This window comes from Lagenorhynchus albirostris, chromosome X, assembly GCF_949774975.1.
Source record: "Lagenorhynchus albirostris chromosome X, mLagAlb1.1, whole genome shotgun sequence".
In the NCBI taxonomy this organism is placed as follows: Eukaryota; Metazoa; Chordata; class Mammalia; order Artiodactyla; family Delphinidae; genus Lagenorhynchus; species Lagenorhynchus albirostris.
Genome location: NC_083116.1, coordinates 25,454,973 through 26,031,688, shown reverse-complemented (window position 1 = coordinate 26,031,688; position 576,716 = coordinate 25,454,973). Strand labels below are relative to the sequence as shown.

Sequence of the window (576,716 nt, the reverse complement as noted above, 5' to 3'; positions counted from 1 at the left end):
ACAGAAATATAGATCAATGGAACAGAGTAGAGAACCCAGAAATAAACCCACACACCTATGGTCAGTTAATCTTCAACAAAGGAGGCAAGAATATACAATGGAGAAAAGACAGTCTCTTCAGCAAGTGGTGTTGAGAAAGGTGGACAGCCACATGTAAATCAATGAAGTTAGAATGCACCCTCACACCATACACAAAAATAAATTCAAAACAGCTTAAAGACGTAAGTATAAGACATGACACCATAAAACTCCTAGAAGAGAACACAGGCAAAACATTCTCTGGCGTGAATCGTAGCAGTGTTTTCTTGGTTCAGTCTCCCAAGGCAATAGAAATAAAAGTAAAATAAACAAATGGGACCTAATCAAACTTACAAGCTTTTGCACAACAAAGGAAACCATAAACAAAATGAAAAGACAACCTATGGACTGGGAGAAAATATTCACAAACAATGCAATAGACAAGGGCTTAATTTCCAAAATATACAAACAGTTCATACAACTCAATAACAAAAAAACAAACAACCCAATCAAAAAATGTGCAGAAGACCTAAATAGACATTTCTCCAAAGAAGACATACAGATGGCCAATAGACACATGAAAAGATGCTCAACATCGCTAACTATTAGATAAATGCAAATCAAAATTACAATGAGGTATCACCTCACATGGGTCAGAAGGGTCATCATCAAAAAGTCTACAAATAATAAATTCTGGAGAGGGTGTGGAAAATAGGAAAGTCTCCTACACTGTTGGTGGAAATGCAAATTGGTGCAGCTACTATGGAAAACAGTACGGAGGATCCTTAAAAAACTAAAAATAAAATTACCATATGATCCAGCAATCCCACTCCTGGGCATATATCCAGAGAAAACCATAATTCAAAAAGATACATGCACCCCAATGTTCATAGCAGCACTATTTACAATTGGCAAGGTATGGAAGCAAACTAAATGTTCATCAACAGATGAATGGATAAAGATGTGGTATGCACACACATACACACACACACACTGGAATATTATTCAGCCATAAAAAAGAATGAAATAGTGCCACCTGCAGCAACATGGATGGACCTAGAGCTTATCATACTAAGTAAATTAAGTCAGAAATAGAAAGACAAATATCATATGACATCACTTATATGTGAAATCTAAAATATAATACAAATGAACTTATTTACAAAACAGAAACAAACTCACAGACATAGAAAACAAATTTATGGTTACCAAAGGGGAAAGGGGAAGGGGAGGGATAAATTAGGAGTTTGGGATTAGCAGATACAAACTAACATATATAAAAGAGATAACAAGGTCCTACTGTATAGCATAGGGAACAGTAATCAATATCTTATAATAAACTATAATGGAAAAGAATATGAAAAACAAATAAATAATTAAAATCACCATCATTGCCCATTGGTCAGTGTCTTCGAGCTTCATTTTATATAGTACAAAGAAAGAATCATATTTGGAGAATAACTCACATGTTACTTTACGATACCATTTTCTTTCTATCCTTTACATAAAACAATGGCATAAAATAGAGTTTTCATATTTTAACATGTATTCCCTAAAGAGAGACAGAGCTCTCTCTCTCTTTAAAATAGCCTTTAATTAATGTCCTGTAACTGGTAGGTGGAATGGAAACAAAAATTCAAAATATGTGATGTTATTTGCTGGTTATGACCCTATCTCCATTTCATCAGACATCAGCAACCTCCTAATTCTTGTTGTTTAATGGAAGAGTTTAGTACAATGAAGAACACAGGGCTGACATATCTGAAATTTTTACTATTCTAAGCAAAAGTATATATACATATATGAGTTTGCAGATTATCAATTAGCTTAAGCAGTAATAACAAAACAAAGCTGTTTTAGAAAAAATTCTGAAAAAACTTGGGAATCCTCTTATTGGAATTTTTAGGTTTTTCAGAAACTAATAACCAAAACCTACTTTGGGATCTGCATTTTGTTGAAAATCTTTTTAAAATATGCTGCCCACCTTCCTGCCTGAAGAAATCCAGTCTAGAAACCACTTGGAACATGTGAATGATGACTGCTTACCTTGTAGGGACGCAGGGCCATCAATCTGCCAAAGCCTAGTAGAAAGCCTAAGAGAGTAAAAGAAAGGGATCATTTGTATCTTGTTTCAGGGGTTGTGGTAGGCACTTTACATACTTTGTCTCATTGGATTCTCACAGCAACCGTATGAATTAGGAGAAATTAAGTGATTCAGTAGAGGTAGAGCCAGGATGCAATCCCAGGAATATTTCACACTGGTTGAATGTACACTCATTCTAGAACATTCTACAAGTTGGACCTCTTTTTACAAAATCCTAAGTATAAGTTTATCTTCCAATCATTTATCTCCTTTTCTGTAAAGTAAAATGTAGCAGGAAAAAAAAAAAGAATGAATATCTGCTTATCTGTTTAAACAAAATTTTACTGAAATTAAGGACTAAATGAAGCATAAACTCCAAATGAAATAACAAAATGCATACATACATTTGAAGAATGTATTACATAGGACTTTTTCTCTAATGATAAACATTTATTTAGAATCTAATATGTGCTGGGAACTGTGCTAAGCACTTTGTATGTAGTACCTGTCAGGGTCCAAGTAGGAAACAGATGGAACACTCAAATGAGATAATTAAGAGTTTAATGAAGAGACTATTTACAAAAGGGTGATCAAGGTTAAAGGATGATGAAGTGCTTCTGAGATAACAATAGCCACAAATCCTTTACCACCTTTACTGAAGAGACATGGAGGAGAGGGCATTAGGGTTGTATCTGTAGCTCTAGGAGAGGACCATCTGACAGGAGCTGTGACTATAGGTAGAAGAACACAGCCACTGGCAACTCATGACAAATCACAGAGGAAACTGAGGGAATAAATACACATACGCTCCTCCTGACCTCTGACCTCCTGGCTGCCTGAACCAACCAGAAGCTAGAAAGCAAGGGAACCCCCTGATGAAGGCACCACAAGCCAGCCTCTCAGGACAGAGAGCAAGGAAGAGCAGGAATTTCGAGGGGAAATGAGAGAGTATTCAGCACACATGTTTTGAATCTCTACAACATTGACACAGTTAGGTCTACTATAATCTTCATTTAACCAATGAATACATACTGAGGTTTAGAGAGATTACTGAGCCCAAGATCCCAATGCCAGTAACTGGAGCCAAGATTCATACCAGACTCTGTCTGAATCCAGAGCTCTTCACCACCACCCCAACTGCACAACAGAATCACCCGTGGAGCACTGTAAAACTGCATTGCCCAAGGCCACATCAAGAAGCTACTAAATCAGGGCTTCCCTGGTGGCGCAGTGGTTGAGAGTCCGCCTGCCGATGCAGGGGGCGCGGGTTCGTGTCCCGGTCTGGCAAGATCCCACATGCCGCAGAGCGGCTAGGCCCGTGAGCCATGGCCGCTGAGCCTGCGCGTCCGGAGCCTGTGCTCCGCAACAGGAGAGGCCACAGCAGTGAGAGGCCTGTGTAACGCAAAAATAAAAAAAAAAAAGAAGCTACTAAATCAAAATCTCCTAGGAAGCCCTGGAGTGTGTATTTTTTTAAAGTCCCACAGTTGACTCTTATGTACACCAGGGCAGAGAAAACACTAGATTTGTTATACATTTCTTCAAAAGTGACTTTGGGTAAGTCAGTTAACCTCTTTGAGTCTGTTATGTCATCTGTAAACTGTGGATAAAATACTAGCATTATAGATCTATTGTTACAATTAAATAAGGTAATATATATAAAACACCTAACATCGTTTCTGACACATTGATGCTGCACGATAAAATGTCTGTTCCCTTTTTTTCCCATGTCTTTTCCTTTGCCTTGAATGAAGCCTGCCTTCAGAATAACTGGCCCAACCACCCAAAGATACTATGGTTTTACAGTTAGCATTTACAAGCGCTAAATCTTTTAAAATCTTGATCTCTGACCCCAAGAAAGTACAGCATTACCCTCATCCAGCACCAACTAACCACAAATCACTGTCTTTATATTAAACCCAGAATAATGAAAATGCACAAAACACCTAAGAAATAAAATAGAAATAAGTAAGAACATTAAAAATGCTAGTGACCTTATAAATCATGTACGATTTTACCAAATAATATTGATTATTTTCCTTGCTCCATGGAAGTAATATCTTCAGTAATAAAACATGTCTTCAATCCCGCTTCTCTCCCTCAATATCACCCTATGTGTGTGGCTATAACTATCACTTTTCTGCTGATGGTTCACACAACTATAAATTCAATCTTGAAACCTCTTCTGAGCCCCAGGCTCACATATTCAAATGCCTACTGGACATATCTACTTAGATGTTCCACAAACACCTCCTACACATGTCCACTGAACTGAAAAAAAACTGAAATCACAACCACACCTCCTCTACTCCCTTTCTTAGCTAATGGCAACAGCACCCACCCAAGCTAGAAATCTGGTAGTCTATCTTCCATTCAAGTGGTTACCAAATCCTATTAATTCTTTGACTACATTATAATTTTATTATTCCTCTACTTAATGAATATTTAGCTATTCCCAATTTTTTGTTCATAAAAATGATACTGCAATAGGCATTCTTTTAACGCTTCTTTGCTTTTTTGAAAGTCATAAAGTCATGATCTTGTTTTTTTAATTTAGTTTTTTGAATAAGTAAGATATTGACATGGCTCAAAAGTCCCTCCCACTCCATCCATCATCCACCCAGAAACCATTTCACCCATATTCCAGATAACTACTCTTAGTAAGTACTTGTGTATCCTTCCAGAGTGTTTTTGTAAATTTTAAAAGGTATATGGATATTTATTACTTCCTCTTTCTATACAAAAGATGACATTCTTTTTAATGTTAAAATTAATATTTTAATCATATAATGTATTATCAAAGTTTTATATGAGTCAAGCATGAGAAGCTGATTCTGGAGAATGGAAAACCTAGAGATGAGCAAACAAAAATGTATAAAAGATAGATATGACTGGGCCAATTTTACTGGCTCTTGTTAAGTGAATTTAAATATCTTTTATCACCCACAGTGAAAGGCTTTACAGACCTTTTCAGGTGCAAACTAGTTAATGACCTTAGCATTTGATAGGAATATGTATGGGATTTTTATTAGGTTACTTGTCTACAATTTATGATTGAAAAACATGACTGGTGCAGGACCACCTAAATCATTCTACATTAAGTTACACACTACTGCCACGTGCACTGATTGGTAATATTTCTTAATTATTCTCATTCAAATGTTTTGTGAGAAAATGGTAGCCCGGGGAGATGGAGAGATAAAGACAACCTTCAATTAATGCAGGAGTCACTTTGCTCATTAACTATGGAATATCTATCTACAAAGGAAAAAGCAAACTGCAATAACTTTTAGGGAAAGTCATTTGGTAAATGTAACAAAATACTTTAAAATGATGCTCCTAAAGCTTTTTGTGTTTTTTTTAATCAAAATTTTTTTCTTTACTGAGATGTTATTCTTACCTCATATGATTTTTTTTAACATCTTTATTGGAGTATAACAACTTTACAATGGTGTGTTACTTTCTGCTTTATAACAAAGTGAATCAGCTATACATATACATATGTCCCCATATCTCCTCCCTCTTGTGTCTCCCTCCCACCCTCCCTATCCCACCCCTCTAGGTGGTCACAAAGCACCAAGCTGAGCTGATCTCCCTGTGCTAAGTGACTGCTTCCCACTAGCTATCTATTTTACGTTTGGTAGTATATATAAGTCCAAGCACTCTCACTTCATCTCAGCTTACCCTTCCCCCTCCCCATGTCCACAAGTCCATCCTCTACATCTGAGTCTTTATTCCTGTCCTGCCTCTAGGTTCTTCAAAACCATTTTTTTGATTGGATTCCATATATATGTGTTAGTATATGGTATTTATTTTTCCCTTTCTGACTTACTTCACTCTGTATGACAGACTCTAGGTCCATCCATCTCACTACAAATAACTCAATTTCGTTTCTTTTAATGGCTGAGTAATATTCCACTGTATATATATGCCGCATCTTCTTTATCCATTCATCTGTCGATGGACACTTAGGTTGCTTCCATCTCCTGGCTACTGTAAATAGAACTGGAATGAACATTGTGGTACATGATTCTTTTTGAATTAAGGTTTTCTCAGGGTATATGCCCAGTAGTGGGATTGCTGGGTTGTATGTTACTTCTATTTTTAGTTTTTTAAGGGACCTCCATACTGTTCTCCAGAGTGGCTGTACCAATTTACATTCCCACCAACAGTGCAAGAGGGATCCTTTTTCTCCACACCCTCTCCAGCATTTATTGTTTGCAGATTTTTTGATGATGGCCATTCTGACTGGTGTGAGGTGATACCTCATTGTAGTTTTGATTTCCACGTCTCTAATGATTAGGGATGTTGAGCATTCTTTTATGTGTCTGTTGGCCATCTGTATAACTGCTTTGAGAAATGTCTATTTAGGTCTTCTGCCCATTTTTGGATTGGGTTGTTTTTTTGATACTGAGCTGCATGAACTGCTTGTATATTTTGGAGATTAATCCTTTGTCAGTTGCTTCTTTTGGAAACATTTTCTCCCATTCTGAGGGTTGTCTTTTTGTCCTGTTTATGGTTTCCTTTGCTGTGCAAAACCTTTTAAGTTTCATTAGGACACATTTATTTTTGTTTTTATTTCCATTTCTCTAAGAGGTGGGTCAAAAAGGATCTTGCTGTGATTTATATCATAGAGTGTGCTGCCTATGTTTTCCTCTAAGAGTTTTACAGTGTCTGGCCTTACATTTAGGTCTGTAATCCATTTTGAGATTATTTTTGTGTATGCTGTTAGGGAGTGTTCTAATTTCATTCTTTTACATGTAGCTGTCCAGTATTCCCGGCACCACTTATTAAAGAAGCTGTCTTTTCTCCATTGTATATCCTTGCCTCCTTTATCAAAAATAAGGTGACCATATGTGCGTGGGCTTCTCTCTGGGCTCTCTATCCTGTTCCATTGATCTATATTTCTGTTTTTGTGCCAGTACCATACTGTCTTGATTCCTGTAGCTCTGCAGTTTGGTCTGAAGTCAGGGAGCCTGATTCCTCCAGCTCCGTTTTTCTTTCTCAAGATTGCTTTGGCTATTCGCGGTCTTTTGTGTTTCCATACAAGTTGTGCAATTTTTGGTTCTCCTTCTGTGAAAAATGCCATTGGGAGTTTGATAGGGATTGCACTGAATCTGTAGATTGCTTTCGGTAGTATAGTCATTTTCACAATGTTGATTCTTTCAATCCAAGAACATGGTATATCTCTCCATCTGTTTGTATCATCTTTAATTTCTTTCCTCGGTGACTTATAGCTTTCTGCATACAGGTCTTTTGTCTCCTTAGGTAGGTTTATTCCTAGGTATTTTATTCTTCTTGTTGCAGTGGTAAATGGGAGTGTTTCCTTGATTTCTCTTTCAGATTTTTCATCATTAGTGTATGGGAATGGAAGAGATTTTGTGCATTAATTTTGTATCCTGCTACTTTACCAGATTCATTGATTACCTCTAGTAGTTTTCTGGTAGCATCTTTAGGATTCTCTGTGTATAGTATCATGTCATCTGCAAACTGACAGTTTTACTTCTTATTTTCCAATTTGGATTCCTTTTATTTCTTTTTCTTCTCTGATTGCTGTGGCTAGGACTTCCAAAACTATGTTGAATAATAGTGGTAAGAATGGGCAGCCTTGTCATGTTCCTGATCTTAGTGGAAATGGTTTCAGTTTTTCACCATTGAGACCAATGTTGGCTGTGGGTTTTTCATATATGGCCGTTATTATGTTGAGGTAAGTTTCCTCTATGCCTACTTTCTGGAGGGTTTTTAATCATAAATTGGTGTTGAATTTTGTCAAATGCTTTTTCTGCATCTATTGAGATGATCATATGGTTTTTATCCTTCAGTTTGTTAATAATGGTGTATGACATTGATTGATTTGCATATATTGAAGAATACTTGCAATCCTGGGATAAACTCGAGTTGATCATGGTGTATGAAACATTTAATGTGCTGTTGGACTCTGTTTACTATTATTTTGGTGAGGTTATTTGCATCTATGTTCATTAGTGATACTGGCCTGTAGTTTTCTTTCTTTGTGACATCTTTGTCTGGTTTTGGTATCGGGGTGATGGTGGCCTTGTAGAATGTGTATGGGAATGTTCCTCCCTCTGCTATATTCTGGAAGAGTTTGAGAAGGATAGGTGTCAGCTCTTCTCTAAATGTTTGACAGAATTCACCTGTGAAGCCACCTGGTCCTGGGGTTTTGTTTGTTGGAAGATTTTTAATCCCAGTCTCAATTTCAGCGCTTGTGATTGGTCTATTTATACTTTCTATTTCTTCCTGGTTCAATCTCAGAAGTTGTGTTTTTCGAAGAATTTGTCCATTTCTTCCAGGTTGTCCAATGTATTGGCATGTGGTTACCTGTAGTAATCTCTCGTGATCTTTTGTATTTCTGCAGTGTCAGTTGATACTTCTCCTTTTTCATTTCTAATTCTACTGATTTGAGTCTTCTCCCTTTTTTTCTTGATGAGTCTGGCTAATGGTTTATCAATTTTGTTTATCATCTCAAAGAACCAGCTTTTAGTTTTATTTATCTTTGCTATCATTTCCTTCATTTTTTTTCATTTATTTCTGATCTGATCTTTATGATTTCTTTCCTTCTGCTAACTTTGGGGGTTTTTTGTTCTTTCTCTAATTGCTTTAGGTATAAAGTTAGGTTGTTTATTTGAGATGTTTGTTGTTTCTTGAGGTAGGATTGTATTGCCAAATACTTCCCTCTTAGAACTGCTTTTGCTACATCCCATAGGTTTTGGGTCATCGTGTTTTCAATGTCATTTGTTTCTAGGTATTTTTTGATTTCCTCTTTGATTTCTTCAGTGATTTCAAGTTATTAAGTAGTGTATTGTTTAGCCTCCATGTGTCTGTATTTTTTAACAGATTTCATCCTGTAATGGATATCTAGTCTCATAGCGTTGTGGCTGGAAAAGATACTTGATATGATTTCAATTTTCCTGAATTTCCCAAGGCTTGATTTGTGACCCAAGATATGATCTATCCTGGAGAATGTTCCAGAGCACTTGAGAAGAAAGTGTATTATGTTGTTTTTGGATAGAATGTCCTATAAATATCAATTAAGTCCATCTTGTCTAATGTATTATTTAAGCGTGTGTTTCCTTATTTATTTTCATTTTGGATGATCTGTCCATTGGTGAAAGTGTACTGTTAAAGTCCCCTACTATGACTGTGTTACTGTCAATTTCCCCTTTAATGGCTGTTAGCATTTGCATTATGTACTGAGGTGCTCCTATACTGGGTGCATAAATATTTACAACTGTTTTATCTTCTTCTTGGATTGATCCCTTGATCATTATGTAGTGTCCTTCTCTGTCTCTTGTAATAGTCTTTAAAGTCTATTTTTCTGATATGAGAATTGCTACTCGAGCTTCCTTTTGATTTCCATTTGCATGGAATATCTTTTTCTGTCCCCTCACTTTCAGTCTGTATGTGTCCCTAGGTCTGAAGTGGGTCTCTTGTAGACAGCATATATATGGGTCTTGTTTTTGTATCCATTCAGCTAGTCTATGTATTTTGGTGGGAGCATTTAATCCATTTACATTTAAGGTAATTATCGATATATATATATGTTCCTTTTACCATTTTCTTAATTGTTTTGGGTTTGTTGTAGGTGTTTTCCTTCTCTTGTGTTTCCTGACTAGAGAAGTTCCTTTAGCATTTGTTGTAACACTGGTTTGGTGGTGCTGAATCCTCTTACCTTTGCTTGTCCATAAAGGTTTTAATTTCTCCATTGAATCTGAATGAGATCCTTGCTGGGTAGGGTAATCTTGGTTGTAGGTTTTTCCCTTTCATCACTTTAAATATGTCCTGCCATTCCCTTCCGGCTTGCAGAGTTTCTGCTGAAAGATCAGCTGTTAACCTTATGGGGATTCCCTTGTATGTTATTTTTCCCTTGCTGCTTTTAATATTTTTTCTTTGTATTTAATTTTTGATAGTTTGATTATTATGTGTCTTGGCATGTTTCTCCTTGGTTTATCCTGTATGGGACTCTCTGTGCTTCCTGGACTTAACTATTTCCTTTCCCATATTAGGGAAGTTTTCAACCATAATATCTCTTCAAATATTTTCTCACTCCCTTTCTTTTTCTCTTCTTCTTCTGGGATCCCTATAATTCGAATGTTGGTGCATTTAATGTTGTCCCAGAGGTCTCTGAGACTGTCCTCAATTCTTTTCATTCTTTTTCCTTATTCTGCTCTGCAGTAGTTATTTCCACTATTTTATCTTCCAGGTCACTTATCCGTTCTTCTGCCTCAGTTATTTTGCTGTTGATTCCTTCTAGAGAATTTTAAATTTCATTTATTGTGTTGTTCATCATTGTTTGTTTGACCTTTAGTTCTTCTAGGTCCTTGTTAAACGTTTCTTTTATTTTCTCCATTCTATTTCCAAGATTTTGGATCATCTTTACTATCATTATTCTGAATTCTTTTTCAGGTAAACTGCCTATTTCCTCTTCATTTGTTTGGTCTGATGGGTTTTTACCTTGCTCCTTCACCTGCTGTGTGTTTCTCTGTCTTCTCATTTTGCTTAACTTACTGTCTTGGGGGTCTCCTTTTCGCAGGCTGCAGGTTCTTTGTTCCCATTGTTTTTGGTGTCTGTACCTCAGTGGCTAAGTTTGGTTCAGTGGGATGTGTAGGCTTCCTGGTGGAGGGGACTGGTGCCTATGTTCTGGTGGATGAGGCTGGATCTTGTCTCTCCGATGGGCAGGACTGCGTCCGGTGGTGTGTTTTGGGGTGTCTGTGACCTTATTATGATTTTAGGCAGCCTCTCTGCTAATGGTGGGGTTGTGTTCCTGTCTTGCCAATTGTTTGGCATAGGGCGTCCAGCACTGGAGCTTGCTGGTCGTTGAGTGGAGCTGGGTCTTAGCATTGAGATGGAGATCTCTGGGAGAGCTTTCGCGCTTTGATATTACATGGAGCTGTGAGGTCTCTGGTGGACCAGTGTCCTGAACTTGGCTCTCCCACCTCAGAGGCACAGGCCTGACACCCAGGTGGAACACCAAGACCCTGTCAGCCACACAGAAAAAGACAAAAAGGAAAACAATATATATATATATCACTGCTCCCAAAGTCCACCACCTCAATTTTGGGATGAGTCCTTGTGTATTCAGGTATTCCACAGATGCAGGGTACATCAAGTTGACTGTGGAGCTTTAATCCACTGCTCCTGAGGCTGCTGGGAGAGACTTCCCTTCCTCTTTGTTTGCATAGCTCCTGGGGTTCAGCTTTGGATTTGGACCCACCTCTGCGTGTATGTTGCCTGAGGGTGTCTGTTCCTCTCTCAGGACGGGGTTAAAGGAGCAGCTGATTTGGGGGCTCTGGCTCACTCAGGCGGGGGGAGGGAGGGGTACGGATGTGGGGCGAGCCTGCAGCGGCAGAGGCCGGCGTGACGTTGCACCAGCCTGAGGCACGCCGTGTGTTCTCCCGGGGAAGTTGTCCCTGGATCACCGGGACCCTGGCTATGGTGGGCTGCACAGGCTCCAGGGAGGGGAGGTGTGGATAGTGACCTGTGCTCGCACACAGGCTTCTTGGTGGCGGCAGCAGCAGCCTTAGCGTCTCGTGCCCGTCTCTGGGATCTGCGCTGATAGCCATGGCTCACGCCCATCTCTGGCACTCATTTAGGCAGTGCTCTGAATCCCCTCTCCTTGGGCACCGGGAGACAATGGTCTCTTACCTCTTCGGCAGCTCCAGACTTTTCCCCGGACTCCCTCCCGGCTACCCATGGTGCACTAACCCCTTCAGGCTGTGTTCACGCTGCCAGTCCTCTCCCTGCGTTCCGACCGAAGCCCGAGCCTCAGCTCCCAGCCCCGCCCACCCTGGCGGGTGAGCAGACAAGCCTCTCGGGCTGGTGAGTGCCGGTCGGCACGATCCCCTGTGCGGGAATCTCTCCGCTTTGCCCTCCGCACCCCGGTGGCTGCGCTCTCCTCCATAGCTCTGAAGCTTCCCCCGTCCGCCACCCGCAGTCTCCGCCCGCCAAGGGCCTTCCCAGTGTGTGGAAACCTTTCCTCCTTCACAGCTCCCTCCCACTGGTGCAGGTCCCGTCCCTATCCTTTTGTCTCTGTTTCTTTTTTCTTTTGCCCGACCCAGGTACGTGGGGAGTTTCTTGCCTTTTGGGAGGTCTGAGGTCTTCTGCCAGCGTTCAGTAGGTGTTCTGTAGGAGTTGTTCCACATGTAGATGTATTTCTGGTGTATCTGTGGGAAGGAAGGTGATCTCCGCATCTTACTCTTCCTCCATCTTGAAGGTCCCCCCGGTGCTCCTAACTTTATCCTAGTAAACTTATCAGTAAAGATATAAACCAAAATGCAAAAAAAAATTGATAGCAAGTATTATTTCATAAGGGGAAGATTTGGATGCCTATGAATGAGGTAATACATTTTGATACAGCTCTAGAAGGAATATTATTCTGTCATGAAAATAGTGTCTACAAAAATAAACATGAATAACTAATCAAACAATTTTAGTGATAAAAGCAGATACTTGAGAAAATTGTGTTCTCGTGGCTGATTCATGAAGAATGCTGGCAAGTGCACATATGCTGATGTTAGCATTATAGGAAATTTTTATTTAAATCATTTATACTGTTAGATTTTTTTTCAAAGTTTTACAAAAAGCATGTATTATTTTACAATCATAACCAACTTATTTTTAAGTACAAACTACACACTCCTAGAAGGAAGTACTTTGCAATAGTCAAACAAAAAAGACTTCCACTTCTAGCTATTATGGACTAGTTTGTGGCAGATCAATCCTCCATCCCAGAACAACTAGAAAACTTGCTTCTCTTCTGCATTTGGCACGCTCAACCAACCACTTGCTCCTTCACTGCCTTGTTCATTCTCTTGGTTCTACTCTTACCTGGATTACTATTCCTTCTCTGTCCCCTTGGCTGTTTCCCTTCCTCAAGGTTTGGCTCATCTCTTTCTTTATACTCTCTTTCTTGAAGAGTTTTCCCATTCCCTTGGCTTAGTTATCACTTTTATGAAGATTAGTATCATCTTCATTTCTAAGTCCAACCATTTCCCCAAGCTTTAAAATTTTATATCTTCCTAATCTACTGGACAGCTCTACCTGGATTCTGCAGAAGCCTCAAACTAAACAAATTAAACTCATTATATCTTCCACCAAACTAATGATTTCTTATTTCTGTTGAGAGTACCATTTGTCACCTAGACATAAAGCCCCAGTGACTGTGGATTGTTCATGACTTTTCTCTCCCAATATCCAGTCAGTTGCCTCACCCTGTAAGTTGGCTATATATGTATAATTTTTCTTTTTGCTTTTTCTTCCTTGGCATTCTCAATGTCATGTCTGTAGTTTAGACCCCAATCCTCTCATGGCCAGATTGCTTCAGACTCCTAGTGAAACTGCCTGCCTCTAGAATCTTCTCCCTTGATCATCCAGCAAATGTCCACTTGTTTAATCTTACTATAACTCCATTCAAACTTTATATCTCTCTCTACCAAGGACTTTATATATCTCTCTACCAAGGACAAACTACTTTACTTGGCTTTTAAGTTCCCTATAGGATAGCCTGGATTACCTTTTTAATCTTATTTTCATTAATCCCCAATATGAACCATAAGCTCCAATCAAAAATTCCTACTTACTGTTTACCCAAATGCCTTGTGCCTTCTTGTTTCTATGACTTTGATTATGGCATTCTCTCTTCTTAGGTGCTTTTCCCCTTTGCTAACTAAACTCTAGGGTCTAGCTCAAATAGAATATCTTACCTGATTACCCCTTCCTGAAGTAGTCAGGCTCTCTTCCCTGACACGTCATTGATATTGCTCATCTGGCATCTATCCTATACTGCATTGTTTTGTATCTATATAAGTGCATATCTACTACACCCACACTAAGCTATAAGTTCTTTGAGCTTATAATGACCTAACCAAGTATCTAGGATAGGGTAGGATTTTAAGACGTATCTGTTGAATGGATGAAGTAATTTACTAAAAGTCAATAAGGTGTATATGTCCATGCCTCTCTCTCGCTTTGTCACAGCTCACCCTTCCCCCTCCCCATATCCTCAAGTACACTACCAAACGTAAGGTAGATAGCTAGTGGGAAGCAGTGGCATAGCACAGAGAGATCAGCTCGGTGCTTTGTGACCGCCTGGAGGGGTGGGAAAGGGAGGGTGGGAGGGAGGGAGATGCAAGAGGGAAGAGATATGGGAACATATGTATATGTATAACTGATTCACTTTGTTATAAAGCAGAAACTAACACACCATTGTAAAGCAATTATACTCCAATAAAGATGTAAAAAAAAAAGTCAGTAAGGTGGGTTTGATCTAGAAAATTCCCCTCAATGAGATACAACTTTTATGGGGAAATTGATGTGGCCAAGTGAACCACTTGTTCAATTTTTTCTCAAAGCACTAATTTAATGCCATATGATCTGACCCCCTAAAAATTTCAGGGAATTTGGCAAGAATTCCATCTGTTAATTTATAGAGATTTGGAGGAGGTCTCTCTCTATATATGTGTATATTTTTGAGAGTTTTCCATAAATAGCTATAATAATACAATAATATTTTAAATGCCTACATACCTACAACTTCTATGGATATTTAATTAGTTTCCTCATAATTGGCATGGGGGCTACAAACACGAGGCCTTGCTCAGGACTATCTTATTCTTAAGGAACAATAGGAGTACGTTGATTCTTGCCAAAAAGACCTCTATAGACTGGAGTACGTATACCAACCCTTAAAAACCATGGCAGTCATTCTTGAGAGCTTTGTTCCTAGGCAGAACTAAACATTTCCAATGCCAGTCATCTGAGTGTGCTATTGTTAGAAGCAACATTCTTATAGATTTCTGGGAAACCAATACTAATTACTCTTTCAAAATGTTATCGACTCATAGCAATATACAAACTACAAAAGCACATAAGGCCAAAGTAACCTAGATGAATCTCAAATCATGAACTAGAGATGATATTGGTGATAGGAGTTAGCAACACATCAGAAGATCTGGTGTTTAAATGTCAACTCCTTAACCCAGCACTGTCCTTTACTTTTTCCTAAGGTGAAGATCCAGGGGTGTTCCTCTGACTTGGAAGAAAATGAGATGAACAACTATTTCACAAACAATATTAGCCCTAGATGAGGAAAATCTGGAAGTGAGAGTACTATTAAAATTAGAGTACTACCAAATTAAAATTTATGCAGTGGAAAAAATCTTATCACTTCACTTAGGACCAGAATTTATTAAGTATTTGGTTTATAGGTTTGGAAGCTTCATAAGGAAGTGATGCTAGACTTTAATATTAACTAATATTGCTGATAAAATTTTCAGATAAAGCTTGGAACAACCCAAATGAAAAGGTTTCTATTTAAAAGCTCATGGTAGGGGGGAAGTAATTTCTGAAACATAGTTGATTAATCACGTATTGGTCTCTTCTCCTCTAAAAACCGAACTATAATTATAGTAAACAGACTTTCAAAATAGATACATTCACAAGGACAACGAATAAAAGAAACAGTAGACTAGAGATCTTAATATAATTTTTGAAGATTTAAAGGAGATGAAGTAATTAATTTAGCAGAGTAGAGGATGTTACAATCTAAGAACCTACATAGGGAGGTGATATTTCTTAGAGAAAAATCAGTTTACCCTGCAGAACAAAGGAAATGACATGTCCTGGAGGCACCAGGTACCACAGAAGACAAGGATGTTGCACAGCACAGCAAACAGTGAGATTGATTCAAAGTCTCTCTACTGAGACCTTTATGTCCCAAACCTCTACCTTGAGCAGCCAACTCACCACACTTCCTCCCAAAGGAGACCAGAGGTTTACTGTTTAAAGATACTGAGCCTGAGAGACTTTGAATACGGTAACACCAGACATCATGGAAGATGGAGGTGAGGCATAAGGCTGAAAACAGGGAAATTAAGTGAAAGTCTACCTTCCTACTGAATAGCAAAGTCTGAGCACAGAAAATGGAAGCTGTCCTAAATCCCCCATGAGGGTTGAGTGGATCTCTAAGGAAAGAAGCAATCAGGAAAGAATCTTATACGCAGCAGCACTATCTCCTAATCACCTTCTCAGTCATACATAGGTTAACCTCCACTTGCCCAACTAGGCACCTGGTAAGCTTCACATTAGGTATCAATTTACACAGTTTTACTCTCCCAATCATTATGTAAATGGTAAAGGCAGAGGGATAAAGTTCATGGGCTCTGGATTCAGCTTAATCTAGATTCTACTTCTAAACCTACCTTTCTCTAGTTGTATGACAGAGGGCAACTTAACCTCCCTAAGCCACAGTTCCCACCTATAAAATAGGAATGGTAATAACAGTCTCACACTCATAACATTGTAATGGAGATTAAATAAGATAAAATATTTATCACAGTGTTCATCACTGTGGACTCATTAATGTAAGCTATGAGTATTATTATTGGCACATTTGAAAGAATTTATTAGTTAGCATTTTATTTCAGGATGGTGCACTGATCCACAAAGCAAATTTGCTGTGTATCTTGCTACTTTTTAGGCTTGCCCTTCAAGTAGAGATATAAATTACAGTGGTTTTCTGGCCACAGTCCCCTTCTGAGAAGAACCACCACCTCTGAATCCCCCCCAGACCATGTGACATTGTTCTCCTTTCACCATTACCACCACCCCAACCATGGCTGACTGGACTGGGTGGACTCCTGGCCCCAAACAAACCAACTCAATGGCTTTCCATAGACTAATCAGAGTTTTCCCTATGGGAAGAATTTGAACCGAGAGACACAAAGATGGTAATTGGTGATGTGTACTGGACTTGTAGGTTAGGCAGACAAAGGTCTGGCAGTGATACTGGGAAGTATACAAGCTGGGGACTGGGTGGCAGGGAGGGAGGGGGAAGGGAGAAGCAGAAATGAAAGAGACAATTTAGTCCTTGTTTCCATTATCTATTTGCCACAATATTGTTGTATAATAAATAACCAGAAAATATTAGTAGCATACAACAATAAACATCTGTTTTTGCTCTTGAGTCTCTGTGTTGCCTAGGCAATTCTTTTTTTTTTTTTTTGCGGTACACGGGCCTTTCACTGATGTGGCCCCTCCCGTTGCGGAGCACAGGCTCCGGAAGCGCAGGCTCAGTGGCCATGGCTCACAGGCCCAGGCGCTCCGCGGCATGTGGGATCTTCCCGGACCGGGGCACGAACCCGTGTCCCCTGCATCGGCAGGCGGACTCTCAACCACTGCGCCACCAGGGAAGCCCACAGGCAATTCTTTTGATCTGACCTAGGCTCCATGTTATCACTCACACATCTGTGGCCAACTATGCATTGGTTAGGTAGCTTTGGTAATATTAACTGGACTTTCTCACATATTTAGAGCTTCAGCTGAGACAGTTGAGCTGACTTGGCTCTGCTCCATGTATATCACTGTCCCACAGGCTATCCTGGGCACGTTCCCTTGGCAAAGCCAGAGGAGTAAGACAGGAATTGTATGCAAACTTTTCAAGTCTCTGCTTACAACAGGTATACTAATATCCCACTGGCCAAAGTAAGTCAAATGGCTGAGGGCCAGAGTCAGAGTGGGAGTGGGCTTCAAAGTTACAGGGCACTGGATGAGGATATAGGACGACCATTAATTAGAGGCATAATGCAATTAATCTTCCACAGTCCCTGAGAAAAAGAGAATGGCTTGGCTAAGCACCTTCCCAACTCCACTTTCCAAGAGTTGTGAGTGTGCTCTGCTTCCTAGGTCTGGGACACTGGCTCTAGTTTTCTTATAACAAATCCTCCTCACTTGAACTTTCTTGAGTGGATTTCTTTTCTTTGCAATCAAGAGATCCTTTATTAAAAGAGTCCTAAATTTAGTGGAAATAATTTAGGGAAAACCAAATATATGGCATGGTACAAAACGACGAGTTGGACTAAAACAGAAACTTCTATCTTCTTGGTCAACTAAATCAAGTATTTCCATCATTAAGCACTGACAACAGTTGTTTTAAAATATCTCTTTTCTTTTTAATTTTGCTTTGCTTTTCATTCCTCCTAATCTGTTGCATTTCAGAAGAATTCACTAATTTTACGGTAAATCACCAAGACATGGCACATTTGACAATTCCTGTGTGATTTTTTAAAACGTATGCTGCCCTACACAGACAAACCCAGTACTGCTGGTTATCTATTTCCAAACTGCTTGTTTCAGCTTCAAGAGATATCTGGGAATATTTCACTCACTTCAGAACTTCCATAAATATTCAATGAGACTGAGTGACCAGAATAGATCTGCACATTTCTTCTCTTTGCAGAACATGTAAAGAGTGGGGAGACATTGTGCTGATTTCCAGCTTTGATTCAGAAAAATCTTGGCTCTCAGAGCCCTGAGCATCTGTAGCTCCACACCCACCTGAGCTAATCTTGAATCAGCTGCTAAGACACGTCCGAGGCTTCGAACACTCACATAGACTCACTGAAAGCTCTTCACATGGAAAACTCTCACCATCAGCTCTTACTAATGTATCATTTAATAGAGACTGCTATAGGGCTTCTAAACACCCTCCACTGCTGTGAGTGATTGAAGTGTGATGATGTGAACCTTCTAAGGCATCTAAATCCTGGGAAATTTCACATGATTACCATTAATGAGACAATCTCAAGTAATTGATTTGGGTCATGACCCTTTCCAAACCTAAGTTCTAATGGGTACCATAAGCCACCATGAAATTAGTCTGGCTGTAACATAATATTTTCCATCAAGCCTAGGGTTCTTCCAGATTTGCTGATGGCTTTAGCTCTAATATCTGAAACTACAGCATCATGAAGTGCTATAGATTCTTGCCTTTTCTGCTTGGGAGGCATCCTGCTGATTTAAGATCGGTTACCCACAGCCTCATAGTACTAGCCAGATTGCATGTTTTTTATAAATGATCTATTGACAACTATTTCAAGCCAATATGCAAACACAGTCCTTTCCTTTAGTTCACAGACTATGTCAATAACTTTGATCAGGGAGACAATAAGTGAAATCTCTGTGGTTAGTCACAAGATTTTGAAAGTAGTTTTATTAGTATTAATCAAGTCCTTTTATCATATATAAAATCTTCTCTTGCCAGGATTAAAAAATGCAAAAGAGAAGAGGTACAAAGATGGAAAGAACATTGGAATCTTTATTTTTATTATTATTATCTGCTTTTATTTTCGTGGAGAGAGAAAAAAGAGAGGATTCAAAGCAACCACTGTGAAAAATCCTAGTTTCCCAAAGGTCCAAGGGTTCTAGGAAAACCTTTGTGAGCAGCCTTTTCCTATTTCAGTAATCATGGAAATGAAGCCCAAATTCTTGGAAGTTCTAACAGGCTTACAGCAAACATCTGTGTCAGAAGCAACAACTGAAATTAACCCTTCTGTTTAATAAGCAGTAAATGGAGGACAAATTGTGGGCAATGTTGACCCCACTTAAAGTTTTTATTGGCTGAAACAAAAGCTTTATATTGAAATGTATATTACTGTCATATCAGCAAATGGCACTAATGGTACGCCATAACTCCTCTAACTTAAAAAAAATCTTCTGTGGCTCCCAACATACTTCAGGATGTAGTCCTTCTTACAACATATAAGGTCCTTCACAATCTTGTTCCTTCCTACTTGTACAGCCTCATCTCCTGCCATTCGCCTAAACCTGGTCGAAAATACTTCACTTCCAACACCCTGAATACCTTCCACCCCTCAGACATGCCAGGTACTTTCAGCCCTGTTCACCTTCACACCTGCTTTTTCCCCAATTTTCCCCTCTTCTCTACTCATCATTTAAGACCTAGCCTTACAAAGCCATCCCAGCATCACCAGGTGTCGTCATTCTCTTGGCCTTTTTTACCAACCTCTATAGAGATTCCAACATATTCTAACACTGTTTATGTCACAATCACTAGTGAGCCTACCTATGAGTTCAGCCATGTGCATACACATGCACATACAGACACATACTTACACACATCCTTGGAACTAGAACCCATTTCATACTTTCAAGGATCCAGCAAAACGCCTGGCAAAGAGTAAAGATTCAGAACGATGGTGTAATTTATGATATTTGTGGGTGGACATGGATTTGAACTGAGTACACAGAATCTCTTGCCTGGACCTCCATGTGAGTGACTGATAACTTACGTTTGCCAGATGGTGTGTCTACAGTAGGAATAGACAATGGACAAGACAAGAAAAACAAATGGTTTGGCTGACTGGCCCAGTTGCAAAAGAATTCCTTAGCCATAACTTTAGTCTTGTACACTAATCATGTTAGCCCATGCCAAGGACAAACTTTTTCAATATGAGAGTCTACTTAGATGCAAGCAAACTGCCATTATTCCCCACCCCAGGCTTCCTTGTTCTTGCAACACAAACCATGATTTTCATTAGTTTCCTTTTTTTAGATCTTTTTCTGAGCTTCTTAATCCATCTCCCATTTATAGAGTTATTTATGATGATTTGGCAGACACAAAGCTCTTTGCCATGACTCAATTGGCATTTTAAATTATTTTAATTTCAAAAGAGGCAGCAGTGACACAACCATTTTTAACTACTAACTACTTAGAAACTTCCATACTTAGGCAAATACATTCTTGCAAGTAGAATGGATTTCATGATGAATTGAGTCACCAACACACTTGTCAAACCAATGAGACTTTCATTTCACCATATTGCATTGATATTCGCAAAAGAGTCTTCAGGGGGGCTTTGAAATATATACTACTATTGTTAAAGGAAAACCTCTAAGTCGGTATTCAGCCCAAGGATGGTAAAAAGAAAATTATAATGAACCTGTAGTTGTGATGACTGCCTCTCTCTCAAAAGATCACCCTGTAACCACTGAACATACCCTGAAGAGCAAAGGGTAGCCCTGGGATTTCTGGAATCTTGTTTAAAAGTTTCATCCCCAGGGAAGTCAAAATACAACAAGAGCTTGCCACAAAACCCACTGGACTATAAGATGATTGTGTATAGTGACTACAACTCAAATAGAAACAACCTTCCTATTCCTGCCCCCACCCCATAAAGACTTAACTTCATCAATTAACACATGTTTGGAAAATGCATGTAAAAGCATCTTTTAAAAAAAATTATTAGGCACACATTCACCCAAAATGCACAAGTACACACAGGTGAGTACACACACACACACACACACACACACACACACACACACACACACACACCCTCACAAAAGGAAAAGGATTTCTCATTCCAGAAGCCTAGGTACAGATTCCAAAAGCAAACATCACGGCATGTTGAATTGGAAAGGATTGACCTCTTCCTTTCCCTGTATTTGCAAATTCACAAAAAACATAATGGGAAATATAAACACTAGTTTAAAATGTTTATTTTATAGAGAGGAATGGGATTTGGAGAGGGGTTGAAAGTGGGCTTTCATCATTTACTGTATATTTCTGTAGTCTTTGATGACTTGTTATAAGTATGCATTCATATATTATTTGTGCAATAAAAAATAAGAAAAATAATGTAGGGGAGAAAAATAGTGTGGTCTAAGCTACTGCTATCTGTGGCACATATATCAGAGATAGATTGTGCCAAAGTTTCCACTCTTTGTTCAAAATTTTGCATACCTGTAACTCTGCTACGACTCATCATTTGATGCAAGAAATTTCCTTTATCCAGCCCTTCAAACATCCGCTAGCACGGATGGCTATGCAGCCACTCTTTTCAAATACATTCTAACATACAGGCACATGTGCATGTGCACATATCCCCACGTGCACCTGCCCTTGCACCATCACCTTCAAGCCACTTATCAAAAAATCATCAGAGGAGAGTGAGAAAATCCAGAACCTCATGAAAAACCAAGGTCATCACTGTAACCAGCCAAACATCTGAGCTAGAATACAGTGACTTAGCCAGTTAGAATAATTGAGTCTCTATTTCAAAACCTAAGTGTCACTATTTTGTGTATTCTGTGGTTTTGTGTGTATGTGTTTTAATTCATTTTTAAAACTTTTTTTTTGTTTTTGTTTTTGTTTTTTGCAGTACGCGGGCCTCTCACTGCTGTGGCCTCTCCCGTTGCGGAGCACAGGCTCCGGATGCGCAGGCTCAGCGGCCATGGCTCACGGGCCCAGCCGCTCCGCGGCACGTGGGATCTTCCCGGCCCGGGGCACAAATCCGTGTCCCCTGCATCGGCAGGCGGACTCTCAACCACTGTGCCACCAGGGAAGCCCTAAAACTGGGGTTTTTGTTGCTTTACAGATACGTTCTCCTTCTGCAATACATATAATAATTGATACATCGATACTCACATGCATGCATACATACATACATAGATGTGAGAGAGAGACAGAAACCTCTAAAAATCTTTTAACTCTGAGGTCCTAGTATTCATAAAAGCCTAAAGCACAATTTCCATGCACAAATATTGGTCACGAAAAGGATATATCTTCAAAAGGCTTAGTCTGATGTTCCAGGAGTATTCAGATAGATGCGTTTGATGTTACACACACCTACCATCTTCAGCAGTGAAGCAGCAGGTTTCATATTTCAATCTTGGAGATTCTTATTTGTGACAACTCACACTTGGAAAACCCTCCTGGGTTATAACAACATAACTCCCTTCAAAGACTACCTGTTTCTTTTCCTAAGTTATTGGGTTGACCAAAAAGTTCGTTCGGGTTTTTCCATAAGATGCGATGGAAAAACCCGAATGAACTTTTTGGCCAACCCAATACATTAAAAAGAAACTCCCAATATAAAGGGCATTTCACAGCATTCTTTGGATAGGTGGATAATGGTGATTACGATATTACTGGCAAATATTCAAAATGAAATGGAAACTGGTGAGGGAGGTATGGTCTCATATATTTTGGCAAGAAGGCTTGAGAACTCTTTGAGATTGAATTTTGGTCACCCCAGCTCCAAACAACACACACACACACTTATGCAAATTGCTGGAATATTTATATTTACGTACACTATATTCTTACATCTAGAGATGAGAGAGTAAATTATAACTGAATATCAAGAAATAACAGAATAAATAATGAGATGAAGGGATCACGTCAACAAGTATTGGGTTGGCCAAAAAGTTCTTTCAGGTTTTTTCCATAATTAACCTCTTATGGAAAACCCAACAAACTTTTTGGCCAACACAGTATTTACTGTCAGCTCCTGGAAAGATTGGCAGAGGGGCGGGAAGTACAAAGGAGTTTGAAGATGAGTCCTGCTCTCAAGGAACTTCCATCTAGATCCAGAGGAAAGACTAGTCTACGTGAAACATGTAGAGCAGTTAACTGCCAGGATTATTTTGGGCTCTTACAAAAATTCATATTCCTAGGCCCACTACCAACTTACTGAATCAAAATCTCTCGTGGTGTTGATCAGAAGTCTGTATTTTTAACTACCTCTTCCAGTAATTCTGATCATCAGCACATTTTGGGAACCACTAAAGGAGAGGCAACACAAAAGGGTACATAAAGAAATGCTAGATAATTTTTTATTAATTAATTAATTTTTGGCAGCATTGGATCTTCATTGCTGCGCGTGGGCTTTCTCTGGTTGTGGCGAGTGGGGGCTACTCTTCATTGCAGTGCGCAGGCTTCTCATTGCGGTGGCTTCTCTTGTTGTGGAGCTCGGGCTCTAGGCACATGGGCTTCAGTAGTTGTGGCTCGCAGGCTCTAGAGCACAGGCTCAGTAGTTGTGGCGCACAGGCTTAGTTGCTCAGTGGCCTGTGGGATCTTCCCGGCCCAGGACTCGAACCCGTGTCCCCTGCATTGGCAAGGGACACGGGTTCGAGCCCTGGGCCGCCACCAGGGAAGTCCCAAAGTACTAGATAATTTTTTGATGGGGGACAGGAGGGAGAATCAAAATACTTCAGGAAATTAGAGAATAAAAGGATCAATGAGGCAGCAGTGATCAGGAAAGGCTTCCTAGAGAAGGTGAGACTAGAGCTGTGCCCTGAAGGATGGGTGAGATTTGAACTGGCAAAGAGGAAAAGGGATGGCATTTCAAGATGAATTATATAACATCATCAAAAGAATGGATATGAAATGGAACAACTTCAGAGCACAGCAAGAGACCAGCAGGTGCAGAAAAACCACTGCTGAGAAATAGAGTGAGAGAAGATTGGACCTATATGAGGCCATTAGGATACTAACACTAGTATACCAATGATGCTTAGAACAAAAATGGTTCCTCTGGGCATCATAATTGTGATAGTCTTTGCAACCAGACATTCCTTTGACTGCAAGAAAGACAATGAGATATGGGATAGGCAAGGAACATGGGAGTAAATGGTAAATGCAATATCTTCTCCGGAAGCGCAAAATTGTCCCACACTCCACTATAACTCTCCAAAACCATCAGGTGATAGTTCCAAACCAAATGCTAAAAACTCTTCAGTGGTTTCCCATTTCCCTTAGGGTAAAGTTCAAACTTTTGAACATAATTTACAAGGTGTTTTATGATCTTTCCCAGTTTATCTCTTCTACCATGTATGTTACCACTCCCTCATTGCACTCTATGCCCCAGTTATATTGAACTATTGATACTTTCTGCCTTTCTCCTCTCCCTGCCTTTCATCTGCCTAACTATTCCCTACTCTACCAACTTCCTGGCTAATTTTTACTTTCAAATTTCCTGTTAAAATTGATCTCCTCCAGGAAGCCTTCCCTGACCCTTAGATTCTGTATTCTGTGTCCCCCTCTTATCTCCCAGAGCACTTTGTACTTCCCCCATTACAGTAGTTACCACACTACTATAAATACCATCTATTCGTATGTCTCTTCTGCTACATAGAGTCCTGACATCAATTAGGCCACAATATATCCTGTTCACTATCGTAGCTGCATTGCCTAGAAGAGTGGCTAGCACATATTAGGTGCCCAATAAACATCTCTTGAATGAATTAGTGGATTTTTAAATTAATTTATCAGATTAACAGGTGAAAACAAATATCACTGGGACAAATCAAACCACCTTTACATGGCCCTCAGGCTGGACCAAACCGAGAAAATAGAACTTCCAGTTACTCTGCAGTTAGCAGAAGAAATCCAAGCAAAAATTCTGTGCATTTGCTCTTTTCTCCAATGCCCCAAGAGCAATTCAGAACTTTCATTTCCCCCTTTATCAGTGGTATCAGTGGTCAGCAAAGAGATGGATCAAACTAGAAAAATTCTTTCATGAACATTCAGGCAATAAATGAACCCCAGTCCATGATAACTGCTCTACACCACATAACCCAACACACAAATTTGCTTTCTCAAATATTACTGATCAGTCAGGTGCTGTTGTCACACCTACATAGAAGGCTGTGGCACCCGTCTTGATAAGAGAAGCCAGCACTCCTGCAAGACTTGATTATTTCATACTCAGCTATTACAACACTCACCTGGTTCTGGAAATAGGGTTTCAATCTTTGGCCAAACTGAGCTCAGTTGCCTCTCATTTGATATATTGCTACAATGTGACTGAGACAAACCAGAAGTAATACTGTTCAGCAGTTTTAGTCTCCTGTTAAAGATTCAATGCTCTCTAACATCAAATGAGAAACCATTTGATATCACAGATGTGCCCTGATTAAGCTAAGGCAATACGCAAAATATTTCAATTCATTCCAAAGATCAACTTAAAAGTGCTTGGTTATTTGCTTCCCAAAAAAAGTTTTAAAAAAATCTATTTTAATTGTTCTTCAAACAGATTTACCATAGAATGCTCAGATAGTATCCCTAATGCTTGGAAAACAGCATTATATTTTCAATTGTCCTATCTAAATGTAAGTTCTTGGTAATAATACTGTTTGGGATGATGGAAAGAGCAAAGGATCTGAAGGTGAGGTACTTAAATCCCCACTCTTCCACTTCTCTCTCTGCCACTTATGTGTGTGCAAGCCTGAGGTTCAAAAAGGTTAAATAAAATGGCTCAGTTTCCTCATATATAAAATGGGGGTAATATCAATGCCTACTTCATAGGGCTGCTGGGAGGATTATATGAGATAATAAGGGGAAGGTATTTGGTAACTGTGAGGCTCTCCATGAGTTCCACCTTTTGTGACTGGCACTTTATATTAATTTTTATTTTATTCATATTTTTATTTCTTAATGATTTTGTCATCAGCATGGTGGTGTAGGGTACATGGGCTTTGGCATCAGACAGCCCTGGATTCAAATCCCAGTTCTGCTAATAAATGTTTTGCATTAGGCAAGTCATTCAACATCACTGAGCTTTCTCTTCTTTGTGTACAAAATGCATTTAGTAAAAAACCTACCTCCTGAAAGTTGTTGGGAAGAGTGAAGGAACATGTAAAGTATCTATTTATCACAGTGCCTGATACGTTGCAAATCTTCAGTAAATGGTAACCGTTACTATTTTTCTAACTACCATTACTGTTTATTCCATAATGAGATACACTTGTGTTGAATTCCAAAAGCAGAAACGTCAGCCAGGCCAAAAACCAAAACAAAAAACAAGCAAAAAAAACCAGGGTTATTTCAACAGCTGATTTGGGCCATCTGATTTTTATAAAAAGTCAATTTAGTAAAACCAGTATGAACTAAAGCAAAACAAAACTGTCCATTCAACTCAATGATATTTGAGCAGCACAGACCAAAAAAAATGTTGTTGAAGAAATTATTCCTGTTTGGCTGACTGTGTTATTACAGTGTACACCTAGCCTAGTGTTGACTCTCTCATTGACCTGAACTAATTATTTGATGTTATTCTATCTACAGTAAAGTAAGAAGCCATATTCATTTTTAGGGCTGTATATTCCAATGAACAAAGAAGTCAGCAGGATGTACAGGAAAAAACAACATAACCTCTGAATTCCCTTCAAACTGATATTCTGTGGATCTCTGGAATCTCATCCACTGTGTGACCATGACCAAGCAACTTCACCTCTCTGGGTCTAGGGTTCTCCATCCTTAAAATGAGGGAGTTGGCTCTAAGATTCTGGATTCTACTTTAAATTATAGTCATTCTAAAAAAAATTATAGTCATTCTGCAATAGCCACAAGGGCAGAAAAGCTGAGACTCCTGCAACTATCGCTCTTAGCAAAATCAACTCCAAATAAAGCCATAGAAAAAATTTTCTCCTTTACCTTTTTTATTGCTTTCCCCTTGTCCAGGGCCTGAGTGATTTGTTATAACATCACTGTAAAGCGATTACTAACATGCTCACCAAAATTCAAAAAGGAATAAAAACAAATCAGAATCCTTGATAAATGCCTTTTACTCCAGAAAAGGAGTTTAATTTAATAATGATAATAATAAACCTCTGTTTCCAAGGAGCCTATTCTGATACTGCAGATGAGAGAAGTTACCTTCAGAAACACTCTCAAATACCATACAATTCAACGCCTCCTAATAATCTAGGCAGGAGAGAACCGGAGACATATTTCATAAGAATGGTTTGGGGGAGAAAAAAAATGTTGAAATTTATACATTAAATATGAACCGAACACTTTGCAGGAGACAAGATAGGTGCTAGATTTTCTTTTTCAGTGCTTTTAGTGATACCCAGTAAAATACTGATTAACCAAGACTATAAATACAAACTTCATATTTCCAGAATATTCTCACTACACTCTGCTCTAAAGGAAATACAGCCAGTTTTAGATTCTCTGATCAGCCCTCAGAGGGTAACAGCAACCAATGACGGTGACGGTCTAGGCCCCAGAGCATTCACATGCCTCCCTGGGCTTCTTTATCTAGCCAGAAAAGACAATGTACAGATAATATTTCTATAGGTAATATTTATACCATTTACATAATATGTATATTATGTTCCTATTATAAGATTTTATAGATAGTATTTACTGCACACTTCCTCTATACCAGGGCCTGTGCTAAGTGTTTATTAAGAACATTGTTATTTAGGAGACTGGTAATGAGGGAACCCCATCAGAAACCAGCAAGAGAAACCCACAGGGGTTAGCCAGGAGAAACAGGGGTGGAGCCATGAGGTGTAGCTGCTCTGGCATAAAGGATTACAGAAACTTTAAGACAGGTATGACTACTTATATGACCTTAGACCTCTCCTGGCTGCTACTCAGACAGTTTCCAGAGAATGCTACTACAGCAACCTTTTAAGCTTGGCTCCTACAACTATCCCACAGAGTTCCTGGGCTCTCGTCAGCCATGTAGACTTAAAATTTATACTTCCTGGACCTTTCCCTGATCCCTAGAGTTTCACAGTATCTAATGCCAGCCCATCTTGCATTGAGCACGAGAGGAAACGGGAGACTATTACAGTCGTCCAGGTGAAAGAGGGTTAAAATAGGGTGGTAGCAGTGGAGTGGAATAGAAATGAGTATATTTGAGCTATATTTTGAGGATAGTAAAATTGGCGTGTCTTTCTTTGGGGTTTTATGTTCACAGTGAATGCCTAATTGTTCCATCTGATTTGGCTGCTTTCTTTGTCAAACTGGTGTATTTGTTTCAACACACCAACCAAAATAAATCCCGGTCTAGAGACTGGATTTCTTGCTTTTCAGTACTTTTGGTGATATGTGGATACAGCCTAAGACTCAACAACTCTAAGAAAAGTGATAAGAAGGGAGCATAAATATAAGTGACAATTCAATCCAAAGAGCAGAAAGTCTGCAGTGTGCCTTTATCTAAAACCTTCTTTTATAAAATATTAATATTCTCAAATGAAAATATTACCTATGATGCACATTGAGTGGCACTCAAATGGCAACTGGCCAAGAAGAGAATTTTTTTTTTTTGCGGTACGTGGGCCTCTCACTGTTGTGGCCTCTCCCGTTGGGGAGCACAGGCCCCAGACGCGCAGGCTCAGTGGCCATGGCTCACGGGCCCAGCAGCTCTGCGACATGTGGGATCTTCCCCTGCATCAGCAGGCGGACTCTCAACCACTGCGCCACCAGGGAAGCCCAAGAAGAGAATTTTTTTTAACACTGATACGTTAAGCTCTCTGTAAAAATTTGTTTACTCCTGAAACTGGTGCACAAAATATTAGAAATAGAATCAATGAAGCACATGCCTCAGCATAGTTTTAATCAGTCTCTTGCATACGTTAATTTAACTCCCATTGTTATATTTTCATCCTTGCTGGAATGGGTTTTACTTTGCCTTGTCTGAGCCCCAAAAGCCAGACATTTAGAAGTAATCAATCCAGAGAACCAGAAGATGACCTGGTGCATGTAGCCCACCAGCTATTTCAATACCTAAACTGTATCTCTGAGCCAAGGGAAATCCAGAAGAAGAGTAGAAAAGCCAAGCAATCATTTAGATACTTGTATGCGGTGGTATCGAGAAGATTTGGATGCTTCATTATTTTTTTTTCCATTTTAATCCAGGTGTTTGCTGTTTCCACCACCGCTCATAGATGTCTGCCTTTGGGTCTGGCTTGACTCAATTTGCCTACGGCCTGTTCAGAAATACTTACAGATACCTGACGCATCTCCAGGAGATTTCTGGCAGATGAACCAACAACAAATTCAATATTTTTTTAAAGATATGCTATCATATGACTTGATAATTATTTATCAGACATTTATCAGGCAGTCATTAATTGAGAAGGTGACGCTTCTAGACTCCTTGACGGAACTCTGAACTTGTTAGTTTAGTCAAGCAACTGTTTTGACAGACACTTTCTAACAAATTTCAGTTGTTTTGATGCCCACCCTGGGTATAGACTGGCATAATTATTATAAACAGTTGACATGATTAGTCCTAAGGTCTGGCTTTCAGGGAGATTTCATTTCCAGATTTCATTAAACTAGCCAAAAGACTCACATCTTTTTGTGTTCTAATGTCCGCCTACAAACCCGTAGTTATAGTAACCAAGAGCAAATGCTCAGCCTCAGAGGATGATCAGATTTGAAGCAATGGACTAGATTTGGTAGCTTCCCTGCTTTTAAAGATGCTTAAGGACTTATAGGCAAAATAGTCTCCTACTCTTTCTCTTCCATACTTCGAAATGACGGTTGAGATGCCCACTTTCTGGGGAATGCCAGTCTGTCTTCCATGTACCCCCCAAAAGTAGGCAGCAGAGAGTCAGAAGAAGTAAAATGGCAGGTAAGAAGATGTACAGGGTTGATGGTTACTGTAAAGAAGAGTATAAAGGGAAGACTCCTTGTAGAAGCCAGGCCTGGAGCTAAAGCATGGGGGATGGGTAGAATCCGAATTGGCAGAGAGGAACACACAGTGAATTCAAGGTGTGAGCAAAGGCCTGGAGGAGAATATGAGTATCATGTGAATACAGAGCCAGGCCAGGTGAAGCAGATGATCCCTATGGCTTCGAGCTACAAATGGTTGTAGTAAAGATTTCTCCAGAAGGCCAAGATTGCAAAACACCTTTACACAGATCTGGCTTTCCATATCCATCTGATTCAGTCACTGGGATGTGAATTTTGATTGAGGCAGTATGGTAGGCAGAATAATGGCGCCCAAAGATCTCTAAGTCCTAATACCCAGTATATAACTGTGAATACGTTACTTCACATATTAATAGGCACCTGAAATGAGGAAATTATCCTGAATTATCTGGATGGACCCAGTGTAATCACGAGGGTCCTCATAAGTGAAAGAGGGAGGCAGGAGAGTCAGAGTCATAGGAGATGTGATGACGCCAGCAGAGGCTGCAGTAATGTGATGGCTGGTTTTGAAGATGGAAGGTGCTCATGAGTCAGAAAATGCAGGCAACCTCTGGAAACTGGAAAAGGCAAGGGAATTGGTGCTCCCCTAGAGCCTCCAAAAGGAATACAGCCTCGCTCACACTTTGACGTTAGCCCAGAGAGACCCATTTCAAACTTATGACCTCCAGAACTGTAAGATAATAAATCCGTGCCGTTTAAAGTCATGAAGTTGGTGGCATTTGGTATAGAAGCAATAGGAAACGAACACAAGAGGTCTAATAAATAGCATCCAAAGGGGCCTGACCAGCTCAGGGTTTCTGTGATCCAATAGCCATCTCCTGGGCCCCATGGGTGGGGAACGAACAGGCACCAAAAGTGACATCTTAGGACTGGACGATCAGCGTATCAGGAACCAAGACCCCACTACGTGACGGGGAGGTAAAAGTACAAATTTAAGTAGTATTAATAACAATTATAATAACAATGAAAGCACCTACCATCGTTCTACATCTACTCCATGCCAGCACTTTACATTTATTTTAATCATCATAAGAAGCCTATATAAAATCTGTTTTCATTATCCCTATTTTACATAACTCTGTTTTACAGATGAGAAAACTAAGTTCAAGGGAAGGGGTGTCAAGAGCCAGGGAGAGAGTCAGGGGCCCATGAAAGAAGGCTGAAAATCAGGGCAAGCCTCCAGTCCCAGCAAGGAACTATAGTACTAAATAGAAAACTGAGAGAAAAATCCAGTGGAGGATCATAGGAGGAGAGAAGGGCTGCGATTTCACAGAGTTGTGTGCGCTCAGCACTCATGCCAAATTCGCTGGGTCCAAGGATGTAGGGCAGCATAAGTCAATCCAGGCTTTGCCTGCTCGTGGGTTGAAAGTTCAGGGTAGGGATAAATACAGCTGGCTTTAGGCATAGCCTACTAATTTTCAGGCTTTCCAGTCTGTTGGGCTTGCATAGGATTACCATGTTACCAGTCATCTCAAAAGCAAACTTCGACAATAAACTCAGGATACTCCAAGTGCTTCAACTTCCTTCAGCCCCATGTCTTATCATATTTCCCAAAATGGACTCTGTGCTCCAGGCAAACCAAGTCTTTTGCCTTCTTTAAGGATTTACCCCCAGAAACAAGCAAACCATTTTCTACTGAGCAGAGGAGAAGTTCTGGAAGAAAATCTCCAGTGGGTAATGGATAACTGTTCTTGTAGACCCCAAACCATTCCTGCTGAGTTTTTGCTCCTCCCTCAAGTTTTATTCCTTGCATTCTGTTTAAGAATCAATCCTGGTCCCCAGGGGGAGTGTGTCACCTCATTTAAGAATTTAAACCAAATCCAAAAAACAGAAAATACCCTCAAACTAAACCTTTTCCAAACCTGCCTCACCCACACACAATCCTGTGCGTTCCAGCCTGAGGGCCATGATCTAATTCCAAGCTGACAGGAAGGCTGAAGAGACTGGCATCCCTGAGCCCAAATGGATCTACCTTCCTGACTCCCATCAGCGTCACCTAAGGAGCATCTCTGATGACCCATGCAGTTTCTTCCTCCCTCACAGGGCAGAGTCGTCTTGTAAAAGTTTGCCTATTACAATTTGACAATACAATTCCATAGCCATGTAATAAGCAAACATGCACAGAAAGAGAGTCACCACTAATTCTAAGAAGGCTTTCTTGCCCCTCAGAAGCCGGGTCAACTGTCCTTCTGTGTTCACTCCACCCGGCGCGGCCTCGTTTGAGATAATGTGTAGTCACAGACATATATTCAGGATTGGAGAAAACGAAATTCTTCATGCAACTTTAAATAGTATCTAATTACCAGACTACACTGCCTGTGGCATACTATGAAATAATAAATTTAGAAATTATGTGTAATTATCTTATGAATAGCTTAATTATATTACATTGTATTCTTTGTGTATGTAAAAAGGATTCATTTGTTAAGTTTAAATCAACACGTTAAAGCCTGTTTTGGCATTTCTTCATTTTTTTTTTTAATATACAAGGTACCTCAAAACCTGGAAGATGCTCAGCCTCTTACAGACCCTGAATTATAATAGCATGTCTACTTGTCTAACTGCCTCAACCCTGGTTGCACTTTAAAGTCACCTGGACAACTTTGAAAACCACTGGTGACCGGGCCCCCCAGTCACTAATTGAAATAAAAATGCTGGGGGAAGGGACTGACATCTTGCATGTGAAATGTCCCCCCGGTGACTTGACCCACAATGAGGGCCTAGAACCACTGGTATAGACTGGTGTCTTCTTTTAAGGATGGGGCCAAATCTGTACCATCCTTGGCTCTAGCCAGTAAGCATTCAGCAAACGTTTGCCAAATGAATAAGTGGTTCTTCTCTCCATGTTTCTCTGCCCTCAGTTTTCTTATTTCCTTGAGGGAGTCACCCTTCTATCACGTACTTTCTCATCTTCCTCAAATCAGTGTTCCCCTAACTTGGCTGTGTTTCCAAATCAATTGGCAAGTTTGTTAAAAATCCATGTTCCCAGACTCCACTCCAGACCACTGAATCATAATCTCTGAAGTGGAACCCAAGAATTCGTATTTTTTTAAAGCACTCCAAATGGTTCTGAGGCGCGTTTCCTTTGGAAATCACTGCCGTGCTGCATGTCAATATCACTCACAAAGGATACTTCCTCTCAGTAGAAAGCCTTTCTGAATTGATCTTACTCTGCTACAATTCATTTTGTAACTATTTTTCTCTAGGTGTTTGGAGTGAGGAGAGGGGAAAGAGAAAAGGATTTTCCTACATAGATTAAACCCTAATAGTGGGTATGAAATAGGTTTTCTATTTCATTTGTATGAACTACCTACCCACCCCACCATCTAGCCCAATATGAGCCCTTTGGAAATGATAATGACAAGCAGTCAGACCTAAAAATTCATAGATGGTAATGTTCAAGCTTCTCCCCCAGTACTCTCAGCCCTTTCCTTCTATCCAGCTTGGAAAATTTGTGCCTTTATGCCTGAGATTAAACTAGATTCACCAGCTTTTTTTCTAAATTTCTGGTTTATTTTTAAACTACTCTTCTTCTCTTTTGTGCTAAGATTAAACATCTCTGATAAATTTTGACTACCATTCAAAACAGTGGCAAAAGGCTGCGTGCAATTCTCTTCTAACTCCCTAACAGAACTCCTCTGGTCCTCCGCATCACTTTCACAGGTTTGTTTGTTTCTTTGATCTGCTAACCCCTTTACCCCTAAGGAAAGAGGCTGCTTTTCCAGAGATCTTCCTTTGCCAGGCCCCCTGGGAGACTGTCACATCAAGGCTAATGAGTACCTAATTTTTACACTTTCACACTTTTCCTAATTATCATAACAAACACATATTTAAGAAAACAAGAACAGGCTCAGGCCTGTGATTAGATGGCTACACAAGGAGTAGGATTTGGAGCTTTTTTAAGTAGAGTGGAGTACCAGGTTGGGTCCCTTCCTCAAGAAACTCACTCCATACAATCAGTGCTACCTAAAATTCTTCTACGGTGGATTTATACCTCTGTCTTATGGTCTTTTTTTTATTATTATGGAGGGGATAATTATGTAATCAGTCATTTGCAACTTAGAGAATGAATTTATCAGCAATTGTGCTCTAGTATCAAGGGAATAAAATGAGATCAGGAGAATATGAAATACCTAGGATTTAGGAGGATGAAGGACAGGGTACAAGGTTGGAGAAAAGGTACATAAATAAGAAGCTAAGTGTTCTAGAGACAAATCTACTACCTTCTTCATTTTGAGTAGGCCGGACCCTTACAAAACTCTTAGGTTAACAGTAAAAACTATTTCTGCCTTCAAATGCCAACCCTACCAGCCAACCCTCTAATCAGTAGCTGTTCTATTTCCCTACCTTTTGGACCACAGGAGTCTCACCCACTCCTGAGAACTCTTGTCTATGAGGACAGATGTTGAGAAGGGATGTAAACTAGATGCTGCAGTTGCTTTTCTCCTGCTAAGCTCTCCATTACTCAGTTCCCCCTTCCACACCAGCAAGGCATACAGTCACATAAGGTTCATGAAACAAAGAAAGGAGTCACAGAAGGGTATGCTCTCTCTCCCTCTCCCACCCCAGTGTTCAATACTTAAAACTGAGAAACAATTAATTTGCCTCTCCTTTTTAAGAAAATATGTAGATTTCCTGTCATAGGTCATTAGAGAAAACATCTTACAACCGCTTCATCATCATATATAATTTTAAATCATAATTTTAAAATTTTCTAGTAGCCGCATTGAAATGTAAAAACAAAACAATTTTAAAATGAGGAAAGTAAATTTAATAATATTTTATTGATACTTAATCCCATATGTCCAAAATATTACCATTTCAACATGTAATCAACATATAATTATTAATGAAATATTTTACATACCTTTTTGTATTGAATCTTCAAAATCTAGAATATACTTTACACTTACAGCACATCTCAATTCTGACTAGCCCACAAGTTGCTCAATGGCCAATGTGGCTTGCGGCTACCATTTTGGACAAGGCAGGTTAATAGTATATCTTTCTAGACTTCTGTATGTATAATAAATGTATTTATTTGTATATTTGTTGCTTCACACAAATGGAAACATACTATTCATACCTTCATCAATTTTTTTTCTCTTAACAACACGGACATACATCCGCACTAGCATCTGTAAATTACCCTAATCCTTTCAAACCACTGTACTGTCTTTTATTGGTGAGACTGAGGATCTTTTCCTATGATTACTGGCCTGAATTTCTTGTTGCTTTCTTTTGCTCATTTTTCCTTCTTTTTTTCTATTTGAGTTGATTTCTATCTCTTGTAACTGAAAGTGTTCTGCCTGACACGAGTTGCAATAACTTTTTAATATATTAAGAATATTACCTTTTATCTGTCATAAACATTATGAATAGTTTTCCTAATTTGTTTCCCTTTCAGCATTATTATGCTGGCCTTTGATACAAAAAAGATGTATGTAGGGAGGAGTGTGTGTGTATGTGTGTGTGTGTTTCAATAATGATTCAAATCATTTTTCATTTTTCCCCCAGCTTTGATTTCATGCATAGAAAATCTTTATCAACCTTCAAGATTATGTAAACATTCACTTACATTTTTTTCTAATACCATTATTTAAATATTTAATCCTTCTGGAATATTTTTTGTGAACTGTCAATAGATACATAATTTTTTAATACATTGCCATCTAATTGTCCCCAAATCCTTTACAAAATAATCCAGTCTTTTGAAATGCATGAATATATACTAGATCTGTATGTTATTAGATAGATAGATATTTACTAATTGCTGGACCTTCTACTCAATTGCATTGATATATCTGGTTGTTCCTATGCCAGTTTCACACTTCAATTACTTTATTTGGTAGGACAATTCCCCACCCCCACAAGTAGGGGTTTTTTTCCCAATTGTCTTGAGTATACTACCTCTTTCATTTTTCAAGATAAACTAGGATACAAATTTGTCAAATTTCCCCAAAATCTTTGAAGTGTTTTATTTGAAATTCATTTGGAATTACATGAGGATAATTGACATTTTGCAAATATTGAGTCTTTCCATCTAATTCCTCCCAAGGAATATGAAGGTGTCCCTCCATTTATTCTTTGTGACCTATTATATGTTAAACTGTAAATTATCTATGGCTAAAGTGCAGCTATTTTTTATTTACTTGAACTACCAAGTTTCAATTGAGATGTTAAAATTTCCTATTATAATTGCAAATTTTTTATGTATTCCTGACTTTGCTGAATTGATCAAGTGTACTTTGTGCTTCTATACCTCTCTAGTTATTTAGAAATGCTTTACTATAGGTCCACTTTACTAATAAATTCTCTTATTTTTTATGTAACTTTTTTAAATGCAGAGAAAAGAAAACAAAACAACAATAAAAAGAATCTCAGAATCTCCCCCACCTTAATAACTCATATGAATTTTTTTGGGGGGCTGCACCATGAGGCATGTGGGATCTTAGTTCCCAGACCAGGGATCTGATCCATGCCTCCTGCATTGGAAGTGCGGAGTCTTAACCACTGGACCACCAGGGAAGTCCCAGTAACTCATATGAATATTTTAAAAACAAAAGTAATACATGCTAAGTTTTGAAAATCATATAGTTTTAAATGGCATAACATGAGTATTGAAAGCATCTCTCATTCAGTCTTGTACCTGGTTAACTACAATTTCTTGTGATTCCTTCAACAAAAACCTATATGCCCACATGTGTATTTATTTACACATACTTTAGGAGGTAATACTAAACCTTGCTTGCATTTTTAAATTAGTAATATATTTCAGAACTCTTCTATCTGTTCACTTCCAGAGCTACCTAATTCTTTCAACAGTACATAGTATTTTACTATATCAATCAATCACAACTTATTTAACCAGTTCTCTGATAGTGGACACTTTGGCTGTTTTTACTTTTTTGTTATCATGTGCTGACACACATGCACAAGCACACACACACACACACACACACACACACATGCACACAACTGTTACAATAAATATCTAGGCTAACATTTATGAGAACATTTCTTAAAATTTTGCTAAAAATCAATTTGTTGAATCAAAACCCATAAGTAGTTTGTTATAGATATTGTAAGTTTCCAGAAAGTTTGCATAAATTTACACTCTAATTGACAATGCAAAAATTGTTCATTTTCCAACATCTTTACCAACACTAGGTTTTAGCTAATATTTTAGTTTTTGCTGATCTGATAAATGAAAAGGAAATCTCGTTGTTTTGATTTTGTTTATTTCTTTGGTTAGGTATAATGTTGAGAATTATAACATATATTTATGGGTCATTTTTATTTCTTTTCTTTTGTAAACTGCCTATTTATATCTTCTATGCATTTTTGTATTTGGTTGTTCATCATTTTCTTACTGATTCATAAATACTTTTTGGAAATTAGCCCTTTGTCTGTCTTATATGTTACAATTATGTTTTCCCAGGTTTCAATTGTTCTATTTTTACTTTTGTTTGCTGTATAATTTTAGTCATATAGAAGTTTTCATTTTCATGTAGCCAACAATATAAATCCATATAAACTTTTGTTTCGTGTCTTCTGAGTTTCCCTTTTTATTTCAAAACACTCATTTTAACCTACATCTCTTTATCAATAGCAACACAAACATTATCTACTATCTCCTCACAAACTGATGAGTTGTTTAAAACTCATAATTTCCAAGACTACCTTTTCTCTTCTGTTTTATCCCCATCCTAATTTTATGGGGAGAGTTGTTAGGTGGGTACTATACTTCAGTACTTTGGGTTTCAGCAGTGTCTTTTCTTCTATCTGCTGCCTTTGTTGAGTCATTGTGTTTATTTTATGTTAGAAATGGGGTTTTTTTAAAAATTCTAATTCATCCAGCAAATATTTACTGATTTCTACTTCATATCAAGCACTGTACAATATAAAATTGGGATGAGGATAAAAAAGTTATCATGAATAAAACCGATATTATCATTGTTCTCATAGAAATGTATTTCAGGGAATTCTCTGGCGGTCCAGTGGTTAGGACTATGCACTTTCACTGCCAGGGGCCCAGTTTGATCCCTGGTCAGGGGACTAAGATCCCACAAGCCATGCGGCACAGCCAAAAAAAAATTTTAAATATATAAATTTTTTTAAAAAAGAAATGTATTTCAATAGAATACAGGGATGGAGGTAGAGGGAAAGTAAACAGAAAAATTAAAAAGGTTGCAAAATTTAGTAAGTGCTAGGAAGAATACAAATAAGGTACTAAGATCAAGTTTAGCAGAGGGTAGGTGGAAGACCAGAGAAGGTAAGTTTTATTCTGCAACTCCTCTTTGCCATGGCAGCTTGCTCTTATTTTATTGATGCAATAACCTCTCAAATGTCATTAAGAAACTAGATTGTAATTTTCTCAAAGTTATTTCCTGTTTCCTACACTAACTCTGTTTCAATGGGGCCAAGTGTGCTGATTGTTCAGCTTAATCACCCTCTATGAAACTGTGGATTCTAGCCATATGTCTAGTAATTTTTCATATTCTGTTCATATTTATAAAGCAAGTCACAACTTCATCAATATCAATAGCTGGTGTGGATTTTGCAATGACTGTATGAAGTACTAATTACCCTGGGTAAGGTCCCCTCATTTTGGAGCAGGGGTCTCCAGAGGGCTATGGCCAGCAGTGAATGCTCTAAACAGCTGCTCAGAGGACGGAATCTTGGTGGAATTTTTGAAAACCGTTTATTTGTCTCCCCTGATACTCCCTAACAACTGCTCTGCCAGCTAAATCCTCTTTTGGCTTCTGCTGGTAGAACTTTAAAGCTGGCTATATTCTGCCAGTGTGGCAGTTGCCAATGGGGAGGAAGGAAGAAGTTACTGGAAAGATTTACCCTGTTAGAGAAGGGAGGAAATACCCTCCATACATTAATTTTGGGCTGCAAAAATATGGAAAGAAAATATGCCAGATAAATGGGGTCACATTAGCAATGTCCATTCACATTACCCTGAGCCCTCTTCATACTAAGGGAAACCTGGAGGTTAATGTGCTTAAAATCTGAAGTCAGACAACCTAGATTCAAGACCTGACTCTGCCAATTTCTAACTCTGATCTCGAGCAAGTTACTTGACCTTTTGAAATTTTATTTTCTCATTTTAAAGAAACAACCATAATAGTACTTGTTTCATAAGGCTGGGTGAGTGTAGAGCTTATGCGAGAAAATACATGCAAAGTACATTACAATTCTCCAAGTCCTCTGATCCTCTTCCTTTGCCCCATGATCAATATGTCATTATCCAAGCTGAATGTTTCACTCTATAGGATGACTATTGGTAACAAAACACACCAACCGAGTCCTCACACTTTGTTTAGTCTTGTTGGCTAAACAACAAGGACTTTCGAGGACTTAAAAAAGCAGGTTTTGCCATGACAGTCTTTCTAGCTCAAACTGAAAATGACATGTTTTCTCCTGAGTTACTATTTTCCTCAAAGACATGTTATTTGGCTCTTTTCTCCCTTGAAAAGTCATAATAAATGTCAAATGTTCAGGGTTTCCATTGATCAAATCAGAATGCATGGCATAGTCTTCACTGAATCTTTTTCTGTATTCATTTCTTTCTCTCAGATGAATCTAATTGCTGCTGTATTTAGAGTTATCTTGCTAGCCAGTACTCTCAAAGTTTATCATCTGGTTGAATGAATAAAATATCTGATTTCGTCAATATGATTTTGAGTCATTATTTAAATTTTTAAATAGTCTTTTAGTTTTCTTTATTTTAAAACTTTGTTGTAGGAAATACAGAAAATGTGAACAAAACTTAAAAAGAACGAAGGAAAAGGGAACAATATTATTGGGAAGGGGAGTGTTCTTCCCCACTCCTAATGTTCCCTTCCATATGGCAGGATCTGCATTATCATAATAAACCTCACATATAGCTTATTTTCAAGTAATATGTGACCTACCAAATTTTTATGTAAGAATAACTCCCAAAATTAATTACAGGAAAAAAAAAAAGAAAAAGAAAAAAGTAGGTAAAAGGTTAAACATTTACTTAAAAGAAAAACACATGGTGATTTTACAGGTATGTTATTATCTATCCAAAGTGTAGATAATTCCTATGTTCTGTAAATTGTTACAAATCATTGAAAAGGATATAAAATGTTCTAACTCACTTTATAATAATCCCAACACTATGTGGTATTTTCACATTCCCTTAACACATATGAGAGGTCTGTGGCTTGAAAAGTAAAAAAAAAAAAAAAAAAAGACAGCACCCCATGCCTAGCATTGTGTCTGAAATAAAATAGACACTCAACAAATGATTGTCAAATGAAAGCACAAGAAAAGAAAACTGACAGACCAAACTCATTTATCATTATAAATGCAAAACTACTAAGTACTAATTGTATTTAGAAGAATGTTACAAAAGAGTTGTAATTATTACCAAGTTTCCCTTTTCCCAAGAATTCATCAACGATTTAAATCTATATACTTCATATCGATAATGTGTCATTTTACTGATGTGTGATAAATGTATTTTATCCTATCAATAGGTCAAAGAAGAAAAAAAATTTGATAGAAATTCAACATCCATTCCTAAATAAAAGCAACTCCTAGTAAATAAGGACTATGCAAATATTATCTTAACATGATAAAAAATAATATACTTGACCATAAAACTCTAGAAGTATTATAACAATAATGATGAAGGCAATATGAACAATATTACTAGTATCATTTAATATTCTTTCCAGAAATTCTAGATATTGCAATGAGAGAGAGAGAAGTATTAGAAAAGAAGAAAAAAAAATTTATTTATTATAGATATTACTGCTTACCCGGAAAATCAACCAAAATTCTATTAGAACTAATAATAAAGTAAGATGGCTCGGTATGATAACTTAAAAATCTGCATCTTCCTTATACAAAAATACAAAATGATGAGTTAGATGCTATTAAAAATATATGATTAACAATAGCATTAAATTTTGTAAAACTTGCAGAATGAGTGTTTTTAAAAACTTTAAAAAATTATTAAGTGACTTAAAAGAAGATTTTATTAAATGGAGATCCATACCATGTTCCTGAATGGAAAGACTCAATAGTATATAGATGTCAAGTCATTCTCAAATTAAGCCTATAAGCTGAAGAAAATTCCAATCAAATTTTTGGAATTTGGAAAATTCCAAATCAAAATTTTCAATAAAATTCTGTTTGGAACTTGTGACAGAATGATTATAATGTTTATCTGAAAAAATAAAGAAGTAAAATTAGCCAACTTTTTTGAAAGAGGATCAGTGAGATGTTTTATTAGATCCAAACCATACATTCACTCATTTGGTCATTTAATCTCTAATGCAATACCACTCAGAATAAAACAAACAGAAATCCAGGACTTAGTTTAAAAAGAAAATAAGCTCTAGCATATTTTCTGAGTTGAAGAGGCATTAAGGTCTACCCCTTACACAGTTTTCCTTCTCTTCCTCCATGTTCATCCCTAGACCTGGATATAAGTCATTAATATTAGCCCCAATTTATATCAATAGATGAGGAAACTGAGGGTGAGTGAAGTAATATGCCTAAAGGCTATGCAGCTATTAAAGGGCAAAACCCAGCTTTGAACTCAAGATACCTGGCTCTACTGTCTACACTCTCTACCACTACACTATACTGCCTCAAGTCAGACAAAGACAAATATCATATAATATTGCTTATATGTGGAATCTGAAAAAAATGGTACAAATGAACTTATTTACAAAACAGAAATAGAGTCACAGATGTAGAAAACAAAATCATGGTTACCAAGGGGGAAATGGAGGGGAGGGATAAATTGGGAGGTTGGGATTGACATATACACACTACTATATATAAAACAGATAACTAATAAGGACATACTGTATAGCACAGGGAACTCTACTCAATAGTCTGTAATGACCTATATGGGAAAAGAATCTACAAAAGAGTGGATATATATGTATGCATAACTGATTCACTTTGCTGTACAGCAGAAACTAACACAACATTGTAAATCAACTATACTCCAACAAAAATTAACTTAAAAAAAGAAAAAGAAAAGCTCTCTAGGAAAATTCATGGTCGATCAGACCCTTCTGGTACACAACCTTGAGCATACTCATGAATCAGGATTTTACTAAATTAAATTCAATAATTCGGCAAAATGTACAAAGTGTTTATTATATACCAGACGCTATGCCTGATATTAGCTTAACAAAAAAAATGATGAAAAAACAAATATGGTTCCTTATCTCATGGGACAGAGTTTTCTAGGGGGAGGTGTCTAGGGGAGCATTAAACGTATAAACAAACACACATATATAATGATTTATTGTGCTGAATACTTTGCAGGCAAAAAATAGGGTGCTATGAGAAAGAAAAATGGGGGAGGACACATGATTTAAACTGGAATATTGAGGAAGGTCCCTCTGAGGGAAGAATGTATAAATTAAGCCCTGAGAATGAGTGAAGATGAAGCAGGTACTGAGGGAAAGTTATTTTCTATGTAATCAAATATATTGATATCATCTATCCTTTTTCAAGTGTGCCTTTGCTGTTTATTATCCCTTGGCAGGCTTTCCTCACCGCAAGATGCTATAATTATTTGCCTGTGTTTTTTTCTAGCAATAACAATATACAACATTTGTATAGTGTTTACTATGTGCCAGAGACTCTTCTAATTGCTTTACATGCATTAACTCACTTAATCCTCACAATAACCCTACCAAGTGAGGACTTTTATTATCCCCATTTTATAGATGAGGAACCTAAGGCTTGAAGAGATTAGGTGACTTGGCCAAGGTCACAGAGCTAGTATCTGATGGAGTCAGAGTTTGAATTCAGGCATTCTTAACTTCAATCTATACTGTCTTTAAAATGTTACTATTCAATGTTTACACTTAGATCTTTAGTCCACCTGCAACTCCTTGGTGTGTATTATGAAACTTTTTTTCCTAAGTGGTTAGTGAATTATCCCAGTATCATTAGCTGAATAAGCATTCTTAATGCAAGCTTTAAGAAATACTAAATTCTTACATAATCTGCTTTCTTGGATTTTTATTATTCTCTTTGATCAATCTGACTACCCCTGTACTGATACCATTCTGTCTTGAAATTACCATATCATCTTTAAACAAAGCAAGATCTCAACTCAGATTTTTTTTCAAGATCATCTAAAATATCCTATTTTTCTTACTATATAATAGTCACTTACTTTTATATTAACACAAAACAACACTTCTATCCATGAGGGCTTATAGCACAATCATCAGAATTCTGCTATTTACTATCAATTGAACGATGCTGCAGCATTAAACATATTTTGAATACCTACTCTGTTCTGGGTACTATACTAGGTGCTAGGAACACAAATTAATAAGATGTGGTCCCTGCCCTCAAAGGAGTTCATTTTCTAGAGAAGGGGACAGAGAAATAACTCAGACATGATGGTACTACAGGCTGATAGGGGTAAGTACAGGGTGCATCTAAATCAGATGGGGAGAAAGTGTGCTATTAAGACTTGCACAGAGGACTTCCCTGGTGGCGCAGCGGTTAAAAATCCGCCTGCCAACGCAGGGGACACGAGTTCGAGCCCTGGTCCAGGAAGATCCCACATGCCACGGAGCAACTAAGCCCGCGCGCCACAACTACTGAAGCCCGCACGCCTAGAGCCGGTGCTCCGCAACAAGAGAAGCCACTGCAAAAAGAAGCCTGCGCACCCACCGCAATGAAGAGTAGCCCAGACTCGCTGCAACTAGAGAAAGCCCGCGCCCAGCAATGAAAACCCAACACAGCCCAAAAATTAATTAATTAATTTTAAAAAATTGCACAGAGACACTGTAGCTTGAGTTGTTTTAAATGGTACATGGGAGTTAGCAGGATGAAAAGGGTGAGAAGAAGTCATTCCAGGCAGGAGAAATAGCTCGTGTGAAAGCTAGAGATGCTCAAGGAATTGCCGGTGGTTTGGCCTGGCTGAAGCATGTGGTTTGTACTGGAAAATAGCAAGGTATAAAGTTTGAGAAGTAGACAGAAGTCAGTTTAGGAAGGGCCTGATATGTAATAGTAAGATGCTTGAATTTTATTCTGAAAGTAGCGGGAAACTGAAGGGGTTTAAGTAAAGAAGAGACATGATCTGCTTCCACTCGTCATACCAGTCCAATTAACTTATGGTCCAAAAATAATGATATTTTATATAAAAGCATTGAAAATTAAAAATGAATAAAGAATAGAATTACCCAAGTCTGACTACAGAAGCTCACTAGCAGTGATCAGGAGCTAAGCTACACTTAGCTGATCCTGGTACATATAAGCCATCAATCATTTCATCAATGTCCAGGACTTGAGGTGGACCTCTGTTCATACAGCTTCTGTATAAAGAGAAATTAAGGTCCTCTTCAGCACTTGGGCATGAGAATTCACTGAAATGGTCTATAGCCCGTGTACAAAGATTAGGGAGAGAAAGTGGTAGAGCTCAGGTGCTGATAACTGCTGAATGATCCTCATCTCTTCCTGTGCAGATGTCTGCTAAGTCACAGACACAAATGATATCACTGGAATTAAACAGTGGGCTCCTCCTCGGTCCAGGGATACTACTGAAGGAAGAGAAAGGATAACTTTCATAGACTCTTAAGTGTTAGGTTCTGTACTAAGCATTTTTTCAAACAATATTTCACTTAATCTTCACAGTCACAGCCTCAACAGGCTGTATAACAATTAGGACTATCTTGATTTCAATGGATATAAAAGCTAACTCAAACTGTTTTTTTTAAAAAAAAAGAGAGACATTTTTAAAAGGGGAAGGGGGACTTATTCATATCAATGAAAACCTCAAGGGTGAATCTTGCTAACTTCAGGCAGAGCTTGAGGCAGGGACTCGACTCTCATTAATCTGATTATGTATCTATCCAAGAACCCATCCATGTGACTAGGGGTAGGATTGGCTGAAGCTCTATGACTAGAAGTGAAAGCAGAGGGGAAGTGATTCCACCTATGGAAATTTGAAATTGTTCTTTTAATAGAAAATGGTGAACAGTTGAGGAAACTGAGGCCCAGAGTGGTTAAGTGATTTCACCAAGGTTTTATAGCCAATGAGTGGTAAAGGAATTAGAACCTAGTCTTGCTTAACACCAACGTCCATGTTCCTTTTACCATACCACACTGTCTTAATAAATGCACCTTAATCAGACTTGTCAAAAAATCTCAAAACCGGAAAGAAATAGGTGAGGGATATTAAGAGATACAAACTTCTGGTTGCAAAATAAAACAACAATACCCCAATAAAAAAATAAAATAAAATAGATGAGTAAAAGGTATGAAATGTACAGTATGGGGAATATAGTCAATAACTATGCAATACCTTTGTATGGTGACATACTGTAACTAGACTTATCATGGTGATCATTTTGAAATGTATAGAAATATCAAATCACTATGTTGTGTAACAGGAACTAACATAGTGTTGTAGGTCAATTATATTTTAAAAACAAACAAAAAAAAAACAGACTCATAGAAAAGGAGGTCAGATTTGCGGTTACCAGAGGTGGGGGTGAAAGGAGTAGGAATCGGATGAAGGTGGTCAAAAGGTACAAACGTACGGTTACGAGATAAGTACTATGGGTGTGATGTACAACATGATAAATATAATTAGCACTGCTGTGTGTTATATATGAAAGTTGTTAAGACAGTAAATCCTAAGAGTTCTCATCACAAGGAAAAAATTGTTTTCTTATTTTTTAAATTTTGTACCCATATAAGATGATAAATGTTCACTAAACTTATCGTGATAATCACATCATGATATACTTAAATCAAATCATTATGCTGTATACCTTAAACTTACACAGTGCTGTATGTCAACTATCTCAATAAAACTGGAAGAAGCAAAAAAAAAAAACAAAAACCAGAAACCTCAAAACCTGAAGTTATACATGATACAATCAGTCACCCTAACGGAAGGGAACTCCAACCTAGATTGTCCCAGTCAGAGACAAATTCAGAAACCTTCTCTGTTTGCCTTTGGAATGTCTTTTTTTTTTTTTAAGATCCCTGTCAAAGCAGATGTATCTTCCTATTAAAGGAAGTTCTTGGAGTCCATACAGAATGAACAGCAAGAGAAAGAATCTTAGACTATCTGCTGGATGATGTTCAAGGATTTCAAACCAGATTTATCCATGCATGTGTCCTTTACTGTACAGTATTTTTTCCTGAGTCTAGAAAAAATGCACATACATGGACATTTTCTAAATCAACACCATTAGCTTATAATGTATAAAAAGTACAATCCTTGAAGACAGAAATGAATTTGAATCAGTTTCACCACTTACCTACTGTACAACACTGAGCAAGCTTTGGTCTGTTTATCTGTAAAGCTAGTTTACAATTCAGAGAGTTGATGTGATATTTAGATAAGATAACACGTGCAAAGTGCCTGGAACATAGTAAGCGCTCAAGAAATAGAAATGTAATGACTTGCTATTTTTCCTACTGGCTTATACTCCAATTTCAGAAACAAGATGACTCGTGCAGGTAGATCTTCCACAGGCAGCAATTCGTACACTAACTTTCTCTTAGCTTATGTCCACAGTGGTGGCTAAACAGGCAATACTCTGTCAATAAAAACTTACATGCCCTAGGAAGTACTCCCCATTTTAAGAACCTTGTGGTAAGTCCCTTTGCAAAATGAAAATTCCTCTTATGGGATAATAATCAACCATTCATTTATATGCTTTCTATGTTTATACATTTCTATGTTCGGACACGTTTTGTACTTTCTTTCAATCCTGTATAAAGGGTTATCCTGTATAACAATTTACAGACTCTTTCAGAGACCTTTTGAACAGAAATGACTCAATTTTCTCAACCCTGTCACTTAAGGGAAATGTTCTAAATGCATTCTTACCACCTCTTTAAACAAAAACACATTATAAGAGCGGGGAAAGGCCATAGGCCTGAGATTGGGTTAGCCACTAATGTACTGAAGCCACAGAGACAACCCAGAAAGGGTAACCAATTCAAGAAGGGAGAAATGTTGGTAATTAGAGCATCCCAGCTTTATGGCATTAGTAATACTTAAGGGACACCAAGATTTACACACACAACTCAATAGTCTAGTTAAGGAAGGGTACAGCATTTAATCATGAGGGGAGAGAATGACAAGGTTCCCTAATACATTAGGATTGTGACTGCATAGCACAGACCCGCAGTACATCTGAAAGTCATTTCTTTCCATTTCATTACAGTTTACAAAATCCATGCCTAATTTTAGATATTAGCAATCCAGGCTAGATGTATAACAGCCTCTATCTAATCCTATGAGCCATTACAACACAGTTTATAGTATCATCCACAAGAGCCTGGTGGAGCCACGTCCTGGTTAGGAAATACAGGGCTATAAAGCAGATGGGGATCTGGGGAAGGCTGCTGACAGGCTAAACTGAGAAAGCAGCACTGAAATATCACATTATTTGAAAGTCCATGACAGATAAGACACTAATTTATACAACTGAGACATTGTCATGACGTGTAAGGGGGAGGGCACTAAAAATGAATTTAAGAGATTAAGGACCAAAAGAGGGATGGTGAAGTGACTTTTTGTAATCCTTTGATCAAATAATAAAACACTAGAAAACAAATCTCACTGAAAAAAAGAAACAGGATATCCATAATACTGAAGGCTCTAGGACCCTTAACAGATACATTTTTTGGGCAAATAAGTGCATTTTTTTAAAAAATTGTGGCATTGTGTCCAAGGTTTTAAAATTCAGTTGCAATAGCAGAATAGTCCCTCCAGATAACTGAAGCATTAACAATAGAGGGAAACCAACAAGAAATATCAATCCAGTAACAATTAGGAAAAGAACACAAAGAGTGATGAAAACCTCTTCCTAAATAAACTTGCTAATACTGAAAAATCATCATTAATTTGGAATACACTAACTTAGAGTTCTTGAGAAGCTAGGACAGAAATAAAGTTATATATTGATATTATACTAATATTTTCAAAATATTAGTGAGCTAACTATGGAAAGAAATAGGACAGAGTAGCATGTTGAATTGACTTATAAAAATTATAGGAAGGAATTGGGACACTGGGAATGACACATATACATTATTGATACTATGTATAAAATAGACACCTGATGGAACATACCGTGTAGCTCAGGGAACTCTACCTAATGCACTGTGGTAACCTAAATGGGAGGGAAGTCCAAAAGGGAGGGGATATCTGTATGTGTATGGCTGATTCATTTTGTTGTGCAGTGGAGGCTGACACAACATTGTAAAGCAACCAGACTCCAATAAAAATTTTTAAAAAATGAATCTAAAGAGATATAACCAAATGCAGTGCATGAACCTTGGTTGAATTTTAAATTAGAGAAAAATCATATGAGACATTTTTGTAAAAAATGGGGGAACTTGACTTGGTATATTAGATGGCATTATGGATTTATTGTCAAATTTCTTAGGTGTGATGACAGTATTGTGGTTATATAGTAAAATGTCCATTTCTTTAGGTGATGCATATAGAAATAAAAAAGAATGAAATATCATAATGTATATGACTTTAAAATTGTTTAGCAAAAAGAGAGATAGAAAGAAAAAAAACTGTGTGGTAGGATCTCAGTGAAGACTGTACAGATGTTCTCCATCCTATGTCCAAGTTTCTGAACATTTGCAAGTTTTTAAAATAAAATTTGAGTGGAAAAAAGAATAAAATTATTGGAAGCTTTCTTTAAAAAAACAATTATATACCATAGCAGCACTAACTGTAATCAAATAATTGGCATTCTAATTACAAGTAATTCTTATTTTTATTAAAGTAGACTTAGCAGGACTTCTACTTGATGACATTGTAAACTTACTGTTTGTTCTTAAGAGTAACACAATTTACCTTTTTAAAGCATAGTTTTCAATTCATTTGAATGGCCTTGATAATTGTTCCTGACATATGAAGAAGCAGAACAAGCAGATGATAGACAGTACCATGAAAAACTGAGTGCAACAGATACACTAAAATGTAAATAATGGGGGACTTCCCTGGTGGCACAGTGGTTAAGAACCGGCCTTCCAGTGCAGGGGACACAGGTTCAAGCCCTGGTCCGGGAAGAGCCCACATGCCACAGAGCAACTAAGCTTGTGTGCCACAACTACTGAACCTGTGTTCTAGAGCCCACGAACCACAACTACTGAGCCCACGTGCCACAACTACTGAAGCCCACACACCTAGCACTTGTGTTCCACAGCAAGAGAAGCCACAGCAATGAGAAGCCTGTGCACCATAACGAAGAGCAGCCCCCAACCTCCGCAACCAGAGAAAGCCCGCACGCAGCAACAAAGACCCAACCCAGCCAAAAATAAATAAATAAATAAAATTTATTTTTTATAAAACGTATAAGACTAAGTGATTGAAATTGCCGGTGACTTTTTCTATTTTGTGCTTCTCTTTATGCTCTGAAGTTTCTATAATGAACTTGCATTGCTGCTATAATCAGAGGGAAAGGGTTTTATTAGTTATTTCATATTGGCTTTCCCCTTTCAGTCCAGTCTACACAAACTGCTAGATTAGTTTACCTGCAAAATCATGTCACTCCCTGTGAGATAAGTAAATAAGTAAACAAATGTTTTTAAAATCTTTAGTGCCATCTCAACACTGCCTACAGAATTAAATACAAATGCCTCAGCATGACATGCAAATCACTCCTCATATGATTCCAAATTCTCTTTCCAGTCTTATCTCCCACCACTCCCTACAGGAACCCTGCATTGCAGACAAACAGCCCCTGTGTGTTTCCATCACAGGTGTTTTGTTCTTGGTCCTTCTGCTTAGAAGACCTTCTGTGCATTTCTGCTTATTAAATCGTACCTATTCTCCAAAGCTCATCTCAAGTGCCACAACCTCTGGGAAACCTTTTCAGATGTTTCCAGTTACACGCGCTCTCTCCCCTCCTTCAAATCACTATAGCGTTTTGTTCATTCTTCTGTTGTGGCATTTCTCATATCCTATTTTATTATAATTACTTGTATAATTATCTTCCCCCCACCAATACTGTAAGAACCCAAAGGAAAGGATTGGCTCTTACTCGTTGTACTGCCCACAGGGCCAAGCAGAGTGCTTCTGTAAAATTAAGCAAGATTTGGTTGAATTAAATTAAATCCATTGCTGTTGCTACGAACATATTATTCGGCTAAATTACAAGGAGCCTAAGCCAAATATCTTGGACGAAAAGGGAAGGTAAGAACGGTAAAAACTAAGAAGCTGATCTAATACAAGTTCAGAGAGGTAGAATGATTTGTCACACCTCGGACTTTCAGTTATTCGTAGGGCTTGGATAAGAACTTGCCACATACTTATCTGTGCTCAAGGTAAGCATGTGAGTGTGAAAAACTGGCCAAAAAAATACCAACAATCTCCCAACCTAAGATTCTAGAAGTTTTCACACATTTTGCTGATGAAAGAAAAGAAAGAAAGAAAGAAAGAGAAAAAGAAAGAAAGAGAAAGAAGGGAGGAGAGAGAGGGAAATGGAGGGGGGAAGGAAGGAAGAAAAGAGGGAAGAAGGGAGGGAAGGGAGGGAGGAAAAGAAAAGGCTCTGTGGCCACGAAAACTGAACTAAGAAGAAAGGAAAAAGAAGGGACAGCGGGTGCTTTATTCGTATTTTCTCTGAACTCCCAGTCCAGAGCATACAGCCGATCACATAACTAAGCTGAACTCCTATACTGACAAAAAATAAAGCATATTAAGAGAAACAATTGTTCAAATACCCTGGATAGAATAAGTGTTTACTATTCTTTGTATTTGGCATTTACTTAACATTTAGTTTCTGCCATTATTATTCATGTAGTTCCATCATTTTATAGATGGCTACCTGTTCATTTGTGAAAAACCAACCAAAACCCTTAAAACCCAAGGAATCAATCAGGCCTAAGACTCCACCTCTTAATTAAATCTTCTCTGGGCAGGCTCTTCTCAAAGACAGAAGTCTCAAACCATGATTTCCTTCATGAATTTCTTCTTTAAGTAACAGGATTTTAACACTGACTCCAGAGCCAAAATAAATATCTGTAACCAAAGCCAGAAGGAGGACTCGTGCTCTGTATGCTGACATACGTGTGTGAATTTTTAAAGTGGGTTATAATTTTTAGTGAATTTTTTGGATAATGAAAAGGAAAAGGTGATTTTTCTCTCTAATGAAAAGAGGAAAAATAACATTTTCTGTACCAAGGTATGAGATGACTCAATAGACCCAAAGTGACATGTAGAACATGATTGGGTTACAAATCTCAGAAGATGAATTCAGTTCTTTGAGTGTAGGAACCGAAATACTTCAATCCAAAGTTCTTTCACATTTGTCTTCAGAAGCCAACGTTTATACTTCATCATAAAAAGTGCTCTCACGCCACAAGTAACTGAGCTTGAAATCAGATAAACAATATTATGGCTTATGTATTATACGTGTAAAACAAATTAGCTTTCTTGATTTATCATAGACAAAAGGTGATAGTTTTTGAAAATCAGAGAGACTCTGCTGGAAGATTGACCTTTCAGTCTACAAACATACTATTTAATTTACAAGAGAAGTAAACCCTTTTGAATTGTATTTACTCAGTTACTTTAATAAAGGTTAAACCTTTCAAAAACAATTGTAAATGTGGCATTTAGCTTCTCATATTTTCCAAAGCATCACCTGAATCTTGAGATTCAAAAGAAACAACTAAGAAAATAACAATAAAGCAACACTGGGGTTCCCCGCAGAGTGCAATTAAATGCACAATCTCCAGACTAAAATCGCAGGTTTAAATTTCATGTGTTGAAGACGGACTAGCCTCATTGGATTTCAGGAAATGTCATTAGCATCTCCTTTGGGGAAAAGATGGCCGATACATTCATTAATTCATTCATAAAGCAAAGCTTATTACTGATACAGACTGGTATTAGTTACTGAAAGCTGATGATTATTAAAATGCAGAAGCACCATCGGGTAATGAAAAATACAATAATTAAAATCCAGGAGGTGAAATCTCACACTAAAGTTCAGAGAGGTTTTATTTTATTCATAGTTCTACACAAAAGAAGTCAAATGTGAGCATTACAGCTAAACCACTGTCTTTTCAAGTATTCAGCTTTTCACTAATGCAACAAACATTTATCATGTGTCTATTGCATGTATAATACTCTCTTAAAAAATGACTTGCACTTCTATTGTCATTACGTGGGATTTAAATTGTCTGCATATAACCAAATCTGCTCAAGGATGCACCTCATGACAAAAGAATGTGGACCTTTGAGACAGACACACTTGCATTCTAATATTGGCTCTGCCATGTACTAGCTGTGTGACTTTAGACAAGTTACTTAACCTCTCTGAGCCTCAGTTGCCTTATTTCTAACAATTCATACCCACCTAGGTTGCTGAGGCAATGATGTAGGTAAACAGTACAATGCCTAGCATTTTTTTTTTTTTTTTTTTGCGGTACGTGGGCCTCTCACTGTTGTGGCCTCTCCCGTTGGGGAGCACAGGCCCCAGACGCGCAGGCTCAGTGGCCATGGCTCACGGGCCCAGCCGCTCCGCGGCATGTGGGACCTTCCTGGACCGGGGCATGAACCCGTGTCCCCTGCATCGGCAGGTGGACTCTCAACCACTGCGCCACCAGGGAAGCCCCCGTGCCTAGCACTTTTAAACGCTAAATAAACATTAGGATTCTATTCTTCCTTCCATACTTGCACAAAGTAAATAAGAAAATCAAATCTGTGTGATTGAACTAAGTAAAAAGAATTAAAACAGTTGAATTCAGTGGAAAAATAAAACCTGAGAACATGTAAGTTTATTTCCATTCCCCTGGAAGACTATTAAAATATACAGGAACTTTCAATGCCAGCCATTCCTTCAGAACCAATGGCAAGATGCCATGACAACTGGATAATTTCCAAGAATTATGTTCTGGAATGCCTATAAGAAGCTCACTCAATGTCACTGCCTAAATTTGGTAAACTTCCTTCATTTCTGGGAAGACATCAACATTAGCCAATTTACATCTGCATTTATAGCTATCCCAGGTCCATTTCGGAATAACTGTCTTAGAAGAAAGATAGGTTATTTGAGAGCCAGGTTTTTATTCTGGGTTGTACATGGTATCATCTAAGACATATGGTAGGAAACCAGGTGTGAAAAATACCTAATGATCTCAGTAACTCTGCCTTTGATCTATAGATCTTTGACTACACAATCACCGGCAGAATAGCAATATGATTTCACAAATGCTTTGAGTTAGCAGAGTGCCATCTGTCTCAGGATTGACACATCCAACCATTCATATAGATGCCCCCTAGACTGTGGACCTTGCCTACTACCCCATGGCTTAAGTTGGCCTTTCTGGACTTGATTCCATTTCTGCATTGATTTATGGTATCTGCCAGACCCCAGTTTTTGCCTTTACTCAGCATCTAAGTCTCTCCTGGTCAGCGCCAGTTCTAAGTTCTGACAATCCTATCCTGGTTTCTTCTATATTCATATTCCTTAAACTGCTATTACTCCAAAACAATTCCAAGGGTTTTCAGAATAGATTACACCCCACAGCTGTATTGTGGGAGTAAGGGTGGGCAGGTAGCTATACATTTGGTCATCAAAGAGAGCATATTAAAGAATGAGGTGGAAAATTTGGCCTAACAGAATTAATAGAGAATTGGATGGCTCAATATATTACTGTCAGATTAATGCTAATCTTATAATGATTTACTAACATAAAGGCAGCTTAGAAGAATAAATATTGCACTAAATTTTAAAGTAATACTAATACCTAACTCACAAATTATATTCTCTAAGAATTTATATGGATTTTAAAAATAATAGTCATGAAAATAGCTTAAGCTATCTCCAGCTTGATTAGGCCCAGTGAACCCCAAACCTCTCCCATGTGAGAGTCAGTGAGAGGATATATTTATTCATCAGTAAACTTCCCAGAAGACCAGCAGTAAGCAAGCAACTATAGACTGGCCCCAGGGTAGCACCAGAATCCCCTGATAACATGCCAGATGTCTTCTCTGAGAATATTTTCCTGAGTCTTTCTTCAAATGAATGTTAATGACCCCTCCCCGCCTTTCAGCTATCCACAGTATAGCCATCTTACCACATTTCCCCGATTCCTAAACTTGGCCACTAATCACCCTCACAGTTATCAATTAGGCAGAATCCAACAGTCATAAAACGTAGACCTGATAAAATGAAGACCAGATGCTGCCCTCAGACATGTTTGTCTTGCACAGTATTTTTCTAAATTGTGTTTGTGAATGCTCTTAGATGGATGGGTGCTCTCTGGTTTGCACAGTTGCCACAACTTCCCGTTGTAGAGTCAGCCAACATCCAACACATTATCTATTAGTCCAGTATTTTATTTTACCAGGCCCTGATGCTGGCTACTTTTTGTTGGTGGTTTCCTCTGCATACAGGCTTTGTAGCAGTCTCATTCCTTCTGTAGACCTCAGGGCAATCATAGAATCTTCCAACTAAACCCCAGTCATTCCATTCCAAAGGGCTCCATTCTCCTATTGCTATTGATTTTCATTGCTAATTGCCTCCCTATATCTTAACACATAGTAAGCAGAAAAAAAGGAATGAATGAACCATATCTCCCAAGGAAACTAATGAGCATATTATTATTCAATGTCCATACAGGCCAGAGTCACTTCCCAGATGTCATGCAACACCAGAAAGACTGGTATGAACCAATCGCCAGCTTTCAGAGGGGAAGGTCAAGGTAGGAACCATTGAGGGTTGGGATACTTGTCTCTAGCAGCTACAGAAAGTCAGGCAAAGGGACTAAATCAAAAGTTTCACGCACATCTGGGCCTCAGAGGAGATTCAGAGAAGGAATCTGCACATCAGGAGAACCTTAAACTAATAAAAAGCGTACTGGGCTTGAAAGTGTGTTAGAGAGGCTGTGGTCTTGAATTATCTTATTCATGTATGTGTATGATTTTAAGTTAATTAAAACTCTCTACAAAACAATATTAATGTATCTTCTTTCCTGTCACATAATTGATTTAACATTCCAATGAAGACTCAATGCCTCCCAAAAGCCTCTCAGCGCTCAGCTCAGTTATCCAACTGAGCAAGTTGTATTAGATATTTTCTTCTTACCCCTCCAGAGCCACTCTCTATACTTCTCCACCCTGCTCTCTGCCATAGGAGGGCCTCCTTGCCCTCTGGCTTTCAGTTGAGGATCAGCTAAAGAAGAACTTCAGTAGGAAATTGGAAGAGTACAAGGAGTAAGGGGACGACATTTATTCCCCTGGCTCCCTCCCTGCGGGGTCATCTTGACCTGGTTGCGTCCCTCAACAGAAGGTCATTGTTCTCTCAGCATGGCTTCCTCTACTCCACTCTCTCCTTCAGGTTGCAATATACACTTCTCCTCCTCAGCTTGCAGTAGCTCTTCAACTATTAAACCCACATAGTGAACTAGCCCTTATAGTTCCATATACAACGTCCATATCTTTTTAGTTAGTCCCTTTGTAAATAAACCCTCCTTGAATTATCCTAATATATGTATATTCTTTTCTATGGGACCCTGACAAATTCATACATGTTCCAAAAATATTTACGAATTAATGAATGAATCCTTTGCGGACTAACGTCCATAGTCTTCTCAAATGAATCCAGAAATTCCTCACCATTTAATCACATCTCTCTGTGTTGATTTACATTTGTCTTGAATGTCCCAGTAGAACACAAACAGCTTAAGGACGAGGGATGGGTAAAACCAAGATCTGGTAATGAATCTTCGTGTTACGGTTGGACAGAGACTTCAGGGGATATACCCAGGTGCTGGTTATAGGGGGAAATCCAATATGGCAGGCAGAGCAGGCTATCTAAAGGATGGGCAATAGGTAATGGGCAGTAGTCCGTATAATCAGTTGGTATCAATACCAATACCAAAGTGGGCCCAATACCAAAGTGATAGCTGTCTCCTGATCGGTATTTCATTTATTAATTCACTCATTCATTCATCATTTATTCAATTTCTCACCTATTGAACTTTACTTAGAAAATTGAGGTGAGTGAGACAGTTCTTCCTCAGATGTTTAAAATGGAAAGCAGGAACAGAAAACCTAAGACAAGCTGATAATTAGATATTCCTTGAAGCTGGCTTTCTATTGACATGTTAGCAGCTAGCAGGACCCAGACACCAGGCTGGAATTCAGGGAGTCTTCACAATGTGGTGGGAGGGACAGTAGTGCTGACAAAATCAAGATCAGGGTCAGCCCTAGGGGGATGAGAATGTTGGGCAGGCTACCAAAATAAGGTCTCCAGCACAGGAAACAAGACATTAATCAGAACCAAGATACAAAGTAAGGACTGGCTATCAGAATAAGACGGCTGGCCAGTTATCAGAATGGAAGGGAAAGTTCAGGGCTAGCCTGGCAATAAAGAGAACTGAGGATGAGTAAGAGAATATTGGTCTGGAACTGCTGAAAGCCTCTGTCAGGGATGCATCCTAGCGCCAAAATGAACTGTCCCCCTCCTGCTGATGAAAGAGGTGGGGGAGGAAGAAACAAAGAAGAAAAGAGGGATGCAAAGATTACCAATTAGCATCAGGTCCATGTTGATGACCGGGATGATGACAATCTACCTCTCAGAGGGGTGTAAGAATAGGTGAGGTCTCTATAAAATGCCTTATTTCCTTGGAACACAGCGCCTTGTAAGTTCAGAAATGCATCATCAACTCAATAAAGAGAATTCAAATATCATACATTCATTTAGTCATAACATGTACAGAGTTAATGCAAGCTTCTAGAATTTATCACTATAAATGTCCTTGAAAACTATAAATTTCTCTTTAGAAAATCAAATCATTTTAAATCCACTATGGGGACTTGCTATTTAAGTAAACCATGAAATTAAACCTTTTGTAGAGTTGAGAATTTCTTGTGTTATATGAATAATTTTCGCCCTGATTATGTTTGCCTATTTGTATATTAGATCCCCATAAAGCGGGAACCTTTCAGGATGAGGGGTAATGTTGAACTGAGGCACTGTTCATGAGAGTTCAACATACCCCACACTGCCAGGCTCAGGATGTGACATTTGAAGGGCAATGATTCAAGATTACATCCATTGCCTCAAAGTCCAAGCAATACATGTGGAATCTAAAAAAAGGATACGAATGAACTTATCTACAAAACAGAAATAGAATTACAGATGTAGAAAATAAACTTATGGCTACTGGGGTGGGGAGGGATAAATTGGGAGACTGGGATTGACATATACACACTACTATATATAAAAGAGATCACTAATAAGGACCTAATGTATAGCACAGGGAACTCTATTCAATAGTCTGTAATGGCCTAGACGGGAAAAGAATCTAAAAAAGAGTGGTTATATGTATATGTATAGCTGATTCACTTTGCTGTACACCTGAAACTAACACAACATTGTAAATCAACTCTACTCCAATAAAAAAAACATTTTTTAACTAAAAAAAAAACAACGTCCAAGCAAGAGTGACACAACTGTGCAGACAAATTCATAGATGTTCCACAGCAAAACAAGGTCTTTCAAACCCAAAGCAACACTGGGCAACAGAAAGACTGAAACCAGGCAGCATGGGAATCGGAGGAGATATGGTCAGAGAAACAGCTGTAACATCCGTTCAGAACATGAAGCAAAGATAAATGATTCAGGATAAGGCCAGGACCAGCGTTGGATGTATTAAGAGAAGCCACCTATGTCAAGCTGAGTTAGTGCTTGCACTGGAGCTAAAAAGTGGGTAACAAATTAAGAACATACACAACAGAAGAGGTCTTAGAGACACAGCACCATAACGAAGACTAACGAAAGTCTGGAAAACTGGGAAAATGTAGGGTGACCAACTGTCCCTGTTTGCATGGCATTGAGGGATTTTGTGGAAGGTAGGACTTTCAGTGTAAACTGGGATGGTTGATCACTCCAGGTGCATCTGGTCCTGGGCAGTAGTTATCAAGCCAGGTGGAGTTAAATATGTGGAGAGCATTTTAAATAGTCAACCTTAGAATCTCTACTGTTTGATCACTACTCCTAGTGTATTGCTTTCCAATTGCTATAACAAAATACCACAACTTAGTGGCTTAAAACAACACAAATTTATTAACTTACAATTCTGGAGGGCAAAAGTCAGAAATGGGTATCACTGGGCTGAAACCAAGGTAGCAGCAGGGCTATCCTCCCTCCAGAGATTCTAGGAAGAATCTGTTTCCTTGCCTTTTCCAGCTTCTAGAGCTGCATTCCTTACATGCCTTGGCTTGTGGTCCCATCTTCCAACTTCAAAGCTAGCAGCACAGCATCTTCAAGTCTCTACTTCTATCTTCATATTGCCTTCTGTCTACCTCTGACTCCTCCTGCATCTCTCTTATAAAATCTTGGTGTTTACATTGGGCCCACCCAAATAATCCAGGATAATCTTCCCATCTTGTGACCCTTAACTGAATCAAATTTGCAAAGCTCCTATAATATAATATTCACAGGTTCTGGGGATTATAACATGGACAAATTGGAGGACTAAAGGATCAGTTTGGGGCTGGGATGGCAAGCTTGCCAGAGATACAGGATGGCAGTGAGAGTTGAATGAACATGGTTCAGTTCTCATTTACCTCTATCCAACCCTGCCCATATTCCCCAACACTGACAACTCTTAGGTGTGAGAAAAAGAGAGAGAAGAGAGAGAAACGGAAAGAGAAAGAGAAAGGAAAATGAAGAAGGGAAGAGAAGAGAGAAGAGAAAAGAGAGGAGAGAAGAGAAGAGAGGAGAGAAGAGAGGAGAGGAGAGAAGAGAGGAGAGAAGAGAGGAGAGAAGAGAGGAGAGAAGAGAGGAGAGAAGAGAGGAGAGAAGAGAGGAGAGAAGAGAGGAGAGAAGAGAGGAGAGAAGAGAGGAGAGGAGAGGAGAGGAGAGGAGAGAGGAGAGAGGAGAGAGGAGAGAGGAGAGAGGAGAGAGGAGAGAGGAGAGAGGAGAGAGGAGAGAGGAGAGAGGAGAGAGGAGAGAGGAGAGAGGAGAGAGGAGAGAGGAGAGAGGAGAGAGGAGAGAGGAGAGAGGAGAGAGGAGAGAGGAGAGAGGAGAGAGGAGAGAGGAGAGAGGAGAGAGGAGAGAAGGTGGGAAGATGCCCAGAAGAGGAACACAAGGGGCCCTAAGATCTATCCACCCTCACCAGTCTTGAAACTTGCCTATCACAACTCACCTCCAAGTTTTTCTTCAATTCTCTCCTAGTATCATGTTTGTACAGTGTTTTCTAGTGCACTAAGTTTTTTAAAATTTATTTTATTTTATTTTTGACTGCATTGGGTCTTCGTTGTGCGAGGGCTTTCTCTAGTTGCGGCGAGCGGGAGCTACTCTTCGTTGCGGTGCGTGGGCTTCTCATTGTGGTAGCTTCTCTTGTTGTGGCATGTGGGCTCTAGAGTGCAGGCTCAGTAGTTGTGGTGCACAGGCTTAGTTGCTCCATGGCATGTGGGATCTTCCCAGACCAGGACTCAAACCTGTGTCCCCTGCATTGGCAGGTGGATTCTTATCAACTGCGCCACCAGGGAAGCCCCTCTAGTGCATTAAGTTTTTAAATTACTTTTTAACAATCCTCACAATAGTCCTGCCAGGTACTTAATATTAGCCAGATCTTGCAGATGGGAAAACAGAGGCTTAAAATTCAAGCAGTTAGTCAAGGTCACCCAGCTCCAAAGTACAGATCCAGAACTCAGAAGAAAGTGAAGAGAAAATCCTTAGAACACCTGGAATGGAATGGAACTTCCTATGCTTCTCACCCTAAAAAATGATGGCAGAGGAGACACACTTGCTAGTGGGTAAGCACAGAGGACACACAACAAACAACAGAGCAAGAGAACAGAGGGCAAGAATACTTGCTTCCTATTCTAATGGGTCCAATCAAAAGGGGCTTGGACTCTAGCACTTAATTTCCTTATTCCTCACATCTGGAAGGCTAATAGTATATTATTTAGCCTAAGCTAGAGGAAAGTATAGAAAACTGTCTTACAAAACATCAGTATGGTACCAAGTTCTTGCTAGCAAATTAGTTACCTTGCTTTTCGAGTGGCCAATAAACAGTATATATGCACATAGCTATTCCACAAAGCCAAAGAGTCTGTAATGTAGAAAGAAGTTAAGGGAGATAAATGGCTCAAAGGAGATCTGCAGGAATATGAGGTACAGCTAAGTGAAGTAAATGACAGTCCAGTTGCGTTGAGGCTGAATTTGCATACATTGGGGACATATCCCAAGGGACTGGGGTCTCTTAGCATCATAAGATTGGTCGACTTTCATTGTTTGTGTTCCAGAAAGGAGTTAATCTGGCAAACATTTGTTGAGGCCCTACTGTGTTTCAGGCACTGTATTAAGCTTTTAATGTTAGCTCATTTAATCCTCCCAGAAGTTGTACGAGACAAGTGTTATTATTCCTATTTGAAAAATGAGGAGTAGGTGGAGAGAGGTTGAATAGCTCACCTAAACATCACATGGTTAATAAGCAACAGAGCTACAAGTTAAACCCAGGTCTTCTACCTCAAAGTCCTATGTCCTTGCTAGTACAGAACAGGAATTTAATCACACTGCCAACTTTTGAAACTATTAAGCTGCCTCAGTTCCCTCCAACGTTGCTGAAGAAGGATGGGGTCTGGGTAAACATAGATTGAAATAAGCACAAAATTTATTAGGCTGCTTTATGGGTAGGAGTTAACTCTCCTCACCCTAGACCCAACCTACAAAGAAACACTTCTGACAGGTAGACAACTGTATTACAGGCATACTGCAGGTAGAAGGGAATAGGAAAGAGTACCTCTGGAAAATTGTTGCTCATTGCCTTACACCTACATCTAAAATTAATGTTTATAAATATACTTGCCAGAGTATGGACTGAAACTCAAAACCAAGTTACTCTGAGAAATTAAGCTATCATATCAATATTTATAGTTCTTTAGCACTTACTTTCTGAATGGCTTCTTCACCCCCTTCTCTCCGAATGAGAAAATTAACTGTCTTCCTTCCAGAGGCAAGTACAGTAATGAGGATTAAGAAGAGAGACTAGGATTCCCTGTGTGTTGGCAGACCTGTCCGAATAACTTTCAGAATTTGATCCACGTTGAATAGTAGCAAAGCTTATATATCCAGAATATTCCTTTCTTCCAGTTGCCATCCCCTCTATAGAGATCAACCAGGCTATGTTAGCTTGCAGGAAAATAACCCCAAAAGCCTCAGGACAAATGCATGATTTGCCTAGAAAAGAGGAATTTGGAATGACACACATTATGGGGAAATAGGTAATTTCAAACAATTTGAAGGAGAAAGACAGTCAAATTGAAGAAACAGAAATGGTCAAAGCAGTTGTCTCTCTGAATTCTTCACCCTACATAAGAAGAAAAAAAAAAAACCTTAGCCTGAATAAGTGGGAACAAGTTAAGGATTGTTCAACAGTTAGGAAATCAAAGGGACTCCTGTGGTGGAATACAGAATGACTCAAATACGGTATCGGTATCGGTTCCCTCTGTGGCTTTTTCCCCAGACAAGGTCAGCCCTCGCCACTCCCTTTCATCTTGAATCAGCCTTCTTCCAGCACTCCTTCTCTCAGGTTTCCAGTGCCCACCAGCCCCACTGTGCCCTGGGCTGGGGCATTCAATGGGGTTGAAACTGCCTCATGGGTCCAATCCCCTTGCGCCCAACACACTTTGCAATGGCAATGCTTTAGTGATCAGTAAACAGCGAATATATTACCTAGTAAATTCTTCTGCTTTAGCCCAAAGGAATGTCACTAATGCGGACATGTCAGACAATGAGATTGACTGACTCAGATTTGAGTTTCTAAGGTGCAGTTTAAATAGTGATAGTAACTAACTTAACTAATTGATAATCCCTCCCACATTTTAACGTTAGATTACTGACATTCCAAAGCTTCACCAAACAAAAGAGCAAAGCAAGCGTTTTTGCTGATAAAAGTAATGAGAGTTTTCTAACACTGGCTTCAGTTTGGGTACGGATTTCAACTCTTCCGGCAATGTCAGACATTGGACTGGTGAGAGACTTTGGTACCATCCCCAAAGCCCTAAGCCAGACTTGATTTAAGAAGAATTTGAAAAGAAAAAGCAAGAGACAAACAAAACTCCCTGCAGGACCTCCAAATCACCAGCTTCCCCACTCCTTTGCCTTTATGAACTGAAGACCCCTATCAAATGCCAAATGCCTAAGAAAGGGACAGCATTAAGACACTCATAGACATTTCTAAAATACAATTTTAGATCTCAAACTAGACATCCCTGAGGGAAAATGTCCAGCACCTAAACATCATGATGAGGAAAGAGAGTCTTGTTTACTTCCTGGGAAGAGTGCCCTGAGGTCCCCGGGGTTCTGGACAAGAAGAGAGAGAAAGCGAGAGAGCGAGCGAGAAAATGAGAGCGAGCGGGAGAGGGAGAGGGAGAGGGAGAGGGAGAGGGAGAGGGAGAGGGAGAGGGAGGGAGGGAGGGAGGGAGGGAGGGAGAGGGAGAGAGAGAGAGGGAGAGGGAGAGGGAGAGGGAGAGGGAGAGGGAGAGGGAGAGGGAGAGGGAGAGGGAGAGGGAGAGGGAGAGGGAGAGGGAGAGGGAGAGGGAGAGGGAGAGGGAGAGGGAGAGGGAGAGGGAGAGGGAGAGGGAGAGGGAGAGGGAGAGGGAGAGGGAGGGAGGGAGGGAGGGAGGGAGGGAGGGAGGATGTGTGTGTTTTCTTTATCCACCCTTCCCAAAGAAGACAGAGAGGAAGAAACAGTCACTGAAAGTGGAGAGGGCATTCAAGAAAAAGGTCATTGACTTCCCACCCTTTCTGGGTCTGGTCCAGGTGCCAGCCAGTAGAGAAAAGAGGCGTTGACAGATTTCCCAAAGCCCCCTCCTTAGGCTTGAGGGCTCCCTCTACCAAGCTATCACTAAAAATGCTATTTCAGTCAATTCACCTGCTGCCTGTTTATAGGAAAAGTCAGTAATAAATCTCCAAAGCAACTGAAAAAGGGTTTGTGCTATATTTTAAACCAAGCTTCTGCCACGTCAAGTGTTAGTCACAGAGAATGACAGCCTCCAACCTAAGACTAGCGGTATCCAGCTGAGTCAGGTACCGTATGAAACTTCCGCACATTGCTGTCCCCACCCCAAATATCTGCCCCCAAATAAAATACGTCCTAACTATGGACCGGGAATGAGGGAGGTGGTACTTAATTGCCATCAACGTAGACAAAAAGAATTTGAACAAATCAAGCCAATCTCAACGACGTTCCCAGAATGAAGGCCTAGTCGGCTTTCTGCTGATTTGTTCTGTAATAATGGCAAGTTCTTTTAAAGCGAGATCTATCATTTACACAAGGTGGTGTCTTTGTTTAGAAAACTGTCTCAGTTCCACGAGGGAAAAAAATGACAACTTTTGGTAATGAAGGAAAAATGACAATTATTACCTTCATGTTCCATCATTACAAGTCCCCATATTCTTAAATATGACCTGAAAAACTCAACAAAACATTTGCCTTAATCCATTAAATCTATTATTCTCTCCCTCCTTCCTTATGACTTCCACCTTTTACTCTTCACTGCCTTTTCTCTCTTCTTCCTCCTTCTCCTTTCTCTCTCTCCCTCTCCCCCACCCTCTCCCCTTCTTCTCTCTCTCCCTGCATCCACCCTTCTCTCCTCCATTCCCATCTCTCTCACTGACTTGAAGGAAGTTCAGATCTAGACTGACAGCATAACCTTGGGCACTTTTCTCTTTGCAGAGGTCCAGGCCTCAAAAAAATGTGATGTGCTGCACTGGATTTGACATAACTAGAAGAAATGAAATTGGAAAAATAGAAAGGGAATAGTGTTCTGACTAAGGGTAGAGCGGGATGACATTGATGAATTAAGAAACCTAAAGAAAATGTTTCCATTGGGCTAGCAAAGGGCGAACTATATAATGAAGGCCTTTTGGAAACCTCAATGTGTAAAATCAATGGCTAGCTAGAAGAATAGTAGAACAAACTCTTGTCAATTTGGATTCTAGTAAAGTACGGATGGAGACAATTGAGGAAGTGGAAATATGATTTCGTTGAGTAAATATTTTAAAACTATTTCTTCCTCCAAAGACTTTTAAAGTCTTAGAGAGACAAAGAAGAGAGACAGAGACAGAGAGACAGAGAGATCATACATCTGTGATATTTGCAAACCAAGAGCAAAGAGTATATACACTTTTGAGTCTTAATCACCTCCTAGCCACATGATTTGGGGTAAAGCCTCAGTATATCAGTCAGGGCCCAACCAGGAAATCTAAAACCATTTTAGATATAGTCTTTGAAATAGAGGGTATTTAAGATAAGAAATGCATTACACAGTTGATTGAGGAGCTCAGAAGCCAAATAGATGAAAGGGAGGCAACCCAGAGATTAGCAACAGCAGGAGGCCAGGACCACTCTTAGGACTGGAGAGGCAAGGAGACGAGACGGTGTTTCCAGAGTCCAGGGACCACAGTGGCCCCCAGAAGAAGCTAGAACCACAGTGGGCCTATCTGATGGGAGCTGGAGCCATGGAGGAAAGGCAACCACTTCTAAAGGTGCTCCTCCAGGCTGGAGAGTGGAGAAGGGTGATAAAAGTCCTGGCTTCCTCTTTCCTCCTGCTCTTCAACCCCTTACGTGCATCTCCCTTTGGCTGAGCACATCCAGAAGCTAGTTATCACAGGAGCCCGAGAAATATAGTCCGCAGGGCGCTGGCAGGGAAGGTGAAAGGCAAGGGAGGGACCTGAGGGCAAACAGGTCCAGAACTGGCACACTCATTCCCCTTTCTATACAGTACGAACAATAGTACCGACCTCCCTGTGTTGAGATAATTTAATTAGAGAGTATACGTAAAGTGCCGGACATAGTGCCCAGTACAAAGCAGCACTCAATACATGTTCATTTCTCTTCGTAGTTCCAAAGACTCAATTCAATTTAAAAAAATGCCTGGGTCCACCCAGAACTAAACACTGTTTGCATATTAAGAGCCCTTTGTTTCTAAGATAAAACTAGGTGAAGCAGAAAAATTTTGCTTATATTTTCATCTGTGCTAATTTTTAGCATTCCCTTTGAAAGGAATAAAACTATTTCTTCCCATATGGTCATTTCAGATTTTTCACTTTCAGACCAGACATGTGTCCTATTTTACCAGATAAGCTATATTCTTGCCTGATGTTGATGTCTGATACGGCCTGATAAATTGATTTCTCTTAAGATATCAGTTTGTAATAGCAATGGTTCAGACCCAAAGGAGTTAATGAATTCTACTGGTGAATACTACAAGGGGGCTTTTGTGATGGAAGAAAGTCCCTCAACAAAAGGCTAACTGAAGATAAATATCCCCAGTGTCAAACACCAGCTGGGCCCAAAGCCTCCTGTTTATGTTAGAGAGGCCTCTGTCTTATAAATGTGTCCTTCAGCCTAATAGACCAGGCATGAATATTTCAGCAAAGGAATTTTGGAAAACCTTTGCCAGCCTTTCCAGAAAATAAAAATGCAAAGATTGAGACAGAGGGAATATTTAAGCCTCATGCATTATTTGTAATTTGAGATGTTGATCATGAAAGGGAATTTGTGTCTCAATTGCCTATGCTGCCACTTAGGAAATTCCGTCCTCAGGGACTCGAAAACTGTGAGATTTTGAGCTGCCATTGACATTTAAGCTAGACACAGAGGAATGAGGAAATGCAATTTGCAGCAACAGAGAACCTTTTAAAACTATTTGTTCTTCCTCTCCATGCCTCTCCTTCTAGCCTCCAGCTCTCCTCCAGCTGAGGGATAAATTCCCGAAGTCAGGGAAGTTACACTAAGGAAACAAAGATCAAAACTAATTGAAGACATTTGGTTTTAAAAGCTGAAGATATTTTATAAATAATAATATCATTAATAATAATAAAGGTGGGAGAAATAAAGTTTCTACCACGACTTGTGAATTTAAAAAAAGAAGAAAAAGTAGACATTCATAGAATATCAGCATTGGATTAGAGACCAGGGGATTTTTAATTTTAGCATTAACTAACTCACTGAATAACTTTGTGCACGTCTCATCATTCTTTTTGGTTTCAGTTTTCAATCTGTGCATAAATGATGGTGTTAGCCAATGATTTCTAAAGTTTCTAATAATGCTAAGGTTCTATGGCCAGCTGACATAAGCTTTATTTTATAAATCTAATAGGTAATAAGGAAGTCAGCCTGCAGGCAAAAGGAGCCGTGGGTAAGGGGAGAGGAGAGAACTGTTTGTATTCCTGCTGAGCTAGAATAAATAATGATCTTCTTTCTGTCAACAAAAGGCTTAAATCAGCAGACTAGGTAGACAATGTCAGTAAACTTACAAAGATTTGTCCTTGGGGTTATAGCCAAAAGTTGACTCTAGTAAATATAGTCATTGTCCACATGGAGTATTCAATTCCCAACCAGTTGGCCCTGCCATGCATCAGAATTGCCTTTGTGAAGACAGTAAAATAAAATAAATAAAATAAAATAAAATAATAAATACAATACATACAATATAATGAATCTAAGTGTTACAACTACTTAGTATCCTTGCCATGTTTGAAGCTTGTCAGCACAAAACACTAAGATATAACTAACTGATCTTGTCAGAGCAAGTTTTATGGAAGAGTAGGGAATTACAGTGTCATGTAACTTGGAGAACTACCAGGTAAGGTTTCAAAATCTTCCAGTAGCTGGTGATCTGTTTGTTAAGGTTATTCCTGTTACCCCTGCAGAAGTCCCTTACTGAAATAGTCCTAACTTCCCAGTGTACCAGTTAGATAGACGAGGTTCAGATCCTTGCTTTGGACTATGCTTTGCTTCTTTTAACCACCCTTTAAAACTCCTTTGCCCTGTGTACCATTAACTCAGGTCCACACAAGATGAATGCTAGCTAATCTGATAAATCAATCAAATGGGTTAGTGAGCATTTAAGGCCTAACAGTAACATGAAAATATATTAAGACATAATGCCTTTGTAGTTTAAAATGTCAGCTCTGGAGTAAAACAAATATGGTTTCCGATTGCAGCTCTGCCACTTTTATAAGCTGTGCAACCTTGAACAAATCCTTTTACCCTTCTGTGCTTCAGTTTCCTCATCCTGACCAGTTGGGTAGTACTTACCCCACAGGGTTTTGTGTTATAGGAGATAAAGCGTCAAATAGACTACCTGGTACAGAGAAGGTATTCAGTATCTGGTCTCTATCCCTCTCTTCCTCATCTCCTCTTTTTGCCAAAAAAACTTACTTGTTCTAGCTCTCGACGGTCTTCTGTTTTGATTCCACCTGCGCAATTAACCAATGATCATGATAAAGGAAACAAAAGCCCAATATGTTGGCACAAAATATGTCCTGGGAGGCTATTAACTGGACTGCAACATGGCTCCATCACCTACTCCAGAGATTCTGCTGGCTTTTGATGCCTTCAGTTTATCCAGAGTAGGTGGCAATTCAACATTTCCTGGTTTGTGGAACACTTTCCCAAAGGCATTTAGTGAAGCTAATCAACATCTAAGGAGCTGCAACAACAAGGGACAGTAGAGGAAGGGTCCTGAGCTTAGAGTAAAGTCATTCCAAGACAAATCCATTCTTACTTTAGTGCTCAGGAAACATCTGGGCTGTCTTCCTCAATGTGGTAATAGCACATCTCCTACTTGCTTCAAATGTTGCATCAAGGTCTTCACCCTCTCAGAATAGCTACTCCAGACATTTTCAAGCAAATCCATCCAAACCTTTGGACACTAATACATCTAAAGGGCAGGGAATAGAAAGGGTCAGACATTAACTTAGAAACACCTTTGCTCATTAGGTCATTACTAGGACAGCTAGTTGAATCCTCCAGGGTTTAATTCACAGAAGAGCAAATTGTAATTTTTTGACAGTAGCGGAGGAGCTAGCTGTGGCCATCACCTTTATTACTCTAGACAGCCAGGCACTCACAGTTGTCAATGTGCCCTCATGCCACCCCAGGGGAGGTCCATTCCAATGGACAGCATGGGGGAAATGGACTAGATTTTTGATGACTGCTCATTAAAGACACACAACAGAATCAACCCAGGGCATAATGTTGACCTTTTGGTCTTTAGAGAATGACTTTGCCGATAAATCTGGTGCCTTGATACAATTCATGTGACATCGGGCCTCTTCTGAGTGCCACAGTTGTTAAGACACTAGAAGGTTAGGTACCAAATAAAGCTCTATCAGGACCTCTCCTGATAACAAGGAAGACCGGATGTAAGGTTGAGCTGACACAATCTTACCCCACTAATTTGAATAATACGGAGACTACTGTTCACTAGCATAACTCTAAATTCCATATTTATGGATCTGCAGAGCATTAGAACATTCAAATATATCCAATGATTCAGGAGTCCATAAGCGAGGGATGCTTCCATAGGTTCTTTAATGCAGAAATAAATATTTAAAATTAACTACTAAGGGCCAAATACACAGTTAAGCCAATAAGTGCTATAGGAATTGTCCAATCCTGAAGCAGCTGAAGTGGGCTTTGTTGGAACAGTAGGACTTGAGTTAGGTCACAAGGGCAGGGCAGGACTTAGAAAAGCAAAGAGGAGAGGTGATGATTTTCCAAGTGTATCAGTTAGTCCCTTTAAGTTCAAGGAACAAAGGCTCAATCGGATTACTTCAGAGAGAAGAGAAGTAACTGTACAGTGTAAGACTACATGGGGAAGTAGGAACTATAGAAAATGGTCTCAGCAGCCCCACAGCCTTGTGTGAACCTGAAATATCTTTTAGGATGTGCAGTCTTAGTAATTGAATAGCAAGTCTAAAAAATCTAAGTAACCAGACAAGCAGGCATCTAGTACTTTCAACTCTAATCAGACTTTACATCTTCAACTACTTTTACCTTGTCTCTGTTTTCCTCTCTACTTGCATCTTTCCATGTTCCTACTCTCCTAAAATGACTTGATAGTCTGTCTGTCAACTATGTCCATGCTTATTTGTAGCTTCTGATTATTCTAACATCTTGTGTGTCTCTAGTTTCTTGCCCACTCTACCATCTACTGATACACTGTGTTTTTCGTACATGTGACACAACACAGAGAATCTAAACGGGCTGGACTGTCACTGCTGAGTTTCAAGCAGCACTTTTAGGAGAGCTCTTATGCTGAGCCACCAATAGATCACTGACCCGTCTGGATGACTGAGTTTGGGTAAGACCCAATCACTTACGGCTGGGATGATAGGATATTTTGGCCAGAGCATGATGGTGATCCATGGGGAAGTTCTCAGAAGGAGCCATGTGAATGACTTCTCACAGGGGGTAGTATATCTGGTCCCATCTTTCATAGCCTGCTTACTGAGCTGGAGATAAGGTTGCAATTTACAGACGATGGAGAAATAATGTGTAGATGACTGTTGGTTTGCTAGGGCTGCCATAACAAAATACCACAGACTGGGTGGCTTAAACAACAGATAGTTATATTCCCACAGTTCTGTAGGCTGGAAGACCAAGATCAAGGTGTCAGCGAGTTTAGTTTCTTCTGAACTCCTCTCCCTGGCTTACACATAGCTGCCTTCTCTCTGTGTCCTCACTTGGTCTTTTCTGTGTGTGTGCACATCCCTGGTTTTTCTCCATGTGTCCAAATTTCCTCTTCTTATAAGAACAGTCAGATTGGATTAGTACCCACCCTAACAGCCTCATTTTAACTTAATTCCCTCTTTAAGGGCACTATCTCCAAATATAGTCATATTCTGAGGTACTGGAGATTAGGGCTTCACCATATAAATATAGGGGAGGGGACACAGTTCAGCCCATAACAATCAGCATGACCGAAGAGGAGGTGAGGGAATGGGGGAAGAAAACAATGTTTGTTAAGCACCTGCTATAGGAGGCACTATGCTAGGTGCTTCTGTAAAGGTTTTCTTGTTTAATTCTCAAAAGGACTCCCATGAGATTAGCACTTTTTATTTGAATTTTATAGAAGCAGAAACGGAAGACCAAATAGGTTAAGATTATACGGCGATTGAGCTGAAATTCAGCCTCAGGTATGAATTACCACCACTACAGCATTCTTGCCACTACACACTGCCACCTCCCAGGGCTACTTAGGTGCACTTGGAAATGTAATAATTAACTATATAGGGCTTCCCTGGTGGCGCAGTGGTTGAGAGTCTGCTTGCCGATGCAGGGGACACGGGTTCGTGCCCCGGTCCGGGAAGATCCCACATGCCGCGGAGCGGCTGGGCCCGTGAGCCATGGCTGCTGAGCCTGCGCGTCCGGAGCCTGTGCTCCACAGTGGGAGAGGCCACAACAGTGAAAGACCCGCATACGGCAAAAAAAAAAAAAAAGAAAAAAAGAAAAGAATTAACTGTATATTGCCATTTATTACATTATATATTACTATATACTGAGATTCAGAGAAGGCTCTAAATGTCAGTGCAAGCAGTATGATAATCATTGAAGTATTTGAACTAGGAAGAGAAAATACGGGAAAGGAAAGTGATGTTCTAGGGAAACTAGTAAGAGGTAACTTTTATTGAGTGCTTATTATGTGTCAGACATTGTAATAAGTGCTTTACATGAATTAACTTATTTTTTCATCCCAACAACCTTGAGATAGATATTATTACTATCTCCATTTTACAGAGGAAGAAATTGAGACAGAAAGGTTAAGTAATTTGCCCAAAGGTCACACAATTTGTAAGTGGCAGAGCTGGGATTTGAACATAAGCAGTCTGGCTCAGAAATTAACCTGACACATAGTGTGAAGGAAGAAATATAGGAAGAAGAGTCTGGACTAGGGTGGCCAATTTGGAGGTTACTGTAAAGTCTCAGTTCAAGATGATTAGGGGTGGATCAGAGTGATAGAGGTGGAAAAGAAAGGATCAATTTGAGAGACACTGGCAAAGAACCTCTGCTTCTCAGTATTAGGAATGGGACATCTGCAGGGCAGGATAAAGACAGTGTCGCTTGTTTACCAGTTCTCTGTAAAACCTAGCCCTAGGTCCCCGGCCTATTCATCCATGACTAAAATAGAAAGAAAAAACTGAGAGTCCTGGGCTTCCCTAGTGGCGCAGTGGTTGAGAGTCCACCTGCTGATGCAGGGGACACGGGTTCGTGCCCCGGTCCGGGAAGATCCCACATGCCGCGGAGCGGCTGGGCCCGTGAGCCATGGCTGCTGAGCCTGCGCGTCCGGAGCCTGTGCTCTGCAACGGGAGAGACCACAGCAGTGAGAGGCCCATGTACCGCAAAAAAAAAAAAAAAAAAAAATGAGAGTCCTGCAGGTGTGTTTCTCTAAAGAAATAGCCTAAACCCACATGACTTTTTCTTTCCCATCAAAAGGTAGTAATTTTCTAATCTCAAAGGAGAGAGGCACTTGCTCCCACTGAGCAGGAGTCTAACTACCATCTACTGTATTTACTGATGATTTATACACAATGGTTTCCTTAGCAACGAGGAACTAACAACTTGATTGTTTGGAATGAAAATGAAATTTCTAAGATTTCAGAAATTATATTCTAAAAGGATCAGTATCTCATACAGAATTTATGCATTTTGTCTAGTATTAAACAAGAAAATCGAATGTACTTGAAAAAAGATACTGAAAGCGGTTTTTGTGACTGTTGACAACCTCTAGCCGAATCAAAGTGCACACATTTCACAAAATTATGAGATTCCGTTGAAAAACAGTTTAAAAACTAGTTTAACTGACACTCTTCAAAATAGCTCCGTTTGTCATAGAAAAATGTACCCTTATTTTTTCCCACATCATATTCATTCATTTCAAAATGAAAGTGAAAAGGGAAGGCAACAAATGTTTGGTAAGTGCCCTCTATCTAGGTACTTCCACATACATGATCTCTTTTTAGTCTAAAGATTGCTTCCGTACCGTACATTCAACCTAATCATTTGGTTTCCTGCCTCCAGGAAATACATTTCCTAACGAACACATTTTACTTTGGTAGAAAAAAACTGGAGGTCAAGTGTAGCCAGTCCACTGGGTGACTGCATTTTGATTGGCATTCAAGGATGGATTCAGGTTTGGCAGCAGCTGGTGCACCTGGGGCTCCAATGACCTAATGGCCAAAATGGTCATTGCTGCAAGGGAAAGTACAGACGGCAAGAATATCAGCAGAGCACCGAGTCAAACAGCTCTGCCAAACCCTGTTGCCATGCTGACGATACCCTAAGATAGAATGGATAGAAAGCAGAGAGCCTTCTATCTTCTCAGGCTTCTGTTGGAACCTGGGAGTGGTGATTGAGAGCTGTAATGACTATGATACGCAGCAAGTTATTTCAGATGAGAATCCTCTTTGCCTGCAAATATCGCATTTTTAAAATTAGCGATCCTATGCGGAAAATCACAAACAGGACACATTTTATCAAACGTTATCAATTCCAAATGCTCGGAATCAGCACTTACCTGGATATTGAGGGAAGTCTGAAGACCAGTTGTGCTTTCTCTGATTATATATCTTCTTTATTTTCTTTACAAGAAAGCTATTACCAGGATGATTCATTGCAAAGCACTATTACTTTAAAGAGAAAAACTTGGCTTTTCCTTCCCCAAGGCAAGTTCAATAGGAATCACTGCCATCATCTTTAGTCTATGGGAAGCCCCTTGACAAAGATCATCCATCCAAAAGCAACAAAGTGGCCCCTCTCTCAACTTTGTTCTGCCCAACGTCCCGAGTCCCCAGTGAAATTGTAACTGGTCCTTCAGCACTTAATTTTTCTCTCCAGTCCTTCACAATACTTGTTTCTCTCGCACGGAAAATCATCGCTAGCTATAAATTTCAAAATGCTGCCATGCATTTAAGAAGCAATGTTTTGCCAAAATGAAATCAGATTCTTTGGAGTCAGGCAGTTCTGGATTTCAGCCATTTTATTCACTGCATGAACTTAAGTAATTTAATCTGCGTCTCAGTTTCTTCACCTACGAAATGGGGAAAATATCTCTTACCACCTAGGTTACTGCAAGGACTAAATGAAGCAATGTACAGTGCTAAGTATTCACCTAATGTTAGGTGTTAAAATATTAACATTAATAGATTTCACCTATAGAAAATGTTATATTTTTCCTTTCTATTTTGCCCTTCATTATAGCAAAACTAAAAGAATGAGAACCAATTACAGGTGTCCATATTTTGTCATGTTTCTCCAACTCACTGCAAGGCAACCCCTTTCCTGCACCTTGGAAAGTAAGTCAAAACTGATTTTTACTCAAGCCTTCATACATGAGTATAATGCATGGCTCTAGGCTTAATCATTCAGATACATCAGGTTCAATCTAGGGCATTAATACAGAAATACTAGATAGAGCAAGCATGGATTTCCCTGGTCACAGGCTCACACGTGCTTTAAAAACAAGTATCCTTCTCTGAGCCACCATTCTGCCTAATGCAGAAAATTGATGTCCAGGTAAGTTCAGTAATTTCTCAGTCAGTTCAAGTTGTATCCTCAGTCATAATCACGATTTTTCCCTCTGTTTCATTCCTTCCCCAGGATGAATGATCAGCTCTGGGTATGTTTGGGAGTGAGGAGGCAGCTAAAGGGAAGGCCACTGTGTTGGACTTGCTTCCTTACTGCTCCAGATATAACTCATCCCATCTGTTCCTGGGTACACGTGCTGCATAATATTCCCCTGAATTCTGTATCAGTTAACGTTTGCTGTTTAACAAGCTACCTCAAAACTTACTAGCTTAACAGCTGCATAACACAGGGAGATCAGCTCAGTGCTTTGTGACCACGTAGAGGGGTGGGATAGGGAGGGAGGGAGACACAAGAGGGAAGAGATATGGGAACATATGTATATGTATAACTGATTCACTTTGTTATACAGCAGAAACTAACACACCATTGTAAAGCAATTATACTCTAATATAGATGTTAAAAAAAACTTACTAGCTTAAAATAACAACCATTTATTTAGCTCACAACTCTTGTGGGTAAGCAATTTGGGCTGGACTCATTCACGCATCTACAGTCAGCTGGCAGTCAAGGACCTCATTCGCAAGTCTGGAGATTAGCTGGCTGGCAGATGGGATGAGAGGGTAACTGGACCACATGTCTTTCATAATCCAACCACCTGATCACAGAGTGATCAGGAGTTCCAACAGAAGTAAGAGAAGGCAAACCCCAATGCGTAAGCACTCCTTCAAGTGTCTACTTGACGTCACATCTTATGTTGCCTCATTGGCCAAGTCAAAGAGTATAGAAACAGAAAATCATGGATAAGTTAGAAGTCACTGCTGCATCAACCCACCACAAATGGAAATTGCTTTTTAAATGGATATTTAGCTCCCACTTAGCTCTCCTGTGCTGATAAGCCAGTGAGAGGTATTACATATCCCAACCCATGGCAGAGAGTGTTCATATCATACACAGAATCCTCTCATCCTGGATAAAAGTATCTTAGAAACACATTGGTTCACTTTCCCTCAGATAACTTCCCCATTCAATTCAGGGAACCACAGGACCTTTTCATAGGGTCTCCTGTGTCCCTGGAGGATTCAGAAAACTTAGGGGTTGAGGGTTGGCAGGTGGTGAGAGTAGTGGAGACTTCTCTTTGACCTTTTCTTGCCCAGCCTGCCACACAGTACAGCTCTACTATAAGACTGCTGCATTGGCTTGAAAGGAAGTAGATTGCTCAACCAGGCTTCACAGATCACTTCCCAGATCACCCAGGATGTAAAGCTTAAATCCTTCCTCCTTTGATTTCCTCAAACTTTAAATGGAATTTCCATCATGTTTCACTGTGCTTCAGATTTGACCCAACAGGATTGGGGGAAGAATACAAGGACCTCCAAATACATATCTCATCCTCTTCCTACCTCTCCAAAACCCTCTTCTCTTATCATTCCCTGCTTGAAATGTCTTGTTTTGTATGTGCACTTGTGTTATGCATGCGATGGGCATGAGGAGAGTATTAAAAGGCAGGAGAAACCCTGTTCAGATTGATCTTGTATTCTTCCTAACATTTTCTCAATTATACTTAAACCAGCTGCTTTTTTTTAGCTCAGGGGCTAAAACTGTACCACCTTCACTTTTGGACCTCATCCTAATAACTACCCCTATGAATTCTGAATCTTTACAAATGGGACCTATTTATTCTGGATGCACAGATTCTGGTCGGAGACTTAGTTCCCCTCTGAATTCTGCCACAACCAAAGGCAGAGCCTCTGCAGAGCTTCAGTTAGTCTTACAATGGCCTTGTATAACTTGGTGTGTGTGGAGGGAAGCAGTGAGGGAAATACCTATGTAGAGGAGTCCAAATGCAATGATTTACTATGGAGAAAAATGTAGAGGCATAATACCTTGAAGTATTAACAGATGGGTTTTCACTCTTTTTTACCCCTCATTACCCCTCAACATTTCCCATTAAAATCAGACCTTGAGGCTGAGACTTATTACCTCGGGCAAGGGCCCAATGCGTAAAACAAACAGTCACATTTTTGGAGTTTATTTTGGAAGTAGACCTCTGAAACCCTTGGCAGACCCACTGTCTGAATAGATAAAGCTTTGGATTACAAAACCCAAGATTTTTGAGAGAGAAAAATGTTTTGAGTTTCAAAAGTTTAAAGACTCAGTGCAGAGACTTAGAGCACAAAGATTATCTTACAAACAAGAGTGTTGGGAAGAATTTATGATAAAAGAAGAGCCTATTTTCCACATCCAAAATGAAATTAAGTTAGATTGGCTGAGGAAGGGAAGAGAATTGAGACTAATCTCTGGGAAGAGGGGTGATGGAAACCCCAGAAATATTTGGGGAATATTGAGAGCAGAGACCTGTGGGAGCTCAAGAAGGCAGCAAGCCTTGCAAAAATGGTGGCCAGACACATCTAGATAGAGAGGACCAGAAAGTCTTACAACTCTCCTAAGACCCCAGAGGGTGATGGGAAGATATGCCAAAGTTATCTGTGCCTTCAAGAAGGCTACAAATGGCTGAGAGATGTGTAGGGCCTCATAATTTTAACAAGGAAACAATGACAATGAATTCCATGTCAATCAGGCAATGTGTAGGTCTGGTAGAACGGTGGACATTAGGAAACACTGCAGCATGGATAAAGACCAACAGCCCAAATGTAATAGGAGCTAAATTTCCCTCCTCAGACACCAAACGAAAGCAGAGAAGGAACACAGACAAAATACCCTGCCTTCCACTTTGGTACTTAGATATTACCCCATAGAATAAGAAGGGAGAAGAGGAAAACCTTGATTTGTACTGATTTTTTACTTGAAAAAAAATACTTAATCACAAATTTGACTAAAAGTACCTTGATTGCCAACGTTAAGATTTCTGAGACTGGTACTTCCCTAGCAGTCGAGTGGTTAGGACTCCAAGCTTCCACTGCAGGGGGGTCCGGGTTCGATCCCTGGTCGGGGAACTAATATCCCACATGCCGCACAGTGCGGCCAAAAAAAAAACTTTTCTGAGACTGAACAGAATGTGAGCTTCAAACAGTATTGGGGGAGGAGAATCACATCTTTACAAACTTGAATTGGACTATGAAAATCATACCTACAGGGTGTATTAGTTTTCTACTGCCGCTGTATTAAGTCACTACAAATTTCCTGGCTTAAAACAACACAAATTTATCATCTTATAATTCTGGAGGTCAGATGTTCTGAAATCAATGTGTCAACAGGGCTGCTCCAGGAGAGAATCTGCTTGCTTGGCTTTTCCAGCTTCTAGAGAACCAGTTTTGGTCCTTGGTTCGTAGCCCCTTCCTCCATCTTCCAGGAGCATATCACCTTCAACTCTCTCCTCTTCTCTCCTCTCCTTCCATCATCACATCTTTTTTTGACTCAGACTCTATACCTCCCTCTTTGTCTTATTAGAATCCTTTTGTTATGTTGGGTCTAACCCACATAATTCAGGATAGTCTCCTCAATTCAAGATTCTTAATCACATCTGCAAAATCCCTTTTGCCATCTTGGGTAACATTTACAGGTTTCAGGGAATAGGGTATGGATATCTTTAAGAGGCCATTATTCTGGCCTCACAGGATAATCTGAGCTATGACCCAGCCGAGGGAGCCTCACCTTACATAGATCACCCATAAAGCCCAACGCCTAGGAGCACAGTCTTCTACACAAGGCTGATGGTCAAGGCTGACCTTCAGCCATTATGCACTGGTATGGCCCTACCAGTGGTTCACGGCCAGAGTCTATACTGATTGGTTGGTGCCTGTGCTGTATTAGCTGTTAAATATTTTGACTATCACCCCTGGTGACAAGGACAAGTTGAGAAGTATCACCCTTATGGTGAGAGCAATTAGAGCTAATCCCTTGAGCAAGGCAGCATACAGAGCTAAATGGGCTGAATAAGGCAGAGATTTAGATGATTACCTGGTTGAAGGAAGTAAATAAAAATGATTGTTTTCTATACATATGTCCTAGATACCATCTAAAACAGACTAGTGTTTCCAGTAATCAAAAAGCATGTAGTACATACCTCTATGTCCTCTTCCCTGTAATTTCTAAAGAAGACGTACGGTGACAAAATTCTCAGACCCCAAGGGACATATTTATTCAATCTTTCAACCATCTTCAGTAAGTGTTTCCTCAGTGTCAAGACTTAGGTGCTGGAGATGCAGTGGTGAACAGTACCAGACAGTCGGGCACAGTGTTCTCAAACTTCAGTGTGCAACAGAACTGTTTAATAAAATATAGCTTCCAGGGCTGTGCTAAAAAGACAGGTTCCTGAGCAACCCCCTGCCCACTCCACAAGAATCTTTTTTCAGAGGATTTGGGGCAACTCAGGAATTTGCATATAATAAATTATTGACAGTTGGAAGCAGAAATGTTCTGGTGAAAAGGGCTCCCTTACAGAGAGGAGCTCATCATAGTGGTAATGGCAGAAAAGAATCCTCAAGGTTAATCACTTACCACCTGTCTTCATTTCTGCTGACCCATCCCATGAGCTGGGTAATACAAATACAGTGAGACTCAGTTTATATAGAAGCTCACATGTCTACCATCACCACTCGGAATTCCCGTGTGGTCATTTGTTAATTTTGATCAACACTGTAAATCTTATATCATTGTCTGCTTATTTATTTCAACAACTCTTGGAGTAGTCTGGATCAGAAAGTAATTAAGTGACTAGTCTCTGGATTAGAAGATTCTCCTCATGGTTTTTTACTTAGAAGGCAGGCTGACCATTCTGGCTTTCAACTATTATAAAAATGACAGACTGTACTTTATTGTGCTAGAGGTCTTATTTGCGTTGGTGACTAGGACACTCAGGAAGTTTGACATTTCTAGGTAAAACATGTTCCGCTGACAGATTCTTCTAAGGGAAACTGGCCCCCCCACAACTCTTGCTAAGTTGACAGTGAAACACGTGATTTCACCTTCCTAGCTACAGTTGTTTAGAGATGGACACCTAAACCAGAGCAGTTCCGCCACAGACTTATAACTGACCTAGGGCACAGCCTGGCATAAAGAGATCAGCCCTAAAAGAGGTGAGGTAAGCCAATAATTTCTTTTCTTGGTAGTTTTCAAAACAATGTCATGGTGGGAAATTGCAAGTTAGCTATAGGAACCGAGCTTAAAGGTCATTAATAATCTAGGTTTTGTGCAGCGTAGAGCTTATACCATTGGGGCAGGGCAGAAGAACTTGAAGAAAAAGAACATGAAATTTAAAACTAGGCACAAGGCCTTGGAAGGGACTCATGCAAGTGAAGAGCCATGGAGCTTAAGCTCTTTAAGTAGTAGTGTATTAGGGTCAATCCATATCCATTTGTAAAAGACCAATGTTAAATTTTCAGGAATTCTGCAAGCTCATTCATGTCATATTGGTAACTTGAAATCAGCCATGGTGGGAATATTCAAACTTCATAAATCGGCAAATGTGACAAACCAGGACATTTTCCCTCTCCCCCACCCAAAGAGCTAGTTATTAAATATCTACAGGTATATCACTACATTATTTTTTGATAGGAATTCCACCTCTGGCCATTAGAGAGATGTGGTTGGTGAGACCAACCAAAGTCATTAGTAAGATGAGTAAGCAGAAGATGCCAAAAGAGAGGAGAAAATAGAGCAGATTCACAGAGATAGGCAGAGAAATAATGAGAGAAAATCCATGCCTGAGAAAGAATCCTCCTTTGTGGATGGTATTTTAGTTTAGTTACCAGCTCCAGTGAAGCCTGGTTGCATTTCATTTTCTTTATTTGGATTTGAGTGACACCTTCCTCTATCCCTCAAATCACCTTCCCTTTACTTGAATTAGCAATCAAAAGAGCTTTAACCTACAATATTAATGAGACTAAGAAAAATCAAGGATTCTTTATGAAATTGGCTCTTCAGTCACAGACTAGAACTCTTAACCAGGACAAGAGTCTTGCAAATATATTTCTATGGGTGGGAAATTATGGATGGCTCTTAGCAAGTCCACCCCTTTCTTGATAAATAACTATTTTGAATATGTGAAGTTTGAGATGTCTATTAGATATTAAGATGGAGATTTCAAAGTTAACAGTTACAAATCTTGAATTTAGAGAAGACAGGGCTGGAGATGCAAATTTGGGGATCGCTGGAGATACAGATTTGGGGGTCACTGGCATACAGACAGTACTGAAAATCGTAAGACTAGATAAAATTACTTAGACAGTATAGAGAAAAAAAGGTGGGCCAGGACTGGGTCCTGGGAGCATTTCTACATTTAGAAATAGGGCAGAGTAAAGGAGTTAGCAAAGCAGCCACTAGTTAGGAAGGAAATATGGTGTCCTAGAAACCAAAAAAAGAAGTGGTTTCAAGAATAAGGTAGTGGTCAATCGTGCCAGATGTTTATGAGAGGTCTATTAAAATGAGGATTAAAAAATGACCACTGGATTTGGAAACAGAAAAGTCGTTACAATATTAAAGTCGGAAGTTCGATTGTGGTAGGTTGAAGAGAGAGGATGGTCATGAGGAAACACAACAACTATGAAAAAATCTTTTAAAAAAAGTTTTGTAAATGAAGGGGATCAGAAAAAAATGGGGTGGTATCGAGAGGGAGAGATGTGAAATCACAGGAAATACAGGAACATGTTTATATAGACAGACGGAATATTCCACGATAAAAGGAGAATTGAGGATACAGGACAGAGAGAAGACAGTATCAGGTGAAAGTCCTTGAGAAGTCAAGAGCAGATCAGATACAGAGCAAAAGGGGAGGGATTGCCTTTGATAGAAACAAAGAATATACAAGTTAGATAGATTTAATAGTAGAAACGTGAGGGAACTCCCATATAACAATGTATTTTTGATGGGGGTGGAGTGTTTCAGAAGTGTCAGCACAAGAAAATGAATGAAATGACTGTTTCAAAGAGCGGAAAGTCAAATGTGTGAAGATAGTACAATAGAATGCCCAGGCAGTTGTTAAGTTTGAAATTTGAGGACATGAATTTAAAATGAAACCCGTTTGGGCTTCCCTGGTGGCGCAGTGGTTGAGAGTCCGCCTGCCGATGCAGGGGACTCGGGTTCGTGCCCCGGTCCGGGAAGATCCCGCATGCCGCGGAGCGGCTGAGCCCGTGAGCCATGGCCGCTGAGCCTGCGCGTCCGGAGCCTGTGCTCCGCAACAGGAGAGGCCGCAACAGTGAGAGGCCCGCGTACCGCAAAAAATAAAAAATAAAATGAAACCCGTTAGCATGTGGATTAGTTTTCTATTGATGCTGTAACAAATTACCACGAACTTAATGGTTGAAAACAACACAAGTTTATCTCACAACTCTGTAAGTCAGAAGTCTAGCGTGGGTCTCTCTGGGCCAAAGTTAAGATATGAGCAGGCTGCCTTCCTTTCTGGAGGCTCTAGGAGAGAAACCATTTCCTTACCTTTTTCCAGCGTTCCTTGGGCCACCCACACTCCTTGGTTCATGGCCGTCTTCCTCCATCTTCAGATCAAGCAATGGCAGGACCCCCTCTTATGTTGCACCTCTCGCCCCTTCTTCCATGGTTGCGTCTCGCTCTAACCACAGCTGCGAAGTGTTCTCTACTTTTAAGCACGCATGGAATTAGATTGGGCCCACCTGGATAATCCAGGTTAATTTCCCCACCCAGGACCTGTAACCATAATTACATCTGCAAAGCCCTTTTGCCATGTAACATTCACAGGTTACTGGGATTAGGGCATGGCTATCTTTTTTTTTTTAAAGGAATATTGCCTTTTTAAATTTTTTTTTTTTTAATTTTTGGCTGTGTTGGGTCTTCGTTTCTGTGCGAGGGCTTTCTCCAGTTGCAGCAAGTGGGGGCCACTCCTCAGCGTGGTGCATGGGCCTCTCACTGTTGTGGCCTCTCCCGTTGTGGAGCACAGGCTCCGGACGCGCAGGCTCAGTAATTGTGGCTCACGGGGCTAGTTGCTCCGCGGCATGTGGGATCTTCCCAGACCAGGGCTCGAACCCGTGTCCCCTGCATTGGCAGGCAGATTCTCAACCACTGCGCCACCAGGGAAGCCCAGGGCATGGCTGTCTTTGAGGGGCCATTTTTCTGCCATGCACAGAATGTGTATTTTTCCCAGTAGTGTCTGGCTGCTTGTGTGCAGGCCTGGAATAGGCAGAGAACAGGATATTAACAGGGTTTGTGTTTTGCAAGCAAAGGACAGCTGAGTGAGAGACAGACAAGAGTTGAATAGGTGTGCAAGGAAATGACTCGATAATTAAAAACAAGATTTTGGAAATGGTTCAGTTTTTGGTAAGGGCAGTTCAAGGAGATGACCCTGAGATAGGGTTGATCAGGCAGGATAAGAAAAAGATCATTGGTGATGAGAAGGTCAAGGAACTGAAGAGCCAGAGTATTGGATGAGTCTTCTATGTGAACGTTGAAGTCACCAAAAATGTTATTAGCGTTAGGGAGGGAGAGGAAGAAAGTGGGTTAAGTATTACAATGTTTATTGAATTAAAAGAAGTGACTAGTTTGGAGGATAACAAGGAGGGTGGCAGTTGGTAGATCAGGATGTCATGACATGTAAAGAATCTGGGATGTCTAAAGGAAAAAGAAGAAATGGAAGCAAGGAGGATACCTACCCCACCTCTACTGAGAACCAGTCCTATAAACAAATGGGGAGCTCCTACCATACAAAGGGCAGAGGTATGAGGTATTTAGCCTACCACCTAAAACCTAGCATTTAGTATACCTGGGATGAGACTCAAGAACCTAGATATTAGAATTGCAGCAAAGTCCAGCCTCAGTCTCAATATTCAGGCAAATTCTATTTGCTAAAGCTTCAACCCCAGCCTTCACAAGGCCGAATAGCCAACTACATACTTCAACATTATATTTAGCATCCTTGAACTTGTGTAAGATCGTTAACCATGAGTCCATGAAGTTACCATCACCTCTAATTGGCACACCCATACCAGCAACAGAAACAAAGCACACCATTTGGATTTATTGTCAATATCTGACTATTCACTTGCCAAATAGGTGAGAATTCTTGATGAAACCTGGAGTAAAAATCTTTGTGCTTTATATATTCAAATTCTCATGAACCAGTTGAAGTGTAAATATATGTGTATTGTTGCAATAATAAAATGTTATAATAATTAATGAAGATTGTGGAAACTATTCTTCTTACATACAAAAGCAATATATTAAAGACTTCCAAATGGTTAAATCAACTGGGAAACAGGACAACTAATACAAATATTAAAAGAGTAGCTTAGGGCTTCCCTGGTGGTGCAGTGGTTGAGAGTCTGCCTGCCGATGCAGGGGACACGGGTTCGTGCCCCAGTCCGGGAAGATCCCACATGCCGCAGAGTGGCTGGGCCCGTGAGCCATGGCCACTGAGCCTGCACGTCCGGAGCCCGTGCTCCGTGACGGGAGAGGCCACAACAGTGAGAGGCCCGCGAACCGCTAAAAAAAAAAAAAAAAAAAAAGAGTACCTTAGTCAGATAAATTTAGGAAGAATATATTTTTGAGCCACAAAATGTTTATAAATATTTATAATTATAAAGGCAAATGTATAAATTAATTATGTCATTATAAAACTGAATGGATATTATATTTTATTTATAATTAATCTTAATAATTATATAGGTATTGCTTAGATATTATAAAATATAAATATTAACGCTGATTTAAGTTATTAATTTAATCTTATAAAATTTATGCTAGCTAATAATATATTAAGACCCTGTATTTACAGTTATTTAATTTCAGCATTCCTAGAAAATCATAACTTTCATTTGCCTAAGGAAAGAATTAAAACGAGATGGTCAATTTGCCTATCAAATTTTGATCCAGACAGAATAAGGAATACAGAATAAGAATAAAGAAAGTATTAGACAAAAATGTGTTACCCTATAACCATCTTGCTCTTCCATAAACCTCAGTTTTAAATGATTATCTATTTAGGATCACCAATGTGCAGTAGAATGACCCCAGAAGTAATCTAGCATCAGACAGTACCAAGAAATTATTATTCCTACACTGCAATGTCAAACATCTTACTGGAAAAAAAAAAGAAAAACAAACAAAAAAACCCATTTTACTTGACTACCAAGTGTACAAAATAAAATTATAAAAATTAATGTGGGAGGAGAAATTTTACATTTATTCTTGTATATTGCAAGTTCACTCTATTTTGGTAATACTTGGTTTTGGTTAAGTTCTATATTGATCTTTTACTATTGTTTATTTTTTTAATTGAGGTATAATTCATGTGCCATAATATTCACCCTTTTAAAGTGTACAAAGCAGTGGTTTACAGTGTATTCACAAACTTGTGCAACCATCACCATCACCTAATTCCAGAACATTTTCATGACCCCAAAAAGAAAATCCAGTCCCCTTGGCATTCACTCTCCACTTCCCCCTACCCTCAGCCCCTGGCAACCACTAATCCATTTTCTGTCTGTATTGACTTGCCTATTCTGGACATTTTATATAAATGGAATCAAGCAATATGCAGTGTTTTGTGTCTGTCTTCTTTCATTTAGCATAATGTTTTTAAGGTTCATATGTGTTATGGCATGTACCATAACTTCATTCCTTTTTATTGCCAAGTAATAGTCCATTGCATGGATATACCATATTTTATTCCTTCATTTATCATTTGATGAACATTTGGGTTGGTTCCACTTTGGCTCAGGGAAATTAAATGACTTTGGGGCTATTATAAATAATGCTGCTGTATATAGTTGAGTATAAGCTTTTGAGTGGACATATGTTTTCATTTTTCTTGGATCTATACCTAAGAGTAGAACTGCTGGGTCATATGGTAACTCTTTGTTTAATATTTTGAGGAACTATCAAACTGTTTTCCAAAGTGGCTGCACAATTTTACATTTCCACAAGACATGCATGAGGGTTCCAATTTCCACTTCTCCTATCATGCCTTTTGGTATGGGTAGCTACTGAGACTAAGCAGGATTTCATCACCTCTCCTGGAATATTCTACTTAGGCTACTGGCCACCACTTTCTGGGACCAGGTCCAGTAGGTTCAGTGCCCACTAGGCCCAGTCCTACTTCCAAGTCATACTTTACTGCTATCTACCTTCTGACCGTCTTCTACTGAGGCCCTCCTCATATGCTTCATGTCCAAACCTATATAATTATGACATATTTTAGATGGTTTCATTATTCAGGTTGTAATTCCCTATAATTACTTGGTGGTAATTCATCATCAGCATTATTTATTCTTGAGTAGCTCTTTAAAGTTCATAAGACACATTGTTTTCATTTATTTCTTACAGCAATGATAATAAGTACCATTATCCTCATTTTAGAGATAAGGAAACTAAAGCTCAGAGAACTTAAATGACTCACCTAATGTCACAGAGAGCCAATTAGTGGTAAAGTCAGAACCCAAACTTTAACTCCAAATCCTGTTCCACTCACTGATTACCTAATACTGCTTCTTTACCATAAAATCATTTGTATAAATTGTATTATGAGGACATTTTCCCCAAATTATTTTTGGCAGCTTTCAAGTTCTCCAAAAACTTTAAAAGAATTTTTCTAGCTTGTCTATGATGTAGCATTGCCTGGCGTCCCTGGCTATCATCAACCTCACTCAATTAATTGTTCTGAAAGCATCAGTTTAGGCTATATGTGGCAACAGACAATGGGGCAAAAGCCTAAAAACACTGTTAATTTTTATAATATCCAACTAATGATTGCTATAGATTTCTCCATAATACTTTAGTTCTTAATCAGTCTTTCTGTTCAATTTTGTAATACCTGGGTTTACATCCTAATGCGTTCAAATTCAGAAAGGCTCCTCGAGCTCAGTATTCAAATTTTTATCAAATACTTTCATTTTCACCCTACTCTCAGCCAAAATTTATGTGCCCGTATGAGGAGATGTGTTTCATTATTATCCTCCTTATCTGTCATGCTATTCCCTCAACTGGAAATACTCTTCCTCTTTTTCTCCACAGTAGAATATCTACCTCCCCTTAATGCCTAACTCAAATCCCACCTTGTCCATAGAACTTTCCCCTACAACTGCAGACCTCAGTGGCCTCTATTTCCTTTGGATTCCGAGTGCACCATGATAAAAAAACAAAGAAAACATCAATGGGATTGCAATCCATTGGTTAGAAAATGATGTATTCCTAAGGAGTCCAAGTTTCAGTACTTTTACTACCTCTGATATTCTTAATAACTTTAATTAAATCGTCAAGATAATCTCACTGTATCTCCTTCTGATGATAAAATTGAGACTGATGTAATCATTTACAGTGAAAAATCTATTTGAAATCAAACTAACCGAAACCCTTAATTAAGCAGAATTCTTTTTTGCATACAACTTTTAAGATAATGAGGCAAAACAAACCGAAAAATAAGCTCATTTCATATTTTTAACATCTTTATTGGAGTATAATTGCTTTACATGGTGTGTTAGTTTCTGCTGTATGACAAAGTGAATCAGCTATACAAATACATACATCCCCACATCTCCTCCCTCTTGCATCTCCCACCCTCCCTATCCCACCCCTCTAGGTGGACACAAAGCACCTAGCTGATCACCCTGTGCTAGCTCATTTCATTTTTAATTACCTTCCAGGGAGTGTCTTGGTCTTGGTAGATACTCAGCCTCATGCCCAACACCTGTTCCATCCATTCTTGCAGAGTGATCACTGATTCTTGAGATGATGAGCCTGTGAATCTGTAAAAGTAAAGATGTTCACTAGATTCTACTTGCTAAGGCAGGAAAGTAGACTGGAACTAAAAAATTTCCAAGAACATGAGGAAAAATGAAATGGGATTTCACTTCACCAAGGCAATCAAGACAGACTATTTAAAAGAAAGTGTAAGATACTCAAAGACAAGGACCAAGTCTTAATCTTCTTTGTCTACCTTGACATATAGTAGAGTCTCAGTAAAGTTTTCCAAATGGATTATTCACTAGAAACCCCCTACCCAGAGCTTTTCAAGAGATCAATTTGGATGTTTTATTTAAAATTTCCTCAAAGGCTGAAAATGTCTGCTGTGAATATTCAGTTTAACAGCTTCATTTTCGTCTATCTCAACCTATTATTTTTTGTGTGTAGTTTCTTCCTCTTGTCCTCTCTTTCTCACTGGCAGCCTTTTGTTTTCTTTTCCAGAAGCCTATTGAGCATGGCACACTTTCGGTAATGCTCCATTTTTCTACTTGTTTTAAAATCAACAGTATGTACCCCCATTAAGAAGCTCTGATGATTCTGGCTTCCCTCTTTAACGGAAGAGCTCTGTTGTAAAGAAGAATAGAAACCATACTCATAGGTCCAAGGCTCCCCTAAGAATGGTGATCCTTTATGCTGGTATTTATTAGATGCAATATTGTAAAATGGAATAGTGTGCATCTTCTTCCAAATTTCACCAGGCAAAAGCCCCAGTTTGGGATGCCTTTACATTAATCAGCTTTCCCGGCAGCATAATGATGCTGGAAATTAGGAAAGCAATGGAGGATTCCTAGTCGGATTTAATAGGCTCAGGCACTTTGCTAACACAGTGCAGTGGATCAATTGAAGTTAATTATTATACAAGATTAAACCCCAAGTAACTACAGTACATCAAACCAATGCAAAAAGCTCTGGCCTCAGGAAGAAGGAAAAACAAACATGAATTCTGGAGGGGAGACTTTTCTATCCAGTCCTTAACTCACCACATTTTGCATATAAACAAAATAGACTAATACAATATGAAATACAGCACATTAGATTTTGAAAGTAAGATCTAAAATTCACCTAGTGTCTCTATGGGATACTTAACCTAGGAACCTGCAGGAAGAGCTGTGAATTTTTTTAACTTTTCTATTTATTTTTGGACAGTTGATTTGTCTTCTACTGCTTACCCAGATTTACATTTCCACCCACGAGAGACTCAACCTTTTATGATCGTTGACCATTCCAAGAAAAATAAGTATCTAAGAAAGCCACAGAAGCAAATAAATGGGATTTCACATTTATTCACTGCCTGAGTCACTTCAAGGGAGTGTGGCTAAGTCTAGAATAGGTGTTTAATAAATAGCTCTTGATAAGTGGAAAGAGAGTTCTTTAGGTTCTTTTCTTTAAATATTTATTTATTTGGTTGCACTGGGTCTTAGTTTCAGCAGGCAGGCTCCTTAGTTGTGGCTCACAGGCTCCTTAGTTGTGACATGCCTGCCCAGGGATCAAACCCAGGCCCCCTGCATTGGGAGTGCGGAGTCTTAACCACTGCACCACCAGGGAAGTCCCCTCTTTAGGTTCTTCAGGGACTTGACTGTGAGAGTCAAAGGAACATACTATAAAGGAGAAAACAATGACAAGGCACTTGTATGCTAATTCATGGTCCTTAAGTGATAGTGATGTACCTTTGGGGCAGGATATTTTTAAGATATCAACCATTTCTTCTTGAGAGTTCCTTTTTCTTCTTGCCCCTCCCCTCACCAAGCAGCTAAACAGTTCTGTGCTCATTTGCTTTGGCAGACGGCAGAAACAGCATGAAGCAGTGGGGGCAAAGTTTCAAAAATCTAGCAAAGGGCCCACAACATAGACAAATAATTATTGTGAGAAAGCAAAAATTACCTCAACCATCCCCCACCAGACCAGGAAAATATTTCCTAAGATGAGAGAACTAAGAAAAGGTGGAGAGGAAGCAATGAGAATATAGATGTCAAGTGTTCCAAGAGAGTGGGCCCGAAATAAAAAGCCACAAAGATTTTTTCTGTTTCCAAGAGATAGGGAATTTAGATCCCACTTTCAGATATAGCCTCTGTGTATAAGATACACAGGGACAAATAGTTCTTAAATGTATCTAGGCAAAAGGGGACCTAGACAGCCTCAGAGAGCTTTACTACATCTCATTATGGTACAAGAAGAGCTAAGTGATTTCTGTGAGCACAGGAGTGACATGGAAGTAGCAAAAAAAAAAAAAAAAAAGGTCAACCTAATGGAGCCATGAAGATAAGAGCAAGGATCATCTCTTCTGGTGATGTCTATGGACCATTGATGTAGACTCAGATGGGGCCATGGGCATCTTGGCAGCTACCTACATGGGCAGATGATATTGAAGACATAATAGATCACCTCCCAATATCTTGGCACTATTTGAGTTCCCCACCTACCCCTCAATAACTTAGACACAAGTCAAAGGAAAGAAGGGTGAAGTCCCCAAACTAACTACAATTAAGTTTCCAAACTCTGTTGGAATAAAGATTTTGAACTTAAATTTATTAGAAAAGATAGTTTCTTGTACACATGAGTTTGTAGACTGAGATTCGTGCCTGTATACCTGTAAGCATATGTGCAATAAAATACAGACTATAGGAGTAGTCAAAATAGGATTGGCAAGTCATTTATTCTATAAACATTTACTCATTGGTTTAAGGGCTGGTAAGAAGAACATAATGGCAGGGAGAGCTGGTAGAAATTCATAGAGCCCCAACCAAAGGGTTGGAGGTTCAAGGGCAGGCCAAGGTAGACAAGGAGATAGGAAGGAAACTCTGGCATAGGAAGAAAATGAAAATCATCTAGTTACTTAACTTTGCGTTAAAATATTGGTTCTCAAACTCTGGTGCAAATAAAGACCAGCTTTGATGGATTCTTTTCATCATATATACACCAAGCCCTCAGTACCAGACTTTGATTCCACAGGGGTAGAGCAAGGGTCAGCACACTTGTTCTGTAAAGGTCCAGATAGTAAATGTGTTAGGATCTCCTGGCCATATATGGACTCTGTCACAACTTCCCAATTCTGCATTGTAGTGTGAAAGCAACCATTAACTATATATAAATGAAAGAGTGTGTCCATTTTCTAATAAACTTTTATTTACAAAAACAGGTGGCAACTTGGATCTGGCCCACAGGCCACAGTTTGCTGACCCTTGTTCTCGAGCAAGGCCTGTATTTTTTTAAAGTTCTACAAGTGATCCAAATGCAAAGCAAAAAGTATTAGGTATAATACTGAATTAGAACACCATTTTCCAGAAAGCTTTGGTTTTTACACAAATATGTTACTTATGAGAAGGTAACACATTAATACTTTATCAATCCTTACCAAAATTTTATCTAATAATAAATTTAAAAAACACAGGAAATTGGGGTAAAAGACACATGGGTCTCATTTATGAATTGCTATGTAAAAGTTATGCAAAAACCCTAAATTAAATATCATTAGATAGAATCCTATAGAAGAATAAACTATCATAACTAAGTGAGGCTAATACCAGGAATAGAAGAACATTTCGTATTTTTTGATCGAATAACTTCATTTCTAGGAATCATACCGATACACACACATGAAGAGATTTAAGTAGGGAAAGTATTTATTCATTGCAGCACTATTTGTAATAGCAACAGATTGAAACCATCTAAAGGTCCATTAACGGGAGACTGCTTGGTACTATATGCTCAAATATGCATAGAATGTCTCTGCAAGAATATACAAGAAAGCGGCAACAGTGGTTTCCACTAGGGAAAGGAACTGGGTGACTAAGAAACAGGGTCAGGAGGGAGACTTACTGTATATATTTTGGGGCTTTAGGGTTTTATATGATGTGTAAATACTACATATTCAAATGAGTAATTATTATAATTTTTTAAAATTACATTGCATTAATTGATTCATTTAGCAAACCCTTAGTGACCTCTTATCTGAGGGTAGAATAATAAACAAGATATCTAGCAGAAGAAACTATGCAGTAAATAATTTGGAATATGGTAGCCCAAGTGCCTAGGTTCTACCACCAAAACTTCTGATCCAATTGTCCTGGGAGAGGGGAGAGAGACAGATAGGATTTTTCTTAACACCCCAAGGTGATTCTAATACCTAGTCATGTTTGAGGGCTACTTACCTTAAATAAGTGTGGTCTGATGGTGAAAAAACCTAGAGAGAATTTTAATTGGATTAGAGAACTCTCCAGAAAACATAACAAGTGCATGAAGTCATTTTTCAGAATAATAAGGGAGGGGTTGAGGAGGCAGTGAATGTTATTGACCAGTTCTTCCACTTTCCATAGTAGTCCAATGAAGATAATTCATTATGCAGGCTGACCCCAGGCATCCCTGGAGGCCAATAGCTCCACTGTTCCCATTTCATGCACTGTTTTTTGTTTTTTTGGTTTTTCGTGGGGTTTTTTTGGCTGTGCCTCATGGCTTGTGGGATCTTATTTCCCTCACCAGGGATTGAACCCAGGCCCTTGGCAGTGAAAGCGCAGAGTCCTAACCATGGACCACCAGGGAATTCCCTCATGCACTTTTCTACTTGCAGCTAAGGAAGACTGAGAACAGAAAGGCCACATACACATGCACACACACACACCATAGGGAGGTTCCATTTTTTTCTTTGACTTGCTAAGGGAATACTGGAATAAAAATCCTTACTCTATCTTCAAATACCTTCCAGTTCATTATTGCCAGAGAGACCCCTAACAACCTGAACTACATGTGTACGGAATGAACCCACCCAATAAGCACACATTGAAAATTCACAATCCAGCTAAGGAGACTCAGTAACTTGAGGGAACAACTAAGCTGAACAACTAGAATGCATGACTGTTACTGGGACAGAACTAATTGTAAGGGAAAGAGGAAAACTTAAAATGATAACAGCGAGAACCCCAAGAAACATAAAGAGATGCAAAAAAGGGGGAACCAAAAACATTTTTTCACAATTTAAAAATTCAGTAGTGAAAATGGCAAATAGAATGGCCAATGCTGAAAACTGGAAGATCAAATAAAAATATTTTTAAAATATTTTTAAACATAGAGAAAAATACATTGAAATGGGATTTATCAATAAAAAGATAAGATATATTGAGAGCAGGTCCAGAAAACTAATAACTAAACAATAGTTGTACAGGAAGAGAAAAAAATAGATGGAAATCAATAATCAAAGAAACAATATAAGAAAACTTCCCTAAACTAGAAAAACTTTACTTTTCAGATTAAAAGTGATCCCAAATTTCAAGAACCACTAATGAAAAAAGCACACCTAGAAAGCCTATTGAAAGAGCCAAGCTACAAAAAAAGGAAAATCTTATAGATATCCAGATAGATAAAACAGGTTGTTTATAATGGAGAATTAGACTAGCATGAAATTTCTCTTCTTCAACACTGAAAGAAGTATATACAGAAAAAGGATTTAAAGTATTATTCATATGTGAGAGTAAAAAAAATATTTGTGAACATGAGTGGGTTCAGAAAGCATACCACTCATGTACTCTTTGTAAGTAAATTACTCAAAGAAAGAATATTTCCAAATGAAAATTATAGCAGATCAAAGAATTCAAAATAAGGGAAGATGAAATGTATACAAAAGAGTGGTGAGCAGTGCCTTTTAGAAGTCTATCTAGAAAGGTAACATTTGAGCAAGGACTGAAAGCTGGTATAAAGATAAAAGATACTAAGAAGATATAGCTGTCACAAATATTTATTCACCAAACAATATAATAGCAAAAGCTCCCAGAATTAGAAAGAGAAAGCAGTATAACTACATATAGTGAAGAATATTAATAGATGTCTTTCAGAATATGACAAAGCAAAAAGGAAAAAATGGAGGATGGGAGTCAGTCAATCAAAATTTTCTGTCCCCTTCAAAGAAAGAATATACACTTTCCTCTTATGGCTATGGAAAATTTATAAAATTCAATGATGTCCTTGACACAAAGGAGCTTTAATATATTCATAAAGTTTTAAAAAGCCATATTACCTAACAATAGTACAAAAAATTAGAAATCAATAACAAAAATATAACAGTATCTCGGCCATCTGGAAAGTGATAAATGTTTGGATTTTAAAGAAGAAATTAAAATAGAAATCATGACTTATCCAAAATTTATCTCCACAAAAAAGTACTTTTTACTTTGTATTAAAAGCTATGGGCAAACTAGGAATGGAAGGAAACTACCTCAACATAATAAAAGCTATATATGAAAAACTCACAGAAAACATCATACTCAATTGTGAAAGGTGAAAGTTTTTCTTCTAAGATCAGGAATAGGGCAAGAATGCACACGTTCACCACTTCTATTCAACATAGTACTGGAAGTTCTAGACAGAGCAATTAAGCTATCAGAAATTATTAGGCTATTAGTCTAATTAGACTATTATTTCTTATTAGAAAAAGAAATAAAAGGCATCCAAATTAGAAAGGAAAAAGTAAAATTATATGTTTGCAAATGATGTGATCATATATGTAGAAAATCCTACAGATTATACACACACACACACCCCCACACACAAAGAAACTATTAGAACTATTCAATACTAAATGAATTTAGCAAAGTTGTCAGATTCAAAGTCGACACACAAAAATCAGTTGCACAACTATACACTACCAGTGAACACTCTGAAAAGGAAATTAAAAAAATTCCATTTACAATAGCATCAAATAATACTTAGAAATTAACTTAACCAAGGAGGTGAAAGATTTGTATAATGAAAACTACAAAACACTGCTGAAAGAAATTAAAGAAGACATAAATAAATGGAAAGATATCCCATGCTCATGTATTGGAATAATTAATATTGTGAAGATTTCAAGACTACCCAAAGTGATCTACAGATTCAATGCAATCCCTATCAAAATCTCAACTATATTTTTTGCAGAAATAGAAAAATCCACCCTAAAATTTACATGGAATCTCAAGGTACCTGGACAAAGCTGGAAGATTCACATTTCCTGATTTCAAAACTAACTACAAATCTACAGTAACTCAAACAATATGGTATTGGAATAAAGACAGACGTATAAACCAATGAAACAGAATAGAGCATCTAGAATAAGCCTTTACATATATGGTCAAATAATTTTTTGGCAAGGATTCCAAGACCATTCAATGGGGAAAGGACAGTTTTTTTCAACAAATGGTGCTAGGAAAACTGAATATCTATGTGCAAGATGGATGAAATTGGACTCTTAACACTGCATATAAAAATTACTTCAAAATGGATCAATGACCTAAATGTAAGAGCTAAAACAAAACTCTTAGGAGAAAACATAGGGAAAAAGCTTCATGACATTGGATTTGGCAGCGATTTCTTGGATATGATACCAAAAGCACAGGCAACAAAAGCAAAAATAGACAAATTAGATTTCATAAAAATTAAACATTTTTGTGCATCAAAGGAAACTCAGCAGAGTAAAAAGGCAACCTACAGAATGGGAGAAAATACTTGGAAATCATGTGTCTAATAAGGAATTAATATTCAGAATATATAGAGAACTCCTAAAACTCAACAGTAAAACAAACAAACAAACAAACAAAAAAAAAACCCAGCCTTATTCAAACATGAGCAAAGTACTTGAAAAGTACTTGAATAGATTTCTCCCAAGAAGATATAAGAATGGTCAGTCAATAAGCACATGAAAAGATATGGCTTCTATAAAAAATTTTTTAAAACCCAGAAAATAACAAGTGTTGGTGAGGATGTGGAGAGATTGGAAACCTTGTGCACTACTGATGGGAATAGAAAATGGTACAGCCATTGTGGACAGAAGTATGGTTGTTCCTCAAAAAATTAAAAATAGAATTACCATATGATCCAGTAAATCCAGTTCTGGGTATACCCACAAAAGGAACTGAAGGCAGGGTTTTGAAGAGATATTTCTAAACCATGTTCACAGCAACATTATTAACAATAGCCAAAAAGTAGAAACAACCCAAGCATCCACCAACAGACAAGTGGATAAAGAAAATGAAGTATAAATATGCAGTGGAACGTTATTTAGGCTTAAAAAGGAAGGAAATTCTGACACATGCTGCAACACAGATTAACGTTGAGGACATTATGCTAAGTGAAGTAAGGCAGTCATAAAGACAAATACTGTATAAGTCCATTTTTATGAGGTACATAGAGTAGTCAAATACATACACCCAGACAGTGGAATAGTAGTGGCCAGGGGCTAGGGGAGGTGAATGGAGAGTTATTGTTAAATGAATACAGATTTTCAGTTTTGCAAGATGAAGAGTTCTGGAGAAGGATGGTGGTCATGGTTGCACAATGGTATGGATGTATTTTTTTTTGTTTTTTGGGGTTTTTTTTTTTTGCGGTATGTGGACCTCTCACTGTTGTGGCCTCTCCCGTTGCGGAGCACAGGCTCCGGAAGCACAGGCTCAGCGGCCATGGCTCACGGGCCCAGCCACTCCGCGGCATGTGGGATCTTCCCGGACCGGGTCACGAACCCATGTCCCCTGCATCAGCAGGCGGACTCTCAACCACTGCGCCATCAGGCAAGCCCCCCAACTACATTTTAAAGAAAGAGAAGTCATCTGTCACCTCCTGTACACCCCGACCCCAATGTTCTGCATTTCTCTAGTGACTAGGGCTTACTCCATTAAAATCCCCCTACACCTTTACTTCAACCTCTTCATTAAATGCACTGTTGACTTCTTGCCTTAGGTTCTCAAACTTCACTGTGCATCACCCTCATGTGGGAAACTTCAAAAAAGTAAGAGAGAGAGAGAGATTTCAGAGCCCTGCCCCCAGAGATTCAGATTTAGTCTGGGGTAGACCTCAGCACCTTTAATTTTTAAACGCCCTCCGGTATTTCCATTAAGCAGCTGGGGTTGAGAAAAATAATTTTAAACCCTACTATCCAACGAAGGTATCACTTCCTCAGATAATCCTGATGGACGCTGACGGTTCTTCCCCATTCCAAGTCAGAATTAGAACAAAACATTTTACAATTTGTATGGAAACACAAAAGACCACAAATAGCCAAAGCAATCTTGAGAAAGAAAGATGGAACTGGATGAATCAGGCTCCCTGACTTCAGATTATACTACAAAGCTACAGTAATCAAGACAGTATGGTACTGGCACAAAAACAGAAACATAGATCAATGGAACAGGATACAAACTCCAGAGGTAAATCCACACACCTATGGTCACCTAATCTATGACAAAGGAGGCAAGACTATATAATGGAGAAAAGATAGTTTCTTCAATAAGTGCTGCTGGGAAAACTGGACAGCTACATGTAAAAGAATGAAATTAGAACACTCCTTGGGACTTCCCTGGTGGCACAGTGGTTACGAATCCTCCTGCCAATGCAGGGGCCATGGGCTCGAGCCCTGGTCCGGGAAGATCCCACATGCCATGGAGCAACTAAGCCCATGTGCCACAACTACTGAGCCTGCGCTCTAGAGACTGTGAGTCACAACTCCTGAGCCCACATGCCACAACTACTGAAGCCCACGCACCTAGAGCCTGTGCTCTGCAACAAGAGAAGCCACCACAATGAGAAGCCCATGTACCACAACGAAGAGTAGCCCCCGCTCACTGCAACTAGAGAAAGCCCGCGCGTAGCACCAAAGACCCAATGCAGCCAAAAATAAATAAATAAATAAATTTAAAAAATAGAACACTCCCTGACACCATACACAAAAATAAACTCGAAATGGATTAAAGACCTAAATGTAAGGCCAGATACTATAAAACTCTTAGAGGAAAACATAGGAAGAACACTCTTTGACATAAATTGCAGCAAGATCTTTTTAGCTCCACCTCCTAGACTAATGAAAATAAAAACAAAAATAAACAAATGGGATCTAATGAAACTTAAAAGCTTTTGCACAGCAAAGGAAACCATAAACAAAATGAAAAGACAACCCTCAGAATGGGAGAAAATCTTTGTAAATGAAGCAACCGACAAGGGATTAATCTCCAAAATATACAAACAGCTCATGTAGCTCAACATCAAAAAAACAAACAACCCAATGAAAAAATAGGCAGAAGATCTAAATAAACATTTCTCCCAAAAAGACATACAGATGGCTAAAAAGCACATGAAAAGATGCACTAATTATTAGCGAAATGCAGATCAAAACTACAATGAGGTATCACCTCACACCAGTCAGAATGACCATCATCAAAAAAGCTATAGGGACCTCCCTGGTGGCACAGTGGTTGAGAATCTGCCTGCCAGTGCAGGGGACACGGGCTCGAGTCCTGGTCTGGGAAGATCCCACATGCTGCAGAGCAACTAAGCCCATGTGCCACAACTATTGAGCCTGTGCTCTAGGGCCCGTGAGCCATAAATACTGAGCCCACGTGCCACAATGACTGTAGTCCGTGCCTAGAGCCTGTGCTCCGCAAACAAGAGAAGCCACCACAATGAGAAGCCCACGCACCGCAATAAAGTGTAGACCCCGCTCGCCACAACTAGAGAAAGCCTGCGTGCAGCAACGAAGACCCAATGCAGCCAAAAATAAATAAATTTACTTATTTATTAAAAAAAAACTTACAAATAATAAATGCTGGAAAGGATGTGGAGAAAAGGGAACCCTCCCACACTGTTGGTGGGAATGTAACCTGGTACAGCCACTATGGAGAACAGTATGGAGGTTCCTTAGAAAACTAAAAATCGAGCTACCATATGATCCAGCAATCCCTCTCCTGGGCATATATCCAGAGAAAACCATAATTCGAAAAGATACATGCACCCCAATGTTCATTGCAGCACTATTTACAATAGCCAGGTCATGGAAGCAACCTAAATGTCCATAGACAGAGGAATCGATAAAGAAGATGTGGCACATATATACAATGGAATATTATTCAGCCATAAAAAAGAACAAAATAGTGCCATTTGAAACAACATGGATGGACCTAGAGATTGTCATACTGAGTGAAGTAAGTCAGACACAGAAAGACAAATGTGTGATATCGCTTACATGTGGAATCTAAAAAAAGGGTACAAATGAACTTATCTACAAAACATAAATAGATATAGAAAACAATTCTCACAATAAACCTATAGATATAGAAAACCAACTTATATAAAGACTCTAAACAAAGACCTTGTGCTACCTGCCATCATTTCATCTGAAAACAAAATGAAAAAAGGGAGCCCCTGAAGGTGTTGCAAGAGACCAAAGAAATGGAGCCCATCTCACAAATAAAAGCGATCTTTACAACTTCAAAAAAAAAAAGAAAAGAAAACAAACTTATGGTTACCAGGGGGTAAGGGGGGGAGGGATAAATTGGAAGAGTGGGATTGACATATACACACTACTATATATAAAATAGATAACTAATAAGGACCTACTGTATAGCACAGGGAACTCTACTCAGTACTCTGTAATGGCCTACATGGGAAAATAATCTAAAAAAGAGTGGTAATATGTGTATGTATAACTGATTCACTTTGCTATACACCTGAAACTAACACAACATTGTAAATCAACTCTACCCCAATAAAAAGTTTTTAAAAAATGGTTTAAATGATAAATTGTATGTGTATTTTACCACAATAAAAGAAGGAAAAAAAGAACATTAAAAAAAATGGGATGTGTATAAAAGATGCAAAACTTCCCAATTTATTTTACAAAGTTTTATAACTTAAATATAAAACATTATAAACATACAAAAAATAAAAATCATTTACCATACAAAAGTAAAAATTCTAAATAAGACACCAAAAACTCCAGCAGTTCATGAAAGACTTTAGGAAATCTAACAACATAATTTGTATTAAAAAATTAAAAAGAAAATCCATATAATAATGTCAACAAATGATAATTAAAAGGTATTAAATTCTACAAGCATTCCAGATAAAAACTCCAAAGAATAAAAGAATAGAGGTGATGTGGTGTTTAAGAGCAAAAACATTAGAACCTAACTACCTGGGTTTGAATCTCAGCTCCAGCAATTTCTCGATGGAAGTTACCTTTGAAGGGGAGTGATAATGATAGTTCTTTATGAGTTAATATATGTAAAGCACTTAGGCCAGTACCTGCTCTTCGGAAAGAGAGTATGGTATAGGAGCTGCCTGGATTCAAACCCAAGTTCACCACTGTGAGCTATGTGACTTGGGGTAAATTACTTAACCTCTCTGTACCTCCATTTTTCCTTTGTCAATAAAAAGGGATAATAATATATATATGTCAGTAAAATAGGGATAATAATAAACTTACTTCTAATAAACCTTGTTCATAGGTTTATTGTGAGAATTAAATTAAAGTGAAAACCCACTGCCTGGCACATGCTAGGCATTATTATGACAACATGCAGCCTTCTGGGGTTTCCTCTCCATGGCTCCATCTCTCTGGCAACCTGCTCACAAATTCCAACCACTTTAGTAGGTCCAAGCTAGATATAGTTCCGGCCTCTTCTGCCCAGTGAGACGACCACTCTCTGCTTGGGTTCTGCCACCCTGGGAAATATACCCAGGGAGAACACCTAGGTAAATGTTGGGCTTGAATCATATACTTCCTCTCTCTCTCTCAAGGAGTGCAGTCCTCCTTTGATTGTTGTCAAATGCCTGTAAATAGTTGTTTTGTATATTATTTTCAAGTTTTTATAAGTCATTCATGGCAGGAGAGTAGCCTGATACCAGCTACTCTGTCACGATCAGAACTTGAAGTCATAGCAACATTTTTTTTAATTGATAATATACTGTGCTGTTGAGTTTGAGAGGGAAATAGGTATTCTCCAGCACTGTGGGTGGAACTACAAATAAATTACAGGTTTTTAAAATAATAATAACAAATAACATTTATTAAGTTCACTGTGTGTCTCAAAATTTCTAAGCTGTTTATATAAACCTACTATGTCATTTAATCCTCACAACAGCCATATGAGATAGGTACTTCCTAATTACAGAAGAGGAAACTGAGGAAGGCAGAGGAGATTAACTAACTTGTCCATGGTTATAAAGTTAGTAAGTGGTGGAGTCAAGATTTGAAACCTGACACTTTTATTCTGGAACTCAAGCTCTCAACCACCGTGCTATACTGCCAACCTGGAAATACTTAATAAAATTAAAATGTACGTAGCTTTTCATCCAGCAATCCCACTTCTGAGAATTTATCCACCAGACATAAAGCCCTAGTAAATCAAGATATATGTGTAAGTTTGTTTATTGCAGCATTTACAATACTTTAAAACATACTGGAGCCAATCTAAATGTCCATTTGATAAGAAAATGGTTGAATAAATCATACTACATTTGTACATACTATAGAATATTATATGGCTATTAAATGAGATTAATCTATATATATTGAATTGAAGATGTACAGGACATATTAAAGATGAAAAACAAATTACAGAATAATGTGTATAGTGTGACTCATAAATGACTCACCTACTTTATGTCTCTAGCATAGACCTCTATGTTGAACTTCAGACTTCCCACTCATCATTCCCTTTTAAAGACTCAAAAGCACTGCAAATTCAGTATGTCCAAAACTGAACTAAGAGTTTTCTATCTCCAAACCTAATTGCTTGCAGTGTCCCCTTTGCTAGTTAATGGCACCATCATGCATCCAGATATGTGAGTCAGAAGCCCAGGATTTATCTGTGGCACCTCCCTCTCTCTCGTGTCATTTTCCCACCATACACCTTTCCCACACTACACACATATATAACCCATCACCAAGTTCTGTTGATTTTATAACCAAAATATATCTCCAGGCTATCTATTTTCATTGATCCATGGCCATTACTCTCTGGCAAATTACCAGCATCTCACTTGGATTGCTACAATATTCTCTAACCTGACTAGTTTCTCCAACTCAATTCTAGCCCACCTTAATTCATCCTCTGCCCTGCATTGTGAAAGCAAAAAGGGTTGTCAATTTGGAAAGCTTTTGCCTTAATCGCTCTTGATCAGACAGAAAACAATGCAGCATTATCATAATCACAGTCTAAAGAATTCGATTGCTCTTTAATATTAAAAGTAACAACAGCTTTAGTATCTGGGAAACATTTTGAGACATAAATCCCCTTCCCCTAATACATTGTATCTTGTGTCACTGAGCAGAGGAAATGTAACAATAAAATGCACTTTAAATTCTTCCCAAAGAGATATCCTTGCGGGGGAGGGGGGATTGAAAGAGTTTCTTTCTAGGGAGTTCCTCTAGCAACCATGCCTCCTGTATTCTCTCTCCACTTTGGCTACTACCTCAGAAGTATCGCGGTAGAAAAAAATTCTTGCATTCTATTCAGCCTGTGTAAATTTATAGTCTGAAAGACCCTAAGAACCCAAAGGTCTCTTCCAACTAGCTGGGCTTCTGACCTGATTCCTACTTCTTAATTCTTCTAGGTTCTCCTGATTAGGGCCCCAATACTCCTGCTAGGCTCAGTTCCCTCCCCTGGATCTTCACCCATTGGTTAGGATTCTTCTACCAAGAGACATATCTCCCAAATTCACCTGCCTGCTTGCTGAGCTCGGAGACTAATACCGAGCAGGACCCTGTGGGGTCCCTGGGCACAATAACCTTTCTGCGTCCCCCACTTCTTGATTACAGGACATAGGCTTCATTCAGCCTCCACGACCTTCCCTGAGTTCCAATGGGCAGGTTCAAACAGATGCTAATTAGGGAAGGGAGGGGATGTGGAGACAAGGGAGGAATAGTCAAGAAACAATAGTACAGCCTTGGGGCAGGGTTCTGGTTCCCCCTCAAGGGATATACAAAACAATATCTTTGAGCTGTTTTGCAGATACTGAAACTCCCACCTGGTGGGAGAAGTTAACTGTATGCTGCCCACAAGCAGGAGACCCCAGACCAGTTGGAACCAGAAGGTTGATGATGCTGAGTCCTACTTACCTCACCACCAACCAATCACAAGAATGTCCATGAGTTGATCACGCCCTCTTTGAACCATTACTATAAAACTCCCCACTACCCCCTCCAGGTCGGAACACACAGTTTTGAGGACATTAGCCTGCTGTGGCCCCCTCTGCCTGGCAAAGCGATAAAGCTATTATTTCCTACTTCACCCAAAACTCTGTCTCTGAAATTTAATTCGCTGTTGGGATACAGAGGCTGGATTTGGTTTCAAGACCTACCACCATGTGTTGAGCCCTACCTTTCTATTACACTGACATAACATACACCCTGGTTGACTGTTGCTTGAATCCTATTGAGCTAGTTGTACCTCCAAGCAAAACCCGGCCTCTGAATCCTGCAAAGTTTCCTCAGCAACTACCCTCTCCCACTGGGTGGGTTTCATGCCAGGTCTCAGGACTTGATAGTAGTTTCCAAATGGGCAACACTTCTCATAACTCTTTGAAATATTGGTAAGCTCTGGGGAAGTGGGCAGGAGACAAGATGGCAGCTAACACTTCCCAGTTGACTGGGTCAAGCTCTGTAAAACAGCCTCATTCAAACTTTAAGGAATCTCTGACCTTCTGATGCACTCACTGAAATATTAATGATAGTTCAATGTGTATAATATTATTTTTCATTTCTATGATTTTTCACTTCTTCCAAAAATTTTTACATTGTCATTCTTTTTTGCACCCGCTATTTTATTGGATCTCATTGGCATCTTAGAAGGTCAGTAGAGTGGGTATTAAGTGAATTATAAACCTTTTAAGGACAAGGAATATCTTTTATATTTGAATCCTCCCTAATATCTAGTAGGGTGATTTTATACAAAGTACTCAATACACAACTATCAGTTTTATATTTTCCCCATATTATAGATTCAGAAAGTAAGGCTCAGAGATGTTAAGCAACATATCTAAGGTCCTACATCCAGTTAGTTCCACTCCTCATTCCAGGGCCAGTGCCCATTCCATTAGACCAATAGTTTTCAAACTGTATTCCATGGAAATCTTGAATTGTGCAGGGAGCATGACGAGAAGGCCAAGTAACAACCACACAACTGCTCCAGTCAGAGCATCTTTACATTCACCCATTTTACATATTGAGGTTTTGTGTCCGTCTTTACTTGAATCAATTATTGTGCTACTATTTTTTTCTTAAGGATAAGCAGTCATTTGCTTTTGTTAAGTGAAAGTAAATAAATAAACCCAGAAGGAAATTTAAAAAAAAAAGAAGCAGCAGCAGTCATTTACCCATAGTAACATATACTGTCCTTTATGGTGAAAAATATTATTTGCTTGATGGTTAGAATTGATGTGAAGGAGGGGAAAGGAAGTAGAAAATGACAATATTAGAATCAGAACTAGTAGTTAGGAACAGAACCCATGTCCTCAGACCTTCAGGCAAGCACATTGCACAACTCCAGGTGGTACCATTCCCACAGAATGTAACAGCCCTGCCCTCAAGATAGAGACTCCATACACCTAGAAAATCTCTCATGAAAAATGTCTCTGTACCCCTGACAGACACTCAGAATGTACAGTACAATTTTGTTTAGACTACACATAGTTAATAAAAGCTATTGTTGAAGGTTTCAGGATGATTACTGCTACTATTGTGGAGTCCAACCACCTAGCATGTTTTGTTGCCTTAGTTACTATTAAGCATTTTAAGCTCAGAAGGAAAGAGGGAAAAGAAGTATGTCTATGAGTAGGGGCTGTGCAGGAGGGAAGTGTTGACATTGGTGTGTCACCCCAAAAACAAGTGCAGAAGAGGCAACTCACAAAATAAGAATGGCCAAAAAGCATATGAAAATGCTCAATCTCACCATTAATCCATGAAAATCATAAATAAAATCAAGGTGATTTTTTGATTGAGAAAATTAGCAAATGTTAAAAAAAAAAGGATAATAGCCAGAATTGGTGAGAGCCAGGGAAATGTACACTCTTGCACATTGCTTATAGGAACATAAATTGATAAAACTTTTCTGGAGGAAAATTTAACAATAAATACCCAAAGACTTAACGTTTTGCATATCTTTTGACTCTGAAACACTATATCTAGGAATTTATCCTGTAGAAAGAATCATGAATGAGAGCAAAGATACACGTTAATTGTGGGAACTCCCTGGTGGTCCAGTGGTTAGGACTCCAAGCTTTCACTGCCAGGGACCCGGGTTCACAAGCCACGTGGCATTAATTGGGCTTCACTGCAGCATAATTTACCATAGTGAAATACTGGAAACAGCTTAAATAGCCAATAATAAGGGATTGATTAAATTGTTGTATATCTATATATGCAGCTATACGAGCTTTATACCAGCTCGTATAAAGCACATTATACGAGAAGACTTAATAGCATGGAAAAATGTTTAAATATGCTATTTTTTAAATATATTGAGCTAAAAAGCTGGTTGCAAAACAGTATGTAGAGGACTTCCTTGGTGGTCCAGTGGTTGAGACTCTGCACTCCCAATGCAGGGGGCCCGGGTTCGATCCCTGGTCAGGGACCTAGATCCCACATGCACAACTAAGAGCCCGCATACTGCAACTGAGACCCGGTGCAGCCAAATAAATAAATTTTTTTTAAAGTATGTAGAGTGTTGTGATATATATATGTATATATAAATCATCAAGGCTATTCATAAATATTTTCATGCTCTCCTTTAAGGCACATAGTGTGACTGTGGTTCCCAATCCCTTTGATTTGAGGCATGGCATGTGACACAACTGGACAAGTGAAATGCGAGTGGAACATTTGAGAGCCAGCAATCAATTTGCCACATGCCCCTTTTTCTGCCTTGAAAATCATGGAAGCACATGTTGAAAGGGTCTTCTATCAGCCTTGTCTCTAAATGACTATGATGTGCAGACGATCCCTGCCCACATGTATTGGATATAAAAAGATTTTATTGTATAAAGCCACTGAGATTTGGGGTTGTTTGTTATCACAACATAGCCTAGCCCGTTGTTGCTCGTACTGTGTGTGTGTGTGTGTGTGTGTGTGTGTGTGTGTGTAGGGGGTGGAGAAAGAGGAGCAAACGAGGCAAGGAGGAAGACTAGATAGTTATACATGAAAATAATAACAAACAGGGGATTTTCATATTTTTATCTCTCTTCCAAATTTTCAACAATGAATACAGTCTGTCCCCTGGTATCTGCAGGGGACTGGTTCCAGGACGCCCCCCCCCACCCCCATGGATACCAAAATCCACGAATGCTCATTTTATATAAGTCCCTCATATAAAAGCCATTAGTATTGCATATAACTTATGCACGTCCTCCTGTATACTTTAAATCATCTTTAGATTAGTTCAAACACCTAATATAAGGTCAATGCTATGTATGTAAATAGTTGTAAAAAAATGTAAATTCTCTGTAAATAGTTGCTGGCATGCAGCAAACTCAAGTTTTGCTTTCTGGGACTTTTTGAAATTTTTTGGGAATATTTTTGATTCAAGTTTGGTTGAGTCTGCAGATGGCAGAACCCGCAGATACGGAGGGCCGACTACATGTATAATTTTCATGATAAGGAAAAAATATTTTTTAATGTGTGTAAAATTATTTCTTCATTTTCCTATCTACCTTGTCCCTTCAAAGACTTCTATACAATTCTCTTGATCCCTTAAGAGAGAGGTTCCCTGTGTAGCCCTAGGGAAATCATGTACCGTCAGCCCTCAGTATCCACAGATTCAAGCAACCGCGGATCAAAAATATTCGAAAAAATTCCAGAAAGTTCCAAAAAGCAAAACTGTAATATGCTGCACACTGGCAACTACTTACATAATATTTACATTGTATCAGGTATAATAAGTAATCTAGAGATGATTTAAAGTATATGGGAGGATGTGCATAGGGTATTTGCAAATACTATGCCATTTTATGTAAGCGACTTGAGCACCCTCAGATTTTGGTAACCATGAGGGACCTGGAATGGCTGTAGTCTCTTTTGATTTTCCTCTTATCTCAATGGCTTCTACTTCACAATTTCCTTTGCAGACTCCCTTTCATCTCCCCAGTGTTTCAACGTTCATGTTCTTTAGGATGTGGTACTAAACTCTCTTCTCTTCTCTCTCTACCCGTTTTCCCTCAGTGAGCTCATCTAAGCCTCTAGCTCTGAATGTCATTTATACACAAATGACCTCCAAACATGTATCTCGGGCCCAGATCTCTCCTCTGGTCTAGAGTCTCCTATGCAATTACCTACTTGACCATTCCACTTGGATATTTCACAAACATCTCAAACTTAACATGTCTAAGCAGAACTCTTGGATCAACACTCCCACTTCTGCAAAAGCCTACTCCTCACCTAGACTTTCTCATCTCAACTAAAAAAGAGGACAAGGAAGAGGAGGAAGAGAAGGTGGAGGAGGAGGTGGTGATGATGAAGGTGGAGGAGGAGATCACCATCTACCCAGTCTCTCAAGGCAGAAGCCTAGGAAATGTCTTTGCTGCCCCTCCTGTTCCCTCCCTCCCTACATCTAAGCCATTAGCTATGTCAGTTCTACCTATAAAATTTACCTACCCTCTTCTCTCCACCTACATTGCTACCTCCCTATTCCAAGCTCCCAGCATTTGTTGCCTGGACCATTGCAAAAATTTCCTAATTGGCCTCCAAATTCTACTCCTGCTCAACCTTCAATTCATTCTCTATATAGTAGCAAGGGGGTACTAAAATATAGACCATGTCCAACAACAATTTAAAACCCTTCAGTGGCTCCCTACTACACTTAGAACAAATCTTAAATCTATACCATGCCTTACAAAGTTGTAATTATTCCAGCCCCTTTCTTGCTCCCAAACTTTATTTCATTGCTGTATTTCAGTCACACTGGTCCTCTTTCAGGTCCTCAAAGATGTCAAATTCTTTCAATCTCAGGTACTTTGCACAGGCTCTTCCCTCTGCCTGAAAAGCCCTATCTCCCCCACTTCATTTGACCGAATCTATCTCAACCTTCATGTCTCGGTTAACATGTCAGTCCATCAAATGGGCCTTTCCTGACCACCCTATCCGAGGCAGAAAACACTGAGTGCCCCCACAGCAAAAACCTGCATCTACCTTCTTCTTTGCTAACACAACGGTTATTTTGTTCAAGGATATGACTATCATGTGGTCAGGGGAGGTTGGCCCCTTCCCAGTCTCAAATGGTGGATCATAATTGTTCTTAGATAATCATGATCATATATTGTTTTGTCAGGGACTGGTTGAGAAATGACCGCATGATCCAGATCTGACCAATGTGACATAAAGGAAAGTCTGCTTTGGAAAGGTCCTCGCTGAGAAAAAAAAAAAGAGAGAGAGAAAGAGAGAGACAGAAAAACAAAACAACAATCCCCTTTAACTACTCATTGTGTGTCTACGTGTGATGCTTGCAACCGTGTATCTGAAATGACTCTGGATCCCTCTACCTCCAGAGTTCTTATTCAGTGAGATAACAAAACCCATATTATTTGACCTAATTTCAGTTTGGTTTTCCACTACTAGCTGTCAAAAGTTGGTCCTCATCTTCTATTCTCTATTGCAGCATCCTATTCATATCCTTTTTTTGAACAAATCAAAATGGGTTGTTATTATATTTGTCACTTTTTTGCTTTTTTCTTTGTTTAACTTCCATGAGAGCAGAGTCTATGTCTATCGTGGTCACCAGTGTCTCCCATAGTACCTGGCACATAGTAGGATCTCAAGAAATATTTGTTCAATGAATAACCAAATGTCACATCCAGGGGGAGAACCAACTAATTGGTTTAGATGGTGTTTGGTAGGATAGAAGGTATATACAAACACTAAGAAATAAATTATAATTGTCTTGAAAATGATTTCCCAAAGAATCCTGATGAGTGATGTTTTAAACTTTAGTTTCAAAGGGATGCAGATGGGGAAAATACTAAAATAGAGGGCTGGGAAATTTAGCTCTAAGAGCTCTTGTCCATCTTCCACTCAGTCTATGTCTCATCAGCCCAAGAAAACAAAAGACAAAAGGTAATCATCTCCAAACCTCTACCACATGTTCCTGCCTGGAACAGATCAGGCACATAACCTGGATTATTTGATTTCTTTACTCTTTTATCAACTTTGACTCTTATGAAAAGCATTTTTATTGCCTTTTCACAAATTCAAGTAACTCTAAGATGATAGCACAATCCTATAGAGCATGGCATCTGGATGATGGCAGAAGTCTTATCTAGAGGCATTATAGCTTATCCAACTTTGAAAGCCCTGACCAAGGCAGGCCTTATGTGGTATGAGTCAGGTCATACTGAGAGACTGTACCTTCTAACCAAAAAGAGCCCCAGTTTGCTAAGGTTTCTGAATTTGTACCATTGTCATTGCTTCATTGGACAAATACAGTTATGTCTCCAGAAGTCCCCAATTTAAATATAAATATACTACCTAGAGAGGCTAATACGTTAATTTTTCAGCATTCATTTTTGAACAGAGAGCAAAGTCCTGAGGGGATGGAATACTGTAGAGAATAGTTAAGCTTTAGTGGATGTAAGAAAAGAAAGAAAATTCTGGACATGGGAGGAAACATAGGGACTGGGAAGCTAGAGAAAGAGAGATGTTGAAGGAGAGGAGGAAAACACCAAAAGAGAAAGCTAGTCCAAGGTCCCAAACGACAGTGGTGCTACCTGATTGCTCACTTCTGCTAGAAACCTAAGGGGAAAAACATCATTTAGTCTCTTATCTGTCTCTTCATCTGTAAAAATAAGGTGGCAGCAGCTGTATAAACAGAAAGGCAGATAAGGAAAAGGACTAATGGAAGAAACAAACAAGGAAAATACACATTTCAGAGGTCTGATATCAGTAGGGCTAGTCTGGAAAACTAGCCTGGGTTAAGGTGTGATTGACTATGGTGACCAAATTTCCTAGATTATACAGGTTGCCTGATGTCCTGGTTTAATTATTACTAGTGCCCCCTTCCACTCTCAAAAGTGTCCCAGGTTGGACAATAACTGATACGGTTGCCCTTCTGCAAGACTGGTGATGGTAGGATGTGATAGATGACAGGTGTGCTGAGTTACTAATTGCCTTCAGATCTCAAGGCCGGGAATGGCCAGAGTCCCCAAACTTGTTGACTCCAGTTCCGAGGAGCTGTCTGTGTGCCATGATGTAGAATTGTTGGGAAGCATGTACCAAACACAGGCAGCACTGCCATTTTAACAGAGGGCTTCCCAAAGGAGAGGGTGAAGATGGGAATTTCAGACAGCACAAGGCCAGTGGGGAGGATACAAAGGGGTGAAGTGGAAGTGAAATGGAGCAGGACCCTATGGTCCTTGCCGCCCATGTCCTCCCCCTGCCTTTTGGCTGTGGAAAAACTTTAGCCACAGAATAAGTTTAATCAGAGAAGTGAGAAAATGCAAAAGCAAAGGAAAACAGTCAAAGGAGACCAAATGATAATAGTTTAGTCATTAAGCATAGTCAAGGACCTTTAGTTCCTTCTCAAGGGCTATAGGTAATATTCTGAGCCATATCCTGTGAGTTGTCCTGTAGATACTGAAACCCCTACCAGGTGGAAGAAGTAAACTACATGATGACCAGACTGTAGCCATGACAAAAGCTGCCACAATTCTGAGAATTGGCCTCAAGGATATGGGAACAAAACGACCCCGGAACTGAAGATTAACTGTACCTAAAACAATCAAGGGACTTCCCTGGTGGCGCAGTGGTTAAGAATCTGCCTGCCAATGCAGGGGACACAGGTTCGATCCCTGGTCCAGGAAGATCCCACATGCTGTGGACCAACTAAGCCCGTGCGCCACAACTACTGAGCCTGCGCTCTAGAGCCTGCGCGCCACAACTACTGAGCCTGCACTCTAGAGCCCATGAGCCACAACTACTGAGCCCATGTGCCACAACTACTGAAGCCCAGGTGCCTAGAGCCTGTGCTCTGCAACAAGACAAGCCACTGCAATAAGAAGCCCACGCACCACAACGAAGAGTAGCCTCGCTCGCTCGCCACAACTAGAGAAAGCCTGCGTGCAGCAACAAAGACCGAATACAGCCAAAAAATAAAAAATAATTGATAAAAAAAATCAAGATGATGCTAGTCAGACCACCGATGACCAATTTCAAGATGACTATCAGAGCTGACTGTGCTTTCTGCATGTAGCCCCCCCATCTATAAAAGCTCCTGCCCACTGGTTTGATGGTGGGGGGGGGCGAGGAATTGGCCTTTGGACAAGCATCCACCCTCCCCCAGCACCCGCTGGTTGCCAGCATCCAAAATAAAGCACACCTTCCTTTCCAGCAACCTTGCCTCTTTATTGGCTTTTGAGTGGCGAGCAGCCGGACCCCACTTCCAATTACGGAAGCACTAGAAGCCCCTCAAATCACACTCAGAGGAAGCACTCCCTCACTGCCCAAGCATAATTCTGGACCTGATCTCTGTATCCAAACAGTTGTCAAGGCTTCCACACAGAAAGGAAATAATACTTGCTCTAGACAGGATCACTCAGCCCTGAGCCGGGCTGACATTCATAGATGAGTCTGGCCATTCGCTTAGCCCTCCACTTGTTAGAAACAGATCAGTACTTGTGCAATGCCAAGTCCAGAACGGCAATTACAACAACCAAAAAAAATTAATACCATGCACAGAGAAAATACAATATGAAAAACATCTGCTCCATCTGATGTAGAAGAAGAGAATCATTTGATTATAAACATTGGATCTCAGTTCTCATCCTACAGCACCAGAGAGGAAACTGTTCCAAAATTGATAACTTGTGTTTTTCCGTCCCAAAGTTCGTGTTCCCATTCAAATTGCACTAAATCTTTAGAGACATTGCCTTCTGAGCCTAAAACCTATTTTCCCACCTAATTCTCATCTCTTGGTAAATACTTGAAATGTACCTAGGAAATCAAAGACATAATTTCTTTTTCAATATATGCAAAGACATTTGTCTCCTGTGGTTGAGGCGATGAGTTAAACACTACAAAGAAGTCAGAGGAGAGCGGATGGGCACTTCTGTGTCGCTCCTCGCCCCTCTGGCACTAGTTTTATTACTCTGCAACAGCACCGACGTATGGAAAAAAACCCCAAGGTTCTGGCCTCTTGGCTGCTTCCAGGAAAAGTCAGCGTTATCTCAGTGTGTACTGAGGAGCAGGTGAGGAGAGAAAAATAAAAAAGATGATCAAAGCCCTCCTGCTGCCCCCCTTGCCTCTAAAGTCTTCACCAAGAGCCCCAGACTCGGCTATTCTATCTTCTGCTGTGTGCATAGAGAGCAGGTAATCAGCAGAGCTAATCAAAAATGCATTCATTACGGCACAGCGGCAGTGGGTGAGAGCGACGGCGGCTTTCATTTGGCAAGTGGTTTCTGGACTGGCACAACCCAGCCTGTGTGGCTCGCTGGCAAACCTTTTGCACCTCCTCGCCCTCCACACCTCCCCCACCGCCGTCCCAGCCACCTGTGCCACGCTCAACTCTGCTTCTCCATTAAAAGCAATCTGATTCATACGCTTGACAATGTTTTCCCCTCAATCACCACAATGTTGCTCTGTAAAAGCTGTTTGCTGCCTAATAAGTCTTCTGAGTATTTTTCAAAAGGTGTTTCTTCACTTAAAAAATACCTTTTTTCCCCCTCTGTTTTCAAAGCAGGAAGCCATTTCTTGCCAGGGCGAAAAGACTCAAATGCTGACACATTCTGCAAATGCACGAGCCTTCCCTGCTTTCTCCAACTTAGCAAAATGGACTCTCTCAGAGCCCCCAAAAAGAACCAAAAGAAGCTCATAGGGAACTGTGCTAAAACATGCTGATGGGCCCGCAGCTAATAAAATAATAGCTAACATTACTGAGCATTTATTACATTCCAGGCATCACTCTATGCACTTGAATCAATTATCTCATTCAATCCTTACAATAGCTTTGTGGGGTATGGGCTGCTATTGTCATCCCCATGGTCCTGATGAGGCCAGTGACCCAAGGAAGTCAAATCACCCTAAGACTAGTTGTGGATGGAGGATTCTGAACTCAAGGAGAGTGCTCTATCCTTGCTTAACCACTCCCCATGGTTCTGATGGAAGAAGATTAGTAAACCACTAGACACATTGTCTCACCCCCTCAGACTACAAAGTTAACCCTTCCAGGGCATGTGATTATTTTCTAGGACACATAAACAGTACTCTCTCCATCCCCTGAAAACAATAAATCTGCTTTAGCTAAGTTGGAGAGGGAAATTTATAAAAACAAAACAAAACTCTTTCCCAAGTCTTTGTTTGCCCCAGTCGGTCTACAATGCAGGTTGAGTGGTGACTGAGCTCGTATGGTATACAGGCAGCTATCTGTTCCCTGCCCTTTGAGAACACACAAACTAGTGGGGATGTTAGAACACACACACACAAATACAGAGTGTGATGTGGAGACAGGGTGGCATAGAGGCTTCCTGGGTTCAATTTCACTTCTATGACTTAGAGCTAGGTGACCCTAGGCAAGTCATTTAATCCCTCTGTCTCTGTTTCCTCAGCTGTGAAATTGAAGTAATAATAGTACCTACTTCACAGGGTGCTGTGAGGATTACATGAGCTAAACTGGCATATAGTAAGTACTTCAAAAATACTAGCTCGGATTGTAATTTCTTTCCCATCGACATGAAATTTATAGCTTATGTTTTATATCCAAGGTTTCAGTGAAGAAGTAAATGGTGGTCATTTGAGGCAGCCGAGAACAGTACTATATATGTTTCATTAAATACTTTGACTTGGTCTCAGATAATCTGGCAGATTTCTGACCCTCCTCCAGAAGTATACTATGAAAGATACCAGATTGGAATATTAGCATTTTGAGAAAGCCAGATATATTTCCCAATTTAAGCTTTGGCAAAAGAAAAGGTTTAAAAAGTAAACAGTCCCTAACTACATATTTTTATCCGAAGGAGTCTGCCCTCTAAATTATATGGGATTGTGTGGGACTTCCCTGGGGGCACAGTAGTTGAGAATCCGCCTGCCAATACAGGAGACACAGGTTCGATCCTTGGTCCAGGAAGATCCCACATGCCGCAGAGCAGCTAAGCCTGCGCGTCACAACTACTGAGCCTGCGTGCCACAACTACTGAGCCTGCGCGCCACAACTACTGAAGCCCATGCACCTAAAGCCCGTGCTCCACAACAAGAAAAGCCACCACAATGAGAAGCCCGCGCACCACAGGGAAGAGTAGCCCCTGCTCACTGCAACTAGAGAAAGCCCGTGCACAGCAACAAAGACCCAATGCAGCCAAAAAATAAAAATATAAAAAGTAATAAAAATTTTTAAAAATAAATTATATGGTACTGTGGCTGTTTTAGTACATGTAGGAAACCACAAAAATAACAAAATAGCCAGTTTTTTCACTTGAAAAAAATGATTTGCTTCAGGCTTCCTTTAAGCGGCAAGCACATGTCCTGGATTTAAAATAGGATTCAATTTATCTGAATTCATTTTCCACAAAAATTTTTAGATGCATGCCCATTGCATAAAGCAAGATTTGCCCGTATTATAAGGTATAGCAGCAAATTGCTGATGTCCATTTCCACTTTGTCGGCATTTGCCACCCAGCCTCTTATCATGCTGTGGACAGCTACAGACATAGTCAATTTTCACGTTCTTAAGAAACAGGAAATGTTATACTGACTCAGATCTTCAATTCTTCTCAACTGTCATCCATTCCTTAATGGTAACACAAGGACTGCTTCCTGCCAAGTACTTTGTCGAATATACCAACCACTTATCTAACAGAATTCTGAAAAGAAGATGAAAGGATGGGTAAGTTTTGACCATGAGGAGGTAAGGAGAGAGATTACTCTCCTTTTCTCCCAGCAGATCCACCCTCCATTCTTCTCCACTGTGCCCTGCACCTCAAGAAGGCTTGTCCTAAGCGTAACATATGGCCACTGCTCTCTAAGAGTTTGTCAAATCTAACCACCCAGACAAAAGGGCATTGGGTCCCCTCTTTAAAAATCTATCCCTGAAATCAAACAGACTTCTCCCTTGTATTCCTTCTGACGCATAAGCCATAACATTAAACAGAGCACCATTGGATCTTGCTTTTGGTTAATTCATGCATTCATTCATTCATTTGACAAATATTATTTATCATCAATTACATTCCAGTCATCGTTCTGGGTACTGGGATTACAGCAATAAACAAAACAGAACAACAACAACAAAAAATCCCTGTGCTCATAGAGCTCACAATCCTAAACAAATGAAATTAGTAAAATATCTAGTTAGAGTTAAAATATAGCATTTCAGTGTAACCCAATATGAAGGAAGTTGGTTCCTCAAGCTTCACTCTGGTTAGAAGGACAATAAAATGTTTATAATTTTAAAAAATCGATTAGTTTGGAAATGTAAGCATTCCATTCACTCAGGTACTTATTAATCACACTGCTCTAAATCCAAAAAGAATTTGAAGTATTCTACAATAGAAGACATAGAAATTTATTGTTTTAATTTATTATCCATAAATCTAACTATAACAAAAGTCAAGTAATGTACTCAAGAAGTGTAAGGTTCAATGGTCAAGGCAACTCTCCCTTTCTGCTTAGATAATTTGTCTGCAATTATTGGAAACATCCACAAGGTGGTGGTAATGATGCCTCAGTTTATAACCATATGGGAAGGGCAGGCTGATAATTATAGGTATGATTTACCTAAGATGAAGATACAGTATACTTCTCCAACCACAAAGTTTTGTTTCTCAGAACTCTTGTGGCAGGACTTCCCTGGTGGTCCAATGGTGAAGAATCTGCCTTCCAACGCAGGGGATGTGGGTTCAATTCCTGGTCGGGGAACTAATATACCACATGCCGCAGGGCAACTAAGCCCTCACGCCACAACTACAGGGCCCACTCACCCTGGAGCCCGCACACCACAACTAGGGAGAGAACACCCACACGCCACAACTAGAGAGAAGCCCGAGCAGACCACGCGCCGTAACGAAAAGATCCCGCATGCCTCAACAAAGATCCCATGTGCCACAACTATGACCCAGCACAGCCAAAAATAATAATAAGGAAAATAAATAAATTAAATAAATAAATAAAAACAAAAACATATTAGAAAGATACCATTAAAAAAACTCTTTTGGCAGACTTCATGATTAAAGAGATTAGGATGTTTTCATTAAACTTAAGAAGGCTCAGATCTTGAGTAAGCTCATGAAAGCCCTCATTTATTAATTCATTCAGCATACCTTTACTGAGAAGCTTCTGGGTACTAAGCATTATGAAAAAGATTTAAAAACAAACTTTGTGTTCACACAATACACAGTAAAGGAAACATCCTAAATAAAAGGGGAAAGCAATGATAATTTTCACATTCTAACTTGTTAGTAACTGGGACCGGTGCAATTACTTTCCATTTACCATCCTTTGTTTGACAGATGCTTCTCAGGGTCTCTTTCCTTTAAAGTTTATATGAAATATTTCTAATTTTGGTTTGCATTAAATATGGGAATAATAATAGTACTTACCTCAAAGAGTTGCTCTAAGAATTCAATGAGACAATACAGTTAAACCATTTAGCAGAGTACCTGGCACGTGGTAAGAAATACATGTTAGTTATCATCATTGTTGTCGTCCTCGTGATCATTATCTTCATTACTGTCACCATCATCATCATCACCATCAGGGTAAAATACCAAATTTATCTGCATATACCAGAAATCTGAGTAAAGGCAATTCAAAACTGGGGGAGCAGTCACTGCTTTCCCTTTATTAGCAAAATGTAACAATGTTCTAAACTCTTAACCAGAACCTTAAAGGGGAGGGGACGTTTGTTTGGTTTTGCTTTGTTTTATTGGAATTTAAAGGAATTGCCTTACAAGGACTTTCCCAGTGTGGTGCCTCTGGATACAGAATGATCTTCCCCTAGGGAACTCAACGTGAGTTTAGATAGCAGGGTAGCTAAGATTGCAAGACCACTCTTTGGCCTCCTGCCAAGATACAGTGATTTTTTTTTAAGTGATTTTTCACTTCCCTTGTAACATGGAACTTCTCTTGGGACTGAGGCTACACACTGAGGGAGGCCAGGAGAAGCAGCTGAGGAAATGTTTGTGCCCTCCCTGGAGGAAGCCCTTCATTTCCTTGGGATCTGTAGGGCCCTTAGTGAACGAGCTCTCTCCCTGAGGCCCATGGAACTGAGGCAGAAGGCTCTCCATACTGCCCACTCTCCTCTAGAGCAGGCACTGCCCTCCAGGGAAGGCTTCAGAAGTGTGACCTGTGCAGGCGCACAGGGAACCTTGCTAGAAGGGCCCTGTGCTTGGTGTAATGCTCTGCGGTCTCTGCCTTGAAGTTCCTAATAACGTGTGAACAAGGGCCCAGCATTTTCATTTTGCAATGGACCCCGCAAGTTATATAGCCACTCCTCTCTGCCCTGGAGAGTTTCTAAACGCTGCGTGGGCTTCGTTTTTCGTCTCCCTCCTTCCTGTTGCTCGCTTAGCAGAGTCCATCTCACTCCCCACCCTTGAGTCAAAGCAAGAGATGGTAGCTCAGTGGAAACTAGCTTTCTGCCTAACCCTGAGCCCTGGGGACCACAACAAAGATATTTTCGTACTGCTGCTTCCTCTCCTTTAACATTTTCTCTAAACTTAAAAAAACAGAGCGATAATAATAATAACAATAATATTCCTTGAAGCACTGATGACTAGTAACAAGCACGACAGGTACCTTGCAGTGAACTGAGGCAAATGGGGCAGCATAGGAAGTCAGAAAGCCTTGGATTCTGTGTCAGATTTGAGGAAGTGACAGACATTCTGTGCTGCCTCAGTTTCTTCACCAGTGAGCTATTGCTACAGAATGCCTAAAAACGTAAAAGCAGTTAGAAATACACTCAGAGAGCTTACATTTCCTTACTTCTATAATTTGAGCTAATCAATTTTACCTACCTGAATGCTACCATATTGAGTGGACACCTCTCTCTCTCTCTCTCTCTCTCTCTCTCTCTCTCTCTCTCTCTCTCTCTCTCTGCCTCTCTCTCTCTCCCTCTCTTTATTATCTTATATAGAGAGGTAGACAAGATATCTCCCCAATTCACAGATCAAAACACTGAAGCTCAGGAAGTGTAGTTTGGGCAGAGCTGCAACTAGAATTCAGGTTTTCAGATACCTGGTCCAACACCCACGTTTCTGAAAAAGCATGTGTAAACCTTTTGGTTTTTAAAAAACTCCTATCCTGAGTACATAGGAGTCGGGTTTCTCCACAGTGGCACTGTCGACCTTTGCAACTGGATAATCTTTTGTTGTCAAGGGCTGTCCTGTGCATTATAGGAGGTTTGGAAGCATCCCTGGCCTCTACCCACTAAGCGCCGTAGCAACCACCAACCCACCACCCCTCCTCCCGCAGGTGTGACAATCAAAAAAGTCTCCAGGCATTGCCACGTGTCCCCTGGAGGGCAAAACCACATCCAACGGATAACCACTGAACAAGAACAGTTCACTGTTTAAAGGAGACTTGTGGTGAATGCTTTAGTAAACTATAAAACTGTCTCCAAATTTGTATTTCCACATATTGGATTTTCTTAAACTTGGAGATACCTTATTTTCAAAAGAGAAAAGCACTAATTTTGGTTGTGTTGGGTCATCACTCAGAAAAAATGTGGATGGTTCTTATGCTTTTCTTTTCCCTCAAAATATTATGATGTTCATGGAAGTGATGTCATAAAGATTTAACAGAATATGCTCACAGCACACAGATTGAAGCAGATTAAATTTTAGGAAACCCAGAAATTCCTCTTTAAGAATTAGCTACCATCAAGTACCCTAAAATTCAACTGTTTCCAGTTATCTTTTCATTCCTCTAAATACTCTGAATTCATTTTTAAAGCAGGAAACCCAGAATTTCCTGCGTCTAAAGGAGTGTTAAAAAAGCCTGATTCTTCAGGGTTTCCCTGGTGGCGCAGTGGTTGAGAGTCCGCCTGCCGATGCAGGGGACGCGGGTTCGTTACCCAGTCCAGGAAGATCCCACATGCCGCAGAGCGGCTGGGCCCGTGAGCCATGGCCGCTGAGCCTGCGCGTCCGGAGCCTGTGCTCTGCAACGGGAGAGGCCACAACAGTGAGAGGCCTGCGTACAGGGAAAAAAAAAAAAAGTCACTTTGTGAGAAGCTGGAGTCCTGAAGCCATGTGATTTCCACCTGCAGTTTTCAAGCCCATTCAGAGCTCACCAGGGGATAATTACTTGCTAAGATGTACCCATCCTAGCAGAATATATTTGTTATGATTCAATTCTCTAACAGCATTAAGGAGACTCTGGTCTGGTGGATAAAGCCCTAGAGAGATAAGAAAATCAATTCCCCACCACTTGGCTGTGTGACCTTGAGCTGTTCACTAAACCTCTGATTCCTCAGTTTCATAGTCTATGGAGTAACACCCTAGACCTCTGCTTAACCTGAGAAGGACATAGGGACGAGTCACTAGGTCCCTCTCTGAAAAGATCTGGAAGTCCATTTGCCTCTACCCCTAGGAAAAGAAATTATTTCTATAATAGTTTCTCACCCTGGACACTAAATATAACATGGTTCTCTTAAGAAAAGAATTAACTAGCAAGCAGAAGCATCATGAACTGAATTTAGGGGACTGAACTGCTAAAATAACAGAAAGATCTCACCATTGAGCAGTCTATGTCTAATGGACCAAAGACAAGACCATTTCAGCAAGTCATCAGGGGCCTGTAGACATTTCAGGAGTAAAATTACTACGACTCACAATTCTCTGGGAACTGGCACTTGGGAAGACAGGGATTTCCGTGGTTATTGTGGTTGTTTCCCAACCTCCATCTTTCCCTCCTCCCACTGTGTGTCAGTCATGTGGCTTGGTGAGGGGTGGGGAGGACTGATTCTACTCCCTCCTCTCAGCTCTATGGATGGAGCATAAGCCCCCATGCCATGGTGATTGCCTCATGTGGCCTAAGCATGACATTGTCAGGCCAAAAGATTAGATCAGGAATGGTCATGTGATTCATTTTGAACGGATGATGTAAAAAGATGCGATGCAGACGTGAAGAAAAGAAAGACTACAGACATTTTGCCATCATGTGGGAAGCAGAAAGGAGAGAGGGGAAGAAATTAGGTTTCTGATAAAAATTTTGAACTATTGAGTCCAATCAAACCTCAAGCCAGCCCTACCTCTGTCCCTTCCAGTTACATGAGCCAATGCATTTCCCTTATCGTTTGCGCCAGTTTTTGTGGGTTCTGTCCTATCTGAAGCATGAAGCATCCTAACTGATATAGGAACTGAAGGGGTCAAGAGCATGCTCACTAGCCCTGAGCATGACTAAAGGAGGCAGTATGAAAATGTTTAGTCTAGACAGAAAAGGTTGGAAGAGGGATACTAAAAGTGAAAGATCACCTCCAAGTAACAGTGCCCCAAGACAGCTCCTGGAGATGTCTTCAGGTCAAAAAAAATAATGAGCTCTAAACACCCTTACCATCTATGAAAAAACAAGCCAATCTGAAAACCATTTGAGAGAAACAATTGCTTCCATGCCCACTGCTCACTTGGTGTGACCGTCTCCTGGAAGTCGCTGTGGATCCATTTCTGGGCATTTTAAACCTGAGTTCAAAAGGCTCCTCCTCTGACTCACATATATACTCCCACCGAAAGCAGTTCCAAGCAGGCCCGTGCCTGGAATTTCAGGTCCTCAGGGCTGTGGATTTATTCAGCAGCGCCTAGCTTGATATCTACATAGAGGATTTCTACAGAAGTTTCTGGAGGAGGTCGTATAATGGAGAAGTCTGGATGACAGAGAAATAACATGGAGGACCCAACCTTTCTTAGATGTCACACCCAACCAGAGTCTCCAGATGCAGCTGGACTCTATTCTTCCCAAAGGATCCAGGAATGGAAGCGCAAAAGACAACTATAAAGAATCAGCAGTACCTAGATTCGTTCATTGATTAGAGTGCAGGCTAAGGTTTGGACAGTTTTTCTGACCCTAAGATAATCCTGCCTCATGGAATCATAGGAGCATAGAACATGAGAGCAGGAAGAGTCCTTAGAAATCATGCTGCTCTGTCTTCTCTTTTTAGTGGCATGGGATTGAATCTGGGATAAAGGAAGTACTTTGTTTCAGACATTTAAACGCCTTCCTCTATACCGCCGTGGTAGCTGGGGCTTACTGTTTTCACAGCACCTATCATGTTAGATTGTCATTCCCAGTGAACACATCCGCTCCTCTTTGAACTTGAAATTCACTGGAAGCAGAAACTGTCTTGCTTCCTTAAATCCCTGGTGCCTAGCGGACCCTGTCATATAGCAGGTGGTCAAACGTTTGTTGAAGAAATCAAAGTTTCAAGTCAAACGGTGAGAAAGTTATCATGATTCCATTAGGCAAAGGATATAGTATCTTGGTTTCATTAACTTTAAAGGGTAGAGCAGTTTCCTTCCAATGAATCAGAATAAGTTTCGTCATTATTTTTCTTATTTGCAAAGTATCCAGTTAATAAGTATGGAGCTTAATGTATGATATAGACCCCGTCTCCAAATTCCACTGGCTGACGTTTCTTTTTGCTTACCCAAGTGTCCCATCCCAAGCCTAAAACAGAAACCTCAAGAGGGAAGTACTATTTTCAGTTTTGTGTTGTACATTTTAAAACTTATTATTACTATTATTATTTTTTGCTGCCTCAACATCCCCAGAAACAGGCTGTGCGCACCCTGCCAGGTGACCAGGTGCATCAGTGTGGTAAGACCGGCCCCTGCCACAAGATCCCATTCTTGCTCTCCCTTCACTGTCACCTAATGTCAATCAAATATACCAATGAAATTCCCTCATGCCTTTTGCTTGTGTACTCTATCCTGACCCCCCATAAAGGCACTTTCCCCTGGGTCTCTGTTTCTCTCTCTCTCTGTCTCTCTCTCATCTTCCCACTTGCTTGGTTGAGCCCCTTCCCTTGGCGCCCCGCCATGTGGTCCCCCTTTGTGGTGTACTTGACTGTTTCTCTAGGACGTGTGAGTATAATAAGCTTCATTTCCCTATGCCTCTCCTGTGTCCCCTCTTGTGACTGCACCTGACCAACCATCTCATGAGAGAATACAGAACAACTTCTCAATAAGAACTGCAACAAATTATTTTCTTGCTGCTTAAACTGTATCATTGAGCTCATTCAAAAGTGCAAACCTCGGGTCCTAAGACTAGCAGGTACTCCTGAGTGGAGCAGGGGTACCACTTAACCACAGAGGGAGAGCTAGATTTGGGGCTTTGTTGGCAACTTCTGGTGGCTACGATGCTGCTAGTACAGTCTCTAGCTCCTCACTGGAAAACCAGAGATGAAGTTCAAATAGCATCTCACTGCTTTCTTGGACGAGGGATCGACTGCAAAAGTATTTGCTTGTATTAAGCAGGCGTTTCCACCAACAGCAATATGCCTAGTCCACCACTGTGTCCCTGCTGGCTCAGAAGGGCCTAGTCCAATTCTGCCAACAGCTGCCGCTGACAGTGAAAAGTTGAAAGAGTGGCAGCAGATGAAAGAGAGGAAAAAGGTAGTGGAGAGGGGAGACTGAAAATGGAAGGGATGGGCGCCATTTACAGAGATGAATTCAATGGAGAATTTCAAGTGCAGAGACACTGAGATGCCTTTCTTCCTCTCATCTTTCGTTACCGACCCACCCCGTTACTCTTCAAGCCAAATGACTGAAGATGGCCACAAATCTCTTCATCCACTGCTGCTCAGTATTAGCCAAGCATGGATGGGGACCTGGATGTCTTCAGGAGTGAAGTGAGGTGTGCTGAAAGCTGCCCGCCTCCGTCCAAAATATGTTGTCCGTCCACCTGAAATCAAACTGACACTCCTCACTAGAGTTATTCCTTTGGGTCAAGGCATTGAAGGCTCCTATTAAAATGCAACTATGTTATCTAAAAGGAGGAACATATAATGCCTGGCACAGAGTAGAGCTTCTCTAAATGTGTCATTTTTAATATTAAATTGCCACTGCCTGCCGTTAGAACCTTAGTAAAGATTTATCTACCAGATTCTCTCCTGTCTCCTAGGGCCCTTGAGGATCTATGATGGGAAGACTGATGTGGAACACTGGCAAAGATTGGGTAGCAGAGTCTGAGGTTTGGCGGATGGTGGAGAAAGGGGAGGCTGACAGCATGAGGCACTTTGGGGGAGAAAAGGGCACTTTCAAAAGGTGAGAAAGAGGAAAGAGAATTTGGAAATTAACATTTATTAACTTTTCCTAGTCAGGCACTGAATTAGATGCATTTACATCCACTATCTTATTTAATCCGCAACCATTCTATCAGGAAAGGAATATTAGTATTCCCATTTTGCAGGTGAAAATCTGAATAGGGGTTCAGATTAAGAAAGTCGCTCAAGGTCACACAACGCCTCTATATAATGGAATATAGATTCGAACCTGGACCTGTCTCCTAAGCCTATGTTCCTGAACCACACTATCTCACACTCCACATTTGTCAAGGGGTAGCCAACCTAGTCTCTGCTACCCCTTCCGTCCTAATTCTCCAACCACTTGCAAATTGCGGCTTCTCTGACTCCCAGTTTTCTCCCTCACTCTTTGCCATGGACTATCTAAATGGAGACAAAAGATTTCCATGGGTGGTGGGGTAGGAAGAGATTTTACATTATCAGGATGGATAGAAATTTGGGGAGAGCCTAGTATCATTTTTCTGGTTGCCCAAGGGTTTGGAAACTATCTGTTCCAGGCTCCAACATATGTCACGTCAAAGCCAAAGTTCTGGCGTAATCAGTGTGCTAGTTGGGGCCCTGGGCCCCTGCCTTGATATCCCCTGCCCCGTGTGCGCCATCTTGCTGTAGGCTGGCAGGAAGATTCATTTTCCACGTGGACCAGGAGGAGAAGATATGAAAAAAAAGAACAGCTGGTGTGGGGAGGGACAAAATCCGTCTCTTCTAGAGTAGCTGGGGTAGGTGCGAAAGACTTGGGAGATAAAGAGTCTTCTTTTTTCTCACCACTGGAGAAAGGGGCTGGGGAGGGGTGCCTACAGCCCAAGAGGTTCATCCACGGGATTCTGTGGAGGGTATCACCCCCGACAGAGATCCAGGCTGCACTGCCTACTTCCAAGGTTCTTTCCTCCCCTTAGACAAGAAAGAGAAGTGGGGGGAATTAATGGCCTCTGAGGTCATCGGTCAGGGGCCTAGGCTGCTATGTCCAAAGGCAAGACCAAGGGAGCAAGGCAGCCAGGAACAGTTTCCTCTAGCCTTAACTTTCAATCCCCACCAGTATCCCAACTCATTCCCACACCTCTCTCCTCCTTCGTTGTTGGGACTGACTGTCCTTTTCATTAACCTTTTAGTTAACCCCTCCACGCAGGACTTCTCTACGCCCTTCAAAGCTGTCAGCCCCTCGCTGCCCGCCACCGCCCTCTCCCCCCTCCCCCATAAGCCCGGCTCTGAGCTTGGGTCCGGGGAGGTCTCGCCTCCCAGAACTGTGAGGGTGAGGGCTTCTTTACTCGCTCTCGGATCTCCGCTGTAAATCCTGAGCGGCATGGCCCGGGCATGCGCAGCATCTTCGGGCGCATTGTGATGGGAACTGCTTCTCTGAGTCTCTACAAAGACTCCAGAGTAACCACTCACTGCCCACCCCCCGAGACCCTCCTTCTTTAAGCCAGACGCACAAACGCACAGACAATGCAGCTTTTCTTTCTTCTTCTCTTTAAAAAGCTGGCTGTAGCTTGAAAGGCTGGCCCACGTGAGGACTAGTGTATTTCTATCGATTCCATCTCCCGTGTTGACAAACGCCAGCGCTGAGGCTTTGCAGTCCGCGGCTGCAGTTTGCAGTGGAGCTAAGCGGTGTGCGGCTTTAATTCCACGTCAGATCAACTTTGATCAATATCCCCCTACCGGCCCAATTGGAAGAGCCCAATTCACCGCCGCTGAGCCTTTTCGCTCTTTCCTTCTTTTTTCCCCCTCTTTAGACCCACCATCTTCTGGGGGAGAAAAGTCTCGGGTTTTCTTTTAATTTCTTTTTTTCTCTCTCTCTCTCTTTTGTTTCTTTGGGGGATTTGTTTGTTTTTCTGTGTTTTGTCTTTTTTGTTTTGTTTTGGGTTTTATTCTCTCTCTCTCTGTCTCTCTCTGTCTCTCTCTGTCTCTCTCTGTCTTAGAGATAGGGAGGGAGATCGCTTTGGCGAACCGAGCTTGCAGCCAATGAACCCGCCTTCCAGATTGGTGTGAAGACAGAAGTGAGGTGGGGGGCGGGGAGGGGGTGTGAGAGAGCCTGGAAGCGAGCGAGCGAGCGAGGAGAGAGAGAGAGAGAGAGAGAGAGAGAGAGAGAGAAAGAGAGGAGGTGGTGGAGGAGGACTAGTGTGGGGTGGAAAGGAAGAGTGAGCGAGAGAGCAAGTTGAGGGGAGGGGGTGAAAGAGCCGGCGAATTCTTTTTCTTTTTCTATTATTATTTTGAAGACTCCCGAGTTGCGCCTATGCTCTTGTCAGCTTCGTTCTAGGCGTAGCACGGCCAGGCAGAAGAAAATGGGGCAAAGCGTGCTCCGGGCGGTCTTCTTTTTAGTCCTGGGGCTTTTGGGTCATTCTCACGGAGGATTCCCCAACACCATCAGCATAGGTAAGCGCGAGCCAACCCGCCGGTCGGGCCGGGCTCTCTTGCACCCGAGACCACTACCCTGGCGTGGCTTCTGCGGCCGCGGGTCCCTGTCCTGCATGGCCTGGGAAGGGACGGGGGACGGGGATCGGGCAGGAATCTCAGGGATCTGAGCCTCAGAGAGCTGGCTGGTCTGGGGAGCATCGGGAACCAGAGGGGTGATCTCCTGGGGCTTGGCGGGGTGGGCTGCCGCGTTTTCCGAGCTGAGCGGAGCAGGGGAGGCATGCCAGAGGCTGCAGTCGGGCGAAGAGTCACGGCTTTTCGGCTCGCTGCTCCGGACTTTGCCATGGCGTGCGTGCCGCCGCTGGAAGTTGTCCCAGGGTGATGCCTCCTGTCTGGCTGCGCCAGGGCGCGTAACCCGGTCCGGGGTTCCCTGTCCCGCGTCTCCGGGTCCCGGGAGACCGGCTAGCGCTGGGGGAGGTGGAAGCCCACCCTGGATTCCCCCAGACCCGGGCAGCAACCGAGGTCAGTGGCGGATGGGGTAGGAGGCGGGGGTGAGACTAGAAGCCGAGCCAGCGAGCGGCGAAGTCACGCAGACCACGAATTCATGAATTGCCGCTGTGTCTGTCTGGAGCCCGGCTCCCGGGCGCTGGGAGGGAGTTCTCTCGGCTTCTCCCTGGATTTACTAGTCAAGAAGTTAGAATTATTGCCATTACAGAACCAAGCCCCTGTACTGTCATGGGGGAGCGGGGGCCTGTGGGGAACAGGATGGGGCAGCAGGGGGAATGAAATTGTTTTTCTTCCCAACCTTTCCCTTTGCGCCACGAAAAGATGAACCAGCTTGTGGAGATGGGAGGTAGCGGAGGAAGAGGGGAGAGGAAGCTACCGCCTAAGAACGAAGTCCCACTCTTGGTTCCATCGTCCTACCCCAAAGCAGCCTCCTTTTCCCTCTTTCCCCTTTCCCCCTTCTCGCCAGCCTCTCCTCCGACTCTTTAGAGGAAAACTAGGTTTCTCTTGGCCAAAATTTGAGTTCACAAGTCTTCAAAGACACACAGGTTGAAAATCAATCATGATCACGCACCCAGGTACCACTGAGAGGTTATCGCCTATCTGTAGCTCCCCAATTTCTAACCACTCCTGGGGGGGACACAAGCCAAATCTTGGTTCCCTTTGCTTGTAGGTGGACTTTTCATGAGAAACACGGTGCAGGAGCACAGCGCTTTCCGCTTTGCTGTGCAGTTATACAACACCAACCAGAACACCACCGAGAAGCCCTTCCATTTGAATTACCACGTAGATCACTTGGATTCTTCCAATAGTTTTTCTGTGACTAATGCTTGTAAGTAGATCTGCTTTTCCTCCTTTTGGGACCTGGGAACCTCATTTGCATTTTGCTTGTGGGACTTGGGGTCTGCGTAAGTGCTGGGGTGGCGATTGCCTTAGTAGACATTTTAGGGGCTCTAGTCAATCCAGGTTTCATGTGACATAAATCAACTCCAGAGGATCCTGCTGAGGGAGGGACTTAAGGCAAGTACACAAAACTCTGTTGTGAATAATGTTTCATGCAAAAGTTTCATTTTCCTCCCTGCTAAACTGGCGCTCCCTCCCCCGCAACCCCCTCCCTTTTTTTTCCTTTGGCTGGAAAAAAAAGAGAAAAAATAGCATGGTTGTTCAGGGAAATTTCTTCAGATGAGATTAAAGAAAGAAGCCTCTTGATTGAGTCAATTCAGGATGTGCATTACTTGACTGTTAAAGCTAGCACCTGGCTGTAGGAATGAGCTGAATTTGACAATCGCTTAATATATAGGAGCCAAATATGAGAAATTCTGCAAACAAGTGACCTTGAGGGACAGATCAGGCTCGGTTCCCTGGCCTCTTTCTGTCCTAGAATATCACCTTTCTTACCGAGAGAGCTCTGATAGGAACTGATAAGACTACAAACTGATTACAAGTGATGAACGCCTGGCAAACTGAGGGGAAGGGAGAAAGTGCTCAGTGACTCTTTGGAAAGCTACTTCTGTTCTGTCTCCCCTAGTGTTGTTCAACTCCCCCCCCCCCCCCGCCCCGCCATTGTTAGGGACAACACAGTTCTTAACTTAGAGCAAAAGGTGGAAAGGCGGAGGCTTGCAGCAGGAAAACCGAATGCCAAAAGGGAAGAATTTCATCAGCCCCCCAAAGCAGTTTCTGAAACAGCTAGTTGTGCCCTGTGATTGTTCCTGTGGAAAGGGGACATTTCATTTTGAGAAGTAAAACCACGGGAACCTGGATGACTGATAGCCTGTTGGACACAGGTTTTTCTGGAATGTTTTATGAGAGACTGATAATTCTTCATCTGAGCTTATTTCATGAAAAGTTTTCACAACAATGAGGGTGAGGATGGCATAAATATGTTTTGCTTTTATGGCTGGTGTAGTTGGGAATTTTTGATTTTCTTTCAGGGGAGAAATGATGTTTATATTTGGTTGGGTGAAACTTTGTATATGACTTTCTTCAAGTTCTTCTGCCTCAAAGGATATGTGATTTCCAAAAACTGTTGAAAGGGTCTCCAAGGGCACAGCCTCCTTGGATTTGAAGACTTGGGTCAAGGGGATGGAGGTGAATTACTTTGCAAGAAATTGTGACAGTTTTCAGCTTTAAGAAAATTTTAGCTGAAGGTACAGATCCTTATATGAACATGTTCTGAGGTACTCTGTATTTGACATTCTTTGGCTTTCCGACATTGACAAAAATAGGAGCTTATTAACTCCAGCTAAGTGTGAAAGTTACAAAATGTCTGTCTATACTTTGCATCTGATTTTGGTAATCCCAGCCTGTCTCTTCAGCACACTTACAACACACATCTGACTCTTAATTCTGCAGCCCTGAGATCTTGTCAAGAGGCCGAATTCCAAAGGCAGCTTCCTAAATATCAATTAGAACAGATTTAAAACCAAATACATGAAACTACCCAGATTTATTATTATTAACAATGAATAATGTTTATTTCAACTCACTTTAGTATCTTTCCACTGATGTTGACTGAGATAAGAGTGCTAATTGACTTCTCAGGAATGATTAATTTCCAAGGTTTTGGTCTTGCTGTTTATGGTCAAATCAGACTGACACTAGCCAGCCCAGGGCCATCAGAACGCTACTCAAGGAGCAATCAGGAAATGATCCTTGCCATGTGAAAAGCTCAGGTTTGAGAACAGGCACTAAGTCATCTGTATTGGTGTTGAGTTGCCTTAATGCCCTACCTCTCAGGGCAATAAAGGGACAACCGTGAAAGGAAAAGAAATTGATCAACGCCCCCCCCCCCGCCCGCCACCGCTGTAAGTCCACAACACTTCATCTTACAAGCTTATAAGGCTGGGTTATGGCTGGGGGCTTGAAAGTGTAGCATAAGGGGTGTGGCTTACTGGGCAACAGGAAAGACAGAAAAGGCGACCTTGCCCTTAGTTATGCCAAATACACATATTTGCACACACTGACTCACACGGGAGAGATTTCTAGAAACCAGTGATGTGTACCCAGCTGCCTGTTGCACACTCAGACTTTACAGCTCAGAAGACAGAGGAGGAAAGCTGTCGTCTTCTCCAGTCCCCGAAACAGTCCTCTCTGAATGTCACAATCATTGAATGGGGGCCAGATCTCAAAGCTGTCTCCTGGTAGCCGCTGCCTACAATCTTAGTATGAGGAAGATGACTAGTCCAACCACCGTCTGATAGTCTCTGAATGCAGAAAACAATCATTTCACGGGGCCAGGGAAGCCCTGCAGGTGTATCTCATTTCTTTCCCTGCCCTTGAGAGTTCTTTTTCTCATGGAAGTGAAGATCACATATCACAGATGTCGGCACACAATACTAGTTCAGCGCTGGAGCCTGGCAGGTGACCCCTGGTTCCATTCTTACAATTGATTGCACTATTACACAGAGAAAAAAAAAACACCCTGGATCCTCTGGCCTGCCCCTCCCTGGAGACCTAGGGAGAATTTGAGAAAACCCCAGGTGAGTCCAAACCTGCTTGCCCACCTCTCCTGTCTGCTTCAATATGGAATAGAATGGCAAAAATTAAAGAAACTTTCCCCTCTTCCCATTCAAAACTCCTAGTTTCAGCTTCCCCTAACACTAGAATTGATCTCTTTCCATGATCTTTCCTGCACCCTCAATCTTGCGGCAGACACACACTTCTGAGGACACAGGTATGCAGGTAAACAAAAAAGCCAAAAATAAACAAACGGTAATGCCTTCTGTATGTGTCCCTGCTCTCTGCTCTCCCTCTGCATCCCCTCCCCCAATGTATTCAGAGAGTTTGCTTGCAATGAATCCCAGGCATCAGTTATTTAAAGACTCTTCTTCACCAGCAACCAATTCTTTTCTGCACAACCCCCAAGAGGTTTGCTTAAGACAGACTCCGCCCTCAATCCGCATCTTAAGAGGCCAATAAAAGCATCTCTGGTTTTGAAAGGTGGTTCATTTGGGATCTCAGCTCAGAGGTGAATTGAAGTTTATCGAAGAGACTCAGCTGATTTGGAGCACATGTTCTTATTTCGTAGTGATTAACTGAGTTTGCTGCTTTACTTTTCAATTTGGCTAGGTAGCCCCAGAAAGAAGCATGGTGTGAATACTATGATTTCAGGATACATGCATTCATACACACACACACACACACACACACACACAGAGGCACCTACACACCCATAATCAGTATTTATGAAAAGAGGTGTCACACACGTTTTAAGTTGTATACACGTCTGTTCTTTAAAAACCAGATTTGATCATCGTAGGGCTTTGGGGAATGTGGCAACACCAAGGGACTGCTGAGTCCCACTGGTGTGGCTTTGCTCCCCTGGTTCCTCAGGAAATGCCTCCGATTCCCTTGAAGTCCCCTCCTGTGTCTTTCTGCTGTGCACTTGTAGTACACTCCACACTACATCACCCCAGCCTCTGCAGTGTCAGCTCATTAGCACACAGATCTCATATTCCCTCTCTGCACTGTCATTGCAAAAATTGCTGTTGTACACCTTTACAGCCAACAAATGTGCTTGTGGATTACGCGCTGTTTGCAAGAAGCAAGGAAAAGGCAAATGTAACCTTAAAGGTTATTCACCACGGAATTGTGCTCTTAACGCATTGGCTTAAGTAAAAATCTGTTGATGGAGGCGTAATAGTGATGGTGGGACTGACAGTGGGACTTAGGAGTGCAGGCTCTAATGGAGCCCCAGGCAAAATCCCTTTTGCTGGCTAAATGTAACTCATCAGCTGCAAATTTTTATTCCATTCATTTTTTTCAAGCTATTTGAAATATACCTGCTAACTGAGAGCACGCTCCTTTTATAACTGAGCGCATTTCGCTACCAAGTAAGTGTACTTAGCTGAGACAGGTTTCCCTCTCTTGCCCACAGAGTCACAATTTAAATTATCTAATTATTCTAACTGCCAGGATCCATTTAACTGTTTAAGTCCATTTGGGAAAGAAATGTCTCCCCTGATCCTATTCTCTGCTCTTTGGTGGGTTTTGTTTGTTCTTTTCATGTGATCTTTGGAAGCGGGGTGAGGACCCCACAGTATCACGGCTCCTGCCTTCAAACAGATCTTCACATGCTAACCAATGTCAATAGCCCCAGCTCCCACCGCCAGCTCCCCCATCTTTGTGGCTTTGCCGCTCTCCCTCTCTCTCCAGGCCAGTCTTCCATAAGCTCACTGGCTTAGCTCACTTCTCAGCCCCTCTGGCCAGCTGGCTTAGACTACTGAAGCACGAAGAGGTCGCCAGAGATTTAAGTCACCTTCTCACAAGGTTTATTACGGATTTTTTTTTTAATCTATTTTTTACGTGGCGAGGAGGGAGGAAGGTGATGCTGTTCATTCGGGCCATAAAAATAGATGGCAATCAGCAGGCTGTAAAGGTGAGCTTCCAGCAAAGTGTATAACCTCCCCTAGAAGGTGGCTTCCTGGTGATCTACTAAGGGGGGTGGGGGGGGCGGCAGGAAGGGTCTGGGGGGAAGGAACAAAGAAAACTACTTGGTTCTCCATCTATGCCTACTGCAAAATAAGCCACGGTTTTTCTTCCTCTCAGCAATTTTAACTTTTTTCCTTAAAATGTGACTAGTTTCTCACATCCCCCACTTCTGCCTCTATCCGAGGTTGTTTTCTTAATTCTGCATTTCCCTCCGTACTTGCCAAGACTGAATGAGAATAGTGGGCGCTGGTTGAGGTTTCTATTATATGTTTTTGGCTCCTGGTATATTTTTAAATTTCATTATTATGGGTAGTCAGAGGTGATTGGCTGGTTTCATTTTAACAGATTGAAAAATAAACGAAGCTTCTGAGGCATCATTATTAGTCTTCCTTTGTGGCTGACAGATTTGTCATTTTTATACAACTGGCTAAAGGATGAAAAGACAGCATGGATTTTAAGAGAGGGCCAGAATTTTAGAAGGTAGAACTCATACCTTCGGGAGAGGAGGATAAACATGCTAATTCAGATGATTTAACTTTTAACTTCTTAGATTGAGACAGGAAATATCTTTGAAGGACCTTTCAGAAAACTCTTCATCTTCTCAAAGGTCAGGGAAATTATCTGCATACTTTACCTGGCCCATTAAAAAAAAATCAAGTTTTGACTTTGTTCCTTTGGCTTTGATACTTTGGGTCTAATTAGATGACATGTCCACAGGAGGGTGCAATTCAAAGCCCAGGAGGGTGCAATTCAAAGCCCAGGTGGGGGGCTCCGGGCATTTTTCAGCAGGAGTGTGGGAGTTGTGCAGACACAGAAGCAAGTCCCTCCCTGCTGGGGAGATGTCTGGGCTCCAGTCAGAGAGTGACAGATAGCGTCAGCCTGTGCGTGGGGTGAGCCTTGAGCCAGGGCAGCAGTCCCCGGAAGGGGTCAGCACTTGGCAAAAGGTTAACATGGACAGAATTTGTCCTCTTCTCACTTCTACCTCTTCTCTCACCATCATTTTCCCCTCCTGCTCTGCCCGCCCAGCCCAGGCCCTTTTGCTGGTGTCCAATTGGCCTGTGATTCTGGTATCCCACCCACAATGAACTGACCTAGGGACTGTTTCCTGCTCTGGACTTTTCCAGACCTAATGCTCCTTCCCCATCAGAATATCTCTGTCCTTCGTCCATCCTCCTCAGGGCCTTTACTCTCCTTTGAGGGTGATAGCTTTTTATCTAATATAAGAGTCTTGCTGAAAGTGGCTGATAAGGGGTTAATATACCTGACTGGGGGGTGTTTGCTTTAAAACCAGGGACTCTGGGAACCATAATGCCTCAATTCCAAGGAAAGATACTCAAATGGGGGTGTTTCTGGACATGAGGTGCAGAGCAGCTGTTCACTCTACCCAAACCAGAGATCAGCTGCCCCTGGTCAGGGAACACCTCTATAGGTCAAAGTCAAAAGGTCCCTGCATGTGGTAGGTTTGGTGTAAGTACACCCAAGGCATAGGGGAGGTACAGCTTCACCATGTTGAACTTAAAAGTCTTTGTGGTAATTTGGGAAGCAACCAAAGGTCATAGGGATTCATTTTATTGAAGAAGTAAATATATACAGCTTTGTGTATGTTAATCATGCCTCAATAAAGTGGTTCTTTAAAAAGTGTAAACTTTTTGTACGTACTACCAAAAAACAAACCAAAAAAGAGGCTGCTGTAGAGTCTGAAGGGGCCTGCGTGGGCACTGGCAGGGGAGGCACTGGCATGGAAAGGAAGTCGTAAGAGGGGAGAAAGGCGGTGACGAACCTGGGCCTCAGACTGAAAGCTTTCTTTCCCTGGGATGGCACATAGAATGCAGTGATTATGAGGCAGTATCTACCTCTGGAGGGACTTGGAAGCCTAGCCGAGCAGTGTCTCCTCCCCACTCCCTCCATCCCTCCCTCTCCTCTTCTCAAGTGTACACTCTGGCTTCCCTCCCAGTGGAAAGAGGCAGAATACAGTTAAGTCCCCTACATACGAACCTTCAAAGATGCGAACGTATTCTAAACCTACTACAGTACAGTACTATATAGGCGATTATGTTACTTGGGTACCTAGGCTAACTTTGTTGGACTTACAAACAAATTCGACTTATGAATGCGCTCTCGGAACGGAACTCGTTGGTATGTAGGGGACTTACTGTACTCTCTTCTGGATTTCTGTTTGAGCTTTGGTCAGAGAAGTAAGTGTTTACAGCCCTCTGTCTGGACTTCCCTTCTCCTCAGTCCCTAACTACCACTGGCTTCTTTAACACTTGTCCTCAACGTGACCATCATTTGTCCTTATTTGGAAGGGGGCATGGGGTTAAGGATAAGGGTGAGGAAAGGAAACACAGCTGGTCATGACCCGTTAACCCTAGGGGCACAATTCAGCCTAGAACAGCACTTCTTTCATGTGCACACCAGTGGCCTGGGGATCTTGTTAAAATGAAGATTCTGATTCAATAGGACTTCAGCGTCCAAAAATTTGCATTTCTAGCAAGCTCCCAGGTGATGCCAATACCGCTGGTACTCAAACCACTCTTTGCAGGGAGACTGTGATTACCAAAGAAAAAGTCTCTCCCAGACAAGCTCTTACCCACATGCCTTTCAAAGAAAGCTCTATAAGAGACACATCTGGCTCATTCTGACTCAACCATGTCATATCATACTCCTAACCACCCTGTGTTCGTTTCAGCCATGTCTGTAGGTGTCTGATGAGAGCATCTACTTAGAGCTGCTTTTCGTAGGGAATCGGAATGGAGACTGGAAGGCAGCCTGAGAGAGGAGGTAGCTCATGAGCCGGGCTGACAGTATCTTGGCTTCTTGCCACACCTCAAAGTGTCCCTTTTAGAAACAACCTGCCCAAGGGAGCTACGGTTGGCATGCAGTTCCAACTGCCTTTCCACTTTGCTTCTCTGGGTCAAGGCATGCCAGAAGGGGGCATGTAGAATCTGCTCCTCAGCTGTCTGACTTCCCTTCAACAGGGTTAGAAACATGTACAACACAACCCGAATTCTGTCTGGTTCCCTAAGAACCTGAAAAATTGACTCCATTTTCCAGGCCAGTGCCAGACATTCATTGAGATCTAGAGGGAAGGGAGGGGAAGTGGTGTCACTTTCTAACATATTTGAGCTGAGGACTGCTCCAGGGTAGCCATTGAAAGCTTACCCAGTGTCATTTGAGGACTGCCAAATGGCACCCTATTACCCCAGATATTGCCCCCCAGCAGCCTGCCATTAGTCTGAAATTCCACAAATTCATTTGTTGGTGTTACGGCACCGAAGACCTGTGCTAAAATGCAAGCATGCTATCTCTGGAAGGGGATGAGTTAAATCCTTATCAGCCATTACTATTCCGACCAGGATTCTTTGATGAGATTACCACCTGTTACCTTGCAGGATCCTCAGAGGAGGTTTTGCAAGACGGGTAAGTGACCCAGAACAAGGGACCAGCCCAAGAGAGTGGGGTGCCAGATGGATGGTGGGCATTCAGGGGGCAGTGGGAGACCCTTGAGGAAGAGTCCCTCAAACACACTTCACCTGGTTTGCAACATTTGATCTTCTCCATAGATAAAATCTGGTAGTTTATTCGCTAAGATTTTAGTTGCTTTTAACCCTCCAAGTCACAACTTTCCGATGGTAGTGGGCTTGCTGCCTCTTCCGTGCTGGTTCTTTGTTGCAACAGATGATCTCAGTCTCTGGATTCCCCATAATTACTGTGGGATATTTTCAGAAGTATAATCAGTTTGTGATGGGGGGGGTTGGTGAGGATTCTTTTTAACCTTTTAAAAAACGTTGCCATCAAAAATAGTCCCCTTTCAGTTATCTGTGATTGACTGATCTACCTTGCCAGTTACTCATTGCAGTCAGGGCCCTCATCCTTGCTGCTACCCAGAAAGGGATCTGGGTACCAGTAATGGATGAGACAGGAAGAGATGCAGGACCCAGCCCACAGAGGAATCACTGCATGGATGTGGGTACGGGTTTCTGTACGGATGAACACCTTTGTAAATTTAAGGTAGAAAGGCCACTAACATCCACATTCAGCCAGAACCTGTAATAGACTCTCGAATATTCTTATACCTTATTGCTATTTCCAAGGCGATTTGGTTATTTTAAAACAGTTTTTCTCGAATTAGACCACTTGCAGCAGAATCACCAGAGATGCCTGTTAAACATCTGAATTCCTAGGTTACACTCCAGATATATTAAATCAGAAAATATAAGGATAGGCCTTTTTGACAAGCTCCGTGGGTGATTCTAATGCTCACACAATTTGGGAATCACTAGTTTAATTAGCCCTGGTAGTGCAAACAGAGACATATGGATTCATACTGAGTATTTGCGAGGCACCAGGCATTGTACCAGGCACTTTCACACACATTAATTCTGTAAGTAAGTGAGGTGCTATGAGCCCATGCAAGCATTAGTGAGTTTGGCTCTCAGATTGGAAATTCAAGACTTGAAAGAACTAAGAGATTAACCTCAAGTCACAGTCTCTGAGGTAAACAAAGCAAAAATGTTCTTTGAGATGGTAAATAGAGACAAGGAAATGATTTTCATTTTGACAATGCTTCTTCCCTTCTTTGCTTGTTAGCTAATGATTGGTCCCTTAGCCATGCTACAAACTAGATGTCGTGTCAAGTGCCAACCCATTTGTTAAAAATAGATGCACTGCAATCAGTTTATATAGCATTCATTGTGCCATCCTTGCTATCAACACATTTAACAGTAGGGCTGAAATAATAACTACCATTCACTGAACCTCTGCCGCGTGGAAGACACGGCACTAAGCATGGTACATGCCTTATCTCATGGAATAATCACAACATTGCTAGAAAGGAGCTACTCTCATCCCCATTTTATAAAAGAGGAATCAGAGCGGGTTCAAAATATATATAAGCAACTAGCTCAAGGTCACGCAGCCAGCTAATTAGTGGCGTCAGGGTTCTACCTGAGATCTTCCTGTCTCTAGCGTCTGCGCTCAATTTCAACTGGGGCTGAAATCACAGATGATGACAGAGGCCAGGTGGATCACATAAATGTGGAAACTGGGCAGGTATGGAGTGGTGGGGCCTGTGGCAATCTGGAGACTCCAGGTCGCTGCCTGAATACATTCAAATGCAATGTTGTAAACCACTGTGGGACAAAGAAAACATCTGCAGCAGGACTTGGGGGTGGTAGGAGGTGGAAGGTGCAAGTTTCGGACCTCTTCACCACCCCGTCCACCTCCCTCTGGCAGCTAAGTTACTGGCTGAGGGAAGCTCTATTAACTGAAAAAAAAACAAAGAAAAAAATCTCTGCTTAGTAAAAATCCTATTTTGACTTTTTCTTCTTCGCGTTCCATCAAGGTACCTCAATATGGCAGAGCCTTCCCTCCTTTGTCCTTTTGGCCTTACATGCATACACTGTATTCCAGTGGCCTTTCACGGTTGAGTGCCAGCTCAACTCTAATCCTCTCCCAGGCAATGCTGAGGCCTGCAGCAAGGTCAGGACGCTGGTGCAGTCACTAGCAAGTGCTCGGCAGGCCAAAAGAGGTACTTCTGGACGGTGCTATGGGGGAGACGGCTTAGATTCTGGTACATGCAAATCCCAGGTCTACAACTGGGGGGCCGCTGGGTCAAGTGAGGCTCTGTCAACATTCACCCAGGGTAGGAGCCCCCCATACACCCCGGGACAGAGGCTCACCAACTTTAGACAGGGGTCCAAAATAGAGATGTATAGTTAGCTGCTTGGAGTTGTAAACTGACCTAAGCCAACTGGTCATTCACAATCATTAGGTATATTTCATTGGATACCAATAACCAGTCATTGTTAGAGTGAGGGCTATAGGTCTTCTCCCCATAACCTCACTACCAGGTGTAAAAGTAAACCTCATACAGAATTCTTTTTTCTCATTAAAATAATGGCAAGCAGGCATAAAAACAATTGGACAGCCTGTCCTGTAGGCTCAGTCAAGTCCAGCTCCCTTTCCTTTCAGGTGCGCCAACACCTTGCACGAAGGTTCACTTGAGGCAGACAAAACAATACCCTAGTAGCAGGATGCGGCTAATCAAGAATCCTCATTAGTGGCTGCCCACAGGACTATTTACAAATTAAGCCTAGGGTACCATTCCAAGGGATAACACTATAGAGCTTGTTAGACCCTTATATCTTCTTTCTGCTAGCTTGGGAACACCTCTACCATATGTCTAGCCAACCCACATATGTTAAACACTACTGATTTCACCAATGAGAAATTTCATGTTAATTAACAAAGTCTCTGGTGTCCATTGAAGATAAAGATATGTGAAGTGCTTGCAGAACCACTTATTGATTAGAATTATTAAATGCCAGATAACCACTCCTGCACTTTGTATTTCCCAATAAGGGTAACTGAGACCACCCCAAGGGGTTGATTCAGACCAAACAACCCACATATATACCACACAAGTTATGTTGAAGTCTTGTAAAATCATTTACAGAGAATATAACATGTGAGATACCGTGTTTCTTACGGCCTTGGGAAGCAGTTAAACCTGCAGGGGGGTATGGGGTAGAGCGGAATGAGCAATGGAGCAAGAATTAGGAGATCTGGGTTCCAGTCTCAACTCTGCCACCCACTGCCTGGATGACCTTGGACGAGCCACTCCGTTCTCCGGCTCTAGTTTTTATCATTTCTAAAATGAGGAGATTCATCTGGGTGACCTCTGAGGAGGCTGCCACTTTTTACATCCCATCATTCACTCTTGTCCAAATCCTACCACCTCCGTGTCTAGTAACAGTCTCACTTCATTGCTTACTGAGGAAAGACCATCCAAAATGAAGCCCCTCAGATTCTTCTACTACATCTAGAAACTTCTCATCATGTTCATCTATTCTCTGCCTTTATAAGACTGTGATGAAACTACTGAATCCTTGAAACCAATGGACAGTACCTGCAGCCAGTTGTGGCTTACTCTCGCTTGCATCGTAGCTCTTCCACTTACTAGATGTGGAACCTTGGGACAAGTTACTTAACTTGATTGTGCCTGATTTCCCAATTATAAAGTGGGGATGATAATAATCCTCACCTCATAGGGTTATTGAGAGTTTTAAATGAGATAATTCACAAATCCACATAAAGTACTTAGAGTAATGCCTGGCGCATATTGGATATTATTATTATCAACATAATCATTAGTTTAAAATCCTTTGAGCTTTCTGTCCTAAAAACAGAAACGTAGTTTCATTTGAAAAGTAGAATCTCTTGTCACTCTACAGACCAGATTTCCTTCCTGAGTAGCTGCCCTCTGAGGTTTTCTACAGTTCTCAGCTCTGCCCCAAACCCAAGATTCTTTTCTTCTGCCAACAAAGGCATCGTGGCACGCCTTCAGATCAGCAGCCCACCACCGTGACCCGCTACACCTCTCACCCATGCATCCAAATTTGCCCACCCAGTTTGCCTCTTGTGAGCGACAGCTACTCAGATATTCTGTGATCAAAAACTCTGAGATGCATTTTTCTGCATAATTGAAGGACTACAGGTTCAAGGGAAGACTTAGAGTCTTCTTTCCCAAATAAACTCTTCATCTCCAGTTCCATCTGCTGCCAATCACACAGTGAATCATCCTTTCTGTTCTTTTGTGACAATCCAGTATCCAAACAGTACACAAGTAGTCCCCCTGCCTTCTGAAAGGCTCAGGAGGCATCCACATGTCCTCTGACAGTTGATTCAGGAGGAAACACTTGGGCCAATCACCCAATGGACTGGCTCTGCAGCAAGGCCCTGGAGCTTCTCTTAGAAATGGAGCTGCCCACGGAGGGACACAAGGAAGAGCAGCAAGGAGCTGCTCAGGGCCTCCCCAGAGGAAGCGCCTTCACTTCCTTGGGCATTAGTGAGATTTCTCCATGGGTCCTGGAGTCAAGAGCCCCCAGGGGGCTGAGGGTTGAGGCACTTCGTACTGCCCATTCTCCCGCAGAGCGAGCACTGCCCTGGCACGTACACGTGGCATACATCTCCCCCTGGGCCTTCCCATTTCCTGGTGACGCTTAGCATTTGACAGTCGCTTTAGTATCTTGCCATTCAGATGATGACAACTCAATGGAAATCCACTTCTGGCACATCGCTGAGTCTAGTCCACCCTTTGACTAAATATCACAGCCTCTTACAAGAGTTCGATCCACTTTGTGCAAGAGTTACTAAGAGTGTCCTTTGATCTCCTGGTTTCTGCCAGTCCTAACTCTTACTGCCCCCAGTTCTTCCCTCTACTGCCTGTAGATCTGTAGAATATAAGGAGAAGTTGAGAGCAATGAGGAAAGTTGAGCTCTCTCCTGGGTAAAGAGAACGGGAGCTGCCCAGCTCTTTGTACACTCACTCCTGGCCCTTGGGTTTGGCACCTAATTCTCTGGAGCAAGGTGTTGCTGTTTGACCCTTGCCTAGTAGAAGGCTGTTTCTCCTACTTAGTTTGGGAGCAATCAGAAGGCAAGGAATGGCTCTAAACTGGACTGCCTGCATTTGAATCTTGGCTCTGTCGCTTACTAGCTATGTGACCTTGGGCAAATTACTTAACCTCTCTAAGCCTCAGTTTCCTCATTTGTGAAATGAAGGTGATTATAATAGTAACTACCTTATAAAGTTGTTGTGAAGATTAAATGAGATTATCCATGTAAAATATTTACCATGATGCCTGGCGTATAGTAAGTGTTCTATAAATGGTAGCTATGGGCTTCCCTGGTGGCAGAGTGGTTGAGAGTCCGCCTGCCGATGCAGGGGACACGGGTTCGTGCCCCGGTCCAGGAAGATCCCACATGCCGCGGAGCGGCTGGGCCCGTGAGCCATGGCCGCTGAGCCTGCGCGTCCGGAGCCTGTGCTCCGCAACGGGAGAGGCCACAGCAGTGAGAGGCCCACGTACTGCAAAAAATAAATAAAATAAAAGAAATGGTAGCTATTATTAACACAGAGTACTGAGGTGGTTGGTAAGTGGAAGAAAGGAATAGAATTCATCAAAACGAAACTGAACAATAGATTCTTCCCATCTATGGCCATCCCTAAAGCCCTGCAAACTAATTTTTACCCTCTGAATCTGTAGCTGGAACCAGATGGGGTTCTCTTTGAGTACTCACAGTGCTTCCTCAGGCATAAAGGATTCGCTCTGGGGCAAAGTAAAGCAGAAAGAAACAATTGACTTGATGCCCAAAAAAGCCAGAGAATACACACCACTATGTTTAATCATGCCGTCATTGAGTGAAATTGTCTAGAGAGACATGATCTCTTCAATTTTTTTTGTCTGAACAAGATATGCTTGGGATAAAGCAACATGGATATGATAACCTTGGCACTTGCTGGCTGGAAGGAAAGAACAAGCTTTTTTCAAATGTAAAGTCTATAATGTGTTTGAAAGTGGGAGAGTGGAACAGTGGATCCTGGAATCTTCACTTAGACAAGGAAAAATGTGAGGCCAGTTGAGCTCTCCCAGCCATGATTTTTCTGAGTTCTTTTAATTAAGGATGATATACAGATGGTAGTTTAGAGCATATCAATTTGAGTGGATGGATTTTCTTCTTTTGATATTGCTTGCCTAAGTCAGACCAAAAATAGCATAGGAAGGAGACATGCAAAAGGTTAAAAGAGAAATTTTGCTAATGTGATTTTCCAGCATTTCAGTCTCTATTCTCTCCAGAGCAGAGGTTAAGTGCTCTGCTCCATAAGCACAGACTCACTAGTAAGGATCCTGCTGAGGACCACTAGGCAATGCAGTCTTTCTCTTGCCCTCTCCTCGGTGTGCTGGCCTGATCTACCAGCATGCTGTCTCCAGCAGGCCCAAACCTGGGTGATGACCCAAAGCATTTTTTTTCCTTCATATCCCAGGGTGCCCTTGCTCCACCTGCATCACCTTCTCTTCTCATTTCTTATCTAAGCCCACTGCTAGGTTGCCTCATGGGATCACTGACTTTTTTTCTCTCAGGTGAGGAAACTAAGGAACAGAGAGGCTAAATGACTTGCCCAAGGTCACACAGCCAGTAAATGGCTGAGCTGAGATTATGATGCAGGCCATCTAACTCTTGGCACTTCTCTAAGATGTCTTCCCAACACAATCCTTCTTCTTTTAACTTTCACTGCTACATAATGATGTTATATATGAAAATAATGTCAGTCCTGTCTTTTTTAAATAGGTGGCAGAGAGGAAGAATAAATTCACAGCAAGTGAATTGGAAACGCAGTAAAGCATGAGTTTCAGGGACCACAGTTAATGGTATCTTCCATTTAGTGCCTCCAACGTTAACCTGTCATTTTCCCATCCTCTGATTTATAGTCAGGATGAGCAAAACAAACTCCTGAAATCCTGTTATAGATCACAGACTACTGGAGATAGATCAAGTAGCTCTAGTCCAACTACCTCATTTTGTGGATGAGGAAAGTGAGGCCAAGAAAGGAGAAGGGGTTTGCCAAAGGTGATGCATCTCCCTAGTGGTAGAAGCAAGATGAGAATCTAGACTGCCAGATTCCCAGAGCAGGGTCTTTGCCACCATATTTTGTAACAGCAGGTGTTGTACTAAAGCAACACTACAAATTTTATTATGTTACCATTTACTCATATCTTTTTCTTCTCTAATTGTTTCATGTATATAAGTCATAGTACCTCAACTAGATTTTTTAAATGTAGAACATTTTTCATGATTATAGAAGTTAAAATGTAAAATTAATTCATGCTCATTGTAAAAAAAAATTCAAAAAAATAAGAAAAATTGTCCAAGTAGAGTAAAAAAATCACCCAAATTGGGTTTTACCATATGTACAGATTTGTATCCTGCCTTCTTACTTTATATTATAACAGGGAACATTTTTCTGGACCTCTTAAATGTTCTTTGAAAATTTGATTTTTTAAATGTCTATAAATTATTGTATCACAGTGTCATTTTGTTATATACATACATACATATATATATATATATGCAATGATTTATATAACCATCACCCAATTTTGTGCATTTAGGTGGATTCCAGTTCACTGAGGTTTATAATTGTGCCCCAACTTCCTGTCATATGTGCATCCTAGCACATGTCTGAACATACAGTAAATATTTAATAAATACTTGCTTACTGATTTGTTGCCTTGACATTTCTGGAATGACCATTATTCTTCCAGCAGATTGGGCAACCAAAGTGAGAACTTGACATTCCAACCTCTTTAAGGTACATGTTATATAACTCAAGACAAGCAGTATAGCCATAGCGGTTATGCTCAGACGTCAGACTCTCTGGGCTCAAATCTTGGACCCATCACTTTCTAGTTGTATAGCCAAGGGTGAGGAGCTTAACCCCTCCAAGCCTAAGTTTTTCTGTCTGACAAATGGGGGAAATGGTAGTGCCCACCTCATGAGGTTGTGGTAAAAATTAAATGATAAAATATGTGGAAAGTGCTTGGTATATAGTGAGCACTCAGCAAGTATTAGTTGCAATTATTAATATTATATAATATTATATATGTTACATTCCTTGTCAAAGGAATAAAGCACCAGACTTGTAGTCAGAATACCTGGCTTCTCGTTCCCTCTCTGCTGTTTTCTGGCCCAATGACCTTGCATGAGTTCTTTTACTTGTCTAGGTCTCAGTTTCTTCATCTACAAAATGGGAATAGTAATACCTGAGCTGTGTACCTTACAGGAATTTTATGAGGATCAAATGAGAGAATGAATGTGAAGGTGCTTTGAAAACTATGAAGTCAAGGACGATTGTTAGATATGTAAAGTAAGATGTGATGTATGGTTGTTGTAGGTAGGACTAGCGATGCAGAAGGTACAGGAGACCAGGCTGAATATACGGAGCCTGGAAAGATGTTTCTAAAATTGAACCCCTCGTATGGGAAATAGTGACTATTGGAGAGAGAAGGAACCTTATAGATCATCTAGCCCAACATCTTAATGTTATAAGAAAAATGATTCAGAGACGAGAGAGCTTGAGGTCACAGAGCTAGTCCCAGAAACGGGACTAGGACTCAGGTCTCCTGATTTCCTGAGCAGAGTCCTAAAGCAGTCACTGCAGCTCTTTCTTTATTGACCTTTGTCTAAAAAGGGATAAGGAAAAAATCCGGTTATTTGTGGAAGTCATGTAGGTAGCAACTGATTAATTGGGGGTTTATTGCAAGGACAAACCCTGAATAGCATAGCTCTACTATATTTTTAAATGCCAACCTTATTCCAGCTAAGGGAGAGAAAGGGGGCAAGGAGGTGATGGGGAGGGGGCATCTCAGTCAGGTGGGTGAGTGCCCTCAGAGTTGGCCAGGTTCCCAAGGGACTTCTGTTGTCCCCAGAATGACCGGAACAGCAGATGGCCTTTCTTTGACTGTTAATATTTATCTTTGCAGTCAGTCCTCAGTTGTGTGATTTTGAAAAACTTGGTAAAGCAGATGAAATTGCCAATTGTTTGAATGAAGTAAATTGATTATGGCCAGAGGACTATTCGTTTGGTGCTGGCAGGCATACAGCCCACGTCAAGCAGGAGCTTCAGCGCTGATGGCAGCTGAGATATCGCTGTATCCCCTGAATTATATCCCTCCAGGTACTCGGTAAATATATGTGTTGGATACTTTCATCTTTACGCTATTTTAGCTGAGATGAGAGCACATAAACACTCCCATCTGACAACCTTTTCAAGTTCAACACCACAGAAGGTTATTTAAAAAAGAAACAAGAAAGGAGTTTTTCAATAGCAGGCTCCAAAGGTGACTAAAAATGCCATCCAACAAGGCAGCCCGTTAAGAAATGTAGTGTGAAATGTGTTAATACGATAAACCCAAATGAGGTCTCACTATTCTTAGCTGCGGAATTTTGGCTGCCTTCCCCGGCTGCCACTGTGGCCCGGACAGAGTCCGTCAAGGTTTACTCCCTACCCCAATCCTCAAGTGCAATCCATCCTCCCGTCAGCTGAAGGAGACCCTACTGCCAGAGGCAGCTGACCCTCAGCTTGTCCTCCACACAGCTCCTGCACGGAGGGGCTCCCTGCCTTGGCCAGGAAGCACTGGGGGAAGGGAGAAGAAAGCTGTTAAAAGCTCTCTATCCTGCGGCAGCGATCGCTGGCTGCTGCGCGTAAAATGTTCACCAGGTGAAGGCCAGCCAAAATTGGGCCTCCTGTGTCTGGAGTAAGTGGCCATAGTCTGAAATCAGTAAGATGGATGGAAAGGTAAAATGACCTTGCTTCTCAAGCCCTCTTATGCTAGAACAAGGGGCTCCCCTTGAAAACTGGAAAGGAACACATCTCAGACAAGTCAAAGGCAGGCCTACTTTACACAATGGGAAGTAAACATATGGAACCCCTTAGCCCAGAGTTGGTGGCAGCTGAAAATACAAATACAGTCAGAGAAGGTTCAGTACATTCCTGCTGTTTGGGTACATCTTTAATCTCTGAGCTCAAAATCAGTCAGGACAACCAGATCCGCCAGCCTTAGTGAATGAGCCCTGAAGATATGACCTCAGAATTGTGATTGTGTTTTCCAATTAAGCTAGAGAAAAAAAAAGTGATATTTAGGGTTGGTTGGCTCAAACTGAGTTGCTAAAATCTCTGGTTTGTTCAGAGTTAAATTCTTCCACACACATAAGGAGGCAATATGTTACGGAAGAAAAAACCTTGCCCTTGCCCTGTCACTACTAACTAGCTATGCGATTGCCTCTCTCTGGGCCTCACCTTTTCCCCCAAAGGTCTCGTCCAGCTTCAAATACATTTAATTCAGATGATATCACAATGTTCCCTTGGAGGGTTTTGGAGCGGCTCAGCACCTTGCCTTGCCCTCCTTTGCTCAGGAGCTCAGGGCCTTCAGGATTCTCTGAACATGTCCCAGACTCCACCGAGATGTCTCACTCGAGACTGGTATCACAGCAGAGAGCGGTGCATTGGGATTTATATCTCCTGGCCTCTCCCACTCCTCAAGCCTCCAGCTGCCTTGTAAGGAGGTAGAACTGGTTCTGTATGGGGCTTTGGTTTGGTTCAGTGCAGTAGGCAAGTTCGGGTTCCAAGTGTTAAAGGCAACATTGCGTGGGCTTTACAGCTAGAGCTGACCTGAGTTAGAATTCTGGTTCTGCCACTGCCAGCTATGTGACCTTCAGCAAGGTACCTAGACACTCTGTGCTTCTGTTTCATCTGTGGGCTGACAGTTACAATACTGCCTCCCTTCCAGAGTGCCTGTCAGGATTGAAGGAGAGAATTCACATCAAATGCTCAGCACAAGGCCCAGCACGTAGTAAATGCTGCCACCAGTGGGCATACTTCTCTACTCTCCACTAAATAGATGTTGAGGTAGAAATCAAAACCAGTAAATCCATCAACATTGAGCTAATAATCAAGGCCATAACGTTTAAGCAGTGGCAAATGATTCAGCTTTTCAGAGCCCCCGTGTTTTGGGCCCTCTAACAGCATATTTGCAAATAAACAGGGGCGTTCCAGAAACTTCACAGGGCAACAAGAAAGCTATTTCTTTTTTTTTTCTTTTTTTTTTTCTTTGCGGTACACGGGCCTCTCACTGCTGTGGCATCTCCCGCCGCGGAGCACAGGCTCCGGACGTGCAGGCTCAGCGGCCACGGCTCACGGGCCCAGCCGCTCCGCGGCATGTGGGATCTTCCCGGACCGGGGCACGACCCCGTGTCCCCTGCATCGGCAGGCGGACTCTCAACCACTGCGCCACCAGGGAAGCCCAAGAAAGCTATTTTCTGGTGGCATTTGGGTTACCCTCCGAATCACACTACTAGGATGGATGGTACTTTCAACTCCCTGCAGAGCCAGCCGGGCCTATGGGGATCCTGCAGGGAGGCTGACAGACAGGGAGGATCCAAAAGGTCACTCCTTGATGTGGCTCATTCACTCATAGTGCTGAGCAATGTGTTACCTTTCCTGTTCAGCGCGTCAAGTTAAACTGTGAGGTGAGAACAAGGCCGCTAAAGTTGCCACCATCTCCTCCCTTTTCGGGTTCTCACTGAGCGAGCCCCACGGAGAGAGGACAAAGAGAGAGGCTCAGCCTGGGTGTGTGCAGCTGGAAGATGGCAGGTGGAGACCAAACTCACTGTAGAGACAGGAGGAGCTGCCCTTTTGAGATAAAATAACAAGATGAAGTTGAGATGGGGTGGCATCAAAGACGATGAAATATGTATAGTTGATTCACTTTGTTATAAAGCAGAAACTACCACACCATTGTAAAGCAATTACACTCCAATAAAGATGTTTAAAAAAAAGATGATGAAATTACAAGGAAGGTTAATAAAGTACGATCCCTTTATTCCTCAAGCCCTTTCTTCTGTTGTGTGGCTGTGCATTTGGGGGTGACAGGGAGGTGGGAGCAGATGGTGTGGAGAATCGGATTCTCTTCACACAGTTCCACTTGACCCTGGTCAAGAGTGTCAACTTTGACCTGGAAACCCCATAGCTCATCTTACACAGGTTACCTAAAGGTAGTTGCTCTTCTTAGGCTCTTCTGAATGAGAAGCCCTCAATCTTTGGGGGGAAAGACCCAAGTAATTAATTGGGATACGTGTATGAACATATCTATGTCTTAAGAGCTTAATGGACCGAGTAAGGAAGTAGAGAGACAGAGATCATCCCTCAAGGTTTACCAGGCATGCGGGAGGGTGAGCGACACGGTGGCCTGTACTGACACGTGGCACTTTACCAGGATGATGGCTGGTGGAAAATCCACTTCACAGTAAGGTAGGCAAGGTAGCTATTATGACTATACCCCTTTCACAGTTAAAGAAACTGAGGCTCAGAAAACTTAAAGCATTGTTACCAGTAAGTGGCTGGGTCAGGATCCAAATCTGTCTCCTAATCTTATGCTCTTCCCATTCACCATGATGTCTCCATTTAACTAGCATTGTAAAGGTTCCATCTAAGCTATTTTTCCAGATAATTGAAGCACACATCTTTCAGCAGTGCAAGTGCTATTTTTATTTTAACCATTTTTAAAGAAAAACTTTCTATAATGCATCCCACGCCTTATTATGCAGAGGATACAGATTACTGTGCTTTTAGTCTTCTATTTTCATAGCCTTCTATCTCCTCTCTCCCTGTGAGGCTGACAACGTTCGATACTTCTTAGGTTACTAAAGATAACGTATTAGAAATGGGGTGCTCCTAGGAGCGGGCATACTGAAGCGTGACAGCTGACAGTGAGGGAACAGCACGCAGAATCACCCGTCATAAAGGTACAGAGCCTGGGGTTATTAGTGCAGGGACCAGTGGGCCTGAGAGGCCAAACAGCCTCACGGACAACACAGCCAGCACCGGAGCTGGAGCTCCCAATAAAGACCCAGAATTATCAATGGCAAATGGAATTGTGTTGATTCTACTGCACTGGTGTGCCGTGGGGAAAGGATGATGGGAGAGGTGCATCCCAGCTGGGAGGAGAATTTTTTTCACGAATACTGTTTAGAACTGCCTGTTCATAGTGATAATAAAAGGTACTTTGAGACAATTTATTACTCTCCTTAAATTCTCTACACAGTGCACCCTCTTGCTGTTTGCACATCGGGCAGACCACTCCCGCCACCCTCACCTTGGTGTGCCCCTGCTCTACTGTGTTTAAAAAGTCAGGGAGGAGGGTTTTCCATTTTAGAAAGATCTTCATCTCAAATGGCTCAAGAGTTGGTGTGTCTAAAGGGGCAAATCTTCACTGATCTGGAAAATGTATCCCATGTGAGAGCATGGCAAATTACTGTGCGTTTAGCCTGTCACTTTCCTTTCCTTGTCCCACCTGTAATTTCAAAGAAACAAAAATCCCTATGAGGAAACCCACCACAGATTGCCATCCTATTGGCCTGCTGCAATTACTTGGATCTTTTCAAGTTCCAATCAGAATGGGCTCTGCTTTGCCTTTTCCACTTCTGTCTCCTCTGACCCGGCAAAGTTTCCCATCTTTCATCCTGTCACTTAGCTAATGGTGTGTGTCCCTCCTGCATACATTCCAGAGTCGCTGGCTTCTTTCGCTAGTGGAGTCGTCAGCGAGATGCTCGGCAGATGGCTCACTGGCTGCAGTTCTTGTCCCCTCACTGCAGCAATCTGTTGTTCTAAATCAAAATGTTAATGAAAAATAAAAGAACACAGTGCCAATGTCTGTCTGATTTAAATTAACATAGAGTCATACCTTTTGAGGCAGACTATACTGGCGCAGGGTCCTCCATACAGGCTACCCATGTTGGCTTTTTCTTTCTCTCTTTAATTAAAATTAAGCACTTTCATTTATCTGAATCTCTCTTGGTACCCCCAACCTGTTCTCTTTAATAATAACAAAGGCCTGACGAATAGTCCACTTCAGTGTTCCAGGGAACGGCATCTCACCTGGCAGAACATTATTTTGAGAGATATTATATGTGATGTCTAATTATAAACATACTTTGATTAGATACCGTTTTCAAGACTGGAATGACATGTTTACTAAATGCTTCGAGTACAGCTCTAAGTTAGGCATGTAGTTCTTGAAATCTCTTTGAATCCATTTGTTTTAAAACTGCTGGCAAAATCATTGCTAATTTACCACTTTATTTACAAGGGCCCTTCACGTTCTCCTTACTCAGCACAGTATTCATTTCTGCTGCAGCAACGGGAAGGACCACTGCCCTCTTTGGGGAAAATGTGTGCGTCTGCAGGATTATCTATGCAACAAAAATTTCAACTTCAGTTCAGAGAAGAAGGGGTCACAATGATGTTGATGCGCATGGTTGAGGGGAAATCACCTCAATATTTTAATTTGCCCCCAATTCTAGAAACCAAAAGAACAGCAGCTTCAAAGGACTGCAGAAGACCACACCTTCATTTGTTCGTCCTATGACTCCTTTGTAGATACTGCTAGGAAGGGGATTGGAAGTAATAAGAGCTAACACAGTGCCTCCTCCAAACCAGGCATCCTTGTAAGCGATTTATATTTATTTACTCTTTCAGTCATCAAAACGACGCTATGATTTCCGTCTATTTCACAGATGAGGAAGCTTAGGCATAGAGAAGTTAAGTAACTTGCCTAAGTCTACACCACTAGTAAATGACAGCCAGAGATAAACAGTCAGCCTGGCCCCAGAGCCCTTGCTTACAAGCACAGTACCGTGCTATACAGTGCTGGCGGAGCCGCAAATTCCAGTCTCCTTGGAAGTACTGTTTTCTCTCAGATCCGTAGGAGGTTTTCTTTGCCGCAACTGCTGTGCAAGTTAGAATTAGGTTTTTACTCCAGTGGGGCTTGCTCCTTGCTAAATGCATGGGCTATTTGCATGTGTCACTGCCATTAAGACTAAGGTGAGTCAGGCAAGTCGAGCAAAGGCAGCAGGCAGACAGGAGAAAAGCCTGGTTTTCGGGAGGGAGGTGGGGTGCTAATCATTAGGTCAATCATCTCAGTGCTGTGCACTCATCCACCCAACAGTCCCGACAAGAAAAGGCCAAAAGAGGGTATGGCCCACAAAGCCCCCGTCTGCTCCAGTTGACCAGGGAGGGACTCCGCGGAGATTCACGCTTTGGTCACCTGGCTTCTGGCTCAGCCCCTCCCGCTACCTACAGGGAGAGCCACCGCACTGCAGTCCGGCCTTTCTCCTGTTGCTCAAAAGCCATTGCAGCTGGAAACACAAACAATAAGAGTTGGTTCTATTTAAATATAGGCATTCTGGGCCTACGGATTTACTGGGGTATCAAGTTGTTCAAAAGAAGAAAGTCCCTAGTGGGAAGGGATTGAGTAGAGAGGCAGTTGCTTCCCTTGCTAAACCTCACTTTTGTAGTTGTATTTAACTGGCCTTACCAGGGACTAAATGAAAATATGAGTTTGGAAAAGGACATTACTAAACAGCAGGGTATGTTAAACAAAACTCTGGACTGGGAGCCACGAGTCCTGGGTTCCAGCTCCAGCTCTATCTCTAACCAACCATGACCTCTCCGGCTCTTAGACCCTTTATAAAATTAAAGGGTTAGAGTGAATAGGCTATGGGGGCTTTTCCAAAATTAAGTATTGTCCGATTTTAGCTCCCCTCCCTTTTAATGAATGATGATTCTCCCTCGAGACAGAAGGATACTCAGAGGATGATTTGACCAAATGAAGCAGAGATCTGCGCTATTTTGGGGGTGTTTCTGAGCATGCAACCCAGGCCACTGGAGTCAAAAAGTAGATTCCCTTTTTGGCCTCATCTCTTTCAGTTGATATCGCTGGGTAATTGCTCACCCCCTCTGAGTCATCAAATCATAGGCTCGTTGAATCTCTAAGGATGGAAAGGACCTTAAAGGTCAGCTTTTGCCATCTCCCTTTTAGGCTCCCCTTTGTCCAAACACAACCAGTCTAAGCATGGGACCAATGCCAGCTTTATACATAAGCAGAAGAGATGCTGCTTACCTGACTGGTTACCACAGGTGCTGACATGGGCCCCCTGACCCTCACCCCCAAATAGCTCTTCCTTCTGCTCACTGATGCCAAAAGCCCTTTTAACAGAGGGCCTAGCCTTTTATTCTACACTGAAAATATATAAAAGATACAAATCCCTTTGGAAGAGGTGATGCTGTCTAAATTCATAGCATGATGCATGTGACTCACATAGATTCTACCACGAAAGCAGATTTCAATAAGAAAGAGAGCCCAAAGATATAGAATTCTTGAAGAGAGTGAAACAGACTTCAGTGACAGGGAAAAGTTATATAAAACAGGAATGAAGGGAAGGGTGGAGAACCTAAAGTGGTAGCCTAGTAGAATGTGTAGCAACTCGGAGTCTGACTTGGGTTTACATCTCAACTCTGCCACTTACCCGCTGTATTACCATGTACAAGCCTCTTAACCTCCCTGAGTCTTAGTTTTCCAAACTGTACTATGGGGATAGTAATGCCTACTACACATAGCTGTTGTTGAGAATTGAGATAATCGTGCAAAGGCGTAATTGCAGCATACTTGATTTAAATATGCTTTCAGCCCTAAATCCACAGTGTTGTCATAGATTGATGGCGTATGATGTGTGTGTGCTTGACGACGCCTCTGCAGCACTCACAGGTATGAACGTTGTTGATGCTCCGGTCTGCAGCCAGCGGTAATACTGTCTTAACCATCCATGGAGCTGACTGAATATCTCATTCAAGCGTCAGCCAGAATATCCATTGTTAAGCAACTGAAATGCCAACTTAGACCTTGGTCGAGATTTACAACCACAAAGACACCAGTTCCGTGCTCATCATTTGAGGGGAGCCATCCTTTTCAAGCTTTCCAACTCAGCCCAGTTAACAGAAATTCAAAGTGGTTTCCTTATGAATTAGCTGCACCCAGGAGTAACCATACTCAGTGGATTTCTTTTTTTTAACATCTTTATTGGAGTATAATTGCTTTACAATGGTGTGTTATTTTCTGCTTTATAACAAAGTGAATCAGTTATACATATACATATGTCCCCATATCCCCTTGCTCTTGCGTCTCTCTCCCACCCTCCCTATCCCACCCCTCTAGGTGGTCACAAAGCACCGAGCTGATCTCCCTGTGCTATGTGGTTACTTCCCACTAGCTATCTGTTTCACATTTGGTAGTGTATATATGTCCATGCCACTCTCTCACTTTGTCACAGCTTACCCTTCCCCCTCCCCATAGCCTCAAGTCCATTCTCTAGTAGGCCTGTGTCTTTATTCCCGTCCTAACCCTAGGCTCTTCATGACATTTTTTTTCTTAGATTCCATATACATGTGTTAGCATACGGTATTTGTTTTTCTCTTTCTGACTAACTTCATTCTGTATGACAGACTCCAGGTCCATCCACCTCACTACAAATAACTCAATTTCGTTTCTTTTTATGGCTGAGTAATATTCCATTGTATATATGGGCCACATCTTCTTTATCCATTCATCTGTCGATGGACACTTAGGTTGCTTCCATGTCCTGGCTATTGTAAATAGAGCTGCAATGAACATTGTGGTACATGACTCCTTTTGAATTATGGTTTTCTCAGGGTATATGCCCAGTAGTGGGATTGCTGGGTCATATGGTAGTTCTATTTGTAGTTTTTTAAGGAACCTCCATACTGTTCTCCATAGTGGCCATCATCAAAAAATCTAGAAACAACAAATGCTGGAGAGGGTGTGGAGAAAAGGGAACCCTCTTGCACTGCTGGTGGGAATGTAAATTGATACAGCCACTATGGAGTGGATTTCTTGAAAAGTGTCCCCAATGTAAATTTCAACTTTTACCATAAAAGGAAAAAGTCAACAAATGAAATGTTATGGCTTCAGTATGAGTTTTAGGTGTAGGGGCAGGTACCGAATCGATATACTTATCAAAGATAACTGCAGGAAGGTTGGGGGCTGGCCTCTGGTCATACTGCTGGATAGACTTGAAGTCTCCATGGCCTGACTTCCGGCCTGTACCCTTCCTTCCACATGATTAGCTTGAATGCTGTCAGGTTTGGGGTTGGGTTTTACTGTGTTTGTTCATTTGGGAGGTAGTGCTGGTTTAGAGAGGTTGATCGCAGTTTATTCTTTTCTATCATAGAAACATGATAGGTTTGGGGCTCAGGGATCCCTTTCTTCCTTTTATAGAGAGGCCAGAGCTCTCTATACAGAATCACTCCTTCAAGCTGCTTTGTGGTTTTTTTTTGTTTTTGTTTTACCATATTCCTCCTTTTGCTTCCCCGCTTCTAATCTGACTTGCCTGCATTTTCTAACCCACGATCTGCTTCCATTTCTATCCCACAGTCTGCTTCTATTCTCACTAATCTACCAACATTTCTCTTTTGAGTTCACCAGTGATCTCCTTCTTGCCAAATCCACGGGCAGTTTTTCAATTGTTCATCCTCAATCTCTTCGCGATGATGCACTGAAGTTCCCTCTTTCTTTAGCTTCTGCTGACACTGAAGTCTCTGGATCCTCCTCTGATTTTCTACCTATTCTCTTTGTAGCATTAGGGAAGCCACTTCTCCCTTCTGGGCTTGAATGTCTTCATCAGTAAAATGGCCTTTGATGTGTCTGTCCTTGATTACACCTTTACACAGGGGTTTAAACAGGATACTATCTAAAGTCCCTTCCAAATCTAACATCCTATGGCTACTCCTGTCTACTTTAGTGTTCCATTAATTGATATGAGTGTACAAACTTCGTAAAGCTGGGCCTTTGCTGACTTATACATATTTGATCTGTGTTTGCTTTCCATCTTTATCTAAGGATATGTATGTTTGAAGTACCTGGATACTACACTATACCTGTCTTGAAAATAGATACAAGGTACATCCTAGAACAATATCCTGTTGCTTATGCTTAATATTAGTCTTTCAGAAACGTACGCATGTCAGAAGTCATTCACCTTGTTCCATTTAATTTGGATATTTAGAAAATGGAATAATTCTTTAAGCCAAGTGAAGACATTATGACCAACCGTAAGAGCCAGAATTCACCAGTGTCATCAACAAAGAACTACAAATAATATATGACAGTTTAATACTGAATTTATGTGTAGACTGTAGGGGTGTAACGAACCCTGTGAGTCTCCATGTAACATCACTTGAAGATATTCAAGGGGATATAATATTACAGTATAATTTCTACTGGTATTTTTTCCTTCACACACACTTTAGGTGCTATCCGTGACACCTTCAAGAGAGTTGCCTGAGACCCCAGGGCAAAAGATTGACAATCCATGCCTTAAAAGCAATCTCCACAAGTCCTCTGAATAAGAAGTTTCCCTTGTCCCAATTACAAGGCAATAATGCAATGGCTGAATCCAAAGGAAACACAGTAAATATGCATTGGTAATGAGAGGTGAAAAAAAAAAGCAAACTTTGAGTGTACAAAGTACAGAATGCCTGTCCCAGCTACGGAAGCCGGTCAAGGGTGGGGATAAGGCACCTCAAGTTGCTCCCCGTGCGAGCCACATTTTAAAAAGCAGCTGAGGTCTTGGTTTGTTTGTTTATCACCAAAGAATATGTGAATTTGAAAGACCTTGCACACTTCTCTTGATCCATGGAACATAAACATGTCAGCGTGTCAGCAAGGCATGATATACTATCACAGGAGAAATTCAGTGACATGCCCAAAGTCGTAAGAGTCAGTGGCTGAGTTAACAGGCCCCCAAATCTCTGTCCAAAATTCAAAAACTGTCAATTTACGCACACTATGACGACGCTGGCTGCCACTCTTCCTTCGCTCTCTTCCCCTTCTCTTCCCACTCCCTCCCTCTTGTCTCTCTCACACACATACACCACAGACCACCTTAGTGCTTCTCAAAAATCTGCTTAATGGGCTGATTTTTATGGTATCATATGGTTTTGTACAAGCATTATCAGGGACCAAAACATTCAAATTAATAGACTTGGGTATTCAGTTATAGGTTATTATAAGATATAAGAATCTGAAAAAGAATCTATGTATATGTATAACTGAATCACTTTGCTGTACACCTGAAACTAACACAATAGTGTAAATCAACTATACACCAATAAAAATAAAAAATAAATAAATTTTAAAAAGCAAATGACAAGCAAAAAATATAGACTTGAGTATTCAAGTTACTAGAGAACTACTACATACACCATGTAAGGTTTACCAATTTTTGAGTTAGAAGAAAATAAAAAATTTACTCATGACTACAAATATACAGCACAAAAAGTTATCTTTCACTGATGGTTCAGGACTGCCCTGGAAGGACTTCAGGTCATTAAGGAAAAGGTACCATCTTTGGAATGACAGGGCCATGAAAGTCTGTGCTAAGTAAAACAACTGATCCTAAGGTCTCTGGGGAAAGAAACAACCTAGATTATTTTAAAAGTAAGTAAACATTGCCAAAATTGTTATATAAAATGCAGAAAAAAAAATCCTACCTTGAGATTGCAAACCACCCTGTCTTCCCTTTATTTTCAAATGAGAAATCCCAATGTTCAGCTCTTAAAAGGAATAATGTGGAATCTCATTTGGAAACTCAGAATTTTTACTTCTCTAGCAACATCTTCATCTTTGGAGCCTTTAAGATATTACCCTTAGAGGTCATTTGTACTGTGTTGCATTGTCACAACTCAGGCTTAAGTAAGTTTGACAAAATGCCAATTTAGTTATCAAGAGCTCCAGGTGGCATGGTACCAGTGACAAAGAGTTTTCTGTTATGTGCCAAAAGTTATATTTAGGTTTCTGGCACAAGTTAATAATTACTTATAACATTTTATAAAAATAAGAAATCATCCCCACCGTCTTCCATCCAAAGCAACAACACCATTTGTTCTATTAGTTTGGGAAATTTTTGCAGCGGTAAGGAAAGAATGATGGAGTAATAATAATAATACTAATGATAGGCACTAACATTGACCTCTTATTCTTTTTTTTTTTTTTTTTTTTTTGGTATGCGGGCCTCTCACTGTTGTGGCCTCTCCCGTTGCGGAGCACAGGCTCCGGACGCGCAGGCTCAGCGGCCATGGCTCACGGGCCCAGCCGCTCCGCGGCACGTGGGATCTTCCCGGACCGGGGCACGAACCCGTGTCCCCTGCATCGGCAGGCGGACTCTCAACCACTGCGCCACCAGGGAAGCCCTGACCTCTTATTCTGTGCCAGGCATTCGCTAAATGCTTTTACATATATTATGTTATTTAAATCCATACAACAAACCTATGGCATAGGTACTTTTGATAGCTCCAATTTACAAATAAGAAAACTGAAGCCTAGAGAAGTGGGGACATCTACAGGGTCTTTTGCTCAGACAAATGACCTGGGTGCAGAAACACATTTAGAACTGCATGAGTTGTTTCCTGTGAGGGAGCATTAATATTTAGTGAGCATCTACCATGTGCCAGGAACTGGGCCAAGTGCTTACATAAGTTGCCTATTTAATACTTTTATCAACCTTATGAGACTGATATTTTTAAAAAACATGTTACAGATAAAGGGAGGAGAAGTCTCAAAGAAGTTAAGAAATTTTCCCAAGGTCATGCTACTAGCAAGGGCAGAGCTGGGGTGTTAATTTAGTTAGGTTCAATCCTGAAGGCCATGCTCTTTCCACTATGAAGTAAACATCAAACCAGCAAAAGAGAAAAAATAACTTTAGTTTAGTAATGAATTCGTAGTCTATTTCCTTGGAACTAAAGCCTTAGCCATGAAAGCCAATCCCAAAGTCAATGCCAACAGTAATTCCATTTCTCCTTTACACAGTGCCTTTTATCCTATATGGAACACAGGGTTACAGCATTCCCATCACTTTTAGCTTTCAGAGCAATGAATGGGAACAGGTTGAAGCCATTCTCCAGAATTACTTCAGGCCAAATAAAGAAAAAAATAGGCACGAAAAGTAAAACTATCTAAACTTATCCATATGCGACAGGACAGCTTCCTCTGAGATGACGAATTTACTCTTTCGTGCCATTAGATCTACCCCTTAGTAACAAGAAGCCAGTCCCTCTACTCTCAGTGGCCTGAGAGCTTTAACAGCCTCTCCAAAGAGAAAAACTCCATCAGCATCTCTCAAAAGAATCTCTTGGAGAGATTGTTAAAAATGCAGATACCCAAGTACAACCCCTGAGAGCAGGGCCTGAATGTGCATGTTAACAAATGCCCCAACCACTTGTATATTCAGTAAAGTTTCTGAATCACTGTGCAAAGTGACAAAACTCTTTTCTCTCAGGCCTTACTAGTTCCAAGTTTAGGATGCTCAGACACAGATGAGCTGAATTTATTTTCACCCTCTACAAGGAGGGAAAGGTTCCTTTGAGTTAAATTAATATTAACCGGTTACTTAACGTAAGATTTTAAGGTACTTTAGAAGCACTTATTGGCAAACAGAGGGTTAAGGTTAGTATACTTCCACCTATTCATTACAACAGGACATAGGATCTGGAACATATCCATGCAGAATATCTTAAGCAGCCCTCCTTTAGCCTTTGAAGGTCCCCATGTAAAGTTCAATGTTCACCTAAGAATACTCTGTAACTCAGACTTTACCCTAATTAAGACTGATCTTAACTTCAGTTTAGCCCCAGATAATGAAATCGAACTATATTTTTCTTCTCACAATTGAGATCTGGTCTAAAAAGCAAGAAGAGAAGCCTCTGTAATACTAAACAACAACAATTACTCGAGTGTATACTGTGTACCGGGCACTGTTACAGACATGAAATAGTACTGGATTAAAAGGTTCTGTCATGACACAAATGAACTTATGTACAAAACAGAAACGGACTCACAGACATAGAGAACAGACTTGCGGTTGCCAAGGGGGAGGACAGGTGGGGGAGGGATGGATTGCGAGTTTGGGATTAGCACGTACAAACTATTATATTAATATATAGAATGGATAAACAACAAGGTCCTACAATATAGCACAGGGAACTATATTCAATATCCTGTGATAAACCATCATGGAAAAGAAAAGAAAACAAGCTTCCATCATGAGATAATTTTGCCTAGTGTAAGCTCCTCTTGAACATTCACAATGCATATGAACCTATTAAGTCGTCCAAGAAGGCCTTTAGGGAAAAAATCAATTTCTTTTCCTTAACTCAGAGTTACCAAAACCTGTTTGGCCATATGCCCCCTTTATGAGGAAAATCTCCTGATGTACACTTTGAGGATGGGCTGCTATGCACCAGTGTTTCCAAAGTGTTGTCATTGGTGTCAAAATGCAAAGTCACAGGCCCTACCTCAGACCTATAGAACCCATCTCTGTTGGGGCAGGGGGTGGGTTATAAGAACTCTGCATTCTAGGTAACTCTGAGGTATAATGCTCTAGACTATACCCGAAGAGTCAGTGGTTGCTCCAAAGGAGACAATTGAGGGATGTCTTTATAGCTACATTGAAAACTTGACTGAAAATTAAATTCGAAATATGGAAACTCTGAGGTGACTACATTTTGACACTTGATATTTCACCAACTGACCAGTCCAAAAAGCTGGGCTATTTTACAGGGGGAGATCCTTGTCCTTAAGTAACTGGGGTCTGGAAACCATGCCCAGAACAAGCCCGATTAAATGTTTCCACAAATTCTACTGCCACTTTAGGGTATAATAAGAGAATATAGGTAGGCAGATCTGTTCCACCACGTGCTAAGCTGTCAGATTTGAGGAAAGTCACTTTACCTCCCTGACTTTCAGTTTCGTCATCTGTAAAATGAGAGTGATTATCCCTACCTTAGAGAACCAGTGTGAGAACTAAGCCAGGCCGTATATATAAAGTTTCTGTTACAGACTGGAAGCTTAAAAAATGTTCGTTCCTGGGCTTCCCTGGTGGCGCAGTGGTTGAGGGTCCACCTGCCGATGCAGGGGACACGGGTTCGTGCCCCGGTCCGGGAAGATCCCACGTGCCACGGAGAGGCTGGGCCCGTGAGCCATGGCCGCTGAGCCTGCGCGTCCGGAGCCTGTGCTCCGCAGCGGGAGAGGCCACAGCAGTGAGAGGCCCGCGTACCGCAAAAAAAAAAAAAAAAAAAATGTTAGTTCCTTTCTCCACTACTCTGTCCCCTTCTCCTCAGATGTCAGCTTAATCAGTGTAGTGGGGACAGGAAATTTGGCTGTTGGTTTTGGAGTAGCTACTTTCTTCCAAGGGAAGTTTTCTTTAATAAGCCCCTATGCCAGTGAGACAAGGTCAAGTGCAAGGTACTGAAGTGCCCACTCAGTTCCGTTAACTAGCAGTCAGCACGCACTGGGGTACACAGAGATGAAAAGACAGGTCCTGCCCTCAAGTGGCTCATGGCATAGTGGTGAAAATACCTCCTGTGGCTACGGTGGCATAAAATGGGAACTCTTTTACTGGGGTCTAGAGAGAGGAGTGCAGCTGGTCCCAGAGGCAAGCCAAACTAATGCAAAACGCATTATGGCTGAGTTAAATCAGAGAGTCCAAGGACACCCAATGTCATCTTTATCTACCCAGAAAAGCTGAGCGCTGACCTAACCCAAGGCTGCAGTTCCAGGGCTCGGTTCCAACAGCCAGCACAAAACACAGTCACAGGCTGCTTTGTGCTTTGTGCCCGCTGCTGTACTACATATAGGGCAAAGCCAGTAATGCAGAGGTGACCCCTGCCCTCTAGGAGGAAAACACTGATGAAGGCAAACCTCCAGGGCACATGAAAATAATCGAAAAGTTAGCACTGAGCAAACAGATAAATACCACATTCACTCACATCATTCTCTTCCAGATTCCTGTTCATTTTTCTCTAAGATAGAAAAGCTTAGATGAGACCAGAATAAGCAGCCTCGGGTCCCCAGCCAGCCCTACCTCTGCAAGCCGTCGAGAGAGTTAGAGATTCCTGCCATTATTATTTTTTAAAACATTGATTTCACCAGAATTGCATGACAATCAGTGGTCAGCCTAATTGGAATATGGTTTTCCTAACATGGCTTCCTCCTTTTAGCAATTCCTTGTGCTTTGTCTCTGAGAGAGAGGGGTGACGTTCCCAGCGATGCTTGCACAGAATATCTCCTTTCCTGTCAATGCTCCTATCTGGGCCTTAAGCTTCTTTGGTCAGTGGGACAAACCACAGGCAGCTGCTGCAGGGCCCCTCTCCACTTGCATCTCTTTGGATATCTGGCGGGGCTTTCAGGACTGACAAGGTTGACACCTCTCAGAGATGGGAGGAGGGGGCAGTGATGGAGAGGCAGGACTCGAGGAGGAAGGGCAGACTGGACCAGCAGTCTCTTGCGCCTTCCATTTAACCCTGTGCCAGGCCTTCCCCCACCGCGGAGGAGCCGGCATACTGTAATTAAAGAAGGCTCTATGAATGGCACAGGTGTTGTTTCTAAATAGGAAAAATAAGTGATGGGAGAAGGGATTATATTAAGCAAACATTTTCCCCTTGATTTTCTTCCAGAAATGTGTGTAGAAAGAGACTACATTGGAGAACCATATCTGAATAAATACTTAGACTGAACTGTGTAAACCATCTCAAAGGAAAGCATAAGTGAGGTTTAAGTCGCAGCTGGTCTGGTCTCAGCTGTTCAGCCTGGAATCCACTGGACAGCTGCGCTCCATTCCTAACATCTAGCTCCTCAAACAGCCTTTCAGCAGTGACTGTCTGATGCTGCTAAAGGGCAAAAGGTGCTGACAGGGACCATGGATGTTTCTGCAATGCCTTTTCCCCCACCCCAGCAGAACGAATAGTGTTCAGATCTTGCAAGGCCAACAAAACCGCAGCATAGGTCAGCTGCAGACTGCCCCACATCAGAGACCTCCCTGAGCCAGCAAAGTCAAGGCCGGGAGCTCAGGGCCCTCAGAAGGTCACTAGAGAGGACAGTGAGTCTGCAGGATGAGTCAGGAGAATTGCGAAAGCCCAGACAGTCCCCAGAGCCAGGCTTCTCGTAAGGCGGCCAAAGACAAAGCTCTGTAAGAACCTGGAACACCCTGATAATGAAGGAAAGGGTGGAGGAAAGAAGCAACAGAAAGACAAAACTACCTGTCCTCAGCATCAGGAAAAGAAGCAATCAGGCCAGCTTTATCCCTGGCATGTCCCTATCCCACTTTCAATATCCTCTCCCTCTCTAAAGCACCCATGCTGATGCCATCTGACCAGGCATTTCCTACTACCCTCAGGTCTCCCCCTCTCCAAACAGGCCCACCTTCCTCAGACCTTCCCCGATATCCCACTGTCTGTCAAAGCAGTGTCTTGTTCCCTCAGCGCTTCTGATTTGTCACTTCATAACTGATCCAGACCAATGCACAAATGGATATTCACGAGTTCATGTGGTCCCCACCAGAGTCACATATTGGCAGTTAAACAGCTGTCTCTTAGCAACAGGAAACCTCCACTCCAAAGAATATATGCAGTGAAAGGATTTCCAATGAAGTGGGGGGGGGGCCTCAGGCAGAGAGACCCTGGAGGGTCCCACATTCAATTCCATATGAAGGAATCGTCACCTACCTCCTTATTTAAGTATAAGCCAGCCAGCCCAACAGATAGCTACCTGGTCAAAAACCTAAACCAAATTAGGACCCAGAACACCAGGATACCTCCTTATGTGAGCCCCAAGATATAAGAACTTCGTCTGAACTATCTCCCACAGATTGCAAGCTGCTAATCTGTGATATCATTACTTGGGGGAAAAAAGCAAATAAAGGAGTTAGAACTGGCCCTATTATCAAACCGTGAGGAGGAAAAAAATTTAAAGCAACCCACGGTATGATAAAAATTGCCACTTAGAAGTGTTTGAAACCTTACATTTCTCCAAAGGTCTAAATAAGAGAGTGTGGAACCCGGCAGGTCTGCCTATGGCATCCATTTGTGTACCAGCGCTGGAAGTGAGGGGCAGGGGCTTTGCTGGAAGGAAGCAGGTGATGATTGGCCGTAGAGGCCTTTTCTAAGACGACTGAGCATGAAATAATGACGACTGGCATTTAGGTTACGCAGCGTATCAAGAGGCCATAGACTATTGAGAACGCCATTTGACTTGTGACGGGTAGGTCTGACTTCCTAGCATACTGTGCTGAGTCACAACTGAGTTTTCAGAATAAAAGCATCTAGTGAAGAATTCGGAGTTCCAGAGTATCTAGCAAAGCACCAGGTGATGCTGATTCCAAATGAGCATTACTGTCGAATAATGAGACTTCTCTGGACAAAGAATGTTGTGATCTCAGATTGTTTATTACACGTGGACTTACCTGAGCAGTCCTAGCAAATGGACCAAGCTTGTGTCTGGTTTCCTTCTTCCTTTTCCATAGGTCGCTTTTCCCCTACCACTGGAAACCACTTCTCCCTGGCAGCTTAGGGCTCCCCGTGACTATACCCAGTCCAGGCTTCTCATGATGCCTCCACAGTCTCCAGTACTTCCTCTCCCTCCTGCCTCCCATCCCGAGGTCCTATCCCAAGTCCCTCCTATGAGAACCAAGTTGCCTACTTTCAAAAGAGACATCTGGGGGCTAATGAACTATCATGTGTTAAAGTGGTCATAGCTGACAATGAGTTGCACTCTTGCCCCTTCTAATTACAGTGGGCTGGTTGACAAGGAATGAATTTCTGATGGTGGAGATGGTACTTGAGGATGGGGACACCATTTGCCACACTTCCCACCACACGATGGAAATGACTTCCTACTTTGCCTTAAACATAGGACAGAGGAGGTGCCTTGGCTGGTTTAGGGGATGGAATTAATCAGCTTAATTCACAAATAACCTATTAATGATGCCAAGAATCAATTCACAGGCAGGTGTCTGTCCCTATTAGGCTGTGTATTTTACCCATGATTTTTGCTTTGTCGTTTGGATTTCTGCCTTTTTAAAAAAACTGAGTCTTCCTGAAGCAAAGCAAGGATGCCAGATTGGTTTTGCATTTTTTCCTGGGTCATCTAAAAACTTGTTTTCCTTACTAATCCCCATTGCTCACCTTCTTTTAAGGCTCTAGAAGTCGATTTCACTTTATCCAACAACTGTGCTACTTAAAAGAGGTGTCTATAGGAAGGGCAATGCCGACAGGCACACCTCATTAAATCAATCTGTAATGTAAAGAATTCCAAATGAGCTGATCCATTCATTCAGTAAAAAAAAAGCACAAGACTGATCTTTGGCCAGATTGACCAGCAAGGCACACCTGTTGTTAAAACAGTAAATACCCCCATACCGGTTGGTAAATAGCCACGACCCCTTGCCTTGACTGCTCAGACCCTACTCTGAGATCCCCAGACTTCCACAAAATCCAACAACTACTAGGTAATACCTGGCATAGCAAAGCGTCCTCAGATCCTTGCTCCAGGACTACAGCTGGAACCTATTCTGATTTGCTGTTTCCTGTGCCTTACCATGTGAATAGCATCCACAATATTGAAGCTACTGTGGACCATGTACTGGGGTTGACCCTGAAGGTAGACCACAATCACTTTGCTTAAAGCTCTAGTGGTGACACTGAGGTTTGTCTCCGTCTACTCTGCCACATGCATTCCCATAGAGCAGAACGTCCACGACCTTCAAAAGACGGACAATTTGAGCCGTTTCCAAAATAGCACTTGGCAGGCAGCCTAGACTCAGCTGGGGACAGCAGACACAGACTGTGGGCATGATGGGCCAGCCCCCTGTCACATCACCTCAGGGGATCCTCAGCCCCATGGGACTCACTAGAAAATCCTTTACATTTGAAAAGCAGAAATCATCTAGTCCACCTGAGCGCCCTGGGAGCGGGTCTGTATTCTTAGCCTCACGCTTCAAGTGCTGAGTTTAGAACAAAAGCCTCCGTTCAAGGTCATATGATGAGTCAGCTACTGAGTGGGGACTGGAAAGAAAGGGAGAATGAACAACCCACAACAGGGTTAACCTGAGCTGCCTCAACCTATGAGAAAGCCCTGGCCAAAGCTTTCATAAACTTTATTTATAGATAGCTTGAGGAATTGCCTTGGAAAGATGTTAATGCACGTAGGTGAGGAAGAAAGATGATAGTGCTAGGTCTCTCTTTAATCAGCTGGCCTGGAGACCCAGACTTGCGGTAGCCTTGTGATATAGGTGAACATACACGGGGCTTCTGCTTGCTGTCTTTATTTGTAACTCAAGGAGGATCTCATTCATTCTGCCTGAGATAAAAGCTCACTCTTTCTCCCAATGCACCTTGGCTACCGTTAACCTTACACTAATATAAATGATCAGCTCCCGATTAATTCTGATTGTTGTGCACTAACTAATGAGATTAGTGCTGTACGTCATTACCACTGCAGGGAGCTGACTTGTGAAAAAGGGAAGCAGAAAGAGCCCCATGTCTGAATTTGTAGGGTCTGAGTTCTAGTGTTGACTCTGCTAACTGCCTTGGAAGGAGGCACATTCTCTCATTGTGTTTTCCTCATTTGTAAAATAGGGATGATGCTATTACCTGCCTCATGGGTTGGCATAGGAAGAAAACATTATAGATAAGAAAAACATTTGAACTTTCCAATATCCGCCAAACATGTAAGGAAATATGACTGTCTTCAGAAATGCTCAAGGGGTATGTGGAAACCAGCATTAATCAAACACCTACTATATGCCCAACACTTTCACATCCCTTAGTTTCATTTATCCTGACAACAGTCCTATGAAGTAGATATTAGTTGTTGCATGTAAAATGATGAGGGATAAAAATGACAATAAAATATATCAGTAGGTTCAAATGCTAATTCTCTTTCAGAAACAAGTAGCTTTGATCTTAAAAACAAGCTTTCACACATACACAAAAATAGAATCCAAAGTACAAATGACAATGATACAACGGGTCAGTTTAGTATCAACTTGCAACTCTAAGATAAAATTGAAAGTAAACACGTGATACTTTCCATAATGTATAACACAGAAGTACAATATGGTTTGCAGAAACTGGGAACACATTTAGAGTAAGTATTAGCACCCTGGAAGGAGTGCATAGGTGCTCAAAAGGTAGCCAATAAGTCCAAACAACTACCCACGTTAAAATAACATAGAATGTGGAAGTAGAAGTATTGTACAAATTTATACTGGGCTTACAGTAGCACCACTGTGTGGCCTCCCAGGGGAGCATACAGACCTCCCTCCCTTGAGGGAGGTACTGTGGAAACCCAGGTAGAGATAAAGAGGGGCAGGGGACAAAGAAAGGAGAGTTGATCTATATAAATGTGAAAATGAAAGCACACATGTGTGAGAATGTCCAGGACACTGCAGACCTGTAGTTTCTTCCCTGACCAGTGACAGGCTACTGCTAGAGCTAAACTTTGTTCCTTACAGCAAGCAAAGGAGGGATGAGACGCCCGAGAGTAGGGAGCAGAAAGATGGAGATTGTCAACATGTTTTTTTTTGCGGCACGCAGGCCTCTCAGTGTGTGGCCTCTCCCGTTGCGGAGCACAGGCTCCGGACGCGCAGACCCAGCGGCCATGGCTCATGGGCCCAGCCGCTCCACGGCACGTGGGATCCTCCCGGACCGGGGCACGAACCCGTGCCCCCTGCATCGGCAGGCGGACTCTCAACCACTGCGCCACCAGGGAAGCCCGAGATTGTCAACATTTTTATCCTCATTTTAGACAAAGAAAATGGGGCTCAGAAAGTTGTTTTCCCAGGCATGCAGCTAGTAATCGGGAAAATTGGGATCCAGACCAAAGTATATATGACCTTCCCATACCCATGTCTTTTCCAAGAAAAGGCACCCCTTCCCCAAACCACACACCCTCTCTCAGAAATGGTGCCAAACTCTTGGGTGAGAGTGAGACACTATTCCTGGTCCTTTCTAACCTAAGCACACCTCACTATGACCACCCCACTGGTCATACATGACAAACTTCTGCAAGCATTCCTACAAGTACTAAACATCACTCTTTCCCTGTTCAACGGGAACAGAATGTGTGACCAAGAAACAGTGTTGTTCTCCATTAACAAAGCCAATGACTCTCCCACGGGATCAAACTCACCCATGGCTATATCTTGTTTCCCTCTTCTTTGCTCAGCCTCTCAAGTACAGAGATGCTTGAAGGCCAAGATCCTATCTGAAGCATTCTATCCAAATAGACCCCACAGCATCCAGCACAGGATGTGATACGTAGCAGACACTCCAAATACTTGATGGGTGAATATAAACCGTGCTCTCACCATATGCAATGCTAAGAGTATGTCCTAAATGTCTCAATTTTATTTTAGAATCCTTGGGAAATTTTATCAGAGATTATACACACAAAAAATATGAAACTAATGATTAGCTCTTGGACTTCCCTGGTGGCCCAGTGGTTAAGAATCTGCCTGCCAGTGCAGGGGACACGGGTTCGATCCCTGGTCCAGGAAGATCCCACATGCCGCAGAGCAACTAAGACCGTGCACCACAACTACTGAGCCTGAGCTCTAGAGCCCACGAGCCACAACTCCTGAGCCTGTGTGCCACAACTACTGAAGCCCACACGCCTAGAGCCCGTGCTCCGCAACAAGAGAAGCCACCGCAATGAGAAGCCTGCGCACCGCAACTAAGAGCAGACCTCGCTCACCGCAGCTAGAGAAAGCCTGCGCGCAGCAACGAAGACCCAATGCAGCCAAAAATAAATTAAATAAATAAATTTATTTTTAAAAAAGACCCAAAGCAGCCAAAAATAAATACATTTATTAAAAAATAAAATAAAAAGTCTACAAATAATAAATGCTGGAGAGGGTGTGGAGAAAAGTGAATCCTCATACACTGTTGGTGGGAATGTAAATTGATACAGCCACTGTGGAGAACAGTATGGAGGCTCCTTAAGAAGCTACAAATAGGGGGCTTCCCTGGTGGCGCAGTGGTTAAGAATCCGCCTGCCAATGCAAGAGACACGGGTTCCATCCCTGGTCCAGGAAGATCCCACATGCCGCGGAGCAGCTAAGCCCGTGCGCCACAACTACTGAGCCTGCGCTCTAAAGCCCACGAGCCACAACTACTGAAGCCCGTGCGCCTAGAGCCCGTGCTCCGCAACAAGAGAAGCCACCGCAGTGAGAAGCCCGCGCACTGCAAGGAAGAGCAGCTCCGCTCGCCACAACTAGAGAAAGCCCGCGTGCAGAAACAAAGACCCAATGCAGCCAAAAATAAATAACTAATTAGCTCTTACTTAGAAACTCTCCTCTTCCTCAATCGCTAACCAAAAACACTTGTTCTAGTCTTAAATATATCACCACTATCCAGAGGAACTAGAAGAAACCATCTCCCCTCTTTAAGCCTCAGACTGCCCAGTTATAAATGAACGATGTTGGGCTAGATCAGTGGTTCTTATCCATGACTTCACACCGGAATCACCTGGGGAGGTTTATAATTACTGAGTCTAGATCCTCTCCCCAGGGTGTCTGATTTAATTGGTGTAGGGTGAGGCCTAAGTGTCAGTATTTTTAAAAAGCTCTCCACTGAGTCTGATATGTTTCCAGGGTTGAGACCTACTGCGCTAGATGACCCATAAAGTCTCTTCCTCCTCTAAACATCAATATGCTGACTACAGCTGGGTCTCTCTTGATATCAGGGCTGCCCTGCCTATTCTCCACTTTCCTAACACCGCAAGATCTATCCACTGAATTGCTCAACAGCCCACTGTCTTGCTTCACCCCATTTACCTGTTGACTTAAAACTTTGCGTGTACTCTTGAGACTCCTCAGCACTGCTATTGAGATCTGCTTTCCAATGTTAATAAGGGTTATTTTGCCATCAAAGGAGCTCCCCTGGTCCCAGGATGTATCCCTAAAGCACTAGCCAGCCTGCCCTGCTTCCAGGCTGGGAAAGCCCAAACAAGCAAGTATAAGCAGCAGCCTGGAGCACGCTTGCCCATCTGGAAGGAATCCAAAAGCACAGTGCACAACTTTCCATTTCACTGGACTTTTTCATGGCACTGAGCCTACCCATTCCATTCGGCCCTTTGTCAAGAATGTCCTTGATACGTATGGAATTGATTTGTTCTTCCTTTGCTTTAAATAATAAGCCAACAGTTACGCAGGAGTTTTATAAGGTATCGATTTAACATACAAACCACATAATGGCCTTTGAATGCTACAGCAAGAACCATGCCTCCTCAGCCGGGAGGACCAATATAGTGAAATCCTAGCGTTTTCTTAACCTGTCAAAACATTTCTGAGCTCTGGGCTTGCCAACGAGCAGACATGCCAAGGATTCAGAAATGTCAAACTAAAATATTCTGGGTTATTTTCAAAAAGACATGAGCCTTTTTAACCACTAGCATTCTATCAACAATGCTTTTTCAGAGCATAGGGCTTCTAAAGGAAGGCTCTCTCTCAGATGAACAGAGTGAACACTATACAGGGAACAGAGGGTCCCTCAAGGTCACAAGATAGCTTTATTCTAGAAGCACTCCACTAGAAATGTTTGCCTGCTCTGTGTGTAGACGGAGGCTGGAAATGTGTCAGGATAAGGGTGGAAGGAAACATAGGGCAGGAATCTGAATAAAATATTTCCCAACTACTAAGATCGTAAAATACGGAATCTGGCATGGCCTTTTAGTGACATACAGCTTAGGTGCCCTCTAAGGGTGGGAAAGTGCAGAGGTGCTTTGTTGCAGACCCTTGGTCAGATTGCCAAAAGTACACGAGATCATTTTCCCTTCATTGCCAAATGCCTGGGAAGAGTAGTCATCTATTTACCTTGTGTCCGCTTCTTCAGCTTCCATTCATTCTTCAAGTTTGTTTCCTATATTCATCACTCTGCTAAAACTACTCTCATTCAGTTATCAGTGATCTCCTACTAGCCAAATCCTGTGGGCAGCTCTCAAGCTTCATTCGGATTGAGACCTCTACGTTATTTGACACTGTTGACCATTCTTCCCTTCTTTAACCTTTGTGACACAATCTCTCTCCAGATTCTCCTCCTATTTCTCCTCTTTTATTTTTACTTGCCTTCTTGGGCTATTCTTCCTGTTTCCACTCCTTAAATGATGGACAATTTTCCTGGTCCTTTTCTCTCTTCATTTTATAAATGTTCCTATCATATGACTTACATGACTCTCAAATCTTTATCTCTTGTACAAATCATTCTTCCAAACTCCAAACCCATATAGCCAACTCTCTTTTGGGCACTTCACCAGGAAGTCCACTTGACGCGCATCCCCATTCCCAGTCTGCTCTTTCTCTTGTATTGTTTTAATAATACGATAATTTTCTAATTGGTCTCCTCTTCTCCAATCTCCTTCTTACCTCTAATCTATCCTCCTCATTGTCTCCAGACTTCTCTCTTGAAAACACACAGAAATATCTGATATTGTCACTCTGTTTAAAAGCTTTTAGGCTTCCCTCTACTTGTAGAATAAATCTAATATCCCATCATATTCAAGGTATCCAATGATCTTGCTCTGTTTTACCTTTCTAGTTTTGCTCTGGCATTCCCACCACTCTCCAACACGTCAATCCCAGCTATCCTACGCTCTACTGCTATTTAAATATGCTTTGCTAGCTCACATCTATGTCTTGGTCCATACTACTTCCTCCAGCTGGAGGATCTCCTTACCATTTCCAACTCATATTTTTAAAATATCACTTTGTCCCACTGTAATGTCACCTACGTAAAATCTCCAGGCAGAATTAACTGTGGTCTTCTCTGAACTCTGAACTTTCTACAGACCGTAACTCTAGCACTCATGCACACTATTTTAAATTAGGCGTGTGAGGGTTCTTCAAGGGCTGGGATTCTACCTCAGCCTTCATGTTTGATACCTCAGACTCTGAAATCATACAGACCCGGATTTGAGTATCAGCTCTGCTCCTTACTGTATAATCTTGGACAAGCTAACTACTGTCTCTAAGCTTCAGTGTTCTCATCTGCAAAACTGAGGTAACAATAGTGTTTCAGGAAGAATAAATGAGATGATGCATATAAAGCACTCACATATAATAAACCTCAATGAATATTAGCTATTACTATTCTTTGCTGTGCCTAGCACATGGTCTTGCAGAAAGCAAGTACTCAATAAATGGTTACTGAATAAATTCATCACATCATGGAAGACATAAGAACACTTGCTAAATGGATAGTTCCTTCCTTTGTTGGATCTTGGGATTCCTATCAGAGGCACAAAAATTGAATTCTATAATGAATTTCTTTCTCTGTAGTCAGATCATTACAGTAGCAATTGGGGAAACGAAAAGCTTTGTGTATGCATTTTGTCTTTTGAACCAGAACCTGTTACATCTTTTTTTTTAATTTATTTATTTTTGGCTGCATTGGGTCTTCTTCGTTGTGGTGCGTGGGCTTCTCATTGCAGTGAATTCTCTTGTTGCGGAGCATGGGCTCTAGGCATGCAGGCTTCGGTAGTTGTGATGCGTGGGCTCAGTAGTTATGGTTTGTGGGCCCTAGAGTGCAGGCTCAGTAGTTGTGGTGCATGGGGTTAGTTGCTCCACGGCATGTGAGATCTTCCCGGACCAGGGCTCAAACCTGTGTCCCCTGCATTGGCAGGCAGATTCTTAACCACTGCACCACCAGGGAAGTCCCAGAACCTATTACATCTTTATTCCCAACAAATACAAGTTTTGAAGTGTGCCTCTCAAATGTCTTTTCCCAGATAAATCCAAAGACTTCTTTTTCTACTTTAACATTTGACAAATAAGATGGTTCAATTAATGTGATAATTATTTAAACACAGCAAGCAATAACTTTTAAGATGTAATGGTAATTGAGCCCAGCATGCTTGAAAATACCATTCCCTGAGTCAGGTTCAGCAACATGTCTTGAAGTTGGGACCTTAGAGGTTTAATTCATCCCAAACTCCTCTACCAGTAAAAATTCAAATTAATGGCATTTCTGACTCTTGCCCCCTTTCACTTATAATCCATCTTAATCTCTTGACCTCCGTTTTAGTCATGAAATCCTAAAAGATTACCTTTCATTTTCAACCCAGAATAATCTGTTTAATATCCCTTGATAAAGAATATCCTTTAAAAATTCCAGATTCTGGCATGCTTTCAATAGAAGCCCTATTGTTTGGGGGAAAGACAAACACTATATATAGTTTTTCCCTTTACTTAGCCCTAGAAAAGGCCCAGAGGAAAACACTTGTGTCAAGTCTATTGTAAATGAGTGACATTTGAATGAGGCCATTATTATTATTATTTTAAAGACAATATAAGAACAGTACAGGGACTTTAGAAAATGAGGGTAAGGGTTCATCCAAAACTCCACTATCCACATACAACTAGAATTATTTTTGTATATATATATATATATATATACACACAAAATATGTATATATATCTTTTTCCATTCTTTTCCATTTTCCTGAATTTTTTTCAAAGCTTGCCTCCCAAGCATCCCAGGTACACTAAGGAGATTTTAAGAACTTCAGAAAATAATGTCCCAAACCTACAAAAAAACCCATTATCTCTGTGCACACAAACCATCCATTCCAAGACAAGGCGTTGGGGATCAGCTAATGAGCTGATATTCGGTGTCTCTGATGACTGACCATGCCTATTACTAACGTGGACAGATACTATGACTAGCACTTTTTATTTCAATTTGGACTCTGAGAGAGATGGGATGAGACGAGAAGGGGATTCCCTAATGATAAGGACTTCAATTTTCATGATATTAAAAAAAAATTAAAAGGCAGAGAAAAAATTTTAAATTCCATTCCAATCCAAAAAGAATAATAAAACATACAAATAGGCATTCTTGTATGCAGTTAATCATTGATTATCTATTAAAACAGAAAAGAGCTGATGCTTTGGGATGTGGTAAATGATATGTATCTGAAACTTTTAACTGCCTGTTCCTCCCCCCAACACACACACATATTTGTTTTAGATTACATTTTGTTCATGAAAACCTGATGTTGGAAATAATGAAAGCCTAGGTTTAGGGCCTTCTTACCTTTGTTTCTGAAATTGATCTTCCTTCAGTAAGTCTTCCACACCTCCTGAAACCCACCCAGCTTCCCCCTCTTCTGAACCCTTTTCCCCATTTAATTACCTAGGCTACACGTTTTAATGCTGGGTTTCATTTCTTATGTTGTTCTTGAATCATTTAATGTAAGTTTAAGGCTTATCTCCTTAACTAGATCATGAGTTATATGACAGTTCATACCAGTACTTCCTTTCTATCTGCTGTGGTCCTTGTCATATAGATTGTAGCTACCTGAGGCAGGGAGCATGCCTTGTTCACCTTTGTCTTCCCAGCACTTATTACAATAACTGATAGTGGATATACTCAATGAAGTAAACATTGAATGAAGAAATAAATGAATGGATTAATGAATGGAGAGATGGGAAGACAGCACCCAAAAGAAATGTCACCTAGCTGATAAATGAATCTCAGAGCACCTGCCAACAAGAAGGATGGCCTGCAAGCGTTAAGTCAGTCAACGATTACTTACTGAGCACCTACGATCTGCCAGACACAGATATTCTGGGGGAACAAGAGAAAGTAGGCCTCTTGGAAATTGGAAATCAGTTGTGTATAAGTCACAAAGTGGAACACAATTGCCTGACTTGTTGTCACTGTTTTCTGTGTGTAGCATGGTAAAATTTTTTCTCTGCTACATCAGGTAAACTAATTTGAGAGGCAGAATATTTCTGCCTTTTGCATGATTCTCTTAAGTTGAGTTGAATGGTTCAAGTATTGGGATGTGTAGTCGCTTCTACGATGCCTTCCTTGCTCTGTCATCATCCCTTTCAGCCAATGAGAACATAAGTTGGAGAGACATTCTAGGTTCCAGTGAAGTGACTGAAGCCAACTGGCCAATGACTAATAGGTAAAGATGTAGGGTCTGCAGAAGGAGTCACATTCAAGGCTTTGGTACTTTCCCTGTTGAGCCTTTGCTTCCATTTTAGAGACTGGAGGCTTTCGGCCTCTCCTGCTGTCCCTCTGGCACCTCTTAGGAAAAATTTGCTCTAATAACAATAACAAAGCACAACAAACAAAAATAGAAATTACAATAATAGCATGGGCTTCTTGCCCTAACATTGTCAGCCTTTCAGCAGTCAACCCCATGGAGCAGCCCTGTGCTTGTCAATGAGGGGATAAAAAGGATAAAGAGGAGACATTTCATGGGGCCATTTCAGCTGTTCATTTTAAACATACCCTCCATCAAATATAGTGAGCTGGGACTTGGAGATCACAGGCAGCTGGGTTACTTGAAAAGAGAAAGGACATTATAGTAAATTGTATTATTGTACATTGACTGAGTTCTAGGGTGTCTGGGAGGGCCTCAAAGGGCCAAGGGAGCATTTCTAACCAGTGGCTTGAAACACCACTGTGCTGGGATTGAGCCCAAGGCTAGCTAAAGTCGACTGATAATTTGGTTAGCGGCTAGTATGGACAATTTTTTAGAGTAGAAGCGCTTGGCAGGTGAGCCAAAAATGAATATTTTTTATGGAGAGAGTTAATAACACCATTGCGTTTACTGCCTGGCCTCAGTGATGCCTTCTGGTGTTAAGGATCCATTCAAAAGCAGATGTCTGGATCGGAGGTTTTACGACAATGCCTCACCATGTCCAACATCATTTACTTTCACTCCCACCCCGCAACACTTAGGCAAGCACATGTGAAATATATCCAGTCCAAGGGCACAAATCACGCAACTGCTCTAGCAAGGATGGGGAGGGAGGGAGGCTCCTTTGACTGGCCAGAGACCACGTTGCTGATGGAGGGAAGTTAGGGTTGCCAGAGAAGGAGGACAGCTCAACACAGAGGTCAGCAAAGCAGGTGGTTTGATTACATAACACGTTATGAAATGAGGCACACACTTTATTGAAGCCTTATCACCACAGGCAACATACTTGCTTAATTCAAAAGGAGGAATGTCTCACTGAGGGCGAAATGTTGGAAACTCTATGTTCAGGCAGTCAACCCACTAGGACCTTGCCCATCTCCATGCTGTGCAGTGAAAATTAGCAGTGGAAAAAGCTGAAAGCTGAAAGATTCCTTAGAGATTCAAGACCGACCTCTCCTCTTTGAAGATGGAAAAACTGAGGCCCAGGGGCGTACCCAAAGTTGCATTGCTAGGACTACAACTCAGGTCCTCTGATTACCCAAATGGATGCACTTTGCACCATACCACCCTCCCTCTCACTCTTTATAATACATTCATAATGATGACCCTGAAACTGTAAAAGATTCTGAGGTACCTTCTGAATCACTAGAGAAAATCATAATCTGTTCCTTCAGTTGCCGGCATGCCATGAATGTCATTGCATTTACTTTTCTGCACTTTTGTACCTATAGGGACTCTCTATTAAACACAATTTTGAATTAATCTGAATAGCCTATTCCCTAACCCTGCCAGATTGCATATTGTGTCAGGAAATGAAATATGCACATTCCCTTGGCATCCATCTCCTGGCTTTTCTCAGGGATCCACATCTCTGTCCAAAAACTAGAGAAAGGAAACTGGGAGTAAAGGACAGAGGCCAGCTTTCAGAGTGAGGTGTTTGTCTGGGACTAAACTCTCTCCTCTGTTTCCTCCGTAGCACTTAGCACAGTATGTGGCACACAGTAATTTCCATAATTGCTGATTGGTTGATCACAGAGGTCCCCAGTCTGTGATGCTCTACTGAAGATGGGAGAGAGGGCCATGGGATTAGTGAGATGAGTCATTACAGCTTAACAGAAAGATCATACATTTTGTACTTAAATGGACCTGACAGTTGAGATAACATATGTAGGGGTCTAGCATGGTGTCTGGCAAATAGTGAGTACTCATCAAATGGTATTCATTATTACTATTATTATAAGCAAAAATGTGTGCCTTAAGGACTAAAGCTGCCCAGGGGGTCTAAATCAGTCATCAAATGCTGAGAGGGAAGTGGGGATACTAAAATGCACGAGTCTTTGCTAAATGCATGAAGTCGGCGGGGGTTAGGGAGAAACCAAAGAATCCCCAGTTCCTATACTCAAGGACAACTTGTCAGCATTTTTACCTGAGGTGCTCAAGCTCTCTCAAGACCAAATGCAAGGTCTCTCTCACCACTGTGGTGTAGCTTCAGATGGTTTTCAGCACCCACTGGACTTTTGGTGCCACTCCCAGCTGGGGGAGTCCAGTGCCCTCAAGCTGAACGTCAGCTACTCGAGGGATGCTTACTGTTATGCTCCTAACCTCCTGAAGAGTACTCCATGCTCTACAGTTTTCTTACTTCACCCCTCATGTCCTAATCAAAACGAACCCATCCTCGTCCTATGCCCCCAGCACCCTGGCATTAGCTAATACAAAAAACTAATTCGTTCCGAGGTATGAGTGATCACTAGTACCTCACTTATTCCAGCTGATCCAGATGTAATACTTGCATTTTAATGAACCCTCCATGCCAACCTAAAGCAACTTGGTAGAAATTTCTGGCACCTATGTAAGCTGGTAAGGGAGCAATTCAAGGGCATAGAGGACCATTTTTTTAGTCCACAAACTCTACCATGTAGGCAGCTCTGCTTCAGATCATTCTGGAAAGTCGACTGGGTACAAATTATTAAAATAACAAAAATATGGGGAATTGCCTACTCAACCTATGTGTAGGGCCTCCCAGCTGTCACCTTATCTAATTCGGTAATCATTTTGAACACCTACTCTGAACCTGGCACTGTGCTGGCTGTCGTGGATACAGGGATGGCTGTGACACATCTTGAAGCTCCTAATTCTGTGGTCCAGCGGGGGCCCCTAACAAAACTTAGAGCTGCTTATTTGACTGACAGAAGAAAGAACGCAGCTGTTTGCTTATAACCATTTACCATCGGAGACTTCCCTCCCTAGTTTAAGTACTTCCTTTTGTTTCAAACACAAAGAAGATGAAGATCTCCATGTGAAAGCACCTAATCTTAGAGGTAAAACTAAACAAAGAGCAGTTGAGCAGAGAAGTGAAGTCTGCAGTGGGCAAATTGCTAGTGTTTCCCCAAACAAACCAATGTTGTCTCCACTACAAGGCCTTTGAAGAGGAATCCACTAATTAAACCTGCTTTTACCATGCCAATTCAAGTCATTAGCATACTGGAGATCCCTGGAAATAAAAGGCAGCAAATCCTGGGTAGTTTAACTGGAATATTTCCCCCACTGGTAGGAATCAAAATCCTGACTTCAATGGGATGACAAACTATTCAAGCTAGAAAGAACCTTAGAAATCGTTGAATCCTTACTTTTCAGGCGAGGAGTCTAAGGCTCAAAGCGGTGACATACCTAAGGCTGCACATTCAGAAAATGGCCGGGCTGGGCCCAGAATCCAGAGCTCTGGAATGCTACTTATTCCTTCATCTAGTCAGCTAGTCAGTGAATGAAGTTTCTTGAACACCTACTATGTCCCAAGCATTATGCTAAGTTTGAGGGGGTGGGGGCTACACAAGCAGCCTCTATACCCATCCTTATAAAGCCTGGGGAGACAGACATCGAACAAATGAGTCATCATTATTTATAAGTACGATCCATGCTGTGAAGGAGAAGTACAGGATGTGCTGAGAGTGATCTAGCCTTGTTGAGGAAGTAAGAGAAGTCTCCCTGAGGAAATCATGGTTTAGGCTAAGAAATAGAAGATGAGAGTAAGTCCACTAGTGAGGTCAAAATTATCCATGTGGTTGGGGGTGGAAATGTGAGGGAAGAGAACATTCCAGATAGCATATGGAAAAGTATAGTTGGCCTAAAGCTATCCCAGCTCCCCCATGCTGCCCCCTCTCAAAGTCTAGACATCCTGCCCTTTAAAAAAAAAACCCAGCAGGATCTCCACTATATTTTATTTCTTCAGAAGTATGGGAGTAGTGGAGAGACAGGCACTGTAGCCATCTGGACCTATTAAAATAATTATTAAATCACTACTCTGAGGAAACAGTTATTTTTACTTACCAGTACCATACACCAAGGCAGATAATCAGTGTTTCAGTTTTCTGAAAAGGTCACATCCTCATCTCTTTGCACGACACCTGAAAAGAAAACAAACCTATATTCAAAGAGTAGGTTTTAAGTGATGCTCACTGAAAACAAGTCCACAGTTTGAAGTAGAAATAAGGAATGGTGGCATTTTCACATATGTACGTAGGAAAAGATATACACAGCAGTATGTCAGCAGGCAGAAACCAGACCTTAACCCCTTCCAGCTCTCACTGGAAGTGCCCTGTCCATAAGGGTAGGCGACTAAACCATGTAGTAGGTGCTCACCCCTCAAGGAGTTTGGAGCCCTACAGCCCAGATGTGGAAGGACATCTGTGATGCTCTCAGAGGTCCCCGTTTCTGCCCTGTCACCTTAAGTGTGTCTACAACCCCCCTCCCCACGCATCCCCTGCCAACAATTTCACCTCAGGTTACAATTAACTCTTTTTTTTGGAAAAGCTCTCACAAATTTTTATTTATTTCTTTTTTACTTTCCAATGGTTTGATATTTCTACGCCTAGTATGCATTTTAATTTAAAAAATATTTTTTAAAAAAGCTATTTCCACGTTGGAAAAAAATGACGTGCATAAGTCCATCATATAGAGACACTGCTGTTCATATTTCTATTTGTTTTTCTCCAATATTTTTTTAAAGTATCATTTTAACTTTATTTATTTTTAAATTTTATGTATTTATTTTTGGCTGCTTTTGGTCTTCGTTGCTGCACGTGGGCCTTCTCTAGTTGCAGCAAGCGGGGGCTACTCTTTATTGCAGTGCACGGGCTTCTCACTGCAGTGGCTTCTCTTGTTGCGGAGCACGGGCTTTATGCATGCGGGCTTCAGTAGTTGTGGCACGTGGGCCCAGTAGTTGTGGCTCGCGGGCTTAGTTGCTCTGCGGCATGTGGGATCTTCCCGGACCAGGGATCGAACCCATGTCCCCTGCACTGGCAGGCAGATTCTTAACCACTGCGCCACCAGGGAAGTCCTATCCAATTAACTCTTAATATTAAACTATGATCAGTCACACACAGCACAATAATACAAGCTACTGTTTCAGGCACTATATGTTTTATACGCATGATATCAGTTAATCCTCACAGCAGCCCTTTGACCTGGGCTCCATTCTTGCCATTTTGCAGATGAGCACGCTGAGCCTCCGAGAAGCTGAACAATTTGGCCAAGGTCACACAGAGAATAAATCCCCCCCAACAAGAATATCAGCTCCACCGGGCGGGGATTTGTGTCTGCCCTGTTCACTGCCACATCCCCAGCAGCGAGAGCAGTGATTGGCACACAGCAAGTGCTCAGTAAATATCTGGTGGAGTTGGAGTCCAAACAAAGCAGTCTTCTAGATTCTTCTTACCCACTGGATGAGCTGCCTCCAAGGACTCTATCCTTCAGAGTCCACTTAAGTCCTCATAATCTCTTATCTGGACACCGCAGTGTGCTCCTAACTGCTTGTCCTCACTGCCATTCCCAGGCTTCCCAAGTTTTGTAACTCTTCCTGCCATAACACTTAAGCTTAGGGACAGCCCTCATGAACAGTCTTCCAAATGTCATAGGCTCCCCTTAGTCACTGTGATGGCATTTCAGATAGTTCCATGTTCACATCCTAGCTTTGACATTTTCTACTGTGTGATGCTGGTCATATTATGTTACTTCTCTGGGCCTCAATTTCTTTATCTGTGAAATGGGGAATCACTTGGTAAATTGCTTGCCTACTCGGAGCCTCAGTGTCTTGCTTCTCTCCCAGATCTTTTCTAGCTCTCAATCCTTCATAACTAACACACTGGTACCCCAGATCTCCAGCTGTCCCACCCCTAATGCCTTCCCTTCTCTTGCCGAAGTCCTGCAAAATAGGTCTGGTGCCTTGAGAATTTGCTGGACCTTCTTCGATGACTGAGGAGTCTACCTGCCTTTACCAAATATGCAGAATTCGATGATTTCTTGCCCCTTCTGAAGAGCCATTCCTACTATTTCTGTCTTTATCCCTACCTAAGTCTTTTTAATGCTTAAGATCTAGAAATGAAAGAATGAGCAGGATGTCTTCTGCCAGGGAATTTGATGATCAGAGGTTGAAGCCATGAATAGTAAGTATTAGAGGAGAAGTATTAGCTATATAAAGCTGTTAGCTTTTTGATAGGAGCTAGAAGCACTCCTATGAATAATTCCTACATACTTACCTTTTTTCATCTTTTCTTTTTCTGAAAGGAAAGACTACACTAAAATTAGGGAAATAACAGCCCCTGTTTTACAGCCAGAAATATTCCACTCATTTTCTCCTTGCTTCCTTTCATTTTCATGAGTAACACCATGGGGTCCTAGAAAAATAGTGCTATCCTCGTAAATGAAAATAATACTGTTTTCCCAGGCTGTCCTTCTTATGAGCAATCACCCTCATAGGTGCTATCACCCGGGGGCCAAGGGTCTGCCCGGTGGTAGAAGTCTAACTGGTCCCCTTAGAAACTGGCCTGTGACTTTGGCCTCAGCAGGGCAGGAAGTTTCCAGCCATTTCCCTCTCTGTCTCTGAGTCCATCAATTCCACAAACAGCAACAGAGTCACCCCCACGACAAATACCTTCCCGGTCCTCGTGCTACTCCCCAATGCTTCTACACTGAAAGGATTTATATTTCCTCTCCTGGAATCCAATCCACAAATGTTTCTGACTCTGGAATACTGATGGTAGTATTATAGCTGGAGTGGCAAAGTGATATGCAGAGGCAATAACTATCTGTGGGATGGGCCAGTTCAGGGTGAGCTTCTTAGAGGAAATTATAATACATTCCAAGCAGGCGGCAAGCAGTGCCACCCTGGCTATCTGCAGCTGATTCGGTGACAATCCAATTACAAAACGTATCTGATCATTTCATACATTGTGGCAACATATTGAGATCAGGAGGCCCTTCAATTCAGGGGAGTGGAGTATTCCCCTCCATGCTTGGCCTGCTCCTCATGGGAGCTTAGAACATACATAAGGCGATGGCAGCTAATAAAATAATACCTCTGTTCATTAAGGGGTAAGGTATTCACTGGCAAATGTGTTAGGTCACAGCAACAATATACCAGGAAATAAGGCAAGAGGGTGCAAATGGGAAAATCTCTTCTAAAGACGCCTAACTGGATTGTAAGCTCAAATAGCAGATACGCATTGAGGCCCAGGATAATTGGTCCTTTATCTTCTCCTTATAAAAACAAAGGGTTATTTGCCCTTTAAATGGACCAATGAAATTAAATCGGCACCCTGTGGTGTGCGCTGAATACATAATCAGAAATTTGAAGCGATTAAAAAGGAGGAAAAAGCAAAAGCAGAAAAATCTAAAATTCTGAACAGCGTAGAAAAACAACCTAGGAAAATAATGCAGTTCCAAGTAATCACTCCTCATGGTGCAGCAGATCCCAGAGCAGCCAATTCTGCTCCTGAAAGCTGAGGGTCACCAGCTGGCTCCACAGTTCGTCAAAAGCAGCTTGGCTTTGGGGTTGCCCCAGAGGAGGAGAGGGAAGGGATGGGGCATGGCAGGGCCAGAAAGTAGGTGACTCTCCACCAAAGAGGAATTCACAACACTTTAAAAGCAAAAGCAGTACTCCTGAAAAGGAATGTTTCGTGGTACTCAAAATGTCTTTTAAAGTATATTCCCTGTAATCCTTCCAAAGCTGCTCATGTTGAGATCTTCAGAGAAAAAGCACAACAAAAACCTCATCATACATAAGCATAGCAACTCAGCCTTTAGAAAAGAAAGTCAGTGCCTGCTAACTGATGAACATGAAGCACGGTAAATTAAAAAAACCCAAAAAACTATCTTCCTCCTGATTTCTAATTTTGATGGCCAGACAGACACATAAATATTTGTTCAATGAGTGATAGCAGATTGATAATACTTTTCTGTACTAGCTGGATAGATGAAAGAGAAGGGAAATTGTGTTATCATTTAATTATTTTTTGCATCAAATATATTCGTATGCTCTATTCAGAGAAAATATTAATTATGCACAAGAGAATTTTGACTGAGAAATCTCAGAACACTTTAGAGAACTGCATTGTGTAGAATGATTCAGGTGGTCAGATAAATAAGGAAAAAGATAGGCACACAGAATGAGTCCCAAAGAATACGTCCTTTTTTTTTTTTTTTTTTACTGTGTCATAACATTTGTATAAAATACAAAATACAGGTAAAGTGATTTTTTTGTTAGATACCAGAACAATATTAAACCTTAAGGGGAGTCACTAGAATGGGACCAGAGAGCTTCTGAGTGTCTGGCAATTTTCTGTGTCTTTTTTTTTTAAAACATCTTTATTGCAGTATAATTGCTTTACAATGGTGTGTTAGTTTCTGCCTTATAACAAAGTGAATCAGCTATACGTACACATATATCACCATATCTCTTCCCTCTTGCGTCTCCCTCCCTCCCACCCTCCCTATCCCACCCCTCTAGGTGGTCACAAAGCACTGAGCTGATCCCTGTGCTATGCGGCTGCTTCCCACTAGCTATCTATTTTACGTTTGGTAGTGTATCTATGTCCATGCCACTCTCTCACTTTGTCCCAGCTTACCCTTCCCCCTCCCCGTGTCCTCAAGCCCATTCTCTAATAGGTCTGTGTCTTTATTTCCATCTTGCCCCTAGGTTCTTCATGACCTTTTTTTTTTTTTAGATTCCATATATATGTGCTAGCATAAGGTATTTGTTTTTCTCTTTCTGACTTACTTCACTCTGTATGACAGACTGTAGGGCCATCCACCTCGCTACAAATAACTCAATTTTGTTTATTTTTATGGCTGAGTAATATTCCATTGTATATATGTGCCACATCTTCTTTATCCATTCATCTGTTGATGGACACTTAGGTTGCTTCCATGTCCTGGCTATTGTAAATAGAGCTGCAATGAACATTTTGGTACATGACTCTTTTTGAATTATGGTTTTCTCAGGGTATATGCCCAGTAGAAGAATACGTCCTTTAAAATGTCTTATAACTGGAGGTTCTTAGTGAAGGCAGAACCATCTAGAGGTCACCTCTCCGCCTCCAACCAAGAATACATGGAAGAACCAATTTTTTTTCTTTAGATTCCATATGTATGTGTTAGCATACGTTATCTATTTTTCTCTTTTCTGACTTATTTCACTCTATACGACAGACTCTAGGTCCATCCACCTCAGTACAAATAACTCAATTTCATTTCTTTTTATGGCTGAGTAATATTCCATTGTAGAACCTAGGGGAAGGACAGGAATAAAGACACAGACGTAGAGAATGGACTCGAGCACAGCACAGGAAGATCAACTCGGTGCTTTGTGACCACCTAGAGGGGTGGGATAGGGAGGGTGGGAGGGAGACGCAAGAGGGAGGGGATATGGGGACATATGTATATGTATAGCTGATTCACTTTGTTATACAGCAGAAACTAACAAACACACCATTGTAAGGCAATTATACTCCAATAAAGATGTTAAAAAAAAGAATACATGGAAGCCTTCCTGAATAAATCAAGTGCATCTGCTTTCTAGAGAGTAAGATTCTTCAATTTTTCTAAGGGCCTCTCCTCGTTTTTCTAAGCCTCTTACAAACCAAAAACCCTTTCACTGCTAAGGGAGTACATGTTTTGTTCCCTCCATGTTTCTCCCAGGTACCTGTCAGAAGGCTCTGCACTTGGTATGCCCTCATATGCCACTGATGCCTGGCCAACACCAATGTTCCGTACCCCCCATACCACTCTGGAGCTGAGACTCCTTCTTAAGGACAGATGAAAACCAACATGGGAAGGAATGTTGGCCCCAGGGCGAGCTTCCGGGGTGAAGGATAGCAAAACATAGTCCTAGAGTCACTCACTGGGTCTGTAGCATTGGTTTGGGGAGCCTAGGCACCATAAAGCTTGATCTTTAACCAACTTCATCAGAGGTTCCGTTTAAAAGGCAAAAGAGGCAACTAGGCCCCAACTGTGCACAGAAACAGAAATCACAAGCAATAAAATAAAATTAAATATTCATAATCAACTAATTGCTGGTACAGTTGGCTGCTCTGCCCCCCCAGAGAAGGCATCTTCTATATGATTTCCAAAGTATTTAAACAAGTGCAGCTGTAATTATTATTATTCCTATAATAATGGGGTTCCTACAGATCTTCATATTTTTACATGTTATATACTCATTATAGCTAATCCACAAAACATCTCTTTAGGGTATATAAATACTGTCCTTGCCAGTATGCTGGAGGGGAGTGAGAGCTCAGAAAAAGGTAAAGTGAAGGTCACAGATTCAGTCAGCAGCGACTTAGGAAACAGAACTGGAAAATACTGCTTTTCAGCAATTATTCATAAATTCTTACCAATTTATGTCATCAGCTCATTAAATGCTTACAGTATAAACCACATATCCTGATCCTGATGCTAAAGTAGCAGAACATGTGTTATATGTTTCCTGGCTCTCTAAAACCTTCTCAGCCATTGGTAGAAACTGATATTCACATATATGCGGCAAACGGGCCACAGCTTGGTTGAGGCACGCTATGATCAAGTGCCAAAATGGGGGCTTCGACCCAAGTGTTGCTGCCACTCAGAGAAGAACTAGGTCTCTTGGGGGATGAAATGGGCACTGCAAGCTCCATGGAAGAGGGAGCTTCAGCAGGTTTTGAAAGGTGGGCAGGAATTGGAACGGTAGAGATTTGGGAAATGGCATCCCAGGATGGGGACGCAGCATGAGCAAATGCTCAGCAGCAGGAATGAAAAAGAAGGATGTCAGGAATAGAAAGACCAACCAGGCTGGGGTAGAAAGTTCCTGCTGGAGAATTGTGGGAGACAATTGTGGGTCGATCATAAGCCCTAATGATGGAGGACCACAGGGTAGAAAGCAAATATGCACTATTTACTGAGCACCTACCATGTACAGCTCCGTGTACCATGTTTTTCTAATGTGAATTCCAGGTTGAAGATTTTGGACTATCTCTGACAGGCAACAGAGAGCCAAGGGCCCAGCTGCTGGGTCCCAATACCTAAAATCAGACAGAGTGGGCTCAGTTATCTCACTCACATGTCCCTGGTCAACACCTGAGGACTTACTGGAGTGTTTTTATGACTAAATATGTAGCTTCTCTCAGGCAATGCCATTGTCATCCAAAAATATGAAGCCTTTAATTTTGCATGGCATTGCACAAAGAGAATTACAGAGGCCTGATTCCTCTTCCTCTTGGAGCAAATGGACCATTCTGACATGGTCAGATGTACACACTGGCAGCACATAAAAGTCACAAATTTAACACATGACTGAGCAGCAAAGTACCAGAGGGGGCTACGTACTCTGTCTACAGCTGAAACTGCATTCTACAAGTTACATGTGTGTACTTAATTCTAGCTATTTCTAGCTATTTTTAGTCATATTCTTCCCCGTGGAGCAAGTTAGACACTTCGGGAGACACAGTCTTACTTTCAAACCACTGAAGGAGCAGCTGCAGGGTCTGTGAAGAGGACCCAGCTGTTCTGTGTTACTGCAAAAAGTTAGAGAAGATTCCATTTGAATGACACTCTGCACCAGTAGTTTCTCTTCTCAGCTGACACATGGATTGAGTTCCAAAAGAAGTCATGTAATGTGGCCGGCGCACACGTGGCCTGGGTACGAGAGCTGCCCGGTAAGGCATATAAGCTCCAGGCTGGAACCGAAGGACTGGCCAGCATTGCTAACCCCCAGGTGTGCTCATGCTTCTCACAGCCCCGGCTCCAAATTTCAGTGACACATGTTCCCTAATCACTCCCATCTGAGATACTGGCAACAGAGATTCCACCAGCTCCATCCCCAGATGGCAGTTCAATGGGACTCCAGCTGAATGGGGAGGAGGTGAGTTCAGATGGAGGCTCCTAGGGTCTAGGGAGGAGGGATGGATTGGGAAAACAGAAGAGGGAATAACATGGGACTTCTGCAGGAGGCGATAAATAGTGAGGACATAAATGTAGATCAAACCAGTTCTAGACTTGGGACAGGGCACAGAGCTACAATGGTGTAAGGAGTTAAAGAAATACATTTGATTTAATGACTCACAACATGTATGCATATATTTGATAACCAAAACAAAAGTCTGATGAAACAATATTTACCCTGACTACCTGGATACACTTTGGCATTTTTCTGTTTTATTTCATTTATATTTTTAAAGGCTAGGTCATGACTCACTACATTGATTTCATAACCCACTACATTGATTTCATAACCCACTAGTGGCTTGTGCCCTGCAATTTGCAAAACACTGCTGTAGGGAAAGGAAAGGAAGATTAGTTTTCCTTTATCTTTCCTTTCCCCCTTTTCAGTCATAGATTCTGGCCTGGAACAAGTCAGAAGTGAGGTTGAAAGAAAACGGGGACTGGGATAAGAGTGGTGAAGGTAATACACAGGGAGAAGACAAAAGTGGGGAAGAAAGGTGAGGTCTGGCCGTCACTGGGCCAGCTCTGAAGGCCCGGGAAGGAGGTCATATGAAAGGGAACTTGAGAGTAGAACTCCACAGCTCTGGCATCCGGCACAGTACTTGGTGCTGTTCAGTATAATGACAAAATACCTGCTGAATTGATACACATAAGTTAGAGGCTCTTTGAACATTAATGCCCTGTAGTGGTCCCACGTGGAGAGGCAGTCTCTTGGGAGATAACCGAAAGACTCAGATCCTTCCTGAGTCCTCCTGCCAGCCCTCACAATTTACCTGACCTGTGTCGTGTTGCCTCAGTGCCCAGTTCTCGGTTAGAATTAATCTGATAAACCGCTCCATAAACATTCCCCTTCCAGGCCACATGTGTCATTTAACAGGGAATTTCACCATCCTAGCCCAGAGAGGTGGGTGTGTTTCAAACCTGGCAGCAGGCCATGGACAAGACAATTGAAGGCAGGAAGACTTTCCAAGGACCCTCAAACCACACTACACGGCAACTACCTGCTCTGCCTACGCATTGGCAGTTTCCATGAACTGTTAGACAATGCCCCCCACCCCACCAAGATAAGTATGAAAGTTGCTAGTATGACGCCTAGAACAGAGTAAGTACTGAATAAATGCAGGTTATATTAGACTCTAAAACATTTAGTTGGGTAGGCACAGCAGGCAACTTTAATAGGACCTACTAGCCCAGCACTGCCTATGATGATGGAAACGTACCATGTTGCACTCACTGGCCAGTACATGTAGCTGTGGAGCACTTGAAATGTGGATAGTGTAACTGAGAAACAGAATCTTTCATTTTACTTAATTTCAAATAATTTTCATTCAAATAGCCACATGTGGCTAGTGGCTACCAGATCAGACAACTCAGGTCGAAGACAATCACGAGACATAGGAAACACATTTTGAGCAAGTGGTGCCCTGGTTAAAAAGCTGGGTCTTTTTCTAAATTAGCCTCGAGACCTGAAATTCCTCACTGTTGTGGCCTCTCCCGTTGCGGAGCACAGGCTCCGGACGCGCAAGGCTCAGCGGCCATGGCTCACGGGCCCAGCCGCTCCGCGGCGTGTGGGATCCTCCCAGACCCGGGCACGAACCCGCGTCCCCCGCATCAGCAGGCGGACTCTCAACCACTGCGCCACCAGGGAAGCCCGAGATGTTCTTTTTTTAAGGACAAAGGAGATTGGGGGGACTTATGGGTGCGGGTATCAGAGGGTTTTGTTCTCAGATTCTAGCTACAGTACCTGTAGTTCCCAATCAAAGTGCCCTTAAAATAGAGCGTAGCTAGATCCCGTAATGTCCTGCAAGGGCCACTGAGAGCTGCCTGCATGTCAGCCATAGGCTTGACAGGACAGACACCTCTGACGGGACTTCTTTGGCACAATGTTCCACACAGATCCAGAATATCCTCCCGAACCAGGCGCGGAGAATTACTGTCAAAAATCCAACCAGTTGAATTCAAATTAGAAAACGTGCCTTAATTTAAACTTGCCCTTTTTTCCTAGAGGAAAAATGAGTTCTTTGCTCTTCAGGCTGTGAACATATTTGAGGGAACTAAGGCTGTATAGATTTTTAATGCAGCAATAAGAGGAACTGTTTTGTATAACTACCAATTCTCGGTGTTGTGAAGATGGCTTTTCAAGAGTTGCTTCCCATCAGGGTTGCATTTGGGAAATTTTACAAGGCTGTTTACAGTTTGTTTAAGGTCAACTAGCAGGCAGGGAGGCTAAGGACCACAGACCCCAGAAACTAATCAGATATCAATTATTCTACTGTAAAATGGGTAAGCCACTTGCTTTCTGACAACAAAAGGCGATGAATCAGCTTTTTGACCTTAGGCAATGACACATAACTTGATTTGGAGGGTGGAAAGGAGCAGTTTCCCAATTGCTCTGGTGCTTCATTCTTTACCAGAAGGTATTTCTCTGTCTCCTCTTAGTGTCCGTCCTCTTCTTCTTTTACTCCCGCCCCATAAAACACAATAATAAACAGTAAAGATACATGGTCAGAGATGATGAGACCAGGAGAAAAGAAAATCATTCCAGTTATTTTTTTCCCTGAAACTCAGATCTGTGAAGGTGTCTGAAGAACAAAGGTCAGTTTTAAGAGTTATTTGTATCGCCTACACTGTAAGTGTGTTAAAGATACACTTGGAGCAGACTGAAGAATTCTGCCCAGTGTACTTATTACCTAATTGTCATCATCCTGGAAAGCATAGGGGTGAAGAATGAAGTAGCGTGGCATTTGATTCTGTCCTTGACCCTGTCTTCTTCAGCACTTTTGTCAATAATTTGGATAATGCTACCCAAAGCAGGCTGATAAAATTTGTAGATGACACATAACTGGAAGTGATAGCTAATAAACTTGTTAACCAAATCAAGATTTAAAAGAGTGGCTTGGTGCTTTGTGACCACCTAGAGGGGTGGGATAGGGAGGGTGGGAGGGAGGGAGATGCAAGAGGGAGGGGATATGGGGATATATGTATAAGTATAGCTGATTCACTTTGTTATACAGCAGAAACTAACACACCATTGTAAAGCAATTACACTCCAATAAAGACGTTAAAAAAAAGGATAGAGATTTAAAAAAAAGAGTGGGTCAAAACCATAAGGACATTTTAAATGGGAAAAAAATGCAAAAAAATTAACAGCACATATCCAAAGTTAGGGGAAGCCTGGCTTGGCAGAAGTCCCTTAACAAGATACCTGGGATATAAATTCAAGACTACAGTATAAGAGTAGGCTCCACAGAATTCTACAGTGGACTGGTTAAAAAAAAAAGTCAATGCCATCCGAGGCAGAGCTGATAAATACATGATGTCTAGTCCCAAATGGGCAGTGAGAAAGCATCAATTCACTGTCTTCTGGATGGGCTCAACCTCACTCACAGTGTGGTGCTCAATCCCAGACACCAGACTCTTTAAGAGTGACATTTAACAAACTGAAAGGCGTCAAGAGGAAGATGGCCAGAGTGGTGAAGGCCTGGGATCTATGGCATAGATCTGAAGTGCTAAGAGTGATTAGCCTGAACAAGAGAAGGCACAGACAGTTGGGATATATATCTTCAGATATTTGAAGGCCTGCCATTAGATAACAGAGTAGATATTTCGGTAAGCCTCAGGCAAAAAGAAGGAACTATAGGTGGTGAAAGTTACAGAGGCAGATATGTGCTCAATATAATAAAGAAATTTCTAATAATTAGAGCTGTCTAAAAGTAGAATGCACTACTTTGGAAAGTGGTGAGTTCACCATCATCAGACGTGTTCAGGAGGCAATGGAATGCCCACCTGTCAATCAAACTATAGAGAGGATTTTTGCATTGCTTAGGAGGGGGTGACCTAGGCCATTACACTCAACATTAAGAATGTGATGCTGAGGAATTCAAACAGAATGGGAAATAAAAGCATGTCTTCCTGACTGATAATGAACCTAAACATTTTATTATGTTTATAGTGTTTTGGTTTTAATTATGAAATATTTCAAGCATACATAAAATAACAGATAACCATTAATTAGCTTTTAAGAATGATTTTTGTTTAGGGGCCCAGCTCACCCTCGCTTCTATCCCAGCATGGGCTGCAAAATGAAAGAAAATGGCTCTCAAGTTCTGTAAAACACAATATCAAACTTGAAGCTCTTATCTGTCAATGAAAAATCTTAGGGCTGATTCAAAGGCATCATAAGAGTTCATCACTTTCCTGCCCGGCTTTAGAAACTGTTTCATTTACTGTGACTGGATCACTGGATCAATTAGTTTTTCAGTTAAGAGTTGTAGGGCTTCCCTGGTGGTGCAGTGGTTGAGAGTCCCTCTGCTGATGCAGGGGACACAGGTTCATGCCCCGGTCTGGGAAGATCCCACATGCTGCGGAGCGGCTGGGCCCGTGAGCCATGGCCGCTGAGCCTGCGCGTCCGGAGCCTGTGCCCCGCAACGGGAGAGGCCACAACAGTGAGAGGCCCGAAAAAAAAAAAAAAAGAGTTGTACTAAAATCCTGTGTAAAATGAGTTGCAAGTCAAGACAGGCCCCTGACAATTTTAGATGATTGATGGAGATACGTGGGTGAATAGCAGAGATGGAGGCTGGGAAGGAAGAATGATGATTCTGTGGAGTTATTTGTTTATGAAGGTGATGAGTACTGAGAGTCAAGAACCAATAGCACTTACTCATTGACACTTAGATAGCAGCTCTTGTAAATTTTCAAAGGAGAGTTTCAGCTATTATTTCCATTTATTCTCAGTGCATCCCTGTGAAGTGGACAGGACAGGTGTTAGTTCTGCTGGCTTACAAATGACAGACCTGAAGCCCAGTGAGGTAACTGGCCCAAGACCACACAGCAAATTAGGGACTGAATCATATAAAAACCCATTGCAGTGCAAAAGCACTGAGACATAATTTTTAAAATAATATTGAGAGCAGATAACATTTATCAATTGAGCACAGACTTCTATGAGAGTCACACACTTTGGACATATTTATTTAATCCACACAACAATGCTATGGGGTAGGTACTATCAACCTAACGGTTATAGATATGGAAATGAGGTTTGAGGAGTTTAAGTAACCAGCCCAAGGTCAGTAGCAATTTGACCTCAAAAATAAACTCCAATTTTTTTCCACATCCACTGCCACAACTCAAATCCAAACTACTATTGCCTGTCACCTAGACTGCAGGAAAGTATCCCAAATATTGTCCCTGCTTTCATTGATGCCCCCTTAAATCTACTGTCCATACACCAGCCAGATAAATCTTTTAAAAATATAAATCAGCTCATGGAATATATATGATCAAAATCCTTCCATGATTTCCTCCCATGGTCCTTAGAATAAAATCTAAATCCCTTACCAGCATCCTACAAGGTCCTTCAGGATTGGGTCCCTGCCTCCTGCCAGACTCATCTTGTACCCTCTTCCTTATTGTCCACACTCCAGCCAGGCTAGTCTTCTTTCAGTGCCTCAAGTACATCAAATGCTGTCCTCCATCTGGGCCGTAGCAAGTGCTATTCTCTCTGCATGGGATGCTCTTCTACTCTCAGGCATCAGCTCAAATGTCACATGGTCAGATAACTCTCTCCTGACCTAATCTAAAGTCACCTTGTCACATAGCCTCATAACACCCTAATACCTCCCCTTCATAGTACTTAGAATATGGTAATCACGCACTGGTGTGATTCTTTTATTACTATTTGCTGCCAATACTAGACTGTAAGCACCATGAGGACAGAGATCGTATCTGTTTTGCTCACTGCTGTATCCCAGCACTTAGACAGTGTTTGTCACGCAACAGGAACTCAAAATTTTATTTGATGAATGAAAAAGCAAAAACTTTAAACTCCTGAGCTCCAGTCCTTAACCATATGTCTTGATATAAAAGGGCCTTAAAAAGCCCCTCCTGGGCTTCCCTGGTGGCGCAGTGGTTGAGAGTCCACCTGCCGATGCAGGGGACACGGGTTCGTGCCCCGGTCCGGGAGGATCCCACATGCCGCGGAGCGGCTGGGCCCGTGAGCCATGGTCGCTGAGCCTGCGCGTCCGGAGCCTGTGCTCCGCAATGGGAGAGGCCACAACAGTGAGAGGCCCGCATACCGCAAAAAAAAAAAAAAAGCCCCTCCTTACCCCAACCCATCTCAGCACTTCTCCTGCCATTTCTGACATTGCTATGGAAGGGTAGTTTGCACTTAGAGTTGCAAAAACGAATTTTCCAAAATATGTGTGTTCATATGGTAATGCCTGCATTTGCAAGACGCTGTATTCAACTTGGATCAAATGTTAATAATGAGTGTTTTCTTTGCCAGCGTTCAGATACATGCCACGTAATTGCAAAAATAACTAGTTAGACTGTCGGAAGGCAGTATGCTCCTGTGAGAAGAACAAAATGTTCAAGGGAATTAACCCAAAGATGGTAATTAAACCATGGAATCATCAGCTGGAGATGGGGCTGACACCTTGTTCTGACTCTGGAACCTATAAGCACCCACTAGAACCCAAGACCAAAGGATGTTCAAGCAGATGGGGGAGGCTGATCTGTATGAACCCAGGGGAGGTATGAACTGGCTTCTACCCCATGCCCACCCACCACCTCCATCCTTTATCTGATTTTTCCCCTCCTACATCCCCAGGTTAAACACAAATAGCCAATTTGAGAGCAAGCCCAGGGAAGAACCTGCCTTATGGAGGGCTTTGAAGAGTCCACTCTTCCTAACTCTTCATTACTAAAACAACTCCTTTGGGATTACCTAGATATGTGTGCTTTTTCACTAGGATAAGGCCTTGTTCTCTGTGGAGAGGAAGTCGTAAGCCAAACCTGTGGTTATCAAACCGGGTGGAGGAGGGAGATGGGAACAGGGAGTGACGATGCCCCCGGGGGATATTTGCCACTGTTTTCAGGCATTTGGGGTTGTCACAACTGGCGGGTGGTGGTGGTACTACTGGTATCTAATGCGTAGAGGCTAGGGGTGCTGCTAAACATCCTACAGTGCACAGGACAGTCCCTCACAACAAAGAATTATCCAGCCCCAAATGCCAATAGCCCCGAGGCTGAGAAACCCCGAACTGACTCATTTGCAAAGATTCATTTATTAGTCCATAAACAACTCATACACAGAGCAGGTTCTTGCAGAAATGGGAGCTGGGATGGGTATATTTTGATCATACAGTTGGACAGAAAGGAGAGAGAGTAATCTGATAGCAGTGCCAATGATAGATTGGGGAAAAGACCAGAAGCAGGTGACCTACTGTCACAGTCTGAGAGGGAGGGCCTAGAACCTGACCTGAAGATGAACAGGAAATAGATAACCCCCCTCCCACTGTTCTGTAGAGGTAGAATTGATGAAGCACCACAAGAGAATGGTATAGGGGAATGAGACAAAGATAACCCTTAAGACTCTAGCTTGGGTGACTGAAAGAAGGGTGGTGAGCAGATCTGCAGGTGGAGGGTGGGAATGGAGAAATAATGCGCTGACTGTGTGACGCCATGAAGGCCTCTAGGTGAGGCTGTTTTATTAGCGGCCAGAAATGTGGATCTGGAGCTCAGGAATGTGTCTGAAGCTAGAGGCACCTATTTGGAATTCATCCACGTGGAGGTAGTGAGATGAGACCCCCGGCCTGGCACGTACCAGGAACTCCATAAATTTTAAACAGTAAGGCAGGTAGAGCCAGCAGAGTTTAGTGCTCTTGAAACAGGAGAGGGGAGTTTCAAGAGGGAGGATGTGGCCAACAATGTCTAACGCTGCCCAGCAGTCAAGTCGAATGACGGCTGTGAATAGAGTTGGATTTGGCAGGGAGCAGGTCATCATCCAACTTGAGAGAGCAGGTTCAGTAAAGTGACGGGGGCAGAAATTAGGTTGCAGATGCAGACTGCTGCAAGGTTCTCATCATCCCATCATTAGCGATGATGGTAAAGAAGGAGTTAGAATGATAGCTTATGGAGGTGGCAGGGATTCAGGGGGAGATGGACTCTTTTAGCAGATTTTTAGCCTGACAGGAAGAAGGCAGCATAGTGAGGATAAAAGCACACACCTGAATAGCTAATAGCCATTATGTATCTCCTGAGTATGTCAATTGCATTTTTGAGCTTCTATAAAAGTAAGTGGAGGGCATGTAGAATTGGGATTCGATGTATCATCTGGCATTCAAGAGGCCCAAGAGGTAAACTTAGGTTCGATTTAAGGAAGAGCTCCCTTGTCATCAGAGCTGCCCTGCAAAGGAAGCCCTGCCTTTGAGTAATGAGCTCCCATATCGCTGGAAGTATTCAAAGAGAGGTAATATGACCTCACAGGATGTGGTTCCTGTACTGAATGGGAAATCAGATTAGATCTTTAGTTTCCAAACCTTTGGACTTCTCGGATCAGTAAATGTTTTAAGCAGGGAAAAAAAGTGAGTGAAGCATAGATCAATCTAGAGAGTTAGCAACTTTTAACTTTTGCTATGTTAAGTACCTTAGTTTTCTATCTACTACGGTAACATATTACCACAAATTTAGTGGCTTAAAATAGCACACGTTTATTATCTTCCAGTTCTGTAGGTCAAAAGTCTGGTAGCCATCTCACTGGGCTCAAATCAAAGGTGTTGGCAGGGCTGCACTCTTGTCTGGAGGCTCGCAGGGAGAATTCACTTTCTTGCCTTTCCCAGCGTCTAGAGACCACCTACTTTCCTTAGCTCATAGCCCACTCCGCCTTCATTCATAGCAATGGCTGGTCAAGTCTTTCTCATATCACATCACTCTGATACTGACTCTTTTTTTTTAACTTCTGCCTTCCACATTTAAGGACCCTTGTGATTACATTGGACCACCCAAATAATCCAGGATAATCTCACTATTTTTATATATTTATTTATTTATTTATGGCTGTGTTGGGTCTTTGTTACTACACGTGGGCTTTCTCTAGTTGCAGAGAGCAGGGGCTGCTCTTTCTTGCAGTGCGTGGGCTTCTCATTGCGGTGGCTTCTCTTGTGGAGCACAGGCTCTAGGCGCACGGGCTTCAGTAGTTGTGGCATGCAGGCTCGGTAGTTGTGGCTCGCGGGCTCTAGAGCGCAGGCTCAGTAGTTGTGCCGCACGGGCTTAGTTTCTCCGCAGCATGTGGGATCTTCCCAGACCAGGGCTCGAACTCATGTCCCTTGCATTGGCAGGTGGATTCTTAACCACTGCGCCACCAGGGAAGTCCAAATCTCACTATTTTATTTATTTATTATTATTTTTTTTTATTTTATTTTTTCCGTATGCGGGCCTCTCACTGTTGTGGCCTCTCCCGTTGCGGAGCACAGGCTCCGGACGCGCAGGCTCAGCGGCCATGGCTCACGGGCCCAGCCACTCCGCGGCATGTGGGATCCTCCCGGACCGGAGCACGAACCCGTGTCCCCTGCATCGGCAGGCGGACTCTCAACCACTGCGCCACCAGGGAAGCCCAACTCTCACTATTTTAAAGTCAACTGACTAGCAACCTTAACTCTACCTGCGATCTTAATTCCCCTTTACCATGTAACCTAATTCACAGATTTGGGAGATTAAGACATGGACATCTTTTGGGAGGCCATTATTTGGCCTACCACAAAGGGGGCATATATAAATATTATATATATATATATTATATATATGTATATATAATATATATATGTGAAGTCATATATATATATGAGTGGTATCATCAACATCATCATCATTTCAGAAGAGAAAGGACTCTACAGACAACACCCAGACAATAGAAATGATACAGAGAAAAGGACTGTTTTTCCTAAAAATGAACAGTTGTCAACCTTACCCTAACACACACACACACACACACACACACACACACACACACGGATATTTCACCAAACTGGAAACTTCACCTTGGGCCAACATCACAGCTTTAGAAAACATTGGACTGCATGATCTTCCATCTCTAAGCTTCCCTGAACCCCTGGAATTCACTGTACTATGGTATTACCTGGAGGACCTTCCTGTGATATATCTCTATTGGTTCCTCCATAGCTATGTTTTTCTCCTTCCTTCTTGTTTCAAGTGTGATCATTATGTCAGCAAGAGACTTCAGTTTCCTTCTTTCCCCCAATTCAAAAGGCTATGAAAAGTGTTCTGTAAATGATATGGATATCCTGGGTCTTTAGGGTAATCAAGGGTAACCATATTCTGATCTCTAGGGTAATCAAGTTGTGTGACATTTTTGTAATGATGCCTTTTGGAATATGGGTGATATAATTAGCTGCCACACTGTACATTAACAATACCTGTCCTGACCCTACAGACTTGGGGACTATAAATATAAGTGTGACAGCTGGCTCCAGGCTTGCTTGTCACTCACCACTGAAGGCAACATAGCCGGGGAGCTACACCAGAATCCCCAGGAATCCAGAATGTGGTCAGAAGTGACATCTTCAACTAGAAGAATTTGGTGTTTCGCTAGTAAGAAGAGATGGAGACAGGCACTCTTAGGAAGCAGACAACCGTGATATTTCATGCTGGGAAGGCACAGAGGCCCCGAGTGGAGACAGCATTTTACCAGCACGAAGGCATTATATAGGGAGGGGTAGAGTCAGAGGACAAAGTCAAATTAGCAGGGGTTCTTTCTTAACCCATTGCTACCCAGAAGTGACCCAGGAGTGAGAATAAGAAAGAGCACTGAAGAAATGTCTAGGGAAGGTGAAAGAGAAGAAAAGCTGTGCTACCTGGGTACTCAGTGTGAAGTCAAGGGCAATGGTTGCCATGGGGAGGGTGAACTGATGGGGTCAACAGAGGGCAAAGTAAAAAGAGTTGGCAAGAGGAAAGAAACAGAGAAAGAACTATTTAGTTGCCAAGTTATATGTTAGGCACCATGTATTTTGTATGTACCGTTTCATTTACTCCTCACTCCATGACAATAACCAAAAGCCACATTTATAACTAAGACATACTTTACATTTTACTTATCTCATTTATTATTGTCTTTTCCCCTCACTAGTACATAGGTTCCCAGAAGACAGGGTCCTTTTTCTCTCCTGTTTCTCCCACTACCTGTAACAGTGTCAGCACATGGTAGATGCTCAGTACCTATCTGTTGCATGAATAAACAGCTAGCATAAAGTGCCAGGCACTGTTATAGACAGATGCTTCCCATGAATGAACTCATTTTAACTTTCATGACCAATGCTGAGACAGGCACTATTATCCCAATTTTACAGATGAAGAAACTGAGTCAGAGACACAGAGATATTAAGTCACTTGCCTAATAAGTGATGGATTCAGGATTTCAACCTACACCGTCTAACTCTAGAACCTGCCTTCATAATCTCTATTTTATACTGAGGCTCAGAGAGGTTAAGTTGGGCAGCTTAAGACTGGCAGAGCCATGACTAGAAGCGAAGTCCGCCTGCCCCTTCCTTTACACTTCACGGCTTAATAGGATTGCCAAGACAACTATTTCTTCCATCATCATTTTACCAGAGGCTAGTCTCCTGAGATAAAGAAATGGGTGTGGTTCATTAAGGATTCAGATAAAGATAACACACATCGCCCCAAAGAATCACGAGTCCCAAAAGATCACCCAACAGTCTGCCACCTGTTCTCATTGATATATATTTTCTGCTTTTGAATTTTATTTATTTTTTATACAGCAGGTTCTTATTAGTTATCCATTTTATACATATGAGTGTATAGATGTCCATCCCAGTCTCCCGATTTGAGGCTGGAGGGAACTGAGAGCAGCAGCTAGTGGATGAGTCATGGGAACCCCCTGGTGGATCCGTCTATGCTGAGAGCTAGGCGTTGAGGTTAAGTCACTTTCAGGCCAGGCAAATCCCGACCCATGCTGCCCTACGTAGCTCTGGAGTAGGGATGGTGTAGAGATGCTGCTAAAGCATTTCTGGGAGACTGGTTCATAATTCATTGTATGACCTTGTGTCAGACGCTTCCTCTCCTTGTGTCAGTTTCTTTAGGTTAGGGAGGTGTCAGTGGAACTTTGTGTTGAATCATAAGAGCTCCACTTTCTCTCTTATATATTGGACTTTTCCACATAAAATTTCATTGGGAGAAAGGATTCTACACTAAAAACTATGCTTGAAAAATCCACTGAATGAAATAGTATTTAAATTCCTTCTAGCTCAAACATTCTAAGAACTTAAAAACATAGACACTGTCCTTTGGGTCAGGTCAGTGTTCCATTCAGCCCTACTTTCTGCAGCCAGGAAGAGGCCCAGGGATCTGCTGTGAGAGGCCATTCACAGGTCCCTTTTGCCCCAGCCTCCCGCAGACGCTATTACCCCTGTCTTCACGTGGCAGTTGTCTTCCCCATTGGGCCTTCTACTTATGTTACTTGCCTATGTTGAGACGGAGAAAGTGTAACTATGCACAACAGTACTTGCAGGACAGCCGCACCTCTGTTTTATTCGTAAGGAATAGAACACTTACTGATTTTCTCCTAACACTCTTTTTGTCGACATCCACCGCTGTGTGTCTGCCTGCTAGATCACAGTAGCCGAGGGTTCCTTGAGGGGTGCTGCTGATCTATAATCCTCCTAAGTCCCCTACCTGAGCTGTGACCGAAGCTGTAAGCTTAGTTTGGAATTTTTTAATTTTCATTGGGCTCCCTCACACCTGCTCACTCATGCATTTTTATAAGTTCTTCCTTAGTCTCATTCTGTTTGTCATCATACATAGGCTTAAAGATTTCACTGGGTGCTCCTGCCTGGAGTCTGGGTTTCACATATACAAAATGACTCCCTCCTTATAACGTTTTTTTTTTGTTTGTTTGTTTTGTTTTTTGTGGTACGCGGGCCTCTCACTGTTGTGGCCTCTCCCGCTGTGGAGCACAGGCTCCGGACGCGCAGGCTCAGCGGCCATGGCTCACGGGCCTAGCCGCTCTGTGGCACGTGGGATTTTCCCGGACCGGGGCACGAACCCGTGTCCCCCTGCATCGGCAGGCGGACTCTCAACCCCTGCGCCACCAGGGAAGCCCCTTATAACGTTTTAAAACAAGGAAAAATAGCATTAAGTTGTTTAGGTGTGTGTGTTTGTATATTTTTTTAAAAAAACAAGGTAATGATAAATAAAAATTTCAGGATAGTAGTTACCTCAGAGGGAGAGAGAGATCAAAACAAGGAGACAGAAACAGAGGAAGAAGACATAAATCAGGTGACCATATAAGTGTGAATTTCTTGCTGGATTGTTTATTGTATTCTATTTGTCTGTCTGTCTATCCTTGCACTAATACCACATGCCTTTTCATATCAACTTTAGAGTCACTTATCCGTTTTTCTTATGGTTAATAATTTTTGTATCCTGTTTAAGAATAACCCGAGATCATGAAGATATCCTCCTGTATTTTCTTCTAAAGCCTGCTTGATTTTGATTGGAATTGCATTGAATCTAAAAATAAATTTGGGGAGAATATTTAAAAAAAAAAAAGAAGACATAAGTCAAACTAAATTATTAGGAATGTTACAGTTCTTGGGTTGGGTGATGGTTCTGTGAGTGTTCACTGTATTTTAAATAAATAAATAAATAAGAAATGTCCATATATAAACTAGTAATGATGAATTCTGCACCCCTGAAGTTCAAAAACAATGATTACAAGAGCAATGCGAGGTTTGTTTTTTTTTTTAAAGTTAACCAGAATCTATGATATACTTTAATTTTCTGTTTCTTTCCAATACATCAAGGGCTTTTTGAAACTCTAAGGGGATCATAGCTATAGGTTTGCCTCTCTCCGAGTTTACTTCTCCCTCAATTATTGTCCATAATTTAGTCAGGTTGGAATTTCCTTGTTGAAAAATATGTTGCATTTCCCCACAGGCTATTTTTATATAGGATTCATTGATCCTCATCTTTATCTTGGGCCTTGCATGCTAGTTTGTATAGATCTAAGAATTACTGGCTACGTCCTGAATCATTTTGGGCGAAAGGCCACGATTGCTTGTTCCAGTCTTCCAACCCCATGACCATTAATAAGATTGGGTTCTGTCTAGGGTTGCCAGATAAAATTCAGGATCTTCAGTTAAATTTTAATTTCAAATAAACAACAAATAATTTTTTAGTATATGTATGAATTTGAGGCATACTTATACTAAATAATAATTTTTATTTATCTGAAATTCAAATTTAATTGGACATTCTATTTATATATTTTCTATTTATGTAAATATATATTCAATATATTTTTATTTGCCAAATCTGGAAACCCTATCTCATTCGAGCCAATAAGTACTCTCCAATGTCACTGTTGGTTTTGGGTCCCAGGGAGTGTGAGTTTGGGAATTGGACAGACAGCCAGGTTCAAATCCTGGCTCCTCCACTCAAGAGACAGAACTTTTTTTTTGGCCTCAGAATTCTTATCTATTAAATAGAAATGATAGCAATACCTCATGAGGTTGCTGGGAATATTAAAAGAGATGATATTTGCATAGTACTTAGTACAGGGTCTGGTACCTACTAAGCACTCAATAGCTGTTATCATTATTATTGTCAATTTTATACAGAACATTATGTGCACTGGCCAAGATTTAACCTAGTACTGTAAAATTCTACATTTACAGGATTAATTTGGGAATGGGACTCAGTGTCTCCTTTGGTGATGACCAATGCAAAGTGGCATCTAGCCCCTTCCTTTTTGTTTTTGAATACTTCTTTTGGCCCCATGTCATGAAATGCCCCAGACTCATTCTCTAATTGCTTTTTCCTTTTAATATAAAGGCTTTTTTGTGCATGTGTTTGGAGGTCACTTAGAATTCCTCAAGTTGGAAGCAACTGTCTTCCCCTAAGGAGGTGCTTGAGTGATTGAGAATCGCCTTTGAAATGCCACCTCAAGCCAATGAGTAATGAGTTTGGCTGATAAAAGGGAGCAGACCCTTTACATTCTCTTCTCTGACCCACCCATTCCCATCAAAACTGACCCACCCACTTTCCCATCTGTCCTGGCATCTAATCAGACATGCTAATGGCTAAAAAAGATTCTATTTAACCCCCCTCCCAAGATAGGCTTTTTTTCAAAACCCTAAACCTGAAAAAGTAAGCCTAACACTGGCTTCCTAGCAGATAAGGGTGACCATGTGGGACCCCTTAAATCACACCCAATTATCAGCGGCTTGTTCTGCCTGCTTTGCATGAATGGAAGGGAGCAGTAGCGCAAATCATCTGAAGATCATTTCCACTTGGTTTGGGAATGCACCACATGGTGTTGTTGTAGCTGATTTGCTTTGCTAATTTTGTTCTACTTAAGCTAATATTGAGATTGGTTCACATTTGTGTGTGTGTGTGGGGGGGGTACGCGGGCCTCTCACTGTTGTGGCCTCTCCCGTTGCGGAGCACAGGCTCCAGACGTGCAGGCCCAGTGGCCATGGCTCACGGGCCCAGCCGCTCCGTGGCACGTGGGATCTTCCCGGACCGGGGCACGAACCCATGTCCCCTGCATCGGCAGGCGGACTCCCAACCACTGCGCCACCAGGGAAGGCCCTGGTTCACATTTTTTAAGCTCATCTGGGCCAGAAGAGGGAAGAGATAGTGGTGTGGCCCACTCTGAGATGAAGGAAAACTGACCACGATCATGAAGGGGACATGAACATTCTATGTGAGGGCTAACAGATCAAGAAGATCAGTGCAAAAGGATCAAGATAGAACTTTGTGAATTACACATGGGCAGAATAGGCCCACCTACCCCGTGGGCACTGAAAAGCTAGTCTTCCCAATGGCCTTCCCAGAATCTGAAATTCTCTTCATTAATAGCCTACATAAAGGGTGGTAATCATGCAATAACTATAGTTAAAGCGTTATGTAACCTAAGAGGAGTAACATTTCCTAGAAGACACATTAGCAGTTCATCTGACTAAATCATCAGTCACTATTGTCACCTCGTAGAAAAAGCACTGAAGGGGTGAGACACAAGACAGTTCTACCTTGATGGGGCCTGGGTATACTAAGAAGCCCCTGGGCAGCTATGGTGGAAGTACAGGAGCACTTGGGTGATTTGGGGGGTGGGCTGGAAGGGTTGCTGAAGGAGAGTTAGACAACTTTCACCTCTTTCCTTCCCACGTTTTTCTTAGTTTCCTGCTCATGATAGACATAGAGAATATGCAGATGTCTCAAATAAATTCTTCCCTTTCTTATTCTCTTCCTTCTGGGCAACTGGACTTTCAAGGGCTTCTAGAGATTTCAGAGATCATTGGTTTTCTTTTTGTCCTTTAGAGCCTAACTATACATTGCATTTCCAACCCTACAAGCTGCAGCAAGGGACCATGGGGCTATTGAAATTTCTTTCTCTTTTTCTCATTGCAGTCTGCTCCCAGTTCTCGAGAGGGGTGTATGCCATCTTTGGATTCTATGACCAGATGTCAATGAACACTCTGACCTCCTTCTGTGGAGCTCTGCACACATCCTTTGTCACACCCAGCTTCCCCACTGATGCAGATGTGCAGTTTGTCATCCAGATGCGCCCAGCCTTGAAGGGCGCTATTCTGAGTCTTTTGGGTCACTACAAGTGGGAGAAGTTTGTGTACCTTTACGACACGGAAAGAGGTAAGAAGAGGCATGTGCTCTCCTCTTTGAATATTCATGTAACAGTGGTGTTCAACCTTCCTCAACTCATGCTTGTCCCCTTCTCTTCCAATAAATCTCATATTCTTTTAAAATTGTAATTAATATTCAAAATGAATTTAAGAGTGAGGCCAAAAAAGAATCAAAACAATAGCCACTTTAGAATCTAGTTTTTCAAATTGTACATGTCCTCCCACCCCCAACTTTGAAAAGGGGTTTCGGATTATCCTCCTGGTTGAACCACTGTTGTCGAAAAACAACCCTTCCCCCTCCCCCAAATAATTTATGTGGTTTACGTACACAAATTAAAAGCAGCTTAGTCTAAAATAGAGAGAGGCCTAAGCTGGAAAGGTTTTGGAGAATTAATCCTGCCAGAGACTATAATTATCCTCATCTCATAGATGAGAAAACTGAAGCCCAAAGAGGAAAAGTGCTTTTTCACACAGTAGTTTAACCACAGAGCTGGGACTGGTGGCAATGTCTCTGGCTTCCAGATCACATTAGGTGTCCAGATTATGGGGCTTCAACAATTATCTGATGGAAATAATGAATGGAGACTGGCTAACCCGGGTTTTGGGGGTGGATAGTTTTTCTAATAGTAAGACATATTATATTGAATCTATTGAGGACAATTATATTGAAACAGTCTCAAAAATTAGGGGTCTGATCTTAAATAGTATAGAGTTAGGTATACACATCATAATGCAGCTAAACAGACTCCTCTAAAACCCAGTTATCTTTGAGGGCTTCCTCAGTAGAACCAAGGGATCCTATCACCGTGAGATTCCAAAAGATGACGTTACTTTATCACTTGTTTGCGTGTAATCCAGGTTATACACAGGGAATGGCTCTCTCTGACTCAGGATTTCCTGACTCAGAGAAAGAAGGAGCAAATGGAAGTCCTATCTGCCTGAGGGGTCCCTGGAAATGACATGCTTATAGGTAACTTAACTTGAAGGGCCATTTTGTTTTTAGGAATCCAGAGAACTCTTCACTTCGCTCTCATTTTGATTCATCATCAAACCCTGTCAGGAAACACTAAGGCCTGTATTTGCTTATGGTACCCACCTCCAGAATATTATCAAATTTCATGAACCTGCAGCAGGAGAGCAGAGTTCTAGTCCATGCTCTGCCACTAACTAGCTCTCTGACCTTGACCAACTCATTCAATCTCTCTTGGCCTTGATCTCCTCACCAAAGCTATGTCCCTTCTTAATGTAATATCTATGATTTTTTTAATATTATACTAGACATAGGACACTTTGTATCTTATTACTAATCCTAACTTACATCTTATCAGTTAATTAGTCAACCAATCTACAAGCTGTTATCAATCCTCAATGGTTTATTCAAATCTCGTGATACATGCTTATATAATACTGTTCCAGTAGGGGTAGACAGAAAAGGACATTCATGAAACAATTCATGAACAACTTTTAGAGCAAAGTATCAAACTCAGTACCAAATTGAGTGCTACACTACAGATTCTGATTGCTATGAGAATTGTGAAAAGGTAGCACTAGAGTTTTTGAAGGCTGGCTAGAGGAGCCAGGCCTTAAAGGATGTATAAGCTGTGGATTGGAAGAGAAGAAGGAAATGGACTTTGGGGAAGAGGAAAGGAACATGAACAAAGGGCAGGATCGGGAATGAGTGCTGTGTGTTCCCACAGATCTTTGCCTGACTAGAGTACCAAAATAGTTTGAATGTTCTAATTCACAGTTTGCTAAATTTTAATGCATTTCATTTCTTTCAAACACTGAGGATGAATTAGCCTATTTCCATGTACTATATACAGTGTAGTCTGGTGCATAAAAATCTAATTTTCAGAACTGAAGTTTGTAAATTAGACAGCTTCTCTCCTGTAACTTTTTAAAACTAAATATCAGTTCTGCTAATGCTATAGCCTCTCATTTATTGAAAAGCAGGAGACACAAGTTAATGTATTCTCTTCTCATCTCCCATGACCCTCCTTTGCCCATTAGCTCTCTATTAGAGGAAAGGAAGCAAAAGTCCGTCTCTGTCTGTTTCTTAATCTGCATTTTTTTCTCAAATCATCTCACTAAATAGTTTGTTCAATTCTATGGTCTTAGAGCCAAAAGAAACCTTTCTGACTTGTGTGTGTTCATATTTTTTCCTCTATAGCCATTTAGCTGGTGGGATTAATCTGCTCTGCTTAAGAAGTACTTTCCATAAAGTTTTATACTAATTTCCTCCTTGGAAAGCCTTCTTAAAACACTGCATATTATGACCCTCTTCCAAAAGTTTCAGTGGTTTCTATTGCCCACATTGAAAAGTAAAAGTAGTCTATTTCTTAAGACTCGACATAATTATCCATCAACCAACCAACGAACCTGTTGTCTTAACATTATGTTACTAATGAGAACTTTCCACTGCAGGCAGCTCCCATTTTCCACTGTTGCCCAATGTGCCAGAGCCATACTTGCCTCAGCAACTGCACTTCTACTACCTGGAATTCTTTCCATCTTGATTATGAAAATCCTTCCTGCCTATCCTTCCATTTTTCAAAACCCACTTCAACCTCTACCTCTCCAAGGTAGCTTTCCCTGACCACGCCAGTGCACAATGATTCATTCATTCATTCAATCCATGGCAGGGTTAAAATGAGGAACAAGATAGACATGTCTCCTGCAGTTATAAAGCTTACATTCTAATAAGGGAGATAGAAAAAAAATAAGTAAGCCAACAAATAAAATAATTATATATTTAGGTAAGGTGCTATGAAAGACACGAAGAGACAGATACTAATGGATAGAACCTAATTTTAAAAGGATTCTCAGTGACAACCTCATTGAGAAGGGGCATTTAAGCTGAGAACTAAAGAAGTAGAAGGAGACAGCCATTTGAAGAATATAGAGAAAGAGTTTTCAAGCAGTGGAAATAGCAAGTGCAAAGGCCCTGTGGCAGGGAAGAGCTTGGTATGTTTGAGGAACTGAAAGAAGACAAGTGTGGCTAAAGGGTAGTGAGGAGGTTGAGAGTGGCCTAAGATGAGACTATAACGGTAAACAGAAGCCAGATCATAGCCATGGAGTACAGACAGGAGCCAACATAAGGAATATGAATTTTATTCTAACTGCAATGTGAAGTCATGGGAGGATTCTGAGCAGGGGAGTCACATGATCTCATTTAAGTTTCCGTAGAGAATGGAGTGTGGTGCAAGAGTGAAGGAAAGGAAATGAATTAAAAGGCCATTGTGGTCATCCAGGCGAGAAATGATGGCAGCTTAGACTAGACTGAAGATGGAGAAAAGTAGACAGAGTTGAAGTGTATTTTGGACACAGAATCAACAGAACTTGGTGACAGATTGACTGTGGCACGTGAGGGAAAGAAAGGATTCGTGGGTGACTACTAAGCTTTTGGCTTGAGAGACTGGGTAAGGTGGCGACGCTATTTACTGCGGTGACTGAGGGCAGGAGGTGAAGCAGTCTTAAGGAGCAGAGACCTTGCCCACCTCTGAATGCCCACAGAACGCTTTTGTCCATATCATTCACTTGGCACTTACCTGCTTTCTGTTGTTATCTCACTGGGTCTGCTATCTACCTTCCCAGGAGCTTCTCTCCATTATGATAGTCAACAACTGCTTAGCCCCTAGGTTTAGACTTTGTGCCTCCTCTGGTTTCTAGCACAGGCCTGAGTCCATACTTAGTGTTTTCCCAATTCCATTAGTGACTCATCCAGAATAAGCCCACGTCTTTCTTTTTAAATGTTGGACTGAAAGAAAGAGACAGAAAAACCAAGAAGGGAGGGAGGGAGGATTAGATGGAAGGAAGGAAGGAGGGAGGGAGGGAGGGAGGGAGGGAAGGAAGGAAGGAGGGAGGGAGGGAGGGAAGGAAGAAGGGAGGGAGGGAGGGAGGGAAGGAAGGAGGGAAGGAGGGAGGGAGGGAGGGAAGAAGGAAGGAAGGAAGGAAACAAAGGGAAGGAAAGGAAAGGAAGGGAAAGGGAAAAAAGGAGGGAGGGAGGGAGGAAGGGAGGGAAGAAGGAAAGAAGAAAGAAAGAAAGAAAGAAAGAAAAGAAAGAAAGAAAGAAAGAGAGAGGGATGGAGGGAGGGAGGAAAGAAGGAAAGAGAAAACCCAATTTATAACTCAAACTATGTGGTATGGTTCTTTAAAATATTCAATAATGTATCTATTCTGCATTTTCTCTTTTTCTACAATGATCATCTCTTGCTTCAGTAATAAACATTATGGGGAGAAATTACAACTGCAAAGTGTAATTTTAGAAGTTTTTAGATTACATAAGAGAGAAATGAAAGACAGAGACAGAAGGGAGCACCTATAATTACATTCAAATAAGCTAAATATACAAATGATGTGACTCCACCGCATAAGGGCAGGGATGAGTGAGGAGCTGAGAAATGGGTTAAACACTTGAGGTCATTTAAAAGATTTACAGCACAATCAGGGTAATTTTATCTCTGAAATTATGAAACACTGAGTGGATTTCAAGGCTTTGTTAGTTACGCTTTGATTTCTGTCTGCTGAGCAAGGTCTGATTCTGTGTTTGCAGGTCATCACTTTGCTTAGTTACTAAAATCACCACCCTGGTTTGTTAATACAAAGCTGAAATTTATGCTCTTGGTGCTATATACATCAAAAGTGAGCTCTTGGGAAAGTCATGAGGTTTACTAAGTGTGATATCTGCCCCCTTTGTACCCTCTTCTCTTTATCGACCCCCTTTTTTTACTTGTCTATGCCTGCCCTCCCTGGCTTGACATCTCTGTCCTAACCTGCCTCTACACCTCCATAAAAACTCTTCCACTTTGCTATTAGACCTATCTTTTGGGTGCAAGTGACCTAGCTCTCTGTGGTGCTAACATTTCCCCCAGAGCAGCAGCTTGCTTGAGAACTGCAGCCAGACTCTCTCGTGCACCTGACAACTCTCCTCGGCTTCAATGGGCACAGCCCACAGAGATGAAAGAATCCGGCCCAGCCTGTGGCTCTCAGCTTAGATAATGAGATAATAGCTCTAAGTGCCCTTTGAGGCAACTAGTCCCTACCTTCTTGTCAGTGTTCAATAAACTCCTGCTGTTTCCTATTCTCAACCTGAAACTCCCTACTCAGTTCCCAGGTAACTCTCAGGAAGTCACCTGCCTTCTAACAGACCTTTCTGTTTGCTCTAGAAGGGTGTGTCAGGAACGTGGGCAGTGACAACAAGTAGTCGGTCAGTCAACAAGCAATTATTGGGCGTTTCCTAGGGCTGGCTTGTGCTAGGCCACTGGCAGTGTTCAAACAGAATTTGGGTCCTGCCTTTGAGGAGCTGACAATCCTGTTGCTGAAGCAGTGATTTATCTCAGGGGCCTGGAAAAATTAATTTTTAACGCAACTGTTGCCCCATCCACCAACGAAACTTGCATTCATTAGAGCAGGCAGGCACCTCGTGAAATGATTAAAGTGTTGCCAGAGAGCCGGGAAGACGGGAAAATGTTAAAATATCCTGAAGGTCTTAAGAGGTAAAGAAATTCTCCAGGACAAGGAGAAAGGGCCTTTCCTCAGAGGACCGGGAATGTTTTCAGATTGGCTGGATTTAAACTCTACTGAGAGGCAAGCAGGGCTTCAGTCCCTCGCACCTTCCTGCATGCTGTCGTTTACCACCTGCTTACATAACCTGGCTTCATCCCTTCCATCCAGTTCTACTTTCCCAAATAAGGCACAGATTCGCTCTCTGCATCTCTCTCTCTCTCTCTGCCTGTCTCTCTCCCTTCCTCCATGCTTCACCCTCTCTCTCCCTTTCTACACACGCACAGACACAGGCACGCATGCGCACATGCATGGACAGGCACACATCCCAGTACCAATCGGTGGTACAAACCAACAAACCCCTATTATTGTCATTTTATTATCTTAGTTTGATAAGAGCAGCTGCATTTTTAAAGCATTTATTATGTACTAGACCCTGAGTTTATGAATTACCACATTTAATCCTCACGGCATCCCCGTATCTTTACAACAGAAGGAAACCAAGGCACAAAAAGATTCAATGATGGCTCCTAAGGACCACAGAGCTTAGTGTGCCAAAGCAATGAAAGCCAGGAGTTCAACCAAGGCCTGCCACACTCCGCAGTCTGTGTGTGCTGTTCACTGGGCTGCCATATTGCCTCCCACACTTTTAACATTGAAACTGCGATTAGCTCTTCCCTTCAGCCGTTCTTCAAAGGACCTGTTACCTAGACCCTGCCTGTCCTAGTTACCTTCCTGTGGATGCACTCCAGTTGTCCATGTCTTTCTGAAAGCCTGGTGTCCACAAAAGAACACAAGAGCCTTTGGTCCCAGAGTCCCAGGGATCCAGATAGGCAGCAGGTAAAAAAAAAATCGAGGTTAAGGGGTAGATGGGGAGCAAAAGGAGTAAATGCAGCCAGACAGGTGGGTTTGCCCATAGTGCGCACTCGTGGAATGCTGTGCTGTGGACCTGACTCTAAGGTGAATATGAACTCGTAGATTCCTCTCTGGGGCAAAGCCACTTCCAGAGCCCAGAAAAATCTAAACCTGCAGGTCGTCATCACTACGGGACTGTTTTTGGTTGGAGAAGAAGAAAGCAAGGAGAGACTGATGATAGGTTCTACCATAGCTACTTGGCAGGAAGTTTAAAGAAAGTAGCAGGTAATGGTTAAAAAAAAAAAAAGACGGATTATCACGGATTTTTTTTTCTCCTCCACTTTAAGAACTGATTAAAGGATTGAGAAGGTAACAGATGGCTACTATTCTAGTCATGTCCAGTTGCCTTTTGGGAAAAACGAAGCCAAAAGAATTTTTATTGAAATTCAAGCTACTTTTTACATCTGAATGAATTAGGAAGACCCAGAGAGTACATTCTCTGGTGAGAGACAGATACTAAATTCCCCTGTTTGAGCAGCAATAATCAGGGTTGACAGTACCTGAGACATCTGGTAGTTTCTGCGGCCTGTCTAATCTACTGATGATGCTTCAACTATGAGAGCATCTCGAGAGCCTGCACAATAATAATAATGAATGACTATTTGGACCGCATTATGCATAAAAGACTGTACATCTGTCTGTAATGAGAATTTCATTGAAAATGAAAATACTAAATCTGTCATATTTTTTAATATTTCGATTTGCACATCCTTGACTGTTTTGGGGCATAACAAGAGAAACTGCCGAGAAACTTGTTGTCAGCTCTTGAAATAAATTATCATTTAAACGCTTCCTCTCCACAAAGGTTATTAGCTTAGTAGCTTGTTCCTGGGGTTGAACCATCAGTTGGGGAAAAAAATCACTAGACATTAAACTACTCTTTCAAAAGCTGAATATTAGTTACTGTGGAAATTGTTCTCTCAACTTAACATATTCCATTGTATCTCCCCAATGCTGCAGATTAGACTGAAGCGACTATTAATAAATACTGTCATATTTTACAGCTGTCATGCAAAGCTGAAAAAAGGCTTTGCTGTGATTAGATCCTGTTTACTGTAATATTTCTAGCTCAGACTCGGAAAGGCAGCTGTCCTATAAAGGTATTTTCCATAAGTAGAATATTTCTCCATCAAATGACATGACTAATTTTAATGTATCGTTAACTCCTTGGTGGCAGTGAATTTGAGGTTGAATTGACTTTACAGCCAGAGATACATCCCTCTCTAGAGACACACTAAGCTAAAATGTCAATTTCTTTCTCTTGGGTTGTCCTTCATATTCAGAGCTGTTGCTTTAAGTAGTCCCCTTCTCCGTAGAAGGACAAATTTGCATGGGTTTATCCGCCTTCTTTTGCCCTGTCCCTCTTGTGACTGATTGCATTGTTTGCAAGGCAGCTGGTCAGGATTTAGGCTAGGAATGACACTTCAGTGGGCTAGCTAGTAATTCTGCTTCGTGAGCTAAAATGCCACTGTATGAGTGAAAGAAATAGATCTCTAGCCCCCCTACCATGCAGTAGCTGTTTGTAATGGTATTCACATCTCTGCAAAAAGGAGGTGACAGCTGGCAGGGTTGCTTTTGCCCTGACCTTCCGTTGCTTTTCATCAAGCTCTTTGAGGAATTAACCCTCACTCACTAAGCTGAATATCTAGTTTTCAATGAATGGGTGATTGTTACACCATCAAGGAGTAACTGACGTGTCCCATAAATCCACGGTGGAGCCTGAGCTCGGTCTTTGAGAAGGCTCTTCTAAATGTTCCCTGGGGAAGAGACAGACTGTGATGTAGATCTACAACTGTGACTTTGAGGTTTGTCTCCTGGAGGCCCCTGAGACAACAATTAAAGCCAGGGCGGGTTTGCTGTGGAAGTGAAACAAAAGAATGCATGTAATGTCTTTTGCACCAAGCTGAACATGGTAACATGCTCAATAAATGTTACCTCTTATTATTTTAACAGTGGTCCTCCATGCGGAGGGAGGGTGATTTCCCCCCTGCAGGGGACATTTGGCAATGTCTAGAGACATTTTTCGTAGTGGGTAGAGGACAGGAATGCTGCTAAACATCCTACAGTGCACAGGATAGCACCCCACCCCCAAAGAATTATTCAGACCAAAATATCAATAGTGCCTAGGTGGCAGCAGGGTCAAAGGACAAACGGTTGCAAGAATTCCTCAAGGGGTTGTAATGAACCAATGTAGCATTTATTGAGTGTCTCTTACTGTGCCTAAATTGGTGTTAAGAGTTATGTTAAGTAGAAGGTGGAGTCTTTAGCCTTGAAGAACTTACATTATGGTCAGAGAGACGGGATAAGATTTATGTACAGATTTGAAGTACTGTGAGAGTCCAAATAAGAAAGAGTTCACAATAAGCAAGATGGACCCATCAGGGAAGGCTCCATGGAAGCAGTTAAACATTTTTCTGAGCCCACCACCCAACTGCCTTCCCTAGCAATGACCTTGCTTTGGTGCCTAAGGCCAAGTGGTTATCTAGAACCAAAACAACATGGCATTCCCATCAATGTTCCCAAAAGTCAGAGCTTAGGGCAAGAAACACAATTAAAAGAAAAACCAAAAAGGGAACAACGTTCCTTTTACTAAATGGAAAGCAATTACAAAGCTGTTGAAAATAGGCAGTAAACAAAAGGAGGGAGGGAAATACTGGCGAAATTCCATTTTCCCAACTAATCCTGTAGCAAAAGTGCAATTTGCAACAAAATCAACAGTGCCCTCGCCCTCTCTCTTGCAGTCAAACACATTGTTTGGCATCAGCACGGCTACATGTGATGCCTTAGCAGTAAAGTTTACAGAAGCTAGGAAGACAGAATATGATTGGCCGGGGCGGGGGTGGGGGGTGGGGCAGCGGTTAAGGTGGAGCACAGCTCACTCCTTCCCCCCTCCTCCCCCCAACAGTCTCTGTGGAACACCCTCATTCAGGGGGAAAAGAGGGGCACAAATAAAGACTACAGCACTCCCAGTCTCCCTGAATCCTTTCCAATCAATAAGTTGCCAGTGTCAACTGCTGTCCTGCTTTGTCGACTCCACAAACGATCTGATTAATTCTCTGTGCTAACTGCCTCAGCGGGCTCTCTCGGCAGTAGAACAGAGGCTAATTAAGATCACGTCAGGCGAGGAGGCTGACAGGTTGTGTTCCTGGGCCACACTGAACTTTTAGAGGGTGCTTCAACTTCACCGCAGGCAGGCAGTGCTTGGCCAGGCACCGATTCCATAGCACGCTTCTCATTTATTTCCCCGATTCCCGAATCAACGGGCCTCCGTTTTGTCAAGGATTTACGTCCTTCTCCTTGGGGTAATTAGCTGCCACTGTGTTCACTTTGAATTGCATTATTTCAGCTTCCTTTCATTTGAATTTTTAATATGTTTGTAAACAGAGATAACAATTAATAGTGGGGTCATTTTCCCTCCTAAATCACGTGTCTGTGTGTGTGTGTGTGTGTGTGTGTGTGTGTGTGTGTGTGTGTGTCTTAGCAGCATATAGCCCATAGAGGTGAGTTTAGGACAGATAAAGGAAGCCTTACTTCTCACAGCAGGTAGAAAATGGAGGAAACATATGGAACTCATTGCACCAAGTGGTGGATTAGACTGAAAATATAAATAGCTTCCCTCTCCCCCTAAATAAAGGCTTAGATGAATTCATGGATGACAGACCCATAATGAGTTATTAAGGGAAAGAGATGTTCGGAGATTTCTCTAAACTGAGGTTGACACACTTTGCAAAGTAGACTTAATGGGCCACATTTGCCTTCCCATAGGCACATGGTCACACAGAGTACGGGCATTTATGTCCAGAGTTTTTAAAGGTAATTTCAAGAGTCTGTTATGTATCTAAGAAGTGAGGAGGAATGCTGAGAAACAGAACGCTCTCCAGAAACATTCTGTCTCTTCTCATATGATCAGAGCCTCCAACCACACATCAAGAACACCCGGTTGTGAGAGGTGATTGGCTCAGTTAAGGATGTTGAAGAAAAGCATCATCAAACCATATCCTCAGTTCCATGCCCAGCACTTCTACTCAGTAGCCTTGTGATCCTGGGCAAGTCATATAGCCTTTCTGGTCCTCAGATCCCACATCTGTAAAATGAGGGCGCGGACTCAGTCGTTCTTCAACTAACAGCTCCTGAGTGCAGGGATTCTGTGTCAGAGACATTACTGGGATTATGGAAGTGAATGAAACAGAGTGCCTGCTCTTAATAAGATCCCAGTTTAGAAGGGGAGCAGAGACAGGTTAATAAGTAAGTAGAATCTAGAGTGATTCTTTTAGGTTCTAAAATTTTGTGAGCTATTATAGCACTTCCATTTATAATGACGCCAGAACTCTTTTTCAAATGACCACTCTTAGGGAGGGTTATGGAGACACAAATAATCACCCACATTGGCTTTGGAAATTAGCCAGATACCCTCTCAGCACACTCTTGCTTTTTATTGCTCATCCCTTAGTGCTCAGCCCTTAACCTTTCTAGGACCCTGCTAGGTAGAGGAGAAAAGGAGACAATGCTTCATTGGTAGATTAGCATATCCCAGTAGATCTTAAAACCCTTCCTGGCAGATCTCCAAGTTAGGGACTGCCATGACTCACCTCTAACAAGGTTTGCTGGGATTCTCAACAGTGCCTCCCCTCCATTCAACATCTTGAAGCCAATACCCTTCACGTTCTTAAAATGACAATCTCATCCATGATCTCAAGGCTTCTGTAAAATGTGTGCATTGTTTCCTACCAAAAATGATATGAATTTCTAGCATAATAGATAATGCAGTTTTGTTTGTTGAATATATCCAGTTTCTCTAAAGATTCAAAATGCTTCACTAGGCAGGACAGTTACAGTTTTACATGGGCTTTCCAGAGGTTCTCCCCAAGTCTAGATCCATATGTCTAGTTTTTCCCTAAAACCTTTTCCTTGATGCTCCACCAGTACCTCAAACTCAACCTGACGAACTCTGAACTTTCATCTTCCCAGAAAACCCTCTGCTCCACCTATGTTCCCAGGCTCAATGAATGGCACTGCCCAGCTGCCTGAAGCAGAAACCTTATCCTTGAATCTTCATCATCCCTCACATCTCATCATCAAAGACCCTCTTCTACATTCCCACTACTACTGACTCAACTTCAGTCTACCATCACCTGCTCCATCCTCCTAATTGATCTCCTTGATTTTATGCCCTCCACCACTGCCAGAGAGCAATCTTCCCATCACAGCACTCCCCTGCCTAAAAGCTTTCAGCAGTGCCCTGTTACTCCTAGGACCATGTCCTAGTTTCTTAGCATGGCACAGAAGGGATCTCACAATCCAATTAAACTCTGACCCATTTTCCTAGCCTCATGTCCTCCCAGCCCTTACCCACTAGTTCTCTATGCTCTAGCCATATGGAAGTATGCCACTTTCAATAAGCAACATGTACTATGCCTTTGTTGGGTTTTTGGGGGGAGGGGTTGCCTCCATGCCTTTGCACATACTGTTCCAACTTGCCAGCACTCAGCCCCCTCACTCCACTCTCCCACCCCCCCCCCCAACACACACACAAACGTGCTCCCGCTCTATCTGGTAAATGACATATCCTTCAAAACTGTTCAGATATTCTCTTCCCTAGATCTAGGTGTCCACCACTGCCTGCCCTGTGTCCTTATAGTATTCTGTATATGCCTCTAGTATAGCACTGATTATACTAGAGTATTTTTATGTGTTTATGTCTTTCTCTTCCTCACAAGACTATGAACTTCTTAAAGACAAGATTGTCATCTTATTCATCTCTGCCAGCACTCTGAGTATAATACAGTACCTGGATTATTATCATTTTTAAACTGAACAAATGAATGAGTGAATGTCAGACCTTAACTAAAAACAAAATGGGAGATTTCAGGGACCTTGATGAACTGAAGGAGATGGGTTTGGGTAGATTATGTCCTCAGATCCTATATTAGATGCTCAACCACCTCCTATATACTGTGCTAACCTTGATTTTGAGTTCTTCTGTGACCCAGCCTCCTTACCAAAAATATCACCTTCCTGATCCAACCAACTTGGAAGCAGAACAAACATTTTAGTGCTGGGAACTTTAGTTATGGGTTTCTAGCTAAAGAACAAATCTGCAGTGAACTAGATGCTCCCTGAATCTCAGCCAATACAGAGTCATTAACATTTGAGGAGTCTCAAATGCTAGGGTGTAGATATTGCACTATCTCATACCAACCAATGGTATTTAGAGATCCACACGCGTTCTCTAAAGACTAGAGCAGCGTGATATTAATTTCCACAGCTCCCAGTGAAAAAGTAAATAAGGCAAATTATTTCAAATTGTTTGCATAGGCAACGTGACAAGGGTGAAAAGTGATGCGAGAGCAGGTGCAGTCAGTTCTCAGTTATCTGTACCAGACGAAGCTAGCCACTCACCTATAATCCAAAGGGCATTTCCGTAGGCTTTCCATAAACAGACTTTTCCTTCTTGCTTCTATCCTACTTAGGTTTGGCTGGACACGGGCATAAAAGGAGGTACCTCCAGGGAAAGGGATCTTTAAAGATGTCCCTCAATTACAAATTCCCGAAAGACAGGAGGAACTAGCAGGAATATGATACAAAATGGTTGTGTAGAGAAATAGAAGTGGGCACGGGAGGACACAGAAGAGTGGGACCCTGAATTCAGGGAGAAAAAGGGTGGTGTCAAGGCCCCCAAAACAAACTTTGCTAATCTTACAATGACCAGCCCTGTTCCCGAAACCATAATTACTGACAGACACAAATCAGGAACAAAGATAATCAACAATAAACATCGTAAACCTGGTAATTTTTGCAAAAGAGATTTGACATGAGGCTTTACATTGCTTAAAATTTTTGTTGCTTGAAATTAAAAAGAATTGCATCAGCTATGAAATTTCCAAGGTCCAACAAGCAAACTATAGAATTATTACACAGAAGCATTTTATACCCCTGAGAGGCTGAGAAAAGGCTTCTAAAGATTAGTCAGGTCTCTTTCTCTCTTGGGAAGCTCTTGGCGGTGGTGTATTCCTCCTGAAAATACTGAAGAAAGAATAACTGGTTTCTATTTGGTACAGTGTGGCAGGAAGCAGTGCAATATTATTTATCAAAACTACCCCGTCTTCCATCTTTTGACTTTTTCCCGTAATATAAATGTGTTATGTTTCATCAATAAGGTGGTAACTTTCAAGAGGAGGGACTAAGGCTTACCTAAGTGTTGCTTTTGTTGTTTGTTTGTTTTTGTTTTGTTTTGTTTTGTTTTTGTTTTTGTTTTTTTTTGCGGTACTCGGGCCTCTCACTGTTGTGGCCTCTCCCGTTGCGGAGCACAGGCTCTGGACGCGCAGGCTCAGCGGCCACGGCTCACGGGCCCAGCCACTCTGCGGCATGTGGGATCTTCCCGGACCAGGGCACGAACCTGTGTCCCCTGCATCGGCAGGGAAGCCACTCAACCACTGCGCCACCAGGGAAGCCCTAAGTGATGCTTTTATCCCACCACTTTGATCCACCTAGAACAGTGCTGGATAGTAGCATAAAAAAAAATCTTAGATATGTCAAGCTGGAAAGGTCTTTAAAGTTCTTAAGTCTGAGGTTTCAGCTTCCAAAAAAATGGATTGGCCCCATATTTTCTTGAGTTGGTGAGTTTTCTAATCTGTAATTCTACTTAAAATGTGGGATTCCAGAACCCTAAAGGCTAGCCACAGATTTATCGTATTAAGTCTTTTCTACTCTGTCTCAATTCTTTTATCAACATAATGGTAGTAATATACTTTGCATCCTGTCTCACAGGAATAAAGAGGAATGGCATAATGACGTAAGCTAAAATCAAATGCTGAATATGACTGAGCAATTGCCTATGGCTAAAAGAGCTGCTCTGCAGATAAGTGGTTGAGATGTAAGAAGACAGGCTCATCCTACTGTGCCCACAGAGTCACAGTGCTTTCTTTAAGGCTTTACCCAACAGAACCGAAAGCGTTTATGTACCTTTCTACATTCCTCGGGTATTCACCCACCCAGACGATCCAGCCAGTTCTGTCTGTTCCTTCTATTTATTAGCAAGTCACTGCATTAAATGGGAATAGTCCACAAATGCTAATCAGACCAGTGACTCCTATGGTATACTCCCTGGGCCATACCATGGCTAGCAAGAATGGGTTCCGGGTTCCCTGCCTGTTTCTTCACCCTTAAAGTGAGATAATTATTGTACTTAACTCATAAGATTGTTGTGTAGACTACATCCATGAAAGGCACCTAGAACAGTTCCTGGCACCTACTTAGCATTCTGTAAGTGTTAGCCATTATTATTATGCGTTTATGAGGGTCACAGGACAGGAGTGACCACTGAGACGTAGAATGAAGATACTTAGCTGCCCTGTCATGTCTTGTCTGTGCCTTGGGGCCAACCCACTCACTTCTCCAATGTGCTAATTTTGGTCCTCCTCTATCAGAATCAGAACCTGTTCCCAGGAAAGGAGCTGGGAAACATATTTACATTATACAGAGGTAGAAATGGCTGATGCACAACCTCACTCAAGATATCTCTGTGTTTTAGTCAAGTACAGAAACCCTCGGGCCAAAAGAAGGAAGCCTTGCTTTTGGAATTGCAGTACTGGTGATGGGGGATGGTCATTAGTTTCCTACAATCCTAACTTCATAGCCAGCCCTCTGTCTGTCCCATATATTGCTAAGGCTAGACCCATGGCTGAAGAGAAGGAGATGATTGGAAAAGCTAGAGCAGTGCATTTTTGTGGTTTTACTGGGCACAATTTCTGGAGAATAATAAAACAGAAAATGGCATTCTCTCCGTTCACAAGCAAATACAAATGCCTAAAGCCAACTTAAGCTGAACAGACAAGCTCTTTGGAAAATCTTGAAGCCAGTGGCTCCACCAAAAATACATCTATATTTTCATTTTTTAATAAGCTGACAGAAAGCAGAGCATATGTCTTTTCTGACACATTTTAGGCTCCCTTGGATTCATAGTATATATATTGAATCCTAGAATTGTGAAGCAAAGCTCAGTTTATCGTCTTACATTTGTTTGGCTTAAGTTGGCAAATATTGGAAAAGGGGACGAAGGACCGTGTCTCTAGTTGCAAGTTCCCTTCCACCTGCAGGCCCATCCCCTGCAGCCATTGCCATAGGACTGGGTGGACCATCATTTGAGTGGATCACCCACTAGGAGGGCTATGAAAAGAAAGCAGAGGACAACAGTTGGAGGCATGGGGAGATTGCTGGTAATTTTGTGGGAAATCATGGGAAGAATCCTTTTGTGGTCTTATAGATGAACAGATAAGATATAATAAGTACCCTCACTGACAGTCTTCAGAAGTCCAAAGTCAGCATTCCCCAAACTCCAGCTTCCTCATCACTTTATCTTAGGGGCTATATCCACCAAGCAGATGTTCAAGATTCTCTGGTACAGTGGCCTGTCTTCTGAACATAGAAACAGGGCATGTGGTCTGGTGATGTGTTTTCTTTCTGGTTTATTCCAAGACAGGCCTGAAGATTTCAGTCCCAACTCTGACATCAATCTGCTGTGTGACCTTGGGCCAAAATCTGAGTATCTGTAACATGGAAATGGTTATAGTATCTACGTAACTAGACTGTTATGAAAACTAAATGAGATATGGTACAAGTGCTTAGCACAGTGTCTGATAAACAGAAATGTACTCAGTACATATCATTGAATCTTTTTTTGTTGAAGTATAGTTGATTTACAATGTTGTCAGTTTCAGGTGTACAGCAAATATCATTAAATCTTGCTTTTTCTTAGCTAGACTGATCATTTCTATGTTTGAAGCCTTTAGTGCATTCATACTTAATATAATTATTGATATTGTTGGATTTACATCTGTCATTTTGCTATCTGTTTTCTGCTTGTCTCATGTATTTTTTCCTCCTATACCACTTCTTTTTGTGTTAAGTCAATATTTTTTTTTTTTTTTTTTTTTTTTTTTTTGCGGTACGCAGGCCTCTCACTTCTGTGGCCTCTCCCGTTGTGGAGCACAGGCTCCGGACGCGCAGGCTCAGCAGCCATGGCTCACGGGCCCAGCCGCTCCGCGGCATGTGGGATCCTCCCAGACCGGAGAACGAACCCGCGTCCCCTGCATCAGCAGGCCGACTCCCAACCACTGCGCCACCAGGGAAGGCCCAAGCCAATATTTTTTTAAGTAAACCATTTTAATTACCCTCTTGAAAAAAAAAGAGAAAGAAATGTACTCAATACGTGGTAGCTATTATTACTTATGATAATGATTAAAATTTTAGAAAAGCATCAACATGAAACCACGTTTAGTTGGTAACTTCAGGAATCACCTTTTTAGAAAAGAAGGAAGAATACATGAAATTTAGACTGCTCCAGAAAATCCTGGATGTCTTATCACTGTACCTAAAGGCACTTCTTCCCCTTCAGTTTAATAAGGCATCTTAGAAGAAGAGATGGAAAGAAGACAAAAATAGGAGGCAAAAGCAACCTTCTCACTGACCCCATAATTCCTTATAGCTGCTGCTAAGCTATTTAGAGCTCTGGGATCTGACTTCTGCTTCTAGCCCTCATCCTTTCTACTACTCTCTGAATGTTCCAACTTGAAATTAGAGAAGTATTTCCATCAACTATTTGCCTTCATGATCTTACTTAATATGTCATTGAGATCTCAAAATTATTGCTTAACTCAAAGCCTCTAAAATGGAAGCGCAGTCGATTATTCTAATTAATATCGTTCAAAAGAAAACCTACCACTTTATACTTCCAAACACTTTTTCCCTGTCTTTTATCGTCATTCATACCCAGTGAGGAGGGCAGAGTACGTGTATCATTGCTGGCTTACAAAGGAAAAGGGGGAGGTGACTTGTCCAAGGTCACCTAGCTAATGAGTAGTGAAAGCAGGACTAAAGCCTGAGTTTCCTAACACCGAGTCCAACAGTCTTTCCACTCCACCAGACTATCACACAATTTTAGGTCAAGGGATTATCTCCTTACTGACTATGAAAGGCTCAGGCTTTTGGGGAAGTTTGGAGACTAATGAGTAATCAGTTCCTCAGACTAATACCCTCCCTTGACTGAGCACCCGCTAAGTGCCAGGCTCTGCGCTGAGCCTTTTAATGCATCATCTCCTTTAATCTTCACAACAATTTTACGAAGGAGGTACTGTCATGATCCTCATTTTACAGATGAGGAAGTAGAGGCAACGTTAAGTGAGTTGCTCAAAGTCACACTCCTAGTAAGTGGTGGAGCTAGTCCTAGACACCCTGTTTCCTAACTCCCAGTAAAGTGTTCTTTCTACTACTCCACACAGACAGGAACTTTCAGCTCGATTATTAACAAGGAAGGGATGCTACCTTTAAAGATGCTTTAGGACAAAAAGATAAGCCAGTTCTCTCTCAATTCCTCAGACTGATAGAGGAGAAAAGTATAGAAAGCAGGCAAATCATGCTTAATCCACAAAGCCATGACTGTGCAGCTGTGGAAGGACAGTTAGGGACACGGAATCCAGCAGAGAGAACTCAGGGGTAGCAGTACATCTTCTCTCACCGGCTCACACCCTGAGCTCCAGTCACAGCTGCTTCTCGCCAAATAGCAGGGTGAAGTAGGAACCGTCTGTAGCTCCCTTCCTGCCATGGTGGGGATAGCCAGTGAAGAAGGGCATGGGGTATGGGTTGCTACGGCTAACTCACTCACTGATCATTGAAACTTGACCATTCTCATTTTCTTGCCTCCCAAATCCTCCCCTGAGGATACAAACGAATGCAAATCACCCTGAAGACAGGAAAGGTGAAGCTCCATGTGCACAGTTAGACTGGGAAGGCGAAAAATCAGTTCATTATTTCAAGACCTCTTGTGATGCTTTAAATACACAGTCAACACAGAACAAAGATCCCTTTTTCCCCCCTTACATTATTTATGTGCCATCTAAAAATTACATGCCGGTTCTCTTTCCAGCGCTGAGAGGGAGAAACATGCATATTCATGATCTGATAAATATTTAAGTGGGATTTATTTAAATGAGAGAGTCCATTTACAAACATTCCCTGGCTCTGAGATCTTATCCTGGGCACACAGAGGGAGGATAATTTCCTCTGGTAGACTCAAAACCTCCGCTGGCCACCTGCCCCCCTAACTTGGAGCTCTTCCTTGAGGGCTGGTGAATGCCGCCCGCAGTATTTCAAGGCAGTCTTCCGTACCTCCTCCCTCCAGGCCTGCCTTCCTGCTCTGAGCTCATGCCATAGGATCAGTTGTTGGCAAAATGCTAGAGCCGGCAGTTGATTTGGGAGCAGGGGAGGCAGTCACAGCTTCCTTTGCCTGGGCCCTTCCTCTTCACGACACTAGCCCACAGCAGCCAACACCCCTGCTATCCGTGTCCTTCCTATGGTCCACCTCTCCCCCTCAGGGAGGACAGTTTTGTGATACAGCAGATAACCAGGACTGTGCTACCCCTTCCAGGAGGATGTGCATTTCAATACTGCTAAAGCATCTTGTCAGTGCTTCTTTCCAAAGCATGTATGCCCACAGTGTTTCATCGGCTCCTCCAACAATCCTACGAGACGTCAGAGGCAAGAATCACTTTTTAAAGTCTTAGAGATGAAGAAATAAAAGAGAGGACACCCTGCTTGTCCAACCTAAGTCACACAGCTAGTACTGGCAGAGCGAAGACTCAAAATCAGGTCTGCCTCTTCAATTGGGGATCTTTTCATTATGCAAGGCTGCCTCTCCCCTGGGAGGATGCCTGGAGAGAAAGCGTTGGTAACCCAAGGGGAAGGCTAACGGTGAGCTACCAGGCATTGTGCCTGTAGGTGGGGGAAGTATTTGGGGATGCCTGTGGCTGTACCCATCACCTCTTCAATCCTATCGTACAGGTGACTATCATATAGTATAAGGTTAACTTTGGGCTCTCCATTCTGCTGCCATTCTTGGGCACCACCCTGGCTCTAGCCCTAGCTCATCGGCCTCTCTCCCAAATTAAATTCACCTGTTTGTGTCTCATTTTTATGGACGCTTCATTGGATGATCAGTGAATTCACCTGTAGAACTGATCTGGGCTAGGGCACTAATACTGGTTACCGGCTCAATGTACAACGTCTTCTGGGTCAAATACACGTTTTGACAGAAGCTTCTAATGCTTTAACTCGAAGACACTGTGTATGCAAGGATTTCAAGCAATGAGCCAGGCCAGTGAGGGCGATGTCACTGAGCAAATGGACAACTTAGGTCTCTAACCTGTGCTACCTAAGTGACCATCTAGTCTACCTAATTTAGGGTTAGCAGGTATAATACAGGATGTCCAGTTAAATTTGATTTTCAGATAAATAAATTTTTTTTTAGAATAAGTGTGTCCCAAATATTGCATGGGACCTACTTACTCTAACAATTATTCATTGTTTATTTGACATTCAAATTTACTGGGCTTCCTGATTTTTCATTTGCTAAATCTGGCAACCCTGGCTTAATTACAAGACCCGGCCCGGTGAGAAGTACCATCAAAAAGTGCCTGTTGGGCATCTGCTTGCTTGAGACACTTGGTTGTGATTGAGCCCATAGCATGTAACACTGTACGGGAAGGGCTGGAGGTGGCGAGGGAGAAAGAGAGAAGGCAGCTGTGAGAGAGAGAGAGACGTATCATCCAGCCCATCATGAGACTGGTCTTAGTTATTTGTACGTGACATAAAAGGAATGTTACTAGGCCTTTCTAGAAAATATAACTAGTCCTATTTGCCCCTCATCAGCAACTCCTCCCCCTGCACCCATCTGCTATGCTATTCTGCTCTATTCTATTCTGTTCTTTGATAAATGAAAAAGGAACAAGCTATGGCCTTGTGTTCTCTGAGAGTGATCCGGGCCCCAGAAGGCATACTGCAAGCAAAGAGCAAGGCGGGCTGGAGGGGCGTGGCTGGGCCACTGCACAGACAGCAGGGATGCCCAAATGTAATTAAGCACGAGGCGCAGACCCCAGGAGTAACTGTGGGAAGAGTTCCATGACCAAAAATTATTAGCGGGGCTTCCCTCGTGGCGCAGTGGTTGAGAGTCCGCCTGCCGATGCAGGGGACACGGGTTCGTGCCCCGGTCCGGGAAGATCCCACGTGCCGCGGAGCTGCTGGGCCCGTGAGCCATGGCCGCTGAGCCTGCGCGTCCGGAGCCTGTGCTCCGCAACGGGAGAGGCCACAACAGTGAGAGGCCCGCGTACCGCAAACAAACAAACAAAAATTAGCGAAGTGAAGTGGAGAATGTTTACAAGCCTAATTAACAATTTGCACAACTCCAGAGTTAAAATTTTTGCTAGTGCCAAGCAGCTTTGTGGACTGACACCATGGAAGCTGAGTTGGACCCAAGGGAGGGGGTGGTACTAGGCTCTAGCTAGTTGGTGAAGTCCGGTAGCTAAGGCACCTACTAAGACGTTCGAATTGAGGAAATGACCAAATGAGAGCAGGAACAGTGGGCTGACTCATTTCCAAGACAATAATGGAGGCTAAGGAATGCAAACTCCAGATAGGAATAATAATGATGATGATAATAAGAATAGCAAATCTTTAAAGCATGCATTTCCCCAAACACACATTATTGAGTGTTTTAAACAAAGAAAGCTAGTCTAAGCCATCATTTTACAGATGAGACAACAAAGGTCCAGAGAGGGGAAGTGATTTACCTAATGTCACACAGCAGGTCAGTGGCTGCATCTTGACTCCCAATCCAGTGTTCCATTTACTGTCCAAGGATGCTTTTCTGGAGATTCTAAAGACGTTGAGTTTTTCTCCTTCATATTCTTTTTTTTTCTGATGCTTTTAGTTTTGTTTTACTTTGTTTCTATTGAGGTAAGAACACTTAACATCTACCCTCTTAAAATATTTTAAGTGCACAATACCATGTTGTTAACTATAGGCACAGTGTTGTACAGCAGATCTCTAGAACTTATTTGTTTTGTAAAACTGAAATTTTATACTCTTAAACAACAACTCCCCTCTCTCCAGCCCATGGCAACTACCATTCTACTCTCTGTTTCTATGATTTTGACCCTTTTGGCTACCTCATTATAAGTGGGATCATGCACTATTTGTCCTTCTGAGACTGGCCTATTTCACTTAGTGTAACATCCTCCATGTTCATCCATGGTGTCACATATGGTAGAATTTCCTTCTCTTTTACGGTCGAATAATATTCCGTTGTAAATGCATACCACATTTCGTTTACCCATTCATCTGTCAATGGACATTTAGCTATATCTTGGCTGTTGTAAATACTGCTGCAGTGAACATGGGATATCTCTGCACAAACCTGCTTTCAATTCTTTTGGATATATACCCACGAGTAGGATTGCCAGACCATACGGTAGTTCTATTTTTAATTTTTTGAGGAACCTCCATACTGTTTTCCATAACATCTGCGCCATTTGAAGTCCCACCAACAGTGTACAAGGATCCCAATTTCTGTACATCCTTACCAGCACTTGTTGTCTTTTGTTTTTTGTTTTTGCTTTGATAATAGCCATCTAAAAGGTGTGAAGTGACAATCTCACTATGGTACGGATTTGCACTTCCCTGAGGGTTAGTGATACTGAACACCTTCTCATATACCTGTCGGGCATTTGTATATCTATTCAAGTCCTTTGTCCATTTTATAATCAGGTTATTGGCTTTTTGCTATTGAGCTGTAGGAGTTCCTTATATATTTTGGAGATTAACCTCCTATCAGAAAAATGGTTTGCAAATATTTTCTCTCATTCTGTAGGTTGTCTTTTCACTCTGTTGTTTCCTTTGCTGTACAGAATTGTTTTTTTTAGTTTGATATAGTCCCACTTGTCTATTTTTGCTTTTGTTGTTTGTGCTTTTCATGTCATATCCAAGAAATCATTGCCTAGGATTTACAGATTCAGTGCAATCCATATCGATCCCTATTTTTTACAGAAATATTTAAAAATTCTAAAATTCATATGGAACTACAAAAGACTCCAAATAGCCAAAGCAATCTTGAGAAAGAAGAACAAAGCTGAAGGCATCACACTTCCTGATTTGAAAATATATTAATTATAAAGCTGTAGTAATTAAAAGCAATATGGTACTGGCGTAAAAACAGACATATAGACCAATGGAACAGAATAAAGAGCCCAGAAATAAACCCAAGCATATACAGTCAACTGATCTTCAACAAGGGTGCCAAGAATACACAATGGAGAAAGTTTCTCCATCCATAGTTTCTTCAACAAATGGTGCTGGGAAAACTGGATATCCACATGCAAAAGAATGAAATTGGACCTTTGTCTTACACCATACATGAAAATCAACTCAAAGTGGATTAAAGATGTATATGTAAGATCTGAAACTGTAAAACTCCTTGCAGAAAATATAGAGGAAAGGCTTCATGACATTGATCTACGCAGTGACTTCTCCTCTACGTTCTTGCTCTTCAGTACATTTTCTTTTACTTCCAGAACCTGCTGGTTCCATGCTTTTGAAGTTCTTTCGGAAAACAGTCAGTCTGTTTCCTCTCCCACCACCTACTCCTTTCCCTTGGGATCACTTTTCCATCCTCTCCCTAAACTCCCATATCTGGATGAGGATTTTCTGAATATTATATTTTTAATTGACAGAAATGCAGCTGGGTCCCGTACAATGAAGAACAACACAGGACCCCTCTCCCTTTCCTGCTTCACTCAGCCATGAGCCAATGAAAATTCTAAAATTCTACTCAGGTGCACCTACTGTGTGCCAGGCACTCTACTAAAACAATGCATGAATTTTATTTTATCCTCACAATAACTCTATCATGTAGGCACTATTATTGGTCCCATTTTACAGGTGAGAATCCTGCAGTTAAGAGCTCAAGTGAAGATCCCAAGGTTACACAGCTAGTAAGTGACACAACTGGAATTTGAATCCAGGCAGTCTAACTTTAGTGTCCATGCTCTTAGTCTTTTCAAGATCCCCCTTGGAACATCTGACCCACTGCTGCCAGAGTGCTTTTCTTAAACTATGTCATTATTATGTCCTTGCCTACTGCCTCTAGATATTTGCTGTCCACTGTGGAAGATACTAGACACATGTGGCTGTTTAAACATAACTTTAAATTAATTAAAATGAAATAAAATTTAAAACACAGTTCCTCAGTCCCATTAACCACATTTCAAGTGCTCAAAAGCCACATGCAGAAAGTGGCTGCCATATTGGCCAGCACAAATAGAGAACATTTCCATCATCGCAGAAAGTTCTATTGGACAGCACTGCTCTAGAGACTAAAATTTGAACACCTCTTCTGGTGTTTCACATGTTCCGCACTCTGATCTCTACCAACTTTTCAGCAGAAAGGCAGTAAATGAGGAGTACAAACTGAGACTGGAGGAAGGGGCAGGAGCCTTCTATGCCACGTGAAGGAAGTCAGGCCCCAGCCAGCAGGGCACGATGGACTTCCTCCCTAAGAACAGACAGAACCAGTGCATGTTGAGACCTGACTCAAACGCGTCTCTTTCAGGAAGTCTGATTAAATAACCAGAGAGGTCAGAAAAGTGTGTCACCCTGTTGACTGGGTGCTCCCCAGCACTTACAGGAAGGGTTCCAATGCTTACAGAAAAAAGAAAGATCTCACATTCGGAATGGAGTCAAGGACCTATGCTCAAATCACAGCACTGCCACTTATTAGTGTACAATATTGGGCACGGCCACTTAACATCATTGAGCTTCTGTTTGCCTCTCTGTAAAACAAAGCCAATAATACTTACTCTCCAGATTTGTGTGACAATCAGTTATGATAATGAGGAAAGTGAGATAACGGTCTAGGGTAGGATCTGGGCTTTAAAATCCTTCGTGTGATTTTAGGGAGTAGCCAGGGTTGAAAGTCATTTAACTACATGACCTTTGAGGTCCCTTCCAGCTTTGAACTTCAATCCGTGACCCATAGTAAGAAAGGTCAGAAGTCAGTTTGGGCAAAATCCTTACCTAGGTCCTCACAGCAGGCTGCAGGCTTCACCAGTAGCCAGTGTTGCATCCGTCATAAGTGAGCCCAGATTCCCAAGCAGCATCACTGATGAGAGTGCAGGGCTGGTGTTGGCTTCCTGGCAGAGTCTGTCTCCACCAAGTGACAAATGCACCCAGAATCTCCAGCCTGGGACTATACCACCATGCTTTTTTTTTTTTTTTTTTTTGGCGCGCTGGGTCTTCATTGCTGCACGCGGGCTTTCTCTAGTTGTGGTGAGCGGGGGCTACGCTTCATTGCGGTGCGCGGGCTTTTCATTTTGGTGGGTTCTCTTATTGCGGAGCAGAGGCTCTAGGCGCCTGGGCTTCAGTAGTTGCGGCACGTGGGTGCAGTAGTTGTGGCCCACGGGCTCTAGGGCACATGTGCTTCAGTAGTTATGGCGCACAGGCTCGGCAGTTGTGGCTCGTGGGCTCTAGAGCGCAGGCTCAGTAGTTGTGGCTCATAGACTTAGTCGCTCCGCGGCATGTGCAATCTTCCCAGACTGGGGATTGAACTCGTGTCCCCTGCATTGGCAGGCAGTTTCTTAACCTCTGTACTACCAGGGAAGTCCCCCACCATGCATTTTGACTGTCCTCAGAATAAGTCATTAAACAGCACCAATGGATTTAGACTTTGGATGTTGGTTCAAAGGTTTCTCCTGTCACACAAAATGGCTTAATTTCAAGGAAATGGAAGTTTCAAAACAGCAGGCAGATGGAAGTAAGAGGTATACAAGGTGAAGACAGCTGCAAGAAGCTGGCAGAGGGAAAGAGAAATGGAGGAGAATATTCTAACTAATTCAGATAGCATCCTGTTGTGCCCCAGTAGAATAGCACAGCAAAAGCTTATTTCCCAGCACTGTAATCCCCCAAAGACCTCTGTGTTAGCCAGCCCTTCTTCATATCAACACATGGAAACCTGACATTCCACCTCGTGGCTCAGGAATCCTTCAAGGCCTTGAAGTACTTACTTAAGTTACCAAAGAAAGATAAAATTACACTCAACCTGATACAATATTATTAATGATATTTTGCCTTATATTCACACTTTAAAAATTCGAAATTCCTGAAGGATGACTAGGGAAGCATTCTGTTAAACTAGAATATTTGATGAATCAAGGAACCCCATTCCCAACTGCATAAGACACAATTTGCAGGATTGTGGGTGTCTGTAATTCCATCTTACAACCAGAGGAAAAGAATCAAATGGGGATCAGTAGCTCTCACTTCACAAACAAATGTCATAGCTCCAAAAAGGGCTCCCAGGGCAAACCAGTCACCACTGCCTGGATCATCAGTCATGGCCACACTCCTGAGTCCGTCTCGAAAAGACACCCAAAGGTTTTGGACACGAAAACCAAAACAGATCCTGCAGATGTTTCTTCTTTCCACTATATTCTCACCTTATTTCTTGTTCAACTGTTGCCCCTAAACTGTGCAAAAACATTTAATCTTTTTTTGTGGTGCTGCAGGGTTTGGCTATCAAACCATTTCTATGGCAGAAAGCCAAATTAAGTACACTTCTATTTTTATTAAAAGTCAGGCAGCTGAGGATTAGTTAATCAAAATTCTAGGGTAATGGACTGTTCTAATTAACAGAATCTTCTGATAAACTGTTTGGCTGAAATTGAAAGTATGTTGAAACAATCCATTTAGTTTGGTCTACTTTCGGCAAATTTTCTGAAATGTCTGCTTTCACGTCCCTGCCTTAAAGATATTATTGAAGCTTTTTTTGGTATTTGAGGCTCTTGCAGGCCTTTGGGGTTATCATTTTGTACATCTGTTCTCAATGTCCAGGAGGAGAAATGAAGATAGATACAGCGACAACACAGACTGGGGTCAGGACATAGCTTTGATGAAATCTCCAATTTCAAAGGTTTATTATCTATTGCCTCTTTTAAATCAAGGGCATAGGAAGAGGAAAATCCTGTTAATTGAAGGTTCTGGTTAAGCAAAATTAATGTAACAATACTTTTACCTTTTCCATAGACTTTCACGCCTGGATCACATTTGATCCCCATTACACTCGTTTTATAAACTGAGGCCTAGAGAGGCTCTGGGGCTTGTCCAAAGCTAAGATTAGTATATCAAGCATCTGAAGTCTCATTCAAGTGCTCCTGTCAGCTCATCACACTGTGATACCCATTTTAATTATACTTTCACTATATTTGTATTGACTTCCTCCCAATCAGGCCACACAGGGCTCAGCTAATCTCATCACAGTTGGAGAAATATCTGAATGTGTGCTCAACTTTTGTAGCACTCAGAATAGCTTAGGTGAAAATCATAGCTAAGATAATAACAGTTGCCATGATAATAGTGTCCTTAAGCATCCCAGTTGAGAGCTATTTATTTTGCATAATATGATCTTGGCATACTAAGTACTATTTGCATCCTTCTGTGGAGGACACTTTACTTGTCTGTAGTATCACTGTCTGTGGGGATACATTTTCTTTAGGAAGGTTTTGATGTCTCCAAAGATACAGTGCTTGACTTCTGAGTGGCAAAAACAAATGCTAATATTTGAAAAGAAAGGAGAACGTATGATCTGAGATTCTTTGTATGTCCTTTAAGTAATAAAAATAAATCATCTCCACTGATCTTTATAGTAATCTTAGGAAGTTGGTAGAGCAGGTATCATGGTCCCATTTTACAGAGTGGGTCCTGAGATTCAGCTAAGTCGTCATGGTACCCCAACCCCAGCTGCACATACCTTTCCCCTATGGCGCTCACCAAAGCTCACTTTTCCTCAGAATGCCCTGGGAGCTTGTGACAAATACAGCTTTCCCAGCTCCATCCCAAACATACTGAATCAGAATTTCTAGGGATGAGACTCGAAATGAAGAGGATATATCAATTGATTGATTGATCAATTTGTAAAATTGTCTGCCCTATCAACCTCATAAGATTATTATTCAAGATCAACTAATATTAATTTTAATTTTATTACTGACAGTGAAGCAAGTAAGACCCTAGAGAATGGCAGCTGCTTAGAGCAACAATTTCATGATCATAGTCTATGATCAGCACCATATCCCTTGTTGGAGGTGGAGCGGGAATGGGGACGCACAACACGCACAGGACTTCTACTGGCCTTGGAGAGTTTACAAGGTAGTTTGTTGCTAAGTCAATGGTTGTCGAACTCTAACAAGCATCAGAACCATCTGAACGGCTTGTTAAAACACCAATTACTGGTCCCTAGCCCTAGAGTTTCTGCTTAAATAGGTTTAGAAGTAGAGACCAAGAATCTGCACTTTTTTTGCCGCACCACGTGGCTTATGGGATCTTAGTTCCCCAACCAGGAATCGAACCTGGGCCCTCGGCAGTGAAAGCGTGAAGTCCTAACCACCGGACAGCCAGGGAATTCCCAAGAATCTGCCTTTTTAACAAGTTCCCTGGTGATGCTGATGCTTGTAGTCCAAGGATCACACTCTGGGAACCATTAGCCTAGGCATCCTTTTAAACCTTACGGTTGTCTTAGGGTTTAAAAGAGGTATTTCAGAATACATCTGTGAAAGAAAAATAGAACACAAGAAAACAAAATTCTCTGTGGTGTACTATTGCCTCCCTGGTGCCCTCTTCATCTGTTCCTTCACCTACCAACACAGGGCCACGCGTCCACACACCTCAGTCACAGAAAGAAATCTCCCTGACCCCGGAAAAACAATCCCATTTTCTTACTGCAAATGCATTGGCCGGCACCATTTCAGATGGAAGCATTTGCTTCCTTCACGGCCTGTTTTATCAAGAAATACAAAAGGCTTCTGCTTTGGAGTCCAGAAGGAGGTGGCAGAGAGAATCATCTGTCTCCCCACTGGATAAGGCAGTGCTTCTCAAAGTCTGATCCCCAAATCAACAGTGGCAGAATTGCCAGGGGTATTTATTAAGAATGGAAATTATAGGACCCACTGCAGACCAAGGTAAGACCTGGGGACGTGGGGCCTTATGTGCCCCAGGTCATTGGCATTTCTGATGCACACGAAAGTTGGCGAAGCCCTAGAAAAAGGATTTATCCGATATTAGTTTGGACAAAGACCCTAAGGAAGTCTCGTTTCTCTGAACTGACCACCACTACGCCTTTCCTGGACCTACATGTCCCATAAGAAACCACGTGAGATGGGGAGAGACACCAGCCCCTCCCTCCTTCACCTTTCCACAGAACCCGCCCCCCAAACCCATATGAATCCATTTGCCTGGGACATTTCTCAGGTAGCTAAAGCACACACACCTAAGTCCCTGACAAATTCCACTGAGTGAGGAAAAGATTCTTCTATTTTTTAAAGATGCTTTTATTTTATGTTTATACCTCTCTCGCTTTAAATTTTTCTCCCTCCTGCTTCTTTATGACACATTCTGGAGCTGTTTCAAAGCCATTTATATTCCATAGTGACTTTAGTCTTTTTAATGTTCTGAGAAATGCCATAGCTTATATTGAAATGATGCAATCAGATACGAGAGAAAAAGAGAGCAAGAGAGACAGAGAGAGAGAGAGAGAGAGAGAGAGAGAGAGAGAGAGAGGAAAGTGGGGAGGAAAATAACTGAGAGCAACTTTGATTAGAAAGACAGTCAGACACAAGGGTTGGAACTCCCCTTCTATCGCACTAAAATGTCGTCAGTTCATTACTTGGCATGTTCCTCTTTCTGTCTTTCTAGAACGGGGAAGACTTGGAATTTTGGGGGTGAAATGCAGTCCTTTCATTTGCTTTGGCAGCTATAAGCCTGCCAGTGTTTTTACTTTTTCGTTCATTGTCAAGTTAGAGCAAGTATATCTTTTGTGTCTCCTGGGCTAGTCACTGTATAATTTGTGTTTTTTTCATTATGGTTTTCTCAATACAGATCCACACACAGTGGATTAACTAATGAAGGTCAGATAACACCACTGGGGGCATAGGTTGCTAGGACACAGAGACATAGAACCAAACAAGTGAGTCCTTTGTATGGGAGGGCGTCCCGCCACATGCAATTCATCAATGCTCAGCTTTAACAAGTTTCTAAATTCTGTTTCTCTTGCTCCCTTTCCTCAAGGTGTGTGTGTGTGTGTGTGTGTGTGTGTGTGTGTGTGTGTGTGTGTGTGTGTGTGTGTGTGTGTGTGTGTGTGTGTGTAAAGGAGAGTGAATGTTTGGGAAAATGTATTTGCATTAGACATCGTAATCATGTTCTCAATTTATACAGCATAGTAACTTTACAATTCTGTAGAGAATCATATCCAGTGCTCTTTTTGGCATTACTTTTCAGAATCATGCAAATGTTATTGACAACTAAATAAAATCTGTGAAAGGAATAAAAAGTCATCCCCACAATTGTTCCATATGGAGCCAGATCTTTTGAAGGTGACCATTTCCAACATGGGCTTGATGGACACCCAAAATCTTTCTCTGGCCCAAAATGTGTCCTTTGATGTCCCTGCAACAACTATCAAAACCCAATTGTTGGAAGAGAAGGAGCCACCCTTTGAGGCTAACACATTGGAGAACTATAAGTTAAAGCTTTAACACACAGGCATTTATTTGATTCTATCACTTCTCAAGGCCCTGAGGAAATAGGACACAGAACATGTTTTAGCTTTATTGGTGGTAGTGGATAGAGGTCAGGAAAGGCCTGAAGCTGGGCGCACTGGGATAGCAGGCTGACCTGGGTGAAATGCCCTAGTGAGGCACACTGAATAGCCAGGAACTAACTTTAAGGTCCTGGAAGCCAAGTAGTAGGGAGATATGTTGGGCTTGGCCATAAAGCTCATTCGGGTTTTTCCTTAACATCCTACAGAAAAACCTGAATGAACTTTTTGACCAACCCAAATATAGCTATTAGGATCATATTAGGCTGCAAGTAACAAAACCCTATCAGCGGTTTAAACAAATAGGGATTTTAAAAATATATAACAGAGGCCTCCAAGTAGGTAGTTGCAGGCATCAGTTCTGTAGCTCAAGAATGCCATCAGAGACCTAAGCTTTCTCTTCTGCGTCACCATCCTTAGCACATTGGCTTTAACCTTCATGATTGTTACCTCATGGTCACAAGATGGCTGTGACATCAGAGCTCCAAAGAGGCAGGAAGATGAGGAAAGAGCAGTACCACCACATCTATTACCTTTTATCAGGAAAACAAAATCTTTGCCAGAAACTCCCAATAGACTTCCATTTAAATGTTCTTGGCTAGAACTATGTTACGTGCCCCCACCTACCCAACACCAGTTGCAAGGGAGACTGGGAATGGGAGTCTTTAGCTGGGCACATTGCCACATTAAACAAAACCAGGATTATGCTAGCAAAGAAGAGGGAAATTGATCTTGGGTAGACAACAAACAGTGCCTGCCAAAGACCAAAGGAGAGCTTTGGCTGCTCTCACTCAGTTCAAGCAATACTCACTGGGCACCTATGAGGTGCCAGACACTGTGCCATGTGCTCTGACATCTGGCTTTTGCCTCAGGCTATCCAGAATTCAAAGAATGAAGCTTCTTCACAGGGGTGAATTACTAAAATGAACATCTAGCTATGTGTCAAGTTTTATTTTGTTCCTAGCCACCAAGCTACGCTGAGCTTTGAGAATGTCATTTCATCTAATCTTTCAGATACTTCGGGGCAGACACTCAAACATCAGCTAACCCGCTCTAGATATGGACCTTCACAAAGAAAGACCTTTGAATTTTAGCTATCAGGGTCATTTTATAAAGCTGTGCGTTGGCGTTATTTTATGCATGCAAATCTCTTTCTGCTCTTTAATTGGATTTGTGCCTGGATGTACTGCAAATTGCTTGTGAAGATGGACTGCGGAATAGGTTCCAGCTATGGACAGCAGTACAATGGAACAGGCGCCTCTGGTGCCAGCTCGCCTCCCTACCTTTACCCACACAGCCTCCAATTCCATCCTACTTGCTGACTGGTCAGTACAAAAGACTTCTTGTAACCTGAAAACGAGCCTTGAAGACCTCTGCCCCTCAAAAAAAGCAAAGGCAAAGTGATTAAGAGCTCTAGAATGATTTCAATTAAGGGTCTGTTCCTGGGGATTCTCTCCCCCAGGAAAGATGAATAAATGGCTCTCAGGAAAGAAAGGATCTTTGCTGCTTTGATGAGGATGGAGCCAACCAGCTAATCCCTGCAGTTTGAAACCCAAGCTCGGTAGCATTTGTTTTTAGTAAAGGCAGAATGGAAAAGGACTTTGGGGAAGTCTGGGAGAGCCCAGTAGTATCACATTGCATAAACTCTACAAAATGAACCTTCCTGCAGGTTGGCAAAACTACCTACGGGATGTGATTTGAAAAGGAACTTCTTGCCCACAGATTTCATTTTCCATGGTCTATTGAGGTGAAAGTCCCATTAATGTTGCTTCTTAAGGGCCTTCTGGTGACAGGTGCATTCCATTTTCAGGTAAGGATAACATGTTACCTGGGATTAGTTTATCTGATTGGCCCATTGTCACCCAGATGAGATCAGGGCTCCAAAGTTAAGGCACATAAAATGGGCACGTTTTTTTGAGGAATAGGAAAGAGATGGTTTGTAAGTTAGGGCCCAGGCAGAACTCAATGAGGTGTTAGGAGGAAGTCTAGGACAGGCACGAAGAGCGGGTGGCCATGGGACTCCTGGGGAGAGAGGGTGCTGAGAGAGGCGCAGGAGAGTGGCAGGGCCCTGGAATGAGTAGACAGTCATGACACTTGTCCTTGCAAATTTTCTGTTTAAATCAGAGAAGTATATCCATACTGGGGTCTTTAGGCCATTTCTTAAGTGAAGCAGAGTGTAGCAAAGCAGCCAGCGCAGTGTCTTACTTTACTTACAGAAAGTATCTAATAGATTGCATGAAGAAATTTGAGGGGGAGGATATGGCTGATGGAAGGGCAGAACCTCAGTGGAATAAATAAAAGCGTTCATTCCTACTCTGTGCCACCCAGTGCATCCCCTGTGCTTTTGCTTGCCCATACCTGGTATGAAATCCCACTCAACACAGCATCTCTATGGATAGAGGCATTGGAATTTGTGGGTGGAGAGGGTGATAATAACTTGGGGAGTAGGATAAATAGAACAGGTAGGGAAGGGACATAGGGAGGAGAATAAAAGAAGCAGCTGAGGGCAGAAGCAAAAGGGAGAAGGGATGTCAAGAGGTAAAGGGAAGACAGAAAGGACGGACGTTGGATATTAAAATAATACTAACAACAGTAACACTAATAATAGTTAACACCTATGTAAGGCCTGCTATGTACCAAGTGCTGTTGGAAGCACCTCACATGCATTAACTCATTTAATTCTCAATGATCTTATGAAGTAGATTTATTATTATTATCACCCCATTTTACAGACTGAAATGGAGGCACAGAGAGTTGAAGTCCAAATTTGATATCTGTAAAGCAAAAGACAAGCAACGAAGAAAGAGACTGAGTCCTGGTGTCATTTGATCTCTAGACTTTTCCGTTACTTAAACCAATAATGCCCTTTTTTAAAAAAGTCGTTTTAAGTCAAGTTTCTGTCCCTTGTATCCAAAGAGTCTTTACTAATTTTTTTAAAAAACCAACATCTATTGGCTGTTTTCAACATGGAGAAGACACTGGCTTAAGTGCTTTATAGACATTGTTTTATTTAATCCTGACAACCCAGTATGTTAAGTACTGTTATTATTATCCCTGTTTTGAAAATGAAGAAGCTGGAGCACAGAGAAGTTAAATAACTGACCCAGAGTCATGCAGCTAATAGGTAGCAGAGCTGGGAGATAAACTGACTCCAGACTGACTCCAGACTCTGCTCGTAACAACTATACCAATCTTTGGTGGACAAATAGATAGAAGAAGAGAATGTCACCAATCAAGAGTGAATAGCAGAAACTGAGGGCAGCTGAATTGCAACTCTCCCTTTTTTTTTTTTTTTTTTTTTTTTTTTTTTTTTTTGCGGTACGCGGGCCTCTCACTGTTGCGGCCTCTCCCGTTGCGGAGCACAGGCTCTGGACGCGCAGGCTCAGCGGCCATGGCTCACGGGCCCAGCTGCTCCGTGGCACGTGGGATCCTCCCGGACCGGGGCACGAACCCGTGTCCCCTGCATCGGCAGGCGGACCCCCAACCACTGCGCCACCAGGGAAGCCCTGCAAGTGTCCTTTTAATGAGTAACCTGATAAAGTTATAGACACCCTTTCATATTTCCAAGAAATCGCCTGCTACACAGGTGAGCACGTGTTTGGAGGCTCCTTAATCTTGGGAAACTGTTCTTTCTGATGCCTTGCAGCCTTGAGTCTCCAGTGAGGAGTCCCTTAGCACTAACAGAAGTTAGCTCTAGCATTTCCTGTGCCCAAAGAGACTCCCTTTGGGAGAAGGAAGAAGCCATGATGAAGGCATGTATCTCTGTAGCTATGGCCTGGAATAGTTCCTGGAACAGGAGACCAGTAGCATCCCACCCTGGGAAGCACCATCGCAAGGTTCATGAGCCAGCATCCACTGAGCAAAGCCTATCACTGTTCTTACATGCCTGCAGCCTCTCACTACAATGGAGCCTGGCATCATCCTCAGGGCTTTCGGTCAATCCCTATGAGCATTCCTTCTTCTGCAAGGATCTCACATACAATTGATTGCTGTAGCTTCACTGCAGAAGGAATTGTGTTTATGTTTTTGGTGATTTTCTTGTTTTATTTTTAACGTACATGAAAGCCTGTCTCCTGGGAATAAATATTGGCCAAAGAATGATAGCCTATCCAGTTGGGATTCAAACGGTTAAAGATTATGAATGGCTTTCATTGTTTTTATAACTAGTAGGAGGCTCCCTTGATAATTTCCAGCTGATTTATATGTTGGTCTCTATTTCTGCATAGACACCATAGAAATGCTATGTTAAATAATTTCATATTAAAAACAAAACTGGAACTTAATCTTCACTTAAGAGGCAAACAATAATTTTTATCAGCCTTTGCGAATGGGCCTTGCTTCCCATTCATTAAATGTCTATAAATGTTTGCTCGTTCTTAGAGGTTGAATGATTAAAAGGATAGGAGAGACGTGAATTTTAAAAAATCAATCACTGTTTGTAGCTCTATTCCAAAATTTATCCTTCATGACACGGTAGATCTTCTCCATGAGACTAGTTAATAACAAGCATTCTGCATATTTTATAATTACGTGCACTGCCAGCAGAGTGTAGTCGGATTTTATTATACACTTGAGTCCCCAGAATCAGAGTCGTGCCTCACAGCACCTATCATAACAAATGGCACGGAGGGATTCTTTATAACGCAGGATGCTGCGTTGGATATTTAAATAGCATACCCAGGAAGGGTTCTGAGTTATAGTCACCCCACAAGAGGAGCACAATTTCGAAGTACATTATGATTTAAGCTGGAGCCAGACACCCGCTGAGTCAGAATTAGGATCTTTAGGAAAGGAAACAAGGGCTTCCCTGGTGGCGCAGTTGTTAAGAATACACCTGCCAATGCAGGGGACATGGGTTCGAGCCCTGGTCGGGGAAGATCCCACATGCCGCGGGGTAACTAAGTCCATGCACCACGACTACTGAGCCTGTGCTCTAGAGCCCGCAAGCCACACTACTGAGCCCATGTGCCACAACTCCTGAAGCCCGTACACCTAGAGCCCGTGCTCCACAACAAAGACAAGCCACCACAATGAGAAGCCTGCACACTGCAACAGAGTAGCCCCCGCTCACTGCAACTAGAGAAAGCCCACACACAGCAACGAAGACCCAACACAGCCAAAAATTAATTAATTAAGTAAAAAAAGAAAGGAAACAAATAATTATTCCAGTAAAACCCAAGCTGGCTAAGGAGTAGATTGATCAGAAACATTTGTTAGTGCTGATTGGGTTTCCGGCACATTCCAATTTTTACACGTAAGAGGCAAATCGCACACAGGCACACATGAGGCTCATATTACCTTTTGTTTTTTCTGATCAAGGACATATTTGGTAGAAACTTGAGAGAGGGTCCAATCTCCTAAACCTCTTTTCTATCTCCATCCTTAAAAGTGTTGGAATGTGTCACTAAGATAAATGATATGTGGGTAGAGACCCCTCCCTTCTCTAGCATAAAAGGTATTCTGTAAGTGAAACAGTATTTCTCCCACTCACATCTTGGAATAAATGGAGAATGGGCTTTGATTTTCCATCATATACGTAGGAAGTTTGAAGAACAAATTTTGATTATTAAATGTATGCACAATCATTGCTAATGCTCCCTTGACTTTTTATGCCACTTCTGCCTGGCAACAGATCTGACCACTAAGAATGGTACGATTAACTCTACTTTGCTGGCTTGGAGAGGTAGGGCAACTTACCCAAAGTCCCACAGTAGATCAATATAGAGGACAGACTAGATTGTAGGTCTCCTAACTTCTGGTCCAATGTTCTTACTACTGAACTATGCTCTCTATAGCCTGTGCTGCCCCTGGTTAATTTACTTTCAGAAAGGTATGTACATAAATATCTAGGATGTTGTTTTCTTACCCTGTGCTCATGAATCAAACTGGTTCATCTCCCCAGTCCTGTTACCAGCACCCTCCCCATCTCCCAACCCACCTCTACATGCCATTTAAAAGCCATGTCTCCTGCTGCTGCGCAAGAGGCTGAAACATCCAGATCGTCTAACTGGGACTTGAGATAAAGTTACACTATGTTCCCTCAGAAATTACTCTGACACCAACAATTACTCCAATAATAAACAGTGGAAAATACAGTGTTAAGTACAATCAGGAAATTTAAATGGTCTTAATTGGCATTACTAATTCTTGCACACAAATAAATAATTACACTACTTCCCTTCCAAATTTCAGTTTGGACATGCAAAGTCCACTTAGTTCGCTGGAGCAGAAAGCAGAAGAAGCCTTTCCCAAAGTTGACAATCCACATGGCAATACACAGCCTATGCCTTAAACTCGTCTTTATATGGTCTACGGTAACTATTTGCACAAAACTTTGCATGTAGTAGGGTTTTTTTTTTTAACATCTTTATTGGAGTATAATTGCTTTACAATGGTATGTAGTAGGGTTTTTAATGAGCGCTTGTTAAATGAATGGCCGCTCACGACCAGCCTCAAACTTCCCTATTATTGTTTATTCCATGAGAATAAAATGCTTGATTTCACCTTATATTGTGATATGTCTTTATATGCCTTAGTTTATTAGATGGATTCAAGCACGCCTCTACCAAAACATAGCAGTTATGGAGAAGACCCTAAAGGTGCCGTACCCTATAGCCTTGCTACTTTAAAGTGTGGTTCATAGACCAGAAGCCTCAGCATCATCTGGGAGCTTGTCAGAAATGTAGACTCCACTACAGACCTATGGAATCAGAATCCACATTCACAAGATTCTGATGTGATTCACGTGTACATGAAAGCTTGAGCAGCACTGCGCTATGGGAACAGTTGTTGGTCCTGTCACCACACACCAATAGTCACACTGAATGTTCTGGTGCACAAACACTTCTTGAGCCCCTCTGGGTTTATTAGGCTCTACTGAGAATATAGAAGAAGGAAAAGACATGGCTTTTACTCAGGACAATATATAATCTAGTTCTCAACTATGAGCTTTATATTGCAACAATGCAGTCATAGGGAAGATCAGGTGGGTTGGATTATTTAGGGAAGGCTTTTTGGAAATGGCATTATTCACAGGTTACCAATCAGTATTTGAGGCAGTAAGGAAAACTGGTAACAAGAGCTAATGTTTATCAAGTGCCTCTCTTTGTCAAAGCCCTAGGTTTCACTTTTTAATATATTAACCCACTTATCCTCACATTAACTCAGCGAATTAGATACCGTGTAGTGGCTGAGTGGCACCACCTCTGAAACCAGATGGTCTGGGTTTGAATCCTGCCTTTACTATTTACTAGCTGTGTGATCATGGGCAAGATATTTAAACTCTCTGTGCCTTAATTTCCTTATCTATAAAATGGAATAATAGTAGCACTTACCTCAGAGGATACCTACCTATGAGGATTCAAGGAATGGATATGTATGAAACACTTAGAACAATGCCCAGCACATAGTAACTATCCAATAAATGTCAGATATTACTATTTTTATTTTATAAATGGGGAAACTGATTCACAGAAAAATTAAATAACTTTTCCAAAGTCCCACAGCTTATAAGTGGTAGAGCTAGAACTTGAACACTGCTTTGAGCGACCAGAGAGCCCACGTTCGTAATTCTGTTACATACCTTTAAATGTACCCCTGGAAGGAGAGGAAAACCATTGTAAATCCAAACTTCTGAAATGACTTGTGAGTCAAATCCTGCTGTGGGTGCTGGGCGTACGCAAGAATTAGACAATTAGCTGGAAATGTTTGTTGTGATGTCTTCATATAAGTTTTCAAGCAGATGTCACTATTTGCAACAAAGTTCATAAAAACTTTTGTTTTTTGACTAGTGGGTATGGCTTCACCCAATAATTCACACCCTTCCACCTGGATAACTTCATGACCAGTGGCAGGGACTTCCTAGATAGCTGACAAGAGTAAGGGGCACAGGCTGTACCCAAGGCCCAGAATAAAGGTAATGGGCCCTGATGAGCCCATTATGTAATTAACAGGGTTTCTTTATAAACCACACCTTTAAAAAGACATATTGAAAATGTTCAGGATGGTTTGGAATCATATTTTAGCCATGGAATCAGATGTCACTGGATTAGAGAATAGATTTGGGTTCTTTTTAACCCAGGTTCTTGTCCAGAAAAGATGAATTCAGTGTTAAAATTTTGGCTAAGCTCTCTTCTCTGTGACCTTGAGTCAATCGGTATCCTTCCACATCTGTAACGGAAAATTGATTGGATGGTATTTAAATTCTTTCCAACCCCAATATATTCTTTACAGTTTTGAAAGCATCTTTCACCCACACCAGTTTTCTCCTCCTCGGTCTCCAATGAGGTGGAATGAGCACTCAGAAGCTGGGTGACCTTGGCCAAAACATGCTCCTCTCCGGGGCCTCAATTTCCTCCCGACATCTTTTCCTATAAGCCAGAATTTTCCACTGAGGAGCTTTAATCTTTTGAAAAGGTCAGAGAAAGGCTGGGGAAGTAGCTATTTCAAAGGTCATGACTTTCCCCTTGGCGATTCCATCCTCTGTCTAAACCTAAAAGGACAAGTGTCCAATATTACATACCTGCAATAGGATTTCTGTCCTATGGCCTGGGTGCCCAGGGACTGTTTCAAATTCCAGTTTTCAAGCCTGAAATTTCTACTGCCAATCCTTTCACCATTTTCTCACCTCTGAAGGGTCTCCTCCTACTTTCAAGGACTACTGTAAAATTTCTTTAAAATCCAACTAATTTTAGTGCATTTAGATATTTTTCAGATATGCTGTGTGGCACCTTGATGGAAAAGCAGGCTGTGGGATCTAGAAAGGGTGTGTCCAGGCTCCTGACCAATCACACAGGAAGCACAGTTTCTCAGGAGTGGGAAGGATCCAGGTTTGTCATTTGATCGACTAAACATGCCATAAAATCACTCGTTTTTAGAGAAGCGCTTTGGTCCAGGTTAGGAAAGCTTAGTTCTCCCTAGTCAGGGATGATCTGGAGAAATAAAAGGACACTTCCAACGAGTATTTGTCATCACGGTTTGGGTGACAATGTGCTGTAATATGGGAAAAGATATTAAGTTGAATTAAAATGTGTAATTTATCCAGTGGCACATCTGCTGGGAATGGTCTGTTCCTCCACTTATGAGAGTCACATGCTTTACTATTTAAACATTTTAAGGAAACGTGTAGCTGGGAAGGCACTGTGGTTAAAAGGTCCATCTCTTTCCCTGAAGTTGGCTATGCTCAATGCTTTGCATTGCTGATTTCAGGCAGGGTCCGTCCTGATTTAGTGCCGCTCTTTGCAGTAAGGCCATGGCTCTTCAGCCCCACAATCTTGACCATTCTACCCCAACTTCCAGCTTCCATGCCCAGGAGCATTCTGGTTTGCTCCAGGCACTTCTTCTGTGGGGAGGATCTCCCATAACCCCAAAGGCCTCAGTTTTAGTGCTGAGCCCAAGGAGAATCCAATGAACGTATACCGTGTATCTGCCCTCATTTCAGATTCCAAAATAACCTTTAGATATCTGTTGATAGTAAAATCTGATCAGTCAGAATCTGATGGGTCAGAATCTTCAAAGAGACAGAATTTCTGCCCAGAGCTTTTAGGAAAGAAACAAATGATTAAAAAAAAAAAAGAGCAGGTGATATCAGAGATTTAGTAAAAGTGACAATTTCTTTGGGCTGCTCCAGGGTCAGCACACATTTGGCCAACTGCTTCTACGTTCGACTTCCCCAGTCCTGGGCAATGAATATCTCTGTTCAGAATGATGACCCTGAGATATTGCAAGATCCTTGGGCACCGAGAAAGATTCTGCAATATTCACTTGGTTATATTTATTAAGGAAGAAGAGTGGGCTTGCATGCATTCAAGACATTTCAATAGCATTTCAATAACAGCAACAAGGACTTTCTGTCAAGTGCTCAGGTACCCAGAAAATTCCATACACGTTAGTGGAAAGCACTTCTCCCCTACCCCTCCCTTTACAATTCTCTGAGCATGCCACACTCCCCTCTGGCCCTTAGTGTGTGCATCTGTAAAATAAAAAGCTTAGATTACATGATACCTAAGATCCCCTTCCATTCTGATGCTCCATGATTATGTCATCTCTATGATCTTTTGCATGGCCTCTATATTTTGGGCATTATGTGTAATTCTAGCAGGGCCTACCTCAGAGGAAAATAGTTCCTCCGAGGGTCCCACTCTCATTCAGGGACTCTGAAGTACCAAAGGCCAGGGAGGACTGTTAGCCTAAGTTGACTAAGGGCAGAGATTTTGCTGATCCCATCTGTGGAAGTCTATCAGAGTCCCTTTGATGGCTGATGAGGCCAACTCCCATGTAAGGACAGAAATCCATCTGACAAGCATAGAAATATTAAATAAGAACTAAATAAATTTGGCAACTGTCTCCAAGAGGGTATAGTGGCCTGGAGCTAATTTGAAATTAAGTTTGTATTATTAATTGAAAGGCAAGAAGAGAGTCTTGGAATAAATCAGATAAAATAAATAAAGAGAAGATTTTACTTATTGTCAATAATGCTACAGGCAATCTTGGGATTTGGTGGCAGTCTTAACAAAAAAAACGCCTTAACTTCTTAAGATTTTCTCTGTCAACTCTCAGCACGTTTGGAATGCATTTCTGTTCCTCTCTTCCCTAAATGGTGATAGTATAAAGCTTCAATGCCAAAAAAGAGACACTTGAAAGTTCTAGAATATTAAATATTTCTGAGGACATAACTCACCCCTCCCCAAATAAATCTAGCATCTGGATACTTCCTCCCACAAGAAAAACTTGCTCTCAGAGGCTTGCCTGTGCCACGGTCATCAAACTTGGGACTTAAGCTTCTAGGAGGCTAAGAAAAAGTTTCTTTCAAATGAAGTTTATACCCGATGACCTAATTTTGAACTCACACCCACCCAAACACAAAGTAAAATTCTGCTGCCAATTCTGACTACTGGAGGGTGACTTGTTCCAGTTACTGAAGAGTGTGATGCCAAGACTTAGAAACTAACAAAACAGAGCACAAAATAAATAAGACCAAGACATCAGAAAAATGACTGTGCGAGTACTGTATTGTCTGTATAAGTTCTATACCCCCACATACAGATTTTCTACACAGATCCAAAAGACACTTCTCATACCAACAATAAACACCAAGCCTTCAGAGGACTTGTCTCCTGCATCATCCTCATCCACTTACAGGGGGTGGTTATCCACAATACCAATACTGCTTTTGAGTGTGACCATCAACATCCATTTTTTAAATTAATTAATTTATTTATTTGTGGCTGCGTTGGGTCTTTGTTGCTGTGCGCAGGCTTTCTCTAGTTGTGACGAGAGGGAGCTACTCTTCATAGCGGTGCGCGGGCTTCTCATTAAAGTGGCTTCTCTTGTTGCGGAGCACGGGTTCTAGGTGCACAGGCTTCAGTAGTTGTGGCTCGCAGGCTCAGTAGTTGTGGCTCGCGGGCTCTAGAGCACAGGCTTCAGTAGTCGTGGCACATGGACTTAGTTACTCCGCGGCATGTGGGAATCTTCCCAGACCAGGGGTCGAACCCGTGTCCCCTGCATTGGCAGGTGGATTCTTAACCACTGCACCACCAGGGATGTCCCATAGCATCCATTTTTAATTACTGTTTTCCCCCAAATCTCAAACGTCCTCTATTTACTGTCCATTTATCTTTTAAACCTGACAGCCACCCCCTCTGCACTAGGGAAGCTTTGAGAGAGGGCAATGCTATGTGGGTGAGTATCTTGTAAAGTCTGAGAGATGAGCATGGAAATAGTTGCGAGTACAAGACGCACAGGTGATAAGTACTGTAAGAAACTGGGATGGTTCCCATTTCCTCTAGCACCAGGCCTTTATATTTAAATTAATTCCCATTATCATGCAGACACATATTCAATTACAAAGTATAAAAAAGATTCTAAAATTAAATACAAGTCAATTGAAGTGTATTCATTATTTGGTACTATTCACACCTTGGATTCACACCCTTGGATCGAGAAGAGTAAATTTAAAGAGCAGGTAGACAGGATGGCTGGAGTTGGGAGGCCAGGGGAAGCAGGGTTGGGTAGACTAAACGGTCTACTGAGACCTCCACTTATTCTATCATTTTGTGAGGAGTCATTGATGTTCTTGGAATATTCTGTATGAATAAGGCAAATTGTAATAGGTCCACAGATTGATCATTCAACAATCTGAGGCCTATTTTGAAAGATGGAGTTTAAGTGCTTTTTTTATTCATCCCTTGGGTATGTGAATATTTCAAAGGCAAATGCTAGACATATCTGTTGGGCATGTCAGGCTAATTGGCCAGTTTGATCTTTAATATTATACAGTCACTACTCTCTGGCTTTATCTAATGCTTTATGCTTCCCTTTGTCACCAGATCACAAATCGATCAGATATCATACATCAAATACAAGGCTCAGAGAGCAGAACAAGTGACTATTGTGGCTGTGTCCCAGACACTTTTCTCTGTAGGAAGAAAGGGAGTAAACTAACATTAAATGAGACCTACTATGTGCCAGACACTGGTAGGAACTTTCACGTACATCATCTAAAGCAAGTTCTATACTGGGAGCAGGATTGATCTACTTAGAGAATAGAAGGTTTTTGGAGAGTGGAGGAAAAGGAAGGTGTTGCATCTGGGAATCAATAAATCCAACAGCAATATATTGACCTAAGGAGGACCACCAGAGTACCAGAGGAGTTTACCTTCCAGAAAGATACCAACATCCTGAGCCAGCTAAACATAGGATATCAAGAGGCTTGGGGAAAGACGCATATCTTTTGAAATGACCACATTTCAAGCAAGCTACATTGAGCTTGCTTGGCCCTACAGAGAAGGGAAACCTGGGGTTGAACCAACACCCATGTACCCATCCAGCTGTGCCCACATATCTACCACCTTCAGATAACCCTCTCTCAGGCCCACGGGCACAGGCTTATCACACACGATCTCCTGAAAAGACTTCCTCTGTCTTGCTCTAGGGACTCTGGCAGAAGACTGGAGAGGATGCTTTGTGTATCCTCTGGCATTCAAGTGACGAGCTAATGCCCCAAGCTTGGAGCCAGGGGAGATTTGTCCAAGTGTCTGACCTAGAAGGGCCATGACTTTACTTCTTTTCTAATTAGGATAATTAACCTCCCCTGCTTGTTCATTCTGTTCCAATCCAAAAAGATCGAATTAAAATGGCACAGGGGACTGTTAGGCTCTAGGGACAGGAAACAGCTTACAAGCCTTTCACCTCCCAGCAGCCACCACCAAGGCAAAGTCAGGACAAAGACCTCACAGCATCTTCACTCTTGAAGCAACCTTGGGAGGCCTTGAGGACCACCTTCAGAATTTTAATCAATTGATTAAAATCAATTTTAATCAAACATCCCATCAGCTGTCAAATTTTGCATAGCTCCATAGCTCTTGCTGACTAAATTGGGGTCGGGCTAAGGGTGGGGGATGCTAATAGGATCTAGCATTTCTCTTTGTATCATCATGATTTTACGGTTGGTTCAAGGAAGACAAAAACTGAATGGCTCAGGTTGGTAGGATTTGATCTGGGATTTATGGAATTTGTTGTTTGACCACGACCACCGGAGGCAAAACTTCGGGAGTATTTTGAAAACTGGAACTGAATCACGGCATTTCGCATAGGACAGAGACACAACTGAGGGCTAACAATACTGCAGCACTTCCTCTGGTGGCTTTAACTCCCCATTCCCCACCTCTGAGCACGTTTGAGTTTCCCATCGGGTATCTACAGCCTCCATGCTGCCTAGGCAAATAGGGCTGGGTACCGTCCTCTGGATCTTTTGTTCCTCCTTACTGCAGGATTCAGTCCAAGGTCTGCCCTACACGCAGCCCTTCGTACCTGTATGGGAAACCACTATGCTCTATAGTCTCCCTTCCAAGAACTCTTAGGCTACAGCCCTTGTGAGCCACCAAGGCTGATGGGAAAGGGAAGACAACAGAGTCACAGATGAGATTAGGCTGCCCATTTGGACTGAGTACTAAAGAGTTCCTTCCAGCCCAGTAATGCTAGGATTTTCCCTGGGTCTGCCCAGTAGATAAGAACCCTGACTTGCTACTCAGTATGTCACAGAGCCATCAACATAAATTTCTCAGCATGTTGTCAAGAGGCTTGTCCTGGGCCTAGGTTGAGTAAGAGAGTCAATCTCCAACCTCTGTCAGTTCATTCCCTTGTCCCCTTCTAGCCCTACACTCTTCACTTCCCATCCATTACCTCTACTAAGCCTGGGCTCTCCCTCCTGAATCACCCATCCGTGCTAACCATCTAAAGTGTGGTTCTCAGCAGATACATAATAAGGACCAGACTAGTGCTTCTTAAATTGTTATGTGATTACAAATCACCTGGGAACCTTGTTAAAATGCAGATTCTGATTCATTTAAGTCTGACGTGGGACCTGAGAGTCTGCATTTTTTTTTTTTTTTTTTGCGGTACACGGGCCTCTCACTGTTGTGGCCTTTCCCGTTGCGGAGCACAGGCTCCAGACGCGCAGGCTCAGCGGCCATGGCTCACGGGCCCAGCCGTTCCGCGGCATGTGGGATCTTCCCGGACCGGGGCACGAACCCGTGTCCCCTGCACCGGCAGGCGGACTCTCAACCACTGAGCCACCAGGGAAGCCCGAGAGTCTGCATTTTTAACAAGCAGCCTTGGTGATGACCAGTGTTGCTATCCATGGACCATACTTTATGCTGCAAAGGTGTCAGTACAGCATCTTTAGGATCTTCTATCATCAATATGCTCATCCAGGGGCCACACTTAAAGTAGCAAGAACACATACCAACTTCTGAATGAGCTACACCCAACTGTGCTGTTTGGAGAAAGAGATTGTGACCCCTCTTCTTAGCAGTTAACGATAGCATCCTTTTATATGGAGGCTAAAAACATCCTTTAGTGTAACCAGAGCTGTGCAGAGGGTGTGGCAAATCTGGACCTTGGCATAGACTATTTTTCTTGGGACCCGGGTTACTTGAATAAGCCTTCCCGGGCACCCGCCCTGCTTCCTGCAGCCAACTGTGCAGGCCAAACTTATTTTGGGTCCAGCCACTCCATTCATAGCATCCACTTTCACAGTGGCTCTGGATGGCTGCTACTGCCCCATCACTCATGCTGTGATCTGCATCAGTGGTTAAGACAACAGAAACAGCTCCATCATCAAAGGCACAATCCATTTATTTCACGCTGAAGAAAACAATCTTCTATCCAAGTGGGGCCAGCTAAATTCTGGGCAGTTGCCATAGCTTTAAGGTTATAGGAAATATGCCTTTTGCTCTATTTAGCTCCTCAGTGGAGAGCAATGTACCCCTTGAGGAGGCACCAGATGTCCTTAGCGCATCAATGCCATGCTGGACAGAGCATGTCCATTTCTCCTCTGAGGCACAAGTTGTATAACTCCTGGGGTTGTTAAAACAAAAATTAGCTGGAGAAATTCACCGCCTTGTTTCTCCCTCCCCCAAAGTAATTCCTAAACCCTTTCCCCTTCAGCATTGCTGCTGATTGTGTTCTTTGCTCAAAATAAACCTTAAAGAATATTTGTATTCGGCTTAAGGGGTGCTCTGTTACATTGATATTTCCAGAGCTAAACACTGCAGATGGGAAGGTTCCCCTAAGAAGATTCCAGAGCATTATGATGATGTGGTTTGATCCAAAATATAAACATGTTTTATGGCCTAAGGGGGTTGTCAAACAGTGTTTTAAAAACACACTGGCAAATTTAAGAAGGTTTTAAAAGTAGGCCTACTTGAGGATCCAGAACGGTCCCACACCTACACTCCCTGGTGGCTGCATGGGCACGAGTCTTGCTGGACTGGCCCATTGCTGGCTCTGGTGGAGTCTCCCAGCTAAAGAAATGTTTATCATTAAGTGTTTCCCTCTTGTCCACTGCCAGTGCCCTCCTAAGCTGGTTACTTACCTCTTCTGGAGAGTTTAATAAATACTTTCATCTGCACAGGACTCTAAAACTCCACTTTTCCTTCCAAATGATATGTAAGACCTAGCACACTAGCCAGTGGGATCAAATTCCCAGCCAAGAGGAACTCACTTAGCCATTTTGATATGTTCTGTCACCGAGCACTTTGCCTAAATGAACACAGAAGCTTTCTGGGCATGGTTGACTAGTCCCTCCACTAACCCAATCATTTAATGACTAGCTACATGGCTCCTAATTAGATTTATTTTATTCAAATAAATTTTTAGCCGTTGCAATTCCCCAACAGTTCATGACTAGGGTAGGCATCGTAACTCTAAGTGATTCAGGACTCTCCCTCTGTAAACTTCCCAGATTCTAGTTTGCTGAAGCACTCCTAAATTCAGTCATAGCCATATGCTTGTCCTTTGCAACTAGTTAACAGTTGGGTAGATCTTGTGGCTAAATGAAGCCACAAGGCCATGACTTTGATGTCTTCTTGGGCCAATTAGCTTTCCTCTAGTCCACAGGTCCAGACTTTTTCCTCCATCTTGGCCAGGCAACGTTCTTAGTAATCTGTACCATCGGTGGCAAAGGAGGCTGGGCCCAATAGTGGAGCTGACTTTGTTTACATCTCTTTGCTTTATGCTCATAGCTGTAGCCAAAGGATCAACTTCCAAGTGAAACACTAATTAGGAACCATGAGGGTAAGTGAGCAGAAATGTTTAAAAAGAAGTTTTCTCTATCTGTCCCTCTTTCAGGTTATCTTTCCTTTTCTATCAGTCCTAGCCTCCAATTGCCTATTATCAGAATAGAATGTTCTTGATCTACCTTCCAAACTGTCTGACAGTACCTATTTATACAATCCTAAGGAATCCCTCAAAATAGAATATTGAAGAAACTGAGTCCCAGAATGGGAAAGGAACAACCACATGCTCATCCAATTTAATAAGCCTCTCAAGGCTTTCTTAGAAGATAAATCCTAGATTGCAAGCAAGTTGAAACGTTTATAATACCTCCTCTGAACTTTATCCTATGGGCAAAGAAAAACTTTTGAAGATTTTTGAGAACGAGCCTGGCTATTACACAATCAAGAGTGAGAAGGTTAAAGCCGGTCTTAGTGAGCAGCTTGGATATAAGGGGAAGGACTGTTGCAGTAGCCCAAGAAAATACCAATAATTACTTCAAAATAACTGGTAGTAATGGGAATGTAAAGAAGGGGGAAGACACAGAAAGGATGAACTAATTTGACTTCATGTTTGCCTAGGGCAATGGAAGAGTCAAAGATAATGCTCAGATTTGATAACTGGGAAATTTGACAGAAATAGGGAAATCAGGAAAAAACAGTTGCTTTGGAGGCAGAGGGCATCTGAGACAGAGTGAGAAATAAGGACACAAGCAGTGATAAAACCCACCCAGTCTAGTAACTCCAGCTCTGCTCCCAAGGTGGTGATTAACTGATGAGAGATATGCCATTATCCAGAGAACTCTGACTGTGTTTCTGTTAAGCATTCACTTACGGTTGACTGCACAGCATGCATCCTAGTGGGCCTGAAAAGTCCTGGGGTGCCTTCTGGTAGTTATACAGCAATGTGTTCTAGAGTCCTCCCTGTCACGGAGAAACATTTAGAAAAATGAATGATTTCATCTTTCCTGGGCAACTACACATATCAGAGTAATTTCAGCCACTGATGAGGAAAAAACAGAATATGAGCTTCGAAGCCAAAGCTGGGTGTAGAACCCAGCTCCGAAATTTACTAGTTATGTGCTTTTATTCATAAACCTGTACCTCTCTGAGACTCAATTTCCTCATCTGTTAATTGGGGATAACTACCTATGCTTAGGGTTGTTGGGAGGATTAAATGTAATAATGTGTATAAATGCCTTAGCACAGTGCCCAGTCCAAAGTAGGCATTCAATGAATGCCTTTATACTTTATACTTCTGTCCCAAACTTGACAGTGGAAGGAAAGGGGGTTTAACATAAAATATGAGTAATGAGAATGAAAAATTTATACATAACAGTACCAAAAAACTCTATTATTCCAACAATGATTTAAAGGTGTCACACCATAACCCCTGAGAGACAATGGTCACCCCCTGTTGCCTAAGTTTCTCAGGCTAATAGAGGAGGGTTGTGAGAGCTTGGGACCTTCATTTCCCTCCATCTCAATCAGGAGATCTGTTTCGTGAGATATGTTTTGAGCCGAGTCTTCCTTTTTTTTTTCCTTTGCAACAATGCTCTTTATTGCTGTATTTTTTAAATTAATTTTTATTGGATTATAGTTGATTTACAATGTTGTGTTAGTTTCTGCTGTACAGCAAAGTGAATCAGTTATACACATACATATATCCACTCTTTTTTAGATTCTTTTCCCATATAGGTCATTACAGGGTATTGAGTAGAGCTCCCTGTGCTATACAGTAGGGTCTTATTAGTTATCTATTTCATATATAGTAGCGTGTCTACTTGAGCTGAGTCTTAATGAATGAGGAGAGGTTTATGTTATGGGAGGGAGGCTTTTCTAGGTGTCAAGGGCAGCCAGAGTTAATCACTGGAGACTGAAGATGCTGGAGAGGGCTGTGCCCTGACGAGGATGAGCTAAGCCATGCGTTTGAAGCCTGTATAGATTAGAGTGGGCCCCGGTAGCAAATGGGAGTCCCAGCTAGATTTGAGGAGGAAGATGTGCTCTAATACACAAACTTACTTGTGGAATCTTGGGCTCCCCTATGCAAAAGTATTGAAGGAATGAGCAGAGCCCTTAAGGAAGTCACAGAAGTCTTGTAGGCAAATCTACAAGGGATATTCATAATGATTTTCCTGTTGGCTTTTTTTTTTTTTTTTTTGCGGTACGCGGGCCACCCACCGCTGTGGCCTCTCCCGCTGCGGAGCACAGGCTCCGGACGCGCAGGCTCCGGACGCGCAGGCTCAGCGGCCATGGCTCACGGGCCCAGCCGCTCCGCGGCATGTGGGATCCTCCCGGACCAGGGCACGAATCCGTGTCCCCTGCATCGGCAGGCGGACTCCCAACCACCGCGCCACCAGGGAAGCCCTTCCTGTTGGATTTTTACTTTTACTCAATACCAAAACGAATCTTTATCCAGAAAACACAACTGAAACATCATTCTACATTAATATTGAAAGTTAAAACACGAAAAGCATTGTGGTTATATTCAAGTTGAGATCTACCCCCGGGTAAACCATTTTCTCTCTCTGGACTTCAGTTTCTCATTTCTACAATGCAGAGATTGGGACCATCACTAAATTCTGGCTCTCGTGTTTGAGAATTCTAAGAGACTCACGAGAATTCTGGACACCTGAGACAACCTAACTTCTTTGCAGCTTAGGCAAGATTCAGTCACTCTTCCTGGAGCCCAAGGCCTGCACAACATGAAACATTAGCCTGTAAGCCTCCTCCATACTTCTGAATCCACTCTCATATCCCCACTGGAAAAACTCAATTTAAAGAAAACAACTAATTAAAATGAGTTGATCTTGGTGATGTCTTTAGATGTGTGTTTCCTTTTTTAGTATGGGGGAAGGCATATGAAAATTCCTAACCTACCTTGTAAGTTTTGCACATCCCTCTTTGGATGTTTCCCAAACAGTTTTTAGACTACAGTATTAAGTCAAAGGAAACTTTTTTCCTCAAGGGAAAAGTGTGTTCTCCATTGTCCTCAGGACTGTATATTTCACCCCTCTGTTTCCTCCAGGCTAAAGCTTGACCTTAATATTACCTTTGACAGTATCAGGATCAAGAAGCCTCAGCGCTCCAGCAGGCAGAATAAGCCACAGTCGTTTGCAGTCAGATCCAGACCCTTTTAATCTTTGACATAAACTCACCCCCACTTTCCGAGGCCTTTCTTTATTTCTGTTAGTCATCATCCACACCTCCCCCTCCCCGAAGCTCAGAAATGTTAAGAGGTTTGGTTTGGCCTTGCTTTCTCAAAATTGAGAATACTGAAGAATGTTTCCAGATAAGTTACTTTCCTGATATGAAGCCTTTTGCTTAATGGAAAGCAAGCACATATTTTCTGAACTCAAGTCCCAGCTGGGTCAATTCACTTTACTACTCTATACACACAGGCCACCATGTAAATACTGTGTACAGAGGGAAGCCCAGGATGTGAAAGCTCAATGCAAAATACACCCACTTCTGGGAACCAACTCGCAGTTCTCCCCTGCTGAAGGAGGGGTAGCAGGGTGAGGAACCATCTTCATAATCGTGGCCACTAGGTTCTATTCGGAATAAATCAGACCTGGGAAGAAGGTAAAATGTGGCTGACTGGTAGCACTTCTTCCCCCGACCTGTAAGTGGGGCCCCTTTTTAATCATGCATGAAGCCTTCTCCCCACCACCACACAACCAGGGCTGGCAAGTGCATTCTTTGCTTGAGATCTGCAGCCAGCTGTCTCTTCCAGGTGCCCGTAAAGTGCCTGCTGACACCCAGACTGCTCACTACTTGCTTGGCTGGCAGGTTCGGTCATGTGATCTGTGCTGAAAATTACTGATTTCAAGGGGATTAAAAGCCAAGTGAGGAAATGTTATATAAGAAACCCCGTTAATGGGCATGATCAATCATCCCATGACATCTATTAACTGTGCAGCAGTCCACAGAGCAACTTTGAGATGACTCGTACCCTCTGTGAGTTTGCATTGCAGGTAGTCTATTCCAGGACAATTATCTACATACCAAACAGAAACGCGAAGAAACTGTACCCAAGCACTGCAGTAGCCCCTTTCATCCAAACTCCAGTTGCTCTCAGTTGTTTTTATTCTTTACTTTTTTATATCAGACGCTGTGTGGTTGAGGATCAAAAGGCTTGCCTCTTCTGCTTTTCCCAGACCTTAAGCAAATCTACTCCAGACAGTCTTTTAAATTTCCTTTCAGCTGACAATACAAAGCAAATTTACTTTCACTCAACGACACTGACATAACTATTTGGGTATACTTTCTCAGCTTATGGTGTGGAGAATGGGGCCACATAATTCACCAGCAGGGAGACAAAGTTCATAATGAAGAACTGGATGAAAAAGAAAAATGGAAAAGGCAGGATTACATGCACAGCTAAATTCAGGGCCAACTTTAAACTTGACAAGTAGTTGGAAGTTGCCTCCTCTGTGGGATATTTGGAATCAGGAATACCTCAAGCTGCCAAACAATACTTGCCTACCTACTGTAGTCTACAATTTCTTCCATTACAGTTGCCCTTTTGCTTTAAGGCTTTGATCCTAATTTAAAGCATAAATTCTTCATGGAGGGGATCACAATGGAAGCTTTAATCAGTCATGGACAGTCTAGTATGAGTAAAGGGTTGGATTTGGAATAATGGAGGATTTGTATTGGGGGAAAGGAAAAGGACACAGAACTGGGACACTGGGGGCACTTTCTGTTCACTGACTCTACAAATTAGCTAAGGTCCCATCCTAATAATGCGGCTGCAAGGAAGAGAAGATTTGCAGAGGATCAGCTCTTAATTAAAGGGGAACTTAAACAAACACAATTATGAGGAATGAAGACCTCAGGGAAATCTTAGTTTGCCATGGGTAAATTGGGCTGGGTGTGGATGAATATTTGGTTTTTATCCTGTTCCATAAAATCCACAGACTGACATCCACATGCAAACACAGAGCGTTTCTTGATCTTCCATCTCAAACTCCTCACACACAGAAGAGTTTCTGCACTAGCATCTCAAATTTAGACAATCACTATATTGATTTTTGTGGAAAACAAATATGTTTAAAACAAGTTAAAACAAAAACAAGACAAACAAAATGTGGATTCAAATGTGCTATGGGAATCTTTCCGTGAATTCTTTTTAAAGAAAAGTACATTTTGTAATAGGAATAATCGTTTCCTGAAGTATTGCATTTGAGTTTAGGTTTTTTAAATATCAGGTTTTTTAGATATGGCCAAATATAACACAAAATAACTGAATTGGCCTCATTATCTCTCTCTTTCCTCTGCCTCTTTTTGTGCTCTTCACTGTATCTCAGCAGTCACCTTCAGATTCCATATGTAGCCTCTGCCAATCACTTACCTTGCCACAATATACGAGAGAAATTTGTCTGAAATTCCATGGAGACCAAAGCAGTTGCAAGAAATGGAGAGAGTGGTTTGCATAGGGTTTGGGTTCAAAGCCCAGGTGAGCACTAGAATAAGATCAGGAGAGGAATTTGCATTTGCCTCCTTTCATCTCACATAATTTTTTGATGAATAAGAATATTAATTTCATAAAATGTCAAACTTCTGTTAATTACAGTATATCACAAACAACATTAAATGTCAAATAAACTGAATTAAAATATATGTGACATATATTACAGACAATATCATGAATATATAAAGACTCTTATAAATCAATAAGACACATCTATTCTAACATCACAATAGAAATCTGAATGAAGGAAATAAACGGGAAATTCTCAAAATAAGGCATAAATATGGACACAGAAATGAAAAAAGTCACGAACTTTACTAATAATAAAGGAAATGCTAACAAAAAAGAATCTTTTTATATTCCCCTATCAAATGGGCAAATATATTATTCAATGCTAGGCAGGGGGCAGAGAGACAAGTACTCTCATATTCTGCTGATGGGAACATGAAGTGGTACAACCTTTCTGGAGGGCAAATTGGCAATATATATCAAAAGCCTTGAAAACGTTCACAAATGTTTGGCCTGACATTCCTACCTCTAGACATTTATCCCATGGAAGTAATTAGAGATGCTGTATGTCTGTTGTCATCACAGCATCATTCAATAGGTAGAGATTAGAAACAGTTGAAATGTTCATGTTGGGGAATGGCTAAATAAATTATAGTATGTCTACCAGGGAGAGGGTGGTGGTGGTGAGATGAATTGGGAGACTGTGACTGACACATATACACTAATATATATATATAATATATAACTAATAAGAATCTGCTGTATAAAAATAAAATAAAATAAAAATTCAAAAAAAACCAAAAATAAAATAAACACAATTACCTATAACAGTCTTCAACAAAGGATTCTGAAAGCTGTAACTATGTAGTTAAGTACACTTGGAACTTTCCTGCATATTATGTGCATGTTATAAAAAAAATTACAGTATGTCTAATGGATGGAATATTGTGTAGCCATTAAAATCACATTCAAAAACATTTAATAACATAAGAAAATGTCCAAGATATAATGTTAAATTTTTAAAAAATAGGACACAAATTGTTCAATCCATTTTACTAAAATAAAAACTGTACAGTATATTTATTTTAAATAGAATGGAAAGAAATACATCAAATGTTAACAGTGGTTATCCCTGAGCAAGAGTCGCCCATACCTTTTTTTTTTCATTTTTGTGTCTTCTCAAATGTCCAAAATGAGCACATGTGGATTTTGTACTTAGAAAAACACAGATGCTACTTCAGAAGAAGAAAGACATTTGCAAAGTGCTTTGAGTCCATTAGAGTCTGCTTCCCACACAATGTTCCCAGGTTCCTCAACTACCACAGTAAAAAGCAATTTGTAACCCTGGCCTGAGGCTTCCCCCTAGACTCTGTGCCTTTGTCTGCTTATTTCTGGATGGTATATAGCCCTTCTTGGATCATGCTTTTCTTACCCAGAACTTTACTGCCAGTCATGAAGGACACCTAAGAAAAGAGACCTGCTTCCATAAACCTCATTTGTATTGGGTAGCCATTACAGTAGGTCAGTGGTTCTCAACTCTGACTGTACATGGGAATCACCCAAGGAGTTCAAAATAAAGCAAAACAAAGCCAGAAATCACTTTCAGTGATACCGATTTAATTGGTCCAGGGTGAAGCTTGGACATCAATATTTTAAAGCTCCCAAGGTGATTATAATGTACAACCAGAGCTGAGAAACACAGAGGTAAGTGAAGATACAGAAAAAGAGAGTAATGCTTTCTTCAGCTGGATTCAGTTGAGCAAGGAAGGACTGACACTGACCCGTGGAGGATCTTTCACAGCACTGGCCCTGAAATACCCACAAGGTATCAGCTGTTCATCTGTTAATGCCATAGCCTAGAGATCATAAAGCACATCACCAACTTTGACATTCATTATCTGAATGACACCAGGAGATGGGCAGACCCCAAAACGATGCGAAACGTCCTCTTTTCCTTTCCTTCCAAACTCACTTGTGTTAAGGCCACCACTAAAAGGCAACTGTGTTAGCTGGAGGGGTAACACAATAAGCCACTAGCCATTCTTACGCCGGCACCTAGAAGAGGACAGAATGCTGAGAGAATGGGACATAGGACAAGGAAGTTTTGATGTGGGGAAGGAGGAAAGAAAAAGCCAGAAGTGGTGGTGATAGGTCCAGTTGGGGTATTGGGTAGACAGGGAACATCAGGTTCTTGTGTGGCATCAAGAAGATGAAAGGGCTCTGTCCACTTCGTAACACTGCCAAGGGCATCCTGAAATGAGACCCATAAAGTAGGCTTAGCAGCATCACATACTTGAAAGAGCACTAAATTGGAAGTGAAGAGACTTGCTTCCAGGGCCAGGTCTAGGGTGAGGCAAGTGAGGATACATTTGCACAACCCTGAGAAAGTGCCTTCTTGGGGGGTGGGGGTAGTGAGGATATGTTGGTCAAAGGGTACAAAGTTTCAGTTTTGCAAGATGAAGAAGTTCTGGAGATCTAAGGTACAGCATGGTGTACATTAACTACAGTTAATAATACCTTGTTATTGTTAACAATACAAAATTCTGTAGGACTTCTCTGAGTCATCTGTAAGAGTCCGTCTAGCCCGTAATGCTGTGATTCTATGACTAAAAAATGCAAACCACAAGAATTTATCTGGGTCATTTTGAGCCTCTCTTTTTCAACCTGCAAATACTGAAAAGGCAGTTTCTATCACAGGCCAATGGGACAAATATTGAATTACCCTCTGGAAAAGATCAATTTCCCTCTCTAGAACATTTCGAGAGGGTCACCAATCCCTCTGGGGGCTTTATGGAAGATTCCAAGAATTCTAGTCAGGCACAGAATGCTATAAATGCCAGCACTCCTGTGGAGCCCATTTGTCAATATCAGAGACCCCCATCATGTGGGGACTGCTAGAGACCCTGTCAGAAGTACAGATGGTGTGGCTCAGAGAGACCTGGTACAGGTTCATGAGGAACAACAGCTGTTGCTAGCCCTTGCTGGAAGACATAAAGCAGAAAGGAGAAAATTATCCTCAGCTATATTTCCTTGGGTGTCTTCGTTACCAACATCCATATGTCTATATCCTATTTCTTATTCTTCTGTGTTTTCAGATCAAATACTAAATTTCTTCAGCATAGAGCAGCTTTTCATTTTGTTTGTACATTGAACAAAATCCTGGCCTTTGTTCCCCCTGTGAAAATGATTTTGACAATTGTAGATTTGAGATTTTGGGGTTTTTTGGTATCCGCTGTCATTCCTGTCATGAGGTCAACCTAACAGTCACAGATTGAATTCCTTAGGAGTAGGTTCTGAGATGGAAATTTGCATGCAAAATTTTACTGGGGAATACTCTCATTAAAAACACTTGTGGGAACCAACAAGGACCTACTGTGTAACACACGGAACTCTATTCAATATTCTGTAATAACCTATATGGGGAAAGAATCTGAAAAAGAATGAATACATGAATATGTATAACTGAGTCACTTTGCCATACACCTTTAACTAACACAACATTGTAAGTAAACTATACTCCAATAAAATCAAAATTAAAAAAAAAAACACACACTTGTGGGAGGAAAAGAAGGAAGCAAGTTTGGGCAGAAGGAGAAGATGGTGCAGTCCTAACAAGACCTCAACCTACCCTTCAGGGAGCCCTGAAGTTGGGATGGCCCATTAGAGTTACCCCATTTGGAGTGAAGAGGTTATGCCTCGATTCCCCATAACAACCAGTCACTGGATGCAGGCTTCCCTGGGAAGGGAGTATTACTCTAAGCTAGGCAGCTCTCCTCGGCCAACAACTTTCCCAGAAGCTGAAGGAATAAGTCCTTTGGTGCTGAAGGGGAATCTGGGTGGTACAGCACAGCATCCCGACACTAGCCATCACCAATATGGCCTCCTTGTTTAGCAAGAGTAGCCCAACAACCAGTCCAGCATGATTGGATTGGTCATAGCTGTGGCCCAACACTTCATCCATAATCACCTTGCCACTCCTCTATTGTCATGTTCCTATGTTATCTTGGTTGAATGCAGATGACAATCTAGCGTTCACCCAGTTACCTATGTGGTAACTCCCATTCTTTAAACTGAAAAAGAAACAGAAGTTGGACAGCAGCAGTGGTTTGGAGTCAGACTGAGAGAATTCGCTGCTCAAATAAAAGTAGCTTTCAGTATTGCAAAGCTGGGCGCATTAAAGCTCACACAGAGTACGGGACAATTCTGAAGCTGCTAAAGCAGCAGGCTTATTTTTTACAAAGCCAAGGCTTTGTTACACACCTCACCTTCTACAAGCACCAGCGCCTGCTTCTGCTCTGCCTCCAGAGTCAAACTTTTTTCTTTTTTTTCCTCCCTCACACTCATATTACTCTCTTTGGTCAGCTGTAACAGGAAACAGTCAAACTATAATAAATTAGGTATGAAAACAAATGAAAGCGCTTTTCTCTGTGGATTGCTCACTGACATGTACTGAACCGAGGTGACCATTTCTCCCCAGCGTTCTTGAGTACACAGCCACATGCCCTAGCAGACACAGAGAAACTCTTCATGGTAAGAAGATACTGCAGCGTCAAGCTACAGTTCTGACTTGCTCAGAAAGGCCCAGAAGGCCCCAGACCCAAGCTCATTAAGAAATCAGTATGCTTTTTCTATTTAATTTTTGAATAGGTAATACATCTACATGGTTCAAAGAACAAAAGTATAAAAAGATCTATAAAATCAGTGTTTATTAAGAGGCCTCGCCTTTGTGGCAGCAGGCAGCATAAAGAGGCAACACTCATTTGTCATCCATGTCTTCCAGGAGCTTACACGCTGAGAGGACAGCATGAGTTGTATTTTTTAATCTTTACTGCTTTTGTACTTACAGAAAATAATACCTGCTTCTTGTAAAAAATGAAAAAAAAAATCAAACATTACATAAATAAATGACAGTGCAAGTAGAAGTTCTTGGTAATTCTACACCTCCGAGGTAACTACTGACAATTCCTTCAATTTTTTTTCTATACACATACAAGTGTGTATTTTTTTTTACAAAAATGGAACTACACTATAAATGCTATTTTGCAGCTTTTTTCTAACAGTATATTGAAAAAATGTTTTCTTTTGTTATATAGAGATTGAACTATCTTTTTAACAGTAGCATAGTATTCCATGTATATATGCTATAATTTATTTATCCAGTTCTATTTTGAATTTTTCAATGTCTGTTGTACAATTCTTCAAATTGGTTTCTCCACTGCTTGTAACTGATTTACCTTGACTTTACTCATCTCTGGAGAATTTATGACTAGTCAGTAATGGAAGCTTCGTGGAAGAAGAGGCAGCCACAAAGGTCTCTAGGTAGTAGGAGATGTCAGGAAAAGGGACAGACAGGTGCAATTGCCTTGAGTAGGTAACAATGAGAGCAGTGCATAAGTGGGCAAGACCGTCTTCCAGATTTGAGCAAATGTGAAAATAGGGGAGAAATGGAGACGGGGCTGGGGTGAAGGGTTTTAAAAACAAGGGAGATAAAAGCAGGTTGGAATGGAATGAGTCTTGATACATGGATGGTGAGCTGTTATAGAGCAAAGGTTTTATGAAGAGAATTAACATGCTTTAGCTGAATCCAAGCTTGAAATTGATTAACAATATAATGTGGCTATTTAGAAGTATTAGCAATCCTAGGCTGCTAAAATAACAGCACATATCCAACGCAAGCGATAATCAACACTGGTTAAATCACATGTGAATTATCAGGATCAATAAAATACTGACAGATGTCCATAGGAGAGAGAGAGAACAGCAAGGGAACCTATTAGCATGTCATGAACTAATTGTTGAAGGACTGGGACATTTTTAGCCTGAAGAAAAGAAAGATAATGGGAGATAGGCATACGCTGTTTTCAAAAATGTGAAGGACTGTCACATGGAAAAGGGGTTAAATTTGTCTCTTTGGTTCCAAAATGGTAGAATAGGACTAACAAGCAGAGATTACAAGAATGTAGGTTTTGACTCAACAGACAAAAACTTGTATTTTGCTAAAGGGTGTTTTTTTTTATTTAACAAATTTATTGGAGTAAAATTGCTTTACATTGTTGTGTTAGTTGCTGCTGTATAACAAAGTGAATGAGCTATACGTATACATATATCCCCATATCCCCTCCCTCTTGCATCTCCCTCCCACCCTCCCTATCCCACCCCTCTAGGTGGTCACAAAGCACCGAGCTGATCTCCCTGTGCTATGCAGCTGCTTCCCACTAGCTATCTGTTTTACATCTGGTAGTGTATATATGTCCACGCCACTCTCTCACTTTGTCCCAGCTTACCCTTCCCCCTCCCTGTGTCCTCAAGTCCATTTTCTACGTCTGTGTCTTTATTCCTGTCCTGTCCCTAGGTTCTTCAGAACCTTATTTTTTTTTAGATTCCATATATATGTGTTAGCATACAGTATTTGCTTTTCTCTTTCTGACTTACTTCACTCTGTATGACAGTCTCTAGGTCCATCCACTTCACTACAAATAACTCAGTTTTGTTACTTTTTATGGCGGAGTAATATTCCATTGTATATATGTGCCACATCTTTATCCATTCATCTGTTGATGGACACTTAGGTTGATTCCATGCCCTGGCTACTGTAAATAGAGCTGAAATGAACATTGTGGTACATGACTCTTTTTGAAGTATGGTTTTCTCAGGGTATATGCCCAGTAGTGGGATTGCTGGGTCGCATGGTAGCTCTATTTTTAGTTTTTTAAGGAAGGTCCATACTGTTCTCCATAGTGGCTGTATCGATTTACATTCCCACCAACAGTGCAAAAGGGTTCCCTTTTCTCCACACCCTCTCGAGCATTTATTGTTTGTAGATTTTTTGATGATGGCCATTCTGACTGATGTGAGGTGATATCTCATTGTAGTTCTGATTTGCATTTCTCTAATGATTAGTGATGTTGAGCATCCTTTCATGTGTTTGTTGGCAACCTGTATATCTTCTTTGGAGAAATGTCTATTTAGGTCTTCTGCCCATTTTTGTATTGGGTTGTTTGTTTTTTTGATATGGAGCTCCATGAGCTGCTTGTATATTTTGGAGATTAATCCTTTGTCAGTTGTTTTGTTTGAAAATATTTTCTCCCATCATGAGGGTTATCTTTTCATCTTGTTTATGGTTTCCTTTGCTGTGCAAAAGCTTTTAAGTTTCATTAGGTCCCGTTTGTTCATTTTTGTTTTTATTTCCATTTCTCTAGGAGGTGTGTCAAAAAGGATCTGGCTGTGATTTATGTCATAGAGTGTTCTGCCTATGTTTTCCTCTAAGAGTTTTATAGTGTCTGGCCTTACATTTAGGTCTTTAATCCATTTTGAGTTTATTTTTATGTATGATATTAGGGAGGGTTCTAATTTCATTCTTTTACATGTAGCTGTCCAGTTTTCCCAGCACCACTTATTGAAGAGGCTGTCTTTTCTCCATTGTGTATTATTGCCTCCTTTATCAAAGATAAGGTGACCCTATGTGTGTGGGTTTATATCTGGCCTTTCTATCCTGTTCCATTGCTCTATACTTCTGTTTTGGTGGCAGTACCATACTGTCTTGATTACTGTAGCTTTGTAGTATACTCTGAAGTCAGGGAGCCTGATTCTTCCAGCTCCATTTTTCTTTCTAAGGATTGCTTTGGCAATTCGGGGTCTTTTGTGTTTCCATAAAAATTGTGAAATTTTTTGTTCTAGTTCTGTAAAAAATGCCATTTGTAGTTTGATAGGGATTGAACTGAATCTGTAGATTGCTTTGGGTAGTAGAGTCATTTTCACAATGTTGATTCTTCCAATCCAAGAATATGGTATATCTCTCCATCTGTTTGTATCACTTTTAATTTCTTTCAGCAGTGTCTTATAGTTTTCTGCATACAGGTCTTTTGTCTCCTTAGGTAGGTTTACTCCTAGATATTTTATTCTTTTTGTTGCAATGGTAAATGAGAGTGTTTTCTTAATTTCACTTTCAGATTTTTCATCATTAGCGTATAGGAATGCCAGAGACTTTTGTGCATTAATTTTGTATCCTGCTACTTTACCAAATTCATTGATCAGCTCTAGTAGTTTTCTGGTAGCATCTTTAAGGTTCTCTATGTATAGTACCATGTCTTCTGCAAACAGTGACAGCTTTACTTCTTTTCCGATTTGGATTCCTTTTATTTCTTTTTCTTCTCTGATTGCTGTGGCTAAAACTTCCAAAACTATGCTGAATAAGAGTGGTGAGAGTGAACAACCTTGTCTTGTTCCTGATCTTAGAGGAAATGTTTTCACCATTGAGAACAATGTTGGCTGTGGGTTTATCATATATGGCCATTATTATGTTGAGGTAATTTCCCTCTATGCCTACTTTCTGGAGGGTTTTTATCATAAATGGGTGTTGAATTTTGTCAAAAGGTTTTTCTGCATCTATTGAGATAAATATATGGTTTCTCTCCTTCAGTTTGTTAATATGGTTTATCACATTGATTGATATTGAATATCAATATATCGAAGAATCCTTGCATTCCTGGGATAAACCCCACTTGATCATGTTGTATGATTCTTTTAATGTGCTGCTGGATTCTGTTTGCTAGTATTTTGCTGAGGATTTTTGCATCTATGTTCATCAGAGATCTTGGCCTGTAGTTTTCTTTCTTTGTGACATCTTTGTCTGGTTTTGGCATCAGGGTGATGGTGGCCTCGTAGAATGAGTTTGGGGGTGTTCCTCCCTCTACTATATTTTGGAAGATTTTGAGAAGGATAGGTGTTAGCTCTTCTGTAAATGTTTGATAGAATTCGCCTGTGAAGCCATCTGGTCCTGGGCTTTTGTTTGTTGGAAGGTGTTTACTCACAGTCTCAATTTCAGTGCTTGTGATTGGTCTGTTTATATTTTCTATTTCTTCCTAGTTCAGTCTTGGAAGGTTGTGCTTTCCTAAGAATTTGTCCATTTCTTCCAGGTTGTCCATTTTATTGGCATAGAGTAGCTTGTAGTAATCTCTCATGATCCTTTGTATTTCTGCACTGTCAGTTGTTACTTCTCCTTTTTCATGTCTAATTCTTTCGATTTGAGTCTTCTCCCTTTTCTTGAAGCCAGACTCTTTTCTTGAAGAGTCTGGCTAATGGCTTATCAATTTTGTTTATCTTCTCAAAGAACCAGGTTTTAGTTTTATTGATCTTTGCTGTTGTTTCCTTGATTTCTTTTTCATTTATTTCTGATCTGATCTTTATTATTTCTTTCCTTCTGCTAACTTCGGGGGTTTTTTCATTCTTCTTTCTCTAATTGCTTTAGGTGTAAGGTTAGGTTGTTTATTTGAGACGTTTCTTGTTTCTTGAGGTAGGAGTGTATTGCTATAAACTTCCCTCTTAGAACTGCTTTTGCTCTGTCCCATAGGTTTTGGGCTGTCATGTTTTCATTGTCATTTGTTTCGAGGTATTTTTTCATTTTCTCTTTGATTTCTTCAGTGATCTCTTGGTTTTTTAGTAGTATATTGTTTAGCCTCCATGTATTTGTATTTTTTACATTTTTTTTCCTGTAATTGATATCTAGTCTCATAGCGTTGTTGTCGGAAAAGATACCTGATACGATTTCAATTTTCTTAAATTTACCAAGGCTTGATTTGTGACCCAAGATATGACCTATCCTGGAGAATATTCCATGAACACAGGAGAAGAAAGTGTGTTCTGTTGTTTTTGGATGGAATTTCCTATAAATATCAATTTAGGCCATCTTGTTTAATGTATCATTTAAAGCTCGTGTTTCCTTATTTATTTTCATTTTGGTTGATCTGTCTGTTGGTGAAAGTGGGGTGTTAAAATCTCCTAGTATTATTGTGTTACTGTCAATTTCCCCTTTTATGGCTGCTAGCATTTGCCTTATGTATTGAGGTGCTCCTATGTTAGGTGCATAAATATGTACAGTTGTTATATCTTCTTCTTGGATTGATCCCTTGATCATTATGTATGTCCTTCTTTGTCTCTTGTAATAGTGTTTATTTTAAAGTCTATTTTGTCCGATATGAGAATTGCTACTCCAGCTTTCTTTTGATTTCCACTTGCATGGAATATCGTTTTCCATCCCCTCACTTTCAGTCTGTATGTGTCCCTAGGTCTGAAGTCGGTCTCTTGTATACAGGATGTATACCAGTCTTGTTTTTGTATCCATTCAGCCAGTCTATGTCTTTTGTGCGAGCATTTAATCCATTTACATTTAATCCATTTACATTTACAGTAATTATCGATACTATGTTCCTGTGACCATTTTCTTAATTGTTTTGGGTTTGTTACTGTAGGTCTTTTCCTTCTCTTGTGTTTCCTGCCTAGAGAAGTCCCTTTAGCATTTGTTGTAAAGCTGGTTTGGTGGTGCTCAATTCTCTTAGCTTTTGCTTGTCTGTAAAGTTTTTAATTTCTCCATTGAATCTGAACGAGATCCTTGCTGGGTAGAGTAATCTTGGTTGTAGGTTTTTCCGTTTCATCACTTTAAATATGTCCTGCCACTCCCTTCTGGCTTGCAGAGTTTCTGCTGAAAGATCAGCTGTTAACCTTATGGGGATTTCCTTGTGTGTTATTTGTTGTTTTTCCCTTGCTGCTTTTAATATTTTTTTCTTTGTATTTAATTTTTGATAGTTTGATTAATATGTGTCTTAGCGTGTTTCTCCTTGTATTTATCCTGTATGGGAGTCTCTGTGCTTCCTGGACTTGATTGACTATTTCCTTTCCCACATTAGGGAAGTTTTCAACTATAATCTCTTCAAATATTTTCTCAGACCCTTTCTTTTTCTCTTCTTCTTCTGGGACCTCTTTAATTTGAATGTTGGTGCATTTAATGTTGTCCCAGAAGTCTCCGAGACTGTCCTCAATTCTTTTCATTCTTTTTTCTTTATTCTGCCCTGCAGCAGTTATTTCCACTATTTTATATTCCAGGCCACTTATCCGTTCTTCTGCCTCAGTTATTCTGCTATTGATTCCTTCTACAATATTTTTTAATTTCATGTATTGTGTTGTTCATCATTGTTTGTTTGCACCTTAGTTCTTGAGGTCCTTTTTAAACATTTCTTGCATTTTCTCCATTCTATTTCCAAGATTTTGGATCATCTTTACTATCATTATTCTGAATTCTTTTTCAGGTAGACTGCCTATTTCCTCTTCATTTGTTAGGTCTGGTGGGTTTTTATCTTGCTCCTTCATCTGCTGTGTGTTTTTCTGTCTTCTCATTTTGCTTAACTTACTGTGTTTGGGGTCTCCTTTTTGCAGGCTGCAGGTTTGTAGTTCCCATTGTTTTTGCTGTCTGCCCCCAGTGGGTAAGGTTTGTTTAGTGGGTTGTGTAGGCTTCCTGGTGGAGGGGACTGGTGCCTGTGCTCTGGTGGATGAGGCTTGTTCTTGTCTTTCTGGTGGGCAGGACCACATCGCGTGGTTTGTTTAGTGGTGTCTGTGACCTTATTATGCTTTTAGGCAGCCTCTCTGCTAATGGGTGGGGCTGTGTTCCTGTCTTGCTAGTTGTTTGGCCTAGGGTGCCCAGCACTGGAGCTTGCTGGTCATTGAGTGGACTGGGTCTTAGCGTTGAGTCGGAGATCTCTGGGAGAGCTCTAGCCAATTGATATTACGTGGGGCCAGGATGTCTCTGGTGTTCCTATATCCTGAATTCAGCTCTCCCACCTCAGAGGCTCAGGCCTGACACCTGGCCAGAGCATCAAGACCCTGTCAGCCACATGGCTTTTGGGAAGTCTGAGGTCTTCTGCCAGCGTTCTGTAGATTTTCTGTAGGAGTTGTTCCACATGTAGATGTATTTTTGATGTATCTGTGAGGAGGAAGGTGATCTCCAAGTCTTACTCCTCTGCCATCTTGAAGGTCCTCCTAAAGGGTATTTTTTAAAGTTTAGTTTAAATATAGCAAAGATGCCCTGTGTGATTTCATTACCAGTGTTATTCAGCCAATGCTTTCTTCATAAATAGAAGTAAAATTCAACCTAGTCCTTGCTGAATTTTCATAAATTCTTAATTACTGGGATTCAAAATAATGAGGCCTCATTGCACATTTCTGAAGAAAGATTTTCAAATACTTTAATCTTTTCCTTCCTATGTTTATTTCTTAATCTCATGCTTTGGCACACCATGTGCCTTCAACTCCCACTGAAGCAGATAGCACCTTGAAAACCCACACAAAAATGTAAATCTGAGAAATAAATATGTGTGGTTGGTTTGAAAAGAGTAAGAATTAACATTTAAAGCAATGGTAATTTACTCTGATCTGTAATTTTGAGCTCCTATGCTGAAATTGCTCATTTGGAAATTACCAAGTGCTTGGGTCTCATTTGTGATCTTCTTCCTGCATACACCCAGCACACAGAGGAGTCGTAATGACTGGCTGAGTCACTGCTGCCATCTCCCCAAAGCGTGTTCTCCAAATGTCAATACCATTTTCTATGGTGCAGTGAAGAAGATTCCCAACCATAATCTGCTTAAAGTACAGGGTGAGCCTGAGGTGGCACAGAACCTGCAAAGTGTTCAGAGGGCAGCGCAATCATCCTCCATTCGCTACTCCTCCAGTAGTCAAATTATTAGGCCACAGATCATTTTGGTCTTGGAAAGCATCCGCATTACCCACTCCCATTAGTCATTACCTAAATACAAACGGAAAACAATTTAAATTTAATGGGGCAAAAGGAGCTGCTTTTGACCATATCCCAATAAAATGATGTCTATACCTGATGAAACTATACTCGGATTATGAATTCATACCAGAAGCAAAAATACAGACATGATGTAGTATTAGAGACATGAATACACTAAAAGACCAGTACATACGAAATCCTTGTGCTCTTTTGTGGTTCATACAGATATACTGTTCTTTCCAACTTCTCAAACCCTGACTCCAAAAAGGTTACCCAAAACTCAAGCATCAGATCTTTTCTCTTTCCCATGCAGCACAGATCCAGAGTGTTAGTAGTTAATAGCTGTCTGATATAAATTAACGAAAAAGGAACCAAGAATCTCTAATCAAATGAATTGAGAAAGGGGAAGAACTTAGGAAGACTTAATATGATTGAACTTTTTCATAATACTGTGAACAAAGAAACAGTATGACACCTTTGTTATAGACTGTTCTTGTCAGGTTTTCTGAGAGTTATGTTGCCTGGGAGATATAATTTACCTTGTTGGATAGTCATATCCATGTAAGGATAAGTCATATAATAATCAGCTTCTATCTCTACTAAAGCTATTTCTAATTCTGAATATTGTTGTTGTGAAGATGAAAGAAATGAGCTTCAACCGCAATAGGACAGACTGTGGCCAGAAATAAGAAAGAAGCTACTGGCATTCATTCCATAAATATTTTGACAATGCCTGTCAATGAAAACAATTAGGTACTATAATTCAGTTGTGATTGCTTAAGTACAGGCTTGATAAACACCTAGCCCGGTGCCCACAAGTTGAAGAACCTTCTTTCCTTTCAATCAGGATAGAGATGCCAACTGTCTGGAAGTCCACAGTGGATAAGGTCCAAGGGGACCCAATAGACTGCGCATAAAAACTCAGTAGAACCTTTAATACCTATGGAAAGATTTTTAAAAGAAAAAATAATCAATGTAGCTGTCTTCCCTTCGTTCAGGATTTTCCATCCTCCAAGCGATTATGGAAGCAGCAGTGCAAAACAACTGGCAAGTGACAGCAAGGTCTGTGGGAAACATAAAGGACGTCCAAGAATTCAGGCGCATCATTGAAGAAATGGACAGGAGGCAGGAAAAGCGATACTTGATTGACTGCGAAGTTGAAAGGATTAACACAATTTTGGAACAGGTACGTTTGAGATTTATTCCACGCCCAGCCAACCTGTTAAATCATCAACCTGAGGCAGTTCCCATATCTGCTAATAAATTAAGTAGCCAACAGACTAAACTTGCCAACAGTTTTGATAGTCTCTCTAATCCTTTTTTCCTCCCCAGTGACTGCAGAAAAGGAGAGAGAGAAATAAAAGAAAATCTAAGCTGTTGAAAATTGCATACCATGATTAATCTGGTAGTCTCTGCAATTTAATGCTACTTATCAGATAAACACACCCTTTCACACCTCTGTTTCACAGATAGCTGTCTATTTCAAACTAAACCCCTTCCTTTCGACACCTCCCTCCCAGCAAGGAACAGACAAGGGATTAGGCAGGGCAGAAGGGTAGGGTTTTTGTTTCAGGGGCCTAGTTGCAAAGTATCAGAGCAGTATTCACTAGGTTTGAATTTGTGGGTAGTTTGGAAGAATATCGCTCTGGTTTGAAAGAGAGAGCAAGAGAGAATGAATGGGAATATGTATATATATAATTGCAGACCATTTTTAAAGTAAGATGGCATATGAGAAAAAAATGTTTATGGTTTTTAAAATGTGAAAAAAAGTGAAAAAGCACCAGACTGGGGAAAAATACAATTCAATGGATCAAAATATATTCATTATTAATCTTGGATATTTAAATTTAAGACTGAAACATATAAGAAGAGTTGTTTTACCCTAAGCCAGATGGATATTCTGTTTGGAGTAAAGAGTCAAATAGAAATGTGGTGAAAGTTTATTATTTTCCTTAGAAGTCTCAGTTTGCCAGTTAATAACAAAGTGCCTATGCTGCCATAAACAAAACTGTAAGGGAAACATTTCCATTCTAATTCGATCCCAGTGTACCTAGGAGCCAAAACAGCTTCAGAGATTGAAATTATAGTGAGCAGCCATTGCTTGGGAGAGCTGTTTTATAGCAAATTAAATATTAACAATTTGTCAGATATGCCCCCACAAGAAAAGAATACAAAGAAAAAAAAACAGCAGTAAGAAAAGTGAAGGGAGGGGATGAGAGAGAAGAAGAATGAGGAAGGAAGGGAGGAAGGAAGGAAGGAAGGAAGGAAGGAGGGAGGGAGGGAGGGAAGGAAGGAAGGACGGAAGGAAGGAAAGAAGGAAGGAAGGAAGGAAGGAAGGAAGGAAGGAAGGAGGGAAGCACTGACTCTGCATCACAGAGATACAAAGCTGTCCCCATCTCTAGTGAATCAACCTCACAAAAAATCTAGAGCACTAGCCTGGCTAAATCAAATTTCCCAACTAACATTATCTTAAGCTCCCCCAATGATACACCCCTCCCTTCCAAAAGAAAAAAAAACTGTCTGATTTTCTTAGATCTTGAAAGTGAAGAATCAGGTCAGTGATGCTGGTGTATGTACTACATGCCCTCTAAAATTTTAAACCAAAATAGCCTCTTACTGGGTGACCTACTTAATAGCCTAAAGCAGAGGAACATCCTCCTTGTCATACTTTGTTTTCCTTCTTTTGTGCTACTGACTTAGGCTTCTTGAATAGTGTACACTCTGATAACTCTTTGGGGTTTTATAGGACCTTATACTGGAGTCTGGAATTTTTCAGCATGACGTAGTAGAAAAAGCAGTGGGTAGAGCTGTGAATTCGATATAGATGTGGGATCTTGAGAACTTAAAATATCTATGCCTCAGTTGTGTCATCTACATAATGGGAAATAAAATTTGCTCTTCCTCACATGATTGGTATAATTGCTTTGAGAAGCGTAAAATGCTATAGAAAAAAAACATTATTACTAAATATTTTCAGGAAAACTAAACTAACATTATTCGAAAACCCCATCCTCTCTTTTTTTTTTTAAAAAAACATCTTTATTGGAGTATAACTGCTTTACAATGGTGTGTTAGTTTCTGCTTTATAACAAAGTGAATCAGTTATACATATACATATGTCCCCATATCTCTTCCCTCTTGTGTCTCCCTCCTTCCCACACTCCCTATCCCACCCCTCTAGGTGGTCACAAAGCACCAAGCTGATCTCCCTGTGCTATGCGGCTGCTTCCCACTAGCTATCTATTTTACGTTTGACAGTGTACATATGTCCATTCCACTCTCTCGCTTTGTCCCAGCTTACCCTTCCCCCTCCCCATATCCTCAAGTCTATTCTCTAGTAGGTCTGTGTCTTTATTCCTTGCTTGCCCCTAGGTTCTTCATGACCTTTTTGTTTTTAGATTCCATATATATGTGTTGGCATACGGTATTTATTTTTCTCTTTCTGACTTACTTCACTCTGTATGACAGACTCTAGGTCCATCTACCTCATTACAAATAACTCAGTTTCGTTACTTTTTATGGCTGAGTAATATTCCATTGTATATATGTGCCACATCTTCTTTATCCATTCATCTGTCGATGGACACTTAGGTTGCTTTCATGCCCTGGCTACTGTAAATAGAGCTGAAATGAACATTGTGGTACATGACTCTTTTTGAAGTATGGTTTTCTCAGGGTATATGCCCAGTAGTGGGATTGCTGGGTCGTATGGTAGCTCTGTTTTTAGTTTTTTAAGGAACGTCCATACTGTTCTCCACAGTGGCTGTATCAATTTACATTCCCACCAACAGTGCAAGAGGGTTCCCTTTTCTCCACACCCTCTCGAGCATTTATTGTTTGTAGGTTTTTTGATGATGGCCATTCTGACTGATGTGAGGTGAAACCTCATTGTAGTTTTGATTTGCATTTCTCTAATGATTAGTGATGTTGAGCATCCTTTCATGTGTTTGTTGGCAACCTGTACATCTTCTTCACATAAATGTCTATTTAGGTCTTCTGCCCATTTTTGGATTGGGTTGTTTGTTTTTTTGATATTGAGCTGCATGAGCTGCTTGTAAATTTTGGAAATTAATCCTTTGTCAGTTGTTTTGTTTGAAAATATTTTCTCCCATTCTGAGGGTTATCTTTTCATCTTGTTTATGGTTTCCTTTTCTGTGAAAAGCTTTTAAGTTTCATTAGGTCTCGTTTGTTCATTTTTGTTTTTATTTCCATTTCTCTAGGAGGTGTGTCAAAAAGGATCTGGCTGTGATTTATATCATAGAGTGTTCTGCCTACGTTTTCCTCTAAGAGTTTTATAGTGTCTGGCCATACATTTAGGACTTTAATTCATTTTGAGTTTATTTTTGTGTACGGTGTTAGGGAGTGTCTACTGTCATTCTTTTACACGTAGGTATCCAGTTTTCCCAGCACCACTTATTGAAGAGGCTGTCTTTTCTCCACTGTATATTCTTGCTTCCTTTATCAAAGATAAGGTGACCTTATATGTGTGGGTTTATCTCTGGCCTTTCTATCCTGTTCCATTGATCTCTATTTCTGTTTTTGTGCCAGTACCATACTGTCTTGATTACTGTAGCTTTGTAGTATAGTCTGAAGTCAGGGAGCCTCCAGCTCTGTTTTTCTTTATTAAGATTGCTTTGGCTATTCTGGGTCTTTTGTATTTCCATACAAATTGTGAAATTTTTTGCTCTAGTTCTGTGAAAAATGCCAGTGGTAGTTTGATAGGGATTGCATTGAATCTGTAGATTGCTTTGGGTAGTAGAGTCATTTTCATGATGTTGATTCTTCCAATCCAAGAACATGGTATATCTCTCCATCTGTTTGCATCATCTTTAATTTCTTTCACCAGTGTCTTATAATTTTCTGCATACAGGTCTTTTGTCTCCTTAGGTAGGTTTATTCCTAGATATTTTATTCTTTTTGTTGCAACGGTAAATGGGAGTGTTTTCTTAATTTCACTTTCAGATTTTTCATCATTAGTATACAGGAATGCAAGAGATTTCTGTGCATTAATTTTGTATCCTGCTACTTTACCAAATTCATTGATTAGCTCTAGGAGTTTTCTGGTAGCATCTTTAGGATTCTCTACGTATAGTATCATGTCATCTGCAAACAGTGAGAGCTTTACTTCTTTTCCAATTTGGATTCCTTTTATTTCTTTTTCTTCTCTGACTGCTGTAGCTTAAACTTCCAAAACTATGTTGAATAAGAGTGGTGAGAGTGGGCAACCTTGTCCTGTTCCTGATCTTAGTGGAAATGCTTTCAGTTTTTCACCATTGAGGACGATGTTGGCTGTGGGTTTGTCATAGATGGCCTTTATTATGTTGAGGAAAGTTCCCTCTATGCCTACTTTCTGCAGGGTTTTTATCATAAATGGGTGTTGAATTTTCTCGAAAGCTTTCTCTGCATCTATTGAGATGATCATATGGTTTTTCTCCTTCAATCTGTTAATATGGTGTATCACGTTGATTGATTTGTGTACACTGAAGAATCCTTGCATTCCTGGGATAAACCCCACTTGATCATGGTGTATGATCCTTTTAATGTGCTGTTGGATTCTGTTTGCTAGTATTTTGTTGAGGATTTTTCATCTATGTTCATCAGAGATCTTGGCCTGTAATTTTCTTTCTTTGTGATATCTTTGTCTGGTTTTGGTATCAGGGTGATGGAGGCCTTATAGAATGAGTTTGGGAGTGTTCCTCCCTGTGCTATATTTCAGAAGAGCTTGAGAAGGATAGGTGTTAGCTCTTCTGTAAATGTTTGACAGAATTCGCCTGTGAAGCCACCTGGTCCTGGGGTTTTGTTTGTTGGAAGATATCTAATCACAGTTTCAATTTCAGTGCTTGTGATTGGTCTGTTTATAGTTTCTATTTCTTCCTGGTTCAGTCTTGGAAGGTTGTGCTTTTCTAAGAATTTGTCCATTTCTTCCAGGTTGTCCATTTTATTGGCATATAGTTGCTTGTAGTAATCTCGCATGATCCTTTGTATTTCTGCACTGTCAGTTGTTACTTCTCCTTTTTCATTTCTAATTCTTGATTTGAGTCTTCTCCCTTTATTCTTGATGAGTCTGGCTACTGGTTTATCAATTTTCTTTATCTTCTCAAAGAACCAGCTTTTAGTTTTACTGATGTTTGCTATTGTTTCCTCATTTCTTTTTCATTTATTTCTGATCTGATCTTTATGATTTCCTTCTTTCTGCTAACTTTGGGGTGTTTTGTTCTTCTTTCTCTAATTGCTTTAGGTGTAAGGTTAGGTCATTTATTTGAGATGTTTCTTGTTTCTTGAGGTAGGATTGTATTGCTATAAACTTCCCTCTTAGAACTGCTTTTGCTGCATCCCATAGGTTTTGGGTCATCGTGTTTTCATTGTCATTTGTTTCGAGCTAATTTTTGATTTTCTCTTTGATTTCCTCAGTAATCTCTTCGTTATTAAGTAGTGTATTGTTTAGCCTCCATGTATTTGTATTTTTTACAGATTTTTTCCTGAAATTGATATCTAGTCTCATAGCGTTGTGGTCGGAAAAGATACTTGATATGATTTCAATTTTCTTAAATTTACCAAGGCTTGATTTGTGACCCAAGATATGATCTATCCTGGAGAATGTTCCATGAGCACTTGAGAAGAATGATTATTCTGTTGTTTTTGGATGGAATGTCCTATAAATATCAATTAAGTCCATCTTGTTTAATGTATCATTTAAAGCTTGTGTTTCCTTACTTATTTTCATTTTGGATGATCTGTCCATTGGTGAAAGTGGGGTGTTAAAGTCCCCTACTATGATTGTGTTACCGTCGATTTCCCCTTTTATGGCTGTTAGCATTTGCCTTATGTATTGAGGTGCTCCTATGTTGGGTGCATAAATATTTACAATTGTTATATCTTCTTCTTGGATCCATCCCTTGATCATTATGTAGTGTCCTTCTTTGTCTCTTGTAATAGTCTTTATTTTAAAGTCTATTTTGTCTGATATGAGAATTGCTACTCCAGCTTTCTTTTGATTTCCATTTGCATGGAATATCTTTTTCCATCCCCCTCACTTTCAGTCTGTATGTGTCCCTAGGTCTGAAGTGGGTTTCTTGTAGATAGCATATATACCGGTCTTGTTTTTGTATCCATTCAGCCAGTCTATGTCTTTTGGTTGGAGCTTTTAGTCCATTTACATTTAAGGTAATTATCAATATGTATGTTCCTGTGACCATTTTCTTAATTGTTTTGGGTTTGTTACTGTAGGTCTTTTCCTTCTCTTGTGTTTCCTGCCTAGAGAAGTTCCTTTAGCATTTGTTGTAAAGCTGGTTTAGTGGTGCTGAATTCTCTTAGCTTTTGCTTGTCTGTAAAGGTTTTAATTTCTCCATTGAATCTGAACGAGATCCTTGCTGGGTAGAGTAATCTTGGTTGTAGGTTTTTCTCCTTCATCACTTTAAATATGTCCTGCCACTCCCTTCTGGCTTGCAGAGTTTCTGCTGAAAGGTCAGCTGTTAACCTTACGGGGACTCCCTTGTGTGTTATTTGTTGTTTTTCCCTTGCTGCTTTTAATATTTCTTCTTTGTATTTAATTTTTGATAGTTTGATTAATATGTGTCTTGGTGTGTTTCTCCTTCAATTTATCCTGTATGGGACTCTCTGTGCTTCCTGGACTTGACTATTTCCTTTCCCACATTAGGGAAGTTTTCAACTATAATCTCTTCAAATATTTTCTCAGACCGTTTCTTTTTCCCTTTTTCTTCTGGGACCCCTATAATTCGAATGTTTGTGCATTTAATGTTGTCCCAGAGGTCTCTGAGAATGTCCTCAATTCTTTTCATTCTTTTTTCTTTATTCTGCTCTGCAGTAGTTATTTCCACTCTTTTATCTTCCAGGTCACTTATCCATTCTTCTGCCTCAGTAATTCTACTACTGGTCCCTTCTGGAGAATTTTTAATTTCATTTATTGTGTTGTTCATCACTGTTTGTTTGCTCTTTAGTTCTTCTAGGTCCTTGTTGAACGTTTCTTGTATTTTCTCTATCCTATTTCCAAGATTTGGGATCATCTTTACTATCATTACTCTGAATTCTTTTTCAGGTAGACTGCCTATTTCCTCTTCATTTGTTAGGTCTGGTGGGTTTTTATCTTGCTCCTTCATCTGCTGTGTGTTTTTCTGTCTTCTCATTTTGCTTATCTTACTGTGTTTGGGGTCTCCTTTTCGCAGGCTGAAGGTTCGTTGTTCCCATTGTTTTTGGTGTCTGTCCCCAGTGGCTACGGTTGGTTCAGTGGGTTGTGTAGGCTTCCTGGTAGAGGGGACTAATGCCTGTGTTCTGGTGGATGAGGCTGGATCTTGTCTTTCTGCTGGGCAGGTCCACGTCTGGTGGTGTGTTTTGGGGTGTCTGTGACCTTATTATGATTTTAGGCAGCGTCTCTGCTAATGGATGGGGTTGTGTTCCTGTCTTGCTATTTGTTTGGCATAGGGTGTCCAGCACTGTAGCTTGCTGGTCCTTGAGTGAAGCTGGGTGTTTGCGTTGAGATGGAGATCTCTGGGAGACTTTCACTGTTTGATATTATGTGGAACTGGGAGGTCTCTTGTGGACCAGTGTCCTGAACTTGGCTCTCCCACTTCAGAGGCACAGCACTGACACCTGGCTGGAGCAGCAAGAGCCTGTCCTCCACATGGCTCAGAATAAAAGGGAGAAAAAAAAGAAGGAAAGAAAGAAAGAAAGAGGAAGATAAAATAAAGTAAAATAAAATGAAGTTATTAAAATAAAAAATAATTATTAAAAAAATTTAAGTAATAAGAAAAAGAAAGAAGAGAGCAACCAAACCAAAAGTCAAATCCACCAATGATAACAAGTGCTAAAAACTATACCAAACAAAAAACCAAAAAAAAACAAAAAACGGACAGACAGAACCCTAGGACAAAAGGTAAAACAAAGCTATACAGACAAAATCTCTCACAGAAGTATACACATACACACTCACAAAAAGAGAAAAAAGGGGGGAGAATCTATATATCTTTGCTCCCAAAGTCCCCCTCCTCAATTTGGGATGATTCTTTGTCTATTCATGTATTTTACAGATGCAGGGTGCATCAAGTTCATTGTGGAGCTTTAATCCGCTGCTTCTGAGGCTGCTGGGAGAGATTTCCCTTTCTCTTCTTTGTTCTCACAGCTCCCAGGGGCTCAGCTTTGGATTTGGCCCCGCCTCTGCGCGTAGGTCGCCGGAGGGCGTCTGTTCTTCGCTCAGACAGGACGGGGTTAAAGGAGCCGCTGATTCGGGGGCTCTGGCTCACTCAGGCCGGGGGGAGGGAGGGGCACGGCGTGCGGGGCGGGTCTGCGGCGGCAGAGGCCGGCGTGACGTTGCACCAGCCTGAGGCGCACCGTGCGTTCTCCCGGGGAAGTTGTCCCTGGATCACGGGACCCTGGCAGTGGCGGGCTGCACAGGCTGCCGGGAGGGCGGTTGTGGAGAGTGACCTGTGCTCGCACACAGGCTTCTTGGTGGCAGCAGCAGCAGCCTTAGCGTCTCATGCCCGTCTCTGGGGTCCGCGCTGATAGTCGCGGCTCGCGCCCGTCTCTGGAGCTCCTTTAAGCAGCGCTCTTAATCCCCTCTTCCCAGGTACGTGGGGAGTTTCTTGCCTTTTGGGAAGTCTGAGGTCTTCTGCCAGCTTTCAGTAGGTGTTCTGTAGGAGATGTTCCACATGTAGATGTATTTCTGATGTATTTGTGGGGAGGAAGTTGATCTCCACGTCTTACTCTTCCGCCATCTTGAAGCTAACTCCCTGTCCTCTCTTTTAATGTCTCACTATCTTCCTTTCTTCCGTATGCACATTCACAGCATCTCTCATAATACTTTCTATACAATTTTTCAGGGAACATTGTTCAAAGAAAAGTTTTAACAACATTCAATTATGGCAAGAGAGTTACTTTCACTTATTCTTTCCCCTCTTTCAAAAAACTGTCATAAAACTATCTACTCATGATTGCTTTCTTCACCATTTAAGGAATTTCTACTAGGCCATTAAGTACTGTGAGGTAGGAATCATGTTTGTCTTGTTCACTACTGTATATTTAGTGTCCAGTAGGGTACCTGGCACACCGTGTTGGATGGAAAGATGGATGGGTGGATGAATGGCTAGATGGACGATTATTGAACGAGCACATTTCAGTAAGTTCTACTGTGATTTTGCTGTGTTTCCATCAAGAGGCAAAATGGTGCCTACCGCCACATGATGTGATTATTAAAGTACACATTTTCTCAAAGGTTTAAGATGGTAGCTCTGTGCTCAAGCTTGTTCTGATATCATGAATTTGCCAAAATTTATTTCTTTATATAAAAATAGATTTCTCACTAAATGAATTATTAAAAGCAACAAATTCAACATAATATTTCTTTAGAGTAAAAATTTTTTTAAATAAATTGACTACTAAGATACAGAGATACCCACTTTTTCTTATTGGTTCCCAACCAGTCTTGACAAACATCGTAATTCACTATACAGATTCTAGTTAGAAAGATAACATTTATAACTCAAATGGTATCAAGTCCTCCCCCAAAATGCTCCCATCCTCCAAAGGTATTTTCAACTTTGAGTTTATTTTCATGGAAGGCAACTTCTATAGTCTCCCATAAAATGATACTTCGTGCAACTATCTGAGGTAGAAGAACCTGTTACACCACTACAACCCTATTCCCTATAGATGAGATTTTGGCATAAAGTAAATTCATATTGTATTCTATATCTAATGGTGTTAATGCAAAGACCTCAATATGGTACAATTTTTCAAATATAAGCAGGTTTTCAATATACTACTATATAGCATAACCTCCCCATTTCATGATTTAAGTTCTAATTTTCGCTATGAATGTTCAAACATTTATGAGGTAAATCAAAATTATTCCAATGTTTCTTTCCAAAGCTCCTTTTTTTTTAAATCTCTTTCAACTCTTCAGACCGCAGCCGGAAAAAGATTCAATTAGGTGCTATTCTGTCTTTAATATTTCTCCTTAACAGTTAATCTATGAGGAAAGTATTCCTAACTTATAGCTGCAAGAATTAACACACAAAAGGGCAGAGCTAGAGACAGTTGAAACCATGAAGGGTTGTCAGAACTCATAGAGAATATTTAGAAACTGCAGATCTTGAATCCAAGAATTAAGAGCACTTTCCATAGGAAGATTTAGGTGTCCTAGGAAGAATGAACCATTGACCTGACCTGATACAGCATTCCTATTACTGTGTTGTATTCATGAGGCCCCCCCCCACTGGTGGACAGCTGCCCTTCTTCAATGACCAACCTAAACATTCACTTTTGAAAAAGTTGCCTCTCATAGAGTTATCTACCCATGACTGAATAGATCCCCCATCCCAGTGGTGTGTCTACCTGTGGACTGCTTTTGAAGGTCAGGCCCCATAAAATGAATGTCTCTGTTGGATGTTTAATATTTACCTGCATGGATTCTGTCACTTACTAGCTGTGTGACCTAGAGCCAGTTACTTAACTCTCTGAGCCTCCATTTCCTGGTTGTAAAATGGAAATGTTAACTGTACCTCAGTGAGTTAATATATGCAAAGCATTCAGAAAATTTCCTGACACATAGTGTTTACATCGTGCTTTGATGCTAAACAAAGGGTTTTCACATAGATTATTTCATTTGAGCCTCACTATGGGAGGCAGGCAGGGCAGATGTGTTTATCCTAAATTTACAGATGATAAATTGATGGATAAATTGATGCTTAGAGACATTTAGATGATTTGTCCAAATGTGGCTCTCTGCCCAATCCTAGTAAGTGGCAGAGCAAGGACGAAACTCAAGTCTTCTGACTCCTAGTCCAGTGCTCTTACGCCTGCACTAAACCATCTTCCTTAATTTTAAGTCATTTATTAAATATTTAGCCAATGCCAAACCCTAGATTAGGCCCGTTCATCAGGTTACATCTTAGAACAATTGAAAAGCGATTGGACAAGATCCTGAGAAGCTCAGCAAAAAACGATAAAAGCATTAGAAAATAGGGCCTATGAGGAAAGGCTAAATGAGCTGGCGTTGTTTAGCCTGGTGAAAGAGACCCAAGAGGCAGTTTAATTACTATCCTCAAGTATAAAGAGTTATCATAAAGAGAGCACTGACCAACCGTTCTGCAGGCCTGAGGACAGTACCAGAGCAAATAAGCTTAACTAGACTAGGGAGAGTGTCAGCATCAGAAAGTACTCATTACAGGAGAGAGGAAACTGGAGGAAAGTAAAAGCTCACCAGCTAGGGACGAAATGCGAGTGGCATGGACATATACACACTACCAAACGTAAAACAGATAGCTAGTGGGAAGCAGCCGCATAGCACAGGGAGATCAGCTCGGTGCTTTGTGACCACCTAGAGGGGTGGGATAGGGAGGGTGGGAGGGAGATGCAAGAGGGAGGGGATATGGGGATATATGTATACATATCGCTGATTCACTTTGTTATACAGCAGAAACTAACACAACATTGTAAAGCAATTATACTCCAATAAGGATGTTAAAAAAAAAAATCTCACCAGCTAGGGCTATATGAATGTGAGGCCATTCTGAATTAGAATAGTCAGTTCTAGAATAGTTTTAAGATTGTTTTCAGGAATATACAAGTATTCCAAGTTAATCCTCTGTGTTGATAAGTAAATATCCTTATAGGAGACTTATTTTATTAAATAGGTAACAATATTTCCTAATTGCCTATTCATTGGATATCTTTTCCCTGTTTTTTTTTTTTTTTGGCCTCACCATGCAGCATGTGGGATCTTAGTTCCCCCACCAGGGCCAGGGATTGAACCCGTGCACCCCACCCTCACCCCCGCGCCTGCAGTGGAAGCGCAGTGTCTTAACCGCTGGACCACCAGGGAAGTCCCCCCCTTCGGTCTTTACCATGTTTTTATTTTTTCCATAGATAATTCAAAGGTAAATCTCAGCATAGCCCCTGCTTGAATTATAGCATATGCAAACTTAATGGAGTCCAAACCAATATGTTTCAATGTGCTGTGCAGAAAAAATATAGAAAGTCTGATTTCCCCCAGAAATATTTCGAGCTAAAATCACCTCCTCATGGAAAGTAGTGCTTCTTAAGGACAGAATCCTGAAGCAGGTCAATCTCTTAAGTTCCTTTCATTGGACCTTGACTGTCACTTCAAAAACAGTCATTTTAAGAAACAAAACATCCAAGTTAGTAAGTCAAGTTTCTAAAGATAACAGTTTAAACAAGATGAACAGTATTAGGGGCCCTTGTAAAGTATAAGGCTATAACACAAAGGACACACTGCTCACTCCAAAATATGTCTAGCCCTTTTGGTCACTTACAGCACTGTTGCCAATGGCTAGACGTCAGTCAAGTGAAATAAAAACGTTAGAGGCTTATGTCCTCTCCTTGCTTCACCCTCCACTCAGCACATACTGGCACTGTCCAGTTCCTCTCCCCTTTTTGCTCCCACTCTGTCTCAGCCCTTACTCTCAATGATCCTTGTGCAACATTGAGCTGACTTGCCAGTCCATATGACGGTTTGAGGGTATCATCTTCTCTTCTTGGAACGTTGTGTGGTATGGTTGAATAAACATAAACTTGGGAATCAAACAGACGTGACTTCAAATCCTAGCTCCCTCCCCTCCCTGTTGCATGACATTGAGGAAAGTGACAATTTTTTGAGGCTCAATTTTCTCATCTTAAAAGACTATTCCACTACCTTCCCTTCATGGGATCCTCATGAATTGGGAGGCTCAAACAAGGTAGCATGGGGAGAGCACCTGGCACAGTGCTTGGCACCCAGTAGGCACTTAATAACTGGTAACCATAGCTATTTGCTCATGAGTGGTAGGTTTTTGTGCTTATGAAGATGAGTTATTTAGGGACTGCTGTTCAAGAACAGTGTCCTCATGGATCTTCCAAGATATCAGCTCAGTCTAAGGTCTTATCATGAGAACAAAGTCTAAGACTTGAGCTATGCTGAGTTCTCACTAATATGTTTAGCATGCTAGACAACCTGGTTTTTCTCCAGTGTAATAATGGGTAAGACACATTGATTGATAAGCCCAAGGACTATCTGAGAATTAACCAGATTTTTCAGCGTCACTTAAAATAATGAAAGACACTACAGCCTTGAGCTACATATGACAACTGGGTATTTTTAATAACAAGTATGTATTAAGTGCTTACAATGTTCCAGATACTATTTTAATCAATGTGGGCGGATACGGGCCCATTTCTATATCTCATGTGAGTTAATCCTCATATTAGCCCTAAAAGGCAGATGGGAATATTATCTCCATTTAACAGATGGAGGAATTGAGACTTAGAGGTCATACGGCTAATAATTGGTGGAGCTAGAGTTTGAACCCAGGGAAGCCGGCTCCAAATGCTGTTAATCACTAGACTCCTCAGCCCTGCATCTGACAGAGGCTTTCAATCGGAATGGATTCAGCCAGAGGTGATAAGAGATAAGCGTCCTGATGAAACCTGGAGCAGCTGCTCTGTTTACAACAAGCATTGTTAGACAACAAGAATTTCACAGATGTTTTCTCCACTTGACATATTCCATTAACACACGGAATTGAAAATGTGCCCCTTACACCCACCCAGGTTCATTCACTTGTGGCTCGAAAACAATCTAACTATGCAAGGGGCCCCACAGGAGTAGGAGTAAGTTGAGAGGGGTGCTTTCTCAGAGTGATATGTACGTACACCTAGAATTTCCATCCGCGTGCATTCATTCTCAGATAAAGAACCACAATCTTCATGATTTTACCAAAAACTGCCCTAGGGGTTGCGCATTTCCTCCTTCCCTTACTAGGGAATAACTTGAAGGTAACTGGCAAAGTCCGGAAGGTACAACTCCCCTTCCCTCCATTAACTCCTGGAAAAGCATAAATGCCCATAGGGTAAGTATTTGGGGCGGGTGCTCAGCTTTTCTGGGCCACTAGACTTGAGCACCCAGTATCACCCTTAAACCCAGGTGATAAGGACTACTGCCTCGAGCTCCACGCTTCAGAGGGCCCTGATATCATAAACACTGGAACGCAAAGACATTTTTTTCTTTTTGGTCTTCAGAGTTTTTGAAAGGTTAGTAGCTGGTTGAACATCATGGGGAGAAAGGAAAAGGACACATAAGCCAAACTGGGCTCCCAGATCAGAGCAAAAAGGCACATGGGGTCAAGGGCAGGGGCAGTGAAGGAGAAAATGACAACTCATGCCACAGGAAACCAGAGAAAAATGGCTAATTTTGTTTAAAATTGGCCTCCCCAAATCCCTCTAAGTGAAGGGGTCTGGCAGATACGTTTTTCCAGATAACTGCACTCCCTCCCTGTATACTACTTGAATGAGAGTTTGGGCAGACACGTAGAATTGCTCGGCAACTCCAAGTCAGAGAAGTGAGCCGTTGGGATTGGGGAACTTACTGTCCTTGGCTTCTTGGAGAACTTGACAGGTCCACCCCATCCTGGTTTCAGGTAGATCCAGTGTCCACCCAGGAGTTCTGAGCCCTGGGCCCAGCTTCCACCCCACCCTGCCCTACCCTGCCCCAACAGGGTATATGAGCTAGAGAATCTCATGTGTGTGTCCTCAGGAAAATGAAACTCAAGAACTGAGAGACTGATTTCCCATAAGTGCCTAATTTACAGACCTCCAAGCCTTATCTCCCGACAACGAGCTTCCGCCAAGGATCTCCTACCGTCCTCAAGCCAGTGAACTTACTGCTTGTGCTCTGGTTGGACAAGTTCCCCTCTTGTGCTCCCCTCTTTGTTCTCCTTGCCCATAAATGCAGCCCACCCCAAACCCTCAACAGAGTCCTCTGTAGCTTGCTACAGTTTGTATTTCCTGAACTGCAGTTTCTCTACTATTTCCAAAGAAACTCAATTTCTCGTAGTTTGAGCTTACCTCAGTTTATCTCTTTAGTTAGGTTGACAGGTGGATACACAGACCAGGCCAAGGCATATCTTGCTTTTGGACTTTGTAACATTTAGGTGTGTGGTATGCAGTCCTCCATTTGTATTCTTGCTGTGGGCCCCCAAAATGTTAGGGGTGAGCCTGCTCCTGTCTCTCTCATGGCCTAAGAACATAAATGCCCCTGTCAAAATGTCCAATTTATTCTTGGAGAGTAGGTTTTTTCTGAATAGTCTCATTCAGTGTGAACGTAGCTCTTCCAATCACCTATCGTGATGTTTGCCTGGTGAGGCAGGGTTGAGGAGGGTGCTTCTGCACAGTAATGGAATCTCTGACTAGCTTAAATGCTAGGGAAAGTTAATCAAGTATCTGGTAGAACTGGGATAGCGAGTGAACCGGGAGATTTTTATCCTACTTCTCTCTCTCAGGGGTGGGTACAAGCTCCTCCAGAGAATCTTCCCGATGCTCTTGCATTTTTTGCTTTATTCCATAGATATTCCCTTTCACCCTACCCAAAGTCAAAAAAAGAAGATGGACATGGTTAGGGGACATGGTTAGGATAAATTAGAGGTCTGAAGGGGCAGCGACAGAGAAGTAAGTTACTCAGATTTCTCCTCCTCCTTTCTGTGCCCATCGCCACAACCCACCATATGTCTGGTCAGATCCTTTTCAACACTAGAGGTTGTCTAAGAAAGATTCTCTATACTTAGCATTCCAAAGTTCTTCTAGAGACCTGCTTTCAGAGGCATGGTTAGAAGCTGAGACTTAAACACTTTTCCACCACCACGTAGTAGTGGTTCTATACTTCACACTTAGGTCTGTGTGCTCCACGATAGTCACATTATATGGTGGGCTGCATACTAGATAGGAGACAGTACAGCTACACTGGAGACCCCCTGAACCAAAGCAGGACGCCATTTATTTACCAGCCTGTGTCTACAGGTGGACTGAAGGAGACGTCTTTCAGAATCTTCAAAAGACAAACACAGGTAGGGGATTTGGCAGGTGTTACTTACCTGGATTTCAAAGGGCAATCTGAGGCCATACCCGCATGACAGAGAAACAAGATGCCATACAGAGTAGGACCTCTTGGAGTGGATAAAATTGCCTAGCCACCTAAGAAATCACTGCATAATCACGAAAGAGGCAACTCACGAAAAAGAAGGAAGGCAAAGGTATCAGACCTCTAGAACAGGTATTATAATTTACAGGGAAAATTTCCCAGACAAGGGCCAGTCAACTGTTCTGAGATTAACATCACACAAGGGCTTATATTCAGAGTACTATACTGGGCACTATTAGGAGAAACAAAATTTCTCGTTCTTTCTTCCCTTTTTAAAATTTGTAACAGCCCCTAGCAAGGTGAATCAAGTTAGAGAACAACACCTCACCAAATGTAAAATAATATAATCAAGTCTAGGTACATACATGCTGTAGAATAAAAGGAATCAGAAAAGCCTGCAGCTTATTTTTGTACATGAGTAAACTAATCATGAAATCATAAAATGTGAGGTCAAACGCTTTCTAAGACCTATGCCTCTCCATCTTCTTCTCCCAGGCACACGTTCAGGCCCATATGTAAAAAAAGAGATCCCATTCCTCTTTGCTTTCCCTGCTCCCCAGTCTCCTAATGGGCATGCTTCCAGACATAGACGAATACATAGCGAAGCATACCCACCGGCCTTCCTTCATCTCTTACTGTATGTTACTAGATGTACCATTTCCTTCCCCACCTCCAGCCATTCCAGGCTTCTCTCTATCAATTGGTTGCCTCATTCATCCCTTTCAGGGACCCTTTTTCTTACCTCACCGATCACGGTGTCCAGTGGTCTCTATTTCTTACCCTAATGACGTGGTGATTTAATCCTATTACTTAACATATCTCAGACTACCCTAATAAACATTCTGAAGCAAAAACGCACCGCAAAATTGCAGAACAGTGTCCCCAAAAAAGCAAAACCTATGGTTGGATTTCTTAAAGATGCTCACTGCAGATGTGGTTTCTCTGAAGTCCAGCCTACCATTCTCCAGACTCTAAGTGAGTAGGACCCTGTACTTGCAGTAAAAACCTTCAACATGTTAGGTGATTTTAACACTCACTGGCAGCCTTAAATAAACTTGTTCCCGAAAATGCAAAGATATTTATCCTAAGAGTTAGTAGCAGACGTCAGTATTCTATATTTAGAGATTTTAATCTCTGGCTTATTAAAAAGGACGGTCTGATTCTCTGGTCATACTTCACACTAGACTGGCTTCCTGAATATTTAGAAGCAAATCCCCTCTGGGAAAATAAAGAGAAAAAACTCATTCAAGATCCTTACTTTGAAACAGCAAGACTCTTGTTTATTTCAGATGCTAGACACTTTGGTCTCAAAAAGGAAATGCTCCTGTTCAACCAACAGTTCCCTCCCCTTCTCCCATTTTTAAAAACTGTAATACCTCATTATATGCTTGATTATTTCCTATGCGGTTTGGAGGTTTTACTTTAAAAAATAAATGCAAATTCAAATAAATTTTCATTAGGGAACCTCACGAGAGTCCTTGGGATGACTGGAAACATCCTGGATTTTTATAAAGCAGAGTACGGAAGTCTTGAGGCAGGAGACCTAGGTGCTAGCCCCAAGCTGTATGACTTCGAAAAGTCACCCTACCGCTCTGTGCCTCCGTTTCCTAAACTGTAAAAATAAATGTGTTGAATATGATGGTCCCTTCCCATCCCAACAGGCTATGATTCCCAGTGCTGTGAAAAACAAGGTAAGAAATTCAATTCAAGAACTACTGATTGAGTCCTGAGCCATTTTACCATACCCAGTGCTAGATATGGTGGGAGGGGGAGAGGACAGGTTTTCCATGCTACAGTAGTAGGGGTGATACGGCAACGCAATAATTCTGGAAGGCAGAGTATGATGAGTATCTAAAAATGTGTGACTCAGCTTTCCTGCTTTCTCAGATTTCCAGGCTAGTGACCATCACTGAATGTTTCTTTGCTGACTGAAAATCTTGCTTGGATGCCCTGTGCACGTAGAAAAGTAGAGTAGATTGCAGTAAAGATTTATTAAGTCAAAAGACCTTCTCTCCCACCCATTAACACCAACATTTTAGGACCAAGGCTGGTACCTTATTCTAAAATTATAAAAATATGAACCAATTCAAATGGAAAAATAAAATACAAATACCCTCCTTTGATTTGAGTTAATCTCATCACTTAGATCAAGTGGGACCTCAGATCCATTCTTTAAAAAAAATAGAAAGAAAGGAAACATTAACCATAGATAACTATTTTATCCCTCCACAGGCCATGAATATGTTTTCAATTGGCACGGGAGGAAAACACCCTGACACCTGCTCCTTTATATGGCTGACACTGTGAGTGTCCCAGTTAAGCCCTTGCAGGCACCGAGAGGTTGACAAGGTCCTGTGGGTTAGAGTTACTGGCTTGTAAACATTAATGATTTTTTTAGAATCATCATCCAGCTTTATTAGGAAAATTTCCCAGATTAAGAGCAACAAAAATATAGCAATTAGAAGGTTCATCACACAGCTGCCTGATTACAGGAGTCTTGTCCTAGATTCTAACAGACGTTGTAACAAACGGTTTCATAAGGGCTGCAAGAACCACAGTTTACAACAGCAACACAAAAGCTACTTATCATTCAAGCTCACATTGCCACAGGACGCTTATATTTTAAATAATTGAGACCTCTAGACTCCCTTACAGAGAGACACCAAGCCGATGCAAAATAAGTGTGGTAACAAAAAATAAAACAAAATGTGCACACTCGAGTTCTTTACTGCACTAACACGGAAGGGCAAAGGCCACTGACGGATCCATGCCAAGGTCTGAACTCTGATGAGACTGAGGGTGGGAAAGAGCCCTCGATCAGTTTGATGCCATTGTTACCAACCACCCACCTGGATCTTTTAGTCAAATCAATCCCACCCTTGTTGGAGCAACTTTCTTTCTGTCCAGATTTGACAGGGTCAGACTTGTCTCTGCCCAAAGGTTATAACAAATTGACAAGTGAGGGGCACAATTCAACGGGCCTGGGCCAGGGCTTGGGGAGACTGGTGGTAATTAACGTCATGTCACTAGAGGTAGAGCTAAAGTGGAAGGGATTAGTAGTCAGACACCACTGTTCTCTGTCCAACCTTTTGAAAAATATATATAACTACCAAGCAGCCTTCCAGATGTACACATACAGCCAACACCCTACTCTGAAAAAGAATAGCAATTGACAAATATCTTCTGAAGTCATCTAGCACTATAGGCCAAAGACCAGAAAGGCGGCTGAGTTCTATCTCAAGATCCCTGGGTGACCTTGCAACCGCCAAGTCACCTCTCGTCATCCTAGCCATAAAACAGAAAAAGCCTTCCCTGCCTTACCAGAATGACATTAAGATGAACCAGACAATTTCTCTAAGGTATTCGAAGATTCCCTGGAGAGAATCCCTGGCAAGTCCACAAATATCAAGCATTATAATTAGAGTCACTGCACCTCATTTCTTAAGGAGGAGAAAATGAACAAAGAAAGGAACGTATGGTCACCGAGCCTGAAAACTCAGAGCATTTAAGCTCCTTCTGTAATCTGAGGCGGGTCTCAAGAGAGGGAGACTGACGTGGTGGAGTAAGAGAAGAGTTTGGTGGTTAGGACATGCTCCCCAGATATTTGGAGTCTTCATATTGTCTTTGACGGTGTGCTGTTACTTTTCTATGATCTTCTTAAAGGTTTGGATTTGGGAGTGCTACCAAGAGGGTGGCAAGTGCTTTGATTATGGTTTTGTGGGCCAAACAGGACTGTCCTACCGTAGTGGGGTTAACTGGTCATAAACAAGAGTGCTGTATTCAAACTTCTGTGCTTTCACTTAAATTGTTTCCATGCTTTTCATTGTCCCAACAGTGGAAATTTTGGCTCTAGCTATAACTGGATCATTATTGAGGACAGGGGCAGGAAGGGTGCAGTCTCTTTCAGAGCTCAGCATTGGCAGAAAGTGTGCCCACCCATCTTAAGAATGGGGACATAGAAAAGGGAAAAGTGCGTGAACTGATTTGAAACAATGCTATCTAAAAGACGCACACACACACACACATACATACTTGCAGAGGTAAATAAGAGCGCAGAACCAAATGGAGTGAAATCTCAGTAATACTCGGTCTTAGATTAAGAAATGAGGATCCAGGGTCCCTGAAGCAATGGACAGTCTAAGAAGATACTATAGAAAGCTTCTTAATGGCGAGTCTTAAGTGCCTTTCCATCACTACTATCTCTTCAGCAGCTCTGAGAGCCCTTTTCACTTCCCTTGACCTATTTCAAACTACTGCCTGTGCTTAACTTGAGAACCTCCTACTCAATAAATTGCTTCTCCTCCCTCTTCCCTGGCCAATATCAAATCAATTGCTGCTTGACAGACTGCTTGGTTGCCATTTTCTCAAAGGCACAACGGAAAGAAACACATCTTATTTGTACATACATTAACTTAATTTCAGTCTCACCCACTCAAGCACAGCCACAATCCTTCAAACTCTGACCCTAGCCCATTTGCTACTTGGTGTCCGTGGCAACCACCACCAGCTGCTCAGAGAGAGTTGCAAGGAGTGGCGGGAAAGCGCATCTCCCAACAGAGCCGTTAACTCTTCTACATTAGCTCCCTTGATAACAGGTAGCAGAAGACCCATCCCTGAATCCTCAGGCATTTGCTTTCATTAGGGAGGGGTAATGTTCATTCTCCTCCCCAGAAGAGCTAGGGGCTGCTTCTCACACCCAACCTGTTGAAGCTAAAACACCAATTATGAAATGTTGAAACTAAGTAGGAGGGCACTTTTTGCCCGAGACAACTTCCCAGTAGTAGTCTTCCCCCGTGATTCGGTACACTGCAGCCTCCACCACAACATCTTGCTTGCTGAATTACAGGCAGTGACCTCAACACCCCAAAAAACAATGCACATGAAATCCTAGCCACTTCCTTTTATGGTCCCTACCACTCAGTGACCTACAACTCATTCTCTTCACTTTCTTAACTCATGTCAAGAATGCATGCATGATAATCTCACCATCAAACTCTATTTTTAAAGAAAAAGAGCAATGTTAATAATGGTCCAGGTACTGGAGGATTTAGGAGCCAAGAGAAAATGGTACGGTTTCTCCACATATAGAGAAAGCTGCTCAGTCTTCAAACTGTTTTCATGAGTTCCATATTACTGGCTTTGCTCAGAGAGCTCAGCTGAAGAGTTGTCAGATGGAGATGAATTTCCCTTTACCATACTCCAGAGGAAGATGGGGATGGTTTCGTTTGCAATCTCACTGCAGCAGAACTCAACACACCTAACAAAGACTTTTTTTGCATAAAGAGGACTAGTACAGACTCGATTCTTTGTGGAAACTGGAAAGGACCCGTTACTCAAATGTCCTCTTCATAGAATCTACATAAATAAGAATAATATTTGAAGTGGCAGAAACAAGTGAATGGTTTTATCTTCTCAACTGCATGAAAAAAGGAAACAGAAGGCTCTTATGCACAGTCCTTTCCAGTAGAACTGCTGAAATGTAAAGAGACTGTTTTAAGCTGTCCTTGAAAGTAAGACATTCCTATCCATGCTGTCTGTGTCTGTTGTCCTGGATAAGAGCTAGTAATAAGTTTAAAGAAAAAGTGAAAAACAAATAAGACATTGTTGCAGCCCTCAAGGAGCTTGTGGGTTAGTAGGGAAGCAGAGAAGTAAACAGATGATCAGGTCTAAGGGCAATGACAGAGGGGAACACAGATCCTAATGGGAACGCACAAGAAACATGCCTGACTCGGAGATCAGGGAGGCTTTCTCTTGATGATTTGTTAACTGAGTCTTCAGGGGCCAATAGTTCACCTGGTTTGGTGGAAGGGGGTGGAAATTTATATTTGCATAGGTATGACAAGCTAACTTGTCAGAGTGAATGCTAATAAGCAGTGCCAATTAGGAAACTGAGAATAACTCAGACGTCATAAAGCAGAATGGTTGAAACTTGATACCAGTAAGAAGATAAGCTGGGCTTCCCTCGTGGCGCAGTGGCTGAGAGTCCGCCTGCCGGGTTCGTGCCCCGGTCCGGGAACATCCCACATGCCGCGGAGCGGCTGGGCCCGTGAGCCACGGCCGCTGAGCCTGCGCGTCCGGAGCCTGTGCTCCACAACGGGAGAGGCCACAACAGTGAGAGGCCCGCGTACCGCAAAAAAAAAAAAAAAAAGAAGATAGGCTATATTGACCAGAACACGACTCTACCTTTCATCATGACTTTTGATCCTCAAGAAACAGAATTTTTTCCACTAGGAAATACAGTAACTTGATATCTGAAACGAGAAGGTTCTGCTTAGGGATTAAACTATCCCATCATTTTACAGTGAAGAAACTGAGGTGCTGAGAGAGGGACTAATACATAGTGGCCATACTAGTAGTGAGTGAAAAAACACAGATTTGAACACAGCTCTGATTCCAATGTCCATCTTCCTTGTGCCACACCACCCAAGACTATGCCAACACAGGGACCAAATAGATATCTATATATGGGTTACTCTGAAAAGGCCACCTGCCTTCTCACCCCCATCCCACTTCCCACCCAACTGCCTGGAATTAGTGTTTAGGTTAAGAGTCTGATAAGAAAACATACTAAACCAGAAAGATAACATTTGAAGTTAATATAAATTCTCATCCTTTTTCCTTGTATTTGGAGTCGTCTTCTTTCTCATCATCCACAAACACTGACTGAACACCTGCCTACAGGGCACCGTGTTGAATGATGTACACACTAATGAGTTTAAACTGGGGCCCTACCCTCGAGGACTTACTGGGATGGCCGGACACATGCCTAGTTTGGGTAAATACTTAGTAGTCTGAGGGAAGGATGAGAGGTAGAAACAATATAGGAATTCACAGGAGGGAGTGATCACCAGACAACCAAACTAGAATATAGGCTTCATGAGGGCAGGGTGCTTTGTGTTTTGTTCGCTGCCATATCCCCAGCACCTAAAACAGTTTGGAACCTAGTAAGTGGTCAATAAATATTTGCTGAATTAAATAAATAGCTTCTTGACATTTTCCAGGGGGAGAAAAGTCCGGACGTTTATCACTTGGAGAATAATTCCCAGTCCTGTGTGCACTGCATATTGGCGGCTTTTACTCATGGTGCACCACATAAACTCCCCAGGGAGACTTGTAGAAACGACTGCTCAGCCTATGGCTTAAACCTTTGCAAAAGCCTTGCCAATCTGTGCCTTCTGCAGCTCCCATGGATGGGTGTTTCCCAGCGATGAAGGGTAATGTGGAACCAGGGTTTTTTGTTTGTTTATTTGTTCATTATGACCTCAAACTCTTTTCAGCAAAAGGCACAGCCCTTTGATAGCAATGCAATTCTGGGAGACATGACTCCATTATTTGCTTGGCTCATCTAACAAGGCAGAACACAGATTCTGATTTCAAAGCAAGCTCCTTTAACGCGTTTTGGTTAGGCTTAAATGATAAACAGTTGCGATTACTGTCAGTAGGTATAGGTTGTAAATCTCTGTCTTAGATGCTTACATTCCATTAAGGGGGACTCAAGCGGGCATCACAATACGATTCCCTTTAAAAAGTGGAATCCAGAAAGAAAAGTAGCTTCAAAAGCAGTTATTTGTGCATCCCCAAATGGTCAAGTTCTTGGTCTTCCAAGGCTCTGTATTGGGTTATGATTTTGTCACTTATTTATCTTTATCATTGTACAAATTCTTATTACCTTTGGCTTCCAGAGCTTGGGAAGATATGTGTAATTGGAATGTATCAGAACAGTGAAGGGAAACCAAGCATTCACATAAAAAGATAAGAGAAGATAAAGCCATCCTGCCCTCACTGTGACTTACACTAACCTCGTGGTACCACAGTGCTGTACCAGCATGTAATTTCAAGTCAAAGATTTATATTAACATGAATGGAGAAGGATCCGATTTTGTAATAAAAAAGAAATGCTAAGTGTGTGTGCTCTCTGACTTCTCCCAAAAGCACACAAAGCTGAAATCATTTTCAGCTCTGCGGGCACACCTCCTAAGAAATGAGAACATCGCGTACCACCACACAGATACGGTGCTGAACATACTGCCTGCTGTGATCCTTTCACCTCTCAAGGGGTGCAGGTCAGAAGGTACTCAGTTTATGGCAGAGTAGAAGGAAAAAATAAAAAGAGAAACACACCTAGAGTAGTAGTATACTCTAAAATCAAAAGTCTCTGATTATGAAACTTGCCTGGATTAAAGCAAGAATAAATACAGCCTTGTAGAGCTTTATATATTTTTTTTCAAAGCAGTTTTGCAAAGTATCTCCTTCCATCCTCTGAGATTGGTAGGGTTAATAGTGTTTTCTCCATTACATAGATGAGAAACAGACATAAGAAGGTTAAATAACTTGCCTGAGATCACATCATTAAGAGAGCTGAATTCTAGTTCTTGTTTCCAAAACAGCTACACCCATTTTATGTCTAGAAGGATGCATTTGGAAAGCAGCAATGGAAGTCTTGCTATACCATAGTAACTATGCCCTAACCCAGTCAGCTCCCCTGCTTTTGAAAGATATGGCAAATAACATCTACTTGGGGCTTGGGCATTTCTCTTTCCCCCTTCCTCACTCTGTTTCCTGAAAGAACAATTAAGATCCATCTGGGACTAATTATAGCAATTCTTGAATTTAAACTTGCAGCCATTACCCAATTGAGGTCACTTATTTTAAATTAACTTGCCTGGTCAGAACACAGTTTGGTTATCTTCAGAGCCCAGTGCAGAGAGGCACCAGCTCATTCAGACTTTTAATTAACTAGCTAAATAACCTGCACTGTGACAAACTGCCTATGATTTGATGGAGTCATTCATCTGCATTAAGACAAGGATCAAAATGCATTGTCAGAGCTTCAGGGACTGAGTCTTAGAAACCTTCACACAGTCTCTTGTTCAAGGCTGTGAGCCTCTTCCCTTTGGTTCCCTCTAATTATTTTTCCTGTGCTTTTGTTCTGATTATCCAACATTTATCACAAGTGCAGCTTGTGATTAAACAATGACAACTCATGTCATATGCTGATAGGGAATCGAAAATGGGAGTCATAATCATATGAACCAAGCCCAAGGCTTTGAGAAATACTTAGGGGAAACCAAAGGGGAATTTCCCAGGATGCTCCACAATAAAGGAGAATTTCCAAACATTGAGGCTATAACTGCTCCGTACTTAGGTAATAATACATAATAAATGTAGGCACTCAGTCTTTATTGAATCCATGGTGGGAGCTGATCATTCCACAGAAACAATGATAGTTCTTATGATTCGTAACTATCATTATAGCCGCTAACACTTAGTGACTGGGCTTGGAGTCAGACACATATGATTTTGACTCCAGGCTCCATCATGTTCTGCCTGTAAGGCCTCAGGCAAGTTACCCAACTTCTCTGTGCTTTAATTTCCTAACATGGAAGATGAAATTAATTGTAGTGCCTAACTTGCAGGGTTGTGTAAGGATTTGATGAAATAAAGCATGTACAAAAAGCACTTTATACAGTGCCTTGTACACAGTAAGTGCTCAATAAATGTTAGCTTATGTTTGTCTCTGTCCCACCACCAGGCCTTTGTCCAGGGCATCTTCCCACCTGGGCTCCTCCTTCCCTTCTCTCTGCCAAAAACAGTTCCCCTGCATCATTCAAAATCTAGTCTAAAAGACATCTTCCTCTCCAGGGCGGAAGCCTTCCTTGCATCTGAGCTTGTTCAATGCCCATCCCCGCAGTACATTTTTCTAGATTTTATATTATTTTAAATGGCACCTTCAGTCTACTGCCTCATAAGCAATGTGGACTTTTCTTCAGGGTGTACTGAAGCCTTCCGTGTTAGAAACATTTATTAAGCACCACCTTGGCGCCATACACTGGGGCTGTGTGCTGTGGGGAAAAAGATGAGTAAAGAGAGAGAGGGGTGGAAGAAAGGGAAGGAATATTGGTTGAATCCCCTAATATCATGGGCATTCTGTTGGGAATTCTGCATTTCTGCATCTAGGCCTTACAATAACCTTAAGAAATAGCTGCCATTATGATCCCTACTTTAGAGATGTGGAAAGTGAGCATCAGCGAGGGAAAATGACTTGTCCAAGGTCACTCAGCTACAAAGAGGAAGAACTAGGTCGGTTCTAGGTCGGTCTGACTCCAGAGGCCACTCCCACCACCATCATGTTTTACTACCCACCTCATTTTTTTTTTATCAATTGCAGTGACGCATATCAAAGCAATATGTAAACGATAAAGTACAATATATGTGACATAAAGCCACTGCAGTTATAGCAGATGCTGTCGGTGCCCTACCCATGTTTGGCACTAGCAGTTTCCATACATGCCAATGGCATCCTATTGTAAGCACATGCGATTCTCCACTTGAAGACTTTCTCTCAGCCTGAGGGTCAGACAAGTCAGAAGTGTTGGGGAGGAATTAATCCTCCTGACAGAAGCTACCAGCCAGTGGTGAATGGGAATTGAAAGACTCAGACCTCAGCTTCCTGGCCCTTCAGGTGGGCGTGCGGCACGCCACTCCCAGAGGTGCTCAGACCCACCCTGCTTATTAATGCACCTGTGCTGGTTTCTTTCCCTTTGCTGCCCCATGTCCTCATTCCCCTGCCAGCACGTCCTGGAATCAACTCCCAATTAAACCACTGACCCTCAAATCTCTGTCTCAGGGTTTACCGAGAAATTCCTCCTTTGGCACCTTTCCCAGGAGTCTGGGTGGGTGTTCTCAGGCTGCCCCCTGCCTGCCCACGGCTTCCCATGGGAGGTCCCCAAGGGAGCACCCCCGTAAGCTCAATATCTCCCTTCCTACCCGCTTTCACGAGAATCCATCATTGACAGTCCTGCTGTTAGCTTTTCAAAGTGCATTTATTATCATATGCAAAGGCAGTTCTTTGAGTTCAGTGTGCAGCAGAATCATCTGAATGTTAGCATGCAGCCTCTGTGGCCCTCACCTAGACTTTGTGAATCAGAATCTCTAGAGAGGGGTGCCCAGGTGCTTGCATCTTCACAGATTCTCCAGCTGACCCACACAGCATCCACTCTGAGAAACACTGTCCTAAGACATTCCCGAGGTTGAGCCACCAGGAATGTGAATGGTGTTCCTTAGTGTTCTCTCTACAGCCAAGGCCTCTGTGGATTCAAGTGAGAAAGCCTGGAATAGCTATGCCTCCTTGCTCCCGAAATGAAGCGTAGATGAGCCAAGTCCAGTTGTTACTGTCAGAGTGGGGCGGCCCGAGACTCCTGAGCAACGGCGTATAATGCAGAGGAGAGATCCACCTTCCTGACCCTGCCGAATTTCTGCTCTCACGCCTCTCGCCACCCGGCCCCAGCCCCTGTTCTCTCCTGTGGTAGAAACACTGTGATGACTACACATGAAAAATTAGGTTATGGCCTGTGCTCCTTTGTCTCTGGGCAGAACAATCCCCTACCTCCCCACACACATCTTCAGAGCAACGGTTTCTGTGTGGTTTGAATTCATGGTTTTGATCAATGATGCAGGCAGGAGAGGAAGGGGCGGTGGAGGGTAGCAATGTGAGTTACCTTGTTGTTGGTTAACCCCCAGTTCAGCTTATCCGCCTGAACTCCAACTGCAAACCTCAGCTCCTTTCCTGTGCCTCCAACCCAGTGCTATCCTAACCAGTGTCCTCAATACCCCTCTGCAACAAGCTCTGATACCTCTCCAAATCCCTCACCCCATAGTGGCAGGAAACTATTTCTCTACATTTTAAGAGTGAGGACATAAAATCAGGGAAGGCTTCATGGAAGAGGCTGCATATAAGCTGGGCCTTGAAGGATAGATGTGATTGCCACAGGGGAGGATAGAGGGAGGGAGCATTGCAATAGGAATAAGGCAGGGAAAACCTAACTAATATAGGTAGGATAAGCATCGGGCACTGTGTTAAGAGCTTTAGATACATTATTTCGTTTATTCCTCACTGCAAGTCTGTAAAGTAGGTGCTAGTGATAGACCCATTTGACAAATGAGGACATTGAAACAGAGAGTTTAAGTTAACTGTCCAAAGTCACACAGCTATAAAAGGGCAAAGTAGGGACCCAAACCCAGGCAGTCTAGCCTATACTCTTGACCACCCTACTTCGCTGCCTCTCAACTACTATATTCCCTGTTTTACAGATGGAAAACTGACACTGAGAGTTTAAGTAACTTGCCTAAGGTTACGTAGCTTGTAATTGGCAAAGCTGGGATGCATTGGCCTTAGCGGATCGCCTTTTATTTACTGTATAACCATTGATACCCCTTCTAACTTAGTTTTTCCAGTGAATCATTTCAGTCACAATTTCTTATAGAGCCAGCCCTGGCTTACCATCACAACAAATGCCTATAGTTGGTCCAAATAAAAATCTTCCCTCTAGTGTGTAAGCACTGTGAAACAACAAGGCTCTCCTGAAATCAAGAGAAATAGCCCTCTGAAATACATCTCTCTTTGTTTTCAAAATAGCGTTCTCTTTAAGTCACCTGTTTGTCAGGCTCCCACTTATAAAAACCACAGGGAAAAAATTCTTTAGGTCTTTAGTTGGAGACAAAGTACTTTCTATCTCTAACAGGTTATGAGTTAACCATTCTCTCCTCAGTCTGCTGTACATATTTCTGTTCTCACACTTCTGCTGGGTTATAGTTGTCTGTGAACTTGGCAGTCTTTCCTACCCTAATGGTGAGATCCTCCAGGCTAGGGACCAGGTTTTGGTGACCTCTGTCTCCCCTGTGTCTGGCCCCAGGATTGGTACAGAGCAGGCATTCAACAAATGTTCATTGAAAGAAGAAACGAATGGAATGTGGTTAAGAGAAACAACGCTTCCATCCACTAGGGACTTCAGTCTATATTCCTTCTGAATCCAGTGGTATGCAGGTAAACTGGCTCTCAAGGTGAGGGGAAATGCCCTGATTTGTAGTGTTGGCTGATTTCTGTGGTGTAAATACTTCCACCATGGCTGACTTCAAGCTACCAATAGTTTATCGTGTCAGTGTGATCACAAAGGTGGATGAGCTATCAGATGAAGAAGAGAATGGAAATTCAAATAGCCAGAGTGAAAGACCAGCCCAAACATTTGTGAATTAGGAGAATTCTGTGTTTTACCTCCCAGGAACTAAGCCTCTATCATTTGTCGTCCATTTGCAAGTTGAGATAAACTTAAATGACATGGCTCCCAGAAGAGAGAGAAACCTGCCAAGTAAACAACTATCCTGAAAACCAAAGGCCCGAGAAACACACTGCGTTTCTGAGAGATATTTACTTTTACTTGAAAATAAAAACACATTCACTTGCTTCCTTCAGCCAACAGAAAATTTCACAGATTAGGGTATCAAACGTTGGAAGCATCGCACGGACAGAAAGTGCATTCACAGAGGCAAAATCAGGGAGTTCTAAGGAGAACATCTCATTCGACACATCCCCACACCATGTTTGTTCCTCTCCCCTCCTGACTTGAAGGCCTCAACATCCTGGGCTGAACCTGGGTCGCTAAAACTCTACCCAACCGTCCATGGTTCAGTTTGGCACACAGTAACGGAGCTAGTAAGTAAATGGCAGGATTTGAATCCAGAACCATCTGACTTCAATGTTCACGGCTCTTTCTAGTACATCACCTTTAATAAATACCTATTTGTTCTAAGCTTTAAGGGTGATTCAGATCACATCTATAGAGAGTTTTAGACTCTTACAAGTTTCAATTCTATAAGGTGTCATTTCAGGTGAGATACTAGAGTTGCTGATCCTGATAAATATCTAAAGATGGAAAACTGTGACTCCTGGGCCAATGAAGAAGTCCCGCGTTATCCCACCCATCCTCTAGTGGCTGTGGCTGGAAAAGACACATGTTGGAGTGACTGCTCAGCCTTATGCCAGATGTTGCCTTTCCTGTTTTTCTTTTTTAAATACAAATAACGAGTCTAGTGGCACTGCCAAGCCTTCTACTTACCACTCATACAGTCCCTCAAGTAGATCTTGAAATTCAGGACTATAGTGCTTTGGGCCCAAACAATTTTGTAAGATCTACAGAGAAAAGAAAAAAGATACAACTTGATATTTAGAATAAGGTTGTAAATATTAAAACAAAAGTTGCTCTAAGTGTGAACATAAAATAGGTGACAGTAAATTTCATAAAAGTATGCATAAAGAACACTGTTATTTTAAATGTATTGTTTAAAATAAATTATCGCTGATTTGGGGGGATAGCCAATGCAAAATGCAGAGACTACAAAAGTCATACATATGGCTACGTTGAAGAGAAACTAATATTCTTTTTGCTCTATTATTCTAGGTTGAATACTAGTTAAAATCACCCCTACCTCACCTCCCGGAGAAAACATCTAGAGTTATTTCCAAATAAAAATAGGGTGCTGTGAAAGGCCTTCTAGATGAGATACTCCAAGAAAAGACTGTTTGGAAATGCATCACATTACAGGAAGTTAGCTGATGGAAAGGTCCAGATGTTTTAAGTATTTATTATTGGCCCTATGACCAAGGACTCTAGCTGATCAAAGCTGCTGGGCTTCCTAGGTGGGGCAGTACATGGAAATTGCCTTAGGAAAGGCTTTGTAAGCTTCCACATTTGTCATTTGTATGCAGTCCCAGGCATTATCTGCTACCTCCCAGACTGCCCATCATTTTGCTCCCTTATAAGACTCGTGAACCTTTGAAAGTAGATGGGGATACTCTTTTAAGATTTGAACCATAAGGCAAATTAACCGTATTTTATCTGGACAGGAAGACGTGATCTTTATTCTCTTCCCTAAAGACACGACTGCGTTCAGGCAATATTACCCACCACTCCTGATGGTACACCAGAGGATTTTCAGTGACATCTGGATGAATAGATTCTATTTTCACACAGTTGTATTTATTTTCTTGTATGTAGTTTCATGGATATTATTGCTTTGGACACCGCTACCTTTAAGTAAATGAGTAGCTATAAAGATAAATATTAAGAAAATAATAGTATTGTGGTATGTGGATAGATCACAGATTGTTAAGGAAGTTTGTAAGGAAATGAAATTCGAGAAATGATGTTTAAGGGCTAATACAATGAGGTGTTCCCACCAAGATCAACATGCATTGAAATGGTCCCTTATTCGTACGAGCAGGAATAATCTGTTGCTCCTTTAACTTACTTGTGGCCATTTACTGCCTCTTATTTGTATGTTCTCTTTGCCTCTCCCACTGTTTACATCTTCCGCATACTCCATTCGTCTTAGTGAATGCCATATTGAAGTCTGGGAAGTGAAACTTCCCAAAGACATGTTCTTTGGTGAAATCCTTGTCCTCTAATCTTCACATCCTAGCATTTTAGTTGACAATTTTAGATTTGATAAAATAGATTTTATTTTCTATTCAGTTGCCTTCTCTCTGCATAAGCTTCCCCTGAAGACAGTATACACAGTGATGAGATTTCTCAGTTATACTCCCGTTTTCCTTCTTTATGAAAAGCTTCAACCTTTCGTTTTCCATCTGTGCCACCCCCACTACTGGGCTGGCTTTGGGTGATTGTCTCTTCTCGGCCTCACTCATCCAGCACATTTATTCAAGTGAGATGACCGCAATATGAAGCACTGTCATTCGGTTGGAGAGCGTGTGTGTGCAGATTGAGATTATTAGAAAAATAATTCTAAAGGAATGGACTTCTGATATATTTTTCCTAAGACCAAAGCAATTTAGTAGCTCGGGGTTTTCACTCAAGAAAATGAACGGCTTTTATCATATCTGATGGAAGACTTCTTTTGGGAAGTCTGGCATATTCTGAGGCTGATTTCTGTAGCTTACCACCACTTAACTCCCAACACAGCTGAAATCAGATAGGTTGCCGTAGGACAGCAGTATCTTTTTGTAACTGAGGAAGTAGAAAAGGGAAGGGGGGGGGCGCTGAAGAAATGTCTTCTCTTTGAACACACACCAAAAAATGTGGTCTAATAGCTTTTTCTTAAAGAGAAAATACCTATAAACAGGTAAATCTGGTGAATTAAAACCAGAAACCTCCCTCATTTCTCCCCCCAGCCCACCACATGTTCTCAGGGTACCTAAATCAAAGAGAAACAGATTAAGGTGAACGGCAAGGAATGTTCTGTACTCAAAGCAAGATCAATCATTATACATAGATCCTTTTTTGGCACCGATGTAGAAAATCCAAACATGGAGATACTTAGGTCTGCAAATAACCTAATCTGCATACCAGATGGATCTAAGGGAAAAAACATAGACACTTTTCCACACACATATTTTTTTTAAATATGAGCATAGAAAAACAGATGCTTTTGCCCCCAAAGGGTCTGTGGGCCTCTCTCGAGTAGTCTCATGGAGGAATTTAACTTCAGATTTCTAAAATTACGAAAATGTCTAGATTAAGCATTAAATTGGAAGAGAAAGGGCCTCTGGAAAACCAGCTGAACATCTTCTGAATTATTTTTAACTGCTCAGTGATACCCAGCCCCCAATTTCACAGAGAAGTGGATGGAGGAGTCAGTAAAGGGAGGTCTCCCCCAAATGGGTAGACTATGATTCACTGACCTTCAACAAATAATTTAATGCTCTGCCACCTGCATGGTTCAGTGAATGAATCTGCTGTTTAAGTTTCAGTGAATGAGGATTGTGGCATTATTTCTTTACGCCCTATTTGTGGGCGTAAAACTAAATCTCCTTAAAACAATGAATTTTGTCTACATTTCACACATATTCCCTTATTGCCTTTATCATATCTACCATCGTATCAAGCTATCCATCTTCTCCAACAAGTCTGACAAAGGCACAGTGAACACACAACATGGATCTGGGAGCTTGATATTTCCTCCTTAAATTTCACACAGTAGACGGTAAAACGGCTTTTATACTTGAAGTTCTGAAACTAGTTCAGAAAGAGCGATTATAATTACTGTAAAAGCAAAGTTGAATATTCTCTTGGTTACCAAAGTCATTAAAGAACTGAGGGTACAATTTATGCCTTGTTCATCTGTAACAGATGGAAAGAAAAAAGATTTAAGACTAACTGAACAAGAAGCGCTCCCATTAACTTGTTCCTTTGTGCACCGTGTTACGCACAAGCCTCCCAGCCCACCCCTACTCTGATAAGCCCTGCACCAAAAATTCAAAGAAAGGAAAGATCAGGAGCAAAACATGACACTTTTGGCAGTGAGGCCTCACTTAGCTCACATCAGTAGAATCATTGCTGCCCTACGTGAGTAACATTTCAAGATAATTGAGATGTACTCTCTTAAGTATCGGGAATTTGAGCATTTCTGATGGAAACCTTCCCTCGGATGTATTATAATTTCCCTAGGTTTTTCAGCAGAAATTACTGAACGCAATAAGCCATACCCTGATGACTCAGGCACTCAGGATGAACATCCATGATTACACTGTGCCGTAGTACAGTGCTGTCTGCTTTTGGGGGGGACTCCTCCTTCCCCTTTAAGTCAGTTTGTCACTTCCTCTGCTGCTAATGTGCCTCTGTCTAATATCACCACCCCCCTCCATACACACCCCTTCTAATGTGTAGCTTTTCACTTACTGTGAACTAGAAAACCAAAATTGGTAAGAACTGTGTGTTAAATAAGAGTTAAGAAGGCACTGAAAGTGAGGATGAGGAAATAACTACGGCTTTTAACACAACAGCTTTGTGACACCCAGAGGCTCCTACCTTTAGATAACTTTCCCACCTCTTCCAGTTTAAACTAAATTTCGAAAGGGTAGTGCTGTGAGAGAGCTACCTTCAAATAAGTGAGTTTGCTTTGCACAGACCATCTGGGCATGGATTAAAGGGGATATTCTAATAGCTTCAAGTTTTTCTGAACCTGAAAAACACTATCTTAGTGAATGACCTCTCTCCACGGTTATTTAACCCCACGCAATTACATAACGCACATCCCAAACACTTCTGTAGATGTTATTCAGTTTAATTCTGACAACAGTGCTGAGATAGGAAAGGCCAGGCTCATGGTCCCAGATTACAGGTAAGGAAATGGAGGCTGGAGAAAGTTGAGTGATTTGCCCACAATCAAACTGAGTATGTGACAAGGCTGGGCTCCTGGGTTCTCTTTCGGGGGTCGTCTAACACTTATGTTTTCTGTGGCTCCCTGTTGCCTTTCTTATGCTCAGAAGAACACTAAACCCTGCCTCTGGTGAGACAGACTTACTCTGTTTCCTTTGGGCTTGCTTCTTTATTTCTCTCCAAGCTCTGCCAGATGTCCTTAGGAATCATGCTCATTTTTCTAACAGAACTCAAAACCCCCTGATTATATTATGTTGAAGGTTCTCAGGGAATTAAAAATGCAACAAATGTATGGTCCCAACTTGCCATCAAAGTTAACAAACATCACCAGGAAGGATGTTTCTCACAAGCGGACACTGAAGAATACATCCCAGCAGATACCTAACAGCTCATTTTGTGTCACAGTGGTGTGAGAAATCACCTCCTCAAGACATTCATTAACCTTTCATTTCCTCCGTAAATAATCAGTCAGATACGTGGCTCATATTTTAAATTAATCAAAAATAGCGCGCGCTCGCTCGCTCTCGCTCGCTCTCTCTCTCTCGCTCGCTCGCTCTCTCTCTCTCTCTCTCTCTCTCTCTCTCTCTCTCTCTCTCTCTCGCAGTACTTAAAATGAATTGAAATAAGCATGATATTTAAATATGTGGTTCCACACCTCTGGGCCAGCTTAAACCTCATCTCCTCCAGGGAGCCTTCCCTATCCATCCCAGCAGGCCTTAGACATCTCTTCTTCCTCTTCTCCGAGAACCTAGAGTAATTCTTGATATTTGACATTTAGCACATATTAAGAAACCATGTAATGTACTGCCAAGAGCGTGGGTTCTAGAGGTACACAGACCTAGGTTCTAATTCCAGCTTTAGCATTTCTTAGCTGTGTGGCCTTGGGTAAATTACTTAAATTCTCTTTGGTTGAGATACCTCATCTGTAAAATGAAACTTATGATACTTAATCTGTTTAATTGTTCTAGGGATTAAATACAGCACCTAGCGCAGTGCCTGGCATATGCTAGGAACTCAATTAAGGGCAATTGTTTTTAATATTATCATTATGACCTTTTATATATAGTTCTGGTTTGATATGTGCACATTGTTTTCTCAAACTGTTTTTAGACCCTTGACAGCTGTGTCCATAGAGGAATATATGATGAAGTTTAATGGCCCCTTACTTGCACAGGTTCTCTCTGAGGTCTTATTCCAAATACTGTATTCATAATTTTGTATTATTTTTCTTAAAGAAGGCTCTTAAAGTGATAATAGCTTCAGGCCTGCACAAAACCTGGTTGTGCCTCTGGTTGTGTCTTTAACCTCTATCATATCCCCCTCCTCACTCCCACTCCTGCATACAGTCAGTACTGTACAGTCAGTACTCAAAACAATGACATTTTATAAAATCTTCAATTAACCAGAATTTTTGCTGTGCTTAACTATAAGGAAATAAGCTTACGTCAGGTATTCTGTGAAAACCTTTCAACTGCCAACCAATATATTTAGTTGGAAAATATTCAATCCACTTACATATTTTGAGATAATAAAAATGCGCTTTGTAAACTGTAAAGCTTAGTATTAATACAGTGCTACTCATGAAAATTATGAGAAGAGTGATGACCCTAAAGCAGGGTTTCTCAATCTCGGCACTACTGACACTCTTGGCTGGATAGTTCTTTGCTGTGGGGACTGCCCTGTGCATTATAGGACATTTAGCAGCATCTCTGGCCTCTACTCACTAGATACCAGTCACCCCTCCTAGATGGGACAATCAAGATGTCTCCAGGCATTGCCAAATAACCCCTAGGGGAAAAATCCCTTCCCCCACTACCTTAAGGCACATTCAGCACCAAAAGATGTACAGATGTTCACAAGTCTTTCATATTAAGGTAAGAAAAGGAAGGCAAGCATTTTAGAAAAGTTTTTTTTTTCTCAACTGCTTCTGCTAGAAAAGTTTTCAATAAGCAAAAGCAACCTCGATTAACCTGAAAAATCACATTAACCCCATTCCTTGAGTGTTCTATTCCCTAAGCATTCCAGATAAAGAAAGAAAAATGTACCATACATTCTATTTTCTAATTTGTATGCAAAGTTCAGCCCATTTTCCAGCTCAACAGCTGAGTACAGAAATCCAGTTCATGGGTGAGGGATCATCAGTTTCATCACTTTTGCCATCTATTTTAAGTGGTAATGATGCCACCGACCTGGAAGTTTAGAGAGCTTTCTTCCCTTGCTGTTGACATTTTTAACTTTCATATTAGCAATTCTCCCTGTATCCTATGCCTGAAAGTAAAATGCAACAAAAAGAAATCTGGCCCAACTAACTATGATTTACTATATATAAATGACCTAACACTTTGTCGATTATTTAAAAGTAATTTGCTCTAGCCATCCCAATGACTGTGCAATTGAAAATGTCCTTGAATAAGCAATATTTCTTATTTTTTATTTCTGCAGGTTGTGATCCTGGGGAAGCATTCAAGGGGTTACCACTACATGCTTGCTAACCTGGTAAGAACAAGCAGAGCTTAAGTTTCCAGGGCATTATATTCTATTTAGTTTGTGTCACCTGTAATTATCCCTAAAAGAAATACAAGAAGAACCTAATGTGTTCTCTAGACACTTCGAGAAATGGGTCAGTAAATACTAAAACCTGAATGCAATAGCCTTGTTTTCAATTATGCTGTGTCTGTTTTAGCTGTGAAGCTTATATCCTCTCCTCGCTGAAAAACTAATAATTTGATATGATTCTTCACTGATTATTCTTAGATTTAATTTGGAGTTGAAACGTCAACCATTTTAATCAGGTTTCAAATGTAAAACAAAGGACAGGGGACACAAGAAACTGACTCTTTCCCCAATTAATCCAAGTGTATGTGCACATTAGTATTGGATTTGTCTTTCTAGAAACAGGCCACTACCAAATCTTTTCAAACCAGATGTGAGCAGTAGGTTTGAACACAGAACAATTAAGTAGTCCTGTCTGTCAAAGTGTATAGCCACCTTTCTACGTATACCAAAACACAACTTGAATCTTCACCTTCAAACTCCCCATGCCTTTAAAATTTGTGACATTCTAGAAATTACTTTTTACTAAGGTTGGTTTATAGGTCTTCTTTCTCTAAAAGGACAATTGGTTTAGGAATTAACAAAGTGGCTTCTAAATCCGTAATATATGTTTGGCAGAGGTTCTGAGTAATACTATCTCCCTGTAATGAAAGAGGAATGGTAAATTATCACTATGATACTAAGAAGCTATTAAATTATTACATGACATGAGTTCTAGCCCCAACTTTATTTCATTAGCACAAGAGAATCATAATCATTATAGAGCTCTTAAACCAAAAGAATAGCAACAAAGGTGAAAGATTATCGTAATTATATTCTTAGATTTCTTAAATCAAAGAAAAAAATCTTATTTTAATAATGAATATTTTTAAATGAGAAAGAAAATGTTACTTAAACCTCCTTAAGAAGTGTGTGCACTCAAACACTTTATAAGATGAAGATTAGAGCTACTGCTTTGAAATGTTGTGTGCATCTTGTCCAATAAATTGCTCAAAGTGGAGCGCTTCAGTCCACTGTAGGGACAAATGAATTGACTCTTTTAGGAGAAGAAATCTTGATTCTTAATTTACATCTGAGTACATCCAATTTGTTTTTAGACAACTGATTGGTAAAGGATGTTTGTTGACTCGCTGGGGGTTAGGCCAGGCTTTGGCAGGAAACATGGAGGTTATAGCAAGGTATCTGAGGCAGGTATTGATGGATTTTTACCATTTCTTTCTCACCCAAAAGTATTTTGTTCTCCTTCCTTCCTTCCTCTCTTCCTTCCTTCTTCCCTCTCCCTTCCTCTTCTCCTCTGCCTAGGGTTCACTCAGCACTGATGGTACATGAGACAACTTTAGGCAGTGCACACACGAACTTTTTTTTATTACAATGGTAAATGTATTTATTTACTATGTACTAGAAAAACATAAAACTAGCACATCAAAACCCAAATTTTATGGATGTTATTACTTCATACAGGGCTAGAGATTTAACAACAAATGAAATAATTGTTTATGTCAAATGTGTCAAGTAAACAATAGCATGTTGCTATAAACAGATACAGCAAAATCTGTTTGGGGTATATGCAGTTGTGGTGCTACATGGATGACTGAAGTTTGGGAAAGAGCATTGAACTAGGGGTCAGAGACTCTGGGTTGTCCTACTGACTTTGCTACTCACTAGCTATGGGATGTTGGATAAGTCACCTCACCTTTGAGGACCTCAGTTTCCATACTGTAAAACTCAGATGGGAGTGGGGAGTTCATTGATGTATTGGCTGGATCCTTTAGAAGCAGATGCTGAGATATAAATAGAAGTGCAAGACATTTATTGGGAGTAATGCCTGTGAAAAGTAAAAGGGAGAGGGACACAAGTAGCAAGGGAGCCCTTCAGACCACAATTCAGGTCTGATATCAGCGAAGGAGGGGAAAAGGAAGGAAGTTTGAGGGATAGTTAGGGAGTTTGGGATTGACACGTACACACTGCTATATTTAAAATGTTTAACCAACAAGGACCTACTGTACAGCATAGGGAACTCTGCTCAATATTTATGTAACAACCTAAATGGGAAAAGAATAGATACATGTATGTATATAACTGAATCACTTTGCTGTACACCTGAAACTATCACAACGTTGTTAATCAACTATGCTCCAATATAAAATTAAAAGTTAAAAAAAAAGATCTTCAGACCATGGGCTAGCACACCTGGGAGCTACAGTGCAACAACTCCACCTGGAGGAGGCCCATGCTGCCCCCAAATGGCAAGCCACTGTACCCCGACCTTGCGCAGCCACTGGCTGGCAACTGCCTGGGAAGCACCCACCTCCCGCTTGCGAGCTGGGGTAAATCCTGAAGGCGCCTGAAGCTGGAGACTGTCGGCTAACTCACGTCCTGGAGGCAGGTTCTATGTTAAAAGATCTAAGCCTGAGCCCTGCACATCAATGGCTGTCTCAGTTGGCGTAAGGTGACTAGATGATCTATAAAGACCTTTCCCATTCTGGATTTCTAACTGGGCCTCTCTAATCCTACTGACAATCCTTCAGAACTTTGGTTTCAATTTTGAGACCCAGACCTGACAGAAGTGAAAGCATGTAGAGTGACAGAACTGCAAGAGAAAATCACTAGGACAAGGTTGGGGAAAAGAATGGTAAACTGGATGCCTAACACAGAACTCAGAATTATGAAACCTTGGAAAGATGCCTACTACAAGAATAAGCAAAGTCTGTTCCCTCAGAAAGAATGTAATATATAGTGTCATGTCAGTCTGGATAATGAAAACATGAATTCATTTACCATGCTTTGAGCTGCCACCCCTTCTCTTCCTCTAGTGACCTTCTTTCCATTTGAATACAGCCATGTGTCTCCATAAGTCCCTGTTCTCTATATCAAATTGCATATGGGCAATACAGATAGGAGCCGTTACTAACCTCTGATAAAACAATGAGCCACATTATGCCTTCCGTGGTGACCAGATTTTTTTAAGCAGCTAAAAATACCCCCAAAACACATATACATATATACACACAGCAAACCAAAACTATTTAGAAGTCATTTAGATGATCAAAAACGGGTAACTGGAGCTAAGAAGATGTTTCCTTTCAAGATGAGCCAGCTGGATGAAAGCTAAGGACACATACACAAGGGAAGAAGTTCTCATCTGAATCTTGGTGTAACAACAGCACAGAACCACTGCCTTCTTCTACCGATGCAAAACCAAAAACACTCACACTGCCTACCTAAGCTTTCTAGAACCACCTGCACCAGAGCCCCAAGTGTCCCCTTTGCTAAGTCCCATCTATCCAGCAATGACTTCTATGTGTTTTTACATGGACCTTCCCTGGTAGCAATCCTAAAGTGACAAGACCTGGGTATTCTGTAAATGCTTCAACAAAGACCTTTCATAGGACAACAAGCTGCAGAAAGTTCTAACTTGTTGAAACCCCCGGAAGAAACAAAAGATTTCATCGGGAGCACAGGCCAGAGATGTGATCTGGTCAGGCCAGAAGTGGACATGCCAATAATCAAAGAGTTAGTAAGTCTCTTACAAATTCTGTATCAGTCAGTGGTGTCATTTCTTTTTAGGGGTTGTTCCACAATTGATTGTTATTTCCTCTTCCAGAACTCTCCCTAAGGTGGTAATGTGTCTCTACTTTAGTACCAGAGGTAACCAGCAGGTATACAATTTGTCAGTCAAGCAACCTCTCTCTCTTTCATGGTAAGGTCCTGGATCAGGATCCTTTCCACTGCATTCCCAGGCATGTTGTGTATTGTGATTTGTTTCATATATGTCAATAGCAGTGTGCATTGGGCTTCCCTGGGGGCGCAGTGGTTACGAGTCCACCTGCCGATGCAGGGGACACGGGTTCGTGCCCCGGTCCGGGAGGATCCCACATGCCGCAGAGTGGCTAGGCCCGTGAGCCATGGCCGCTGAGCCTGCGCTCCGCAACGGGAGAGGCCACAACAGTGAGAGGCCCGCGGACCGCAAAAAACAAAAACAAAACAAAAAATAATAATAATAGTGTGCAGACCCCTAGACTAACCCTAGGCATAATAAAGAAAAAAAGCACTAGACCAGGAGCTAGGAGATAGGTTCGAATCCCAAGAATTGATCTAACTAGCCTGTGACAAACCAAACCTCTCTGAACCTGTTTCTTAATCTGTAAAATGAAGAGATAGACCAGATCAGGGTTTCCCAAAGTGTGCTATTTGCACATGAGATGATTTGAGGTAGTATATGGCAAAACTTCTTAGACTGATTAGTTTTGAATTTATATTAAATGTGTATTCAAAAAAGATAACTCTCCCGTCAATTCTATGAAGCTAAATTAGATATTTAGATTAAAGAGCTTAGTCGATGTAAAGAAAATATATGAGGTAAAGACTAGTTCAGATGATCCACCCATGCGGCAAAAAAACCCTGTAAAGGGGGTATATTAGAGGCTAAAATTTGAAAAACACTCCAAGGTGACTTCCAGCTCTACATTTCTTCCCTCGTGGAGGGTCAGTTTGGACCAGGGAAGGCCAGGAGTGAGAGTGTAGGCGCAGCAGCTGGGTGAATATAGAGGACATAAGTGGCGGAGCACAAGCAGGGCCCTGTTAGCCTTGGGGTATTGTCATAGAGCAGACTTCAAATCAGTCCAGGGGGGCAAAAGCCAAGCAAGGTGTTGAGTGCCCTTAGCTACATTCTAAACAGAGCTGCAGCTCTAAAAGATCAATCAAAGCCATTGAATAGTTGACACAGAACAAACTGGATCCGGGTTGAGATGATCCAACAACAGATGTTCGGTACCCAGCCCCCCCAAATAAACCAAAAATCTCCAAGCATTTGAGGCGCCAGGGGAAACTGTAAGCCACGGTAGGACTCATTCAGTGCTGCGCCAGTTAACCTCTGCCTTAGAAGACCCGACGGTTTCCTTGCCTAGGCTGAGGCTGGTCCCAGGGTTGGGGACAGTTGTGGACCCTACAAGTGGAAGTTAGGTAATGTCAGCTGCCAGCGGGAGAGGGCCGTAGGACCGGTGATCAAGTTAGCCATTGTGCCAAGAGACAAAGGGGGAAGAGCGCTGACTATCTGCGACTCCTCCCTGCTGGGCTAGCTGTTCTCTTTAGGCTTTTCCTTTAATGTCTCCAGTGAGGAGAGACTTCCTACCCACCCATTTCCCCCAAGCTTTTTAGAGATCAGGAAACAGGCTCAGAAAAAATACATGCCTTGTCTGAAGTCTCACAGCTAATCCACTGCCAAGCTAGGCTTCCAGTCCAGGCTGGTCAGACACTTTACCAAGAGCACCTCGCTCCTCTCATTTTACCCACCCAAGCATCTCAGGGAGACAGAAGGCCAGCCCCACAAAGGTCACATAAGAACATCTGCAGAGACGTAAATGTATATGAATGACGTATAAACTATAAACTTATGAGGGTGAAGTAATCAGAGAGAAAAAGACTTAAAAACACAAGGACAGCTTTGTGAATCTGGGTTTGAAACGCGTCCAATGGGCCAATATGAAATGTATCTTAGCAGGCACCAGTTACATCTCCATCACTGTCTTCTCCCCTGCTACATTCATATTCATCCTGTCTCTCTCTCTCCCTCACACACACACACACACACACACACACACACACACACACACACACACACACACACACACACACACACACACACATTCCTCTCCCCTGCTCCCTCATCCCTCTTCTTTCTCTTGCTCTCTCTTCTCTCCTTCCCTCACCATCTGCCCCATTCATATGATTAGTATGCCAGAAAATAACGATGGGGAGTACTAGATTATATCTAATTTTTCTAAAATTTTACTAAAACAAAAGCATTAGTCAAAAAATAGAACTCCAAAGAAGCATCCAGGAGTAACTGGAGCTGGGAGAAGTGAACTCTGCAGCTTCCCAGATCTAGGGATGTACCTGAAACAGAGAGGGGCCCACTTTGTTTAAAGAGAAAACAAGTTTGAATGACATTGAATCATGCTGTTTTGCTTGCCAATAACAACTGTTCCCTTCTGCTCCCTTCCCCTCCCAGGTCTTCTTGTTCTGTTCTCTACTCTTTCCCTTTCTTTGTACTTCCATTTTTAATGTTCTAAATAAAAATTCAAATGCTCAAAGTCACGTGTTGTGATCACTGACACCTCAGCAGACAGCATGTAAACACAGAGCTCACTGGGCTGGAGCCCAGCCTTACAGGCAAAGGAGGTGAGCTTGAAGGGAAAAATCCCCCCTGGTCCCCGATGCCAGGAGCCCAGTCACCTCCCCTGGGTACACAGCTTCTCTGGTGGTTCAGGATTCATTTTCTTCTCCAAATGAAGACAGGATACAGCAGAGTATCAAGGGAATGAGGAGTGGGGACTGGGCAGGGGTCCAACGCCCTACCATGCATTTAGAAAGACAGGCAATTGTCAGCTTAAAGTACCCAACTTTGAGACTCTCATTCCCCCTCTCCAAAAATGCCTCCATTATAGTCAACCGTCCCTGCCTCCCCCACACACACCCCCCACCTGAAATTAACAAGGAAAGATCACTTCCTACTCAATGTTCTAGCAAGATGCATTGAAAAAATTCTGTTTTCTCCCCCGGGCCCCTCCCACATCATGTCTGCTAAAACAGTGCTTCTCAAATTTTCTGTGAAGAGGGGCCAGATTTTCCCCAAAATATTCACACAATAAAAGCACAATAATAAATTACTAAAAAACATGAAATAAACAAAACAAGACATATAAAATACAAGCCCAAGATTTTTTAGTATTAGATTCAACAGCCATATTACTCTGTCAACTTGCTTATAAACTAAAGGCTTATATTCAGTTTCTCTCCTTCTATCATCTCTGACTGGTAACAAACAGCAGACCAGCACCAGTCCACACATACTTCGGTTAGTATTACTCTCAAGATTTTTATAACAAGTTCGTTTTTCTATATACCACGTATATGCCCAATACCTTGTTCACTCTACTACAAGGAAGACAGAAGGTGGTCTCTTTAAGAACCGTATAAACATATTGAACAGACCAAACTGGCACAACTTAGGATCACTGGCATGGAGGAAGAACAGGTGCTGGGACCTGTGCTGGGAATGAAGAGAAGACAGAGGGTGGGGAGTCGAAACTCTGCATAGTATGGCCAGAGAAGGGCTTTCAGAGAAGGTGACTTTGAAACAATGATCTGAATGGTGAGAAAGGTCTAATTATATGAAGAATCAGGGAAAGTTCATGTAATGCATAGGGAACAACATGTGCCAAGGTCCTAAGGCAGAAAAGAGTGCGATACCTCTCTGAACTGTTAGAAGGCAATTTTGGCTACAGCAGAGTGAGCCTCAAGATCTGGATTCTCTAAGGCTACTGCCGGGTTAAGTTTTAGCTCTTTTCAACAGCATCAGAAAGCCACTGAAGAATTTCAAGCAGGGGAGAGACATGATCTGATTTTTGCTTTAAAAAAAAATCAGTGTCAAATGGATGGATCTTATGGTATTTAAATTATACCTCAATATAACTGTTAATAAAAAAGAGATCAGTGCCTATTTTTCCCACTAATAGCATTTATGTCGACTTGTAATTATTTGTATATTCGTACAGATAACTCCCACTGGACTAAAGTGTTGTGAGGTTAGGGACCAAGTTGGTTATGGCTCGCCACTGTACCAACAGATAGCACTTAGAAGGTTTCGAAGTATGTTTGTTAATTGGATTAGAGAATAAAACAGTGAGTGAACAATACAAGCAACCTGTAATCGAGTGCTAATTTATATGGTGTAATCTTTAACTCTAGGCATTACATCCTCCCAGGAGGATGGATCTCCTTCTAGAAAAAGACTTGTGTCTCTCATTAGCAATCTGATAACTCGAGTCACCACAATTACCATGCATTTCCCCATCAAAGCATCACCCAGATGAACAATTCAGACGGCACTAAAGGCAGAGCCAGCCTTCATCCAAATTGAGACAGATACTCCTCCTTGGCAGCCTTCCACCCCTCATTCTATTGCTTTTATCTTCCATATAGGCAAGCCACCTTTCTCATTTCTCACCCATAATCTACCATCAACTCAATGAAAGTCACCCAGCTCATCTTGTCTCTGTTTTCCTCTCTGTACAAAATGTACCCTAACAATAATATTATACGAAGGAAATCGCCACATAATATCTTAAAAATAAGTGCTCTAAAAGTAAGCCTTGAATATATCTATTTCCAAACCTCAATTATCTTACCAGAAGGAAACTGAATTGCGGTACTATATGTATGAATCAAGGGAGACAGGATGATACCAAAGTCATCTGGATCCTTGGAAGACTGAGTTGTCTGGCTATTCTCAAATCAAGGACAATCTCTCTTCGGATGCCAGTTGTGTAATTAGTGTCTGTGTAAAAGATGGCCTTGGAGAATTGATCAAAGGTAGCTTACAAGGCCTTGCATTAGGCACAGAGGTCATGGTTGGTTTCATACTGCTGGGTTCAGATGTGGGCAACAGTCACTGGCTCAAACAGATGTGATGTGACTGAGAAGCAATGCAATTGAACTATAGCAGAGCTTACAAATCTAAATGAGTAGTTTCCTTCTCAGAGGAATAACTTCCGGAGATTATATTCATATTTCCAACAAATGTTGCCATTGTTGCACAGAGGCAAATAGTCAAGTGTACCAATACTTAGAACATAGAAAGTGAGGAAGTAGAGTTTCAACTCGCCCTATCTGTGAGCACTAGGATTGCCTCCAACCTTTCTCTGCCTTCTCTCATCTCCTTTAATCTCTCCCTCTGCATACAGTTTACTGGACCAACCAAAGGAAAGGAGACCATCATGGCAGTGAGCAAAAAACAAAACAAACAAAACACAATTTCAAGCAAACCAAATTGGTGAAATGCAAGGAGCACTAGAATTTGATATCTAATCTAAACACACAAAAATCATTGAGTATCTGATCATCACTTCTAGTTATTAAAATCCCTATGAAATAATAAAACGGGCTCAACAGAAATTCCACTCAGTACAGCAGGGGATTTGGAACCTTGGAGTCACTTAGCAATAATAGTATGGAGTTTACACATAAACGTATTACATGGAAAGCATGGGAAGGCGTGCGACAATGAAGGAGGACAAGAGCCCATAAGCAATCAACAATGTGCAAGAGCCTATGTAATAACTGGCAAAAGGGGGACACAACTGGCCTTATTACTATCTGGTAGAGAATACAGAGACAAATTTAATATAGATGTTTCTTAGTCATTATTTTACTAATTGAAATGGCCCTTGAAGAATGAAATTTCAGTAGACACCCAGAGCTATAAGTGATGAAGTGAGGGCCCTTACAGAACAAAGGTACCAAGGTTTAAAGGGGAGCGATGTGGCTAGAGCATGAGGTCTCTTGAAGGAAAAGGTGTGGATAAGGCCAAGAGAACAAAAGATAACAGATAATGGAAATCCTTGAAGGTCAAGTCAAGATATTCAGCTGTCAGTATGTCTGTAGAAAGCAGGGAATCATTGCAGTGATTTGAGGAAAGGAGTATTATGCTCTAACAGATATTTTAGGAAGATAAATTTATTATGCAAAAAATAAATTGGAAAGGTAAAGAACTGGAAGTTGGAGCACCACCTAGGAAGCCAGGACGATAAACTAGGCTGGTGGTCCTCAAACCTACTTGTGCTTCAAAGTCACCTGTTGAATTTATTTAAAAAAAAAAAAAGACAGGTGCTTGGGCCCCATACCCAGTGACCCAATAGGCTTAAAGTGCCATTAATTGAAAGAAGGAATACAGGAAGAGGAAGAGATTTTAAGGGAATATAACAACTTTGCTTTGGGGCACATTCTTTTTAAGACACACATGGAATAAGGAAGTCAATTTAGTTGGTAGACAGAAAAGGGGGTTCTAGAGTATAAGAGAGGTTCTAATTGGAAACTCATTGGTGTCTCATTCAAAGTGAATTCAAGGGGGCTTCCGGAGCTTCCCTGGTGGCGCAGTGGTTGAGAGTCCGCCTGCCGATGCAGGGGACACGGGTTCGTGCCCCGGTCCAGGAAGATCCCACATGCCGCGGAGCGGCTGGGCCCGTGAGCCATGGCCGCTGAGCCTGCGCATCCGGAGCCTGTGCTCCGCAACGGGAGAGGCCACAACAGTGAGAGGCCCGCGTACCGCAAAAAAAAAAAAAAAAAAAAAAAAAGTGAATTCGAGTTGAAAATTCCAAAAGAAAACAAGAAATTAATTTGTTTTATAGACTCTAAGCCTTAAAATGTAACAAATTCATTGGCTGAGGTATTTTATGTATCATAAATGTTATTTATCATAACCGAGTAACATTTATGTTAAAAACGTTGATTCTCAGAGCCCAGCTATGTGAGAATCATGATTATCTACTGCCCCCCCAACATACACACACACTCAAAATTTTAAATGGAAAAAGGTCAAGAAAAAGAAAATGAAGAAATTCTAATATCATTGGTTAGATGGGAGATGCCAGAAGAAGAAACTGATTTTTAAGCAACAAATGAACTGCTATGATTCGGTGAAGCAACAGAGCAATTGCTATAAAACAGCAACCTGCTGAAACAAAATGAGCCATCCTTTCCCACGAAAATATCAAAGAAATCTACTGGAATGCATTTTGTCTTCGGTCAAACTATATTATTTTAAAGTATATAATTTTTAATAGTAGATGAAGCTCAGCGAGGAAACAGAATTCATGATACAGAAATTTCCTTTGAAGTCAGACATGTTTAAATGCATGTATTAAATAAAAGGATATGGGTTTTCTGTCCTTTTTTAAGCAGTTACTATTGGAAGAAGTGCTTGCGCCAGGCACTTAAACCCTGAAACAAAAATGAGAACGAACTAAAAAGACTTAAAGAACTTTAAATATTACTTTTGTTCTGAGCCAAGGATATGAGTTAAAAAGTAAAAACTTGTAAACTTACTTATCACATATTTAGATTGGTAGTCAAACTTATACTTTTTCTAAAGACAAGGATTTTGTGATAATAATAAAAAAATCCATCTGTATTCACATGTATTACTGTCTGGTCACTGCACTACTTCTGTTCACTGACCTTCCTCCCTTTATTTTCCCCTTTATCACCCACATGTTTAACGTTCATTCTGGTTGTGCTAGTGTCTAACAGAGATTTTGGAGAGACTCAGTGCCAGTGTTCTCAACTTGAGGCCCTTCTGTGACCAAGTCATAAAGAGAACACTAGCAAGAGTTGTGAACAAATGCAATGCCTTAAAATAATAAGAGGTGACCATGGACCAAGGGCCAGCCAATTCCTGCTCCGTAGCTAGAACTTGTATCCCAACTTCAAATTTCTATAACTGTCTTTCATCTTCTGTTTTCCCCTTTATCATCCAGATGGTTGAAGGTCATTTCTGTTGCATTAGTTCCTGCTCAGAGTTCTTAGACAGACATCTTCCCACCTCAGGGTCTCTACTGTAGCCAACTCAAGCCGTGAATTCTGGCAAGAGGTATGGACAAGTGGGATGTCTTAAAATAATCACAAAGGTAGAGAAAGTGAACCAGGAGACAGCCAACTTCTCCCCTGAATCAAGACATTTCTCCTAACTTCCATCATCCTACCAGAATACTCCCTGCCACAGTCATTTTATTTCCTTTTCTATACACTCTGCATGGTTTATTTTCTTGTTCTGCTTCAGTGTCTTTACATGGGTTTCAGGGATACATGAGGGGGTGTGACCAGCACAACAACAACAATCTAGCAACATATTCTAGAAAAGTGCAGTGTCTTAAATTTAGATATCAGAGGAGGAGGACCAGTACCCTGGCACCTCTTACTTTTCGGCCAGAATCCATCTCACTCCCCTTCCTTTTTTCCTGCCTACCTGTCGTGTGTTTGCTGGTCAGCTTTGTTGTGTTGGTTATTTCAATGAAGCTATGGGTATACTTAGGCCCCAATTTACAACTTTCCCAATTATGGTTGTACATGATCATAGATTCTAGCAACTTCTTCTAGAAAAAAATAGCAACTTCTTCTAGAAATAAAAAACAATGGGATAGATATAGGAGGTGAACCAGGAACCAGCAAAATCTCCCTTCTTAACCATCTCCTCTCTCCTAACCTCCATCTTTCTACCACTGACCTCTCCCCTTTTATTCTCCCCTTATACCATCCATATGTTTGGTGATCATCGCTTTTGTGTCAATGTCTTTTGAGAGGTTTTAAGAGACTCAGCCTCAATTTTACCACTTTGAAGACTGTGGTTCACCAGCCTAAGGAGGAGATCTAACCAGAGGCTATGAATGGATGAAATGCTTTAAAATTATGGGATAATCTGTTAAATCAAAATGTATTATTATAATCTTCCCATTTCTGTGTCTTTGTTTTCTATTTGCTTTGTCAATAATTGAGGAAGGTATGTTAAATCTCCATTTTGATTTTTTTTAATATCTTTTCTAATATCTCTTTCCACGCAGTGCAGCATGTGGAATCTTAGTTCCCCGACCAGGGACTGAACCCGAGACCCTGCAGTGGAAGCGCAAAGTCTTAACCACTGGACCACCAGGGAAGTCCCTCCATTTTGATTTTTAAAAATAAATTTAGTACTGGGAATTCCCTGGTGGTGCAGTGGTTAGGACTCTGGGCTTCCACTGCCAAGGGCCCGGGTTCAATCCCTGGTCAGGGAACTAGGATCCCAGAATGCTGCATGGGATGGCCAAAAAAAAATTGTTTTTAATAAATTTAGTACCAAAATAATAATAATAATGGGATAGGAGGAGGAGTAGCCCATACTTCTCTCCTAACTTCCATCTTCCTACCACTTACCCCCTGCTCTTTACACAAGTTTGGGGGGGGGTCTTTGGCCTGCTTTTAGGGTTATAGATGTCATAACGATAAAAATCCATCAAAGGTTATTATGGGATGGTGTAATGCCTTAAAATGGTGGGATAGGAGGAGAAGACTAGAGTCCACCCAAACCTGCCCGTAAGCAGAACGTTTCTCTGAACTGTCATCATCCTTCTCTCTCTCTTTCCTCCTTTCCTCTCCTACCTGTTGGATGTCAGCTCTGCCGCATTAGTGTCTCTGAAGAGGCTGTAGAAAGAATCAAGCTTTAAGTTTTACAATCTTGTAGACTGTCAGTGCCACTTGAACCATGGAATTTAGCAATATTTGATACAAAAAGATAATTCTTTTTGAAGAAAAGGTATCAGAAATAGGACAATCAAGAGTCAACCAACTCCTGCCTTTCAGTCAGACAGTTTTCCTTACATCCCCTTCTCTGCCATTCACCTCTTTTCTCCTTTTCCCTTCTGTGTCCTTGATAATTGTTGGTTAGCTGTGTCATATTAGTGCTTTTGCAGAGGGATTAGGGAGAATGCAGCCTTGATTATCTCAACCTTGAGAACTGTGACTTGCTGCATCTAAATGCTGGGCACCAGGGCAACATTCAAGCCATAGAATCCGATTAGAGATTACAAACAAGCAAAACGTACACAAATAGGCCAGAGAGAGAATTAGGACCAATAGCCAGCCAACTCTTGCCCTTTAGCAACAAGATCTCTCCTTTCATCTCCATAAAAGCCTATTACAAAACATAGGCAGAACTATAGGCAGACAAAAATCACAGCAAGATCCTTTCTGACCCACCTCCTAGAGATATGGAAATAAAAACAAAAATAAACAAATGGGACCTAATGAAACTTCAAAGCTTCTGCACAGCAAAGGAAACCATAAATAAGATGAAAAGACAACCCTCAGAATGGGAGAAAGTATTTGCAAATGAAGCAACTGACAAAGGATTAATCTCCAAAATTTACAAGCAGCTCATGCAGCTCAATAACAAAAAAACAAACAACCCAATCCAAAAATGGGCAGAAGACCTAAATGCACATTTCTCCAAAGAAGATATACAGATTGCCAACAAACACATGAAAGAATGCTCAACATCATTAATCATTAGAGAAATGCAAATCAAAACTACAGTGAGATATCATCTCACACCAGTCAGAATGGCCATCATCAAAAAATCTAGAAACAATAAATGCTGGAGAGGGTGTGGAGAAAAGGGAACCCTCTTGCACTGCTGGTGGGAATGTGAATTGGTACAGCCACTATGGAGAACAGTATGGAGGTGCCTTAAAAAACTAAAAACAGAACTACCATACGACCCAGCAATCCCACTACTGGGCATATACCCTGAGAAAGCCATAATTCAAGAAGAGTCATATGTCACAATAGCCAGGGCATGGAAGCAACCTAAGTGTGCATCGACAGATGAATGGATAAAGAAGATGTGGCACATATATACAATGGAATATTACTCAGCCATAAAAAGAAACGAAACTGAGTTATTTGTAGTGAGGTGGATGGACCTAGAGTCTGTCATACAGAGTGAAGTAAGTCAGAAAGAGAAAAACAAATACCGTATGCTAACACATATATATGGAATCTAAAAAAAAAAAAAAGGTTCTAAAGAACCTAGGGGCAGGACAGGAATAAAGACATAGACATAGAAAATGGACCTGAGGACACGGGGAGGGGGAAGGGTAAGCTGGGACGAAGTGAGAGAGTGGCATGGACATATATACACTACCAAATGTAAAACAGATAGATAGTGGGAAGCAGCCGCATAGCACAGGGAGATCAGCTCGGTGCTTTGTGACCACCTAGAGGGGTGGGATAGGGAGGGTGGGAGGGAGGGAGATGCAAGAGGGAAGTGATATGGGAACATATGTATATGTATAGCTGATTCACTTTGTTATAAAGCAGAAACTAACACATCATTGTAAAGCAATTATACTCCAATAAAGATGTTAAAAAAATAAATAAAAATAAAAAGTACAATTTTATTGGAAAAACTACTTTTCATCAGACTTCTTACTAAAATAGAAGGGGTTCCTCATCAGCATTATTCCCATTTTACAATTATTGTTGTTACAGTTATTGTAAGCACTGTGAAACCTTTGTCATGAAAATAAATATACGAGAATGAAAGGAAAACAAAAAAAGCCTATTACAGTGTCTCCTTTCTTTTTCTACCACACTTCTGCTCTCTCCATTTTGTCCATGGGGCTGTGTTAGGCATTCTGCACATGTGGACGGGTAAATCTTCAGGGCAGTTAGTAGGAGCTAGTGTTGCGCAGGTCTTGCCAGACAGAAGAGCCATTTGAGGTGACCTTCCCCTGGCTTGGTCTGTGCTGCCGTGGACGCATTTAATCTCACGAGGACAGCCAGGCTGGTTCCAGTCTGAGGGGTGCCAGAACTTAATCCCAGATACAGCTGTCATAAGACACGGGTTGACTGAGAAACTCCTAGGTCCTCAGTGGTGTGGTATGCTACTGGAGAGAAAGACAGCCAAATGGGAATACACGGGGCCTGTGTGGCAGAGTGAAGCCTCCTGGAAGTAAGCAGAGGTGACTGGTGAGGTAAATTTGAGTTGGACCCCTCTAGTGTCTCTTGTAAGAAAAAGGTAGTGAGGTAAAATGTTTCTGGAAAGGAGTGGTACGGTGAGTAACCAGACTGAAGTGCTGGCTCTTATGCCTTAAGGCAGACGTGAGATTTCTGGGATCCTTTCTCTCGCCCTCCTTTTTGTTAATCCTGTGTTGCCATTTTAACATGCTAAGGTATGAGGTAAACAGGGGTGTGATGCTTATCAAAGTATAAAAGACACAAGAAATACTACTTCCTAGTGCAGACTGTGGCCATTGACCCTGGGAACCAACATGGTGGCAGAAGCATTCTCAACCCCTTTCTTTCAAGGAAGGGGGCTCCACCTCGCAGGCCAGCCTTTTAGGACACAGGAGAGCCCCAGAGAGCCCACTCTTCACCCCTGCCAGCAGACAGATGGGTAGTTGCTCAATGCTCTTGTGTAATACTTGTTAACTGGCAAGTATGGTTTGGCACAGTAAACGACTTAAAGCCATTTGTTAAAGTTTTGCCCTCAGCTCTTTATTTGTGTATTTGTTTAGGGGGTGAGAGTTGGGAGTTGGATAACAGTTAGGCTTAAGCCTCATCTGGAGCCTCTGCTAGGCTTTACACACAGGCAAGCCTCTCTGCTGATTGCAGTGCAGAGGGGAGCGAATGGGAGAAAACACTGAGTCTTAGTTTCTTTCAGGAAGGAGGCCTTTAGGAGAAAACTCATCCTAACAAGTTAATGTTAATTTTAAAAAGTACTTTGGGGTCACTGGAAAGGAGGAATGGTTCTCAGTGATGCAAACTATTTGTCCCTTTGTCCAGTCTCCATTGGCTCATATCCCACTTATGAAAGGAAGAGGAATGGGGCTGAGAGTAATAACTGAAAAAGCTGCTTCACTAAAATATTTTCTATGACTGCCTTGTTGACCATGTTAAAGAAATGCAGAATTAAAAGAAGCAGTTGTAGGGATGGTGACTAGAGAGAGAGGTGTACAGGATATTGGTTACATTCATGTGTTCAGGTTGTGAAAATTCATCAGGCTGTATTTAAAGATGTGTGCACTGGGACTTCCCTGGTGGTGCAGTGGTTAAGAATCCACCTGTCAATGCTGGGGACACGGGTTCGAGCCCTGGTCCGGGAAGATCCTACATGCTGCAGAGCAACTGAGCCCATGCGCCACAGCTACTGAGCCTGTGCTCTAGAGCCCGCAAGCCACAACTACTGAGCCCGCCCGCATAGAGCCTGTGCTCTGCAACAAGAGAAGCCACTGCAATGAGAAGCCTGTGCACCACAACGAAGAGTAGCCCTTGCTCGCTGCAACTAGAGAAAGCCCACGCGCAGCAACGAAGACCCAAAGCAGCCAAAAAGAAAAAAAAGAAAGAAAAACCTTATCATTCTAAAAAAAGAAAAAAATAAACATGTATACCCTTTTCTATATGATTATTATACTTCAATGAAAACTTAGAATGTAAAAAAAGAAAACTTTAGAGAAATAGTAGGGATTTGAGTAATATAGTGTATGCATTTATCAACTCATCGAGTGGTACATTTAAGATTTGTGCATTTTACTGGATGTAAATTTTACCGAAAGATAGAAGGAAAGGAAGGAAGGAAGGATGGATGGAAACTGCAAACACTGAACTCTAGTTAATGGCCTGCGTGCTGAAGTCTTTTGGTATGAAGTATACTAATATCTGCAACTTACTTTGAAAGGTATCTAAAAAATGAAATGGATTGATGAATGGATAGAAAAATATTAATTGTAAAATCTGAAGTGACTGTACAATTCTTTCAACTTTTCTGTATATTTGAAAATTTTTACATGTAAATGTTGGGGGGAGAATCTAAAGGAAAGAGGAAGAATTCTTCCCGTTTCTTTATGAATATAAATTGGCTCGAGCCCATTGAAGACCCAAGTGCATCAGCAGCAATTGGCAAGAGACAAAAGAAGAAGAAAATGGTGGATGCTATGAAGTAGATGTCAAAACACGTTCAGGGACACATGTGAGACATACCCCGGGGTTTGTACCATCATATACAACCAAGCTGTCAGTTTCGCTTTTTGGCATTTCTGTAAATTACAAATGTCGAAAGTATTCATTATTAGAGTCTGAAGCAATCTGCTGCATTCGGCATGTTAAGCTGAAGAAGAGTTTTTGATACCTCTAGCTAGGGTCAACGTTTTCAACATTTTCCAGTTATATGAATCATTGTATTTGTACTCAATGAAGAAAAACTAAAAATACAGGTAAATGAAAGAAATAAAAACATTTGAAGTTGACACCTATGTTTGTCGTTGCAGCAGCTACACTAAAGACATAGGCACTAAAATGGAAGGATGTATATTTTCTCCACCATGCCTGTAGTTTCAGAGCCAGAGTGTCCTAAGAATTAGTCCATATCAGGGTTGTTTGTTTGTTGTGGTTTTGGTTTTTATTGAGATATAATTGACATATAACAATCTGTCCAGGTTTTCCTTGATTGCTAAAGAAGAATCCTGGGGAAGGAACTTTCATTTCCTCCTTAGCGCTCTAACCAACAGATACAGTGAGTACGAATGCATGACCTCCCACAATCATTATTCTCTTTCAATCTCTTTCTAGGGTTTTACTGATATTTTGCTAGAAAGAGTCATGCACGGGGGAGCCAACATTACAGGATTCCAGATTGTCAACAACGAAAACCCTATGGTTCAGCAGTTCATACAGCGCTGGGTGAGGCTGGATGAAAGGGAATTCCCTGAAGCCAAGAATGCACCTCTAAAGGTAATGTTCCACGACATGTAGAAACCTTAGGCCAGCTTTTCAGAGCATCTCAGTATGGCCTTTATATATTTACGGCCATCCAGTGATCAAGTGGTCGCCCCTCAGAAGTGTTTCAAGGATGCTAAAACACAACTGCAGATACTACTGCTGCACTTGAAAACTAAATTCCCAAATAAAGAAGCTATTGAGAAGGAGGTCTTTTAAAACCCAGCGTTTGGGAAGGTTAACTTAATTTTTTAATGAATTTCATTTTTAATATGCTCATAATTTACAATATTACAAGAACCTGAATCAGGCAAAGAGTGGGGGCAGTGGGAATAGGTAAGGAAAATTGATAGTCTGAAACAGAAAATTAGATTTTACATTATTTATGTGATTACTTTGTGTTAATAAGTTTCATGAATCTCAGTACACCCAAGTGAATTAGGCTCTAATACAGAGTGCATGTTGCCTATACGTATATTGAATGGAAATATTTTCCTGCCTGCAAAAGTATCTTTAAATAATTAGATTACCTAAGTTGCTCATTTTCATGAAATCAAGATAAGAACACTGAAAGCAGAAAGTCATGTTTAAAGTACACATTTTTCATGTGTTCCCCTATGGCTAGAAATCCTATTATTTAAAAACCAGGAATAAAAACAGATAAATGGGGGGAAAGTTATTCATGTTACACAAAGGATCCTTCCAATGTATCTTTTTTAAGTAACCCATTCCCTCAGTGCATTGATCCAAGTATGAAACAGACTTTAAATTCTTTCTTCCTGATATGTATGTGAAAGTACGTATATACCATGGCTGTGGGATCCTTGTGATCAAGATGAGGGATCAAAGCAGAGTCAAGGCTCAAGGCCCCTCCCTAAAAAAGGAAAGGGGAGGGGACATTTCCTTTCTCATGGTTTCAAGATACCCATCCTCATATCCTTCCTCCCTGGCAAGAACAGAAGAAGGAGGAACGATGGGACATAGAAAAGAGACACATTCTGAATCACCTACGCAGGTCCACCCTGAATGGGTCACATCAACACAATACAAGTGGGACCTTACTTTATGCAATTGGTATGTTCTAGAAAAGTCGTAAGTTAAACATCTTTTTGTATTAATTTAAGCCACTCACTAGCTAAGTGGTCCTCTGTAGTTGTAGTGATTACATTACACATGCCAGCTTTTTCCAGGTGTCCTCATATGTTTCAGTAAATATGGCCACAATTCCTATGAGGAATCCTTTGTAGTCAAATCATTTTTTTAAGATGATGATTTTATTTTTTATTGAGATATGATTGACATTGTATTACTCTTAAGTATACCACATACTGATTTGATGTATGTATGTATTGCAAAATGATCACCACAATAAGTTCAGTTAACATCTATCACCACCACAGCTACAAATTTTTTCTTATGATGAGAACTTTTAAGATCTACTCTCTTCACAACTTTCAAAAACTACAGTGCAGGATTGTTAACTATAATCACGATGCTATACATTACATTCCCAGAACTTATAACTGGAAGATTATACCTTTTGACCACCTTCATTCATTTTCCCTATTCCCCAGCCTTGACCTCTGACAGCCATCATTCTGTTCTCTGTTTCTATGAGTTTTTTTTTTTTTGGATTCCATGTATAAGTGAGATCATACAGTATTTGTCTTTCTCTGTCTGACTTATCTCACTTAGCATAATGCCCTCAAGGTCCATCTGTGTGTCACAAATGGAAGGATTTCTTTTTATGGCTGAATAATATTCCATTGTATGTGTGTCTGTGTGTGCATATATATTTTTGTTGAAATATAATTGACATGACTTTATATATGTATATATGTGTGGGTGTATATCACTTTCTTTATCCATTCATCATTTGATGATTTGATGAACACGGGTTTGTTCCACGTGTTCACTATTGTAAATAATGCTGCAATGAACATGGGGGTGCAGATATCTCTTTGAGACAGTGATTTTATTTCCTTCAGATAGATACCCAGGAGTGGAATTGCTGGATCATATGGTAGTTCTATTCTTAATTTTTTCAGGAACCTCCCTATTGTTTTCCACAGTGACTGCGCCAATTTACATTCCTATCAACAGTGCATGAGGGTTCCCTTTTCTCCACATCTTCATCAATGCTTGTTGTTTCATGTCTTTTTGATAATAGCATTTTTTTTTCCCGTTACGTGGGCCTCTCACTGTTGTGGCCTCTCCCGTTGCGGAGCACAGGCTCCGGACGCGCAGGCTCAGCGGCCATGGCCCACGGGCCCAGCCGCTCCAAGGCATGTGTGATCCTCCCAGACCGGGGCACGAACCCGTGTCCCCTGCATCGGCAGGTGGACTCTCAACCACTGCGCCACCAGGGAAGCCCCAGATAATAGCCATTTTGACAGGTGTGAGGTACTATCTCATTGTGGGGTTTTTTTTTAATTTATTCATCTTATTTATTTATTTATTTTTGGCTGCGTTGGGTCTTTGTTGCTGCGCGCGGGCTTTCTCTAGTTGCGGCGAGCGGGGGCTACTCTTCATTGCAGTGCACAGGCTTCTCATTGCAGTGGCTTCTCTTGTTGCAGGGCAAGGGCTCTAGGCATGCGGGCTTCAGTAGCTGCGGCTCCCAGGCTCAGTAGTTGTGGCTCGCGGGCTCTAGAGCACAGGCTCAGTGGTTGTGGCGCATGGGCTTCGTTGCTCTGCGGCATGTGGGATCTTCCCGGACCAGGGCTCGAACCCGTGTCCCCTGCGTTGGCAGGTGGATTCTTAACCACTGTGCCACCTGGGAAGTCCCTCACTTGGGTTTTGATTTGCACTTCTTTGATGATTCAAATCTTTTTTTTTATGGACTAAATCTGCCCACTACATTTAGGTGAGCTTATATTAATTTATATTTTCATACAACTGCCTATCCGCTGTTTTGCCATCCTTAGATTTAGCAGGCAATAGGTAGAGGGAAAAAACTCATTTATTCAATATTTTATGGGTTACCTACACAATGTCAGGCACTATGCTAGGCACAAAAAATGGACAAGAGTAAAAGTATGAAAAGGGTGCTACAGAGTCATTTATGCCTGTTCAGAAGTTGTAGAGGTGTACAAAAGAGAAGGAAGACAATCTCAGCTCTGGATTATTCATTGGTAACTCATGATATGTGTAATGTAAAGTTCTTAGAACGTACTGAGAAGAATTGTTCAGGCTTATAAGCAAAACCCTTCAAATAACTTAAGAAAACGAAATACTTAAATAGGTGGTTACAACTTTCTGATTACTTTGACTTGTACTAGTCATTATGGAACCTGTCTCTATGTCAAACAGACAAAAAGCCCATGTTAAAAAATTATGTACAATATTTTTGATTAGGAAATAAAAGTGTCTAGAGATTAAAATCCTGATGCTTAATTTATTCTATATTTTATGAACATTTCCTTTGGGGTCTTTTTTTTTTTAGATGGTCACACATTGGTCCGTAGAAGCTGAAAAAGTAGAAAATTAAATAGCCATTTGGGCATGGCTTGGAAAGGACTACATTAAGATCGCTGACAGTTTATGCAGTCAGCTGGAAAAAAAGCACCACCACGTTGGCTTTATGTAGTGCTAGCACGGGCAGACACAGATATTTTTTTTTCATGAAAGAACATATGCCCCCTGTTACAGTCATACTTGATGACTTGGCCCTGAAAGAAAAGTAACATGAGAAAAGTCAGAAAAGTAAATTGATAGTTGTAAAGATGACAATGCATTCACTCACAATTGTATTGGGACATACTATGTAGACAGGAAATTCCCCCCAGGGCATTTTGCTTCATTTTTTTTTAGAAATCAACAGAATTCTGTATTCTACCAGTATTTGTCACCCCTGCAAAACAGGGGCCAGCTAATTTTAATCACACTTTGTTGATTCATTAATGAAAAGGCATCCACCATGTCAAATTGCAGATAATCAAATCCCTTGTGTTAAATGACTGGCCTCATCCTTAGCAGTGTATCAGTACAGTATATCCAAGAAATAGAAAGTAAGTGTTCTGGCCTGGAAAAGGTAGCATCACGAAGTATTGCCTATGCATTGTCAATGTTATCAGATTTAAAACTCAATAACAATTGTAATCTTCTACAGTCAAAAACCAGCTTTGGATTTTGCTCTCCCAAGGAAACAAAAACTGATTTATTGCTGGCCAGAGGTCCTAGTTCACCAGAAACGTGGTCCAGACAGAAATGATTAATGTTTCCCTCCAAATTAATTTCAAGCTGTCTAACTTAGTTATTTCCATTTTCCCCTAAGTAAACACCAGATCTGAATTTTCTATTACAAACAGCGATAACTCAGTCTTGCTTTAGGATATGCCGTTTCCTCTCCAATCTACATATGCCATCCTTTAACTTCCCACATATTTTGCTCTCTATAAAGGAGCTGGCCTTTTGGCAGTCACTCACTCAATACGAAACACAGTATTGAGAGTAAGAGAGAGATTCCCTTGAGCCATTTGATCTTAATAATCTTAACATGTGCACACATGAGGTAAGATGCATCATTCTAGAATGGATCAAAGTCAAGCTTGCCCAGAGAGATCTCTTGATTCAAGTAATTAAGAGGGTGACTTCATAGAACAAGAGTTGGAGATGAATGAAAATTATAAGAAACGAGGCAAGTTTTGGGGGCATCGTTTGTCATGATATCTTGTTTTCCATACATCCATTTCAGTACACATCTGCATTGACGCACGATGCAATACTGGTCATAGCAGAAGCTTTCCGCTATCTGAGGAGGCAGCGAGTGGATGTGTCCCGGAGAGGCAGTGCTGGAGACTGCTTAGCAAACCCTGCTGTGCCCTGGAGTCAAGGAATTGATATCGAGAGAGCTCTGAAAATGGTAATGCCCACAGTGGGTTATTTGGTTGGGGGCACCTTATAAAGACACAAAAAGAGTAAGACCTCAATCTTGAGAAAAGATAACCTAAAGGGAATAGGATCAGAGTCTGTAGAATGTTCAAAGTGTACAGAAAGATAAGCATCGATATTTATTCACCAAAATCTAGAAATCTAAAACTAGAAGATTTTTCCTTGAAGCTTGAGAAATGGTAAATTTAGGGCAAATGAATATTTAGCTCTGTACTAAAGTGGGGATAGTAAATCAAACTCAGTACCCTTGAAAGTTATGGATTGAACATGTAAATGGCTTCAAAAAATTCAGACTTTCCAGAAAATTGTGTTGCTTAGGGGGACTGGGATATTCTCCAGGAAACTCCTAACTTCAGCGTAGACATTACCAGCATCCTCTGGCTCATCAGACAAATTATTAGCCTGGATGGACTGTGGAACTGAGCCAGTGTGATAGTATTTCTATTTGTCAAAAAGAACCTTTATACTATTCTACATGGTGAAATGCAGGAACACAGTCCATTCTAGGCCTACTTAAGAGTTATTTCCCCAATGCCCTAGAGAAAAAGCCTGAAGGAAAGTACAAGGAATCAATGGGCAGAGAGTCAAATAGGTCACTTGTTTTTAGTATTTACTGGGTGGGAGAGCATTTAAGGCTTTGAGCAGTATCCTTTGAACAGATTCCATTATTTACACTAGGAGTAGCATCGCCCATTCAGTGTAGCTTTCCAAGCAAGAGCTCTTTTCTGAATATTTTGCATTAAGCTACACACGCCTGCATGCATTAAAATAAGCCTTGGAGAGTACAAGACTCTCTTATTTCTACTTCTTTAATTATCCTGATGTTTAGAACATCCAAATCAACAAAGAGATAGGCAATGATAAGATAATTCTGTGCACAACCCAGCAACCAGGAATCTGTAATGGCCTCGTAATGTACATCATTTTGTGTAGCTGGCTCTCTTACTGCTGCCTTAAATTTGCCAAGTTGGAAGCATTCAGTAGAAAGGGGTTAGTAGCCACTGTGTCTCTCTCCAAGAAAGAGATATGACTCATTCTCCCATCATGCAGATTTTTATGTCATTATGTCAGTTCCCTAACAAATGCCCTAAGTGTAGTTTTATGGAGGTAGCACTGCACAATTTTTGAAGAACAGTTAATTAGATTCAACCTTCATAGCTGTTACAAGATTTGTATTGTCAGGTGAAACATAATGATGAGTGAAATATAAAACTCCCTCAGAGTGAACCAAAAGGAGTTTTCATCAAAACCTCAAGGGGCAAGTACCAGCGTCTTCGACTGACTCCCCATCCATGACACAAATGACTCTCTTCCCCAAATACAAAACTGGCTGCCAGAGTGAAGGACAAGAAAGAATTTGGCAAGAAAAACATTAGATTGATCATATTATTGCACAAAGTTTCCACATGTCTAACTCACTGACATAGCTCAAGCTGTAAGCCAGGTAAGTAACCTTCCTCCCCAGGCCCTCATGATCAAACACTCAACAGAAAGGATGCTTTCCCTCTTTCCATAGGCCAGCCTCTTTCTAAGGCTTCAGAGAGGCTGGAAAGTATCAGCCTCTGCCAAAGGTACATGTTGCCTTGTGACAAATGATCAGTGAAACTCCACTTTTCAGAGGACTGCAAGAGAGGGTGGTCTGAAGTACTAAAGGTTTCTACCATATAAAAGAAATCCCATTTTATTTAAGTTAACTAAAAGTGAGGATACATGATGTAAAAGCATCCCTCATTGTGACTAGCACATAATTGCTGCTCAGTCAATCATTCTCTTCCTTCAAAGAAATCTGGCAAACAAAATCATTATGTGAAAGAGTCTCCTAAGGGGCCTGTTTTAATGAATAAATAATCACACCATTCATTAAACAAATATTTGTTGAGCACCAAGGACTATGTATCAGGCTCCAAGTTAAAATGCAAACATGAAATAAGATGAGGGGAGCTCAAATTTAAATTGTTAATATGTAAACAAGTGCTTTTAAAAACCTTAAAGCTACTTGCAGATTGGGTAATCATCATCCTTACAATCTATCGATGGTGCAAAGATTAGCCTCAACCTGGTCTACTGAAATATGTCACAATTCTAAGTCATCGAAACTTGTCAACTTGTTCAGTAAACACTTATTGAACACCTGCTCTATCCCAGGCTCTGGATTAGTTGCTGAGGACACAGAAAAAAAATGTCTTTCATCTTGAGGTGCTCCCAATCTAGCAGGGGAGCTAGAAATACATAGATTAAAATGTTATGGTGAAGCTCCACACGGAATGCTATGGGAACCCAGAGGAGAAGCACCTAATATAGACTGAGGTGCGGGGTGGAGAGGATTAAAGAAGGGATCCCAGATGGGATGGTGGGAAACTGTCACTGACATTCACATCCTTAAAAATAGACTTGTCTCTGAATGGTAGTCCAATTCGACTTCTGCTCATCAAAAGTTCTAATCAGCTTAGGCTACTGTCCAGTTTGCAGATCATGCTCAGATAGGCTGAATCTTTAGAAATATACAATTCTTAATGAGACTGAAGACTTTGCTATTTTCACTCACAAAGGATTTCCTTAATAATTTCCTCTGCCAGTGTCTCTACCCTGCCTATCTCCTCTCCTAGAATTCAGTGCCCAAAATAGAGTGTAAAGAACCCTTCATGCATCACAGACCCATCCTACTGGATAAGCAACTTCTATCTCAACAAAGGACCTTTTCTTTAGCCAGAAGCATGACGTCACCTTGTCTGCAAGCCTAAGCTGACAGTAGTGCTTAGGTTTGTTCATTTAGTAGGACAATCATCTTGTCTTCAGGGAGTCACATTGGAGCATTTCTCCTTCAACAGATATTCCATGGTCTCCTACTGGTGGCGAACAAGCCCTGTTCCTTTAAAAAGATGGTCCCTACTATTTGCCATCAATTTTCTCTTCTGCAGCACAAGCCCATTACCGCTTCTCACTTGCTTAACAAACAGCTTGTCACTTTTCTATAAGAGATGAAAAAGTATTCCATTCTTTCATCTTGGGAGAATGACAGATTCTTTTTCTTTGAAGCAAATTCCTTGACCCATACTCACCAGATAAGTAATTCAAGTGGGTAACAATAATGACATATTTATAGAAGGTCTTTCATCCAGTGTCCTTGAACTGTAAAACAGGTAAGGAAATCTCTCCACCCAGTAGAGATGGCCTCATATGAATTCATAATACGGGGCCCAGACCCAGGAAAAATTGTGGCATACATGCATCTGCATTTGGCCTCCCAACTAGGTGTCTGGGCTATTCTAGTACCTCTATCTGTTCTATATAGTATTCAATACTCCTGATTCCCTAGACTTAACAAATTTCATCAGTCTACGGATTATCCCTCCATGGCCTAGCTCTCCACTACCTGTCTGGAACTGGGCATAGGTTAAATAAGAGGAAAAACTCATCCCTGTTACTATGGTAGCTGATAAATGTATAAACCCCTCAAGAAACAGAACTAAATTCATTTTGATTAATAATTATTATTATTAATAGAGCTAGCATGTATTGCAATGCTCACTACATGCCAGACACTGATCTAAACACTACATATGTATAACTCATTTAATCCTCCTAACAACTCCATGGGACAGGTACTACTAGGATTTCCCATTTTACAGATTAGGACACTGAGGTATAAAAGCATTAAGGAACATCCCCAAGGTCATACAGTTAGTAAGTGATGAAGTTAGAGTATGAATCCAGGAGCTCCAGAGCCCACGTTACTGAAGCTGGTTTATGTTTGGATGTTGGCAATAGTGGAACTCACAGTTCAGAAGAACGCATTATCCTAGTTAAGAATACTCTTCAGGCAACTCCCTTCAGAAAAGACGAATGGTAGAAATTTCAGGTTCCTTGGAATCTAGAAAAATGGTATAGGTGATCTTATTTGCAAAGCAGAAATAGAGACACAGATGTAGAGAACAAATGTATGGATACCAAGGGGGAAAGGAGTGGGGTGGGAGGAACTGGGAGACTGGGATTGACACATATGCATTATTGATACTATGTATAAAATAGACAACTGATGAGAACACACCGTATAGCACAGGGAACTCTACCTAATGCACTGTGGTGACCTAAATGGGAAGGAAATCCAAAAGGGAGGGGATATCTGTATGTGTATGGCTGATTCATTTTGTTGTGCAGTGGAGACTAACACAACATTCTAAAGCAACCATACTGCAATAAAAATTAATTTTAAAAAATCAGTTTAAAAAAAAGGGATTGAAATACACAAAATACATTTAAATCTGAGTTGATAATAATACTAAAAACATGGGTTACCTTTAGACAATTCTATGAAAGATTTTTATTCTGAAAACCAGTAACTAAAGAGAAAGTTAAGTATTTAAAAAAAAAAAGAAATTTCAGGTCCTTGAAAAAGTAGTGGTAGGGCCCTCACTGTATCATCTAAGAAACTGCCTGTCACACCCACTCAAAGCTTCATTAACTGAAAGGCATACTTAGAAAATACTGCAGAGGAAATGAAGATCTGTATAGACTGATCTGGTGGCTATAGCTCAATGGCTCAAGATAAACATTCTCCAAGATTCCAAGATCTGTCAGCGGACCTCATCGCAAAAACCAAACAGGCAATAATGTGGCGCTATTTTTAAATTTTACATTTTTCCCTTTCTACCAGGTGCAAGTACAAGGAATGACTGGAAACATCCAATTTGACACTTACGGACGTAGGACAAATTATACCATCGATGTGTATGAAATGAAAGTCACTGGCTCTCGGAAGGTAAGTAACCCAAACAGATATCCAAATAAAAAGTCTCTCAGAAAGTGACAGCCCTCAGATGCAAGGAAATAGGTGTTAGGAAACACACCCAAAGCAAATTCCCACACATCATGTTTGCCTTTCCGTTTGGTGAATAGTGTAGATACGATGCAGAGCTGTTTTGTAATCAACGTGTTCCATCTACACATTTTAAAAGTTATTTCCCTCTGAGGCTGGTCCTTTAAAAGTGGTAGACTCAAGATTAATTAACAGCTTCCTACAATACAGAGAAGGAGTTACAAATTTTATAGCATGTTATTTAAACAGAAGCTGCCGAGATACACATGATTTTAGCAAAAGAATTGGAAAGTAGGATATCTCTCCATCTTGCCAACTCACCCACCAAAACGCCTCTGGACAAAGTACCTTTCCCTACAGCTAAATTTCATAATAACCACTGGGCGTCTATCATACTAATAGTGAGTTAGTCAGGAAGTGGGAACTTAGTAGTTACTTAATAAAACCTTAGAACGTAAAGTATCTTGTACCATTTCTACAGGATACTCAACTGATTGCCCACCCAGCTTTCCTACAGTTTTAAGCAAAGAATTTTTCTGCTATCTGAGTTTAAAGAATCAAAAAGGCTGATCATTCTACAGTGGGCTAACTTATTCTCACCAAATATCAGTAAAAGCAAGGTGGGGATGGGAACCCCCAGGGTGAAGGAACAGCACATCTGTTGCTCAAGCAACTACAAAAAGGTTTCATTCTACTACAGCACTTGAATTTCGTGCAGCACTTTTTGAGTGAAAAATAGGCAACCAGGTCAAATGTCTGCTCTTTCTAGGCTGGCTACTGGAATGAGTATGAAAGATTTGTGCCTTTCTCAGATCAGCAAATCAGCAATGACAGTGCATCTGCAGAGAACCGGACCATAGTAGTAACCACCATTCTGGTAAGTATGGATGGAAGGTAGGTGGGCTTTCTGTACAGCAAGACTTCTGTCTTCTGAAAAGCATTATTCAGCCAGTAAGAAAGACCTCAAGTTCAAACAGTGGAAACTTCCAACAGGTCAGCTTAGGAGTCTTTCGAAATGTCTTGCCATAATGAGGAACAGAATGTCATTTAAATAAAGAAAAAGAATAGAAATTCTCAATAGTTTTAGATCTTGTTATCCTCCTTGTTAACCTCATGGACTGATGCTTCATCTGGACTTGAAATGTAATTCTTCATTGTGGGGGAGATAGCGTTATATGGAGGAAAGAGTAGGTCAGGGTTCTAATATTAGGTCTACCACTAACCTGAGTTTAACGGTGCAAATCACAACTTCTCTGAGCCTCAGGTTGTGTTATTTTTTAACTTATGGAATGGTCGTCATAATAATCTCCTATCCATGTCATAAGACGTTTCAAGGCAATATTCACCATGTAAAGCTTTTCTGAAAAACCAAAAGCACTATTGGGATGTGAAATAGTATTTTCACTTATTTTCAAATGCTTTTCTAAAACCTGGTATGTTTCATTACTGAACGAAGTACAAACCCGGGTTAAAAATGAATATGCCTGAAAATGAGTAGGTCTGAAATTGTGATTAATTAAATGGAGATTCAGCTGAAGTTTCTCTTTCATTTAAACATGCCTATCAAACACTCACTTTGTCCTAGGTACTGTACTAGGCCCTGAGGATATAAAAATGAATAAGCCACAGACTCTGACCTCACAAAGATCACAGTGCTTCCCTAGGGCTTGCCAAGGCTGGCTATGGTTCTTACACAGTAAATCCCAAGAAATCAAAGGCAGTTAACCTTCATGTAACTAAAAGAAATACCTCTGCCCAACTTGACTAAATCAAAGACTTTACAGGTGGAAACTGGTTCTTTCAAACTCTCAAAAAGAACTTAAATTCTTCTCTATTTCCTTAAATCATCAATTAAGGACTCCAAGGAATATGTGCCCCCATGAATAGTCGATTGAGGCTCTTCTGCTTAGTAAGCAAACATTTTTAAAGGCTCTCTTAACACACCAAACCTCAATAGCCACAGGGGAACAAAACTTCATTATTACATTTATTATCTCTTAGAAAAATGTATAGGAGTAATCCTTTGATCTTGCTTCTGGTCTCAAAGGAATCACCATATGTAATGTATAAGAAGAATCACGAGCAACTGGAAGGAAATGAGCGATATGAAGGCTATTGTGTAGACTTAGCCTATGAAATAGCCAAACATGTAAGGATCAAATACAAATTGTCCATTGTCGGTGATGGGAAATACGGTGCAAGGGATCCGGAGACTAAAATATGGAACGGCATGGTTGGGGAACTTGTCTATGGGGTAAGTTTTTTTCGACTCTGTTTTCATTTATTTCTCTGCCGTCCAACTAATAAAGATAGAGGAATTTAATTTTCAAGTGCAGTATTTATCCAATTGTATAGTTTTCATATGATCTGTATGAAAAACGTTTTATTCTACAGTTGAATTCTGTAAAGGTAGCTTGTCAATAGCATCCTTTGGGCAACAGGATTATTTTACTAAAAGGAAAGTAGAATTGGAGAACTTTATCTGGCAACATTAAGTACAGCCTGCCCTCTACTGAAAATCTGTTCCTTCTGTGTTCCCTGTCTCAGGCAGCAGAATCACCACCCACCTAGTTGCCTAAGCAACCAGGTCATCTTTCCTCATCGCTCCCCTCATATCCAGTCAGTCACCATATCCTATCAATTCTACTTTTCTGTCTCTCAAATCCAGATACACTCTTCATTCCCACCATCATCATCTTAGTTACGGTTCAAGCAACTATTTGACAGTCTTTACTTGGTTTCCCTGCCTCTGCTCTTACCCTGGCAAATCAAATCCACATTATTGTAGTTTCTCACTTTAGAAATCAGGATAAAATTCAAATTCCTTAGCATGGCAAAGAAGGCACTTTGTCACCTGGCCCCCACCTACCTCTCTAGTTTCATCGGGTCCTCTTCCTCCTTCACACTCAATGTTCCAGCTATAGCAAAGTATGCATTGTTCCCTGAAGACAGGCCTGGAAGGACCTTCACCTCTCTTCAGCTGGCTAACACCACCTACCAGTCCTTCAGAACTCAGAGGTGTCACCTCTTTCAGGAAGCCTTCCCTAATCCCATTTACCCACCTGCAATCTGGTTAGCTGCCCCTGCTTTTTGCTTCCTTATAGTATTTTTTTTGCTTTCTCATAGTACTTTTTTTTTTTTTTTTTGTGGTACACGGGCCTCTCACTGTTGTGGCCTCTCCCGTTGCGGAGCACAGGCTCCGGACGCGCAGGCTCAGCGGCCATGGCTCACGGGCCCAGCTGCTCCGCGGCACGTGGGATCTTCCCGGACCGGGGCACAAACCCGTGTCCCCTGCATCGGCAGGCGGACTCTCAACCACTGTGCCACCAGGAAAGCCCTCTCATAGTACTTTTGAACCTTTATTATAACGATCTGTTTTCAAGTTTAGCTGTCCCAACTAGTCTATGAACTCCTTGAAAACAGAAGCCATATCTGATTCATTTCAACATGCCATGGCCTGACACATAATGGAAGTCCAATAAATATATCTTGAATGAATTAATGAATGAACAGAATGTCTCTGCCAAGGGCTTGCCCATGGGCGAAGTACAAAAGAATTATACTAATAGTTAGGGCTTTTTAAAAGGGGTACAGTAGTATCTTCAGAGCTCCTCAGGGGCTTAGCTTTAAAAGGTTTTGGCCTCTGATTGGGAAGGTCAGATCTTGGGCCACCCAATGAGGCATGTGGAAATAAACAAAACTGGACATAAGAACCACCCATTGGGTGAACCAGTCCTTAGAAAACTAACCCAAGTGCAGGTGGCAGTGGCAGAGGTTTAGTTCTAACAGACAACGGTTACTTGCAACCACCAGTCCCTGTCTAAACAACAGGTTAGGGGAAGGAGAGGAATTTAGGGGGTGGATATATTGAGAAGAGTCTGGCAAGAAGCAAATGTCCACAAGTTAGCTATTGGACTGAGGTTTAGGATAAGGACTCTAGCGCTTGAGACAGGAATTAACAAGAATAAGGTATAGCTCTCCAATTGTAAGATAGTCCTGGGGTCGCTAAATAAGTTTTTGGAACAGGTCCTAAGGAACAAGCACAAAGGCAGAAGCTCGTTTCTAAAAATAAGGGCACACAAAGGGAATTAAGGCTTAAAATGAGACTGGACCTCAAGTATCAAAACCAAGGCACCATCTTCCAGTCACACAAGCTGCAAGGCGATTTGAACCTCAGCCCCCAGCTGTGGGGCTGGACCCTGTCTTGGGTCAAGGCTGGTCCTGGGAACTGGGGCAGGGCTGAATAGCAGATAAGATGCAAGTGAACCCAGTTATGAGAAAGAAGAACTTCTAAGGCCAGAGAGAGGGGCTGAAGAAGGGACAGAGCACCCATCATGCTTTCTGAGAAACCTGAGAAGCTTGGAACCATCCTGACACAGCTGTAACCTCTTTACAAGTTGGTGATCAAGTCTTCTTCTACTTCCTGTCCCTAATCTGCCCGACACTCAGGCTCTAAGATGTCCCGTCTTGCTCACAGCTCTCCCCTGCTCTTAGCACATTACCTGGGACATAAGAGATACTCACTTTTTGCTTTAATGAATGAATGCCTGGTGGCACATAATAATGCCCAGCCAATACCCGTTGAGTTCATGGTGAGAGGTAATCCTATAATGTTTTTATTACTATTAGCTACCATTTGTTGCATATTTACTGGTCGCCAGGCATTGTGTGGCAAGTGCTTTACAAGCACTATGTAACTTAATCCTCAAAACACTATTAACATCATTCTACAGATGAGAAAATGGAAGCCTAGAGAGGTGAAGTCTCATATCAAGGCCAAACAGCTTGTTCTGACACAGTGATTTGAACCCAGGTCTCTGACTATGAAGCGTGTGTTCTTTAACCATTGCCGCATACCGCCTAACAGCCAAGTGTTGCAGACCCATCCCATCCTAAAAGATAGTTGAAACATACTGCAAAGGCCCCTGGTGCCTTAGCCATTCTGGGGGGAAGAGTATTTGGCCACATAAACCTGACAAGGAATTTAGGGGCTGTTTTCACTAGGGCAGAGTAACTGGCATGGGCTCTACCAGCCCATTATGTCTCAATTGCCATAGCGTTCTACTGTCTCAAGAGAAAGCCTGTCACGCTGTGTAAATAGCTCAGTGCCCTCCTGTCACTGCACAGGACATTAAACACAGTGCTGAAGAGCAAAGCAAATTTCTTGACATTGTTCAGACAAAGACCAGCTTTCTCAGTGGATTTTGGTTTCTCCTCTGGCATGCCCTCTGTACTGCACCCACTTAATCTCCACATTCTCTTCCTCTTTCCAGTTTGTGTATGTGTGAGTGAGGGGGCTTGAGAATTAGCAAGTCCCATATTTGTTTAGTAATTTAGAAACCAACTCTCTACTGCTGAATAGGTACAAATTCTCCTGGAGGAGCCTACCCATCTTTTTCACCCAGTTCTTTCTACTAAAGATAAAAGCAATAGCCAGGGAAGGCTCTTACAGAAATGTCCTCCTCCCTCCCCTGACCTAGAACAAGTGTCTGGTGATTTCTGAGATTATAACACAAGGTGATTCCCAGGAACCGAGAACAAACCAACCTATTTGAGTGGACTGCCAAGTTCCACTTTCCTCTAAGACGTGTGGCTATGAAAAATGGACGTTCTTCTCATGCTTAGAGTGAGAGCTGTCTGTAAGGGAGGATGATCTAAGCTAAGTGAGTCTTCCTCTTCATTTAGAAGATTTCATCTTTCGGCATTGGGAAGTTTGCAACTTCTCTGTCATTGATAGAAATGGAGAAAAGTGAAAACAGGCATTCATTTCTGGCAGGCCTGGTCTCCTATGGTTTGCAAGCTGCTTAAGAAAAAGAGGGCAAACCCCCACCCCCGGTGACTTCCCTAAGTGCTTAATAAGCAAAAGGATGGAGAACATGGAAGTATTTCTTGCAATAACACGAAAACTACACAGATAGACACAGGTTTATCTTTAGGGCATTTTCTCTTATACTTTTAGTATGTACAACAGATCAGAGTAGGAAAAAAAATGAAGAAAGGCAGAGATGAAAAAAGCTTCGCAAAGGAGATTTCAGTATCTGCCATAAAGTCTCAAGAAAGAGTCAAAATAAATTAAACTTCTTAAAGAAGAAAGAAGCCAATCAGCCTCGTTTCAGATGAGTCCTAAATGTTTTTTTTTCTCCTCTAAAGAAAATCAAATCAAGGTTGATGTTTGGACCACCTTGTATTGCTAAGAAGGCTATTTTTGAAACAAATGTCAGTAGGACACAATGTGCCCCCGTTATATAAGCTCTTCAGAACATTATGGACTTGAAACTGTCCACCTGCTTTTAGAAGTTTTGATTTTGAGCTTAATGTCTGTAACATCGCCACATGGCAGTTGTCCTCAGACCACAAGTTTTTACGGTTCCCAAATAGCATGTGTTTTAAGAGGACATTTAAAAACATTTTGTTGCTAGCAGGGTTCTTAGATATTCTTTAGCCTACCTTTTCATTCATTTTACACATAAATGTGGAGACTGGCCAGGACTGAACATTAGAACTGCCCATTGGGTAAACCAGGAAACCAAGTCCTGCTATAGGATGGGGATGACAGGAATAGTGGCAGGTACTGTGACAAAGTCACAAAATCACACAGCTTGGCAGAGCTTAGACTATAACTCAGGTTTCATGATTCCCGGTCCAGTGCTCTGTCCACTGAGTCATTGGTTCAGTTTACTAAGCGTGTCCAATTATGGGAAGATAATCCTACCTGCCTTCAAGGGGCTTACAATCTAGTTGGATTATGAGCTTTTCCATCTGAGATACCCATCCTGTTTATCTGTGGCCTCCAGGATAATGTAATACACATCTCTAGTTATTACTTGAAATATTTGAAAACCCAGATAGGCAGCTGAGGGTTTCTGCCCTTTGAGAGGAGATATGATCTAACAGAAAAAGAGAGTCAGGACAAGGGCTGGAAGGAAATTGAGGTCCTAATTGACAAAAGGACACCTCCCGGTGGGCAGCTGCCATGTTCCTTATGTTCCTAGCACTTAGAACTAAGGATAGGAAAGGACAGACAAAATACTACCCAGATTGGTACCTCTGGCTTACAAGAGAGCAGAGAGCTTGGGGATGGAGATGAGGCTGGAGGACAATTGATTCCAGGTCACATCCCCTGGGCATCCTCAGACTCCTTCACACTCCTGGGACAAATGGCAATTTTACAGATGCTATTCACACTGACATTTCTCTACCTAGAAGAAATTGTCTCTTAAGTTGTCACTATCCTAAAATAGATTCGTTTTCCATTAAGAAAGACAGAAAGTCGATCTGTCCTTCCAGCTAAAAGGCAGAGAAGCAAGGGTGAAATAACAGACGCCAAATATTCTCTTCTGTTCTTCAGGTGATTACACTGGGCTTTGGCAGGAGGGCTGATGGCTTGATAAAAGCACCCCTCTCTTTCAAATGAGGCATATGAATTCCAGGAAGGAGCATTAATGATGCATGGAAGTCTGCCATTCTGAGCAGACACGGTGGGGAAATATTTCCAACCAAATTTAGTCTCACGAGGCCTTTACCCAGCTCCAGGGACACTCCTTTATCTTCACTTTGTCTTTAACTCTCTCAGCTCCCCAAGGACAGGGAGCCCTAACCAAGAGATCCAGACTGGGACATCTGTTCTGTGTAAAGAAACGAGGAGATCCTGTTGTGACACTGCTTGTTGTTGCAGAGATTTAAATAGACCTCATCCCTTTCTCCAGATCCAAACAATTGCAGACATTAAACATCCCATAGAGTACAGCCAATAACGCAGTTTAAGTCCAGGCCCCCAACAGGTAGCAATTATATTCCTATCGTCTAACTTGATTCTGTCCCACTCCTTTCTCCAACACATTTAAACTTTCCAAACAACATGTCTGCCAAAGGCTACTAGAACCTTATGGTTGATACAGGGATGAGGGGTCAGGTCACGTCTGCCTCTTCTCTCAGATGACGTATAATATCTTATGCACTACACGCCAATGCATTGCCTACCCACTCTCTCTCATCCTCTCCCTTGCTTTCAACAAGTGCTTTAAAATTGTAGCTGACAAGCTCCTGCTCATGCACAGCCTCCAGGTGGGTTACGTTTTGCATCAGATCATCGGATGATTAAGCTATAACATAAGTCTTTCAGCTCAAAAAAAAAGTTTTAAATGACATTTAAACTAAGCGTCATGGCATCAGAGGTCAGATCCCAGGGAGAGGACTGGGGTCGGCTGTGTGAGCATGGCCTGAAAGGTGCTAGCGTGCCACAGCTAGCCGGGAGGGGGTCCGGGAAAAAAGTCTGGACCTGCCTAAGAGTCAAGAGACCATTGTTTCGCGGTACCCGAGGAGAGGAGATTCACAACACCACCTAAACGAGCTCCAGAGATGGGCACAAGCCGCAGCTATCAGCGTGGACACCACAGATGAGCATGAAACGCTAAGGCTGCTGCTGCGCCACCAAGAAGCCTGTGTGCGAGCACAGGTCACTCTCCACACCTCCCTCCCAGGAGCCTGTGCAGCCCGCCACTGCCAGGGTCTCGTGATCCAGGGACAACTCCCCCGGGAGAACGCACAGCTTGTCTCAGGCTGGTGCGACGTCACGCCAGCCTCTGCCACCGCAGGCTCGCCGCGCATCCGTGCCCCTCCCTCCCCCCGGCCTGAGTGAGCCAGAGCCCACGAATCAGCTGCTCCTTTAACCCCGTCCTGTCCAGGCAGGAACAGACGCCCTCAGGCAACCTACACGCAGAGGCGGGTCCAAATCCAAAGCTGAACCCCAGGAGCTGTGCAACAGAGAAGAGAAAGGGAAATCTCTCCCAGCAGCCTCAGGAGCAGCGGATTAAAACTCCACAATCAACTTGATGTACCCTGCATCTGTGGAATACATGAACAGACAACGAATCATCCCAAATTGAGGAGGTGGACTTTGGGAGCAACTGTAGTCTTGGGATTTGCTGTATGAGACTGAATAGTTTCTGATTTATATGTTTATCATAGTTTAGTTTTTAGCACTTGTTATCATTGGTGGATTTGTTTATTGGTTTGGTTGTTCTCTTCTTTCTTTTTTAATTACATTTTAATTTTTTTTATTTTAATATTTTTAATTCTTTATTTTAATAACTTTATTTTATTTTATTTTATTTTTCTTTCTTTCTTTTTTTTCTACCATTCTTCTGAGCCGTGTGGCTGACAGGGTCTTGGTGCTCCAGCCGGGAATCAGGCCTGAGCCTCTGAGGTGGGAGAGCCGAGTTCAGGACATTGGTCCACCAGAGACCTCCGAGCTCCACGTAATATCAAACGGTGAAAATCTCCCAGAGATCTCCATCTCAACGCTAAGACCCAGCTCCACTCAACGACCAGCAAGCTACAGTGCTGGACACCCTATGCCAAACAACTAGCAAGACAGGAACACAACCCCACCCATTAGCAGAGAGGCTGCCTAAAATCATAATAAGGCCACAGACACCCCAAAACACACCACCGGACATGGTCCTGCCCACCAGAAAGACAAGATCCAGCCTCATCCACCAGAACACAGGCACTAGTCCCCTCCACCAGGAAGCCTACACAACCCACTGAACCAACCTTAGCCACTGGGGACAGACACCAAAAACAACGGGAACTACGAACCTCCAGCCTGTGAAAAGGAGACCCCAAACACAGTAAGTTAAGCAAAATGAGAGGACACAGAAACACACAGCAGATGAAGGAGCAAGGTAAAAACCCACCAGACCAAACAAATAGGCAAGAGGAAATAGGCAGTCTACCTGAAAAAGAACTCAGAGTAATGAGAGTAAAGATGATGCAAAATCTTGGAAATAGAATGGAGAAAATACAAGAAACATTTAACAAGGACCTAGAAGAACTAAAGAGGAAACAAGCAACGATGAACAACACAATAAATGAAATTAAACATTCTCTAGAAGGGATCAATAGCAGAATAACTGAGGCAGAAGAACAGATAAGTGACCTGGAAGATAAAATAGTGGAAATAACTACTGCAGAGCAGAACAAAGAATAAAGAATGAAAAGAACTGAGGACAGTCTCAGAGACCTCTGGGACATTAAACTCACCAACACTTGAATTATAGGGGTCCCAGAAGAAGAGAAAAAGAAAGGGACTGAGAAAATATTTGAAGAGATTATAGTTGAAAACTTCCCTAATATGGGAAAGGAAAGAGTTAACCAAGTCCAGAAAGCACAGAGAGTCCCATACAGGATAAATCCAAGGAGAAACATGCCAAGACACATATTAATCAAACTATCAAAAATTAAATACAAAGAAAACATAATAAAAGCAGCAAGGGAAAAACAACAAATAACACACAAGGGAATCCCCATAAGGTCAACAGCTGATCTTTCAGCAAAAACTCTGCAAGCCAGAAGGGACTGGCAGGACATATTTAAAGTGATGAAAGGGAAAAACCTACAACCAAGATTACCCGGCAAGGATCTCGTTCAGATTCGACGGAGAAATTAAAACCTTTACAGACAAGCAAAGCTAAGAGAATTCAGCACCACCAAACCAGCTTTACAACAAATGCTATAGGCGGGGAAAAAAATGGTTCTAAAGAACCTAGGGGCAGGACAGGAATAAAAACACAGACGTAGAGAATGGACTTGAGGCCACGGGGAGGGGCAAGGGTAAGCTGGGACGAAGTGGGAGAGTGGCGTGGACATATATACACTACCAAATGTAAAGCCGATAGCTAGTGGGAAGCAGCCGCATGGTACAGGGAGATCAGGTCGGTGCTTTGTGTCCACCTAGAGGGGTGGGATAGGGAGAGTGGGAGGGGGACGCAAGAGGGAGGAGACATGGGGATATATGTATAACTGATTCACTTTGTTATACAGCAGAAACTAACACACCATTGTAGAGCAATTATACCCCAATAAAGATGTTACAAAAAAATAAAACAAGCATCATTTCTGTCTTCAACCTGTCATACTCTTAAGCGCATCGTCCTTATACATATGAGTTTGTTGGGTTTTAAGTTTTATGAAATATACGACTTTGGCAACCCACCTATGAAAAGGATTATATATCCCCTCAAGCTAAATCCCCTGCAATAGTGCAGTTACTCCGGGTTTGCCACTGGTGAGTGGAAAAATCAAACCTAATTCTGTGTGTTTACTGAGCCCACACAGCCACTCTTAAGCCGCTTGATGAAAATCCTTTAAGTAGTCAAGATGCAAGCAAAAGCGCTAGCGAACTCTTACCCTGAGCTCTTTCCATTTGCTGGGTTTTGTCCATCACCCAGAGCACCGTCACACCACCTACTTCCCCACCAAGGTTTCTGAAAATGGCCTGCTGATTTCTGTTACTAGCACAGGCAGAGGCTTGAGGACAAAAGGCTGCTGGACTGACTCAGGATGCCACAAGTGAGACAGTTCACTACTGCGTCCGAATTTCAGCTGCTCCCTAGCCCTATGGAGAATTCTTAGCGCTCGATCCCAGACACAGCTGGCTTTCATAAGGAGCCGAGACCAGGAAAGCAATGCCATTTGGGGAGTTGCCTTTTTCACTTTTTCATCAGTGTTGGCACCTGAAATCTTTAACTTGACCTGAAAATGACCTTCCCGCTCATCTGCATGCTACAGCTGTCCCAGGAGAGCTAAATGGGTCTTTTCTGACACTCGTTAGTTACCTGCTACTCCCCATTTCCTCTAATAAGTATGTTGATTGCATCACAGACATTATGCCAAGCAGGCCTTGAGCTCTGAAATAAGAGACCATGACAAGAGCCTTTTCATATGGAGGAAGGGATAGTGGTGGCAGAGGGCAAGGGTTTCTCCAAGGCTGGCTATGAGCTGATATGACCGTTCTGCTGCGTTGGCCTCACGAAGCATGCAAGAGGTGGGAGGGGTTGCTCCCTTCTCCTCTACCAGTTGAGCCTTCTCCTACAGGCTCTTTGCTATCCCTTTGTCTATTTCTGTCTGTATAGGTCTTTTTTCAGGTTCAGCGTGGTAATTCTCATTTTGGAGGCAGGTCCACATCAATGAGGCTTAATTGCGCACAGATTTAACACTGTTCTTCATTGAAGAAGCACCCTCCAGGAAAACAAACTGCCGTCTCTGAAAAAGCTCCTTAGAAAGAAACAATTCAGTCAAGGTAGAAAAGCCCAGCTGAAGAGCAAGTGCCTGAGGGGAGCAGCTTCTTCCTGTTGTCTTGTGTGACTTCAAAAGTACTTCAAACTAAAAATGGCTTTCTTTTTCGCTGCGTTGGGTCTCCGTTGCTGCGCACAGGGGCTACTCTTCATTGCGGTGCACAGGCTTCTCACTGCGGTGCCTTCTCTTCTTGCAGAGCACGGGCTCTAGGCGCGCAGGCTTCCGTAGTTATACCTCAGTAAAAAAAAGAAAAAAATACAGATGCTCAGGCAGGCAAAAAATAAATAAAATTTAAAAGAATAAAAATGGCTTTCTTTGGGAATCTGTTCTTTTGCTGCACGTTCCTGGGAACCAGACAAGAAGCCCCGCTTTGTCTATCTAGCCACATCTTGTTAGCATTTAGCTGTGCTCATCATCTGGTGACTGTTTCAGTTACTGAGTTAGGTTTTTTTCTCTTAAAGGGTGTCAAGATTCTCAAAATCCTTTCCTGACGTGCTTGAAAAAGAACCTAATTCCCCTAAACTCAATCCAAAGTGATTTTCTCACACAAGTGTCCCTTAGTTCTTCCTTCCAAAACAAAGAAGTGGCAATTTCTTTTAGAACTATCTAGTATTTTGACTTTAAAGATAAAAAAACTAGTTAAATGAAGTAATTAAATCAAATGAGATCAAATGGGAAATGCTGCTAGCAGGGCATTTGCACGTTCTAAGCAGGAGGTAGAAATACGTTGGCAGGGATAGAAGGTGGCTTTATCTGTGAATTCTCTTGGCAAGACAAGGTTCTTTCTAGCTGATTCAGACTCTCGTGCCAAAAAACCCCACTAGCTTTTGGGCCAATTCCATTCTCCTCAGTTGCTTTTGTTTGCAAAAGAGTAAAATAGATAAAATCTGTGTTTGTCTCCCCTCCAGTTAGAAATGTGGAACTGGTGATTCAGGAGTTAGCTCAATGAGGGAAGAGTTGAAGCCAGAGGTAATAATACTGAGGGGAGAAAGGAAGAACAGAACCTTAAAGAGACTTGCTTATTCCACAAACCTTCATAAATTACCTACCAAAGCAGGGCCCGTGAATAGACTCTGGAGGTACAAACGTACATCTTCACTGAGAGAGCAGAGCTAGGAAGCAAAGACAGAAAAGGAACATTCAGAAAAGTAGGAGAAGAACCCATAGTCTTCAGCATCAGAGAGCTAAGGAAAGAGGATATACATAGTGCTAAGGGCCAGTGGTATCATATGAGTGGTCTGCGGAAAGGTCTTTGAAGTTGGTAACCAAGCATATAGTTCAAGAAGCAATTTCACTAAATTGGAGGGGGATGGAAGTTAGAGCACAGGTGTATAAAGGAAACATTGTATTAAAATCAAGAGATAGTAAAGACGAATTTTTCAAGAAGATTGGTGATGATAGGGAGTGATGCTGTACGGTTAAGAGGGTAGTAGGATCAAAAAAAGGAGGAAGAAGTGTTTTTTTCTTTCATTTTTCTTTGTCAGTAAACGGAATTACCTGAGTATGAGGTAATTATTAAGTGAATAAGATCTGTCAGTGGTTTCAAATTACAGCAAGAATGAGAATCACCTGGAGGACTACCTGGGTGCCCCCCCACCAAGTTTCTTATTTAATAAACATGGCGTGGGGCCTGAGAATTGGCATTTCTAACAAGTTCCCAGGTGACTGTTGCTGCTAAGTCTGGGGAATCACACACTGAGAACCACTGGAATAGATTGAGAAGGAAAAAATAGTAAAAGAGAATAAATAGCTGAATTTTAAGGAGACAGAAGAGTATGAGATGCAAGGAATACGTAGATTAAATCTCAGAAAGAAAGAGTTCATTTTCTAAGTGATGGGAATGACAGCAGGGATAAAGATACAGCAATATATTGAGGAAGAGAAGCAAGGCACTGAGGTGATAGAGCTCATATCATGTGGCTTCCATCTTCTCAGTAAAGGAAGAGGCAAGATCATCTGCAGAGAGGGTACGTAAGGATTAGGGACTGGGAAACGTTTGGAATAAGCATCATTCATAGACTTAAAGAAGAATCAACCTCACGGTGATAGATGATGGGTTTAATTTTAGAAATGGTGAGTTTGAGATGGTAGTCAGCCTTCAAGGTAGATTTGGTCAGCAGGCTGTTGGCTTCAATAAATGCATACATTCTGCAGCAGATTTTTGTCTGCTTGTCTTACTCACTGCTACACCCCTAGCACCAAGAATAGTGCTTGGCACAGAATAGGCCCTCAGATGTACACTGGAATGAACCCGAGAGGCGCTGGCTGAGGTTCATTATTGTACATAAGGTAATATATAGTAGAAACGTGCAAGTATCTCTGGAGTTAGAATATTATGGTGGTCAAGAGAGTGAGTTCTGGAATCTGAAGACCAGGGTTCTAATCCCAGCCTCTCAGTACCTCACTTCCTCCTTCTCTAACATGGGAATGATCATGGACCAACCTCAAGGTTGCCTTGAGAATTAAATATATATAAGGGGCTTAGCACAACACCTCACACAGAGTAAGCACTGAATCGATGTTAGCTGGCTGTTTATTACTGCATTTCCCCTTCAATTAATTAAGGAGTGTTTCTTAACCAGTTTGAGTCACGATATGTAAATCAAAGTACTAAAACATTAAAAAAAAAAAAACCCTGTCTCAGATTTCATCATTCTTCCCCTACTGGTAGGGATATTGAGGCATAACTATTTAACAAAGAAAAAACGATCATCAGAATTGGTGTTTTCACTTTATACCTGATATACCATCCAAAGCCTTTCCTTATGAGCATTTCTCTAAGTATGCATTTTAAGGCCTGGCTCCAGACTAAAACCTACCACTGACATAAGGGAACTAGTGTGGAAGACAAAAGAAATAAGCGTAGAAGTTCCAGTGCCTATTTTCATGGGACTAATATAAAAACATCGTCTGCCTTTGCCTGAACTAATTATGCAGTGCACTACTGACACGTTTATTTTATTGATCCAATACATGTGAGTGCTACACTGATATTTATCACTAGAAATGATGGCTTACTATATAAATTAATATGTATTGTAATAACTGCTTTGCCCTTATTGCCCATGCAGAATTCTTTCATGTTTGCATATTTCATATTCAATAGTCAAGAGCTTATTTTTTAGGCATCTACAGTTTCTTTAGTTTAGGATCTTTTGCAGTGATAGATACAAAAATAGGAAATTGAACCCCTGCCTTCAAAGAACTTATGTTTTTAATAGACATACTCTCAAAGAAATAAGTCAAGAATAATGGCAAACACTCAAGTGTTAAACTGAGTACTGTAGTCCTGTGTTGCACCTCATGGTGGGGAGGGAGGCACATATCAAAAGTATAGACTATTATGCTTTTCCCACAAGAATTTCCGGTCAGGTAAGGGAGATATGACATAAGTGAATGAAAATTAAAATAAGAATATAAGAATTAAACAGTGGTATGTCACAGGAGAGTAGCAGTTGAGTTGCAAGGTAGCAAAACAATTTTAGGACAAAAAATTGAATCAGGTGCCCTAAGCCAATATGCCTCAGAGGACGAAGTGTCTTTTCCTTAACTTACCATCAAGTTAGAGTATTTTAGGACCCACTGAATGCTACTACTTGTCTAACCAAAGCATTGACAAATCAGCTGGCTATAGTGACTTAAGACTTTATATTTCTACCAAAGAGGTATATTAAGTGGCAAATGACTAATGGAAATACTGTCTCTAAAAGTCAAAAAATGTTTTTTTCCAGAGGGCTGATATAGCTGTTGCTCCACTCACTATAACGCTGGTCCGTGAAGAAGTCATAGATTTCTCAAAGCCGTTTATGAGCCTGGGCATCTCCATCATGATAAAGAAGCCTCAGAAATCAAAACCAGGAGTGTTCTCGTTTCTGGATCCCTTGGCTTACGAAATCTGGATGTGCATCGTCTTCGCTTACATTGGAGTCAGTGTAGTTCTTTTCCTAGTCAGCAGATTCAGCCCTTACGAATGGCACTTGGAAGACAACAATGAAGAACCTCGTGACCCGCAAAGCCCTCCTGATCCTCCAAATGAATTTGGAATATTTAACAGTCTTTGGTTTTCCTTGGGTGCCTTTATGCAGCAAGGATGTGATATTTCTCCAAGGTTTGTTTCCATGTCATACCCAATGCCTCCTTGCATGTTATGGCCATGATCCATTCATGCACATCTGATATTCACCCATCTCAAGTCCAGATTTCTTTCATTTAACATTCCATCCAGTGACGAATTATCATCAAGCCATTTTTGTTTGCTTGCGTCCATGAAGTGAGTGTGTTATTGGTGTTGCTTTGAATGTCTTTCATGCATTTCTATGGTATCATCAATTTATACACATTATAGCAAACATTTGAACTCAGATAAAGGCAACATTGCCAGCTAATATTGATATTATTCAGATAAAGCTAACACTAAATCTTGATCCGAACAAACAGGCATGGTTTCCTCATTAACTGAGCTAGAACATTCTCTCATTTGTCCAGAGACTGGATCTAGAAAATATTTAAAAGACAGAACTCTTCTTTAAAACCCTCCTACCTTCCCCTTTCTCCTCCATTTTTCATTTTTTCTCTCTGACTGCCTAGAACTATTTCACTGTAGTATCTTGCCCAAGCTTTATCACTAAAACAGTAAAACTTCTAGAAGAAAATATGGGAGGAAGTCTGTGTGACCTTGGATTGGACAAAGAGTTTCCAGAACGCAAAAAGCACAATCCACTGTAAAAATTGATAAACTGGACTTCACCAAAATTCAAAAATTTTGCATTTCAAAAGACATCATTAAGAAAATGAAAAGACAAGCCACAGTGGGAGAAAATATTAGGAAATCATACATGTGATAAAGGACTTGTATCCAGAATATATAAAGATCTCTTGCAACTTAATAAAAAGAAGATAAACAACCCAATTCTAAAAATGGATGAAAGATTTGAATAGATATTTCCCCAAAGAAGGTATACAAATGGTTAATAATCACATGAAAAGATGCTCAACATCATTAGTCATTAGGGAAATGCAAATTAAAATCACAGTGAGACAGCTCTACACATCCTCTAGAATGGCTATAATCAAAAAGACAGATAATACCAAGTGGTGACAAGGATGTGGAATAACTATAGCTCTCATCCATTAGTAGCATGAATGCAAAATGCTACACCCAAATTGGAAAGTGGTTTGGCAGTCTCTTATAATTAGACATACACTTAAAATATGGCACAGCAATTCCACTCTTATTTACCTAAAAGAAAACATATATCCACACAAAGACTTATACACAAATGTTCATAGGAGCTTTATTTACTATAGCCAAAAGTGGAAACAACCCAAATGTCCATCAACAGACGAATGGATAAACAAAATGTGGCATATCCGTACCACATTTGGAATGGGAAACTATTGAGCAACTAAAAAAAGGACAACTGATACATGCTACTAAATTAACTTTGATAACATGATGCTAAATGAAAGAAGCCAGATGCAAAAGGCCACTTACCATATGATTCCATTACTTGAATTCCATTTATTGACTATCCCATATTGTATTATTCCATTTGTCCAGAATAGGCAAATCAATAGAGACAGAAAGCACGTTGTTGGTCTCCGGGGCCTTGGAGGGAGCAGAGAGGGGATCAAGATTAGGGTGAGGCAAGTGAAGCTGAGTAGAGCAAGTACAGGGGTCAGATCCAATCTTTATTTTAAAATTTGCTATTTTGTTAATCATGGATTTTCTTGAATTAATTTTGATTTTTTAAAAAAAATATACTAAAATTCTCTTTATTTTGATTAATGAGATTTTGGCACCCCCTTAAATTTTGTGTGGGGGGCAAATGCCTCACTTGCCTCACCCTAGTCCCATTCCTATCAGGATTAACCACAAAAGGGCACAAGGCAACTTTTCAGAGTGTTGGCAATTTTCCAAAACTGGGTTGTGGCAATGGTTGCACAACTCTAACTTTACTAAAATCATTAATTGTACACTTGTATTGGTGAATTGTATGGTATGCATATTTTACCTCAGTGAAGCTATTGAAGATACTGAATGTGAATATCCTAGATCTTACCCACTTAAAGTGTCGACTCACCTAAACAAAAATGGTGGCAAATGCATAATTATAAAATACTGTAAGCAAATGTAACATCTTTATAATCAGAAAGAAATGAAATAAAAAGTTGTAGCTTTGGTAAAATTGAACATTAATTCAAATACTGACCAGAGTCAATTATACAAACATATAGGGATTTTCATTTAGACTAGAAGGACTCAGAAGGTCACCTACCATGCTTTTATAGCATATTTCATTTGAGGTTATCCACTTGGAGCGCAAAACATTTAAAATGGAGTTTTGCAGTATACATCGCTGGTAACTATCTTCAGCAGCTTTTTAGTATAACACGTGTGGGGTAAGCCTCATTTATCTGTCATTCTTTTTTGCCACCCTCAATCTGCTTGGTCAGATTCTCCAAATTATTTCACTCCCTATTCCTTTTGTGCTTGGGATGTGTGTCGTTTTGTGATATCATCTGGGAGTTAATTGTGCTAGTTTCTTTCTTTCCTGATTTTTTAAAATGTTCACTTCAAGAGATGAGGGTTTCTGAATGATCCTGTAATTGAATGATTTTAACATGGCTGGTAATCTGTGTTGAGACAATGCTAAAGACTTATTAAGGCTGGAGATTTTATTGGTTTCTGTAAGTGCATTTTCAAAACTAAATTTGTGATATCCCCACTGGAGTGCTACATGCTGCTGTGCATACTCAAACAGGACTCTTAAAAGGCCATTTGTTTTTAGAAGTATTTATGCATATTACCTCATTAAGTAATAACTTAAAAATGATGGCCTGAAAATGACAAGCTGGAAAGATTCTTTATTTTCATTTTTTGTAGCAGAATTTAAGCTGTGGCTCTTCTGTGGCGCTGAAATATATCAAGTGCTTTTTTCAAGGTAGAGATTTTATTATTCTGCACTAGACACTGTCCTAGAGAGTGATGGCTTTCAAATGTTTTGAGCACAACCCTCGGTCAGAGATAAATTTTCCATCACAACTCAGTACACATATATGTACGTAACAAAATTTCACCAGAAATTACCCTTACAGTGTGCCATGCACTCTGATATTATCTATTCTCTTTTTTTTTTTTCTAAATGCTGGTCACAACTCAACCCAGCAATGGGGCACACAGCCCCACTTCTGTTCAATGGCCATCCTTGGAATGCAAACTCTCCAGAAAGCCCAGAATGTGAGCATGCATTGTACACTCTGACTTTTCTCAAAATTGGAGCAATTCAAGGCATCATAAGAGACCACATTTTAAAGTAGAATTATCAAATATCATAGCAGGAGGAGATGCCAGAGATAAATTAATCCAGTTGCATCCGTTTACTGAGGGCCCAGGAACAATTTTCTCTGAGTTCCCACTGCATCTGGGCACTTTACCTGTATTATCATATGAATTCTAATCCTCAAAACACTACCACAAGGTGGGCATCGTACTTATTTTTTAGGTGAAGGTGATGCTCAGGTGAAGTAATTTGCCCAGTCACACAGCTAATGACAAAGCCAGTATTCATACCCAACTCCAATTCCAGAACCTGTGCTCGTTCCACTTCATACTGCTTTTCTCATATCATAGAGAAAGGAATAGTACCCGGAGAGATAATGTCATGGAACCCGAGGGCACGGAGGCTCTAAGAGCCAGCAGTACAATTATTTCCACTACCACACACAGCCTCCCACTACCGACCTAAAGGTGCACTGTTTGTTCCATTCTTTTCCTCGTGCTCATGCCCAAGAGATGTTTTCCAGTCTCCCAACCTCTGATGAAACAGTACCTTTGCCCTGGCTGTTTAAGAAAATAGGCAGTGAGCATTTAAGAATGCTGCTGAACATGTGTTCACTCAAAGTTAAAGACTGGGAAATCAGCAACAAGACATCATGAGGAAAACTGAGCATGATTCCACTGCCATCAAATAAAGCTATGAACAGTAACCTAGAAGCCTAAAGAGTCTATGTCAATATTAGGTTTGATACTTTCAACTACCCCAATTGTTCAGGGTGACCAATTCAAGTGGAGACTGAGTAATCAATGAATAAGCTGAGGTTATATTCATACACGAACTAATTTGTTGGGGGGAGTCAGGAGAAGAAAGTATGAGGAGATTGCATTCAATCCTCTTCCCCCTGATTGGGGGATGGGGAGATAGCCAGTGGGTGTAGCCAGATGGAGGGAGCACAGTGATTAGGTATGCGGGTCCTGGAGTTCATCTCACTAGATTCACAATCCGCTTAGCTGTTGTGTAACGTGGGGCGAGGTACTAAAACTTGCTAAGGCTCAGTTCCTCATCTATAAAATGTAAAGCACAGTGCCTGACACATAGTAAGTTCTCAATACACGTTACCTATTATCATTTTTAAACTAGCTGCTGTTAACCATCCTGGCTTCACAAATACTAATCGTTCATATTGCACTTGCATTTTAGTTCCTAAATACGGTTAAAATTTTAGTCAGTGCCAAATAGCTGCTTTCTGATGAGAAATAACCAACAACATTCCTTCTTGAACCCATAAAGTGCTTTCCTTAAGGATTACACAACTTGCAAACATTTTGATTGTATTATTCCACAATGTCTTGCTGATATTGACAGGTGGCTGGAATTTTTTTTAATCTGAAATTTATTTCGTTTGTAAAACGTTGACAGAACTGCTAAGCAGGCCAGAGTCCAAGTCCTTCCAGACAAATGCTCCCCCTGCTGACTTTCTCTAAAGCTGCAGGGACATCTGAGGGCTAGCCAAGTTGAAGATACAAGGTTCCAGGGAATTGCAGCAGAGAAAATGGAAAGAGCACACTAACTTGAACCCGGTTACTGTGTATAGATTATTCCATGGGCATTATTCTCCTGTTAAGTTTTCCAGATAGCAAACACTTTGGAGAAGCAGGCAGGGGATCTGTCCAGGTTAGCTGACACATAGATCCTCCTTTTTTAAATGGAAAGTATGTGCAGAATAATAAAATAGACGAAGGGTAAAAAATGAATGGGATCAAAGACAATAGGAGAGTTTGGGGCTCCGTTTAAAGCAACAATAGCCTTTCCTTTACTGATGTATGACCAGTGTCTTCATCCTACTGCAACTGCAAATTCACTTCAAAGCAGTAGTGGTGTGGTAATAAATTAATTGTAGTAGCAGGATTTTTATTACAACTATTTCATGACTTTTCTGGCTGAAAGCCGTAGTTTTCAGTCTTTGGGAGATGGTTAGTTATTCCCATCAGAGAAGACTATAAGAACCAAAGATTGACTCTGCACATTTTTTTAAAAATCTGTCATAGACACAGCATTGAATGCAGTGTAGAAATGATGCCTACTGTGGAAGAAAGAAGAGGGAGAAAAGGAATGATAGAGTTTGTGCAAAGGAGAGAGGCAGTTTGCAGTTCCGGGTCTTCATCTTGTGAAGCTAGTAAAGTGCCGATTTCAAAATTTACTTACAGGATGAAGGTTCCAGCACATAGCTCACTTTTATTATCATTTCATAGGCCATAAGATACATTTTATTATTAACTCGGAAACTCTAGTTTCTTATGATCACAGGTAACATGAGCATTGTGCATTATTTTGCAATGTTATGTCTGTTTTTGTCTTGTTGCTAATTTACTTTCATTAACTTCATGTCTCCTCTTACATTTCTTCAAAAGGTATGATATGTTCCTTTAATGCATTTTTTATAAATACTAAATGGCAGCATTTTACGGTCATTTCATTATGCTAACCTCAAAATCTGTCTTGTGCAACAAAACTACTTGAATGTTAAACATTTTGAAGCTGCATTAATGGAAGAAAAGATACTGGGAAATGACAGGTCTTTCTAACTCAACTATAAAGTCTTGTCTTGTTTTAATAGATCCTTTTAAAAATGTGACGGGGCTGACCCATCAGTCACTTTTTATATAGCCTCCATGTGAAATGTGGATTTAAAAGGCTCTAGTTTCACTAATGAGAAAAGGGAAATGTGAAAATTCTTATAGAGCTTCTTCCCTGTGAGTTCCACTGCACGTTTTCTCAGTGAAAGGATTTAGGCATCCATGACATACAAGGGAAGAAAGTGGTAGAAATTCCACCAAGACTCTTGTCAAAGCTACCACTGTCTTTTTTTTCTTTTCTTGATGAACAGAAAATTTTATTTATATTTTTAAAAATCCATTCCTTTGAAAAACATCAGCTCCCCAGAACTTATTCACTTAATAACTAGAAGTTTGTACACTTTGACCAACATCCCCTATTTTGCTCACCTCCCATCCCCTGAAAACCCATATTCGCTTCTGTTTTTCTATAAGTCTGGCTTTTTTAGATTTTACAGAGGTTACATTCTTACTTGAACTGGCACAAAAGCTACCACTGTCTTGAAGGGAGAATGCTGAATGCAAGCTTGTGCATTCAACGCTGATTCCAAGGAAGCTCCTTTTCCCATCTATGCTGATGCTCGTGGATACTGTTTTACCATTTCTATGTGGATATTCACCAAAATTCTCCATGATCGTAGGTCTATCACAGTATTAACCACATAATTGCCAAAATCAACAGCCATGTAGACAAGAGGCCACAAAAAAAGACCATTTTGCTTTTAGGTTTATTTTCAGTCATGTCAACAGCCAATTTCAGCTGAGTCATACAGACCAACCACATGATCATCTGAGTCAGCCATTAAGGTGGCCAAAAGAGCCAGATTATGATGCGCAGGCTTGATTTTAGATCACACAGACACAGCCACAGTCCATTAGCTGCAATAGAATGGCACAAACGTAATTTCCATAAATTACTGTGTTGTTCTCCACATTTCAAGCAGATAATACATAAACTACCATTAGTATTCACAGCAGCAGAATACACCCTTTTCCATACCAAACCATGATTCTGGAAATACTCCAAAATCAGTTTTCCCCTTGGTCTCAGTAAAACCCCATCATCCCAAATAAGGAGGACATTCACAGTTCCATTCCAAATGAACAACAGATAATAAACAATAATTATCCAAACATGTTTGGTTTTCCTGCAGCTATATTTCTCAATGTTTGTAGGAAAATTGCTCCTTCTATAATTTACACACCATTTTGGGTTTTCTTATACAAAACATGAGTATTTTATACTACAGAAATGTGGGCATGTCTTTCCGATTGCATAAGTCTAGATGATTTATTTCCTATTTCTCCTCTCTGTGCCTCAATTTCTTTATCTGTAGAATGCTCCATTTTCTTATCTGTAAAGGGATGGAGGATTAAAGGAGTTGACACATGTAAACAATTATAACAGAGTCTGACACATAGGAGGTGCTCCTTAAACGTTAGCTATTATTATCATTTTTATTACCCTATTACTACGAATGCTACTTTGAGCATTCATCTTTTATACAGTAAAATTATTTCCAGAGTCAGATCAACCCAGAATAAAATGTGTATGTTAACAATGAAGAAAGACTGTGAAAGTTTCAAATTCATAATTGAAATATTCTGTACACTTTTAGCATTCAGATGTGACATTCTTTCTGACTCCAGATGTTTTTACATCTTCTGATTAAAAGGGAAATGTTCCCAGGTGAAATCCTGAGAGTATAACTATCAGTTAGAAAATCTGTTGCAAAGCAGATTTGCACATCCCAAACGCTAAAAGTGATTATGTTCAGAAATAAATAAATAAGGGTTATGTGAAGCATCCAGGGACCAACAGGAATTACAGGCTTTAAGAAACCAAACAGCTTTGTTACAGTTAATCAATAAAGAATACTCTTTATCAAAACACCTGCCAAAATTATTTGATCAGGGTGTAAAATCTAAAACAACTGAATTTTCCAGAGGCTAAAAAAAAGGTTATCTTGGGACACAGGAATTTAAATTTGCTTCAAAGTGGTAAAATGCGAGTATAGACAGAGAAGAGCTTGACTTGCCAGCTTTCAGCCCAGAGCTGCCCTCTTCCCACAGAGCCTGGAGATGTGCCAGGCTCCTACGCCTATTCTTGACTCTATGACAGAGTGGGTTCTATTCCTGTGAGCTTTTCTGGGCATGAGAGAACACAGCCTAACCAGGATGGAGCTCCACCACAGAGCAGAACTATCCTCGGGATAATGTGGCAATGTTTTATAAAACCTAGTGACCAGATTTCATTTCTGCAAACAGAGCCAGCCTTCAGCAGCATTGTGAAGGAGATGAAGTTTCCTCACTACAAGCCCTTACCCATTGGGCATTCAGTGCCCTCACACTGCCCCCTAACTGCCCACAGACCCTCTCCCTGAGTAGCATTCATGACGTAGGACCATGACTCCCAATCTTGGCTGCCCCGGAGTATAACTGATTCACTTTGTTGTAAAGCAGAAACTAACACACCATTGTAAAGCAATTATACTCCAATAAAGATGTAAAAAAAAAAAAAGTGCTGCTGCCTAGGCCCAACCCTCAGAGATTCTGATTTAATTGGCCTGGGGTGGAGCCTAGGCATTTTTTTGGTCATTGTGTTTTGTTTTGTGTTGTCTTGAACTCCCCCAATGATACTGATGTGCAGGCAGAGTTGAGAATCACTGATGTAGAAGAACAATATTTCTCAGTTTGGGCCGCAGACCACTGCAATCACCAGTGATGCCTGAGAAGTCCAGATTTTTGAGCACTCATATTCTGAATCAGCATTTTAACAAACACCCCAAGTAACGCCCATGCACAGTTCCATTTAAGAACAAAATTTTCCCTGATTAAAACTTACCCATCTTCTCTGTCCCATTCTCCACTATTGCATAGACTAATCCAGGATATGATAACAGATGCTGTTGAAGTAAAATGTTACATTTTGACCAAGCCTCCTGAAGAAAGCTCAGAGGTTAATTCCAATAGTAAGAATTTCTAGGGCGGGCCAGTGAGGATGGTTTTGTTTGTTTTGATTATTTTGGTGGGGGAGGGTACAGACAAAGCTTTTAGTGCTTCTCAAATCCTATTAAGCAGGTAGTTTCCTACTTCACTTGAGGCCTGTCCTATGTGCTACATCTCAATTTGTAAAAGGGAAGAGTTTCAATCTCTGGATCTAAACTCCTGAGCCCCACTAGCCATTTATATGAAGACAATAATAAATATTACCTTATGGCCCCTTGCCTTATGGGTAATCAGCTCCACAGAATGGCAATGTCTATATTAAATTTGTTAAACTCATAGTGCATAGTGCTTGTTTACTAGCTAGCACCTAATCATTTCTCTTCAAATATGCAAAGGTTTTCGACTCTGTGTTCCTCCCATGACATCACCTTACATCAGTGTTTTTCAACCTTGACTGCACATTGTGATCGCCTGGAGAGATTTTAAAAATACATATGTCTGGGTCCCACCTCTCAGGTTCTGATTTCTTTGGTCTTGGCTGGGTCTGAGCATGAGAAGTTTTTTTAAAGATCCCAGGTGATTCTAAGGTACAGGCAAGGCTGGGAACCACTTGCCTTAAAGGCAATAGAGCAGCCGTCCACAGGTGTGCCCCGAAAAGCTCACAGGAGGAGAATCAGGTAAGTACGATTATTACACCTAAGCAGGAACTGGCAAAAAGAAGGTATTTTTCCCCGTGATTAAATAAATAATCCTACTTTGAAACCCATGTAGGCCTGAAGAGCATTATGCATGTACCATCATCACACGCCATCATGACATGTGGCGATACTGTCAACATGTCACTTTTGTTTGATGTGTTAATTCCCTGACATCATTTACTTCCCTCTTTCATCAGCTACACTGAAACCATTCCTCTTTCCAAACGTAAAGATAAGGATTTCTTAAACTGAAATCCGGCCCCTCTGGGTCTGGATTGGTCTTTGTTTTGTAGATCACTCTCCGGGCGCATTGTTGGAGGGGTTTGGTGGTTCTTCACCCTGATCATAATTTCTTCCTATACGGCCAATCTCGCTGCTTTCCTGACTGTGGAGAGGATGGTTTCTCCCATAGAGAGTGCTGAAGACTTAGCTAAGCAGACTGAAATTGCATATGGGACCCTGGACTCCGGCTCAACAAAAGAATTTTTCAGAGTAAGTGCTTTACAGTTAATTGGGCCTGCTGGATTTTATTTTATCATCTGCTCACAAAGGCAGATTCACAGTGTTTTAAGGGAGGATCGGGAAATGGTGGGAATGTTATCAAAGCAGAGCATCTTAAATACAGAGCTACTTGGTTGGTGACCTAATTCATTGTCCTTTAGAACTAAGACTCCTGCGCGACATCACAGGGGGCATGTCAAGAGCACTGAGTTTGAACTCACAGGTTTGAATCCCAACCCTACCACAAAGTGATCGTTTGTCCTTGGGCAAGTCATTTAACTTCTGTCGGCCTTGGTCCCCTTACTTGAATAATGAGGGGATTGAACTAAATAATATCTATTCTCCTTTTTAGCTTTTACAAAAGCAGTGATTTTACGTCTCAGCAGTTCACAGAAGTTAGGTAATTGACTCTGAGAATCTGAGGAGTGATGAACTATAAAATTACATATTCTATTTTAGACATTGGTTTTCTATTGAAATGTATTACAGTTGTTTCAAGTATTTATGTACATGCTGATAATTCAATTTTCTGGGAAGCTGGTAATTGTTTTTTCTTTTCTTTTTTTTTTTTTTGCGGTACGCGGGCCTCTCACTGTTGTGGCCTCTCCCGTTGCGGAGCACAGGCTCCGGACGCACAGGCTCAGCAGCCATGGCTCACGGGCCCAGCCGCTCCGTGGCATGTGGGATCCTCCCGGACCGGGGCACAAACCCGTGTCCCCTGCATCGGCAGGCGGACTCCCAACCACTGTGCCACCAGGGAAGCCCTGTTTTAATTTCTTGAGTAGATTTATTTCCCCCTCACTACCCGCACATAGGCCAAATCTTGGTGGGGAAACAGCAAGCTGTTCACTAGCAAAAGTTAGTAAAGTGTAAGTACTGTCAAGGAGAAAGAAGAAAGAAGATCGAAGGAGAATATTATAGAAGGATAATATGATGAACAAAACCACTTTTACGTAAAATACCAATATCTTTGTTCTGTAGCAACTGGTCTATAAGAAAGGCTACCGATGGAGTGTTTAAGAACTCACATGATTTTTCAGTTGTCCCAACCAGGAAAATATGGTGGTTTCAGTGAGAAAATGGACCCATTCTATCCACACCACTGCCTGCCACTGTAACCCATGTAACTGGTTGTAGCAGTGATCCAGAAGCCACTTGTGTAGTAGGTAGAGAAGAAAAGTTTAGTCATTCTCTCCAACCAATAATCAAATTATCGGATGGCAGGTATAATTACTGACTTTTCCTCAAAGATCCACAGTAAACAAACGTTGGTTCTAAACCAGCTTGCTTTAAGAAATCAGTAAGAAATATATTTCTATATGTATCATCATGGGATTTGTCCAGTTGTTTCATGGGAAAGCAGGAGGAGTGTGTTTCTTGAAATTATAGCAATTAACTAAAAACTGTTTTCATTCCCTGAAGGAGAAAGGGTTAATTCTGAGACCCTTTCCAGAAATCTCATTGGCTCAGGATATCCCTATCTCACCTCTACCACTATTTATCGAGCAGTTCATAATCTCCAACCAGAGACAGGGGCCTAGTACTAGAAGCATCAAAATGATATGAAGATCCTCTGGAACTAACCTGGCCTTGACCCTCACTACGTTGGCAGTTCCAGAAGCTTATCTGGGAATAATCCCCTGCCCTCATGAAATCACTCACACATTTCAGGGCAGAAAGCCAGGGATTTCCATCCGCTGAGTATTCAGCACATAATCAGCTCCACGGAAATCTGGTTTAGTATCAACCTTCAGCAGAGCTTATGTTCACCAACCCAATAGGCACCAAGTTGCTAGAAGGACCTCTTAAGCTATCAAGACACCAGACTTGGACCCTCCAATTAGGGATACTTGTTCCACTGGAAAGCATATTTCCTTCAGCGATGATTAGAAATTAGGAAGGTGTGCTTTAAATGGTAATCGATAGGTGGCATCAATTCCCATTAAGCTTTCAAAGGCCATTCATCCATATTGCAGGCAAAGGAGGCTCTCTGGGAAGATTTACTAACACAAAGGCTTGAAATTGTGACCAAGTAGTCAATGTCCCCATGCCCAGACCACATCCCCCACATATATTGTATCTTTCTCAAAAACTAGGAAAGCATCTATTAATCCATTCAATGATGGTTTCATTAAAGAGCATCTTATTACCAGAGCCAACTTGAATCAACATTCAATTCTGAGCAAAGCTATTGCCACATTCTAACTGGTTTGCGGTTTCCAATGCTCAGCAATTCCTAGTGACCTTTACAGCCAATGAGTAATTCATATGGAAATGGAACTGTTCTGAAAATCTGATTCGAAAAGGAGACAGATATTTCTAGGTATGAAGAAGTGCAAATCATTTTCTAATTCCCGCACGCCACTTTTCTTTTTCCTCAATTGGTTGCTAGCGACAGCAGTAAGGACTCTGGAGAAGTTCTTTAGGACAGCACAAAAAAGTTGATGATCTAAGAGTGGAACTGAGCAGTATAGGACAGGCAGCTCCTAGCCTGCTTGTACTGAAAAATGTTCTGTAAACCCAACAAAGGGAATGCTTGGTATTCATATAATAGAGGGGCCCAACCAATTGGTCTCCAAGCCATCTGTCCTCTCAAAATCCTCTACTTTACCCCTCCTTGAACCCCATAAATCAGAGAAGGCAGCCAGCAAGAACACATCGTCTCCTACTCAGGGATGTAACCGCCACAGCATGTCACTTTCCTCTCAGTCCTCCAAGATCTCAAGGCTATTTTAAGAGTAGTAACTCCTCCACATGCCAAAAAAAAAAAAAAAAAAAAAAATCGAGGACCCCTGATGGCATGCCTTCTGAACTTTAGAGGATAAAACAGGATCACATGCAACATTTACAAACATAACATGAGCTCATTTCTTCCCGTTCTCACTCCATATTAAAACCACAGGGACCAAGTTAGTAACACCATAAAACAGCCCTGGGGCCAGCCCTCTAGAGAAAATTAAATAAAAGAAAATTCCTTTCTAATTGCCCTGCAGATGTTTTAACTTGTCCTGGGTAAGGCTGCCATTAAAATGATGACATCTTTAAATGATTCTTTTCTCTCATTTTCTGAACTATCCTCGGCTGCTATCTTACAATCACATAAAGTCACTGGCACAGAGGGACCTGTTCCATCAGGAAAGGCAGGGAGGGACCAAACAAAATGCATGCAGCTGGAAGAGACATCTGTCAACCCTCTTGACTTGAAAACTGATTTCCTTAGACAGCAGCTCCAAAACTAAATGTCCCAACCAGAGGTGGAGGCACCCATGCTAAAAAACAAGTCGACAGCTTCATTGTCATTGCCCAGAGAAATGCCACTATGATTTGGAAAGCTACACCGAAACAATCATTCTCCACTAGGTTTTGAAATTTTAACCTGATGCAGGTTCAGGTTAAAAAGTAGATCTGGGAGAAAAAGCAATTCCAAAATTCTCTCTGCCTTCAAACCCCTAGAAATATTAGAAGACCACTATGATGCTTGACTCTTTTTTTTTAAATGTTTTTATTGGAGTATAATTGCTTTACAATGGTGTGTTAGTTTCTGCTTTATAACGAAGTGAATTCTTTTCCAGATACTTGGCCATATCCCCACTGAAGATAGTTCAGGGTATAAAAGGATGTTGCTTTTTAAACTGAAGTGTTAATGCTAATTTAAACCCCTTTAAGAAAATAAATATAAATGGAATGGAATGGGGAGAGATGTGCCTTGCCCCAGCACCCCAGGTAGGACAGAAAAACCGAACTTTATCTGGAGACCACCAGGGGAACTGCCCTGTCTTCTGAGTTGCAGACATTCTAAGCCGTAAGAAGCACAGTTGAATTACTCATGAAGAATGTTTTATCTCAACACTGTTACTGTTGTCATCGCTCACTTTAACTTTTAAATTTTTTTGAAATGCAGGCAGCATAAAGAAGAGCCCTGTATTTCAAAAAAAATTATTTTGGGGGGAAGTAGTCCCTCCAAGAGTATGTAGATTCTCCTTATACATCCTGAATCTCTCTCTCTCTCTCTCTCTCTCTCTCACACACACACACACACACACACACACACACACACACACACACACACATTCACACACACACACACACACATTTTCAATCAGAGTCCACATTTCAACATTTATTGGTTATTTATTATAGGGCTTTTGAACTTTATGGGGAAAGAAGAACAATCTCTCCACAAATTCCCCTATGCTAGGTATGGTGACATTTGGACATGATTAAGAAAACTAACCATTAATCTTTAAGCTTTACCACAACAGACCTCCCTTAACCCTACCCATCTCCTCACCGTAGGAAACACATCAAAATGTAAAAATTCTTTTGTTAAAAATTTTCTCGGCAAGTACCATGAAGAATTTGAGAGCTTGACACTGTACCCGGACAACTGCAACCACATTTAATTAGTTTGAAGACATACAGGATGTGACCGAATGCTTGCGGACACAGCCAACTACACACTAGGGAACACATAATAGCAGCAACAGGAGATGAGTTGATACCAAGGAATGGTAGGTCAGAGACATTTACTGTATGTATTACATAACAATTTTTAAAAAGAAATTGTTTTTTAATTATTTACATAGCCCTTTTGATGCCGCCTTATCCCCCCCAAAACTCTTATTTTCCTATGTCATATAATACATAACACAGCAAGGCTCATAGACCTCCAGGTTAAGACTGGAGGTGGAGCAGCAGGTACGATGTGAGGATGCTGAGGCCTGGCCACATGGTACATTCAGACAGCTGTCAGCCTTTCCCATCCCTCAGCTGTCAGGGATCTGTGGTTTCCTGGGTCTTCCTTGCAGGCAAGTCTCAAGCTGGGTGGAAAGGACACTCACCAAGGGGGTAGAGGTTGACCTGACAACTATGCACACAACACTGTCTCCGAGAGAATGGAGGAAATGTGGCAACAAAGACAGGCTAATAACAATGCCCTAGATTCTATTACTTATTCATCACTCTTTCAATAACTCTTTTTAGGTGCCTACTATATGCCAAACTCCAGGCTAAGCACTGCAGAGCCATCTCCATAAACGAAATTAAATTTCTGCCTTTTGCCAAATCACATGAAAATACTTAGATAGGTTTTTTCGCCATATTTGGAGGTTATCTGGGGGAACAGATTGACTTAAAATATAGGCATCTCAGAGAACTAGATGATCATCCCTCCGGGGTAGCTGATGGTGTTTATTTCTATGGAGTGACTTCCCAGCATGTTCCAGTCTCTGGGTATGCTTCTCGGTGAACAAGAGTAGGGTTAATGATCCTCTGTAACCCCAGGAGGAAGGTCAGCTAAGTGATGAATAAAACAGAAATGGCCTCTACCCCCTAGGAGCTCACAATCTAATGGGCTAGATTTTCAACACATATTCACATACATTACCATACTCTATTCACACACCAATCCTGCCACGCAACCAGAACAGGTATTATTACACCTCCTTCAGAGAGGAAACACCTGAGGCAAGATGACCTTGTGACTTGCCGAAAGTCGAAAGTCGCTCAGCTCAGAGGGGACAAGCTAGAATTCTGAGTCCAGATTGGGTCCTCTTCCCATTGCATCTCAGTGCCTTTCTGGTGTGAGTGTTCACAGAAACATGGGGTCCTATGCACGAATCAAGCCTCTAGGACAGCGCATGTTAAGACATCTGTATCATCTCCTGGTTGATCTTTGTTTTTATTCCCCTTGATGGATCAATTAGAAAAGGAAACCTATACACATTGTTAAATGACATTTTTCCAGGCCCTGACAATCTCAAAAGGACCCAAGATAAGAAGGCAAAGAAAAGGAAGGCGTCCATAAAACTAGAGTGAATGCCACTAATGCAGCAATCCACACCCACTGATGCCTTTCTTGTTTTTCTTTGGGTAAGGGTCATTTGGTCTCAGTTTCCTCATCTATCAAGGGAAATATTCCCTGCTCTACCTTCCTTATGGGTTTAGTTAGAATATCAGAAAAATCTCTTTAACGCTATGAAGGGTTCTACAAATCCCAGGAGACTTTTAAGAAAAGGGCCCAGCAATAGAGCAATTGAAGCATGGAGACTGTCCAAATAAGGCTCTGTGGAGACATGAGGGAGGGGTATTTCTCAAAAATAAAAGAAAATAATCTCTGCTTGCTCAATGGAAGAGAGGTGGGGTTTTTTTCTGGCTTTGGGAGGAGAGAGAAAGCTCATTTATATCCTTCCCCCCTCCTCCTGATCCCATTCCTACCCCTATTATAAAATATGACTACTAGGGCTTCCCTGGTGGCGCAGTGGTTGAGAGTCCGCCTGCCGATGCAGGGGACACGGGTTCGTGCCCCGGTCCGGGAAGATCCCACATGTCGCGGAGCGGCTGGGCCCGTGAGCCATGGCCGCTGAGGCTGCACGTCCGGAGCCTGTGCTCTGCCACGGGAGAGGCCACAACAGTGAGAGGCCCGCGTACCGCAAAAAAAAAAAATATATATATATATATATATATATATATGACTACTGACTTCATCTCTTAGTCCATCTTTAGCCATTCCTTTGTGGTCTGCAGATTCGACAACTTCACCATGCACAATTTAAAGCTGCCCTTAAAGACCACCTAGAAACTTCAGGTGCTTTCAAGGTGGCATGCAGACCATCTGCCCAAAGTAACCAACCATATGGATTTCATTAGCCTGTCTCCGTTAGTCTTCCCAGGTAACCTACTTGCTTATGAGAGCATTTCACAGCTCAGAAAGCCTAAGGGGGTTAAGTCTTTGTTATCTTTGAGGCTGCCAACTTTCTCAGACCACACCAGGATAATTAACTTCACACAGAACTCCCAGATTTTTGTGACTACTCTGAAACTCTCTTCCCTAGAGGAACTCATCTCAGGACCTCACTTTCTTTTCTTGTCTGACAAAGTCAAATCACCTAATAGCCTTGCAATTAGAGGACAGGGACTCATCTGTTCAATTAGACTTTCCTTGAGTTCACCTGGCAAGCCTGAGCAGGTTGATTATTTACAATTCCCTTTCATCACCATCAGAAGCCTAAATTGTTGACCATAAGGACCAACTAAAATTTCAATTTACTGAAACTCAACTCACAACAGCATTCAATTCACTAGAATGCTTGCTTGCACTCTGCTTTTGAAAGGAGAAGGAAACTCACAAAAACAAAACCTTGATGTGAATTTTTTTTTCAAAAAGGCAGTAGCAAATGCCTGTGGTCAGGTTCATTCCAGTCTTCAACATCTTCTACATTGTTAACCAGTGAATAAAGAAATATTCAGTGTCTACAATACCAAGTTAGGCAGCTGGGATACAGTAGGGGAAACATGACCGAATCCCTACCTTCAAGGAGCTCACATTCTGTTGGAAGGAAACAGTAAGCATGTAAACAAATAGATGCATAAAATAATTTCAGGCACCAATAAGTGCTCTATGTATTATGATAGAGAATGACTTAGGACTGTTTTAACTGGGAGCTTGGGAAGGAGGGGTTCAGGTAAAGTCTCTTTAAGGAGCTAATATTTAATTAAAGACCTGAACAAGAGTTAGCCATGTGAAAATATGGTGGAAGAGTATTCTAAACAGAACGAATAAGAAGTGCAAAGGTCCTGGGGCAGGAACAATCCTGGCATGTTTAAGGGACAGGAAGACAACCTGGGTGACTAAAGATTGGAATTACATGCTAGAGTTATAGTGATGGAGATTGCATAAAGTGGTCAGGTTTAGGATATATTTTGGAGAGAGAGTCACAGAATTTGCTGATGAATTAGATAACATTTGTGAGCAAAGTGGAAGGGCTCAGATTTTTGGCCTTCCTTTTCAGTGGTCACTAATGAAATCTGTAAGTCCTACATTCGTTAAATGATTCAAGGATACTTGTAGTAACTGTAAACTGCAAACTATAGTAACAAAGTAAACTGTAATAATAAGGGCTGAAAAGGTACACTTACACTAGGGCTGGTTAGGGAATTTTGCCAAGTAAGAAAATAAGAAGTCTTAAGGTTAATCATCAAAAAATTTTAGAAGTCCAGAAGCCCCTAATGATTCATGCCTTCACTGTGTCTTATTGCCGTCTTCTTAGAAGACGGTTTATGGAAGAGGTAGATTTTCACAGATGACTCACCCCATTTTGCAAAACCATAACTTTCTTTATATTCCTGTTACTGGTACCTCATTTTTGCCACATGGCAGAAAAGATACACCCAGATAAATTCAGGCAAGTTTAGTGATTTCCTAGTCATTTCAGGATTTTTCACTCCCTCTTCCCTGGGATAATATCCAAGTTGCAGGGACTTTACAGGATAAGAGGTAGCCATGTGAAAATGTATCATGGCATCAGGGGCAGCCACCTAACCCCAGATCATCAGTATCATTTCCAGGCATCCATTGGGCTGTACCACCCAGTTCGGATGTCAAGTAGTCTTTCCCCTCCACACTGACATTTGCTGCATCATCCCCTCATCCAGGCCACAAGACCTCTGCAGACCAACTAACCCTGCACTTATTTCAGCTCGTGATCTCTCTCTCTCTCTCTCTCTCTCTCTCTCTCTCCCTCTCCCTCTCTCTCTTTCTCTCTCTCTCTCTCTCTCTCCCCCTCCCTCCCTCCCTCCCTCCCCCCCCACCGCTTGCACTGTTATAGGGCTATTGGAATAGTCTCCTTCTCTCCTTCCACCAGTCTAGGACAGCGCCTTCCTCCTAGAGATCTCATAGATCTCATGTAACCATTGCTATTCTATGATGCCAGCACCAAGCTAGACATGGGCTGTTCTCTTCAATTTATCATCCCTATGCTACACCCTGGGAAGTAAGGCTTCATTACTTCTGCCCTGGGAGTCCCATCCTCCCTCCCCCTTTTGGAGAGCTGGGGTGGGGGTGGGAGATGGGGGGCAGGGCACAGAGACCTTTCTCAGAGCCGTATAGCCCAGTCTGACTTCTCTTGTACTCCTCTCTGCCTCAGCTCTTATCTGGCCTCCTAGGGTAGTTAGTCTGGCTCTTTATCCATCTGCTTTCCAATTTATTGAGTATGGCAGAAACTTCGTATTTCCCTCTAAAGGGAATTAGAATTTGGAAACTCAAAAACCTTTCTTTTTTATCAGAAAGCTTGGTTCTTACTAATTTAAAACTTGGCTTTCAAGGTAGTGTTGTCTCTTCTATGACTTTTTAAGACAGTTTAATTAAGATTCAATTCACCCATTTAAAATGTACTGTTCAATGAATTTTGGTATATTACATTATTAATGTTTAAAAATTATAATAAAATATATATAACATAAAATTTGCCACTTTAACCATTTTTAAGTATGCAGTTCAGTGGCACTGATTACAGTTACAATGTTGTGCAACCATCCCCACTGTCTATTTCCAAAACATTTTCATCACCTCAAACAGAAACTCTGTAACCTTTAGTCAATAACTTCCCATTCCCCTACAACTTCCCATTCCCCCACTCCCTCGGCCCCTAGTAACCACTATTCTACTTTCCATTTCTATGAATCTGTATGGAATCACACAATATTTGTCTTTTTGTGTCTGGCTTATTTCACTTAGCACAATGTCTTCAGGGTTCGTCCATGTTATAGCATGTGTCAGAACTTCATTCCTTTTTATCGCTGAATTTATCTATCTATACCACATTTTGATTATCCATTCATCTTTTTTTTAATATCTTTATTGGAGTATAATTGCTTTACTATGTTATGTTAGTTTCTGCTGTATGACAAAGTGAATCAGCTATACGTATACATATATCCCCATATCTCCTCCCTCTTGCGTCTCCCTCCCACCCTCCCTATCCCACCCCTCTAGGTGGTCACAAAGCACCCAGCTGATCTCCCTGTGCTATGCGGCTGCTCATCCGTTCGTCTTTTAATGGACACTTGGGTTGTTTACACCTTTTGGCTATTGTAAATAATGCTGCAGTGAACACTGATGTACAAAACATCTGTTCAAATTCCTGCTTTTAATTCCTCTTGGTATATACCTAGGAATGGAATTGCTGGATCATATGCCAGCTCTATTATTTTCTGCTGTAAATTTTTGAAAGTCTGTTTTGAAAGAAAAGGTGAGGGCATTTTCTGTTCCATTGATATTTTCTTCCTAATCTTCTCTTAGGCCATTGATGCCCCCATCCCAATAGAAAGAAGATCACTGGGTACCTGGTACTGGGGACAGAACTTTAGTTAATATCACAAAGTTTTATCTTGATACATGACTGAAGTTGAGAGGGAGGTATGCTATGTATGTATGTGTTGAAAAAGACCTAAATTCCTGTCTATACTGCACACCACACATATGTACAGAGGGCCCTGGATATTTTAGCTAGTGATTTCAGCTTGTAGCAAAATCTTAGAGGAGCATGCTTCCTCTTTCTGTGCTTGGGCTACAATTCTGATGCCCCAGCAAGATTGCGCTAGAATGCAGGTGATGGATGGTAGAATGAAACCCATCACCCTCCTCTTCTATATGGTTTAGAATGTTACCTGTCTGAAGGGAGGGATTTGGATAGAGATGATCTATGGCATTTCTTTCCAGTTCTGATTGTAGGTATTTGTATGTTATCCCCAAAACTGATCTCCTATCTGTACACACTCTGGTGCCCTAAATGAAGAACTTCCTGAAAGTAATTAGCTGCTATGCTTAGAGGAACCTGCATTCCGGAACTGATTCTTACTTCTTACTTTTATCAAAATTCTTATGTGATCACAGCCTGATTTATTTCACTCTCAGTTTAATTGCCATGAGTCTGTGGTCTGGATTACAGACTGTTTCTGGTATCATATAGTAACACTGATTTTCCCAACTCACTGGGTAAAGAACTCTGTCCTAGACACTCTGGGAATGAACAGGAGATGCCATCCAAACCCCTGAGTTCAGTATGCAGATAATAAAGGAGTCAGGGGACTTAGTCAGGAAAGGTTTCTGGAAAAGGGGGCATCTTAAAAATATCTGGAGAGAAAATAGAATTCAAAAATAGTTCAAAGGATACGTAAGAATGTATTTGTGACCAAAACAACAAGACAGACCATGACTTTATATCATGTTAAACTGTGGCCACTACTGACTGAAGAACTGTTAGTTCTCTCTAGTGTTCACACTAAGATTTGTTTGCACAAAATAGTGTATGTATATGTGTTTGGGGTGGGGTGGGAGTTTAGGATGAAAAAAAAACAGTTTCCAAGAAAAAATTATTGCCTTGAAACAATAGTATCATAGTAGAAATCAATAGACTGCCAAGGGTAAATTGGAAATCACCGCTTAAGGCCAGGGTGCTCTGAGCACTGTCTTATTTCTAGTTTCATAATTCACATCTCACACGTGAAGATGGGGTTCATTAAAAAGAACACCTTGCTTTCTCTGAAGAATACTTTACTTCTTTTAAATGAGTTTGAGGAACCAGTATTGAAAAGCAAAATCCATCTATGCTTTGGCAAATAATATCAAATTGAACTGTAAGAAGCTTTCATCTTTAAAAACAACCCCATGATATTAGACATTATTTCATCTAAAATAAACAGCCCCTTTCCTGATGTGGTAGTATTAATAGGATAATCATGAAGATAATCATATTAAAGCCCCTTTACACAAAATTTTGAAGTTTGGTTTCAAAATATTTGTATCTTGTCCCTTTCCTCCAGTCACTCACACACACACACACACACACATGCACACACGCAGGTGCACACATGCACACACCCCACAACTTGGGTAATTGTGATTAGCAAATAATTAACGTTTATTATATATGAAAGTACCAGGGAGTAAACTGGCAAGATCCTGAAGAACACTTTTGCTTTGTTTTCTTGGCCTGGGGTTTCAGCCAACTGTACAAACAAGAAGGTTGAGAATAGCATGGTCAATGACTGAGGAGAAATATAAATAAATTCAAGGAAGCTTGGATAAATTCATGCAAAATGGATCCATAGAAAGTAGTCAAAGGTAAGGGACACCTCCAGATTTTTAGAGTTGACATCAAGAGGAAAAACATGGCTTCTCATAGTTCTCTGCTGGTCTTGTCTTAAAACATTTCTATCTGGAATTGCCCAAAGAGCTGACCTATGGGGACTGGTCTACACTTTTTTACAAGATTGTTTCCCCCATCACAAGAATTGAGACTATTTAGCCTGAAGAAAATATGCAGGAGTAGAATATATTAGGATTATCTTCAAATATTTGAAGGGTAGAAACTTTGAAGATGAATTATACTTCTTCTGTGGGGCCCTAAGGGATAGAACCAAAATCAAAGAGTGGCTATTACAGGGATAGAGATTTTAGCTCATTGTAAAAAGAACATTCTAATAAAGGAATACAAAAATAGATTGGGCTGTCTCCATAGATAGTGAGCTGTTCATCTTTGAAGGGCTATAGGCCAGGAATAGGCAAATGGCCACTTGTCGGAGATGTTCAGTTGGGAACTCAATAATCTGATGAATGACTACACTAGACCAGTGTCTTCCACCACTGGTTGCAGAGAAAATCATTTGGGGAGCTATTTTAAAACACAGATTATTGGTTCTCACACCTCCCCCTCCAAGGTGCTCATTCCATAGGTTCCATTAACGTGCATTTTTAAACGAGCACCCCCAAGTGATTGCAACACAGATGACTAAGAGCCACTCTTTGAAGAGCGTTTGACAATACAACGTATCAGAGGATTTCTGCTTTGACGATTTGGATTTGCTTTTTTTTCTTTCTATTAATCCTATGTGAAAGATGCAGGGAAGAGGCTAGAAGCTAGGCCTGTGGGACAGAGGGAACTCTGAGCAGAAGTATCTTGAGGATGGTCACAGCTGATGGCTGAGTTGTAGCCTCCTCCTCTGAGTGTTCCTGTTGGGGTGGGAGAGAAAGGGAAAACCTTCCTCTGATCAACAGGGACCAATGGGAGATGACTGTTTCGGGGGCTGGAATCTGAGGTTGAGCTGGCACTGAGAATTGAGGGTGCCCCAAGTGCAGGGAAGCTCAAGTAATGGTATCGGGCTGGAGACTAGGGTCAATAAAAGTCCAAGAAAACTAAAAGCGGTACACACTGCTGTATTTAAAATAAAATGCCTTTCCATGAAAAAAAAGAAGAAGAAAATTAAAAGTGAGAGTGAAATGAGACTGCAGGGGAATAATACCCAGATGCCTTGAAGTGTTTACAATTTTGACCTATTTTTTTTCCTATAATCCATATGACACCATTCCTTTTCCATTCCTCATCTACAGGATGGGGCCTGGGTGACCAGGACTGTTGGGTTAATGTCTTTAGGGACCCTTCAGCAAGCCGCACGATTCAAACTTCCCATCCTATAGGACTGGAGGTGGCCAGGTCCAAGTGTTGGTTATCAGTGGAGATTTCCAATCAGGATGTCCTAGGTTGTTGTTAAGAAGAATTTCTTAGGAAAAAAAATGGGACAGAAGTACTAGACTAGGAGCTGGAAACTCCTACCCTTTAGAGACAAGCTCTCTCCTAATTTCCTTTAACTGCTCTTGCCTCCCTTTCTCTTTCCTTCTTTTACTTGCTGGGTCTTGGGTGGTCAGGGCTGCTGCATTAATGCTTTTACAGAGGCTTCAGAGAACCTCTTGCCTCAAATGTCCCTACCTGGAAGAATTTAGGTAAACATCCCTAGGTGCTAGTCAGCATGGAAAAACAAAGGCAATAGAACCTGGAAAGAAGCAGGGGCACAGAAAATTTCATAAGGAGAAAGAAAACAATAGGACGGAAGGCAAAGATTGCTCAGGAGCTTGAAATCTGCCAACGTGACAGAAGCTGTCCTACCAGCCCTTCTTCTAACTTTCCCCCATTTGACCTGCAGGGTCTCAGGTGGCCAGGACTGCGGTTTCAGTGTTTTTACAGAGGCTTCCAGGAATCCCAAGCTTCAAAATTCCCCAGTCTAGAGGACAGTTAGGTAGACATACAGAAGAGGTGGGCTTCACATGGGGAAGTTCAAGTGTTAAAATATGGCTGGTATTTACAATAGCCAAGACGTGGAAACAACCTACATGTCCATCTACAGATGAATGGATAAGGAAGATGTGGTACAGACATACAGTACAATACTACTTAGCCAATAAAAAAGAATGAAATAATGCCATTTGCAACAACATGGATGGACCTAGAGATATCATACTAAGTGAAGTCAGCCAGACAGAGAAAGACATATATCACTTATATGTGGAATCTAAAGAAATAATACAAAAGAACTTATTTACAAAACAGAAAGAGACCCAAAGACATAGAAAAACATATGGTTACAAAAGGGGAAAGGGGGGGAGGGATAAATTAGGAGTTTGGGATTAACATATACACACTACCATGAATAAAATATATAACCAACAAGGTCCTACTGTATAACACAGGGAACTATACTCAATGTTTTGTAATAACCTATAAGGGAAAAGAATCTGAAAAAGACTATTATATATGTAAAGAATATTATATATATATATATATAATTGAATCACTGTGCTGTACACCTGAAACTAACATAACACTGTAAATCAACTATATTTCAAGTGTATATATATATATATATATATATATATATACACACACACATATATATACATATAGTTGGAAGCTACGGGCAAGAGAAATGTCCTTTTAAAATGAGAAGGGGCAGAATGAGAAATTACAACGAGAGCTTTGAGCTCTTGGACATTAGCCAAAGCTCTCTCCTAGTATAACATCACCCTCGCTTCCCTCCCTCTTGGTCCTTTTCCATGCCTTTTATTATGAGGCAGCTGTACTGTGTTACTACTCTTCAGAGGTTTCAGGGAGCCTCATGGCTCAAAGGTACCAACTTAGCTGGGTAGACATGAACCCGGCCACCAGGAACGGCTCAAAATGAAGAGGACATAAATGCTATCAGGAAGAGGAATGTATTCTAAAATTGGTACAGAGGGAAAAGACAAACCATGGGTCAGGAAAATCCTGCCCTTCAGCCAGAAGAACTTTTCTCATGTACCACTCCCTATTCCCTAATGCTGGGACTGGGCATTGGGCAACAAATGTAATTGCATTCATTTCTTACGGAGGCATTAGGGAGACCGGGGGTTCAACCTCCCCCACGTAGGAAACTCGTTGAGTGGCCAGCCCCAAGTACCCGGATGGCAGGGTGACGCCTCCTGAGAGTAAGTGGAGGTGATTGGTGAGGGAATTTGAGCTGGACCCATCCTTTTAGTATATCAACCAAGGAAGGTTAGTGAGAGCTTATCTTTCTAGAAAAGAGTGGTATAGTAAACATTTATAACCAGACTGAAACGCTGGCTCCTTAGCCCTTAAAGAAAGAAGTGAGATGGCTGTGATCTTTCCTCCCTCCCTCCTTTTGTTAATTCTACAATGCCATTGCCATTTTTACGTGCTATGGGTATTAGGTAAACAGAAGTGTGATGCACCAGGGTGGTAGTGGGAACGTTCCAATTCCCAAGCAGGAGAGAAATGCTTTCCAGCCCCGAGGCCAGATTGCCCAGCCTTCATCCACAGCATCGGTTATAGAGGCAGTTGATCAAGTGCAAACTGTGGGCACTGATAAGACTCATACAGGGTTAAGCTGGTGTGGGGAACTGTTAACAAGGTAGGTAGAGTTTTCCCAGCACAGATATTTGCAATGCTAACAAATACGTAAGAGGAACCATTCCTTCTTTCTAACCTCCTCTGGGGTGCCGTCATCTCCCAAATAGAAATGTGGATCCCGATTGCTACAGAAAAGAGAACCCTAGCCTCCCCGCCTTGCTGAAGAGTAATTTCTCTCTTTTATGAAGACCAGATCAGTTTTGGTGAGGCTAGTGTCTGATCTTTTTCCACTCTGTTCCACTAGGACCCTTGCTGTTACCATGGATACCTCTTCCAGTGGCACTGATGGGATGCAGCATCTTATGCATTATATCAGGACCTCCCACCTTGAACCGCTTTGGACTGGCTTTTTTGTCTTCCCAGGCAGTTACTGGGCTTGCCCTTCTGCCAGTCCAGAGATTAACAAGGACTAGCTAAAACCATTTGTTATCTTTTAAGGCTTCCCTTTTATTCCAAAACCTTTGGATTCAAAACACAGCTAGACCCTACCTTAAGTAATCCATATACCAGAAAATTCACAACTGATTAAAGCAATAAATAGTAATTCCTCACATCAGAAACATATTCTTTCCTGGAAAACAGAGATCTCCCTAGTGCCTTTTGGTGTTTACAGATCATTAACCACTTGTCAGAGAAACCTAAGAGGCAGGCTTTCAGAAATAAACATAAAACAGCCCATGCATCGATAGAGAAATAAAAGTTGTTTTTCAAAAATGAATCTAATTTATGGCACAGATTTTTCCAGGAATTTATCTCCTACATGATGGAAGGCATGCTCTTAATGTAGGCAAAGCGGCACAAACCTGGGGAAGGAAAGTTCAAAGGCATTGGAAAACTTACTTATTGAGGTTGAGCCAATCTATGTAGGTATGGTTTACAGCATTCCAGAAGTCTGGTAGCTAATCTTGGAGTCTCCCTTACAAACATCAGTCATTTTTCAATAATGTGACTCCATGTCTTCCTAACGCTGTGCTATATATTCAGTATGTCCCACGTTGCCAGTGCAGAAATGATGAGAAACTTTAAAAGTTCTGCAGTCCCTGATTTTGTGTTTAAATTTGTAAACTTAATGTTGCATTAATGGCCTATTTTGCATATCCACTTGATTGTACCATCTTAAAGATTCATTTAAACCTGGGGAGGACAGCATGACTCCTACCTGCTTCTCATTAATAACATACTTTTCAGTGAGTGAATAATGAATGACCTGGATAGAAATCAGTAGAAATGCAGATCGCCATCAGGTGGAGAAGGGGGAGGAAATCTACTTTGTCTACCACACCGACAAGCAATTTCAAGGCAGAAGGTAAAGAAAGCAGGCCTTAAAAAGAGATGACTGTCTAGGAGGGCTCTTAATTAAATATTGCCTTGTCTTTACATGTAGGACTGTGACAGAAAAGTCCTTCTGATGGAAATTAAAATTTGCAAATGGCTTTTAAAATCTTGGGTTAATAGAAACAAGCCATTTAATTATGAAGAAGAAAACCAGATAACTCTTAGCCACAGATTATCCTTAAGAGCTCTGAAAAAACATAAGGATCTGCCTAAGCATTCTTAATGTGTTGCGTTAACTGCTCTTTGTAGCACCCTGTTGAGGATGGAGGTCCGGGAGGTACTGGGTAGTAAGCAGTCCAACTGACAAAGGTCTGCCATTGGCTGATCAGAGTTGGAATAGAAGGCAAGCTGGAGAGTCTTAAAGGAACATACATAACTTCTTTCTAACTGAAAATATTTTTTCTTCTCTTTTAAATTGAAGTATAGTTGGTTTAGAATATTATGTTAGTCCCAGGTGTACAACGTAGTGATTCAGTATTTTTACAGATTATACTCCATTAAAAGTTATTACAAGATAGTAGCTATGTTTCCCTGTGCCGTACAATATATCCTTGTTGCTTATCTACTTTATACATAGTTTATTCCTCTTAATCGCATGCCCCCATCTTGCCCATCCCCCCTTCCCTCTCCCCACTGGTAAACACTAGTTTGTTCTCTATACCTGTGAGTCTGTTTCTGTTTTATATATACATTCATTTGTATTAGTTTTTAGATTCCACATATAAGTGATAGCATATGGTATTTGTCTTTCTCGTTCTGACTTACTTCACTTAGTATGACAATCTCTAGGTTCATCTGTGTTGCTGCAAATGGCATTATTCCATTCTTTTTTTTTTTTTTTTTTTTGTTTTTTGTTTTTTGTTTTTTGCGGTACGCGGGCCTCTCACTGTTGTGGCCTCTCCCGTTGCGGAGCACAGGCTCCGGACGTGCAGGCTCAGCGGCCATGGCTCACGGGCCTAGCTGCTCCGCGGCATGTGGGGTCTTCCCGGACCGGGGCACGAACCCGTGTCCCCTGCATCGGCAGGCGGACTCTCAACCACTGCGCCACCAGGGAAGCCCATATTCCATTCTTTTTTATGGCTGAGTAGTACTCCATTGTATATGTAATATATACTACATCTTCTTTATCCATTCATCTGTTGACGGACAGTTGGGTTGCTTCCATGTCTTGGATATTGTAAATAGTGCTGCTGTGAAGATTTGGGGTGCGTGTATCTTTTTGAATTAGTGTTTTCATTTTTAAGGAAATACACAATTTTTTAAAAGTATTACTGGCCTATTGACTTCTCTGAAATAGCAACAGATAATAACAGTCTTGCTTGAGATACAGAAGGCTGTTTTTAAGTTACTGTATTTCTTTGGTAATAAGGTCCCGGGAACTTAAGAGAAATGCATTTCAAACTAACAATTGCTAATAAATTATCCCACAGGCCACAGATTTCACGGGTTCTAGAAAATATATGAAATTTGGAAATGCAAACTAGGCTTTCCATTTCCCTTTACTCTTCTAAATCCTTTAGGATTCAACACGGCTTCCTTCTGCAATTTGACTATTGACCTTTACTGACTAGAAGTTCAAGTCTATCAGAAATTCAAGTCAATTGAAATAATTGTCAGATTAAGTTTACTTTAGAGAGTCTTCTTATTTTGGTTTTGTTTCTGTTCAATAGTCGCAGTAAATACACAGGCCTGAAAATAAAACAACCTAGTTTTACAGATGATTTTTTAAAAAACTGCATGCTGCAGCTCATGATTCTGTTTCCTTTTTTTTTAAAATTTCTAATGGACTTTGATTTACAAACAAGCAGTTTGGCAGCACTGGTTTCAGTGTAGGGCTTTTGGTATACCTCGGTTCAAGCCCCTGGTCACTGTATGACAGTAGCCAAGCTGAATGACTGTAACTTTCAACCTAATTCCCCCAGTCTTAACTCTGTACCAAATGCTGGTCCCATCCTTCCTTTGGTGACTCAGAAAAGGCAAATTTATATCTGTGACCTTAATGTTACTATAACACAGTTTGAAAATGCTAGGCAGAGGCATTTGGAGTGAGTACTTGACAAAGTTATTTGGAATTTTTAGAGGAAAGCATCTCTGGAGATTCTAACTCTTTCCGTTTTGATTATATTCCATCTTTCTACCCATCTATCAGAGCTGACACAGGGAAGTACTATTTTTCAAAAACCAGGGGAAATTGTGAATGTTGTCACTTGCCTGCCCACTGCTGTTGTAATTCTTCCCTTGGAAAGGGGAATCAGAGAGTGGGAGTCCAAACAACTTAATGTAGCAACTCACAGAGCCAGAAAGAGAAAAATCAGGCTGGGTGGCAATTTAGGGAGCACACTCTATTTTTTTTTGCACAAATATTTCCTTGGATAATGATCTTCTCTTTTAAAGAAAAGTATGGTTCTCAGACAGCAATAAAAAGAATATTCTTTCATGGTGTACCTGGACCCAGGAGTTCATTTATTTTCAATTTTGCACAAATAGGATAAATTTAAAGGAAACAGTTCCTACGTACACCCAAGGGATTTTTGCCCACGTGAATAATACAGCTTACCTTTTTTCTAGAGAGGCCTTCCATAAACACTGGCTGGGTAAACTATCCCAGAGTTACAGTTTAGCCCTGAATAAGGCAGGAGTTATTCCCCCTCCTCCCCTGCCCCTTGACCTAGGCTATAGCCAACCCCTCCAACTGATGCAGGCAGGACTTCCATTTCATGCAGCCATCACTTCAATCATCAGGGAAAATAAGAAAAATATTGTGAAGCAGGCAAAATAGTTCTTGGTGCCCCTGAGCTGCCTTTTGGTACCTCTCTGCCTTCTCCTTTACTTAAGCTGTAGACCTGCACTATACAATATGGTGCCTAGCACCCACATGTGACTATTTAAAGTAATTAAATTTAGAATTCTGTTGCTTGGTGACACTAGCCATATTCCAAGTGTTCAACAGACATGTGTGGCTAGAAGCTACCATATAGGATGACACATAGAATATTTCAGAACGTGCTATTGGACAGGGTTTCTGTTAGTTCCCTTTGCTTCTTGAGCGTAAGGACCATGTCTTCCAATATCTTCATCCCCTACAGCAGCCTTCCACAGTGCCTGATACAACTATTGAATGTGGGAGAAACTTTACTAAGTTTCTCACTTAACTTTCTTAACTAAGTAACTCAGTGCTTACTATGTTGTCAAGAGCTATGCTCAATTCATTATAAGCAATCTCTCATTTCATCATTGCAAGAACACTATGAGGTGGGTCCTATTACCATCCTCATTTTCCAGATGAGGAAACTGAGACTCAATGAGGTTAAATTATTTGCCCAAAGTCGCACCGGTAATAAGAACCAAAGCCAGGTCTTTATAACTTCAGAACCTATGCTCTTAACCACTGCTCTGTGCACCTAAAGAAAACAAGTCACTATAGACAAGCAAGCCTCTTGCAGAACAAGTGGTGCCTGGGTGGCTTCTCCACAGCCCTCATGCTTGACCAAAGCAGAATAAAGACAGGTTGGGATCAAGGACTGAGCATGAAGAATACGGGTGTAAAGTATGTTGATTTGTGTTTGAGTGTGCATATCAAATTAAGTGGCTATCTGACTACTTCTCTAAATTAGGTAACAGTAAATTAGTAGTTTTATCTGCCATTTTGCATATGGGAACCATTGCCTTGGTCCCCAGTGGTGAAGGTTAGTGAAGCCTAATCACTTTGTGAAGTCACCTCCACATGCTGCACTTACCAGAAGGTTCTATAGCTTGAGTTTCTATACCACAGAGCTTGTGCCAGGACACGCAAATGCCAGGGAATCCATTTTCCTGCAGCTTTCACAGTCAGTGTGTTTGCCAGACAAAACCCCAGCCAGCCACGTTTTTTACTCGGCATAGCGCCTTTAGAAATAATACTTACCGGAAGACTCCTTGCGTATCAAGAAGGAAAAGACTTACATCTTAAACCCAACAGTTCAAATATTGAGAGCCGCAGGGGAGGGTGAAATGTGATTATATTGAAACTGAGCATTTTAGTAGCCCCATTTGGCCTTAAAAGGTAGTCTCTGCTAAACACCTAGTGAATTAGCTTTGATTCTAGTCTGTGCCTCAGTCCCACTGACATCACATAACCTGGCACCATCCTTCTGCCCATCCACATGTGCCCATGCCCTCATCTGCTCCCTGACTTATCAGGGTAACACCTCATCTTGCCTGCCCTCCCCAAGAACTATCTTGATTCTCCTTCCCTCCAGTAGTCCTTTGGCACAAATTCTCTAACAAACCAAGTCATATAAATGTGGTGGTGATGTGTTGTGTGACCCATCCATTCACCATGATAGCATAATCTAATTTATTAAGGATTTACTACATGCCAGGAACTGTGATGAGTGCTTTAGATAAATCATCTCATTTAATATTCTATCCCCATTTCAGAGATAATTATTAGAGTCTTAGAGAAATTTAATTTGTCTAAGTCAAATAAGGCATGATCTCTAGTGGTAGGATTTAGGGCCTTGTGACAAGCTAGTGGAGTATTATATAGTTGCCTTTTACCTCATAGCATATTGCACAGGCTTCAAAGTTGAGCCAAAGAAGATTAAGGCTATAGAAAATCATGTCAAAATGACAGGTCAAAGAAGTAAACCTCAATCAATTCACGGGCATTTTGGTTCATGTCGTCCTAGCAATTTCTCCACTGGAAGGCAGTATGGAATAGTAGAAAAGGCATAGGCTTTGGAAGCCAACATACCTAGATTTGAGTACTAATTCTGCCACTTCTCATCTTTGCAGCCTTGGAATTGCCACTTTACTCCTCTGAGGTATGAAACGGGGTGGCAGGGAGACCAATGATAACAATGTAATTAAGAATATAGACTTTGGTGTCAAATGATCTGGGTTTAAATCTCAGCTACTCCAGTTAATATTTTCAGATAATTTATTCATCCAGTTAATATTTATTGAGTATATTCTATGTGACAGCCCTTGCTCAAAGTGCTCAAACAAAACAAAGTCCTTGCACTCATTGCAGTGGATGAGACCAAAAACTATAAATATGTAAATAACATGTTTCAGTTGGTGTTAAGTAAAATGAAAAAAAAAAAAAGTAGGTAAGAAGACAAATTGTTGGGAGTGCTATTTCATCTCAGCTGATGGAAGAAGACCTCTCTGCTGAAGTGACATTGGACCAGACACCTGAATGAAGTGAGGGAGCCAGCTACACAAATACGAGGTAGAGTAGGGGTGGGGAGAAATGCATTCAAGATGTTACAGCATGAGCAAAGGTCCTGACATGGGGATGTGCTTGGTAGGTTTGACGCAAAAGGCCCATGTGGCAGGAGTGAAGTGAGAGAGGGAAACAGTGGAAAGAGATGACAGCAGCAAAGACAACCCAGAGCCCGTTGTCATGGGTTTCTAAAGCCTGGTAAGGACTTTGGATTTTATTCTATGTTTGATAGGAAGTCATTCTGAGGGCTTTGAGCAGAGGAGTGACATGATCCGATTAATGTGCAAAAGGATGCTGCCGACTGCTAGGTGAGGGTGAAAGTTGAGGAGCAGGGAGACCACTTAAGAAATGAGTGCACGACTTCAAGTGAAAAGTGACTGGCTTGGACTAAGATGAAGGTGGTAAGAAGAGGTTGGATTTTGAATATATTTTGAAGATTGCACTGACAGGCTGTGAAATGTGCGACCAAAGAGAAAAGTCAAGGATGACTGCAAAGATTTTGGCCTGCACAACTGGAAGAACTGGATAGTAGCGCCGTTTCCTCTGATAGAGAACCCTGGAGGAGTAGCAAGCGGGGGTGGGGAAGAATCAAGAGCTGCATTTTGGCCACGCTAAGTTGGAGATGCCTATGAGATATCCAAGTGGGGATGTCAGGTAGACAGTTGGATAAATGAGCCTGGAGTTTAAAGAGGTCAGGGCTAGAAATTTTACCAGCTGTATCATCTGGAACCAGCAAATTAACTTCTATAAGCATCAGTTACCTCATCAATAAAATGGGGATAATATTTGTTTCACCAGGTCATTTTGAGGATTCTCAATAATGTATGTAAAGTGTGAAGCACTGTTCCTGTACATGTAAGTGCTTATAAATGGTAGCCTTCTCACTGTCAGTATCCATTGCAAATAACTGGCAGTCAGTTGTTGCTGTTGTAGAATCTTTGTTGATTGTTCTAAACCCAAGTTGAATGTTAGAATCACCTAGGAAGTTTTCTTCAATGTAGGCCCCACATCACGCAATTAAATCAGAATCACTGGAGCAGTGATCAGTAGCTTCCCAGGTATGTATTACCTACAGATAGAGAACAGAACTCTTCAGATTAGTTCCAGCTCACCTTTTGGGAAACTAACTAAATTGGGAAAATTTGGGCTCTTCTTGATATCCCTGAGCAAAATTGCTTCTTTTTTTCCGTTGCTTTTTTTTTAAATTAATTTATTTAATTTATTTATTTTTGGCTGTGTTGGGTCTTTGTTGCATGCAGGCTTTCTCTAGCAGTGAGTGTGGGCTACTCTTCATTGCGGTGCGCGGGCTTCTCATTGCGGTGGCTTCTCTTGTTGCAGAGCACGGGCTTTAGGTGCACGGGCTTCAGTAGTTGTGGCACGCGGGCTCAGTAGTTGTGGCTCGCGGGCTCTAGAGCACAGGCTCAGCAGTTGTGGCGCATGGGCTTAGTTGCCCCGTGGCATGTGGGATCCTCCCAGACCAGGGCTCAAACCCGTGTCCCCTGCATTGGCAGGCGGACTCCCAACCACTGCACCATCAGGGAAGCCCTTTTCTGTTGCTTTTTTTCCCTTAGTACGAAAATAGTTCTTGTTCTAAGGACCTGGAAAAAACAGCCACTGCGGAAACTCAAAAAATTGCAATTCCAGGATAGCTTTTTCTCCTTAATAGAAGAGAATTTGTTCCTCTCATTTTCTAGGCTCTGCATTGTCAGGTTTGCCCTCTGCAATACAATTAATTGATTCAAGAATAATAAGAGTATTGAACTTCTCTTTTTAATATCTTACTGATAGAAAACAAAAACACAGTTGGAAAGTGAAGTCCAATTGGTCAAGGGTTATAGGCTCCGGATTGCTGAAGATGAAGTTTCACTGACAGATAGAACTCCAGCAAGCTGAGGGAAATGGCCTTGTAGTGCTCGATAGTGATGGCAGCCCTAGAGCCAGTCCATCGCTTGGGAGTCATGGATTCTCAGGATTCTCAGCCTCTGTCTCCCCTGATTTCACTGTCTTTCTTCCTTATCCATCCTGTACCCCTTTTCTGGTATCAGTAGTCTTGGTCCTCATGGAGGTGTTCACTGATGTTATAAGGGCTTCTGTTACCCTTGAGCAAGGGATAATTTTTGTTTGAATAGGGGATTCACGTCCCGAAAAGGAGAGTGGGTTTCCTGGTATCATATGAGGTACCTTCTAGAGGCTGGAGAAGACCAGCCCTATGAACAGGACACTAAGAAAGGGGAAAATGGCGAGAGTTTCCAACAAAAATGCCTTCCCCTCACTCATTTTTGCCTTCTCTAACTTTACTGTGGACTATTTATTGCTTAACAATTTGGTCAATTTCTTCTCTAGATCATACCTTTAATTAAGAGAACATCATTATAAACTATAATCTGCTTTCTCTTCTGAATTACTTAGCCCCCTCTGAAATTTCTGCTTTTAATAAAGGTTCAGGTGGCATTACTAGGTGGTACAAATGAAAAAAAGGTGGCTTTGGGTCTCTGTCTGCAGATTCTAGTTTGTATTGCACATACCGGTGATGTCAAGAGGGGCCACAGAGGGCTTTTAACCTACCTGCTCTTTTCTACCAATCCACCCCAAAGTCACCAAACAAACAAGTCTGGGAAAAACTGTGCTTGCTATGCAAACATAGTTTACAGATAGATCCCAACCAGAATGCCACCCTGAAGGGCCTCCTATATAGAAATTCAGAGATTGCCACTGGCTCAATAACTTGCCCAGGTCACACAGTTAATGAGGAACAAAGCTGAGACCCCATCCAAGCCTGCTGAATTCAAGGCTACAGACACACTTTTTCCACTACAAGCCCAGCCTCTTCAGCTCTAACACTGACCATATCCTTTCTGGTGAAAGTGAACAACTCATCTTTAAAAACGTTTATTTCTTCAAGTTTTGTTTTGTTTAAAGTCAGGGCAAATTGTAAATTAACAGCAATCTCTTCCCACTGAGGCACTGGAATAAGTGAACATTCTTGTCACACACTGTAACGCTGCTACAGGCCCCTGGTGTCCACACTTCACCACGTGAAGGGATCAGAGCAATTTGGGGCAGAGAGGAAGAGCACATCTGGCTTGCCAAATACATCTGACACGCGTTTTAAAGAAATCAGTAGCTCTGATGAGGCACATTTGCGAAAAGGAATCATTGAATTTTACACATTTTTTCCCTGAAGCAAAGGAAATGGTTTCCATGTTGACTTGGAGCAAGGCACACAGGAAATGATTTCATTTCTAAAGCATGACTGAAGCCCCAATTTCATTGTCCTTATTTCCTTCACGTCAGTTCACACCTTTCTAAACATTCAGACTGCTTGTCAGTTTCCTTTTGCCTCAGACAATCAGTGGCTGCGCTGTGACTGTGTTTTAGTGAAAGTAGGGGGAGGAAGGGAATGGAATACTGGTTTCTGTTCTTTGTTTTTCTCTTGGTGTGCTATGATCCTGGCTGAGTTATTTTGGGGGCTGGGCTTTTAGATAACTTCAGTGCAGGTGAGGTCACCTTTTGCCTAGACATTTGAGTTTTGCTTGCAAACGTCAAGTACACATCCCAAGTGCCTTTGCCTGACGTTTTCATGCTGTGCTCTAAAGTCCAGGGACAGGTTTCCTTCTACCTCAAGGAATACTATTGCAGATGTCTCCTTTCCAAAGGTGCAGGTGAAAACCCAGGTCAGTTTCCGGTCACCTTCCTGGTGTCCCTCCCTGGCATGCAAAGTCAGATTATTATTCTGATTTGTCTTCTGCGTCTCTGGTCAGGTCAGGCTAATAGTCCAATGGGTTGAAAGTAGCATCAGTGGCTCTGTGACTTTGAAAGCCAGAGTCAATACACTCTTGGGGAAAGTGGTTCTAAGGTCCTATTGCTCTATTCTGAGGGAATAGAGGAAGGGACGCAGTATCCTCTACCCCTGTGGCTCTCAATCAGCAATGATTTTGCCGCCCAGGAGGCATTTGGCAATATCTGGAGACATTTTCTTTTTATTGTCACGACCTGAGAAGAGGAGGCGTTACTGGAATCTAGCGGATAGATGCTAGTGATGCTGTTAAACATCCTGCAATGCACAAGACACCCCTACAACCAACGATGATCATGATCAACAACAGTGCTGCAAATATCAGTAGTGCTACCCAATTGAGAAACCCTACTTTATGGGTTTTGATAAAGCCACCATTAAGTCGGGAAAACAATAATAATGAACATTTAATTGAGCTCATACTTTGTTCTAGGCTCTGTTTTAGGGGTTTTACATGTGTTAACTCATGTAATACTCATGACAACTCCATGAAATAGATTATATTTTTATCCAATTTTCAAAGTGCAGAAACAGAGAAATTAAGTAACTTGCCCAAGGCCATACAGCTAGTAGGTGAAGGAGCTGGGAACTCACTCACGCAGACTCCAGAGTCTGTGCTCGCAAACAGTACACTGTTCCCAGGTGGGTTAGGTAGTGGTTGTAAATCGTATGCTAGGGCTGGACCATATCCATATAAATTCTGTTTGAAATGGTGCCTATACTTTAGCATAACTTCAAGGGGCATGATATTTCTATTAATACCTCCCTGAAATGTGAGATTGGAGACCAGGATGTCTTGCCCTTAACCCACATGAAAGCCCCACTTTTTAAAAGAAGTCAACAAATTATTTTTTTCTCTTTATTTTGAGAATGAATATCTATAAAAATGTACTACTAGGGCTGTTATCAAGCAAGACTGAATTAACTTTTACTGTTTCTGATGCACTTCATTTGTCACTTCCCCACCTGGGCAGTACCACCTCTTCCCCATTTACCTTACCAGGTACAAGATGCCCTCCCCCTCCCCTCCCCTGCTCACAGAAAAGAATTGGAAACATATGCACTGAGGAATAAATGATGGAAGACAACCAAAAGTGTGATCCCCTTGCAGGAGAACTTGTATTTCAGCAAAAAGCAAAACATAGCTAAAGGAATGATAGCCTAAGTGGTGGACATATCAATGGTTAAGGGAGAGGATTTAGAAGCTCAATCTAGCCTCTTTTTGACATGTCTGTACAAGGCTAGTCTTATACATATAGTGATGCAAATGGACAATATAGGCATGATGGCAACAGTGGCCAAGAAAAGTTAATAAATACATAAAGCTAGACCATTCCCCTTTGAGGAACAATGGAGTACGAAGTAACTAAAACCGTCTTCCCCTTACCTTTCTTTCATTCTGCCCTCTCAAATTATTCACTCAGAACACATCTGACACATTTGAGGCATAGAGATGTCACAAGCACCAATACTATCTTCACAAATTATGTAATACTTTGCCTGCAAGCTGACAGTAAATTAATACCATAAAGTGAATTAGCAGATTATGCCTCTGTGGACAATTATGCTTTCAATTTATTGGTCTGTTTTGTGAATGCAGTTAATTCTCAACTATCAACATATCTAAATATGCCTGTTGAATCCTGTCAGAGTGAAAAATTGTGCTCACGTCCAGATCGTGGGAAGAAATGGTCTCATTGTCATTTGTGCTAGTACCACTATATCAAGGATATTGTGGTCAATTCTGGGGCCCACATTTTAGGAGGGACTTTGAAAAATTAAAAAATATACATATCTGGGAGATGGTGACCAGAAGGGGAAGGGGATGACTGGAATTCACGTCATACAAGTAACAAGTGAAGCCCGTTAAAATATTTAGCTTATATAAGAGACAATTAAAAGGTGACACGGTGGTGATAGTCTTCATGCTGTACATCATGTGGAAGAGAGAGCGTAGTTATTCAGTATCACTTCAGAGGGCAGAATTAGGACCAGCGGGTGGAACCACAATTTTAACATTCATTCGTTCCACAGATCCGTAGTGAGAGTTCCCTGCATGCCAGGCATTATGCTCGACAGTGGGAATACAGAGACAAAAAAAGACGTAATCCTTACTCTGAAGAAGCTCAGAGTCCACTGGGGGTGACCATTACAAGGCAGTAAAATCAGTGCTACATGCAGTGGAGAAACGGAAGCCGAGAGATTGCCCAATTCAAGCAAAAGGCAGAAGGAGGACTGGAGGGGAGAGAGGCTCTCATGAGAGATGTCAGCCCAACAAAAAGAACTTTCTATCAACTTGAACTGTCCCACCATGGAGTAAGCTACTTCCTGAGCCTCTTGTGAGCTAGGGAGTGCCTGACCGCTAGAGGCATCTGAGCAGAGAAGCCATTGCAACACTGGGGGAAAGGCTGAACCAGATGGTTTTTAAGGTCCCTTCTGTCCCTAAAAGTCTGTTACTCTACTGACTCCAACTGGATGTTCTATTGACCAAGTGAATATTCTAATTTAACTCTGAGGGAAGCAGAAAATTTCATTCACCAGGTCTTCCCAGTAGCGGTGTTCTGGCTAATGAGGATTTTAATGTATGAACCTCAACTAAACCACAAAACATAAATTTAAAAGGAAATTTGCTAGATAGCTAGTGGGAAGCAGCCGCATAGCACAGGGAGATCAGCTCGGTGCTTTGTGGCCACCTAGAGGCGTGGGATAGGGAGGGTGGGAGGGAGAGAGACGCAAGAGGGAGGGGTTATGGGGATATATGTATACATATAGCTGATTCACTTTGTTATACAGCAGAAACTAACACACCATTGTAAAGCAATTACACTCCTATAAAGATGTTTAAAAAAAGGAAATTTGCCATTCTACCCATTTTTCCTCCACCAACAAAAATTTTTAAATCCAAATCACATGATAATGATTTTCGCTGAGGGCAGACCATGCACATTCACCAGGAATGTGTCTGAAGATCCAGATACGTGAATAATACTTGCACATATAATTTCCTTTATAAAATGAAGTCATGTTTCTGTAAATATGGGACTGAAGTAATTTATAGTGCTATTAAATTCTGCCACTAAAACAAATTACACTTTCTGTACTATAAATATATGTATTGTTTTTCAGCACTTCCTGTGTGTCAGGCACTGTTCTAAGTGAGATGCTTGTGTTAACTCATGTAATTTCTCTCAATAAACCTTTGAAGTGGACACTTTTTAAAAAAATCATCCCATTTTATGGATGAGGAAATTGAGACACATAGGGGCCAGATCATTTATACACTAGGCAAATGGGATTATAACACAAGCAGTGTGACTCCATACTCTCGACCACTGCACCATACAGTTACCTTGTACTGACCTGGGTCTACAGAGGAACACTTTTATGCACAGTGACAAGGAGCAACAAACACCATTGCAAAGAAAGCCAAGGGCTGAGTGGTGGGCTGAGCGCCCTCACTAGTCACTTGCTTCCACACACCAGCCTCACAGAGCCCAAGATTCAAATTCTCACCTCAACAAAAAAGCAAACTTCTCCATATCATTGACCTTCATGGTCTATCACAGATCGTCAGAACAGTGACTGTAGAATCCATGAATGCTAGTGTGCTACTTTAGCTACCGTTTGGGGTTAATCTGTTCCTCCCCCATTCGTGTATTTCTCTTTCTGGATTTCATTTGCTAATTATCTAGCAGTTCTAAGAGAATTTCTTATGGCCTCTCTACATAACCATTGTCTACTCCTTCTTAAGTACAAAATGGTGCTCTGTGGGATGAAATAAATGAATCGTGGTGGGTTAGAGAAAAATGAATTTGCTGTTACACATCCTGCCCATAAATTTTAAAATTTCTTCCAGATGATTGAGCTAAGATCCAATACCTTTTATTGCCTTCAATATTTCAGCCAAAATAAGACAGACTGCCAAAAAAACCAAAATGCTAGCGATATTTTTTTCTTTTTTTCTCAATGTTATACTGTCACTTAAACACTAGTTAGGAAGGTAAACATTTCAGCTTAATTTTTCTCACTGATAAGCCATTTCTTTTTCCCCTTTCTAACGTCCTTCAGAAATCAGTCATCAACCAGGACCCAATCATTTCTGCCACTAACTAACTTTTCATTTACTGCATTCATTAATATCTGTTGCATGTACACCACACACATTTAAAGTACCCGCTTCAAGTACTGCCATTTATTCTCCTAGAAATGCATCATTACCTGAAGGAATAAACCTTTTAACCTGTATCAGCAATCAAAGAGCTCAAGTAAATGATGAAGTAAGTGAGTCCAAACTATACTACACTCAGATCAAACTTCATGGACCCCTTTGCCCTTGCCTTATAAATTTACCTTTGGAAGCAATGGCCTATTTGCAAATTGTGTAAGAGACAAATTGTTCTAACTCCCTCTCCCTTTCACTTAGATTTGATTGGGCCAAGATGAAGAACACAAAATGCCTCTTTGTAAGTGAACAAAGGTACACACCCACCACAGTGTTGTCTATAATAGCAAAAACTTGGAACTGGCCTAAGAGTCCTTCAGTAGGGGATTGGGTAAATAAGGTATGATATATTCGTAGATTAAAATGCTATGCAGCCATTACAAAGGAGAAAAAGTATAAAGAGATGCAAGGGAATGATAAAGACCAAATTCAGTATAGAGATTACTTTTGGCCCAGAGGAGCGGTATGCAATTAGGGAGGATACATAGGCACACTTCAACTAACTTCATAATATTTTATTTCTTAAGTTTCGTGGCAGGTACACAGGTGTTCTTAACATAATTTTTTGTATCTTTCTGTGCATCGGAATTATTTACTCCTTTGAAAAACTCTTTGAGCAATTGTCTAGGAAATTCCTACTGAAATAAAATAAAGTCATTGAGAATATTTCATTATGATGCTTAGAAATTGTTTCATGTGTCAGATGAGGATAACGTGATGTGAAATGAGCATAAATTTCAATGGATGAGATTTCATTTCAATCTTATTAGGAGGAAAGTTATTAGGGTGGACATCAAAGGCAGGATAAGTGGCAAAAAACCAAACAAACCACGGATTATAAAACATATATCCTGAGTGGTTTAGCTGAGAAAGATCCAATGATCTTTTTTTTAATTAACTTTTATTGGAATATAGTTGATTTACAATGTTGTTAGTTTCAGGTGTACAGCAAAATGATTCAATTATACATATAATTGTAAAGCAATTATATTCCAATAAAGATGTTAAAAAATTATACATATACATACATACATTCTTTTTTTTAAGATTCTTTTCCCATATAGGCCATTACAGAGTATTGAGTAGAGTTCCCTGTGCTATACAGCAGGTTCTTATTAGCTATCTATTTTATATAGAGTAGTGTGTATATGTCAATCCCAATCTCCCAATTTATCCTCCCCCCCCTTTCCCTGTTGGTAACCGTAAGTTTGTTTTCTAATGAACCTATTTACAAAAAAGAAAGATCCAATGATCTTTAGAGTAACTTCAGCTCTAGAATTCTACAGTGCTATAAAATTAGTGCTGGCAGCCATTTTCACCAACCTTCTGATATCTTTGACCAAGAATCTTGTTGTTACCCTGATCAGGCCTAAGGTCAGTTATTAAATATATCTTGAGTACCTACCATACATCAGGCATTATGCTGGATTCCAAGAGGGCTACCAAAATGAATCAGGCATGGACTTGTCCTCAAAATCACCCAGAAACATGGAGAAGACAGACCCACAGCCAACTCACCTTAATGCAATTTAGTAAAAGCTCTATAGCAAACATATGAACAAAGTACTTTGGGAGACTAGCTGAGGAAGCACTTCTGTGGGGACAGAGGTGAGTCAAGAAAGATTTCACAGAAGACATGATATTCACTCTGGATCTTGTAGGGTGAATAGGGATAATTCAGGCAGAAGCAAAAGCATAACCAGAGGTAGAAGATATGCAAATGTGTGGCATATTTCAGTGAACAGTGAGTAGTCCATTGTGACTGGCTCCTAGGAGAGTAGTCAAGATCATAAAGACTCTTGAATATCATACGTAAGAGTTTGGATTTTGGCCTGTAGCTATTAGGGAACTATCGGAGAATTTTAAAGAATGAAGTAACCTGATGAGATTTACATTTGAAAGGAACACTGGAGGATAAATTGAAGAGAGAGGTGAGGCTGGGAGACCAGTTAGGAGGCAATGCAGTCTAGACCAAAAACAGGAGAGCCTGCCCCAGGACAACGGTAATGAGAATGAAAAGAAGACAAAAGGACAGACCCTACAGGCATTTCTATGTTAGAATAAACATGGCATAATGAGAGGCTGAAGAAAGAATAAAAACCAAACTTTCTAGCTTGGATGTTAGGTAGTTTGCTGATGAATTTAGAAGGAGAATCAGGCTGTACAAGGAAGACAGTAAGTTTGGTTTGGAAATGTTTAATCTGAAAGTGTCTCTAGGTCCATCAGGTGAAGATGTCCATCAGCAAGGCTTGTTTGCTATCTCCCCAAATCATATCCTGAATCCAACCTCTTCCCTCTACCTCCATTGCTCCCAGCCTAGTCCAAGTCACAACCATCTCTTCCCTGGATCATTAGGATAGCCTCCTAACCAATCTCCTCACTTCCACTCTGGCCCACCTCATAGTCTAGTCTCCATACAGCAGCTAGAGTAATGCTTTAAATTTTTAAATCTGATCTTCTCACACTCCTCCTCAAGTCCTCCAATGGTTTCCCATCACATGTAAAACAAATCCAAACTTTTTACCATGACCTACAGGGCCCTACAAGATCTGACCTCTGATTATTCTTCTCAGCTCTTTGCCTACCTTTCTCCCTTTTGTTCATTCGGCTTCAGCCATATTGGCTTTTCTTCCTGTTCTTTATGCAAATCAAGCATATTTCAACTCAGTGAATAATTTCAGTGACTCATTGAGGATCTGACTGCCATAAACACAATGCTTAATTTCCATGGTGATAGTTCTGGGAGTGCAAATAATTATGGAATTATTTGAGCAGGTCCAAGCAAGCCTCAAGAAAGACACAATGCAGCTGGCCAAAGTCCAGAGAAGAGAAGCTAAATAAACAATCCAAAAAGCTGAGGTAGAGGCCAGAAAACGCCATAAAAGGATGCTTGAAAACATGGCATGTGTTTATAGTTTCTACCAGGCTATCTCACTTCTGGTCAAAGATTCTTTTTAATTTTTCTCTACGGTTTTCATTCCTAAGGATCTAGCTCCCAACTCGATTGTAAGTCATGGGGTCACTGAGACCATGCTTCCTTTATATTCTCCAAAATGCCTAACATAGACCTGTAAGTATTTAGTACATGTTCTAAGGACCACCTGAATTGAATTGAAATTTAATGGAATTAAATTCAAAAATCTAAGGATGAGGGAAACTTGGCATGGTACAAAAAACTAACAGTTTGGAGGGTTTGACCTCAATCTGAATTGAGGGAAGGACTCACATATTCTTCACACACCCCAGCAGAGTGGTTTGTATATAGCAGGTGCTCAATAAGTATTTGTTGAAAGGATGGATGAAAGACTAAATATGTTAATGAAAGCTCAAGCAGTAGTGATAGAAAATAATGCTCCAATGACGGGAAGCAGTTTTTTTCATTCTGTCCTTGTCGTATAACAGGGATGCCATGCTTATTTCTAGACACTCCAGTTTAAGAGAGACACTGCTAGCTAGAACCCCACGGGAGAAAGACCCATGGGGTTCTATGAGGCTTCCGGGAATAGTATTAGACATCAGTGGAGTTTAACCTGATGAAGAGATGAAGAGGGGGCATAACAACAACCTTGCAATATCTGGAGGACCACCGTGTAGAAGAAGGAACAGAATTACTTTGCATAGCTCTAGTGGATAGTAGTAAAGGGTATGAGTCATAGAGAAACAAATTTCAGGTCAGAATAAGGAAGTACTTTCTTAGAATAATTAATGCCCCATACTGGAGTAGGCTAACTAAAATGGTTGTATACTCCCTTCCAATAGCCGTTTTTTGGGTTTTTTTTTTCTTTTTCAGGCAGTAAAGGGTAATCACATAGCAGGATAGTGTAGGAGTGATTTCTGAATTGAGAGAAAGATTGAACTAAGAAAGTGTTTTTCAAAGTGTTGAAACCCATTATTGGAGCCATAAAATCAATGTAGTGGGTCCTGACTGGCATTTTTCTAAGTGAATTCAAATAGAATAGAAGATATCAGAGAGCATCACACACAGCAAAGATGACTGTGGTTCAAATAGGATAGAAGATATCAGAGAGCATCACACACAGCAAAGATGACTGTGGTTTTGAGAAACCTATTTTGGAACCATGCTTACATACGTATGAATGTACTTACTGGGTTGCAGTGTAACGTGCTTTTCTTACTGTGGGTGGCAATCAAAACTATTTGAAAACCACTGCACTGAGGCCTCTTCCAGTTTTAATATCTGGTAGCTCTAAGAATTCTCATCTCTGTTGCAGAGATCCAAGATTGCTGTCTATGAGAAAATGTGGTCTTACATGAAATCAGCAGAGCCATCTGTGTTTACCAAAACAACAGCAGACGGAGTGGCCCGAGTGCGGAAGTCCAAGGGAAAGTTCGCCTTCCTGCTGGAGTCAACCATGAATGAGTACATTGAGCAGAGAAAACCGTGTGATACGATGAAAGTTGGTGGAAATCTGGATTCCAAAGGCTATGGTGTGGCAACCCCTAAAGGCTCAGCATTAAGGTGGGTGGAATAATATAACAATATCCGTGTTGTTATAGTATTCCACCTACCCTGATGCATTTTGTTGTCATTTTCTTTCTTGTGGATTTTGAGGTAACTTTTAAAAGTTTAAAATCTACAATATTCCATGGAGTTAAATAAGACGGTAAATTATGGTCTCATCTATTTAATGCATCCATTTTTTTTTAATGTTCTCTCTCTGTGTTGTCCTCTCTGACTGTTTGTTGCTGTTTAATTTTACAGTTCAACGGCTTTTTCAATTTAAATGGTAAAAGCCAAGTTATGGTACCATATGTGACGAATGTTAATTGCATGGATGTGGTGTTCTTGTTACTTTCTTTATCAAAGACAATCTCCCCATCCCGCACACTTCAGTTTTGAGCAAATGTTATCCTCCATGCCACCTTCCAATATTTAACCCTGTATTTGCTGTACAGACATTTTTATAGCTCCACGTTCTGTGAAATTTAGCCAATTTGTCCTCTTGTGCTCCTTTTTATACGTTAACGATTTCCTAAGCATTTGTGCATTTTCTTACAAGTTATGTTTTATCGTTTCAAGAAATGCTGTTAACCTGGCAGTATTAAAACTGAATGAGCAAGGCCTCTTGGACAAATTGAAAAACAAATGGTGGTACGACAAAGGAGAGTGCGGCAGCGGGGGCGGTGACTCCAAGGTCAGCCTCAATGTCACCACAACCGGGTACCCTTAGTGACGAGTAATCGGCAAGACTGTTATCTTATTATTGAGGAGAGAGCACAAGACTCACACATAAAGTGGAATGACCAGGTTATTCCCCTGCCTGGCAGCTTTGGGACCTAGAAAGGCTCCAGGGCACCGCCCGCAGTTTTGATCTAACTTGGGTCCCTTCTTAAACTCCCAGACAGAGGCTTCCCATCCACACCCCTTCCCTCCCCTCACACACCAGACCGCTTGCCTTATGAAGGCCGTGGTGTAGGTTTCAACGCCCTAGGCTTTCAAGAGCCCGAGGCTTTCCTTAAGACTGTCCCCACCTGCCTCGGATGAGTGGTGTGAGAAATCAAATCCATCTACTGAAAAGTCAGGTTACAGCCTTTTTTCCCCTAAGGCATGATGGTATGATGGTTGCTTACAGTGGCTGGCTGGCTTCTTCCATCATGTGTATGAGTGATGAGACGTTGCTCTCTATATGTGATGGCCTATTTAAGCTGGCCCCATTCAACTTGAAAGCCAAAGAACAAGCTCAGTTTCAAGTTAAATGGGGTCTTTCTTCAATAAGTCACCACATATATAGACTTTACAAAGATATTTTGTATATTTAAACAAGCGCGTCACCTAACTGATACTCTATGTGTGTGCATCCCTGATGTGGCTTCTCCTTAGCTGTGTTCTTAGTTCAGGTAGGTGTAATGGTTATCCAGGCTACCGTTGTGAGAAAAAACCATCTTACTTGGCATTCCTTCGGCTCCTTAATGCTATTCGGGGCTAGAAAGAATGAATAGCCTTCAACCAAGCAACGAGAAATAGGGGCGAGCTCAGAAGCCACACCACCAAATGATGGAAAGACACGTTGGGTAAGTACAGGAGAGGACCTGAAAACAGAATCCTCCATGGCCCAAAGGGCATGAGAATTATATCGAAGCATGTACGATCGGCTCTTGTACGACCAAGATACCATGGGCGTCTTAAGGTGAAGAATAGTGTTTCCCAATCAGAGACGAACAGACAGGCAAGCCGAAACTTTTCTCCTTCAGAGACAATGGTTACACCACTGCTCCTCTCTTTCTCTCTCCACTCCTCAGGACCCTGACGGAAAAGTTAGTTTGCCAGTCTGCAGTATAATATGGGTTTGGAAACACAGAGCACTTTCCAAGAACTAAATTTAAAAATGACTTTCTTCAGGACATAATCTTACCAAGCATTGGCGAGGTCTTTTATTGTAAAGTCTTGATTAACCAGAGCTCGCCTAACCCCAACTAACTGAATTGCCCCCCCGCCCCAGTACTCCACATTGATGAGGAAGCAGCAGTAGTACCAGAAAAGAAGACTGCAAGGAATTGATTTTTTTTTCAATCACTTGCCAAGAGATGACCCATGGTTGGGTCACACTCAGCTCTGTCTCCTCTATCTTCTCTCCATCTGGATTGACCCTCAAACATTAGAGGCCGCTTGCCTGAGGCAAGAAAGTGGATACAAGCATTTTGAGAAAACAAAAAGTGTGATTAGCTAAGAATGAGACAAAATGAGTATTCTTATTGAAAATTCCATCCATCCCTTATGGATTCCAATTAATCAAGGTTTTACCATGTGTCAAAAAGCAGTAACTTCCTCTCCCACCAGTGTGAACTGATGCCATTCACTTGGCTCATTTGAGTTTTGCAGTGGCTCACCTGATGCCTAGAGTATTTAGAACCTTCTTCCTGGTCTTTTTTCTCATATTATTATCAGGCCACGGAGAACCTAATTATATCATTCAAGTGAGTTGCAGAGTGAAAAATTGAGCTGGATTGGATACATGGCTGTCATGAATTCATCATTCATACCCAGCACGGTTAAAAAGGAGCCATGGACTGTATCAAGATGACTCTAAAACATCCACAGGATGCCAACTGCCCAGAAGTTCTCAAATAACCAGATGTTTGATGTTACATAAACAAAAAAACCTGCACACATCTGGCTGAATTTTTACTTTTCACCCAGATATTTCCTCAGCTAATACTGCTGCAAAATTATCAAGTAACTTTGTTGCCAGCCCCACGATTTCCAGATTATCTGATTTTTGATATGCAAATAGAAAAATATTTCAGTAGATCCTAGATATTTCCAACTTCTCTGACCATAGTGCTACTTGCCAGGCATCTTTCAAATCACTTTTTTTTGGTCATTTCTCCAGACAACCTTTGGAAATAAGTCGACCCCTTTCTCAACTATGGATAATAGTATGATCAGTGTTGCCTATCCAACAATTGCTTATTCTGTTTCTGGATTACCAAGGAGCTTGCCTTTATCTCCTTCCTTCTTGCTACCTGCAGTTTTCTGAGAGTGAGCAAGAGAAGGGGCAAGAGATGAACTTGAATCTGTTCCCACTATTTAGTGGTGATGCCAAAAACAAATCAATGGAGAAGAAGGTAGAAAAGGCAGTGGAACCTCATTACTTTGGAGCCCTCTAATTTATAATTTGAGATAAACTGGACAGGGACCAGTCTACAGTCTAAGAGAGGTTGAGAGGTTTGTTAAGCAAATGAAGAGTTTAGACTAGACTGCCAGTTGAATTTTTCCTTAAGAGAACAAACCTTTTTCAAATGTCGGAAGCATTGTTTTAGATATAATCATATTCATTACAAATTTATCTGCTAAAGCAGTTCTCACGAGGACCTCCACTAAGGCAATGTTTTAGAGTGAGTTTGAATTACAAAACAGACTTCAAGCAATGAAACTGTCATTCTTCGAACCTATTTTGTAATTCAGCACTTTCTTCTTCAGATAATCCTTCACCTCTGTTAGTCCAAATCAGTGAGTCTTAACTGTATTAGTAAAATGGCTTGAGAATTACATTTCTTTATTGTATTCCATCCCCAGTTAACATGACAATTGACAAATAGATCATCATTTCATAGAGAAAGTGAGACCCAGAGATGGTGGTGACTTTGAGAAGGTCACACAGCTAATGCTGTCACAAATCTCTGCTGACTTTCAGGGCCACCTCTGGTGATAATATTGTAGACAGCAATTTATCACATCTACCCATCCAATGAGCAATGTGAATCTGATTGCATGTGATATATTTCCATAAAAATCAGGTTTATTCTCAACTACCTTGGTTACAAGGCAAATAGCATATTTAAGCCATTCCAGCCCTCAGTACTGATGACTAAAAATGACAATAATCACAAAGCCTGACATTTATGAGTGCTTTTACTTTTTCAAAAACGCTTCTACACCTATTATCTCTGAGACCAGGAGACGGAGAAAAGCATGTATTACTTATCTCGCTCTCCCCCCCCATCTCTCTCTCCCCCCCATCTCTCTCTCCCCCCTCCCTCTCTCTCTCCCCCTCTCCCCCTCCCCCCTCTCTCTTTCTCCCCTGCAACCTTTAAATAATGATAAACGGGCAATTATGTTAAATTGTTGACTTTTCCCCCCTGACATGAGACATTACACATTCTAAGCCTTTTCACAAAATGTTACTCTTCTATGGAAGAAACAAGCAATGATCAGGCTGTTTTAAATGTGCACTCGTTTAAGCTAATGAAATAGAGTTTTTTTTATTTTTCTGATACAATGAATAAAGACAAGGTCAGTCACCAGGGTAGCCCCTGCACCAGCCCTACAGGTTAGAACTAAAATACTGCTTGGTTTTACCAGTTTCCTAAACCTGGGCTAATTGGGCCTAAACAAATCAGACTTGATCCTTCCATGATGGACTATAAATGCACAGGCAAGGATCATGGAAATTAGAGCTGTGGTTTGGGAATTTTTAACCTGCAAACCACCCTTTTGTGTTAGTGCTTTATTACACTGTGTGTGCAAATGCCGTAATTAAGAGCCAATAAAGAGCGATAAACCCCAATCACCAGGGGTTTGTGACACAGCCAGTGAAAGTCTGTCGCTGTAAACCACAGCAGAATGGAGATTCAGCTGCTGAATTACCACATCAGCCTCCCTCCCCAGCTGCTTGTCCCCTCAAACTTTCAAATTCTTCTGATCCCCCCACCCACCCTGCTTCATTCCCTTAATCTTGGGTAAAGGGCACCAGCTTAGCTTCCCCATGTAACCTTACCTTACCTGAAGGGGGCTGGTCACTGAAACAATCTATTTGTGATGGGTGATAAGGCATTATAAACTCTACCCCACCTCACCCTAGAATTGCCCTGGTTCTAGTTCTATCCAGGGATTTAAATCGACTTCCAGTGTGCATATTTTCCATGCTGAAGATCAGCACACTTTGCGTGCTTTGGGGGACACTGGAACAGAATGTTTAAAGGAGACCATTCTGAGCTACTTGACCGCAATGAGAGTTGCCTTAACTTGTAAGGCATATAGGCTTATAAGTAAGGGATAAGGATAGGATATGAACTTAAACTTCCATTAATTAAATAAATGGTTGGATGACCATTATGATTTATAGAGTATTGATAGAGAAATGCAGTTTTATTATCTTCACAAATATATAGGAACTAGAATAAACTAACCAATGTGATGCTAGGGAAGAACTTACGGAACTTGTTTTAGTAAATTCCAAAAATGGCTTGCAATTAAAATCAGTTGTGCTTCCTTTCACATGGGTGCTTTTAAAGTACCTAAAAAGAGTTGTTCTCTTAAGAAATTCAAACATGTTCCTCCTCCCTATAACTAACAATCTTTTTTTTTAATCCCATACATTTGCTTAGCAAGTGTCCTATTCAGAGATAGAAAAAAATTTATACTTTAGGACAGCACATTTCCAAATGTCCTTGGCTTCTGTTTGGTGGTACAGAGATGAATGATGTGGTACTGTGTTTCCTATATATATAAATGAGATCCTCAGTTTTGTGTGTATTTCTTCTTCTTCCATGTATGTCTACAATTCTCCTCTCCTATGCCACCATCTCTTAACCACTTCTCTTCCACACCGAGAACTCTTTGACATTCTTGGGCCTTAGGTAATTGATGTGAATCTGCATCTGTCTTTTACCTGCAACAAGATGGACCTTTTATTGGCAGGAGCCATCCCTAAAGGTAGACATTTTGGATACCCAGGGTTAAGATGGATCCCAGTGACTCTCTATTGACACTGTTATGTGTGTAGTCAAGAATCATTACAGATTGATCGCACTCCCTGGGTCTTAGAAGAAGTTCCTGTGAATCACCGAGACTGGTTTGGGATCAAGGAGTAGGGTGAGTATATTATGCTCTTCGTTGGTTTGCATGTCTCTATGCTGGTGCCGCCTCCTGGAAGTATGAAGAAACTGACAGTTATCTTTCCTGATAGTGACTAAATGTGCTCCTTGAACTTACTCAGGTTTTCTTTCCAAGAGCAAACCCTCACTTTCTTTCAAGTGGCTACTTCAAACAAGGGACCTTTTTGCCTTAAGAACTGAACCAGTCCAGGGACTACCAAAACCATTGATTTTACCAGATGGTGTTAAAGAATAGATTCTACCACCGGAAAAAAATATTGTAATCCAGAAAGAAAACATTTTTAAAAATTAATCCATTCTAGTGAATTTTTTTTTAAATTGACTGCGTGGCCTTAACATGGTTTCTATGATTAGGATGTGATTATTTGCCTTTGGTATTATCCTGATAACTTGAATGTGTTTCTTATTGACAAATAATGAGCAAATGCCCAACACCAGAGCTACAGAAAGAGGAGCAGGACTGAAAAGCCTGAAGGTAAGAATGCTGTTGAACAATTGCTAAGAAGAAAGACACCGCTGCAGTGCACAGTTAAATGGTGCATGTCTATGCCCTTTCTGCCCCTCTAAGACCAAATCATTTGGTTTCCTTTCATTTGGAAAGAAGATTATAGAACTACACTCTCTGAAAGGTAGGACAGCCATGGAAAAGAAACACGAAAGATTTGAAATGATTGAAATACATTCGATGAGGGTGGGAACTGAGGTTGGTGGAACAGGGTGGGGGGCAGATTTCTTTTATGGAGAACTGAAATCCATTCTCTTTTGACTTCCTAGAGAGCGGTATAGCATCTGGCCCTTGGCACATGAGGCAAATCTCCATTTGTCAAAGGTGGCAAAAGTGTGGTCCAAGTGCTAGGTTCACCATAAAGCTTACTTTCATCTGGCTTTGAAGCAAATATTTCTCAAAATATAGACCTAAGACAATAGCATACGTTACATTAAAAAAAAAGAGAGAGAGAGAGGGAGAGACTGACTCTGCTAGTGTGTCTTGTCTAGCATCACTGCTGGAAATGCAGAGAAGTGGATGCTAGCATGCGAGCTGGAAGAGGGTGGCATGTACCCTGGAGCAGCAAGCAGAAGTCAGCTTTCAGATCTGACACATAGACCCCCATTTGTTGCACTCTATTGGAGTGTAAGCTAAGACTGATTATTTTTCTATGGGTCATGGTCAACGGAGGGCTATTGTGGGGGGAATAGGATGCTGGCACCCATCATTGAGATTAAACTCTCAATGAATATTTTGCCTAGAATCAGGAGAATGAACTAGATGTCTTCAGAAACATTTGTCATGTGAGTTTCTGGTCGGTTTCTGTCCTTCTCAATCTATGCCTCTCTTTCTCAGTACCATTGGGATGAACTAAAGAAAATAGCCTTGTATGTGATAAAACCCAACGAAGTGTGATGGTTTGAATTTTTAATGGATCTCAAAACAGACTTTTCAAGTGAATCATATGAGTTATGTACTTGGGAAATTATCTGTGGCCACATCTTAAACAAGACTGGCTTCTCCAGAAGCTTAGCATCTTCCCTGAGCCCCTTCTCCCTGTCAGGGACAAATTGAGTAAGAAGTCTTTCCAGACAAATTGGGTTATGTGAGACAGTCCACAACCCATAATGGTTTAGGTTTCCTGTTCTAGAGGGAGAGATTGGACAAAGGCCCAGTTTGGCAGAAATCCATCAGTGAAACTCACAACTTGTATAATCAAGGGATCTATCACTTTGAATTTGAGAGCTTATCATTTGGAAATGCCCTGGTTTTATCCACATATCTCCAAGTGACTTTGGGGGCTGCTTCTCCAGCACAGATGCTCATCAATAGGTTTCAATCACTAGCATTGTTGGGCCCTCAGTAAAATAACTCACAGCTTTCAACTCCTAACGTTATATGCATGCATTATTGAATTCCCTCTTTGCACTTATATTAAATTATGATCTCATTAGCAAGGAGTTAAATAGGTTTGAGCTACATTTGTGAACTACATGATATAAATACTGTCTCAGAGGAAGCGTCTAGCAGCTAAGCACTGCACAGCTCTGCAAATCATTGTGGCTGCCCCTGTGGAATGAGGGTCACTTGGGCGGCCAGAGTCCAGTATTGCCAGCAGTCATACGTGCCTGCTCCCAGCTTGTGGAGAAAGCTCAGGCTGATCCAAGGGTAGAAAGATTAAAATAACTTAAACCTTCATTCTCCTAGAATGCTGCATCCAGAAACCCCTGTGAAAAGAAATCGATAAAGCTTCTTTAAAGGGGTCCAGATACTAATGTAGTCTAGGGCATATTTTGAACTTCCACAGCCTCCAACAGCTACTGTAGAGAGGTAAATCCCTTTACTACACATTTCCCAAGGTAACCTATGGAAAAGAATATAAAGGACTGTAGAATAAATCCTTTTATCCAACAAAGAATCTTCTCTTGCTTGGTTATCAATTGGCTTCAACTTCATAAATCAAGCCCTGCCTGGGCAGAGATGTCTGTAACTGCCTTCCTGCCTGAAAAGGCTAGGGAAGCAAGTGAGCAATTCGGAAAGGTGACTTGTCACCATGAAAACCTGAAATATATTCAGTAGAAAAGCCAGTGAAAGATGGCTTTTCTCCCTCCACTGGGCCGAAGATAATTTTTAGAAGTTGTTCCAAGAAATCACTAGGTACCAAGAAACAAATGCAGTAACTTAGAGTGAGCTTCGGATGAAGCATAGCATGAGGGATGGGCTTCCAGCTTAGCTTGTGATAAGTTTCTGTTATCATCATTCAGACATTGTGTTCTTAGAGCAAGTTTCTAATTAACTATGCAAATACACCATCCTTGCTCGCATATTTCTTTTACTTCTCTGTGATCTCCTTGTCTTTCCCTCCATGACCTACATATTTACACATATATCCATCCCTCCTAAGGGCACCATTGATGATCTCTTGGCATCATTTATTAAACAGACATTTGCTCTTTAGGTGTCCCTGCTCAGAAAGGAGAAGTGAAGCCATGTAGAGCAGAGTATATCCCATATTCTCTCAGATCAATCGTACTACATCATGGATTCCTATATTTTTCAGGCCCAGAACAATACCCATAGTACAAATCCTTATCTCAACCCTTCTAGGATCACCATATGGGGGAATCAACTTGGTCATTAATTCACGAGCCCATTTTTTTTTCTTTTCCACTATGGGAAAACTCAGCACCCTCACGCCACTCTGTCCACATTTCTCTCTTTCATAAGAAAGAATCCAACGTGGCTCCAAACTACCTATTTTAGGTATTTCCTGAAATCAACTTGAAAAATAAATTGGACAGTTCTTTTGAAATATATCAACATTTTTAGTTTTAGGTTTTTTTTTTTAATAAGCAGTTTCTACTTTCACAGGGGGAAAAAAATGGTCTTCTAATCCTAAAACTGTCTTCATATGTAACACTGGCCATCACTAAGATGACACTGAACTTTGCAATGGCCGGTTCATAGCTCCCAGGAACAAGCTGGGAACCTAGACAATCGCCACCCGGGGCTGGATGCCCTGGATTAATGAGCACAGTGCTTTGTCGCTGAGTTGTTACCAGGTGTGGATGGCAGAGATAAGCAGAAATTTGTATCAGTTAGTTATGTTTTCTTCAAAAACAGAACTCATTTTCAAGGCATTATGAATTACATTACTATCCCAATTTAAAAAAAAATAGATGCCACTCCGTGACTGTTGGCAGCATTCAGGAATAGTCATCCTGCCACAGGTCTGTGCTACCTTCACATGCTGTTAACTGACTATCTAGTTCACATTCACTCTCATCCTCTCCATCTGATCAACAACCCATATACAGTTTTATGACATGGGTGCAATTTACACCCTTTACATAGGAGAAGTTTACACCCTTTCCCCCCCCCCCGAACATTTTTTAAACGAAATGGAACAAAGAGTTGGAGTTTAGAAATAGTTACTCTTTGCTTCCTTTCCCATTTCTCAGGAAGCTTTGTATTTTAACAAGGAATGCTGCTCAAACTTAAAGGTGTGAAATTCTCATGATGGAAATAAAGGTACCAGTGAGGAAAATACTTGTGGACAGGGGGATGTTCCCAGACCCCTTGAAATTACATCACAAAGCCCTCCTGTTCTCTCCCTATGCTTGCCAACCTGTGTTTTTGTCTTACGAGTGCTCTACTCAGCAAAACGTCCATAGCAAGCCCTTCAGAGGGGAGAATGCCTGCCTCATTTCCATGATAGGAATCTGACCTACTTTGTTTAATTCTTTCTTTTCTCTACTGAAGTGAGTACAGTAAATATTTCTGACTTATAATTCTCTCAGGTACCAGTTAAGGGCCTACAGTAATTGCTCTGAAACATTCCCCTGGAGACGTATTGCTGCGTCACAGTGAAAGGCCCCAGCTGCTAGATATACCCTTGCTAGGCTGATAGTTGGAGTATGGTGATCCCTAAAGAAAAAATTCATTATGAACATCCAAGCCCTAAGAATGAAAACAATGAGGACTGCTACCCCTTTTCTGTGTGTTCCATTGGAGAATGTACAGTACAGAGTTGGATGCGTGTTAATTTGCCTTCTGGCCTGCCCCATAATTTGCTGTGCAGTTTTGAGCAGATTACTTAACCTATCTGTGCCTCGATTTCTTTACTTATAGAGACCATAAATCTACCTTCTTAAAGTGATTATTAAACTTGACCGATAATAATATTAATTTTATTATGTGTGAAGTACTAGGCTGAAAAACAAAAGCTAAAAGAGAGTTTTCTAATCAAGTATTTATTGAGAGAACTATTCTAAGTGGGGAATACAAATACATAAGTCATGGTGCCTCCCTTTGAGAAACACAGCCTAGAGGGAGACACAAGACCTGGGCCCAAATAATAAGGCCAGGTAGAAGAGGAAGGAGGAGGGAGAGAAAATATTGGGTGAGGAACAAAAATGGCATCATGAGGAAAGTGACATTTAAAATGACCAGATGTCCACCTAATTCCACTTCCTTTAAAATACCAAATTGTGTGTGTGTGTGTGTGTGTGTGTTGGGAGGAGGGTGTCAATACATTTGGTTGATTTGAATTGAGTTTGGCAATACATCCAGTAAGGTACAGTAAGAGAGAAAATTACGTGGTTACAAGCAGTTTTTCTCTGCCATCTTGGGAATTTATTCCACCCCGCAGCAACATACAATTCGAGGAGATTTGGCCTTTAAAGTACTTTCTTTTCCTGGCAGCTATCCTAACCTTGTTAAGTGGTATTATCTGTGATTTCTGATTACAGCTTTTATGCTCCTTGCCTGTGCTACTTCTTAAAATGTTTGTTTTTCTCCTTCATTTTTATTTAGAAGTTCCCAAGTGCACATTGGTTCCCTGCCAGGTTCCTTAAGCCCTGTGATTTTTTTTTTTCCAATCAAAGACTAAACTTCTAAGGGTATATCGTTTGTCAGATTTCTCTAAAGCCCTGGGGCAACAGATGAGGTCTGGACGCTCTAAGGCAGGGTTTCTCAGCCTCGGTACTGTTGACATCTGGGGCTTTGTTGTGAAGGGCCTCCCTGTGCCAAGTAGGGTGTTTAACAGCATCCCTGGCCTCTACCCACTAGATGCCTGTAGCATTCCCCACCCTCCCAGTTGTGACAGTGAAAAATGACTCTAGACATTGTCCAGTGTCCCCTGGAGGACAAAATGACCCCCGATTGAGAACCATTGCTCTAAGGTAACCTCTACTGTAACCGTGGATGCCATGGGCGAAGAGAGCAGCTACCAACCATTCTGTGGGAGCCACCTGATGGCCTAAGGCAGGGGTAGGCCATTTGTCAGAAAAGTAGGATGCTAAGTTGCTGACCTGGATGCTTAAATGCTCAGCCTGGGTTTTGGCAGGAGTGGAGGGTGGCAGCCCAGACTAGGCCCCAGCAGGGGAAAAATCTACCCTCCTCTAAAACCAGTGCATCTCAACCCTTTTTATCCCAGGACCCCTTTACACACTTAAAAGTTATAGGGAACCCCCAAAAGACTTTGTTCATATGTATTAAGTCTATTAACACTTAACATATCAGAAATTAAAACTGAAGAATTTTAAAATAATGTATTAATTCCCTTAAAAATAATAAACCCAATGTATATTAACATAAATAACATACTTTTTATGAAAAATAACTTTTTAAAAAAATTAGTGGGGAGCGGCATTGTCCTATTTTTGCAAATAGCTTTAATGTCTGGCTTAATATAAGAGACTAGGATTCTCATTTCTGCTTCTTCATTCAATGTGTTGTGATATTACATGTCATGTAGCCTCCAGGAAACTCCACTGTACATCATGAGGGAATAAGAGTAAGAAAGACAAAGAATGCCTTAGTATTATTACAAAAATAGTTTTGACCTCACAGACCCTATGATGAAAAGTTTTCAGGGATCCTCCAGGGGTCCTTGGACCACACTTTGAGAACCATTGTTCTAAACGAACATGTCACACTTTTATCAACCTAGTTCACTTAAGGGTTGACAAATTTTTTAAAACCCAGGATCTCTAGGGAAAGGTCTCTATTTGGACCTTAGTGTGACGGCCTTTAATCAGACTGCTCTGTTCCTGAGATCTAGTAAGAGCAGCTGTACTAAAGAAATTGAATGAAGTAATTTGAAGAGTATAGTAGCTTGAGGGAGGTCGGGGCCTGGTAAGGGCTTAGAGAGCAGCGTGAAGACACTGGGCCCTTTACAATAAGAAAAAAGGAAGCACAGAAAGGAAGAAAAAAATGCTTTGTAATTTTTCCTGAGGTCCTGATGGAGTCAGTCACCCATATGCCATTGGAAAGCATCTCCCCTGCAACTTAAGCCGACTGTCCTAATCCTTAGCCTGGGTCCCAGTGCCTAGCTTAAGGCACAGCACTGGAAGAAAGGTGGTGGTGATAAAGTAAAAAATAATAGGGGGAAAGGAGAGAGGAGGAGGCCAGACAGTGGGGATTAGGGGAGAAGGCAGTTCCAACACTGATCTCAGGGCCATAGATGGCCTGTCTGTCCCTTAAAAGTCTAAGACTTAACTTTCACTGCCAGTAATATCCTAAAGAGGCTCCAATTTTTATTTGAGTATCTGTTGTTGCTTTGCATTCCAAGCAAGTCTGGCTAGCATTTGAGAAGCCTCAGCTTCTGAGCATTGATTGAAGGAATTGTTTAAAGTATAAAAGGACCTCAGTTTCCTGGTGAGAAACAAAATGCAGACATTCTGGCTGCCAAGCTCTGCACTCCCCAAGAAAGTGTCACCTCTGCGACACTAAAGGTTTACAGCCTTTCAAATCCCAAGTACTCTGAAATTGCCTATTATTTTAAAATGATGATATGTTTCTCAGAATTCTCAAGATGAGATGGTCCTTCTGCTCTCAACAGCGAAGGGGAGAAGAAAGGAAATAGGCTTTGGGGACTTGGTCTGATAGAGGCCAGATCTCTGTGACAACAGAAGTCTTGTCAATGACTGGATATGTCAGTGGGTCCAAGTTACCCAAAATAAGCTCAGAAATTCTATGGAATGTTCATAGTTACATAAATATATCTGTTTTCCTCCTGGTAAACTGGTGGCATTCAGAAAAACGTGCACTAGTATTGGCAATATTGTTCACGTGAATCTGAACACACAGTAGTTTATTGCCTCATAATAGAAATATGCCACCCTCTGTAAATAATGCATTTTTAATCTAAAGTTATTAGAGATACTTTATTTAAGATTCATTAGCTCTAGAAAGGAGACAGAGTAAAGGTCATTATTCCCATTTTACAGCTGAAGAAATTTCTAAGAGAGAAGATCGCTATCCTAGAACCAGTAGAGTATCCTGCGTTTGCCCAGTGGCTCTGAAAGAAGTCCTCACACTTTAAGCGGTGGAGGACGAGGGAGCAGTGGGCTGGCCTCCTGGGGACTTATTAGCCTCTTAGTTGAGGAAGTCTTATCTCACTAGAACAGCTTATCTAAACTTCCTCCACAGCGCTACCCATAGGGGCAGTCAGCTTGCCATTTCAGGTCATGCCATATTAATAATCCATTTTTAAACAATCTAGTTCACCTTTTGGTGATCTGAGTCGCTCACAGACTTATGACCATATCAGAGAGAGAGCTGATCAGTAACTCAAAAACAATCCATAGACCAGTTCTCCCATTGTTGGAAGTACTCTTATCCAAAACTCAGAGGTCCACGTTATACCTTTAATACTAAGACAAGTACGTGCATAAGAATGCAGTTTGTGAAGACATGTATGTAGTACAGTTCTTTCTGAGCTCATTTTCAGCTGGGCAACAGATATGTATAATAAAGGACAACTCATCAGAAGGCATGTTATTCACGTAGAATCTATCTTCTATTCTGTTCGGATTCATCCTTTTGTCTCCACATGTGGAAACGCCTCCCCTTCTGGTCCCGTTCCCTTCCCCACTCTGCCATAAAACTTGCTTTCTGTCTGGAAGTACAACAAGACACCCAGTTAGATCAAACCTAACACACCTCCGTCACAAAGCTACTGCAAGCTGCCGCCGACAATTGTCACTTGAGGGGAGACCCTCCTCACCCCACACAGCCTATCTGAGGAGTGCCTTTTTTCTATCCTCATTATTTAACAGTGTGTGCCGATTACTCAAAGCGATATGGGCAGGCCCTGGTAAATATAGCGTTGCTGTAGTGTTAATTTTTATAAGGTAATGCTCAGGTTGCCTGCAGTGTCTAAAATTACTCTGTGGCCAGGGCCCCCTGCTTTATCGCTTTCTATAGTTTTAAAGTAGTTTGAAGCTTGAATAACATAAAATAACATAATATAATGTTATTTATGTTATTTCCCACGTGAAGAACGCCTGTAAACCTTGCAGTATTGAAACTCAGTGAACAAGGCATCTTAGACAAGCTGAAAAACAAATGGTGGTACGATAAGGGGGAATGCGGAGCGAAGGACTCCGGGAGTAAGGTCAGTCGCTGAAGGTCTTTTTGTACTGATTAGCAATCACATTTTGAACCACTGTTTATTTTCTACCCTAAAACGGCTTTCCTTCCCAACAGACACTCCCTGACACAGTGGGACCCCTTTATAACACCAGCGCTGAGGGAATGAGGCAAACACCAGTCTCAGAGGCCTGCCACGTGACATCAGTCATCGACTCCAGCGAGCTATCCTTACGATTAGGGAACTCAATCTGACCCACCATGTTCCCAAAGCAGTAAAATCACGAGCTGTGTTATAAGGGGGTTTTACTGTATTTCACATTTCGAAAGTTCAAAGAGAAAATAGAACAACAACGACAACCCAAAAAACAAAAAATGATCCAGTTGTGACAGTACTTTTTCTTAACCTCTTACAGTGTCAGAGACTTTGTAGTTGTAAATGCCTTTGGTTATGAATATATTATGTCGATCCCACCTGAAAACAGTCAAAGAAATCAATAACAAAGACTGGTCTCTGTAAGCAGAATGATTAGCCAGCCTCCTCTCAGCTGCTGTCGTATTGAGTTCAGCATCTATTTGGATCTCGAATCTCATTAAGTCTGTCACACTTCTCTCTTCCAAAGGTGTCATTTGAATCTCTGTACGTAATACTTTTAAAATTCAGTCGCATGCTCCTTAAGGGTATACCTTCTCAGGATAACATCACATTGATAAGCATGAAACACTCTTCCCCGCCTCCTTCCTGCCCCCCTTTGCTCCCCTAAGAAAGTTCCTTTTTAGTTTCAATTTTTGCCTTTCCTTTTTTTGAACTAATATTGTGGTATCAGTTAATTCATTTCATGAAATGTCACTCATTTTCCTTGTGCAGTGAACCATTTTGCTACTGGTTTTCTACATCCCACAGCAGGGAATTCTTTGAAACTTAAATACATGGAACTTGAAACTTTGTTGCTACGGCTTACATGGGTGATGTAAAGGACACTTTTTCCCCCATCAAAAACCACATACATATAAAAATCTAATGGGAGAGGGCAGGTTACCAGAAATTGGTCCTTTTCCTAATGGACTGTGGAACATCCTTGCAGACAGCTTCACCTGCCTCCTTAAGGAGATGATCCATTGTTTCCTAAGTTATAGAAATTCTTACCACTTGTCTAGCTAACTGTCACTCATCCTAGAAGAGTGACTATTTGCAAGGTTGTTGTAGACATGAGGCATGTCCCTACCCCTCTTCCCGATCATGCGACTTAATTCCAATTGGCCTTTTTATTAAGGTAAACAAGTGCAGGACTGGCTCCTATGAAAACAGAATCAGGACATGGCCATATTGTCTTTGCATTTAATTCTTTACGTGATACCAGGACTGGCTGAGCCACAGTGTTGAGTGTCAGCCATGGCCATCATCTGGTCACTGTGCTATCATTTGAATAAGATACTCAATTCACTGGCTTGACAATTTGGGTATTCCATTCCGTTGTATTCAGCAGCAAAATGGTTACATTCCCTCTAAAAAGACTACAAAATGCTACTTTATTTTATTTTTTTCAAAGAAAGGCTCCTGGCCCTTGCTGTGTCCTACCTCAAGGTAGGGCTCAAGGCACCAACTTTTTTCTTTCCGTTGTTCAGCAGTTCAGTTTCTGCTTTTTCATACAGGCAGATAGCTTAGTCAGATTTGCAGTTTGACCTGAAAGTCACTGACCGGCTTCCTCGATGTTCCCCCCATTTTAAATAGAGAGCAGATGAGTATAGGGGTGTTTTGTTTTGGGTTTTTTTCCTAATTATTCTCTACATTCCCTGGAGTAAAAGCTAAAAATGAGCCGGATTTTTTTTTTAATCATCAGCCTCCTGGAAAAGTTTTCTGATTTGTATGGAGCCAATTCAGGACCCAGCGGGTCCTTAAACTCTCAGGAAGAGGGAACAGAGCCAATTCTTTGTGCTGTGCCCTTGTTCCCGCAGCACAAAGACTTGCTGCGCTGAGGATGAGGCCTTAGCAACCAGTCCCCAAAGGAGCAATTTCTCAGCCACTGGGTGAAAGGGGAGAGTTAATCCTTTTAAAACAAACCCTTGTGAGGTAACTCCCCAGATATGAATATCAGGAACCTCTAACGTTCTCACCTGTCATCTTAAAGACCAGTTGTTGACAAGGGAGAAAGAGGTGTTGCGGGGCAGAGAGGGGAAAGAGTGCTTCAAGTTCCCAAATGAAAAGAGTGTTACATTGACAGAGATGATGTCACAGCTCAACTCTGGCAAATGGTGTTTATCGAAGCCGGCAGAGGACTAAGTTGTGCTTGTGTTTCCACTTTTGCTCCCATGGCCGAGTGCTGTTTATTTAGTTGTTGACACCATCTTGAGGTACTAATGGATTTAAGGAGTCAAACTAAAAGAACATTTAGGGGAGGATCACAACTGTCAACAGAAGCACCATCTACCATCTTGCTGGCCATTGTGAAACATCAGCCAGTTGCCAGAGTTGAGTCATAGCATTTACATCAATGTTTAGCTATTTTACAACTTAGAACTATCATATACTGTTGCAATGCATTATAATGTCCCATTGTCTTTGTTTTCCCCAAGAACTAATCACCTTGTTCATTTCTCTTAGGACAAGACCAGCGCTCTGAGCCTCAGCAATGTGGCAGGCGTTTTCTATATACTTGTCGGAGGTCTGGGGCTGGCCATGATGGTGGCTTTGATAGAATTCTGTTACAAATCACGGGCAGAGTCCAAACGCATGAAACTCACAAAGAACACCCAAAACTTTAAGCCTGCTCCTGCCACCAACACTCAAAATTACGCTACATACAGAGAAGGCTACAACGTGTATGGAACAGAGAGTGTTAAGATCTAGGGGTACGGTTAAGGTCTAGTAAACTAATCAGCTTATGTTACTGTATGTCAATCTCTTTTTCTTTTCTTGTCTTTCAGTTTGGTTTGTTGTTTCAGGAATTGTCTATTCTTTGCAACCATTTGATTCTTTGAAAATAATGGTTGTGCTTTCTTGTCAGACAGTGGTGCTTTCCTAATAGCATAGTTGTAATTAAATTGTGGTCTGTGACCCAAAAGGAAAAAGAAATTCTCTAGAGCAGCACTGTTCAGTGGGAATATTTGCAAGCCACATGTGAACCACATGTGTAATTTTAAGTGCTCTTCTAGCCATTTTCTAAAGTAACACAAGCAAAATTAATTTAATGATATATTTCATTTATCCCAGTATATTCGAAGTATTATCATTTCAACTTGTTATCAATGTAAAAAGTGAATGAAGTGTTTTACATTCTTTTATATATATATATATATATATATATTTTTTTTTTTGTGTGTGGTACACGGGCCTCTCACTGTTGTGGCCTCTCCCGTTGCGGAGCACAGGCTCCGGACGCGCAGGCTCAGCGGCCATGGCTCACGGGCCCAGCCGCTCCGCGGCACGTGGGATCTTCCCGGACCGGGGCACGAACCCATGTCCCCTGCATCTGCCAGCGGACTCTCAACCACTGCGCCACCAGGGAAGCCCTTACATTCTTTTCTTCATACTAAGTCTTAGAAATCAGGGGTGTCTTCTATACTTATGGCACATGTCAATTCACACTAGCCACATATCAAGTGTTCCATAGTCACATGTGGCTGGTGACTACCATATTGGACAGTGAAGCTCTAGAGAAAGCAGCTCTCTGGAACTGATGTTAAAATGAGGAATGGAAATGGGGAGCTGCTACCTTGAGAAAGGTAGTGCTTCTATAGGGGTGTGGTGGATCTCTTAAGTATAAGCCTGAGACAATTTCTTTAATCTTTGAGTTCCTTTGTTGTCCCTTTCTTGGAACTGATGTTCATTGAGGTACGTGTCTCCCAAAGGACAGTCTAGGTTCCCTGCTGCTGGCTGTTCCCAAATTCATACTTAAATGAACCTGACTGATGCCACCTTGATTCTGGCAGCTATAGCTAAAACTCACCAATAACTCAGACATGTTCAAAGGCAAGCTTGAGTTAGGATAACATCTCCATTCTGGAAGTGTTTAAGAGAAAATAGTTTTGTTACCTTCACGTGCATCTGTCATCAGTAACACACCTATCCGAAGTGGAACAGAACAATTAGAAACTTCGTAGCCTTTATTCTAGGTAGATTTTTGACCTCTTGAGTCAATGTCCATGTGTTTGAATTTCTACAAATGCATCTGTGTTTTGACCTTATATTTCATGGTGCGGATCTAAATTCAGCCAATTTTTAAATGATATTTCATCCACATAAATCATTTGTCCTCACCATGGAAGGCATTATCTTGTTTGATGAAGTTGCTGGTTGTTCTTTCCTGCTGCAGGCTGCAGCCTTTTGCCACCGACTAACCCACTAACAAAGTGTTCCCATTGCATTGTTGAATGGACAATACGTGGATTCATCTGCAATTAGCACTGTTTGCATGCAAGCATTTCATGTTCCAGCGTGCTTAAAATATTTTACTCTTGAGTAGGTTATATAGGCCCATTACAATTGGGGGCATGTTATTGCTTTCTCATAAGAGAGTACATGGGTGATTTCAGCCTAGCTTACTTATCCCAAATTCTGAGATATTGGCATCCAAAGAAATAATACACCTGAAATCTGCATATCAGTTTTCCAAGTGCTCTCACATCTATTGCCTCAGTTGAGGTAATGGGGCAGAAAATATTTCCCCTTTCAGGTAACGAGGTACCAGCCACATCAAATGACTTGCTAAAGGCAACACAGCTAGGCAGTGGCAGTTCTGGGACTAGAACCCAGCTCTTCTTCCTCCTGTAGCTGTATTCTTCACTAAACCACGCCACCGCTCTCTACGCGTGGCCTGGTGCTCTCCAGAAACCTTGAAACCCCAGTGGGATCCTGTCAAATGGAGAGCAGATCCTAAGTCTATGTCTCACTTCTTTACAAAAATGTCTTGAGAGACTTCACCAAGCCTCCATTTGCCCTCCTTCTTATGCACTTGACATGAGGGTGTATATTCAATCGCTCCTACGTTCCCCAAAAGGAAGCTTTCTGTAACAGGGCTTAGGGTCACACAGCCTCCAGACCCTCTTTATTATCAGCCATTCCATCTGAGAATCTATGTCCCTGCTCCCCAACTCCTATAGCCTCAGTCTCTCATTAAAGGCCCAGAGCAGTGCTTCCCAACTGGCAATATGCATATGAACCACCTGGGGATCTTATAAAAATGCAGGTCCTGAGGCAGCTGCTCTGGGATGGGGCCTGAGGTTCTACAGTTCTCACAAGCTCACAGGTCGTGTTGATGCTGCTGGTCTAGGGAGTAGTAAGATTCTAGAGAAAGCTGTCTCAGAGGATGTAACTTAAGGAATTGAAGGAAGGGGGAGGGAGAAAGGGAAGGAGAGTGACAAAAAGGCAGACAGACACAGAGGAGGGGAGAGAGGGAGAGAGGGAGACCAAACTGGAATCAGCAATTTGGGCAGAATGCTACAGTCCTGAAGTGGAGGCCCAGAACATTAAACCTGGGGGAAGAGCATAAGAAATTAACTTGCCACAACTTCTGGTACTCTGGCTTTCCTTTCGTCATCTTGGCTGACCCATTTTGTGAAGCAAAATTCGGGCTAACTGAGGCAAAAATCACACTCAAATAGACATCGATGCCAACGTGGTTACAGCCCAGTTAGCTAGCACCTTGGCAATCATCCCTAGGATGAAAACCTGGGGAAAGCCTCCGCAAACAAGCCATTGCAAAGTTCAGTGTCATCTTAGTGATGGCCAGTGTTACATATGCAGACAGTTTTAGGATAAGAAGACCATTTTTTCCCCCTGTGAAAGTAGAAACTGCTTATTAAAAAAAAAACTAAAAATGTTGATATATTTCAAAAGAACTGTCCAATTTATTTTTCAATTTGATTTCAGGAAATACCTAAAATAGGTAGTTTGGAGCCACGTTGGATTCTATCTTATGAAAGAAATGTGGACAGAGTGGCGTGAGGGTGCTGAGTTTTCCCATAGTGGAGAAGAAAAAAGAATGGGCTCGTGAATTAATGACCAAGTTGATTCCCCCATATGGTGATCCTAGAAGGGTTGAGATAAGGATTTGTACTATGGGTATTGTTCTGGGCCTGAAAAATATAGGAATCCATGGTGTAGTACGATTGATCTGAGAGAATGTGGGATATACTCTGCTCTACATGGCTTCACTTCTCCTTTCTGAGCAGGGACACCTAAAGAGCAAATGTCTGTTTAATAAGTGATGCCAAGAGATCATCAATGGTGCCCTTAGGAGGGATGGATATATGTGTAAATGTGTAGGTCATGGAGGGAAAGACAAGGAGGAAAAGTCTCAGAGGATGCCAGAAAAAACCTGACATGTGTCAGTCGAGGCACAAAGCAGGCTGAGCAGGAAATAGAAACCGCTCTGCTGTCCTCAGCCAGTGTGGTGATGTAACGTTAGGGGAATGTTGGTCTTTGCTCACTCATCTTTTATTTCCCAAGAAGTTCTGGAATATCTCCTAGTGCCTTCTGACTTGTTACCTAGTTATCAGGCTTCCGGTTCTCTGAGCTGGCCTAGATCTGTCAGGGTCCATTCAGGGGCGCAGAGATGGAGAAGCACCCTGAGATTTTACTTTTATTGCTATTATCAGAGCCAGCCTTAGCAGTTTATGGTACCAGTAATTCTTCAGGAAGAATGACTCAAGTGTAAATCAGCTGCAAAAATATGATCTAGGTGGAATCTAGTTAACAAAAAGACATCCTTGAAAGAGAAGGGGGTCATCTCTCATTTGCCATGGCTGAGAGTAGAGTCTGGGTTATTGGACTCATTGTGGGAACACACGCCTCAGATCCAGCACCCACTGGGGAGCAGACGGCCTCTTGATGACCTGCTGCCTGTTTGGGTTACTGGCCACCCACTGGAAGAGGGGCCCCCAGGATGCCTGGGCAGGTGACCAACCATCAGGCGTTCCAGATTCACTGCACCCTAGGGCTCACTCTGCTCACTGTTTTAAGAAATTCTTTCCCATTTCCTCATTGCTGTTCACAACTACTTCTGGCTTCTTTGGTTTCTTCAATATTTTGGAAATCCTTCTTATTTTCAAGACCTCAAAATGCCTGAGGTTAAGGAAAAAGATTTCCATTTTTCCTCTAATACAGTTCTGTTTAGTCTTCCTAGAAAATATTAACTTTGTTCATGCCGCCCATTTCGAAAGAATCAATTTTCCTTCTGCAGCCATAGACATTCTTGCTGGGGAAGCGTTCCTGCTTTAAAGAGTTCATCTTACGTTAAGTGGAAAACATTCTAGATAACTGAAGGGGTGATGTTCTTTGTTCCCAGAGGACCTTTCCTTCAGTGGTAATATCTCATCTACCCCCATTTAAAAACAGGAAACAGAGGCATTGAGAGATTAGGTGGCTTTCCCAAAGTTATGCAGGTGGGAAATGACATCCCATGGCCAATAGAGAGAGAAGAGGGTTGATCTTCCTGTCATAGACATAAGCTTTCCCCAAACTTCTGAGATAGATATGACTCTGGACCATAGTGATTCCAAGGAAGAGGTTTACCCACTTCTATGTTAGTCTTATTCTGCTTCTTTGGGGCTTTTGGCCTTCAGATGCATCTTTGACATTCTTCTTACAGATACTTTTATTCCAGGGCCAGTGGTAGATAATGATCATGTCATTCCTTTGGGATAAAATTCAGCATTAGCTCATGAGAAAAAGAAGGGTCCCATTAGTGTAGAGGGAAAGGATGGAGAGGATGGATGTGAGCTTGAAAAGGAGGCATGAAAGTGGTCTTAAGTTTTCAGAGTTGGGGGCAAATGAACTCCCTGCACTAGTTAATGCCTCCAAAAGGAGGGCAGCATCAACATCTCAATCAGGCCCATAATATCAAGGCAAACACCCCCATGGAAGCCAATCCCCTTCGTGGGTATCACTGTTCTGGCCTCTTCCTGGAATGTGCTGTCTCTTTACAGTCCATGTGCTATTTTCTGACTTTAATAACTAAGGTTGTAGATATGAAGAGAAACAAGCTGTGACCTTTCTGGCAATGAGCAGTCAAATGGATTTCAATTGAGCGAGCCGTAGAACACTGCTTCCACTCTGTCCTAGGTAAACAGTCCTGTCACAGGTTCTGCAATCAGAATATACTCTACAGTGTCGTTGTCCTGAGTATCTATATTGAAATGCCACGAAGGCTTTCTAGTATACCTACACCCTAAGTGATGAACGCTTTTTGAGTTAGACATCATGCAATGCCCGTGTATTCCTTGGTACAATGCATAGTAAAAAAATGAACCTAATTTAACCTATTGCAAAGCATTTGCTTCAAGTGAAAGAATTTAAACAGACCTGTTGGCTAAAGCCAATCAAGCAGGGTGCAGCCTCAGAGATGCCAGTGTGAGAAAAGAGCCGTGGTTTTTGTCCAGGATAGACTGAGCCATAGTAAACTTCCATTCCCAATAGAAAGCCCGTTCAAACTTAAATTTCCCCCTTGCCTTTGCAGATCCCTTCCCACTGGAGGCAAGTGACAAGAGGAATCACCGAAAACGTGGCTGCTTCAAGGATCCTGAGCCAGATTTCACTCTCCTTGGTGTCGGGCATGACACGAATATTGCTGATGGTGCAATGACCTTTCAATAGGAAAAACTGATTTTTTTTTTCCTTCAGTGCCTTATGGAATACTCTGAGACTCGCGACAATGCAAATCATCATTGAAATCTTTTTGCTTTGCTTGAAAAAATTAAAATAAAATCAACAAAAAAATGGACATGCAAGATTCCAGTATGCGAAAACTAATCTTATTTTAAAAAAAGTCAATTCAACAAAAGCCATTCTTTGATACCACTGCACAGTATACAAACACCATGTTCTTTAACACACACACACACAGACAAATTTAAAATTCTAATTCAGCAAATCGGCCCATCTTAGCTAAAATAATTATTCCTGATTTAAATAATTCCTCCTGATTTAAAAAAAACAAATCTGACTCCCTGTCTGGGAGGACAGACTGGCATTTCTTCTAGGATCTGCTGACCAGATGTTTTTGGTATTTCCTGTTGGTGGTGATGTTCTGTGCACCCTATTTCCTTTCAACTTTGCTGAAATGTGTATATCTTTAGAATGTAAATGCAACACTTAAGAAAATTGAAACACTTTGGAAAAGGGACTGAACAGTGACTTTTGTGTTTTGAAATGGTTTTGTGAAAATGCTTTGCTAACTTCCCACTCGGTGAAGGGATTCACATAGCTTTCGAAATTGACTTGTGTGTAGCAAGGGACGGGCACTATTAAGCATACCTCTCGGTGCTTTCCTAAAAACGGACCCCGGGGCTTTCTGAGAAGCCTGGAATTTCAGCTCACAGATCTGTTTTTCTTGCTTCAGTGTGCGTTTTAAGTCACGACAGCTGAGTATTTAGCACTGAGGTGAGGGAAATGCTGCCGACACTCCCAAATGTGTTTGGAATATCTTTCTCAGAAACAACACTGTGTTTAGCTCTGCTTTCTCTGCTAAGTATGCCTTTCAAGCGTACACCACGGGGACAGGACCGCATTGCAAGGCGGGCCAGTGGGTTCAGACCACAGTTCTCATCTAACTTTTACTCTTGCTAGGTCTGTCTTACCAGCTGTTGCCTGTGATTGCCCATGGCTCTCCATCAGACTGCATGTGTCCTTTTCTAGTTTGCAAAGACTAAAATGCATTCCCAAACCTACTGCTAAACCGAGGGCCTCAGCCTCATTCCCAGGTCCATGCTTGGAGCAGTCTCTCTACTGACTCCGAAGATCGCTCCACTGCTCCACGGGCTATCAAGTAACTAACTGCGTACCTGCCATTGGCATCATCAGAACAGTCAGAGGAAATAGTCTCCGCTCACTAATTACCTCCAATAGAACGACGTATGCTTTCTGTAGTTCAGTAGTTTGCTCTCATCAGTGACGTGCACTGGGAAGTTTCCAGACAGTAAAAACTGGGAGCTCAAATTCATTTCCCAAGTGTGACCCTTAGATGCTCTAGTTGACTTGCTGCACATTTGCTCGTCTTCAGAAAAGAAAGGTACAAGTCTCATTTCCAACGAAAAGTTTCCGGAAAAGTGTAATATAAACTTTCATTCCAAAAAATTGTGTCATAAGCAAACGACTCACCTGTCAAATTTTAAATGGTATTGAACAAAAAAGGAAAGCTGTTGTGTTTTTGTTTTGTTTTCACGAAACTGATTTTTCAACTTCTGAATGCTATGATGTTCCGGCGCGGGAAGCTAACCGACCTACACACAAACTTCTCATAGGCACTGTTTAAAGAGAAGTGGATGTTAGTTGACTCAAATCAATTTTTCAGAGAGGAAACTTCACTGGGAATGAAGAGGCGGGTAAATTGGTTTGTTATTTTTTAAAAACTTGCATGTTTAAAGAAACATTGATTGCTTCAAATTTCTGCTACTAACTTCAAGCTACGGGAGTTTGGCGGTAGTCACTTGAAGATTTTTTTTTCCAATTATTTTCTTTTTGTTGTTAAAGCTGTACTTCAGTGAACAGAAACATTGCCAAGCAAACTAATGGCCGTAAAAGCGTAAATTGCATGTGTGGGCGTAAATTACGGAGCCTCATTGCCATGAGGTATTGTACAAAGTTTTAATACATTTTGTAAATAAAATTGTAAAGAAAGAATTCTGTCTCTGGGCTTTGGCTGTTTAAACTTTACTTGGGTGCAGGTGCCAAGAAGTTATTAGTCACCAATTTACTTCCCACCAGAAGCCTTACCAATGATGTACAGTCACGTGACAGGTGATCTTCACAAAGGATTATGCCTCTCCCCACCCCAACTGCAGGATCACCACCAGTGATCATCTCCTCCACCCCTTGGGACCCTCTCCTCAAACACTTGCCTTGACCCTAACCCTGATCTCCCATCCTCCCATTGCCAGATCTGGCCTCCTGAGGAAGTGCCCAAACTCAGGATTGATGATCTTCAAAAACACTTCCGGGCTTCCCTGGTGGAGCAGTGGTTGAGAGTCCGCCTGCCAATGCAGGGGACGCGGGTTCATGCCCCGGTCCGAGAAGATCCCACATGCTGCGGAGCGGCTGGGCCCGTGAGCCATGGCCGCTGAGCCTGCGCGTCCGGAGCCTGTGCTCCGCAACGGGAGAGGCCGCAACAGTGAGAGGCCCGCATACCGCAAAAAAAAAAAACACTTCCAACTGCTTTCCCATGTCATTCCAAGTATGTGTCTTAGTCCTCTTAGTTAATTGGCTACGTTTTGTGCTGCTGCCTTAATTACTGATGATAACCTAATGTCCCACTGGAAAATCTTTACTCCACCCAGGTCCACTGATCTAGAGTGCAGAAAGAAATCCTGAATTTAGGATTAGACTTGATCTTAGAATGCTTCTGAGAGAGAAACAAAAGGCTAATGATCTAATCTAAATTATATATACTGAACATGCAATATAGTTGTATCCAACAAATAAAGCAAGTGTTTAAATACAGACCAGTTTTAGATGATGATCACCAAAGAAAACAGGGGGTAATGATAGGAGAAAGAGAAGGGATAATTTGAAACTAAGCCAGAAAGGAAGAAGAGTGCAGCTGAGATGCTAGGGAAATAAAGATATCTGGGGTTAGGGAGTTAGGGAGCAAGGAACACAAGGCCTTGGCGAGAGAAAGATAGGAGCGGGAAAGGGAAACTCTCAGAAGATTAGGAAGTGTAGGCTGATAAACACGAGGCAGTCAGTTTGGCCTGCAGGCTTCAGCATATTACTATCATTTTCACTGTCCTCTGAAATGCCATTTATCTGGTGAAACACTCACACTTTATAACTCTTCAAGTGCTTTCCTTTTCTTTGATTAGGACACCTGTAGCAGCCCCCAGAAGAGAATGACTCTCTAGAGAGCAGATTCAGTGACTAGATTACAGCAGTGGTCCCCTTGGTGGCTGCTGAAATCAGTTCAAGTACCAAATGTCTCCAAGTCTTACAAAATAACAGATTTCTATTTTAACAGGAACTCCAGTTCCTTTCCTCAAAGAAGTTCATCTCAGGTGCTGTGGCAGTGGACAGTGGAGCACAACTTGGGTTTAGGTGGGGGTTGAGTGTTTTGCTCCTGGGAGGAAGGGAGAAGCAAGAGGTGCTTTTAGTCTTTCTCAAGTTAGACTATAGGTAGCTATATATCTTGCTTACACATAGGATCAGACTCGCCAACCAGGTCTGCCAAACAGTCTTTGCCCTTCAGATGTCACACTCCCCCTGTGCACAAGAGGAGAATGCCTCTTGGTCTCTGCATTGGTTTTCTTGCCCTGTTAACACTCACATCTGATCACACTCTGTCTATAGGACAGTCTCCAAACAGGAAGGGCAAATGTAGGTAAGGAAACCTTGGTAGGATCGTGGAAGAAATGGTCCTATATATCACCTTCCTGGTATTGGGTAGTGAGAAAGGGCCAACTGTGACTTGGGAAGATGAACATAGAAAAAGATGAGAACAAATGGAGAAGCAAGAAGCAAAACCATTATTCCTCAGAGTCCAGACTCAGTGAAGCAGAAGATGCACTGACATGTCTCATAGGGTCATAAATCACCAAAGCCTATTATCAGTTGGAGAGTTTACTTTCAAAATCTGAGCCAGCTGTTCAGCTACTCTCGGCCATACCCCTCCCCTCGTATCCTCACCCTATTGAACTGGGCTTCCTGGGCATCCATTTATTACCAGATCGCTTGGCAGATATAAAACTCAGCGACAATATATCTGCATTCAGTTGTGGGAACACACAGAACTTAACGTCCCATCAGGAAATTTCTTTTGAATCTGGGGTTACTGGGAGGACTCACAGTATCACCCCTATCGATCTAGACTAAAGAAAAGGCAAGGTCGGGCTTCCCTGGTGGCGCAGTGGTTAAGAATCCACCTGCCAATGCAGGGGACATGGGTTCGAGCCCTGGTCTGGGAAGATCCCACATGCTGCAGAGCAACTAAGCCCATGCGCCACAACTACTGAGCCTGCACTCTAGAGCCCGTGAGCCGCAACTACTGAGCCCACATGCCACAACTACTGAGCCCACGTGCCACAACTACCGAAGCCTGCGCACCTAGAGCCCATGCTCCACAACAAGAGAGGCCACCGCAATGAGAGGCCCATGCACCACAGTGAAGAGTAGCCCCTGCTCAACGCAACTAAAGAAAGCCCATGTGTAGAAACAAAGACCTAATGCAGCCAAAAATAAATAAATAAATTTATGTTAAAAAAAAAAAAAGCAAGGTCTTGGAAGAGAGTGGTTGGTGGCACTGAGAATTACTGGAACTTGCCTCCAGGCCTGAGTGTGAAAGAATGAGGTTGCTAGGAGACTTCCCTTACATCTAAGACTAAGAATCATGGACAAACCATTTATATTCAGTGAAGATGGTGCAATTGGACTTTCTCAGAAGGCTCCCTGGGAGGGCACTGTTGTTAGGACAGGATGGAGGAAAGTATTAGGAGTGTCTGCCATTGTCCCAACCTACCGCCACTGTCTTAGCATCCTCAACACTTGAGAGTTCACAAACCCATTTGAATAGACAGGATACCCAAGTTCTTTGACAGCCATTGCTGTCCTTGTAACCAAACATCACCTGGACAAGACGGTTGTGGGGAGAGCCTACACTCTCTTCCTCTCCTCTCCAGGCTGAGGGGAAAGCACACTTGGCTCCTGACCTCAGGGGCTTGCAGTCTCGGCAGCAAGGTAGATGATGACTAGAAAGAATCTACATCCATCCATGCCCAATCCTGTGCTCAGAGAAACAACTAGAAAGAGCCCCAAATGAAGACTTTCCCTCTGCCCCTTCACTTGGATTTGCACTTCCTAATGTAATCAGGTAGAATCTAACTGAATTTCTCTTTGTGCCTCAGAAGCTGTGAGCCTTTTGAAGTAAGGAGTCACACTGGCCCCTATTAGCCTCTAGCTGTTGAAAACCTCAGAACGACCACTTTCCTGCCAAACTGCCCACCCTCCAAGCAGGAGGTATTTGCTTATTTACTGACTCACGATGCCCTAGCTATAAAAGTGTAAAAGAACCTGCAATGACAGCCTCAAAAATAATCCTCTCCCCGTGACAGCAGCTTTGGCAAAATTATCCCTGCAGTGGTTTCACTGAGCTTCAATCCTGTAGCAAAATGGTTGATTTAACTTTTTCTTAATAAATATTCATTAAGCCTGAACAAGTCAATTAAAGCTCTGGTGGCAGCTCTCAAGGAGCTTGAATGCAAGGCTGACAGGGTGAAACAATTTTACGAATATTTCCAAACATTGCAGTCTTCCCCCCTGAGATTGCTAGTTTTCTTGAAAGACGGGAAACCCTCTCTAAACCTGGTAAAGCCCTCTAAGGCCCACATTTTCCCCCAATTACAGTATATTCTTATATTCTATAAAATAGAATATAAGAATAAATCTAATAAACTTTAAAATTGGTAGATGTGACAATCCGAGAAAAAAGTAGGCTTGCACTCAAAAAGAGAACCCACAGCACAAATGACAACGAAAAAACAGATGAGTCAGTTTACCGTCAGCTTGTACAGCTGTAAGATGCAGTGAAAAGCTATGACTCTTCTCATCGTTTTGGATCCCGGAGTCATAACGTGGTTTTCTTCCACATGAGTGCAAACCAACTAGTATTATCACCAAAGAAGGAATATGCAAACTAGGAACAAGCTACCCAAACCACTCCCTGAAACATAATATGAGATGATTCTGATCACCCTGAGGGAGATGCTAGGTGGAACCTGGATAGAATGAGAGAAAGAACAGGCAAAGAATGGGCGGATGTATTCAGTTTACAGAAAGCCAAGTCTGTGTATTTGTGTAAGCGTTCAGAGCACTGTAAGGAGCCCATTCTTTTGATTTCTTTCCTTTACTCTCGCCATCACCACAGAGGGTTGGGCCGCACAGAGAAGACAGGAGGACAGGGGATCGATCACCACCATAAGCCTAGTCACCCAATCCCGAAACCTAGTAATCAACCTTATCTGCTCCTTCCCTCATCTACCCTCAGCCAAGTCCTAATGACTCTACTCCCTCCATCTCTCTGAAATCCATCTACTTCTAAGAATCTCTACTTTAGTTTGAGCTTGAAATACTTTCTAGATGGCTTAATGCAATAGCCTCTTAGTTTTTCCTCCTTTTTCTAGTTTTTAATCCCTTTAATTCACCCTCTGCACTGCAGCCAGAATGATTTTTCTGATCTGGTCACTCCTCAGCATCAGTGGGTCCCTAATGCCCTATGGCATAAGAGTAAATTACCTTAGTTTATCATTTAAAAAGCCCTTCATGATCTGCCTCCTGCCCATTTCTCCAGTCTTACTGTTTACCACCTCTTCACCTCCATTCTCCACTTCATCACAAATATCCACTAAGACCCAGTCATATTCAACTACTTAATTTCTGGCTTTGCTATGTCTTTCCATGAGTCCATGTTTTTGACCATGCTTCTCCATCTGCCTAGAATTTCCATCCCTTCACTTTTATGCTTGACTAACTCATACTCTTGTCTTTAAGACTAAATTGGCATCCTTTCCTCTGCGAAGTCTTCCCTGACTGGCCTCTCCCCTCAGGATTGAGTTAGAGACCCTACCTCTGTTGTCCCATCTCAGTAGTGCTTGCCTCTTTCACAGCACTACAGAGATATATTGGTGTGTGTGTGTGTGTGTGTGTGTATACACACTATATATATATACACACACACACAGATATACTCTGTAACATCGTACAGAAAACCCGAATGAACTTTTTGGCCAATCCAATATATTGTCTTCCCTGCTAGACCATGGGCAGATTCTCTCTTAATCATTTCCATAACTGAAACAGAGTTGTGTCTGTTGAACAAATAAATGAATGAACAAATGAATGAAATGTGAGAGTGGAAAAAAAACCCAGAGGCATAACTTAGGAAGTAGTGCTGAGAAGAGAGAAGAGATGCCACTTTATACTGTACTCAGCCATAAAAAAAAAGAACAAAATAATGTCATTTGCAGCAACATGGATGGATGTAGAGATTGTCATACTGAGTGAAGGAAGTCAGAGAAATACAAATATCATATGATATCACTTATATGTGGAATCTAAAAAATGGTACAAATGAACTGATTTACAAAACAGCAAGAGTCACAGATGTAGAAAACAAACTTACGGTAACCAAGAGGGGAAAGAGGGTGGAGGGATAAATTGGGAGATTGGGATTGACATATACACGCTACTATATATAAAATAGATAACTAATAAAGATCTACTGTATAGTACAGGGAACTCTACTCAATACACTGTAATGGCCTATATGGGAAAAGAATCTAAAAACAAGTGGATATAAGTATATGTATAAGTGATTCACTTTGCTGTACAGCAGAAACTAACACAACATTGTAATCAACTATACTCCAATAAAAAATTTTTTAAAAAGAAAATGAAAAAACACACAAGTTTTCTGTCCAAAGAGGCCCATCCTTCACATAATCAGTTAGCCAAGGAAGTTTCCCATAGCCTGCCATCTTTTCAATGTCTCTCTTCTCCCAAAATAAGCCTTACCTCATCCCCCACCAGACAGGCAGCCAAGCCCTCAGGTTCCTTCGGATGTGGCGTATCTCCTGCACTAGTCGTCATCATCACCACTATGGGTGCCCTCCCTGGCCAATGCCCCAAGCTACTGCACTCTATGAAGGTCATACATTCACTCACAGGACACTCAGATGTGCAAATCTAATCTCTTTTGTGAGACTCAACCACTGGATAGTGGGTGGGCAATATAAATTTTAATCCAAACAAATAAATTTCGCTCATACACAATGGTATTAGGCTAGTCCATTAGCAGACCATAGTTATGCACCCCTCATATCTTCTTCAAGAAAGGACTTACTGCGGGCTTCCCTGGTGGCGCAGTGGCTGAGAGTCCGCCTGCCGATGCAGGGGACACAGGTTCGTGCCCCGCTCCGGGAGGATCCCACATGCCGCAGACCGGCTGGGCCCGTGAGCCATGGCCGCTGAGCCTGCGCGTCCGGAGCCTGTGCTCTGCAACGGGAGAGGCCACAACAGTGAGAGGCCCGCTTACCACAAAAAAAAAAAAAAAAAGAAAGAAAGAAAGAACTTACTGCCATCTGACTCCTCGTAGGTAGCTGACAGCCTCCAGCTGTTAACATCTCCAGAATCTGCCTGGGCTTTTGCACCGAGGTCACACTCTTGTTGGGGTAGCCCACAGGCAATGACAGAGCAAAGTGGTGATAATCAAAGTCGCACTGTCTCAGGGTAATCCCCAACTAGTAACCAGGCAAAGCAGTAGTACAAGAGCCTAGCTATTTGTACCCAATATAGGACTTTTCTTGCCTTGGGCTGGCAGAGACTTTGTCAGATTCACATCACAGTCTGCTGGCCCCCCCGCCGCTCAATCCTGCTTCTCTGTCCCTATCCCTTCACGGGCATTATTCCCTAATGTTGGGCTGCGCTCCACAGGCCTGCAAGCCTTGTGGTTGTCCAGCCTGAAACCGAAGAGCCTGGGGACAGCAACAGAGACATCCATGGTTTGTTAGACAGGGGAAATCTTACATGTCTGAAGCAAAGAGTCCTGGAACGACACCCCTACTGTGTACCGCAGACAGGCCACGGCAACCATCTTCACCACTCAGCGGAGAAGGAGGCAACCATTTATAGGGGAAATTGGCTCAGGTTGGCTCATCAGTTACCAGGGAAACCAGCAGCTAGGGTTTGTCCCTCACAGTCCCTCAGGTTAATTACCATCACAAAGGCAGGTGTTTCCCTTTAACAAACTAGCAGGTGAAGTCATTCTGGTCTAAATATGAGAACAATCACTAGCTGGGGCAAGGGGCAAGCACGTTCCTGTGAGGAGGGTGAAGGTGAAGCAGGCATTGGTCAAGCAGGGGGAAGTACAGACAGCAAGAGAACAGCCATCTTGAGTGGCCTGACCATACACCTAATAAAGCTTTTGCACTCTTAACTCTTCTCGGCAACTGCTTCTCTGAGAGTCCAATCTGTAACATTATCATGATAACAGAAGTGGTCCACGAAAGAAGGCCATAGATGGGGCTTGGGGACCAGATCCCTCACCACTTGCCTGGTACTGAGGACCGTCTTCCTGGTGGGAGTTTTTACACAGACGGCCCCTACTACCAGGCGACCGAATTATTAAACTTTCACCTGTGGTATTTTGGAAAAACGTGCCAGTGGAGAGGATGCACTAGCTGGGAATGATCAGCCATTTGAAATCTATGGGAGATTATAAATATAAAGAAAATAGAATTTGGTGCTTATTATTAAGTGACCTTGATGCCCTAAAAACAGATAATAAAATGCTGAGGGCCAATAACAATTAAAAACCGTACATGAGAAGCCAACAGTCTCCAGCTTACAAAGAAGCTTCCATTTCAGGCAATGGGGAGCATAAAAAAGCAAAGATCTAACCCAGGATTCAATCATTAAGGTGACTGAACTTCCAGGATCGTTGAATGCTCAGCTGAGACAGGTATGTTCTGCTGAGGTCAAGGTCCTAGGTGCGAAAACCCAGCACGCTGACACACGGGATGGGGACGTCTAAGTGGGTGCCCCTGAAGGTTTTGACTCTCCAGTCTTCTCTAAAACTTCTCGGCCTGTAGAAGTGGCCCACTCTGCCCAAAAAACAGCTAGTGCTTCCTCTGTATGAGAGACAATAGAGGTCTGTCACCCACAAAGCCATAGGTCTATAAGCAACATTATCCTTCTACGAAGAAGCTGGACCTAATAAGGAAGGGACTGGAAGGGACTGGGAGACCTCACCAGCACGTGCTGGCAGGAGTCAGGGGAGTACCTATGAGACTGGATTCTGAAGGTGCTTCATCAAGAGGTGTTTTATCTCAAAACCAAACAAGGGAGAGTTTGTTGGTTTGGAGGCACTTTCTTAGGATACGGGACTTAACACCCTAGCAGGGCCCCCAGAAGTGGGTGTAAACTCATAGTTAAGGTAGCACATTTGTTCTTACTCTTTTTATTTTATTCTATATGTTAAGCAATACCCTGTTTGCCTATCTATTTTGCCTCTAGGGACGCTGTGTATTTTTTTTTTTAGAGATGTTGTGTTTTATTAACCATCTCTAGCTCTCTACTGATCGGGCCTACATAGTTGCCACTTTAATCTCGCCTGTTGTTACAATAATTACAAATCCCTGGCTGCTGGTGGTTAAGCTCTATTGCTTTGCCTCTATTGCTGGGGGCTGGAAAGTGTTGGCTATCATTTTACTATTTCTTTCAACAAATCAAGGGACAACCTTCACTATCATCTGCCCTGGCCTGCGGAGCAGAGCACCATTCCCCAAAGGGGCCAATCAGCCACTTGGTAGCAAGTTAACTACAATGGGCCATATCCATCTTAGAAGGGCCAACAGTTCATTCTCATAGGATAGATACCTATTTGGGGGTGTGAGCTTGTCTTTCCTATCTGCAGAACCTCAGCCGGGACCACTGTCCAGGGGCTTATGGAATGCTTGATCCACAAGTATGAAATTCCACACAGCGCATCCAACATCCCACTTCACAACAAAGGAGGTATGGGAGTAGGCCCATGACCATGGGATTCACTGGTCATACCACACGCCACACCATCCAGAAGTAGCTGGCCTCACAGGGCACTAGAATGCAGGAAGGACGGGTTGTCAGGAAGCAAACACTGAGATTTATTGGGGAGTGACATCCGTAAAGGAAGAGTGAGGAAGCAGGATTGGGGTAGGGGGAACCATCAGACTCAATGCAGATCTGAGAAAGTTTCTGCCAGCCCCACAAGGAAACTCTGAAGCAAAGATTCCCATTTGAGGAGTCCTACATTGGACAGAAGTGGCTAGGCTCTCGTACCACTTCCTTGCTCAGTCATTGGCCAGAGGCTGCTCCAAGAAGACCAGGACCTTGACTCAAAAGCTGAGACCAACCCTGAAGGTGCTAGCAGCTGGGCAGTGAGTCCTTTCAGAAGAGGGATCTGAGTAACACATCTGTAGGTCTGCCACAGCCCATCCCTGTATCACACTGATCCACGTCTCCATACATGTTCAGGGAGAAGCCCATCCAAGTCTCTTGTGGGCCTAATAAGAGGGAGATAAGTGCGATAAACTACAGCCTCCCACTTCAGCTGGTCTTGGACTGCAACTGGTATTCAATGCCTCCCTCTTCCACTATTCATTCTAAATTCCCCTCACCCTCAGCTTTTACTTTGGAAGGTTTCGGTGGCTTATCTGGTAGTTTAAACCAAACCCTCATTCCTGAGAGATCAGAACCCCTGGTAAGTCATACCCTCCTCAGACTGGGGTTGCTGCATGTGTTCATTCAGTTACAATGGACTGGGGAATGGTGGGGGGGGGCACCTGGGTGGGTCATCTGAGTTCCACACATATTCCTCTCTCTTCTCATGGAACATTATCCCTCTATCCTCCTCCTGATTAGGCTCAATTATGCCTGTTAGGATGATGAGTTTTCTTGGCTACTAGTCATTGAACACAAAGAACCCAAAGGGGCTAAGTGTCAGTCGTAGCTTGTAGGTCAATGGGATCCTTGTTATGGCCCCTGGTGGGAGTATAACCCCTTTGGGGACCAGGGTCTCTTAACACTGTAAAGCTTAGTTGCAGGGACAGGAAACAAAAAATCCTCCAGTAGGTCAGTCAGAGTGATGGTTAGTGGGGACATTCCTGATTCTACTCTTTGTTCCCTGAACCCTCTATTCTTCCTACGGAGGACAGAGCACCATATGGAGGTTTCCGATTTAATTCATTCTTTCTGAGTGTTGCCTCTGAAATGGTGCCTTTAGGTGAAAGATTTGACCATATGATAAATCAGTCATGCCTTGACGTGAGACGCATATTTACACGTCTAATCATCATAAGCCTGTGATGTAGGTACTCATTCTCTCCATTTTACAAGTGAGGAAACTGAGGCACAGACATGCTAAGAAACCTGCTAAACACCACGTATAAGTGACAGAATATTTCAACTGGGCCATCCCACAGAGGTCATACTACAAACTAAAGGGATGAATGGTTAGTAAAATTTCAAGCCTGCTGATTGGCTAATTTCCAGAGGCAATGAAGCCAACAACATCCCACCCAACATTTTTGAACACTGCTTCCAAAAGGAATTGCCATTCCAGGATCTTCCAAGGTCTTGATTGGAAGCTCTAGCCTTAACAAACATCCTGATGAAATACGAAGCTCCTCTGAAACAGTTTAAGCAATGAGTGCCATGCCATGGGCCTGCCCTTGCTCATTACTCCTGGCCCATACCTGACCCTCAGTTAGGGACCATGACTTAATGCTGATCATTTCATTGTGGAAACATAAAGCCCAAAAACCGTCTGAGAGAAACAGTTTGCAAGTTTTAATGTGGCTTTCTCCTCTTCTATTTTCTCTGGTAGAATTTACTTACAGGCATAAATATGAAAAATACATATTACATATGATGAGTTACAATTATTAAAATTAAATAAGAGAAAATCCTTGGCATTCATATTCATTTCCTTATTCGGAAGAGACATCCCATTCTACTGATTGCAATATAAATAAGTTTGGAATAATGATTGTGATAGTCTAATAAACTAATGGATCCAATCTCATAAGTCATTTTTATGGATAAAATGTAAAATACTAAATTCCAAACAGAATACATTTGCAGTTTGTTCCAGGAAAACAGATTACTACGTGTAATGTCAACAGTCATTACTTCCTGGTGTTACTTACCTGATCCCAATTTCCTAGCTAATACCACCGTGTGTGTAATGAATAATGCACTCTGTGAAATGTACACTCTGCAAAAATACATCATATATAGCACAGTTATTGGTATGTACATCACCCAATAGAGAATTTGTATTTCTTCCCTGCCTCCCACTCCCTTCCCACTATTTTTTTTATAATTTTCTTAAATATCTATTTATTTATTTATTTTTGGCTACACTGGGTCTTAGTTGAGGCTCTCTAGTTGTGGCATGCAGGCTCAGTAGTTGTGGCGTGCGGGCTTAGTTGCTCCGCAGCATGTGGGATCTTAGTTTCCTGACTAGGGATCGAACCAGTGTCACCTGCATTGCAAGACCGATTCTTAACCACTGGACCACCAGGGAAGTCCCCCCACTATTTTTTTTACCTAACATATACCTAGAAGAAACATTTTGCAGGGGTGTGGGTGGAGGATGTGCAAAGTGAGCAGCTTTTCATGACTGTTTATTTATTATTGAGATAAAATGAACATATAAGTAATCATAACCCAGATCAAGATGTGGAAAGTTTTCAGCACCCCAGAAAGCTCCCCTGTGCCCCCTCCAAAGAGCTAACCACTATTCTGATTTGTATCACCATAGATTAGTTTCACAGTGAGCAACTTCTTAAAAATGTACATTCAGTACTTAAAAATCTCCTAAAGTAGAGGCTGAAGTTATTTGTCACAACTGTCAAGGCAGCTCAGAGGGAAGTCTAGCACCTTTAGCAGTGCAGCTTAACAATAACTCTGTTTTTCAGGAAACTGATTAGGTAGTTCAAAATTATCCAAACCTCTGACCTTGCTTCTTCCTTTAGAGTTTTTAAAGCTATTCCTTTGCTTGTTTATATCCCTGCCCACCCTCATTTCTCATTCTGCCTCCCTCCTCGCCACTCACAACGCCCCCAGAGTGGTGTGCTGGCGGGCCTGCTTGCAGGGGCTTTTGAAAGCTGATTGTACACATCTCTTCCCAACTCCACATTCAGTGATGTTCAGTTGGTAGTTTAAGATTGGCCATGGTGGAAGTTTTTACACCACAGCAATTGGCAATCATGGTCTGGCAGACCCCTAGAATAACTGCTAAACATTTATCACCACTGACCACTACACCACACATACAATATATTCAAATCATGTCAAATGGCTTCAAAGAGCTTTGGAGATTAAAAATGCTACCTGGTCACAGAAAACCTAGTAGAAACAAGTTTCAACTCATCCAGTGTTTTCAAATTCATAAGAGCATGCCACTGGTCATGGATTGGTTTTACAACAATCATGATTTTGTGAATTGCTCCCTCTCCCTAAATTGAAATGCATGACAAGTTTTTAATTGAGGTAAACTGTCACCAATGTTGCTAGAAAATTTTTGCAATAGCCTTAGAGATACAGTAGCACATTGCAGAAATAGTTGAACATTCACTGTCTAGAACAGGATTTTAGTAACTTAAATCTGTACTGTAATCTCCACTGGTTTTGTATGCCTTCGTGCATATAATGCTTTGTCACCAAACCATAGGGTAAATTCATAGGGGTCAAAAATAGTGTCTTCTTTCTAGAAATTATTCACAGTGCCTAGCACAGTATTAGGTTTTGAGCAGATGCCAGGTAATAATGCATCAATTCCATCGTTCCCTCCTCTATTTCCTTCTCCATCCCATCCCCCTAGTGAGTTTCCCTACACTTTATCAGAGCTGCTCCCTAATCCACCCAGTCACATAAAACAAACTCGACTATTATTCACAGTAGTCAAGGTATGGAAACAACCTAAATGTCCATCGATACATGAATGGATAAAGAGAATGTGTGTGTGTGTGTGTGTGTGTGTGTGTGTGTGTGTGTAATGGAACATTATTCAGCCTTAAAAAAAGAAGGAAATCCTACTATTTGGGATAACATGGATGAACCTTGACGACATTATGTTAAGTGAAATAAGCCAGTCTCAGGAGGACAGATGCTATATGACTCCACTTAAATGAGGCATCTAAAGTAGTCAAACTCCTAGAAGCAAAGCTTAGAATGGTGGTTGCTAAGGGCTAGGGGGAGGGGGAAAAGGGGAGTGACTGTTCAATGGGTATAAAGTTTCAGTTATGCAAGATGAACAAGTTCTAGAGATCTGCTGTACAACACAGTGCCTGTAGGTAACAACCCAGTACTGTGCCCTTAAAATTTTGTTAAGAGGGTAGATCTCATGCTAGGTGTTCTTACCACACACACACACACACACACACACACAAAAGGAAACTGTTGGAAGTGACTGATATGTTTATTACCCCGATTGTAATGATAGTATCACAGGTATATGCATATGTCCAAACTCATCAGTTGTATACATTTAACATGGGCAGGTTTTTTGTCTATCAGTTATACCTCACTACAGCTATTCTTTAAAAAAAAAACAAACCTACAACAAAAATTAAGACAAGTATTATAATTATCCTGTATTTCAGGAACACAGTACACTCATTTGACAAATATTTAAGCACTAACAAGATGAAGGGCTTTGTTCTAAACATTATAGATGTATACCAAGATGATTTAGACACAAGCGCTGACATGAGATTCCAGGCAAACACAGTACGTAAGATATATATGTAAGAAACTCTGATATAAATAGGAAAATGATCCAGATATTATGCTTATGGAAGTCTAAGGAGGGAGAGGTTGGTTTTGGACATGCTGAGTTGAAAGCAGAGGTGGAAAAGCAAACAACCGAAGCAAGAAAGCACGAGAACGCATACCAGGAGCAACAGTTTGGCTGGAGCATAGGATGTGGGGAGAGGAATAGTTTAAAATGAGATTGGAAGGTAGAGGTCAGATTATAAAAGATTATCAGTATCGTGCTAAGGGGTTTGAGCTTTACCTCAGAGCGTGCCAGATTCTGCTGCAGTAAAAACTCCAGTCAGTGACTTAAAACAACAAGGTTTATTTCTTACTGAAGCCACATATCTATTGTGGGTAGTCTGGGGGCCCTTCACTTGTGGACTCAGACCAACAGAGTAGCTACCATCTGGAACCAGAGGGACAGAGAATAGGGTGAATTGTACACCGGCTCTTAAAGTTTCTGCCCCAAGATGCCATGCATCACTTCTGCTCACATTTTACGACTAAAGCAAGTCATGTCCACGCTTAACTTCAAGAGGGTGAGGAAGTGCGATCCTATGTGCCTAGAAGCGTGGAGAGCCAGATATATTTAGTGGACAGCTCTAATGGTCAACACAATTTGTCCTAAGAAGGAAGACAGGGTCATATTCAGATGTCAGAAAGATCACTTTAACAGTGTGTATGGGATGGATTGGAGGGAGGCTAACTTGGAGGCAGGGAGCCTAGTCAGGAGGCCAGTGCAGTGTTGCAGGTGAGAGCGAGTGGTGGTGTGATCCAGAGCAAGGTGGGAGAATAAGAGAGAAGGGGACTGATGCGTGAGACATTTCATGAGATATTAAGGAGAATCAACAGCACTAAGTCAAAAGGTTGTGAAAGAGGGAGTCAGAGTAAATAGGGCTGCTGCTGGCAGACATATCAGGTGGGCAGAGACTGCAGTGGTGACCAGGACTGCTGGGGTATGGCTGGTGGTGGAGTGGAGCTAATGGACAGACCTAGTAAGCAGGGCTTAATGGGGGTAGTTAGGGCTGGTGAGTGTGGTCAGTGGTTGTTGATTATTGGTGGTGCGCTGTGGATGGGTGTGGGTGGTGATATCCAACATGAGCTGGAGAGTACCAGGAGTTTAGGCTGGCTGGAAAGGTAGCAAAGAGTCAAATAGGAAAGGCCTTGACCACCATGGCAAGAGGTGTAAGTTTCATCATAAAGACAATAGGAACCACTCAATTATTTTAAATGCATCTGCCTAATGATGCTTCAAGTACAAGGACAAATATGAAGTGAGACAATTATGTGTAGGGTAAGGCCACGGGTAGTGGACCCACCAGTGTACATTTGACAGAGCACAAGAGCAGAGGGGTGGGTTATCTAATGCAAATTGTGCTGTTACAACTTGACAACCGTCTAGACAAAGGTGAGTGGGAATGCTTCCCAGTTTCTTGTACAGGATTTTTTCCCCCATTTTTGCATTTCATTCTCACTTTTCCAATTCATTTCCTACCACTCAGTGGCATTATTCAGCGTTGAGCAAGCCCATGGGAACACCAAATTTAGAGAAGGTTCTTTTAGCCAGAAACTGCCTTTGTGGATGGACCTCAAAATCTGGCCTCAGTGGAAAAATCGTCTGAGTTCCGAGAAATGGGAGACCATCTGGTGACTGCTGCAAGGAAGTCTGAGAAGTTAGCCAAGACTGGCGGAATGAAAATCTCCGATCTGAAGCTGCTTTCGTGAAGAAATTTCAATGCTACTGTCATCCCCAAGATTTATGTTAATGCCAACTTCATGATACTTTAAAGCTCCGAAATTTGGGCAACAACAAGAAAACATAATAACGAAATGAAAGTTAGTCATTGGGACACTCGTATTTAGTAGACTTCATCAACTAAGGTGTAGACAAGCAGCAACTCACGTTATAGCCATGGGAGCAAAGTGAAATATGTTAAAAGCTGCTGACATGCTATATTTACATTTTTAGGACATGTTATAAGACAAAAATCTTAAAAATCTACTTCTGTCAGCTAAATATTTTGAAATAAATCAGAAAATATTCTATATGGAGCTCTTAATGTAGTCTAAGAGAAGATAGGAAGGAAAATGAAAAACATTCTAGTTTGTAAAGAACTATTTAACAGAGGCAAGGTAAATACATTTAAAGTGACTATTATGAACATGTATTTATATCCACAAATACACATAGCACTACCACTTTTTTAGTGTTTTCTATGTGCTAGGAACCGTAATATATGCAATTTGTACATAATATCTCATGAATCATTTCAACTTCCTTTGAGATAGGTACTTATGTCCACACCTAAGTTTCTATTTTCTTCCCTATACTACTGGAAGCCAGAAAACCTACATTTCCAGGAGTCTCTTGCCAGCTAGGTTCTGGTTAGCTTTTGCCAATGAAAGACCCTTCCATGAGATAATGAAATAGGAGGCAAGGGTGAAGCCTTTCTGCATTTGGACTCGCCCTTCTCTCCTACTTCACTGCATAAGTGACCCCAGCAAAATAACTGCTCAGCCAAAATCACTGACCAAAAGAACTCCCTCTTGCCTATCTCTGATACCGGGACCTCCCCTTCCCACTCCTGCCCCCAAGTCGTGGAGGCCCTCAGCCCGCCGAGAGAGGGACTCCTTGACACCCCTCTTTCAAACCCGGACCGCACCCTCTTCGTAGATGGCAGCTCAATACTCGGTCCTAACAGACGCCAACGGGCAGCCTATGCGGTGGAGGAATGCTGCTATCACATCAATGAAACAGGACTCGTCGAAGACAATGTAAACGCCCTCCATCGCTTAAGAGAAGAACTCCAACGCAAACACCAACAGTCTGCCTCCCCAATTCTCGATTGGTGGCGATCCACCCTCTATACCTGGCTAACACCAACCTTAGGCCCCTCAATTCTCATCTGTATCTTGTTCATGCTCGCTCCCTGTTTTCTTAGGCTCCTTCGCAGGCGCATGGAGGAAGTCTCTCGGGTGGCCACAAACCAAATGCTCCTCGGCCCTTACACCTTGCTTCCTACAGAACCCCCCCACTGGTCTCCCTTAAGCCTCGGACCTCTGGTTGCCCGACTCCCCTTTTGACGCCCCCATTCAGCAAGAAGTAGCCAGAGATCAGAACGCCGCCCCATTACACCAAAGATATCGGGATGTAAGGCCAACTGGCCCGAGGCAGGGGAACGCAATCAGATTCACAGGTTGCATCAGACCGAAACTTTCCGGACCACCCTGTTCCAGAAACTGACCTGGAGACTTTCCGGACCACCCAGTTCCAGGAACTGACCTGGGGACTTTCCACCCGGCCCAGCCTTCCCGCCTTTCGAGGGGCGGGGCTAACGGTCCCAAGACTGACGCAACCGGCACCGGATATTGTCGCGATACTCGAAGAGACCACCAAATAAGGAATACCCTGCGCCCTCCCGGATTCGCCACACCCCTTTCCCTTCTTCCCTTATAAATTCTGCCCAAACCCTCGCCCGGGCGCGACTTCTCTGGCCCCCTTCTCTCGGAGCAGTCAGCCTCGCCCGGGAGCGTTCCCAAATAAAGCTCGTTTAAGCTCTCCTCCGTTTCTTGGTGCTGTTCCTTACAACTATGAATGAACAACACTGCTCCTTCAGGCTCCAAAGATGTGAAGTAACAGAAAGTTCATGGCATGCAAATCTTGGTTACTCCATACCTGAGAGAATAGCATTCACTGTCAGGAAAAATATACACAAACATTCCTCAACTAATTCAAAATACTTTCTGCCTAGTTGAAAAACGTCAATCAACTACTTAATACCACCTGGTGCTTAACAGGTGGTAGATTTTTTTTCCCCATGAGAGACATGAAAAGTTATTTTCAAAGACTTTTTTCAAAGAAATTTTTATGATTTATTGCTTCAATCTCCTTTAGAAGGCAAATAAATATTTAATTCTTACACGGGCTTAATTCTTTGTGTGGTGTCACCTCCTATTCCCCCAATTATAAAGAGGAGTAAATCTTACTTGCTAAAGAATTACATTTCTAAGATCACCCTTTAAACTTCCAGCTAAAATAATTCATACTCTACTTCTTTCATGTTTAAAGGGTGTACATGTCTCAGTGTCTTCAAGGAGGTGACACAGCTGATGTTTCTTAAACCCACAATTCTGCTTTCATGAAATCAACAAAGGCCTTCTGTGGCTTTCTAGGAAGACAAAAGATTCCATTTCTAGCCACCTAAAGAAAGGATACCTGTTCTGTACCATAAAGATGCAGAATACCTTGTATCGAGTGTCTTTGAGGTTTGGCAACTCTTTGACAACTACTTTTCCTTGGTCAAGAAAATCTGAAGCTCTAATAAGCCATTCAAGTGAAATTTCTCACAGAATACAGTCTTTAGTAACCGTAGAATCAAGTTAGAATGAAAAATGTGACTTTTCTCTTCCATGTCTAGGATCTTTTATCAGAATTGTAAAGGTTTTGTTTCACTATTTTTCAAGAAAACAACTTACCATACTCGCAGGCTTTTTTTCTCCTGGGATCATTAACTCAATTGATTTGTGCATATTGTCAATGAGGCCAAGGTCTTGATGAATTCAGTCTCCGTGTGGGCCGTTTGGGCTTTCCATAGGCAGACTGCACCCTTGACTCCAACTTCAATCTCACGCCTGATCTTGGCCAGGTCATTTTCCACTCCAGAAGGACAAGTGCTATTATAGCCATAATATCTGTGCAGACATTCCCACCATGGGAACAACTCAATCTCTGTTTACAGGTGTAATGAGGCTTGCCTTTACCTGTGCAAGATCTAACTGCAGCAAAAAGATACTAACTTGAATTTGGGGCTCCGGGATGAGTCCATATAGAGCACATTTACAGTATTTGAGGGCAAAATGATGAGCTGCTATAACAAACAGCACTAACAATACAGTGATTTTAAAAAAGGTGATATATCTCTCTCATAATATTTGGAATATAAGTACATAGTCCAGGTAAGCAAGGTAGCTCTGATCCAGTGATCATTTAGGGATCTGGTTGCCTTTTAGGAAGTTGCCCCTTTATCCCTTAAATCATGGATGTCATCTATTTGGTTAAATTTAGATTGTCATGAGTTGCAGTATGGAAGAGGCATATTTACTTTCTTAAGGCCTGGATGCAGCAGACATCACTTGCATTTGCATTCTGTGGGGGAGAACTTAGTCAAATGGCTAAACCTACTGCACAAAGGACTGTAGAAGGTGTAGCCATGAACCATGTTCCTCGGAAGAAGTGAAGAACATGTTTCGGTAATCGACCAGCAGTCTTTGCCACAGATGGAAAGTCAAGGCCATCCCTATTTTGCTGTTTGCATACTCAAAACAACACTTGGAAGAAGAGCTGTCTCCAGCACAAGTTCTATGATAGCATGTCATTTTCCAAATCAACACCCATCACCCAACTGAAGCCACAAACTAGAGAAAGGAAGATAGCAGTCTAGGCAAAGTCACAGACATGAGGAAGAATAAGAATGAAAAACTGCATCATTCATCTCCCAATGTATTGATGCCATGACCCCATGGAGGGTACAGACTGTGCTGGGGAGAGCTTGCACCTTTCCCCAGCTCCTTTGGAACACGGAAAAGAAGAGCTATGGAGGAACAAAGAGAGAACTGCTAACACTGTCGAGTTCCTCCTCGGGCCTAACCAGAACAAGGGGCCTTGCATTTTCATTGTGCACTGAGTCCTGTAAATTACGTAGCCAGTCCGGCATGAGGGATAGGGAGCTGATGGAGAAATGCTTTTCCTTTCCTAACCCCCAGAAAATGGTGCTGAGACACATTTCATGAGTCTTCTCAGATATCTTCCCTTGTCGCGCTTTGCCATGTCCCTCACTCCTGCTTCCTGAGATCACATTCCCAAAGAAAGGACTTGCACAAAAGCTGTTGTGGTCAGTGTTTAAGCAGAGGCCGTAGGTGGTGAGTGATCTCTGCAGATATGTAGGGGAAGATCATTGCAGGCAGAGGGAACAGTCAGCAAAGGCCCTGAGGTGGGAGCATGCCCGGTGTGTTTGAGAAACAGCAAAGAAGTCACTTACGTGGCTAGAGTGCAATGACTAATAACACGTGAGAGATTTTGTAACAATCTATATGGGAAAAGAATTTGAAAAAGAATAGATATATGTATATGTATAACTGATTCACTTTGCTGTACACCTGAAATTAACACAACATTGTAAATCTACTATACTCCAATAAAAAATTTTTTTAATTAAAAAAGAAATAATCGGGGACTTCCCTGGTGGCACAGTGGTTAAGAATCTGCCTGCCACAAAACACCAAATAAATAAATAAAACAAAGAATCCACCTGCCAATGCAGGGCACACGGGTCCGAGCCCTGGTCAGGGAAGATCCCACATGCCGCGGAGCAACTAAGCTCGTCTGCCGCAACTACTGCGCCTGTGCACTAGAGCCCTTGAGCCACAACTACTGAGCCTGCGCCCTACAACTACTGAAGCCCGTGTGCCCTAGAGCCCATGCTCCGCAACAAGAGAAGCCACGGCAATGAGAAGCCCACGCACCACAACGAGGAGTAGCCCCCACTCGCTGCAACTAGAGAAAGCCTGCGTGCAGCAACGAAGACCCAACGCAGCCACACACACACACACACACACACAAAATCGGTGAGAGAAATAGGAGATGAAGTCAGTGAGCTCACTGAGGGGCTTAAAGATCCCCGAAAGGACTTTGGGTTTTTCTCTGACAGAAAGGGAGAGTTGTTGGGGTACTCAATCAGAGACATGATATAAGTTTTCAAAAAGGACATCTGGCTGCTATGTTGAGAATAGACTGTAGAAGACAAAGGTAGGAGCAGGAAGAACATTTAGAAGGCAGTATATTGGGGCTTCCCTGGTGGTGCAGTGGTTGAGAGTCCACCTGCCAATGCAGGGGACACGGGTTCGTGCCCCGGTCCAGGAATATCCCACATGCCGCGGAGCGGCTGGGCCCGTGAGCCATGGCTGCTGAGCCTGCACTTCCGGAGCCTGTGCTCCGCAACGGGAGAGGCCACAACAGTGAGACGCCCGTGTACCGCAAAAAAAAAAAAAAAAAAAAAAAAAATGGCAAGAAGGCAATATATCCCTCTCAATATTGTGCAAGAAGATGATGGCTTGGATCAGAGTGGTAGCAGTAGAGGTGATGAGAAGAGGTCAGATTGTGGATGCATTTCAAAGTAGAGTCAAAGGATTTGCTGATGGATTGGATGAACGCTGTAAAAGAAAGAGGGGGGTTGAGGACATCTACAGGAGTCGCGGCCTGGAGACTTAACAGAGAACAGGTCACCAAGGGAGTGGCAGACTGGACAGAGTGGGGATGGTTCAGACAGGAAACAGGATGATCTGGGGAACAGACAAGTGAGTGTCCAAGGAAGGGGACAATGGGACTCACGGTTCAGGGTAAATCTTTCTCTATTTTCCCCTTTTCCCTTGCTGAAAAAGGAATGACTAATGAGTAAAGTAATGGGCTAAAGAGAAGGGGGTCAGTACCATAGAGGTAGCCACTGACTCTGTGTATACTTGGGGGTGACTTTACACAGAGTTGCATTTGGTCTCTGAGGCTCTCAGATATCAGGACAGCCAAGTATAACAGGCCGATGTAAATAAGACAAATCAGCTTTCCTAGAAAGAACATGGAACTGAGAGGCATGTGTGCTGGTCTACTGTAATCCATAGATTAGCAATTCCCCATGGGAAGCATCTATTTTGCCCCACCGATCTTGACACTTCTTCACATACCCCTGAAAGAAAAGCTACTGACAAAGCACTGAAATGTATGGTGAAGGTTTCATAGGGAAGACAGAGGAAACATGTACATCACACACAACTTCATCAACCCCCTCTTGACATGTCTCTTTGCCTCAGCCTCTCTCTCCAACCATCCTACCAATGGGATATTTTTTCCTTCATCCTCTTAGAGCTGCTTTGCTTCATTAACCTCCTGTACTCCTGGACCTATCATTCCTGCCCCTAACCCAACTGCAGCTTCTCCAAACTTGTAACTTAGCCCATTTTGGGGGGGAAAAAAAGGAGGATTTTCTACTTACCATGATCCACCCCCTTGGGTGGGTGGGGGATGGGAGAGAGCAGGGAGGAATTATAAAATCTCTTTTTCTTGTGCAGTAAGTGCTGAGGACTGTATCAAAAGACATGGTCCCTAGCCTCCAGCATCCAACCAACATGTCAGTGGATTACTGTAACCCAAAGTCATAATTGTTATGACAGAAGTAAGCACAAGTACTGTGGCACCATTAAGGAGGGGCACCTAATCCAGACTGAAGGGGTGGCAGTCAGGGATGTCATTTCAACTTTTCTGAGCACCTACTATGTGCTAGGCCCTGTACCTCACACTAGTGCTATGCTGGGGCCCCAAGTAGGTGCTTAGTCTGCCTATTGGGTGACACCCTTCCTCCTGCTGAGGCTCTCCTCCACTGCTGAGCTCAGTTTCCCCATCTGTCCACTGAAGGAATCTGCCCAGGGCTTGGCAGAACCGGGATCACAACCTGAGGCTTCTGGTTCTTACTATCAATACATGGAACTTAGAAAGTCTTAGACTTGACTAAGAAAGTGTTGACTCAAACATGTTGTTCTCATTGCTCATTCATCAGCCCAAATGTATTGTTAGTAGCAATAGGAGGCTGTAGGCATTGTGCAGGCCTCTAGAGAATTCTAGGGCTGCTTTGCCTATTTATTTTTCCTGCCCCAGTCTCCATGGTCATTACCGGGACCAAAGAAGTCGTATCTTCACGGCATTTCCTTGGAACCACAGTGACATTCAGTGGCCATTGGAGGTTGAAAAATAAGTGTCAGAGAAAGCACTTGTCTTTGTGCTGCAGAATGGAGTGAGGCAAGTTTCCCAGCAATTTTTCCACTTAAACCAGCACAAGCTGATCGGTTCCTGCTATTGCTTATGGAAATTTAGCATAGGGTTAATAGGCTGGACCTGGCCCAAGACCACTACCTCACACAAGCTATTTATCCTCATTCAGCTGCCTTCATAGACAAAAGAACAAACCAAACCAAAAGAGTTTACATTGCAATACCGATTTTTAATTTTTCTCGTAGATAATGCTTCCCTAATGCAAAAAAAAGGGAATAAAAATTTGAAAAACACAAAATGTTACAATCATCCACAACCTCACCACCCAGAAATAACCCTCATTAACATTTTAACTTATTTTCTGCCTGTCTTTCTATGAAACATACATTGTTATCATTCAATACATACTCGTTGCCTGCTTTCCGCACTTACTAATATATTGTGGACATTTTTCCCTGCCATTCTTCTGTACCATTATTTATAATGGCCGAATAGGAATCCAACATATGGATGTACTGTGATTCACTTATGGATGTATCATAATTAGTTAACCAATTCCATATTGTTAAAACATTCAGATGCTTTCTAAATTTTTAACATTATAAAATAATATTGTAGGAGTTTCCTTACAAATAACCTACCTGATTATTTCCTTAGCATTAATTCCTACTATTGGAACAACTCACTTAAAGAGCATTCACATTTAATACTTTGGAAACATATTGCAAAATTACCCTCCAGAAAGATTATACCAACTTTTTCTCCCATCAGCTCTTTTTGAAAGTGCTTATTTCCTCATGCCCAGGTCAACACTGAGTATTATCATTACTTTTCTTCTTTGACAGTGTCAAATGATAGGCAAAAAATGGAAAAATTTTTTAATGGCAAAGCATTTTTGTTTACTTTTCATTTTTTATTATAAATGAATTTGAACTTTTACTTTTTCATTGGCTGTTTGTTCCTTCGTAAAGTGCCTGTCCTGGTCTTCTGCCCTTTTTTCCCATTAGAATTTTTATCTTCTTTATTGATTTATAAACACTCTTTAGTGTTAACCGTTTGTCGTACCATACAAATTTTTCTCAGCATGTCATTGTCTTTCTGCTTCTTTGGCATATAGAATTTTGACTTTTATACATTCAAATCTATTTATCTTTTCCTTTATGTTCTCCATCTTTAGTGCTATGTTTAAAAAGGCCTTCCCTTCTCCTAAAATATATATTTTGTTTTTTCCTCTGGGTTTCTTGTTTTGTTAATTACATTTAACTATTTAATCCATCTGGAATTTATTTTCTTGAAGTACGAGGTCAGGCTATATAACTTTATTAAATAGTTGTGCCACAATTAACTGGAAGAATAATTTCTCCTTAACTTTTTTTTGCCACCTTCAACTATCAAGGTGAGAACTGGGGACAGGTAAAGGACAGACACGAAACAACAAAAGTGTTTTATCAGAATGAGCAACATCATTAGTTTTGACTGTGGTTTAGAATTTAGATGGGACCAGGTGGCAGGCCCAGTACAGGGAGATCCTGAGCGTCTCACTGACTAATATGGTAGACAGTGTTGTTGATACTGGCTATTGGCTCTCTCATCCTTCATTCCCACTTCCTTCTAATGCATCTTCTGTGCTGCAAAGACTGGAAAACTGAAAACCACATTTCACAGACGCTTTTACAGCTTGAGTTCTGGGTTTGAAATACCTTCCACCAAATATGTGCATTTACGCGAGATCTAAAAGGCAGAGATGAAGACAAGACCACCTTCCCTGCCCCTGTGGGCTCCTTTACGCTGGCAATGAAGGTCACGCAGACACAAGAATGTTCTGCAACACTGTACCAGCATCTAGTCTCCAGCTTCCTGGGTGTCCAGAGGCAGTACATCAGTGACAGTGGTATTTCCTGAATCCACCTTCTGTTCCCTGGGTCATTCTTGAACTCAAGCATTCCAGTGATGGTCTCAGAGGTAGTAGCCAACTGGTAGATGGGTTCTATAAGATTCTGGGAGCCATTCCTATAGGCCCAGCCTAGATCCCACTCTTCCAACCCTTCCAAGGCTTTTTAAAAAATATCTAGGGAATTCCCTGGTGGTGCAGTGGTTAGGGCTCCATGCTTCCACTTCAGGGGCCCCAGGTTAAATCCCTGATCAGGGGACTAAGATCCTGCAAGCTGTGCAGCGTGGCCAAAACACTAAATAAATTTAAAAGATAAAAATACCTAATTTCCTTATTAAATCCCTTTCTACTGAAAATACCTAGCATGGTTTTTTGTTTCCTATACTGAATGCTGACAGATACAGGCAACCAGGGTCAGGGTCCAGGATCTTTTCAGGGTCCAGGTCAGGGTCCAGGACCAATTCCTTGCAAGACCTGAGTCTGGAAAAATATGGGTTAATGACAGGGGCCTTTCAGGCAGCAGCTGGCTAATATACAGGGGAAAACTCTTTATCCATCATTGGCCTGAGTCACATATTCTGGTATCCTTCAACTTTTGGTTGAAGCCAACACTAGGTGTAAATACATGAAGAGTGGAGGAGCAGAGAGGAAGGGAGCCAGGAAGGTAACACAAAGTGTCTACTATGTGTTGGGTACCAATCTAGACCATTTCACATGTTTTCATTTAATTCTTACAACACTCTGGAAGGTAAATACAATTGTCCCCAATTAACCCAAACCTACACATACACGTTTACTCAGCCATAAAAAGAAACGAAATTGAGTTATTTGTAGTGAGGTGGATGGACCTAGAGTCTGTCATACAGAGTGAAGTAAGTGAGAAAGAGAAAGACAAATACCGTATGCTAACACATATATATGGAATTTAAGGAAAAAAATGTCATGAAGAACCTAGGGGTAAGACAGGAATAAAGACACAGACCTACTAGAGAATGGACTTGAGGATATGGGGAGGGGTAAGGGTGAACTGTGACAAAGTGAGAGAGTGGCATGGACATATATACACTACCAGACATAAAATAGCTAGCTAGTGGGAAGCAGCCACATAGCACAGGGAGATCAGCTCGGTGCTTTGTGACTGCCTGGAGGGGTGGGAGGAAGGGAGACGCAAGAGGGAAGAGATATGGGAACATATGTATATGTATAACTGATTCACTTTGTTATAAAGCAGAAAGTAACACACCATTGTGAAGCAATTATGCTCCAATAAAGATGTAAAAATAAATAAATAAATAAAACAAAAAAACCCCAACACATTTCTGAATAGTTATGTCCATTTCCCTTGGGCTCAGATCACTGTTAAAATAAAACATCTTACTTAGCATGGGGAACCGGGTGGTGAATGGGTCTAGATTCTAAGCCACTCTGAGGACCTCCGTTCCAGAAGTATATGACCTTGTGTCAAGTGCTCTGCAATTAACATGACTTGGCTCTGGTCTCTGTGTCTACTTCTTTCTGCTCTACTACCAGCTGGTAAATTTCCTTTGTGTCATGAATCAAACCCTGAGGCAATAATCTGTCCCTGTTCATCTTAAGCCTGGGCCACAAAAGTCATCTGCCGGCCTATAGATGGGCAGCATCCCTCAAAGGCAGGCATCTGTCCCTGATCCAATCAGCTGTGACTGAGACAAGGGGGTCCCAGGTACTGCTGGCTATTCAGCAGGAGGATGAACAGGGAAGGCCATATTTTGGCATCTGCTGAAAAATCAGAATATTAGGAAACACTGAGCCCACATTTCCACGGGCAACAGGGGGAAGGAGTCCCCCTTTACACTGCAGTTTGAGAAATCGTAAATTCCTTGCAGCTCTAACAACCTTTAATCCTGAGATTCTATACTCTTCTGGATTCCTGTACACTGAAAACATTGTGGATTGACTTGGGCCTCATTGAACAGATAATTTGGAAACGAGCTGGGAATGCATTTCATTTATCCACCGATTTGATTTTTAAATAGGGACTCTACATTTCCACACTACAAAGCCATTATTCTCCTCTATTGGAGTTCCTGTAATTCTCAGCGTGCCATGTATTATCATCATCCTGTCAAAATGAAAATCTTACAGAGATTCTGCGAGGGCCTTATCAAATCAAGTGGAAGTGATTAAGAACAGTAGAAAAAATTAGAACAATTATATATACACCATTAAATAATGTAACAGATGAGAATCCAACTAGTCTTCCGATTTTCATAAGTAAGGTTTGCAATTTTCTATTTTGTTGACTCAATAGCAAATTATCAATTCATTAAATGATTAAACCATTTATCAAAACTGAACGACAAAGCAATCAGAGACTGGGATAATCAGACTCCGAGTCTGTTCTTTGTGTAGAATTCAAATGCACCCAGCATAATACAAGTTTGTACTTAATGTCACTCATCTAATCAGCATATTTCTGCTCCAATGTGAGATCTTTGTTTGAACACGAGATGCAAAAGATATGGAAGCCACAAAAATCTCATTTATATAATCATAACAAGCATGTTATAGTGGTTGTCAAAATTAATTAAACCTAATTCGTTCTATTTTCTAAGCTTAAAATTGACACAAAACATTCTTGTGAAAGGCAAAAGTGCTAAAGGATCACAGAAATAGGTATAAAAGTGAATATTTTTAAATGCCTGCACTTTGTTTTAGAGAGTTAATATTGATTATATTCCTCCAAACATTTGAAACAGATTAGATTCCTCCAAACATTTGAAACGATCAGTTGAATATGAACATTCACTCTATGAATGCCTAAACCTTTGGTTTCTTTTGAGTAATAATGAGTGCCACTGGTGTAATTACAATAAGTGTAAATTTAGAAAACCTCTATTAACACACAACTTCTCAGGAAGACGTTCTTTCCTAAGGCAAGGGACATCTTTATTTCAGATTACATTGTCATCTTGATCATCCTCTATTTAGAGCCAAAGTTCTGCTTACACCAGTGCTTCTCAAAATTTGGTATATGTCAGAAACCCTCAGAGAGCCTGTTAAACATGCAGATTCCAGGGCCCCAAGCTGGTCTTGATTCAAAAGGTAGGGCCTAAAAAATCTGTATTTTCACAAATAACCCAGACAGTTCTTTTGTAAAAGTTCCAAGGACCACACTGTGAGAAACACTGACTCACACGTTTTCTCTCTCCCCTTGTGTTACGTTGTTTTGAATCCTTGCATTATAAATCCTTTCTGTATCTCTCTTGAGTGCCTTCTGCATGCCCTAATCAACCTCCACTAATATTCCCTGGGCCCCATCTTGTCTCATTAGCCTGAACTGGAAAAAGTTACATTTTCTACATTTTCCTTCTCCAGATTCATACCTCTCTGGCCTTCACACACGTGCAGCCCCCTTAGAAAGCACCAATTAGGTGGACCCTTCTAGAAAACTTCCAGTCTTCCCTAAGCCAATCAGATTCCTAAGTGTTTCGTAGCAGAAGCTCTTCAAATAAACACATAAGCTCTGTTTCTAGAAAACCTCCCTGTTACCAAGGAAAAGCTTATCTAAGCCTTTAGTTTCCTCAATACTACAGAGTGGACAAGATAAAACAAAGGAGGAGGATCTCAAACCCATCTCTTTAACATCTTTTTAGCAACTCAAGAAAAAAAAAAGGTGTCAGTGAAGAGCTAGAATCATATTTTCTTAAAAATTCACAATTGTCTGTTGATATGAATTATCCAAGTTATCACTGAGCCCTCATACCACAGATAGAGAAGAGATAGTAAGCCATCACCTGGAGACTCATTTGGGGAGATTTTCATGTAGATCAATGCCTGGGCCCTGCCCTAGACCCGGGTTTCTCAACTTTGGCATTACCGACATTTTGGTCAGATAATTTTTTGTCATTTTTAGCCCATAAAGCTTAAAATATTTACTATCTGGCCCTTTACATAAAAAGTTTGATGACCCCTGTGGTAATTGAATTAGCCACTTACTCAATTTTCAGGGAGACTGAAGCTAGGGAGGAGAGGCAGAAGTGAGATGGTAAACTTCTATTGCTTGTTTTAAGCCATATAAATGAAGTTGAGATAGCATAAAGACATGACAATGCACTGAAAGACAAAACACAATTTCTTCCTCCAAATTAAATTTCTTTTTGAAAAAAAAATTCTATGTCTACTTCACTGGTAAGACCTTTTTAAACCCCTTGTCTTGGAAATTAAAATGCTTCATATTTGTTCATGCTTCCTGGAATTCTGTTTTCCTGGAGGTCATCAAAAGCTCTGAGCTTTACTTCTTCTATCTTAGCTACGGAACCACCTCCTGGAAAAAGAGCCTATTAGTAGTTGATTTTCCTAAGCCCATCTCAGCCTTCCTGATTTAGAAGACTGTCCCTGCTATATGGGAACATAGGCTGGGAATAATGAGCGTCATAGCAAGGCTGTGCGGGGCTGATTAAAACAACTGCTTCTACATATTGAAATAGCTACAGATGAAATGATGTGATGTCTGGGAGTTGCTTCAAAATAATGGGAGAGAGTAGGTGGAGATATATATGAAACAAGAGTGACTATCTCTAATAATTTTTGAAGCTGAACAGTAGGCACTGCATGTTCATTACATTATTTCCTCTATATTTGAAAACATTTGAGAATTTCAATAATACATTTTTTTATTAAAAGAAAGTCTGGGGGGCTTCCCTGGTGGCGCAGTGGTTGAGAGTCCGCCTGCCGATGCAGGGGACACAGGTTCGTGCCCCGGTCCGGGAGGATCCCACATGCCGCGGAGCGGCTGGGCCCGTGAGCCGTGGCCGCTGAGCCTGCGCGTCCGGAGCCTGTGCTCCACAACAGGAGAGGCCACAACAGTGAGAGGCCCGTGTACCACAAAAAAAAAAAAGAAAAGAAAATCTGCTTCAAGTGCCAGATGAGGCCAAAAATGCTTAAAAACAGAAAGGAAAGATCCTCAATTTTCTTCTGAAGCAGCACTTTAATGTTTTGATTTGATGGACCTTGGGCCATGAGGAGACAGTTCCCCAAAACTATTTAGTCCTAATTCTTAGCAAAATACCTAGCATGATGTAGGTGCAAAATAAATATTTATTGACTCAATGAACAAACCCAGGTCCTTTATGCTACAAAATCCTCCAGGAGAGTAATAACAACCATGATAACAGCAATAAGTAACAATTATTGAGGATTTATTATGTGCCAGGCACTGTGCCAAATACTGAGAATACATCATTATTTCCTTCAATCCTTATTACAACCTTATAAGCTTCATAAGGGCATGAATTTTTACTGTTTATTCACTGGTATGTCCCCAGTGCTTAAAACATGACTGACGCAATAAATATTTATTCAATGAATAAATCTAACGTATGTGCTATTATCATAACCCTTATGCAGATGAAGAATCTGAGGCTTAAAAAGGTTAAATGACCTGCCCAGCTAGCAAATAGCAGAGCTGGATTCAAATCCAGATAATACAACTCAAAAAATTCTCTTTCAACCACTAACTATACTGATGCTAATTCACACTTCAAAGTCTTGTCTATTATTATAACTGTGCCAGCCAGTGACCTTCAAAGGCCCTAAAAAATACAATATGTGATGAAAATATTTTGATAGCAACTCAAACTGAACAGACTTAAGAGTATGGGGTACTGCTTGGAACAGGACTAAAAGGGAACTTAAACATGAAAATGGGTCTCTCCCAAACATCTCTATCAAGGGTCCCCAACCCCTGGGCCATGGACCAGTACCAGTCCATGCCCTGTTAGGAACCGGGCTGCACAGCAGGAGGTGAGCAGCAGGTGAGCGAGTGAAGCTTTATCTGCGGATCCCCATCGCTCTGCATCTCTCACATTACCGCCTGCACCATTGCCCACCCATGCATCCCCACCATCTGTGGAAAAATTGTCTTCCATGAAACTGATCCCTGATGCCAAAATTGCTGGGGACCACTGATCTATATGAAAGATACTTGTGAAATCTTAGAAGCATTCCCATTAAAGTTAGAATGAAGGCAAGGATAACCTTGCCAAGGAAAACTTATCACCACTATTATCTATCATTGTATTGGAGGTCATAGACAAAGCAATAAGATAGCAATAAGACAATTCTGTTAGAATTAAAAAGGAAGAGACAATATCATCTTTGTTTTTAAACAAAATAACCTATTAGAAAATCCACAAAAAGCTTAAACACTACCAAAACTAAGAGCGTTTACAAGACTGTTGGATGCAATATATGTTATTTATTAGTAGCAACCACTTTAAAAATGCAAAATTAATTTAACAAATTTTTAAAGTCATTCACCATAAATTTCAAAACTCCATGGTGTCTAGGAGTAAATATAGTAAAAGTTACATAAGATCTTTATGAAGATAACATATAAGATGTAAAGGAAGACCTAGATAAATGAATATGTCATGTTCATAGACGGAAGTTATACATAGATGTCAATTCTCCACAAACTGACTTGCTAATTCATTGAAATTCCAATCAAAATTCCACTGGAATTAAGAATAAAGGGTCGGGGCTTCCCTGGTGGCTCAGTGGTTGAGAATCTGCCTGCCACTGCAGGGGACATGGGTTCGAGCCCTGGTCTGGGAAGATCCCACATGCCGCGGAGCAACTGGGCCCATGAGCCACAACTACTGAACCTGCGCATCTGGAGCTTGTGCTCCGCAACAAAAGGCCGCAACAGTGAGAGGCCCGCGCACCACAATGAAGAGAGGCCCCCGCTCGCCGCAACTAGAGAAAGCCCGAGTGCAGAGGCGAAGACCCAAGGCAGCCAAAAATAAACAAATAAATAAATAAAATTTAAAAAATAAAAGAGGAGAAAGGGTCAAGAATAGACAAAATGATCTTGTCATTTTGGGGCAGGAACCCTGCCCTATAAGGTTTTAAGACTTATAAGGAATAGTATTTTTTATTTTACTTTTCATTTTTTAAGGCCTATGTGAATGTTTTTAACATCTTTATTGGAGTATAATTGCTTTACAATGATGTGTTAGTTTCTGCTTTACAACAAAGTGAATCAGTTATACATATACATATGTCCCCATATCTCTTCCCTCTTGCATCACCCTCCCTCCCACCTTCCCTATTCCACCACTCTAGGTGGTCACAAAGCACCGACCTGATCTCCCTGTGCTATGCGGCTGCTTCCCACTAGCTATCTAGTTTACGTTTGGTAGTGTATATATATCCATGCCACTCTCTCACTTTCTCCCAGCTTACCCTTCCCCCTACCCATATCCTCAAGTCCATTCTGCATCTTTATTCCCGTCTCATAATCTAGTCTCATAGAATTGTGGTCGGAAAAGATATTTGATATGATTTCAATTTTCTTAAATTTACCGGGGCTTGATTTGTGACCCAAGATATGATCTATCCTGGAGAATGTTCCATGAGCACTTGAGAAGAAAGTGTACTCTGTTGTTCTTGGATGGAATATCCTATTAATATCAATTAAGTCTATCTGTTCTAATGTGTCCTTGAAAGTTTGTGTTTCCTTATTGATTTTCATATTGGATGACCTGTCCATTGGTGAATGTAAGGTGTTAAAGTTCCCTACTATTACTGTACTACTGTCGATTTCCCCTTTTATGGTTGTTAGCATTTGCCTTATGTATAGAGGTCCTCCTATGTTGGGTGCATAAATATTTACAGTTGTTATATCTTCTTCTTGGATTGATCCCTTTTTCATTATGTAGTGTCCTTCTTTGTCTCTTGTTAATAGTCTTTATTTTAAAGTCTATTTTGTCTGATATGAGTTTTGCTACTCCAGGTTTCTTCCAATTTCCATTTGCATGGAATATTTTTTTCCATCCCCTCACTTTCAATCTTTATGTGTCCCTAGGTCTGAAGTGGGTCTCTTGTAGACAGCATATATATGGGTCATGTTTTTGTATCCATTCAGCCAGTCTGTGTCTTTTGGTTAGAGCATTTAATCTATTTACATTTAAGGTAATTATCAATATGTATATTCCTATTACCATTTTCTTAATTGTTTTAGGTTTGTTTTTGTAGGTCTTTTCCTTCTCTTGTGTTTCCTGCCTAGAGAAGTTCCTTTAGCATTTGTTGTAAAGCTGGTTTGGTGGTGCTGAACTCTCTTAACTTTTGCTTGTCTGTAAAGGTTTTAATTTCTCCATTGAATCTGAATAAGATCCTTGCTGGGTAGAGTAATCCTGCTTGTAGGTTTTTCCCTTTCATCACTTTAAATATGTCCTGCCACTCCCTTCTGGTTTGCAGAGTTTCTGCTGAAAGATCAGCTGTAAACCTTATGGGGGTTCCCTTGTATGTTATTTGTTGCTTTTCCTTTGCTGCTTTTAATATTTTTTCTTTGTATTTAATTTTAGGTAGTTTGATTAATATGTGTCTTGGCATGTTTCTCCTTGGATTTATCCTGTATGGGACTCTCTGTGCTTCCTGTACTCAATTGACTATTTCTTTTCCCATTTTAGGGTAGTTTTCAACTATAACCTCTTCAAATATTTTCTCAGTCCCTTTCTTTTTCTCTTCTTCTTCTGAGACCCCTATAATTCGAATGTTGGTGCATTTAATGTTGTCCCAGAGGTCTCTGAGACTGGACTCAGTTCTTTTCATTCTTTTTTCTGCTCCCTGGCAGTTATTTCCACCTTTTTATATTCCAGCTCACTTATCCATTCAGTGGCGGGCTGCACAGGCCCCCGGGGGGGTGTGGACAGTGCCCTGCGCTTGCACACAGGATTCTTGGTGGCAGCAGCAGCAGCGTTAGCATTTCACACCCATCCTGGGGTCCGAGCTGATAGCCACGGCTTGCACCCATCTCTGGAGCTCATTTAGGCAGTGCTGTGTCTTCTGTGGGCAGACAGGGAAGGAATCCCCTCTCCTCGCGCACCCCAAAACAATGGTCTCTTGCCTCTTCGGCAGGTCCAGACTTTTTCCCAGACTCTCTCCCGGCTAGCTGTGCAGCACTCTGGGTCTCACTTTGCTGTTTCTTTCAGTGGCTACTATTTGGGGTTGAAAATTAGACATTCTAGAAAATATGTTGTAGTGATTCTGAATTCTGGTATGTTCCTATGATTACTGAGTTTTTATTCTAGTAGACAGTTAACTTACTTGAACTGAAACTGCAAACTTTGTGTACCTTGTGGTATGCAGCAACTGATATATCTTCTTTGTTCTTACGGCTAACCACTTAGATTTTTAGCCTGGCCCCCTGTGCAGTCTCCCATGTGCCTGTGTAATTAGGACAGAGATGAAGCTCAGCCTTTCTGTGGTTTCCTTGCCTCTAAGGTTTCACACCTAAATACCAGCTGTCCTGCTGGCCTTGAGCTCTGTCTATTGGCACTTCAAGTCCTTAGGCTTCAGCTTTCTGCTGCTCCATCGAAGCACAGATGGGACTACATTCAGTTAAAAAAAAAAAAAGCACTGCTAACTATATACCCGAAACAACTGAAAACAGGTGCTCAAATAAGTACATATGCATGCATGTTCATAGCAGTACTGTTCACAATAGGGAAGAGGTTGAAATAGCCCAAATGTCCATCGATGGATGAATGGATAAACAAATTATATACACAGGCAATTGAATATTATTTGGCCACAAAAAAGAATGAAGTACTGGTATCTGCTATAACACAGATGACTGTAAGTGAAACATTATGCTAAGTGAAAGAAGCCAGACGAGAAGGCCACATATTATAGGAATCCATTTATATGAAATAATTGGAATACATAAATCCATAGAAGTAGAATACAGGTTGGTGGTTGCCAGGGGCTGGGGGGGAGGGTGGACTGAGGAGAAACTGCTTAGTGGGTAAGAAGTTTTACTTTAGAGTGATGGCAAAGTTTTGGAATTAGATATAGGTGGTGGTTCACAACATTGTATATATATTAAATGCCACTTGCAAATGATTAATTTATGTTGTATGAATTTCACTTCAATTAATTATTTTTAAACTATTTTTCAACATTACTAGCCATTAAAGAAATGTAAATTAAGACCACAAAGAGATATAAATACATACTTATTAGAACAGCTAAAATAAAAAAGAGCAACAATATCAAATGCTGGCAAGGATATGGAACAACTGGATGTCTCATACATTACTGGTGGGAATGTAGAATGGATGATCATAGTTTGCCAGTTTCTTATAAAACTAAATATCCAACTAGCATACAACACAGCAATCATATTCCTGGGCATTCATCCCAGAGAAGTGACATTTTATGTCTACACAATAAACCTGTACACGAATCTTCACAGCAGCTCCATTTGTAATAGTCCAAAACTGCAAACAACTGAAATGCCCCTCAGCAGGTGAATGGTTAAATAAACTGTGGCACATCTATTCTATGGAATACTAATCAGAAATAAAAAGGCATGAAATATTGAAAACACACGGATCTCAGGGGCCTTATGCTAAGTGAAAAAAAAAGTCAATTTCATAGGGTCAAAAAATTCACATGCTATATGATTCCATTTATATAACATTCTAAATGTGACAAAATTGCAGTGATGGAAAACAGATTAGTGGTTATCAGGGGTTAGGCATGGTGAGGAGAGGAAGGGTGAATATGACTATAAAGGGGTAGCACAAGGAAGATCTTTGTGGTAACATGATTGTTATTCATCTTGATTGTGATGGTGGTTTCCAAAATCTACACATGTGACAAAATGACATAGAACTATGCATACATTCTATCAATGTCAGTTTCCTGGTTTTGATATTGTACTACAGTTATGTAAGATGTAACCACTGGGGGAAACTGGGAGAAGGGTACATGGACCTCTCTGTACTATTTTTGATACTTGCTGTGAATCTATAATTGTTTCCAAAGTAAAAAATAAATAAATTAAAAAAATATACCTCAATAAAGTTGATTTTAAAAATAAAAATAATTTTTAAAAGTTAAACCAAACCATGGGAATTCCCTGGTGCTCCAGTGGTTAGGACTCGGCGCTCTCTCTGCTGGGGCCCAGGTTCAATCCCTGGTCAGAGAACTAAGATCTCGCAAGCCACAAAAAACGTTAAACCAAACCACCTACTAAAAGAAAAAGAAAAAAAAAAAAGCAAATAAAGCAAATGCTCAGATCTTTCTCTATGTAGCTCCCTATTTCAAGTATAGATTTCTCTCTGGTCTTTACCTGTTTTGTGTTGGGTCTCATGAGTTCTCTCTTGCACATGCATACTTAAGCTGACAAAAGGATTTGGGCAGAACTTATATACACAATTTGAGTCTCACTCCTTCTATAATTTTCTTGCTGCTAGGATTTCCCTCTTTAAGCTTCCAGTTGATTTTCCAGCCCTGAAAGGTACCTTGAGCCAATAAGACTGTGCTTCACCCCTGTTTCTTTAAACCATAGTCATGGGGGTTAGGAAATGGCTTCAGACCAGAAAGTCACAAACTAACTCTTACCCCTTGCAGTTGCAGTGTTTTTCCTTCTGTCTGATTTTGTGCACTTTCCAGTGTCTGTAGTTTTTAAAATCAATTTTTATAATTGTTACCCGCAATAAGATTCATTTGACCACTTCACTCCTCCACAATTACCAGAAGCTTCTGTTTTATCTTTTTAATTATATCAATATTATTATAAGAGCTTCCTTGTCATGAAATCCACATATGAGGAAAGTTTCCAAATAAAAAGAAGCTCCAACTCTACCACAAATTTCTTCTGTCAAATGTTCTTAATATGAATATCTTAGCCACTGTATTCCTCAGGATAGATAGAAGCATAATCAAGCTCATATGTACTGTCAAAAAAAACTGACCTTTTGGGGGATACCAGCTTTATTAAAATATAATTAACATACCACATAATTCACAATGCAAAGTAGTAACCACTATACGATCACAGCCACATACCACATAATTCACACGTGTAAATTATACTGTTCAATATTTTTAGTATATATACAGAGTTTTGTGATCATTATAATAATCAATTTTAGGACTTCTTCATCACCCTCAAGAAGAAGCCCCTATACCCTTTAGCTATGACCCTTTTACCCCCTAGTCCCCACAGACCTAGGCAACCACTAATCTACTGCCCATTCTGGACATTTTGTATCAGTTGAATCATATAATATATGTTCTTTCAAGGCTAGATTCTTTCACTGAGCATAATGTTTTCAAAGTTCATCCATATTATTGTAGCTTCATTCCTTTTTATGGCCAAATAATATTCCATAGTATGGATATACCATATTTTGTTCATTCATTCATAATTTTTTAATTGGGTTGTGTCTTTTTTTATTATTGAACTGTAAGATTTCTTTATATAGTCCAGATACAAGTCCCTTATCAGATATATGATTCACAAATATTTTCTTCCATTCTTTTTTAAATTTATTTATTTTATTTGTTTTTGGCTGTGTTGGGTCTTCATTGCTGCACATGGGCTTTCTCTAGTTGCGGCAAGCAGGGGCTACTCTTCGTTGCAGTACGCAGGCTTCTCATTGCAGTGGCTTCTCTTGTTGTGGAGCACAGGCTCTAGGTGCACGGGCTCAGTAGTTGTGGCTCACGGGCTTAGTTGCTCCGTGGAATGTGGGATCTTCCCAGACCAGGGGTTGAACCTGTGTTCCCTGCGTTGCAGACGGATTCTTAACCACTGTGCTACCAGGGAAGTCCCTTTCTTCCATTCTTGTGGGTGTCTTTTAGCTTTTTTGATAGTATCCTTTGAAGCATAAAAGCTTTTACTTTTTATCAAGTACAACTTATCTATTTTTTTTTCCTTTTTTGCTAATGCATGTGGTGTGATATCTAAGAAACCAGTGACAAATCCAGGATCACGAAGATTTACTCCTATGTTTTCTTCTAAGAGTTTTATAGTTTTAGGTGTTAGGTTTAGGTCTTTGATCCATTTCAAATTAATTTCTTGTATGTCGGGTGAGGCAGGGGTCCGACTTCATTCTTTTGCATGTTGATATTCAGTTTTCCCACACCATTTGCTGAAGAGACTATTTTCCCCTCATTGGGTTGTTTTGGTATTCTTGTTGAAAATCAGCAGACTGTAAATGTGAGGGTTTATCTCTGGATTCTCAGTTCCATTCCATTTATCTATCTGTTTATCCTTATGCCAGTGCCTTACTGCCTTGATTATTTTTGCATTGTCGACAGTTTTGAAATCAGAAAGTGTGAGGCCTCCAACTTTGTTCTTCTTTTTCAACATTATTTTAGCTATTCTGGATCCCTTGAACTTCCATATGAGTTTTAGGACTACCTTGTCAATTTCTACAAAGAAGCCAGCTGGAATTCTGATACAGATTGGATTGAACCTATAGATCAGTTGGGGAAGTACTGCCATCTTAATGACAGTTAAGTCCTCCAGTCCATGGATATAAGATGTCTTTCTATTTATTTACACTTGGTTTAATTTCTTTCAATAATGTTTTGTAGTCTTAAGAATATAAAGTTTGCATCCCTTTTGTTAAATTTATTCCTACATATTTTAATCTTTTTTATGCTATTATAAATGAAACTGTTTTCCTAATTTCATTTTCAGTTTGCTCATTGCTGTTGTATAGAAATACAATTGATTTTTGCATATTAATTCTGTATCCTCCAACTTTGCCACACTTGTTTATTAGTTCTAATAGCTTTTAGTGGATTCCTTAGGATTTTCTATATACTAAACTGTGTCATCTGCAAATGAGATAGTTTTATCCTTCCTCTATCATTTAAATGCCTTTAATTTCATTGTCTTGTCTATTTGCCCTGGCTAGAACTCCAGTGAAATGTTGAATAGAAGTAGTGAGAGTAAACATTCTCGTCTTGTTCCTCACCTCAGGGGGTAAATCTCAGTGGTGTACAACCTTTATTTTTTGCTCATGTTACATGTAAGCTATGGGCTATTGGAGGGTCATCGCAACTGTGCTCAGTTCTTCTTAGCTTTACTTTGTAGACATAGATGTCTTCTCATTCTAGGACCCAACCTGAGGCCTTACCTGGGCTATACAATTCTCTTGGCAGAGGGCAAAAACAAGAGGCTGAGCCAAACCACATAATCACCTTAAACCTCTGCTTGGATGTGACATGTGTCATATCCATTCACACTCTATTGCCAAAGCGTGTCAGTGGAACTCAAAGTCAAACCTATACTCCTCCCACAAGAGGCATGGCAAGTCACCTGGCAAAGGGTAAGGATACACAGTCCTCTTACAGGAAAGGTGGGGAGTAAATAACTGTGAACAGTAATATCATCTACCCTATTGAGTCTATATTTAATTTTCATCATCTCTAAGAATTACAAAAATGATTAACTAAGCAATAAATGCAATTAATATCTTGACACAAAAACACAATGATGCCAGCTATTTTTTGTGACCAAGACCATTCTTTAGAAATTGTCCAAGGTCACAGAGAATACTATATAGGAAAAGTTATCTAAAACTTCAAAATAAGGAAAAATGATGATTGCATGACCTGTTAAATACCATGGCAGCACATTTTCTAATAAGCCTTTTAGTCACCTGACTCTCTCAAGGTTTGTAACTTAAACTGTCTACAACTGATAAGAGTCCAGAGAATTTTAGTCTTATAAAGTTAGAGGTTAACTTGCAGAAAACTACTAAGAAGTGATTCACTTTTTGGAGGCTGCTTGGTTCAGTGAAAAAACTCAAAATTTTCAGTTTATTGCACTATAAAACATTAGCCAATTTTGAATCTAACTTATTTTATTTTGGCATTGTTTTCCCAACTGACTAGATGAATCCCTGTTTTTCAAATGTTCTTTGAACAAGCATTCTTGTATATCAGCTGATTCTTTCATTACTTGGCTGGAACAAAACATTGACATGTGCTACCAAACTACTCTGTCTGAGACTTGTGCTTTTATAGATATCACCTAGGCCAAGCAATTTCCCCTGAACCTCTCTCCTTCCAACTTCTCACCTATCTTCTGTGCTCCCACAGCACCCTGTACTTTTCCTATCAAAGCACTATTCACATTGCATAGGAATTGCCTGTTGATTTATCTTCCTCCCTTCCCAGACCGTGAGCACCTTGGCATAGATCTTGCCTTGCTCAGATCCCCAGGGCCAAGTACAGTGTCTCCCACATCCCATATAATCAATCAACATTTGTAGAATGAATGATTGGTCTGTGATTGTAGCAAGTTGATGACAAATAACTAAAATGAATGAATGAAGCAAGAAAAATTGGTCTTCATAATTCCAAAAGACACATGCACCCCAGTGTTCATTGCAGCACTATTTACAATAGCCAGGTCATGGAAGCAGCCTAAATGCCCATCGACAGACGAACGGATAAAGAAGATGTGGTACATATATACAATGGAATATTACTGAGCCATAAAAAGGAACAAAACTGGGTCATTTGTAGAGACGTGGATGGACCTAGAGACTGTCATACAGAATGAAGTTAAGTCAGAAAAAGAAAAACAAATATCGTATATTAACTCATATATGCGGAACCTAGAAAAATGGTACAGATGAACTGGTTTGCAGGGTAGAAATAGAGACACAGATGTAGAGAACAAACGTGTGGACACAAGGGGGGAAAGCAGCGGGGTGTGTGTGTGTGTAATGAATTGCAAGATGATTGGGATTGACACGTATATACTGATGTGTATAAAATAGATAACTAATAAGAACCTGCTGTATAAAAAATAAATAAAATTCAAATCAAAACACAAAAAGAAAAATTGGCCTTTAGAATTCAGGGGAAGATATCTCAATAGACATAATAGCTATGGGAGAAAATTAAAGAGAGAAAATATAGCTGGTCCTCACTTTCAGAAAGGCCAATACATGAAATTCAAATTTAGGATACAAGAGTACACATTCATTTTCCTAAAGCTTCTTTGTTTCATGAAATAATTCACTACAGTTCCCTGAAACAACAGGATCTCCTTCTGTGTTTAAGTACCTCTTATTAATTATCTGACTGAGTTAGCTTTAGAATCTGTTGACAAATGAAGATCAGAAGTGAAAATGTGAGTCAATGAGAAAATTATTTGATTTATGCATGTGTTTTCTCTAGAGCACTTTACAGGAACATATTTATTGTGTAAAGTGAACCAGGAGTACCCCGGATAATGAAAAAGTTTAGCTTACAGGCCAATAGCTCTCTACCTCTAAAGGCCTTTGGATAAAAAAAAAGAGGGGGTGAATGAATGTGTTTTTATGCTTCATTTTATCACCTTTAATGTTTGCCATCTTACTATCTCCCTGGTGAAGCCCTCCCTCCCCTTCTAAAACAAAGTATCCTCCCATTCTTCCTCAAAAGAGGACATATTGTTAATAATGCTAACATTTAACTAAGCTACACTAATCAGAATTTTAATGGAAATTTGTTTATCACTTTAATTTTTTAATATTTATTTATTTTGGCTGCGCCAGGTCTTAGTTGTGGCATGCGGGATCTTTTAGCTGCAGCATGTGGGCTTCTTAGTTGTGGCATGTGGAATCTTAGTTGCGGCATGCATGTGGGATCTAGTTCCCTGACCAGGGATCGAACCTGGGCCCCCTGCATTGGGAGCACGGAGTCTTACCCACTGGACCACCAGGAAAGTCCCTATCACTTTAAGTTTAGCATGTGTCTCTGTTAAGCCATTCAGTATGTTCTCCAAATGCAGTAGGTAAGTGAAAGTTTTGTTAACTGAACTGTGGTTTTTAAAATGTCCTAAGGAAGCTTTCTGACTAAACATAAAAGCAAATCACTTATTTCATACCTCAGCAACTTTAATGATTCACCAAGGCAGAGAATGCATGTTGGACATATATTTCTTACTTTGAGAAAGAGTTTAAACTCTATTTGGACTGGTAGGCAGTCAGAATTTCCCTGGACATATCCCACAGGGAACAGTGAGATGTGACTCCTGAAAAATTCCTAATGACTTCATCTTTCAACATACTAGCTCTAAAATGACTGGGAGTATGACTGCATGAAAAGTCCCTCTGGCTTATATCTTCTATCACCCTTAATGTTCTTTCTTCAAAGGTTAGCCTATTCTTGTTCCTAGGACATTAGACATCTACCTTTTATGTCTGCCAACAGAAATGAACGATTAAAGAGACCCTGGGAAAATGTGCCATGTAAATTGCCTCAATGAGTATTATTTCAATTATAAAGAGAAAAAGATGTGTTTGAAAAAATTTGAACTCCAATATTTTTTTAAGTTGCTCTAAACTAAACTAATATCCTTCCCAAAATAATGGCCGCTTCCACCAAAATAAAAATAACCAGAAAGAGAATTTTCTTTAGCCAATTCATTGTCTGTCAAAAATAATTATATCAACCTTGAAAAGAAAAAACACTGCCATTTATTAAGAGGTATAGAAAAGGAGAGGCACCCACTGTTATATAGAGACCAATCTAGAAATTCATTTACTCAGGCTCCCTCGTGAAAAAAAGCATGGATGAATTAGCCTACCAGTCATCTCTAATTTATCAATGGGTTGCACTCCAAAATTTATTTGTAAGTCAACGGTTTGAAACTCAGAACATATTTTCTCATAAGAACAAAGGGTAGTTAGGGTCTCAGACCAGCTCACGAAAGCCTACAGATTGTAAATCTACCTCAGCCATGGAACTGCTGGTATCAGTCTGCAGGCTGGATCCTGATAACAATAGGCCACAGTACAGGAGAGAAGAATAAAAGGATCTCCTTTTCCCTTCCTGTTGCAGAGCAATTTAAAGAAAACTTTCCCAAAAGGTCAAGCTTAGGTATAATACCATCCATTCCCCTAATAATCCTGCCCAATGTCTTTAACCTCTCTTAAACCCCTCAAGGCTAACACAACCCCTAGTTTCATGTTTGTTGAGGTAGAGGTCAGCAGGCTGAGCAGCAGATAGTAGGGACTCAGCTCTGATTTCTTGTATGTGAGATATGGACACCAACTCTAGATAAATTGGGATACAGAGAAAGGACTCTGTTCACGGATGTTGGGTCCATAGGTGGCACTAGCCATAAGGGGCAAGGTGGCTAGTCAACTATTGCAAGAATCAAAAAATTAAATATCAGTTGTGACATAATCCTACAATGAAACTGGAGGAAACAAGCAAACACAAAATCCAGAAGCTTAACTTCACAAATCAGCCCAAGGTAAAACCACCAAGTGGGCCAGGTCTTTTTGGCACTTTCCCACCCCTTCTTTCACCTTCAAGTGGCCATCTGAGTTGCCTACTGTGGCACTCTCCCAAGATCAGGCCATGTGCCTTTCTCTGACTTTTGCCTAGGTAAAATCTCTCAGTGCTTTCCTGGGGAATATGAGAGCATGATGCACTACCATCAGAAATCACGTGTGCTTCCGTGCTAGTGAGAGAATTGATTGCCTCCTCCCACAATGCCTTAGCTTAATGAATATGCACAGCTCCAGAAGTGCTTGTAAAGTGCTTAACTGTGAGAATTTCATACACCACAGCTATCCAGTAGGGTGGGTATTTTGGAACCAGGGCCTTTCAGTGTCCACTTAAACTATACCTATAGACAACTACCTACCTCACCTATATATGTACATACCAGGCCTAGAACCAAAAACCTCTGGAGAGTTGATATCCCCAGGAAATCTCCATCCTCTGATTTTAAAAACAACCATTTATTGAGCTCTATATAAATATGGGCCAAGCACCACTGTATAAATTACCTCACTTAATCCTTAGGACTACCTTATGAAATGGTTGTCATTATTAGCCTCACTTTACCAATAAGGAAAAAGAGGCCCAATCCATCTAAAAAAAAAAAAAAGGCAGGGAAAAAGTAAAAAAGGAAGAGACAACAGGACAAATAGAAAACAAATAGCAAGATGTCAGATTTAAACTTAGCCATCCAATAATGACATTAAATGTATGGTCTAGACACCCCAATTAAAAGGCAGAGATTGTAAAATTGGATTCAAAAACAAGAAAATCCACTTTAAATATAAAGGAAAAGGATGGAAAAAATATACCATGCAAATGCAATCAAAAGAAAGCTTGAGAAGCTATATTAATATTAAAGTAGATTTTAGAATAAGGAATAGTATCAGGGGTAAAGAAGAATACTTCATTTTGATAAAGGGGTCAATTCACCAAGAATATATAATCCTAAGTGAGCATGCACCTAATCACAAATGTTCAAAATACTTGAAGCAAAAACTGACAAACTAAAAGAAGAAATAATTATCACAATTATATTTGTAAATTTCAAAACACCTCTCTCAGTAATCGACAGACCAAGCAGACAGAAAAATCAGCAAGGATACAGAAGATTTGGAACGCCACCAACCGACCTGACCTAATTGGCATTTATAGAACACTGCGTCCGACTAAAACAGAATACACATTCTTTTCAAGTGCATGTGGAATATTCACCATGGTAGGCCAGCTGCTGTGTCATAAAACAAGTCTCAGTAAATTTAAGAGGATTTAAATAATTCAAAGTAAGTTCTTTGACCACAGCACAACTAAACTATATACCAATAACAGAAGGATATCTGGAAATACTGCAAATATTTGGAAATTAAGCAACAAACTTCTAAATACCACATGGGTCAAAGAATAAATCACAAGGGAAGTTGGAAAATATTTTGAGCTGAATGAAAATGAAAATACCACACAGCAAATTTGTGAGATGCAGCTAGAGCAGGGGTTAGAGAGAAATTTATAGCATTGAATTATTAAATGTTTATACGACCCCCCACTCACCAACATCAGAATATTATGCAAGGAAAAGTAAAGAACAGAGGACAAAACCCAGCTCTGAATGCAACTCCAATCATAGAAAAGTGAACCACTGCAGATAAGAGGAGAAGGTTTAAGTGGTATCAAAAGTAGGTCTGAACTCCAAACTGCTTACCTTAGTAGTAGATGCTTGCTGACGATTCACATCTAGGCTAATAAGAGGTTAGATCCAGGAAGTTCAGTGAAGGTAGGCTGGAGAAGGCAGGGGAGTCAGAGTGAACAAGAGCAGCATGTGCTAGCAGAGTTGAACTCTGATCCCAGGACAGAGGCTGTTACTCTTGATTTTAAAATATTTCTTGCTAAGGATGGGTTTTCCCTGAGGCCTAATACACTTATCTCCCCCAGAAATAGCCTCTGGATGGGTTCTGTCCCTAATTGACGGAAGATTAAAGATGCTGGGATTGTAAGCTCGTTAAACTCTTGTTAATTCCCAGATATCATCCCCATATTATAATCACCTGAGGGACTGTTGTTTTTAAAAACTACTCCAGGCCTGCATCGCCAGGAGAATCTGATTCAGTATATTTAGAGTGGGGAGTGGAGCCTAATGTTTTTGATTAATTCTGATTCTGATGATTCCCAGTTTGCATACTGGTATAAATATTACCACTAATAACAATTGCTAACAGTTACTGAGTACCTGCCACGTACTAGGTTCTCTTTACGTGCTTTACATGTATTGTGAGATTTAATTCATGAACAAAAGGGCACTGTGAAGACCAGGTGAGGAAGTGTAAGTGGAGTTCACCCCACTCAGAGGAAACAGACAAGGAAAATCATCTTGACCTCGAGGAAATAACTTTTCAATGATCTGTAAATATACAAAAAATATGATTAACACAGATTAAGGTGATAGAAGGACTGGTGACATCAGGCTTAGTCATGAAAACAAGACTGAAAAAGTCTTGAGGCAACATGGAATAGTATACAGAGGTATGATCCAATCCTGGGCTAGTGTGATAACAGGTTGGCTTCAAGGATTCTGAGCTCTACCAAAATTGGTCTGAATTCGCAATCTGTTCAACATTCTTTCTCCTCCAGTGCCAAATTAGGATTAAACCAGATCCAAAAAGACCTACACCCTCTAGATCTGAGTAGAAATAGGTTGGCTTCCTGAACATCTAAATCCTTCATGAAGTCTTCCCAGATCAACCTGTTGAGAACAAAACTTCCCAAATCACACAGTCTGAGGTCATTCTTCCTCTGAGTACTCACCATCATCTTAAAATGTAACTGGACCTCAGATGGCATGTGGTATGAATACCTTACTCATTTTACATCTCATTTCCTGCTTGTATATCTTGTAAGCATGATCTTTTGTCTGTATTATTGATGTCTTGGATCAATTATCCTGGAAAGCACAAAAGGTGCCTGCATAATAGTACCTGGCAGTGGTATACCTAATTACAGTTTATAAATGTTCTTTGATGATAATATATGTAACCCTAGAAGATACACACTGCATTGAAATAAAGATCCTGAAAGCCTTGAATATAGTACAATAATACCATTCTGGTTAAAATTTTGTGAGGACAGGGGAATAGCTCTTTATCAGTCTGATACTCAAGTCCAAGGACATCTATCATCTGACAAAAACCAGACATTGTCTAAGTTAGAGTTTAAGTACCAGATCATTTTCTAGCTCCTATCCCTGAAAGGAAGGCTATTTCCCATTTGCAATGATGCATTTCTCAAGTTTATGTGCTCTGTGCTCAGTCAAAATCTTCTCCTTTCCTTCTTCCTCCATTAAACACCTCCATTTAATACCGCATCAAAGGAATTAAGCTTTGTTAGCCTGACCTATGTAGAAATGGTCATTATAGCTTAAAACGGAACCTAAGAATCAGAAACAAAGAGCAATTCTTCTTACATTAATGTGTATCTTCTCAGGTTGCCACACACTTCCTTTAGTCACTATTTCCAATATCTCTCCTATTGTTATTCTCAATTATCACGTCAATTTGTGTTTATAACTACAACAAAATCTGTATTCAATTAGCATGAATTAGCATCTTTTAAAGAAGTCGTCCTTTTATTCTCAAGTTTACACCAACTAAAATCTCTTTGGACCTGACAGGATATCTAGGAATGTTATTAAAAATTTCAATTAAAAAATTAAACATTTAAACTTGCTTCTGATAAGTAATAAGATAGAATATATTATGTGATAAGATAGAATAATATAATATTGTAATATTATAAGCTTCATTCTACCTAAGAGGCAACCTTTAGAGATCAGTATCCACAAAAACGTAAAAAAAAAATCAAAGGCCAGGCACAGCTTTTAAACTAATGAGATCTTATGTTGCTGGGATCATGGAAACCAAACAATGATCACATGAGTTTTCTGATCTTTACAAACATGCTTATAAAAAGTAAGGCCATCATAAATCCCAGTTTAAGAACCTGGTCCCAAATATTCAAAAATGTTTTCCTGGACTAAACCAAAGCATCAGAGACCTGGGTGCCTGAGATGCATATTTTGGTGTCATTGTAGAGATATCCTTAACTTGAATGAGCTGAGGTGTTGGCCATCAGCTAACATTGAGGTCCATTACAAGATATTGATACATCCCTTTGTTTTATTTACTGAAAAGACAGGACCACTTCTTTATGAGAATGCAAAGGAGAAGTTTCTTTAGGCTTCATTGCCAGAAAATGTTATTCTCCATCACGACTGGCTTTTTATTTACGGACACTGTAATTCCTGTAACTGACCACATTACCTTCTCTGTGTGGCCTGACAGGTTTTTCAGAGCCAATTCATGACACAAGTGTACACAACATTTGGGGGTATTGGCCTCACTTGGGGCATTAGTTTCACTCAGAAATCAAATTTTCTTCTTTACTTTTATTCTTTTTTTCTTTAACATTTTGAAGAGTGTGGCCCACTTATTTTTTAACATCTTTACTGGAGTATAATTGCTTTACAATGGTGTGTTAGTTTCTGATTTATAACAAACTGAATCAGCTATACATATACATATATCCCCATATCTCCTCCCTCTTGCATCGCCCTCTCACCCTCCCTATGCCACCCCTCTAGGTGGTCACAAAGCACCAAGCTGATCTCCCTGTGCTATGCGGCTGCTTGCCACTAGCTATCTAGTTTACGTTTGGTAGTGTATATATGTCCATGCCACTCTCTCACTTCATCCCAGGTTACCCTCCCCCCTCGCCATGTCCTCAAGTCCATTCTCTATGTCTGCGTCTTTATTCCTGTCCTGCCCCTACGTTCTTCAGAAGATTTGTTTTTTTAGGTTCCATATATATATGTTAGCATACGGTATTTGTTTTTCTCTTTCAGACTTACTTCACTCTGTATGACAGACTCTAGGTCCATCCACCTCACTAAAAATAACTCAATTTCATTTCTTTTTGTGGCCGAGTAATATTCCATTGTATATATGTGCCACATCTCTTTTTTTTTTAACATCTTTATTGGGGTATAATTGCTTTACAATGGTGTGTTAGTTTTTGCTTTACAACAAAGTGAATCAGTTATACATATACATATGTTCCCACATCTCTTCCCTCTTGCGTCTCCCTCCCTCCCACCCTCCCTATCCCACCCCTCCAGGCGGTCACAAAGCACCAAGCTGATATCCGTGCTATGCGGCTGCTTCCCACTAGCTATCTACCTTACGTTTGTTAGTGTATATACGTCCATGCCTCTCTCTCGCTTTGTCACAGCTCACCCTTCCCCCTCCCCATAGCCTCAAGTCCGTTCTCCAGTAGGTCTGTGTCTTTATTCCTGTCTTACCCCTAGGTTCTTCATGACATTTTTTTTCTTAAATTCCATATATATGTGTTAGCATACGGTATTTGTCTTTCTCTTTCTGACTTACTTCACTCTGTATGACAGACTCTAGGTCCATCCACCTCACTACAAATAGCTCAATTTCGTTTCTTTTTATGGCTGAGTAATATTCCATTGTATATATGTGCCACATCTTCTTTATCCATTCATCTGTCGATGGACACTTAGGTTGCTTCCATGTCCTTGCTATTGTAAATAGAGCTGCAATGAACATTGTGGTACATGACTCTTTTTGAATTATGGTTTTCTCAGGGTATATGCCCAGTAGTGGGATTGCTGGGTCGTATGGTAGTACTATTTTTAGTATTTTAAGGAAACTCCATACTTTTCTCCATAGCGGCTGTATCAATTTACATTCCCACCAACATTGCAAGAGGATTCCCTTTTCTCCACACCCTCTCCAGCATTTATTGTTTGTAGATTTTTTGATAATGGCCATTCTGACTGGTGTGAGCTGGTACCTCATTGTAGTTCTGATTTGCATTTCTCTAATGATTAATGATGTTGAGCATTCTTTCATGTGTTTGTTGGCAGTCTGTATATCTTCTTTGGAGAAATGTCTATTTAGGTCTTCTGCCCATTTTTGGATTGGGCCGTTTGTTTTTTTGTTCTTGAGCTGCATGAGCTGCTTGTAAATTTTGGAAATTAATCCTTTGTTAGTTGCTTCATTTCCAAATATTTTCTCCCATTCTGAGGGTTGTCTTTTGGTCTTGTTTATGGTTTCCTTTGCTGTGCAAAAGCTTTTAAGTTTCATTAGGTCCCATTTGTTTATTTTTGTTTTTATTTCCATTTCTCTAGGAGGTGGGCCAAAAAGGATCCTGCTGTGATTTATGTCATAGAGTGTTCTGCCTATGTTTTTCTCTAAGAGTTTGATAGTTTCTGGCCTTACATTTAGCTCTTTAATCCATTTTGCGCTTATTTTTGTGTATGGTGTTAGTGATCTTTTGTGTTAGGTGTTAGTGATCTAATCTCATGCTTTTACATGTACCTGTCCAGTTTTCCCAGCACCACTTATTGAAGAGGCTGTCTTTTCTCCATTGTTTATTCTTGCCTCCTTTATTAAAAATAAGGTGACCATATGAGCGTGGGTTTATCTCTGGGCTTTCTATCCTGTTCCATTGATCTATCTTTCTGTTTTTGTGCCAGTACCATACTGTCTTGATTACTGTAGCTTTGTATTATAGTCTGAAGTCTGGAAGCCTGATTCCTCCAGCTCCGTTTTTCTTTCTCAAGATTGCTTTGGCTATTCGGGATCTTTAGTGTTTCCATACAAATTGTGAAATTTTTTGTTCTAGTTCTGTGGAAAATGACATTGGTAGTTTGATAGGGATTGCATTGAATCTGTAGATTGCTTTGGATGGTAGACTCATTTCACAATGTTGATTCTTCCAATCCAAGAACATGGTATATCTCTCCATCTGTTTGTATCATCTTTAATTTCTTTCATCACTGTCTTATAGTTTTCTGCATACACGTCTTTTGTCTCCTTAGGTAGGTTTATTCCGAGATATTTTATTCCTTATGTTGCAATGGCAAATGGGAGTGTTTCCTTAATTTCTCTTTCAGATTTTTCATCATCAGTGTATAGGAATGCAAGAGTTTTCTGTGCATTAATTTTGTATCCTGCTACTTTACCAAATTCATTGATTAGCTCTAGTAGTTTTCTGGTAGAGTCTTTAGGATTCTCTATGTACAGTATCATGTCATCTGCAAACAGTGACAGCTTTACTTCTTCTTTTCTGATTTGGATTCATTTTATTTCTTTTCCTTCTCTGACTGCTATAGCTAAAACTTCCAAAACTAGTGGTGAGAGTGGACAACCTTGTCTTGTTCCTGATTTTAGTGGAAATGGTTTCAGTTTTTCACCATTGAGAACGATGTTGGCTGTGGGTTTGTCATATATGGCCTTCATTATGTTGAGGTAAGTTCCCTCTATGCCTACTTTCGGGAGGGTTTTTTTTTTTTTATCATAAATGGGTGTTGAATTTTGTTGAAAGCTTTTTCTGCATCTATTGAGATGATCATATGGTTTTTCTCCTTCAGTTTGTTAATATGGTGTATCACATTGATTGATTTGCGTATATTGAAGAATCCTTGCATTCCTGGGATAAACCCCACTTGATCATGGTGTGTGATCCTTTTAATGTGCTGTTGGATTCTGTTTGCTAGTATTTTGTTGAGGATTTTTGCATCTATGTTCATCAGTGACATTGGCATGTAGTTGTCTTCCTTTGTGACAACTTTTTGTGGTTTTGGTATCAGGATGATGGTGGCCTCGTAGAATGAGTTTGGGAGTGTTGCTCCCTCTGCTATATTTTGGAAGAGTTTGAACAGGATAGGTGTTAGCTCTTCTCTAAATGTTTGATAGAATTCACCATCTGGTCCTGGGCTTTTGTTTGTTGGAATATTTTTAATCACAGTCTCAATTTCAGTGCTTGTGATTGGTCTGTTGATATTTTCTTTTTTCTCCCTGGTTCAGTCTCAGTAGGTTGTACTTTTCTAAGAATTTGTCCATTTCTTGCAGGTTGTCCATTTTATTGGCATATAGTTGCTTGTAGTAGTCTTTCATGATCCTTTGTATTTCTGCAGTGTCAGTTGTTACTTCTCCTTTTTCTGTTCTAATTCTATTAATTTGAGTCTTCTCCCTTTTTTTCTTGATGAGTCTTGCTGATGGTTTATCAATCTTGTTTATCTTCTCAAAAAAACAGCTTTTAGTTTTACTGTTCTTTGCTATTGTTTCCTTCATTCCTTTTTCATTTATTTCTGATCTGATCTTTATGATTTCTTTCCTTCTGCTAACTTTAGGGTTTTTTGTTCTTCTTTCTCTAATTGCTTTAGGTGTAAGGTTAGGTTGTTTATTTGAGGTGTTTCTTGTTTCTTGAGGTAGGATTGTGTTGCTATAAACTTCCCTCTTAGAACTGCTTTTGCTGCACCCCATAGATTTTTGGTTGTCGTGTTTTCATTGTCATTTGTTTCTAGGTATTTTTTGATTTCCCCTTTGATTTCTTCAGTGACCTCTTAGTTGTTTAGTTATTTAGTAGCATATTGTTTAGCCTCCATGTGTTTGTATTTTTTACAGATTTTTTCCTGTAATTGATATCTAGTCTCATAGCGTTCTGGTCAGAAAAGATACTTGACAGGATTTCAATTTTCTTAAATTTACCGAGGCTTGGTTTCTGACCCAAGATATGATCTATCCTGGAGAATGTTCCATGAGCACTTGAGAAGAATGTGTATTCTGTTGTTTTTGGATGGAATGTCCTATAAATATCAATTAAGTCCATCTTGTTTAATGTATCATTTAAAGCTTGTGTTTCCTTATTTATTTTCATTTTGGATGATCTGTCCATGGGTGAAAGTGGGGTGTTACAGTTCCCTACTATGATTGTGTTACTGTCAATTTCCCCTTTTATGGCTTTGTCATTACTCTGAACTCTTTTTCAAGTAGAATGCCTATTTCCGCTTCACTTGTTTGGTCTGGTGGGTTTTTACCTTGCTCCTTCATCTGCTGTGTGTTTCTCTGTCGTCTCATTTTGCTTAAATTAGTGTGTTTTCGGTCTCCTTTTCGCAGGCTGCAGGTTCTTTGTTCCCATTGTTTTTGGTGTCTGCCCCCAGTGGCTAAGGTTGGTTCAGTGGGTTGGTTAGGCTTCCTGGTACAGGGGACTGGTGCCTGTGTTCTGGTGAATGAGGCTGGATCTTGTCTTTCTGGTGGGCAGGACTGCGTCCAGTGGTGTTTCTTGGGGGTGTCTGTGACCTTATTATGATTTTAGGCAGCCTCTCTGCTAATGGGTGGGGTTGTGTTCCTGTCTTGCTAAATGTTTGGCATAGGGTGCCCAGCACTGGAGCTTGCTGGTCGTTGAGTGGAGGTGGGTCTTAGCGTTGAGGTGGAGATCTCTGGGAGAGCTTTCGCCATTTGATATTATGTGGAGCCGGGTGGTCTCTGATGGACCAATGTCCTGAACTCGGCTCTCCCACCTCAGAGGCACAGGCCTGACACCCAGCCAGAGCACCAAGACCCTGTCAGCCACATGGCTCAGAAAAAAAGGAAGAAAAAAAAGAAAGAAAGAAAATAAGAAGAAAGAAAAGAAAGTTATTAAAACTTAAAAAATTTTAATTATTAAAAATAAAAAAATTAAAACATAATTTAAAAAAAAGAAAGAAAGAAGAGGGCATCCAAACCAAAAAACAAATCCACCAATGATAGCTAGCGCTAAAAACTATACTAAGAAAAAAAAAACGGACAGACAGAACCCTAGGACAAATGGTAAAAGCAAAGCTATACAGACAAAATCACACAAGGAAGCATACACACTCACAAAAAGAGGAGGAAAAATATATATACCTATATATAAAAAAAAGGAAGAGAACAACCAAATCAATAAACAAATCTACCAATGACAATGAACTTTAAATACTAATCTAAGGTAAACATAAGACCAGAAACAAATTAGATGCAGAAAGCAAACCCCATTTCTACAGTTGCTCCCAAAGTCCACTGCCTCAATTTTGGGATGATGTGTTGTCTCTTCAGGTATTCCACAGATGCAGGGTGCATCAAGTTGATTGTGGAGATTTAATCCGCTGCTCCTGAGGCTGCTGGGAGAGATTTCCCTTTCTCTTCTTTGTTCGCACAGCTCCCGGGATTCAGCTTTGGATTTGGACCCGCCTCTGCATGTAGGTCGACTGAGGGCGCCTGTTCTTCTCTCAGACAGGACGCGGTTAAAGAAGCAGCTGCTTCGGGGGCCTGGCTCACTCAGGCCGGGGGGAGGGAGGGGTACGGATGTGGGGCGAGCCTGTGGCGGTAGAGGCCGGCGTGACGTTGCACCAGCCTGAGGCGCGCCGTGAGTTCTCCCGGGGAAGTTGTCCCTGGATCACGGGACCCTGGCAGTGGCGGGCTGCACAGGCTCCCCAGAAGGGGGGTGTGGATAGTGAGTGACCTGTGCTCGCACACAGGCTTCTCGGTGGCGGCGGCAGCAGCCTTAGCGTCTCATGCCCGTCTCTGGGGCTCCATTAAGCAGCGCTCTTAATCCCCTCTCCTTGCGCACCAGTAAACAAAGAGGCAAGAAAAAGTCTCTTGCCTCTTCGGCAGCTCCAGACTTTTTCCCGGACTCCCTCCCGGCTAGGCTAGCCGTGGCGCACTAACCCCTTCAGGCTGTGTTCACAGAGCCAACCCCAATCCTCTCCCTGCGCTCTGACCGAAGCCCGAGCCTCAGCTCCCAGCCCCGCCCGCGCCGGCGGGTGAGCAGACAAGCCTCTCGGGCTGGTGAGTGCTGGTCGGCCCCGATCCTCTGTGCGGGAATCTCTCCGCTTTGCCCTCCGCACCCCTGTTGCTGCGCTCTCCTCCGCGGCCCCGAAGCTTCCCTCCTCCGCCACCCGCAGTCTCCGCCCGCGAAGGGGCTTCCTAGTGTGTGGACACCTTTCCTCCTTCACAGCTCCCTCCCACTGGTGCAGGTCCCATCCCTATTCTTTTGTCTGTTTATTCTTTTTTCTTTTGCCCTACCCAGGTACGTGGGGGAGTTTCTTGCCTTTTGGGAGGTCTGAGGTCTCCTACCAGCGTTCAGTGGGTGTTCTGTAGGAGTTGCTCCACATGTAGATGTTATTTCTGATGTATCTGTGGGGAGGAAGGTGATCTCCACATCTCACTCCTCCACCATCCTGAAGGTCTCTCCCCTCCCTCCGATGTTTGTTTGCCTCCATTGACTAGAACGAACTTCCACGAGAGCAGAGTTTGTTTTGCTAAAGGTTGTACATCTGGTGCTTAAGAGGCACTCAAATATTTTTTGATTAAATCTTTCATAGGATTCGCTATAGCAGGTTTTTTGTAAGTAAAATTTTACTGGAATTCAGTCATGCTCATTCATTTCCATATCATCTATGGCTGCTTTCACACTATAATGCAGAGCTGAGGAAGTCCGAAAGGGTCCACGTAAGCCCACAAAGTCTCAAATATTTATTCAAAGTCTCAAATATTTACTATCTGGCTCCTTACAGAATGATTGCTGACCCCCAACAGCACTCACTTGTCCTTCATTTCTGAAGTTAAACTGCAAGTGCTCTAGGCACAGGAGTTAGGTCTTAATACTCCTGTGTATGTAAAACAGAAAACCTTTAAAATAGCTATCGAATAGATTTTCTTCTTCCAACATAAATTATTTCTGCTCAGTTAAATTCAAAGTTAGCATTTTCCATCCTCAGTGCATTTCTAGCAAGGCCAAAAGCAAAGGTTACCTGTGTTCAATAATTTGGGGGAGAGAGAGGAGAGATTCTGATGCTAAGTAGCAGCAAATTTTCACAATCATGACATCTTTAAAATGTGAATGCAACATAACAACTGGAAAGCTATTCCCTGATATGTTTCTAACAAATGATTTTGAGGTGAACCATAGTTATTTTCTCATTGTAAAAATCATTCTAACAATGTATCATGTTTTTAATGCCAGGCACATTATGGGTGCACAACAGTCATTGAATGGATCACTCTCCCATAAATAATCACTGTGCTCATCAATTTTTGCAAATTATAATTACCTGAAAAGGGGCATCAAGATTTATATCCCTGGGCTTCCCTGGTGGCGCAGTGGCTGAGAGTCCGCCTGCCGATGCATGGGACACAGGTTCGTGCCCCGCTCCGGGAGGATCCCACATGCCGCGGACCGGCTGGGCCCGTGAGCCATGGCCGCTGAGCCTGCGCGTCCGGAGCCTGTGCTCCGCAACGGGAGAGGCCACAACAGTGAGAGGCCCACGTACCGCAAAAAAAAAAAAAAAAAGATTTATATCCCTTTGCGAATTCTAAAATACACTCAGAATGTCTCAATCTTTTTTAAAAATAAAGCCTTTATTGTCATTCTTTCTCTTAAAAAAAAATTAATTTGCATAGTTATCATTGGTTCTAAGGAACTGAAGAATAAATGAATAATTCTAGGCATCATTTCAGCCCACTGTCTACCCCAGGTACAGAGGTAAGCAAATAGGATTTTCTCATATTATTGGATAAGATGTCTGTTATTTGGAAACATTGTAGTCCATGGACTAAGACACAAATAAGAAGAAAGAGCTAGGAATCTTATCTTTGCTAAGTTATTTTGAATAAGCAACAATATACACAATGATATACAATCATTTGAGAAAACTACTGTTTATTTAGAAAAAGGGTTACATGGGTAGAATTCATTAGATAAAAAAACTTTATTTTAAAAATGTCACTGTGAAACTTTTCCAGATTAAAGTTAAGCAATACAAAGCTCCTGTAGCTGTAGACTTAAAAGACAATTAACTTTCGATCCCCCCGCCCAGATTTTTCTAACATAATTACAAGAAAAAATGGCAAGGGACAAGGGAGTGCTGGTACCTTTTTTTTTTCTAACAGGTTTTAATGTCTTACACATAGTATATAAAATGATTCCTAGGCATTGCATAAGACACTGCTCCCACTTTGATTTTTACTAATATTAAAAACAGGCCAAATAATAAATTAAAACTGAGTTTTTAAATGAGGTAAATTCAAGAGGGTTCAATAATTGTTTATTTTCCATTTCAAACAATAAAAAGGAAGCATTTCAAATTGAAAAAAAAAAACTAAACTCAGGCAATATTTAGTTAACCTAAAGGGAAATTCTGTACATATGTAACCTTATTTGCTTCTTGGAAACTGTATACAGCACATTGTGCTAAAAATATGGAAGTTAATACTTTCAGCCATTTACTGAAAATAAACATGTAGAAACTAAGCAACAAGTTAAATACAATAATGCACAACTCAACAATTTTAAGTTTTCGGCATGGAGCAATAGAGCAGATCACTGAATAATTTAAGGAGATGCAAACGGGCCCTCTTCGTTCATAATTCTTGGCAATCTACTCAGGACAATAAATTTCTGGTCACAGCTGAACAATTTCATTCCAATCTCATCTGAAAGAAACAAAGTGATTATATTGATAGATAAGAAAGGCATTGGTAGGGGGCAGGGAGGAAGGAGAGGGGATGGATGGAAGGGGGAAGGAGGGACAGATGAAAGGAGGCGGGAGGGAGGGAGGGAAGAAGGGAGGAGAGGAGGAGGAGGAAGGAAGGAAGATTTAAGAAAATCAATGAGTTCTGTCAATAACAAAGGCTTGAATTAAGTCCCTAAATAAGGATGAAATATTTGTGTATTTCTTATTGCCTATTCTTAGAAACCACTAAAGATAGGTACATTATGATGAATTTAAAAAAAAACAAACCACAGAACATTTTGTCTGTGAGAGAGGGAAAGGGGGGGTGGGGGGAGGGGAGGGAGGAAAAAATGAAATAGAATTCCACAGGGACAAGCAATAGCTTGTCAAAAGTAAACAGAACACATAACCGTGAAAAGGAACCAATTTTACCTGATCAACAAAAAAAGAGAAAAATGACATCACATTTTTCACAAGGACATGATTTTAATAGTTACTTATATTAAGATGCAATGTCTGCTAAATTATAAAAATTGCTTTAAAAATATATTGACTTAATTATACTCATTTCCTTTCCTTTATGTATTGACATTTTTCAAATACTGCATATTGAAATAAATTCAAAACATGATCATTACAACATGTGGCAAATAGTTTCATATCTGCCTAACATTGTTCTCATTCAAATTTTAATCTAATGCTTAACGCATTAAACTTTATTGATGAAAATACTACATTCACATATTTCATTAAAACCAGAGCTAGAAGGGCCTTAGAAAATAATCACACTTGCATGATATGCTGACAAATAATTTACATATCGTTTCTATACAGTATTCTGTTCACACCATGTATAATCTTGACATTACCAATTATAATTATAGATACATTAATGTTGAACTTACAGTTTTAATACTTAAAAATCATTGTTCCTGTTCATCACTGATGAATGGATAAACAAAATGTGGTACACATCCATACAATGGAATAGTATTCAGTTATAAAAAGAAATCAATTTCTGATACATGCTACAACATGGATGAACCTTGAAAACATGATGCTAAGTGAAAGAAGCCACATATAACAAAAGGCCACATATTGCATGATTCCATTTTTATGAAATGTCCAAAACAGGCAAATCCATCGAGACAGAAAATACATTAGTTGTTTCCAGAGGCTGCAGGAAGGAGAGAATTGCAGGTGACTGCTAACAGATGCAGGGTCTCTTCTGAGGGTGATGGAGATGTTCTGGAATTACTGGTGATGGTTACAACACAGGGATATACGAAAAACCACTTTTAAATGGAATATTTTATAAGAACTTCATCTCAATTTTTTTTAGCTGCAAAAAAAGTCAATGTTCCAATAAAGAGAATCACGGTATCAGCATGATCATAATTAGAATAAAAAATGCCTATTATGAAAATGTCATAATTACTGGGCAAGGGAAATTCTGATGACACATTTAAGGGCACATTAAAGGATAAAACTGCTATTGCTGTTAAAACATGTGAAGATGATCTTTCCCAGGAACTGAAATTAAAATTTTTACAAGAAGCCAAAATCCTCAAGCAATATAATCATCCCCATATTGTCAAACTTATCAAAGTTCGCACACAAATACAGTCTATCTACATGATTAAGGAACTGGTTCCAGGAGTCGATTTCCTCTCCTTTCTGAGAAAGAAGGATGAACTAAAACAGTTAGTGACATTTTCATTAGATGCTGCTTCTGGATGGCAAATCTCGAGTAAACATTGTATACACAGGAACCTTGCTGCAAGAAACTGCCTGGAGGTGAAAATAATGTTCTGAAAATCAGTGACTTTGGAATGTCTCATCAAGAGGATGGTAGTGTGTATTCATCTTCTGATTTAAAGCAGATTCCCATTAAATGGACAGCACCAGAAGCTCTTAATTATAGGAGATATCGTTCTGAGAGTGACGCATGGAGCTGTGGCATCCTCCTCTAGGAGACCTTCAGCTTAGGGGTCTGTCCATACCCTGGAATGACAAATCAGCAAGCACAAGAGCAAGTGGAAAGAAGATACTAGATGTCAGTCTCTCAGCAGTAACCAGAACATATTTATAAAATAATGAAGTCTTGGGATTACAAACTTGAAAACCACCCCAAGTTCAGTGAACTTCAGAAAGAACTGCCATCAAGAAGAAAGTCACATAGTGATGAAACAGCACCAAATTCAGACTTCAGGACTCTATCTTCCAGCAGAGTAATATTTTATTCTCATTAATAATAAGTTTATATCACCTTACCTGGAATATTCTTCTTCTTGTTTATTAACTAGTTTTTTAAATATGTGCAACTTTAACCATTGTAATAAGAAAGCACAGGTTCTAAATGCAAGAGATCCCTCAAATCTATCTTTTCACATCTAGGACTGTTTATGTTTCTCAAAGGGTTTCTACTTCAGGCTCAGTTCAGAGTTGACTGTCCTCCATCCTAGACACCTCTACTCTCTCAGTGCTATAAACTGCATTGGTAATACCATCTGTGCAGGATACACTCCAACAAAAGGTGGCCTTCCACTATGCTAAGACAAGATTACATTTGTAAACATCACTTCCTATTGGGAATTATCTGGACAACTTTTAGTAAGGTTGTCATTTCCCTCTGTTCCACCATGCCCTCCTCCTTTGTCAGGGCATCAGAAAACTATGCATGAAATGCCCTCAAAGAGTACCCTTTCAGGGTTGAGGAAGTTGATTTTAAATGATGTTACTTTATAGACAGCTGTGACAGCAAGAACGAAGTCTGAAACGTTAGGTCTGGGTGAAAGAGCAGCTAGACTGGTGATCAAAATAGAGAAGAAAGGCAAATAGAAAATCAGCCTTATTATCAGAGCCATGCCTTTATAAACACACACACACTTTCTATTTTTATGATCAAAAAGGTCCTAAGAAATGTTTCAATAGTTCATAGACTCCTCATAAAAGAACCCTCTGGGGCTTCCCTGGTGGCGCAGTGGTTGAGAGTCCGCCTGCCGATGCAGGGGACACGGGTTCGTGCCCCGGTCCGGGTGGATCCCACATGCCGCGGAGCAGCTGGGCCCGTGAGCCATTGCCGCTGAGCCTGCGCGTCCGGAGCCTGTGCTCCGCAACGGGAGAGGCCACAACAGTGAGAGGCCTGCGTACCGCGAAAAAAAAAAAAGAACCCTCTGGATGGCAACAAAATTTATTTAGAGAAACTATAAAATACAAGCCCAGTGAATTAAAAAATTATTCCTGGTTAATCCTAGTACGTGTACACATACACACACAGGCACGCACATGCCAAGTACAAAGGTACACACGGATGAAGTTGACAGAAGAGTCCAATGAACATTTACAAGAAAGAAAGAAGTTCCAGGAGAAAGATATAGGGACAGCCATCCTAATTCCACTTTACTCCTTCATTTACCCTTAAACTGCTGCCTAGCAATTCTTATCATAGCAAACACACTTCCTGAGGTATCCCAAGTGGATAAAATGGAACAGTTAAAACTAGGATTCTACTGAACTGAATCTCAGCATACCCAGGGGTGCCTCTCAAGATAAATGTGTTTGTGAGGAATATGTGTCACACTCAAGGGTAAATGTGGCATGGGAGCCTTTTGGAAGTGCTCATGCCTACATCCAGATAAAGAACAGCACAGCACCTGAATGAAAATTTGGTCTGCCTTAAGTGGAAGAAAGGAAATAGAAAATCCCTCCTGTTCTCTCCAACTGTTTGGTGCCTATGAATATCAGTGTACAGAACTCACTGATACTTTAAAGGATGATAATGAAGAGAAAAATAGTTTAGGTCTATCATTTCAATCTCCTAACAAGACTTTTTTACACATTTAATGATTGCTACATACAGACCCAGATGAAAGTATAATAAACCTGGCCTCAAAAAATATGTTGCAGCACACAAAGCAACTTCTTAAACAGTATACTATCAAATGCTATAAATACACTGAACCTTCTTCTGGGGGCAAAAATAGTCAGTGATGTTTCTCCTCAATTCCAAAGAGATATAGTTAATACTCCTGTACATAGCTCTCCATGTAAAGTTAAGAGTATCTGAAACATAGCAGGTAATAAAGAAAAATACTTGATTGTTTGATTAGAAGGAAGAGATGAAGTTACTGCCTTCAACAAGACCACAATCTAAGGAGAGGGATATGTAACACATTCATATATACATAGGAATCAGTGACTAGGACTCTACAGGCAAGCTGACACACACGTGTAAGCAATGGGAAACTACTGAGGAAGATACTTAATTGAACACTTCCTACTCCAACACATATTATTACCAGCATCTAGGACTGTGTCTCAACATGGTAACACATTCCTAAAATAAGCAAACTTGGAGCAGTTAGGAGGTCAGTTTCCAAGTATGGACTGAAGAAGAAAGGCTCAGAACAGGAATTACAAAATCGATTGCTTACAGGGGCTACTATAAAATGGAAACAAATGGAAGTGAGCTGGGTGGGGCCTGAATGAGGTAAACTACAAAAAAAGACCCACTCTATTTAAGGGGAACAAGCACCTAGGCAGGTCTAGCTGACCGTTGCCATGCAGAAATCAGGACACAATGTTGCCAGATGTTCCAGTTCTTCAAAAGAAAATGAAATTTGGATTTTGTCAACTCTTCTGATTTTTAAAGGCAACCTTTTTTTTTAATGTTAAATATTGTGCAAGGCCAAGAAGGTATGTCTAATAAGCCACATTCTGCCTAAGGGCTGAGAATTTGCAACCCTGGGTTTAAACGATAAGAGTTAGGTTACACGTAAGAGACCAGAGGTGAGAGACAGACCTGTAAAATATATTATTAGGCTTCACTGGAGTATTAGAATAGGAATGTAGTATACTACAAATGCAGATGGATAGGATAGAGTTAATTGCTAATATTCTTTGAAATTAAGAACCAAGAATCCAGAATCAAAGTGCAAGAAGACTGAGCTTCTCAAAACCTAGAAGCAAGTCTCAGTTTAGCAGTGTCTGGTTCACAAAAGGACTCTCAAAAGTTAGCTGAACTCAGTGAATTGAGGACCACACATATCAATTTACAATTGCGAAGCTAAAGAATGCTTCTAAGTGGAAATTTTTCATAGACAGGGATTTTTGAAGATTAAACTAGGGGAAACAGTTAAAGGCAAAGCAGCTAGTAGTGTTCAAGAGACTAAATCAAGGAAAGAGTAGATGAATTTGGACGAAGACATTAGCAATAACGAGTAACAGGAGATACAGAGAACAAGCAAAAAGGATTTTGCAACAAAACATTATGAAACAGGAAAAGAAGACTCTGGAAGGAATTTAATCTGGGTCACATTTATATATTGTATTTTCTTAACTCTAACATGATCATTTTAATGTTTTTGAAATCAAGGTGATACATACAAATCAATGTCATTTCTCTATCCACTTTTCTCAAAAAACAGTTCTAGAAACCAACAATGAATCTTACAATTAATGACATCTCTGACTCATGGAAATGTGACATGTGTAGCAGTTCTCCTTTCTGTAGAATATAAAATAAATTAAAAAGGGAGCAGGGAGCAGCAGATTTGAAGTAGCCTAAAGGTAAATGGTGCCAATAAGAAATGATAAGACCTCTAAATGAAAAGGAAGAACCACATAAAGACTTGACCAACCCTAGAAGGTATCCAACAGAAGGCAGCCACAGAACAGCCCAAAAAAAGGGAAAAAATCAACCGGTGCCTCACAAAGAGTCTACCCAAGAAGAGAGTAAAGGGAGATGTCCAAAATCACAATGAAATTGTCGACGACAATGACTGGCCCACTGCTAATGAAGATATAAGAGGCAGAGTGTTTTTGTTTTCTTTAATAAGGAGACCAGGTGAAAGCAAGAAGTAAAAAGCAAAACGCCAAACTGAAACGAAGGTTATGGTGAAGAATAAAAAAAGAAGATTAAGAGTTTATGGACTGGGGAAGACAGCTAGTGGTTAGGGTGGGCAATGGCTAGAATTTAAGAATAGGTAATAATATTTCTTTTATAATCTTTCTAATTTTAAAAAATCTACTGAATTCTAAATGCTCTCTCATAATTCTCATCCACCCTTCTGTAATACTTAGATAACAAGCACAAAATAACAGAACAGAAAAAGCACACTATTTGTCAAGAAGTTACCTACCTGGCAACCTCAAATCCCTGCTTTGCAGCCAAAATAAACAGGACAAAATCCATACTCTAAAGCTCACACCTTTATACAAAACAGGCTCTCAGACATTTCTCACTCTTAAACAACTGTAAACCGCCTTGGCTATCTATCCAGTTTCATTAGAAGATTAGAAGCAGCAAATAATATTAGGAGGAGGGTAGAGAAAGCAAGTATACTTGATATCATTAAAAAGTGACAGCTAATATGGAAACCAGAAAATTGTTGATTCTTCAACAACTTCTAATACAGCCATCTCAAACCATTAAATGTAGAGGGCAAATCATCCTACATACACCTCAATAATCCTAAGGCATCACACCAAACAATAACTATTCAAGTGATGATCTGAGTGCTCAGAAAAGATTATATTAAGGTTCTGAACAGTCCGTCCACATACAATTTATTTAAGATGGATAAAACACTTTTAAAATCTCACATAAGGCATAACTACTTTGAAAACAAAGTTGCATATTTTAAATTCCAGAACTAAAAGTACAGACCATATTTTTGGCTTTGCAAAACATGGGCAGTGGTAGAAAGAGAGGCAGGAAACTTAAAACAAAACTCTGGATAACGTGTCTGCATGAAAGGCAAAAAGAAGATCAGAGAACACTGAAGGGCAAGAAGACCTATGTTTGCATATTGGTGTGTCAGCTAATATCTCTGTCACCCTCTTCTACTTAACCTCTTAGAGTCTCAGTTTCTTCATCTGTAAAATGCAGATACCACCATCACCTACAAGGTACTTTAAAAAAGTAACTATCCAGAGAAGATGGGAATGAGTGGTGAAGAGAAAGCCAGATGTTTTTAAATACATCTTGGTGCTTTAAAAAAAAAAAAAAGGCGTAGCTAACAGCAAGCTTAAAATGAAAACAGCTTAAAAATAACCGGGAATCTTGTCTCGCATCTTTACCCAAAGACCTGACCATTATATTTAGGTGAAAAACTCTAGCTGTATCTTGCAAAATGGATCTAGTTTCTTCAACATTATCAGACCTCATTTTATATTTCTATCTTTAAATGAAAAGAGGTGAGAGAACACTCACCTTGATTGAAAGTCTTCATTATCTGTGCTTGTCCGAGGACTTATGAGTAGATGACAAATTAAGGGAAAACAACTTTTGGGGGGAAAAAAAGAATGCTGTCTCATCTTTTAGTATAATCCCTCAGCTTGCAGGCCTAATTGGCTCTTACCAGCCTGGTAGCCTCAAACTCTACCAGCTCTTCTCATCTGCCACATCATCTTGCCCTGCTACTCCCCATGCCCCCAGCCCAAGGGACTCTCTGTTCCCTTTCTTCCTCTCGGTGGTAGAGCCAGAGGGACTTTAAATCCCTTGATGGCATAAAACAATCTCAGTCACCAAAGAAGTTTAAAAAACAATCAAGTCTCCCATTTCCACGTTTTGTACATCTGAGAGGGTTAACTGGAGAGACCATTTAAAAGGTAGTAAGTCCTTGAGCATTTAGACCACATACTACAAGGGTACAATTCTAAATAAGACCAGTATCAAAGCTTTCCATTATACTGATTAAAAACATCAATAAGATGAAAAGGATATTGTTTCTTCTCTTCCTTTCCTCCTGAACTGTCCCGTTTCTCTTTCTTTTCTATCTTTTCTTTATCATGCCTGGACTCCTATAACGAATGGTGGAATTAGTTGGGGAAGGGAAAACCAAATATAAAAATCAGCTCAAAATCTCTTTTCATCACTCACCAGTCATAAATTTTTCTTCAAACTTATTTAATATGACACCAAAAGCACAAGCAACAAAAGAAAAAAACTGGACTTCATCAAAAGTAAAAACTTTCATGCATCAAAGAACACTATCAAGAAAGTGAAAACACAACCTACAGAACAGGAGAAAATATTTGTATATCATATATCTCATAAGTGTCTAATATCAAGACTACGTAAAGAATTCTTACAACTGAGCAACAAAAAGACAAACAATCCAATTAAAAAATGGCCAAAGCATCTGAATAGATTTCTCCAAAGAAGATATACAAATGGCCAACAAGTACATGAAAAGATGCTCGACATCATTAGTCATTAAGAAAATACAAAATCAAAACAACAATGAGATACTACTTTACACCCACTAGGATGGCTACAATAAAAACTAAATAAATAAAAATAAAAACAGAAACAGAAAATAACAAGTGTTGGCAAGGATGTAGGGAAATTGGCACCCTCATACATTGCTGGTAGAAATGTAAACTGTGCAGCCACTGTGGAAAACAGTTTGGCGGTTCCTCAAAAAGCTAAACATAGCATTACCATATAACCCAGATATTCCACTCCTGGGTATATACACAAGATCATTGAAAACAGGTATTCAAACAAATACTTCATAGCAGCACACCAATGTTCATAGCAGCACAATTCACAATAGCCAAAAGGTGGAAAACAAGACAAAAGTCCATCAAGTGACGAGTGGATGAACAAGTATGGTATATTCGTAAAATGGAATATTACTTAGCCATGAAAAGAAATGAAGTACTGATACATGTAACACCATGAAGAATCTCAAAAACATTATGCTAAGTGAAAGAAGTCAGACACAAAAGGCCACATTATAATACAGTTCCACTTATATGAAACAGCCAAAGTTTTTGATAAGTCCACAGAGACAGAAAGCAGATTCGTAGTTGCCGGGGGGTGGGGGTGGGGAAGGGGTGATGGAGAATGACTGCTTAATGAGTATGTGGTTTCCCTTTGGGGTGATGAAAATGTTCTTGAACTAGACAGAAATGATGAGTGCAAACACTGCAAATATACTAAATGCCACTGAATGGTACATTTTAAAATGGTTAATTTTATGTGAATTTTACCTCAATTTAAAAAATACTTATTTAAAAGGAGCAGCCTCCCTTTTAAAACGATCACCTTATAATTTTCCAAAACTGCTTTTAAGAACTATGAATATATGGCATATATGTTGAATATATATCATAATGATGCTTTGTAAACACTTTACACTTTAGTAATGGCTTGCTTACTTTATGGCAGATGCATCAGATGTATTCTATCATCCATTAGTATCTAAGAGAATGCACACTATACTTAATTTTAAAATCAAATATGAGTTGTGAACACATAAGTTTATTAGGAAAAAATGTTATAAAAATGTGTTTAAAAATCAGAATTAATAAAGACTTTATAACAGTGTGATGATCAGGGAGAATACATGCGACCATATTTTAACCTCATGAATGAAGAGAAACTAAAAGAACTGTTGTCAGAGAAAAAAGAAAACACGAAAAGAAAGGCTGAAACTCAATGAAAAGAAGTAGCTGGGAGTGGAATGGAGAGGAAGGGAATTTCAGAGGTAAACTAATTCCACCCTCCCAGTAATTTGGGACTGAACTGGCTCAAGTTCTCCAAGATAACCTGCCCTCCCCCAAAGCCTCCTCTTCCTGCCCCCAAATAATTAACAAAAGACTACTTGACTACAAAAAAACCTCAGTATTTGCTAAATTTTCTAATGGGTGATTTTCTAAGAAAAAGTATATTGTTCTTTTTGTTCTTGTAATTTACCTTTTTGCCACCAGAGGAGATTTTATCCATTTTTTCAGATTTAAATGAGTCACCGCCTTTTTCTTTGCCTGACGATTTTGACTTATTTTTTTCCTTGTCTTTCTCATTTGGATAAGGAGACTCACACGGACTCTCACTTTTGTGTTTTGAAACCCCCACTAAAATTATAAAAGAGAATCATGAAAGCCTTTTCCAATTCAGTTTGATGACTGCTTGGGAAGTATTAATAAGTCTACCTACTTGTTCCATTTTCCTCTTTCCGCCTCTTGGTTAAGTCCGGTGGCACTTCTCGGTCATTGTTTGAGTGATCCTAGAACCAAGAATTGTGAACTACATTGATCAAGAGTTTTTGTTTTAAAGTATTACTTTTATACAAGAAGAGAATAGCTAGTAACTAGCATTGGAGAATATCTGTGGTGCTTTCACATACTTGGTAAAATGACATGAAAGACAAGCAGAGCTGGTAGAGATTATTAGGCTGAAGATCCTTATTACTGACTACGGTGAAAATACCAGTTAAAACACTAAATAATAGACTGTCATGCAACAAACTAGTACTTTAAAAAAGGCAACAAACACACTACTGTACATGATAATGAGCTTTCCAAACTAATTTTTAAAAAATTACAAACCCTTTTCCGGTCTTTCCTGTCCTTTTCATCTTTTTTTTCTCTTTCTCTGGATCTTTCCCTCGACTTGTCCAAATCTTTCTTGTCCATTTCTCTCTCCTTACTCTTGGACAGTGGTGGAGGAGTATGATTAATGTAGAGCTGTTAAATTAAGGCAATATTACTAAAGATTATTAGTTTTCCAGTATTGGCATCATTTGCTTGATTGTTTATTTAATGAAAGACATTTGGTAGTAGACCCAAAGTCAAAACTGGTCAGCTGTCTGGATTATGAGAGGTAAAATAAAAGAGCATGGCACAAATTACGCAAAGAATTCAATTCTTGACCTTATAAAAATTATCATTTTTTTAACTCAACCAGTTCATTTCTGCCTCAACTGAGATTTTTATTAGTAAATTCACAAGCTACAGTTCCTTATATAGCTCTATTGTGAAGACCCATAACCACCATTATTACAAGAGTCCATATGTGAAAAATAGTGACTGAATTTTCTCTACTGCAAACAAACAAAAAAACACAAACCTCTACACAATCATGGAAATTTAAAATAGTTTTACCATCCACTGATAAGCAATTGATGACAGTGAGCAAAAGTATAAAATAAAACCTAGCCTTGACTTTACTAATAAGTCTTTTCTGCCTCAGTGTATACCATGCATAGATTATCCTAAATACTGTTATAATAAAGGCTGCATATTCACTACTTCTAAAAGCGCTCCAATTTCTGTCAAATAATCACAACTGATTGTAAAATTTGTCTTACTGGTTCTAAATAGCTCAGAAAGCCATATTGTCAGTTAAGGTTGATAAAACAACTCAGACTGAAAAATGATAAACCAATATTCTCTTTTACCTATTCTTTCTCCAATGAAAGGCCCATAGACAATAAAACAGCCAAAGATCAAGGATATGCTAATTCTAAATAATTAAGAGGTAACCTTACTTATGCAAGTTGTAAATATGGAAATCCATTCTAAAACAAAATATTAAGGAAATAATAAGACACCTAACCTTACGGCATTTATAACTGTGCTACAAGCTTACGTTTAACTTAAGACATTAAAAATGTTAGGCAGCAGAATACTGAATATAACTCATTACATAACTACACAATTCTAGATATAACTTGGGAATGAAAAGAACAGTGAGTCAAAAGTCAAATATTTTTACACAAAGAAATCCTTTGGTATTCAAAGGAATACATGAAAAAAGACAGCCATCAGTTTGAGAATTAAATTAACACTTGTTTTTTTAACACCACCAAATATTTTCAATTCAGTTTGCTCAGAAATACTGCCATAGCAATGCATAAGTAGATTCTTTAAAATTTCAATGTTTAAAAGTTGATGATCAACTGAAATAGACAAAATGTTTATTAATAACAAAGAGCAAGAGAATGAGAAACAACCATAAAGTGCTTGTCCAAAAGGTACTCTTGCTGGGTATATGCCCTAAATGACACTTTAATATTTTCTAATTGTGAGGTTTATTCACATCTTAAGTCAATACTATTTATGAAACTGACAAGACAAAGAAAGTAATATGTTATTACAATACTCAAAGAAGACTTATCTTAGGGAAGTATTGCTTAATTCTTCCAGTAAAAAATTTTTTTGTTTGTGATTACAAATAAGCACGTGTACACACATACATACATACACACACACACACACACACACACCCCTCCACAAGAATGAAGTTTTTAAGTGTACCTAACTTGAATTCTGTATTGCAGAGAATTGGGAATCCTAGAAATTCTTAGTTTAGAAATGTACCAATTCTATTCCTTCTTTCTACCCTTCTAAGAATAGTTCTGATCACAATACTCTTTTCCACAAAAACATACAGTCTCTCATTGAGTACGGAATAAAATGCATATTCCTTAGCTTGGGTATTCCAAGCTCTTCACAACCCTTGCACAATTCTACCCTACTATGGAGTGACCCAATGTACTCTAGGCTGCGGCTACCGCTGCTCCCTAACACCCAGTGCTTCCCAGCAGTTCTCTTCACCAGAACGGTCACTCATTTTTATCTTAATCTCTTAAACTCCTACTTTGCCTTCAAAGACAGATCGAAAGCCATCAGCACTTCAACATTCCCTCAACTCCACAAATCACTGTCCAGTGAACTCTTATTTTATATTAACCTTTTTTTTGTGGCAGGAATTCCCAATTAATTTCATGTCATTTATTTTTGTCCATAACATAGTTTACAGGATAGTAGGGGAGCTAATGTGCTTTTTCTACTTTTACACACTTCCTAGTGTCTTGTACACATAGTGAGTACTCAATACGTGTTTGATGAATAAAATTAATGATTTGTTAAACTGATCTGCATGTAGCGTTGTTGGATTTGGGTTTTTTTTAATTTACTTTTATTCCTGATACTACTGGATCCTGTTTTTTACTGGCTTTTATCCTTGACATTGAGATCATTAGATCCAAAAAAACAATTTGACTGATCTTCAAATTCTGTTTAAGAGACCACTGCCACACTGACCCTTTTAAGGATACAATATATAAAGATGGCCTCACATGTAGCTTCAGGTTTGGTTGGTTGTAAATCCTTGTTTTAAGATGATGAACAGAATTAAAAGCTGAATTTTACTGAGGTGGTTATTGCTGCCCTCTGAAACTACAGAGAAGCTTGGTTTAAAGGAGCATGCTTTTGGGCTTCTCTGGTGGCGCAGTGGTTGGGAGTCTGCCTGCCAATGCAGGGGTGATGGGTTCGTGCCCCAGTCCGGGAAGATCCCACATGCCGCAGAGCGGCTAGGCCCATGAGCCATGGCCGCTGGGCCTGTGCGTCCGGAGACTGTGCTCCGCAACGGGAGAGGCCACAACAGTGAGAGGCCCGCGTACCGCAAAAAAAAAAAAAGGAGCAAGGTGAACTGACAGAAAAGATTTGGACACTAAACTAGAATCCCACTTGAAAAGCCAAGTCCGTGTGTATTACAAAGTGAAAATAGTAACTAGTTTAGTAAAAAGGAGGATCCTAGGGGCAAAGTATAACTAAAAGGTCAAACTAGAGCAGGGAAACATTTTTATATGTATGATGACAAAGTAACCTGAAAAAATAGACACATACCTTTCAAATCCTCTAAAAAGTAAAAGCTACCACAGAAAGTTTAAATTATAGATCATTAATTTTAGAGAGCACTCAAAGTCCAGTGAAATTTTTTTTCTAAGACATTCATATGCTATTAAACTTTCTTAGACACACAAAAAATCAACATCAACTACTATGCTTTACCAAGTCCAAAGGCATAAGAGTTCATTTCGAATATTTACTGAATACCTAATCATATTGCCAGGTACCATACTAAGCACTAAGGATCTGAAAAGTGGTATGAGTTGCAATTTTTACGAGGGTATTCATATGCCATTTTCAAAATTTTCTGGTTGAATGTGGAATAAATCCATTGAATTTTAAATGCCCACAAAATCACCATCCTTTTTTTTTAAGCGGGGTGGGGGGATCACTATAATTTAAAAAATAAGACAAACACACGAAAGAAGTTAAGAACCCTTTCAACTACTATTGAAATGGGTGCTAAGAATCAAGGAACCATATTTTTTTTTGGAATTTTTGTTTTCATTGTGGTAGGAACACTTGAGGAACCTTAATTTTAGTCCAAGTTTTGGTACTAACAAGTTATATGCCACTGGGAGAAGATCAAGAACTTTAGTCTCTTATTTGTTAAAAAAGACACTGCCACCTGCCCTACCTACCTCACAGCACTGTGATGAATATGAGATGAGATAACATATGTTTATCTCATATGTTTTATTTTCAAAAGGCTTTCACAAATGTAAGGAACCATAATCTTCATCATTGCTTAGAAAATCCAGTTAACTATAACAGCAGGTTTTCAACTGCTTCAAAATATGTTTCAGGAAATAAATATTCACAAGGTAACATTGTTAACCCATGAATTTAAAATAGTCCACACAAGCCACTGATGGTTAAGACTGACATACATACACAATCCCACTCTGGTTATGAAAACCTACTATACTGGAATACATATTCAATTTAGCAAATAAAAAGTTTTACTTTAAAAGAAAGCATTCACAGTTCAACTGATTCTCTTTTGATTAATACAGTATATTCTAAAAACAATGCTATAATTTTAGGACACAGGCACATCAGCTAATCTAAACTGTTAAAAATTAGTGCTTACTTGCCCAAAAGCCACAGACATTTCATTATAAAGCTAACAGTTCTAAAAGCAGTTAGTACTGTCAACTGGCTTTGTTTCAAAATATCATTTTTTACTGGTCCACCAGTAAGGAATCATACTTAGCAGCTATAAGAGGAGGCAAAGTAGAAAATCAAAGTGAAACAGGGTACAAATTTTATAATAATAAAGACAAAATAACATGAACATTGGACAATTCAACTATAACCATGAAATGAATGAACTCTGTAATAAGATACACAAACTGCACATGATTTTTAGTAGCAGAATCCTCAAGAAAGTAGAGTAATAGGCAAGAATTAATACTGACATGTAAACACAACCATCAAGTTGAGTATTCCCCTCCAGGAGAATGATTAGTTTACATTAACCATATTTCTTGATAATATGCTACAACTACCAAAAAGGTAGCTCAGCAGAGGCGATATAAAGATTTTTATGGGTTAAGATGGGCTCAGTTTTTAGAACAGTTATGTGAATGCATCAGATATATTTTTTGGCCTTTTGGGTTATCTAAAAAAGTTAGAAAACAGCCTGACAGATTTGTTTTGAGAAATTAAATAAGCCTACTCCTCAAAAGAAACCAACAACTCCTTCCTCAAATCTTAAACTTACTTTCAGATTTTGAAGCATAAAAGGATAATGCATAACAGCAAGGAGAGATTATAGAAAGGTTGCCACATTACACACATTTTATAACAATTTCATTAAAAGGGACCATTGTCATCCATTGTTTCAGTTTGTGATAGGTATTTTTAAAGGTTATTCCACTAACTTACTGAATTTACTAGGGTGAGGGTACCTACTCAATAAATGAAGTAAAGAATTTTTCTTTGTTTTACTTAGGCATGATGATTTTAAAAGACTCAAACCTTTGCTGAAGACTCCTTGAGTTCGATGAGACTGTCCTGTAGAAAATGAATGGAGATGACAGGTGAGCTGGCATAGTTCTCAGAACCCAGAGGAACTTTGGGAAGTATGGCTGTAACCTGGAAATAAACCAGCTACTTCTTGTGAGGATAAATCTCGTGATGTCATTGTTATATGAATATCAACAGTAAAAAAGCAAAAGCAAAACTATGTAATGGAATTGTAATGTTTAAAAAAAACTAAATTATATGTACTCATTGTAATAAACAAAAATCTTTCTCTGCTCAGAACTTTAAAATAAATGTCAATGCCACATTTTTCATAACACTGCATTTAAACTACAGATAATGGTAAAAGGCTTAAGAAAGCAAAACATTTTTTCTCCACAAAAAGTTTTAAATAGTGGAGATCACTGTGGAAGAACAATATTGCCTTATATTTTCATAGTTTTTCTTTAATAGGGAGGTTTCAAATTTTCCTTTACTTGTGACTCCACCATAAATATATACACATTTTATCCTAGCCAGAAAACTCAGTGGCATTACATTAACAAGAAAACAAAATGTATTTATAAAAGAGTAATCACTTTTTTTTTTTGCAAAGTGCCTCTAACAGTGAATCTCATACCTCCCACAAAAAAAAGCACTTAAAAAAAGAAAGAAAATGAAATCAATTATGGTATTCAACCACAGTGCTCTTGATGAAGAATTAGTTAACTTACAGGTTTAAAAGTTCAACGTACTGCAAATTCAAAGATTCCATGAAATTAGATGAGTTTAGAATTAAAATTAAATATGGAGCAAGGAATGGCTACCCTGAGTCTTCAAGAAGGCTACACCCACGATTTTGTGCTGCAGTTGAATGCCTGGGGTTTCTCTTTGCTGGGTGGTAGAATTGGATGCCACATCTGCTTTTATCGTAACGCAAGGTTCAACTTGTTGGGAACCCAATGGGTATAAACAAACCTCCAAGGGAAGATACAACAGAAGCTGCATGCTCACTGAATATACACAACTACAGGAGAACTGATCACCAAGGAGACTTTAAAATGGAACTCCTTTCAAGACTCCTTCTTAGAAGGCACACATCGGTATGATGCTCATCAAGAAGCTTGATGAATTCAGAGGTATCTTGTTTATCCTGTATCATCCAGGAAGTCTTCAGTGCTATATATTCTTCAATATTTATGCCGAAAAATAGGCTTCATTCTGCTGAAAAGATTCATTTGCTTGTAGCTACCATTGCACTCCAAAAAAGACTGCGTAAAGCAGTGAGGCACTTCTGGGTAAAATTTCTCTTGCACTTTGAAACACTACAAAATTAGTGCTAGGTCCTTGAAGTTTTAATATTTTTATAAGAAAAATACTCAATAGGAAAAAAATATCAGTCCACCAATATGTAAAAAATTCATTTTCTAATGCAACATAAAACCTCCAGTGGCTCCAGTGAATACTTGGCACAAGACTTGAAGGAAGTCAGGACACGTATTCCAAACAGGTGAGCCTAACATGGACGCTGCCTTCCTCAGGCTATACTAACCTTTACTGTTGCGGAATGTGATGGAGAAGGGTAGGTATCAATTTTGCGACGTTTTTGTTCTGTTGGGATGAAAAGAAATAGTCACAATAAGGTATGTTTCCACTTTTTTCCACACACTTAAAAAAAAATCACCAACTTCTAAGGTTATCAAGTATTAGTTCCCCCTACTAAAGTCCCTAGATAACTTGCCATAATAACAAGACAAGAACCAACTTTATATTACAACAACCAAAGGTAAACAAATATAAATCAAACTTGCCCCTTTCAGGCTCTGCAATATCTGATCGGGGAACAGGTGACTTCAAGGACCCAGAAACTGGTGTTTTCTCTCCTTTAACGTTTTCCTTTAATTTCATTTCCTTTGCTATATCTCTTTCTCTGGATGGCTCCTTCTCTCTTTCCTTTTCTTGAGTCGACTTTGATTCTGCATTGGGGACAGTGGTCTTGAATTTCTCATCTTTAACTTTTTCTTCCTTCTTGAATTTTTCTTTCTCTTTGTCAGACTTAGGTGTTCTTTCCTTCGTCTCTCTTGCTTTTTCATCTTTATTTGGCCGTTCTTCCTTCGGTTTTTCTTTACCATCTTTACCACCAAGTACTCGGGCCTCTGGAGTAGTAGCTGGAGTCTTTTCTTTTTTCTCTTTTTCTTTCTCTTTCCCTTTTTCTTTGTCATTTTCTTTAACAGCTTTGCTGCTTAAGAATAAAAACATGACATTTTAAGACAAATGGTCATAAAATACATTCAATGTTATAAATCATAAAGCGTTTCTTACTGACTTCAAAAATTCTAGAACTATGAGTAGCCCTTTAAAAACTAAAGGACAACTTTAAGACAAGTAAAAAGCAAGTACTTCTTTATCCAGTAAATAATAACCAAATTCACAAATAGCGGATTAAAAAAGAATAATTAAAGTGATGTTAGGCCCTTTTTTTGTACATGTTCATAACCTTTGAGGATTACAAAGTAACAACCCAAAAACTATCCCATAAGCCAACCAAGGGTGCTACCATCAGGAACTGGATTACTTGGCTGGATGGACCACTGGTCTAAATTAGTAGGCTTCTCTCATGTTAATTATTCTTACCCAGATTGTACACAGCAAACACTCAATCCTAAAATTTTTTTTTAACTTCACCACATACATTCCCCTGCATATCCCAGCAGAGGAAACAAAGTCAGTCTCAGCATTATACAAAACGTGAGAATGGTAAGCACATCATCAAAACAGCAGTACAGACAAAATTTCTCAGTCCAACAAAAATGACTTCCATAGTATTCATCTATCACCCTCTGTCATTCATGTCTAATGAGGTTGCTTAATCATGTAAGAATTCAGAATTCTGACATACAGCACAGTGTTCCTACCTGTTAGAGCCACTATTTCCATTGCTTGAATTCCCTTTTGGTGTGGCACTAGAAGTTTTATTAACTGCTTTCACACCACACTGAGATCTCTCCCTTGATTTATCTGAAATAAAGGTAAGGTTTTATTTGACAAGCCCCTAGATGTAAATAAGCTACAATTGCACAGCAAAATGATTAGAGACTAGATAGAAAGAAACAAAGGGCTGATCACTTCTTGACAGTTACATACTCCTACTTAGGGATTAAAAAAGTAACACTAAGCCAGCATTTTACTTGTCATGTGATACAAAACATTTCAGTTTGCTGAAACAAAATGTATTACTTATAAATTTCTACAAATAAGCATACCAGTCTCCTCATTACTGCTTTCATCCGATTTAGATGCACTTCCTACTGACGATGAAGAAGGCCCACCGCCAGGCCCATTTTGTACACTGGCAATTGCATTCCTCGGAGGGGGGTCTTTGTGATGAAACTCATTTTCAGGTATCATGTATGACTTTCTACTTTTCAACTGCCCAGAGTAGCTGAAAGTCGCACAAAGTGTTTAAATATACAAATACAAGTCAAAAGGCACAAACATGGGGTTTAAAAGAATAAAATTAGCAAGTTATTCACTCTGCTACTTGATTCCAGAGAATAAAAAATATTAATTTTCAGTAAGTTCCTGAATGTCTTTATAAGAGAACCTAGATGCTTTCTTAAAAATTTCAATGTAAACTAATCCTTCAACTAAAATGCCTTTTTTCCACTATTGAAGATTTGATAACTCAACTGATGATAAAATTACATTTCCTCCAAACCAGGATATACTATATATGATTTTTGAAACTATCATCCAGTATAGACCGGAAGCTGATAATCAGAAGTGACAACTCTCACCAGCCTGTGGGAACATGATCGCATAATCTCCCATAATCTCCTGAAGTAAGGCAGAAGATAAACTTCAACACTGTAAGACATTTTAAAGTCTTCAGAATCCTTCTGTAATCTAGTCTCATAAATCACATTAAAGTATAATTGTGTTACCCCATAGCCAATGCATATAGATCTGGCCTCTTCTCTTTTTCCTCTTGGCAGATTTTATGCACTCTTCTTTCCAAAGCCTGACCCAGATTCAAAACTTTTGGGTACCAAGGAAGTATTTTTGTTAGCACAATCAAGATATTCCTGATGTGAGTATATTCGCCTGTTTCAAGGCAATGTACCGATGCCTACAACAAACATTTTAAGATCTGTTATTAAAAAAGTATAAGTATGAAGAGAAAAAACCACCTTTGAGAAATACAATTTTTTCTTACCTTGGTTAGTTTGTAATGCCATTTATGTACAACGTGTCGAAAATTTTCATAGTCTAATTGATCAGCTTTATTTCCACCATCAAAACCAGTTGCCCGTAATATAGTAAGAAATCCTGGATAATTTCCACATTCCTAAGGGCAAAAAATAGGCTGTCACTTTTAAAGAAAAATTCTGTCCTCCAAAATAGTAGAAGCTGAAACTTAAGTAGACTAGATTAATGATTCCATGTGAAAATATAATGTGTATTTTCAATGATAGGTAGTTTTCACAGAAAGATCCACCTTATTCAATGACATTAATTTGAAATGTCAGTTTGAGATAGGATAAAAATATAGCATGTTTTTTAATAATGAACGAATTGTGCTTAAATTTTAAACATTGTTGTACAACTGAATCTTAAACTCAGCTTCCCTTTTAAAACTGAACCCAGAGCTTACTGGAAGCAGTCATTATATACATGGTAAATGGGTAAAATGTAAGAGTATTTGTCATACCTTTTCATATGTGGCTCTATCACTGTGCCACCTGGTCACAGTCTCTAACATGCAGCAAAGGAATCTCCCATATCGACTAGCTTCATTTTCAGTACAGCTTGCGACTGTGTAAATTATATCAGAGAAAACCTACAGAAAACAATGTGTGAAAAATAAAAACAAATCAAGGTCAAAATTAGTTCAAAATATTAAAAGATCATGTAATAGCAAATCATAATAAACTAAACAGGTAAGTTTAGTCAAAATGCATCTTCCCCTTTTATATTCACAATTCCAGAGACCTTTAAAGATTCTGGCTTTTGTGAGGAAATAGCACATTCATAAAGCAACAATAACAACAACAACAACAAAAAAAAAACCACTTTTATAAAGAAAGCGGATTTACAATGAGGGAAGAAAAAAACTATCATTATTATTACAACGTAACTTATTTAACAAAGACTTAGCCATAGATATTACTGGGGTTAAGGGGACAGTAAGCAGAGGCGAGGCTGATAGAAACTAGAAACAGGCAGCTGAGAGGCTGTAACATACGTCATGTTTTTAGACCACAAAATGCAGCAACTTATTATTATGAAAAAAGCCAGATGCAAAAATCTGTGAATGTGACCACATTGAAAAGCATCCCTGCTTTTATATATGTGCAAAAGTGTAAGCTTTTTCATTGCTTCTTGAGGGGGTGAAGGTTAAAAATGGAGAAGAGAGTTCTGCCTATTATGACAAACATATAAACCCAAATGTTGAGTTAATGGATTAACTAGGGGTGCTTATTATATATCAGGCACTACTCAAAGTGCTTTTGTGTATAGTGACTCATTTATTCCTCATAACAATCTTATGAAGCAGGTACTATTATCCCGTTTTACAGATAGAAAACTGAGGCACAGAGAGGTTAAAAAAAACTTGCCAAAGATCATATAGCTAGAAAGTAGCAGAGCTAGGATTCAAGTTCAGGCACTTGGCTCTTGAGTTCATGCTTTTAACCACACACACAATAATACCTCTATAGATTATATATAATGTTTAGCTATCTTTGTGTGAGACTTTTTTTTAAAGGTTGCAATAAAAAGAACTTACTCGATCATAGCAAAGAAGTGTGGAAAAATTTGGAGTTTTCTGTTGATGTACCAATTCAACAAAACGAGCACAGTAAACAGCATCAATTGCTGAAAAAATACATCGAGGAAATATACACAGCTGTAGAAATTTTGTGATGGTCTCATTTTTGGTAGATTCTAAAAATAAGGGAAGAATATATTAAGTGGTAAACTTCTTCCTCAAGTGCCTCAAGGCCACTAAACATGACAACATAAACTTTAGTGTAGAGAATGATATAAAACCACAAACTATTTATAGTTTGTAACCAAAAGGTCATGCCTGGGATAAGACTTTCATTTTCACTCTGTGGACATTTTTCTACCTATAATTTCTCCAGAGATAAGATTTTATACAGAAAAGTTGAATGATAAGCTGCCAATATTGTAGTTTTAAGTTAATTAATTTCACCAGCAAATTAAATCTGTTCCTTCAGTGAACATGTGAAGTCGACTCTGCGTTAATGAATAACCAAAGAATGGGATAGTGAACACTGAGTTGAAATACAAACATAATATACTTCAATACCTCCAAAGTTATAAAAGTTTGCTTTTTTAATGTAGCAGTGGCAGAAATGTAACAATTCCAACAACTTACTTGCTAAAAGCCAATTGTCCTTTTCCAGTTTCAGTCTCTGTAGCACTCGCTGTACATGTTCCATCTGCTTCTTTTCTTCTTCAAGAAGCTTGTCCTGAAGGGCAGTACATCGCTCCTTCTCTTTTTTCTTTTTATTTGGAGGCTACAAAGTATAAGTTGGATACTTTTCTAACTACAGGCACATTACCTCTCCTTCTTTTAATTAAAAAATTTGAGGAGATAAATGCTGATATCTTATACTAATTACTTCAACAGGGATGTTTAGGAGTCCACTTGGATGTGCTTTGACCTCCATTCAACAAATCCAAGACAAAGTCAGTCTTCGTACACTATCAAAACAGGATACCTTCTCAACACTGGTACTTTTACTCTGAGGCATGGAATCATCTTTGATCCTTCCTTCTCTGTTCCAATATTCTAACTGCTTACAAGTCTTTTGCATTCCTACTACCTCCACCATAGTCTATGCTCTCAGTACTTCATAATGAATTACCCAAAAAGCCACCTAGTTGGTCTCCCGCCTAATGCCAGTCCCTTGCCCTATCAAACGTATCCTTCATATCACCGTCACAAGCAATCTGCCTAAAGTACCATTTTTACCATTATCACTTCCCCACTGAGGAATCTAAAATAGCTCTCAATTTTATCAAGCCTTCCTTTTTTTTTTAAGTGCATTTTTAAAAACTAATTATTTATTTGGCTGCGCCGGGTCTTAGTTGAGGCACGTGGGATCTTCGTTGCAGCACACGGGATCTTCTTTTAGTTGCAGCATGTGGACTTTTAGTTGCGGCATGCGTGCAGGATCTAGTTCCCCAACCAGGGATCAAACCCCGGCCTCCTATATTTGGAGCGCGGAGTCTTAACCACTGGACCCCCAGGGAAGTCCCTCAAGCCTTCCTTTCTAACTTTCATCGCTCTACATCACCTGGCCCCAACCTAACCTTTCAAATTTATCACTAAGCCCAATCGCCACAGTAAAAGTGGTCTCTTTAAACCTCAGACTACTTCATACCTTTGCTGAAGCTTTACAGTCACCAATTTGCCTCCATATTTCCAAACTTAACCTATCTTCAAGGTCTATCCAGTTCAAGACTCACCTCTTCAATAAAGCTTTCTCCTAAAGGATTCTCCTTTGGGGAATTCCTATTGCTCTTGCAATTGGAGTTAAGTAGATCATTTTAAGTTGCTAACACAGCCCTCAAATACCTTTTGATTGGTCATAACCTCCACGTACTCACCAAGCCCCTGCCCCACCCATGGAGAGGATAACCTCTAAATCCACTTAGAAAAACATTATGTGTAACAACAAGATAGGAACCTGAGCTAATACAATTCCAAAGTATGGATAATGTTGAATTAATACCATGAAGTTATTGTACTTGAGCTACTAGACCAAAAACCTACCATTTCCTGATTGTCATCAATTGCTTTCATCTGGACTTTAAGTTTATTGACTTCCCGTTCATAGCTGGTATGTGGAACTGCAAGGTCATACATTGTCAATGACCAGAATGTGGCATAGAATTGAGGGCTGATGTCGTCCCAGACTTTGGAAACATGTAAGGAAACCACTGCTTCATGGACAGGAGCCATCACCATTTCACATGATGTAATGTACTTGTGAACTTTATGTTGCTGTTTATTTCCCTTCTCTGATTTTTTAAGTTCATCATACTTTGACTGGAGATAAAAAGTAAAAACACACACATACAATATAATTTATAGCACTGATTTTCATAGTATAAAAACCTAGGTTCCCTTTTCAAGAATCAGAAGATGACCAATCAAAACTGTTGCAGGAATTCTAATTTCTTACCAACAACATTTCTTTTAAGATAAATCATCCCTGGAAGCTGTTTCAATATTTAGCCCTGTGTGCTTACTATGAGCTTTTCCAAAGATTCTTATTGCATCTGACCTGTTGAGTAAGTGAATAGGGTATGTGGGCCCCCTGTCCATTTCCCCCACCCTACTCTCTCTTGCTGTTGCATGAAGGATTGAACATGCAGGGTTTCCACTCCTGCTTTTGAGATATTCAAGGGAACCAAGTAGAGGGTCTTAACACTAGTAAAGAGGCAGAATGGAACTAGTAACAGCCAACCAAAACAGAATGTTTTATCGCTACATGTAGCCCCTATCATCTGTTACGATTTGTCAATTAAGAAGCTGGATCAACACAAAGAAAGGTTATGAGAACGTTACCATAAGACCGCTAAGTAGGGGGACCAACTGTCCAGGTTTTCCAGTGATTGAGGGGTTTCCCAGGATGCAAGACTGTAGTGCTAAAACCGGGAAAGTCTCAGGCAAACCAGGACCAACTGGTAACCCTATTGCTAAGCTAAATTATGATTTTCTCTGAATGGCTATGGTATACTGGAGTTTAAAGCATGTGGGAACTGACTTAAACCACAGCTTTTTTTGGCCTGATTGGTTTATCCTAATTTGGGGGAGAGTCAGAGGAAGGCCATACCCTTAATTGTATGAGAAAAAGAATCTGTTAGTACAATGGGAGGGACTACATATTAGTTCATAGAATGTGTGTCAAACATAAAAAAGAAAACAATACAAAGTGGAGTTGTTGCTATTATCTCATGTCCTTCAGTCTCTTTGAGACGAAAGAGCTCTCACCCAGAAAACTGTCTGGGTTAGGCATCATCCCTGAAGATGAACCTAAGAGGAGATCTAAAACTAGCTTCTTCTTTATGCTAGAAAGCACTTAAATCATTTACAGTTTGTGCTAAACATGGAGCCCAGAACTAGAAGGTCTGAAGTCAAAGGTCCCACTTCCAGTTCTGCATCGTGATAGGCAAAAAGAGTCTTGGCTCCTACAGTCCAGCTGCCGTCCCTCCTGAGCGCTCCATACCCCAGGCTCACTGGATTGAAGGCATGCCAAGTACTCTTTGTTCCACAGGGTATCTCAAACAGGCTCTGAGAATCATACAATTACTTTAGAAGTGGGAAAAATTATCTCCTGTCTTCCCCATTTTAGAGAGCATGCTGGTAACTACTGAGGCCACATAGGTGGCAAAGCTATAAATATAAAGAACATTACTTAGGAGAGAGGTCCAATTACACCAGAGACCTGAGAGAATAGCAGCTGGGATAAGAAAGGCTTTTAAATTTTTGAGGGTGGGTCCTATTGAAGGCAACTAATATGAATCTATGTGAACAGAAAGACAGCTGTTGAGGTTCTAACAAAACACAGAATAAAACAGTGATGAAACTACCTAAATAAGATAGCTTATCTACCTGATTTGGTCATATTCAGAATATGAACTAGGGGAAAAGCCTTTCTTTTAGACCAGTGCTGCAAGGTGGCTCTCAGCAATTAAAACTGAAAATTAGGTTATAGGTATGACAGTGTTATAGAATAGCCCCAGTCTCCCTAATCCTTTGGTTCTGAATCTGTGACTTCTATTTCCAGGCACCCCCCTCATTCCTATCTAGTTGAAAAAAAAGCTTGATCAGAAAAGACAGCTATACTGCATATTTGCCTAGGACAAATATTTCCTTGCCTAAAGTCAGTTTAACCCTTCTTCAAGCTCACATCTTCAGTCAAGTAGATAAGTATAACAGCTCTACAAAGTCATCTGGGGAACTAGACCTACGGAATAGAACTGATACCCACTGTTACTGTACTTTTTTTTGTTGTTTTTGGCCGTGCCATGCAGCATGTGGTATCTTAGTTCCTCAACCAGGGATCGAACCCATGCCCCCTGCAGTGGAAGTGCAGAGTCCTAACCACTGGACCGCCAGGGAATTCCCCGCTGTACTTCTAATTACTGTTCAAAAAGCTCTTGGCCTAACAATGTTATTCCCATGAGAGCCTGCCAATAGTCAATTTATGGAAGGGACCTAGCAGCCCTCTAATACTCATACTCTCTCATCAAAGGTTCTTCAAGAGGGGCTTTCACCCAAGAGGCAAAAGTAAGGATCCCTAGGAAAGCCTGGATGCCCAATCCAGTGTAACCAAGGTTGCCGAGGAATTCCCTTTCCAGAGGGTGGCATGTGGCCTACCCCTGATTTGGTTGTATAGCCACCTCTGTATAGTTCTCTGTTTTTCTCCTCAAACTTGAAAGGAAAATGACATTTCTTTGTTTAGATATTTTTATCTCTTAAATGACAAAGACACAATATTTTACACAGGCTACGGAAAAAGTAGCTGTTGGTATGAATGACCTGCTCCATTTTCTGACCTGGAAAAGTTCAGCCAACCTCAGGCAACCAGGTGTTCCTGTTTGCTAGGGTTCAATAGCGCTGATTAGTGTGTCACTTCTCAGTATAGCACAGGGCAGGTCAGAATTTCTGAGATGAAGCAATTCTCCCACCTCAGTCCTTCAAGAAATCAGGTCCCCTGTTGTATAGCTGAGACTGATCTACTGTGGGGTGGGGCGACAACACAAAACATAACTACACAAAGAGAGCATAACAATTTTCTGGATTGAGAGAGTCTAAAGGAGAAGAAGAAGCCCAATCCTACTCCCTTATTCCCTTTTTCCCTCTAGAGAGTACAGCACAGTATTACAAGTGATAATTGAATCAATTAACATTTAGTTAGTTGTTAGAGGGTAAGTGTGAGACTGTAGCAGTTGATATGTAAACACTAACAGCTGATGGTTGATTAAATGATCAATTAGATCCCAAATTTCTCAGCACCTTTTCCCCCACTCTACTACACAGCCCTGTATCCCCACTGGGAACAAGAAGGGAGCCTACTTAAAGATAAGGGAACAAGATCTTCCTCAAAATCTGTAGTGAAAGCCTTGCATAGCATAGACTTAAAAAACAACAACAGATAAACAGAAGGGCCAGAATCTAAGCCTACAGAAAAATGAAGAATATGCTTGGGCTCCAGTCAGAGTGGGGAAGTACCACAGTTTCCAAACAGAGTACTGACCATGGCCCTGAGGGAAAAGGAAAAGTAAATTCCTATTAGAGGTAACTGGTTTAAAGGGAAGAGTCCAGGTGGCAGATAGAGAAAAGGAAGGAGGGCTGTCTTCTCTTCCCCCACAACCTTACTTGAATTTCAATACAGTCACTAACAGGATACCCTGCTTGGGAGGGCTCGCTCTAGTTTGCTTTTTGTTGTTGTTTGTTGTCAGTTGTTTCATTTAGGTGGAGAGAAATAAAACAAGAGCCATGAATATACCTTTCCTAGAAGTTACACAACAGAGAGTGCAAGAGTATTTAGAATGTTTGGGGGTGGTTAAGTCTGTCAGTCTTTATTTCTTTCAAGGCAGTACATGTAATAGCAAGTCAACTGTCTGACAGTGATACTGTCACTGAGGAAACAGGATTCTCTGTATTCAAGAGGAGTGTTTCTCAGAATGACGTACCACATTCGCCTGCATCAGAATCATCTAGTGCTTGTTAAAAAAACAAAAACAAAACAAAAATCCCCAGGTACCATTCAAATTACTAAATTAGAATTTATGGACATGGGGTTGAGTTTTTAAGATGCTTCCTTGGTGATTCTCTAATAATTCCCTGATGAGCTGCACTAATCTTGGAGAACTATAGTTCTAGAGGGCCCATAAGACATCAACTTGGACAACTGGTGGTGTAGTAACAATAAAATTATAGAACTAGTAAGACTTACTTTTTAAAGGGGATATTTTCATTGCCCACTGCACAGAGCTGAGTATTAACAAAAGAGCAACTCTCTCTATCTATGTCAAATTAAAATGCATTTACAAATAAAACAGTTAAGTAGTAATGTGGAATCATTCCTGAATGGCAGCAAAGATACTTATACTTACCGAAATATGGTGTGCATACATTGGCCTAGACAGGAAAAATGCTGCATCATGGGGTGTGTGAAATTCATTACAGAGCACATCAATTGAAGGCACTCGCTTTATATAATCTTCTGTGCTTAGATTAGATGCTAAAAACCCACCAAACTGTACCAGGGTATCATGACACTAAATTTAAAAAATAAGACAAAAAACACAAATGTGCTACCATTTTACTAAACCAACATAACATTTTCCAAAATGACTAAGATATATTTTAACAATATTTTGATTAACAATTAAGAATTCAAATTTTACTACTTGAAAGAACTTTGGAGACAATCTACAAACTTAATCATATATCATACTACAAAAAAGATACCCAAGTCCTGAAAAGTTGACTAATCTAAGACTTTAATAGTCAACCAAGGTCTCAAGTTCCAAGCTATTGTTCACCACCTTTAGTAGCAGAATATATTTATCTAAATCACATAGAACAATTTTATGTATATGCAAGTCAATTTTCTTGGCCCTTAAAAGTCGAAAACTTTATAAAATATGATGTTTTTTATTTCCTTGTAATATAGTTGGTGACAGTTAAACACATCTTGTAGGCCAACCATAGGTTTTGGTGCTTAATATTTTTAAATATATTTTATAAATGAAGATCATATCTACTTTGTTGTGGCTGAAATTCCAGATTTCCAGAGATCAGAAAAGATGAGAGCAAACAACTTGACGTTATCTACTTAACTGAAAACATTATACGTATTATTATATCCCCTAGATCCATCTCTTAAATATCATAATTTGCAAAGAGTCCCAATTTCCAGAATGTCTATTATATATATAATTACATATTATATATTGTATATAATATATATCATATGATATATATATGATGTGCAAAATGACATTTTTCAAATTGTATCACATTCTATATTTTCCACTATCAAGATTTAAAAACCCACAGAAACACAAAGGCCACTTTAACTTGCCTGATCATAGAGCTTTCCCACGAGTTTCAAATGTTTCTCTCCACCTTCCTGAAAGATTACCCCATTCCTCTGCTGAGCCATAAGCAAACAGAGAGGAAGAGCAAGGTCATGGTCTAATAGTGCATCCTTTAATCTCTGGGAGGATTTTTTAGTGTTTCTTATCTGGCCAAAGTAACCACCCTGCAAAAGAGAAGACATAACTTTACCAGTGTACCAGTACATAAAACATGCCATCTGATTTGAAGAAAAAACACAGAAAGGGTTTGGTTACAATCCTGAAGATAACAAACCCACACACTCTACATTCCTTCCCTCTCTTTACAAATTTATTTTACTGACACTATTACTGCCACTGGCTTTAGTCACTGGCTTAAAGATAACTGTCAACTGTCTTTAAACTTCTACATATTTTCCACTTTCTACCATGCAGTCCCTTATAAAGGATTATCCTTTAGTCAGTGTGGGGCAGAGTCAACAACTGTCAGATTTATGCCCATTGGGGTATCAAGGACCACAGAAGATTTGATATTTATTTCCCTCCAGATGTATTACTTACTGTCTTTTACACTTTGTTTCAGCTTTTTTAAAAAGGTTAAAATAACTAGTATATCGCAATTTTTAAAAGGGAGGTGGGGGCGATTTTAAGAGGAGGGTATGTATGGCTTTGACACTTAGCTTTATGTACTTATGTGCTGTTTAAATTCTTTATTATGAACATGCGTACATTTTGATTACTGCAGCTTTGTAACACTGTCTGAAGTCTGGGAGGGTTATGCTTACTGCTTTGTTCTTTTTCCTCAGGATTGCTTTGGCAATTTTGGGTCTTTTATGGTTCCATATAAATTTTAGGATTATTTGTTCTAGTTCTGTAAAAAATGTCATGGGTAATTTGATAGGTATTGCATTCAATCTATAGATTGCTTTGGGTAGCATGGCCATTTTAACAATGTTAACTCTTCCAATCTAAGAGCATGGGATATCTTTCCATTTCTTTGAATCATCTTCAATTTCCTTTATTAATGTTTTGTAGTTTTCAGCTTATAAGTCTTTCACCTCCTTGGTGATGTTTATTCCCAAGTATTTAATTTTTTTTGATGCGATTTTAAAAGGGAGCATGCATACATTTTGAATTTTGAGTCACTAAACAAAAAGAGCAATTCTCACCTCAGCTTTTAGTTGCTCTCCACCAGTCATGGCCTCTAGTTGCTCCATTGTCATTTCTTCTGTAATTTCTATTCCTGCCATTTTTTGTACCACTTCTTTCAATATAAGCAGGTCAAAACTATTTAGGAAAAATAAGAAATAGTCTATAGTTGAAACTTCAAACATAAAAGTAAAAATGAATTGTAATTAATATACTAAGAATCCCTAAATTATTTGTATATAAATATTTGGGGCATGTAATATGTTTAACTTTTTACTTGGAAGTAATTTCAAACTTACAGATAGGATACAAAGATAAGAACAGTACAAAGCACACCCACATAGCCTTTATCCCTACTTCACCTGTTATTAACATTGTGAACATCCCGTTCACTTTATCATTTCTGCTTTCTCTCTCTCTCCCCCATCTTCTCTCTCTCTCTCTCTCTCTCTCTCTCTCCCTCCCTCCCTCTCTCTCTCTCTCTCTCACACACACACACACACACACACACACTCTCTCTCTCTCTCTCTCTCTCTCTCACAATTTTCTTGAACTATGTGAGAGTAACTTATCTAGTAAGTAACATCATTTTAGAGGTACCTAAAATTCCTAATTACCCCTAAAATTGCTAATGTGTTTCCTAAGACTATCGCTATTCTCTTACATAACCACAGCAATAGTTATCAACTTTAGTAAACCTAACACTGATGCAATACTTTTATCTAATATACGGTCATATTTCATTTTTAGCAGCCAACCCAATAATGCCCTTCATAACATTTTTTTTTTATCCTCCAGTACAGGATGCTCAATATATATTTTTTGATAGTATAGAGCCATCTCTTTAAACAATCACACACACTTAGGAGGAATGGAGGGAGGGAGAGGAGAAAAGAAAAAAGGAAGGAAATGCAAATTCCAAGTTGTGATATTTGAGCCTAAGATGACAGTTTAGTGGCCTGCCTTACACATATTTATTACTGTGCCAACAGTTATTCATTTGAATTCTCAAAGTTTAGGACTGTCAATGGAAATAACACCTTATGACTTCCAAGATCTTCCTTACTTTGTTAAGTAATGAAGATAAGGAAAAACATTCTTTCCTACAGAACAAATACAGATGTTTTTCCAAAGAAAGGTAAAGCTAGGTATACCCAAGACACAAGTTAATAGACAAAGGAACAGTTTTCTAAGATTCTTATTAAGTGCTTACTCTCTCAACTTGCCTCGCTTCTCTAAACATAGTTTTTGAAAACAAGAGGGCCCTCTTCAAATAAGTATGCAACAAGTACCAATGAAATATTTTGTTTTTCCTTTAAACAATCTTTTCATTAGATGGTCACAAAAACTATATCACAGTACAGAAAACTGAACTAGAGATTTAAAAGTAATGTGATGTTTTCCTGGCCTATACAGACACAGAAGAGTAAAATGTATACGAATGGCCAATAGAGGAGTATAAAGCAAGTGATATATGCGGATTAAATCCCAAACCTAATTTTTTTTAAGCTTTCCCTAAACCAAAATAATCTGTCAAGAATTACTTAGGTAATACTTGTTTGGAGCACCAGATAGCTTTACAGATTTCTGTTTGTTTTCTACCAGAAAGCTTTTGAAAACCATTTCCAGTTCTTTTGAGTCTAGTCAGTCTATTGCTGATGGGGTTTAATATACATTCCAATTCAAACTCTAAGCACTGATATTGGTCCAGAATAAAATAATAAAACTCAGTATTTATAAAGAAAAGAAGACAATGTCCAAAAGGTGCATTAGTGTTACCTATCTCTGAAGTTTAAATTCAAAAAATAGTTGTGTTTTAAAGATACTATACCCTCTAAATAAACACATTCCTACCAAATGTTCAATGTAAAGGCCAATTACTGTCCAGTAGCATAATCAATAGTGCAATGAGTTTTGCCATAAGAGGATTTACAATATACCATATCAACCATTTATTCAAAAGCCTAACAGGTAGTCAAAGTGAGTTAGTTACTTTAATGAGTTACACATATAGCCAAATATTACATTTCTTTCTGCATATTTTAAGTTATTTCTTTTAATTAAAGAATTCCATATAAATAAGTGAGCAATTATTTTCTTAAGCCTACAACCAACAAACAGTTTTTCAACATAATAGTAATGTCAGTATCCCAATACCGGCAGAAGTACTCTAATTACTGAATTTCATTTACATATAATTTGCTATGAATACCTTTTGCCTGCCTTTAGCTGATTAGCCACATATTGAAGAAGACCAGCAAGATCAATTGGATATTTACGAAAAACTGCACCACAGAAACTAGCCAGACCTATATGAGATAAAAAAGGAATAGGGCTTTTTAAAAAACAGTTCATAAAACAAAAAGCACAATATTAAGTGTTATTTCAACGAAATTTCCCAAACAAAATGAGGTGGGAAAAATTGTATTGCTGAGGCCACTGAACAGAATTTTATAATTAATAATAGCTAATATTTATTGACCATACATATGCCAAGCAGTCTATTAAGCTCTTTATGTAATTATCTCATTTAACCTTTGCAGTAATTATCTCAGGTTGGTATAAACCTATCGATGAGGGAAATTCCGAACAGACAGGTCACGTAACTTGCTCATGGACACACAGTTGGTATGAGGTAGAACAGTGATTCAAACTTATACGGCCTGATTCCATAACTTGTGACGTTAATTAGGCCACAACAAAATCTTGCAGATAACTCAGTAAACTTGAATGATCAACAAAACACCTGCCCCTCAAATGTCTGAGTCACACAAAAAAATCTCATTTTATCTAGGAACATGCCACTAGTTGTGGAGGGGCAAGGAAACATTGCCAGACCAAGAGGCAATCAAAAGACCAATTTTAGCCAAGAGTCCTTATCACATTAGTAGGGAGAAAACCCCACTCAAGACAAGAGCAGGAGGGACTTCCCTGGCCATCCAATTGTTAAGACTTGGCACGCCCAATGCAGGGGGCATGGGTTCAATCCCTGGTCAGGAAACCAAGGTCCTGCATGCAGCACGGCGTGGCCTTTTTAAAAAAAAAAAAAAAGAGGAGGAGACCCCAGTAAAGTCAAGTGATCTGCAGCCTTTTCAAGAATTATTTGCTGAGCACCTAAAGGACAATGGACAAAACACAGGTCCTGCCCTCAAGGAACTTACAGTCCAGAGAGATATAGAAAACTAAACTAAAATAACTATGATGAATAAAAAGTTCCATAGAAGTACAGAAGAGGGGCACCTTATTCTGACTTTTGGGTTGTTAACAGGGAAAGCTTTCCAAAGAAAGTGACCTCTAAGCTAAAATCTAATGAATAAGTAGAAAATGTGTTGGAAGAGATGAGTGGGCATAGAAGGGTATCCCAAGGGTACCCCAAGAAGAGGGAATAACATGTGCAAAAGAAAGTGCAAGAAGTTCAGCATTAACGGAACCTAGAATATTAGGGAGGGGCAAAAGATGAGGCTAGTATAGAAAGGACCTGATCCCAAAAGAACTTACTTGTATGATTTATTACAGATTGCAGACTTCAAAGAGCAATGGGAAGCTACTGCAAGATTCAGCTATCAGAGACACAACAGGTTGAAAGAAAATGTAACTGGCTGCTAGAAATCAAAGGTACAAGGAAAAAAAACAAGGCTAGGGCTTTTTGTTAAACAACCAAGTTTTTGTTCTTTTAAGGTGACTGGAACCTCAGGATGGAAAGGAGAGAAGGGAGAATAGTTCCCTTAAGATTAATTCTTCTAGGGACTTCCCTGGCAGTCCACTGGTTAAGACTTCACCTTCAAATGTAGGGGGTGCAGGTTCGATCCCTGGTTGGAGAGCTAAGAGCCCACATGCCTCACAGCCAAAAAACCAAAACATAAAACAGAAGCAATATTGTAACAAATTCAATAAAGACTTTAAAATTGGTCCACATCAAGAAAAAAATCTTAAAAAAAAAGATTAATTCTTCTAAAGTAATAGAATGGATGGGAACTTTCATCTCCCCAGTAATGCTTGCCCAAATGCTATCACAGCCAATACTGGCCTCTTGAGTTAGAAAATGAATTAAGTACCATATGAACCTCCTTACACAGCCAAGGACATGGACCCTCTGTAGAACAAGTTGAGTGGCTAGATATTCTCAAGAGCACTTGACAAATAGGCTCTTAGCATAGGTAACAGAATACATAGCATAGCAATGACAAAAGATGGAAATTTCATCCTTGGAAAAATAAGAATACTTACTCTGAAGCCAGCTTGAGATGGTTGTGTCGTCATGTTTCATTCTCTCCTTTTCTGGATTAGCTAAAGCTTCAATGATACAATCTTTCATATAATTAAGAAAAAATTTTGTCACCACATCCCTAACAAAGACTGCTAAAACAACAACAACAAAAAGCCACCCCTTGGAAAATAAATTGTTAGCTCCAATTTATTACCAATTATGGAAAAATACACTCACTGTAGTACCAACTTTTCTTTTTTAGCCTCTTTCCCAGCTTTCAGCAAGCAGATTCTAACTATATCAAAGATATTTAGTAATCTTAACATTGTCTTTCTCAGTATACAACACAGACACACACACAAACTCCCAACTGGTCAACCTCTCGATCAGCCAACTGAATCAACCTCAGATGGTTGCTAAAGGAACTTAGAATGAAAATAAAACATTCACCACTAAGATCTATGAAACGTGAAATCTATGTTATTACTTCACCTGAAAGGATACAGGCCAAGACGTCATAATTCAACGAAGTGAGGTATTTCAATGAATCTACTACAGGTGTTATTAAGTTATCATACTTCTGTATTTGTGACAAGATCTGGAAGACAGCAACAAAGAATAAAAGGCATTGACTAATCAAAAGAGAACTTTTACCGTGCTAACTAAATAATGGCTACACTTTTTTTTCAAAAGAAATAATGCTTAAAATTAGTTTCCTTCCATTGTGTATTTATATAAAACCTACTATTCTATCATTTCCTTAGAAAATATTTTCTTAGGCTACAATTTCCAATTAGGAAATAATTCCAGGGCATCCAAACTTGAATTTTGGAATTATAGAGGCTAGACTTATGTCAAATGTGTTTTAGAAATCTCTTTCTAAACATGAAAGTGTTACATCTGAATCACAATGAAATGCTGTTCAAATGTTTCTAAAAACTAAAATCAACAAATAATGCATCACTTTATTAATGTTTTTATAACTCAAAATGTGGTACACAAGACAATGTCAGTCTGTTTAATAACAGTAGCACTGTCACTTATTGTTAGAAAAGTAGATCAATGTGTTAAACATATTACATACTAAATTTTGTTTTTAGAATAACCATACAATGTTTCATTTGCTAAAGTTTTTGTCCCCTAAAACTATCAAACATTTTTAAACTACATCATTCTATTTCCACTTGTGCTGATTTAAAGACTACAAAAAGAAAAATCCCTGAAAATAGTATTAACCTCAAAACATACATAATCAAACAAAATGGTTGGATTGCTGTGGCTCAACTTCCCAATTTGTCTTCCAGAAGGCTTCACATTTTCCTTGGTTAGACGCCTACAAGGGGAGAAAAAGGTGGCAGGGATCATCTTAAGTAATTTCCCTTTTAATGTTGGTAGCTTTGTTACATCATGAAAAAAATTTTATTTCCCAAATATCCAAAATGGATCCATGTAAACAACCACCCTCATCATATGCTTTACTACAGGACTTGGGCTATTTTGATTAGGCATTCTCCAAGAGGGTATTAAAATTTTGTATTAATGCTTAACATTTACAATATACACATGTTCATTTTATAGTAATAGTCTAATAAGCATTAAAACTCTTAACGTACTCTACAAGTACATAAAACTCTTCTTACAGAGAATAATTATTTTAGATTTAGAAGGGCTCATTATCACTTTAGGGATTAAGATATCAAATTTGGTGTAATACTTTGAAATGCCTCATGCCATCTGTGTCAGTGACCCTAACAGAGTAACAGCTAATGCTGCACTCACTCCTTGATACAAGAAGTTCTCTGGTTTTCATATTCAAAGTAAACAATTCTTGAAAAATCAATTCTACTCTTGTCCTTCCTCTTTAATTCTCCCTCTACTCAGTATTCTTTTACTAACATTTTGGAAATTTATATCTACGAAATGCTTACAAATTCAAAACAATTATTACACAGGATCTTAAACTCTTCTGATGAAATTACTACATAATAAATCTAGAAACCTGAAAAACTAACAAGTGACAGGAAGCTTTCTAGAGTGAAAATGTAATGAAGCAAATAATGAATTTAGTTGACAATTCAAGGAATGTGACCATTCTGGAAGTGACAAACTTGATATAATTATCTTAAGAAACTTATGACAAAACTGATCCATTAATCAAAATTATTTCATCAACAACTGCTTCCCTTTCCCATTCTGCATGGCCCAGTTTCTTTTTGTCCCACGGAAAAGAGAGACCCATCAGTTTTAAACTTTGGCTATACTCTGTTCTACTTTGAAGCTTTATTTGAAGCACAAATAAAGTTCTACCACCACCTGCCCTTACTTCTAACCCTACTATTTCAGGCAAGCCCTCCTACTTGCCAAAGCCAACCCTTCCTTTCCATATTTTTTATCCCATTCCCTTCTGCTTCCTCTCCCCCAACACCAAAAAAAATAAATAAAAGGAATATTCTCTTGATTATATCCTCCTCTCAAGCAACCATGGTGCTTGGCATATGGAACACAATCAATGAACATTTGTGGCATGAATTACTGGATGCCCTATAGAAAATTCATGTTTTAAACAGTAATCAAAACTTGTGAAATTCCCAAGCAATAAATTAATACATTCCATTCTCAACTTAAAAAGTTCAATTAATATCAAAATCATATTATTCAAGGCTGGTGAAATAGCTGAGCTTACAAATATAACAAAAATCCGAGTACATTAAAAATTCTGCACATATTCTTCTGTGATAAACATTTGTATTAATTTACTTATTCATTAATTCATATTAATGTCTTCTGTGACAGGCAAAGTGCTAAGCACCAGGAATACAAGGATGAGTAACAGCACCTGCTCTCAAGCTCAGTCCAGCTGGGGAGGTAGATTTAAAACCACTTTTAAAATTTTTATATTCTTAAACAAACTGAGCAACTTATAGAACAGTACTTATTATATGCTATCAATAGTATAAAAAGGGAGGGAATAATATATTTGTATTCACTTGCATATACATAAAAATAGCCGGAATGATAAATAAGAAACTAAACAGTGACCACTTTTTTTTTCCCTTGGGAGAACTGAGTGGACAGGGTGAGAGACTTTTTACTGTCTACCTTTTCATATCTACTACAATTTAAACCGTGTGAATATATAAAATAGTCAAAAAATTAGATAACTTTAAAAAGAAAAATAATCATAGCAATATACATAAGCGGTATGATAGTAGTTATATGCATATGACATAGTGGTAGCACAAATAAAGAACAATCAATTGTGCTTGGTGGTATGTGCAAGGGAAGGCTTCACAGAGGTGACACTGGAGCCCACTGTCCAATGATGAGGTCACCAGATGGAGAGAGGAAAAAGAGGTAAGGGAAAACCTGTACAAACAAAAGAAACAAAAAATTATATGCAAAGGAAAAGGAGACCATAGCACACTCAGGGAAACATAAGTGGGCTCAGTACAGCTAGAGGTAGAATTGGCGGGAAATGAGGATGGAAATAGGGAGAGACAGATCATGAAGGTTCTCTTATATCACCAAGCCATAAAGTCTGACATATAACCTGCAGGCAATGCTTAGTCACCAAAGGATTTTGAAGAAAGAGAATAATACAAGGCACTATAACACTCCAGATAAAAGAACTAAGTTACTGGTGGTAGAGAGTGGAAGAGACAGATTCAATATTTAATGTATCGGGGCTTCCCTGGTGGTGCAGTGGTTGAGAATACGCCTGTCAATGCAGGGGACACGGGTTTGATCCCTGGTCCAGGAAGATCCCACATGCCTCGGAGCAACTAAGCCCGTGCGCCACAACTACTGAGCCTGTGCTCTAGAGCCCGTGAGCCACAACTACTGAGCCCGTGCACCTGGAGCCCGTGCTCCACGACGAGAGAAGCCACCGCACTGCAATGAAGAATAGCCCCTGCTCGCCGCAACTAGAGAAAGCCCGCGTGCTGCAACGAAGACCCAACACAGCCAAAATTAAATTTATCAAAAAAATTTAATGTATCATTAAATAATCCATATAAAGCACTTAGTTCAGCGCCCACCACACATAGTAATGGCTTCAAAAATATTCGTTGTTGTTAAGCTAGAAACTCTACTTGGGGAATTTTTAAGCCTAGAACTCTTTTGGAAGGACCAGCTCTAATATCATCTCTTTCCATGCCTTCCCCAACTTCCATGGGGTGAAATATTCATTCTCCTCTCTATCATCCCATAGAACTTTATACATATTGTATAACAGCATCTATTAAACCAGACTGTGATTGTGCACACACCTGTTTCCCTGGTAGACTGTGACTTACGACAATATCACTCAGCAAAGAAAGTATCACTGGGGGCTTCCCTGGTGGCACAGTGGTTAAGAATCTGCCTGACAATGCAGGGGACATGGGTTCGAGCCCTAGTCTGGGAAGATTCCACATGCCACAGAGCAACTAAGCCTGTGTGCCACAACTGCTGACCCTGCGCTCTAGAGCCTGCGAGCCACAACTACTGAACCTCGCATGCCTAGAGCCTGTGCTCCACAACAAGAGAAGCCACCACAATGAGAAGCCCGTGCACCACAACGAAGAGCAGCCCCTGCTCGCCGCAACTAGAGAAAGCCCGTGCACAGCAACGAAGACCCAACGCAGCCATAAATAAATAAATGAATAAATTTATTATTTAAAAAAAAGTGTCACTGCATACTGTTAGTTAAACCAGTGAATGTACTACTTCTAATTAGAATAACCATACAACTGCACAAATGTAAAAGAAATGATAATGAACAGCCTTGCTGAAAACCCTTGCAATACAGCAGTGTAATTAGTATCTAAACCAATACTGATCTGAAGTATACAATTTTCATAATTAAACTTCAAACAGTTTATCAGGAAGTATCAATAGATTAACATCACTCTTTTGTTTTGTTTTGGTTTTTTTTGCGGTACGCGGGCCTCTCACTGTTGTGGCCTCTCCCGTTGCGGAGCACAGGCTCCGGACGCGCAGGCTCAGCAGCCATGGCTCACGGGCCTAGCCGCTCCTCGGCACGTGGGATCTTCCCGGACCAGGGCAAGAACTCGTGTCCCCTGCATCGGCAGGCGGAATCTCAACCACCGCGCCACCAGGGAAGCCCCACTCTTATGTTTTTAATGACATGAAAATAAAGCACACAAATGAAAAAACTAGAAATTTTTCAAAAGTTGACTCCCTAAGGAGATAGTTCTGCATGATTCTACTAGATCTTCCAGAAAGAAAAAATAAATCTTTATTATAACTTTCAACAGAAATTCCTAGAACTTTGACTACCTTGTACAAGCCACCGAATGTATTATGCAAACTGAGCGAAGGCTACACAGTATGCTCTCCTTTAAAAAAAAAAACACATCATCCTATAATATAATGCATCCTGAAGAGGATTTTTATCAGATTTTATAGCTGGGCAAACATGACAACTACAAAAACTAACATGGTAGTCAAAATGAGCTAAAAACCACAAAAATTGATAGTCACTCTATGTGTAGTATATAATTAGCTACACCATTAGCAAATACTCCAGGGCTTCCTCAAAACTGAGGCTCAGACATAAGCTGGCTGAAAGACAGTAAATCAGATCCAGATATTAAGAAGAAAAATAAATTAAAACTTACTTCATGATATATTTGGCTCTGTCTATTGTTTGAGCTTTAACTTTTACTAAAAGTGGATGGCTGTTGTAAGTTTCATTCTTCCACTGGCCATACAGACGATATCTTGAAAATGATGAGATGAAGAATTAGGAAAAGTTAAACACTTAGAGGTTAGTGCACTAGAATAGTAGCTAAAAATACAAAAATATTATGTATTTACCTATGCTGATATGGAAATGTTTTAAACATTCCCCACAGTTCCTCAGACATACAAGCATTGCAGTCCATCAAAGAAAGAGATGGAAGTAATACCTGGTCAGTAATGCTAAGCAAGCAGCTAAGGATAACTTCCTACGAAAAATGGAGGAAAAATTATTTCAGTTAAGAGGTGCATATTAACCCCCCCCCAACAAATTTATGTAAGCCTTGGAAAAATTGCCGTTCCTTGATTTAATAACACACCATATCTAATTCCCCACACTATCACTGTACGTTTCACAATGGTTATTTGTGTTTCTCCATCTAAGAAAGCAAATGAGGTGAGGGAAGGAAAGGGGTAGCAAGAATGAGGGACTTTTTATCCCTTTTCCTTTCTCAACATGGTAATCCTCAAAAACAGGAGGCTGTCAATCTTAAAAGATACTTTGTACGATATGCCAAAAGTTACATTCAACATGTAAAGTATAAAATAGTTATTCACATAGGTGATTAAAGCTTGTTCACAGTAAAATTTACAGTATGCTGTACCTAGACAAACATTAGACACATTGGATTTTTCTAGTCTCTTACCGTCTTCTCTTTATCTTCTTGTTTGCTTCCATCAGACTGAAACTAAAATTAAAAAAAACTATAAATAAAATGCAAAAAGGTTAAGATTATGCTGTCACAATTTCGTTTCTAATTTGAAAAAAAATTAACTTGCACGTAGTTGTGAATTATTTCGTTACTTGTTACACACATGTAGATTTTACATACAGTCAGTATTACCAATTAACATTTTAAATTCTCATCTACATTTCTAACCTCCAAATAATTTGTGACATTCATGAACTTTAAATGCCAGTTTTATAAGCCAATTCTTTTCTCAACCTCATTATCACAAACCAAAGCATCCTAAAACTGATCTGAGTATTTATTATAAAATTGTAGCCAGCACAATTTAGTTATAATGCATTTGCATTTCTCCTTCGAGATGTTCTAGTTTTCCCCCTCAGAATTGGTAAAATCTAACACTAAAGCAACGACAACAAAAATTAAACCCAAAGAAATCCAAAGCTATGTTTTAATTCACCACCACTTAAGCCCTAAGAAATAGGCCCAAAATATTAATACCATTGCTGACAAAGACCAAACCACTTCCTAACTTGGACAGACAGTGATTTGCAGGTGGGCTGCTGAAGTGCCATGTTTGACAATGCTGTCTATACATACAAAATGAAATTGTGAGTAACATTTGTGTGTGTATAGGCAGGTGGAGTGTTGGGGGAGTACACAAAGGCCAAAAGGACAGGTGAAGCACTGATACTCAAGGACAATCTAGATTCCTGGAATGTATTTAGCTCAATACCAAGTATGAGAAAGGGAAAAGCTAATATGCAGCTAACATACCTTATTGGTAGATAAGGGTATTTTGTGCATGTATGTTTTCATGCTTGAGTAAGTTAATGGGTGTTACTACAGGGAAGTCTAACTTCTGTGCAATATTTTCACATAAGACTAATTCAGGGACGGCCATGTTACCTTGATGGGAAAACATACAGAATCACACTTTTTTAACTGGCAGGTTAAAAAGATATGGTTCCCTTTCACAGAAACGATTATTAAGTCAACATACATCCTGGTCAGCAAATAAGGAGTCAGGTTATGAAGGAGTGGCCTGGCAGAAAACAAACTATATAGTTGCTTTTATTTTGTTGGAAGGGGATGGTAATTCTGGTGGCATACTGTGTGTACACTGGGAGGCAGAAATAACGGTATGTCATAATTGGAAGAATCCAGTTTATAGGGTATTGTGTTGGGGATAAAGGCAGTTAAGCTACTCCTTTGCTAGCATACTATGATTCAAATTAACCTAATAAAGCTATAAATAGTTTCCTCCATACAAATAAAACATTTTCTTAGTTACTAAGCTGTCCTAATTCCTTTTACTAGATACTTATATTAGTTTCTAATGTCTGTTTGTCAATTCTCTGGATTTCACAAGCAGGAAAATTTGAAAGAGAGAAAGAAATATGGAAAGCACAAGGAAACTATCTAGAAGAGCAGTAAGAAAAGGTTTCTATCAAAGGCTAATTATAACCAAGATGAACAACAACAACAAAACAAGATGTACATGCATGTAAAAGTGATTTTCTTTACACATTCCACTCCCCTGATGCTTTCTTTTTCATTTAGTTTAACTTAATTTGCTTTTTAATTCAGAGCACATACAAAACTCTCCATTCCCACAATAGAATACTAAAAGTTTTATTGAATGGCCAGGCAGAAGTTGAAGAAAGAAAGGATGGGGAGGGACAAAAGACATTCATTCATTTGTTTACTATGTGCCAGGCACTGGGAATTCAAAGATGAACAGTAGAGAGTTCCTATCTTTGAGGAACTGACAAGGCTACTTGTCAGTAAGAATCTAGAAAATCAGTAAGAATCTGTCAGTAAGAATCTAGAAAAGAGAGATCTTTCAGGATCTCTTTAAGATCAAGACTACACTTACCAATGTACTGTTAGGAACTGAATTTTAAGTTTGAATAAAATTGAGCACTCACAATTATGTCTACACAGACCATCAGCTATAAATGACCCCAAGCAGGTTCCAATCTTGCCCTATAACAACAGAGCAGCTGACAGGGCTGCATAACACTACTGAGCACTGCCCTCCCCCCAAAAAAAGCAGGTTCATCAAGAAGGGGCTTTTGGAGAGTTGAGAAATAAAGGCTGGAGTAAGTCATAGATATAACTAGATAAATTACTTTTTTATTACTAATGTCCTATTTTTAGTACCTCTAACCCATGAATGTTTCAAATGCTACTTTAGAGCAGGGGTCCCCAAGCCCCAGGCCGAGGACCAGTACCGCTCCGTGGCCTGTTAGGAACTGGGTCGCACAGCAGGAGGTGAGCAGCAGGCGAGCGAGTGAAGCCTCATCTGCTGTTCCCCATCCCCCCCACCAACATCCATGGAAAAAATGAAAAGGGAAAAAAATGAAAAATATTTAAATTTGTGACTTAGACTACATCTAAGTAAATTATGGCATTATTGTCACCGTCCTTATTAACTATCATTCATTGAGTACTACATGCCATATAATAGGCTAAGAACTACGCATTTATGTCTTAAAACTACTCTAATAGAAGAATCTTTTTGTTAGGGTCTAAATAAGACCCATCAAAATAACTTAGAAATAGGAAAATATAACCTATAAGTTAAAAGTTATGGGAACCTAGCCAAAGCAGTCTTGAGGGAAAAAAATGGAGCTGGAGGAATCAGACTCCCTGACTTCAGACTATACTACAAAGCTACAGTAATCAAGACACTCTGGTACTGACAGAAAAACAGAAATATAGATCAATGGAACAGGTTAGAAAGCCCAGAGATAAACCCACGCACCTATGATCAACTAATCTATGACAAAGGAGGCAAGGATATACAATGGAGAAAAGACAGTCTCTTCAATAAGTGGTGCTGGGAAAACTGGACAGCTACATGTAAAAGAATGAAATTAGAACACTCCCTAACACCATACACAAAAATAAACTCAAAATGGATTAAAAAGACCTAAATGTAAGGCCGGACACTCTAAAACTCTTAGAGGAAAACATAGGAAGAACACTCTTTGACATAAATCACAGCAAGATCTTTTTTGATCCACCTCCTAGAGTAATGGAAATAGAAACAAAAATAAACAAATGGGACCTAATGAAACTTAAAAGCTTTTGCAAAGCAAACTACAAACAAGATGAAAAGACAACCCTCAGAAAGGCAGAAAATATCTGCAAATGAATCAACGGACAAAGGATTAATCTCTAAAATATACAAGCAGTTCATTATCAAAAAAACAAACAACCCAATCAAAAAACGGGCAGAAGACCTAAATAGACATTTCTCCAAAGAAGACATACAGATGGCCAAGAGGCACAGGAAAAGCTGCTCAACATCACTAATTATTAGAAAAATGCATATCAAAACTACAATGAGGTATCACCTCACAGCAGTCAGAATGGCCATTATCACAAAATCTAGAAACAATAAATGCTGGAAAGAGTGTGGTGAAAAGGGAACCCTCCTGCACTGTTGGTGGGAATGTAAACTGACCACTATGGAGAACAGTATGGAGATTCCTTAAAAAACTAAAATAGAACTACCATATGACCCAGCAGTCCCACTACTGGGCATATACCCAGAGAAAACCATAATTCAAAAAGAGACATGTACCACAATGTTCATTGCAGCCCCATTTACAATAGCCAGGTCATGGAAGCAACCTAAATGTCCATCAACAGATGAATGGATAAAGAAGATGTGGCACATATATACAATGGAATATTACTCAGCTATAAAAAGAAACAAAATTGAGTTATCTCTAGTGAGGTGGATGGACCTAGAGTCTGTCATACACAGTGAAGTCAGAAAGAGAAAAACAAATACCGTATGCTAACGCATATATATGATATCTAAAAAAAAACCAAAAAACCAAAATGGTACTTATGAACCCAGTGGCAGGGCAGGAATAAAGACATACACATAGAGAATGGACTTGAGGACACAGGGGGGAGGGGAAAGCTGGGGCGAAGTGAGAGTAGCATCGACATATATACACTACCAAATGTAAGATAGATAGCTAGTGGGAAACAGCAGCACAGCACAAGGAGATCAGCTCGGTGCTTTTCGACGACCTAGAGGGTGGGATAGGGAGGGTATATGGGGATATATGTACGCATATGGCTGATTCACTTTGTTGTACAACAGAAACTAACACAGCATTGTGAAGCAATTATACTCCAATAAAGATGTATTTTTTTTAAAAAGTGGAGAGATATGTGTCCATACTACCCTTGACTAGTTCACTCATGAAACCCCAGCAACAAAAATTTCCTTTATTTGATAAAAATTCTTTGATTTGTTACTAATTTATAACCAATTTCAAAAATGAGAGGGAAAAAAACATCTATCACTACAACGTAAAGAAGCTAAAGGCATTCCTACATAAAATCAAATCTACTCTTGAGGGAAGTGAAACTGCTACTTTAAAGTGGCATCTTATATTTAAAGACAGAAATAGATTAAAGTATATTATTAACGCTTTTTAAAAAATCATCAAAAGCTAGTGTAGTGATAGCTTACATAAATGATAACTTATTATGATCTAAAAAATTCATGACAACTATTTTTTTAACTAAAATTGAATACCTAATTATTAGTATCTAATTCATGTTTAGACATATCTCATTTGATCCATATTGCAACCCCAGGAGCTAGATAAGCCAAATATTATTACCACGAATCTCTGGCTTAGAAAAGTGACCAGCTTAAGGTCACATTACTAGCAAGTAGCTAGCAGCTCATCCTGATGAAACTAGTTCACCTAATTATCAATTTCTAATGCTTTAATTACTCTGTTTGGGGGACAGCCTTAAATGAAGAATCTGTGGGCAAGGTAGGTTCCAAAGTCAACACATAAAGTAAAAATTACATATACTCACAATTACCCTACAAAAATCCCTTATATCATCTATAAAGCATACAGACACATTACCTTTCATTTAAGTCCAACTCAAGACTCTGTTTTTCCCCTCTAATATTAGGAGAAATCACTAAGTGACCACGAGATGTGAACATGAAATAAAGTGACTGGCTTGCATTTAGGGGGCCATGTCACACGAAAACACAGTTTAAAAACTAGACTAACTGAATGTGGTGAGATACTCTCTAAGACACCTGAGAAACTGAACCAAAATGAAAGAAAAAAATTTCTCCAATTTCACCCTTGCTCCTAGACATACACACAGTATTTTGATGGAACAAGTCTGGCCACATTCACATAAACTAAGCACAGGTATGGTGTAATTCCACTGTACTTGACTGACTCCCATACCTTCATCCAAAAGGAATATTAATTTTGAGCTCTAACCCACACAACCAAGTTAGATCTTCAATTTTGAAAAGAAATAAATGGACTGAAGCAGGATCACAGGCTCTCCCTCCCCTAATAGCTAACAAAAAACAACAAACATCAAGTCAAAATTCTAAAGTAGCTGGTTCATAAACTAGAGTTTCAGGATCAATGGTATTAAGGTACATTCTCTCCCTAGGAACCCAAATTTTTATTATGAAAAATTTCAAGTTTACATAAAAGTTGAATGGATAGTATACTTATCCATAAACACTTACATATCTACCATGTAGATTCAACAATTAATATTTTGCCTTTTTTTCTTGACCAAATAAAATGCAGACATGATACTTTATCTCAAAAAAATTCAGTGTGCATCTCCTAAGAATAAGGACAGGGACTTCCCTGGTGGCGCAGTGGTTAAGAGTCTGCCTGCCAACGCAGGGGTTCGAGCCGTGGTCCAGGAAGATCCCACATGCCATGGAGCAACTAAGCCCGTGTGCCACAACTACTGAGCCTGTGCTCTAGAGCCCTCGAGCCACAAGTACTGAAGCCCGTGCGCCTAGAGCCCGTGCTCCGCAACAGGAGAAGCTACCGCAATGAGAAGCCCGCACACCGCAACCAAGAGTAGCCCCTGCTCACCACAACTAGAGAAAGCCCGCGCGCAGCAGCGAAGACCCAACACAACCAAAAATAAATTAATTAAAAAAAAAAGAATAAGGACATTCTTCCACATTACCACAATTATCATAATCACAACTATTCCGAATATCATCTAGTACCCAATCTAAGGTATATATCCTGACCCTTTGACTCTAGGTTTCTCTAAGCTTTATCTGTGAATCAATTTAGTGCACTTTGGCTCTTTACCAAAGGCCAACATAAGAAATAGCCATATAAAGAGACAGTGAGATAACTGAATTAAGATGACAGAGTGAAGCATGAACACATAATTTCTCTCCCCCAATCCCTAATGCAATGAACAAAGTACGTCTTCCTATTTGTTTTTAATCTCCCAAATTCACCACCAACCAAGCAAAAAAAGAGGAAATTATGCTATTAACTTCAAGGTGATGCACACACAAACACACATAAGATTCTGAACTACAGACAGTGTGGTATGGCGCCTGACCTTAACCCAATCCCCAGAAGTATCGAGCAAGGAAGGTAAGTCAACAAAATCCTTTAGGCAATGTGGCCTGCAAGGTAAATAAGTAGCCTGAGGAAAAACCCTTGTGAGTAGAAGCCCAGCAGGATTCTGGCTACTAAGGCTTGCTGTCTCTCAAAGGAACTGTGCTCAGATGGATGAGAGAATCAAACTCCAAGGGAGTTGGATACCCACTTGGTTGGGCATGCCTAGCATAGGATGGGTAACACGATCTCAGAAGACAAAGCAGAGGTTCCCTAAACTGGGGGCTATACTCAGCCTCACTGAGCTTATTCACTCCCCTATTCCAGACTACAGAAAAGATTGAAAAGAGAACCCAACACTCAAACTGTAGCTTGAGGGGAGAAGGACTGGTCATAAATAAGGTAGGAAGGGTGTGAGGATTCACTCACACTATATCAAAAAGAAGTTGTCCATATTAAGATGAAAAGAAATGCTGTGGCTACTATGGAAACATAAATAGCCTAAAAAAATCATATAAAAGACAAATGAACTTAGTCTGGAAGATAGTAGAACACAGAGGACAGACAGATTCTCCAAAAGTATCTGCATATTGTCATAGAAAAAAATATTATGAACTCAGTAAGACAAGAAAAGCTTGGATATGAGATACACAGAATGAGATGAAAACAGAGACTGCAGAGATAAAATAAAACACCACTGATACAGATATAATTTAAAATAGCAAGGAATTTCAAGAATTGAAAAATTTAGACAACCAATCATTTCTTCCATTTTAGACACACTACATTTGTATAGGCAGTAGGGCATGGTGATTTTGAGCTTGGCCTCTGAAGCCAGACTGCCTGGATTGAACTCGCATATCTGTCCCATACTAGCTGTGTGACCTGGGACGAGTTACTTAACCTAGAGCACAAAAGGCTTGGTAAAGATTAAATGAGCTGATGCATGTAAGGTACTAAAATAGGGCCTGACACAGAGTAAGAGCTCAATATTAGTAATCACTATCAGAAACAACTTAATCCACTAACATCAGCTGGATGCAAAAAAGCACCAAGGAATTCATCTTTATGTGTGTAGGTGCTATCAAAAACATTTAAGTATGTCAGGTGAGCATGTTAAAGCTGTGCTTTATAATTAAAGAAAATTTTAAAGATACCAAAACGTGTGCATTCATATAGAAATATTCTATAGAGCCACCTCCCTCTTTTAAGCCTGAAATAAGGACCAAAATTGGTTAATATACTAGAACAACAGTTCTCAAAGTTTGCTCTTTGGATCAGTAGCACCTGGAAACATGTTAGAAATGCAAATTCTCGGGTCCCACCCAGACCTACTGAATCAGAAACTGAGGGTGGAGCCCAACAATCTGTATTTTAAGAAGACCCCCAGGTGATCCTGATGCATGTAAAGTTTGAGGTTCACTGTACTAGATAGTCCTATACTACATACCTCAAATTTCAGAAATACATAACCACATACACATACACACACACAATCAGAGACATAAATGATTTCAAATAACTATAGGCTGAAAAGACTATTCTGTTAAGTGATATCTAACATAAGCTATTTTTTTTAATATGCATAATTTATATATACAAGCAACCTCAAGCTTATGAATGAGAGATTTGTTAAAGATTTGTTCATTGTAAATACATTATTTGGAACTAAGGTCATATTCCCCCTTTAGAAGCAATCTTAAAAACTCGTGTTAAATTCCTAGCTAGGCAACATAAGCCTTTTAAACCTATAAACACATAATGATTTGTTATAGTGAAATGTTTTTAGGGTAAAAACAATGAACCAAAATTCTAAGTCAGATCATTGGAAAGATTCACTTTTCCTACCACAACCTTAGCAATGAGAGAAGACAGATTTCTTCCCACACTGGGATCAAAATAAACTTTTTCTGCTTCCCTTCTGCCCTTCTACCTCTGCAAAAATAGAGACTAGAGTTAGGGGCAGGCACCAGACACAATTCTGATAGAACAGAGATAAATGAGGGCTGCAATGGAGATGGCAGAGTGGAAGAGTAACAGCTTTAGCACCTGTGTATCTTGATAACAATATTGTATCTGTATATGTTTACACATATGTCTGTATACGGGACTTCTACAAGTTTGATGTTCGGTCTCCTGCTTACAAGTTTATGATACTTGTAGCCAAAGAAAGAATTTCAGAACAAGAGATCTGAACATTAAGATTTTCAATGAAAAAGAATAGCATAAAAAAAAAGAATACCATTAGTGGGTAAAGGTAAGATGAAAAAGAGGCTGTTTACATTGTCTCAAAGTATCTCCCCACAGGATACACATTAACAACAAAGAGAAAAAGAATAACTACATTGGAGAAACCTGGCAGCCATCACCTTAACCAAGTGATCGATGTTAACAGCACCAGTAATGGGACAAATTGACTTCACATGCTTCCCAATACGATTCAATGGGAAAAACAAGTACTAGTTAACATGACATCCCTTTCAGACGATAAGGATCAAGATAATGAAACACTGTTATACTTCTTTTTTATATGGATATATGCTATATAATAAATATTATGTATAGTAATGAACTACTTAGCAGATTTCTTCAGCATACCTTTACACAATATAAATTTGTTAACATTAAAAAAATTTATCTACCAGCTAAGTATTTAAAGCCAAATCAAACATCTCAGGTCTCAAGTGATTAATACACAACAGTTGTTAAATTTTCTATATAGTTACTGTAGTCGAAAATTAAAATTAGGTGCAATCGCCAAACACTGGAGAAAACTGCATTTGTGCTTGTAAGGATTTCTAGATTCTTTTGCTTACGTTGCTTTACAATTGAAAAGAAATTGTGTATTCTTTTCAACTTTAAGACCTTGGTTAGGCAAAGATCTCATAGAACACAAAGAGCAAACTATAAAAGAGAAGTGCTGTTAAATTGGAATCGATCAAAATTTTAAATTTTTGCTTTTCAAAAGACAGTAAACAAAATGACAAGGCAAATCAGACTGAGAATAAAAGACAACTGAATTTAAAATGGGCAAGAGATTTGAATAGACATTTCAACAAAGATGATTACAAATGGCAAATAAGGGCATGAAAAGATGCTCAACATCACTGATCATCAGGGAAATGTAAATTAAAAGCACAAAAGATAGAACTACACACCCATTAGAGTGACTAAAATTTAAAAGACTGACAACACCAAGTGTTGATGAGGATGTAGAGCAAATGGAAGTCATATACATTGCTCCCAGGAATGCAAAATGGTACACACATGTTGGAAAAGTTTGACAAAAAGTTAAACATACACTTACCCATATGGCCCAGCAATCCCATTCCTGGGGAAACAAAAACATATGCACCCCCCCAAAAAAGACTTGTACAAGAATATCCATAGCAGCTTTATTTATAATGGCCCCCAACTAGAAACAACCCAAATGCCCATCAACTGGTGAATGGATAAACTCTGTTATATCTATATAATGAAATATTACACAGCAATAAAGAACTACTGACATGTGCAACAACTGAAATAACTCTCAAAAGCATTAAGTGGAAGAAATCAGACAAAAAAAGAGTACATTCTATACTATCCCATTTATGTGAAGTTCTAGAAAAAGCAAAACAACAGTGACAGAAAGCCTACCAGTGGTTGCCAGGAACCAGCAATGAAGGGAGGGAACTGATGGCAAAGGGGCAAGAGGGAACTTGCTGGGATGATGAAAATATCCTATATCATGATTGCGGTGGTGGACACACAACTGTATACATCTGTCAAAACTCATCAAATTGTACACTTAAAATAAGTGAGGTTTATTGTATGTAAATTATAACTTGAAGCTAATTTTAAAAAATAATAAGTCAAACATGGAAGCAACCTGTGTCCATCAACAGATGAATGGATAAAAAAGATGTGGTGTGTGTATGTGTATATATCTATATATATATCTATATAGACATATAGATATATATGTGTGTGTGTATATATATATATATCTATATATGTATATATAGATATATATATACACACACACACACACAATGGAATATATCACTCAGCCATAAAAAAGAATGAAATAATGCCATTTGCAGCAACATGGATGGACCCAGAGATTACCATACTAAGCGAAGTAAGTCAGACAGAGAAAGACAACTATATGATATCACTTATATGTGGAATCTAAAAAGATGATACAAATGAACTTATTTACAAAACAGAAACAGACTCACAGGCATAGAAAACAAACTTATAGTTACCAAAGGGGAAGGGGGAGGAGGGATAAATTGGGAGTATGGGATTAACAGATGCACACTACCATATATAAAATAGACAAACAATAAGGATTTACTGTATAGCACAGGGAACTATATTCAATATCTTGTAATAAACTATAATGGAAAAGAATCCCCAAAAAAGAATATATATATATATATATATATATGTAGAGCCAAATCACTTTGCTCTACATCTGAAACTAACACAATATTGTAAATCAACTATACATCAATTAAAAAAACAATAACATAAAGTTACCCTTGGGGTAGTGATTAGAAGGGCATTTAAGGAAAACTCTGGGGTGCTAGTACTGTTCTATTTCTTGATCTAAATGGTGGATACATGGGTGTTTAGTTTGGAAAATGTCACTGAGCTATACAATTATGGTTTGTGTGCCTTCTGTATTATGTTTTATTTCAATAAAAAGTTTACTAAAAAAAATAAAAGAATGGATCCTGAACAGTCTGAGGTTGAAGGGACTTCACACAAATAATGGCAATGATTCAAAACTGCAGCCAAGAAAACTGAGCAGAAGAAAAGCAAGAGGAAAGAATGTTGAATTAACCACTATTTATAAGGGGATTCAAAAAGCAATCACACGTCCAAAGCATATTTTCCTATCTGGAGGACTTGACTAATAATCTGGCTGGATTTAAGTTTTTATATATAAACGGTTGGGACACAACTGACTTTCCCCAAACCTTACTCAACATAACCTTTTCTTAAGTTTACTTTCTTTTTATTTCTAGAGAATATACTCAGAACAGTTTCATTCCATAATTTAGTTTTCTGCTCGGAAGAAAAAAAATCTTACTAACCTCCTTCATAAATGACTTGCCTATCCGCACCACTTTTGCGAATAAAATGGGATCGTGAGAAAGGTGAGGACCAAGGTAACAGAACATATTGAAGACGTCTCTCCTCAAATCTTCAAAGCTCTCTGCTTGTTTTGGTGCTCTCTTATTTTGCAAAGCATTAACAGGTGAGCCTTTAGCACCTTTAGGAACGCCAACTCTACAAAAAGAAGGAAAATTTATATATATATAACTATACAATACCCCATTTTAAGTTAACAATCATATTAATCAGTAAGTAAAACTTTTCTTGCTTATATTTGCTTTCTCTATTTCAACTGTGCCTAACTTCATTATACCAAATAATTTAACTGGTAGAAAAAGACAAAAACAATACTCATCTGAAAAAAAAAATCAGAGCTTAAGAGACTGTTTCAAATTAACTGCATAAGAAAAGGAAATCAGAGAAATGCAGATTCCAAGTAACATTTAACATACATCATATGAATTTGTTTTTAGTTAAATTTGGCCAATATCAGGAATCTGGATATGGGAATGGGGAACAAGGGATGGACCTCAGAGACACAAAGATGAAACAGAAAAATATGGATATAACAACACTGATTCAAGTTAATAAACATTTCTCAATCTGGCTTCCACTACCTAGACTGAATATGAGGTAGGTGGTGGTAGGGAAGGTGAGCCGCATAATGAAAGAGGGTGTGTCACACTAAAAAGGACAGCATGCCCAGAGTTCTCACCTGCTGAGCAGGTGTCCCGCTGTGGAGTCACAGGGGTCACTCTCTGAGAAGAAGCCTTCATGGTCCACAGCCCAGGTGGCACTGAAGGCAGCAGCCAGCAGCTATGCACGAGTCACAAGGCTGGGGCTTTTGAGGCAGGCTCTGATCTGTGGGGCTGAAGCCAGAGCTGCTGCCAGTACTGCTCCTAAGTATCCTGCAAGTAGGCTGAGGGCTAGCGGACTGGTCGACACAGTAACTATGGGATGATGAGAGAGGCTGCACTACCAATTTCCAGAACAGCAGCCTATATGCCAGGAGAGATAAGGCAAGCAGAGAGGCAAAGTCCTCACTCAGAGCCACTCAACCCAGGATAGAGGAAAATTACACTAAGTAAAAACCTTAGGAATTCTCTGCCCCCCAAGAGAGGAGGAAAAGTCAAAAACAGAAGAATGGAGTTTTCACTCTCAACGGAGCAAACCCAACCTAGAAATCTAACATACAGTTTTTAGACAACACTGCAGCACAAATTCTGCAACACCTGGTCTACATGATAGGACACAATTCACTGATTAATACCTGCCAAACTGATATGCTCTGTGAATAGTTCTTATCTTCTGATAAAACATACTAAAATATATGCCTGGTTTGAGGAGACAAGATAAACATGCAGATTTTTTTTTTGTAGTCCGAAACTATTTCTACCTCAATTAGTAAAGCATACAGTAAACATACCTTCGGTAGAGAGGCTCAATAGTTATATGAATAAGCTTGCAAATAGCAAGGGCTATTAGTTTATGTGAAGCTGCATAGTATGGAGGCATCTGATCCATAATGTTCTGTGCATGCTGCCAATCACCGATCTTTAACAAGGCTTCCAACAAACCAAGTTTTTGGTTGTCAGGTGGCTAAAAAGGAATAATTACAGCAAAGATACTCAGAATACAGACACCAATAAATCTTTATATATATTTCATTTAAAAAATTAAGCCAAACAATACAACAATGTATGTCAACAACAGCTGCCATTCATGGGAACTGCAACAGTATTTTCCTGAAAGTACAATCAAGTTTTTTAGTGATTGGAAAATAACAACAGGATCAGCTTTTTCATTTAGCAGCCAAAGCATGACAGTTTATAGACTTGGAATTAAATTAGGTCCTACTTAATGTTTTATTGTGCCACAGGGAACTAGAATTCATTCATCTTTGAGAATCCCTTTAGGACTGGAGAGACATTAATACACAGAACACAAATATAGTCAATACGTGTGTTATCTTATTTAGAATACACTCTGAAATTTATATAAGAAAAAACATTGCAGCCTCTTTTGGGAAGGTGCCAATCAGATTAAAAACAAAACCACCTTTGCAAATTTGTATTCCAAAAACCAGGTTTCACCACAATCAAAACTAAGAAATTATCCTTCCATAAGTTGATTAACCATCACAAGTTAAATTTCATAATTCTAAATCCAGAAGACAATGTTAATTTTATCAGAATAAACTACATACCTTCTCCACTTTCTCCTCTTCTTTTTCCTTTTCTTTCTCTCGCTCGTCAATTTTATCGGAAGACAGTACAACCATTGTAAGTTTTCTAACAATCTGCTTAGCTTCTACAATTTCTCGTTTGTGTTCATCCATAATGCAATTATCAGCTGGAAGAAGCTAAAAATGGTTCATTAAAATTTCATAAAACAGCTAATACTATTTGCACATCCAAAATGCAAGCACTATCTACTCTCTATTGATAAAACTAAATAAGAAGCCTGGCCTATTTATGAACATAATTTCCCTTCTAAATAGGTCTCTCTCCATTATTTTCATATAACCTGACAGGATTAAGTACCTGAATTTTGTACACCTTTTAAACTCAGGTAGCAATTCAAAGTTTCATCTCTTCTGTCTGTCAGAGGTCCTAAATTAATATAATACTACAACAGTGATGCTTGCCATTGAATTTATTAGTTTACCCAAGAAGATGTGTACCTGTTCCATTAAAAATATCACAGATTTCCCCTTTAAAGGCCAAACTCCAAATTAAATAAAGTACTACATACGGATCCAATTTGGAAGAGGTAAACTACTGATTGACATAAAGGGGCAAAGTTGATTCCTCTAAATGAAAAATCTCTTGGGACTGACATATATACACTAATATGTATAAAACAGATAATAAGAACCTGCAAAAAAGAAAAAGATTATACTTATGGGTATAGCTCTCAGAGCAGCCCTGATAATTTATACGGGTTTCCTTTATTATTGCTTGCTTCTGTTGTCATGCTTAGAAAATACACACATTTTCTTCTAGTTATATAAAAAAAAAACTCTACAAACTCCATTAAATTTCCATGGGATCTAGAAATAAACTTTACATGTCTATAAAAAAATAAGTAAAAAAATAAATGAAAAATCTCAAGTCGAAAAATTATGAACAGCTTGACATCTCACTTTTCATTTTCTAGATACCTATTTGACTTAAGTCACAAACTAGTTTCTAGTTTATTACAAAAGAAAAAGTAATATGTGGATAGTTGACCCTCCATTATGAACAAAGGATCAAGTATCTCAAGTTCAGCCATCTTGTATAAATGGAAGATGGCTAATGTGGACATTTCGTAAAATAACCTAGACACATAACCAACAAACCATTACTTAGTAGCTTTTGCTAGGCACTATGGTGAGCTATAAAAGAAGCATTCCTGCCCCTAGAAATGCATAATCTATTTCAGTAGCTAAGTCTAATGCAAACTAAACAATCAGTAAATAATAAAAGGAAACACAGTGAAATATTAAGCCACATACTATAGACTTTATCCCATTAATCAAAAAAGGGGAGTGGGAGAAAATGCATTATGGACTGGTACAAGGAGGTAAATGAGACTTTTTCTCATTCTTTATTCTCTCCACTGGCAATCAAACCCATTTTTATTGCTTTATTTATATATCTATCACATATCTACCACAGGTCCTCATCTTTTACCTAGTCTACTGCAATTGCCTCTAAAATCTCCATTTAACCCCAATGGGTTAAATCTAAGTTTTTAATTATAGTTCTCTCAATTTCTAGTCTTCTGTATTTTGAGAATATGTTATTAGGTGTATATAAAGTTACAACAATTATATCTTCCCATAAACAGAACTTTATTATTATAAAGTGACTATCTCTATTTTACCTGACAATAATAATTTCCCTAGTATATTTTTCCCACCATTTTACTTTCAACCTTTCTTTGTCCTTAGGTTTTAGACGTCTCATGTAAACAATAAACTGGTTTTTAATCCCATGTGAAAATCTCTGTCACCTTAACAGGAACACTTAGTCTGCTTATATTTAAAGTTAAACTGAAAAATATCAGTAATAAATGTATCATCATTTTTGTACTTTCCATTTGTCCTGCCAGTCTACACTTGCCTATAAACTCATACCTACGTCTTCAGATTCTCCTTTTTCTGACCAAGTTTCCATGTTTTCAGTTTGTACATCCCTTCTCTACTCTAAATCTTGAATGGCTCTCTACTATCAACAAGAAAAAAAATCCAAACTCCTTACCATGGCACTTAACAACCCTTCACAGTTTGGTCCCCAACCTAATTCTTTCTCCCTCCTCATTTCTCCTACATACCACCCGAGGCTCCAACCACTCTGAGCTTCCTGCTGTTCCCCTAAGGTGATAGTGAAGCCTTTTCAAACCTCCTGCCTTTATATTAGGTTAATTCTACCTACAAAGCTTCCCACCTTTTAAGCCTGGCCAACACCTACTCATCTATCAAGTTCCCAGTTCAACATCAGTAGTTTGGAAAAGCCTTCCAGAATCCCCCCAAGACAGAGATGGTCACTATCTATTCTGGGCCCTCACAGCACTTTGTGAATACTTCCAATAAAGTACTTATTGTATAATGCAAAATGTTTTCTCCCTTGCTAGACTATGACTGCTTCCAAGGTAGTGATCAAGTTTCATTCAACTCTGTAACCACAATATGCAATGACAGGCAAGGAAGTGATTTCAAAGGCGGTGAAGATGATGTCAGCTTTGGACAGTTCATAGATATCCTAATGCACAACTTAATAAAACAGGAATTTCTGTGTTACAAACCTAGAGTTTTCAAATTGACAGGCTAAGCTGTTGCTAAACTAGAGATCATAAATCATAATCACATACACACTCCTCTAAATCCTAGATCCAGCAATAAAAGCACAATACCAGTCATTTATTATCCAGTAAAAACACAAAAGAAGCCATTTTTTTAAAGTATATGAAAAGTTCCCCATTCATACTGAATGCCTAAAATTAACATGTGGGTGAGAAGGAAGAACTATTTAGGTAATCTCATATTTCCCCTAATTTGTGTATAATACTGAAGTCTAAAACCACATTGATTAGAACTTGGCCTCGCTCTCCATGAGGTATGCCTTGACGACAATTAAGAACTTTAACTTCATAGCCAACCTTGAATTCTGTAACGGTGACAAAAGGTATTTCATTTCCATGGTTCCAATGAACTAAATTCATTTGCTTTATAAGGTAAACACAAAGCAGTAATGCAATAGGGCTTCAAAAATTAAGACTTGAGAGCCTAGAACCAATCTTGGAGTGCTATATATGGCTGCCTACTCCTCTTCCCCACCCCTGGGACGAACAACCAAATATTCTTAGCAGCCCACTGGACGGACTTACATGTACATAAAGATCATCTAAATCAATAAGATTAAATTGTAGAAGTACTGCTGCAACTCTGTACAAAGATGAAGGAGTCTCTCCATTTGGTTCCTTGAAAAACAAAAGAAAAGTTTCTATTTAGTGCCTAAAGTACAACTAAAATCATATCCATTTATCTACCAATAATTAAGAACAATTACATCAAATAACTCTAGGTCAACAATAAGCTTCATTGCTCTTCCTGATCATAAATAACATCCAAATTCAGGACAAAGATATTTATGTGAATATCCCTTTTCACACTAGCACATCTGATGAACACAAGGAAAGCAGTTTCAAAAATGGACACATTTTACAATACATGCTGATATTTGAATAAAATCTGAAACTTGAACAGAATGAGATTTTATACTGCATAATATCTATTTTGGGTTTCTGTTTATATGTGTGTTTTCTTAACTTGGTTTTTCAAGTACTTCTCAGTGGAGATGCAGATAGACAAGACTGACAAATCTGGAAGTACGGAACCATCTGTGTCTGCTTTATACTTTTCTTCCTATTCTTTTATTTCTTGGGGTTTATGCTAAGTATATCTGCTTGCCAGCTGATTTCCCCTTCAAAACAGGTGTCTATACTTAATACACATGAATAATTCAACATTTTAAACAAGGAATGGTCAATTCCAGGTCAGCCCTATGGACCCTACGGAGAAACAGAAGGATCTTTGAATGCTATCAAGAAAACTTTTTCCTAATTTTTAAACTGCTTGGGGTCAGATGAATAGAAGAATGACGTGAGGACAACTAGCAATTATTAAATGGCAAAATGCAAATAAAAAGCAAACAGTGACAATACACTATGTTCTGCTTCTACTCAACACTGAAAATGAGATCTTTGTAAGTAAGCGCCCCCCACAATTGTGACAGGTGTTATGTACATAATATATGAAGCTAACGAAACTAATAGATATCATATAAAAAAGGCATTGTTTCACTGTAATTTTTAAGACAGATAAGTCTTCAACTTAGCAATAGTTTGATTCTAAATGTTTTTTAAACGGTTATTTAGTATCAAAACATTTTCCCGTTAAAAACAAATGGTGGTCACACTTTTGAAGCAAACCCACAAAAGCTCACTACCTGACTTGAATCCACCAGGAATATCCTCATTTTTCCCATTATCTCTGTTTAAATGAGTCACAAGAAGCCCCTGACTCTCAGGACAAATGTCAACTCCCGTAAACTGATCTTCATATTGCTCTGCACAATCCCTGTTCTGTCCTATCCTACCTATCCATAGCCTTCTTAAAAAACTTCCATGGAATCCTCTGGAATTCATGATCCATCCTCAGCAAAACCCCATATATCCTGAACCTCTCCTCTAAATATATCCTCTAAACCCCTCCTCCCCCCTTCACCTTGACAGTTGAACAAAGACTAGACTCACTAGGAACACCACTCCCACTGTAACCCAGTCAAGTGGTGGCTATTTTCCCCAGACCCCTCACACTACTAGGCCTGGAGATGGGGTATGAATCATCTCTGCTTTTTATAGTTGTTTTCAGACTATTCTCCCTCCATGCTCCCTAAAGCTCACCCAGCTCTGAATTTCCTATCACTCACTATCCCTCACTATTGCTGTGATCTAGTTTCATCTGTGATCTAGTTTCATTCTGCTGTGGTCAAAGAAGATATTTTGTATGATTTCAATGTTACAAATGTATTGAGACTTGTTTTGTGGTCTAATATAAGGTCTATCCTGGAGGATGTTCCATGTGTACTCAGGAAGAATGTGTAATCTATTGTTGTTGGGTGGAGTGTTCTATATATGTCTGTTAAGTCTAACTGGTTTACAGTGTTGTTCAAGTCCTCTATTTCCTTATTGATCTTTTGTCTAGTTGTTCTATCCATTAATGAGAGTGAGGTATGGAAATATCCAACAGTTATTGTAGAACTGTCTATTTCTCCTTTCAATTCTGTTAATCTTTGCTTCATATATTTTAAGGCTCTGTTTGGTGCATATACATTTATTAACTGTTGTGTGTTACGTTCTTGATAGGTTGACCCTTTTATCAATACATAATGCCTTTTGTTATCTATTATAAAAAATTTTGTCTTAAAGTCTATATAGCCACCCCAGCTCTCTCCTGGATACTATTTGCACGGGGTAGCTATTTCCATACTTTCGCTTTCAACATATTTATATCTTTGGATCTTAAAGTAAGTTTCTTATAGATAACATATAGTTGAATCATGCTTTTTTTTTCCCTCTCATTTTATTACAATGAATTTTAACAGTACAGAAAAGTCACGTGACCTTGGTGGGTCTGGATCATGCTTTTTTATACATTCTGCCAAACTCTGCTTTTTAATTATAAAGTTTAACACATTTACATTTAAATAATTAGTGACAAAGAAGGACTTCCACCATTTTGTTATTTGTTTTCTATATGTCTTATATTATTTTTTGTTTCTCATTTCCTCCATTACTGTCTTTTTTTGTAGTGTGCCATTTTGATTCCCTTCTCCTTTCCTCTTCTATTTATTTTTTAAAGTATTTTCTTAGTGGTTGGTTATCTTGAGTCTTACAATTAACATTTTAAACTTATAATAACCTATTTTGAATTAATATCAATTTAGCTTCATTTTTTTTTTGGCCATATAGCATGGCATGTGGGATCTGAGTTCCCTGACCAAGGATCGAACTCGCTTCCCCGGCACTGGAAGCACAGCATCTTAACTACTGGACCACCAGGGAAGTCCACACTTAGCTTCAATATTATACAAAAACTCTGCACCTATAAATCTCTATCCCTCCCCCTTTTATAGTGTTATACATTGTGTGCCAATCAGATTTATAATTGTTGTTTTATTCCTTTGTCTTTTAAATCATATAAGTAAAAAGGAGGAGTTACAAACCAAAAAATACAGTAATACTGGCTTTTATATTTACTATATAAATATAAAGTTTACCTATAAAGTTTCCTTTACCGGTGTTCTTTATTTCTTCACATGACTTCAAGTTACTGCTTAGTGTCCTTTCATTTCAGCCCAAAGGACTCCCTTTAGCATTTCTTGTAGAGTAGGTCTACCAGCAACGAACTCCCCCAGCTTTTGTTTACCGTAGAATATCATAATCTCTCATTTTTGAGGGATAGTTTTGTTGGATATAGAATTCTTGGTTTCATTCTTTCAGCATTTTATATATGCCATCCCACTGCCTTCTGAAGAGAAATCAGCTGTCAATCTCATTGAGGATCTCTTGTATGCAATGGGTCACATCTGTTTTGCTGCTTTCAAGATTCTCTTTGTCTTTCAACATTTGACTATAATGTGTCTCAGTGTGGTCTCTGGTGAGTTTATCCCTCTTGGTGTTCCTAGAGTCTCTTAGATGTGTAGATTCATATTTTTCATCAAACTTGGGAAGGTTCCGACCATTACTTTCTCAAATACACTTTCTGTCCTTTTCTCCCTCTCCTCTGCCTCTGGGACTCCATAATGTACATATTGGTACACGTTTTTTGCCGGGGGTTTCTGGCCGCCTGCACAGCTTGCAGGATCTTAGTTCCCCAATCAGGGACTGAACCCAGGACCACGGCAGTGAAAGTGCCAAGTCCTAACCACTGAACCGCCAGGGAACTCCCCACATATTGGTACACTTGATGGTGTCCTATAGGTCTCTGTTCATTTTTCTTCATTCTTTTCTGTTTCTGCTCCTTTCAACCTCAATTAACTTATCAAGTTGTCTAATTGTTTCTTCAGCCTTCTCAAATCTGCTGTTGTACCCATCTAGTGAATTTTCATTTCAGTTATCACACCTTTTAGCTCCAGAATTTGTTTGGTTCCTTTTTTTTAAAAATAATTTCTGTATTTTTTATTGATATTCTCTGTCTGGTGAGACAGTTCTTTCCTGGTTTTCTTTAGTTCTTTTCCCATGGTTTCCTATAGATAATAAGCATATTTAGGACTGTTGATTTAAATTATTTATCTAGTATGTCCATTGCCTGGGCTTCCTCAGGGACAGTTTCTATTAATTTCCTTTTTCTTATGAATGACCCTTACTTTGTTTCTTTGCGTAACTCATCATTTCTTGCAGAAAACTGAACATTTTGAATACTGTGTGGCAACTCTGAAAATCAGATTCTGCCCCCTCTATGGGCTTTGTTGATGCTGCTTACTGTGGTTTATTGTTGTTTGTTTAGTGACTTCTCTAAACTCATTTTGTAAAGTCTATACTATTATTGTGTGTGGCCACTGAAACCTGTTTCTTTTTAGCTTAGTGGTCAGCTAGTGTTTTGAATTTCTTAAAGGCCTGAAGAGAAAAAAGAAAAAAATACTCTTCCAGTCTTTGCACATTGGCTCTATGTTAGGGCACTCCTCAACACTTAGCTGGGCCATTTACAATTCTGCCTTAGTCTTCACTTCCTGCTTGTGTAGAGCCTGAAGGCCAGCCAGAGGAAAAAGCTTAGGGTCTTCTCAGCCCTCTTCTGAGCATGCATCCAGTTCTGGGCATGTGCTTGGCCTTTTTTTCTTCTGATTCCATGGTACATACAGGAACTTTTCTAAAGCCCTTATTCCCCTGTGTATCTCCTTATCCAACTTCTTCCTTCCCAGGTTTTCAGTCTCTCTATTGCTTGTCTGACTGTTGTCTCTTACTCCAGACTGCTAAAGCCAATAGTTGTGTCTTCAAATGTTATTGGCAAAAGCCACCCCAGGGCTTCCCTGGTGGCGCAGTGGTTGAGAGTCCGCCTGCCTATGCAGGGGACACGGGTTTGTGTCCCGGTCCGGGAAGATCCCACATGCCACGGAGCAGCTGGGCCCGTGAGCCATAGCCGCTGAGCCTGCGTGTCCGGAGCCTGTGCTCCGCAACGGGAGAGGCCACAACAGTGAGAGACCCGCGTACCGCAAAAAAAATAAAATAAAATAAAATAAAAAAATAAAAATAAAAAGCCACCCCAGCCCTAGGGATGCTCCCAATCAGGCAAAAAAAAAGACAGGCCCTTGCACCAGTCCTTCAGGTAGCAGCCAGATAGGCTGAATTCTTTGTAAACAATTCTTTATATCCTCTGGCATTAGCAATCTGTACTAGGAGTGCAGGTTTCTATCTTCACAGCCACCATCAATCTGGGTGTGAGGGATAGTAGGCAGGCAATTTAAAATATCACAGTACTCTCTTACCCCAAACAGCAGCTTCTTTCTTCACCAAACCTTTCCTTAGTTGTTTTATGTTTTTACTAAATTCCAGAGTTCTGTAAAAGTCGATTCAGTTTTTTGCCAGTTCATTAGTTGTTTTCATGAAGGGACAGAGCTCTGGAGTTCTCTACTCTGCCACTTTTACTTATGTCCTATTGTTGTCATCTGTGGACTCCTGGGTCACTGCCCTTCACTTAGCAATGAATGATCTTAGCTTCTGATTCACTTTCACTTTCTCCAACTCTATTCCTTTCTTAATTTTTGGAGGTTTTCAAATACACGTTAGTGATTCTTCCATCATCTTGGTCTCTCAGTTCCTTGAATCCCACTCTTCCAAAGATCTCCTGTACCCTATCTCAGCCATTCACTCCATATCCTGAACTTTAATATTACCAATAGCTACAACTCCTCAAAGTACTAATTTCACATATCCACCCTTAAGTGGGTCCTTAATGCTGCTGGCCAATCATACTCTATTTCTCTTGTCCATTCACTCTCCCACTCTCTTACACAACTATTTCCTACTTTCTCTCCTAAGCTCCAATACCTCCTTTCTCATCCTCTCTCTCAGTTGATGACCTTGCTTTCTATTTCAGCACGAAAACTGGAGCAATCAATAGGACTTCTATAAATTCTCACCATCAGATCTACCCACCTACCAACAACTGTACCCACATATGCTGCCTTTCCACCTGTTATTACAGATGAATTCTCTATGCTCCTATTTAAACTCCATCCATCACTTATGCCATAAACTGCATTCTCTCTATCCTATTCAAGAACACTGATCCAATAATTCTCTCCTCTTTCTCCTACATCACCAGTTTTCCTTTCTATGCAATCATTCCCATCAGCATATAAATGTATTCTCTCTCCCATCTTCAAAAAAAAAAATCTTGAGTTCACTTCCTCTACCAGCTATCACCCCATTTGTCTGTGCCTCTTTGTAGCAACTCTTTTACAGAGTTGTCTGTTCTCATCGTCTCCAATACCACTCTCCCCATTCTCTCTCTTAACACCACCCAAACTCTACAAATATGGCTAGCTCTGACCTCCCTGCTGATAAATCCAATGACCATTTTTTAGTCCTCATCTTAAATGACCTATCAGAGATATTTAACGGAATTGATCATTCCTTCTTCTATTTAGCTTCCAAGATGCTATATTCTTTTTGTTTTCCTCTTTCCTTATATGTATGTGTTCCTTCTATACCTCCTTTGCTGGTTCCTCCTCTTCTCCCAGGCCCTTTAACATCAGAGTGCCCCAAGGCTCAGCCCTTGGTTCTCTTATGTCTCTATATCCAACTTGATGATTTCATCCAGTATCACAACTTTAAATATCATCTATGTGCTTTTGGCACCCACATTTCTATTTCTAGCCCAGTCCTTTCTCTAGAACACCAGATCCAAATATCCAGTTATTGGAACTTCCCTGGTGGCACAGTGGTTAAGAATCTGCCTGCAATGCAGGGGACACGGGTTCAAGCCCTGGTCCGGGAAGATCCCACATGCCGCGGAGCAACTAAGCCTGTGCGCCACAACTACTGAGCCTGTGCTCTAGAGCCCGCGAGCCACAACTACTGAAGCCCGTGTGCCTAGAGCCAGTGCTCCACAACAAGAGAAGCCACCGTAATGAGAAGCCCACGCACCACAGTGAAGAGTAGCCCCCGCTCACCGCAACTAGAGAAAGCCAGCACGCAGCAACGAAGACCCAATGCAGCCAAAACTAAAATAAACAAATAAATAAGTTTATAAAAAAAATATCCAGTTATTTACTCAACATCTCCACTTGGATATCTAAATCTTTAACAGGTATCTCAAACTTAACATGCCCAAAACTGAATTCCTGATTCCTACCCACAACACTCTACCTGGCACATAAGAGGTACTCAGTCAATATTTCTTAAATGAATAAATGTGGGGTTATAACGGTGCCTGACCATGGTACTATTACTGTGTTTTGAATCCAGAAATCAAGGGTGAGAGTCATCATCTCCTACCTCTTTCCTGTGGCAAGACAACTCCAGCCAAGTTTGTCTTTCAATACCCTCATACTTTCTAGTTAGTCCTTTCTTCCTGCCCTTTGTGCTGACCTTCATGCTGTCCCTAAACCCTCTATTGTAGCGATCCCTGTTAGGAGAATCAAACAGACATACCTGCCCAATTTTCCAAACTGGTCATGTGCCCTAAAACTGTTTACATCTGTACCACCCTTCCAAGTCAAAACATCCAGTATAGCTGACCCCAGGTTGAAGCCAGAATTAAAATCACTCTCACTGACTTCATAGCAGAAATAATTACCTTTGCCTAGAAGTCCTAAGCATTAAGGGAAAAAATTAAAAGAAGCCTGTTAATCCAAATAATTTCCAACTGGTGAAAACATGGGTTATGGTCAGTGGGAGTAAACATTTTCAGATAGTGATGGGGAGGGGGGAGTGGAGTTAGGCAAGGGACCAATACACAGGGTGAGCACACACGCCTAGGAGCCAATTCCCCAGGTTACATGCCCTAAGCAGTTTTTTATTTTCATGGCTTTTCCTACTTTACCTCCCAAGACCACAAATTACCTAAAATCCCTGACATTTCTTCCCCTGCCCGCAGTGGTCCTTAAGACTGCAGATTCTCAAAACAAGATAGCTCAGGCAAGAGAAATAAGGGAATGGTGTTATACAGAGCAATACAAGGGTTACTCTTTCCAATAATAGGTCACTTCTAAATCAAATGTTTCTTGGCTGGGTATTTCTTATATAAGACAAAGGCCCCATTATCTACTAAAAAAAGGATCATTCTAACATTGGTCAACCCCCATGGATATTTTAATTCAGCTCAAAAAGTGTTACCATTATGAGGAATATTTTCATGTAAAAATTTTTAATTCTGAAACTCACATTCAACTAACAATACTTGATATTAAGCAGTAGGTCATCCATATTCACTGCAATATGCTCTGAAAACCTCAGTCTGCAAAGCCCTAACCTATATTCTAATTAATCGTGCCCAAGTTAAATTTCAGCTACCCTGTCACTTCAGCAGTCGGCTTCATGTTCTCAAACCCAAAACAATCAAGGTGCCTCTTAAAATGTGATGAAACACTTGAACTTCTCTTTCTCTGTACTAAGAGCAGACTCCCTGGCTACTGGTAGGAATAGGAACATCTGCCATCACTAATTTTTGAACCAAGGTGAAATGCTCTTGCCCCAAAACCCTGCCATTCATCTTGTTTGGTATCACAAAGCTATATGCTTTTAGTTCTGATCTAATTTGTCTTCTGGAGCATTCCAGAGAAATGGAAAACTGAAGATAAGCAAAGGCAGTAGGTGGTATATATTTGAGAATCCTAAAAGAAAACTGTCTTACTATCCTGAACTTGAGCTCCAGAGGACAGGAATAGACACTCTTCACCAGAGTATCCTCAATGCTTAGCAAAGCAACAACATACCCTAAAAACTCAATAAATGAGTATTTCTTGACTAGTTGAATATCCCAGGCAGGTAGACAAATTAGGAAAGCTATACCAAAAAGGCAACAGAGGCCTTATTACATTAAAATCCTCCATGCTACCAAGAGAGTTATCTTCCTAAAACATAGATAACTCATTTGTAGTAATTAGTGAACATTTACCATAGGCTAAGCAATAAATTAATCCAGAGAAATTAGTAAAATATAGACCATCCTAAATGACTAACAACCTAGCAAAGGAGACAGACATGGTTTATTCTAGTATAACCTGATAAGTGCTAGAAGCCTGTGTCAAGTTTTATGAGAACAGAGTTTAAGAAGTGACTAATTATGCACGGGTGAAGTGCCCACCAAAACTTTATAGCACAAGTAGCACGTGATCTTAAAGAATAAATAAGAGTTTACAAGATGAAGAAAAGATAGGCGAGAGGGGGTGGGTAAGAACAGTTTTCTAGTTATAAAGAACTGCATGTAAACAGAGGTCTATACATAGCAATGCCCCCACCTAAGTTCAGGAAATGGCTAGTAACTGAATATGACTAGAATATGAGGTTTGAGGGAAAAAATCATTAAAGATGAGGCTAGAAAGAAAGAATGGGGCTAGATGGGGAAGAGCCTTTTCTGCCACATTTAAAAGTCTGAATTTCATCCTGCAGGTAATGGTTTTTAAACAGTGAGTCAATTCGATCTCTTTCAGAATGTAACAGTAGTTAATAATATGAAAGGTGGATTGAAAGAGAAATAATCAGAGGCATAGATTTGCAAGATAACTACTGTGGTGGTTTAAGTGAAAAATGATGTAAGATATGCCTCAAGAATTTATTCACATCCATAAAAAATTCCAATGGTAACTACCTGTACAATAAAATTCTAAGTCAACACAGTGTTCAAGGCCCTTGACAATCTAAAGTTATGCCAACCTTTCCAACCTCACTTCCTATCCTTTCTTTTCCCCACATCTTACAATCCAGCCACATGAGACTATGTACCATTTCTTCAATATGTTACGTACATTCACACTGCCACGTCTTCACTGACACACTATTTGTTACTTCTGCACAGACAACTCTCAACAAACTCCTACTCATCCTTCAAGGACCAGGTTTAAAAAAGGTTCTATCTGTGAAGTCTTCCCTGACTCCATCTCTCTCAAGGCAAAAATGTATTATGCTTTCTTCTAGGCTTTCACATCACATCATTCATACCACTAATGTAGTTTTTTCTATCCCCTCTGCTAGAATGGCTGAGCTAAAACCAGTCATTAAGAAATAAAATTCAAATTAAATTTTACATATAAAATCACAAAATTAACATACACACACACACACACACACACACACACACACACACACACATATTTTTCTTTACCTGGTAAAACTTGAATTTGAACCCAAGAATATGACACAGTGTTTGCGGTTCACACATACTCATGTAAGATTCTAATAAAGATATAAAGAAGTCATCGTGTTCTGGCCTGCATTCAAACACTTCTAAAATGACATCCAGAACTCTATTGGGATCCAGATTAAAGCATCCTGCAACAGATGGATATACACAAATTCAAAAGTGATTATACATAATCTCTAGAAAAGCCATTAACCTTCAGGGACAACATACATAAAATAAAAATGTTTTTAAAAACAACTTCTTTTACAAGTTTGCTTCCCCTGCCCCAGAGGGAAATCTTCATAATTTTCAAGGTCATCACGGCTACTCCCCACGTTACAGATGAGAAATATGACTTGCCCAGGATTGCAAAGTGGGTTAATGACAGGGCTTAGGCTGGAGCCCAGGACCTGTGACACTAAGTCAAGTGAAATTTCTTCTATGCCACATCATCTCATCAGTTCTTGATTACTCACGCTAGTGAAAGAGATTCACATTTTTAATTCTTAGCAAAATATGAAAATCAAACAATACAAGTTAGGCAACTAAAGGTTTTTTTATGTTTTATGCAGAAGTGCTTGGAATGTTGACAAATGAGTTAAAAGTTCAGGTTCATGAAAGTAGAGCACGATTTTTATAATCATTTTTTAATTTATCTTACATATACAACAAAACGTAATTGTACATTCATAGTTTTGGGCAGCATTCTAAAGGAAAACAGGTATACTGCTAATACTAAAAAGATGAGAATACAAGGAGTTGGGGACAAAACACAAGCAAACAGAGAAGGAAGAAAACAATCTAGGTAGAGCAGGAAAGGGAAAGGAAAGAAGCACTTAATAGGTACCGATGGCTACTTATCCTTGCTAATCTCCTAGGGTAAGCTAAAAAGGGCCAACAGACATGAATTTAATAAACATTCCTATCAGCCACCCTACTATTAATACATTATTACCTCTATTTGCATTCAGCTTCAGCTGTTACCATAATTATATTATAGCACAGTCACATCATACGTGCATTTAATTTGAGAATGCAACCATTTACACACAGCAAAATAAACAAAAGAGAGAATTTAAATGATATAGTCAATTCCACCCACCATTCCTCTCAATATAATGTATGCTTATGACCCAGAGTGAGCATATCAATCGGCTGTTCCCTCAGTTTATATCAGTTCCCTCATGCCTTGTGCATCAAGCTGAATGGAATTCTAGTATTTTTAATTACGTATTTTTCATTAGGCATAGCCCTTAAATGCAAGCTAACCACTTCATCTGGGGCAAGCAAATAAACACTGATTTCTTCTAATGCTGGAGGAAAAAGAACAACTGTGTTAACTTAGGGAGAGACGTTAGGTCTAAACACTATACACCTTATGGATGACTTAGAGGATTTTTCAAAGAAAATTCTTATATATCCTATTAATGATTTCCAGAGTTACTTCTATTATCTCCACACTTAAGTATATTAAATGCTATAAAACTAATGTCTAATTTGCAGTATCTTAGCAATCACTTAGAAAACCAAACTCTCCAAATACAAGAAGTATTTCTTTCCTCTTTTTATGAAACGCAAAGTTAAGAATATATTTTCTTCCATTTCTCTCATACTAAGGAAAGAAAGGAACAACACAGTGATCATCTCTTACTGAAAAGAGCTCCAGGCTTTCATAAATTCTCCAAAGAGATGTTTACCTAAAGTTCTGGGAAGAAAACGTCTAAATATTTTTGCCTGTCCTTGCACCCCCAAAAAGTATGGCTTATGAATGTACAAGTGACTCCAAAATAGCAACTGGAATTTTTAAATGCTGCTGGTGGAAATAAAAAATGTAAAACAGTACGACTGCTTTGTAAAATTGGCAGTTTCCTTAAAAGTTAAACTTAACACCTACCATATGACCCAGCCATTTCATTCCTAGGTATTTACCTCAAGAGAAAAAATATCTATGTCCATACAAAGACTTGTACACAAATATTCACAGCAGCTTTATTTATAATAGGACACTGAAATAGCCATCAACATGTGAATGGATAAACAAACTGTAGTACAGTATATTTGTAGAATATACAGTGGAATACTACTCAACAATAACAAGGAAAGAACTACCAATACAAGCAACAACACGGATGAATTACAAAATAATTATGCTGAATGAAATAAGCCAGACCCCCCCAAAAAAACTCACTATATGATTCCATTTATAAAAGAATTATAGAAAATGAAAACTAATCTATAGTTTAGAAAGCAGATCATTGATTACCTGGGGAGGAGAAAAGAGGAAGTACGGGGGGGAATGAAATACAAATGGGCAAGAGGAAACTGGGGCGGGGGGGGAGTGATAGAAATGTGCATTATCTAGATTGTGGTGATGTTTTCACAGGTGTATACATGTGTTAAAACTCAAACTGTACACTTCAAACATGCACATTTTATTGTATATCAATTATGCCTAGATAAAGCTGGGGAAAAAAAGCCACTGACAACAGATTATAGAAGTAGGATCTAGCAAATTCTCCAACCTTATAACTGCTCCTATATTTACTAAATATAAAAGTTTAATCAACTAAATAAAAATGAATAATGCTCTACTCTGTCAGAGAGGACAAAAGATACACTGAATACACTTTTGAAAAAATGGCTGGCTTATAATTACCCATTATGCTACATCCACAAAACTTGTGAATAAGGACTAGAACAGCAACATGTTACACGGAAATGTGTTTCATTCACATTGCTTTAAAATTTGTATTTTCAATGTGCTACAATATGAACCATTGACATTACGTTTTGTTTAAACAGTATTATTCCATGAAGGCTATTTTAACAGTGATCTGTACAGTCAACTAACTACCAATTTCTTTCTAGAGGCAATTTAAGGTAGTAACCTACACAAAAAGGATGCAACTTTTATTTATAATAGATAACCTTTGTATCTTTCACAAAAGAAAAACTGGCTTAGGAATTTTCTATTATATGTCTCAGGTGCCATAAGTTAGTCCAATCAGTTGGAATGACCTATGCTACATAATATGGAAAAAGTAGCCAAACCAAGGACTTAGAAAACCATTTTTGAAACCTTAGAGATTTGCTAAATAACAGTTAAGCTATTTCACATACAAGATTTTAGTAACAATAAGTAAGCTTGAAATGTCCAAAATAATTTTTTTCTAATGGCAGCTGTGGTAGAACAGACACTCTTGTGCTCAAACATCTTAAAAAAGGCTTTTATCCAGCCCAAGCATCAACAGTCATGTGACCTTGAGACAGATCATAAGCCTAGCTCCCTACCTCTACCACCAGCTACATTAAGGAATATACACACACACATGCCTTTTGAGGAACAAACAGGGAACCATATCGGAAGCGGAAACATTTTTAAATGGTAGACTTGTAATGGCCATGGATTCATGGATTCATTCCTTCATTTAAATAAACATTAAATAACTACCCACTAAGTGCCAGGTGCTTGTGATACAGAGATTAATAAAATGCCTTCCCTACCCTTGAGGAGAGTTCACACCTTTTGGATGATACATCTTTGAAAAAATGCATTGAAAAGTAACTGAAGCCTCCCCAAAGATGGACAAGATGGCCAGTATATTAGAGCAAGTAATTGCAACTAGAGGCCAAAAATATGATAAAAGTGACAACGGTTCTTTTAGAAATAGGTCAAGTTGAGATTCTTAACAGGAACAAAAAGGCCAAGGTAATATTGTAAACATGACTTGGAGAGATGTCCAGCCTGTACATTTCAGACAAGAAAACAGAAATGATAGCGTCAACCATCATGTTCCTGACAGAATAAACCTTACAAGACAAAGAAAAACCATGTTTTGAACAAAAGGACATGATCTGGCTCTGGCATGTAGAATTACTTTAGAAACAGGCTATACCATGGTCTCAATGTTTTTTGTACCCCCAAAATTCATATGTTGAAATTCTAATGCCCAATGTGATGGTATTAGGAAGTGGGGCCTTTGGAAGGTGAATAGGTCATAAGAGCATAGTCTCATGAATCAGATTAATGCCCTTTAAAAAGAGAGCTCCGTTGCCCCTTTTACCATGTGAGGATACAACAAGTTAGCGGTCTGCAACCCGGAAGAGGGCCCTCATGAGAACCCAACCATTCTGGCACTCTGATCTTGGACTTCCAGCCCCCAAAACCGTGAGAAGTACGTTTCTGTTGTTTATAAGCCCCCCAGTCTGTGGTATTTTGTTACAGAAGCCTGAATGGACTAAAACAGACTAATAACTTATGCTAGACTATTTCTAAGAAATAGTATTTGCAAAAAACTGCACATCTCAAGGCAAGAACCAGAGAGCCAAGATGCACCCAACAAAATAAAAGTATAATTGTAAAAACAACTACGCTGAGAACACCAATCGCTGTCTTCTTTTTCATAGTAGAGATAAACAACTTCTTCATAACTAGTGTATAGTAAAGAAACTCCAATAAAGCAAAACCTTAGGGAAAGGAAGCAGTCAACTGGTTTCCCTTTCCAAGGGATAGGAGAGAGTTGACTAAAAGATAAGAAGCTTCAAGGCTTAATGGCTCTTATATCCATACTGATCCAAAGACAAAATACTAAGTACACTCAAGATAATGTAGTCAAAGTGATTAAATGTCCCATAATCTACCAAAGAATAAAATCATTTGACTGGGGATTTTATTTTGTCTTTAATGTTTCTCTGGTCACTTAACAAGCAACCAAGAGGACTTGTGAGACTGAAGGAGGAGAGATTCTCACCCCACCCTTCCCCATCTCCAGCCAAATCTACAATCTTGGACACCAGGCGACAAATGAAGGTCCTGAGGTTTGGTGAAGAGGGCTCTGATTCTGGGTGAGAAGGAAAGGATCAGAGAGCCAAGGCCAAAAAGATCCTGGACCACTAAACCCAAAACCAGGAAGAACCATTTTCAGTCTCTAAAACCAAACTCGGAACTTCCCTGACGGTCCAGTGGATAAGACCACGGTCCCAATGCAGGGGGCCCGGGTTCGATCCCTGGTCAGGGAACTAGATCCCACATGCTGCAACTAAGAGCCCACATGCCGTAACTGAAGATCCCACACACAACAACAAAGATCCTGCACGTGGCAACGATCCCACGTGTCGCAACTAAGACCCAGCACAGCCAGCTAAATAAATAAATAAACAAACAAACACACACACACAAGTAAGCTAGCTCCATGACTAATTTTTAGCCAGAACTTCTGATTTAGAGCAGCGATCAGCATACCATGGCCTATGGGTCAAATACATTCGATGTTTGTAAATAAAGTTGTGCTGGAACACAGACTCACTCATTTATTTACATGTTGTCCATGGCTGCTCTCACACTACAATGGCAAAAGTGAGTAGCTGCAACAAAAACCATGTGACCCAAAAGGAAAAAGATATTTACTATCTCATCCTTTACAGAAAAGGTTTGCTGACCACTAATTTAGAAGAAAGAAAAGAACACCTAGCTATTACTTTTTTGAAGGGCATTCAGAAGAGTAGGGTGCTTATAGTTTAGTTCAGCAATCAAAGGAGTCCATCTTTGGGAATTCCCTGGCGGTCCAGTGGTTAGGACTCTACGCCTTCACTGCCGAGGGCCCAGGTTCAATCCCTGGTCAGGGAACTAAGATCCCACAAGCCACGTGGCACGGCCAAAGAGTCCATCTCTGATATCCTTTCCTCTAATTTCTAAAAGATGCTTTTTGCCATCTTGATGCAGGGATCATTTGTGAGGCATCTATGATATGGCAGCTCAAGGGACTAATAATCACTATCCATTCCTGTTAAGTTTTTCAAGCTTACTGTCAGACAAACACCAGGCAGACTTATAATGGTTCCTATTCCTTGCTTTCTTGCAGTAAACAGCCCAAGGTTATCTGATAGGATATACTGTTTATTTAGGACATAAACATTTTGATGTGCCAGAATCTTTTAGGGAGCAAATGACTATCTTTTAACTATAGAATGATAAATAAGGATTTCTCCTGATCAGACCAAGTACCCTGAAATATAAGTGTATCTAAAATGCGTGCCTCGGGACTTCCCTGGTGGCACAGTGGTTAAGAATCTGCCTGCCAATGCAGGGAACACGGGTTCAAGTCCTGGTCCAGGAAGATCCCACATGCCGCAGAACAACTAAGCCCATGTGCCACAACTACTGAGCCTGAGCTCTAGAGAGCCCACAAGCCACAACTACTGAGCCCACGTGCCACAACTACTGAAGCCTGCGAGCCTAGAGCCCTTGCTCCACAACAAGAGAAGCCACCGCAATGAGAAGCCCGTGCACTGCAACGAAGAGTAGCCCCTGCTCGACACAACTAGAGAAAGCCCACGTGCAGCAACGAAGATCCAACGCAGCCAAATAAATAAATAAATTTATTTTTTAAATAATGCATGCCTCCCAAACCAGATATCAGTTCTGTCAATGGCTGGTGAAGGAGATCAGACCTGAGATAGCTTTGTATAAGATATTATCTGTCTAGGTTGCTCCTAAAGAGAAAGCAATGGGAATAAACAAGAGGAAACTCATCCAAAGATGCCATGAAAAGCAGGATGCTATGTTAGTGAACTGCTCTGGACAGATGAGACAAGGCCTACCTGAAGTCTGCACTGAGGGGGAATCCGATAAATTCTAACTCTTAAAGAGTGAGTACTCACTGGAATTGAAGTCTTAACCTCAACTTTAATGTCAATGAAAAATTCCTTTCTCAGACAATGGGGGAGGAGGGAATCAGCTAGTCAAAGAGAAACAAACACTAAGCCAGGGAGATGAACTTTCTCAAATCCTCCATGTCAGGGAAAAAAGAGGCTAGGAATCACTATAAAGTCTACTAGAAAGGGGGAAACATTCATTCGTTTTTCAATGAGTATTTATCCAGCACCTACGTACCAGGCACTGAGGTTAGAGGTACTAAACAAAACAGACAAAAACCCTTGTCCTCATGGAGCTTACTTGCATTCCAGTGGGGGTGTGGCATAAAATACGGTGCATATTATATGGTGTTAAGTGCTCAGAAGAAAGACAGTGAACCACAGGGAGTGTCGGGGTGGGGGGTGGCCATATAAGGCTACACTGCAGAGGTGGCATTTGAGTGTTTCTGGGCTAGCGTGCTTTGGAGCACACCCGACGGACTAGAACAGAGGTTTAGCCCAAGAAATCAAATTGTTTATACTCATGGAATATCCATGTGAGTTATGAGCTTGCAGTTGTGACTGTCACACTGTTCTTCAGAGACAGTAACATAACCTGTTCTCTATGGGGACAAAGTTCAAGAAAAGAAAGTACACAGCATACATTTTTCCCAGTTAGATAAAAGCACACTTTCAAGAAAAGCCCTCTTTGAAATGTTCCCAAAATAACAAAGGACTAAAAAAGTATAAACTCACAAGGACAAAAAAATGGAAGAAACAAGGCCAGACAAGAGATGTCAACAAATAAGCAGATAAAGTAAAAAAAAAAAAAAAAAAAAAAAAAAAGTGAGGACCTTATACAGCAGAGAATTTTTTTGTGGGGGATACCATCTTAAGAGAGTACATGGCAGGATATAAGGAAAGACAAACTTATAGCAAGGCAGTACTGACAAACATCTCAAACTAGATCAAAATTCTGCAGGAAAAATGTAGAGCCTACCCTGGAAAGAACAGAAAGGAAACCCTACAGGAGGATTTTTTTTTAATGGGTCACTGCTACACAGGTAAGCAAGAGCCCTGCAGCCTTAGGGGACTGCCAGTCTTGGTGTTAATTTGACAATGGAAGAAAGTAGCAAAGAGACTAAATCAGCTGCCAGAACTAGACTTACTTCAAAGAAAAGGGTAAATTTAAACTAAAAGCTCCTTACCTCTATACCTGTTGGCCACCAAAAGCTTAAGCTAAAAACAAAAATTACTGTAGTAAAACTGGTTTTATCTGGGTCCCCACTGGAGAAAGGGGATAAGGATTGGGACACCTCCTCTCTCTTTCTCATCCATAAATTTCAAAAACAGAGAAAGAACTGAGAATTGAGCATAAGCATCCTCTAAAATATAACCAGTGAAGCAGGAAATATGACTTTTCCAACAGGTCTCAAAACTTAAGACATCTAGGTGTTGCAAAATCTTCCCTGAGATAGCATAACACCTAACAAATAGCAAAAACTCTTTCCATTCTTGAAAAATCAGGAGTACCCTATTTTTCTATCATTCATTCCTCCTTTCTATAGAAGCCAACTATTTCCTCCAAATGCTCAATGCAAATAAAAAGAACAATGCTAAAGAAATTCTATTTAAAAGGTAGGGAAAGTAACACTTTCCTATTTGTTACACTTTTACAACATCTGCACTTAACAGACTGTTGTAAAAATAAAATAAAATGTGTATCAAAGTTGCTCGGTATTTTTAAAATCAAGTTCAAAAGAACTAAACATCTCCATGTTTCAAGAGTTCACCGAAGATTTTATTAAAGTTTCACATTTGCTTACTTATTTTCTGCCCTCCATAAAATTATTGGAAAATACTTAAAAATTAAAGATAGAAATACTAGAGAGCAGAAACTAATACAAACACAAAGGTAAGAGTAACAAGATTTCTTATAAATATCATCCCAAATTTTTTTATTACTGATAACAATCTTAAAAGTACAAGCTAGACACTTCTCTCGTTTCTTAACTTAAAAACAAAAAACTATAGGGAATGCACTAGTTTCGTCTTTATGGATATTCTTCAACAGTTAAAAAAATTTATCTTAGTAACATATAGTATATATAGATATGTCTTACCTATTAAAGATTTGATATTTTCTAAGATTAAATCACTAGTAGTATTTCCAGATAAATCTTGCCCCAATTCAGCAATCAGCTTGGCATAACCTTCATTTTCTTCTCTTAACAAATTAAATTTTTGCTGCTTATAACTGAAATTAAACATCATAAAGCAGATAAAATTAATTTCAATTAACAAGCTTGCATAAGAGTATTGTATTCTTCTCACTGAATTTTCTTACTCTCTTATATAAAACAATCATAAGAACAGTTGTTGAAAGTTTACCTCTTTGTCTATCTTTTAGGATAGAAAATAACAGTGATTCTTAAGGGACACCCCAATGTTAATTACACAAGGAAAGGATATCGCTAGTAACATAACACTATTTCCATCATTGACAAGAATATACCTTAAAGCCACAGTTGTAAATTATTTTATTGGTAGTAATAAAAGCACTGAATATTATTTTAACTTCTAACACGGAAAAAAATTAACATTGCTTTCACACAGGTAAAGTTCACTGCTGACTCAATAACCATAGGCTACTCTTAAAAGGAAAAAACACAAGACACATGCTAACAGCAACAACAACAAAAATCTTCAAAACGCCTTTAGAAACTTCTAGTATTCAACATGAGAACTAAAAAGCATGCTCAGGTACTTGATCTGCAACATAAAAATACATGTACTTACAAGAGTTTTGTCTTGATTTTAACTGACTTTTGATTGAATTGCTGTGATTGTTTGATAAGCCCTAACGATTCCAATGTTTCTGGATCCAAGCGTTCCTTCAGAACTGTGTCTGAAACTAAATGCTGTATTAAAAAATATTAAAGGCCATTTTACTCCTCAGCATTCCAACTATGCATTCACAATATTAAAACATATTCAAAATTATTTTCCCAAATAAGAATATTAAAATCACCTTATATATATACATCAACAACTTTATTAAAAGGCTTGGAACTTCAATCTAACAAAAATGATGACTTTCCAAGTACTGAAACATACAGCTTTTTAAAACTTCACTAAAAACTATATGCCATGCTGTACACAACCTAAAAATGACAAGAACTACAGATGTAATTCTGATTAAAATTGAGTCTGTCAACTGAATTTTCTTTAAGATAATGCAGCATTTCAGCCTTCTTTGGCTTCTACTGTTTAAGTCAAATTCTATTGTCTGTCCTCGCAGCAAAGACAAGGACATTCTTCCAGGTCTGAGTAATGGCATTCTGCCTTGGTTTTAAATTTATGAACATAAAATGGTTTGCTAGACAATGATTATGATGAGCTCTAGAATTAATTATTTTTAAACTACCTCCATTCTTTTTCTCCTTGCCTAACAGTTTATGAAAAATTGTTCAGTTTAAAAGCTGTCCATATCATTTCTAGTCACTTAATAGATGCTTACCTTTTCCTTAGTTAGGAACTTACTAGGTCAGGAATATCACCAGAGGTTTTCTATGCATAGATAGTTTAAGTGATATGGTAGCATGCCTATTTCATAGAAAAAAATTAGCATGTCTAATTTTACAAAGCATTCCATTTCAAAACCCAAATCTCACCTTATAATGAACAGTCAACTGAATGTCAATACCCTCCTCCATTAACATGATTATCTGTGATTATAATCATTCCACATAAAATTTAGAAATGGAAAGTATTTTTTAAAACTTACCAAACATGTTAATACCAATTGTGTAAAATAGTCTCTCTTGCTTTTTTCTTCTAAACAATTTGTCTCAATATCTATAATGATGAAGAAAAAGAAAGATGAAAGTTTGATTTTTCTAGACTCCACAACTATAATAAGATACCTGTTTTCTTTAAAACTAGCTAAATTTAAAACTCCTCATTCTGAATTTGGGGAAAAAATTTAAACTGTGGTAAGCATAAGCAGTCCTTCATGTGCATATGAATACTTAAAGATTTATAAATTTTATAAATTATATATTATAAATTATTATATTATAAATTATAAATACTTATAATTTATAAATACTTATTAAAAACTTATATAAATACTTATAATTTCTCCTCATACTGAAAAACTGACCTTGTGACCAATGGCATATCCATAAAATGGTAAGTTGATTATGGAGCTATGTGCTAAGGCACTGCAAGCAACAAAGCTTCCAAAAAATACTGTTTTCAAAAATGGAAACATTAGGGAATTCCCTGGTGGTCCAGTGGTTAGGACTTGGCACTTTCACTGCCAAGGGCCAGGGTTCAATCCCTAGTTGGGGAACTAAGATCCCACAAGCCACGCAGAACGGCCAAAAAAAAAAGGGAAACATTCAAGCGAAGTTTAAACAACCACATGTCAGAGATGCTAAGGTAAAAAGCTGAACTGGGTGACAACGAAGATCTCTTCTAATACTAAAGATCCTATTACTCAGAAGATCAAACCCTTGACTTTGGCCACCTTGGTACCATGTTCTAACCAAGCTACTTGATCACCAACTCTATGAAAACTGTATTAAAAGGTATTTTTAACATCCTATTTTGAATTACAATTCTAGTCAGCAAACAAAACTTCACTCAAGATTTTCATTTTCTTCCTACTGAAATATTTTTTTAAAAAACTGAGACCTCCTTGAGTTTCAGTACATTATTCAAAAAATTTGTCAAACAATTTTCTGATCTAAAGTATAGAGGAAATAAACAATTAGCTCTAAATGGTAAGCATCAAAAACTTCAACCAGGATTAGCAGGATTACAAAATTGATCTCAGGATTGTTTTAACTGATTACACACCATTACCTTATTTTTAAAGTCAATTCATATTTAGAATGTGCTATAGAAAACGGCACCAATTTTAGTGATGTAATAAAAATTGCCCTCTAAAAGTTCTAGGGCTCCCCCAGACAGACATCCTACAACTGCTTTGCTTCAGTTTACTTTCTACTGCCATCACTAAGAATCAAAAGAGAAGAGGACCTATCATTAAACACATCCATATTTTCCGGGGCCTTCTCCACTTTTCCTTCTTGGACAGTGCCATCTCCCAATATTCTGGCAACTACAGCTAAGCACACAGTCAGCTCAAGCGTATTAAGGGAATTTCAGGGTGTAATTTATACAATGTAAATTGCAGTACAATCTCAATCTATCAATAAGACTTTTAATCTGTGTGTATCTCAACAATCCCTTCCAGGGACTCCTAGTTGTCTCCTCATTATCTAGTCTTCTGGTCCCTCCTCAGCCTAGAACTTCAAGGATACTGATCTTGAGGGGTCAGGACTAAAGTGGGCCTATTCTTTTAACCAATATCCATCTACCCTCAAAGGTCCTACAGTCCCTAAGATCTACCTCCAAAGTCCCCAAGATGAGAGCATTTGGGTAGCACGTTCATCCTCTTCAAGTAAAGTCTATTCTCCTCTCAGCCATCGGACCTGATTAACTCTCTGGGTTCTGACCATATTAGGAAATGCTTAATGGGACCTCAGTAAATTTCTTGGCTAAACTATCTCAATAATCAATATAGGACTCTACTATTCCAATTATGCTTTCCCTGTTTTCTTTATTCTTTTTGTTCTAACTTACGAAATCATTCATTATTTATTCATTATTTCTGACTCCTCAACCCCAAATCAGCACCTAGTAAGTTTTCTTTAATTTCCCTTTGATTTTCCTAAAAAGCCCTCAGCCATCTCCATCTCTAGGCCCAGTATCACCAACCACCTAACCCAGCTCAGAGGTTCCATCAGTGCATCAAGTCACATCAGACTCTCCTTTCGGGTTAATATAGCTCTCAGGCCCCCTCACCCTTACATGATTAATCTTTTAAAGGAAATTGTTATCTTAACCAGGAAAGTACAGCACTGATTTCTCTTATACCTGTTAAAATATTAGAAAGATAACATGATACACTAGAAAGATCATGGACTCTAGAACCAAAAAAACCCAGGTTCAAACCCTGCCTTATACTAGTTGTGTGGCCTTGAAAAATCACTTTTCTGAGCTTCGATTTTCTGATCCATGTATCTACTTTACAGAATGCTGTGAGGATTTAAATGAAATTAAATGCTTAACATACAGAAGGTGCTCCAAAATGGCACCTACATTATTATTACTGTGATCATCATTATAATTATCATCATCATTATTAGAGGTAGCTCACGTTCTCACTCCTATTCCCCTACCTCGGTCTGGGGTCACCCTTGGATCATTTTTTTTCTGCCAAGGGTGGGGGTACGTGAGTGAGGGGGCAGGTGAGGGAAATTCTCTTTCCAAGTTTGCCGTCCTGATCCTGCTTGTAAAAATGGACTGGATAGGCTAAAAGAAATTTCCCAAGAGCAACCAAACATCATCTTCATGAATTCATGTTACTAGTAAAAAGCAATGACTTGTAATAATAATTCATATTATATAACTAAATAACTATGAAGGGAAAATATATCCTAATAAAATAAGTCAATATAAAAAATTACTAGAACTTACTAGTAAGCTGATAATTGACGATTACCCAAAGAAAGATATAAAATGTACTCCTGACACTATCAATGAATAACAGCTTCCACACAATGGTACCTACAAATCACTCTTTAAGTCTTACAAATTTATAGTAAAAACAAACAATTTTCTAAATTGAAACCTGTCTCGTGTTATATTTATTAGTAACATAATATAATATCTTTAGTGCCTGCTCTAAAAATTAAGCTTAAAAGGTTTTTGTTGTTGGCATAAATCAATCAATCCAATAGACAGCATGAACAAATACTTTATCATCTAAACCAGGATAGTTTTAAGATTGAAAGAAGGCACAATTAATAATTACGCCAGGAGAACAAAACAAAAAGGGGACATACGGTCACCAGTCAATGGTCTTTTCATTTATCACTCACGGTCCACACACATTTTGACCTGTTCCCAACCTTACTGTTGTTATAAAATCTTAAACGTCCTGAAGGATCAAGGACCAGACATTTAGATTTGTTGCAGTCAAATTTGGGATTCTCAGTAAGACATTTAAGTAACCTATCTAAGAGTTAAGATTAATGAGCTAAAGTAATTCATTCCAACTTGACAAAGTCTCAGAGGATAACTCATATTTTAAAGCGAATATTATAATGTTTGGTAATGTTTTCTAACAGGTCAAAGTTACAGAAAGCATAAGACTGATGAGGAAAACTGTGCTCAAAGATACTTTAATTCAGATTTAAAATCAGAGAAATAAATCTGTAATATACATTATTTTTTAAATCCATGCCTCCCATGGAGGGACACTACCTTTTGTTCTAAGTCAAAGAAATATTCCTTTCTTATCTTGCATGAATTCTTATTTATTCTGGACAAATAGAGAAGCTGCTATTTCCAAAGTTGGTTTCTCATCCTCAAAACAAAAGTACTTTTGATTACTTTGGCTCTTCTTGCTCTCTCTAAAATTAAGAAGAATCAAAAGAGTACAATAGTAAAGTAAATACCTCTTGAGTATCCTAAGTTTGAGATTCTGACATTCATTGATAATCTGCACTGAATAATATTAATTAGGTGGTTACTAAAATCTGAATAATTCAGACTAACTTATCTTCAGAAAACTTGGCCTTTTTACTTGAAATGACTTAATTTAGCTCAATTTTATATAAAGATACATTCTGAAACACTCAAACTATTTGAATTATAAACTAAAACTATTTAAAGCTAGCTTATAAATAGTAATTAAACTCACATCTGACTTATAATATATATTCCCTGTAAAGTAAAATATATATATATTCTAGATTTGTAGAAACATTTGTAAAATCCGCAGTTTGAAAGACAGCATTTTATTTAACACAGTACATTAATTTACCAAACAACACTTTTTACAGGTGAAATAAAGGCTTATTAATACCTACCTAATATGCAGAATACATCGGCAAGAATGGAGGGCATATCCTCACGAAATTCCTAATTTTAAAAAATACAATTATTCATAGTAAATACTAGAATAGCACACTAGCAATTATTATGGTTTCAGAAAAACACTCTTCAGTAAAACTTAAAAACAAAACCCTAATACCACTATGTTGACAAATAAAAGTTTTCAAGTTTCATAATATAGAGAAAATTAAGAGGGAGATAATGGTTGAAAAAAATGTTTAAATGTCTACCATGAAATAACTTGAGTTTAAAAAAAAAGAAACTTAAAACAAGCACCTCAGGAAATAATAAAGAACACAAATGAGTAACATTTTTCCAGTGAAGTTTCATGTCAGAAACCACTGGAATTTGGAGTACCTTACACCTACCTAAAGCAAGACTGTTAAATATGGTACATTTTTCATCTAAAACTTTAAATGTTGTGCTCATGCCTGAGTCAACACTGATCTATGGAAAGATCATAGTATTATCAGAACAAAAATCTAAAAAATGCAATAATAATTACAAGCTGTTGTCTCATAACTCAAGATTCTCTGAAGATGAAAATAATTACCAAAAATCTATCTTTATTTTCTTTATGCACTGATGTTTGCAGCCTTTGGAGAAACTGACCCGAAACTCTCCCCTCATTTCTGGATGAATACTTCAGCATTTATCCTAGATTTGTCTCCTGACTTCCCACTCCCACACCCAATTTTAGAGCCATTTTCCATTAGTAAGGATCATAGTTCAATTATTGCAATTAGTTTGCTGGCACTATAGCAACCCTAAAATTAGCCTACTTTCAGAGAGTAAAGGAAAGAAATATAATTCTAAAGAAAAAACTGGTAGCTGTAAGAGACAGACAAGATATGTTTCTGTGGCTAAGATAAGGGACAGTGCAATATAGGACTATGAGAATCTAGCCACGACAAAGAATCCAGCTGCAGAAGTATATATATCACTAAGGACTCAAAGAAAGAGAAGCTAAGTAAGAACAAAACACACATTAAGTTCATTTGGACTATTCATTTTCAATAAATGGGAAAAGTATTAGAATCAAATTCCATTAACACACTAAACCCTATACTGATGCCCAATTTACAGAATGAAATAACCTTCATTGCCGATCAGACATTAGTCTCTTCTTAAGGGCTATGAAATTTGGCTATGTCTACTTGAATGCAAGTGCTCCAAAACAATAGAGCAAGACAAGAGTTTTCAAACACGGAATATTAGTTGTTGAAGAAATAGACTACTCCAACACAAGCTAATCAGATAGAGACAGTTGAGAGGCAAAGGAGAAACTCATATTGAACCTCTACTGTTCAAATACATCTCAACATGAGGAGGGGGGAAAAATCACAACTACTAAACATAGAAAGTCCTTAAGACCATCCTCGGGAAAGCACAAAAATCATACAAAGAAAAAGGCTACAGACGCTTAAAGCAGCACAGGGGAAATTCATACTGACATCAAGAAACTCCAGGTACCACCTCAATAATACTTATTATGAAAGCTGTTCTCAACTGGGCAGATAATTTTATTTATACAAGTGTAAAACCCAGCCTAATAATAATAGAATAATACACCACTTGTAATAAAATGAAACTTAACTCCTGCTTTACAATTAACACCCTTACAATTTGAGAGTTCATCTTTCAATTCAAATACCAAACAACCATGGAAAGTATCTGGTCTGAATCTAACTTAAATTTTCTAATAAATAAAAGAGTGAAACAGAATATCCACTTAAAGGTTAGGGAAAAATCTAGTTATCATTTTCTAAAGCAAACAACAAACAACAGGAAAATTAGCATCAAGCAAACATTAGAATCATACAACCTCAATTTAAAATAATTTAATCCTCAATTTTTTTAATACATTTAATTTCTAAACATAACCACAAACAAAAGAAAATGCCTTGTTATGCTATACTGGGAGAACAGTCTAACCAAATTATTTTTTTATAGGAGCTTTTTTTTTTTTGTCCTCCCAGCTTACGTAATATTTCCTGCTCTACTCACAACCAGAGAAAAAGATTAAAATACCTATATTTCTGTCTAGCAACAATGGCTTACCAATATTATCTTAAAACATTCACTACTATAATTTTGAATAAAATGAAACACAAGTTATACACGTCAGGGATCCTTGCATCAAAGGCAAAAAGAAATATGTAACAATTATCAAATTTAAAAAACATATATATACTTACACTAATGTCATTAAGAACATTAGATGCCTGTTCATGCTTTAGATTTCCTTTAATGACATGGCATGATAACTCATAAAGAGCTTGCTGGAAATCTGTCAAACATAAAAGAAAGAGTATAATGACACAGTCTCTTGAACATGAAAGGTAGACTCTCTAGGGGAAGATCTACGTATTTCCTACTTCTCGGAATTATTATAAACATCAATAATGATTAAGAAAACTATACTTCTAATGCTTCTCTCTAGCAGACTTTTTCCTTTTATTTTCACAAAAACAATACTTAGAGTAGAAAAAAGTTAACCTTGACTCCACTACTATAACATAACTACTGCTTGAGCACTTCCTTGCAATCTTTTTCTATATGTCTACATATTTTACATACTTGCATTAATAGTTTACATCATTTGGCATTCTGATTACCTGACAAACATTTCTAAAAGCATTTTCTCGTGCTACCAAAGTCTACGAAATTATTTTTAATGAGTGCATAGAACTCTAGCAAGTGAATATAAACTAACCATTCTTCTCGCCAGGAGATTCACAGATTTTTCTAACTATATTCAGATTATAGTCAATTCAATCGCAGGGCTACACTGACAACAGATAAGGAATAGCAGTAAATATAAAATTTAATTTTACCCATATCCTACTGTCAGAGAAATTTCTCCCCAAAATCTCATTTTCTCCTCTATTTCCATCAGAATTCAAACTAAAATACATTCAGCCCTCTGTATCCATAGGTTCTGCATCCACAGATATGGAGGGCTGACTTTAGTCACTGTACAATGCCATTTTATATAAGGGACTTGAGGATCCTCAGATTTTGGTATCAGAGGGGGCTCCTGGAACCAATCCCCTGCAGATACTAAGGGATGATCGTAGTTACATATGTACATACACACATAAAACATCAGTCCTATGAGAACTGTCAACCACATGTACAGTAGTCTCATTCACTATTAATCAGCATAGCCCCCCTTTCCTGGAGAAGGAATTTGAGGAGGGGGGAGGAGTTAATGGTCAGGTGAACACCTCCTTTCAGCCACCTTTTTCTTTAGTCCCATACACTAAAATCTTTATCTCCTTCCTCTCATTAAAAGTAGGAAAACAAGTAGCTCTAAAAACATTAATGTAAAATAAAGTCAATTTATAATCCACTTTTGAAATAAATCAAAAAATCTTTCAGGGCAATATAACAAGTTAAGAAATCAAATATCTGGGAGTTCCCTGGTGTTCTAGTGGTTAGGATTCGGTGATTTCACTGCTGTGGCCGGGGTTCAATCCCTGGTCGGGGAACTGAGATCCTGTAAGCTGTGCAGCACGGCCAAAAAATAAAAAGTTAAAAGAGAAATCAAATATTTAAAAATCTTCTCCTTTGGTCTACTACTAGCCACAAAAAAGGAACATAACAGAAATCAAAACGTTTATCAATCCCCCTTTAAACAATGAAAATAGTATTTTACAATGAAGTAAATTCGTCCATTAAATTATTCACAAAAGAAATACAGCCAGATTATCCCAATTCCTTATGAAGAATCCATTAAATATATTCTACCTTTTTCACAAATATGCCTTCATTATGCTTATAGTAAACTATATAAAAACTAAAATGCAAAGGAAAAATTTCTGTTAGTACGGTAGGAATATGAGGTCAATTTCATGCTTTCAATTTCCATTAATAAAATGCTTTTATAACGAATAATAGCCATTTGAAGTTATCCAGTTAACTAAGATTTTTTAAAAAGCAATCACTCTTAGAAGCACAAAACAGCTGAGCATCATAAACTAAATTCCCGTAAGAATATGGGCTCACAGGGGCTGAGGGAATTCTAATCTTAATCAAAGGAGATTAAAGTAGAGAACAAATGGCCCAGGTCATCTTGCTGACACTAAGTGACATAAAAACAATCACAATGTAATCCACAAAGTAGCAAAGACAGTCCCCAATTCACATGTTATTTAAATGCCCATTTAAGTGGCTAGCCCTGCAAAATCCACAAAGCCCTGCAAAATCTACACTAAAGCTGAAAAAGCCCTGCAAAATCTACACTAAAGCTGAAAAACTTTACATTTACAATGGGGAGGAAAACTTACAACCCTTATAATTACACAGAAAAGAATAAATGCTAACGTTTCAGAAAAAGCAGCTTTAAGAACAGCCACAAGTAAAAGGGACTTCTAGACATTCTTTGTGGAATTTGAACATTTTAGACACTAGTTCTTGGTTATGTCGAATATCACTAAGACTACTCATGTTTATCAGCCATCCTTACAACGTTATTTTATGGGGGTGTGGGAAAGAGACTTATAAAAAGAACAAGGAGAAGCAGCGTGTGCAAGGGAAACTGCCTGCCTGAAATGAAATCAATTTGAGGGAGAGGCACAAAGGGAAAAAAGGGCACAAGGAACACTACCCAAACTCAATCCTCCTGAGATAGACGAAGGAAATTCTGAAGAAACAACATTCAATTCCCTGCATGGACTACCCACTGGGGCCCTCAGACCAAAGCTTGATTGTTGGCAGATATCAGCCAAAGAGTGTTATGCACTGAGGAAGTAGGCAAGGGCTCATATTAAGGTAATATTTAATTTCTGATAAAAGTAAACTTATCTACAGAAAATTATCTCATATTTTTTTTATTTAAAATAGAATATTGACTATAAATTATTTTTCCAGATTTGAAAAAAAAATGTTATGGGTTCTATCCCCAATGAAAGCTACACATGAAAATGCTTTAAACTTACTGGGCATTACTGCTTTTGTTTTTGCCCCTCCTTTTCTAAATCCATATACCTAACTTTATTTATTTTTTTTATTTTTTATTTTTTTGCGTTATGCGGGCCTCTCACTGTTGCAGCCTCTCCCGTTGCGGAGCACAGGCTCCGGACGCACAGGCTCAGCAGCCATGGCTCATGGGCCCAGCCGCTCCGCGGCATGTGGGATCTTCCCAGACCGGGGCATGAACCTGTGTCCCCTGCATCGGCAGGCGGACTCTCAACCGCTGCGCCACCAGGGAAGCCCCATATACCTAATTTTAAATTAATGAAAGTTAAATAGCAAGTCCTTTAAAATTAACATAACTAAAAATTTACACCCTGTTTAATAACATTTTACTTAATATACCATATTTGTGATACGCAGTAGTAAACAACTCTGTTCCTTTTAATGTTTTCCATGACACTACCTTTAACAAGATCCCCAGATACCACCTAAACATAACCAGCTTTAGTAAAAACACTGAACCTCAGTTTCTGGAAGTTTCCTAGTGCCAAAAAGATCAGAATAGTTTTTTTTTTCCGTGCTAGCTCTTCTCTTCTGTTTATGATTGATACCTTGCCTGTATAAGTTTTACTACAGCTAGCCACTGCTGAAATGTAGGTAAATATACCATGTTACAATTATAAAAGCCAAGCAACGTTATATGACTATTATGCAGGTCAAAAGACAACCATATGAAGAGATATATAGTCTTACTATAACTATAGTTTTAATCTCAATTCTAATATATTCATATAAAAGCTTTATATAATGTGAATATCTTAGACCTTTTGCTTTTATTCATAAAATTTAATGGAAAACAGGATATTTATTAATTTTGACCAAGCCAAAAATAATAGCTATGATACTTTATTTATTTTTTTTTTGGGCTGCGTTGGGTCTTTGTTGCAGCGCGCAGGCTTTCTCTAGCTGTGGCGAGAGGGGGCTACTCTTCATGGGGGTGCACGGGCTTCTCATTGTGGTGGCTTCTCTTGTTGCAGAGCACAGGCTCTAGGCATGCAGGCTTCAGTAGCTACAGCAAGCAGGCTCAGTAGTTGCAGCACATGGGCCCTAGATTGCGCAGGCTTCAGTAGTGGCACGTGGGCTCAGTAGTTGTGGTGCACAGGTGATAGGGTGCGCGGGCTTCAGTAGTTGTGGCTCGCGGGCTCTAGAGTGCAGGCTCAGTAGTTGTGGCGCACGGGCTTAGTTGCTCCATGGCATGTGGGATCTTCCCGGACCAGGGATCAAACCCATGCCCCCTGCATTGGCAGGAGGATTCTTAACCACTGTGCCACCAGGGAAGTCCTATGATACTTTTAAAAGTCTTACCTCTAGAAGTTGAACTATCATGGCTTTTATTTTCACTGAGGATCCGGCATAAATGCAAACTAGAATAAAACAAATAATCTGTATTAATTTCTAATCCTAACATAGATAATCCTTATAGAGCAAATTATATCAACTAAAAATATCTGGAAATGTATCAGATATTTTTAAATCTATTAGTTTATAATTTAAATAAACCTATAAACCCTAATTGGTCAGAACTGGAGGATGCTAGTGAATCAAGTCATTATTTTGAAAACTGGTAAATAAAAGAATGAAAATCAAGCACTTATTCTGCCTTTTGTATATGAACGAATAGTTAATAAGAAATGCCTCTGTTAGTATTTCAGCTAACAAACAAAGGAATGGTAGAATTAGAACAGCACCATTTTAAGGTCCCTAATAAATTAAAGGATCTAGGCATCTATTAATGGCTGTTCACATCACAAAAGACAATCAGATATTATGTGCCTCCTGATCCTGATATACAAGAATACACCACCACCTATGAAGTTGTCTTTAAAGGGGGGGGGCAATAACTTAAATTCAAACTGTGAGAAACTCTATAGGACAATGGCCCAGTCTCTTCAACAAATATATTACAAGGGAAAATAAAAGATGGTGCGGGATCCTTAGGGTGAAAAAGGCTTAAGAGATGTATCGATCACAGTGTATGGCTCCTTATTTGGATCCTGTTTCAAACAAATATTTTAAAAATTAACATTTATGAGTCAACTGGAATATTTTATAACTTTTTAAATGATAGATGCTGAAATATCTACACATGAAATATTTACTTCAAAAGTATGGGAAAATGGGTAGGGTTATAGATGAAACAAGACTGGTTAGCAGTTGATAAATATTTAAGTTGGTTGATGATTTCATTGGGGAGCTATTATATCTACTTTCTCATCTGAGACTTTTTTCCTATAACAAAGTTTAAAAACAAAAAGTTGAAATTTTTTCATAAAATTAAAAAAAATACTTGTTGTATGGTAAATATTTCTTCACTAATTTAAATACAGCAAAGGATAGATATACAGTATACAGTGAAAAGAGGTATGTTTAATTGGAATTCCAGAAAGAAGAGAGAACAGGGCAAAAGCAGTATTTGAAGAAATAATAGCTAAGAATTCAGTTTTCCAGAACTGAAGTGAAATCCGTATCTGGTTATATCAATAGTAAAACTACAGAAAACCAAAGACAAAATCATTTAAGCACCTGAGGAAAAAAAGGCAATTATTACCTTCATGACTTCTCAACAAGAACACTTGATAGCTGGAAGATACATTCAAGGTGCTAAAACAAAGTACCTGTCAACCTAAAATTCTATACCCAAAAAACACAGTTCCAAGAAAAGACAAAATAAGGACTGAACTTCAGACTAATAAAAATTGAGTTCACATACTAAAAGAAATGCTTGAGGACATTCTTCAGGCGGGATAAAAATGATCCCAGAAAGAACCTTAGAGTTGCAGCAAGAAATGAGGGAAAAAAGTGCTAAGTATATAGGTAATTCTAATTTAATATTAACTGAATAATAATAATAGTGACTTATGGTATTTAAACATGTGTAGTATTAAATATAGAGAGATAGATATATAAATGGAAAAACACTGAAATACATCAAGGCTAACGTGGGTTTATCCCAAATACACAAAGTTGGTTCAAATTAACTCACCACATTAAACTGACTTTTAAAATAACACAATAATTCAGGAATAGGTTCTATTCCTAATTTTCTAAAAGTTCTTTTATGCATAAAAGACATTTGACAAAATTCAACTTCCATTCACTATTTTTTAAAAAGACTTTTAGAAAATCAGGAATAAAAAAAAACTTATAATTTGATAAAGTAGCAGTTCTGATAGTGTGGTTCACAAACCCCTGATCCCCAAGACACTTTCTAGAGCTCTGTAAGCTCAAAACTATATTCATAATAATACTAAGACTTCATTTCCCTTCTTTTGCTGTAATGACATTTGCCCTAATAATTCAAAAGCAAAGGAAGGTTAAGACGGTTAGCACCTTAACATTTATCAAGGCAGTAGCACCAAACTGTCTCATTGAATTCTTCATTATCAAGAAATCAAAGGAAAGAATATAGCCAGTCTCATGTAAGATGTCACCAAACTGTTTCATTATATATTTCATGACCATTCACAAACAAAAGCCAGTTTCACTTAAGAATGTCCTTGATAGGAGTGACCTCAGCAAGATGGCAAAATAGGAAGCCCCAGGCCTTCCTTCCTCCCATAGAAACACAACTCAACTATACACATATCCAATTCCCTTTACGAGAAATTCAGAAACCAGTTAAGAGGCTCCTGCATCCCAGGCGAGGACTAAACCAGCTGCATCAAAGCTCGTAGGAAAACACAACACACTCTTTCACCATAGTCCCTCCTCCTGGCACACCACCACACAACTGGGAGGAAATTCCCAATTCCCAAATTCTCCCTGAGGAGGGAAAGAGGAGACTGGACTATATATACCTCTAACATTCTGATTGGTTGGGGGGGGGGAGTGGGCAACAGCTTGGCAGTCTCTCCCTCAACGGAGAAAAAAGAGTGTCCAATAGCCCAGCCTTTGGGGAGGGGGGACTGCCTGAGAGACTGGTTTCTGTCTAGCCTGACTTAGGGCACTGATGGCACCCAGCATACTCTAGCTGCCTGGGAGCCACTAAGAACAAAAAGAGCTGGGTGCTGTGCTGCTGCTTCACAGGACCCATGGTACAACAGATGGACACCAGAGAATGCAAGAGAGTGCCAGTTTCCGGAAAAAAAGAAACTGGAAAATCCCTCTCATCTGGAATCTACACATGAGTCCAGAGAAGACATATCCAGAGAAAAAAATTGAGAGGCCCCCAGAATCTATAGCCAAGCTGATTGGTAAAGGCCTTCCCCTGTACTAAAGCAGTCCATAAAGACTGGGATAAGAGTGTTTTTTCAAATGCAAGGATACCAACACAAATTACAAAGAACATAAAGAAACAGGTAAAATGGCCCAATACAAGAAACAAAATTAGTCTCCAGAAACTGATCCTAAAGAATTGGAGTCATATGAATTATCTGACAAAGAATTTAAAATAACCATCATAAAAATGCTCAATGAGCTCAGGAAAATGATGCATGAACAAAATGAGAATTTTAACAAAAGGACAGAAAATTTTAAAAGAACCAAATTTTGGAGCTAAAGAATGTAACAACTAAACTGAAAAAGTCACTAGAGAGCATTATGGATAATTCAAGAGCATTATGGATAGTCATATACAAAAGAATGAAATTGGACACTTCTTACATCATATACAAAAATCAACTCAAAATAGATCAAATACATAAAAATAAGACCTGAAACTGTAAAACTCCTAGGAAAAAACACAGGGGGAAAGCCTCATGACATTGGTCTTGGCAATGATTTCTTGGATATGACACCAAAAGCACAATGAAAGCAAAAACAGACAAGTGGGACATCAAACTAAAACTTGTGTGCGCAGCAAAGAAACAATGAACAGAATGAAAAGGCAGGGGACTACCCTGGTGGGCCAGTGGTTAAGACTCCATGCTTCCACTGCAGGGGGCATGGGTTCCAACCCTGGTCAAGGAACTAGGACCCTGCGTGCCACACGGTGCGGCCAAAAAAAAAAAAATGAAAAGGCAACCTACAAAATGGAAAAAAAAAATGTTTGCAAACCAGCCATGTATCTGATAAGGGGCTAATATCCAAAATATTTAAGAAACGTCTACATCTCAATAGCAAGAAAAAAAATCTGATTTAAAAATGAGCAAAGAATTTGAATAGACATTTTTCCAAAGAAGACATACCAATGGCCAATAGGTGTATTAAAAGATGCTCAACATCACTTATCATCAGAGAAATGCAAATCAAAACCATAATAAGGCATCACCTCACACTTGTAAGGGTGGTCATTATTAAAAAACCCCAAACAAACAAACAAAAAAACCCAGAAATGACATCTGATAAAGGACTATTATCCAAAATATACGAATAACACTTAAAACTCAACAATAAGAAAACAAACAACCCAATTTAAACATGAGCAAAGACCTTAACTGACACCTCATCAAAGAGGATATACAGATGGCAAATAAGCATATGAAAAGATGTTCCACATCATATATCATCAGGGACATGGAAATTTAAACAATGAGATACCACTACACACCCATCAGAATGGCCAAAATCTGGAACACTGCCAACGACAGATGCTGGTGAGGATGTGGTGCAACGTAACTCTCAATCATCACTGGTGGGAATGAAAAATGGTACAGCCACACTGGAACACAGTTTGGTGGTTTCTTACAAAATTAAACATACTCTTACCTTACAATCCAGCAATCCCACTCTCCTTGACATTTACCCAAAGGAGGTGAAAACTTATGTCCACACAAAAACCTGCACATGGATTTATAGCAGCTTTATTCATGACTGCCAAAACTTGGAAGAAACCAGGATATACTTCAGTAGGTGAATGGATACATAAATTGGTACACTGACCCCATAGAATATTATTCAGCACTAAACAGAAATGAGCTATCAAGACATGAAAAGACATGGAGAAACCTTAAATGAACGCTAATAAGTCAAAGAAGCCAATCTGAAAAAACTACATAGTATATGTTTCCAACTAAATGTCATTCTGGAAAAGGCAAAACTATGGAGACAGTAAAAAGTTCAATGGTTGCCAGGGGTTAGGAGGAAGGATGAATAGGCAGAGCACAGAGGATTTTTAGGGCAGTAAAAATACTCTGATACTATAATGATGGATACACATCATTACACCTTTGTCCAAATGCATAGAATGTACAACACCAAGAGTGAACACAGAGGTAAACTTTGAATTTGGGGCAATTATGATGTATCAATGTAGGTTCATCAGTTGTAACAAATGTAACACTCTGGTGGGGGATGTTGATAATGGGGAGGCTGTGCATGTGCGGGGGCAGGGGGTAAGGGAAATTTCTGTAACCTCCTCTCAATTTTTCTGTGAACCTTAAAACACCTGTTTAAAAAAATTAATTCTTTAAAAACCAACAGAAAATAAGTGTTAGGGAGGATATGAAGAAACTGGAAACCCTGTGCACTGTTGGTGGGAATGTAAAATGGTAAACAGTACGGAAGTTCCTCAAAAAATTAAAAATAGAACTATCATACAATCTAGCAATCCCACTTCCAGGTATTTACTCATAAGAGTTGAAAAGAGGATATCAAAGAGGTATTTGCACTCCCATGTTCACTGCAGCATTATTCACAATAGCCAAGAGATAGAAACAACCTAAATGTCCATCAACAGATGAATACATAAAGAAAACATGGTGTATACATACAATGGAACATTACTCAGGCACAAAGAAATCCTGTCATATACAACATGGATGAGCCCTGAAGATAGTATGCTAAGTAAATCAGTCACAGAAGGATAAATATGGCATGATTTTACTTATATGAGGTATCTAAAGTAATCAAGCTCATAGAAGCAAAAAGTAGAATTTCGGTGGTTGCCAGTGGCTGGGGGAAAGAGAAATGGGAACTTGCTGTTTAATGGGTATAAAACTTCAGTCAAGCAAGATGAAAAAGATCTAAAGATCTGTTGTACTACACTGTGCTCATCGTTAACAATACTGTACTGTACACTTTAAAATGTGTTAAGATTTATCTGATGTTATGTGTTTGTATCTACAATAAAGAAAATGTCCTTAATGAAGTAGTGAAAATTAATTTTAATAAATCCTAGCCCTGAGAACATGCCTTTTTTAAAAATACATATTTTTAATATTCTATGTGACAAATTGGAAAGTATACATAAAACATTTCTGTCACACACCAAAATACCATGGTTGTCTCCAGGAAAATCACCTATACGACTGTTTGAATTCTGAGCTGAACTAGCTGCTTTTTCACAGAACACCATTTTTACTTGAAAGAAATGACAAACTGTAGTTATTCGGATTTGGGTCTTTGGCAGGCATTTTCTCAAAAATGAACCAAGAGAGCCAGTCACTTCAAGAAAAACAACTGAGAGTATTTGTTGCCAGTGAGAAAATGTAAGGTTTCAAACAAAAATTAGAATTTTGGAAAACTTTTATCTGGCACCATGGACTTGGCTAGTTCCCAATTCATAAAAACTTTCCCGATAAGTTCAGTGATGATACTAAAGAATGTGGGGGGTTTTTATATTATACAATGTATTGTGTCAATATTTGGAAGTGCTGCATCATTCAGTGAACCAATATTTTCCAAATGACCAATGCATGATGTTGCAAAATAATGCATGGGTAAAAGACAGATTCCAAGTAAAAGAGAGACAATTGGATTTCAATTTAACAAAGTACAAAAAGTACACTGATATGGTTTTGGATTTGGCATTGCAACAAACCATTAACAAACTACCACCTGACAAATTTTGACATGATATCAAAGAATATCTACAATTATCTGAAAAGGTTACTAAAATTCTCCTCCTTTTGCCAACTATTTATGTGTGAGGCTGAACTTTCTTCATATACGTCAACCACAACAATATACTGCAACCCCTACTTCACAGCACACATAAAAATCAACTCCAGTTAGATAAGACTTAAAAAGGGAGAGCAAAATAATGTTTCCAGAAAATCATAGGATAAGTTCATTAACCTGAAAATGGAGAGAAACTAGTAAACCCAAAAAAGTACTAATCAAAAAGTAGAAGATTGATAAATTTAACTACATTAAAATGAACAACTTCTGCTCATCAAAAGTCACCACCATAAGAGTGGAAGTACAAGCCTAAGAATAACAAAAGATATTTGCCACACATACAATGTAACCCACAAAGGGGACAAATACAGACTACAGAAAGAACTCCCACAAATCAATGAAAGAAGTGCAAACAATCCAACAGAAAAATGGGGAAAAGATATAAAGAGGCATTTCACAAAAAACCAGAAATCCAAATGGCCAATAACACAGAAAAAGACGCCTATGCTACTACAAATGAACGCATATGCAAAACAAACAGACTCACAGATATAGAAAACAAACTGTGGTTACCAAAGGGGAGAGGGACGGGGGGCGAGGGGAGGGGGAGACAATTTAGGAGTATGGGATTAACAGATACAAACTAATACGTATAAAATAGATAAGCAACAATGATATACTGTATAGCACAGGGAATTATAGCCATTACCTCATAATAACCTGTAATGGAGTATAATCTGCAAAAATACTGAATCACTATGCTGTACCCCCAAAACTAATATAATATTGTAAATAAACTACACTTCAATTTTAAAAATTGGGAAAAATGCCTATGAAAATATGAGCCCCAAGAAAATAACATTAGATACATATTATATTGACCAAAAATTTACAGTCTGACAATATTAAATGTTAGCCAGGATGTGAAGGTGAACTCTCATACACTGCTGGTGGGAGTATATTTTAAAATAGTTTGGCAGTATCTAGCAGAGCTAAAGTTAATCACAATCTAGAACCTAGCCACACATACAATGTATGTATTCTACAGTTCAGTATATATCCCACAAGAACACATGCTGTGTACACTAAGATACCTGTAGAAGAATGGTTCTATTGGCACTGTTGGTAACAGCCAAAAGCTCAAAACAACAAAATTGTTCATTGGTAGCCTAAGAGATAAATTGTGGTATAGTTATACAATGGAGTATCTTTTAACTATGAAAATCAAAGAACTGCAAATACTTGCAAAAATATGAATGATTCCTAAAGACATAATGTTGAGCAAAAGCAGCCAGATACAATAGAATACACCCTCTATGATTCCATTTATATGAAATTCAAGAAGAGCAAACTTAAACTTATTTGGGTAGCAAAACTGTAAATAAAAACTAGAGAAAGCCATAAATGTCAGTTACCACAGGGGAGATAAAGAGGGTGCAATCAGGAAGGGGGATTATGTTGACTAGAGCTGGATATGAGTTACATGGGTGTGCATCTTACAGTGATTCTTTAAGCTCTACATTTAGATTTTATGTACTTTTCTGTATTTTTTTAATTTCACATCTCAGAAAAAGAAATATTCTTATTACAAGCTGTACAAAGCTCTAACGAAAAAGAAGAGAACCAATGAATGCGCATGTTTCTCACTCTTTTATGTCTAGCAATGGTCTTTCCATAGTCAATAAAACAAGTAACTTTAAGACTTACAGAATATGCTTATATATCACATCTAAGGTGAAATATGATGCCACATGACAATCATCCACAGAGAGATTATCGACTTTGCAGATTATGCATGCCCTTGCAGTTCACCTCTCTGTGTCTTGATTATTTCAATACTTCTTCATCAGAATGAGCAGGGTACGGTTCAATAAACTTTTCCCAGTCAACAATTCATTTGTAGGTCTCACAAAATTATTTTCAAAACCAAAGAACAAAAATACCTTGCCACTGAAGAACAATTACTAAATTAAATCTGCATAGTTTGAAAATCTCATTTAGTTATTAGTTTTTAACCAATTCCTATTAAAAGAACAAAAAAAAACTTTTCAGAGAGCACCTTAGAAATGGTTAAATAAGCTGATTTAAGTTTGACCCCAAGTACTTTCAACTACTTCTGAGAACCAGATAGGCCTTCCAATGTGTTAAGACAGTGGGTAAGCTTTTAATTTCTCAAAATAAGTTAAACCTACCACAAACTTACCTCAGATAAAAAAAATCAATCTTCATTACATTAGGCAATACAAAAATATCTGCTTCAAGACTATCATCAGAGAATATAACCTAAAAATGTCTGATACTTAGCTCCTTTTTTGTTAAGAGTAAATATATAAGAAGGTGCATCAAGGCTGCTTCAATATTTGCTATGAAGTACTGAAACAATTCCCCCTTGTGGTTCTCACTGTCCCCAGAGGTTTGTTTTCCTTTAGAATGTAGTAGCAGGAAATACTGCATCTTTGACAGAAGAATGCAAGGGAAATCAAGTAACTCATCTTTCCCTTCGTACCCAGGCTACTGAAAAGCAAGGTCAAATATTCCTTCTTACAATGAATGTGTTTGCTTATTCACATTTTCAATAGCTTCATTTTCTATTTGTTTTAATAAGCTTAATGCAAATGTCTTTTGTTATAATCCTTCCAGTGGGGAGGGGGGAATGTCAGTGTTCCAAATCCCACTTAATCTAATGGTACAGTCATTGTTACATAATTTTTAAAAATCATTGAAATGTAATTTCATCTTGTCAGTCACAAGGCCACAAACATATTCATTAAAGGATGCAGATGATAATGTCATCATGAACTATTAATAAGCATCTCAAAGATTTGCTCAAATTGTGTAAGGAATCACTGATGGGTTATTATGATAAGGCAACTTACTTGTATAACAGATACTTTTATTTCCCTAGTATAAAACACTTCTGCCTTAGTTGTTGGAGGAAACTAAAAACAATCACTAAGAATTTTCCCCCAATCAGTAGATTTGTCCCAGCTCTTCCCCTAAGTAATTCACTAACAGAAGTATCCTTAAGTATCCTAAGTATCTTTAAGTATCCTTAAAGAAACAATTGTTTCTGAATGTTGGGTGTCTTACTACAGCTCTCATACAGTTTTAGTTCTCTACCCTAAATTTTAAAGGGAGGAAAACAAAACTACCTCCAACAGTTGCCCATTTTAATGTGGTTTTAAAAATAATCAAATATTCTGCCTCGGTACAAATTCAAATGATTATTTTAGTCCTTTAATAACCTCCAAATAATTGAGTTTACCATTTTTTCCACTTTTATAACAGTTTGGTGCTACTGTGGAGATGCTATCTCAGGCCCCTGAGAACAAAGAATATACTTTCTGTCAAATTCCTGTGAATCTTAAACTGAATAAAATGTCTTAAGTTCTTCCAAGAACTTAATGTTATTTTGCAAATACTCTTTAACATGAGTATTTGGCTTTCCGTCTTACTTGGTCCTATTTTCCAGTAAAAAAAAAACACAACACAACCTGCACTACTTGATTATGTTCAACATCTCAAAGTTGGCTCTACATATAAAAAATTGATGTCAATCTGTGCTTCAATTAATTTTTAAAAACAAAACAACAGAAAAGGCTGCATTTTGTTAAGCAAGTGCTACCTCTATTATCATTGATAGAAGAGAGACATAACCCACAAAAACGAATATTGGGACATGTAGTTTTATATTGAAAGATGCATTTAAGAAAATGAAAATATGCACTTATGAGGAGGAAAGGGAACAGGAAATCTTAAAAAAGACAACAGAAGTTCCTGCTCACAAGTACATTAATAGCACTCACACTACCTTAACTAAAGAATAATTTTTCTAGCAAACAAAGAAAGCAGTAGCCTGGAAAAATGTTCTGATACTGCTATAACATTTTCTGAAGAATGAATTTCTCTTACCAGGGAAATAAGACCAAGACTTATGAACACAGGTCAAATGAGAAAACAAATGCCAAATGAAAAGTAAGACATAAAGAAATGGTTTCAGATAAAGCTTCAGCTGAACTTAGAGCACCTTTTGAAGGAAAAAAAAGACTTAAATACTAACACTGAAGTTTCTTAGAATTATTATTTGCTATAAACTCCCTCCTCCAACTTCCCTCCAAAAAATTCAGGACAGACAACATTTAATGAACATCCAAATGTACTTCCATAAGTTCTGGAATATGTCATCTAGTAGCAGAAGAAGAAAAAGAATGGCACCAAAACATTTGGCGATTAAATTTTAAAACTTTATTTTAACTACCAGTAATTAATAAGGTAACACCCAACAAAAATTTCTAATTGATGTATAATTTTTTTAAAAGAAAGAATTAAGTTCTTTAAACAGACAAATAGATGATATTCAACAAATACAAGTATTTCAAAATTAAACTAAGTATTGACATGAGGCTAACATCTTCAGATTAAGAGCTTGGAATATAAATCCTCCATTAAGGTTGCTTGTGACACAAAGAAATGCTGAGCTCACTGTGTTAATCATGCCTACTAAAAACAAAATTCTCCCCTGGATCTACCAGTACATGCAAGTTTATTAGCTTAATCGTGGCAAACCCTATGCTAATATGAAATCATCAAGAAACTAGAGCTCTAATTCCAAAATTAAAGTGATTAAATCCGTATCTTGCATATGTCGCAGAATTTCAAAGAGTTTGTATTAAGATGTGAAACTCTGAAGAGCAGATCTAAGTGTTACTGGAAAGGACAATTATGTTTTGGTAGTCCTCCTCTGTCCTTTTGCTATCTCTTGGAAAAGATCATTTTAAGAATTCTGTAATTTACCATGAAAAACATAATCAGTATCTCTGGAAACAACAGATTAGCTAAGTATGTGATGGACCATTCAGATAGGCAAAATACAGTTTTTCTTTTCTCCCTAGTTACTTAACAAAATTTATTCTTCAAAGCCAAGACTTTCCATCTTAATAGACAGTTGCTTTTCATGAGGCACAATTAAGAATTTGCCCTCTCAAAGTTATAAAATATCCCATACATTGCATATGTTCACTATGCTGCTGAAGTTGACTACAATTCCCAGAATACAGACTTACACTGCTGAGACAGACAAGAAATGAACTAATACCTCATGAAACATATCATGCAGTTTTTTAAAAAGGTAACTTTCAGTCAAGTTAAAGCTCATCTGCTAATTTATCTCATTAAAAAGGAAAAATCCACCCAAGATATAATTTTAAATACTGGTCATACCTTAAAAGCCAAATATATAAATGGATTCATTAATAATTTGGTGGCACATTTTTTTTAACATTTCCAGCTGCTGGTTTATATTTTAAGAAGCTGTTTTTCAGACAAAAGAAAGGATTTTTTGTAATATATTTATAATACCATTTTTTCTAATAAAATGAAAATGCTAACTCTATCTTTAGCAAGATACAAAAATTCCAAAGTTAGACTATATGCAACAAAGTTTTCAAAGAGGGAAAAGAGGTCCAGTAAATGAAGACTAAGCACTGGATGGTGATTTGTTTGACTATTTCATACAACTAACAACTATTTACACTATTTCATTATTGTCACACAACTCTCTTCATGTAACAGAACAGAGTTATAAAACTGACTAAACTGATCTGGATCTACTATAGTTCAAACTACATTCCACAAGCCATGCACTAACTACATAAACGTTAAGTCCTAATAGCAGTTTTGAAGCAGCTCTTCAAACACAGAAATTATGATGGGTAGCATGGATCATGTAAATATACATAAAGTGAATCCAAAATTCCATTTTGACTAGGTATTTCGACTTCCTACATGACTTTTTCTCCAACCACTGCCAGTCAGAAGCCAAGCAGAATTTCCTACCCTGAATACCACTCATTCTAAGGTGGGAGTCATAGTAAAACTGTCAAAAACAGTTAGCTAGAAGGAGGAAGCTGAGCAATCTACAGATGACAGTCCCTAAATAACTGTTGGCTTTAAAAGTAAACAAAACAACAATGAACTGATTTATCCGTTTTGGGGGGTTATCCTAATCGAATATAGATGAAAATGATGGTTTGGTTTGGTAACTTCCCATCCTGCCTTCCTTGCACACAAGAGACTTAATAGCTATTTGTTAACTAGCAAGTACAAGGATTTGGAAAATGTTCCTAACAGTTAAAAATGAATGCTTATCAAACAGACTTCTCTGGCAGTTAACAAAATAAGCTCTCTAAGCATATGCTAGAAAGGCTATGGGGGGTGGGGGAAGGACGGGGACGGGAGGGTTGAACCAAAAGAAAACGTGAGACAGTCCCCACTCTTCAAGGGTCTCTCAATTCGTTAGAGTACAAGAGTATACATGAAAGAGTCAGAGACTAATTAATTGCTAACCTGAGTGGTACAGACTTTAAGTGCAAGAGCTGTCCAAAGAAGTTTAAATATCTAAAGATTGGAATAATAATATTACTTTTAATAGCTATCACTTGAGTACTTACTATAAGGCAAGTGCTTTACAGGCGTTATTTAGTCTTCACAACAATGCTTTGAGTACTTATTATTCCCAATTTACTCAAGGGGAAACGGTCAAAGTGGTTAAGGAACTTACCCAAGGTCACTCGGCTAGTTAAGTGGCTAAAACTGCCGCTTACCCAGGCAATCCAAGTCTAGCGCTCACACTAAGACTTCATAAGGCAGCGCGAGCGCGGCAGCGGGGTGGGGAGGGCCATATAGGCCGGCGCTATTACACGCGCAAGATCGGCCGACGCATTCCCCACGTTTCGTTCCAAGTAACGAAGTTTCAAAGATCCGTATCTCGCGCCAGCAACCGTAAACTGACTACGGGGATCGGCGCGCAACCACGGCAAAAACGGCTAACAGGAGTTAATCTAAGACGGGGCTGAGCTTTAATTAATAAAGCGATTCAGAGGAAAAAAATTGCAGTAAGTTATTTGTTTTAAAATCTGGGGTTTGTTCCGCCGCTTAAGAGAATTTTCCCCCCGAGACAGGGAGAGCTGAAATTCGGGGCAAGGAAACCGCGGTTATAGCAAATTACTGTTTTCTGTATTACTGAAAGGAAAAAAAAAAAAAAACCCAAGTTTTGGGTCTACAGGAAACGCGTTATTCTAGGTACACGAGAACCTTGGAGAGTTGCCAAAATTAGTTGCAGTCCCAGGACAAAATGGGGTTTAGGAACATTTAATGACGAAAGTTGATTCCAACCCGAAACGGCTCTAAGGTGAAAAGACGGAGCAAAGAAATGCCGGTAGGTCTTCGGGGAAAGCGGCAATCCTTGCTACACTTCGCCCACGGGCAGCGGCGCCGCGCGAGGCCGGGACAGTCCGAGAGACAGCTCCCGGAGAGGACGAGAGGTGCCAAGCGGGGTTCTTCCCGAAGCCCCGGGCTTCGCGGCGGCGGGCGGAGAGGAGGGGAGGGAGTCCGGGACGGTTCGGACTTCGGGCAGAGGAGGCGCCGGGCTCCAAACTGCGGAGTCGAACGGGTGCAGAGTAAAGAAATGGGACAGACTGAAACTCCGAACCCTCCCGGCGCGGCCCCGTGAAGAGAAAGGAGCCAAGTGAGCTCAAGCGATGAGGGGGACAAAAAGAGACGGAACGAAAGCGCAGGGACCCGTAGGGACAAAACGAGAGTTCCGCTAAGAGGCTAAAAAAGACAAGCTCCGGCGGGCAGCGGGGCTTTCTGGGAAGCCGGGGAAGGCAGGAGGTCGGCGGCGACTACCAGCACCTCTCATCCCCGAGTTCGAAACTCCTAGACAACCATCCACACCCGCCACCCGGATGGGGGAGGGGACACCTCTTCCCCACCACCACCTCCCCACAAATATGAGAGCAAGGCTGACGCCCGAGCCCAGCCCGGCCGTGCGCCCGCCTCCAGCCCGGACACTCACAATTCGCCTCTCCCTGATTTCTCCCAGTTCTTTATCCACTCTACGGGAACCAAGACAGTCGCGGCCGCCATCTTCCCCTCACTAGTAGCAGAAACCCGGATGTGTAGCACGCGAGCGAGGGGTCAAAGGGGAGCACCGCCCACGAGGAATGCCGGGAGTCGCGAGTTCGGTTTTCGATTTCCCGCCCCACTTTCCACCCCACCCTGCGGAAGGCCGAGGCCCTGTTGCCAACCAGGTGGCTGGGACCCGTGGGTCCCATCGCAGAGTGACTACGCTGGCCGGGCCCTCTGCAAACCTTGCCCCCCCTTCCCTTTAGAACAGGAAAAATGCCATCCCCAGGCCAACTCGTAGCCTTTATCTTCTTCCGTAGCATCTACTCCAGACCGCTAATTCAAAATTGTGTTTTTTAAAGCACCTAATATGTGCTAGACACTGGGGACAGAGAAATAATAAGCCATGATGCCTACCCTCAACGAGCTCAGTCCGTGGGGAAGACAAACATATAAACAGATCAATTACAATACACCCCGCTGAGATCAAAGAAATTGGGGAAGAGGCAGCCGATTACTGTGTGCTAGGCATTCTGCTAATCCGAAGGATACAATCTTACGAGAAAGATAAATCGGCCCTGGGAAACGCTTGCAACCATCAGGGCTGACAGCTACTGTGTCTGCGGCTGTCATTGTAACCTTAGGCAAAACTAGGGGGCGCAAGTATGAAGAGAAACGAGTTGTTTACACTACATAGTCTGAAAGTATCTCCCGACGAGATAACTTCGTATTTCAAAGGGCGAAATAGAAACTTTACAGTCGGAAAACATGGCCGACACCCTCCTAACTCTGATGAATATAAGCATCCTTATGTATTAAACAAATAGGCGTCATATGCCTCCTGATGAGGTGCTAAGAAAAACACTAACCAATTTTGTAGTATTCATCATGCCAAAATTCGCATAACCTGAATTTAATCACGAGGGAACATCAGACAAGCCCATATTAAGGGACAGTCTACAAAATTACTGGCTTGCACTCTTCAAAATCATCAAGGTCACTAAAGACAAAGAGAGATTGAGGAACTCTTCCAGATTAATGAAAACAACAGAACAACTGATCCCCAGCCAGAAAAAAAAAAATTTTTTTATTTTGCTGAAAAGGGCATTCTTGGGACAGTTGACCAAATTTGAATATCTGTAGATTAAGTAATAATATTGTATCAATGTTAATTTCTTGAGTTTAATACTCGTTTTGTGGTTATGTGAAAGTCCTTATTTAAGAAAATATGAAGTATTTAGAGATAATGGTGAACCATGTTGCAACTTTAAAATATTTCAGAAAAAAACGATAGGATGATGAGGCAAATGTAAAATATTAACATTTTAGGAATCTGGGTGAAGGACTGACAGATTCTCTGTTCTATTTGTGCAACTTTTCAAAATGAAGAGGTTTTAAAAATACATGTTTGGCTGAAAATTTAGAAAATACAGACAAATGAAATGAAGAAATCCTACCACACATATATTAATGTATGAACTTTAGAACTAATATCTAAATTTGGCAAGTTTTACCAAATGGACCAGGTTTATTTGCATTGAAAAACTGTTCAGGGGATAGGCTGTATTTAGAATCAGTTGGGGAAAATGCTACATTGTTTATGATTGTTTTTCATCAGCTATATCTAGTCTAATGTCCTGTCTGATTCTGAAATTCTAAAGCCACCCATTAGAAAATATACACCGTTCAGTTTCAGTGACATCTCAAAAAAAATCTTTTGCCACTTCAAGGAGGTTCAGAGATATGAGTTCCCTCTGATCTTTTCATTTTTCTTATTATGAAATATTTTTAAAGTGAACAGAATGGTATAGCGAATCTTCATTGTACCATCATCCTCCCTAAAGAGTTTGAAATCATTGTTACAGGATGGCCTCTGTGATACAAGAAGAACTATCCTGATGCTTATGTATACTTCACTGTATAATCTACAGCAGTGAGCACTATCCACATTTGGGATCAGATAATTCTTTGCAGAAGGCAGGGGGAATCCAGTGCACTGTAGGATGTTTAGCAACATCCCTGGCCTGGACCCACTAGATGTCGGTAGCACCTCCCACACCAGTTGTTACAACAGTATCTCCAGACATTGCTAAATGTCTCCTGGAGTGTAAAATAGCCCCCTGTTGAGAGCTAGTGAGCTATAATATTCTGCTGTATTGTGGCTTACCTTGCCACTGTATCACAGTGATTTCTTCTTCCAAACACTGAACTGTGTGCAGTATGCATGCTACTCAGTATGCCACAAATGTGGTATGACCTGACTGCAGTGATGCCCTTTGAGGCCTTGCTCTTCCCCTCTCCCAGAGCCTGCAGAACTATTTTTACATGGTATGATAACTCCTTTAGGAATTGCTCACAGCTAATTGCTTTTTGCTCCATAAGATTGCAAAGCTATCATATCTTTCGCATCCTTGTTGGCTTGCCTTTTCTTTGCTATCAGCATCTGGTATTGTCTCAGCAGCTGGGGGTACTGTTCCCTGATGATTTCACTGGCTCACAGGTACCAAAGGACTAGGTACTGAGGTCTGTGGTGAAGGCTAGGGATTGGGTAGTTTCAATATTGACAGCCCGATGCATGGAGTGATTGGTTGATTCTAGGTAATTGTAAGGTCAAGCAATCTTTTTATTATCTCAGTGACAACAGATAATGGGACCAAGAAGGAAGCACATAATAGCAAAACAAGACAAAATAAATAAAATAAATAATGAATGCGAAAGCCGTACATTTTGTGGGACTGTCCCGTGAATGCTGAGTATTGGTAATGGGTTTTTATTAACCAAAGACTTAGTTATGTTAAATATACATATTAAATTTCTACGATAACCACTACAAATATATAAGGATATTATATATCTTCCAAACTATCTGAGGGGGAAAAAAATTGAAAGAGAAAGAGGAAAAAAATCAATCCCAAAAAGGCAAGAAAGGTAGGGAAATTTTTTGGAAAAGTGGAACAGAGAGAATAGAGGAAGAAGTTTAAACCTACCAATTTAAATTTAAATATATCAAAAATTGCATAAAATGTAAATGAACTAAATGCTCCAGTTAAAAGTAAAGATTATCAGTCTGGGTTTAAAGAAGGCTAGCTATTTTTAAGAGACATCTCTAAAACACAGGGACACAGAAAGTTTGAAAGTAAAAACAATGGGGAAAATACACCAGGCAAATACTAAGATCAACAAAAATTAAGCTGTTATAGCTAGATTAATATCAGGCAAACTAGACTTTACGGGAGGAAAAAATTACCAAATTTAAAGACGGTTACCATATATTGATAAAAATTTCAATTCACCAAGAAAATGTAACCATTCTAATCTTGAATGTAATCAACCACTTTGAAATATATGAAGCATATAACAGAACTACAAAGAGAAATAGACAAATCCACTACCACAGTGAGTCTTTAATTCATCTCTCCTAGATATTGATAGATGAAACAGACAAAAAAGAATCTGTAAAGATGTAGAAAATTTGAACATCAAATGAACAAGTTTGATCTAGTAGATATACATAGAACGCTGTACCTAGCAACTGGAAAATAAATATCCTTTATAATAACACATGAATGGGGCACCATGTACAGATTGCACACTGATCAAAAGCACCTAGCCAGAGGGACAAGTGGGGATCAAAAATTTATCCCATGCTCCACTTGCCAGACCACATGCTCAGGTGTGCTGCTGTATCTACCTGGAAGAAAGGGCACAGTTTCCTAATTCACATAAAGGCAATGTGTCATCGAGTGGTGGTCCAGCACATGGAACATTTATGAAAGTTAAACATATACTAGATTTAAAAAAGCAAATGACAACAAATTTTAAATAATTCGT

General features: G+C 40.4%; 2 protein-coding genes and 1 pseudogene across 3 annotated transcripts; 2 read left to right on the top strand and 1 right to left on the bottom strand.

Moving 5' to 3' along the window:
* The first annotated feature begins 123,035 nt into the window (after positions 1-123,035).
* On the top strand, positions 123,036-414,617 carry GRIA3 (glutamate ionotropic receptor AMPA type subunit 3). Its single transcript, XM_060138030.1, has 17 exons — positions 123,036-123,153; positions 123,373-123,529; positions 124,686-124,844; positions 198,651-198,890; positions 264,366-264,553; positions 300,682-300,735; positions 318,730-318,891; positions 323,570-323,737; positions 328,421-328,525; positions 329,352-329,459; positions 330,630-330,836; positions 344,392-344,768; positions 354,496-354,694; positions 389,016-389,263; positions 403,916-404,030; positions 406,608-406,855; positions 412,462-414,617. Exons 2-16 carry the CDS (start codon positions 123,439-123,441, stop codon positions 406,851-406,853), a joined length of 2,667 nt encoding a protein of 888 aa, XP_059994013.1. The 5' UTR covers positions 123,036-123,153; positions 123,373-123,438; the 3' UTR covers positions 406,854-406,855; positions 412,462-414,617.
* Positions 414,618-469,586: 54,969 nt separating this feature from the next.
* Positions 469,587-572,906, bottom strand: THOC2 (THO complex subunit 2). 2 transcript variants are annotated; one of them, XM_060137394.1, is made up of 39 exons: positions 572,836-572,906; positions 558,507-558,565; positions 554,420-554,511; positions 552,197-552,248; positions 548,035-548,105; positions 547,047-547,168; positions 546,371-546,504; positions 537,597-537,763; positions 527,597-527,689; positions 524,430-524,585; positions 523,650-523,822; positions 522,202-522,397; positions 510,669-510,710; positions 510,100-510,230; positions 509,901-510,002; positions 505,528-505,612; positions 504,784-504,877; positions 504,300-504,380; positions 502,285-502,381; positions 500,093-500,210; positions 498,929-499,108; positions 497,955-498,119; positions 493,600-493,875; positions 492,196-492,337; positions 491,581-491,738; positions 490,504-490,632; positions 490,009-490,140; positions 489,737-489,921; positions 489,056-489,234; positions 488,708-488,810; positions 487,604-488,034; positions 487,345-487,403; positions 485,808-485,924; positions 480,738-480,875; positions 480,346-480,415; positions 480,106-480,263; positions 478,126-478,202; positions 477,613-477,658; positions 469,587-472,400 (listed from the first exon to the last, which is right to left on the bottom strand). In XM_060137394.1, exons 1-38 carry the CDS (start codon positions 572,904-572,906, stop codon positions 477,631-477,633), a joined length of 4,863 nt encoding a protein of 1,620 aa, XP_059993377.1. In that variant the 3' UTR covers positions 469,587-472,400; positions 477,613-477,630. The 2 variants fall into 2 exon arrangements, with proteins under 2 accessions (XP_059993377.1, XP_059993378.1); XM_060137395.1 differs by lacking the exons at positions 469,587-472,400; positions 477,613-477,658 and having other exon boundaries at positions 477,895-478,202; positions 485,808-485,843.
* Positions 471,831-472,648, top strand: LOC132513062 (tyrosine-protein kinase Fer-like; annotated as a pseudogene).
* Positions 572,907-576,716: the final 3,810 nt, after the last annotated feature.

Bases quoted from the DNA above. Each gene is read 5' to 3' on its own strand.
- THOC2 (XM_060137394.1), bottom strand. From the start codon at position 572,906: ATGGCGGCCGCGACTGTCTTGGTTCCCGTAGAGTGGATAAAGAACTGG. The intron at 524,586-527,596 runs GTAAGTCCGTCC...AACCATTTTTAG, and splicing joins TAGATGATCTTTATGTACAT to CTTCTTCCAGCTGATAATTG. The intron at 499,109-500,092 runs GTGAGAATTGCT...TCTCTTTTGCAG, and splicing joins GAGAGCAACTAAAAGCTGAG to GGTGGTTACTTTGGCCAGAT.
- GRIA3 (XM_060138030.1), top strand. From the start codon at position 123,439: ATGGGGCAAAGCGTGCTCCGGGCGGTCTTCTTTTTAGTCCTGGGGCTT. The intron at 198,891-264,365 runs GTAAGAAGAGGC...CCCTTCGTTCAG, and splicing joins CCTTTACGACACGGAAAGAG to GATTTTCCATCCTCCAAGCG. The intron at 300,736-318,729 runs GTAAGAACAAGC...ATCTCTTTCTAG, and splicing joins ACTACATGCTTGCTAACCTG to GGTTTTACTGATATTTTGCT.